The following is a 534,839-nucleotide window of genomic DNA, read 5'->3' on the forward strand; positions in this document are numbered from 1 at the left end:
GCCTTCCATGTCATATGGATCCTTGGTTGCTTTCTTCTTTGAATCATCTCTAAAGGTAACTTTCTTGGATTTCCTTTCTTCTAGAGCGTTTTTCTTTTCCAAAGCGAGGATATGTTTTTCAACAGCTATTGCTTCCTTCATATTTTCTACTAATGTTGGTTTAGCAGCCCTATCAACGAAGATGGCTATGTTTGAAGGCAGAGCAGAAATGTACCATTCATTTCGGACCTCCTCACTATGCTTGGATGTCGCAGGTATTTTATTCAATAGCTTATTGAAGCGTGAGTTGAACTCTTTAATGGGCTCTTTGGAATCGGCTTTAAGGTTGGAGAGATCATTAATCAAAGTTGTTGTAGACCTATCATCTCCAAACTTAGTTAGAAATTGCTCTTGGAAAGCATCCCAGCTATTGATAGACACTGGTGGTAACGAAAAGTACCACAATCCTGCTGCTCCTTGTAGAGTGTATGGAAATAGTTTAACTACAACATCTTCTTTCGTTACTCCATTCAAGTTGATTGATAACATGAAATGTTATATGTTCTTCCGCTAACATGCCATTGTCAGGATTAAATTTAGGTAGCCATTTTTCAGGATGTGTTGGCAATTGGGTCAAAGGTGCAGGCATTCTGACAGCTCTTGGGTTGGTCCATGGCCTTGGTTGAGGTTGATTATGTGCCATTGTTGAGCTAATAGTAGAAGAGGGTGACGAAGCAGTTGAAAGCAATTGGGTAGAGGATGTTGACGCTCCTGTACTTGTTTGGACTATGAGCTGAAGTTGGGAAACGGATGTATGACCTTGTAATGGTATGGATGGAATGGACGATGATGAGGAAAAAGTCTCACTGTTAGATTCTGATGGTGTCTTTCTAGCCCTTTTTCGACTTGGTAGAGGGAATTCAACTAGTGGGATACCAAGCTTTTCACTCTTTGACCTAGTAAGCGGCTGCGATGGGATATATTGTGAAGTAACACTACCTTGGGATAACTCAGACTCTTCTTGGGATATTGAAATCCCCTGGAGTTTATGAATCAAAGATTGTACTTCAAGGGGTTCAAGAGAAGAATTGTCTAGCGTTTTTAGGGTTTCAGCAGTGGGTGTTGTATTTTTCTTTTCAACTTCTCACTTAGGAATAGGAGATTTAGAATGCAAAGGAGAAGCTGGAGGAGATGGTGAGGGAGTTTTACTCTTAAAATGGCCTGTAGATTTAGATTTACTCGCCATTCATAGTTAGGCCCTCCTTCTAGTGCCAAAAATGTTGATGCCTCTAAAATCGTAGCACTAACATTGAGGGATAACCACCCGATCCGGACCTTAGTGCAGCTCCTTCTCCGTTTGGTATGGTGGCTCTGACTCGATATTATGGGACCAGTTTCCCAATAAAGTATGATTTGATGAATGGGTGTTTTAAATGTATAAAAAGATGATAGGTGGTTTAATCTATAAGCTCTAAAATATACAGATATATCTATATGACCCGGGTGATCTCATAATAATGCCATTTTTGATGATTCCTAGCAGACAGATGGTAATATAGATTATTCACTTATCTACAGAAAGGTGTATTTAAATGATGATTTCTTTGAATAAGAAATTAAACAAAGTAATGTGAAAACATGTCGCATGACATACTAATATTTATTGTTGACATATGTATATAATATAACAATTCTAGATCATTCAAAAGTGAAATAATACAGAGTTGCTTGAAACATGAGAATATATCAACAATAACAAATCAATGGAATGCTAATTACATAAAACAAGACACAAAGAACAATGATAGAAGTACCATATGTATTTGGGTCTCGTTATGCAAGTAACAATTTGGTTCAATCTTCTTATTCTGAAAACTCCACGAAGATACAAAAATGCAAGTCTTTATGAAGCTCTTTTACAAAAAGTCTGAAACCTTGATCCACGACTTATAAAAAATAAATTAAGAAGTGCAGAAGTGCAAACTTCTCAAGTCTAGTTTTATACAAATTGAGGACCCCTTCTAAAATAACATGAAAGGGTTTTTATAATAAAATTAAAAACAAATTGTCCACAAAAATTGCTAAGAATTGTTGGAACTGCCTTCAACAAAATATGGGATTTGAATTTCAAAAATAGAATTGTGATAGCCTTTGAAGAGATTCATCGCATCTATTTCTTCTCTTGTATCCTCAACCGACAAATTGAGAGCATGTTTTGGATTTCTGGAGGATGACTCATCCTGGAGTGTAACTGTCCTGTGTATGTGGCATCTGAAAGCTCGGGCATCATGCGATCAACGACATCAACAAGGCACTTGATAGTCATCTGTTGGCTGTGTAGCTTGACCAAAAAGGACCAAAACGTGTCCCAATTAAGGCTTTGTACTCCGTTGAGTTGTTCCTCCTTGGTGTCCAAATCTTGCTTCCATTGATTCTCTAAAACTTTCTCCTTTGGAAGATTTCCTGGGGAACAATCAGAAATTAAATTGACACCATATAAGTTATCATTCACCAGCTCAATAACATTATTCATTATAGCTCTGGCCCTGGAGGTAGCTCTTTCTGCTTTTATCAACTATGTTTCCCATTCTAAAAACAATCTCTCTTTATGAGACTCTTGAATTTTAGGTAATTTAGCAACTCTTCCTTCTTCTATGTTTTGCTAGGAGAGGTAATTTGTGACTTTATCAACCGCATCTTCAAATTCTAACCTGGTATTAACTGCTTGGTCAATCAGTGATGTCGTTGTGATGCATAATGGATCAATAAGAGATATTTTCTGGCAGAGTAGATTTAGCTGTTGAGATAAAGCCTTATTTGCTTCTACGGCTTCCTTCTTAAACTCCTCAACCTTGGGATAATTTTTGAACTGTTCTATAGAGAGTTATAACTGTGTGATTTGCTCTTCTTTAGTTTTAATCTCTTGCTGATGTGTCAATTTAAGTTGCTCGAGCTCTTGAGACAGCGGTTGTTGTCTTTGAATGGCCTGTTGGTCAATTTTCTATTTTTCCAAGTTTAATTGTTCTTCAAGCTGCTCATTCTTTTGTTTCTCTACTGTTAACTATTCCTTAAGCCGATTAATCTTATGTTGCTCTACCATTGACTATTCTTCAAGTTGATTAATCTTTTGATCCTTTTCTTTGATCAATTGGCTAACTTCAGTTGCCTTATCAATTATAGCAGCTGTTTATGCCCCTACAAATTGAGATAACTTAGTCAAATCCTTAGAAGGATTGACCTCTGAATCCTTCCATATAACATTCATAAATTCAGATTGAGGAGTTGTGGATGATGTCTGGTCTATTTTCCTCCTTTTCCTTTACCTCTTGACTAAAACCCTGTGTTTTGGGCTGTAAAACACATCCAAGGGTGCAATTTCCTCAATATTCAATGTAATCTCTCCTAAAGGATTTTCGGGGATTATTTCTATCTCTTTTTGAGCTGTGTCTTTGCTGGGTGTCCCTTCAATCACAATATCAGGAATAATGGGCCGTTGTGTTCTCGGAGACACTGATGTGATAATGTTTTGAGGATCATTCTGACTTTTGATCTGTTGATCAAATTGCTCCCATTCTTTAATCAATATGGGATCAATGTGAACATCAATGCTTAGTGGTCCACTGGCCCTATCACTTGTTTCACCTTCTCCAGAAATCTTTTCTATAACCTGCTCTCCGCTATGCTCTGCGTGCTGAATGATTGGTGTAGTATTTAATAAATCCAGAGGTACTATCAATAACCTTTGTGTCCTGTATTCCATGAATTTGTCCATTTTCCTAGCTCCCAATTTGAATTTTCCCAGATGACTTACTGTTGAGAATAACTCTGCTAAAGCAAATAAGTCATCAAACTCATCTTCCTCATGTATGAATCTTCTAACTTTCACTTGAGTGGTGAAATTGAAAGCAACCTTATTTGGATCATATTGTCTTTTAGGGATAACCATTAGACTCATATCCTTTGTTTTCTCTGCTTCTTTCTCGGCATGCTTAAAATCATTCAATGAGTAGGTTCCACAACGAAGAGGAAAGGGAGGCCACAACTATTTCTTGGAGTCTTTAAGGTTTCTAGACATCCCTTTTTTCCACTATCTGGTAGGCTACTTCCCTGGCTAATAGCTTATCGTGAATGTAAAGCGAAAGGACACGGGGATCTGTAATACTACCGAAAACCCTAATATAGGTGAACCTCTCTTCCCCGAACCAACTTCCGATTGAGGTTAAATCAATGCTAGCCTCGTTAGACAGTCAAGGAGCAAGTTTATTAAAGATAGCTTAATGGATGGGTAAAATGAAACCATGGAAAATCCTATATAAATGATTCTTGTATTCAGACTTCCATAAGTATTTATGGTAAATATGAATGGAGGTTGGATCATGAACAATCCATCTCCAACCTAGGATGGGAAAGTCGGAATTAAAACAAATTGTGTCCATTATGTAAGCACTCATATAGAATGGGGGCACAACTCGGGTAGTGACAAATCTGTTCTTTTTATAATCCAGTATTTGACTAGCCATTTTATCCGATAGGATAGTTGCCTAATCCATGACAAAGGAGTTTATTGCTGCTTCTATCAATGGAACCATTTTAATAGAAAATCTAGCAGAATCGAGGCTTCCAAAGAGTCTACAGAGTACATAACAATATGGAGATGCTAAGGAGTCCACAAAGTACATACCAGAAGATTCATGTTTGTTCTTGTTAGGAAAGTGTCTCCATTGCTTGATAGGGTCTGATTCTACCTGATTCTCCTTGGCGAAAGCTTGCAGGAATGATTTGTTGTAGTGTCGCTAGGGATTTGGCAAGTGATACATTCTCTTGACATCTTCAGGTTTGAATGATCCGAACATCCTTCCATCAGTTGTGAAGAAAGCTCTGTCTGTTATGTTAATGCTCTCGATTACCCATCTCACTAGATCATTATATGGTAAAAATTTTGCACGAGCTATTATTCGATGGAGGAAAGAGCTGGCAAAATCACTGAGCGTGTTTTCTGTTTCATCGGTTCCATCAGCTGTTGCTTCTTCTTCTATCTCCTTCGGATTTTCACTTTCAAGCAAAGAATATATGCCTTCCCATGAGATCTTACCAAGGCCTTGACAGGTAGTATCTGAGATTAACACCAATTTTCCTTGTCCTTCTTCCACTGTAAGGGGAGCCTTTGTCTTTCAAGATTTCTTAGACATCTTGACTAACTGCGTGATTCTGGATTTACACTGCAAAATGAGAAAGAGGAGCGTGATAGGCGAAAAACTTTGAGAGCAGGTAATACAACTAATTACAGACTAAAAGCAGTTATGCGCATTAGATGCAAAAGATCTCACATTGTACATAGTCACAAAGGATGAAATCCTTAAATGGTTGTAACCATAACTACCTCTTAATGCTTTACCATAACTTCATAACGTGAAACTTTAATGCTGAATTAATATATGTCGCATCGCAAGTTTTCCAACGGTCCTTTTAGAACAGGTGCAGTAACTCTGCGATTTTGCAATTAGCGATTGTATTATTTTAATATTTGTGGAACCATCGCATATCGCAAATCGGGAGTTACAAGCGTTATGTTCAAAAGAATTCTTTGTATTGCTGTGATTGCAATGAGTGATGAGCTGGCACGTAGAGTTGGCGGGTTCCTTTTCAAACTTGGCAAATCATGTTTTTCCTTTATAATTGATTTATCCCTATATCGTGTGTCTTCATAGTATATATTACTTGCTTTTATTGGGAGCGCGATATGCGATATGCGATCGCGATAGTTATATCGCATCGCAAAGTTTCAACGGAGTGGTTTCAGTGTTTTCCTATGGATCGGCGATATGCGATTGTGATAGACTTATTGCATCGCAAGTTTTCAACGAAATTCCATAAGTTATTCCTTGGGATTAACGATATGAAAAATGCGATAGTTATATCACATCGTATGTTTATAAATGGATCATTTCAATTAAAACTTTGCAAGAGGGATTTGCGATGACTTTGATCACATCACAACTTTTCAAATGCATGTTCATTGGTCTTAAACAATTGCGATTTGCAATGAGCGGTTCCAAACAGTCGTAAAGAAACTTTTTTATGAAAAGTATGGAAAATCTATTTTATTCAAAAAGTTTTATTGCTTTTTATATCCTAAAGGGGACCTATTTCTTATTTAGCATCTTTAGACTAAGATTAAAAATTTCAAATGGGCGGGGGGGGGGGGGGCGTTGTTGTATAGCACAACAAGACCTTGACTAGACCCCTACTAGCCATGACAGACATTTCATCAAACATATCAAGAATATGTTAACTACAAGTGTAAATAACATATCTAAGCGCAACCCCGGATGCGGGTGATCGCTAGCCACGTGACACACAAGGCTCATCCAAAGGGCATGTGTCCGCCCGGACGAGCCAAGCATGACAGAAGGACACGCATACACTCTACTACCCTTCAGCATTTAAGGAGGGAATTAAGACGGTTGACAGAGAAGTCCTGTCGACCATCAAGGCGATTCTTGAGAAGCGCATCATGGCGCTTCATAACAACCTTCTCCAGGCCATTCTTACGCCATTTCTCGCTGCAACTGGTTCGTTCTCGCCGGAGGTGACGTAGGTTCTGAAAGTTGATTGTGAATGTGAGTGTGATGCTGCGGAGGAGTGGGGCAATTGGCAAGCTCACAAGCAAGCCAATTGCGCCTCTGAGAATTTGGTAACGCCTCTCTGTATGCGCCTTTCGTTAGCTCCTGCTCTGGTTTCGTTAGCAGGTGAGGGCACTCGGAGCTTCAGCTCGTATCCGCGTCTATTGTTCAGTCCTGTTCTGGCTTTGTTAGAAAGTGTGGAGGCTCAGAGTCTCAGCCCTCAATCAAACATTAAGAAAGAGGGTCAAGGCTCTGCTGCCACTGCTCTCGGCAATTGGGAAACTCAAACTTGGTCTGGCAGCATTTCTAGGCCGATTCCGCTGTTTCACAGTGGAATTAAGCGCTCTGCTCATAAGACCAGCATGCAGCGTAATAGGGGAAGAGGCAGCGGCGGCAGGGGTGGGTATAGTGGCAGAGCCCCCTCGACTTCCTCCTCAATTGAGGAATCCTCTGAACGCAGAAGGCCGAGGGGAAGGCCCCCGGGCAGAGGCAGAATGGGGGAACAGCCTGTGCGCATGGATTGTGGGCACACGGAACACCCAATGGTGCGTTACCGCCTCCCCTGCACCTTAGCTAATTCCACTTTCTTTGTGACTGTCTCTGTTGAGCATTGTAGCAATCCCGGGGAAGATGAGGATGACATCCCTCGGGCCAACCCTCCGCGTGTTCCTGGGATTGTTCCCATGGTGGATATGGAATTCCCTGCTGTTGAGATGATGAGGCCCTTACATGACCCGGGAGCAAGCCTGAGAGAGCCTGTTGGTGACTCAGGCACTGGCCCAAGCGACCGTGGAGCGCGCAACCTTGGCAAAGCTATCCTTCAGCCTCCACGCTGCAAGGCAGAAGATGAGCCGCAGACCACTGACGAAGATTGACATGCCCAGCTCGCACTCCAGGTTCTACAGCAAGAATTTTTCTCAGTCAGCTTCCTATGCGGTTATATATGAGTCTGTCACTCTGTCTCTATGTAATGGTGTCGGTTTTATGTTATCTCTGTTCCATGTCGCTGTTCTGCAAGTGTATATGTCCATGTGTCAGCTGCATGAATGTGGCTCTAAGTCTTTATCCATGTGTCCATGTGTCAATGTGTCCTATGTGTCAAGTGTCTACTGTCTGTCCGCGGACAAATTTTACAGGGCCGCAGCCCTGTTGTAATTTTCACAATGTAACTCTGCTCTTGCTGTAATATAATAGTTTAGTATTACTTAGAAAAAAAAACATATCTAAGCGCAAGGGTCTCATACTTATATGAGATTTACCATGAAGCATTGATGCCTCAACACATTAACTTCCATTCCCTCCATTATACCATAGATACATTGTTCATTCATATATAAGGAGAAACATGATGAGAGCCATACATAGTTGTTGTCATAAAACTTATACATAACCAACATAATAGGGACAAAAATACCAATTAACTCATCACCATATAAACCTCGTATAATCCAGTATAATGATAATAGAAATGCAAGGAAATAACCTCTTATTGATGATGCAAAATCCAACCCGGGATGGGACTTCCATGTTCCACCCGACCGTAGAATGGCTGAGCTAAATCTCTCTTCATCTATTCATCCCTGTGCCATATTCCAAGCATGAATGTGGGATCTCATTGAACAACCAAGGGATTCCAAAGGTTAAACCACCTCCATCCTCACGAAATCGTGATCACACCAAATCTGGTGCTTCGATCACAACCGAACCAAACTTGGAATGCCATCCAGAATCCATCACTATCCTTGAGGAATTTTTCATCTCCTTGTCTCTCAAGCTTTACCACAATCCAATACCGGATCACTAGGCCCTAAACTAAGACCAGTCTCTCAGGATTTACCGCAATCCAAACCCGAATCACTAGGCCCGAAACCGAGACTCTTCCCTCGGGCTTTATCATGTATCCCACCAAAACCGGTCAAGTGATTCCTAGGCCTTTGGGAATGAAACTTGAGACCAACTCCACCACGGATTCTGAAATCCATCTAGCAAACCAAAGTTCAAAAACCAAAATAAACATCCCAACACCATGGCTTCCAGAAAAAGGCAAGGCCAGGTTGAAAACCACTATCATAACCCGAAAAAACCATGCCACCGATAACAAGAGAACCATACACCAACATGCAAAGCCATGCATGTCCAAACCAATTAAGAAATCACACATGCAATATGTTACCCGCAAGTATTTCTTGTAAAGCTGCTTGATCTTGCTTTTCCTCCCTTGATCCTTGCTTTCCTTTCTTTCCCTTTGTTTGATTTTCCTTCCTTGCTTGAAAGCTAGAGTGCTCCAAGGAAACTCTAAAAGACCAAGAGTGAGAAAGAGAGGGAATAATGAGAGAGCTCCAAAACTTGAATTGACAAAAGCTTACACTAACCAAGCCCGAGCCAAGAACCTGCCAACTGATCCTCATAATCCTTTTTATTAATGAGGCCTCTATTTTCTTCATTTTCCATTATTTTCCTCCTCGCAATGCGACTTATGACCTTTCACCTTATTTTTATCCTAATTTCCTTTATTTTCATAAATAAATGTGCCAAAAATGCCTTTTTTGCTTTTAATTCCTTTTGTCTTTCCCTTTTCCAATTTCCTTAGCCATAATAAACCGAATGAACACCCATGCCAGGATGTCCTACCCAACATTCATCTTGGAATACGTGTCCCTTACCCGTGGTCTTATTTTGCCTTTATTTACTTTATTATATGGAATTTTCACCAGGGCTGTTATAGTATCCTCCCCCTTGGGGAACACCGTCCTTGGTGTTAAACCACACCAAGACCTCAGCAAAACCGCTGAAAAACAAACATACTGCCCATGGAGCTTTATAACATAGCTCATTGCAATATTTACAATGACCATATGCTAAAACATGGCAAACATATTGTTTACTAGAGCTTTATAACACAACTCATTACGGTATTTACAATAACAACCACATTTGCTTCACCCAACAAATAATCATACTGTCTATGAACCTTTATAAATCCAACTCGATATAATATTTATAATAATGCACACATATATACATTTGCTCGACCAACAAATAAAAGTATATGATGCTTGCATCCGCAACAAGGGAATCTAGAGGTTCATACCTCCACTCTCAAAAGTAGTACTAGGATTCACCTCCTTCCCAGGAAGTCTAGAATCCACTACCACAGTCAAAGCTGCATCCAATGTCCAGTGCTACAATCCTGCGCCACTTGTGTTCTCAGTGAATAATTACCGACTCATTGTTCTAGGGTGCACTCCCAATGTGCATATGATTCCATCTGGAAATGCTAATGACCAAAACAAATATATTCACGACCTTCCCTTCTCTGCTACACAGTCCCTCGGGAAATCTGGTCACCCCCTTCCATGTAGTTACTCACCTTCCAAGTTCCCTGAAATCCCCTAACTCAGGTGATCCATCCCTTGACAAGGCTTTCTCACATCGGAAGATACAAAACCAAGGCATACCCCTGCCTCAAAACCATCACATTGGTCATAGCATGCTCATGGAAATCAATGGACACTATTAGGTACCAATGTCCCACAATGGCCCTACTCCTAAAGTGCTTTACTAGCATACCGCTGAATGTTCCAATTCCTTTCACTGTTGGTGCTAATTCTTGCAGTCGATTTCAACCACCCAACTGGGCATGTTCATGCATTCCTGTTCCAAGCACACAACTTCCATTAGCTTAAAAATAAATTGAAATAACTTCAAATCATACCTCATTGGTAGCTTGTCAATAAGTTACACTTGCAATCCTGTTTACTCCTGTCATAATAACTCAAACTAGCATCTTTGACCAAGTCAACAAGTACAAAAATATCACATCAAGTTAGCTCAAACACAACCATCATAGATAAAAATCATAAGTCACATGTAACCACCCTAAACTAAAATCACAGATCACATGTAATCATCATAGACCATAATCATAAATCACATGCATAATAACACTGAAATAAAATACTCATACTTATTCTTTCATCAATCCTTAGCTTCTACCTTTGTTCTTATTCTGTATGCACACCGGATCAGTTGCCACACCCGATAAACACCCAATGCCTTCTCCTCAACCATGTGCATATACACATAGTGTGTATCACAGACATACGACTACACATGTCATATAACACCATGCAATACATGCATCTACACCAGTACCATATGTACCACATGTACACAGTGCCACCTGTACACTGCAACCACCTACACAACGTGTGCACAACATCACATGTACATGGCACCACCTACAGAACGCCACATGTACACTACACCACCTATACAATGTATATAAGTACCACATGTACATAGTACCACATGCACGACACTACATGTACGCAACGCCACATGCAGAACATGTACACAACACTACTTTCACACAATGCCACTTGTACAACATGTGCACAACACTACATGCACACAACACCATATGTACATAGCGCCACATGTACAACATGCATGTAACACCACATGTACATAGCATCATCTGTACACACCACCGCATATGCAATATCCACATAAAAATACATGCACATAACATCACATATGCAACATGTGCACAACAATAGTACCACAAATCCAAAACCACATTGTCTTTACCAAGCAACCTTCCTTCCAGTGTCTTATCCATGCTTGTTCCAACATGTTGCAGACCACACTGCTTTCATTTTGTTGTTGTATACCTCTGTATGACCTGTCCATAACATAGACATAATATAATCACATAAAATCAACTCATAATCATATGATACTGACCTTATATATTTGTCATGGCTACTCTTCGCAATTGATTCCTGGTAAGACCAAGAACCTCTTCATGCCATTCGCCTGCGTAAGCAATCGTTCCTCCACAAGGATGATTCTTGATGACCTTGTCAGACAGTGACATATATACATACATATATAATCATTAGCATAAAACAATACTCATTTTGTCAGACAACGACATATATACATACGTGTATACATATATAAACATTAGCATAATCATAACATAATTACTAGATAACATAAGGTCTAGGTTAAGAGAACTTACTTTATTCATGCACAACATTGAGAACAATCATTCCCAACATAGCCAAGGCATATGCCACCTCATATCCATTTACTTTACCTTTTCTAGTTACCTTTCACATGTCTATACTGCCACCGTCTATTTACTATTATGGACCAACCAGTCCAACTGACTGTCATAGTCTTACCTTCTGCTACACTTATTCATGCACAAAGCTTCATCTGAGTCTTACATTACTTGCTGGGTACCACACAACTTTCCTCGAGCTCCATTAACTCTTCCTCTTTCCCATACCAATTCCCAAGACTCAAATCATAAAAGGCAAGGCAAGAAACAAAGAAGAAGAAAACCATGAAAAGTAATAACGGTACGACACCGTGACAAAGTGGCATAGCTATGCACCAGACACAAGCAAAATCGCAAATCAAGCGCCACAATCACAAAAGACCAAAAGCACCAGACTAACAATAGACACCATGATTCAATCCCCATGGTTCCCAAGGAGAGCTCAACCTGAGCCTTCTTCAAGATTTCATGGAAATTTCTTTGCCATGCAATCCCCTACATTGTACCACCATAAACACATAACTGTCAGTTCATAAATAAATATAACAATAAACCAAATGCCTTATCTTGTTGTGCCAAACACGTTGTCTTGTAGCTGAACACGTCCATGTCATCTCTCAAGGGACTAGCTAATTCCCTTGATACATCCACTTTTAACTAGAGACTAGCTAATATACATGTCAATTGCATGTCCATGAATATAGCACATATCCACATAATTTCAGACAAATCAAGGTTAAGAAGACATCTTGTGTGAAAAGTACTCATTCGTTTGGAACTAGGGTTTCCAAACATAGCCAAAAGGAATCCTTTCCCAATTCATTTCCTTTACCTTTTACCTTGCTGCAATCGAGGCTTACTATGTATTGTCACATCACCCAATTGTTTGTTATATAAACACATCAACTATTACCTTGTCATGCTAATATCAAGCATGTTTCCTACAACTGCTCACACATGTCAACCACATGTTCCAAATATCAAGACAAACATATCTATCAATTTGAAATCAACCTTTACAAACAATCATTACATAATCCATAGTCAACTCATAGTCATTAGACATAATGCTACAATTATCAACTACATTCAAGTACATATCAACTGTCTCAACACATATGTTAGTACACTCATCTTAAAACAAGACCATTTGAACACATACTCATATTATGCAATTCATCAAACGTTCAACCAACTTGCAAACATACCATGTTAAATAAATCAACTAGACGACATAATCAAATCGTCAAGCACCAAATATACAACATAAGCGAGCTCATACCTTACTGTATCTCAGGGGAGGCTATCTTGTATGCACAATCAATTCAGATTATTATGATATAACTTCACAACATATCAACTTAAACATAAATAAGATCATGCTATCCATAACAACTAGTAACTAACATGTTCACATCCTAACTCTTAAACAATTATCATTTATGCATAGCAATCACACATGTACGATCGGTCTAGATTAGTACAACATAATGCAACATAATAAGTCGACTCATACCTGAATGTCGTAACCCTAACCATCAGCATAGGCCAATCCAACTTAGTGTGATACATATAACATCAAGATAAAAATGTTATAACCCTAATCATCAAGCTAACTATCATTTAACAATAACATGTTAACCTATAAGATACTTCATCGATAGCATATAACATAATCATCAAGTTATCTAATATAACAAAACAATAGCAATGCATACAACTACAGGTTACTATCATTCTTGATTATTCGACACATGTGCATATAACTACACTAAACAACTAACACCCGTCATGAATGTAACCATAACATCAAAAGACATGTACATAAACCTAATGCATATAAAAATCCTTAACTTACTTACCTGCATGCTGAACATGCAAACGTGTATGACGATTTGCTCTTGCCTCGAGGTCCAATGCTGCAACTTCACTTTGAGGATCTGCATCTCCTGCTCTATCTCAGCCAACACATTAGCATCCTAACATACCAATAACATCATGATAACCTAAATTGCATACCATGACTTCACAAGGCATGTTTGACCTACATTTCATGCATAACTCTAACCAAAACCATGCATGCATAACAACTGCATATAGACATATAACACATGAGTACAAAACCATATGCACATCATTCTAGCTAGAGTCTAGTCATCAACGCATGACCATATCAACTACATAAACCATGACCTCACACATGAAAATAACAACCACATCACTTGCACTTGAAAACATGTGAACATTGACATGCATAACCAATGCATAATCAACCCTCACACATGAAGACATACTCCACGACAACACCTTCAACTTTCACATGGCAACATCACCACAACCATGATCCACATCATGCAAATGTAACAAATACATGTAATGAAAGTGTGAGAGACACACATGCAACTGACATGCATGCGTGACCAACACATAGCCCATGTAGTCTGAGCGGTGAACCATGCTCTCATACCACTCTGTAACACCCCCTCCTCCAGGTCTACCCAAGCAACTGGCTAGTCGGGGTAAACATGCGATGAGAGAGGCCACTATAAGGGATTCAACCTCCTTGGTGACCTTAAGGAAATTGAATCAATGAACCACATCAATCAACTGGACTGGACCTTGACTGGACCCCTACTAGCCATGACAAACATTTCGTCAAACATATCACGAATATGTAAGCTATAGGTGTAAATAATAGATCTGAGCATAGGTCTCATACTCATATGAGATTCACCATGAAACATTAATGACTCAACACATTAACTGCCATCCTATCCATTAGACCATAGATACGTTGTTCATTCACATACAAGGAGAAACATGATGAGAGCCATACATAGCTGCTTTCATAAAACATATACATAACCAACATAATAGGGACATAAATACTAATGAACTCACCACCATATAAACCTCATAGAATCCAGTATAATGCTCATATAAATACAAGGAGAAATAACCTCTTATTGATGATGCAAAATCCAACCCAGGATGGGACTTCCACGTTCCACCCAACTGTAGAATGGCTAAGCCAAATCTATTTTTAGCCATTCACCCCTGTGCCATATTCCAAGCATGAATGTGGGATCTCATAGAAAAACCAATCCAAGAACAACCAAGGGAATCTAGAGGTTAAACCACCTCGACCCTCACCAAACCGTGATCACACCAAACTCGGTGCTCCGATCACAACCGAACCAAACTTGGAATGCCATTCGGAATCCATCACTATCCTTAAGGAATTTTCCATCTCCTTGTCTCTCATGCTTTACTGCAATCCAATCCTGGATCACTAGGCCCTAAATCGAGACCAGTATCTCAGGGTTTACCACAATCCAAACTTGGATCACTAGGCCCTAAACTGAGACTCCTCCCTTAGGCTTTACCATGTATCCCGCCAAAACTAGTCAAAGGATTCCTAGGCCTTTGGGAATGAAACTTGAGACCACCTTCGCCTCGGATTCTGAAATCTATCCGACAAACCAAAGCTCAAAAACAAAAATAGACATCCCAACACCATGGTATCTGAAAAAAGATAAGGCAAGGCTGAAAACCACTGTCATAACCCGATAAAACCATGCCACCAACAACAAGAGAACCATACACCAACATGCAAAGTCATGCATGTCCAAACCAGTTAGGAAATCACACTTGCAATATGTTACTTGCAAGTATTCCTGCTAAAGCTGCTTGATCCTACTTTTCCTCCCTTGATCCTTGCTTTCCTTCCTTTCCCTTTGCTTGCTTTTCCTTCTTTGCTCGAAAGTTAGAGTGCTCCAAGGACACTCTAAGTGACCAAGAGTAAGAGAGAGAGAATAATGAGAGAGCTCCAAAACTTGAACTAACAAAAGGTTACACTGACCAAGCCTGAGCCAAGAACCTGCCAACTAATCCTCATAAGCCTTTTTATTAATGAGGCATCTATTTTCTTCATTTTCCTCCTCACATACAACTTGTGACTTTTCACCTTACTTTTCTCATAATTTCTTTTATTTTTATAAATAAATGTGCCCTAAATTCCTTTGCCAATTTCCTTAACCATAATAAACCAAATGAAAGCCCACACCAGGATGTCGTGCCCAACATTCAGCTTGGAATACGTGTCCCTTACCTGTGGTCTTATTTTGCCTTTATTTACTTTATTACATGGAATTTTCACTAGGGCTGTTACACCGTGTGGGCACGCTGTGTCACGACGACACCAGCAAAAGAGCCACAGGCCGAGTGCGGGTGGTTTGTGTCACTACGACACGACAATTCAGTAAACTGAACGAGAGTTCGGGTGGTAGTTCGGTGGGTTGATCGAGTGGGAAACAATGTGCAGGAGCTGCATGACAGTGTTGACATTCGGGCAGAGTCACGACAGTTCCATTGATGCACGAGTTTTGGACAACAATTGTGTAGGCCGTTCAGAGGCTGCACGAATTGGACAAATTTGTGAAGCTTTATAAAATTGTACATTACTGAATTATAATTGATTGAGTAGACTTATATTCGGGAGTTGCCCCTCCCTTATAATATGTGTGTACACTGTTGAATTATGTTTATTTCTGTTGCATATGAAGATTAACTGATGAAAGATAAATAAAATGATTTCCGTTGCATAATAAAACTTAGTGATAATTAATTAAATGTTGAGTAGACATAATCCGTAAACTCAAATAATGGTGAAACGAAAAAATTCAATAGTGTTGTACCCACCTATATGTGATTGAAAAACATCATAGGCATAAGGTCATGACACCTCCCACTCATCCTCCCCTAAAACCAAATAAATACATTACTAAACATTAAGAAACAAGTTTAATTTATATTTAAATTAAAGGGTGGTGACACCTCCCACTCATCTTCCCCTAAAACCAAATAAATACATTACTAAACATTAAGAAATAAGTTTAATTTATATTTAAATTAAAAATTCTCAAAAAAGAGTCCAAATCATAATTCCATGGGATTAATGACATTAGGATGATGTCATGAAATAGACTATATTTAGGCCGATAGGCCTTCCTTTGAAAGAGACTTTTGTCGTCCTTTTGTTCCTAACGTTGACACCTGGCGTCCTGGCATCCACATTTAGCGGACATACAATCGTCTGACATCTGTGCGCCGAGCTTCCGGGAGAGTTCGTGGAGTTTATGGCACAATGCTCGGAGTTTACGGGATGCATGCCTGTTGGTTTTGCGCTTAGCGCCATCACATGGCACACCACACGGGTTCTGTCATTAATTCAGGATGTCCGGTCACAGCTTTTCCCCTTGGTTCGCCCGCCCAGATCGACGGTAAGAGGCCTCTGCTGCGATCTGACGGTGGATTAGCTGCTGGGCACTTTACCCTACTCCGGTTAGCTTGGAGAAGACCTCTTTCGCCGAGCAGTCTCTCTAGGAAACCTGCTCTGCTGTTGATTCTCCCGTAAGCGGTCTCGTTTGGTTTGCCGCCAGAACTGAGCTGCACCAGACTATGTATTCTCAGCTCCTCGGTCTCGTTTGGTTTGCCGCCAGAACTGAGCTGCACCAAACTATGTATTCTCAGCGCCTCACTCTGGCAGCGGATAATCTAACTGCATGCCTAAAACCCTACGTCTCATTTCGCTTTTGCATTTTTGTTTGTTGTCATCGCGTTTTGAGGTGAGGGTTTTGCAGGTTCTGGTTTGTGCATGGAGGGACGAACCTCCTTCCTCTTCTCTTCGAGAGTATTAATCCCTTCTCCGTGCCTCGTTATTCAACATGTGAACATGTTCCGACCTCCTCCGTGCCCATGTCCTGGTTCCCTCTGCTACCAAAATTCTCAGGATATGCATTCAAGCTCGACTCCCCTTTACCATGAATCTGACGATTCCTCAGGAGTTGAGTATTCTGCATATGAAAATTTTTCTTAGAAAGGAACTCAACCATGGCATATGTTGCTGGAGAAAGGCGCTGAATGGCAGGTATTAGTTAGCTTTTTTTATTTGTTTTTCCCAATAACTCGTTTTTGTTTTGTTTCATTTCCATTCATGTTTGATTTTCTTGATTTACAAGTAGGGTGTGGTTTATAATGTGTTTCCTCTTCTTTCTTGCAGAGACCTAGGTTTCTTGTTCCCTTAGTCTCTGACTTACTGTTTCATAGAGATTCTTGTAGTAGGTTCTGTCCATGTTTACCCAGGAAGCGGAATAAACTCGAGGACGCTCGAAGGTAACATTCCAAGTTCCCTTAGGTTTTCAGTCTGTCGTTTCCTTCAAGAGATTCAGTCTCGCGGATCTAGGCCGTGAGGGTTGTGGTAACCGTGATTTCCTTTATCTCTGTGCATGTCTATTACTGGTCTCAGGTACCCTTCTTGGACGTTCACAAACGAACCACAGGTATGTTATGTTTCCTTAGTTATAGTAGCACCTCTTTTGAATTTTTTCATTCCTAAACTCACGGTATGGATCTCATTTTTCTTTTTCTTGGCGGCTATGGTTGTTCATTGCTTATAGGTACACAGAAGTTCCACTGATCTAGGATTACAGTTGGAAATCTTAAGCTTTCCCAACCTTTCTTAGTGCATCATATGCTCTAGTCTGTTTCCACGTCGGTTGGCTCTTTCTCCGGTGGTTTCTGTGTGTTTCCTGCTGTCAAATCATGGCTTGAAGCTACACTATGAATGTCTTTAGTGTTATTCGTGGCCTTACTGTATGATGATGGTTAGCCACAGAGTGGTAACCTAAGTTTGTTTACTCCAAAGACATTATATGTCTGAGCTAAATTCCTACAATTTAATGATTTCCAGGATTTTGAGTAATTATTATGTTGGTTCTTTTTGTATAGAACATACCCAGTATTGGGTTTAAGCTCGGCTATTTACTCGAAATATCGCTCTATTTAATGTATGCATGCTTATATTCTCAAATGAAGGTTATAGTAACTTATGTGGGTTTTGTGCCCTGAATCATTTACTACAATTTTTATGTGGTTTCTATGTATGATTGATTCTCGCACTGTCGAATACATGAATGTTATCAATCTTATGTGTTGATTCGACTTTAATATATCGTATACACCTGGAATTTCTCTTATTTCTGATCTTGTCATGCTTCTTCTTTTGATTATCATTGTCTAGCCGATTTACCTACTAGTCCTATAAGGTTTCTCAACACTTTGGTTATGATGCATACTCGAAGTTTATTTTGCCCTCTTTACTCTCTGGATTGAAAGGAAATTTCGAGTTTATCATTCCCTTGCATATTTTGTTCTGTTATATTGATTAATGTAAATTTATATATCTGTCTCATTATTTTCTCGGAGTATCCAGCCAATCATGCTTCGCACACTGCGGCTGGATAGTGCTAAATGTTCCTATAACAAAGATTTAAATTACTCTTGTGCCTGAGTCGTGATGATAATAGAATGGTGCCTCCTTTAATTAGAAACTTGAGGTCTTGTGTGAGCCTCTCTGTGAGATGTTTTTCTTTTCTATCTACACACGATTGCTTGACTAATTCTGCATAAAATTTACAGTTACAACTATGTGCTTACACTAGAGTTAGGATTTGAATCTTTGTATTATGTATGAGAGTTTATTTATTTCCTTATTTAAAAGTAACAAAGCTATATCTATATTAGTTTCATTATGATTGAAACTGGTTGTACTAATATAATTTCCTTATTTAATATAATTCTGCATAAAATTTACAGTTACAACTATGTGCTTACACTAGAGTTAGGATTTGAATCTTTGTATTATGTATGAGAGTTTATTTATTTCCTTATTTAAACGTAACAAAACTATATCTCTATTAGTTTCATTATGATTGAAACTGGTTGTACTAATATAATTTCCTGCGAATGCGTTTGTATTTGATTCAATTAATTGCTGTAGAGATAACTGTCTCGAGGGGTTAATTATGGTTCTTGGCTTAAGTAGCTTAATGCATGTGCTGCTCATTTTTAGTGTCCAACCAAATCTCTATAATATAAATGCACATGCGTAATATTTCTAAATCACTGAAGTACCAACTTCCTACTTTCAATACTGATTCAATAAAACATGTTACAGAAAAATAGGTAGAAAGTCAACATTACTCCATTCGAAATTGAAATAACCATTCTAACTCATAAAATCACACTATTGCTGAATCTTCCAGAAGTATATTATCCTACTAATTCCTATGTTATAAGAATTCAGCGTTACGAGATATTCTTGCTACTATCCCATTAGTAATAGATCGGAGTCTCCCGTATTTATGTACATATCATTTCTTGTCCTATTGTAGTCATAATAAGCCACAAGTCAATGGTCAACACTAACCTTAAATGTGTAGAACAATGGAAATCATAACCTAACCAGAACAAAGGCACTCAGAAGACACTTGAAAGTCAAGCACTGCTTTCCTCCCAACCATAGAAATTGCTCTCCTCCAATTCACCCTATTGCTCTCCTCCAATTCACCCTATGCAGAGATTCATTTTTAAGCCAAGAGATAAACAACCTCATTGATCTTGCAGAGATTCATTTTTAAGCCAAGAGATCAACAACCTCATTGATGCTCGCAGAAGGCATAAGCCTTCTTTCCATGTGGGATTTTTCCCTAAAGCGGTGTCTCGCTTTGTGGGGTTTTTCGCAAAAAGCTCATTTTTTTAATCTTTAATAACGGTCTATGCTATTTTCAATTTAACGTTTATCTTTAACTAAATTTTTAATGGAGCTTTATCTTCTATCCATTAAGTTTACTCAAAATTCTTTTCAAAATCCTTATCATGGAAAGCCATCTTATCCATAATCTCTTCTGCCGGTGCCCAACTTTCAAATATTTTCAATTTCATTATTTATTTAACAGCAAAATTTGATTTTTAATAGTCAACCAAAAGAACCGATCATAACTAATAAAAGTACTAATTGTTCCGAGAGGAAGAGAGGTGTTACAACACCCACCTTCAAATTCATTCCTCGCGGTGGATATTAACTTCTAAATATGAAAAAAACATAAAAGTTCATATTAATAGATTTAGCATTTAAAATTTAAAATAATCAAAAAATAATTTTAATTTGGAAAAATCGACAATAATTTTAATTTGGTGTAAATTAAGGTATGGGCTGACATCACTGCACAACAAAAAATGCACTAAATCCAAACCGGCCAGCAATCACCCATGCAAATTTCTGGTTTTGGCAGATTTTATTGTAGTTTCCTCAGGAAAATTTTTGGGTGTGCAGCAAAATTGGGTTTCCATGGATACGAAGTTCTTGATCTGTGAAAACAGGAGACGGTGTATAAGTTGAGTTGAGTTTCCATAAGAGGGCATTGGCTCATGGTTTTCTGGAAATGCAATGCTCATCACATCGTAACATTTATTGCATCCCTCCATTGGTTTTTACCAGCTTTTAATACCGCTACATCATACCCAATTATGCATTTGCGTTAAAGAAATCTCACTCTTTTTTCCATTAATATCTCTGGTATGACGATCGTACTAAACCTTCACCGAAGAGATATGTGATTCTATTAATGAACCACGATTCATTTTTCAATAGAACCAGTGCCATAGCAAGATTTTCCCATCCCTTCAAATTCTCTAAAATTAACACACTAAAATTAGATATGAACACTAAAATCATATTTGACCATTTAAATTTCATGGTAGAACATTTTATCAAAATTCTTCAAAAATTTTTAGTGGCAGATATCAAAATTCTTCAAAATTTTTTAGTTGCAGAATGTAATGAACTTGAGGATTATTTTACAGTGTAGTATATGAGAAGATGTGTAAGTTTGTCCATATTTTTAGGCCGATAGGCCTTCCTTTGAAAGAGACTTTCGTCGTCCTTTTGTTCCTAACGTTGACACCTGGCGTCCACATTCAGCGGGCATACAATCGTCTGACATCTGTGCGCCAAGCTTCCGGGAGAGTTCGTGGAGTTTATGGCACAATGCTCGGAGTTTACGGGATGCATGCCTGCTGGTTTTGCGCTTAGCGCCATCACATGGCACACCACACGGGTTCTGTCATTAATTCAGGACGTCCGGTCACAGCTTTTCCCCTTGGTTCGCCCGCCCAGATCGACGGTAAGAAGCCTCTGCTGCGATCTGATGGTGGATTAGCTGTTGGGCACTTTACCCTACTCCGGTTAGCTTGGAGAAGACCTCTTTCGCCGAGCAGTCTCTCCAGGAAACCTGCTCTGATGTTGATTCTCCCGTAAGCGGTCTCGTTTGGTTTGCCGCCAGAACTGAGCTGCACCAGACTATGTATTCTCAGCTCCTCGGTCTCGTTTGGTTTGTCGCCAGAACTGAGCTGCACCAAACTATGTATTCTCAGCTCCTCGCTCTGGCAGCGGATAATCCCACACCAGGTAACCTTAGAGTTTTTTTTTTGTTCTTGCTACCCCCAGAACGATGTTCCGTTTATTTGTCTAAGTTTTCCGCATGAATTATTGTTTAAACGTTTTCCAGATGGGCTAATCGTTTTCTCTGTGTGTATATGCCTTGTAGGTAGAAGGATTACTGTTCCAGGTTCCTGGGTACGCTTGGTGGTGAAGTGCTCTTTCTACAGCAGTCTCTCTGCACCAGACTATGCATTCTCAGCTCCTCGCTCTGGCAGCGGATAATCCCACACCAGGTAACCTTAGAGTTTTGTTTTTTTGTTCTTGCTACCCCCAGAACGATGTTCCATTTATTTGTCTATGTTTTCCGCATGAATTATTGTTTAAACGTTTTCCAGATGCGCTAATCGTTTTCTCTGTTTTGCCCCTTCACACTCCTACACTGTTTTCCTTTCAGCCGCAAACCCTAAATCCTGCATCTGCTTCTGCTAGAGTCTTTTGAAATTACTGTTATTTCTTTTAAATGAATCTATGAAACCATAGGTTGCTTAATTTTTTACTCGCGCCAAATGTCTCTGCGTCTGAGGATTAACTTATCTTCTAAATTTGAGTTAAATGCCCTCTTCTTCTTGCTTAGATTATTAACACTGTTTTCTTTTCAGCCACAAACCTTAAATTATTCTTCTGCTATAGTCTTTTGAAATTATTTTTTCTTTCTTTTAAATAAATCTATGGAAACATAGGTTGCTTAAATTTTTACTCGCGCCGGATGTCTCTGCGTCTGAAGATTAACCTATCTTCTAAATTTGAGTTAAATGCCCTCTTCCTTTTGCTTAGTTTTTTAAGCATGCCAGATATCTCTGCTTCTTAGAGGGTTAACCTGTTTCTTCTAAATTTAAATTTGAAGACCTCTCATTCAATCATGATAGCTTTAAGTTTTCTTTAAAATAAAAAATGATTTTAACCTAAATTTACAAATATCACCATATTCTGCCTGATCTGCCTGATCATTGCTGATATTGCCTCCAGTTTACACTTAAGTTCATACTAACTCCAATGGCTATTATAGCCGGTAATTAAACTACACAAATTAAGCGGTTCAATACAAATGCTATTATGGGAATTGAGGTTGATTTGAAACTGCTAGAATCTTTTGCAGATACTCAATTTCATGACAGTGGCTTGGATGAGCTTGAAGGTGCAACAGATCCAAAAAAGTCTTTGTTAGAGGCAAGGCAGTTGGTTAGTCTTTTATTAAACAACCATCCAGAGAATTTCATGAATCCTGTTATAAGGGAGAAGCATTATAGTTCTTTGGATTACAGAAAGGTGGTCATGATTTCTGAGAAATACAGAGATTCATCTGACAGACTCTTTGGAACCTTTGGTACGCGAACTTTGAAGCAAAATGCAAAGAAAAAATCACTTGAGACATTGATAAAGAGACTGAGAGAGTTGAGTTGATGTAATGACTGTTTCTCTTTTTCCAAGGTAATGGTTATCAGAGTCTAATGACTATCAGGAATACAAAGTGTTGGAGTTGATATTCCCTTGAGAGGTCCCGACATGAATCCTGGACCATTTATCTTCCTCCATGGTAATGGTTATCAGAGTCAATCTTGCCTCTGCAAGTCCCACACACTACCTCCCAACTATGAGGACGCATGTGGATCGTCAACCCAACAGTAAATGTTACAAATCACAATTGTTGACAGAATGTAATCCAATTCAAAACGTGATGCAAACCGTGGGAGTGTTGCACAAAACCAGAATTTTATACAGGGTATGATCTATATAACTAAATCCTGATCACAACATAAAAATTCTGAGCTCAGTTAAGATCAGTGAAGAATCTATCAAAATATTAACTCGAAACAAATTTTGTTTTTGTTTGTGAGGATTGCTCATGAACCAGTGAGGCTCCTGTATCATTTTGCATACCATAAAAACCCTGTTTACATTGATTCTGCTGTCAGAGGGAAACATGTCATGCGTGACAGATGTTTCTCGAGACTCGTACTGGTACTGCAGCTAGCAGGAAGGGTTGGTCCTCGAAGGCATGGAGTGCAGTGGATAATCCCTGTATATAAAATGACCCTATATATGATGACTTTTTGTTCTGGCACTAATTGCTGCTGCAGACCTGGAATGCCACCCTTTGGAATTGTGGAAAAATCTCGTTGTATGATTTAGGTTCTAGGGATTCTAGCAGTTTTCAGGTTTATGTTTGTTTAACTTAATTGTTCAGTATCTCTGTTAAATATATGCTGTATTTTATTTTAAACTCTGTTTGGCCATAATATGTGTTTTTTAAGTTTGATGGACTGTGTCAGTTCTGGTGCTACTGGAACTGCTATGGAAGTAATTTCTGTATTGAATGGTCTGTGCACATGGTCCCCAATCTTATAAGTCAATATGTTTCATCTCTTAATTGACAGAAATTACCTTTGGGTATGTTTTATTGACAGATTTGGTGAGTCAGTAAATGGTACTCCAAAGCCTACCTCTCCTGGTCTAGGAGAAACAAAAATATCGGAAGAAAAAAAGAGGAAAGCGAGGGCTGAGAGGTCTGTTCTTTGAAAATTCAGGAATTTATTTTCTGTCTTCAGATTCCTGAGATTATGATGCTATTTTCCTTATCTTCTGTTTTCCTTATCTTGTGTGTGTCTAATTTATTGTCAGCTTAATTTGCTTAATATTTTTATCCAAAATTATGATACACATTTTTTTTACTTCAGAATAATTGGAATCTGACAATGCCCAAATTATTAAACAGGTTTGGACTTACTTTGCGCTCATCTGCTGATGATGAAGCAAAGAAGAAAGCTCGTTTGGCTAGATTTGGAGTGGATGTGAAATCTGCTTCCTTGGAAGATGACAAGAAAAAGGCAAGGGCTGCAAGGTAAACTCCTATTTCAATGATTGTGTCTGAAAGTATTATTTGTTTGCTTTGTATGTTATGATGAAGATCACATCTGTTTCTTGCCTTTGTGCATTTCATATATTAAGCTTTAATTGAAACTTTATTTTATATGGAAGCATACCTGAGGGCATTTCTTGTTTAATATTGAAAAAATGATTATAAATTGTTTGTTTATCTCAGGTTTGCCTCGGCATTGGATGGAAGCACTTCAGAGGTAAACAAAAAACTAAAGCAGACCTGGCAGAGACTGTGGCATCAACATGAATGGTGAGTGTAAGTTCCTTGATCTCTTAAATCCTAATTTGGTTTGATTTTTGTTGCATGATACAAAGAAACACAACTCTATTTATGATTCAGGTTTGGGATTCTAAGTCAAAGATGATGTCCCTATTGCAGCACAGCACAATCAGGCAATGTTAGGTACTGGATATGAAAAAAAATAGGCTAGTGGGGCTACAAATTGCATTAAATTTTGGTTAAGGATTAATGCCATTTTGGTAAAATCATTAATTAGTTTTGCTTTTATGTTTTGTCTAGCTTTCTCGTTTCTGGTGTCTTTCTTCGCTACGTTTTGATTTGTTGTTAGCCTTCCCATTTACCCTTTTTATAGCCTTCTCCGTTAGCATTCTCGTTTAACTTCACTCTTTTCCGCCCCTCTTTAATTTAATATTTGCAGTGCTTACATTTACATGGAATCTTATTTGTGTTTGAATTTTTTTTTGTTATTGTTGTGGTCGCTTAGGCTTTAACCATCCATTTTACAGGTTTAAAATTTTTCTCATCTGCAAGGTCAAATTGTCTTTGGTTTTGCTTTGAATTGCTCATCTATCCACCCTCTGGACTTTCTTGAAATGCCCTAACCAGATTGGGAATGTCAATTGACAGGCAAAACTTATATGATATAGAGGATTTGAAACAGAGCATGTGAACTTCGAAATTTGATGTTTTGCTGGTCACTTAATTTCTGTGGTGCTTCACATTTTCTGATTGGTGCTTCTAAATTCTGCTAATTTTCACTGTTGAAATCTGCTGAAATTTTATCATCGGTTATTTCACTTTTCATCAGTTATACTCAATTTCTCCTCTTATTTTTCTTTTCCTCTATATCTGTTAGGTTCCCCTACTTTTCTTTGTCTCTCTTTGTGTCATTTTTGTTTTTTTCAATTGTTTCTCTTTTATTTGAAGACTATCCAGTGCCTTCATGTCTTTTTGGTCGTTTTAACCCCAAAGCATTTCGTTGTGGTTGCTGCATTTTCTTGGCTGATGGTAGGATTTTGGGATCAGTTTAATGTTTTACTAGGCTTGCTAATAGTATTTTAGGAATGAAGCTCATTTGACCCGCATAGACATGCAGTTTTGTGTTTTACTTAAAATGACAGGGATGCAAATTCCTTGGATCTAGTTGGACGGCTTATTTGGTCAAGGGGGCCAGGCAGTCTTCGTTTTGCTTGGCAAATGACAAAATGTAATTTCCTATTTTTGACCTAGGTGAATGATTCATTTGCTCAAGATGGCCATGTGCTGTATAGATTTATAATTGTAAATGGGCAACTTAATTGTATATGATATTTTGATAAAGCTTATGTTCATCTCGATCTGGGTTAGACTGTGATGCAGTATATTTTGCCTTTTTTTCTGAATCTTTAAAATGTGGACTAGCTACACATATTTCTTTCGAATACTTTGTACACTGTAAAAAAAAAAAAATGAAAGATCAATTCAGGCTTGTAAATCTCAAAAACAACCAAAATTTGAAAATTTATACACACATTTATTTTGAATAATATGTACATTGTAAAAAATTGAAAGATCAATTAAGGCCCGTAAATCTCAAAAAACAATCAAAATTTGAAAAGCTATACACATATTTTTTTTTGAATAATATGTACACTGTAAAAAAAATAAAAATTAAAGATCAATTACATACATATGATATGATAGTTATAACAAATTGAAAGATCAATTACATACATATGATCACTGCAACAAATTACCAATGCTCTCTCTCCCAGACCAAAAATGACGTGGAAATCTAAAATTATCCGTAACAATTCTTCAACTGTGTTAATATTCAATTTCCCATGGTAAGGCGGAAAATTAAACCAACAACTTAACACTTAGGAGTGTCTTAACAATACAAATCATGTCTACAAATGCATTCCACTTAAACAAATGAGTATTTATATTTTTATTAATTTTTCATCAAGATTTCTTAATTTTTAATGTTTATTTCTTTACATAAAGCCATTTTTCATTACATGAGATGAGAAACGTGAGATTTATTTCTTCATTATTGAAATACATTTCAGTTTCTTTGTCTTTACATATAAACCACTCTTCATTATTTTCACTTTGAACGAGCATACAAAGTGGATCCATTTAACAAATTTGTGTGGACAACTTTCTTTCTTCTTGGTAGAGTATTTGGATTTTGCTCTATGTATGTGCATAATTCTTTCCAAAGGCAATTTATTTGTGTAATTGGCTTGCTTCTCCCTCCCTAAGTATTCAATCTGGTTGGGTAGAGAAACATTGTCAAATGGTAGGGGATAGTCATGGTGGTTATTGCGTTGGTCACTAGAAAGCATCGTAGATGCTTGGCCATCTATAGCGTTTTCTTAATTTTGGGTAATTAACTTACTCTAAAATGAAATAAGACACTCAATGTGTTCAGTGTAATATAGATATAAACAAAACATCTAAAGAAAAGTAATTGCACAATAATCCAGTCCAAGAAAACGAGGTTTTCCACAAACCAATTAAACCTTTCACCCTTTTCGTCTTATTTGCTTATATCAAACATTTGTGCAGGGTTTCAACCAATTAACATTTCATTGAGTATATATCTACAAATCAGTGATTTTGGGATCAAATCGCACAAAGCAATTCTATACCTGCTCTTCAAATTCTTTCAAGCTTTTGAAAGCAAAATCAATGAATTATCAATATAATTTTACCATAATAAAAAAAAAAATTAAAAGTCGTTTAGCCAGCTCAAATTGCTCATCCGTTAGGCTTGAAACGACATCTCTTCTAGAGAAATTCAACAATTCTAATTTAATAATCCTATCGGCCTCTCTTTGTACCTTTTAGAACAATCGCTAGTTATGGAAATCTAAAAAACCAATAACAAGAGGGACCACCTATTTTCTCACAGATCCTTACATTTGTGATTACATGATTTGAGTAGGTCACATGCATTGAGCCATTTTTCTCAATAAATTGTAGGCCAGGGTGAGCGTATTTCGATAGGGTTAACAAAGGAGATAGGGTTTTGGCCTGGATTTCCAATCGCTTATCCCATGAGATGGATTCTGGCCGCGGATTTCCAGACGGTTAGGCCAGGAGAAAGGGTTTTAGCTGCGGATTTCCGAAGCTTTTCAGCATGCTAGAAAGAGTTTGGGCGTTGTTATGCCCTTGGGGGTTCAAGTCGCGGATTTCCAAGGCGTATGAGGTAAAATTTCCCAGATCCCTTATAAAAGTTGTTATTAAATTCGTTTAAAGCTTTTCCATCTAGGAAGTCTTGTGTCTTTTCTCGGTTTCTGTTGAGATGTTTGATGTATGTGGATTATTTTCTGTGCGAAATTAGTGTTTTGAAGCATGGATCATAACACGACTACGTTTCTCAGTAATTGGATCCCGAAGCTAGATTATGAGTCCATTTTTTATAGGACTGTTTTATATGTGCGAAGCTTGTTAAACACTCATTACAGGGTGGTTTATTTATTTTATCCTATAAATTTAAAGGTGTATATGTTCTTTGTATTTTAGTCAGCTTTTATTTTGTAATGGAGTCAAAAACCTATGGCTTTTGGTTTGTTTTGTATGAGGAATCTTAGAAGAGACCTATGTGCTCTGTATGAATATTGTTTGTGAGGACCTTCACCCATCTGTTTTTTTGCAGCGTTTCCTTAGTTTAGTGATTCGCATGGTCTTAATAAGAGGGATTTCCTGGGTTTTCTTACAAATTATTTTTATGAGCCTGATGATCTTCGGGTGGTTTGTTTCCTTGATTATTCCTAACAGTTTCACATTCTAGTTTTTATCCCTCCTGTAATCATTGTTGCTTTCACGGGAAACCATATTCTGCTATTTGCAGAAAGGTATATCGTTACAATCCAAAATAACTGTTCATCGTCCATGCTCATAATATTGTAATTGTCCTGCCAGACTACGAGTACAAGGAGACGGTCAGGGTACACAGTACGCCGCTCTTTGACAAAGGTGGACGGGCTTAGGTTAAGTGGACATGTGACATTAAATATTGACCATAATTTATAACTGATGTTAGTGTAAATGGTAATGAATTGGTTTCATTTTTATGCTCAGATCATTTTCGTTCTCGCCATTCCTGTGGGGCCTTCATTATTCAACAACACTTTTTCTCAAAATGTTAAACCCATTTCCTAGCTCTTACATTTTATTTTTTAATTATTATTATCTTTTATGTTCATTTGCCTTAACTACCATCTCCAAATTTATTTATCCTATTATTAGGCTACTAATCTACAAATATATTTTTTTCCCCATTAATATATTTCATATTATCTTGACCATACTTTATTATTATTATTTTTCTGATTTATTGTATTTTATTTTGACACCTTCTCGCTAATTTAAAAATTTATTTAATAGATCGTTTATTTTATGCCTAGTATTTTTTATTTTTATTTTTATTTAATAAGCTATTTCTTTAGGTGACTTGTGTTTTCAATGAAGGATTTTTATGGGCATGGTTGACTTCGCGCTGATGAACGTGTCAAGGTTGACGAACCATTGAAAAAGAAAGAAATTATTTTAATGTCCACGAGGCTAAAGATAGCCTTATGGAACAGATTGCTTCTTCATCTGCTTGATGTATTCGACCCTTTTTCTGTGAAGCTTCACAATAAATGCTCCCAGCTTCTTGACAAACCCCTCGCTAAATAGATTATCCCAAGAGCTAGCTACCAACATAGCTGCATAACTTTCCCTATTATCTTTGAAGGCCTCACACTCTAAAATGAAATGTTTTTCTGTTTCCGCTTTTCTGGAAGAACAAAAAATGCATACCCTTTCCTCCCACACTTCTTTGGCCTTTTCCAACACCCTATTTCACATCAGAGTTGATGAGAATTAGTCCTTAATTGAGCAATAAGAATTTTGGCTCTCCAAGAGATATTGGCCTCTATGTATGCTTTTGGTTGATGATTATGAGTGGGATTAAACACTTCAATATAGTAATTTTTCTTTCTTCCTAGATCCTTATCCCAAGTATGTTTGTGGAACTTTTCCATAACAAAAGCTTTTATCTCTTTGCTGTTTATGGGACACGCGTTCAAGCAAATACCCCATTTACTAAACCATTTTTTATTTTGCTGCATCCAAGTTTTTTTGCTCTTGCACAATCTCTCATTAAAGACAACCTTAGGCCATCTACCCTCTTCCATTTGCTCAATTTTTTTAAATACCTTATGACTCGCACCATAGCAATTGCTTCAATAGGAGCAGTCCCTATTTCACTTAACAAGATATCATAAGGAACTGCACTTTTAATCTTAAATTTGTTTGTAATCAAATGCTTTTGAATTTTCTCAATTTGTCTCCACTGCATGTCGGAGGCAGTGTTTTACGACTCCGACTCGGCCGAGGATCGACTCCGACTCCGACTCCGAAACGGTAATGACTCGGCCGGCTCGATTTCAATGACTCGGTCGTTGTAAAAAATACATTAAATATTTATTTTTTTATAAAAAAACATAATTTTAAAGATTTTAAACATAATTTTAAAGAAAACCATTCCTATCTATGTGATATCCTATCTATGTGATATCTGCAGCTATCATGCTATGACAGCATATCCATTGATGGGATTCACTCTACATTAATACTCTCCTAACACAGTTGGCATAGGAATTGCAAGCCTAAACTCCAATTTTGAATCTCAAAAACATGACTGTGACAATAACACTTTAATCCCTTGCTTACTTCTGAGTCTTAATTGTGTAAGGAGCTCAAGCCTCACATGCCTCTGTGGTGGAAGGTATCATAGAAAAATAATTGAGGCCGAGACAGTATTATGCTACAATACCAGTTAAATTAAGTGTGTAGGCCTGTCCAAGTTCCTTTGAGTTTGAAAGGCTTAATAAGTTAATACTATTGAAGACCTAAGTCTTTTAGTTTGGTTCGAGCTTCTTAAAAATTGAAGCCTCCTTCTCTGAGCATTATTTGAATTTTGAAGTATATTGATCACAATTTCATGTGCGAGCATCTCTGTGACATTGAAAGTCCAACCTTAGACATGAAAGTGGCTCAGCACATTGTCAACAGAAGATACCCACAGTCTGTTTAGGGCTGCATACTATTTGTTATTGTCTCACTCATCCAGATTCCAACCTAAAACACCTCCATTCCACTGCGGCTAACCCAGGCATATAAGAAACTGCCCTTCTCTGGTCCAGACTCCACACTGCACAGGGCTGATCTGGATCCAAGATAGGCTATTTGGCTCCTTTATCTATACAAGTGCAGAGTTGCAGCCTTTCCTGAAGCAGCTGATCTGAGGTATGGCGATGCATATGGGGAGAATTTCCATCCCAAAGACTACATATAAAATCGGCCTCATAGACTGTATTTGAATGTGGTCCCGTAATAGCAAATAGACCTATACACGTAGCCCAAAAATTCCCTTAGAACCAAAGGAGCAGCCATCAAAATGCTTCAGATATATAACACAGTGATTTAAGGGAAGGCTTCTGAATACCACTGTAAGATTCCCAAGTAGAATATCTTTGGTATGCTTCCTTTGGGAGATTTAAGCAAACAATTAGAAGACAATGTCCTGTAGGCTGTAGGTGATTTTTATGAATTCTGTTCTCAGGACAGTTTATAAAATGTTCCACATATATGAATAGATTTCTCAAACAGACTCATACATCTCATATCAAACCCAGAAAATTTAGTTATTGCTAGTAAATGACAAAAGTATGATCAGAAGAAGTCTTAAAATATGAGTACTCAGTGAATACAAAAGGAAAATTTCACTTGGAAGAACACTTCAGCAAGGAAACACAGCGAAACAGTGAGGTATAGGAGCAATGGAACCTGATTATACCCTGGAACAAAGCTAAAAATTCCTAGACCAAGACCCTGTAGCCGTCCCCTTGTGACTCGGCCGAGTCATATCAGACCCGGCCGGGTTGACCGAGTCACACATGACTCGGCCGAGTCATTGGATGACTCGGCCGAGTCATGTGTGACTCGGTCCACCGGGCCGGTTACTTGGCCGAGTCACTCCAGCAGGTAATGAACCGGTTCGAAATGGCCGAGTCGGATTCGAAACGGCCGGCTTGTAAAACACTGGTCGGAGGTACTGCTAGCCCACAGTTCACAACCATAGAGAATCACCGAAATCACTAGAAGCCTAAAAAGAGTTTGAGTGGTCTTCTAGTCCCATAACTCTACCTCTCTACACCTATTTTGGAAAGCATAAAATGCTTTCCAACCCCCCAAAGTTTTTTTCTTTCTACAACCATTCCAGCTTAGATTTTTGTTGAAGTCAATTCTGAGGTATTTGTAATCCGCAACTTCTTCCAGATTGTTGCCTTCAAAGTAAAACTTATGCTGGTTATGTTTTCTTTTGTTAGAGAAGACCACTACTTTCTTTTTGTTGATATTGACTTGCAACCCCACACTTCTACAAAAATGCTCAAGGGATAGTAAGTGCTCTTGCAAACCAAGAGCCGATTTAGCAATCAAAATAAGGTCATCTACATACAAAAGAAACCTTATAACAAACTTGCACAAATAGATACCATCACCCCCTTGCGAATTTAACCACTCCTCAAGTTTGTCGATATATAAACCAAAATGGGTAAGAGACAGTGGGCAACCTTGCTTGACCACGATATCGCTTCTAAAACTTTCAGAAATGCCTGTTGAAGTTCTAATTTTGTCTTTTACCTCTTCATACAGCGTATGCACACCTGCTCTCAAATGTTTAGGAACCCCAAGTTCCTCCATTCTGTGCCAAAGTTTATCCCTAGGAACCGAGTCAAACGCTTATCTGAAATCAACAAAGCAACAAAAGGCTTCTTCCTTTTTCTCCCAAACTTTTTCAATGATGTGCTTTAAAGTTGTGCAATGATCAAATGTAGAATGCTTAGGTCTAAAACCTGCTTGCCCTTTAGCACGCTTATCTCTTTCTTCTGCCCACTTGCTAATTTTGTTTTCTAGCATGCTTCCAAATAACTTTGCAAACAAAGGGTTTATCATGATGGTCCTATAATTGGAGGGATTATTGACGTCACCGCTCTTGAAAAGAGGTATCGACAGACTAGTTGTCCAATCTGTGGGGAGCCCTTGTTGTATGATGTTGTTGAAGATTTTTGTAATGTGAGGTGCACGAATCTTTGAGCCCCACTTTAGATATTTTGCTTGGAGTTGAACTAAGTCTTTTGCTTTTCCAACACCCAACTTCTTGTTACCCATCTCTACCTCTTGTACCGTGAAGAGTTCAGTATCAATGTTGACTAAGGGGGGAGGGTCAACCTTGGTAACTTGCTCATAGAGTCGTCTTGTATAGTCAAACCATTTGGAAGCCGTAATATTATTTCCAATTTGTATCTTTTTCGGTTGGAGCTCCTTCCAAAATAATTTGGGATTATTTTTCCCAAGGAAGATTAGTTCTTCCCTCCTTGAAACCATGAAATCAGCCTTTTTCTTGCTTAATAACTGCGTGTAAGTTTTGAGCTTTATGTTATCCTTGTTTGACTCTTTCCACATTTTCCTTGCCTTTTTGCATTCCTCGTCAAACCAAGCATTAACCGGAAAGAAAATTGTTTTAGACTTCTTAATTTTTGTTCTTTTGCACTTTGCAAGTGCACATTGAATTAAATGTGTTAATTGATGACTATGAAGGTTGTGAATTGTAATTTTCCTCTTCTCAAAGAGCCTCTCTAGTGTCATTTTGAAGGTATTACAATTTTTTGGGGTCAAAAGAATTTTGCCCTGTGGGAGATTTTGTTGGACATGCTGAATTTTTGACTCTAATTCTTTCTTTCCAATCCAAGAGAAACATAAATAAATTGGCTTGTGATCTGATTTCAAATCCCACAACTGATCTCCAACCAAAACTTCTTCCATTTTCTCACACAAACCATGTGAGCAAATTACATAATCTACCACACTTGCTCCATTGTAAGTATTGCAAGCGAAATTACCAGACTTTGCCCATCTAGTCAAGCCATTACAAATGACTAAATCAAAGGCCCTCATAGAGTAAGCTCTTGTTCACCAAAGAGATTGCAGCCCTTGTCCTATGAAATTCCTTTCCACTGATGATTACTTTCTTTTGTAAGCCAAATAGGGTCACAATCATCTTTACAACAAAGAATGCTAGCTTGCTCACTTGCAGTCCTAGCATTGAAATCACCCACTATAATGACTTACCTAACTGCGAATATGTTGCAATATCTGCTTTTAAAGCTGCAAATGGATCTTTTTGGTCAAGCCCTCTACCTTTTTAGATTTTTGAATCTTCTTTTTCTAATTGAATTAGACGACCTTCTTTCTCCCTTACTAAAACCAAGATACCCCCGTGCCCTTTGCCATTCCCTGTTGTCTTGTTCTACACTGCCATCTTCCAGTATCCTTTAAACAAAGGTGTCTTGCACCCTTCATGCTCATGTGTTTATATGAAGCAAATTATGTCTCTATTTTCCGCAATAGGCCCTAACACAGGTCCTCGTTTCCATGGGTAACCTCTGCAGTTCCAACAAACTAATCTTAAGAAAACATGGGTATGACTTGATTGCTATTTATTTTGTCATGCAAGACCCACATTTGAGTCTTTGTCCTTGTTTTCGCATATCGACCATGCTTTCTGATTTCCTGTTGAAGAGTTTGTTGCCTCTTTTTTATTACCATCTTGCTGCTCTGTTCTGGAAGGAGGTGCAAATTATGGTATGAGACTGTGCGGAGGAGTGTGGACCACACTAGACATAAAGTCAGAGGTACTTGAACAATTAAGCAGAGCACTCAAATGGACGAGTGAGATGACGCACGTCGGTCATTGGTGCATGAAGGTCCCACCATACACTCAATCTAGTAAAACAAGTCCTTAACATTTCAAAAGCAAGGCTTGCTATAAGCGTGCATGGTGATGCGGGGATAGGACCCGATGTGATACGCGTGGTCCTGCCCTTCTTCCCATTGGTGTGATGCTGCCCCACTTCATAGGTCAACTCGACGGTCAGACCCCAAAGTAAATGCAAGTGCGAAAGCAGAGGCAACGAAAATATTGTTGACGGATAACGACTGTCAAGTGATTGACATGTGTACAAACATATGAGATGCAACATAGGTGCAGGATCATTGAACCCATACACATGGATGGGTCGACAACTAATAAATGAATGCCAAGTGGCATTAGAAGATTGGCCAGGTGACAATGACATGTGACTGCCACATGGCCAAGGCAGTGATGTGGTGTCCTTTCATTCACTGCATCACAATGGTCACATCTTTTAATTCGTGAGTCGGATTGAAGCAAAACTTTATATCACTGCAATCGTCTCAATGAGATGAACGCAATGGTGATGTCACACTGAACCCATACACATGGATGGGTCGACAACCAATAAATGAATGCCAAGTGGCATTAGAAGGTTGGCCAGGTGGCAATGACATGCGACTGCCACATGGCCAAGGCAGTGATGTGGTGTCCTTTCATTCACCGCATCACAATGGTCACATTTTTTAATTCGTGAGTCGGATTGAAGCAAAACTTTATATCACTGCAATCGTCTCAATGAGATGAACAGAATGGTGATGTCACACGTAGACTTAAGTGAGTTGAAATGAACGAAATTTTTAGACCACATTTCTGTAACAACACCACGAATCTTGGGTCAGCATCGTAACCACCCTCTTTTAATTTGTGCTAGGGGAAAGGTTAGGAAGGGGGGGGGGCTGTTATAGGAGAGCCCAATCACCATAGTCAGTACTCATTTCCAACTTGTTGGCAAAGATGTGGGAGTAATTCTGAACCAATATTGGCCTAAAAACTAGATCTTAAATTTTATTCTCCTCCCTTGACATGATCTAAGCACGATCATATCAATGAAATCAATTTCAAGATGAGATCTAAAAACTACATCTTTCCTACCAACTGTTTTTGCAGCCCATGTACATTGTTGCATGGTAATAAATCAGGACTGACCCTGCAAGTTTATATCACTAGATTTCTGTGGTTTCCCCCCAATTTTGATACAGTAGCTTACCTTGCACATATTTGAGTTTCCAGCACAACGACTTACCCTTCTACACATTGACTTTAAGGTATAGGCATATGTGGTGATTTTTGCTTGTAATTGTTATTCCTGGGCTGAAAATTGATTGTGGAACAATGGATTTTTTTTCTTATGTGCTATTTATTTTTGCAAAATCTCTCATTGATGTTCTACGTTTGCAACAAAAACAGTGGAAAATTACAGAACCTTAAGCTTTAAATTATTCATGTTCTTGAATTTGATGTTGACTATGATTCTCATCTATATGTAAGTATGTATAGATCTATGGTCTTCTCGTGTGTGTGGATAGTGGGAATCATAAAGGCCATTTAATCATGAAGGGAACTATATGTCAGAGGTATCCTGGTATAGATGGAATTCAAATGGAACCTGATAATTTGTTGAATCAATATCAACCAATGTAGGTAATCTGCACTAGAGGTCAATAAGTGTTTTTTTTTCATTTTTGATCTTTGAGTTTGGAGATTGACATTTGACAGAGGATTGGATGCCTTCACCCCCTGTTGAATCTGTGGTACAAAATTCTAGATAAAGCTCTTGCATAATGCCTTAAGACCAGTGAATATATCGGCTTTTAATAACCTAGGAGTTTTTCTGGCGCAGATTGAAGTCTTGAACAACCTGATTTTTTGTTTGAGAAGCAAGGTATTAGCGCAAAAATTTAGCCTAAAATCTGGGTAGTTATAACTCTGCTTGTTTGATGAAATTAAGTGGGATTTTGTAGGTGCTCTGCAAGCGTCTAGCGGTTATGGAGATATCTGGGTAGGTATAGATCTGCTTGATTTTGAACAAGTGTATGATGAAATTAAGTGGGATTTTGTAGGTGCTCTGCTAAGGTCTAGTGGTTATGGAGATAGATCTAGATTATAGAAAAAATATTTATTTATTCTTTGGAATGTTTTTTTTTTTAATATGTAAATTCACGGGGAGTGAGTGAAAGCAAATTTGGCAATGTTATCAGGAGGCCCACTAATTTTGAATGAGACATCATTCTTTAGCTTTTATTCTTGTATGTTGGCTGGTATAAAACCTTAAGTTAAGATTGCCCACTTTGAAGTTCTTACTGGGTTCATAGTTGGAGAAAAAAGAAAGTTAATTTGAATCCTGCTCAACTTTCAAATTTGCATGCTGAAAGCCTTCAATATTTACTTTCAACTAGCTCCATGTTTCATAATCTTACATTCCATTTAAGATTGAAGTTAGTATTCTCTAGCAAGAGTGGCATTTTGGATCTTTTCAATGATTTTATCCTTTCCATTCATATTAATTTGAATCCTGCTCTACTTATGCTGAAGGCTTTTAGTATTTACTTTCAACTAGCTCCATGTTACATTCCATTTAAGGTTGAAGTTAGTATTCTCTAGCAAGAGTGGCATTTTGGATCTTTGAAATGATTTTATCCTTTCCATTCATATTAATTTGAATCCTGCTCAACTTCCAAATTTGCATGCAGAAGGGTTTTTATATTTACTTTCAACTAGATCCACGTTATATTCCATTAAGATTGAAGTTAGTATTCTCTAGCAAGAGTGGCATTTTGAATCTTTGTAATGATTTTATCCTTGTCGGCATCACACGATGTCTGATTTTTTGACAGTTATAAATATCTGGAATCCACTAAGTGGCACAGTTATCTGTATTTATTTCCTTTTAACTCATCTTTAGATCTACAGTCTTGGACCTTATAAATTGTTGATATTTCTTGCCTTCTAGAGTAGCATTTCGGATTATGCATTTTATCCTATAGAAATCCTATGGTAGACTGAAAGTCTGTCTCACATTTAGAATTCTGGTTATTTTCAACCCAAATTGTCGAAATACCATAATAAGTGGTTTTGTTGGCACCTAAAGACATGCATGGAGATTCGGAGAAGCTTCTTGTTGCGAAGAGTTATATTACATCTTTGTAATGACTAGACCTGTTTCAAAAGAACAAATATATTAAGTGTCTGGCTTTTGACTTAAGTTATCTTTAGACATATGGTTGTCTTGTTCTTCAACTTCTGTAGGTTCTTATTTGGTTTTCCCTCAACCGTAAAATTGTTGATTATATGTTAATCTTTGAATCAAAAGCTAATCAAATGTTTATCTTATCAAACTTTCTTATTTCTTGTCATTAAGCTGTAAAAACAAGGTGGCATCTGTTTCTTTCTAATAGAAACCTGAAGTATCAATGGTTTGCTATATCCATGAATGAGGCCTCTCTAACTATTGAGCACTTCTTGCAGGTGATCAGTGAAGAAGATTCTGCAAATAAATACACCTTCAATGCCTGCACCTCCTAGCTCTTTGGGTGACATTACGTAGTTTGAAACCTGTAATTGATAGCTATAGGTCTGAAGCATCCTCTTTATCCATATAAAGCTGCTGCTCTTAACAGGATGAACTATTCAGTCAAAAGGAAAAATCAATCCAATTGGTAATCTTAATGATCAAGTTAAACAAACAACACTGAAAATACAATAGGATACAGAGTCATTAAACAGCACTGTAAAAACTGTGTCATATGATATATCTGTTCCTTTCTAATAGAAATCTGGAATAGCCATATCTCATGCCTTTAATTATCTAGAAATCTCACACTTCCTTAGCAAAGAAGGATTTCTGAATGATAATGCCACCAACACTATACCTAATGGATATTCATATCTTTGTTTGCAAATGTTCCTAGTGTCTTTGGGTGCCATTACATGGTTTGATAGCTGTAATCATAAGTGATAGGGCTGAAACATCTTCTATGGCCATTTAAAATTACAGCACTTATCAGGGTGGGTGCCATTACATGGTTTGATAGCTGTAATCATAAGTGATAGGGCTGAAGCATCTTCTTTGGCCATTTAAAATTGCAGCACTTATCAGGGTGAACTGTCCTGCGAAAGGAAAATCAATCCAAGTGTTAATTTTAATGACCTAGCTACCTATGAGCCCTGTCTTTTGTGGAGACTGCCAGCCATATATGTAGATAGATTGATAGATGTTAGTGTGAGAAACTACACTGCATTTTATTGAGTGAAGGAACGAATGCAGAGGATGTGATTACATGGTAGGCAGTGACTGTGCATAGTATCTACAGCCTTTTTAGATATAAACTGATTTGCATATCAAAGTTGTTATACAGATGTACCTTTTTGGAATGAAATCCAGAACTTGTCATCACGGAAGGAATAAGATTAGCTGGACTTCATGGAGAGAGAGGTGTGCCCAAGACTATAGTTGTACTGTGTTTGCTAATGAAAATGGAATGAGAATATAGTATATCGGAGTAGGAGCATGACAGAAGGAAAAGATATAGCAGTAGAAGTGCCAGAAGGAAAAGATATAGGAGTCAAAGTGTGATCAATGTTCTCCAAACAGTGAACTTACACTGCTATATCTTCTCCTCCTTGCAATTTTACCAACGATCGCCAATTCATAGAGCAATTGCCTGGTCTTCTGACTAAACATGTATTGGTCACTTGGTTTTTGATATCCTCCAACCACTTTTTTTATTGTGATCAAGAATGACATTCTTACATTGCTTTCTCTGGCTCGAATTGAAATCAAAATCTACACAATTGAGCATGACATATAGTCAAGGGAAACTGCTCTCTGGGACTTTCCAGAGAGCAGGAGCATGGCATAAGGAAAATATATAGCAGTAAAAGTTCCAGAAGGAAAAGATATTGCAGTCAAATTGCACTCATTGTTCTCCCAACAGTGAGCAGTGAGCTTTTACTGCTATATATTTTCCTCCTTGCAATTTTACCAATGATCACCAATCCAAATAACACTTGCCCAATCTTCTGATTAAACATGCACTGGTCACTTGGTTTCTGATATCTTTTCCTTCTAGCAGTAGAAGCACCAGGAGGAAAAGATATAGCAGTCAAAGTGTGCTCATTGTTCTCCAAACAGTGAGTTTTTACTGCTATATCTTCTCTTCCTCGCAATTTTACCAATGATCACCAATCCATAGAGCACTTGCCCAGTCTTCTGACTAAACATGTATTGGTCACTTGGTTTTTGATATCCTCCAACCACTTCTTTTATTGTGATCAAGAATGACATTCTTACATTGCTTTCTCTGGCTCAAATTGAAATCAAAATCTACACAATTGAGCACGACAGATAGTCAAGGGAGCATGGCATAAGTAAAAGATATAGCAGTAAAAGTGCCAGAAGGAAAATATATATTAGGCAAAGTGTACTCATTGTTCTCCAAACAGTGAGCTTTTACTGTTATATATTTTCCTCCTTGCAATTTTACCAATGGTCACCAATCCAAAGAACACTTGCCCAATCTTCTGATTAAACATGCATTGGTCACTTGATTTTTGATATCCTCCAACCGCTCATTTTATTGTGATCAAGGATGGCATTCTTACATTGCTCTTTCTACTGCTCAAGTTGAAATGCAAAATCTACACAATCGACCCTGACAGAAAGTGAAAGAAACCACCTCTGGGTCATTCCAGTGTGACTGGAGTGGGGCAGGTTGGAGCTGTTGTCACTCCACTCCATTTCCTCCCTGTTCTAATTTGTTCATGGCGCATTTGAGTTCACCCAAAGATATGGAGTGGGGTGACAACATCTCCAACTTCCCCATGTAAGAAGGACAGAACATGGACAAAGACGGTATGGATTGGATAGTTTGCAGAGGAGCTGAGGACAGTGCTGCCATAATCAAAATCAGGACATCTTCAAATGGCTTCTGGTAAGCATTGATATCTCAAGCTTTTATATGCCATTAAATTCTAGCATTTAATTGTCTCAAACATTGAAATGAAGAAGAGAAAAGCATATAGAAAAATAAATAGAGAAAAACACATGCATTGTATGTTTTGATAAAAACAACGTGACATTCTTACATTGCTTTCTCTGGCTCAAATTGAAATCAAAATATACAAAATTGAGCGTGACAGCTAGTCAAGGGAGCATGGCATAAGTAAAAGATATAGCAGTATGAGCATGGCATAAGTAAAAGATATAGCAGTAAAAGTGCCAGAAGGAAAATATATATCAGGCAAAGTGTACTCATTGTTCTCCAAACAGTGAGCTTTTACTGCTATATATTTTTCTCCTTGCAATTTTACCAGTGATCACCAATCCAAAGAACACTTGCCCAATCTTCTAATTAAACATACATTGGTCACTTGATTTCTGATATCCTCCAACCGCTCATTTTATTTTGATCAAGGATGGCATTCTTACATTACCCTTTCTACTGTTCAAGTTGAAATGCAAAATCTACACAATCGACCCTGACAGAAAGTGAAGGAAACCACCTCTGGGTCATTCCAGTGTGACTGGAGTGGGGCAGGTTGGAGCTGTTATCACTCCACTCCATTTCTTCCCTGTTCTAATTTGTTGACGGGGCATTTGAGTTCACCCAAAGATATGGAGTGGGGTGATAGCATCTCCAACTTCCCCATGTAAGAAGGACAGTACATGGACACGCGGTATGGGTTGGATAGTTTGCAGAGGAGCTGAGGACAGTGCTGCCAGGATAGTTTGCAGAGGAGCTGAGGACAGTGCTGCCATAATCAAGATCAGGACATCTTCAAATGGCTTCTGGAAAGCATAGATATCTCAAGCTTTTATATGCCATTAAATTCTAGCATTTAATTATCTCAAACATTGAAATGAAGAAGAAAAAAGCATATAGAAAAATAACACGTGCACTGTATGTTTTGATAAAAGCAATGTGAAATTTTGTAAGTTACAAGGAAATGATATTCCTACTCGCATTTCCATGTTTCCATAAATGCATTGAAAAATATATCCATATGTTTTGTATGTCATAATAATATGTTTTCCATGTTCAATATGAACAAAGAAACCCATGGTCATGTTTCGTGAACAAAATATTCCAATGGTGGAATCGTGCTCGTCCAGAAAAGCAGGGTCATGTATTTTTTGTATGTTCCATAAAAACAAAGAAATGCATATTTATATTCTGTGAACAAAATTCTAATGAATGGACTGTGCTTTTATATAAAGCAAGAGAAGTATAGTATATCATATGTTGTATGTTACATTGTAATCTATTTTTGCACGTTATTTCAATGTAGAGAAGTTCTATTTTTCCCTTTGTTCTTCTCTAGTTCCTTCATACAAATTTAAATTACAACTTTTTGTCTTCATACCTTGCTCTTATTTTTGATGTTTAAATTCTTAAAACTACTTACTTATTTTGAGATTAGTTTATTTTCTCACATATATATATATATATATATTAAAAACTCCTTGTTTTGAGATTAATTTTGTTAAATTTGGACAACTAGGTCCAAACTCCATGTTCTGATGTTCAGATTAAGAGGCTAATATTTTTGTTGGATTCCTCTTTCTGAGAGGTGTAAAATCCATATAAAAATAGTCTTAATCCGATGAGCAGAACTTATATTGTGAATTTATTATTCTTAATAAATTATATGTGCAAGGTCAGCCAGTTTTGTAATGTAGGCTCACATGCCCAACAGATGTGTCACACCCTCATTGATGGATATATATACAGGAAAAGTTGGAGAGGATTTTATCACAACTCAACTCACATCTTCCTCTCTCATCTTAGAGAGTACGCTAGATTTTATCACAACTCAACTCACATCTTCCTCTCTCATCTTAGAGAGTACGCTACCTGGAGGACGAATTTCAGCCACACGTGGGAAGGACGAAGAGGACAGACCGTACGGATTTTCTGCTGCTAGGGTTTCGCAGAAAGTTTGACCAGCGTTGACTTTGGTCAACGCTTGGTCCAATCAAGCTAAAAATTGGTGGAAAGTTCGATTTTTGAAGGCCGTACTATCTGGCACAAAAATCGAGGTCAAAGGGTTGACCGTTTTGCTGCTGCGTTGACTTTTTGTAGAATTGACTTGGGTTGACTCATCTACTAGTTGGAGGGATCTTGTGACACATCTGGGCTGGCTGACCAAAGGAGACTTTGCTGGTTGAAGCATCTTGTTGACCGCCGAAACGAACACACATTTTTCTTGTTTCTGATTTGTCTTCTGTAAGATCTGCTTATATGTTCTATCTGCATTTTGCTTAACTACTTGTATGATTGCTGTGAGAAAAGTGAAATTGCTCTTAGCATAGAACATCTACAAAACTTTACAAATTTGTTATTATAAATGTGGATATTTATATTATTTAAAATATAATTTGTTATTATAAATGTGGATATTTATATTATTTAAAATAATTTTTTCATGAAACAATATAATGTGGAATATTTATTCTCTAAACTCTTTTCTTCTTTTTTTCATTGACCAATTTTTTTTCCAAGGAAAAATGCAATTTTTGTGCAGCATCAAATGGAAATTGTGTTTGGTATTTCCTCTTAGGCTCACAAAAAGGCCCATGTGAAAAATGAGTTGTAATAAAGTTTAGAGAACTTCTGTAAACAATCATCATTTTCCCATTGTTCTTCTCTAGTTCCTTCATACAAATTTAAATTGTAACTTCTTGTCTTCATACCTTGCTCTTATTTTTGACGTTTAATTATTAAAACTACTTTAGTTTATTTTGATAAATGCATATTTTTAAAAAACTACTTGATTTGAGATTAATTTGTTATTATAATTGTGGATATTTATATTATTTAAAATGGTTGTTTCATGAAACAATATAATGTGGAATATTTATTCTTTAAACTCTTCTCTTTTCATTGAACAGTTGGTTTTCCAAGGAAAAACACAATTTTTGTGCAGCATCAAATGGAAATTGTGTTTGGTATTTCCTCTTGGGCTCACAAAAGGCCCTTGTGAAAAATAAGTTGTAATAAACCTATGTAAATAGTCATATCGACACATGCCTTAGATGATCATAATTGGTTAGACATTACAATGCCTCAATATGCGTGGACAATAGAGGATAGCTATTGAGTTATAAGAGGCATGAGAAATTGCAGATAATCTTTCTCTGGGAATTCCTTATAACAATCAATACCTATCTCATATTCTGATCCCCTTTTTTGATATTTAGAGAATTCACTTTTTGATGAAATTCCTTGTAAATACTCTAACAAGAGAACGTGGCAAATTTCCCTCCCAACTCCAAACATGAAAAAGGACTGGTGCCATCTAAGTTCCTCATTGCTTTTCCAATTAATCTACTCCAGAACAACATTAATAAAGTTTATCTTTAGCCAATTGATGGTGCTAGGCCCAATTGCCTCCTTGAACTGCAAGCAATGATTATCGAAGAAAGATTGAGCCACATTTTCCACACTTTACCACGATCCCCTTGACACAGTCCATGAAAATAACACATTTTTTAATGTTAAAATTGGGAACTAGGGCCAAACTCCATGTGGGTCATGTTATTAATGGCCGCTGATATTTTGCTGGGATCTAGGATTGATCTAATGATCATCTGGTTCCAATAAGTATTCATGGAGATATAAACAAGGTCGGCCAACAACCAAATAAACCCCACATGTGCTCAACGTTTTAGTATAAATATAGGTGCCTTGAAAGTCATTTGGACACACTCACTTGGGATCTCTTCCTTTCTACTTGTCTTTGGGTTTTGGTGAGAGGGGAGATCCTAAGGGATAATGCCGCGCTAATGGAGAAATGTTCTACGCTATCTAGAGGGAGTGCCCTAGGCTCTACGCTGCCCTCATGAAGAAGCCCTAGATGCAGGAGGAAAGGGAGATCTAGCATGGTGAAGGAGGTCTAACACTCGACCTTAACACAGTCATATCATGCCCTAATCTATACAGTGTTCTGGAAGGGTTTGAGACAACCCTTAGATGCAGCAAAAGAGATACCCTAACAGTAATAAGGAGGCTCCCATTCGCTGCCCTAACTTGCCCTCATATGGTGTCTAAAGGACCCCTTATACGCTGCCCTAATCCGCTGTCATAAGGAGGCCTTAAGTATGCCCTAGGTGCAAATCTAAGGTAGGGTTACAACTGTTTAAATGTGCCCTAGCCGCAGATCTAAATGGAGACTTAGCCGCAGATGAAGGAGAGCTCTAGCAGCCGTTAAGGGAGAGGTTTGGCCGCAGTTAAAGGAGGCCTAAATCCGCAGCAAAGAGAGGCTAGATCCACAGCAAATGAGGAGACCTATACGTAGCTAGGAGAGGAGGCCTAATCTACAGTCAAGAGGAGCTCCTATACCTTATCAAAGGGAAGTCCTAATCTGCCGTCAAACATAGCCAAGATCTGCATAAGAAATTAAGTGTGTTGTAGGTGACAACATGGAAATGTGTGTTGTAATGATTAATACATGGACAACAAGGTACATCATGTCTAAATAGGACAACTGCAAGCATGGTGACAATGGGACAACAATGAAGCTTGGTGGAGTAGGCAAATTGGACAGCTGCAAGCATGATGACAATGGGATAGCAATGAAGCTTGGTGGAGCAAGCAAATAGGACAGCTGCAAGCATGATGACACATGGGACAGTTGCAAGCATGGTGAAGCATGGACATCAATAACATGGTGAAGCATGGATAGTAGCAAGCATAGTGCTGCAAGTACATTGGGATAGCAGTATAGTACTTGGTGCAGCAAGTACACAAAGCAGCAATGGTGCAGTAGTGGCACAAGGTACAATAGTGTCAAACACTCGGATAGCAGTGCAGCACGGTCTCTATCTCTCTGCTGAACTATTGAAGAACATATAAGAAGAATTGATCAAGGGTTTTCCCACATTGGGGTTTGTCCCTGGCTAGCGCCACATCTTGTGTCCGCTTGTCTTGGCTTGTCTTTTGCGATTTATGTTTATGTTTTATCTGCAATTTACTTTAATGCTGATGTGATTGCTAATTTGTAAAATATATTGAGCTAACTATGAAAATTGAATTAAATTGCTCTAAGCATAGAACATACCTAAATTTAACATTTTATCTATAGATACTACATTGACTATCCTTGGAGATTTGTGCTTTGCAATAGACTTATTCCCTTCATAGGAGAACCTTACTTGATGAGTTATCTGAAAAGGAGGAACAATAATGTCTTGAAATATCTTCAACTTTTGCGCAAGCCAAAGCAACCATGAGATAACTAGCAAGAGCACTATGTGACCTGATAGAGATTTGTGATTCCTCCAAGATATTTTTATGCTAGGCACAACACCACCAATAAAAGACAATCTTTCCAGATCTCTTTGGTAAATAGATAGTGAATTAGGGGATGATCCACAAAGTCTTTTGCAACATTACATAATGTGCATGTTCCCAACCCTTGCTTGGACCAATTCTGTGATGTGTTGTTCCATGTCAAAATTTTCGTATTTGAAGCTTAACCGAAAGAAGAGTTTGATATTGAGTTGTAACTTCATTTTATTCTCCATGTACTTTTCCACCACCACACCTTGTTCCTCGATCCTTGTTGATAAACATGGCTTTATGCTCATGCTTTCTAGTATATTCTCTTGGAACTGTACTCATAGAGCACAACAATCTTTTTGCCTTCTCCTCCCCCGAAGACTGATAGAGCTTGGTCGTAATCATTATGATGACACTCTGTCTTCTTTCCCTCAAGTCTCATAGAGCTTAGTTGTAATCATTGAGCACAAGTCTTCCTCTTCCTAGTCTCATAATGTTTAGTTGTAATCAATGTGTGTAATCCTCCTAATCATGCTCCCCTTGCCTTCCGAGATCAATATAGACGCTGACTTTCAACCATGTGCTATAAATTAGATTGATTTGGATTCCTAACACGTGCCAAAGAAAAAATCCCTTTTAAATGAAGCATTTCTATTAAGATATTTGAAGGTCTAACTTGTATTGTGTGGAAATTTTTGTGATATAATAGTTTAATGCAAATTAAAAATTTCACCTCTTTGACCATAGGTTTGCAATCTTCTTGGAAATCCATGCCAAGGAGTTTTGATTCCAGCCCTCGAGCAAAAATCTTATTGTGCATAAACCAGATCTAAAAAGCCTTGATCAATCTTCTTTTATTTCTTTGTTAAATCAATTATGTCAAATCAACAACACGTATATATTTGTAAATAATGAATCATGAAGAACATAGATGGCCTGAAAGAAAATATGCAATTTACACCAACATTGAACAACCAAAAACTTCATTAATTTGCCTAAGGTAAAGTTGTACACCATAGTCTTATAACAAGGTTGGTGCAATCCACTAGCTCTCCAAACCATAACTAGGAGAAATCAAGGAAAACATTAGCTTAACAAAGGTGTGAAACATGCATTAATCAATAAAGATGTTAATTTTAGGTATTTTCTATGCTTAGAGCAATTTATTTCAATTTTCATAGTTAGCTCAATATCTCTTCCAGATTAGCAATCACATCAGCATTAAAGTAAACTGCAGATAGAACATAAACATAAATCGCAGAAGACAAGCCAAGACAAGAGGACACAAGATGTGGCGCTAGCCAGGGACAAACCCCAATGTGGGGAAACCCTTGATCAATTCTTCTTATATGTTCTTCAATAGTTCAACAGAGAAAGAGAGAGAGATAGTAAATTTACAACAGAAGTCAACACTTCGACTTATCTAGATAAGAGAATAGATCATCTCTAAGAAGATGATACATGAGATTAGTTGAAGATATGATGCTTCAACTGATTCTCCAAGGTGACTCCTTCACCTATCATTGTGCTACATCTCGTCGTCACCCTGCACCATGCTGCACCCATCATCACAATGCTGGACCTTATGACCATGTTGTACACATCATATTGCTGCACCTTGCCGCATTGTTGTCCCAATGTTTAGCATTGTTGTACCTTGTGCCACTGCAGCACCATGCTATCACCCATGTGCTTGTTGCACCAAATACCATACTGCTGTCCCAATGTGGTTGCAACACTATGCTTGCTGCACCTTGTTGTTGTTGTTGTCCCATGTGCCATACTATTGCAACACCATGAACTTGCTGCACTAAATACTAGATGTCCCATGTATCTCTGTTGCACAATGTCACAATGTCATTGATCATTGTGCTGTCCCATCATTGCGCTGTCCAATGAGTTTGCAACACCATGTACCTTTGCTGCCATGTCACAATGTCATTGTTGTCCATGCATCTTTGTAGCACTATGTAGCCTTGTTGTCCATCCATCTTTGTAGTGCTTATGTAGCCTTGTTGTCCATGCATCTTTGCATCACTTATGTAGCCTCGCTGTCCATGCATCTTTGCAGCGCTATTTAGCCTTGTTGTCCATGCATCTTTACAACATTTACGTAGCCTTGCTGTCCATGCATCTTTGCAGCACTATCTAGCCTTGATGTCCATGCATCTTTGCAGCACTTATGTAGCCTTGTTGTCCATGCATTTTTGCAGCTCTAAACTGTACCTAGAAACAACGTTTAGGGATGCCTTTAGGACAACATTTAGGGCTGCCTTAGAACAACGTTTAGGGCTGCCTTTAGGACAACATTTAGGGCTGCCTTAGAACAACGTTGAGGGCTGCCTTAGAACAACGTTAGGGCTGCCTTAGAACAACGTTTAGGGCTGCCTTAGAACAACGTTTAGGGCTGCCTTTAGGACAACATTTAGGGCTGCCTTAGAACAACGTTGAGGGCTACCTTTAGGATAACGTTAGGGCTGCCTTAGAACAACGTTTAGGGCTGCTTTCTTTGCTATGGCTAGGGCAACCTCTTTTCCTCCAACGTCTAGGGCTTTCATACCTAGATTTCTCTTCCACTAAAACCCAAGACAAGTGGAGAGAAATCAAGATAGAAGTGTGTGTAGAAATGACTATGAAGTCATCTCATTTTATACTAAAACGTTGAACACGTGGGGTTTATTTGGTTGCTGGTCAATCTTGACGAATTATCTTATAACACAAATAAATTCATAACTCCATGAATACTTACCGGAATCGGATGATATTTAGATCAATCCTACACCTCTCGATGAGAGGAGTCTAAGAAAAATATCAGTTGCCATAAATAAGATGACCCACATGGAGTTTGGCCCTAGTTGCCAATTTTAACACTCCCTCTCAACTAGGGAGAACTCCATCCGCTAATCCATTTGTCCGACTGTACTATCTCTGCCATCAGTGCCCTACCTCTGCTCTGCTATGTTGAGCTCTGTTCTGTTCTGCTCTGCTAAACCATGAAGAAGAATTGATCGAGAATGTCTCATACCATTCTTTATTGACCCGAAGTCAATTCCATATGAAGAGGGTGTGTCATACCACTCTTACTGACTCGAAGTCAACTTCATTTATCCCAGATCAGTTTCATTGATCCCAGATCAATGGAGGTCATCCTAGCATATAGGGAGTACGTTAGATACAATGATGCGTCCATCGATAGTACTACTAATGGTCCTTAACCCCATTTCCCTACTCATTGATCAGATGAGAGGTACTTCTCATGAGTCCCAGATTGCATGGGTAGGATGCCTCGACAGGAGAACTAATCATCCTGTCCACAGGAGAATGAATCATCCTGCCCCATAGTCGCCATGGGAGAACTAATCATCCCGGCCCCCAAGAGAACTAATCATCCTATTCCACAGTCCCCATGGGAGAACTGATCATCCCGACCCACAGGAGAACTAATCATGTTGTTCCACAGTCGCCACGTGATATCACAGGGAAGGTTGAGCCATTCACCTTGTACACAACGCACCATTAGAGGAGGGTGAGCTGTCCTATGGTTCCGTGTTGCTCCAGTAAGTACCCCAAGCCCCTCGGAACTCCCAGAGCTCAATGCATGCAACATGAAGGACCCCTATAAGAAGGTCTCTCAACGACTCCAAGTCGTTCGGGAAAGTCACAGATTTGACCTTTCCCCGGGGCTTTGACAAAAAGTTTGCGACTTGTACATGAGTCTCAATGCGATGGAGCCTCCTCGCTCATCGACTTACCATATCCGAGATAAGGTAGTATCTGATGTCTATCTGCTGGAGCAATCATCGAATATGGGATTCCTCAACAATCGAATCCCCCCTTGGTTGTTACAAAGGATCACAGTGGTATTCATCATCTGTACAAAACAACTCACTGAAGAGCTTGCACAACTAGGGAGCTTCATACGAGATCATACTCGTAGTTATGTATTCGGTCTCGGTGGTGCTTATAGCAACCGACTTTTGCTTCCTGCTCATCCACAATATCGAAGCAAAATCCAAAGAGAACCAGCACTGAGAAGTGCTCTAGTGATCCTCCACATTGCTTGCCTAGTCAACATTCGAATAATCATTCTACTTCATATTCTCAGCAGTGTATCTCAATCTATGAGAGATTGTGCCCTGAAGATATCTCAAAAGATTCTTGGCACCAATCCAGTGAGGCTCAATCAAACATGAGCTCACTATGCTAGCTGCAAAACATATATCCATACAGAAGTTCACCAAGAACATCAATGCGAATGAGTTTATTAAACTCAGAGGCATTTCCCAAATCTAGTTCACCATCACTATCATATAACTTTTGAAAGTTAAGATCCATGAGGTAGTCACGGGCTTGCAGTTTACTATTCCACATCCGGAATCCAACTCCCTCTTACTTTTGCAAATGAGAGGGTCTGCACCTGCCAGAAATAGGTCGTCCTCAGAAGGTGCCGGTATAAGAGGTCTATCATCCACAACCTTTGAGCAATGGTTTGGATCAGTTTCACTCCTAGTGAATCTCAGCTTCATCAAATTGTTATCAATCCTCTCATACTATGACCGGGGTGTTTTGCTTCAAGCCATAGAGGGCTTTCTTCCACCTGTATACATGAGATTCCTGATCATGAATCTCAAACTCCTCGGGTTGTTCCAAACTTGTGGACCTGCTACATTAGGGGAATAGTCCCCTTGTAAGATTTTTCCTTGTTACATCTCGGACATGTACCTTTATGCTCTTCTTGAATTCAGGCATCCCTGTCACCATCTGACTCACATCGGGTAGGGCCCCATAATAAGTAGACCTCTAGTGCTATAGATGAGATGTGACCACTGACATGGTTTCCAATGGATCATCTTGCAACTTGATACAAATTTCCAACCCTGAACCCATGAGTAAAAGCATCTTAAAAAATTCTATTTTCAAACACGTACCTTTTCATCGATGAATGCCACCCTGAAACCTTTGACTTCCATTGTCGAAATGGACACCAGGTTCTTCTTGCGATCAGGTACATAAAGAGATTCTTTTAAATGAATCAAGTTAGCCTTATTTAATCTAGGGGTAACATTCCCTACACCCTTTCCGGGATAAGTGGCATAGGCGCAAAGTATAATCCCACGATTGTTTCCATCTCTACTAAATTAGAGAGATCACCCTTTTATCCGATGAAGTGCCTTGAAGCACTACAATCAATAAGCCAGATTCCCAAAGAATCTGAAGGAGAGAGCCAATACAAGATAACACTTCTTTATCTTATCAGAAACAACATTTGATTCTTCATACCTGGGGTTTCTTTCTTGAAGAGTCGCCTGTTTCCTTGATGCCCTGCATTACCTGTCATTCCTTTGATCATTGAAGATGTCCCTGGAATGATTGTTATCTTCATCAAAGTGATGTGTCCCTACCATTCGGACACTCGTTCGCATAATGGCCGGACTTATTACTACCAAGGCATCTGCCTTTCCTTCCACCCTTAGATCCAAGCTTCCCATTGAAGTGATCTTTAGGTGGGCCATTAGAAGCTTCCGCTGCGCATTCTGATAATATTATCTGCTTCGACTTCACCCTTGGCGAATTTGAAGAGGGATGAGGAATCCATTGATTCTTTTGTGGGGAAATCTTTGATCAATTCTTTTTATATATTCTTCAATAGTTTAGCAGAGAGAGACATAGATAATACATTTACAACAGAAGTCAACACTTTGACTTATCTAGGTAGAGAATAGATCATCTCTAAGAAGATGATACATGAGATCAGTTGAAGACATGCTGCTTTAATTGATTCTCCAAGGTGACTCCTTCACCTATCATTGTGCTGCATCTCGTCGTCACCCTGCACCATGCTGCACCCATCATCACAATGCTGGACTTTATGACCTTGTTGTACACATCATACTGCTGCATCTTATACGGCATTGTTGTCCCAGTGCTTAGCACTGTTATACCTTGTGCCACTGTAGCACCATGTTGTCACCCATGTGCTTGCTGCACCAAGTACCATACTGTTGCCCCAATGTGCTTGCAGCACTATGCTTGTTGTACCTTCTTGTTGTTGTTGCCCCATGTACCATACTATTGCAGCACCATGAACTTGCTGCACTAAATACTAGATGTCCCATGTATCTCTATTGCACAATGTCACAATATCATTGATCATTGTGCTGTCAGAACAAGATGTTGTCCCATCATTGTGTTGTCCAATGATTTTGCAGCACCATGTACCTTTGCTGCCATGCCACAATGTCATTGTTGTCCATGCATCTTTGTAGCACTATGTAGCCTTGTTGTCCAGGCATCTTTGTAGCACTTACGTAGCTTTGTTGTCCATGCATCTTTACGGCACTATCTAGTCTTGCTGTCCATGCATCTTTGCAGCACTATCTAGCCTTGCTGTCCATGCATCTTTGCAAAGCTATCTAGCCTTGCTGTCCATGCATCTTTGCAACACTTATGTATCCTTGCTGTCCATGCATCTTTGCAGCGCTTATGTAGCCTTGCTGTCCATGCATCTTTGCATCTCTAAACCGTACTTATGTATCCTTGCTGTCCATGCATCTTTGCAGCACTTATGTAGCCTTGCTGTCCGTGCATCTTTGCAACACTTATGTATCCTTGCTGTCCATGCATCTTTGCAGCACTTATGCAGCCTTGTTGTCCATGCATCTTTACGGCACTATCTAGTCTTGCTGTCCATGCATCTTTGCAGCGCTATCTAGCCTTGCTGTCCATGCATCTTTGCAACGCTATCTAGCCTTGCTGTCCATGCATCTTTGCAACACTTATGTATCCTTGCTGTCCATGCATCTTTGCAGCACTTATGTAGCCTTGCTGTCCGTGCATCTTTGCATCTCTAAACTGTACCTAGAAACAACGTTTTGGGCTGCCTTTAGGACAACATTTAGGGCTGCCTTTAGGACAGCATTTAGGGCTGACTTAGAACAACGTTTAGGCTGCCTTTAGGATAGCGTTAGGGCTGCCTTAGAACAACGTTTAGGGCTGCCTTCTTTGCTGCGGCTAGGGCAACCTCTTTTCCTCCAACGTCTAGGGCTTCCACTCCTAGATTTCTCTTCCAGTAAAACCCAAGACAAGTGAAGAGAAATCAAGATAGAAGTGTGTGTAGAAATGACTATCAAGTCATCTCTTTTTATACTAAAACGTTGAGCACATGTGGGGTTTATTTGGTTGCTGGTTGACCTTGACGAATTGTCTTATAACACAAATAAATTCATAACTCCATGAATACTTATCGGAATCGGATGATCTTTAGATCATTCCTATACTTCTCGATGAGAAACAACGTTTAGCGCTGCCTTTAGGACAACATTTAGGGCTGCCTTAGAACAATGTTTAGGGCTACCTTTAGGACAACATTTAGGGCTGACTTAGAACAACGTTTAGGTTGCCTTTAGGATGGCGTTAGGGCTGCCTTAGAACAACGTTTAGGGCTGCCTTCTTTGCTGTGGCTAGGGCAGCCTCTTTTCCTCCAACGTCTAGGGCTTCCACTCCTAGATTTCTCTTCCACTAAAACCCAAGACTCCATGAATACTTATCGGAATCGGATGATCTTTAGATCATTCCTACACTTCTCGATGAGAAACAACGTTTAGCGCTGCCTTTAGGACAGCATTTAGGGCTGCCTTAGAACAATGTTTAGGGCTACCTTTAGGACAACATTTAGGGCTGACTTAGAACAACGTTTAGGTTGCCTTTAGGATAGCGTTAGGGCTGCCTTAGAACAACGTTTAGGGCTGCCTTCTTTGCTATGGCTAGGGCAACCTCTTTTCCTCCAACGTCTAGAGCTTCCACTCCTAGATTTCTCTTCCACTAAAACCCAAGACAAGTGGAGAGAAATCAAGATAGAAGTGTGTGTAGAAATGACTATCAAGTCATCTCTTTTTATACTAAAACGTTGAGCACGTGGGGTTTATTTGGTTGTTGGTCGACCTTGACGAATTGTCTTATAACACAAATAAATTCATAACTCCATGAATACTTATCGGAATCGGATGATCTTTAGATCATTCCTACACTTCTCGATGAGAAGAGTCCAAGAAAAATATCAGCTGCCATAAATAAGATGACTTGCATGGAGTTTGGCCATAGTTAACAATTTTAAGAGATGTCTACCAAATCCATATGTTGCATTCTTCTTTTTAATCATACACTTAGGGTTTCATCTCAAAATCTTAATTTTATATGTCCATGGATGTTTTAATTTAAATTTGCTCCAAGAAGATCATGAAGCCCTAGTAACTCCATGAGAGAGACACCATGTTGAAATGAAACTTTAGAGAGAAGATCATGAAGCCCTCATGACTACATGAAGCACCCCTAGTGACTCCAAGAGAGAGACACACCATGCACAAGTGAAACTAAAGAGAGAAGATGACTAGTGCACTAAAATCACATTTTTACAAAAGAGTGAAATAAGAATGAACATAATGATATTAACAGAGACTATCTCCATTATCTTTATATATGGGAGGTAAGGGAATCTAACAATATGATGTGGACAAATGCCCTTTGAAGTGACCTATAATAAAAACACATGTAGGCTCATACAAGTTAAGCACTCCATTTTAAGGGTAAACATTCCAAGTTCCAAGGGGAGATGTTTTACACAACAAGGGCTCCAAGACAAGGTAGGAAGGTGTGTCCACTGCACAACCTAATATTGACTTCATGAATGGAAGAAACCAATGTGACATGACTAGCACATCCCAAAAGTTATTTTCACCCTAACTAAGATTTGGGTGCTCCTATATGCTCTCAAGCCTCTTTGAATTTGGAAGGTTCATCCAACCTTCCAACTAGTATGTACATGTGCTATTATCAACAAGTAACTTGTAAAATACACCCTCTCTCCCCTTAATCCCAATATAACAAAAAGTAGGGACAATAGAACAGTTACAGTAGAACAGAGAAAAGACTACAATACATGCAAAATCCAGAAGACAAAAATAAGACAACAAGGAGACACAGATTAGAATTCGAACTTCCGTTGCCCGCAAATCGCAAATCGAACCACTGGGGAGACCCTTGAAGAACATGTACCGAGGAATCATGGCCGCCCCGTACTTTGAAAGTAAGCTAGCTTCAGAGTTGCTTGTGGCAGACATGTTGGAAAGAGACCTCCAAAAAGGAAAACTTCAGCTCTGTGATCAACTAGCCCAATTATAAAGTGAGGTTACCTCGAAAGCATGTCAGCCCTGAGCCCACTAGATCACTAAGAGGGAGTCCCCGACGATCAGGTTTTGGTCTAAATCTAACCATTTGGAGCATTGGAGGGCTCCTCATAATGCAAGCAACTCAACCCGACTATTGTCTTCAACACCAACAAACCAATAGAATCTATAATGGATAGAGGGGTCTAGATTGAGAAACACTCCACTACCACAAACCCCACTCGAGGAAGCACCATCAAAGTAGCAGTTCGAGAATCTTCCCACCAAATCAACAAATGAAGTGGATCTAGAAGTGGCTTTTGGAGTCCAGGGACCAACTTCCATAAATAATGTCACAATCCAGAGGGATGCAATGATTGAGTTGGGAGGAATACCTTCAAAGATCTGTTTGTTTTGAGTTATCGAGGAATGCCTTCAAAGCTTTGGCTTGGAGAGACTAGGACCCAACTTAAGCATGGATGGAGGAGAGGTGAGAATGGACATTGATACCAAAGAGGAGAGGGACCTTAATCAAAATGGCAGCAACGAAGAGGCAACGCAGAAATAGATGGGAGCAATTCTCAAAGGTAGTTCGACATAGGGAACATTTACCAGGCCCCACAAACCCTTTTTATAACAAATGGCCCCAACTTAAGATGCGGTTGTATAAAACAAACCACGTGAAGCATTTGATTTTCAAAGGGACTTCCCAAACCTTGAAATTTGTGGTGCAGCGCATGAGGCGAGGAGGGTGGATGCTAGAAGAAATGTAATCATACACTTCCTTGGCTGCAATCCGCTCATTCAATATCCACCCACCCCAGACTAGCTAATATGGATGCTGAGAGAATGAGATGCCCGCTTGTGTTCGAAGACAATGGAAAGATTCACATTCTTTAGCCAAGTTGTTTGGTATATCGATCTCTCTAGCATGAGGCCAAACGAGGGGAGAAAAAGGAGCATGATTGTCCATTTTGAGGCTGACCAAATTTTGAATTCCCTGCAAGTTAAGTGTGTGAATCAAGGGTGTTGATAATACATGGCAGCCTAACATGCCCTTAATCGCATCCCTACCAACTAGAATTTATTGCCCATCACCCACCAACCACTGTAGGTTGTTGCAGAGCCACGAAACAATATGTCTAAAGACTACGCCAGAAATATGATGCGTTGGAATTTGAGGGCACCCGCTACCTTATCACATTCCTTCAAGCTCTGAAAGTGGATGTATTTAGTGAACATAATGGTTTGACATAGGCCCCTTTCCCTGAATTCCCTCCACAGATTCATATTCATTAGGGAAATATTGAATCCTCTGAGACCCAAGATGTTGTTGTGCAGAGAATATACAGGAGCAATCGAGTCGATAAGGAGGGAATTTTCATATTCAATAGAATACAACTCCTGACTGAGCATTCCACTGATTAAGAACCCAAGATTTATCTGTTGTTTTAACCTCCTTAGTTTGAGTATTATAAGACTTATGGGGTCTTCTAGAGTAATATAATCGGAGTGGACAAAGAATTGCGGACCAGATTCTTGAACTCAGGTTCATTGGCCTATATATGGTTGAATTTAAAGGGTAAATTGCCATGTTGCAATGCATCTAGCCACTCCGAGAAGATACCATCATGGTATGAGATTTCAGAGAATAGCGACCATGATTTAATATTGATCATCCTTTGACACAGGAGAGAATCCACAAAGAGCCTGTCTAATATTTTAGCAATGCCTTCTGCCCCTATTTTGTCATTTCTCCAGGTTGGGCATAAGGGGACGGGCGATGTCTTTGAGGGCTTTTCGGTTGAATAGATCAATAAGGAAAGGAGATAACAAATCCATTATGGACATGTGTCCCCAACACTCGCGGAAATCCAATGCAAAGTTTAGATCTGCTGCCATGATCATAGGATTGATGTCTAGAATGTTAGAAGAGTCCGTCAATTCCCAAAAAACTTTGTGGTTGTTGTATGGGGCATAAACATTCATAATACAGAATGTGTGACTCCATCCCCTACAATAACCAAACAATATAATGTCAACATGGAATCTAAATGCAAGAAAGGAGAAATGTGGGGTTCTAGATAGCAACAAGTCCCCAAGAATGTCCCTGTGAGCTAGTGGCACAACCATGTCTTGTTGGAGAGATCTTGAGAAGAATCTCCAGTGCTCGCTCCTTAGTCAACATCGTTCCCTGGAGTAGCATAATTGATGGCCCATTTGTGGATATACAGTGTTCGAGGGATCAAATTGTATTGGCAGATCCCAGGCCCCTAATGTTTAAGAGACATAACCCTCGTTAAGGAATTGGAGCGCTGGGATATGATTCTCTAAGATTTTGGGAAGGAGCTTCCTAAATGGATTCAAATGATCTGATTGCATGTCTTGTATCAAAAGTAGGATACAATGTCTCCTCTATAGCTTCAGAGAACCAAGAGTTCAGTTCAGTCTCTAAATACCCACATAGGGAGAGCTTCTTAAATTTTCTCTTTTTTCTTTGATCCAGATCGACTTTCTTCGATTCCCTAGTGCCGTTAGATCCCGAATGATGTGAATTTTTTTCCTCATTGACAAAGCTTCAATGTGAACGCGACTATGTGTGTGAGTGCGACAAATGCTTTCATAACGAACACAACAAGCACATACAAAAACGGTCGCAAGCATCACTTAGACACCAGCGTGCAAAAACTTGAATGAAATGAACAAGCAAGGCAGATGCGAGGACTCACATGAGTTCATGGAGTGAACCCGCGTGTGTGTAGTCATCAAGTGAAATTCTCAAGGGAGGCTTCGAAATTGGCGCAGGCCAAAATTTTGGAAGGTGGTTGTAGCTGCTACAACATAAATTTAACAATATTAATATTATAATATGTTAATATGAATACTATATTTACTAATAATAATAATATTAATCTTTTAATATTTTTTTTTTGTAGGCTAAGGTGGTGCTCATTCTATTACTTCGATCAAAAAGAACATTACATCAGTTCATAAAACAGTATATGCCCGCCCTCTAGGGGAAACCAGGTCATAATGCCATCTGTAATTCTTGATAGCAGCCCAAAAAAAATATGTCCATAGTCTAATGGAATTTGCTAAATAGACGATGCAATCCTGAAACTTACTAAAACTATTACAAAAGCTACTGCCTTGAATGATATGCATTCTCCTATCTTTGACAAAAACAGAGCTAAAACCACAAAAATTATTGCCAGTTCTAAACATATCTTGAGTTAATCATGGTCCTTTGCAGGTTGCTGCAGCGCCTCTTCCGCTTGCTCCGGCTGGTCCCGAGTTAGCATGTTCTGGATGGTGTTCAGATTCTCCTCCATCCTCATCATAGCTTCATCTTGTTTCAGCATGGCAACTCTCAGAAAACTCAGTTCCAGACGGATGTCTGGGCTTCCTTTAGCCAAATTCACCATCTCCTTCGCCACTTGCAGCAGCGCTTTGGCCAGGATTCCCTTCATCACCCAGTAGAGATGAAGGGACTGTTTATAAAGGGACATGCGACCTCTGGTTTGACCCGGGTCATGCAGCAGGAAAGTCCAGTCTTCAACTTCCTCATCAGACTGGTCTTGGGTGGCTTCTTCTTCAAGCTTCTGCATTACCTTACGAACCGCCTGGTTGGAAAAGCGAAGGAAAGCCTGTTCGGCTTTGCGCACACGGTCCGTCACAGTCTCTTTCATCTTCCTGCTCCTTCCCGGGCCCCGCCTGGACGTTTCCCCAACCTCCTTTCCCTGGCCTTTTCGACCACGGGCTCTCTTGCTGGCCCTGTCCTCACCTTTGTCATCACCCGTTCCGCGCTTCCTCAACCCATAACGCCTAAACGTCATATCCTCAGCGCCCGCAGGGTTCGCGTTCGCCTGCTCAGTTCCTTCCTCAACCAGGTGCTCATGCTGGCGTCCGCTTTCCGTAGTCACATCCGGGATGATGTCATCCTCCGATTCGTCCTGAACCTCCCAAACAGAGAAGGAAGGCTCCTCCTGCATGAGGTTCTTGCCCTTTCTATCGCTGGTTTCCTCCCCGACGCCCTGGTGCTCCATCGCCTGTCGCTGTCTCTGCCTAGTCTCCATAATTCCCAGGGGTTCGTCCCTCTTCAATCCCTGGTCTCCCGGACTGTTCGCTGCTGTTTTATGCTTCTCAATGTAGCCCGCCCCTCTTGCCCAAATAGTGACCTCTCGTAAATCCTTCACCATCAACCCGCTTCGATTATAAAGAGTATCATTTGCCGCGGGGACGCAAGAGATACCGGTTATCAAGTACCGCTGGTCACTCTCCGGTGAGCCACTACTCCCTGCCGTCTTGTCATTATTCATTCCTTCTGCTGTGAATCCTGATGAGCCGTCTCCACCTCCAGTCATAGAACTGGCAATAATAACCTCGCATTGGGTGAACTGATTCCCAACCGTTTCACCTGCCACCGCAGTACTGTCACCCCGAGCTAAGTCCTTCGTCCTGCTGTCTGGCATGATGATTTCGATAAAACCTGATTTCATCCTAATCTTACATCTGACTCTCCACGAATCCCTATTAGTCCGATCCGCTAGACCGCGCATTATCCTCCGTGGCTTGAGCATGATCCATCTTGATGAGGTCTGCCAGCTCCTTCCACTCCTGATTATTTTCAATGGCTCTCCACTGACTATCAATTGAACTACCACGTCCATTGCAGCCTCGATTCGCCAACCAGTCTGCAACCTGATTCCCTTTTCGCCGCACATGACTTATGATGCTGTAGTCTATGCGTTTAATCAAACTGGCTATTTCTTGGACGATGCCTGCAGTCCTCCAACTTTTGGTTACTTTCTCCCATCCTTGTCCATTGTTGAGTCTCCTCAACATGTCTACAGCCAACTGCGAATCCCCTGTAATTTCTAGGTTGGTATAGCCATTCCTAATGGCAATTCGTAAACCTTGATGCAGGGCCCAAAACTCAGCCTCATTATTGGTCATTTGTCCCCCCCATTCGGCATAGATCCACCTCACTTGATTGTTACTGTCTCTAAAGATCCCTCCAAATCCAGCGTCTCCCGGGTTGCCCTTCGAGGCCCCGTCAAAGTTGAGCTTCATAAATTGATCCCTCGGGTACGAGAATTTCTCTGGACTCTGAGTTCTCATATCATTGCTGGCCGAGCATTTGTAGTGAACCATTTCCAGTTTTAAATTAAGTTTGTTCAGAATACCTTGTTCTTCCGGAGTAGTCTTCCAGTCATCACTTTCCCATTTATCAACTAGGATGGTCTCCCTTGTATACTCTACCACCTGTGTCCAAACAACTTCTGAAGGTTTAGCCCCATTCTGGAATATCCTCCTATTCCGTTCTTTCCAAACCGTCCAGAGAATGAAAGTAGATATCAGGTTCCAAGCCCTCTGGACAACCCGGCAATGGAAAGTTTCCTTATTCCACTGAAAGATTGTATCCTTAAATTCTCTAATGTTGAACCCTGGTTTGTTGAACAATTGTTTAGTCGATATCCATAGTCGTTCAGTATATGGACATCGAATCAGCAGATGATCTCTATCCTCCTCGTCATTGTTGCATAGATGGCATTGTGAGGGGCCATTGAACCCCTTCTTGCGGATACGATCCCATGTCAAAATTTTATTCTTTGTGGCTAGCCAGACAAAAATAGACACCTTAGGCCACCAATTGGATTCCCATATAGACTTCCAATCCCAATTCCTGACTTCTCCATTTTGAGACCCCATTAGAAAATAGGCCTCTTTGGTAGAGAAAGTCCCCTTCATTGAACTCCCCCACCGAAGTATATCTTGCCCCTGGCGAACTCTGAGTTTCCTTGATCCCATTTCTTTTCGGTAAGCATCTTGGATATCAGAATTAAAACCCTGATCCCATTTTGTCGGCTCCTCCCAGACCCTCCAACCTTCCGGCGTATCATTTTCTTTCCAATAATCCTTTACTTTCGGTCTGTTCCCTGCAGTTTTGTCACGGACTTGGAGAAGGATTTGAATGTTGTTTAGCCTTTCTCGTTGTTGCCAGCTATCTTCCCAGAAGTTTGCCTCTGACCCTCCTCTGATTTCCCAGAAAGTGTGCTTGTCAATCAGATCTCTGTTTTGAGAGGCTAATTCCCAAATAGTGGAGCCTCGGGGAATTTCTTGTAGTCTTAAGATATCAACCGGAGAGTTGGGCATTCTGTATTTAGTCCTCCAAATAGTTTTCCAAAGATCGCTTCCTCCACTAAGCCATCTCCACCATAGCTTGGCTCCCAGGACCTTGTTTAGAATTTCTGGGTCTCTTAATCCTAACCCTCCTTGTTCTTTTCTTTCGATGAGTTGATTCCAAGAGACCAGAGCCCACTTTTTCTTTTTATCAGCTCCACTCCATATGAATTTTCGGATAATTTCTCTGATTTTTGCACAAACCCCAGCAGGGGCAGCGATAATCGAGAGAGGATAGATAGGGATAGCCTGAAGAACCGACTTGGCAAGAATAACTCTTCCAGCAATATTCAGAACTCTGAACGTCCAATTGGCAATTTTGTTGTTAAGCTTGTCCAACACTCCCTGCCAGTTTTTCAACTTTTTAGAAGTGAAGTCAAGAATATTACCCAAGTATTTAGTGGGTAATTCCCCCCTTTTGAATCCCAGAATTCTGATTAGGTGGGATCTGACCTGTTCTATTGTGTTGAAGATGAAAACGCAGGATTTCTCTTTGTTGATTTCTAATCCCGAGGCAGCTGAAAATAGATCAAGGATCCTCTTTAAATTTTGGACTTCTCTTACCGTTGGCTCCCCGAACAGCATAATGTCATCAACAAATTGTTGATGGGTCAGGGGCAAATTGTTTCCCCAAATTTGCAAACCTTTAATTCTATTTGCTGTTCTTTCTTGTTTGATGAATCTCCCTAGTCCTTCAGCAGCTAGGATAAATAAAAAAGGGGACAGCGGATCACCTTGACGAATCCCTCTGGAGGCATTGAAAGTTTTTGAGGGGCTTCCATTAACCAGGATAGAGAAATGAGGAGTGGATATCAGATTGTGGATCCAAGCAATCCATCTTTGGTGAAAACCAAATCTTTCCAGGACTGTAGCAAGGTATTTCCAGTTTAGTCTATCATAAGCTTTGGATAAATCTAATTTTACCATCATACCTTTTTGCTTTTTAGCTTTCAAGGAGTGGATCACCTCCTGAGTTACAACAAGACCATCAAGTATCTGCCTGCCCTCAACGAAACCCGTTTGTTCAGCCGAGATTAAGTTGTTTAAAAGAGGTTTTAATCGTTTGGCAATCAAGGATGTGATTATTTTGTAAATGACATTGCACAGAGCTATAGGTCTAAAGCCATTAGCCTCCTCCAGGTTGTCTCCCTTAGGAATAAGAGCATAAAAGGTAGAGTTAAGAGCTGGCCATACCTTTTGATTTATTCTTGATTCCTCAACAAGCTCCAGAATTTCTTGTCCCAAGAAGTGCCAACCAGCCTGGTAAAAGTCCACAGTGAAGCCGTCCGGTCCAGGGGCTGTCCCTTTCTTCATTGTCTTCACAACTTCGTCCAGCTCCTCTAGGGTCGCGGCCCTCATGAGCGCTTTATTTTGGTCCTCTGTGACCAATCTAGGGATAGCAGAGCAGATCTCTTGTATGGCTCTCGTCCTGTCACCAGGAGGTTCGGTTAAAATTTCTTTATGGTGATCTGTCAATACTTGTTCAATTTCATTCTGTTCAACCACTCTTTCCCCATTTCTGTCCTTGATTGATAGTATTCTGTTTCCCTGCCTGTGCTTGACCATGGCCTGATGAAAGAATTTAGTGTTTCGTTCTCCCTCCCTCAGCCATTTTATCCTAGATTTTTGGCGCCATAGGATCTCCTCTTGCTTCCTCCTCTCTTCCAATCTACCAAGGATTACCCCTTCCTTGAGAGCGCTTTCTTCCGTTCTTCCTTCTAGAATTATCTTCTGTTGGAGATCAGTCATTTCCCCTTCCAGCTTCTGTTTATCCTCCAAAATGTTGCCAAATTCCTCTTTGTTCCATTTCTTGATTTTGCCTTTCAACTCTCTCAATTTTAGCTGGAACGTTTGCATTTTGCATCTGCCCTGACTATTACTTTGTTTCCACCATTTCTCGATTCTCTTGATGAACTCTGGGTCCCTTAACCAGAAGGCTTCGAATCGGAAAGGCCTTTTTCCCTGAATCTTTTTGATGTCAATCTCTAATCGAATCGGCCAATGGTCAGAGCCCAGCGCTGGAATGATCTTGGCTTCCACAAAAACATCTTTATTCATTATGGCTTCAGACACTAAAAATCTATCTAACCTGGAGGCAATTTGCTTTTTGCCCCCCCTTCTATTGTTCCAAGTGTATATCCCGTTAATGGTTTGGATATCCACTAGCCGGAGCTCTTCTATCATCTCATTAAATCTGTCCATAAAGTGATCCCTCCTTCTAATCCCTCCTTTTTTCTCTTCCATGGATCTGATCAGATTGAAATCTCCACCAATAATCCAAGCAGCTTCAGGGTACAGATTGCGGATCGCTTTAACACCGTTAATGAACTGTTCCTTATTCCCAGGGGTCGGGGGGCCATAAACTCCTGAAATAACTACCTGATGATTGGTTCCCACAACCCTTCCCAGTCCAGAAAGGATTCCCCTCATACTCACCCAGTTATCTATAGAAATGTCATTTGGGTTCCACAGGATTGCGAGTCCTCCTGCAAAGCCCGTTGCATCTTGCCCCATCACCTGATATGGTAACCTACTTTTTTCTATGATGTCTTCAAGTTGGTGAATCAAAATCTTTGTTTCCTGTAAAATCAGAATACTAGGTTTTTCTTTTTGTAACTTATCCTTCATATACCTTTGCTTACCTCTACTATTCAAACCCCTAATATTCCAACTGACAACTATCATTTAAAACTTTTTATAGGAGGGGAAGAATACCTCCGACAGAGGTATCACCTTACCTGAGTTTATCAATATCTCTCCCACCGTCTGGATCGTTTCACTCATTGGTTTCCGGCCTCTCTTTCTGCTGTTTTTGCCCGAGATGCCTGTTCCTTTATCTTCACTCCCTTGCTCACTCTCTAACATTGCTGGAGCATCCGGGGGTTCTCCTTTTTTCGCTTTGTATTTCTGGAATACTTCCTTGTATAGCTGCCTTTGGTCTTCAGGTATGAATCTGCTGTCTAAATACTTCCACTCCTGGATCAGCCTTCTCATGATTTTCTCTTCTTCTGCTTCAGTTTCAGGCTGGTTTTCCACTTCCATCAGAGCCACTACATCTGCTTCTGTTGCCTCTTCCTCTGTTTTTCCTTTGTTGACTTTGCTGATAGTTGTTCCTTTCCCTTTCTCCTCTCCTGAGATTTCCATTGGGCTATTTTCTGGATCCTCATCGTCTTCCAGATTTACTTCATACTCTTCATCTTCGCTCTGCAATACTTGAAATTTGTTCTGAGTTTTTGTTTGACTGGGTTGCTTTTGGGATTGAGTCTTTGGTCCTTCTTTATTCGGTCTTCTTTTCCTGACTACCTGTTGAAATCCTCTCTCTGGATCCTCCGCTCTCCCGGTGGTTCTCGATTGATTCGCCTGACTTTTCCTGCTTTCTTCCTCTTTATTAAGGGGACATTGCCGATATAAATGGCCATACTCGTGACATATTCGGCATCGGAAAGGGATATGTTCGTAATCAATTGGCTGTTTCCAGACTTCGTCATGGTACTCAACCTCAACATTTTCCGGGAGGGGATTAGCCAAGTTTATGTAAACGCAGATTCTCGCATAGGCATTATATTTACCTCTTTTCGTGGCCTCTGCAATTTTGACAAAGCTGCCAATCGTGTTGCCTATTCCTTCCAAGATCCCCGGCTCCCAGAACTCATCAGGAAGCCCGAATAACCTAACCCAGACTGGTGCATCAAGCATTTTCTCCTTTTCAGGATTGTATCTCTCCTCCCAAAACTTCATGAATAACCCCGCATTGTTCAGGAAATAGGGACCCTCTTCGAAGATTCTATTCTTGTCTTCTAAATTCGAAAATATTGCTGTGAAGAAACCTTGAGCACCAAGTTTGAGATCTATCTGCCCCTTAGGTCTCCAGCGCTGAGCAATCCATCTGTAGAGTTCTCGCTCGGACGGCCAATACCCAACAAAACGACAGATTAGAGCATGATCCTTCATATAGCAGTTATATTCCTCCAATTTATTATGGGGAACAACATACCTAGGCTGCTTTTGGGCCCTCGGTAAGCATTTTCCTCTCATTCGTTTCTGCCATAAGTTGCCCATTACTGGGACTTGATTTTCCCGTTCCGTATGTTGCTCTCCTTCCGTACTTGTTTCTCCCATGACCACGTTTCTGAAGGAGGGGATCTCTCCCCCCCCCCTTGACTCTCCCATTCCGTTCAGGGCGATATCACAAGGTTCTCCCTCACTGGTTTTTTCCTTGTAACCTAACCCGACCCGTGCCAGCAAACTGAGAGACGCTGCCCTGGCAGGTCTGCGCGCTCAGCCTCCAGCCTAAACCAGACCGTAACCCTGTCACTCTTGTCTGCTAGCGCTCATCCCGCCTGCCTCCTCTCTCGTGATATTAATCTTTTAATCTTAATATTAGGGTTAATAATATTTTTTTGTATGGTATTAATAATAATTTGGCCCATGGTATTAGACCAATAGGCGTCACCTAAATAAAACCTATTTTTTGAATGTTAGTAAGTATAAAGAGGTTTATGAAGTAAATATGAAAAGATGTTTTATTTATTTACCATACTTCTCGTTTATTTATATTTTATTTTATTTTTTTCCAAAGAAAAAATCGAACTTTTTATAACAAAATAAAAAGTTACATAGTATATGCCGAAGCATTCAGTTTGCTCTATGATTTGAAAATCATAGATCTCTATAGGAAGTGACTGCCTTTCCTGTCCAAAACCATGCGTAAAGAGATATACCACTGTTTTGAAAATGTGGACCACCTCATATCGAGGAAAGTAGCCCCCGTCTCCAGCTCAACAAAATCAGATTATACCAGTTTTAACATAAGTTTGAGCGTCTCCATGGAAAGGTAAAAACAATGCATCTATTTCCTGGGCTCCTCATCGAGGAAAACAACCCAAACAGGAAGTAGATACATAAGTCATGCAACATCTGAAAACAGTTTATATGATAAACAACTACAAAAAAGATAGACATCATAACAGCTGAAAACAAAATCAAGCTTTGCAGAGCCTGAAGAGTCCAAAGAGTAAACAGACTAAGAGTAAGGAGGCTGATCCGACACACAGATCTCTCCATGGTCCTCCTCCACTATTCTCCAACAACCCATATCTTGTTGCAGACCCTCTTTAGAAACCTTGTCTGCTGTATCATTATGTTCCCTGTAGATGTGGCAGAGAGAAAAGGCATTAAAGGAAAGCTTGAACTGTTGAGTCTCTTCTAATAAAGGTAACAAGATATAGTTTTGACATCTGTTTTGCCCATTGAACCATTTAATAACATTCATAGAGTCCCCAAAGATCTGAATTGTGAAGATGTTCTTGTGAATAAGCCAGCATAAAAGCAATTTTAGAGCAGACAACTCTGCAAAATTATTTGTACCAGTGCCTAAACCCACAGAGGCTTTCAGGCTCTGGTTTTGATTTATATGAATAACCAGCCCTGCTCTTGTTCTGTTGTTCTGGGATGCCCCATCGAAATAAGCCCATGGAATACCATCCTTAATTTGTTCCTCTCTAACTTGTCTGGGTATCTTCTTAGCTTCAGGTTCCGGAATATTTGTGTAAGTAGAAGTACATTGAATTGCAATAGTCTCTTATATTTACTTTATTTATCATATCTCTTTTATTTACCATGGTATTTGGCCCATATGGTTGGTATATAATTAGATGTTGATTTCTAATCCTATTTAATGATATATTTTTATTTATTTATCATACCTCTTTATACCTATTTTACATTTATTTATTTACCATACATGTTTTATAAATATGGTATTTGACCCATGGTATTAATAATTATTTGTCCCATGGTATTAGGCCCATAGGCTTCACCTAAATAAAACATATTTTTCTAGTTATGGAATAAATATAAAAGGAGGTTTTATTTATTTACCATACCTCTAGTTTATTTATATTTTTATTTATTTACCATACCTCTAGTTTATTTATATTTTTATTTATTTACCATAGGTCTGGAGTAAATATAAAAAAGGTTTTATTTATTTACCATACATCTTTTTTGAGTGTTTGTAAACCTCTTTATATTTTAAATTTATATTGTGTTTATACATATTAATAATTAGATCGATTTTTAAATAGGACCTACATTAGATTACAAACATTAAATGTTAAACATTACGTTTACATTTACATTTACATGTTTACATGTTCACGTTTTTATGTGAGATCTACCCAATATTGGGTTGCTTACATTTACATTTACATTTTACGTTTACATGTTTAGGTTTTTATGTGAGATCTACCCCCATACTAGGCTGTAGAGCACCTTTTACAAACTCATTATATCTTCCATATGACATAGTTGTAGATTCTAGAAGTGTGGCTAGCATTAAGGTAGATAATGATGGTAAATGGGTTTATATTGTAGAGGTAGAGCACCTTTGGGTGTAATTACAACCAATTTAAAGATTTTACAAACTCATTATATCTTCCATATTACATAGTTGTAGATTCTAGAAGTGTGGCTAGCATTAAGGTAGATAATGATGGTAAATGGGTTTATATTGTAGAGGTGTTGGCTTCCATGATATTGAGTTATGGTAGGAATTTTGTGGAGTACCATACTAAAACCCCTATTAAGGATGTTGTGATTAGTGTCCCACCCTTTCTTAGGCCAAGCTATGAGAATTGATATCATTCAATTATCTAAGATTGTTGTCATTGATATATTATTGTTGATTAACAAGTATTTTGGTGAGCCATTCAATATGGGATTGATAAGGATTTCACAAATGCATCCTGACATGTTGTGTTTTATGACATGGGATCTAACAACACTTATGCCACTCTTGTTTATTTCTCTACATATACCACAAAGGAGTATGGGAAGAGTGTTTCCACTGCAATTTTGACCACTGGTGTTTTAGTTGTAATACAAGAAAATTCACACCAATTTATGAATATTATGGGTGCGTATCAATTTTAGTTGCATATAGATGGATCTTTGTATTGTCTAATTCTTCTACATTTACTATAAATTTTGTTGTTGTGAAGATTATTTCAAAATTTGTATTAAAATATTATAGCATGGCAAAAGGCTTCATGGAGTTATTTGTCTAACTAAATGATTTCAAGATGGCAGCCAATAATTTAGTAATGGTATTACTTTTAGGCATGTAAGTTACAATCACAACTAAATTTAGTTGTAGGTTCCCCACACTTTAACTTTGAAACTAAAATATATAATTTCATGTTATCATGTGATGCTTCCATATCTATACTAGATGGATCTTTGTATTGTCTAATTCTTCTATATTTACTGATAAGAAGAATTGATCAAGGGTTGTCCCCATCTTGGGGTTTTTCCCTGGCTTGAGCCATTTCATGTGTCCTCTTGTCTTGGCTTGTCTTCTGCATTTCATTTATGTTCTTTCTTCAGTTACTGTCAATGTGATAATGATTGATGTGATTGCTAATAAAAAGGAACGAACTGATAATAGGGCTATTATGGAAAATTGAAGTAATTGTCCTAAGCAAAGAACATGTTAACCTAAAATTAACATGGTATTAGAGCTCGGGTAAGGACAAACCCAACAAAGAAAGAAATCACTAAAAGAAGGTTGTTGACAAGTCTCCATACTTTCTTCCCCTGCAATATGAAAGTAAGGCTTCATGAAGCAAAAGAACTCTCAAATTAATTAGAAACAAAGTGAAGGATGAAATTTATGTACTTGTGGAAGAAATTGATGAAAAGTCAATTAAAACTTTTTTAAAGGTTACGCTTGTGTTCCTTTATTTTTATTTTGTGTGAGGAATCTTCACTGGGCATTAATCCTTGCTGGACAGTGTCTGCATATCTCTCTAAACTAAATGTTGGATTGTTCTTTAAGTTTCGGTATTGTTGGAGGGATCAAAGTTATGTCCCAGCGAAGGAGGAAGCTCGGTTCTTTGTTAAGGCACAACTCTACAACTTGGCAAGTTCCCTGTAGCCATAAAGTAATTTCCTGTGGCATTGTGTGCAATTTTGATCTAGGTGTTTCGGTCCTCCAAAGGACAGATCTAAGACCTACTCTTGGTTTCCTAAGTATGGATTTGTCAATAATTTGTTTTAGAACAAGAATGATGGTTTAGATCTCTATTCATCTTTCTAGGCAACCTTGTGCAAGTCCAAGTTATATCAAGGATTGCCTTAAGGCTCTTACAATCTAAGAATATGCAAGTTAGAAGGTCGAGTACAACAATGAAAGGGGCAAGCATGTGGCAAGACTTTTCTAAGAATATTTCAACCTTAATAGCCTCACTTGCATGGTGCTCTTTGTAAAAGAGAAATCCTATAACCACTATCAGCCTCATTCAAGGCTGCATGTTGATGTTTGATATTCTAGTTTTTCTATCATGCTTGTGGTGTCCACTTTTGCAACACCTTTTCTAAAGTGATTTATTTAATAAAGGAAACATTTTATCCCAAAAAAATTGACCCTAAACGCTTACGTAAACTACACTTCCTTCAATATGGAAAGGAAACACATATTTGCAAAGCATTTCTTAAAACATGATTCTCAATGCCAAGCCCTATTTTAAAAGGGAAAAGCCGTGAACACATCTTTTGAATACCTGTACCCTTTATATTTACAAACCAGTCAGTGCTGATATATTCGGATTCTAATTAACATAATACCATTGGAGAGCTATAAAAGATTCCAAATTACAACGCATATCTATACTTCATAGCATTTTTAATCAAAATCCGCCAATATATATTTAATGCATCGTCATTTAAAAAAATATAATCTCCTCACATTACAATATGAAGAAAGACATAAGCCATCCATTGTTCAATTCAGGAGTCAATTTAGTTAGTCTAGTCAATATAGCAATCTTTCTCGACTCAATTGTTCAATTTCATTGTAAACCCACCTTCCAACTGGCAAAATATTTAGATGAAACTCCTTCAACTCCTAAAAACAAAGCCACCTCCCAACTCGCAAAATATTTCGATAATGAAACTCGAACTCTGGAAACACGTTCAATTTTTTTTATAATATTCATTTCTAATTCAAAAGATTTTATAATTTCGTTTATAATACAATTTCAAAAATTATAGTATTCTTTTGTATTATTAGAACTCTATAACATGTTGATGATGATGACGAGTATAGTATGTTGACGACAACGTAGCATTTCTGGCAACATAGGAGATATTAGGGTCCACTTCCATTTGTAATCAAGTAGTGAAAACTCAACTTATTCATAATAAAATATTTTCCCTTCTACTTCAGTTTTATCTCACTCGTCATATGATATCCTTCTCTCTTAATTTTTATGCATAATGTAATATTCTTTTCTACGTCATTTTTACTCATAATATAATGTTCTTTTTTACTTTAGAATTGATGTTATAAGGTTAACATATATACAAATAACCAATACTAAGGTTGTGATGTTAATGCTGTAATACTAACATGTTTACATGTCTAAGTCCCGATGCATAATCTATCTTCAAAGTCCCACAAAGTTGAAGTAAAATCTGCCAGTTAATGTTCAAGATCGAAGCATGATCTAATTCAAAATTGTCAGGTTGTTCACATTGAAATGATACTCTGATATTGCACCATATTACCAAAGGATTTTAGTTTTTACTAGTAAGCCAAAGGTTGTGATGTTAATGCTGTAATACTAACATGTTTACATGTCTAAGTCCCGATGCATAATCTATCTTCAAAGTCCCACAAAGTTGAAGTAAAATCTGCCAGTTAATGTTCAAGATCGAAGCATGATCTAATTCAAAATTGTCAGGTTGTTCACATTGAAATGATACTCTGATATTGCACCATATTACCAAACGATTTTAGTTTTTACTAGTAAGCCAACAGTCTGATCACGTCAAAGATCTAGATGTTCCTACTAATATCTAATCTACTCAACCTTGTTTTTCATCTTCCATGATAATGTGCTCATATGGGTTTTATATTTATAAACCTGGGAAATTGGCTAGCGTAAGCATTTATGGTACCTTCTTTATGGCTTCCTGCTATATTGTAGCATGTATCTTCCATAACCACATGTCTGCCAAAGATCATAATAATAAACACTTCACAGCAACCATTGGAAATTGCAAAGTTTAAATTAGTGAAACCTTAACAGTAAATTATTTGGTGGCACAAAGCGCAAGTAATCCAGTTATATGTCTAATTAATCTAAAATAGCTGCCAAGAACACTGCAAAATCTGAACTGCTTACCATCATTAAGATATGAATTTAAACGCACCAAAATATTACATAATAGAAATCAGCATGGGCACACAGACATAAGTCCACCACGATTTGATGACTGCAAAAGAGAAATTGGATAGAAAAACAGGATAATATGTCAAAACATATGTTATAAATATCACACCTTGTAATATCGAGTTAGACATCAAGTTACTGGTAAATATAAATTCAGGCCATCCTAGAATTGTAATAAATGTTAAACACGCCACTGATCAATCAAATAAAGCACTTGAATAAACCACCACTTTTCAACACACTTTAGTTACCACCAATTCAAAACAAGTCCTTATAGTAACACTACACTGTATGCAATTAATAAGAACAAAGGGTGTCAGACCGTAAAGATGGACTTAGCAGACACTGCGCTTTGCAAGAATACCGCAGTATACTAATTGACATATGCAACTTATAACAAAGAATGAAGTTCGTTACTTCAGAAGAGGAGAGAAGACTTCACAGGGAGTTGACCCCTTTCCCTACCACTCCTTGCCACTTGCATCTTTCCAAGAGATTTACTATCTTCTTGGTTCCTCCTGGCATGAACAGCACAACTTCTCCCTGATTGATTGATGTACTCCCAACAATCAACTTTTCACATTTCTATTTCTCCAGCACAAAGAGGTTAAGCATGATTGCAGTCTACATGCACTTGAAAAGTATCCCTATTAAGTTTCTCAATTGTTATGGATCAATTTGATTGTACAAATTTTCACCATGAACGCAAATAGCCCCTCTCATACCTTGTGGCCATGGATGGGATTCACTATTTTCAGCAGCTTCCAACTGTGGAGTGATCTACCATCAAAATGCTCCTTGCAGACAGCAATGGTCAATCAAACATCTAGAAACTCTCAAAACAACCATAGGGAATACAAATCATGCTTTTAAAAGTAAGCTTGCTGACAGCCCTTTTTGGAATAGGAACTTTAGGGTATTCTCTAAATGTAAAATACATGCGTTTTAAGCTTGCTGACAGCCCTTTTTGGAATAGGAACTTTAGGGTATTCTCTAAATGTAAAATACATGCAAAACACAATATACATTTTAAATACCTTCCTGTTACACCTGAGAAGTTCCACCAAGATAACTGCTTCAGCACATTTCCATCATCTAAAATGTCTTTTGAAATTAAAGTATTGGTCACCTCCGTATCCTAAATATCCAAAATTTCAAGTTCTGATTATCTTATAACTTAACATTATTAATAATTAAAATCACTAGGCTTATCATTTTGTATGCTGATGCGCTATGGATCACGCATGAAATAAAAACAAAAGACGTAAACATTATGTGTTAGTTATGATGAAAAGTGTCTGGACTAGTACCTACGGGCAACCATGCAGAGGTTAGAAAACTAGATTTCTCTCTTCCAATATACAATAACTATCTACCATCCCAACAAAACATTCGACTGTAAAGAAAAACTTACCCATACAAGATTAATGTTGCCCATCTCTACTGCAAACTCCAAACCAGCTGTTTGAATTCTTTCTATTTGTACAAACTAAAACCGCAAAACCTCAAAATTTATAGTGAAGACTTAAGTTTGTGAAACAAGTGTATGATTTAAAGAAAGTAGTCAGAATCACTAGAACACGTTACACTCTGCTAGTGGTGTGAATAAGAGCCAAATGACATGCTACCATAGCTGCAAGCATGCAATGGAGCACCTAGAACAGGCATCTATGCAGCAAACGAAATTCCCATCTCACTGACTGATACAACTGCAACAATTCAAGCACTGCTGCAGGACAATGTAGCATGATAACTCTCTTAGCAGAACAACAAAACACTTGGCAAGTCCAATCCTGATTTAAATTACTTTTTCATCAACCTCAACATAAGCTTCACAAGCATTGAGCAGCATGAGGCAGCAGCAGCCTGCTAAAGCAAAGAAACCAGCAAATGAAGGCTCTCACCTTGTTTAACAAATGCTAACGTCTTTTCTAAGATAAAAAAGAGAATGGAATATTTTATTTCTTCCACAACCTTAAGGAGAAATAGAAATTAAAAAAATGGATTTCAATGACAATCAATAGATATATCATTCAAATAGTGTTGCAACTTCTAAGAACAAATCCAAGAACTGAATTTTTTTTTTTGCAATACCTGTGAAATACTAGCATTTCAGGGTCCATTTCTTTCCTTGCCATAATTTTTTCATGAATGGTAAAAACGGCAGGATTCACGCTTACATTTTCCTCGTTGAAAATCACGGCAAACAGTCACATAGTTGTCAACTACCTGCCATCATAATAATAATAATATAGGCAGGAATCAACTACTTGGTAGAAAGAACAAAGACGAGATGCAATAGGTCAAGTCATTGAAGCCATGACTCAGAACTTTACACAACAACAAAGATACCAAGTCGAAGCACACAAACCCAAATAACAACATATAAATTCCCACACTGAACATGAAGTTATATACAGAATCCAGATTCGACTGAAACAGATATAATTACAGCAATAAATACAACTCAACAGAATTGCCAAATGACAAAACTTTTAGACTCGAGTAAAGTGAAGCCTCACCTTTGTTTGGGGTTCAGGATGGGCATATTTACATGATGAATTGCGGGCACATTTGTTTTTTAGAAAATCTCTACAGACCTGCACCCTATCTTCATCTGTCCAAGAAGATTGTTATAAATCAGTGGAAAATCAATAAACATCAAAATCTAAGAAACAAAAGCACTTGTTTAAAACATCAAAATCTCACAAATGAGAGCAAACTTGTCCACTGTCCTGACAAATTTATGTTAATTCTGCCAATAGAAAAATTGTACGATACATTACCAACTCAGCATAACACCATACTTGAACCTCTCAATGAATTAACCATGTGGAACAATACATGGAGTCACAAATATATCACGCTAAATTTATTAACACAACCATTAAAGCCATGTGGTAGCAAATCCATGATAGCAATAGGCACCTGAATACTCCATTGTTGAAATTTCAAAAAATGGAAGAAAAAAATGATCACAAACATTGGAAATTTATCTGTAAAGACTTGCAAAAAATCTGACAAAGAACAGCATGCAGAGGTTCTGAAGAAAATGTTTATGATTTGCGATCCAGGAAATTTTGTATTTTTTAATTTTATAAAGTTGTATTTCTTGATCGGAGAAATATTCTGTAAAAGTCTTTTCAGGGAAGCAAAATGTCTTCCAAGTTCTTTGTACTGTGATTTTATTAGACTTGTGTACTGATCATGATGCACATAAAGACCTTGTCAATGCATTATACTATTCATAGGTTGAAAACAAGATAAGCAGAAAAAGAAGAAGAGAAACCACATAAGATAATTTGATTAATGCCCACCGGTGACCAAAAGAGTGATTCAATGGGGCTAGAAAATACAGCAAGTCACATACAAAATGTGAGTGCCAAGGCTACCCCTGAAAGTTGAAAGCTAAGTTGCCAAGCTTTACTGGTAAGGGTACAGGTACCGGAAGGGGTATGGCACTATTGAAACAGGGGATGTGGATATATCAGCAGCACACAAATAAAAATTTATATAGATAAAATAAATTATAAAAATTAAACTTACAAACAGAACTGAATTTTTTATTGATTCAGATTCAAATCGTTCAATTTTAGAATCATTAATCATTCTCAATTGACATCTTGACATTCTGACAACACATGGGCAGAGTGTCACATTAGGTAACAAGCTGCCACCATAGCCACAACTGTTGAGAATAACCACCAACCCAACTAATGGCAGATCGATTGGCTCGACGCAACAAAGACATGGAAGTGGTGGTCAACAGAAATTTTCACCACAGATCGACTGGAAAAGTTAGTAGAGGAAGGTTGTCGAAACAATACATGGGGGGGTGGCTAAAATCCAAAGGTGACAAGTTGAAGACAGACAAGTTGTTGGTTGCTAGTCGCAGAGGCACATCGGAGCACCGGACGACTGTCAAGAGTGTGTCTTGGGGACAAAGACCCACTGACCGGTTGAAGGCAAAGTTAGTGGAGGAACGACAACCGACTAGGCACTGACAGAAGGCAGAAGAGCAGGTGACAAGGTTGGAAATGGGTGAATCAAACCACAAAGGAGTGTGGTAGCTGTAAGTACTGGCTAAAGCTAAGGTGTTAGTTCTTGAATTTTCTAGCTATGGTCAGTCTTCATAATCATTATTTTTATTCTTGATGTATATTTCTATGAAAAGAATGTTCTTCATGCTCAAAAGGAAATTTTATTATTTAATAATTTATGTATTGTCAAAAGAAAAATTAGAAGGCATGTTCATTACCTTCTCAAAAGGAAAATTTTAATTTTATTTTTCTGGTTTATGGCTCCATAAGAAGACCAAGTTGGCCCTCCTCCCTGTCAAGTCGGCTCAACCCTAAAGAGGCACCTATTTGGGCCCCAAAGAAGACTTTAAATAGGTCATTTGACCTCCCTCCAAGAAGCAATTCACATCTGATCAGATCAAGAATGCTTCTGCTCCCTCAAAGCGAAGAAGTAAAGAAGATGAAGGCTGAAGATAGATGAATATCTTTCTGCTCCCACGTGTGACCAGACCTGGAACAAATTTTCTGTGATGCATTTCTGTGGAGAAGTCCGAATATTTCTATGGAAGAAAAAGACTTTGGCTAAGCCTTTGAACAAGCTTTCTAGCTGTTGTTTTGGAGGGTTGACTTGGCTTCTTGGTGGATTGTTGGTCTAGTCATCTTATTGGTCAGTTTATCTGTGACTTTGATGTCTCTCTTGTCGACTTGATTCTATAAGGAAAAGTTCCTGGGTTTTTCCCCATGTGGGTTTTCCCAGGGTAAACTCTTGTGTTCTTGTGCAGCTGTCTCTTTATGATCCTTATGGCATTTTTTGTTTTACTGTTGAGCTCCTTTGTGTAATTGCTTTATGATGGAAAAAATTACAAGAAAAAATTAAACTAATAAATATCATAAGAAGTAATTATCAGCTTACAAGATGCCCTAGATTTTCAACATTAGTGATGGCACAAGTGGGGTTTTTTGGGACCGAGGAAAAAAGTGCTTTGCCAAGATTGTGCACACAAATCCAAGAGATAGACAAATACTGTGATTGGCAGATGCCTACCCTCAGAAGGAGGGAAATTGTACCAATCAGAGTTAACAAACAAAAATTTTAATTGATTTTTTTATTTCAAGATGGCATCAACCACTCTGAGGTTTGAGGATAAGTTGGATGGCGCTTATGGCATCAATCCATGGAAGGAGAGGATAGTGTTGTTTCTCAAGGAGAACAACCTATGGGAGTTTGTAAACACTTAGGTTACAACTCTTTTAGACGCTACAACTCTGGTAGCCCATGATTTGAAAAGACTTATAGGCCAGACATATCATCATGGATGGGATGAAGGATCACATGATCCTTCAGATATCAGGGAAGAGTAGTGCCTATTGGCTCAAATTTAGCAAGACTTGTGAGAGTAGCTCACAAGACGAGAACTAGACAAAGCGACAACAATATGAGGTGTGGCCTACTATCACGACACCTACTACCTCCTGCTCTTTAGTGGATTCTCACCACAAGGGAGGTTTCCCAATGCAAGTCACCTAAAGGATAAGTCTAGTCCAAGGGATAAAGACGACAAATTAGGTGCAGCAAAGATGCTCTTCTCAAGAAAAAGGCTCAACTAGCACAATTAGGGCTATGAGCATTATCCAAAGGGCCTAATTAAGGCACAAAGTGACCTAGGGTTTGGGAATAAGCAAGGTTAACAAGCTTATCTAGAGTCACAAGGCCAATAAAAGGCTTATAATAGATATATACTCTCAATTTATGGCACCAGAAGCCTTAAATAAGCCCCAAGTTGAAGCCTAGGGCACACTAGGGTTTTTCTATGGGCACAATTTACTTGGGGAAAAGGACATCAGCTCTAAAATGGAGAAATTAGCCACGGGGAAAAGTTGATTTTGAGGCAAGAACCGCACAACCAAGTGTTGAATTCCTCCACAAGGCAATGTGGCCAACCCTAGTTGAAATTGATGCCCTAACCCTAGCTAGCGATTTTCCTTAAGAGGTCAAAATCTAGGTTAGGGGAAGCAAAATGAAATTTAATATGAGTTTTCAAGGTTATCAACAATGTGACCAAGGCTAGTGCCTTGACCTAGGGTGATGGAGTCTATGGGATAATTAACTTAGGAGAAAACAACTAAACCCTAGAAAGGAGTAACTGACTTATGAAACCCTAGGTTTCAAAACCTAGCTATCATTTTTGTGAGGGAGCAAAGAAAATGGTGAGAGCTAGTTGAAATATTGACCCATGGGATTTTCATACACATTCTATAAGTGGGTAATGCATGCAAATAATATTACTAACATTTCATAGAATAATTTTCAGCAATAACTTGCACATAGAAACCCTAGATAATTAATCATTCCATACAATAGCCAAAAATATAAAGATTTATCAAATACAAGGTACACTTACAAGATAGAATGCATGGACAGGGCCTTTATTGCCCCAAAATGACATTTCCAAAGCCAAAGAATAGTTCCATAAGCAAAGATCCTCAATAGGTCACATATCTACAAGATATAAGAAACAATTCATCTGGGAAAAATTCTCTAAGAGGGCCAAATTAGATCACAAGTGGTGATGAAAATGATTTGAGGCTAACCTCTATTTATATGAGATTTAGCTTTCCTAATTAAGCCTAATGAAGCCCCTAAAAACAAGTTTGATCATTAAATAAACTTGAGTTACAAGCCAACTTATTACCTAATGACAAAATAGATGTAAAAATTTCTGTTTTCCCACCCCGGTTTTCAGTTTCTCCTTATTTCTCCCATGTAGTTAAATGCCCATTCCCATAACCATACATTTAACAGACTGAAAAAAATAAATATTGCTGAAAACACAAATTCTGGAATTTTTTCAGAATGCTGGAAATTGCAGAATTAAAAATCAGCAATCAAAAACAACCATTAAAACACATTAAAACACTGATATTTTTGGTCAACTTGACCCTGGAAAAACCCCCTACAACTCTTGGGGAAAACCAGTTTGAGAGCTCTTCTTTATTTCTGAAAATTGCCTTTTTACAGTGAGAATTATTCAGCAAAAAATCAGCAAGCAAATTTACAACTTATCTCCTTTCCCGTGCCTCACAACAATCTAGAAATTACAGCAAACAGGACAGCAATAAATGCTGTACGGCCTCCGTTTTGTGTGCAGAAAAATCAGCAAACTGCTCCTCGATTTTTGTGCAAAAATCTGCATTTCACTATGTGCTGAATCAGCTGTACAAATCTGCTCAACTGTTGCCTTGGAATGTGTGCCAAGCTGCTGTCTCCTTCTCCTCCCTGCTCAGAAATCTCTCTTGCTCTCTTGCTCTCCTTCTCCCAATCTGCTCATGAAAGAATGAATGACCTTTTCCTCCTTTAATATAATTCCAAGTGACTTTTGGGTGATCTCTAAATCCAATGGCTGAAATAGATTTAGATCAATGGCTGAGATTAAATGCTCATTTAAATCTCACTTTCTATTTTTTAATTCACCCCACTTTAATAAAGACCCACTTACTCATTTATTTCCAAAGTCACTTTTCCTTTCTAATTTTTCATTTACTTTATAAAAGTTACTTTAAAATTAGACTTAGTAACTTTATCACTTAAAGTCACTTTTAAATTAGATTTAACTTTATAAAATTATAAAGTCACTTTAGGAGAAAAATTAAATTCTTTTGGACACTTTTCCCTAGGCCAAAGATCAAAGCCTAAGGGAACCACCTGTCCTCCGGTACCAAATTTCAACACTCCCTCTTACCGAGGAAGGTGTTCCTCACCACACCCATCTTGTCCCTGAAGTAGACATGCTTGCCCCGTGGTAAGGCTTTGGTAAGGATATCTGCAACCTGCTCATCAGTGGAAATATACTCCAGCTTCACAACTCCCTTCTGAACATGGTCTCTGATGAAATGATATCTGATCCCGATATGCTTTGACCTGTCATGAAATACTGGATTCTCCGTGAGTTTAATGCAACTCTGATTATCACAGTAAATCACTGAAGGTCTCAACGGCTGACCAAATAAGCCAAACAACATCTTGCGAAGCCAGATAGCCTCACAACTAGCTAGACTGGCTGCCATATACTCTGCTTCCGCTGAACTCAGTGCTACTGACTGCTGCTTCCGGCTGAACCATGACACTACTGCTGAACCCAACCCAAAACAACACCCTGAAGTGCTCTTCCTATCAGAAGCACAACCTGCCCAATCAGAATCAGTGTACCCTGCCAATCTCACTCCATCTCCCTGCCTGTAGTCCAGACCATAATCCACTGTCCCCTGCAAGTACCGCAAAATGTGTTTTGCAGCCACCCAGTGAACCTTCCTAGGCTCACACATAAACTGACTCATCGTGTTGACTGCAAAACAAATATCTGGTCTAGTGTTGACCAAATACATCAAAGAACCAATCAGCTGCCTGTACAATGTGGGATCCACCAACTCGGAATCTGAAGCATGAAGCTTCTTCCAGTTGGTGATCATCGGTGTCGACATGGGTCTACAATCCTCCATGTGGAATCTGCTAAGGATGTCCACAATATACTTCCCCTGCCCCAGGAAGAAATGCCCCTCCTCCTGCCACACCTCCAAACCCAAAAAGTAATGCATCAGGCCGATGTCCTTCATCTCAAACTCCGCCGCAGGATCTCTCTTGCAGTGCTCTATGAGTCTCTCTGCACCTGTAATGATCAAGTCATCCACATACAGCACCAGAATGAGAGGCTCCTCACCAATCACAATAAAGTAAAGGTTCGGATCTGCCTCACTCTTTGTGAAACCCATCCCTTGCAAGTATGCATCTATCCTGGAGTACCAAGCTCTGGGAGCTTGCTTCAGGCCATAAAGGGCCTTCTTCAATCTGCACACATGGGACTCCTTCCCATGCACCTCAAAGCCCTGTGGCTGCTCAATGTACACCTCCTCCTGTATGAAGCCATTGAGAAATGCGGTCTTCACATCCATCTGGTGGATCTTCCAACCCATCTCTGCTGCTATCGATATAATGGAGCGGATTGAAGTATATCGAGCCACGGGAGCGAAGGTCTCCTCATAATCAACTCCCTCTACCTGGGAGAACTCTCTAGCCACAAACCTCGCTTTGAATTTCTCAATGCTGCCATCTGCAGCATGCTTTACCTTGTAAAGCCATCTGGAAGTAACCACGGATTTGCCCTCAGGCCTCGGCACCACCTCCCAAACATCATTCTTCATGATAGAAGAATACTCCTCCTGCATGGCCTCTCTCCAGACCTGCTGGCTAGCTGCCTCCTCATAGCTAGAAGTCTCAGAGTCAAGGATGCTGGTAACCATCGCCATATAGCTACAAAACCTCTCAGGTGGTCTACTCTCTCTGACCGGCCTCTTCGGCTCAGCAACAGATGTGGCATCTCTCAAGGTGTCCTGAAGCCACTTGGGCTTCCTCTTCCCTGAGCGCACTTCTCTCACCGGAGAATGAAACTCCTCCTCCTCATCATCATCAGTAGCCTGAACTCCTGACTGTCTATCTGCTGTCCTCCTGCCTGCACCTGAACCTGTAGAAGCTGAAGTACCGTGTGAACTGTCCATCAGTGGACTCCCTAGTGAACTGCTCTGTGAACTGCTCTGCATGCTGCCCGGAGCACCACCCCTCTAGCTCGATGAGCCACTGCTCACTGACGGACCTGACATCCTCATAGATATACCTCCTGATCCTTCTGATCCCTGCCCACTGGATCCCTGCGACTGACTCAACCGCTGCTGAGGGTCTGGCTGATCCAGATACTCTAACTCCCGTGACCTCCTAAAGGCCCTGTCCTCCTCGAACTTCACATCTCGTCTGACAACAACTCTCCTCTGTGCAAGAATGTAAATCCGAAAGGCCTTTGAGGTCTCACTGTAGCCCACAAAGATACCCTTCTCTGCGGTGGGCTCTAGTTTGGTCCTCTTCTCCTTGGGTATATAGGAGTATGTTATGCATCCAAAGATATGAAGATGACCAATATCAGGCTTCTTCCCAGAGAAAGCCTCCTCCGGAGTCACCCCAAGGCACGATGCGGACTCCTGTTCTGCAAGTAAACAGCTGTGTTGCAGGCTTCTGCCCACAAGAACAATAGCAACCCCTGATCATGTAACATGGCTTTGGCAACACAGCTGTTTACTTTTGGGTGATCTCTAAATCCAATGGCTGAAATAGATTTAGATCAATGGCTGAGATTAAATGCTCATTTAAATCTCACTTTCTATTTTTTAATTCACCCCACTTTAATAAAGACCCACTTAGTCATTTATTTCCAAAGTCACTTTTCCTTTCTAATTTTTCATTTACTTTATAAAAGTTACTTTAAAATTAGACTTAGTAACTTTATCACTTAAAGTCACTTTTAAATTAGATTTAACTTTATAAAATTATAAAGTCACTTTAGGAGAAAAATTAAATTCTTTTGGACACTTTTCCCTAGGCCAAAGATCAAAGCCTAAGGGAACCACCTGTCCTCCGGTACCAAATTTCAACAATAGACATAATAGCCCACACATGTGAGCTGTAACCTCTCTAAATGCTGATGTCATCCCTAATTAATGCTCCAAATGCTCTACCAAAGTGTGATGTGGTGTCAAACTATGTAGACAACTTGTCTTTTGCGGGACAACTTGGTCTTGGAGGGGTACTATGACACATTTAACTTAAAAATAATTTCTTTGACTTGTTACAAGATGCCCAATGTTAAAAAATCAGAAACACAAAAAGATTCTCTTATATTGATAATTACTTGTGATATTCTTTTCGTCTTATTAACTTCTCTTTATGTTCTTCTTTTATCTTTGTTTCATCAAGCAATCATCAAATCAAAACATGACGATCAACGACACCAGATGTAGGCACTTAGCTAGGGTTAAACCCACTCTATAGGGGAAAACCCAGTCAAACTCTTCCACTAGCAAATTCAAATTGAGATAGACAAAGACCTTACAGCAAAAGACCTTCCTCCTCCACCAAGTCAGCGCTCAAACTATCCTTCCAAACTTCAAAGATCAACTGCAACAATACTACATCAAGGACAAAATTTTGGCCCTATTGCTTCAGAATTTTGACCCAGCTTCAAGTCTGCAACTTCAGCCCTCCTACAGCTTCATCTCCTTCGCACATGTGATACAAAGAGAGAGAAACTTTGACTTCTTCTGCTTGACAAAGACTTCCTTCTCCTTCACTAGGTTTTCCTCCTCCTTCCTTGAATTTCACACCCCTTTCATGCTTCCACCTACTGCATATCAAACTACTTGGTTGGTGCTTCAAATGAGGTCGAATAACTGCCAATATATAGTGAATCTGTGAGGTTGAGTTCCATTGATGAGGCCAACTTGGTGGAGGAGGCCTAAATGACTTATTTGACACAAAAAAAAAATTATTTCTTGATGCAAGAAGAGCAAGAAGGGTCTATTACATTTGACAAGGACAAGGACTCTAGACACAAACCCTAGAAGCCTGTAATGGAGGCTTTGACCTATTAACCAATGACCCAAGCATGAAAACCATGCCTTAATAAGTCAATTTCTTTTATAATAAAAATTATTTTTCTTTCTTTTGACAAATACATTACATCATGACTCAAATACAATTATGAAGACCGACACTAGTTACATTTTTCAACACTCCCTCTTAACTAAGGAGGTATTCATAATTACATATATACAGAGGTACATGGAAGATCTCAAAATGATATGCTCTACGAAGAGTCACAACACACACAACGCTACAGATTAGATACCTGACCAGGGTGCTCTAATCGGGTGGGACTAAGGTGTACTCAAGCTTGAGCCACTCTAGATACTATTAGGATTTTAAGCTCTAACACCAACCTAGGGATTTAGGTATGTATCCAAGGTCGGAGCTCCAAGACCAACACCACCATCCCTACTTCAAGATCTAGACATCAACATATAGGTTGGCCACATGTCCTCCCAAGCATCTTGTCGCCCCAAGATGATTTATCTCTCCAAATCAACTAAATCAGATATATCCACTAATCCAAGCATGCTTCAAACGTTCACCCTTTTTACGAAGAGATCCTACACAATCACAACCCCAATCAATAATAAAACTTCAAATATATATACAAGTAAACACAAACCTTCGAGGTCCTCAAACATTCGAGGCCCTATTGCTTCAGAATTTTGACCCAGCTTCAAGTCTGCAACTTCAGCCCTCCTGCAACTTCATCTCCTTCGCACATGTGATACAAAGAGAGAGAAATTTTGACTTCTTTTGCTTGACAAAGACTTCCTTATCCTTCACTAGGTTTTCCTCCTCCTTCTTTGAATTTCACACCCCTTTCATGCTTCCAGCTACTGCATATCAAACTACTTGGTTGGTGCTTCAAATGAGGTCGAATAACTGCCAATATATAGTGAATCTGTGAGGTTGAGTTCCCTTGATGAGGCCGACTTGGTGGAGGAGGCCTAAATGACTTATTTGACACAAAAAAAATTATTTCTTGATGCAAGAAGAGCAAGAAGAGTCTATTACATTTGACAAGGACAAGGACTCTTGACACAAACCCTAGAAGCCTGTAATGGAGGCTTTGACCTATTAACCAAAGACCCAAGCATGAAAACCATGCCTTAATAAGTCAATTTATTTTACAATAAAAATTATTTTTCTTTCTTTTGACAAATACATTACATCATGACTCAAATACAATTATGAAGACCAACACTAGTTACATTTTTCAACACTCCCTCTTAACTAAAGAGGTATTCATAATTACATATATACAGAGGTACATGGAAGATCTCAAAATGATATGCTCTATGAAGAGTCACAACACACACAACGCTACAGATTAGATACCTGACCAGGGTGCTCTAATCGAGTGGGACTAAGGTGTACTCAAGCTTGAGCCACTCTAGATACTATTAGGATTTTAAGCTCTAACACCAACCTAGGGATCTAGGTATGTATCCAAGGTCGGAGCTCCAAGACCAACACCACCATCCCTACTTCGAGATCTAGACATCAACATATAGGTTGACCACATGTCCTCCCAAGCATCTTGTCGCCCAAAGATGATTTATCTCTCCAAATCAACTAAATCAGATATATCCACCAATCCAAGCATGCTTCAAACGTTCAACCTTTTTACGAAGAGATCCTACACAATCACAACCCCAATCAATAATAAACCTTCAAATATATATACAAGTAAACACAAACCTTCGAGGTCCTCAATCATTCTGATGCTACTTATATCATCAAGTTATCCAAATACAACTTGTTGGAAGCTTTCTTCTTTCACTTTTTCAGTAGCACCAAATACAACCTCAATACTTCTCAAGTCTTTTGTTTGCAACTTCATGAATTATGAACATTTGTTTGAAGTACTTTCATTCATTCTTTCTTCAAGGTATTTACTATGATTGTCATAATATGCCCTCCCTCTCAACTAGAGAGAAATACACTTTCTTTCATCCAAGCTCCCTCTCAACTCAACAACTTCCTTCTTTTGGTGAGACTTCAATTTTCAAGGCTTTATTTCTTTCTCAAGGTCATCTTGATCATCATCATTCTTATAGCTTCCTTCATCATGCTCATCATTATTATCATCTTCAATTATGAACATCTTCAACATCTTGAAGATTATGTACCTGCAAAACTTTAATAGCAAGTACAACCAAATACAAATATACAGAAGCATGAAGTCAACTATATCAAAATCATGTCATTACAATGGAAGCATCAAAACATTCAAGCTTTAGATATCAAATACCTAAACCTAGTTAGGTTCATAATCAGTAGGGGTTACATCTTTTATATTCTAGACTTCAACAACTTGCTAGGGTTTTGTCACAAACCCTAGACTCCATCTTCGAGACATAAAGCCTTAGATATTAGCTACTCAATCAATATATCAATCCAATCATAGTACTATACATCTAAGATTTCAACAATATTCTTTTAGAATCCATGACAAATTCTACAAGGTTTTGTTATATACCCTAGATTTCATTAATAAAACTAAATCAAATTAGCAAATTCGCATATACATATCTAGGGTTTCATTATTATGTACTAGCATTTCATATCAATATCTACTAGGTAAATCCAATGTTGAGAAATCTAGAGGCAACTAGAATAGGTGATTTCTCTTGCTTTGATAATTGCTTGTGATGTATTTTTACTTAACTTGATTAATTTATTCTTTCACTTGATTATTATTAAGTTCTTATCATCAAACAACTACCAAACTGTGAAGATCAAATATACAACAGGACACAAAATGTAGGCTACAAGCTAGGGCCAAAACCTCTCCTCTTGAGAGGAAAACCCACAAGAATTCTTCTCTTCTTAGAGCATGTTCAAATGACGAATTCCAAGACCTAAGACCCTTCTCAAAGACCCCTCCAAGACCAAGTCAACCTTCTTTCTTGATGAACTTTCTTTCCAACAACTTCCTCAGCTACTTCGACTACTGTAGAAACCTTAGCTCTTGCACATGTGGGAAAAGATGGTGATTTCTTCCCTCTTCTTCCTTCACTTGAATTGGTTCTTCTTTCTTGGGAACTCGGCTTGCAAGGTAGACCTTTTGGTGCCTATCTTAGCTTCTTTCTGCAATTCGGTCTTGTTGTAGTAATGTTGCCCTAATCTTCACATGTGTGAGGAGATGATAACCCAAAAACCATGCTTAAAGACATCGTTCCTTTCCTTCTTCTAGTCCTCTTCTTCTTCGCTCTTTTAGATTGTTTTCCTCTTCCTTGATCGAACTTCTTGTGTGATCATTGGATTTCCTTTAAGTGAGGTCAATGTCCCTTATGTATAGGCTTCTCTTCAAGGTTGAATAGCCCTACATGAGGCTGACTTGTCATCTTATGAAGGCCGACTACTTGTTGCTTGTTTAACAAGGTCTTGGAGGGTCTTTAGGACATTTTTGACCATACACTAAAAAAAAAAAAAAAATACAAGATACAACATGCCCAAAGGGGTCTTACATGTATGACAATAACTCTTATGACTTCATAACTCTATGACAAACCTAGAAGCACTCAATGGGTGCTTGACCTATAAATAAATTTATCTTGAGCATGAAACCCATGCATCATGAATGACAATAATAAATTTCTTTTCTCTTTAATATCAAATATATGAAATCATTGTTACAATAGACATTATGAAGACCGAACCTAGTTACACATTCCAACTCTCTCTCTTAACTAGGGAGGTATTCATAATTCATACAAGGTACTTGGAAATTCTCATACTGAAGAATTCTCATAAGAAGAGTCAGATTGGTAAGCCATCTCATAAGTTATCTTCTTAGCTTATATCAGTGCATCTCATCATATCAACCAACATTGTTACATAGCAAGGCCTTGACTAACAACTCTATCTCTCCACAAGATCAAAGCCCAATGTTGGCGAGACAATCACTGATAGACATTATCATCATTGTCACTTAAGGCACATACCCCATTCGGATATTCACAAGGTATGTCCTTTTAGGAATATTCCTGTCTTCGAATAACAAATCCTCAAGGAATTTACTCTTTGACTACTCTTGCCTATTGGATGCCCTACCACATCCTCAAAGAGTATCAAAATTAGTCTCACATGCTTACCCAATCCTCCATTCTTTCTTCATAACATGAAGACAAGAATGATGTGTCTATCTCTCCCTTTCAACTAGGGGGGATATGCTCATTCCTAGAAAAAGAATATACTCAAGCTCCATCTTAACAAGGGACTTACCCAAGCTCCCTCTTAACCAGGGAGTTGCCCAAGCTCCCTCTTAACCAGGGACTTGTTTCCAACATCAACTATCTGCTTCTTTGGTGGAGATCATTGCACTATCAGCTGCTTGTACGACCCCTCATTTTGGCATGTCATGAACTTCAACTTCTTTATCATCGAGCCTTTATCTTCTAGATCTTCTTTGTAGGGAATCAACCATTTTCTTCATCACTTTCCTTCAATGAACCATAGAGTTGAACAAATAGTCATGTCATCCTTCTCTTCATCGGAAATTGATCTTATAGTTCACATCTAGCTTTCCTTCATACAACTACCTCTATCAAGTCATGTTTCTTTTAGGATCTTTCATCCATTTTCATGAATACTAGTTGTAGGTGACATCTACAACTCTCTTTCGGTAGCCTTGTTTTAACCCAACCAAATGTTTTCAAAATTCAAAATGAACATCAAATCAAAGTTACCTTTTTATGATGGTCTTTCGTCATGACATTGACTTCTTGCAACATCAATATCCTGCGCATATATAAATCCATCTCCAAGACATTCATTACCAACATTCTTCTTTTGTAGTATACATATCAGGGTCTTCATACCTTCTTCTTCCATAGAAATATCATAGCTAATTCAATTCTTCTAGTTATCGAATGTTGATCACTTATTGTTAATTTTAGGCAACAATGGTATGTTCTATGCTTTAGAGCAATTTTACTTCAATTTCTTTATTAGCCCAATATCAATATCTAGTTTAGCAATCACATCAACATGATAGTAAAATGCAGATAGAACATAAACATAAACAATAGAAGACAAGCCAAGATAAGAGGACACAAGATGTGGCACCAGCCAGGGACAAACCCCAATGTGGGGAAACCCTTGATCAATTCTTCTTATAGTCTTCAATAGTTTAGCACAGAGAGAGATAGTACAATTTACAAATCTGATCATTTATAACAGCAACAAAAGAGCCCTAACCAGAAAAGTCAACGTTGGTCAACAGGGCAGATTTGACCCTCAACAATTTGGTCAACTTTAGTCAACTTCGGCCTCCAAACAACAAGATGAATCAGCCCTCAAAACAATTTGAAATCAGCCCAATCAAAGTCTGGTCAAACAGTCCACCTGCGGTCAGCCCTAGCTGCAGTCAACGTTGTTCAAAGTCAATGGTTTGCCTCGATTTCTATGCCCATAAATGTGGCCTGCTGGGATATAATTTCTCCACCAAAAATCGCAATCAAAGAGGTCAACGCATGGTCAAACTGTAGCAGAATTTCGGTCAACGCAGTCAATGCCCAAAACAGAAATTTCACCTTCTTTCCTTCGCACGTGTGGAGAGAGAATGCTGCCCAAAAATGTGTACCCAATCAATGAGAAGAGAGAGAGATGTGTGAGGATAAGTGTGTCCAAATGAGGATAAGGCATCATGTATTTATAGCAAACGTTGAGGATGAATAGACGTTGTTGTTGGGCTTCTAAGCCTACATAAGTTTGTTGGCCAACCTTGACAATTTGTCCATAATCAAAATAAATTCATAACTTCATTTGTACATGTCGGAACTGGATGATCTTTATATCAATCCTACACCTCTCAGAGAGAGGAATCCATGAAAAATATCAGCTGTCATAAATAAGATGACACATGTGGAGTTTGGCCCTAGTTGCCAATTTTAACACTCACTCTCAACTAGGGAGAACTCCATCTGCTAATCCATCTGCCAATCTGTACTATCTTTGCCATCAATGCATTGCTCTGCTCTGCTTTGCTGAACTATGAAGAAGAAGAAGTGATTGAGAATGTATCACACCATTCTCTACTAACCCAAAGTCAGTCCCAAATAAAAGAGAGTGTCTCATACCACTCTTACTGACCCGAAGTCAGTTCCAATCAAAAGAGAGTGTCTCATACCACTCTTACTGACCTGAAGTTAGTTCCCATTGATCCCAGATCAATATCGGTCATCCTAGCATAGGGAGTACGGTAGTACACGATGCGTCCATCGGTAGTACTATGGTCCCTATCCTCATTTCCTTACTCATTGGCCAGATGAGAGGTACTTCCCATGAGTCCCAGACTGCATTAGTACGATGTCTCAGCAGGAGAAGGATGAACCACTCATCCTGCCTACATGTCGCCAAGGGGTATCACAAGGGAAGGCTGAACCACTCACCCTGTACATAGCAAACCACTAGGGGAAGGTTGAACCACTCACCCTATGGTTTCTCATTGCTCTAAGAAGTACCCCAAGCCCCCCAGAGCTCCTAGAGCTCAATGTCCATCTCATACAGGACCCTCATAAGAGGGTCTCTCCACGACTCCAAGTCGTTCTCGAAAGGCCAAGAACTTGACCTTCCCCAGGGGCTTCGTCAAAGAAAGCGGTCTTGACATCCATCTGATGTAGGTTCCATCCTTGTGAGGCAGCAAGGGCTATGATCGAGTGGATGGTGGTGTATTGAGAAACAAGTGCAAATATCTCATCGTAATCTACACTTTCATTTTGAGGGAAGCCTCGAGAAACAAAGCGAGCCTTGAACTTTTTTGCACTTCCATCAGCTCCATGCTTGATTTTGAAGAGCCACTTGGAGATGACAACCGATTTGTCCTGGGTCTAGCGACCACATCCCAGACATCATTCTTCATAATTGACTCGTATTCTTCATTCATAGCATCCTCCCATACTTGTTGCTTCACGACTTCTTCGAATGATGAAGGCTCATTTTGAATGATAGTGCTCATGACAGTCAAGTAAAGTATCCTTGATACCTGTTCGGCTTCTTGCTTTCATGGAAAGTCCCCCTTGGTGCAATATGTCTCTCAGCATCTTCGAGAGTCTCCCTAAGCCACGAGGGTCTCCTCTTAGAGGAGGAAGGCTCATGAGGAGGAGGAGGAGGATCTATAGGATCCATATGTTCATCAACATCAGGCTTCATTTCGTCCTCTTTTTCACCCTGATTTCCGGTGTCAGCTTCTTTGTCCTTTCTTAGGATAGGAAGGTTGTTGATCTTCCTGAGGGTCATATCTTCGTCAAAGGTGACATCATGACTTATCTCAACTTCCTTTTGACCAACCACATAAATTCTACATACCTTAAAATTTTCACTATAGCCCACAAAGATTCCTTTCTTCTCAGATGCACCCAATTTGCTTACTTCCTCTTTCGGCATGTGAAAATATACAAGACTTCCAAATATTATAAAATAAGAGACATCGGGTTTCTTACCAGTGAACATTTCTTCGGGAGTCTTGGAGTCCAATGCTTGAGGAGGGCATCGATTTTGAACATACACGGCGGTATTTACAGCTTCAGCCCATAGAAACTTCAGAAGGCCTTGATCATGAAGCATGGCATGAACAGTTTCTACAATAGAGCGATTCTTCCTTTCAGCCACACCATTCTGCTCGGGGGTGTATGGTGTTGTAGTCTCCCTCTTAACGCCAACTTCTCTACAATAATCTCGGAATTCATTGGATTCGTACTTGATCCCATTATCAGTCCTCAATATCTTGATTTTCTTCTCGAATTGGTTTTCAATCAAGACTTTGAAATGTCGGAACCAGGTGAACACTTCATCCTTCTTCTTCAAGAAGTAGATCCGGGTCTTGCGAGAATAATCATCCGTAAAAGTGAGATAATATAAATATCCTCCCAAAGAGTTTACGGGCATCATACCAGGTACGTCGGAGTGGACCAATTGCAATATATCTGTGGTCTTGCTATTACTTGAGGGGAATGGTCCCCTTGTAAGTTTTCCTTTGGCACATCTCGGACATACACCTTCATGCTCTACTTTGAACTCGGGCATACCTATCACCATCTGTCTCACATCGGGAAGGGCCTTATTATGAAGATGGGCAAACCTCTGGTGCCATAGTTCAGATTATAGAGATGTGTCGCAAAACATGGCTCGCAATAGACTTCCTCCAACTTGATACAAAGTGTCAACCCTGAACCCAAGAGTAAAAGCATCTTTAAAATTTCTTTTCCAAACACGTACCTTTCCATCGATGAATACCACCTTGGATACCTTGTCCTCCATCGTCAAGATAGATACCAGGTTCTTCTTGAGATCAGGTACATATAGTAGTTCTTGAATAATGTTACCTTGATTAAATTGAAGGGTAACATTCCCTACTCCCTTCACGGGATAGGTGGCATCGTCTCCAAGTATGATCTCCATGTTTGTCTCCTTTTCTATCAGATTAGAGAGGGCATCCTTGTATCTGGTGAAGTGCCTTGAGGCACCACTATCAATCAGCCAATTTCCCAAAGCGTCTGGAGGAGAGGCAGTGGAGAGGGCCGATATAAGATAGTACTCTTTTTGCTTATTGTTAACAACATTGGATTTTTCATACCTAGAGTTCCTTGATTTCTTGGAGGGTCGACCATTTCCTCGATGTCCCACATTCCTTTTTCCATTGCCATTGGACCTGCCATTCCTTTGATCGTTGTTGTTGAAGTTGCCCCTGGAATGATTGTAATCATCATCATGTGATATGTCCTTTCTATTTGGACACTCCCTAGCATAGTGGCCAAACTTATTGCAAACAAAACATCTTCCCTTCCATTTTTTAATCTCGGTCTTCCTTGACTTTGCTTCTTTGAACATGCATTGTTCTTCCTCTTGGCATGAGCGGAAAATGCAGTGAGGTCGCTTCTATTAGAAGGCATTTTTTGCTCCACCATTCTTGTTTCTTCTTGAATGCATCTCGAGTCTCAACATCAATTCTTCAAACCATGGAATTCGATCATTGTTGAGTATAGTGGTTCTAAATACATACTAGTCAAGTGGAAGTCCTCCAAGGGTGGTGAGAGTAAGTTCCCTGTCAGGAATGACTTCTCCAATCAAGAGTAGATCATTTTTTATCTCAGTGATCCTCAAGAAATAGGATTGAATGTCCTCGTCCTTTCCCTTCTCAATATCCTTCAACTTATTCTTGAGAAATAGAATTTGATTATCATTACTAACCTTGAACATGTCGACCAACCTGTCGTAGATCTCCTTGGAGGTCTTCAATTCGGAGATATAGGCCACCAGATGCTTGTCAATGGAATCCTTGATAATCTTCTTCACTTTGAATTCATCCTTATTGCACTTGGTTTTTGCAGCAACTGATGCATTTGAAGGAAGCTCAGGGATTTTACCCTGCACATAATCCATCACTTCTTTTTCTTCAAGGGTCAAATCAAGAGGCATCTTCCATCCATGATAGTCAGATTTATCATGGAGCTTGTCTTCAGTCGGGAAGTAGGATGAGGAACCCATTGAGCCTTTTGTCCTTGTCCAACTGCCTTTGGTGATTGCTCTTTCACTCTTGCTTGGGCTTTGTCTTCACCTCACCTCTGATACCATGTTAATTTTAGGCAACAATGGTCTGTTTTATGCTTTCGAGCAATTTTACTTCAATTTCTTTATTAGCCCAATATCAATATCAAGTTTAGCAATCACATCAACATGATAGTAAAATGCAGATAGAACATAAACATAAATAGTAGAAGACATGTCAAGACAAGAGGACACAAGATGTGGCACCAGCCAAGGACAAACCCCAATGTGGGGAACCCTTGATCAATTCTTCTTATAGTCTTCAATAGTTCAGCAAAGAGAGAGATAGTACAATTTACAAATCTGATCATTTATACAGCAAAAAAGAGCCCTAACCAGAAAAGTCAACGTTAGGGCAGATTTGACCCTCAACAATTTGGTCAACTTCAGTCAACTTCGGCCTCCAAACAACAATATAAATCAGCCCTCAAAACAATCTGAAATCAGCCCAGTCAAAGTCGAGTCAAACATCCCACCTGTGGTTAGCCCTAGCTGCAGTCAACGACTTGCCTTGATTAATGTGCCCAAAAATGCGGTCTGCCGGGACAGAATTTCTCCACCAAAAATCGCAGTCAAAGAGGTCAATGTTGCTGGTCAATGCATGGTCAAACTGTCCCAGAATTTTGGTCAACACCCAAAACAGAAATTTCACCTTTCCTTCGCACGTGTGGAGAGAAAATGTTGCCCAAAAATGTGTACCCAATCAATGAGGAGAGAGAGATGTGTGAGGATGAGTGTGTCAAAATGAGGATAAGGCATCATGTATTTATACCAAACGTTAAGGATGAATAGACGTTGTTGTTGGGCTTCTGAGCCTACATAAGTTTGTTGGCCAACCTTGACAATTTGTCCATAATCAAAATAAATAACTTCATTTGTACATGTCGGAATTGGATGATCTTTATATCAATCCTACAACTCTTGGAGAGAGGAATCCAAGAAAAATATCAGTTGTCATAAATAAGATGACCTATGTGCAGTTTGGCCCTAGTTGCCAAGTTTAACATTGATCTTATCTTACCTGACTATAGTTGCATATTTCACGAACTCTTCTTCCTTTCTTCACATATTGCTTCCCCGAGAAATTTTATACATAGTTCCCTCATCATAGGAACCATAGTTGCCAACCACCTCATATTCTTCATGAGGGCATATTATGTTGATTTCATTTTGTCAATGTGTAGAAGAGTTCAAGGCACATTGTCTATATGCCTTCATGCATCATCTTAATGGAAGAGTTTCTTCTTCTTCAATCATGCTAATGAGATAGAGCATTCAACCATTGTTTCTGCAACTATATGATGACATGACTTTATCTATCAAATATATACATACCTCTTCCTCCTTTTGGTCATCTAGACTTCCTTCTAGCAGCTTCCTTTCCTTGCTTGAAGATGAAAGTACTTCCACCAACTTGACATGCTGCATATCTTGGTCATCATACCTTGCTAGTGGATCCCACATAAGGTGGAATGTGGACTATCTGCGAGGCACTTGCTTCTTCTTGAACCTTCGACTAAAGATTCCAATGGAGGATCTTGATGTTCCTCATTCTGCAAATGCTCCTTCCTAATGATGATGATGTATGATGATTTATTTATCTTCTATCTTGCTAGATGACTTTCCTCAAACCAAATATACTATTACTTCAGTTGTTCTTGTATGCTTCCAATGGAGATTCCATTTCTACCATGATGACTGCTATAACCAAGTAGACTTTCTACTTCAGCTATCCTTCCATGCTTCTATGTGTTGGAAGATGTAACTAGGTTTGGTCTTCACTAAATGTATTCGAGTCATCTTGTAATGTACTTGTCAAAATAATAAAGAAAAGAATTATTATTATTATTATTGTGACTTATTAAAGCATGGGTTTCATGCTTGGGTCACCATGTTTTAGGTCAAAGTCCCCATTCAAGACTTCTAGGATTTATTTTGAGTTAATAGAGTCATTGTACTTTCAAAGAGACCCTTCTTGGGCTTTTGAATCATGTAAAAAGGTTAAGTATTGAGTCAAATGTAATTTATGTATCCTCCACATCAAGTCGGCCTAGAAGAGATCAAGTCGGCCTAAAGACATCAATTCGACCTCCCTTGAAGCCTATAAATAGAAGCAAGTCGAATTCATTTGGAACACACTCTCTCACAAGAAAGTTCGATATCTCTTGAAGCCAGAAGAAGTGAGAAGTAGAAGAAGAAGGGGGAGGAAGTGCAGGTTGGGTGGAGTCTAAGGAGGAGAAAAAAACAAAATTTTGGTGCCTCTCTCTTGTTGATTTGGGGTAGCATCGGATGTGTTCTAGCCACGAAAATTGGTGGAGAGGCTAAAACACATGAGATCTCCAATACCCATAAATGGTTTGGGCAGATTCTAAATAGTTTGGGAGATATTAAAATAATTAATATTTTTAATGGAGTCCCTAAGTCTAAACTTAGGGAAAATAAAAAAGTATAAGAGGAGACTTGAGGATCACTTGGAGAACACACCGAGTTGATCAAGATTTCGATTTTCTGGGGTAGGGTTCACTGAGGAAGTCGAAAGAGTAATCAAAGTCGCAGTTGAGGGTCAGTGAATACAGAAGCAGAGAGGCAGAGATAGTACCATGAGGATCAGCGTAGAAACCGTGAGAGAGGGACGCAGAGCCAACCAGAGGTTCACGTAGAGCCAGCCAACAGCTACGCAGTGCCTCAAAGAGCCAGCGTGGGTGACACAGAGGCTCTAAGGGCTGACACAGTGCCTCCAAACGCTGATGCAGGGCGACCTAGGGTGACGTTGGGCAAATGCTGGGCAAGGAAGGGCTAACGCAGTCCATAGAGGTTGAGTTGGCGTTTTCGTGGGTCAGATTGGAGCTGAGATTTGTCGAAGTCTTTATTCAGGATTTCAGCCGGAACATCTGTCTCCAACTGAGAGGTAATACTGCCGAGATTATTCTGTTCGGTGAGCTGATTTTGGCGCCCAGATTGTATACTGAAACTACTTAATAATTAAAACCCTCAAATCGCTACACCAGTTTTCCTGCATTGGGTTTTTCCGAGGACATTGGTCCAAAAACAACGGTGTCACTTGTGTGCTTGTTTTGTTTCCTTCACTTGATGATCTGTAATGTGTTGACCATGTACTTGTATTTATTTTCAGTGTTTACATGGTAAATAACTTGTTAATTAATCAAAACAAGTAGGCAGAAATAAATCAGAAAAGTACATGAAGGGTTTATGACTTAGAAATTCCAACATCTCTCTTTGTTTCGTGCCCTAGTTTAGGAGATCAAAGTCTTCTGAGTTTCTCTAATGTCGGAAGTCGCCTGATGCTGGAAGTTGCCTGATGTCGGAAGCTGCTACATAGCCAAAGTTGCTGGAAGAGAGGTCGAAGATCTGGGAGGCTGACTTGGTGTGGAAGGAAGGTTTGTTCTTTGTCTAGGGTGAAAAGTCTCAAAGAATACTATTGAAATGAAGAGAATTTTGATTGGGTTTTCCCCTCGAGGGGGGTTTTTCCTTGGCATAGTTCCTATATCTGGTGTCCATTGTTTTATGCAGTGTTGTGAAAATCGCAATAATATCGCGATAAAATGAAAAAATCGCGATTTTTTCCCTCTTCTGATAAAATCGCGATAATTAAACGAAAAAAATCGTCGGAATTTTTTTTTGCCGATTTTTATTGAAAAAATCGCGATAAAAACGAAAAAATCGCGATAAAAACGTAAAAAATCACTGGGGATCACGACAGCATAGTTTTATAACGTTTTTTTGGGTCTTTCCATGAGCTCATTGGGACAGTCACGCGCGGAGGGAGGAGCTCTTGGAGACCAAGCTGAAGAGGGTTTTTTGCCAAATATAAGTGCTTAGAGAAGAAAATCAAGAGGAGACCACCAATTTCTCCATAGAAACGGTATGTGGATTAATTTTTTTTGTGTTCATTGTTTAAAAACATTGTTTTTGTATGTTTTTCATTGTTTTTTGTTGGGAAACTTGGTATGGGCACCATTTTTCTTTTGTTTTCATTGTTTTTAAAGATTTTTTTGTATTTCTTCATTGTTTTGGGTTGGGTAACTTGGTATGACTATGGGAACCAATTTTTTTTTTTGTTTTCATTTTTTTTAAACATTGTTTATGTTTTTTTCATTGTTTTTGCCATTTGGTTGGGTAACTTGGGTTTGGAATGGTTGGGTAATTTTTGTTTGAAACTTTGAACTTTGGAATGGTTGTTTTAGGTTGGGTTACGGGTAACTTGGATTTTCATTGTACAATCATCAATGTAAAAATTAAAAATTAAAATACTAAATTGTAATTTGTAAATTTGTAACTTGTAATTTTGTAAATGCTAAATTGTAATCCTAATCCTTATTTTCCCATAGGTTCACAACTGCACCAAAACACCATTCAAGACTTCAAGTTTGCAACTTCAAAGTTCAAAAACAAACATGCCAAGGAAATTGGATCCTTTTTGGGAATATGGTGTACCTGATTCTCCGAATGATAGAGTAAACTTGAGTTGCAAGTTGTGTGGCCACCCTATGTCCAGGGGGGTGTACAGGTTGAAGTTTCACCTTGCAAAAATCCCTGAACATGATGTGGGGCCTTGTACAAATACAACTCTTGAACTTATCCAAAGAGCCATGAGAACATTGGAAACTTTAGAGCAGACTAGAGAGGCCAAAGAAGAACTCAAAAGGCAACTAAAAAGGTCAGTTGAAGGAAGTGGGCCAAGTGGCACTGGTTCCACTGCAACATCAACCAATCTGGTAACCGCATAATCATTTTTTGTTCCTCGAACCACACCTGCTTCACAGCCATCTATCAGTTCAATGCTAAAAAGAACTGAGAAAGAACAAGCTGACAAGTTGCTAGCAAAATTTCTCCTCTAGAGTGATATTCCTTTCAGCATTGTAAGGAATAATCCATTTTTCCAACATACTGTTGATGCTATTGCCAGTGTTGGCCCGAAGTACAAAATCCCTTCTTATCATGATTTCAGAGGCCGGATTCTTCAAAATGAAAAGCATGACTGCACCCAAAGATTGGAGGATTTTAGGGCATCATGGGCACAAACAAGATGCACTGTTATGTCAGATGGTTGGACTGACCAAAAGGGGAGAACCCTTATAAACTTCTTGGTTAGTTGTCCCAAGGGGACTATGTTTATCAAATCTGTTGATGCATCTGCACAAATCAAAGATGCAAGAACTTTATGTGATTTGCTGGATGTGTTTATTTTGGAGGGGGGTGAACAACATGTTGTCCAAGTCATAACGGACAATGCTGCAAATTATGTTGCTGCTGGTAGGATGCTTATGGACAGGCATCCTAATTTATTTTGGACACCTTGTGCTGCCCATTGTATTGATTTGATGTTAGAGGACAGGGAAAATTCCCTTTGTCAAAGATATTGATGACTCATCAAAAAGCATTACAAAATTTATATATAATCATACATGTGTGCTTAGCTTGATGAGAAGATTCACCAACAACAAAGAGTTGGTGTGCCCCGCCATTACATAGTTTGCCACCAGTTTCATATCTCTTCAATCCCTCTTGATTTCTATGTGGGATGTGAAGAGAATGTTTCTTTCAGAGGAGTGGCGTGCTTTGCCAATGAGCCGCAAACCAGAAGGAGAGGCCGTATGCAGACTAGTTTCATACCAGGAAGACTTCTGGGCGGGAGTGCAGGAGGTGTGCGCCGTTACTGAACCTTTGGTAAAGGTTCTTCGGTTGGTTGATGGTGAGAAGCCCGCAATGGGTTATTTGTATGAAGCCATGGACAGGGCCAAAGAAGCCATTCGAGCCTACTATGATGATAAGGGAGATGATGGGTTTCAGAAACAACTCCTATGGGGAGTGATTGATGAGCAATAGAACAACACACTCCATCGTCCCATTCACATTGCTGGGCTTTTCCTGAACCCTGCATTTTCTTATGCATGTGGGTGTGATTTTGATGCTGAGATCATGGATGGATTCTTATCCTGTGTCCAGAAGATGGTGCGATCTCCAGAACAACGTATAGAGATCTCTAAACAAATTGAGACATATAGGATGGCAGGTGGCACATTTGGCTTTGAGATGGCTATCAATGATAGGATGATTAAAATGCCAGGTATTTTTTAGTTTGTAACTTTGTTTCAAATTTCATTCTCTTCAAATTCCAGTTTTTTCTTATGTTTATTTAAAATTTTATTTGTAATTTTGTTGTAGATGCATGGTGGAAAATGTATGGTGGCAGGGTACCCCTTCTGCAAAAGCTTGCCATTCGCATCCTCAGCCAAACATGTAGCTCCTCAGGATGTGAGCGCAACTGGAGTGTATTTGAAAAAATACACAACAAGAAGCGCAACAGGTTAACACTTAAACATTTAAAATATTCCAAATTTCCAAATAAATTTTTGAATTCATTAAACAATATTTTTTTTATAACTATTAATTATTATTTCATGATCTTTGTACAAGTTGGAGTCCCAGCGACTTAATGACATGGTCTACGTCTACTACAATCTTCGATTGTGGGTAAGGCAACTTGAGAGGACACCTGATGTGGATGCCATCTCATTGGATGGGATTGACACCACTGCTGCATGGAGGGTTGAGGCCAAGAGGCCTCTCATGGAGTCTGCTGATGATTGGTTAGTGCAGGATGTAGTGGAGGGGAAGGTGGAGGAGGAGCAGGAGGAGGAGCAAGTGGAGGAGGAGGAGGAGGAGGAGGAACAGGAGGAGGAGGTGACACTGCCTGCCCGGGCTACCACTGCCACCAGTAGAGGACGTGGTCTACCTCCTATAGCTCCTACTTCTAGTTCTTCAGCTTCTAGAGCACATCAGACTCCACTGCCATCTCCACCAGCACAGGCACCAGCATCTACATCTAGAGGGAAAGGGAAAGTTGTGGCATTTTCTCGCAAGAAGGGCAGAGGAAATCAATAGGATTAGACTTTCATTTTATTGTATATGACATTATGACATGATGAGATACATTATCATATTTTTTGTTGATATTTTGAGGCTGCGTTGTGACTCAGGAGTCAGGACTTACTATTCAGAACATGATTCAATGTTATGTGCGATTTTAGCGCTAGAAATGATATTAAAAATCTTATATATTAGTTTTTTTATCATATTTATGTGTCAATGTATTTATTTTATGTTGTAGATGGTTTAGATATTTAAAAAATTGAAAAAAAAATGAATATTTTTGTACCAAACGATTATTTCCGATAATTTCCCGATAATTCCGATTTTTTCCGATTTTTCCCCGCGCCGATTTAATCTCGATAACGATTAATGCAACATTGGTTTTATGTGCTTTCGCTTTGGTAATTCCTTGATGAACTAAAGAAAGAAGATATAAAAAATACTTAATAAGGAGTCGAGAAAATCACAAGTAATTGAAACCCTAGATGGAATGAAAGTTGTTATAAAGTAGTCTAGGGTTTATGACAAAGTCCCTAGCAAGGAGTTGAAAAATATGTGTTTCATGTTTAAGTTCGGGTATCTGATATATGGTTGAAATGCTTCCATAATTTTGATATGGCTAACTTCATGCTTCTATAGTTTTGGTTGTACTTGCTATCTAAGTTGTGCAGGTACACAATCTTCAATATGGGGAAGATGTTCATTGATGTGATAAGCATGATGGGGATGATGATAACTTTGATGAAATGGTTGGAAGCCACGAAAGATTCTCCGATGACGAAAATAGAAGAGATCTCCCTTAGATTAAGAGGGAGTCTAGATACAAGAAACGTGTAGTAACATATTGGGAATTCCAGATCGCGCGCTTTGATGCCTGAGTCACCCTCTGTTTAGCTTCCCACAGCATCGGACTCCTGCCGCCACCATGGCCCCTTCGAAGTCTGCTCCTGGAGGGGTTCCTCCTCCTGATCATACTCATCTCTCGGCTCAGCACCCTCCAAATGAGGCTGCTTCAGCCTTCACCATTCTTATCTCTACAATGGGTTGTCCTCGAACTCACCCTATTGTCTCCAAATTTGTAAAAAAGCTAGAAGATATTCCTAAAATTGTTCTACCTCCCTCCTTGCCCCATCGAGCAACTCTCTCATTATCGGAAAGAGGTTTGGTGGGTCAGTTTACTGGCCTTTAGCCCTCTCCAAAAACTGTGCAAAAATGGGTTAAGAAGAACTGGTCTCACTCAACCCATGGGAAAATCTCCATTCGATTCTGTGGAAGAGGTTTTTTCACCTTCCATTTTGAAACCAAAGAGGACAGAGATCTGATATTCAAGAATGGGCCTTATTTCATGGATACAAGGGGTCTATATTTAAATAGGTGGACGCCAGACTTTGATCCTGAGCTGGATGTCCCAAGTGTTGTTCTAGTCTGGGTTCGCCTTCCTCACCTCCCTCTTCATTGTTGGGGAGATGAGTCAGTAAAAGCAATAGGAAATGTAGTGGGAAAATACATAGATAGAAGCGAGCCAAAGGAGAATATGCATGCATGCGCAAGGATCTGCGTTGAAGTTGACCTAGGAAAAGGACTCCCTGAAGCAGTAAAGATCAAGGTGGATAGCTGGACACATATTCAACAACTGGACTATGAGCAGATCCCATTCAAATGCAAGGTATGTCATGAGTATGGTCATTTCGCTAATAGATGTCCAAAAAAAAAAGAACCAGAAGTAGTAGAAGCTCAAGAAACAAAATGGGAACCAGTAAAAAAAAAAAATTGTGAATAAAACAACTGCCTCCTCGTCCTCCTCTCCTCTCGAGTGCTCCTCTATCCCATTCATCTAATCCCCAAACTCATTCATCTAATCCCCTCCTTGACTCCAATCCCTTTGGACCTCTTGATTTTCCTCCTAACCCCCCTCTTGCTTCTCATGTCCCCCTCGTTGTTGATCCTTCTTCATCCCCCCCCCCCTCCCCTCTCGGCCCCTCCTCCCTTCCTCCTATCCTTTCACTCTCCTCTACTCCCACCCTACTTCTGAGCCCCCCTCCTCTTACCTTTGATAGAATCCTTACAAGAAATCAGTCTAGAGAATCCCTCCTCTCTTCAGACCTCCACAAAAGACAAGGAAGAAAGTCCAATAAGGAAATAAGGGATGAAGCAGCGGCAAAGGAAATGGCAATGGGAACACAACAACCAATGGATTCATTCCTTGAAAGAAACTCGGGAACAAGGAGAACAATCAGCAACCTATCTAAGGGAAAGGTCCCTCTGCATCAAACCAAAGCAAGTAATGAATTTGGTCTCCTGGAATTGTAGAGGCCTGGGACACCCTACGAAATTCAATGTAGCAAAAGACCTCCTAACAATGGAAAAACCTAATATATTCATGATCCAAGAGACCAAAACCAATGAACAAGAAATGAAAAAAATGATCCAAAAACTAAGGAATTATGATGGCTCAGTTCTTCAGGCAACTGGGGCATCGAGAGGAATTTGTACAATGTGGAGGAAGGATAAATGGGAGCTGCAGAACCAACAAATAGATCTACATTGGATCAAAACCGAATTAAGAAACAAAATCTTTGATTTACAAATTTGCCTTTACAATGTATATGCCCCAACTCACTACAGAGATAAAGAAATATGTTGGACATCCCAACATCCCTCAAAGAGAACCTATTGCTGCTTCAAGACAAAACACTTATCATAGGAGGAGATTTAAACTTGGTTCTGAATGCTAATGAGAAATCAAGGGGTATTTTTCATGTTGATCCATCTCAAGACTCCCTCAAAAACATAATAGAGTGTCATAACCTAATGGACATTCCCCCAAAGAATGGGAAATACACTTGGAACAATAAGAGGATTGGGAAAGGCAATATAAAAGAGCGTCTGGACCGAATTTTAATACAAGATAGCATCATAGCAGAATTCAACTCTGTTTCTTCAAAAATTATTCCCTCAGCGGCCTCTGATCATAAACCAATGGCTATCAGTCTAGGAGCAATTGAAAACTTGGGCCCTCTCCCATTTCGATACAACCCGTTATGGAACAATAAAGAAGAAGTTAATCAAATTATAGCAGCAGCTTGGAATCAAAAGATCACAGGCTTGCCTAGCTATGTTTGGGAAACAAAATTAAAAAGTGTCAAGAATAGTCTAAAAAATTGGGCAAAAAATAATTACAAGGAACCATAGAAAAGAAAGGTTGAATTGCAAAGAGAAATGGAAAAATTTCAGGAAAATATTGAAGGCAAGGAAGACACAAAAGAGAACCAATTGAAAGAGAAAGAGCTACACTGGGAAATCTATAGGAACAACAGAAAAGAGGAAGAAGACTGGAGGCTCAAATCCAGAAACTTATGGATTCAAGCGGGGGACAAAAACACCGCCTTCTTCCATAACACAACAAAGATGAGAAGAATAACAAATCAGATTGACACAATAAAAGGTGAAGGAGACTCTGAGATCAAAGGACAAGAGGCACTAAAAAATGAAGCGTATAACCACTTCAAAAATTTATTAACAGCTGAGTCGGTAAACCCAAATTATGAGAGCTTCACAAAGCACATTCCTAAGAGGATAAATGAAGAAACAAACTCAAATCTCTTGAAAGAAGTTGAAGAAAATGAGGTCCAGGCAGTAGTGTGGGGCCTCCAGCCTGATAAAGCTCCAGGACTGGATGGTTTTTCTATAGCTTTCTTCTGCTCCTTTTGGCCCATTATTAAAAAAGATCTAATAAGAATGATCAGAAATGTCTTCCGAAAAAAGAAGTTGGGAGGATACACAAACTCGACCTTCCTAGCCCTCATCCCAAAAGAAGAAAGACCCTTAACATTCAACCGCTTTTGGCCTATCTCCCTATGCAATTCATCATATAAAATCATTTCCAAGATCCTTGCCAATCGCATCAAACCTCTACTACCTAACTTAATCTCAAAAAACCAAGGTGGTTTTGTTCCCAATAGGCAAATCGTGGACAACATCATGATCTTTCAAGAGGCACTGCACTCCAGTTTAGCAAGAAAAGAGCAGGGCTTCATTCTAAAACTTGACATGGAAAATGCCTTCGACAGAGTCAATTTGTCTTTCTTATCAGATGTCCTAAACAAATTTGGCTTCTCTACCGAGTTTATAGAAATTATAAATGCATGTATTGTCGGCCCTTGGATAGCCCCTCTCATCAATGGAAGGCCATGTGAATATTTTCAAAGCTCTCGGGGATTGAGACAAGGATGCCTGTTGTCTCCCTTCCTTTATATATTAATGGCTGATTCGTTGAGTAGAAACCTTGAGTATTGCAAAATAAATCACACTCTAACAGGTCTCTCAATAAGCTCTGGAACCAAGAGTATAAACCACTCCCTATTCACAGATGACACTCTTCTAATGGGAGGAGCATCTTGTATAGTGGCTTGAAGATTAAAAAAAGTGCTTGACAGTTTTATGGAAGTTTCAGGTTGTTTGCTCAATAACAGTAAGAGCAGAATATATGGATGGAATGAACCCTCCCGTACCCTTCAAAGAATATCGCAAATCCTTGATATTCCCCTCCAAGAACATTGGAACCATTTCCTCTATTTGGGCTTGCCAGTATCAAAAGAAAATCTGAAAGCAGAACTATGGACCAGCTATATAGAGAAAATGAAAAAAAAATACAAACTTGGGGAATGATTTGGCTTAATCTAGCAAGGAGAGTCATACTAATCAAATCAATCCTTGCAACTCTTCCCCTCTACCAATTTGCTACAATTCTAGCTCTAACAAGTGTGCACAAGCAACTCGAATTAATCATAAGAAGCTTCCTTTGGCAAGGAGGCAAAACAGAGACAAAAAAATTCAATCTCATAAAATGGGAACAAGTTACAACTCCCTATGAGAAAGGAGGACTCTCAATCAGGCTTCCGGGACTGATGAACTTGGCCTTTGGAGCAAAAATAGTATGGAGATTCATCACTGGGGACAACTGTTGGTGGAAGCAGGTGCTGGAATCCAAATATCTTAATGCCTCTTGATTCTCCTTTCTCTCAAGGAAAACTCCAATAAGACCCTGCTCCCAAATATGGAAACTCATAAAAAAGGCTCTACCCCTCATCAAGGATAACAAATCAAAATTGCCAGGTGATGGTCGAGATAAATATATGGAATGATAGTATAATGGAAACGCCCCCATTATTTAGTCACCAAGAAGTTCAAAGGATAAGGAGGTGGATGAATTCAAAAGGGCTCGAGATGAATGCACACTGGAGTCAATATCACAATGGAATCGAGATGACAGCCCATGGAAAGAATGGAAGACACCAGACTTCCCTCAAGATCTCAAACATCAATGGGACTCTCCAATCTCCCTCCTCAAAGGAGCAGCCCCAATCAAACAAGGAATCCAAGACTCTTTCCTTTGGAACCCATCTAGAGGGGACTACTCAATGAAATCTGGATATCTAAAACTGTAAGAACATCAAGAGAACCTTAACTGGTCTCCAAGGAAATCAGTATGGAAAACAGAAAGCCTCCCAAAAATAAAAATTTTACTTGGAGAATTATAAAGGGGAAAATTCTTACAGCTGGAAATCTCAAGAAAAAAGGTCTCATTCAGCCTTCTCGATGCCCTATGTGTCTCAATGCAAAAGAGAACATCCAGCACCTCTTTCTTGATTGTAATTTTGCAAGAGATTGTTGGAAACTTCTTGTGTGTCCATTGGACATAGTTGTGAATCTATCTCTTCCCATCATTGATTTCTACGCTGCTTGGAATGATAAGTACCCTTACTCTCTTAAAAATAAGAGTACCATCAAAAGATCCTGGATAAGCTTACCTCCTTCCCTTTCTGGCAAATTTGGCTTGTAAGGAACAATCAAATCTTCCATAACTTTAAGCCAGCAATTAGCAAGGTGCTCTCAAAAACATGGGGGCTAGCAATAGAATTCCTATCAGCCAAAGGAACAAGAACTATAGACTTCAACCAGCTACAATAGGAAGAAAGACCATGGATCAGCTATGCAGGCAGCAAAGCCAAAATTGCCAAATTCGCCTAAAAGAAAAGAGGCCAACAAAAACTGGAAAATTCACTTTAAGGAGGAAGAATTCATATTATGGTTGAATGCATTCAACAAACCATGTCCTTTCTTCAACGGAGCATCAAATTCAAACCCGGAAAAAGCAACTGCAGTAGGCATTATCTTTGAACAAAACAAGCAAAACACCATCTCTTTTGAGTGGGGACTAGGCGCGGTCTCAAACAATAAGGCAAAGGCATATGGGCTCCTTCTGGGAGCCAAAATCCTAAAAAGAAGAAATTTAATGAATCCAGTGATATTGGGAAATTCCTCCATCCTCATCCAATCAATGGTTAAGAAGACCAAATTGAAAAACGCAGCGTTGGGCCAAATCATAACCAGGATCATACAACAGTTAAAAGAATTCGGGCAAACCACCTTCCTGCATATCTTAAGGGAGAACAATAAAATAGCAGATAATCAAGCACATAAAGCGGTGGCACGATCCCCAGGAGAAGTGTGGATTGAAAATGAAATTTTCTTAATTTTCTTTCTTCCAATACCATAATCGTTGGAAAGATAAGAAACCTTACTCTCTTAAAAATAAGAGTACCATCAAAAGATCCTGAATAATCTTACCCTCCTTCCTCTGCTGGCAAATTTGGCTTGCAAGGAACAATCAAATCTTCCATAACTTTAAGCCAGCAATTAGCAAGGTGCTCTCAAAAACATGGGGGCTAGTAATAGAATTCTTATCTGCCAAAGGAACAAGAACTATAGACTTCAACAAGCTACAATAGGAAGAAAGAGCATGGATCATCTATGCAAACAACAAGCCAAAATTGCCAAATTCGCCTAAAAGAAAAGAGGCCAACAAAAACAGGAAAATTCGCTTGAAGGAGGAAGAATTCATATTATGGTTGAATGCACTCAACAGACCATGTCTTTTCTTCAACAGAGCATCAAAATCAAACCCGAGAAAAGCAGGTGCAGGAGGCATTATCTTTGAACAAGACAAACAAAACACCATCTCTTTTGAGTGGGGATTGGGCACAGTCTCAAACAATAAGGCAGAGGCATATGGGTTCCTTCTGGGAGCCAAAAGCCTAAAAAAATAAAAATAAATAAATAAATGAATCCAGTTATATTGGGCAATTCCTCCATCCTCATCCAATTAATGGTTAAGAAGACCAAATTGAAAAACACAACGCTGGGCCAAATCATAACCAGGATCAGACAACAGTTAAAAGAATTGGGACAAACCACCTTCCTGCATATCTTAAGGGAGAACAATAAAATAGCAGATAATCAAGCACATAAAGTGGTGGCACGATCCCAAGGAGAAGTGTGGATTGAAAATGAAATTTGCTTTCTTCCAGTTCCAATACCATAATCATTGGTCTCCCCACTCAATTCAAAATCAATCTTCTTGTACTAGGGATTGGTACACATTCAAATTTGCACCTTTCATTTCATGCAATCTGCATAATCTTTCCCAAATCCTCCTTGTAGCAACTCTTTGCCCCATAACAATCTATTTAATTGATCGCTTCTCTGTAAGAGACCCCCCTCCTGCTCATTTTTCCCGTGACCCACTTTTGACCTCCTCTCACCTTCTACTCCCTTCCCTCCCTCCTTTCTATTTATTTCCTCCTCCCCCTGCATTTTTCTCCACTCCCTCCTCTGCCTTACCTTCCCTCCCTTCGCATTGTGTCCTTGATTCGCGTTTGCAGAGCACTCTCCCTTCTTCTACCTTACGTGGTTGGGTTGCCTCCATCGTATTGGGCCCCCTTATGCCTCTCTGTATCATTGCCCTCCAACATAAATTGTGCCTCTCTCTGTCGTGCCAGAGATTAATACGATCGTGCTAAAGACTAAAACAATTGTGCCTATCCCAGTCAAGATTTTCTGAGTTACGCCTCTCTCTGTCAAGGCTTTCAGAGTTGCGCCTCTCTCTGTCCAAGTATCATTCTCACTCTAACCTCAGTTAGAAATCTGAAAAGGTTCTTTGTAGCATCTCAGGGCAAATGGATCCCCTCGAGCATGCATCCAAGAATGATACATGTGCCTTCTGTTGAGCTAATAAATTCATGATTGATTAGCTAAGGGAAACTGTTAAATAATCTGACAACAGTCAAAGTCCGAAAATGCATTCCTAATTGGCCGACTTGCCAATTAGAATGCAGAAATCGAGTCTCTTTATAATAGGTGTGCTCACCTGGAAAACTCAATAACATTTCTGAAAGGTATCCTCACCAACAGGACTGGGGAAAACTCAGTCACAGGGGATAGAAGCAGTAGAAACAAAGCAAGAGAAGAGCCCACTGTGAACCAGTAGTAGGAAGAACCTATGTTCAGTTTATCATGGATCTCTCTTGTAGTTTTTCATTTTGCATCAACTCTAGTACTTCAAGCACTATAACTAAGCAATATTTCGCATTATGAAATGTAAATGTAAGGTATTGCTACAGCAGTATGTTAGAATTTATAAGCAATCTGTAGTAGGGAAACTTGGAATTTATGAAATCAGGATAGCAGCGATTTGGGAGGTGCCTTCTTCTCGCCCTCTCTCTTGATGTGGTTGGCTCCAAAAATCTTGTAATGGGAGCTTGCTCCCTCCCCCTTTTTTGAAAAGTAATTCTAATACCCGATTTTGTTAAAAAAAAAGAAGAGGAAGTCTGGATGAAGAGATGCTCCCTAATTGAGAGGGAGGGCATAGCTTGGTTTTGATTGAAGAATGAATTTAAGAGGATATGTTGTTGCATGGGAAGTAGAAAAGTAAAGTGTATGATTGAGGAATCTTTTGTCAGAGATTTGGTTGATAGTCCTACTGTGAAAATTTGAGAAGCAACATCAAGTTGTCTGAAAAACCCCAAAGGTTTGTATGAAAGTATATTATTGATTGGGGTTGTGTTTGTACAGGTGAATCTCTTGGAGGTGTTGATAACATGTTGGTTACCAATCAGTTTGATTGGGAGAGATTGGTTATCCTTGATCTGTTGGATCTAGGAGTGTTGAGGCTTTGTGAGTGAATCATTCCCTGGGACGACATCTGGTTGGCACTTTGTGTTGATGTCTAGGTCCCGAAGTTGGAAAAGGTGGTGTTGATTATAGAGCTTTGTTTTTGGATACACACATGGATCTTTGGTATGATCGTTAGCAAGTAAGCCTGATGGTACCTAGAGAGGCTGAAAGTTTGGGTCCATCTTATTCCTACTCAAATTGATTTCCCTGGTCAGGAATCTAGTTCGTGGCATTGCAGTGCCTAAATTGTTGAGAGACCAATGGATCGATTGCCCTAGTCAGGAATCTAGTCCATGGCATTGCGGTGCCTAAAGTTCTTCGTGGTTCATATAGTTGAGATCTTCCTTGTACTTGTATATGATGAATGCCTCCCTAGTTAAGAGGGAGTGTTGGAAAATGTAACAAGGTTCAGTCTTCATTAAATGTATTTGAGTCATCTTGTAATGTACTTGTCAAAAGAATAAAGAAAATATTTTTTATTATTATTATTGTGACTTATTAAAGCATGGGTTTCATGATTGGGTCACCATGTTATAAGTCAAAGTCCCCATTGAGGACTTCTAGGCTTATTCTGAGTCAATAGAGTCATTGTAATTTTAAAGAGACTCTTCTTGGGCTTCTGAATCATGTAAAAGTTTAAGTATTGAGTCAAATGTAATTTAGGTATCCTCCACATCAAGTCGGCCAAGAAGAGATCAATTCGGCCTAAGGACATCAATGCGACCTCCCTTGAAGCCTATAAATAGAAGCAATTCGAATTCATTTGGAACACGCTCTCTCACAAGAAAGTTCGATATCTCTTGAAGCCGAAAGAAGTGCGAAGTAGAAGAAGGGGGAGGAAGTGCGAGTTGGGTGGAGTCTAAGGAGAAGAAAAACGAATTTTCGATGCGTGCCCTAGTTTGGGAGATCGAAGTCTTCCAAGTTTTGTTGGTGTTGGAAGCCCCCTGATGTCGGAAGCTGCCTGATGTCAGAAGTTGTTGTTGAAGAATCTAGGGCAAACTGGTGTAGTGTGATTCTTCGTTACTTGATAACAATTTGTGGAGTCTTTTTACTTTTCTTGTTAGCTTAATCTTCTTCTTATTATTATTAATGCATATGTGTGTACTTCATCAAACTGCTACCAAAACAAAAAAACAAGAACACAAGATGTTGGCTCTCTGTCAGTGCCAAAACCTCTCTTCTCTTGAGAGGAAAACCCTTTCGTGAATTTCTCTTATTGAAGCTTCTATTGATCAATGCCAAACCCTAGACCCCTAACAAGAATATCCTCCAAGCACAAGTCAAGTCTTCCCTCCTTTCTGCACCTTATACCCCGGCACTTCTTTCAGCACTTTGTTTCCTGGCACTTCGTCCTCCTTCTTCCGGCACTTCATTCTCCTACTCCTTGATGATAGGTTCACTTATGCTAGCTCTAGAAGAGATGTTTCTCTTTGATCCTAAGTGAAACCTGTCACATAGGATAATGCCTTTCTTCTCTTCACCAATCGAGCTTCTTCTTCATGTAATATGGCAGACTTGATGTGGCAGCACTGCAACCCTAAATTCTCACACATGTGGGAGGTTTCGTGGTGTTCTTTGTTCCTTTCTCCTTGTATGTGAGTCTTTTTTCGCTTTAATGAGATGCCTTATAGATGTAAGTTTCAAGCCCAAACAATGAGAAGTATGGTACTGTTATATTGCTATTGATATTTCCACAGAAAGCCCTTCTTTTCTCGCACGTGTGATTGCGGTTTGCCCTAGAAATAGTCCTTCAAAATTCATTGTTCTTCCTCCTTACTTCGCTGCCCTATTAGACTCTTTACTTCGGCTTCCTTCGTTCCTCTTTTTGCCTCCTTTCCTTTGCGGATTTCAAAGTTGAATGAATGCATTGTATTGGAGTAGACAACCTCTATAAATACAGGATTATCCCTCCATTTAGGCTGACTAGAAGGCCGACTTGTCAATTGTTTGTTGGCCAACTTGAGGTCTTACTTTTATGCTTCGAATTTCTTCTTTTTAGGATGTCGTTGCTTGGAGCATGCTTGTGACTTTGCTTGGAGGTATTCTCTTGACCATAATACCTATACATACAAGGTATAACATGCCCTTAAGGTCTTCAACCTATTCTTTTGACTATTTGACTCACCTATAGCACTTTAAAGTTTAAATAGTGAAAAACTTATTTCAATGAGCAAGAAACTCATTGACATATATTATAAAAATAATATTTCTTTTCTTGAATAAGTACAAATATCAAAAGTACATTTATGAGGACCGAACCTACTTACATTTCCTTCAACACTCCCTCTTAACTAGGGAAGTATTCATACATTATTACAAGGTGTTTGGCTATTATCAATCTTGAAGAATTCACATAAGAGAAAATGGATTTGCAATCCATCTGTTATAGCATAATATCCATCAGCATTGTCATAGTGCAAGGCCTTGACTAATGGCTCCATCTCTCCATGAGATCATGAGCTACAATGCTGGCGAGACCAATGATTTATAGTCACCTTCATCATTGTCTCTCAAGGTACATACCCACCCGGGTGTTCACTGAGTATAACCTTCTAGGGCTATTCTTATCTTGGGTCCCCAGCCCTCAAAGAATATCAGTCCTCTTGCCTACTCTTGTCTTGGATGCCCTACACATCCTCAAAGAGTATTGGATGCCAGATGATTACCTAATCCTCCCGTTCTTTCTTCCCAAGTGAAGACAAGAATCTTGTGTCTACATTTCCATTCATGGCCTTCATCTAGACTTACAGCTGTTAGTCCTGGTCTAGCGCATGACCCATGAAATGGAAAACACAATTGTCACTCCTTTGTAATCAGGGGTGATCCGAAACTCCCTCTTGATTAGGGATCTATCAAAACTCCCTCTTAACTAGGGACTCTTTCATTAATTAGAAACTTCTTCTTTGTGGGTCCTTCAGCTGCTTGATCTTCTTCCTTTCTTTGATGTCATGAAGTCTTTGTTCGAACTTCTTCTAGGTAGGGCACCATCCATTGATCACTTTCCTTCCTGGTTTGTCATGTCATTGTTTCCTTCGTGGAAAGTGGCTTTCTTGTCATTCATCAGGTTTTCTTGTCATCTTGGCTACTCCTTTGTCATCTTGTCCATGCTTCGGAATACTCTTCTCATGGATGTTTCGTTGTACTTTCTTGTTTACATGCCTAGACCTAGTAGCCCATCATGACTTCATCTTGATATTGTTTCATCATTGCTTTTTGTTGAATGGTTTCTTCATCACGACATCTTCATAGAGTAGAATCAGTGATTTGCATCTTTTATATCTCCAAGGCCTTCATAGGTATCAAGGGTCCTTCCTTTGTCAGAGTGGTCCTGCCTTCTTTTCAGGAGATACCTTCAAAGTATCTTGTTAGATAGTGATTCTCGGTGATCATGGTGTTCTTCCACATGCTTGATCTCTTTCTTCATTTGCTTCTTCTTAGATAGATAGGTCAACCATCTTATGCCTCTTGTGAGAGCATTTCTTCATTGCTTGCTTCGTGGACTAGTCAACATTTCTTCTTGCTTTGTAGTCAGCGATCTTATACTCCTTACATGAGCATATTCTTTTGTAGACCTTCATTGCATTGTAGTACCTGCCTTCGAACATGTTTTTGGTGAAAGAGATTCTTTCATGCTTGATCATGTTATAGAACTATACCCATGACTCAATAATATACAAATGATAACATGATTAAACTTTGATGCATATATACCTCATCTTAATTCTCTTTTGATCATCTTAGCTTCATTTGGTTTTCCTTGGTGTGGCCCTTCTTGCTTCATCTTAGCTTGTCTGCATATCATCCTTTTCTTGAATCCCATGAATGGGATTCCCAATGAGACATCTGCTTTGGTCCATGAACCTTCTTTTGAAGATTCCATCATAGGATCTTAAAGATCCTTGCCTTGCAAATGTTTCTTTTCTTTTGATGATGGAGGTCTTCTAAGATTCCTTTTTATGATCAATTTTCTTTAATTGTGGATGAGGTCCTATACTAGCTATGCTTCTTCTACATGAATATCTTGAACTATATCTGCCATGCTCCTATATTCTAGAAAATATTTCTACTCATGCTTTTTTTCTTATCATAAATGATATATCTTCATGACTATCTAGAACTCTATGTACATCATGCTTCTAGATTCTAGAGGATGGTTCTAGCCATGCTGTATTCCTACATGCTCCTATAATACTCAAAAACTTGAAAGAAGACTAGAAGTAAATAGTTTGACTTAGTCATAGTAGAGATCCGAAGGATCTTCCTTCTTTTGCTTCTTTTCTTCTTCTTTCACCTCTTGAATCATGTGAGCTTCTTCCCTCTTTCTTTTGTTGTTGTTGTCCTACTTAAGCTTAGGACAATTCCTTTTGTAGTGTCAATGTTCTTGACGTCCAAAACATTGGATTTTGGACATGTCTTCGTTGTTTGTTCTTCATGGACCAAACTTGCCAAATTTACCCTTTCTTTGGGCCATGGTAGCAAATGCTTGCTCCTTTGATCCCACATCTTCCTTTGCCTTAAGTCTAGTTTCCTCTGTTCTGCATGGGGACCACATTTCATTGAGAGTGGTTGCTTCCTTCTTGGCATATATGCTTGATGTGAAGTTTCCCCACTCCTCAGGTAGAGCATTGAGTACTACGGTTGTCATCTCTCTATCAAACATGACTTCCCCAAGCTCTTGAAGTTGATCTCTCATTGCACAGATTTTCATGAAGTAGGGAGCTATTCCTTCCTTTGTTATCTTCATCTTGTATAATTCATTCCTCAGAGATATCACCTCTAGTTGTGGATACCGAGAATAGCTCTACTAGCTTATCATAAATTTCTTTTGATGTCTCAAATTTGGAGACATAAGGAATGAGAGTCTTTGATTGATTCTATCAGAATCCTTTGAGCTCTTGTCTCATCTTATTGTACTTAGCTAAGGCTTGAGTTTGTTCCTTAGCAGGGATAGTGATATTCCCTTTGACATGTTCTAGGAATTCATTCTCCTTGAGAAGTACATCAGTCCTCTTCTTCCATGCAAGAAAGTTATTGGTACCTACCAATTTATTGCTTTCCTTGCAAAAAGACATTGATGTATATTCAGAAAGGGGCATGTACTTACTTGACAGATTTTTGAGATGTGATGGATTTTCTTCCTCCTTGAAGACTTGATGGCTTGCCTTCCCTAGATTTTGATGTTCTTCAAGTTGCCTTCTCCAAGTGGACTTGCTTGATGATGAGATTTGCTTGAAGACTTGTAGCTTGATGTAGGTCCTACTTCAATCTGCTCCTCTTTGTAGGTGCCTTTATGTAAGGTTCTTCTTCTAGCTTTATAGACCTCCTTGATGAATGATGTATTGTAGACCTTTCTTGTCCTTGAAGCGATAGAGACTTCTAGGCTTGATGCGTCAACTCTATAGATGCTTCTTCTTGATGAGTGTTCTTGAGTTGCCCTTTCCTTAATGTGTCACCTTAGCTCTGTTACCATGTTGAAGAATCTAGGGCAAAGTGTTGTAGTGTGATTCTTCATTACTTGAAAACAATTTGTGGAGTCTTTTTACTTTTCTTGTTAGCTTAATCTTCTTCTTATTATTATTAATGCATATGCGTGTACTTCATCAAACTGCTACCAAAACATAAAAACAAGAATACAAGATGTTGGCTCTCTGCCAGGGCCAAAACCTCTCCTCTTGAGTGGAAAACCCTTTCGTGAATTTCTCTTATTGAAGCTTCTATTGATCAATGCCAAACCCTAGACCCCTAACAAGAATATCCTCCAAGCACAAGTCAAGTCTTCCCTCCTTTCTACACCTTATACCCCAGCACTTCTTCCAACACTTTGATTCTCGGCACTTCGTCCTCCTTCTTCCGGCACTTCGTTCTCCTACTTCTTGATGATAGGTTCTCTTATGCTAGCTCTAGAAGAGATGTTTCTCTTTGATCCTAAGTGAACCCTCTCACATAGGATAATGCCTTTCTTCTCTTCACCAATCGAGCTTCTTCTTCATGTAATATGGCAGACTTGAGGTGGCAGCACTACAGCCCTAAATTCTCACACGTGTGGGATGTCTCGTGGTGTTCTTTATTCCTTTATCCTTCATATGTGAAAGTCTCTTCTTCGCTCTAATGAGAGGCCTTATAGACCTAAGTTTCAAGCCCAAACAATGAGAAGTATGGTATTGTTATATTGTTGTTCATATGTCCACAGAAAGCCCTCATTTTCTCGCATGTGTGACTGCAGTTTGCCCTAGAAATAGTCCTTCAAATTTCATTGTTCTTCCTCCTTACTTCGCTGCCCTAGTAGATGCTTTAGTTCGGCTTCCTTTGTTCCTCTTTTTGCCTCCTTTCCTTTGCGGATTTCAGAGCTGAATGAATGCGTTGTATTGGAGTGGACACCCTTTACTTCGGCTTCCTTCGTTTCTCTTTTTTCCTCCTTTCCTTTGCGGATTTCAGAGTTGAATGAATGTGTTGTATTGGAGTGGAAAACCTCTATAAATAAAGGATTGTCCCTCCATTTAGGCCGACTTGTCAATTGTTTGCTGGCCGATTTGAGGTTTTACTATTGAAAGGAAGGCAATTTTGACTAGGTTTTCCCCCTGAGGGTGGTTTTGCCCTAATATAGTGCCTATATCTGGTGTCCATTGTTTTATGTGCTTTCGCTTTGGTAATTGCTTGATGAACTAAAGAAAGAAGATATAAAGAAAACTTAATAAGAAGTCGAGAACATCACAAGCAATTATCAAGTATAAGAAACTCTTTCTGCCTTTTCGGTTTTTTAACACTATGATGATTTCATCTCTATCTTGCTATAATGCATCCTATCATACTTGTGATGCTTTCTATCATCTTCTACAACTAAAAAGAACTAAGTGAAGGAAATTATCTCAGTCATAGTAGAGATCTTTCACTTCCTCCTTTGATTTCTTCTTTTCTGATTCTTCCACTTCTTCGGTAACATGAGCTTCACTTCTTTCATTTCTCTACTTGTTGTCCTTCTTGACTTTAGGAAAATTCCTTTTAAAGTACCCATATTCATTATCCTCGTAGCATTGTATCTTTGACATATCGATCTTCTTCTCTTTCCAAGGATCAAACTTTCCAAACTTTCCTTTCCTCCTAGCCATGGTAGCATATGCTTGAACTTGCTCTTTTGATCCAACATCGCTCTTTGCCTTTAACCTAGTGTCTTCAATTTTGCATAATGACCAAAGTTCACTGAATGGAGTGGTTTCCTTCTTTACATAGATGCTTGATACAAAGTTGCCCCATTTATCAGGTAGTGCATTGAGCACAACAGTGGTCATCTCTTTATCAAACATTATTTCTCCTAGTTCTTGTAGTTGATCTCTTATTTGTGATACCCTCATAAGGTATGAGGCTACCCCTTCTTCCTTTGATACCTTCATCTTGTATAGTTCAGTTCTCAATGATATAACTTCTCCTACAGTGCTTGCAGAAAACAATTATACCAACTTATCATAGACTTCTTTTGATTTCTCCAACTTTGCTACACAAGGAATGAGAGAATGCTTGATTGATTCTATGAGGATTCTTTGAGCTCTTATTTCTCCTTTCATGTACTTCGATAGTACTTGATATTTCTCTTGTGATGGTTTGGAGATTGAACCCTTAACATATTCAATAACTTCATTCTCTATAAGGATCAAATCTATCCTCTTTTTCCATGTAAGGAAATTTGATGACCCAACCAGTTTGTTCCTCTCCTAGATAGCAGATTCAGACATAAATAGAAAATACTTACTTGTCAAGTGAAGATGCTCCTTTTAAAGATGATATCTTCAATTTGATGCCTTCTTAATGATGTTGATGATTGAAGATCCCTTCTTGATGATGATGATTTCTTGAAGATGTCTTCTTTCTTCAAAGATGACAGTGCTTCCTTCTCAAGAGAGGGAGATAGTCTTGATTCCTTTGATGATGATGGCAATGTTTCTTTTTGCTTCCTTGGATGATGATTGTAGAATGTGTGAGCTTCATAAGAATGCTTCAAGTGTAAATTCCTTCTTTGAATGAACTAGGGTTTTTGAGGTCTTCTTCTAGATGATATGATCCTTGAGATGAGATGGGTAGTCCTCTTTGATGCTCCTTAGTTCCTTCCTTCAAGGTGATGTGTGGATCATTCCTTCTTGATGAACACCTTGTGCTTGGCCCTTATGTATCCTTCTTCAATTCATGATCTTCTCTAAGCTGCCTTTCCTTGTTGTTGTCACCTTAGCTCTGATACCATGTTGAGAAATCTAGAGGTAGCTAGAATAGATGATTTCTCTTGCTTTGATAAATGCTTGTGATTTATTTTTACTTAACTTGATTAGCTTGTTCTTTCACTTGATTATTATTTAGTTCTTATCATCAAATAACTACCAAACTATGAAGATCAAATAGGCAAGAGGACACAAAATGTAGGCTGCAAGCCAAGGCCAAAACCTCTCCTCTTGAGAGGAAAACCCACAAGAATTCTTCTCTTCTCATAGTATGTTCAGATGATGAATTCCAAGACCTAAGACCCTTGTCAAAGACCCCTTCAAGACCAATTAAAACTTCTTTCTTGATGAGCTTTCCTTCCAACAACTTCGACCCTAGCAACTTCTCCAACAACTTTGACTATTGCAAAAATCCTAACTCTTGCATGTGTGGGAAAAGATGGTGAATTCTTCCCTCTTCTTCCTTTGCTTGAATTGGTTCTTCCTTCTTGGGAACTCGACTTGCAAGGTAGACATTATGATGCCCTATCTCAGCTTTTTTTTGAAATTCATTCTTGTTGTAGTAATGTTTCCCTAATCTTCGCACGTGATGATAGCCCAAAAACAATGCTTAAAGACTTTGTTCCTTTCCTTCTTCTAGTCGTCTTCTTTTTCACTATTGTGTGATGATTGGATTGCGTTCAAGTGAGGTCAATGTCTCTTATATATAGGCTTCTCTTCTAGGTCAAATAGCCCTACATGAGGCCAAATTGTTATCTTATGTAGGTCGACTTGTTGCCTCTTGTTTGACAAGGTCTTAGATGGTCTTTATAACATTTTTTACTATACAAAAATTTTCTTTACAAGATACAACAAGCCCAAAGGGGTCTTGACTCTTACATGTATGACAATGACTCTTATGACTTCATAACTCTATGGCAAACCTAGAAGCACTCAATGAGTACTTGACCTATAAATAAATTTATCTTGAACATGAAACCCATGCATCAAGAATGGAAATAATAAATTTAATTTCTCTTTAATATCAAATATATAAAATCATGATTACAATAGACATTATGAAGACCGAACCTAGTTACACATTTCAAGTCTCCCTCTTAACTAGGGAGGTATTCATAATTCATACAAGGTACTTGGACATTCTCATACTGAAGAATTCTCATATGAAGAGTCAGATTGGTAAGCCATCTCATAAGCTATCTTCTTAGCTTATATCAATGAATCTCATCATATCAACCAACATTGTCACATAGCAAGGCCTTGACTAACAACTCTATCTCTCTACAAGATCAGAGCACAATGTTGGCGAGACAATGATTGATAGACACTATCATCATTGTCTCTTAAGGCACATACCCCATCCGGATATTCACAAGGTATGTCTTTTTACGACTATTCTTGTCTTGGAATAACACATTCTCAAGGAATTTCCTCTATGACTACTCTTGCCTATTAGATGCCCTACCACATCCTCAAAGAGTATCGGAATCAGTCTCAAATGCTTACCCAATCCTCCATTCTTTCTTCATAACATAAAGACAAGAATGATGTGTCTATCTCTCCCTTTCAACTAGGGAGGATATGCTCATTCCTATAAAAGGAATATACCCAAGCTCCCTCTTAATGATGAACTTGCCAAGGATCCCTCTTAATTAGGGACTTGTTTCCAACATCAGCTATTTTCTTCTTTGGTGGATATCATCGTACTATCAGTTGCTCGTGCCATCATGCATCATCTTAATGGAAGAGTTTCTTCTTCTTCAATCATGCTCATGAGATAGAGCATTCAACCATTCTTTCTGCAACTATATGATGACATGACTTTATCTATCAAATATATACATAGCTCTTCCTCCTTTTGGTCATCTAGACTTCCTTCTAGCAGCTTCCTTCTCTTGCTTGAAGATGAAAGTACTTCAACCAACTTGACATGTTGCATATCTTGGTCATCATACCTTACGAGTAGATCCCACACAAGGTGGAATGTGGACTATCTGTAAGGAACTTGCTTCTTCTTGAACCTTCTAATGAAGATCCCAATGGAGGATCTTGATGATCCTCATTCTGCAAATGCTCCTTCCTATTGGTGATGATGTATGATGATTTCTTTATCTTCTATCTTGCCAGATGACTTTCCTCCAACCATATATATTGCTACTTCGGTTGTCCTTATATGCTTCCAATGGAGATTCCATTTCTATCTTGATGACTATTATAACTGTGTAAACATTCTCCTTCAGCGATCCCTCCATGCTTCTATGATGATGTCATCTCTATCTTGTTATAATGCATCTTGTTGAAATTTCTAAGTCTATCCGTTAGAAAAAAAAATTGTATTCTTCTGGTTTATTTCTCCTACTTGTTAATTACAAACAAGTTATTTAGACATATAAACATCGAAATAAACACAATACAGTCTCAACCATCTACAGATCAACAGCTGAAAGAAATAGAAAACACACAAGTGACACCATTATTTTGGGACGACTCGTCCCCAGAAAAACCCAATGCGGGAAAACCGGTGCAGCAATTCTGAGGGTTATATTATTATGCAGTATATCCTTGAGTACAACTGGGTACAAAACTGGCTCACCCGATTGAGAAAAATAACCGGCAGTAATACCTCTCTATTCGACAGCAAGTATTCAGAAAACCTGCCCCACGAAACCCTCTCCAACACCACTAAAGCACTGTGTCAGCCTCAAAACCCTCTGTGTCAGCCCACAGAGGCACTACGCAGCCTCTGGGACCCTCTGCGTCACTCTTGCTGCCTTCTGCATGGATGACGCAAGCCGTTTGGCCTTTGCGTTGTCTTTGTTGGGCTCTGTGTGACCTGCTCTGGCTTCTGCGTCTGCCTCTCTGCCTCTCTGCTGGACTCTCGGCACTATTTCTGCCTCTCTATCCAGTACTCACTGCCTCTCACTGCTGATCACAGATTTGACTTTACTTAGCAACCCCACTCTAGTAAATCGAATGACTAATCACTCTAGTGTGTTCTCCAACTAACCCTCAAGCCTCTTCTTATACTTTTCTTGTTGGTCCTTCAATGGCTAAGAATAGATTTGGCTTGATCCATGTCTTTTGGAACCTTCTAACCCAATTTTATATTAATACCCATTAATATTTTATTTTTCCCAAGTTTAGACTTAGGAACTCCATTAAAAATATTAATTATTTTAATATCTCCTGAACCGGGAAAAATCTGCCCAAACCATTTCTAGGTCTTGGAGATCTCATGTGTTTTAGCCTCTCCACCGATTTTCATCGCTAGAGCACATCCGATGCTACTCAAAATGAACACTCCCTCTTAGCGAGGACTGTGCTCTAGTAATACTCCACACTGAGCATTACTCTGATTATACAGCACTAGTACTTGTGTTGATGCTAGGCCTCCCTACCCAACATCCTCTGCATTGTTGCATCCTATACTGCTACCCATGGCCCTACCACTGCCACTGTTGCATTTGTACGGAAGCTCCCTCTGCATCCGTGTTGTTGCTAGTCCTTTCTCCCAACACTGCATCTGCACTGCAACCCCCTCTCATCATGTTGTATCGTGTTGCTGCTCACTGCTACTGCTACTGCACTGCAACTCAGCTACTGAGAAGTAAGTAATTGATGCACCCAACTACTGACATCCCTGTTAGGCTAGAAACACTCCCGATGTTGAAGCTCCCTCTGCCGCTATCACGTGCTCCCTCTACTGCTTCTGCGCTTCTGCAACAACTCCCTGCCTCTCACACCGTTGCAAACCTTTTTGTGCCATTCTGCACTGTTGCAACCTCCTTTGTGTCTCTTGCACTGCTGCAGCCTGCTAGCTCTGCGATGCACGGGGACTCCTGCACTGTAGCACTCTCTACCGCTTCATTCGCATCCATTTCTACCGACATCCGCCAGTCTTGCTACTCTCTCTTTGGGGCTCCCGTAGCAAGGTATAATCCAAGAGGTTGGGTACCTCAAGGATCCTGCCCCTCATCACCTGTAGTCTTCCTGACTACAGCTCGATGTCTCCCCACCTCTTCTCTAGAGGTACATGAGCACTCGTGGCACAATCGTCATCCTCCTCTACCTCCTTTTCCACCTTGGCCCTTCACTGATGCTGCCTTAGAGTCAAACGCCTCTCCCTTGTTCTTCTTCCTCGGACACTAGTTCGCATAAAGACCCAGTTCCCCATAGTTGAAGCACTTGACCTTGGAGAGGTCCTTTTTCTTCCTCTTCCCCTACTTTCCTGCAGATGCCAGAGTTGCATCCTCTTCCTCTTCCTTCTTGATCTGGACTCCTTTGCTTCTACTTCCCGTCTTGCTCAGCCATCTGATCTCTTCTTAGCGAACAGTCGCCCACAATTCTTCCCAATCTGGAAGATTCTTCCTGCCCAAAATACTTTGGACGAATGTCTCCCAATCCTCGGAGACTGCGTTTAGAGCGGTCCTCACCATCAACTCCTGATCCGGTGTGGCCCCTATGGAAGTCATTTGGTCCCGAATCTCCTTCAATCTCCCGAGGAATTGATCTATACGCTCCCCCTTCTACATCTGGTATGACCACAGTTGATTCTCAAGTAACATTTTCCTATACACGGAAGTATGTTGGTGCAACGTCTTCAAGGCGTCCCACATTTCCTTTATCGTCTCCTTCTCAGTGATATGTTGGACCACATGATCCTTGACCCCATCAAGGATGATACATTTCGCCTTGCCCATTGCCTCCTCGTACTTCTCATTATCAGCCAGGTCAACTGGGATCGCCACTGTTCTCAAGGCGAAGGCCTTGATGCGATGTCTATCTAGAATGGACAAGATGTTGACCTTCCAGACCACAAAGTTGGATGCCCCGTCCAGCCTGTCCTGATCCCTCAACCCATTCATGGCTATCTCCTTACTCTTCTTGTTGACTCCTTCGAGTCTCTCTACTTCCCTCCGGAAGTTCTCTCTTCGACTCCTGCTGAGTCTCTCTAATTCCCACCTGGAAGTTCTCTACTAGACTCCCCCTGAGTCACAATTTCCCTTTTGGAAATCCTCCTGCCAATCGTCAAGTCACACCTCTCTGATCTTATGTGCACCTGCAACACTAATCTGGATTCCTTGGCTAGAAATCCTCCTTCGTGGCGACTCCCTCTACCTTGGTTTTGCCCTGTTAGGTACTGTTCTACCCACAGTACCACACCAACTTCACTCCCGCAAACTGCCCACAGCTTCCTATGCCCCAGCAACTGAAGGACTGAGCCTCTAGGCTCTGCACAATCCCGACACTAGCAAAAATGCTCCCTCAGCCAACTGCGTCAACCCTCTTGATCTCTGCGTGAGCCTTTTTCTGCTCTTCTCAGCCTCTGCGCTGGCCTCTATCTGGCCCGAACTGATGACGCAGTGCCTCTGCGTCAAACCTTCATCTGTCGCTTTTTGCAAGGAACAATTTTTGTCACTCGGGGCAGTTGTTTCTGCTGCAAATGCTTTGCTCCAGCTAATGCCTTCAGCTCTCCTGTGATCTGCAACCACGCTCTGATACCATGTTGAAATTTCTAAGTCTATCCGTTAGAAATTTTATCTATATTCTTTTGGTTTATTTCTCCTACTTGTTAATTACAAACAAGTTATTTAAACATATAAACATCGAAATAAACACAATACAGTCTCAACCATCTACAGATCAACAGTTGAAAGAAATAGCAAACACACAAGTGACACCGTTATTTTTGGACAACTCGTCCTCGGAAAAACCCAATGCGGGAAAACCGGTGCAGCAATTCTGAGGGTTATATTATTATGCAGTATATCCTTGAGTACAACTAGGTGCCAAACTGGCTCACCCGACAGAGAAAAATAACCGACAGTAATACCTCTCTATTCGAAAGCAAGTATTAAGAAAACCTGCCCCACAAAACCCTCTCCAACACCACTGAAGCACTGCGTCAACCCTCCTGGCCTCTGCGTCAGCCCTCCTAGCCTCTGCGTCAGCCTCAGAACCCTCTACGTCAACCCTCTGAGGCACTGCACAGCCTCTGGGACCCTCTACGTCACTCCTGTTGCCTTCTGCGTGGATGACGCAAGCCCTCTAGCTTCTGCATTGTCTCTGTTGGGCTCTGCGTGGCCTACTCTAGCTTCTGCGTCTGCCTCTTTGCCTCTGTGATGGTCTCTCCGCACTATCTCTGCCTCTGTCCAGTACTCACTGCCCCTCGCTGTTGATCACTAATTCGACTTTACTTAGCAACCCCACTCTAGTAAATCAATTGACTGATCACTCTGGTGTGTTCTCCAACGGACCCTCAAGCCTCTTCTTATACTTTTTCTTGTTGGTCCTTCAACAGTCGAGATTGCATCTCTAATCAACAGCTAAGATTAGATTTCGCTTGATCCATGTCTTTTGGAACCTTCTAACCCAGTTTTATATTAATACCCATTAATATTTTATTTTTCCTAAGTTTAGACTTAGGAACTCCATTAAAAATATTAATTATTTTAATATCTCCTAAACCACGAAGAATCTGCCCAAACCATTTTTGGGTCTTGGAGATCTCATGTGCTTTAGCCTCTCCACCAATTTTCAGGCTAGAGCACATCCGATGCTACCCCAAATCAACACATCCTATCATACTTGTGATACTTTCTATCATCTTCTATAACTAAAAAGAACTAAGTGAATGAGGTTATCTCAGTCATAGTAGAGATCTTTCACTTCCTCCTCTGATTTCTTCTTTTCTGATTCTTCCACTTCTTCGGTAGCATGAGATTCATTTATTTCATTTCTCTACTTGTTGTCCTTCTTGAGTTTAGGAAAATTTCTTTTAAACTGACCATATTCATTACACTCGTAGCATTGTATCTTTGACATATCAATCTTCTTCTTTTTCCAAGGATCAAACTTTCCAAACTTCCCTTTCCTCCTAGCCATAGCAGCGTATGCTTGAACTTGCTCTTTGGATCCACATCGCTCTTTGCCTTTAACCTAGTTTATTCAATTTTGCATAATGACCAAAGTTCACTGAATGGAGTGGCTTCCTTCTTTCCATAGATGCTTGATACAAAGTTTCCCATTCATCAGTTAGTGCATTGAGCACAACGGTGGTCATCTCTTTATCATACATTATTTCTCCTAGTTCTTGTAGTTGATCTCTTATTTGTGATACCCTCATAAGGTATGAGGCTACTATTGAAGAATCTAGGGCAATTAGGTGTAGTGTGATTCTTCTTCACTTGATAACAATTTGTGAAGCACGTTTACAATTATCTTATCTTGATATTCTTCTTATTATTAGTGTGCGTGTTTCATCAAACTGCTACCAAAAACATAAAGACAAGAACACAAATGTTGGCTCTCTGCCAAGGCCAAAACCTCTCTCTCTTAGAGAGGAAAACCCTTTGGTAAGTTTCTCTTATTGAAGCTTCTTATTGATCAATGCCAAACCCTAGACCCTTGACTAGGATGTCCTCCAAGCACAAGTCAAGTATTTCCTCTATTCAGCACTTTGTTCTCGGCACATACACTTCCTCCTTCCAGCACTTTGTCCTCCTCCTTCGATATTTGTCTAGAGATAGTCCTTGCTAATGAGATATGCTTCTTCTTTACTTAGAGATGATCTTCACTTATGAAGACACCCTTCCCTTGATCCAACGAGGTTCTTCTTGAGATAGGTCTGCAAACTGATGTAACTGAACAGCAGCCCTAGTTTTTCCACGTGTGGTAGGAACCCTAGAGAATTAGGGCTCTTTTCCTTCACTAGAGAGAGAGACTCCTTCACTAGACTTGGGAGGCCTTGTAGACTTGATTTCTCACCCAAACAATGATAATTCATGAACTGTTTTCTAGCTGTTGTTATGCCACAGACTTGCCTTCCTTTTCTTCGCACATGTGACTGTTTCTAGCCCTAGAAACAGTCCTCTATACTTCAGTCTTCTTCCTCCTTTCTTTGCTTGTCTTGGAGACCCTTAGACTTGCCTTCTACCTTCACTTTCCTCAACTTCTACCTTCGTTGATTTCAGAGCTTGATTGATGGACGTTGAGAGGGAGAGGACAACCTCTATATATAGAGGATTGTCCCTCCTTTAGGCCGACTTGAGGCCAACTTGTTGTCCTTAGGCCGACTTGTCTATTTCTTCATTATTTTCTTTGTTTTGCTTCATTTGGAGGACGTTGCTACATGGAGAGGACTTGGACTTTGCTTGGAGGTATTCCTTTGACCTTTATACTATTTTATACATAGTGCAACATGCCCTCAAAGGGTCTATACATTGACTCTTTGACTTCCTAGAAGCACTTAAACATGTGTTTGACCTAATTCAATGAGCAAGAAACTCATTGACAAATATCATAAAAATAATTTCTCTTTTCTTGAATAAGTACAAATATCAAAGATACATTTATGAAGACTGAACCTAGTTACACTTTCTTCAACACTCCCTCTTAACTAGGGAGGTATTCATACCACATTACAAGGTGTTTGGATATGTTTCAATCTTGAAGAATTTACATAAGAGAAACCGGATTTGCAATCCATCTGTTATAGCATCATAATAACCAACATCGTTTTCACAGCAAGGCCTTGGCTGACAGCTCTATCTCTCAATAGATCAAAGCACAATGTTTGCGAGACCAATGGCTTATAGACACCTTAGTCATTGTCTCTCAAGGTACATACACACCCGGGTGTTCATTGAGTATGACCTTCTAGGACTATTCTTGTCTTGGGTTCCCATCCCTCAAAGAATATTGGTCCTCTTGCCTACTCTTGTCTTGGATGCCCTACACATCCTCAAAGAGTATCGGGTGCCAGATGATTACCCAATCCTCCCATTCTTTCTTCCCAAGTGAAGACAAGAATGTTGTGTCTATCACTTCTTCCCAATTGAGGAAGACATGCTCAAGTATCCTCTGACTAGGTACTTGTCCAAGTTCCTTGGTAATTGTGAACTTGTTATAACTCCCTCTTAGCTAGGGACTTGTCCATTCATTAGCAACTTCTTCTTCGTGGGTCCTTCAGCGGCTTGATCTTCTTCTTTCCTTTGATGTTATGAAGTTTTGGTTCGAACTTCTTTTGGGTAGGGCACCATCCATCGATCACTTTCCTTCCTGGTTTGTCATGTCATTGCTTCCTTTGTGGAAAGTGGTCTTCTTGTCATATATCAGGATCTCTTGTTATCTAGCTACTCCTTTGTCATCTTGTCCATTCTTCGGAATACTCTTCTCATGGATGCTTCGTTGAGCTTGCTTGTTCCCATGTTTTGATCTAGTATCCCTTCATGACTTCATCCTGATATTGCTTCAACATTGTTTTGCTTTCGCTGGATGGCTTCTCCATCACGACATCTTTGTAGTGTAGAATCAGTTATCTATACCTTTCATATCTCCAAGGCCTTCATAGGTGTCAAGGTTCCTTCCTTCCTTTGTCAGAGTTGTCCTGCCTTCTTTCGGGAGATATCTTCAATGGTTCTTTGTCAGATAGTGATTCTTTGTGATCATGGTGTTCTTCACATGCTTGATCTCTTTCTTCATTTGCTTCTTCTTGGATAGATTGGTCAACCACCTTATGCTCCTTGTGAGAGCACTTCTTCATAGCTTGCTTCCTAGACTAGTCAACAATCTTATACTCCTTATGTGAGCATATCCTTTTGTTGACCTTTATTGCATTGTAGTACATGCCTTCGAGCATGGTGAAAGAAATTCTTTCATACTTGTTCATGTCATAGAACTATTCCCATGACTTCAACAATACACATACGATAACATGACATAACTTTGATGCATACACACCTCATCTTGATTCTTCTTTGATCATCTTAGCTTTATTTGATTGTTCGTGGTGTGGCCCTTCTTGCTTCATCTTAGCTTGCCTTCATATCATCATTTTCTTGAATCTGATGAATGAGATTCCTAATGAGACATCTGCTTTTGTTTATGAATCTTCTTTTGAAGACTCCATCATAGGATCTTAAAGACCCTTGCCTTGCAAATGTTTCTTTTCTTTTGATGATGGAGGTCTTCTAAGATTCTTAATCATGATCAATTTTCTTTCATCATGGATGAGGTCCTATACTAGGTATGCTCCTTCTACATGAATATCTTGAGCTATATCTACCATGCTCCTATATTCTAGAAGATATTTCTAACCATGCATTTTGTTCTCATTATAAATGCTACTTCTACATGAGTATCTAGAACTCTATGTACTTCATGCTTCTAGATTCTAGAAGATGTTTCTAGCCATGCAATTTTTATTTTATTCCTACATGCTCCTATCCTACTCAAAACCTTGAAAGAAGACATAGTCATAGTAGAGATCTGGAGGATCTTCCTTCTTTTGCTTCTTTTCTTCTTCTTTCACCTCTTGAGTCATGTGAGTTTCTTCCCTCTTTATTTTGTTGTTGTTGTCCTTCTTAAGCTTAGGACAATTCCTTTTGTAGTGTCCATATTCTTGGCATCCATAGCATTGGATTTTGGACATATCTTTGTTGTTTGTTCTTCGTGGACCAAATTTGCCAAATTTTCCCTTTCTCTTGGCCATGGTAGCAAATGCTTGCTCCTTTGATCCCACATCTTCCTTTGCTTTAAGTTTGGTTTCCTCTGTCTTGCATAGAGACCACATTTCACTGAGTGTGGTTGCTTCCTTCTTGGCATATATGCTTGATGTGAAGTTGCCCCAATCCTCAAGTAGAGGATTGAGTACTACAGTTGTCATTTCTCTGCCAGACATGACTTCACCAAGGTCTTGGAGTTAATCCCTCATCTCAAAGATCTTCATGAAGTAGGGAGCTATTCCTTCCTTTGATATCTTCATCTTGTACAATTCATTTCTTAGAGCTATCACTTCTCCGACTGTGGATACTGAGAATAGCTCCACTAGTTTATCATAAATTTCTTTTGATGTCTCAAATTTGGAGACATAAGAAATGAGAGAGTCCTTGATAGATTCTATTAGAATCCTTTGAGCTCTTGTCTCGCCCTTATTGTACTTGGCTAAGGCTTGGGTTTGTTCCTTAGCAGGGATGGTGATATTCCCTTTGACATGTTCTAGAAGTTCATTCTCCTTGAGAAGTAAATCAGTCCTCTTCTTCCATGCAAGAAAGTTCACTGTACCTACCAATTTGTTGCTTTCCTTGCAAAAAGACATTGATGTATATTCAAAAGGGGGCATATACTTACTTGATAGATTTTGAAATGTAGTTGACTTCTTTTCTCCTTGAAGTCTTGATGGCTTGAATCTTGATGTTCCTCAAGATGTTTTCTCCAAGTGGGCTTGCTTGATGATGAGACTTGCTTGATGATTTGTGACTTGATGTAGGTCCCTCTTAGATCTGCTCTTCTTTGTAAGTGCCTTTATGTAAGGTTCCTCTTCTAGCTTTGTAGTCTCCCCTGATGAATGATAGACGATAGACCTTTTTGTCGTTGATGTGATAGAGACTTCTTGGCTTGATGCTTCAACTTTTGTAGATGTCCTTCCTTGATGAGTGTTCTTGAAATGCCCTTTCCTTGATGTGTCACCTTAGCTCTGATTTCATGTTGAAGAATCTAGGGCAATTAGGTGTAGTGTGATTCTTCTTCACTTGATAACAATTTGTGAAGCACTTTTACAATTATCTTATCTTGATCTTCTTCTTATTATTATTGTGTGTATTTCATCAAACTGCTACCAAAAACATAAAGACAAGAACACAGATGTTGGCTCTCTGCCAATTCCAAAACCTCTCTCTCTTAGAGAGGAAAACCCTTTGGTCTTATTGAAGTTACTTATTGATGTTGATTTGGGGTAGCATCGGATGTGCTCTAGCCATGAAAATTGGTGGAAAGGCTAAAGCACATGAGATCTCCAAGATCCAGAAATGGTTTGGGCAGATTCTAGCCAGTTTTGGAGATATTAAAATAATTAATATTTTTAATGGAGTTCGTAAGTCTAACCTTAGGAAAAATAAAATATTAATGGGTATTTATATAAAATTGGGCTAAAAGGTTCCAAAAGTCATGGATCAAGCCAAATCTAATCTTAGTTGTTGATTAGAGATTTAATCTCGATCGTTGGAGGACCAATAGGAAAAGTATAAGAAGAGGCTTGAGGGTCAATTGGAGAACACACTGAGGATGACTAGTCAGTTCGATTTTTGGAGCGAAGTTAGCTGAGAAATTCGAACTAGTGGTCTGGAGAGCAGCAAAAGGCAACAAGTACGGAACAGAGGGTCAGGAACAGCATCAGGGGAATAGCGCAAAGGTTGGAGAGGCAGACGCAGAGGCAGCACACTGTGCAATCACTTGAGGGCCTACGTGGTTGATGCAAAGAGGCCTAGTGTTGACGCAGAGAGGCAAGAGCTGACGCAAAGAGCCTGGGAGCTACGCAGAGGTCAGCTAAACTGATGTTGGTACTAGGATAAGTGCTAGAGAATTTTCTCTCTGTTGGGTAAGCCAGTTTGGCACCCAGTTGTACTGAAGAATTGCTGAATAATAAAATCGTCCCTTGCTGCATCGGTTTTCCCACATTGGGTTTTTCCGAGGACTGTTGTCCAAAATATCTGTGTTGATGTGTTGATTCTTGTGCATGTGTTTATTTACTGAAGGATTTTCATAAATAACTAATTGGAAAATAAGTAGGTAAAATAAATCAGTTGTTGCAGTGATAGAATTTTCACATAGTATCTGTTGTCGCACAGATTGTCCAGGCAGTGCTACAACGCTCAGACCGGGGGCTGTCACCTGATCCCTGATCCCTCCGTTTAAGCCATCTCCCGAGGCTAAGGGGGGTAGACCCTATGGGATAAAGTAAGACCAACTATGGACCAGTAGGGTTGGGAGACACAACAAGGCAATTTAGCACCTGATTGATTTTAGAAATTAATGTACCAGTGCCTTATGGAGTTAATGATTAAATGATTATTGCAAAAATATGAACCTTGTAAAACAATCATTTATCCTCAAATATCCCAAGCAATACAAGCTATTCAATAAACTCACAATGCTTTAAAAATGATCTAGCAATTAAATTTCTAAAGATTGAATGTTTTAAACAACCATACAATTTAAATGCTAACCAATTACCATTTTCATATAGTTAAATTTAAATAAATATTTAAGTGCATTTAACTATAGAGAAATGGAACATAGATACAAAAGACACCAAAATGAATTTTCAATTTTTAGTTAAGCTTTTCAAAAAAAAAAAAAATAATAATAATAGTTTTTACATATTTTTATATTTTTAAACAAAACTAAACTAAGCAAACAATTAAAAAAAAACAACAACAAAAAAATAAAATAAAATTTAAAATTATTAAAACTAAATCATAAAATCAAATAAATCTAAAAAAAATCAAAGCAAAATATGAAAAATCTAAAATTTAAAACTTTTTATGATTTTATAATTTTTTTTTTTATGATTTTAAAATTCTAAATAGTAGAACTAAATTCTAAGTTAAATAAAATCAAAAGTAAAAAATAAATACAAAAAATCTAATTCTAACACCTAATCGTATATATAACAAAAATGAAAATCGAATTAAAACAAACAAACAAAAAACTAACCTTCGATTTTATTTTTATTTTTTTTATTATTTTTAATTATGAAATCATAAAACAAAACTAAATGAAAAAAAAAAAGAAACTGAAATCTATTCTAACCTAAGTCTAACGTAAGTTGATATTTAATAATAAAAAAAGATATGCACCCTAACTATCAAACGCATACAATTAAAAGAAAATCGAAAAGTTTTGAATATGCATTTATGCTTGCAGGTTCGAAGAAGCTTGGATGGCAGCAGAAGGACCACGGAACAGAGGAAGGAGCTGATGGAAGGCAGCTCAAATGGAGACGAGGATGGGGCTCACGTGGAGGAGGCAAACGCTGTCTTCAGCAATTTGTGGCAGCGAGGAAGAGCAAGATGATGACTAAACTCAGCGAAAGACTGCGTGGAACGTGGCATGGACAACGTGAGGATGGCAGAAGGGTGCAGCGGACAACAATGGAATACGCAGGCAGAGAGACGTGAGGAATATGAAAGGATTTGATGGGGTATCGAGTGCAGGAATAGCTGCGTCAGGAGGGAGATGTTTCAATTTTTGTTTGCAGGCAATGGAGATCACGCAAGTTTGGACAGCGGTAAGGAGTTTTAATGGGTGAGGAGTGATGTCCGCGTGAGATGGACCGCTGAACACTTGCGTGGAGGGATAACGCAATACAAATCAAGCAGATTTCTTTTTTATGGTTGCTTGCAGATATGGCAGCTGCGTGTGAGGGGTAGGGTGAGATGAGCAGCGTGGAGAAAGCTGGACAGCAATGGCAGAGAATGATCAGGGAGCTCGCGGAAAGGTTTGCAGATCTGGACAGCATAAAAAATTTGAGATTTTCTGTCAAAAAATAAAAATCAACCTTGGGCAGCAGAGAAACTGAAACCGGTGGCCCAGAAACCCTTGAACAAATGACTTTCAGAAAATTTCAATAGAAATTTTGAATCGTGCTGCTTCAGATTTGTGAATTGAACCCTTAAAAAATTTGTCGGATTTTCAAACCCTTGAACAACATAAACGTGCACTTGCAAAAAAGTGATTCTGAAGCAAATATTCCTGCTAGAGTTGATCCTGATGCCAGATCTTACCCTCCAGGGCCTAGATCTAGCTTCAAACAAAAATTTCTTCTCTGACCTGCAACTTGCAAAAAACCGAACACCCAGAAGTAAAATGTGCAAGAAACAAAATTAAAAACACTAAAACCATCTAAATAATTACAGTGTTCACAGTTTAAAGGCTCTAAATAGCCAGATTTATCGGTAATCCACAGAAATATTTTCAAAATTTTAGATCTACTATGAGATACTTCAAAAAACCTCTCATGCATTCAAATGATAAGCCCGGGATCAAAATTGGCTGGTCTCTTCAGAAAATGCAATCCGGAAGTTGGCTGGTTCAGCCGAGAACTTCCCCGAACGCCCAGTAATCTAAAAAAATAGAATTTCCTGCACAGCTTAAATCAACCATTAACATAGAGGAAGAAAACAACAGTGAAATTTAGATCAAATGGAGATACCTGCCATTATATTCAAAAATTAAACTATCATTCAAACCCCAGAGATCAGACAAGATACCTGTGCCTAAATCAATCTTCATCAAGCTATTATCAATGGCTGAAAATAAAATTATGCAGAAAAATAAAACATCTTACAGCATTTCCAAAAGAGTAACACCAGCAAGATTTTCAACCCCAAAGTCTTTCTTTATTGCACAAAAAATGACTACAAGAGAGCTTTCTTCAGCACAAGACTCACACAAATCGAATGATCTCAAATGACCCCTGACACCCTATTTAAAGGAAAATTTCCCAACGGCTAGTTCGAGTGATCCATGTCAAAATGATCTCGACTGTCGATGAGGATCAAAATCTCTTTTAATCTCATCTGTCGAAATTTTAAATGTATTTTAATATTAAAGAATTAAAACCCTGCATTTATTTCCTCAAAACTTTGACTTATTATTATTTTATTATTTTATTTTATTTTTTTAATTTATTTTTTTATTTTTTTAGTTATTTTTTATTTTTTTAATTTTATTATTTTTTATTATTTATATTTTTTATTATTTTTACTGGACCCTCTAACTTAGTCTTTGGAAAAAACACCTAGGACCTAGGACTTATGAGGGGATAAAACATTTTCTAACCCTCAAGACACTTTACATCATGACTTGTACAATTTTACATCTCAAGGGGGAAAACCCATTTGACATAGACCCTCATAGACTACCCAGTTCTACGAAACAAACATAATCTAGCAGATCAAGAAATTTGTAATAACCTAACCAAATAGTTAGAATTATTTCCAAATTACTTTTACATAGACTCGAAGCACACTAGGATTCCCCTAAGATTCTAATGACAAAATCCATTCCGACTTTGGGGTTAGGCTGAAGGAAAACTCTGCCGATCATGAATCGATGAGACAAAAACCTTCCGGAACATAGATTATCACTAGAAAATTAGGTTTGCCTAGGCAATTTACATACATGACTCAAATCTGCTAAGATTATTTACAATTTACACATGCAGACTGGGTTTACAACATAACATGATCGGGCCAATGACGACAATCGAATGGCACGAACATATCGATCAAGCGCTGTCCCTTTTCGCGAAAAAGGGAGTGTACTACTATGGGTAGTTGACACGTAGTGGTCAACATCTGGCTCTACTTGGGAACACGTTACTACACTGTAGGAATGTGAGAATCCAGAATCTGCATCCACGCAACACACGACAAAACATAAGTAGCATCCAACCAAAAAATCATCATATAACATTAAGCACAAGAAAGATATAAGCTCTTCATTTATTAATTATCTAGTAACATGAAAAGTAAATCTAATCCTAAAACAAAAATGAAAATGTTGAAAAAACAAGGAGTAGGGTTAGAAATACAGAGGATGCCCCATGGCATCAAGATGTGTTCAATATAGTGTATACTGAGCATTTCCCTGCTTTCAGGCAAATCTGTCGGCTGCTTCTTGGATTTGTCATGTCCAATTCTGCATACGGTAGGACTTTTCCCTATCCGAAAATCAAGCTACTCGCAGCCGTCTGATGCATCAAATCTTTTTCTCATTTTCTTTCTCTTGCGCTTTTTCTTCGTGGCAGGCTATATCACTGATGATGTGGAACATTTTGCTTCAAAACTTTCAGATGAAGTATGTAAGATATGCGTGACATGTCTTTCTTCATTCTGCATTTGCCTTGTCAAGGATGATGGATCAATCTCACAGGTGCCATGAGTTATAACTTGATCTTCTATGACTGGTGGATTAACCATGTGAGCATCAACCTGATTATTGCTTTCCCTTTTATCCAGGTCACCTTCAATTATCCACTTTTCAATGGAACAAAGGACCTCATAATAAGATGGAGCTTGTTGCAACAGATAAGGAGGCTCCTGATCTATTGACGTTCCCTGGTTTCTTTCATCCTCTGACCATTGTTGAAATTTCTAAACTTGTATTTTAATGTCATCTATCTGGCTAGAGTGTTCAACCTTCATAGCATTGATTTCTCTGGCATGGTCTTCTTCCATATCTTTTATTACTTTATCGTTCTTTTCCTTTATGGTCATCAAGCAATGCTGCATAGAGTTTATCTCTTTCTTATGATTTGCTTGCATGGTAGCCAACTGATTATTATGATCGAATGTCATGATAGTCATTTCTTCATCCATAGTTAATAACTTGTTTTGCATAGAATTAATTTCCCTATCATGATTAGCTTTCATGGTCGTCATATTTTCCTCTAAGCCTGATAACTTGCTTTGCATAAAACTAATTTCTATGTCATGATTAGTTTTCATGGCCTCAATTTCCTTAGCATGCTGATTTTGCATGTCAGTTATGTGATCAGAGTGTTTAATTTTCATGATCTCCATCTCCTTATTACGTTTTTCTAGGTGGGTGCATAAATTTCTCACATCATTGGCGTAATTAGTTTGATTGATCTCCATATTTTTTACCAGCCGCATTAGTTCTTGTATAATTTGCTTCTGATCTTCCTTTTCATTGTCAACACTATTTTTACAATTTGTCCCTACTTTTCCACTATAATGGATTTGATCTGCAATGGTACAGGTGGATGACACATTCTGATATGCAGAATTGTCTTGAAATCTTTCATCGACAGCTAGACCTTTTATAAGATTACTTTCATTCTATTGCACAATTTTAGGAGCACAAGACAAGCTATCTGGATAACCATATCTATCCTTAAAAGCATTGAAAATGTCTTGTAAAGAAATGAAAGAGTCTTCAAGACAATTATTAAACCAATTCAAGGCATCACCCTCTAAAGAAAGGACAAATAGACGCATTTTGACATCTTCATGATCATACTGAGGAGATCTACAATATATGAACATTATATGATAAAAACTCCATAAATGCCTTCTAACAACGACTGAATCACCACCCGAGAACAAAGGTACTTTAGAAATGGCCACTTCCAGAAAATCATGGAGATCATCATTAAAATGACATGGTTTAAACGAATAATCCATGATGAATAACGAGGGACCAAATGGATGTAGAAAGAGATCTCTACTCAAGAAAATCAAGAGATGAAAGAAGTGAAGTCGCCAATTGAACAATGAATCTAATTCTAGGATCCAAAAAGCAACAAAGAATTTGTTATGAGGGAGGCTTCTTGTCTGGGAAAAATAAATGAAAAGAAATGGAGTCGCCACCCAAACAAGAAACGAACTGAAGAGTAGGTGCTGATATGACGAAAGATAAGGTGATGAAAAGATCAAATGACACCAAAGAATGTTGGTCGTTTGACAAGCTAATGAATGGCGGAAAAGATGAGATGATGCCAAAAAATGTTGACTTTGTTGGCTCAAATGAAAAGATTCCAGATTCCAGATGAGAGAGAAGAATGAAGATGAAATGTTGTTGAAACGCCAGGGCCAGAAAAACTCTATCCCCAGCAACGGTGCCAAAAAATGTTGTCGTTGCTAGGCCAAATGAAAAGATGAGAAATGAGAAGGATGAATGTCGTTGAAACGCTGAGAATAAAATGTCCCCGGCAACGGCGCCAAAAAATGTTGTCGCACAGATTGTCCAGGCAGTGCTACAACGCTTAGACCGGGAGCTGTCACCCTAATCCCCGATCCCTCCGTTTACGCCATCTCCCGAGGCTAAGGGGGGTAGAACCTATGGGATAAAGTAGGACCGACTGTGGACCAGTTGGGTTAAGAGACACAAGGCAATTTAGCACCTGATTGATTTTAGAAATTAATGTACCAGTGCCTTATGAAGTTAATAATTAAATGATTATTGCAAAAATATGAACCTTGTAAAACAATCATTTATCATCAAATATCCCAAGCAATACAAGCTATTCAATAAACTCACAATGCTTTAAAAATGATCCAGCAATTAAATTTCTAAAGATTGATTGCTTTAAACAACCATACAATTTAAATGCTAACCAATTACCATTTTCATATAGCTAACTTTAAATAAACATTTAAGTGCATTTAACTAAAGAGAAATGGAACATAGATACAAAAGACACCAAAAATGAATTTTCAATTTTTAGTTAAGCTATTCAAAAAATAATAATAATAATAATTTTTACATATTTTTATATTTTTAAACAAAACTAAACTAAGAAAAACAAAGAAAATATAAACAAACAAACAAAAGACCAAAGTAAATGAAATTTAAAATTATTAAAACTAAATCCTAAAATCAAATAAATCTAAAAAAAATCAAAGCAAAATATGAAAAATCGAAAATTTAAAACTTTTTATGATTTTATAGTTTTTTTTATGATTTTAAAATTCTAAATAGTAGAACTAAAATCTAAGTTAAATAAAATCAAAAGTAAAAATAAATACAAAAAATCTAATTCTAACACCTAATCGTATATATAACAAAAATGAAAATCGAATTAAACCAAAAAAAAAAGAACTAACTTTAGATTTTTTTTTTAATTTTTTAATTATGAATTCATAAAACAAAACTAAATGAAAAGAAAAAAGAAATTGAAATCTATTCTAACCTAAGTCTAACGTAAGCTGATATTTAATAAAAAAAAGATATGCACCTTAACTATCAAACGCATACAATTAAAAGGAAATCGAAAAGCTCTGAATATGCGTTTATGCTTGCAGGTTCGAAGAAGCTTGGACGACGGCAGAAGGACCATGGAACGGAGGAAGGAGCTGATGGAAGGCAGCTCAAATGGAGACGAGGATGGGGCTCACACAGAGGAGGCAAATGCTGTCTTCAGCAGTGTGTGGCAACGAGGAAGAGCAAGATGACGACTAAACTCAGCAAAAGACTGCGTGGAACATGGGATGGCCAGCGTGAGGATAGCAGAAGGGTGCAGCGGACAACAATGGAATACCCAGGCAGAGGGACGTGAGGGATATGGAAGGATTTGGTGGGGTATCGAGTGCAGGAATAGCTGCGTGAGGAGGGAGATGTTTCAATTTTTGTTTGCAGGCAATGGAGATCACGCAGGTTTGCACAGCGGCAAGGAGTTTTAATGGGCGAGGAGTGATGTCCGCGTGAGATGGACAGTTGAACGCTTGCGTGGAGGCATAATTCAATACAAATCAAGCGGATTTCCTTTTTATGGTTGCTTGCAGATATGGCAGCTGCGTGTGAGGGGTAGGGTGAGATGAGCAGCGTGGAGAAAGCTGGACAGCAATGGCAGAGAATGATCATGCAGCTCGCAGAAAGGTTTGTAGATCTGGACAGCAAAAGAAATTTGATATTTTCTGTCAGAAGATAGAAATCGACCTTGGGCAGCAAAGAAACTGAAACCGCCGGCCCAAAAACCCTTGAACAAATGACTTTCATAAAATTTCAATAGAAATTTTGAATCTTGTTGCTTTAGATTTGTGAATTGAACCCTTAAAAAATTTGCCAGATTTTCAAACCCTTGAACAACAGAAACGTGCACCTGCAAAAAAGTGGTTCTGAAGCAAATATTTCTGCTAGAGTTGATCCTGAGGCCAAATCTTACTCTCCAGGGCCTAGATCTGGCTTCAAACAAAAATTTCTTCTATGACCTACAACCTGCAAAAATTGAGCACCCAGAAGTAAAATGTGCAAGAAACAAAATTAAAAACACTAAAACCATCTAAATAATTACAGTATTCACAGTTTAAAGGCTCTAAATAGCCAGATTTGTCGGTAATCCATAGAAATATTTTCAGAATTTTAGATCTACTATGAGATACTTCAGAAAACCTCTCATGCATTCAAAAGATAAACTCAAATGATAAGCCTGGGATCAAAACTGGCTGGGCTTTTCAGAAAATGCAATCAGGGAGTTGGCTGGTTCAGCCGAGAACTTCCCCGAACGCCCGGTAATCTAAAAAGAAAAGAATTTCCTGCATAGCTTAAACCAACCATTAACATAAAGGGAAAAAACAACAGTGAAATTTAGATCAAATGGAGATACCTGCCATTATATTCAAAAATTAAACTATCATTCAAACCCCAGAGATCAGACAAGATACCTGTGCCTAAATCAATCTTCATCAAGCTATTATCAATGTCTGAAAATAAAATTATGCAGAAAAATAAAACGTCTTGCAGCATTTCCAGAAGAGTAACACCAGCAAGATTTCAACCCCAAAGTCTTTCTTTATTGCACAAAAAATGACTACAAGAGAGCATTCTTTAGCACAAAACTCACAGATCAAATGATCTCAAATGACCCCTGACACCCTATTTAAAGGAAAATTTCCCAACGGTTAGTTTGAGTGATCCATGTCAAAATGATCTCGACTGTCGATGAGGATCAAAATCTCTTTTAATCTCATCCGTCGAAATTTTAAATGCATTTTAATATTAAAAAATTACAACCCTGCATTTATTTCCTCAAAACTTTGACTTATTATTATTTTATTTTTTATTTTTTATTTTTTTAATTTATTTATTTTTAATTTATTTTTTAAATTTTATTTTATTTTATTTTTAATTTTTTTAGTTATTTTTTAATTTTATTATTTTTTATTATTTTTACTGGACCCTCGAACTTAGCCTTTGGAAAAAAACACCTAGGACCTAGGACTTATGAGGGGATAAAACATTTTCTAACCCTCAAGACACTTTACATCATGACTTGTACATTTTTACATCTCAAGGGGGAAAACCCATTTGACATAGACCCTCATAGGCTACCTAGCTCTGCGACACAAACATAATCTAGCAGATCAAGAAATTTGTAATAACCTAACCAAATAGTTAGAATTATTTCCAAATTACTTTTACATAGACTCGAAGCACACTAGGATTCCCCTAAGATTCTAATGACAAAATCCATTCCGGCTTTGGGATTAGGCTGAAGGAAAACTCTGTTGATCATGGATCAGTGAGACAAAAAACCTTCCAGAACGTAGATTGTCACCAGAAAATTAGGTTTGCCTAGGCAATTTACATACATGACTCAGATCTGCTAAGATTATTTACAATTTACACATGTAGACTGGGTTTATAACATAACATGATCGAGCTGATGACAACAGTCGAATGGCACGGACATATCGATCAAGCGTTGTCCCTTTTTGCTAAAAAGGGGGTGTACTGCTATGGGTAGTTGGCACGTAGTGGTCAACAGTATCAGAGCAAGTAATCATGGACAAGAAGGGCAAATCAATTATGGGTCAAGAGCATGATGCAGAGGCATCTAGGTTAGGAGACTCGCACAGATTTTCAGAAAATTGCACAAGAGAAAGTGATTTCGATCTCTCTATGTTGGCTTTCAGGCTGGAAGAAGAAGTGGCTTCTGTGATTAGCTCTACATCATCAAAGGTATGGTATATAGATAGTGGGGCCTCCGGGAATCCGAGAATGTTTCTCAGATTATCGGGAGGAGAAGATGAACTTTCAGATCACCATAGGGAATAAGGCAAAATGTACTCCAGTAGGGAGGGGTGACATAGTTTTTCAAACAGAAACGGGAGAGCGATTCCGTGATACCAATGTGCTGCATGTACCAAGATTGGGGATGAACTTACTTCCGTATTGCAACTTCAAGGCAAAGGCGATGACGTTTTCTTCATCAAGGAGAAAGTATATGTCAAACACCCGAGCTGGAAAAAGAAAGTGTAGATCGGGATCAAAAGTAACAGGTTGTACATACAACAACTAGAATCACCAATGGCACTAATAGGCAGTCATGGGGACAAGGATTTAAACGAACTATGGCACAGAAGAATGGGACATTTGCACCATGGGGCTCTAAGAATTCTTAGGAGCACTGTAACAGGAGTTTCGGATCTTAGTACGGAACGAGATGATGTATGCAGAGGATGTTCTCTATGAAAGTATGCCAAGGTAACATTTCCTAGAAGTAAAAACAGGGCCAAGAGTGTACTAGGATTGATACACTCAAATATCTGCGGACCCATGTCCACTAAAGCTCTTAGTGGTGTCGAGTACTTCCTTACCTTCATTGATGACCACTCAAGGAAAACTTGGATTTATTTTCTGAAAACCAAGGACAAGGTTTTATGTCGATTCAAAGAGTTCAAGGCTCTGGTGGAGAATCTGACTGGGAAGAAAATAAAAATTTTGCACTCAGATAATGGTGGAGAGAATGTCGATAAGAACTTCACTGATTTTTGCGCTAAGGAGAGCATCAGAAGAAAGTGGACAGCTCTGTACAATCCGGAGCAGAATGGAGTAGCAAAAAGAAGGAACAGGACTATTGTAGAAGCAACTAGGGCCATGATGTATGATCAGGATATGCCAAAATTCCTGTGGGCTAAAGCATGCAACACAGCAGTCTATATTCAGAATAGAACTCCTCATCGGGCATTGGGCAAGATTACTCCAGAGAAATTCTTCACAGGGAAGATGCTTGAAGTCAGTCATTTCAGAATATTTGGGAGCTTCGCATATTGCCGCATACCCGAGGAAAAGAGGAAGACGCTGGATCAAACTGCAGAGAAAGGATATCTAGTGGGATATAGCGAGAACGCTAAGGCATACAGAATCTATCTTCCAGGGAGCAGGAAGGTAGTAATTCGACAAGATGTGAAGTTCATAGAAGACAGGGCTTTTAGAAAATCTTGAGAAATGCCTTCCGAGGAGCAGTCAAAAGAGGAACCGTTAGTCAAACCTCTTCAACCTACGAAAGAAAAAAATTCTTCCTCGGGTCAGGAAGAATCACAGGATGAGGAGGAGCTAACAAAAGCACCTACTGGCATAGGGAACTTCGTCAGATTTTGCGAGATGCAGAGGAGTTCATCACTGTTCCAAGGAACAATAAGAGGGAGCGAAAACAACCAAATAGATATCAGGCATTAGTAGCTCAGGATGGGGAGCCTGCCAGTTTTCAAGAGGCAGCTCAACATCAGGTTTCGCTGGATGCGATGGTAGAGGAGTACAACTCCATAATGGTGAACGATGTCTGGGAGGTAGTGCCAAGGCCTCAAGACAGATCAGTGGTAGGTTCGAGATGGATCTACAAGATCAAATACGCTGCAGATGGCAGTGTTGAGAAATACAAAGTCAGGTTTGTGGCTAAGGGGTATGCTCAAAAGGAAGGAATTGACTATGAAGAGACCTTCGCCCTGGTAGCCAGGTATACATCTATTAGAATCGTGATATCTCTTGCAGCACAGATGGGTTCGAAGATTCATCAGATGGATGTCAAAACAGCATTTCTGAACGGTGTGATAGAAGAAGAGGTATACATTGAACAACCAAAGGGCTTTGAGACACATGAGAAGAAGCCTCATGTATGCAGATTGAAGAATGCCTTGTATGGACTGAAATAGGCACCTAGAGCGTGGTATGGGCGAATCGATGGCTACTTGCAGGAAATGGGATTTGTCAAGAGTGACGCAGATCCAAATCTCTACTATCTGGTTGTAGAGAATGAGCCTCTAATCTTAGTATTATATGTGGATGATCTCTTCTTGACAGGATCATCCAGGGTCATAGGGACTGCAAGAAGAATCTAGCCACGGAGTTCGACATGGAGGATTTGGGACGAATGCATTATTTCCTAGGGTTGGAAGTTTGGCAGCAAAAAGGGGATATCTTCCTTGGGCAAGGGAGATATGCCACAGAAATCCTGAAGAGATTCGGGATGGAGGACTGTTGACCCATGGCTACTCCAATGATAACCAACTGGGAGAAGATTGATGCATCAGAAGACAAAGATGTTGATCCCACCTTATACAGGAAGCTCATAGGGTCCCTAATGTATCTGGTCAATACCAGGCCAGACATTTGCTATGCTATCAACACCCTCAGTCAGTTTATGGTGGAGTCGAAGAGGGTGCACTGGGCAGCAGCCAAACATGTTCTCAGGTATTTACAAGGAACAGTTGATTATGGACTCTTGTACACAAGGGTAAGGATATAAGATTGAGTGGGTTTACTGATGCAGATTGGGTAGGAAGTTAAGTGGATCAGAAAAGTACCTTTGGGTACGGTTCCAACATTGGATCAGGAATGACCTCCTGGTGCAGTAGGAAACAAAAATCCGTGGCTCTGAGGTTAGCTGAGGCAGAATACATGGTCGAAAGCACAACTTGTGCGAGGCCATATGGCTTAGAAAACTGCTTGTGAACCTATTCAGAAGAAAGATGGAGGCGACCAGGATCATGTATGATAATCAGAATTGCATCAAGCTCTCTGAGAATCCAGTGTTTCATGATCGGTCAAAGCATATTGATATCCAGTGTCACTTTGTCACAGAATGTCTCCAACGAGGAGCTGTACAGTTGAGCTACACTCCTACAGGAGAACAAGTGGCACACATCCTTACCAAGGCCCTTGGAAGAACCAAGTTTAATTATTTCAGGGAGAAGATGGGGATGATAAAGAATCCATTTTAGTAGCAGAAATGGGTATGATTTTGCAGTGCAGTAGCAGTGAGCAGTAGCACGATGCAACATGATGAGAAGGAGTTTGCAGTGCAGACGCAGTGTTAGGAAGATGGACCAGCAGCAGCACAGATGCAGAGGGAGCTGCAGTACAGATGTAGCAGTGGCAGTGATAGAGCCATGGGCTGCATTGCAAGATGCAGCAGTGCAGAGGATGTTGGGCAGGGAGGCTTAGCATCAACGCAAGTACCGATGGCGTATGATGAGTAATGCTCAGTGTGGAGTATTACTAAAGCACAGTCCTCGCTAAGAGGGAGTGTTGATTTGGGGTGGCATCGGATGTGCTCTAGCCATGAAAATTGGTGGAAAGTCTAAAGCACATCAGATCTCCAAGACCCAGAAATGGTTTGGGCAGAGTCTAAACGGTTTGCGAGATATTAAAATAATTAATATTTTTAATGGAGTTCGTAAGTCTAAACTTAGGAAAAATAAAATATTAATGGGTATTAATATAAAATTGGGCTAGAAGGTTCCAAGAGTCATGGATCAAGCCAAATCTAATCTTAGCCATTGATTAGAGATTTAATCTCGGCCATTCGAGGACCAACAAGAAAAGTATAAGAAGAGGCTTGAGGCTCAGTTGGATAACACACTGAGGGAGATCAATCAGTTCGATTTCTGGAGCGGGGTTAGCTGAGAAATTCGAACTAGTGGTCTGGAGAGCAACAGGAGGCAGCAAGTACGGAACGGCGCAAAGGTTGGAGAGGCAGACGCAGTGGCAGCAAATTGTGCAGTCATTGGAGGGCCTGCGTGGGCGACGCAGAGAGGCCCAGTGCTGACGCAGAGGGTCAGGGAGCTACGCAGAGGTCAGCTAGACTGACGCTAGTACTGGGAGAAGTGCTGGAGAATTTTCTCTCTGTTGGGTAAGCCAGTTTAGCACCCAATTGTACTGAAGAATTGTTGAATAATAAAATCCTCCCTTGTTGCACCGGTTTTCCCACATTGGGTTTTTCCTAGGATTGTTGTCCAAAATATCTGTGTCGATGTGTTGATTCTTGTGCACGTGTTTATTTCTATATTATGGTGTGATAAGTGCAGCAGAATTTATTTTAATGTTTACTGAAGGATTTTCATAAATAACTTCTTGGGAAATAAGTAGGTAAAATAAATCAGTGGTTGCAGTGATAGAATTTTCAGAATTGATCAATGCCAAAGCCTAGACCCTTGACTAGGATGTTCTCTAAGCACAAGTCAAGTCTTTCCTCTATTCAACACTTTGTTCCCGGCACATAGACTTCCTCCTTCCGGCACTTTGCTTCCCAGCACTTCGTCCTCCTTCTTTGATCTTTGTCTAGAGATAGTCTTTGCTAATGAGATATGCTTCTTCTTTACTTAGAGATGATCTTCACTTACGAAGACACCCTTCCCTTGATCCAGCGAGGTTCTTCTTGAGATAGGTCTGCAGACTGATGTAACTAAACAGAAGCCCTAGTTTTGCCACGTGTGGTAGGAACCCTAGAGAACTAGGGCTCTTTTCCTTCGCTATAGAGAGAGACTCCTTCGTTAGACTTGGGAGGCCTTGTAGACTTGATTTCTCACCCAAACAATGATAATTCATGAATTGTTTTCTAATTGTTGCTATGCCACAGACTTGACTTCCTTTTTCTTCGCACATGTGACGGTTTCCTCCTTTCTTCGCTTGTCTTGGAGACCCTTAGACTTGCCTTCTACCTTCACTTTCCTCGACTTCTACCTTCGCTGATTTCAGAGCTTGATTGATGGACGTTGAGAGGGAGTGGACAACGCCTATATATAGAGGATTGTCCCTCCTTTAGGCCGACTTGCTGTCCTTAGGCCAACTTGTCTATTTCTTCATTATTTTCTTTGTTTTGCTTCTTTTGGAGGACTTTGCTACATGGAGAGGACTTAGACTTTGCTTGGAGGTATTCCTTTGACCTTTATACTATTTTAAAATTTATACATAGTGTAACATGCCCTCAAAGGGTCTTACATAAATACATTGACTCTTGGACTTCCTAGAAGCACTTAAACATGTGCTTGACCTAATTCAATAAGCAGAAAACTCATTGACAAATATCATAAAAATAATTTATCTTTTCTTGAATAAGTACAAATATCAAAGATACATTTATGAAGACCGAACCTAGTTAAACTTTCTTCAACAGCTACCCCTTCCTTTGATCCCTTCATCTTGTATAGTTTGGTTCATCTTATGACAATTGTAGCATTCAATCTTTGATAGATCAACTTTCTTCTTTGGTCCTCTGAACTTCTTGTATACTCCCTTCTTCTTGTGAAGAGCAGAGTAGGGATTTGAACTGTTGTTTTCTTCATCCTCATTTTTGTTAGCTACTAATGAGATGCAACTTTTTTCTTGACTGCATGTATTCCACATTTGTTCAAAAGTTGGTGTATCCTTCCAACTGCTAATTCTTGATGCAAAAAGCTCCAAGATTTTGGTAGACCTAGTAGTGCAACAACCACGAGTTCTTTCTCTAGTACAACTTCATCAGTATCTTGGAGTTTAGATTTTATTCTAGAGATCCTTACAAAATATGATGACACAATATCATCTTTTTCCATCTTTATTGTTCTTAGTTCATTCTTGAGACTAGCTATCTGAGCAATGTTCTTGAAGGTAAACAACTTGGAAAGGGCTTCATACATTTCTTGTGCAGAGTCTATATTGGATATGTATGGGATTAGATTGTCCTTTACTCCATCTACTATAAGATTCATGGCCAAGATGTCAGTTTCCCTGTACTTTTCCTTTCCTGCATCATCTATAGGTTTCTTAACTTTTCCTTGAGCAAAATCCAAAACTTTATGCTTAGCAAGAATAAGATCTATTCTCTTCTTCCATGCCCTGTAGTTGGAGGCTCCTTCTAGCTTGTTTTCTGTCTTCATTGAGGTTGCCATAGACTTTATAATGTCTCCTTTTCTTGATATAGATAGTAGGCCTTCCTCTTCTTATATTTTCCTTTCCTTAATGATCTTCCTTTGTTTTGTCTTTCAATAGATCTTCAACCTGCATTTTTCCTTCCTCTTTCACCTTACCTCTGATACCATGCTACAAAATCATAAATACAAAAAGATACTCTTATATTGATAATTACTTGTGATATTCCATTAGTCTTATTAGCTTCTCTTTACGTTATTCTTTTATCTTTGTTTCATCAAGCAATCATCAAATCAAAACATGAAGATCAATGACACTAGATGTAGGCACTCAGCCAGGGCTAAAACCCCTCTATAGGGGAAAACCCAGTCAAACTCTTCTACTAGAAAATTCAAATTGAGATAGACCAAGACCTTCGACCAAAAAACCTTCCTCTTCCACCAAGTCAGCCCTCAAACTGCCCTTCCAAACTTCAAAGATCAACTGCAACAATACTGCATCAAGGACAGAATTCCAGCTTATTGCTTCAGAATTTCGGCCCAACTTCAACCCTCTTATCGCTTCAGCTCCTTCACACGTGTGAGACAAAGAGAGAGAAAATTTGACTTCTTTTACTTGACAAAGACTTCCTTCTCCTTCACTAGGTTTTGCTCCTCCCTTGAATTTCACACCCTTTTCCTGCTTCCAGCTACTGCTTATCGAACTACTAGGTTGTGCTTCAAATGAGATCAAATAGCTAGCAATATATAGTGAATTTGTGAGGTCGAGTTCCCTTGATGAGCCCTGTTACGACTCAAACTAACAGGGGTGCTAAAGGGGACTCCTAAAGGGACAAATGCTAGGTCAAGGGCAACAATGGAGACTTAGCCCACTGTCACCTCAGCTAAGACTCCCTACTCTTTACGGACTTTCACTAATGGGAGGAGACCCGATATATGGAAATCACTTATGAAGGATGAATCAATAAATGGAAAATAAGTGACCCTGATGATCCTTTTCCTAGAAGGGGGTAAAGAATGGAGCTTACTTGCTCTTCAAGCAAGGTACAAATATTTATAGGATAAGGAGGGGAGGATTTGAGGGTTAGGTTAGAGGAATATTCCTTGTAAAGGAGTTTACCAATCCTACTATCCTTAGTGAACTTGACTTCCCGAATGGTTCTTGAAGAATTGACCTTTCAGAGATATGGGACCACATGGGACCAAGTGGACCCAGCCCAGGTTAAGGAGAGAGAATCTAGCAACCAATGATGTTCTTAACCCAGACAAGGAAGGGGAAAGGATCAAAGCAAGAAATTCCAATTAACAGTGTCAAACTGATCCTATGAGGTGCTAGCCTAGGGAATACCAGGGAAAATTTTGATCTCAAAGCTAGGGCTTGGGTTATCTCACAACTTCATCGTCAGAATGGCTTCAAATTTGGAGGAGGCCTTGAGGACACACCAACGCATTAGAGGCTAGGAGATCGAACTTGTTCTATGGCTATTTCGTCAGGAAAATGATGCCCTAGGTGACCCAACTTGGCTAGACCTCAAAAATAAAGGGAAGAGGTGGAGAAAATGTTCTTTCAGTGATCACCTATTGGTAGACCAGTGCCTAATCCCTTGGGGAGAATGGAGTCTAGGAGAATGATGAGAAAGGACTTTGTATTTCGGTCAAGGAGGACTTAAGGACTACTTTGCTTGGCCTTTAGGGCAAGAAATGACCTCAAAGATTTTATACTTCGCTTTGCAAAAAGAATTGGCTTATCAAGATAAATTCACTGGTAGAATTATCCCTAGGAGATTTCATTGACATAAATAGCCCATACATTGAGAGATGTTATATAGAAACAATAATTCCACATTTTCGCAATTATGCAATGTAGCAATTAGCCCTAGTATAGCGAAAATCCCATTCAATGCATATGACAAAAGGTAAAACAAGAATAGCATTAAATCTGTGTACTTACATATAATAGAACATATCTAGCCATCAACAATTTGACAATAAAGAAGCTCCAAGATAAAATACTCCAATCCAAACATCAAAATTCATGCATGCTCCAATTCATCCACCCAGATAAAGTGTGAAATTCTCTAAAGAGGAGAATGATCCAATCCAAAGTGATGATACAAAAGAATTCATGTCTCTCCTATTTATACACTCATTAGGAATTCGAATTACCTAATTTGAGCTGACATTAGCCCATCAACTAAAATAATGTGTAAATAATTATTTATTAGTGACAAGCCCACCAAACTAACTCACAAATAAAATAATAAGCCTCCCAAGAGATCGAATGATCAATAATGCATGTCATTGGGCTCTCTAAGAGGCCTGATGAAGTCCATAAGTGCCAAAATGATGAGTTGGACTTCCAAAAGTAATGGCCAACGAGCTAGCCCCTTGTCCTCCACATAATAAACTTGTGGGTGCTCCTAATGGCTAAAGGCACACAAATGACCTCATGGGTCTCCAAGTAAGTTAAAGATCCCTGTAGACCATCTGTAAGGGCTCATATAGGTAATGCCATATCATCCTACAAGTCCCGAGTCAGCTGCCAAGTTGCATGGTACATATGTGGAGCTGGCTGGGCAAGGTGAACCAGGTACATCTTCCTCATCCAATAGGTGAATCTCGAGCAATCTCTAAACATTTCTGGGGATCCATGGAGTGGTGTCTACTGCTTGGAGGCCCATGGCTCTCAACACAGCCCCTTGTCCTCCACATAATAAACTTGTGGTGCTCCCAATGGCTGAGGGCACACAAGTGACCTCATGGGTCTCCAAGTAAGTCGAAGATGCCTATAGACCATCTGTAAGGGATCAAATCGGTGATGCCACATCATCCTACAAGTCTCGGGTCATCTGCCAACTGCATGGTACATCTGTGGAGCTAGTTGGGCAAAGGTGAACCAGGTGCATCTTCCTCGTCTAATACGTGAATCTCGAGCAATCTCTAAACATCTTTGGGGATCCATGGAGTGTTGTCTACTACTTTGGAGGTCCATGGCTCTCAACACACACCTTACATGTGCCAATGTAGCCCTCTGGAGGGTTAGGACCCCATATAAGGAGACCAAACCCAAGATGGAGACCACCTATAATCCTGCATAAGATCCAATGTGTCCCCTAGCCTTCCAATACAACAAGTCATCACGGAAATTGAGTAAAAGAACTTACAAACCATGGACCACAGGTTTATGATCAATCAATTAACTGAGGAACACTTGTTTATGATCATTGAGGTTTGCTTGAAAAAATTCTCTTATTAATTGTGACATTATGAACAATTTAAGAAGTTGTCATAATACCTCTGCATTCTGATTGGAAGCTAACAGTGGTAAAAGTGTGATCTAAAATAATAAAGAAATACATCTGATTTGCAATATATATATGTGTGTTATGAATTAGCTCTGAAGCCATAGCAAAAGAGGTCACTCTTTCTTGTTCATTTCATTGCATTTGGTATTTCTTATAGGTGAAATCATACTGTCACCATGTTGCACTTGTTCTAGCATCAATGGTCAAAACTATTGATAAGTAGCTTTTTGTTCTTTTGTTTCACTGGAGAAGCACTATTGTAGCATTGTTAGTAGATGTCATTATATTATATAAGCTCACAGTGGTACCAAAGGCTTTAACATATTTACAAGCAAACTCTGTTTTCAAATTTTGTGCTAATTTGGTTCCTGACTGTTGACAATCTTCTTGTGGGCTTCATCCGTACATATTGCCCTTAGACAAGCTAATTGATAATCAATGGAAGTTCATTTTAAGCATCACCTTCTAAAGAGAATTATCCTTAAGTACTTGTCTTCTAAATCAAATTTCAATAGTACTTAAGTGTTTATATCTCTTGAATAATTGGCATTGAGGAATTTAAGTGTAACATTGGCATTATCTTGTTGACATTATCTAAAGAGCATTGATCCTATTGTTTAAGAATCATTGGCTAATTGTTTAAAGTGGGTAAGTGCTCTATTGTCATTTATGGTTCAAGGTTGTTATCTATTGTGAATCTTTGGCATATTGGTAATTTTTCCTCTAGGACCATTTATCTTGCTAGTATCTTGTCATTTACACTTAAGCAATTGTATCTTGTGGGTATCTATTGTATCTTGTTGGCACTTATGAATTTGACACATATTCTTGTTGATGAGATTGTCTTTTACTTGCCATTGTTAAGTACTTGTGGGCATAACTCAAATAACAACTAAGTACTTAAAGGAATCTTGAACAATCTTAACATCAAGATCTCTCACTCATAATCTTGCATCCCATCCTAAGTTAGCCCTGCATTTAATAAACTTACCTCCAAGCATAAGCTTGGTTGATAGAGAATAGTACAACCTTTCTCACCTAGATTGAGGAGCCTAGCACCTCTTTAGTGGTTAACACGATGACCTTGCAGTCGTCAGAGCCACAGTCTCTATAGCATCGAAGGCACCTGGTGGTTAGTACCAATGTTGCACAACTCGTACTCATATAAGACTCGTCACAGCATTGACTCGTCGACTCATATAAGACTCAAAAACAACCCTGATAAGACTCGTCAAAATACAAAAAAAACGTTAAAATATGGTAAATTTTAAGCACAAAAAAGAAACTAATGACAATTCCAACCCTTATAAGTTATAAAAACCACAATATATGCAATAATTCATAACATCATCTCATATCTATAAAAATACAACATAACATATTCGATTTTTGTAAGCAAAACATTTAGATACTGGATAAGAAAAGGACTCAAGATTCCATAATTAAAATAAAAAATGTTAGCAAGTTCAAAATTCAAATACATATGTCATAAATGATAAATGATTGTCTCATAACAATCTTGAGTTGCATCACGCATGGACGACCATGCCTACAGTAAGCCCTCATGGAGCTAGTGGTAACATCGGAAGGCTGAAGCAATTGAGGCAGGTGTATTTGGAGTCTCCATTCGAGATGGAAAACTAAAGAGATCCTCAGTCTCTTCATCAAGCCAACTCAAATCAGGGACCTCCACCTCCACAACCCAATCAGACTCTAAATCAATAGTATCCAATAAAATTGGATCTGTATCATTTGGCTGCACTTGTTTTGTGAGCATTCGAAAGTTGTCATAGATGAAAACCAACTTCTCCAACCTCTCTGTTGACACCTAATCATAGGGATTGGGTGAACAACTGTAATTAGTGTAAATAAATAATAGAGAAAATGGAGATTCAACGGGAGATGAACTGAACAGTCACTCCCTCTTGTATATAATAATGAACAACCTAAATGAATAATACGATTACATTCGAGGAGTTACCTCCAGGTCTGACATGGTATCAGAGCCAACACCATTTTTGGCTTCCCTCTCTGCTTTGTAACTCCCTTTTGCCTATTTTGCAGAACTGACCTCTTGCAACCACTCCACAGGTGTGCCTCTCTCAAGAATTTGATAACCGTTCTGCAAGTTTTCCCCTCTCTTGCAACTGTTGCCCCTCTCTGGCAACTGTTGCAGACGTTCGGTTGGTTATGTGAGGCAACTGCTCCACAAGCGCAGTTGAGGTATCACTCCCACACCTGCATGCATGCTGCCTACCGATATACCTCTCATGGTTTCATCACTCTCTTGGTTTCATAGTGTTAAACACGGGTGCGATGAATGAAATTCTCTTATGACTGTGTATCAGCGTTCTGGACCCTAATCGGGTATTTTTCTCTGTTCATACATTTTATTTATAAATCACAGTCAATTAGTGTTAAGCATTAATACTGAGTTTAAGCACTAAACCTTTCCTTAAGCGCCTTTATTAAAAGTATGAATTAAGCACGTGGGTGGTATTGATAAGTGGGAAGCGGTATCTCACGTGCCCTAAAAGTTGTAAACAGTATTCCTAAAACTCACACGATTAACCTTAGCGGGGACACGTAGCACGGGAAAACCACTTTTCTCGCACACTCTCGACCTGATATCGATCGTGCAAGATTTCACGCGAGATTGCGCAACAGCTGTTCGATTGGACGGGTCACATCGATGGTGGAGATCGTTCGGGTTAGTTGGTGAGCGGATGACACGATATCCATTGGATTTGGAGAAGTGAGATCAACGGCGCAGATTGAAGCGCTTGATAAAAGGAGAAGTCAATGAGGGACCGACAGTGATTGGTCAGATAAGCGAGACCCTCAGGGGGAAAATCCATGTACAAAACCGGATTTAAGCGCAACTGATTGGTTACAAAGTTAACCAATAGTCGAATTACAGACTACCACCTCATTTTTGTCAACCTCTTGCATCATTATTTTTTACCAACAGAAGAGCGATTTTTTTTTACACAATACATATTTTTAAAATGCACTCATTGATATCTGTTGTGGGAGTGGTTCTCAATGGGAAGGAGAACTATCCTAAGTGGTCTCAGAAAATCAAACACACTCTCATTTTTAATGAGTTGTGGAAAGGAGTGTGTGTTGGAAATGGAGACACCTCAGACAAGGAATTCGCCATTTGGGAAAATAAGAACAACAAGGCTTATGCATTGATTGCAGCATCAGTAAATGAAGAGGTGAGTCGCCATATTTCGCCATTTTCAAATGCTTTCGAAGCCTTACAAAAACTGAAGGAACTCTATGACTCACACTCTGCACTTGAAGTTGTTCAACTCATGATTAAATTGTTCACCCTTGAATTACAAAATAATGATCCTCTTGCTCTTGCATCAAAAGTAAAATCTATTATGCATGATATCAAAGTCACTAATGTTGAACTGGACATTCCTCTGATAGCTTTTCTCAAGCCACTTTATCCCACTTACTCAAATTATCTTGAGTCATTGGAAGCAAATGGAAACCTCAAAGATATTACCTTTGACTCCCTTGTGAAAAAATTTGTTGAAAGAGAGAAAGCTTTTGCGAAGAAGACAACTCCTCAGTCTTCTGAAGAGGTTGTATGCCTTGCACATAGAGAGAAGAATCTTGCTCAAGATTCTTTTAGAGGAAGTGGTGGTCGAAGAGGAAGAGGACGAAATTTCAGAGGCAGGGGGGGCAGATACTCTCAAGGAGAAAAGTCAGATTTACACTGCATACGCTGCAAAAGAGATGGATCACATGATGCATCCACATGCAAGTTGCCTTGGGACAGAATTGAGCATGAAAGAAACCAAACCAAAAGTAAAACTAATGACAAAGATAAAGGTATAGCACCTGAATCTGCTCACTATGTTGTGGCACACTGTAATATTGGAGTAAATGAAGACTTATTTAATACTTCACTTGCTTCTTGGAAAAATGATTGGTTGCTTGATTCAGGAGCAACTTGCCACATGACTTTTAGAGGAGATTTTTTTCAAGAATTTACTGACAATGTTGATGGAGCAGTATACTTTGCAGACAAATCAAAACTCAAGCCATTAGGGCTTGGTACAATCAGGCTTAAATTGCCTGGTATTCCAGACTTTCTTCTGCATCATGTTTTATATCTCCCACAGCTGAGGAGAAACTTGATGTCCTTGGTCCACATCTGCCAGCAAGGACACTCCATTCATATGTTTGATGGCAAGCTTGAGGTGAGAAAAGCATCAGACCACTCACTTGTCATGACAGGGATAGAACAAGAAAGGCTTCTCACACTGCAGGGTACCTCTGCTTGTGCACAAAATTTCTCATACAATTCTCATTATGAAGAAGGTACATTTCCATCAAGTTTATTATGGCATGCTAGATTTGGACACTTGAACTATGACAACCTCCGCTTGTTGAAGAAAAATGGTGTTACTGGTTTGCCTACAATTCCTATAAAACTTAAGCAATGTGATGCTTGCATTCTAGGAAAGCATAGCAAACAGTCTTTTCATGATTCACATTCCAGAGCACATAGAAAACTTGAACTCATTCATTCAGATTTATGTGGTCCAATGCCTGTTCCTTCTGCAAATGGAAATAAATATATGATGACATTTATTGATGACTACACCATAATGTGTTGGGTTTATTTATTGAAGAACAAATCTGATGCTTTTCAAACATTCAAGAACTTTCATACATGGATTGAAAATGATGCACAATCTCATATTGGCTCTATTCGCATTGATAATGGAAAAGAATACACTTCAAATGAATTTGAAAACCATCTTCGCCCACATGGGATCAAACAATTGTGCCTTATAATCCCCAACAGAACGGAGTAGTTGAAAGAATAAATAGAACAATCTTAAATATGGTGCGCTCCATGATGTTTTTCAAAAATGTAAAAATGATGTTTTGGGATGATGCAGTTCTATGTGTTGTATATGTAAAGAATAGATGTATATCTAATGCTATTAGAAACAAGACTCCTTATGAAATGGGGTATGGGCACATTCCTTTGGTAAAGCATTTCAGGGTCTTTGGTTCCACATGTTATGCCTTGATACCAAAGGTACATAGAAACAAACTTGGTGCAAGAAGTCGTAAGTGTATCTTCCTGGGGTATTCAAACACCTCCAAAGCATACCATCTCTATGATGAAGTCAATAAAAAGTTTGTTGTAGCTAGAGATGTAATCTTTCTTAAATCATCCAAAACTGACAATGTTGTTGAGCGACAACTTGATCGCTTGGATAGATTTGCAAATGCAAAATCATTTCAAGAATTTGATAATCAGATTCCACATCTCGAAGGGGGGATTCCTATACTAGATCAACCTATGGAATCTTCTTCTGAAGCACTCTCCCCCCCGCATGAAACTCCAACAACGTATGATACTTTGAGTGATGTGATTGATAGAATTGGGAGACTCAATCTTGATTCAGTCCCAACTCAATCAATGGAGCAGCCTAGACCATCTCAGAAAGGTCCCCCAAAGTAGTTGACAAAGACACTTGAAAGTGTTCATCCTTATGAGGTTGGAAAGACAGGAACTAGAAATTCAACCCGGCAAAATAGAAGTGATGTAGATGACCCTGATTCACCTGTTGATATGGATGTTTCTTATGATTGTGAATTGAATTTGTCTACAGATTTTGAACCAACTTCCTTCAAAGAAGCTGCTTCTCATGATGAATGGAAAGAAGCAAAAGGAGTATGATGCCTTGATAAAGAATGACACTTGGAAGCTGGTTGATCCTCCATTGGGAACCAAACCAATTGGCTGCAAGTGGGTCTACAAGAACAAGTATAAAGCTGATGGCTCACTTGACAAGCACAAAGCCAAGCTTGTGGCAAAAGGTTTTGCATAGAAGGAAGGGGTTGATTATGAGGAAACTTTTGCCCCCACAGCAAAATGGGCTACCATCCATACACTCTTTGCCCTAGCAGCTCAGAACGGTTGGAAAGTCCATCAAATGGATGTAAAAACTGCTTTCTTGAATGGAGATCTAAAAGAGAATGTTTTTATGTCCCAGCCTGAGGGATTTGCTGTAAAAGGACATGAACATAAAGTATGTAAACTTGTGAAATCCTTGTATGGCCTCAAACAAGCACCACGAGCCTGGTATGAAAAACTAACTAAGCATCTTCTGAAACTCAATTTCAAACATTATGATCTTGATAATGCAACTTTGTTTGTCAAGAAGGTTGGCAAAACAATTGTACATATTGTGGTATATGTAGATGATCTTTTGATGATAGGGAACAATGAGAGATACATTGCATCCATAAAGAACGAATTGAGGAAAGGTTTTGAAATGACTGATTTGGGCTATGTTCATTACTATCTTGATATTGAAGCAACTCAACATCCAAAGTCCATATTCCTTTCTCAAAAGAAGTACATTGGCGATTTGTTGAATAGGTTTGGCATGATTGAATGCAATCCTCTAACTACTCCAACGGAACAAACTTAAAGCTCACATCCATTGAAGGAAACAATTTGAGGATGCAACAAAGTATAGACAGCTTGTAGGGAGTCTCAACTATCTAACTACTACCAGACCAGACATTTCGTTTGCTGTTGGAATCCTCTCCAGGTTTATGCAAAAGCCTTGTGAGGGACATTGGTCTACTGCAAAAAGAGTTCTAAAGTACTTGAAGGGAAATCAATAGTTTGGAATCAAGCATACATAGGTGGGCGACTTCAGCGTGATTGGATACTCTGATTCAGACTTCAATGGAGACAAAGAAACTGGGGTATCTACTTCGGGTTATGCTATGAGTCTTGGATCAGAAGCTGTCTCCTGGAGATCACACAAACAATCAGTTCCAACAGATTCCACAACAGAGGCAGAATATGTGGCAGCAGCTGAAGCAACAAAAGAAATTGTGTGGCTCAGGAAAATTCTGGAAGATTTGCAGGTAAAACAAGTACAATCGACTCTACTCATGATTGACAATACCTCGGCAATAAAGTTGGCCAAGAACCCAAAGTTCCATGATCGAACGAAGCACATCAATACAAAATATCATCTCATTCAACAGCATTCTGAGGCCAAAACAATCCATTTTCGCCATTGTTCCACTAATGAGCAGAATGCAGACATCTTCACCAAAGTGCTTGGAAGAGAAAAGCTTGAAAGATTCAGAACGATGCTTGGACTCACCAACATCCCTTTAGATTAAGGGGGGGAATGTTGACACCTAATCATAGGGATTGGGTGAACAACTGTAATTAGTGTAAATAAATAATAGAGAAAATAGAGAGTCATCGGGAGATGAACTGAACAGTCACTCCTTCTTGTATATAATAATGAACAACCTAAATGAATAATACAATTACAATTGAGGAGTTACCTCCTGGTCTGACACTCTCATGCTCCAACCTGTTTCTCTTTTTGTTGTGGATGTGCTTAAACACTGACCAATTGTGCTCACAAGAAGAAGCACTGCAGGCTTGACTCAGAACTCTGATGGCTAATTCTTGTAATTGTGGTGCCTCAGTGCCACAATCTATCCATCAATGAGTTGTAAAAAGAATAACAACAAATATTATCAGTTTGCAATGCCAAACATATAAAAGAGAACTAGCAAAATTACAAGCTAAGTTCTAATAATTTTCACTTACAAGGCATTTTCTTGTCCTTGAGGCATTGGCTTGAGCTGAATCCAAACATGCCAGATGCTTCCTTGTACATATCTCATTGTATGTTGATTTTGTCCTAAATATCTTGATCCGGGAACATCTTCTCAAAGATATCATGACACCTCTCATCACCTCAGGATCTCTTTTTATGCTAGACCCCTCATTATCGAATAAGCTCGAATTGAGATATGCTCCTGCTGCATGCAATGGTGAATGTAGTTGCCTGTCCCACCTGGAATCAATAATTTGCCATAAGGGAGATATTTAGATTCATTTCCCTTATAGAAAGTCTTGATGGCCTCTTTGGCCCTGTCCATGCCCTCATAAATATATCCTATTGCGGGTTTCTCTCCATCCATCAATCTCAAGACTTTCACAAGTGGCTCAGTGAAGCTGACAATCTCAATGACTTTGTCCCACAAACTATCACCAAAGACAAATGTTTTCACAAACAATGCTTCTGGTTTTGTGTTATCTTTCCAAAATACCCATTATTAGCTACAAAACATTCTTCTCAAAGCTTGGTACTCATACAAAAGGCTTTGGAGGGAAAGAAAGTTTGTAGCAAACCATGTGAGAGTTGGGCGACTAAGCTCACCCTGTGTGAATTCCCTCATAAGGTTCAACACCCAACCATGATTATCAATATACTCGGTAATTTGCTTGCATTCTTGCACAACATCTTGCACCCACCCAACTTCCCAATGTCCTCTAGCATCAAGTCTATGCAATGGGCAGCGCATAGAGTCCAAAAAATGGTGGGATATTTGGCACAAAGCAACCTTCTAGCTGCCAAATAATTTGTTGCATTGTTCGTGATTACCTGGACAATATTTGTAACCCCAACTTGCTCCACCACATCAGCGAACAATGAAAAAATCAAATGTGCATCTTTTACATTTGCATATGCATCAATGGATTTTACAAACATGGTTCCTTTAGTGCAAGCTACAACAAAATTTGTTATTGTTCTACCCCTCTGATCTGTCTACCCATCAAACATAATTGTACAACCTATAAATTTCCATGAGCTTTTAATGCTTTCCAATTGTTCCTTGATATACTCAAGATCCTCATCTAGCTCTTTCCCCCTAAGTGCATTAGAAGATGGGGCTTTGTATCCAAGGCCAGCACTTGCAATGGCATCCACCATGGGCTGATAAAAATTAGACTTTGCATAGTTGAATGAAACACTGTTATGGTATCAAAATCTCCTCACTGCCATATATACCTCCTTCCTCTTCTTTTCATTAAAACTATCCAAGGTTGGTTGAGATCCTGGAGTTGTACGAGGACTGAAGAAAGAAGAGGTTATGCTCTTGTTTACCACAGCACTTGAAGACAAGTTACCAATACCTGGACTTTGAATATGTGTTTCACTCTGAGATGAAGATATACCCATCCCAGCGATCTCATCCTTCCTTCTTGCCCTCTTAGAACTTTCTTCTTTAATGGATTCCAAAGCAGCTACCATTTCAGTAGTGACTTCATCAAGGAAACTTTGACAACAACCCACACCATTCCCAAGAATTATGGCTAGGTGGTGTTGTCGCACAATGTGTCTAAGCACCGCGACAACGTTCAGAGTAAGGGTTGTCACTCTAATCCTTACTCACTACGTTTAGACTCTCTCCTAAACAAGTCAAGGGGGGTAGACACTAAGGTGAATAAATGAGAATAGCCTGTGGAACACAGGCTCTAGGAGACTAAAAGATGGACAACTTGACGAATGTAAATGAGTCCTAGTTAATTGAGATGAATAGATTAAACACTAATACAACCAAGACACAACCACAAGATAGAAATGATTATAGACCAGTGCCTTTATATTCAATTAACCATAAACTAAACAGAAACAAGTTATCCCAAGCAATTTATAAATATGGCGAAATTGACGATCATGATGATTATATGTAAACGCCCAAAACTGCAATATATTCTAGCAATTAAATCCCATGAAGAATTATGAAAATTAACTGCTAAGCAATGATTCTAGATTAAAAATGATTTTCTTCAATAACCCAGATCTAGAATTAATTATCTTTCTCCTATAGCCAATATAATTTTCAAAACATTAATCGCACTTGACAATAGAGAAATCATTACCACGAAAAAACACCAAGGTACTTTAGATTAACAATTTAAGTATTCCTTATGTAATTAATTTGATGTGGCAAATAAAAAAAATTACATTTTTAAATGTGACAAAAGTAAAACAAATCAAAAAGGGTTAATAAATTGAAATTTCAATGGACCATAGGCCACATTAAAATTTAATGTGAAAGCGCAAACCCTCTTTTGATTTAATTCTTTTAGGAATTTTAAAGTCGCATAAATGAAATTTTTTAATTTTTAGATTTTTTTATTTTTTAGAATTTTAAATGTTTTTCTTTTTTATGGAATCAAAATAATGAAAAATCAAAACACAAAGTCATAAAAAAAAAAAAAAAACACCCAGAACCCATATATACAAAAATAAATAAAACCCCAGAAAACCAAAAAAATTACAGATCTATGCATAAAAATGGTAGATCTATCAGATCTGAGGATTATAAGTCCAACTCCACTCCCAGATCTAATAATCTAAGGCTCTCAATAGCCAGATCTATTAATTTCCCACACACAAATTAAATTTTAAGATTTTAAGGTGTTAACTCGAAACCCTTCGTGCATCACCAACAAAAAAAAAAATCTTATGATAAGCCCGGGATTAATTTTATTAAGCTCCTCTGAAAACATCCCCTAATGCCTGAGTACCTAAAATCAAGATTTCCCTGCAAAACTCGATCCAGCCATTAAAAATAAAGCGAGAAAATAATAATAAAACTCAGAAAAATAGAGATACCTACTATTACGTTTAAAATTTAAATTATTATTCAAATCACTCTTTAGAAGCTATCATCAATGGCCTTAGGAAAAATTATGCATGAAAACAACACATCTTACAGTATTCCCATGAAGAGTAACACTAGCAAAACTTAACCCCAAAGTCTTTCTTTATTATCCAGAAAAAGATTACACGAGATTCTTTCTAAGCACACGACTCAAAAATCGGATAAATCAACTGACAAATGACTTCTTATTTAAAGATAAATCCTCCAACGGCTAGTTCGAGTGATCTTTGTCAAAGCAATCTCGACCATTGATGAAGATTAAAATTTCTTTTAATCTTATCTGTCAAAATATTTAATTCTTGAGGAAATTCGAATTTTTTAATCAAATGTATTATAATTAACTCAAAAATTAAATTTTTGAGTTAATTTCCCCAAAAATTTGACTTTGACTTAACCCCCAAAGATCAAAGGTTTAAAATTTAGCAAAATAATTAATTTACCTTAGTCTTGGGACCTTTTAAAATTTTATTTTTAAGGACTGACGAATTTTGCCTTTGGAGAATTTAAATTTACCTAGGACCTAGAATTAATTAAATTTCTAGCTTAGGATTTTAATTAATTTTTTGCCAGAAAATTTAATTAATTAACCTATGAGGAGATAAATTATTTTTCCAACCCTCAAGACACTTTACATCATGATTTTCATATTTTTTACATCATAAGGGGGAAAACCCATTTGTAATAGACCCTCACAGACTACCCATTTCTGCGACACAAATATAATCCAGCAGACCAAGCAATTTGTAATAAAATAACCTAATCAAATAGTTAGGATTATTCCCAAATCACTTTTACATAGACTCGATCTAAAACACTAGGACTCGCTTCAAATCCTAGCGACAAAATCCATTCCAGCTTTGGGGTAACGCTGGAAGAAAACTCTGTCGACCATCTAAGAATAAATCGGTGAGACAAAAAACCTCCCCAAATGGAGATCGTCACTAGAAAAATAGGTTTACCTAGGTCGTTACATACATGACACAGATCTGCTAAGATTATTTACATTATACACATGCAAAAAGGGTTTACATAACATCTTGGAAGTCAGGTTGATGGTGATAGTTGTACAGCACGAACACATTGATTAGGCGCTATCCCTTTTGCGAAAAAAAGGGGTGTACTGTTATGGGTTGTTGACACATAGTGGTCAACAGGTGGTATTTCACCATGTTTATGCCTGCATGCATTGTGGCATTGCAATAATTGCACTTGATATGGTGGTCATTACCGGCAACGATTCGTTGACCATCTGCCCATGCCGAATCACGAGACTTTCTAGAACCCTTTGGTGGCATGGTGACAGAATCTGGAATAAAAATAAATAAATTTTAAATTTTTTTTGGTTTTTTTAAATTTTTTTTGGTTTTGAAATTTTATTTTAGTTTGCAAATTTTTTTGGCCCTGTGGCTGAGTTTCTCAGCCACACAGCAGCCTTGCGTGGGTGAGAAACTCAGCCACAAGCCCAAACATTAAAAAAAAATTGCAAACATGATAATAAAAAAAAACCTAAATTGAATAAATGGAAAACATTTAAACAAGGTCCATGAAGCCTACTTGAAGTTAGGTCTGATCCCATGAAGCCTCATTTAGCCTCCTCCAAGAGCTTCTTCACTGTGCAATGGGGTCACTCAACAATCATACAAATTAGCCAAACACTCAAATGACAAGTGCATGACAAATGGAAGGGAGAGAGATGCTTATAAAGCATTTTCTTCCCTCTAATTTCCCTTTCCCTCCACCTCATTTCCAAAAAATAAAAATAAAAATAAAAAATCTGAACATTTTGTGCCTTTTGAAGCTCGACAGGTCTGATACGGGTCGTGAATACATGCGGGTCTTATACGGGTACAAGGGTTCTATGAGAAACCCGCCAAGTTTGGGTCTTCAACGCAGGTTCTATCCGACTGACCCGGCTCGGTATAGAACTCACGAAGACCCGCAGGTACTCGCAGGTCTAATACGGGTCATGCTTCACTGATTAGTACCTAAGGGGAGGTATTGTTAATTAAGCCTCTACTTGCTTCCCCTTGACCTCATTCTCACAACCTACTCTAGAAACTAGTTCCAAAATAGTTAAGAAGAAGGATACACCTAGAATAGACATTTAATTAAAAGTAACCAAGATTCTTGCATCACACCTAGGTCTTAGGATTTGCATAGCGTATTGAATAGTTAAGCATTTGAGCAGTGGTTGTTCATTCGATTATTTGGTTCTTAATTGACCTAAAAGCAAGTTGACTCCATAAGGCATTGGTCTCATTGATAATTAAATCTAATCCCTTGAACTTGCTAAAATCAACCAAGTGGCTAGGCCATTCAACTGTGTCTCCCAAACCAGTTGGTTGCCAACAGGTCTTGCATTTCTATCTTCCATAGGGACTACCCCCCGTAGCCTATTGTTGGGAGACAACTAAAACGGAGAGGTTAGGAATCAGAGTGATAGCCCCCGACCTGAGTAGTTGTTGCTTCGTCACTGTACAATCTGAGCAACAACATGGCCCAAAATAGACTTCAAATCTTCGATCTCTCTTCTTTGTGTTCTCCTCTTCTTTGCTAACCCTTTTTAATCTCTTACTTGTCCTTGTGATCTGTTGACCCTGCCGCCTACACCTACCTAAAGCTAGTGAGAAAAGCATTTAACCCCACAAGGTGTGGTTTGTGGCAAGGAACTAAGAGAAGGATTTGTCACCTATTCCCAACTCTCTCTATTTAAGCTATCTCCTAGGCTAGCTAGGGGCGGTGGTCCCTAAAGGAAAACTAAGTTAATGAGGTGAGGTTTCTGGGAGAATTGTTAAAGTGAAATAGATTACTTTTAAAGACTACAAGCAAATGTGATGTGAGCAATAACCATTAACAACCCTCAATACATAAGATAAGCATAAGCATATGAACAACTAGTGCCTTCAAAGTATTGCTCTAAAATGGAATTATATTTGCTTAAATTAAATGAAATGATTTCAAATGGAAAGCAAAAGTAATCCTGAAAGTGAAACAAGAAACTGTTAGCACAAAATATAATCAATACAAAATATAAGGATGTTTTTAAAATATATAATTGATAAATCAAAGCATGTAACGATATCTTGCCAAAATGAAAATAATTAGTAATCTACTTGCAAAAATATTAAAGAGGTGATCTTTGTCAATGTCTACCAAAAGTAACTTGTCTTCAAGCACTAAACAAGCATATTCAAATGTAGGCTAGTGCTTTCATGTAAACAATAGCTTGCCCAAAATGAAATTAAGACACAAATGATAGAGAATTTAAATGTTCGACCAAGCTAACAACATGAGATTTTATTTGCAACATAAAATAAGTAGTACTTGAAAATGAAATGCTCAAATAACAAGATACATCAATCATTCACGAGCATAATGACCATCAAAATAATAACATGAAAGGGAGTTGAACAAATGAACAATATTCCAAGTACAAGAGAATTGAATTGCTGCAAAATTAAAAGCATGACAATATTTGCATCAAAAAGGTGTTTCTTGAAATGAGAAATGATATTTGCATGTGAAACTTAAACTATCAAGATAGCAAAAATGGGAAATTGCGAGTAAAGTAAAATGTGATGTAAAAATGCTCTTGGTCTATTTTATTAGTTAAACTCTAAAAGCAAAATTGCAATTAAACTCAAATTCTCAGACCTCACCCTCGCCCAAAAATTTGGATCTCACAATGAGAAGTCAATAGAGATAGAGGGTCTCTAAAGTCTATACAACCAACTTAAGTTGGAGGTAAGTTTTAGTGATGCTTGGGGCATGTAAGATCTCTAAAGTAGCTTAGCAAAAGAAAGAAACCTCAGCTTAAAATATTTGCTTGACATGAAATAAATGTTGCTCTGTAAAGTAGAAATGCCCAAATATTTGATGCATCCAAACTTAAGATTGTAAAATGAGCTCAATGGTGAAGCATAGGTAAACTTTGAATAGTATTCAAGCTAAAATAGAGTCAAACTAAAAGTGTTTGCATAAAAATTTGAATTTGCTATGAAAGTAAATGATCTTAAGACTTATAGCAAATCGAAGCAAAATGAGTGTGATGCATGGTTGTGTTAATTAGCCAATTAGATGAGATGCATGTAAGTGAAAATAGATCAACAAATCAAACCACAAGTCCTCTCCCAAAGGTGGAGAGATAGGGAGGCCAACGGGTAAAACTCACGCTCCCAAAATCAGAAATTATATTAACTTTACAAGAGGCAAAAGACCATGAAGCCTCCTCTAAACCCAAGGAAAATCTTCATAATGAAGATTTAGGCCATAGACTTTTCCTTGCTGAAATATTTCAACAATTGAGTCCACAGAAAGGCTCAAGAAACTTTAGATTTTTACAAGAGGAGAAGAGAGGCTAAGCCTCTTCAATGCCCACGGCCAAGAGAGAGAGAAGGTTCCCCAAGTAGAACTCGGCCTTGCCAAAAAAGGCCCTCTAATGCCCACAGCCAAGATAGAGAGATGATCTTGAAATTAGAGCCCAAAGGTCCTGCAAGTAAACTTGTTAATAGTTTTGAAGATGAATCTCGCAAGTTGCTACAAGAAAACAAGTTAGAGAGGGCTACAAAACAAACCAAGTATTAGCTCAATAAATTGCAAAATATGTGTACAATATAATCTACAAAAGGCTAAGCCAAAAAATATGAGTAAACTCTCCCCTTTGACTAGCCATGATTTAGCTCTTTGAAATAGCAAGATATTAGCAAATGAAGCACAATGCTTGAAAAATAAATATTGAATTGATTGAATGCAAGAGATAAGAGCCTATAACTCAAAGGAACCCCTGCAAGACAAATCTGAATGATGGGACTTTGGAAATTAACACATGTGGGTTCTCCTTCAATATTTCAAGAGTGGGTTGGTTCCTCCAAGAACTTCCCCTCATGCTTGAAGCTTGATTAAATAAATATTTTCTACACAACTTCACCAAAACCAATTAGATCCACATGGAATTAATCAAATTCAATGGAGAGAAAATTCTAGAGATATATTTCACATCAACTAAAACATTTCACTACTTAGAACAATTAAACAATTCTTATGCTAATATGAGATAGCTACACATCAACATAACTTGAAAAGCATGATGGAAATAATGGCATAATGAAGCAAATAGAAATATAAGAACGAGAACATCGAGAAATTACCATACACAAGGAAAATATCACCTCACAAGTAACCCCAATGTCTTTTGTATTATATTGCAAATGAGTGTACAATCTAGCAGCATATCCTTAAGCCTAATAGCTCGTATTCCAGATTACAATATGAGAGCCCAAGGCTCTATTATATAGAGAGTTGGGAGCGAATCCCAATGTAGAGTGCACATCACAAATGAAATTGGAGCAAATCCCAATGAAGAAAAAGTCGAGTTTCAAGTGGAGATGAGAGAGACACCAAGGCAAATCGAATTCCATATGTGGCACCATGATATCCTCAAGGAAAATCAAATTCTCTATGTGGCACAATAGGAAATCCAAGTGTGAACCAAGACAAGTAGATAACTCCAGTCAAAATCCAAACTCAAAACATGTGATGCCACCTCAAATGATGATCCCAATGAAGCTCAGCGTAGATCCTCCAAGGGAATGTGTGGTCCCTCCAAGAGCAACTCGAATATCCCAAGTGGACTGATAAGTGTAGATGAAGTGGAGTTAAGGTGAGACAAGCTCCCATGAAATCCTCCACCAAATATCCATCAAATATTCCTTAGTGCATTAACTCCTTCAAAAAAAATTGATTTTCCACATAAGGAGTTGTTGCATTAACTCCAAGGAATTCGATTTTATGACAGAGTGGTGCATTTATGATGTAAGGTGCTCAGTCATCCTCCACATGTCCCTTGACTCAACTCTTTGACTTGGGATAATTTCCAGGTCACTTCCCTGTCATTCTGTCACATGGAATAATTTATTTCTCTCTATTTAATTCATTTCTAGTGTAATTTATTCCCACTTTTTCCACTAAACTTAGGAAAATTGGGTTTTGAAGGTCTAGAACACAATATTAACCCATAAAAGTGTCATAGTAGAAAGTTGAGGGTGAGAGGTGTAATTTTTACTACTCATACCCCATAAAACTTTTATAGACAACACTTATTACATTTCAATTACAATTTCTATTGCAATTTCTGCCCTGCGGAAAATCTAAAAAATTAAAAAATGACCACCTAGACCTATCCAAATTCCACGATTTTTTTTGTGTGATTTCATATGGTAATAAACATTGATCCTAGACACTAGGACTCACACAAGGCCTCAACATCAAGTCATACTCCGGCTTTGGGGTATATTTGGAGGAAAAAACTCAATTAATTATTAAGTCCTTGTAGGGAGATGATAATTAATTAAGTAAAAAAAAACCTCCTAAAGTCATACTCACTTGATGACAAGGTCCCAGGTTACTTAGGCCAATTACATGACTCAAAACTTCTCATACTAGCATCACTTTTACAATGTCCCCATAGGGTGTGGAATCTGGGTACAACAAAAAATCATGAAGAATAAGTAGAGTTTAAAAACTCTAGTAGTATGATGACGACCGATGGTACAAGCATCCTTTGGTACATCGTTGGGCATGGAGTCTTCAGATAAATCTTCAGGAGCCACTCCAGTGGTCAACATGATCGAACTTATTGATGATCTTCAAATGAGATCAAATACCATCTTATATATAGACTTCTTGTGAGGCTCGAATAGCCCTAATGAGGCTGACTTCATCTCTATAGGTCGACTTGTCTTCTTGTAGGTCGAATTGGTCTTGAAGGGAGACATTTGCCACTTTTGACTCTAAATAAATTCTTTGACTTGATACAAAATGCCCAATAGGGTCTATTACATATGACAATGACTCTTTCGACTTTTGACTCTATGACAAAACCCTAGAAACACATAATGGGTGCTTGACCTAAAAACAATTTGACCTAGAGCATGAAACCCATGCTATAAAAATAACAATAATAATTTTTCTCTCTCTTTTACATCAAATACAAAAATTAAGAGTACATAAGACATTATGAAGACCAAACCTAGTTACATATTTCAACAACCTATACGTCTTGCGCATTATGAAATATTGGTCCCTTTCTCCATGCGAACTTGGCTAGAAACCTGATATCCTCTCATAATTTGACCTGCACAACCTCTACCTCCCAAGTCTCAACCTCTCTCTCCAAGAACTCAACCTTCACAAACTTCTCTTTCAAAAAACCGTTGTTGCACACATTTCCTTTTCTTCAATTATTGACCTCTCACTACTTGAGAAGATTGCTTCCTCAATCACAATGTGTGTCTTCACCTCTCCATTAGGCTTATTTTATAATTTCATTCAGCTAAATCCCTAACCTTAATCTCCTAAGTGATCAATGGCGAGGATTAGATCATAAGCCTCACTTGAGATCATATCTAAATCACTTAAATAATTAAATTATTTATCCTTAGAAACTTGGCTTAATAGTCCACATTAATTAAAAAATTAATTAATGTACTTTTCAATTAATTAATGTGTTTTTCCTAAGTTAAAATTAGGAAATAAATCATAATAACACTTACTCATCTCAAGTAAGCACCTAAATAGGCAATCTGACAACTTCTACATGCTTGAAACCTAGCCTATGCAGAAGCACCTGTCCAAGCTATCAACATCAACAATATGGCAGCAAGTATAGCAAGTTGTGAGGCCAATTAGATTCACAAGTTGCTTCTAAGGTTGCTTGATCAAAACCTGGAAGTTGGATCCTACAGTGATCCACTATGATAATTAGAGTTGTATTAAATTTTCTAAGAATCCAATATTCCATGATAGGTCCAAGCACATAGAGATTGAGTACCACTTCATTCCAAGATATGATTCGAAAGGGAGTTGTGAAGCTCCAATGTATTCCCATAGATGATCCACTATGATAATTAGAGTTGTATTAAATTTTCTAAGAATCCAATATTCCATGATAGGTCCAAGCACATAGAGATTGAGTACCACTTCATTCCAAGATATGATTCGAAAGGGAGTTGTGAAGCTCCAATGTATTCCCATAGAATAGTGAGTTGCTAATATCCTGAACAAAACCATAGTAAGAGGGAAGTTTGAGGCCTTTAGAGAGAAACTTGGATTGGTGTAGAATTCCTTCTTTACTAAGTGGGAGTGTTATTGTTCGTAGCTTCAACGAAATCTTCCACACATGTTTTGTGTTAAATGTGTGAAAATCTATTTGAGGCCTTTCTTTTTTTTATAGCAAGCAGGAAAATCTATCATAACTCAGTTGTCAAACTAGCAGTGGGGACAGTGATCACTAGATGCTACCTACTAATGCAGTCTAACTCATCACTACTATTCAAGGAAGACCATGCCACCTGGAATTACCTGCTAGTGGATTATAAACAAGCAAGCTTTCACTCCTGCCAAATGCCTCTAGGTCTTGGGCCACTAACCTGTTTCCTTGCATCTGAGGGAGACGGGATCTAGGCCAAGTAGAAGCAGTTTTAGGGCATACTTTAAGCCCAATTTTTTTTCATTTATATTTTGAACTGTTGAGAAATCCAAAGACGTGGCAATTAAATGGTTTCTCTTATTATGACATTATCTTGTGATGGTTTATTATTATTATTTGTTCATTCAATTTATTTTTTAATTATCATCAAGACTATTACCAATCAATAAATAGAAGAAGACACAAAATGTAGGCACGCTACCAGGGCAAAACCCCACTCTAGGGGAAAACCCAGTGAAAATTCTTCCTTCAGTAGATTCAAGATGAGACGACCAAGACCCTTACAGCTTAGACTCGAGACTACCTCCATCCATCAAGTCAACTTCATCTCTATGCTTGCACCGAATCCTTATCACTGTGTTTGCACCAAGACTTCATCATTGTGTTGTCACTGAGCACTGAACTTCTTCCTTGCACAAGCACTGAACTTCTTTACTATGATAGCACTGAACTTCTTTGATGTGACATCAACGAGTTTTCCTCAATGTGACAATACCGAAACTCTTCACTATGACATATGCGAGTTATGTGGTCACTATAATGCGAGTTCATCTCTTCACTTATAATCCGCATACCTGTAATACCTTCTCTTACTTTTGGGTCCAAACCTCCTTACTGCAATAGCACTAAAACTTCCTTTCTGAGATGGCACCGAAATGTATTCACTATGATAGCCACAAAACTGTGATAGCACCGAAGTTGGTTTTCTGTGATAGCAGCAAAGTTTATCTAGCAACCAATCCGAGCTTCTTCACTATAATAACATCGAAATACTTATCTTTGAAATTCTTATCCGAACTTTCTGTGTTGAGAGTGTTAGTTTTTGGTAGCACCGGATGTGCTCTAGCCATGAAAATTGGTGGAGAGACTAAGGCACGTGAGTTCTAAAGAACCCAGAAACTGTTTGGTGAAATTCTACTCGAATTGTATTTTATTAAAATAATTAATATTTTTAATGGGGTTCCTAAGTCTAAACTTAGGAAAATTAAAGTATTAATGGGTATTAATCAAAATATGGGTGAGAATGCTCTAGAAAGCGGATCAAATAAAGTTTTAATCTTATTCGTTGATTAGAGACTTAATCTCAGCCGTTGAAGTCTTAACGAGAAAAGTATAAGAAGGAGGCTTGGGGTTCATTTAGAAACCCACACGGAGAGAATGAATTGATCTGGAGTTCGATTTCTAGGACTAGGAAGCTGAGAAATTTGAACTACATGATCATTCTGCAGTAGAGGGGTAGGGATAGTTCAGGAATACCAGACAGAGAGGCAGAGAGCCACTAGTGGAGGCAGCGCAACAGCTAGAAGCACTGACGTTGGGCCAATCTGGGCCCACGCAAGCCTGACACAGAGCCAGAAGGGCCAACGCAAAAGTGAGGTTGCCCTCATGCAGAAAGTCGGAAACTACCAGGGAACTGTCGATACAGCCGGGAAGGTTGACGCAGAAGGTAGAAGAGACAACGCAGAAGCTGACGCAGAGCCTGTAAGGCTAACGCAAGGCCTATGCAGGGCCAGCACGGAGATATTTGGGGTTAGCCAGTTCTACTGCCAAATCAATCGGAATCTGTTGGGTGAAGTGAGGTAAACTCACTCAGTTTTCCGCCATTATATTTTCTCTATCACTAGATTGTCGGCAGGGCATCCAGCATTGTATTCAGAATTATTGCTTAATAATAGAAAACAGTCAGAGTTGTTGCATCAATTTTCCCGCATTAGCTTTTTCCGAGGACTATTTTGTCCAAAAATAACGGTGTCCTATGATCTTGTTCCTTGCTCAGTTTCTTGTTTCATGTAATCAAATTAATTTGGTGTAGGCTGCAGAAGTACTTTACTTCAATATTATTCAGAAAATAACTTGATAATGTATATTAAAATCAAGTAGGTGAAGTAGGAATTTTCACATAGTATCGGAGCATTGATTTTGGAACAAGAAGAGCAAATCCAGCGCTGAGCAGAGAGGCCAAAAGCTACACTTGGCAACAATTCGAATCCCCTTGAAGGGATTGCGCAATCCTTGTTGGCAAGCAGAAATTCTGAGGAAATCTCTCTCTAAGAGAGTCGACAGAGAGGTACGATTTCCAGTTCGTGAGCTTGCAGAGGCAGAGGGAGTGATGCACCGCTTGAAGGGTGCAGTTTTTGTCGGGGCAAAAATCCATCGGAAAAGAGCGAAGACACATAGAAGGGGAATTTTCTCTTTAGAGGACTTTTCTCGCCAAAAGTTCGAATTTTTCGCTTGCCGGGCAGTAGATCAGTGTTGTGCAGTGACTAGAGGAGTCAATTCGATAGTTTGGGTGAGATGGCATCGCATGGGCTCAGAGATCAGGACAGGTTGGAAGAAGCTTCCAGCTATGTCATATGGAAGACCAGAATCTTAGTTGTTCTGAAGGAGTACGATCTCAAAGATTACGTAAAGAGTGTTGTGGTTGTTCCCGCAAACAATGATCAGAAGAAGAAGTACAAGGCCGAGCAGGGAAAGGCGAAGAGGTGCATACTCGATGGAGTTCGAGATCATGTGGTCTCACACTTGCAGGGCAAAGATACAACCCGAGAAATGTGGGAAGATTTTGTTGAAGAATCTAGGGCAGTTAGCATTAATAAGATTCTTCTAGGCATGATAACTATTTGAGAGGCATTTTTAATTTTCTTATTAGCACAATCTTCTCTTTGACGTTATTAGAGTGTGTGTTTCTTATTTCATCAAATAGCTACCAAAAACAAAGAAACAAGAACACAAGATGTTAGCATCTGCCAAGGCCAAAACCTCTCCCTCTTGGAGAGGAAAACCCGCACATAATTCTTCTTATAGAGTTGACGAATACCAAGACCATGACCCTTTAGCACTCCAAGACCAAGGCACCAATCCTCTCCTTACTATTGAGATCATCATCAACACTATTGCTTCACAACTGAGGCCATCACTTATGCACCACTTGTTGTACCATGATTATTCCTTCATTGAGATCTTCATCACGACCTTGATTCCATGCACTGAAATATTCAGTATGACTTTGTCTTCATTAGGATTATGATCGTATGCTAAGGTCTTGACTGCATTTAGTATGTTGAGAGTATATTACTTGAGAGATCCCAATTGTGTCGAGACAGTGACTGTATCCTCTCCATCTGATATATCGAGACAGTGATTAGCACTGTGGTCTTCATTATCTTATTTATACTGAAACAATGATTGTACTCTTGCACCGAGATTATCATCACAGTTAGGCTGAGCCTATAATCTGTTCACTGAAATTTTCCATGAGACTGTCCTCCTGTAATGCAGATTATATCCCTATACCCATCCAAAAGAATCTGAGTTACTTATCCGAAGTGTTTGTCCTCCTACGGTTGACCGAGATTCTTGAACCATCCGAAGTTTCAAAGGTGTCCGAATATATATTTTCCGTGGTGACCCCAGCAAGGTATATATAGTGGTCTATGTGTAGGTAAGCCGACTTGTATTCATGACTAGACATGTCACTTTAACTGAGCCGACATGACTGTTCTTCAATATACATTTTGAGGCTGACTTAATTGTTTTCTTCATTGTTTTGCAGGCAAACTTCTTCGTGCTTGTCTTGGAGGATTGTGCTTGTCTTGGAGGGTTGTTCTTGACTAGTATACATTTTACATATATGCTCAAGAAGAGATTTTTACACATGACTTTGACTCTTTGACTTTCCTAGATCTATGGAATGAGCAAGAAACTCATTCAAATAATTTACAAAATAATATTTCTATTTCTTGACAAGTACAAAGATCAAAATTACATTTACAAATGCCAAACCTAGTTACACTTTTCTTCAACAACTTTGTCTTCACTGTATGAAGGCTCTTCCGAATAGCGGAAGATGTACCTAGAACAAAAGTTGCAATGGATATTGACGCAGAAGGGAGAAGAGGTTAACTCCTATCTTCAACGTCTTCAGGACACCAGAGACCAGCTTGTTGTAGTGAGGTCTACTCCTCAGTCTACCGCGATGGTAAGGACGGCCGTAAATGGAGTCTCGGATAAGGATGAGAAACATGATCCTAAGGTTGCTCCAGCAAAAATTGAAGAAGATGAGTTTGCCATGAGTGCCCACACATCCCCAGGAGGGAAATGGGGCAATATTGAGTTGTAGTCGGGAGAACTGCATGTGGGCAGGGTCCTTAAGGAGTCCACCTCTTGTATCAATTCCTTGCTACGAGAACCCGAGATTCAGCAACAGCGAGATGGACATAGTGTCAGATGATGCAGTGGGTTGTTTGGAGAGACAGATGCAATAGCCTGAGACCAGAGACTGATCAACACATAGCAAGGTTCGCAGAAGTGCAGATGGCACAGTGCAGAAGTCAGCGGGAGCGCAGAAGATTCAAAGGGTCAAAGACTAGTAGCAGTCAGATTCCAACATTCACATGGTATTATGTTGAACACAGTTAGTTCAGAAACTTTGGAGGCTTTAAAGTTGCTAACCAGCAGCAATTGAAAAATGCAGTGTTGATAATATCGGTATCGGGAAAATATCGGCGAGGGTCCAGAAAATATCTTATCGGCAATATCGGCGAAAATATCGGCAAAATATCGGCAAGCATAAAAAATGCATAATATATTCATTTTTTTCAGATTTTTAAACATATAAAGCAATAACAACATGAAATAAACACATTGGCACATAAATATGAAGAAAACACTGATATATATGATGTCAAATAGAAATGATATATCAAAGGCGATACCAAATCGTGCTAATCCCTGATAATTGTCCATTCAAGGACTCAAATGTGGAGAACCAAGATAGTATGCATCAGAAACTCACCGCTGCAATGCTCATGTGTTTATTATTGTTGTTCCCGAGATAAGTTATTGTGCTAGTCTCTTTTCCTCCAACTGATTTGAACGGTGGGTCTCCAGCCATAGAAATAAGTTGTTCTTTTTATTACTCCTTACTAGGAACAAAATTTCAAAGTTTTTCTCTCACTTGTCATTCCCTTAAGCTCATTTACCCATGATAATTCATAGATACTTCTATTTTACATTTTGTTCTATCAAGGTGTATTAAAATGACAATCATTTTCCAACGACCATTACCTCAGTAATAAAACAGAAACTATAGTGTCAGTGTGTCTGATGCTTTATCTGTTTGATAATGCAAGTAAGATACTTTAGATGTACTCTTTTCTCTCCTGCTAATTGAGATTTACTGTGGTATTTAATACCGCCAATTCTTCATTTTCTCATCCGATCATTATGATATTACAGGACATATGCTGGTCAGCTTGTATCTAAGGGAAGAGTCACTGTATGGGGAGCTAAGGTTAGTGGTTAAACCGTATAACGCAGGCCTAAAAACACTTGTACATGGAGCCTAGTCTCTGCTGTAAGGAGTGCAGAGAAGCCGCAGTTGTACAAGGGTATGGAAAGGGATTCAAGCCCAGACGTATAGCCTAGAGAAAGGAGATCACTTTGAGAGGAAGCCACAGCAAGTGAGGGTTCTGTGGGTGACTGTGTTAGGGATGTTGCAAGTTAAAAATACTAGCCATAAATCAGAAATTGATATTGCTACTGTTTCTCAACAAATTTCTATCATATAATTATAACTGTAATTTTATGCATTCAGGTTAACAGCCTGATCAAAGAAGGCCAGATATGGAGACTTGTAACTTCTTCATTTCTTCATGCAGACATCGTGCATCTCTTGGTTTGTGTTGCTTGGTTACTATCAGTCCTTTTACCAAAGAAAACGTGTGGTTGATCCTTTTGATGATTTTGCAAAATCGGATCTAATGGTGTTGGTCCGTTGGAGTTACGTATGTTGGATTCATACCTGTTCTTGGCAGCCAAACCCTCCTTCGCATCGACCGCGTCCGTCTCCAGCTCTCACAAAAACAAAATGACGTGAAACCAAAAACCAAAAAATCAATTTATACAGGCGATTTCAACCTAACCGGCGATATTTTCAATCGTCTCGCGATATTTTCTAAAATATCGCCGAAATATCGGAAATCGCGCGAGAAATTTAAAACATGAAAATATCGCGATTTTTTGGGGGCGATATTTCGGCTCGCCGAAAATATCGCGATATTATCAACACTGGAAAAATGACGCAGTGCAGAGCTAGCAATGGCAATATTAGCAGCAAATGCAGAGGGAGTTGTAGTACAAATGCAACAATCGTAGTGGCAGTGTCATGGGCAGAAGTACAGTAGAAGCAGTAGCACAGTGTTGGTGGCAGCAACAGTGAGAAAAGGAGATGCTTAAGAGACAGAGCAGCATGTAGTTGGACATTGTTCCTAGAGCACATTCCTCACTAAGAGGGAGTGTTAGTTTTTGGTAGCATCAAATGTGCTCTAGCCATGAAAATTGGTGGAGAAGCTAAGGCACATGAGTTCTAAAGAACCCAGAAACTGTTTGGTGAAATTCCACCCGAATTGTATTTTATTAAAATAATTAATAATTTTAATGGGGTTCTTAAGTCTAAACCTAGGAAAATTAAAGTATTAATGGGTATTAAATTAATCAAAATATGGGTGAGAATGTTCTAAAAAGCGGATCAAGCCAAGTTTTAATCTTAGTCGTTGATTAGAGACTTAATCTCAGTCGTTTAAGTCTCAACGAGAAAAGTATAAGAAGGAGGCTTGGGGTTCATTTAGAAACACACACGAGAGAACGAATTGATCTGGTGTTCGATTTCGAGGGCTAGGAAGCTGAGAAATTCGAACTAGGTGTTCATTATGTAGTAGAGGGGCAGGGATAGTTTGGGAATACTAGACAGAGAGGTGGAGAGCCACTAGTGGAGGTAGTGCAATAGCTAGAAGGATTGACGTTGGGCCAATCTAGGCCCACACATGCCTGACGCAAAGCCAGAAGGGCCAGCGCAAAAGAGACGCTGCGCTCACACAGAAAGCTAAAAATTGTCGGGTTACTATCGGAACAGTCGGGAAGGTTGACGCAGGGCCTACGCAAAGCCAGCGCAGAGATAGTTGGGGTCAGCTAGTTCTGTTGCCGAATCAACCAGAATCTGTCAGGTGAAGTGAGGTAAACTCACTCAGTTTTCTACCATTATATTTTCTTTGTCACTGGATTGTCGGGAGGGCATCCGGCATTGTATTCAGAATTACTGCTTAATAATAGAAAACCCTCAGAGTTGTTGCACCGGTTTTCCCGCATTGGGTTTTTCCGGGGACTATTTATCCAAAAATAATGGTGTCCTATGTATCTTGTTCCTTGCTCAATTTCTTGTTTCATGTAATCAAATTAATTTGGTGTAGCTACAGAGGTAATTAACTTCACTATTATTCAGAAAATAACTTGATAATGTATATTAAAATCAAGTAGGTGAAGTAAATTCAGTTTTGCTGCAGTAGGGGTTCCTTGAGTGTAGAAATTTTCACTGAGAGTAATGACAAGACCTTATGCCTATATATATACTTGTTGTCCAATATAAATAAGCTGACATGAGTTTTTGAATAGTTGTGTCTTCATATAGGCCGACATGAGTTCACCTTATGGAAGCCGACTTGAAGAGGATTCTTTCAACAGCAAGGAGACTTTGATGGATGGAGGAGTCTTCACAAATTGACTTTGACAATAACCTAAAGCCTACAATGGAGGCTTGGCCTATACATTTGACCCAAGCATGAAATCCATGCTTTAACAAGTCAAATCAATTTAATAATAAAATTCTTTTTGCTTCCTTTTGACAAATATATTACATTTTGTCTTCAAGTACAATTTATGAAGACTGAACCTAGTTACATTCTTCAACATGAACTTCATTTTATTAAAGCGAAAGAGCCTTTTTAATTTTGAGTTGGAAAATGTACAATAAAGTGTATTTTATTAGACTAGTGATTTAGATTAATATCCACCATTGATCTCAAGTGAGATTGGGTTTTAATCTCCACTGTAATATGAAACTAGGGATTTGGAGACGAAGTCTTCAACTCAAAATTATAAAGGAATGGAAAGGTAGAGGGAAGAGACTCATAGAAAATTATAGTCACTTAGTTGCACAGAGAGACAATGAGTTTACTCAATGTGCAAGCCAAGGACATAAGGGGAATCAGAGCAGTAAGTGAAGAAATTGACCCAGCAGCCAGAATTCACAAAGGAAGCCATTTGTAGCTACAGGGTTGTATGAATTATCGGCGCAGAGAGCCAGGGTGAATTTAGCCGTACGATTCAGCTTCAAAAAGACCCAAACTCAACCCTACGATTTCTGGGTGAAGTAACTGTACAATCTCAGCAGAAATCTGTACAGATGGCTCCATGCAGAGGCAGGGCATAGCAGGGTTTCTCTCAGCCATACAGGACAGTATGGCCACACAACAAAGCCAGATTTTGGTGGCAGTAGTTTTCTCATTTCAGTGGGAGAGTTTTTCTCAATTGTGGAGCTCTTGTAAGTTTTGAAAAGTTAATGAGCAACTGATTTGAAGGACAATTAAAATTTGTTTGTGTACTTGGAAATTTATTGTTTCTGCTGATTTATTTTCCAGCCATTGTGTGACCAATTTTATGATCTGAATTTTTCTGTTTAAAATTAAAATTAGGAAGTTATTGTACTTGAAATCATTACAAGGTTTTACAGCTAGGGTTTCAGAGAAATTTTAAGTCTTATATACCATTTACTTCCGAAGACTGCAGACGTGGTGGTGGCACCAAGGTTGAAGACTGCAAAAGTGGCGTTGGCAGTTTTATCAAAGATGGCCCAACCATTGATGGAGCATGAAAAATTGGTGCTCCACTTTGCTGCAAGAAACACAAAGCAAATAAAAAACCCAAATAGGTGTGATCTTCATATGAAAATAAGCAAATTATTACTTATAAAACCTTGGCAAGCTATAGAAAACCATGCTGAAAAGAATCCACATTTGAGAATTCCAACAAGCACCATAGCCATAACAAATTTCTCACTTGAGCAATTCCCCATGAATGTGGATCACCAGCATAGTCTCCAGTCCTCATTCGTTTCAGAACCTACAAAAGCATAGAGCATATTTCATTAGCAGCATTAGGAAAGTAAACGGTGCTCCAAGACCTCCAACTATTGTGCATACTTCAATTATGGGTTGGAATTCCTTCTTTCTATTTTGGAGTTAGCTCAAGGAACAAAATAGATTCAGTTTTTAGCATTCAATGTCAAGCTGTTGTCCAGAATGCTTCCTTTCAGATCAATGTTCTGACGTCATAGAAAGTGTCCACTAAATTAGTTCTGCAGACTATAATGACTTTCTCTGATTGTTTTGAATTCTTTCCTTGAACCTTTTAATTTACCACATGGTACCCAAAAGCCTACTAATCCGTTGTTAAAAATGCACCAATTTGAGAACAAACCCTATAACCAAAGTTAATGCAATTCATTTAAGGCCTTCATATGTATAACAGAAAAGAAAACCTGCTGGTCATAAAAGCTTGATGGAAATGCATGAGAGGCATCCATGCCTCGATTATTATGCGCAGAGTGTAATGTAGCAGCAGGATCAACAGCTCCCTGAACAGTACAAGCAAGCATAAATAGAGCAATAACACCCTTCAAAGTTAGAATATATCCTAAAACATTTCTAACTAGAATACCATGACAAAGCAGACATCTCATTATACTTAATAATATAAAGGCAAGAAATTTGAATCAATAGAGAGAGGAGGAAGAGTACTTACATCTCTAATACGAGATCTTAAATGCTCTGGGGCATGAAAGTATCTACAGAAATTGCGCTCACACTTCCCACGTAAGTGATCACTACAGACCTTCAAAAATGCATAGATAATTCAATGGGAGTCCATGGTACCAAATAAATTAGTGACATAATTTGTTCTCATCCTCTAAATACTCCTAATGCTACCAACTAATCTCCAGTCAAAGGATCCCACAACATGGTATTAGCAGCTTGAGATGCCTTTCCATCACTTAGCAAATTTCTACAGGACCTTGGGAGCTTCCACCCCCAAATTGCCACAGAAGCCTATTAGGTATTTCCTTTAGTTAGTCCAGTTTCTACAGCATCTACATACTTAAATATGTTTTCAACAGGTAGGATGACATCAAAATAAAATTACATATTACAAAATCTCGGGTGTAGCTTTCAGTACACTTCAGAAATTCCAAATTGCATAAAATGCACAAAATATACTTCTAAGCAACATTGTGTGGAAATAATGGTAATTACTCGTGTTGTCTTGAAATATGTGCAAATTTAAGGTTAAAAAGCAGACAATAAGGGACTATCAAACAAAGGTCCTCACCAGTCCCTCTGTCCCTGCAGGATGTATGATTTTGGAGTTAAATGGGACTTCGAAAGGAAACCTAGGTCAAGCAAGATGTAGAGGAACAATTATTAATTACAATGGGAAACTCTTGCAGGGATTTTTAATTGGTCTACATATTTCCTCTAACAATGAGGCAGAAATCTCTGCTCTCAAATCTAAAGGCCTTTGGATAATCGATGGCTCTTTATAAGTAATCAACTTGGTTATTGTGCTATTAACAAGTGGAAACCTGGGATCTTTTTGACAAGGCCAGAGCTAAACAATCTCTTTCTAATTATTCACTGTGTATAAGAGACATTCAAATTCTTGTTAGATGAAAATGCCATTTAAGAGGTCAAGTTCATCAGTAAAAGGGTGCTTCTATAACCCTATCAAACTTTTAATGGTCAATTTAAGACATATCTTAAGCACGATTTAGGTATTATTGATGCATGGCTTTCATAAAATGTAAAAGACTCGAAACACTGTTTAAGTATACCCACTGACTTAATTTTGGTTTTATATTGGCATGGGCCCTATGCAGCTTGCCTAGTCAGTGAAAACAGGCAGCAGTAACTACTATAAGCCCCCACCAAGGTTTAAGTCATGCCAAATGACATGCTAGTGTTTGTGCTCACACTTGTGTATGTGTGCAACTGCAGACAACAGCAATTGGGGCCATGTGCACTTAATTTTTTTTCATATGGGCCATCAGCACTATGTGGCTTGCCTAGTCAGTGAAAACAGGTTGTGGTAGCTAATATAGCCCCCACCAAGGTTTAAGTCATGACAAGTGACATGCTAGTGTTTGTTCTCACACTTTTGACTTGATTTTCTTTTCATATGGGCCATGGACCCCATGTGGCTTGCCTAGTCAGTGACAACAGGTAGTGGTAGCTAATAAAAGCCCCCATGAAGGTTTAAGTCATGCCAACTGACATGCTAGTATTTGTACTAACACTTGTGTCCGTGTGCCAGTGCAGACAACAGCAATTGGGGCCATGTGCACTTAATTCTTCTTCATATGGGCTTTTGAAATAGAAGACTGGACACAGATCTAGAAATGTCAAGCCTTTATCATGAGAAGTTGTAACTGAAATGTTGGCCATAACAAGGGAAATAAATGGTACTTTAACAAGTAATGAACATTTCACATCTTCAGTTGTCACCCAAGGGCTCTACTTGGTGCAATCAATAAGGGAAGAATTAAAACAGGAAAACTAGCTTTGCAGCTAGATACAGTATATAACTCAAACATTCCTGGTAATGAAATAAAATGTGGGAATTCAAAACCCACAATTACATAGTCTCCTTCACCAGCAGTTGGAGAATGATGAGCATAGCGACATTCATCTGCTTCTCGTGTGCAACGACCATGTACAAAATCCCTGCAGATCTGAGAGACAACAAAAGCAACAGTCAACTTGATATTACATCAAAACAAAAAGTAGCAGCAATCAGTCCAACAAACGTTTTAGTCAGACTTGGAAAAGAAATTTTTATAGTTCCAAAACAAAACATTTTTGGCTGTATATGATTTGCCTACATATTGTGTTGATGGTAAGCTAAAAGAAATATTCAGCCCATGTAACTGCACATTAGATGCTGTCATGTCAAAAGCTAAAAACATCCATGCTTTTAACAAATTTGAAATCCCTTATCACATTCGAATCAATTAATTGTTCAATGATTAAACGCCATCAAAAATAGACTTCATTTTTTCCAATATATTCAGCTATAGGAATTACATTACCCTAATCCCACTTGATGCTTCCACAGCCTCAAGAACAAAATGAAGAATCGCCACATTCCTTGCTATGTACTAAATTCATTTGATTGGATGGAACATGCTACATTTAAGTGACAATGAGTTGATGCAATGGATCTAATTTAGAAGTAACATCAATGGAAGATTACTAAATAGCACAAGCCAATCTCAAGTGCAACTACAAATGGAATCTAGATGAACCAAACGACAGTTAAAGGGTCCATAGGATGATACAAAGAGAAATTGCAATCAAAGAAGAGGGGGAGAAATTGCAATCAAAGAAGAGGGGTGATTGGAGTAGAATGGCAGCAAGGTGGACATGTCATCTTGCAAGATCTGATAGCAACAAAACTTTTGTCATCAGACATTCAAGAGGGTGTAGAGGGCAAGTGGCACTAATATTCGAGACAATATATACAAAAACATATACTACAGGGAGACTAATACCAATACTTTCTATGTGTCAAACTCCTTTCTCACGATTTAGAAAAAGATACAAGTGACAATGAGTGGAAGCAGTGGTCTGATTTGGAATCGATGGTAATGTATGATTACTAAAAAGCACAAGTAGATATCAAGTGATAATACAAATGGAATCTAGATGCAACCAAATAAGAGACAAGGGGTGGATAGAAGTGATAAGATAAGATAATTTCATTAATGTCAATGAATGACCATAATTGTCTTTCAAGAAAAGAGATAGATGCCTTCGGTATAGATAAAAGAAAGTAGAGTGGGATTCTCCAAAGTCACTTAAAAGACAATGAACCTCCCTTTGATCTAATAGTACACAAAGCAATAGAAGATGAGGTGTTCCTTCGACTTGATGTTATGTAGGCTACAGGTGATAAACCTAACAAAGCATCTCCAATCTCAAAATGTGATGATTTGTCTCAAACTGGAATCAATGTGAACACCTGTGAACTATATCAAATTGTTGAAAATATGTAGCTGTGGTCGGTATTTGAAGTCAATAAGTCCGAAGAAAATTATTTTTTATATATGGTTCATGTAGGCTCCATGATGGACAGGTCGACCCCACCACATGAACGGGTGTGACCCTTGAGTTTATTCCACTTGGTCAACCACATATAAATTGAGAGACTCGTCCAACTCTTTTGGCATCCATCACACATTCAATTCAGACCTTTTCAAGAAGCATTCTGTTCACCTGTGCGAAGGAGAAGAAGGAGAAGTTCACCAGCGATTTTGACCAAGTATTTTCTCTGTTTGACCAGCGTTGACTCTGACTTTTCTACTAGTGTTTGACCAAATCTTTGACTGAGGAAGAAGGCCAAATATTCCTGAAATCTTTGATTATCTATTGACTGAATTCTGGAGCACGGAACTGGGCGTTGACCAAAATTTGACCGTAGGTCAAAATCTGCAGTTTGAACAAAATTCCTGAGCACCAGGACTGAATTTCGGCCCCCTTTAACCACAGTTTACCAGGAGTAGCAGAGCCGAAATTCGGTCTCTTTGACCAGATTTGACTTGTGAGCAGATTTTGACTTTCTCTTTCTTTTGACTTGGTTTGACTTGGATTTTGTCATGGTCAATGGGATGATATGTTGACTGGATTTCAGATGTACAAATTGATTTGAATTGGACAATTTCTCATAAGAAAGGGTTGCTGGGTTTTTCCCCTGGTTTGGGGTTTTCCCAGGTAAATTTTGTGTCTCTTGTGCATCTTTATTTTATTGTGATCTCTACTGCCCTACTGGATTTGTGGTTGAAATTTTCTGAAGTGTAAATACTTAATGATCTGAATGTGTTAAAGAAGTAATTGTATCATTGGAAGTAATTATGTAGCAAGAAATTTGTGTTTGTCTTAATTGCACTATAAAAATCTACATGGTATCAGAGCTTTGGTGAAGGAAAGGGCATTGAGATCACTCTTAAGAGACCTACTTCTGCAATCTTATTTGACTTATCTATGACCATGGGTTCCTATACTAAGACAAAGAACAAGTTGGAAGGTGCCTCTAACTTCAGGGCTTGGAAGAAAAGGATTGATCTTGCAGAAAATGATGTCTTGGATTATGTGAAGGGCAATGTGACTGAACCTCAAGACAATGATGGAAAGGCAAGATTCAAGAAGAATGAGATCACTTCCATGAGGATCATTGTTGAATCCATCAGAGATCACTTGATCCCATATATTTCAGATTTTGAAACTCCAAAATCTATGTATGATGCTCTAATAGGATTGTACTCCATCAATAACATTGTTCAGAAAAGTAGTTTGAAAAATCAACTCCAAGATGTTTGAGTAACAAAGGATGACACAATGGCCTCTCATTTCATAAGGATCTCTCAATTAAGTGACTAACTTAAAGCTCTTGATGAATCTATTTCTGATGTAGAGCTCATGACTACAGCACTCAATGGTTTGCCTCTTTCATGGGATGCATTTGCAGCTAGTATTAGTGCAAGAAAGTAAGTTCCAAGTTTTGATGAGTTATGGGCCTCTTGTACTCAAAATGAACTTAGACTAGTCCCAAGAAGCAGGATTCAAAAACCTCAAGATGGTTATCACGCATTTGCAGCTCAATCTCGCAATGGCAAAGGAAGGAGTAATTTTGGAAGATTTCAAAGGAATATAGGAAGAAGCCCTACTCCTGGAAAGAGACCTCCTCCCTCCCAAGGAAGGAAGGACATGTCAAGAGTTCAACGATTTTGTAGTCAAAAATATGGTCAATTTCAAGACAAGTGTCCTGAAAGGAACGATAACAGGAATAGAAGGGGCAAGCAACATGCCTCAGCGGCAGTTTTTGAAGGCCAAGCACCTACGAAGAAGCCAAATAATGATGTTGATAACATTTTCTTTTATTCTGCTCTCACAGGTTCTATTGCTAACAATGATGTTTGGCTAGTTGATACTGGATAGTGGTGCTTCCAGGCATATGACAGGAATTCGTGAAAGCCTCACTGAGTTAGTGGAAAAGAATACTACACAAAGGGTGGAGCTTGGTGACGAAGGGAAATACACAGTCAAAGGCATTGGTTCAATATCCTTTCAGCTGAAATCTGTTGAAAAGTGTAACTAGGTTCGGTCTTCATGATGACATGTGTAATTGTGATTTTATGTAATTGATGAAAAGAAAAATAAAATTATCATTGTAATGCTTGTCTCATGGGTTTCATGAGCAAGGAATTTTATTGTTAATGATGGCTCCAACTGTGAGACTTTAGGATTTGTCATCTAGTCATAAAAGTCAATTTGACTCTATGTCATGTATGAAGGACCATTCTTGGGCATGTCACATTTTGTATGAGTCATTAGATAAGTATAAATAGCCCTCCAAGACAAGCACAAGCATCTCCCTTCAAGTCGGCTTCAAAAAGAATAATAATATCTCTCCAAAGGACACGTCGGCTCATCTTCATGTCAAGTTGGCTTATTATCATGGCAAACAACTATAAATAGGCCACTCGGCCTCATTTCAGAGCAAGGATTTTCAGTCAGGTTCTGAAGTTAGCAAGTGGTGTGAAGATTAACGAAAGGGTCAAGAAAGACAGTCCTATAGCCAGCGAAGTGAAGCAAAGGGAGAGCGAGGTCTGTGGTATCAATTGGATCTGTTTTTGGGTCTGTTTTGGGACACACGTGCAAAGGAGGATGACTTTTGCTGCAGAAAGATCCGAGAGGAATTACAGTGCTCTTAGGTAGCCGAGTTGGAAGTAGGACAAGTCTAAGAGGAATCCGAGGCAAGCTAGAAGGAGTCCCTATGCAAAGGAGGCCTAATTCTAGGAGGCTGAAACTAGTGAAGGTCTGAAGCAAAAGGTAGCCGAAGTTGAAGGGAAGCCGAGAAGAAAGAAAAAGCAGAAGGTTGACTATCATTGACTAAGGATCTAATCAAGGAGGCTTTTATGTCTTGGTCTTGGAGTGGTAAATAGGTCAAGGGTCTTGGTTTTGGTATTCGTCAATTGGAATCTCTATAAGAAGAAGAATTTGTTCGGGTTTTCCTCTCAAGCGAAAAAGGTTTTGACCCTGGTTGATAGCCTATATTATGTGTCTCTTGTCTCTTTATGGGTTATGCATTGGTAGTTGTTTGATGAAAAAGAACACTAATAATCTAAGTAAAGGAAGATCCTAATCTAAGAAAGTGTTGACCACTAGATGTCAACAACCCATAGCAGTACTCCCCGTTTTTTCGCAAAAGGGGTAGCGCCTGACCACCTTTCCGCATATGTATAATGTAAATAATCTCAGCAGATCCATGTTGTGGATGTAATTGCATAGATAAATCTACTTTTCTGGTGACGATCTACATTATGGGAGGTTTTTTGTATCACCGATCCATTCTCAGATGATTGGCAGAGTTTTCCTTCAGTCTTACCCCAAAGCTAGAATGGATTTTGTCACTGGGATCTTAGGGGAGTCCTAGTGTTCTAGATCGAGTCTATGTAAAACTCATTTAGGAATAATCATAACTATTTGGTTAGGTTATTTTATTACAAATCGCTTGGTCTGCTGAATTATATTTGTGTTGCAAAAATGGGTAGTCTGTGAGAGTCTTTTACAAATGGGTTTTCCCCCTTGAGATGTAAAAAAAGTGAAAATCATTATGTAAAGTGTCTTGAGGGTTGAAAAAATAGTTTATCCCCTCATAGGTTAATTAATTAAATTTTCTGGCCAAAAATTAATTAAAATCCTAAGCCAAAAATTTAATTAATTCTAGGTCCTACGTAAATTTAAATTCTCCAAAAGAAAAATTCGTCGGTCCTTAAAAATTAAATTTTAAGAGGTCCGGGGACTAAGGTAAATTAATTATTTTGATAAATTTTAAGCTTTTGATCCCTGTGGTTAAGTCAAAGTCAAAATTTTGAGGGAATTAATTCAAAATTTTAATTTTTGAATTAATTAAAATGCATTTAATTGAAAAATTCGAATTTCCTCGAAAATTTAAAATTTCGACGGATGAGATTAAAAGAAATTTTGAACCTCATCAACAGTCGAGATTGTTTTGACGAGGATCACTCGAACTAGCCGATGCAGGATTTATCTTTAAATAGGAAGTCATTCGTTAGTCAATTCATCCGACCTTTGAGTCGTGTGCAAAGCGAAAAGCTCTCGTGTAAATGTTTATAAGGATAATAAAGAAAGACTTTGGGGTTAATGTTCGTCGGTGTTACTCTTCATGGAAATACTATAAGATATGTCGTTTTTCATATGTAAATTTTTTTAGCCATTGATAATAGCTTATGAAGAGTGATTTGAGTATAGGTATCTTGCTCAATCATTGGGGTTTAAGTGATAATTTAAATTTTGAATGTAATAGCAGGTATCTCTATTTATCTAAATTTTATTATCATGTTCTCGCTCTATTTTGATTGTTGGATTGAGTTTTGCAGGAAAATCTTGATTTTTTAGATCATCGGCCGTTCAGGGAAGTTTTCAATTAGACCAGCCAACTCCCGATCCGTGTTTTCAGAAGAGCCCAGCTTAATTAGGTCCCGGGCTTATCATAAGATTTTTAGTGGTGATGCATAAAGGGTTTTGAGCTAAGAACTTCCTTTAAAATTTTAAAATTTAATTTTTTATGTGGAAATTGATAGATCTAGCTGTTGAAAGCTTTAAATTATCAGATTTGGGAGCAGAGTTGGACTCACGCTCCCCAGATTTCATAGATCTGCCATTCCTGTGCATAGATCTGTAAATTATTTTTGGTTTTTCTGACTTGTTTTTTTTCTGGGTTTTAGTTTTATCATTGTATATATCGTTTGGGTGTTTCTTGCCGTCTTGTAGCTACAGAGTTGAGGAAGAAATCTGTGAAGAGTCCAGATCTAGGCCCTGGAGGGTAAGATCTGGATCTCTAGGGTTCATCAACATCATTTTTGCAGGGATTCTATCCAGATTTTTGCAGTCTATCCTTCTCACGCTTTCTGTTCGCAATCTGTATCCTTCAGTTGGCCCTCATCTACTGCTTTTTGCCATACCTTTCCTGCGGTTTGTTGCTCCCTCTCCTTAACCCGCATCATTCCCTTTTCGCAGCCTCCTTTTCATCGACCTGCATTGCAGACACACACAGCAAATACAACTTTCCTTTGTTTTCTTTTTTTTTATTTCATAGGTTTGTATATGCATTAGGTTTTAGACTTGATTTTTTTTAGAGTTTAGATTTAAACTCATTCGATTTTTTTTAACTTTATTTCATTTACAATGTATATACATTAGGTTAGTTAATTTTTCATTTTTTTTTATTATTGGTGTGTTAGTTAGGTGTTAGGGTTAGTTTAGATTTCATTATTCGATTTTTTTTTATTCTTTGTATTATATATATGTTAGTTTAGGATTAGCATAGAATTTTTTTTATTTTCACTTGAAGTTCGATTTTGATTTGATTTATTCATAATTCATTTCAAGTTGTTTTAATCTCATTTTTTTATTTTTATATTTTGTTTTGTTTTTATTTCACATCTTTTTGTTTTGTTTTTACTTATGATATTGAAAAATCTAAAAAAAAAAAAAAAAATCTAAAACATTTAAAAGATCTAAAAAAATTTAAATTTTGATGACGAAAGACTTAAACTAAAAAAGGATTTGCGCTTTCACATTTAATATTTTAATGTGGCCTATGACCCATTAAAATTTTAATTTTTAACTCTTTGATTCATTTTAATTCTGTCACATTAAAAGATTTTGATTTCTTCATTCAAGTTATTGCCTAAAGAATAATTAAAATTCTAATTTAAAGTTCCTTGGTGTTATTTGGTGATTAAATGCAATTTTCGTGATTTTTCTATGGTCAAGGTGCGATAAATGTTTTAAATTATATTGGCTATAGGAGAAAGTTAATAAATTCTAGATCTGGGTCATTAATGAAAATCATTTTAAATCTGGAATCTCTTGCATGATAGAGTTTTGGGCGTTTACATTGATCATTCATGATTGTCACTATTCGTCACATATTGGAAAATTGTTCTGGATAACTTGTTTTTACTTAATCTATGGTTAATTGAACATAAAGGCACTGGTCTATAATCATTTCTATCTTGTGGTCGTGTTTTGGTTACATTAACGCTTAATCTATTCATCTCAGTTAATCAAGACTCATTTACATTCGTCAAGTTGTCCATCTTTAAATCTCCTAAAGCCTGTGTTCCACGGGCTTTTCTCATTCATTCATCTTAGGGACTACCCCCCTTGACTTGGCTAGGACAAATTCTAAACGGAGTGAGTAAGGATTAGAATGACAGCCCTTACTCTGAATGTTGTCGTGGTGCTTAGATACTTTGTGAGACAACAGAAAGTAAAAAGCATTCACAAGCAGTTACTAATATAAGAGAAATAACTTGATCTCGATGCCCTAGATTTCTCAACATGGAATCAGAGCTAAGGTGACTAAGTCAAGGAAAGGCATCTTATCAAGAGACACTCAAGGATCAAATCTAAAGGAAGGCATCAAAGCAAAGATCATCTTGAAGTCAAGATCTACAAAGAAAGCATCAAAACCCTAGATTCCTACCATTGAAGACATCATCAAGAAGTCATCATTGATCTTCATCAACAAGACTTCACCATCAAAAGGGATCTCCCTCTTTGTGAGATGAAGGATCGTTATTGAATAAAACTATCTTCATCAAAAAGAAGTTTTCTATTCTCTATGTCATCATCAACATCAAGGAAGCAGCAAGGAGAAGGAGCATCCTATCAAGTAAGTATATTTATGTCCACATCTGAATCTGTCAAAATGTCTTTTTGCGAGGAAAGCCACAAATTGGTTGGGGCTTCAAACTATCTTACAGGGAAGAAAAGGACAAATCTGAATTTCATTGAAAATGAGGTTATGGAACATGTCAAAGGATCTATCACTAAACCAAAAAAGGAAGATGCTCAAGCTCTTGCCAAGTATATGAAAGGGGAAGTTAGGGCTCAAAGGATTCTCATAGAATCCATCAAGGATCCCCTCATCCCATATGTATCTAAACTCGAAACTTCAAAAGAAATCTATGACAAACTAGTAGAGTTGTATTCTGTAAGCACTGCTGGAGAAGTCATGTCATTAAGGCAAGAACTCTACACGCTGAAGATGTCAAGGGAAAACGGAATAGCCTCATACTTTATGAGGATATCTGAAATCTGGGATCAACTACACGATTTGGGAGAAATCATGTCTGATAGAGAAATGACTACAGTTGTACTAAATGCACTACTGGAGGAGTGGGGTAACTTTACTTCAAGTATTTATGGCAAGAAAGAAGCTACTCCATCCCAGGATCTATGGTCACTGTGCAAGATTAAAGAATCTAGACTAAAGGCCAAATCTGATGTGATGTGGGAGCAAGTGAGCAAAATCAACCTTATGCTACAATGACAAGGAGAAAGGGTGGAAAGTTTGGTTCTTGAAAAAATAAAAGGGACATGGCTAAGATTCAATGCTATGGGTGTCAAGAATATGGACACTACAAAAGAGATTGTCCTAAGACCAAGAAGGACAATAACAAAAGAGGAAGAGAAGAAGCCCATATCACCAAAGAAGTAGAGGACGCTGAAAAGAAGAAGTCCAACATAGAGTAAGTAAGAGATCTCTATTAATGAGATAGTCTTCCTCACATAATATCTTTTCAAGTTGCTAAGTTTGAAAGATATCACTGTTATGATTCACTAAGAAAATGATGGGATGCATCAAGGCATCATAAAAGCATTAAAAGCAAGAGCTTGTGACATCAACATAGAAAAGGCATGAAAGATGGTCGAAGTATGGCAGTCAACTATGGAAGGATATAGCTCTTAGAAACCTCATTTGTAACATAGGTGGCACTTATCGAATAGAAGGAAAAAGGTCATCTAGTACAAGGCTCATCACACGTCTGTCAAAAGGAAACATCTGCTAGATGGGGATACTCTAGATCATCAAGATTCTTTGATGGAATCTTCATTGAAAGATTTACCGATCAAGAGAGGAAGCAAGTGTTTCATCAAAAATTCCAAACTTGTGGAATTCATGGAATGACGGTATGATGACATAAAAGGTGAAACAGATCAAGGGATTGAAGGTCTTTCAATCAAGGAAGTCGTTGCAGGAAGTCTTGATGACCCAAAGGAAAATGAGGTATGTATGCTTACATTCGATATTGTAGAATCATCTCATATGGTTGCAGGTAAGAGCGATCAATTCTCTATCTTGAGAGCATAACCAAAAGGAAGGATCTCCTCCTCGAAGGAATGCAGGAATGCATGGGTTACACATTAACTAGACGAATTCAACATCATATGTCCTCATATGAAGTATGAGGTGGTTGACTACAATTGAGGAACTCTGATTGGAAGCTCCTGGGAATGAAATGTGTGAGGAAAGGAAGGAAGAGATCATGGGATATGCAACCATGGAAGAAGGCAATCAACATCCAAAGACCAAAAAGATTTGACTAGGATATCTCCATGAAAGATATGAAGACTCTGATGGAGTCTGAAAAATAAAGAGACCCTTGACAATATATATATTTTTGGGAGATGTGTCAATATGTATGCAGGATGTTGATGTAAACTAGAAGATGTCAAAATGAAAGACCATGACAAAGGTAATTTTGATTTTAATGTTCATTCCTTTAATTTTTTTGAACAAATATCTGGATGGGCTTATGTAGGGCTATTGAGGGAAGATTTATGGATATCTTCCACCACCGATGCCCATGTAGTAGGATGAAAGATCCTTATGGAGACACGGAATAAGAAGGCAGCATGGCATGAATGAAGGCCAAATATGGATTGATGGATCACTTTTCGATGATGACATGACTGACTCATGGATAAAAGTGATGGATGGTTTGTGCCCTATGAAGAAGTCCCAAAACATGAATACTCCTGAATAACGAAAAGAAGTTCATGACATCGTGAGGAGGAGTTATTCAAGCAGTTGATTGTCCCATCATCTCCACCTGAGGAGCTGTTGTAGGTCCCTAATTAAGAGGGAGCTTGGAAACAAGTTTTCTTACTTGGAAGAAACTTGGAAGCAAAAATTCTTAAGCCAAGAGGGAGCTTAGGTACATTACTTTCGTAGGACTGAATATATTCCTTTATTGGAATAGATATGTCCTCCCTAATTAAGAGGAGAGACAGACAAGTCATTCTTGTCTTCACTTGGGAAGACAGAATGGAGGATTGGGTAAACATCTAGCATCTGATGCTCTTTGAGGATGTGTTAGGGCATCCAAGATAAGAGTAGTCGTAGAGGACCGATAGAGCACTAGGAATCCATGATAAGCATAGTCCTAGTGGAACACACCTTGAGAACCCGTGTGGGGTATGTTCCGAGAGAGACAATGTTGAAGGTGTCTATACATCATTGGTCTCGCCAGCATTGTGCTCAGATCTCGTGGAGAGATAGAGTTGTTAGTCAAGGCCTTGCTATGTGACGATGTTGGTTGATATGATGCAAAACAAATGAGTTACCAATCTAACTCTTCTTATGAGAAATTCTTCAGATTGAGAATGACCAAGTACCATTATGAATAACTCACTAGTTAAGAGGGAGTGTTGAAAAGTGTAACTAGGTTCGATCTTCATAATGACATGTGTAATTGTGATTTTATGTAATTGATGAAAAGAAGAAAAATAAAATTATTATTGTACTGTTTGTCACATGGGTTTCATAAGCAAGGAATTTTATTTTTAGTGATGGCTCCCATTGTGAGCCTTTAGGATTTGGCATCTAGTCATACAAGTCAATTTGATTCTATGTCATGTATGAAGGACCCTTCTTGGGCATGTTACATTTCGTATGCCATTAGATAAGTATAAATAGCCCTCGAAGACAAGCACAAGCATCTCCTTTCAAGTCGGCATCAAAAGGAATAATAATATCTCTCCAAAGAACACATAGGCTCATCTTCATGTCAAGTCAGCCTATTATCATGGCAAACAACTATAAATAGGCCACTCGGCCTCATTTTAGAGCAAGGATTTTCGATTAGGGTTCTAAAGTTAGCAAGTGGTGTGAAGACCAACGAAAGGGTCAAGAAAGACAGTCTTATAGCCAACAAAGTGAAGCAAAGGAAGAGTGAGGTCTGTGGTATCTATTGGATCTGTTTTTGGATCTATTTTGGGACACACGCGCGAAGGAGGAGGACTTTTGTTGCAAAAAGAGCCGAGAGGAATTACAATCCTCTTAGATAGCCGAGTTGGAAGTAGGAAAAATGTAAGAGGAAGTTGAGGCAAGTTAGGAGTCCCTATGCAAAGAAGGCCTAATTCTAGGAGGCCGAAACTAGTGGAGATCTGAAGCAGAAGGTAGAGGAAGTTGAAAGGAAGCCGAGAAGAAGGAAGAAGCAAAAGTTTGACTATCGTTGACTAAGGATCTCATCAAGGAGGCTTTTGTGTCTTTGTCTTGGAGTGGCAAATAGGTCAAGGGTCTTGGTCAATTGGAATCTCTATAAGAAGAAGAATTTGTTCAGGTTTTCCTCTCAAGTGGGAGAGGTTTTGGCCCTGGTTGATAGCCTATATTCTTTGTCTCTTGTCTCTTTATGGTCTATGCATTGGTAGTTGTTTGATGAAAAAGAACACTGATAATATAAGTATAGGAAGATCCTAATCTAAAAAAGTAAAAAGCATTCGCAAGCAATTACTAATAGAAGAGAAATCACTTGATCTTGATGCCTTAGATTTCTCAACAAAATCAGGAGTTACCATTTTCTTAAATAATATATTATATGTACCTGGTTTTAAAAAGAATTTGGTCTCTACTTCATGCCTCGAAGATAAAGGGTATAGAGTTGCCTTTGTTGATGGTCAAGTGTTGGTATGGAAGAAAGGCTCATGCATAGATTATGCTAAAATAATTGGTGTGCGAGGAGGAGGCTTGTATAGACTGTTGGGTCGTTTAATTCAAGCATTGATACACAATCATACCGTTCTTTGTGAATTATGGCATCGAAGATATGCACACATTCATTACAAAGCCTATAATGAAAGAAATTGTTACAGGTCTACCATAAATCAAGATTGAACATGAAGGAGTTTGCAAAGGATGTGCACTTGGGAAGAATACCAAGGGACCATTTCCAAGCAATGATAGTAGGTCCAAAGGACTTTTAGATCTTGTACATTCTAATGTGTGTGGGCCCATGTCTGTGAAATCCTTGGGTGGCTTTCTTCACTATGTAACTTTAATTGATGATTTCTCCCAAAAGACATGGATTTATTTCTTAAAGACCAAGGATGAAGTCTTTGACAAGTTTCAGGAATTCAAGGCTCAAGTGGAAAATTTTACAGGAAGAATCAAAATTTTGAGGTCTGATAATGGTGGAGAATATACCTCCAAGGAACTTATTTCTTTTTCCAAGGATGCTGGAAATAAGAGGGAGTTAATAGACCCTACAACCCTCAACAAAATGGGATTGTGGAGATGAAGAACGAAACTATTATGGAAGCTACTAAAGCCATGATTCATGATCAAGACATGTCTATGTTTCTATGGGGAGAAGCCTCCAAGGTTGTTGTTTATGCCCAAAATATAAGTCCTTACCGAGTATTGGGGAATAAAACTCCTAAAGAAGTCTTCACAGGTGAGAAGCCACAAGTTAATCATTTGAGAATCTTTTGTTGTCCTATATACGTTCATGTGCCCAAGGAAAAGAGGACCAAGCCGGAACCTTCTAGGAAGAAGGGAACATTTCTTAGATACAATGAGAGTCTGTGAGACATCGAAGGCCTACAGAATTAATTTTCCAGAACATTGAACAATTAAGATTAACATGGATGTTACTTTTGATGAAGATGTTGCCTTCTGGAAGTTCAAAGGATCACACTTGAATACGAATGATGAGGAGCAAGAAGCTCCCAAGGATGTGGGTTCAAGACATGCGGAACAACGACTTGTGGATCATCCTCAAGATCAACAAGAAGAACCTGAAGGACCTAATGAACTTGTGGACCCACCAATGGTCATTGTAGCATAAACCAGGAAGAGGCCAGCATGGCTTGAAAGAAAAATGCAAGAAGCAGAGGCACATGCAGCTCCTCGTGGGACTTTCAGGAAATCCAAAGGTGTTAAGAAATACTCAAGTTACGATGCATTGATGAGAAAGATAACTGAGTTTGAGCCATCCAACTACAAAGAAACAGCAGGTCAACAAGTTTGGAAAGATGTTATGGTACCAATCTATTATGAAGAATGATGTATGGGGTGCCAAGACCTGAAGGGAAGTCAGTGGTGACTTCCAGATGGATATACAAAATAAAGCATGCAATTGATGGTAACATAAACAAGTACAAAGCAAGATTTGTGGCTAGAGGATTCTCCCAAAAACAGGGAGAAGATTATGAAGACACATTTGCTCCATGTTACCCACCACCTGTGAGTAGTATGCATAGGAGAAAATTTTCTCCTAGACGATCCTTAGTCGGCAGCCCCTTGCAACCACCAAATAGCTCGAGGTGCCATTATCTTCGCCACCTGAGCCAGCGATATGGTCCCTCATCCATCTGTTATGATCATATGTTTGAAGGTGGGCCTCCCAACCCCGAAGGTATGGCTTTCATTGGTGTAGATGAGTGATTTTGCTTACTTATCATGGACACTTTTAGGCATGGATTGGTGGGGGGATTCCGCAGAAAGAGTGTGTTAGGTCGGTGCTCTTGTATCCTCTGCCCGATTTCGTAGTTAGCCTTGTATCCTCTGCCTGTGGGATCTCCTTTACTACTAACTTTAGGGCTAGCACTACATGGGAAATCCCAATTTTAGTAGCGTGGTCCCATTTTCTGACACCATATACATCACTCCCCTCCGCTCATTTTAACCCCATTCGTCACTTTTCCCATCCAGGTCCACATGTGTCCATTGGGTCCGCATAGGGTAAGCCTCCCCCTCCTCTTGCCCACACTCGGTCGGGCCTGAAATGATGCCCCGGAGGTTGATGCAGCTAAAAAGAAAAGAAAAAGCATAATTTGACTACTCTCAACAAAAAATGTACTACAAAATACAAAAGATGGTCAGGACATACAAATTTAGCACGTGGGCAAAGCCAAAAATGAGCTCTACACCTTATTTATGGCCATCACCCTAGTTCCTATGGGCCCTAGATGAGCCCCCTCCACATTAAGGAACCCATGATTGTCCCAACCCCTGGTGGGCAATGAAATACCCAACCTTAAAAGGAGGTACCTACTGTATATCTTACACACCATGCTCTCATCCCCTGGAGCCCTAAGCAGTTATGAAAAAAATCAATCAAAGGCAAAAGGCAAAAGAAGAAGGGCAAAAAAACAAAGGCCGAGATAACTTATGTACCACGATTGCTCCCTCCTGCACTCGTATACCCAGGTCTAGGCTTCCCCTATTATAGCTACCCTTGTACCATGGCACGTGACTTGAAGATTTTCTCCTAATCCCCACTCCATTTCCTCATTGTATCACATGCCACCTACCACTTGATGGATGTACCATGGACATGTCACCCCCTTTAAAGGTTGAAACCACCTAATAGGGTCCTTCGTTACCCCCGATATTGAGCTTAGAAACGCATGTACATGCTAAAGCCCACCATGGAAGGGCATGCCACTATGAAGTGCCCACTTGATTCTATTATTTGTGAACTCTTTTACTTGATTATTCTAATGATTTTTTGTACTGGAGGGCAAGGGGACGCATTGGATCTTATGCAGGACTGCAGGTAGGTCTCCATTGGGGTTTCGTCTCCCTATACGAGATCCAAGCCCTCCAAAGGGCCACATTGGCACATGTAGGGTGAGCATAGAGAGCCATGGGCATCCACCATAACAGAGAGCACTTCATGGATCCCCGATACCATTCAGTTATTCCTCATGCTCCACCTTTTTGGATGAGGATGATCCACCTAGATCACCATGCCCAGTCGGCTTTACATTTGTACCACACTTGGCAAAGGTTCCAGAGTCCATATGAGGATGTGTCTCACTGCAGGAGACAAATGGAGGGCTTATGTCATCATCCTAGCCCTTACAGATGGTTAACAGGCATCATCAATCCACTTGGGGACACCACATGTCACATGCTTGGATACAAAAAGGGCCAACCCCTTTTCCACTATATTTGGAGCCTATTCTCACACATTGGCACACTTTAGACTCCATTAGGCCTTCTCAATGGCCCAACAACTCCTAATGTTTACTATTTTGCCCTCTTGAGAGGCTTATTTTTCTATTTTGAGCTATCTTGGTGGGCTTGTGACCAAGTAATGTTATTGTTGCACATTATTTTATTATTTGGGGCTCAATTAGGCCAATTAGGCTATTTGAACTCCCTTATGGATTGTATAAATTGATGAGAGGCTCATTCATTCCTCTCATCATCACTTGGATTGGATTAGTATCTCTTGATAGATTTTCGCACTTTTTGTTGGTGTGAACTTTTTGGAATTTCTAAATGCACTATGATGTTTGGATTTTCACTATTGTCTTTGGACCTTCTTTCTAATGCAAAGTTGATGAATGGATATACTTTCTCTCTCATGTAACTAAACCTTTAATGTTGTTCTTGTTATATTACTTGTCAAATGCATGTATATTGTTATCATTATTCTTGTATGGGTTAATGTAATGTGAAATTCTTCTGGGACCTTGAATAAGTGATTTAATGCATGCATTGCTCATTGAGGGATTGGGTGAATGTTCCTAGAGGCACCTATTAGGTTGAAAGACCTCAAAACTTCATCTCTTTGGCAAATTTGAAGTATAAATCTCTAATTACCTAGTTGTTGCCCTTGAATAGGTTAGCGAAGGTTGATTAGGGCTCCTTAGCTCATGAAACTCCTCAATCTAGGTGTATCTTGAGTCCATTAAGCCCCTTAAGCAAGGCACTAATCCTCGCATCCTCTTGGTGGTCAAATTTATCTTTCTTTTCTTCACTCTTCCCAATTCTAGGCCTAACCCTAGAGGGTCACCTAGGGCATCAATTGAATTCCTTTGTAGCCATCCAAACACCTCAATTTTTGGTCCACTACTGCATTGGGGTTTTCTCTAGAGGTCCTCCAAGTTTGAGGCAAATCCGATGGTGGAATCCCGAGATATAGCAAGCCCTAGCCATAAGACCAATTCTTGCCCTAGGTTGATTTGGGTTAGTGTCCTCACTTGGATCATTGCATTCAAATCTCAAAGGAAACTTGTCCTTTGATCCTATTCTCTCCCCTAATTAGGTCAAGCCCCTCCTTGGTTGATCAACTCCATACCCTTGACCTAGTTTGGGTCCACTTGGGTTCTTTGTGGTCCCACAACTCTACAACTCAAATTCCACAAGGATTACATAGAATCCATTTCTTCACAAGGATCCTTAAGCCTATGAAGCCCCTTGTCAAGGCATATCCTCGAACCCTAGTTCTAGGAATCCCCATAGCCCTTCTTAGAGAGCCAATCACCTTGCTTTCAAAGCAAGCAAGCCAATTACTTGATCCTCTTTTGTGAATAGGCTTTAGGAATCACTCCTCATCCCATCATTGACCTATTCATCCTTGTGATTCCTCTCATACCGGGACTCCTCCCATCAGTTAAAGTTTTTAAAGAGCAGGAAGCTTTCGCTTATGTGGTAGTGGACTATCACTCCATTGTTGCCCCTTGACCTAGTAGTTTCTTTATAGGATCCCCTCCTAAGTTCCCTACAAGTTTCAGTTGTAACACTCAAGTTGCCAGGCACACCTCCATTAGATCTATTATTGCAATGGCTTCTATTGCAGGTTGGAAATTACATCAAGTGGGTGTCAAAACTGCTTTCCTTAATGGATTGATTGAGGAAGTGTACATAGAACAACCTCAAGGATTTGAGGTTCATGAGAGGGTGTTAAAATTGGCAACTAGGGCCAAACTCCATGTGGGTCATCTTATTAATGGAAGTTGATATTTTTCTTGGGTCCCTCTCATCAAGAGGTGTTGGATTGATCTAAAGATCATCCGATTCCGATAAGTATTCATGAAGATATGAATTTATTTGTGTTATGGGACAATTCGTCAAGGTCGGCTAGCAACCAAATAAACCCCACTTGTGCTCAACGTTTTAGTATAAATAGAGGTGGCCTTCAAGTCATTTCAACACACTTGGGATCTCTTCCTTTCTACTTGTCTTTGGGTTTTAGTAGGAGGAGAGATCCCAAGGGATTACGTTGCCCTAATCTAGAGGGCAGAAGCCGGAACTGTCAGGAACTATCGGAACAGCAGGGAATGCTGACGTAGAGGGCAGGAGCCGGAATTGCCGAGACAGCTGGAACTGCCGGGAACAGCCGAAACTGCCGAAAACTGTCGGAACTGTCGGGAAAGCTGACGCAGAGGGCAAAAGTCAAAACTGTCGGGAACAGCCGGAACTGTCGGGAACTGCTGGAACAGTCGAGAAAGCTGACGCAAAGGGCAGAAGCTAGAACTTCCGGGAATAGCTGGAACTGTCGGGAACTACCAAAACAGCGGGGAAAGCTGACATAGAGGGCAAAAGTCGGAACTGTCGGGAATCGCCGGAACTGTCGGGAATTGCCGGAACTGTTGGGAAAGCTGACGCAGAGGGCAGAAGTCGAAACTACCAGGAATAGCCAGAACTACCGAGAAAGCTGACACAGAGGGCAGAAAAGGTTGACGCAGTCCCTAGAGGCTAACGCTGGGGTTTTTCGTGGCGCAGATTGGAGCTAAGGAGTTGCTGGAGTGTTTATCCGAGGTTTCAGCCAGAGCATCTGTCTCCAAAGGAAAGCAACATGCAAGGGACAGCTAACTAACATTGGGACAGTTGTATGGTACTTAGCAGCAAGTACACCAAGCATGCAAGGGACAACATCATGATACTTAGTGCAGCAAGCATGTATTGGTACAGCTAGCATGCAAAGGACAACAAGCATGCTAAGGACTACAAGCATGCTAGGGACAACCAGCAAGCAAGGGGCAACAAGCAAGCAAGGTGCAACCAGCACATAGGTCAGTATGGCAACATGGTGCAGCAATGGCACATAATGCAGTACAGTGATGGGTACAGTCATGATTAATGAAGCGTGATGAGATGCATCATAGTGATGATGGGTGAAGCATGGTGCAGCGCGGTGAGGTGCAGCATGATGACGAAATGCAGCACAACGATAGGTGAAGGAGTCACCTTGGAGTGTTGCTTCCACTGATCTCATGTATCATTTTCTTAGAGATGATCTATGCTCTTATCTAGATAAGTCAAAGTGTTGACTTTTGTTGTAGACGTACTATCTCCCTCTCTCTCTGTTGAACTATTGAAGAACATATAAGAAGAATTGATCAAGGGTTCCCCACATTGGGGTTTGTCCCTGGCTAGCGCCACATCTTGTGTCCTATTGTCTTGGCTTGTCTTCTGCGATTTATGCTTATGTTCTATCTGCAGTTTACTTTAATGCTGATGTGATTGCTAATCTGGAAAAGATATTGAGCTCACTGTGAAAATTGAAATAAATTTCTCTAAGCATAGAACATACCTAAAATTAACATGGTATCAAAGCTGAGGTGAAGAAAATGCCCAAGCAAAAGTGAAAGAGCAATCACAGAAGACAGTTGAGAAAGGAAAAAAGGATTGGATTCCTCATCCCTCTTCAAATTCACCGAGGGTGAAGTCGAAGCAGAGAATATTATCAGAATGGTGCAGCGGAAGTTTCCGATGGCCTACCTAAAGATCAATTCATTGGGAAGTCCGGATCTAAGGGTGGAAGGAAAGGCAGATGCCTTGGTTGCAATAAGTTCAGCCATTATGCGAAGGAGTGTCCGAATGGCAGAGACACATCTCTTGATGAAGATAACAATCATTCCAAGGACATCTTCAATGATCAAAGGAATGACAGGTAATGCAGGTCATCAAGGAAATGGCCGACTCTTCAAAGAAAGCAAGGAACCTGAGGTATGAATAATCAAATGTTGTTTTTGATAAGATAAAGAAGCGTTATCTTGTATTGGCCCTCTCCTTCAAATTCTTTGGGAATCTAGCTTATTGATTGTAGTGCTTTAAGGCACTTCATCGGATAGAAGGGTGCACTCTCTAATTTGGTAGAGATAGAAACAATCGTGGGACTATACTTGGAGCCGATGCCACCTATCCCAGAAAGGGTGTAGGGAATGTTTCCCCATAATTGAATGAGGGTAACTCGATTCATTTACAGAATCTCTTTTATGTACCTGATCGCAAGAAGAACTTGGTGTCCATTTTGGTAATGGAAGTCAAAGGTTACAGGATGGCACTCATCGATGGAAAGGTACGTGTTTGAAAATAGAATTTTCAAAGATGTTTTTGAGTTCAGGGTTGTATCAAGTTGCAGGAAGTCCACTGGGGACCATGTCCATTGACACATAGCACCGAAGGTCTGTGAGTCAGATGGTGACAGGGATGCCTGAATTCAAAAAGAGCATGAAAGTACATGTCTGAGATGTACCGAAGGAAAATATTACAAGGGGACCATTCCCCTCATGTAGCAGGTCCACAGGTTTGGAACAACCCAAGGGGTTTGAGATTCATGATCAGGAATCTCACGTATGCAGGTGGAAGAAAGCCCTCTATGGCTTGAAGCAAAACTCCCCGGGCGTAGTATGAGAGGATTGATAGCTATCAGATGAAGCTGAGATTCACTAAGAGTGAAGCCGATCCAAACCATTGTTTGAAGGTTGTGGATGATAGACCTCTCATACCAGCACCTTCTGAGGACGACCTATTTCAAACAGGTGCAGACCCTCTCACTTGCAGAAGTAAGAGGGAGTTGGATTCTGAATGTGGAATGGTAAACAACAAGCCCGTGACTACCTCGAGGATCTTAACTTTCAGAAGTTATATGGTGATGATGCCAGACCAGATTTGGGAAATGCCTCTGAGTTTCATAAACTCATTTGCATTGATGTTCTTGGTGAACTTCCGTCCGGACATATGTTTTGCAGTTAGCATGGTGAGCTCATATTTGGTTGAGCCTCACTGGATTGGTGCCAAGAATCTTTTGAGATATCTTCGGGGCACAATCTCTCATGGATTGAGATACACTGCCGGAAATATGAAGTTGCATGATTATTCCACTGTTGACTGGGCAGGCAATCTGGAGGATCACTAGAGCACTTCTCAGCGTTGGTTCTCTTTGGGTTCTACTTCGATATCATGGATGAGCAAGAAACAGAAGTCGGTTTCTATAAGCACTGCCGAGACCGAATAGATAGCTACGAGTATGATCTCATATGAAGTTGCCTAGTTGTCGAAGCTCTTTAGTGAGCTATTTGTACGCATGATGAATACCACTATGATTCTCTGTGACAACTAGAGGGGGGGTTTGATTATTGAGGAATCCCGTATTCGATGATTGCTCCAGCAGATAGACATCAAATACTGCCTTATCTGGGATATGGTAAGTCGATGAGCGAGGAGGCTCCATCGCATTGAGACTAATGTACAGGTCGCAGACATTTTGTCAAAGCCCCGGGAAAGGTCAAATCTGTGACTTTCCCGAACGACTTGGAGTCGTTGAGAGACCTTCTTATAAGGGTCTTGCATGTTGCATGCATTGAGCTCTAGGAGCTCTGGGGGGCTTGGGGTACTTACTGGAGCAACACGCGACCATAGGGCAACTCACTCTCCCCTAATGGTGCGTTGTGTACAGGGTGAATGGCTCAGCCTTCCCTGTGATATCACATGGCGACTGTAGAACAGGATGATTAGTTCTCCTATGGGCCGAGATGATTAGTTCTCCCGTGGCCACTGTGGAACAGGATGATTAGTTCTCCTGTGGGCCATGATGATTAGTTCTCCCGTGGCGACTATGGGGCAGGATGATTCATTCTCCTGTGGACAGGATGATTAGTTCTCCTGTCGAGGCATCCTACCCATGCAGTTTGGGACTCATACGAAGTACCTCTCATCTGATCAATGAGCAGGGAAATGGGGTAAGGGAACATAGTATTACTATCGATGGACGCATCATTGTATCTAATGTACTCCCTATGCTAGGATGACCTCCATTGATCTGGGATCAATGAAACTGATCTAGGATCAGGATGAGTGGTTTGAGACACTCTTGTGGTATTGATCTAGGATCAATAAAACTGACTTCGGGTCAATAAAAGTGATGTGACACACTCTCTTCAAATGAAACTAACTTCGGGTCAATAGAAAATGGTATGAGACATTCTTGATCAATTCTTCTTCTTCATGGTTCAGCAGAGCAGAGCAAAGCAAAGCAAAGCTCAGCAGAGCAGAGCAGAGCAAAGCAAAGCAAAGCTCAGCAGAGCAAAGCAGTGCAGGGCACTAATCGCAGAGATAGTACAGTCGGACATATGGATCAGCAGATGGAGTTCTCCCTAGTTGAGAGGGAGTGTTAAAATTGGAAACTAGGGCCAAACTCCATGTGGGTCATCTTATTAATGGACGCTGATATTTTTCTTGGATCCCTCTCATCGAGAGGTGTAGGATTGATCTAAAGATCATCTGATTCCGATAAGTATTCATGGAGATATGAATTTATTTGTGTTATGGGACAATTCGTCAAGGTCGGCCAGCGACCAAATAAACCCCACTTGTGCTCAACGTTTTAGTATAAATAGAGGTGGCCTTCAAGTCATTTCAACACACTTGGGATCTCTTCCTCTCTACTTGTCTTTGGGTTTTAGTAGGAGGAGAGATCCTAAGGGATAACATTGCCCTAATCTAGAGGGTAGAAGCCGAAACTGCCAGGAACTGCAAGAACTGCCAGGAAAGCTGACGCAGAGCGCAGAAGTTGGAACTGCCGGGAATAGCTGGAACTACCGGCAACAGCAGGAACTGCCGAGAACTATCGGAACATCCAGGAAAGTTGACGCAGAGGGCAGAAGTCGAAACTACTGGGAACCGCCGGAATCGCCGGAACAGATGACGTAGAGGGCAGAAGCCGGAACTTCCGGGAACAGCCAAAATTGTCGGGAATTGCCAGAACAACCAGGAACGCTGACGTAGAGGGCAGAAGCTGGAATTGCTGGGAACAGCCAGAACTGCCGGAACTACTGGGAAAGCTGACGCAGAGGGTAGAAATTGGAACTGTCGGGAATAGCCGGAACTGTCGAGAACGCTGACGCAGAGGGCAGAGAATGCTAACGCGGTCCCTAGAGGCTAACGCTAGGGTTTTTCGTGGGGCAGATTTGAGCTGAGGAGCTGTCGGAGTGTTTATCCGGGGTTTCAGCCAGAGCATCTGTCTCCGAAGGAGAGCAGCATGCAAGGGACAGCTAACTAACATTGGGACAGTTGTATGGTACTTAGCAGCAAGTACACCAAGCATGCAATGTTACAGCAAGCATGCAAGGGACAGCAAACTAATATTGGGACAACAACATGATACTTAGTGCAACAAGCATGTATTGGTACAGCTAGCATGCAAGGGACAGCTAGCATGCAAAGGACAACAAGCATGCTAGGGACAACAAGCATGCTAGGGACAACAAGCAAGCAAGGGACAACAAGCAAGCAAGGTGCAGCCAACACATAGGTCAATATGGCAACATGGTGCAACAATGGCACATAATGCAGTACAGTGATGGGTACAGTCATGATTAATGAAGCGTGATGAGATGCAGCATAGTGAGGATTGGTGCAGCATGGTGCAGCGCGGTGAGGTGCAGCATGATGACGAAATGCAGCACAACGATAGGTGAAGGAGTCACCTTGGAGAATCAGTTGAAGCAGCATGTCTTCAACTGATCTCATGTATCATTTTCTTAGAGATGATCTATGCTCTTATCTAGATAAGTCAAAGTGTTGATTTCTGTTGTAAACATACTATCTCTCTCTCTCTCTCTCTGCTGAACTATTGAAGAACATATAAGAAGAATTGATCAAGGGTTTCCCCACATTGGGGTTTGTCCCTGGCTAGCGCCACATCTTGTGTCCTATTGTCTTGGCTTGTCTTCTGCGATTTATGCTTATGTTCTATCTGCAGTTTACTTTAATGCTGATGTGATTGCTAATATGGAAAAGATATTGAGCTAACTGTGAAAATTGAAATAAATTTCTCTAAGCATAGAACATACCTAAATTAACAGAGGGAGACTCATGTTTGCAAATTGAAGACAGCTTTGTATGAACTTAAACAGGCACCTCAGGCACGACACTCTTGCATTGATAGATATTTGATGAGTCTTGGTTTTACCAAGAGTGATGTTGATCCAAATTTATACTTCAGAGTTGTTAAAGGTGAGCCTGTGATTTTTCTATTATATGTTGATGACTTGTTTCTGATAGGAGTAGAGAAACTTATAGTCCAATGTAAGAGGGAGCTGATTTCTGAATTTGAAATGAAGGATCTTGGTTTAATGCATTATTACTTAGGACTAGAAGTACGGCAAAATTTGGGTGAAATTTTCCTTGAGCAAGGAAAGTATATTATTAAGATCCTTCAGAGATTTGTGATGTTGGATTGCAAGTCCATATACTCCCATGGTGACTAATTTGAAGACGTTATGAGACTTTGATTCTGACTTTGTTTATCCCTTTATGTATCGCAAGCTTATTGGCTCATTAAACTATCTGGTTAACACCAAACTTGATATTTGTTGTGCAGTAAACACTCAAAGTCAGTTCTTGGTTGAGCCCAGGAATGTACATTGGATTGCAGCAAAACATAGATTGAGATATTTGTGTGAAATTTTCCTTAAATTTATCTCTAAACTGAATAGGTAAGCAGTTTATTTGCTACGGCAACAACGAATAAATCACATTGCAATTTTTCACAAATAAAAACATTGCAGAAACTGAGAAAATGATAGTACACACAATAGAAATTTGACATAGTTATTTTGGATAATTGTCCCCGGAAAAACCCAATGTGGGAAAACCAATGCAGCAGATGAGGATTTTGTTAGTATGCAACAGTGAAATAATATGAGTTCAATTTGGATGCCCAAAACTGGCAATCCTCTGCAAGATAATCTGGCCAAAATATTAGTGAGAAAAATTTTGTCTCACCCGACATTGATCCAAATCCAAAACTAGCACAAACACACACGAACTTCCCCTGCGTCAACCTCTATGCTGCCTCTGCGCAGGCCAAACTCGCACTACCTATAAGTTGTTTTGATGAAGACGTCCAGCCCAACTCAGCCACTAAGAATGACTCGCTAGGCCTTGTGGAATTTCTCCCGCCATGCAGCAACTGAATTAACCCTCACTCTAGCTAAATCAGAGTCCTCCCTCTTGTAGTTGGCTCTCCGGAACTGGAATCTCCTCCAAAATCATTGTCTCTGCGTCCCTTCTGGCTCGAACTCTTCTTCCCTTCTCTGCTTTTGTTGTTGGATAGCTCGATCTCTCCCAGGGAACTCAACCCTAAGTGTTTTTTGCTCCAACCCCATCGACCTCCTCTTCTAATCTCTCGTTGGTTCACCAACGGCCATGATTAAGTCCTCATCAACAACTAAGATCCTTTCTAAGTTGATCCATGTGAGTTTATAGAGAAATCTCACCTTTCTCAATTAATTCTTGTTAATTAATCACTTTCCTAAGTTAGACTTAGGAAAAATTTAATTATTGACTAATTAACTTAAATGAGCCATCTCTAGGTTTTCTCTGTTGAAATTTTTTTGGGTTCTAGAGTTCTTGTATTTCTTAGCCTCTCTGACCAAATTCGAGAATAGAGCACCTGCCTAATGCTACAAAACTAACACTCCCTCTTAGCGAGGAAGGTATTCAGATTCTACCATACTCTCTGTCTCATAACATCTCCTCCCATACACACTACTGATGTCTGACAATAGAAATCTCACCTTTCTCAATTAATTCCTGTTAATTAATAACTTTCCTAAGTTAGACTTAGGAAAAATTTAATTATTGACTAATTAACTTAAATGAGCCATCTCTAGGTTTTCTCTGTTGAAATTTTTTTGGGTTCTAGAGTTCTTGTATTTCTTAGCCTCTCTGACCAAATTCGAGAATAGAGCACCTGCCTAATGCTACAAAACTAACACTCCCTCTTAGCGAGGAAGGTATTCAGATTCTACCATACTCTCTGTCTCATAACATCTCCTCCCATACACACTACTGATGTCTGACAACTGTGACGAACTTCCACTGCCCACCAACTACTGCGCTACTCTGATTCAACTGCTACTCAAAGTTTAACCAATCCTACTTTTGTGCTACTGCTGACACTCGGAAAATTTTAACAACCACCCTAAATTTATATATATAATAAATGGGCAAATCCCCATGATACGTATGTAAAATGGGATGCGATTTTATCAATGATATAATATGTATATATAATTTTTTTGGCGAATCTCTCACCAGATTATATTATCTTGTAAAGTCATGGTGAACCTTTCACTGAATTATAAAATCTTATAAGATCTTGGCAAATCTTTCACTGAATAATAAAACATTGTGAAGTCTTGGTGAATGTTTTGTTAAAGTATGAAACCATATATGATAAGAGGAAAACATATTCATTAAGCTGTAATATACTAACATACATGTTTGGAAAGAAGAAACATAATTTTCTCTTCCAACAAACAATGTTGCAAGTTTCAGTGGCCGTGTTTGTCAAGGTTCTTACTGCACACTCTTTCATATCCTTCTATTAGTTTTGATAATATTCCACAACAAAGTTCTTGTAGGCGTTGATCTTGACCACCAGTGATTAATCTTTTCTCTACCACTTTTGTCAAGCAATCAAATTTCTTTCTTATTCTGTAGACTCCAACTGCGAGATCAAAAAGAACACATCAAGTTTGTTTACCCCAACACACCAACAAGTAGCAAGCCCCAACTGTATAATATAAGAAAGTAGTAGGTATCCCAAAGGCCTGGAGGGGATCTAATGGAAATAAGTGACCGAAGCCTTCCAATCAATATATAAATATATAAATGTAGATTTATTATTTTATTTTTTTTTCTAGTTAAGACTAACCTAAGTACCCACAGGGGATTTGAACCAGTGACCTATCGCAAGGAGTGCCTTAACAGCGTACCCATTCACCGTCAATCCAAACCCCCATGGGCAATGTAGATTTATTATTATTTTAATTGGAAATCTTCAATTAAATAATAAAATTTAATTACGTCTCTCCCAATCTAAATTGCTTATTAACATAATTCACTACCTTCATACGTCTTGCATTTTTTAACAGCGTTGTAACATGTGGATTAATTTCCTTTTTGGTGCACAATCTTTGTCTTTTAGGACAATATGGTGCAATGGCCCAACCCCTACAGATCATTACGACAAACTAAGAATAATAGAGAAGATGAAAGGTTGTACAAACCAGCGTATTTTTCAAACAACTAATCCAACATTAGTACCTTAACTTTTTCATGAAGATATCATATTGAGAACGTTTGACAAATGGTGGGAAATCTAGGCACCGACTATCTCTCTTTTGCGAGGGTGATGCGGAAAGAGTGATAAGATTTCACTGTTTTGAATTTTTTTTTGTTAAATCAAAAACACCAATATTAATGGAGATATTAGTATTTTTTACTAAATTTTGTGAAGTGATTAAATGTAGATTTAACCATTCACCTTAAGATGTTTTTTACAATATAATTTCCTAAGTCTATTTAATATCTTCATTATCATAAAAACCAACCTATATCCATCTCAACTCCACATCTACCACTCTTAGAGAGATGAAACCTATTTATCCCTCTCAGCACTTGGTAGACCCGGAATTAAGATGGATCTAAGCTGATAGAATTTCCCTTTAAATAGTCTATGCTCACATGAATACCATGGTATTACTATGGGTCAATACCATGGGTTATCATAAACCTGGAGCTTAAAAACTACTATTAATAATTTATAAAAATTAATAAAATTAATAATTGATTTTTTTTATTTTTTTTTTAAGCCCACAAGGCTTTGGATTGACGGTGAATGGGTGCAGTGTTAAAGCACTCATTGCTATAGGTCACTGGTTCAAATCCCCCTGTGGGTACTTACCTACCAAAAAAAAATTGATTTTTATTTTCTATTTTTATTTTAACCAAGTTAAAATATTCAAGTGACATTAAATTACAAGATCCATTTTTACTCTTGATCTACCAAGCCCGAGAGGGATCAAATATTTTTTCACTCTATGCTAGTTTGCATATCACGATATTTAATCCCTCTCAGGGCTTAGTTGATCCAGAGTAAAGATGAATCTATGTTGGTTTAATTCCCCCCTTTAAATAGGCTAAATTCCACGTGAATACCATGGGTCAATACCATATGCCATCTTTATTTTTATTAATACTAATATTAGGGTTAATAATGTTTTTTTGCATGGTATTAGTAATAATTTGGCCCGTGGTATTTGACCCATAGACTTCACCTAAATATAACGTTTTTTTTTAGTGTTCGTAAATATAAAGTGACTTATTGAGTAAATATAACAAAATGTTTTATTTATTTACCATACCTCTCGTTTATTTATATTTTTATTAATTTACCATACCTCTTTTATAAATATGGTATTTGGCCAATAGAATTCACTTGAATAAAACCTCTTTTTTGAGGCTTTTTAAATAGAAAGAGGGTTATGGACTAAATATAAAAAGAGGTTTTATTTATTTACCATACCTCTAGTTTATTTATATTTTTATTTATTTACCATACCTTTGGAGTAAGTATAAAAAGAGGTTTTGTCTTTACCATACCTCCACTTTATTTATATTTTTATTTATTTACACCCTTGCGTGTTCGTAAATATAAGGTGACTTATGAAGTAAATATAAAAAATGTTTTATTTATTTACCATAACTCTCGTTTATTTATATTTTTATTAATTTACCATACCTATTTTATAAATATGGTATTTGGCCCATAGGATTCACTTAAATAAAACCTTTTTTTAGCCTTCTTAAATAGAAAGATGGTTATAGACTAAATATAAAAAGATGTTTTATTTATTTACCATACCTCTAGTTTATTTATATTTTTATTTATTTACCATACCTCTAGTTTATTTATATTTTTATTTATTTACCATACCTTTGGAGTAAGTATAAAAAAAGGTTTTATTTATTTACCATACCTCCACTTTATTTATATTTTTATTTATTGGGACCAAATACAACCTCCCAAACCAGAAAATGGGTGATTGCAAACAAATTTAACATTGCAAAGCAGAAAATCGGGCGATTGTAATGGAATATAACCTCCCAAACCAAGCGAATCGAGTCAAATGAGTCTTTTCATAGTTTATCCGCCCCTTTTTTTGGGCTAAAATGAAAAAAATAATTATTTTTTAAATAAAAGTTGGGCTAAATATATAAAATGGGTGTTTTATAAAAATTTTGCCCCTCTAAAATGAAAAACCCTTTAAATTTCGCCCTTGGGCTAAAATTCACCCCTAAAATTTACCATGCTGACACTGCACTATACACCTTGTACTACTGCCAACTCTACACTGTGTTGCAACTAATCTCATGTTGTTGTTCTTGCAACTGAGATCCAAACTCTGAATCAATTGTGTCCATGTGTTGCAACTATCCCCTAAATCACTAACTACTACTAGTCTATGTACTGTCTACTGAGTATCTGTTTGTGCTGCACTATGCCCCTCAGCATCTGACTGCAACTAACACTGCAATTGTCCCTCAAGATCTAACTATGCCATGTTGACATTGATCCAACTGTAGCTAAATATTGTCGGCCCCTGTAGTAAGGGTATTGATCCATGAGGAAGCATTTGTCCGATGCTCGCCTCTATTGACCCTGCGCAAAATCCTACAATTTTGGTGACTAAAGGTCAATGTCACCCACTTCTCTCTTGGAGGTATTGTTGACCACTCTGTGTCAACCACCCTATAGCAAGATACATTTTGTTTAAAGCACTCCATCATTCTCGAGCAATCAAACAGCCAAATATCATCATTATCTTTCAGTTGTTTGTCAAGTCATGTAAACCCAAATTATGTCGCCCCGTGGGCCTTTATTGTAAAATGACTCTAATATGACTATGAAGCGATGTAAAAACACCTAAGTAAGCTTAGGAATTTTCATCAATGAGTTTCATCCTTGGGAGTTTATTTAACCTCAACTAATTATTTGTGTTTTTAAACAGTCAAATAATTAGCAGAGTTCTTTTTGCCAGATATACCCCCAAAGCTAGGGTGGACCTCAATGTTGAAATCTCAGGTGAGTCCTAGTGTATCGAGTCTATGTATAATTATCATACTAGATCATGTCTTGAGTCTCGCAGAATTTGGTTAAGTCTAAGTGTCTATTTTTAATTATTAAAATTTCCAATTAGTCAGAAATTTAATAATTATTTGGATGTAAATTGTAAAATCAAATGTTTGTAAAAGTTGAAGGGGGTAGAGTACTCATAATTAGAACCTCTACACCTCAACTTTGTGTTTAGACACCTTTTGAGGGTTGAAATTATGTCTATCCCCTCAAATTATTTTTATTTTTGGTTTTCTAGCAAAAACCGGCAAAAAATTACCTAGAAAATAATCAAAAATTAAATTTGAAAGAAAAAAAAAATTCTCTCCAAGTGGAAAAATAATTTTTTGAAGAAGGTGAACTTCCCCGGAAAGATTATATTTGAAAGACTCATTCCCAAGGAGAAAAATCCCTCAAAAATTCGTGGGACCAAAAGAAATTAAATTTCGAAGGTCCTCCATCAAAGAAAAAATCATTTTTTTTAGAAAAATTGAACTTATGGACCAAGGTGGTGAAGTCAAAAGGTGTTTTTTGAGGAAAAAAATTCAAAATAATATTTTTTGGACCAGAAAAAAGTGGCTTTATCATGGAAATCGAATTTTTCCTTCAGATCAAGGGACAAGATTTAATTTTGGCATGGATCAAGGAGCAACTAGCCATTATTCTCCAAGATCAAATCAAAATTGTACATTTCTTTGGACCTAGTCGTTTACCGCTTGGAGGGGGATCTATATCTCTCTATTTTCTATAAATCGAGCATGAGACTCCTCATTGTAATCATCTTTGGATGGTGTATTGGCTCTAGAAGCTCTGTAACCTTTTTTCTCAAGTAATAAAGCATAAAAGTCTTTGGGGGCGATATTATGGTGTATCTCTTTAGCTTCTTGTGCTAAATATAATTTGATTGTGATATTCCTACTTAGTATTTTACTAAGTGTATCAATTTTGCTCAATTTTGGTTTATTGCATGGTTACACTTAGGAGAAGTGGGCCTAGGGGACCCACATTCGATTTTTGGCATAGGAGGCACCCCAACATTAGAGTTTGATGAAATATTGTGGCCTTCGTGGAGCGTGGGAACCACCACAAGGGAATTTCGGCCCACATGGAGAGTACACTCTCATTGGAGCGGAATTGGTGAGAGAAATTCGATGTGGGCCCACATGGGCAATCTTGGAGGAAACTTGACAAAAGGAAAGAGGGCCTCTCATTTTGCTCATCGCTTATCATATTTAGAGTTTGTCTTTTGACATAGCACGCTTGAGCAATGAGCCAAGTCTGCATGTGTTGTTCAGCACACCGGGTGTTTCCGAGCAGAGATCCCAGCGCTTGGTTCGATTGACTTCGAGTGCCAGCGGAAGGAGGGAGTTACTTAGTACCAAATCATACCAACAGCAGTGAGGTCGTACCACATTAGAGAGCATGCTACAACAGTGCAGGGACTACACAGTCTTGGGTATAGACACTCCGGGAGGTTGAGGAGTGAGTGGAATTTGTGGAGGAGACTTGGAGGGAAGGCTTGGGGAGCCTTCTAACAAGGATCGCAAGCATTTTTGAGGCATTTAGCAGCAAATTCTTCAGGTGGGTCAATTTGCCTAGCAGCAGAGCCACTAAGGCCAAAGAGGGTCGAATTTCCGGGGTCAAGCTTTAGCCAAACCCTTCGTGGGTTATTATGGGTTTATTGAATAGAGATCGGGATTAATTTCCCAGAATTTTCTGAGCAGTGGAAAGCACCCTAGTAGCAGATCCTTTTAGGCAGCAGCACATTTCTAGGCATCTACAACGCAGCACTTGGGCAGCTTAGCAGCAATTTGGAGGAGAGTGTTTCACTAATCATTTTGGGTCGTTGCTAGCTTACCAAGAGCAAGCCTAGGTGCACTCATTCCAGCACCTTATTGTACGCCTCTTTCCATTAATAAAATGAGTACACAGTGCATTTTTGGGTGCAAATTCGTGGTATGATTACTTGTTATTGTTTCATGGTGTTTTTGTCTATTTTGCTTTGCATATTTACTGTTAATTTTCCCTTAAGGATATTATAGTGGTATCAGAGCACATAGACCTGGCACAGCCTGTGGGAGCAGCGCAGTTTATGACACCGGAGGATAAGCAGAACGTGACATACTGGAGACAAAGGTACAGAAGCAAAGAATGACAGTTAGAGATCACCCCTAATCCTGTGACTACAGAACTTGAGGTAGAAGAAACCAACATGGGGGACAATGAAGTGGAAAAAAGCAATGAGGAAAAGGAGTTTTCCCAACTCCTACTAAAGGCAGTGCATGACTTATCTCAGAACATTGACGGAATGGGCCAGTGAAATGGCAATGGCAACAAGGGCAAGGGAGTCTAAGGGGATTTCCACTATGGAGAAGGATCTGGCACCTTGTAGCACCACGCATCTCTCCATGCCAACATGTCATTGATTTCGAACACACCCCATAGAACCACCATTCCTACATTCTTACAATCTGGAGTTGGTGGACAACCGGAGCAGGAGAAGGTACCTTATGGGGATTATTTTCTGGAGTATCAGTCCTATGGACCTAATTTTGGTAGGGCCATTACTTTCAAGGATTTTTGTCAATTGAAGGGCAATAATAGGCCTAAGGGACAGAGTGCAGGAGGTTACATGCAGGGAATAGACTTGCAACGCATTTTGGGGATCCTATTTCTCCCAACCTTCGATGGGTCCTCCAAGAGCTCGGCCAAGGCATGGGTCAAAAGTTGGATGTCTATTTCCAGCTGAATCAAATGATGGAAGGAGAGGCAATCAATATTGCCACGTTGCATTTGGAGGGGGATGCCCACAACTGGTGGTTCCATGGATTGACCACGTTGGGACATGCAAGAGTAACTGCTTATGATAATTTCACCAGGAGGGTGTTGGAGCAGTTTGAGAGAAAAGATCCAGAGGAGTATTTTGGGGAGCAGACCGGGAGTGCAGAAGCCTACATCTCGATGTTTTTGCGATTGTCTGTGATGGTGCTTGATTTGTCAGAGTCTAGGAGGATCTACATGTTTGTGGATGGGCTAGAAGAGCCTTTGCACGAGTTAGTGAGGTCCAACAGGCCCACTACATTACAGGATGCGGTAGGGAGAGCCCGAGATTTATAGGATGCCCTACTTAGGGCTCGAGCACCACTACCCCCTAGACAGGGTTTCCAACAGAGGGGGAAAGACACCAAGGCTCCACCATTGAGGGCCAATCAGGGGCGTGGGCAGCTAGATGAGGAGACCCGGAGAGACCTCAGGAGGAGGAAATTGTGCTTCACTTGTCAAGAGTCGTGGGCACCAGGCCACAGGTGTGCAGCAGGCAAGGCCCACTACATCGAGGTCTTCTCTGACAGCGATGCAGAGGATGAGACCTATTTTGAGATGGGTGGAGAGGACAGCGCAGCACCTCAGGAGGGAGGACCACCACCACCACCAGGGGGAGTTTCCTTTGCACCTTCTGGAGGGGTCCTTGCATCACTGCGTGGGGTACCCAAATTTTTTACTTTGAGGATTAAAGGCATTGTTCAGGGGCAGCATGTATCAATTCTGGTGGACAGTGGGGCTACCCACAATTTCATTGATGCTCAGTTGGTTCAAAGGAGGGGCATCACAACTGAGGAGTTTGAGGGATTCTCAGTTCTTGTGCCCGGGGACAGAACCATGCAGTGCACTCGCTATGTGCTAGCTTTGACAATGACCATGGGGAACTACTCCATGACAAATCATTTTTTTGTAGTAGATGTACCGGACACCAACGTGGTGTTGGGAGTCCAGTGGCTCTATGCGCTTGGCAGAGTCACAAAAGGCTAGAGGAAGTTGGAGATGAAGTTTGTAAGACCAGATGGAAAGACTGTGTTGCTTCGGGGGATGCACTCATACCCACCACACACTCTTTTGACCCACAGGATGGAGGCTGACTTGAGGCATGGAGACATTTAGTAGGCTGTAGAGTTCAGGATATCAGAGGCTGGGGGCAAGCCCAATCCACCACATCCAACGATACAGGTTATTCTTGACAAGTATCCAGTGGTGTTTGGGGACATAGCACCGAGTCAACCACCTGACCGGGGGTTTGAGCACACTATCAAGTTGGAGCCGGGAGTGCAGGCCGTCATCACCACTCCTTATCGACATCACAAGGCATATCGAGATGAGATACAGAGGGCCATCCATGGGCTATTGGCACTTGGGCATATCAGGCCCAGCTCTAGCCCTTTTGCCTCATCAGTGGTGTTGGTAAAGAAGAAGGATGGGTCCTTATGAATGTAAAATGATTACTGAGCCCTCAACAAGAAAACATTGAAGAATTGCTAACCCATTCCGCATATAGATGAGATGATGGATGAGTTGAGGGGAGCTAAGTTCTTCTTGAAGATTGATCTGTTGTCAAGGTACTACCAGATCTGGGTGAGGGACCTAGATGTCCCGAAGACAGCATTTCGGTGCCATTATGGGCACTTCAAGTTCCTAGTTATGCCCTTTGCACTAACCAACACACCAGCTACATTCCAGTCATGCATGAACCACATGTTTTGTGGGCAGTGGAGGAAGTCCGTACTGGTGTTCTTTGATGACATACTGATTTATAGTCGGACTGGAGAGGAGCATTTGCAGCGCCTTGAGATAGTAGTGCGCATTTTGGAGGAGCAGCAGTTCTATGCCAAACTGTCCAAGTGCGAATTTAGGCTGACTAAGATGCTCTACCTAGGGCACATCATTGGGGTGGATGGTGTTAGAGTACATGAGGAGAAGATCAAGGATATCCAGGATTGGCTAGAGCCCTGGAATGTGACCAAGTTGAGGGGTTTCATAGGTATTTTCACTTATTACAGGAAGTTCGTGAAAGACTTTCCCAGTTAGCATCACCCCCCACAGACTAGACAAAGAAAGGGGCCTTCGAGTGGACCACTATAGTGCGGGAGGCATTTGACCGCCTCAAGGAGTTCATCAATAATTGTCCGGTGTTGGCACTTCCTGACTTCAATCAATCTTTCGTGTTGGAGTGTGATGTGTCAGGAGTGGGTGTGCGGGTCGTGTTGATGTAGGGAGGGTACCCCATATCTTTTGAGAGTCAAAAGTTAGTGCCCCATGAGCTACTGTACTCCATCTATGACAAGGAGATGTTGGCCATCATGCATGCGTTGGCCAAGTTCAGGCAGTATTTGGTGGAGAACAGGTTTAAAGTCAAGACTGATCACAACAACCTCGGGTTTTTCTCGGAGCAGAAACACTTGCAGGGGAGGAAGCAGAAGTGGGTGAGCAAGCTCCAAGCATATGACTTTGACATTGAGTATGTTAAAGGGAAGCACAACGTAGTGGCTAATGCGTTGTCCAGGAAGCCAGCCACTCTTTCCTTGATGAGCATCACCCCGGATTAGAGGGCTCAGTTATTAGTGGAGTACTCCAAGGACAAGTTTGCGTGTGAGATCCTTGACGGGTTGGTGACAAATGACCAGTATCGGGTGATGAACGAGGTGATCTACTAACAAGACCGGTTCTACTTGGTACCCAACTCGCCACTGAGTAAGAAGATTCTACAAGCTGCTCATGATTCACCATTAGCAGGGCACCAAGGGTTCACGAAGACATACCGGGCCATTAGAGAGCGCTTTGCATGGAAGGGCCTCAAGGATGATGTTCTGAGGCATATCCAAGAGTGTGACACATGCCAGCGGAACAAGGGAGAGCAAACACACCCCGCGGGCCTATTGCAGCCGCTTCCCATTCCGGAGGGGAAATGGGAGAGCATATCGATGGATTTCATTACTGGGTTGCCCACAGTACAGGGAAAAGATTGCATCTACGTAGTGGTGGACTGCTTGACGAAGTATGCTCACTTCTTCGCCATTCCAACTCGGTACTCGGCCTCACAAGTGGCCGAATTGTTCTTCAAGGAGGTGTTTCGACTACATGGTCTCCCAAAGACCATTGTCAGTGACCAGGACAACCAGTTCATGGGTGGATTTTGGCAGGAGCTATCTGGTTGGTGGGTACTGATCTCACCCCGAGTACCGGTTACCACCCTCAGACATACAGGCAGACGAAAATAGTTAACAAGTGGCTGGAGGGCTACTTCTATAACTATGTGACAGGGCAGCAAAGAGCATGGATACGGTGGCTACACTTGGGTGAACACTGCTACAACACTATGCACCACATGTCCATAGGTATGTCACCATTTCGAGCTCTATATGGTTATGATGCATTATCTTTCGTTGACATTATGTGTGGAGACAGCAAGGCCCCAAGGGCCAAGGACTGGATACAGGAGAGCCAAGATATATTTAGGGCTCTGAAAGACAAATGCAAATGACCCATAACTAGTTGAAGCTTTATGCAGACCATTGTTTTAAAAAACGGCAGAGTCAACTCCGACTCGACCGAGTCAGACCGAGCCAATGCCTAGTCGGGTCGGCTCGATTACCGAAATGGAACGGTTGGTCGGGTTCAAGCCAGTGATTGACTCAGTCGACTCGGTAACAACTCGGACGACTCGGTAATGACTCAGCCGGCTCGGTAACAACTCGGTCGGCTCGAGTCTTTGACAAAAATCCTGAAGCACATTTGACAAAAGTTGTTCCGCCTTCTACATATCAATGGTTGGGTTGTCATTTATTGCATATTTATAGCCCTAAAGTAATCTATCACTGTGAAAAAGTTTTGAAAATTACAAGACCGAAGTATGGTTATCCTAGTGACATGAATTAGAAAACTGAAACAATGCATTGAGCCATACAATGTTTTTAAAAAGGCAAACGTTCTGGCAATGGACTAATAAATACATATTTACCTCTGATTGTTTTGGAGCTTGACCAGAATTAAATCAAGGGTTTTGAGACTTCATTAGGGGCAGCAAATTGGTATTATTGTTGTTGTAGTCTAGTGATTGTCCTTAGGCTGAGGTAGAAAAGAATCCTGGCATTGGTGGCTAAGTATGAACTTTGTATTGGATAGTGCACTGGGTGCCATTTTGAAATAATGGATATATTCATGAGCCTACTTTGATCATACGTTGTCTTCTCTCTATATTCTAAAGCTTTGCGTTTGGAAACATGAATGAAAATCTTTAAAATTATGTTTTTTATAAAAAAAAAGGTATTTAATGTCTTTTTTACAACGACCGAGTCATTGAAATCAAATTGGCCAAGTCGATAACGAGTCGGAGTCGGAGCTAACCCTCGGCCATTTCTGAACTGAAGTCCAGTTTTAAAATATTGATGCAGACAGGGGCAAAGTTAAGAGGCAGTTCGAAGTAGGACTTGGTGTTTTTGAGGTTCCAACCATACCAGCAGTCTACACTAAAACAGAAGGGGGGCGGGAAGCTCAAACCCCACTTCTATGGGCCTTATCGTGTCACTCGAAGGGTGGGGGAGGTAGTATATTAGCTGGAGCTACCCCTAGGGAGCCAAGTGCACAACATTTTTCATGTCTCTTGCCTAAAAAAGGTACTGGGACAGCAGGTTACAGCAGGTTATTGTTACTCCTTATGAACGATGAGGGGCACTTGGCACTAGAACAGGAGGCCATTTTGGATACCACAGAGACACATCTATGTAACAGGGTCATCAGGGAGTTTTTGATCTGATGGAGGAATCTGCCGGATGAGGATGCCACCTGGGAGAGGAAGCAGATACTACAACATCCTTCATTGCAGTTTCTTGAGGACAAGCAACGTTTTAGCGGGGAGGACTGTGATATTCCTACTTAGTATTTTACTAAGTAAATATCAATTTTGCTCAATTTTGGTTTATTACATGGTTACACTTAGGAGAAGTGGGCTTAGGGGACCCACATTCGATTTTTGGCATAGGAGGCCAACATTAGAGTTCGATGAAAGATTGCGGCCTTGGTGGAGCGTGGGGGCCACCACAAGGGAATTTTGGCCCACATGGAGAGTACATGCTCTCATTAGAGCAGAATTGGTGAGAGGAATTCGATGTGGGCCCACATGGGCAATCTTGGAGGCAACTTGACAAAAGGAAGGAGGGACTCTCATTTTGTTGATCATCTATCATTTTCAAAATTTGTCTTTTGACATAGCACGCTTGAGCAGTGAGCCAAGTTTGCATGTGTTGTTCAGCACATCGGGTGTTTCCGAGCGAAGATCCCAGCCCTTGCTTCGGTGGACTTCGAGTGCCAACCCAAGGAGGGAGTTTCACTTAGTCTCGAATCATACCAGCAGCAGTGAGGCCGTACCAAAACAGAGAGCACGCTACAGCAATGCAGGGACTGCGCAGTTTTGGGTAGTGACACTACAGGAGGTTGAGGAGTGAGTGGAGTTTGTGGAGGAAACTTGAAGGGAAGGCCTAGGGAGCCTTCTGACAGCAATTGCAGGCATTTTTGGGACATTTGGCAGCAGATCCTTTAGGTGTTTCGATTTGCCTAGCAGTAGAGCCACTCAAGCCAAAGAGGGTCGAATTTCCGGGGTGAAGCTTTGGCCAAACCATTCGTGGGTTATTATGGGTTTATTGAGTAGAGGTCGAGATTAATTTCCCGGAATTTTCTAAGTAGTGGAGAGGGCCCTAGCAGCACATTTTTGGGCATCTAGAGCGCAACACTTAGGCAGCTTAGCAACAGTTTGGAGGAGGGTGTTTCACTTATCATTTTGGGGCTTCCCTAGCTTGCTTAGAACAAGCCCAGGTGCACTCGTTCCAACACCTTATTGTACACCTCTTGTTGAAAAGTGTAACTAGGTACGGTCTTCACAATGACATGTAATTGTGACTTTTGTAAATGATGTAATGAAGAAAATAAAATTATTATTGTAAGCCTTGCTTGATGGGTTTCATGAGCAAGTGATTTTATTTTAGATGGCTCCCATTGAGAGCCATAGGATTTGTCATTAAGGTCAAAGAATTAATGTCATGTATGAAGAGCTCTCCTTGAGCATGTGTAAAATGTATATGAGTCAATTAAATGTCTAGAAAGCCCTCCAAAGACAAGCACAACTCTCTTCTCTTGATGTCGGCCTATAAAATGAAGGAATAACTCATGTCGGCTCACCCAAAGTGACACACCCATTCGGATGCTAAAGTCGGCTTAAATATATGGTCGAATCACTATATATAGGAGTCTAGGCTCCTTGCATTTCCACAGTCCAAAACTTCGCATCTCTGAAATTTCGGTGAACTGAGACAGCAGAGGAATTCAGATCATCTATGTTTCAGTAGAGGCTACAGTTGGAAGGTTACAAGACTACAGTTCTATGGAGAAGGGAATTCGAATCCCTCTTAAATGTAGATCACAGTGACAACAAAGATTGGTCTCTGTATAGACCACAGTTCGATACTCTTGAAACAATCACAAGTTCGGATTCTTCTATGGAGTATGGTCAACAGATTTCGAATATCCTCTCTGAGTTTTCGGTGATGATGAACAGTGAAACATCTTTGTGATTCGGATGTGAGAACAGAACTCGGTCTAAGAGACAGAGGAAGAGTTTGGGTGTCTAAGGGAATTTAGATCCCTCTACAGTTCATATTTCAGTGGCAGTGAAGAAGATGAGACAGTTCGTAGTGCATCACAGTCATACATTTCGGTACTATGAAGGTCATGACAGCGAGAAGAAGATCTTGAAGACAATGATGAGAAGATCTTGATAAGACAGCGATGTGAAGACAATGTCTTGATGCAAAGAAGGTCGAAGCGAAGGAAGAATCACAAAGAAGAAAAGACAGTCAAGAGAAGCAGTGTCTTGGTCTTGGAGTGGCTAATAGGTCAAGGGTCTTGGTCTTGGTATTCGTCAATTGGAATCTCTAGAAGAATAATTTGTGTGGGTTTTCCTCTCAAAGAGTGAGAGGTTTTGGCTCTGGCTCATAGCCTACATGTTGTGTCTCTTGTCTATTTATGTTCATGCATTGGTTACTATTTGATGAAGAAGAACACTAATAATCTAATAAGAAGAAGATCCTAATCTAAAGAAGTAAAAAGCATTCACAAGCAATCACTAATAAAAGAGAAATCACCTAATGTTGATGCCCTAGATTTCTCAACACCTCTTTCCATTAATAAAATGAGTACACAGTGCGGTTTTGGGTGCAAATTCGTGGTCTGATTGCTTTCTATTGTTTCATGTTGTTTCTGTCTATTTTGCTTTGCATATTTACTATTAGTTTTCCCTTAGAGATATTACATTGATGGTGCTTTATATTCCTACTTTGTTCTTTAATTTGTTAAATTCTCTCGCCATTTGGATTTATAGTTGCTTGTTTGCACCTATATCTGCGATAAAAACATTGTTGAATTGCTAGATCTAGTGGATTCTTGTTTGGATCACTAGAGCTTCTTTTCACTGTGTGACTCACCCTATTGGATCTAACAAAATCACAAAATCTTCAAGTTTTGTATAGAAAATCTTATTGATCAGGCGTCGAACATTTGAAATGAGTTCTTGTATGAATCTTCATCTCCTTGGGCTAAGCTTTTGAAGTAGTTCTTGTTTGAACCTTCATCCCCTTGGCACACAACAACTAAGAACCTATGGTGAGATTCCCAAAGGCTCATCAAAAGATCGCATTGAAGGGAGTTTCTTCGCCTTTACTCCACCAAGATCACCTATTTTAAAAAAATTAAATCTTTAACTTATTCTAAAGCACTTTCATTGACCTATCTGCTAATTTTAAAGCTATACTATCTAATCTATGGGCGGAGATGTCCTCATACCCATAGATTAGACTTGTAGATTATTTGTAAATACCTTCTTTATTCTAAAATTTGTAAATAATTTGTACATATCTTCAAACCCTTTTATTCATATTGAAGATCTTGTATATATATTGTTAGATCTAAGACTTTTGTGATCCATAATGTAGAAGAAAGTCTTTCAAATTAATCACATTGTTAGGATTTGGTCGACGTTTCGAACCAACTAATGTGGTTCATCCTCAGGACAAGGTGAGAAATCCATCAATCAGAAGGAATAAATAATAAGGATGCAACACGGCCCAGAGTTAGTCGTTAAAAACTAGTTGTTGGTGAATTAGTTAAGAAAATAATTATTTAGGAATTAGTGGTAAGGAGTTATTTTATTAAAATATTCTATATTTAGTTAAAATTGTTGTCAAGGTGCCCACGGGGCTTTGGATTGACGGTGAATGGGTGCGCTGTTAAGGCACTCCTTGCGATAGGTCACTGGTTCAATTCCCCGTGGGTACTTAGTTTAGTCTTAACGTAGAAAAAAAAAAAAAAAAAAAAAATTGTTGTCAAGGAATAATTAAATATAAAATATTGCATTTCAACATTATTGATTTATGTAAAGCAATTATTTATTAATAATTTATATCATCTTATTTGTTAGGGGTTGGCTTATTAGAAAACTAGGTGTTATGAATTTAAAATATTTAATCCCAATATAATTCAATAATTATTAATTTATTAATAATATCAAGTTTATATTATTTGATAGAGGGACGATTAAGTTCCTCAAAAAGGTAGCTATGATAAATTAAATCAAATAGAGTCAAAAGTTAACTAAAGTCATAAAAAATAATAATAATAATAATAATAATAATTAATTTTGATAATAATAAAATAAAAATAGGGGATCAAGGCATAAACCAAAAAGAAAATAAAGAGGAGAAAGGAGAAGAAAGGGATGATGAGTTATGATGAGAGAGTTGGAATCCAGCTCTTACTCAATTTCCAACCATCATCCCTATTAAGATTTTTGGCATGCCTTTCGATCTCAATCGCCTCCCTAAGCTTCCTGTGGTGGAAGTGATCTACCTTAGTGATGACTTTGGATTCTTCAATGCAGACATGGTGCTTCGATTTTTCTGCATGCTCGGCTAAGGCTGATGAGCGGGAGCGATTGTGTCTAATGTCTGCAGCATGCTCATTGATTCTCTGTTTAATAGATCTACCTGTTTCTCCAATGTAGGGGATACCACAGGAGCAGGGAACAAGGTAGACCCCTTTCGAGTCCTTAGGGTCAATAGGGTCTTTAACAGATCTAAGAGAATTTTTTGCAGATTTGAAGTTAAGACAAGGGTTTGGATTGGAAATATTGCTAAATTTTATATGCAGAAGAAATTTTGGGCATCAAACACAAAATCAAAAATTTCTTGGAGGAGAAACCCTTGCTCTTCGTGATTAAACCCTTCAACCTCTATCTAATATGTTCATACACTAGCCGCAGTTATGAGAAGTTTTCGACATGGATTTGGCAAGGATTTATTTCTTATGTGCTTTGAAATTATTCCTAAAATGTTTATGCAGGACGCAACCCCTTTTGAGGCTCACCCTTGTTCCTAAAGCAAAGATTTCTAGACATTGTATTTTGTATTCCTTTTCTACAGATCAATCTGGAATAGGATTGGGGTTCTAATTTTTTCTTATAGATCTCTCATGGAGCAGCAAGCATTTTTGGAAACCATCTTCCTTCCCAATTGAAATTTCTATAAGGATCATTTCAATTTTTGGATGGTCGTCTTTGCTTTCTGAAGCAAAATCAAATTTGTAGAAGGCCGTGTTCAATATTGTGGAAGTTGTTTGCATATTTTCCTTGGTCGTGAACACAAGAAGAGCCTCCTTGCTTTTCCTCATATCCCCCCGAACGTTTTCCTGGTGAAATCTAAATTTTTTGGAAACCATAATCATTCAACTTGCATCAGGAGCTTGGATAATTTCATAACCAAATTTTTTTGGAAGCCACATAATTTTGGAAGCTTCTTCCTTTTAGGTTGCGAATATTAGAGGACAATTTTTCCTCTCCTTGCGTAAATTATTTTCATCTGAAATCCTTAGGGATTGAACAAGACTTTTTTTTTTAGAAATATTCTAGAAGAGATTAAGATTGGGACCTTAATATTTAGATTTCTCCTAAGTCGTATATGGATCACTATTTCCATCTTGGGAAATATGATCAAAATCTCCTCCTCCGAAAGATTTCAAAAAATCATAAGTCACACTAGATAAAATCAACATAATACGTTCTCATATGAATCATGAGGAAGCTGACTACAATCAAGGAACTATGATAGAAAGCTCCTGGGAATGAAGTGTGTGAGAAAAGATAGGAAGAGATCGTGATAATATGCAACGAAGGTAAAAGGCATTCAAAAGTTCGAAGTCCAAGAAGATGTGACTAGAATATCTCTAGAAAGATGTGAAGACTCTGATGGAAGTCCGAAAAAGATAGAGAGCCTTAACACTAAATATCTGTGGGAGATGTGTCAATCTGCATGCAAGATGTTGATACTTACAAGAAGATGTCATGGTGAAAGATCATCACAAAGGTAATTTTGATTTGAAGTGTTCAGTGATTATTTTTTAACTAACATCATGTTGGGCTTATGTAGGACTTTCAAAGGGAAGATCTGTGAAAGATTTCCAAGCAGACCATATAGAAGGATGTTGTAATGTCCTTCTGAAAATTATGGCATGAAAGCAGAATGACATGAAACAAAGCCAAAAGGAAAATTTGATGGATCATTTTCTGATGAGTTTAACTCGTGAATAAAAGTAATGGATGATCTATGCCCTATGTAGAAGTTCCCAAAGATGAAGACTCTTGACGAAAAAAGAAATTCATGACATCAAAGGAAGGATCTCTTCAAGCCGCTGGTTGTTTTAGGATCTCCACATGAGGAGCTGCAATAGGTCCCTGGTTAAGAGGGAGCCTGAAAAGAAGTTTCTTACTTGGAAAAAATTTGGAAAATTCCTACGTAGGGAGCTTAGGTACATTCCTTTGTGATAGGAATGAGTACATTCCTTTAATGGAATATGTCCTCATGTTTTGAAAAGGAGAGACAGACATGTCGTTCCGTTCTTCACCTGGGAAGACAGAATGGAGGATTGTGTAATCATTTGGCATCCGATGCTCTTTGAGGATGATATAGGGCATCCAACTGTAAGAGTAGTCGTGGAGGACCGATATTCTTTGTGGGACTGGGGAGTCCAAGAAAAGAATAATCCTTATGGAGCATATCTTGAGTAAACCCAGGTGGGATATGTTCCTAGAGAGACGATGATTATGTCTATAAATCATTGGTCTTGCCAGCATTGTGCTCTGATCTTATGGAGAGACAGATTTGTTAGTCAAGGCCTTGCTATATAACAATGTTGGTTGATATGATGTCATACAAATGAGTTACAAATCCGAATTCTTATGAGAGATTCTTCAAATTGAAAAAGTTCAAGTACCATTATGAATACCTCCCTAGTTAAGAGGGAGTGTTGAAAAGTGTAACTAGGTTCAGTCTTCATAATGAAATGTAATTATGTAATGAGATGTAAATAAGAAAAAAAAAAATATATTATATTGACTTGTTTCGTGGGTTTCATGTGCAAGGGATTTTGTTTTTGAGTCAAGACTCCCATTGAGAGTCTTTAGGATTTATTTATCATCTAGTCATAAAATGTAAAAGTCATTGTCATGCAAATGAAGTCATGTTACACTTTGTAAAAGGTCAATATTATCTATGTGAAGTGTCCTCCAAGAATTTGTCACCTAACCCCTTCAAGTCGGCCTACAAACGATGAAGGAACTCTCTAGATGATGTCGGCCTAACTCCAGCTATCAAGTCGGCCTCAAGACCCAATGAAGAGGTGTATAAATAGCCTAACTCGGCCTCCATTTGAAGCAAGAAGTTCGATTTGAATTCGGTCTAGAAAGAAGTGCGAAGAAAGGGTGAAAAGGAGTGTGAAGAAGGAGCAACAAAGGGAAGTGCGAAGTTTCTTTTGGGAGACTATCTTCTGGGTATAGCGAAGTTTCTTCTGGGCAGTGCGAAGTTAGGGCAGCAAAGTTTCTTCTGGGCAACAAGAGAAGGATTCTTCTGAGAAATCGAAGTAAAGACCTAGAGACCGAGATTCTCTAGGGAAAGTCGAGAAGGAGCAGTAAGAAGGATAGAGACCGAGTTTCTCTAGAAGGAGCCGAAGAGAGCAGTTCTAGATCAAGAAGAAAGGCAAAGGAAGGAAGAGGCAGAGCATCAAGGTTAGTGACAAGATTCTTGAGAGGATACTAGAGTCAAGGGTTTGTGTCATGGTCTTGGTACTTATCAATTGAGATCTAAAAGAAGAATTTTAATCGAGTTTTCCTCTCAAGAGGTGAGAGGTTTTGGCCTTGGTTGAAGAAGCCTACATACTATGTCACTTGTCTTTTATGCATTGTGATAATTGTTTTGATGAAAGAACACATTAATAAGCTAACAAATAAAAGATTATAAGATAAAGAAGTAAAAGTGCATCACAAGCAATTATCAAACAGAGAAATTGTTAACATTGAATGCCCTAGATTTCTCAACACCTAGCCCTTGAGAGCGCCACATTAGCACTTGTAGGGTGAGCGTTGAGAACCATGGGCCTCCGCCATAGCAGAGGTTACTTCATGGATCCCCAACAGCGCTCGTTGATTGCTCGTGTTCCACCTTTTGGATGAAGATGATGCATTTGGTTCACCATGCCCAACTGGCTACCCACTTGCACCATACACTTGGCAAATGTTCCGGGGTCCAAAGGATGTCTTCCGCTGCAGAGGGAGGGCTTATATCATCATCCTAGCCCTTACAAATGGTCTACAAGCATTTTCGATCCACTTGGAGACCCATGAGGATGTCCTCGTGCCCCCACACCCACTTCGGAGCACCACCGGTTCTTTCTTGGAAAACAAGGGGCCAACCCCTTGTCCATTATATTTGGAATCTATTTCTACATCATGGCACCCCTTGGACTTCACTAGGCCTCCTCAAAGACCCAACGACTCACTTTATTAATCATTCGACCCTCTTGAGAGGCTTATTCTTGTATTATTGAGTTAATTGGTGGGCTTGTCACCAAAATTATTGTTACTATGCACATTATTTTGTTCTAGTAGCATTTTTAGGCCAAATTAGGTCATTTGAATCCCTTAGAGGATTGTATAAATAGATGAGAGGCATTCTCTCTCAATCATCATCGCTTGGATTGGGTTATTTTCTCTTGTGAGATTTTTGCTATCCCTTTTGGAGGACAAGTTTGGATGTTATGGATGAATTTTGATGTTTGGATATCTCTCTCTTGTCCTGGAGCTTCATTATTGGCATAATTTGATGATTGGATATACTCTTTTATACATGTAAGCGCTATTTTCATGCTTATTCTTGTTATTTATATTGTCACACGAATGTTGTTGGGACTTTCGCTACACAAGTCTGAAATTTTGTGTTGTTCAATACGAATTAGTGGGAATTGTGATCTTTTGTAGCATTGCATCATGTCATGGGCCATATATGAATGGGTGAATGTTCCTGGGTGAAGATCAGTGAAAGCCTAGATACTGAGATTCTCTAGAGGACATCGAGAAGAAGCAGTATAAAGGATAGAGACCGAGTTTCTCTAGAAGGAGCCGAGGAGAGCAGTTCCAGATCAAGAAGGAAGTCGAAGGGAAGAGGCAGAGCATCAAGGATAGTGACAAGGTTCTTGGGAGGATACTAGAGTCAAGGGTCTGTGTCATGGTCTTGGTACTCATCAATTGAAGATCTAGAAGAATAATTTTTTATCGAGTTTTCCTCTTAAGAGGTGAGAGGTTTTGGCCCTGGCTAACAAACCTACATACTGTGTCACTTGTCTCTTATTGTGCATATTGATAGTTGTCTTGATGAAAAGAACACAATAATAACATAACGAAGAAAAGATCATAAGATAAGAAGTAAAAGTATATCACAAGCAATTATCAAGCAGAGAAATCTTTTAACTATCCATGCCCTAGATTTCTCAACACAAAGAGGAGCCATAACACTCCACATTTCAATAAATGAGCAAATAGTTGACATTCTTACCAAGGCTTTGCCAAAAGGGAAGTTCTTGGTCTTCAGAGAGCATCTTGGACTAGTGGATGTGACCCTCCCGGGTAAGGGTCAAGTTGACCGAGAACACTGAGCTATGCTCTCCCCCCTGTTTGAGCTCCCAAGGAGGGAATCGAGCTGGAGAGCCCCTGGGTTGAAAGATATCTGGACAATAGGTGTGTGTGATCCCTACCCTTTGTGGTAAGTTGGGTATCTCCCTTATTTTCACTATAGGGTGTATGTGATCCTTGTCTTTTATGGCAAGTTGGGTATCTCCCTATCTTGTACGGGGACTCGTCCCCCCAAAAAATACTCACATACCCTGCGTCCTTGCGTTTCGGGGAATTTTGGACCCCTAGGAAATGTCCCCAAACTATTGGGGACTCCATTGAGGACTTGCTAGCCGTCCCCAAGACGTTCCAGACAAATTTCAGGGATGTTTCAAATAGATTTTAGGGATGTTTTTGGCAGATTTCAATGGTTTTATCGACAGGTTTTAAGAAGGTTTTAGGGATAATCCAAGCACAGAGCTTCAGTTTGCAGGAATGTTTTCGGAAGGTTTTATGGATAATCCAAGCACAAAGCTTCAGTTTTGACAATCATGGACATTGATGATTGAACAATATGATCATTTTTCCCATTCATTCTTTTTGGAATGCATTGAATCTAATTATTTGTACAAGTTGCAGTCAAAACATGGGTTTTCTATGATGGGTTTCATTTTGGATTTCTGGTGATTTAGATATTGGATTTTCAATGGTAAATTTACAAAAAGCATCCTCCATGTCAAGAAAACAGAAAATACAACATCTTTGTGAGGATGATCCTTTTGTTTATTTTTCTTGTTCTTTCTTAGGATCATCTCAGCTTTTAGATATTGTATGTGGGTCTCGAGGACTCATTCAAGTTTAGTGCTTCAATCATCCCAACCCCCAAGCATTGTGAAAACAATCAGATGGTTGTAAATTGGATTGAGCACTAAATGTTTAAATAAATTCCTATTCAATCCCCTTGTTGATCTGAAATATGAATTTAACATCTAGGGAACCAAATTATTTTATAATGGTTTTCAATGCAGCTACAAAATTTTGCAAAACCTATTGAAAAGTGAATGCCTTTTGTGTCTAACATAGTCATCATTAACAAGAAATATGAGAAAAAAATTAATATAAAGACAGTTCTCCTTGATAGATTATTCATGGAATTTATTACAAATTTAAAGTAGTTCACTTAAGTTTTCTAAAGCTAAAGCTCATGTCTAGTGGCCAATAATGGAATGTCACTCATCCCCTTTTCAAATTGTTTGAAATTTTAATTGGCGAGTGTGAGGATTGCGCATAATACTAGCTTGAAACAACAACAAATGTTAATATTGAATTTTGCATATATATATATATATATATATATATATATATATATATATATATATATATTGTCATCCCCAACCCCCCATCCCCTGAAAATTTGGGGGTGCGCTCTAGCTGTTCCAGGGAGAAATGATTGGAGAAACTTTAATACAGAATATACTTCAGTATGCATCCTACCCTCAAGTTGGGCTTGTAGGGATTACCACTCATCTGGCCAATGGGTGAGGATTCTTGGGTGTGTGTGATCCTTACCTTTTATGGTAAGTGGTATCTCTCCCAAGTGATAGGAGTGATAGGATGCAAGTGTTCTATCACTTGACTCTTGAGGGTCAAGGTGGGAAGATCAGCGGACAATAGGATGGTTGTGATCCTTACCTCTCAGGGTAAGTGGTATATCGCCTATTGTGATTGGTCATTGGGATGGTTGTGATCCTTACCTCTTATGGTAAGTTGTATCCCGCCCATTGTCAATGGACATAGGGTGGTAGATGGATCTCCCCTATGATGACTCTTCTTATTTAGATCGAGAGTGCTCAGCAGATGAGCAAAGATGAGAAGAGATGAGATATGATATGGCATAGCGATCATGATTACAGGTCATTCGAGATGAGACTTATGATGCAACAGGAAATTCCTCCCTCACTGAGAGGGAATCTTGAAATTTGGAAGCTCGGGGAGAAATTCCCTACTTTGGGAACCCCTCCTCACCCTTTGGAGACCCTGTTACCGCTCAATTTAGAGAGGGTCCTAGGAGGGGTTCCAAAGGGACTACTACTAGATCAAGTGGCAACAATAGGACAAGGACCCACTCTCACCTCAGTCAATGTCCCTTGCTCTTTACAGACTTTCACCAATGGGACGAGCACTGAAATAGGGAAACCACTAGAATGATAAGGTCAATAACGATGCACAATGTGATTTCCAAAGCCCATTCAAAGGAGAGGCCCATATAACAGGTTGCTTGTTTTAGAAGCAAAAAAAGTGCTCTCCAAGCAAGGCTTAAGGGAAGGATGACCTCAAGTTTAGGAATATTCAAAATAATGAATGGTTAAGATCAAAATTCAAAAATACCTCACTTGTGATTGATGTGTTTATACTAGGGTTCTAAGTGAGGCAATAATGGCTCATTCATTGGAAAGATTCAATTAAAATGTGAGCTTTGGGAGAAGCTAGGGTGACTTTCCAAGAAAATCCCCTTGAAAGAAATACTATAAGAGACTAAGGGTTGAGAGATATACCGTGGTAAAAGCTCATCCAATGATCACATATAATTAAGAGAAAAGGTTTTGAATGATGAACTACAAAGTGCAAACCTTCAAGAAATCCCCAAGTCAAAGCAACTTTAAGGGTTCCCTCTTGGTGTGATAGCTAGGAAATCAATTTATTTGAAATTTCTCCGTTGGAATTTGTTCAAAACTGGAGGATGCCTAGAGGAGACATAAATGACAAAACTTGTCTCAACGAAATCCTAAAATTCCTCCTCCCTAAAATTTTGCACCAGGCATTAGAAAATCTCTTTATCCTTAGGGGACGAAGAAAAGAGGTGAAAGAATGATATTTCGTTTAGTTAATGTGATCACCAAGGATCTAAAACAAGTTCCTAGTCTATTGGGAGAATGGAGTCAAGAATGAGATTGACTTTGGGTTTTGTTCTATCAAGGAGCCTAACTGCAGTTTCGCATGTCGTAATGAAGAAACTACACAGCTACAACAAGCATTTATAATTTGACTTGTCAAATCATGGAGTTTTAGGGTTAGGTTTTCAAAGACATCCCCTAGGAACATTCCCTTTTTCTTGCCCAATGAATAACACATGCAATAGATCAAGACTACCAAAGTGATTCACGATTTCCGCATAATTTAGAGCACAAGCAGCACCATGATTCAATATTCCATATATTAAACATATAATGAAAATTTCGCATAAAAGAGAAAATTACATGCCAGAAAAAGTATATCCATCCTTCACATTTGCAAGAGAGAAGCTCCAAAATAGAATAGCATTAACCCAAACATCAAAATGCATTAAAGAATCTCCAATTCGTCTGTCAATACCTATAGCAAAATTCCAGAAGAAACAATGATCCAAATCCAAGTGATGATGAGTTACAAATGAGGCCTCACTTGTATTTAAATGAGCCTCTAATAGTTCAATGGGTCTAATTAGCCTAAGAATTAAAGTGTGAGCTTTAGGACAAGCTAAAGTGACTTTCCACGAAAAACCCCATGAGAGAAATACTATAATAGACCAAGGGTTGAGAGATATACCGTGGTAAAGGCTCATCCAATGATCACCTAAAATTAAGAGAAAAGGTTTTGAATGGTGAACTACAAAGTCCAAACATTTAAGAAATCCCCAAGTTAAAGCAGCTTCAAGGGTTCCCTCTTGGTGTGATAGCTAGGGCATCAATTTATTTGAAATTCCACCATCAAAATTTGTTCAAAACTAGAAGATGCCTAAAGGAGACATAAATGAACAAACTTGTCCGGAGAGAATCCTAAAATTCCTCCTCCCTAAAATTTCGCACCAAACCCTAGAAAATATCCTTATCTTTAGGGGACGAAGAAAATAGGAAGAAAAGAGGTGAAAGAATGATATTTCGTTAAGTTAATGTGATCACCAAGGATCTAGGACCAGTGCCTGGTTATTGGGAAGATTGGAGTCAAAATGATTAAGATTTAGGAACTTCGCTCTTCAAGGAGGCCTAAAGAAGCAGCGACGCTCTTCGTGGATGCAGCGTCATAGCAACTTTAGACTTTTACACTTCAATATGTAATAATTGATGCAACTTCAAGGTAAAAGGTGCACAACCTACCCCTAGGAAAATTCGTTCTTCTTGCCAAGATGAATAACATATGCAACGAACCAAGATTACAAGTGTTTCATAAATTCGCATTAATTTTTAGGGCACAAGCAAAATCAAAGCATAGCGTTCCATATATTAGACATAAATTATCAAGAAATTCGCATGAAAAGAGAACTTACATGACAAGAGAGTATATCCATCCATCACATTTGCAAAATAGAAGCTCCAAGAGAGATAGCGAAAATATTCCACACATCAAAATGCATTTAATCATCCAAATCATTCCACAAATTGTAGGTCTGAAATCTTTAGAAAGATATATCCCAAATCCAAGTGATGATGAATGAGAGAGAACACCACTCTTATATTTATACAATCCTCTAAGGGGTCCCAATAGCCTAATTTAACCTTATGATGCCCCTATAGTAAAATAATGTGCAAAATAACAATACGTTTGGGGACAAGCCCACCAAATAGCTCCATATAACAATAATTAGCCTCTCAAAAGGGCCGAAATGAAGGAGAGATAGCTAGAAGGCTCGTTGGAAGGACAAATGAAGTACCTCATGTGCCAAAACGAGTAAGAGGGCTCCAATAATAGTGATGAAGGGGGTGGCCCCTTGATCTCCAAGCAAATGACCTGTGGTGCTCTCAAGTGGCTATGGGGGCACAACAAACATCTTCATGGGTCTCCAACTGAATCGATCAAGCATGTGCTCCATCTGTAAGGGCTGGAATAATTATGCAAGCCCTCCCTTGTCTCCTTATGAGAGACAAAACCCCATTTGGGCCCTGGATCAACTGCCAAGTGTTTGGTGCAAGTGTGTAGTCGGTTGGGCTAGGTGGTCCAAGTGCATCATCATCATTGAACAAGTGGTACACGAGCAAGAAATAAGTAACATTGAGGGATCCCATGGTGTGGTTATCTGCTCTCTATTATAGTGGACGCCCATGGCTCTCAATGCTCACACTATAAATGCCATTAATACCCTCTAAAGGGCTTGGATCCCGTATAGCAAGACCAAACCCCAAGATGAAGACTCATATGCAATCCTGTATAAGATCAAATGTGCCTCCTTGCCTTCCAGTACAACAATTCATTAGTGCAATTGAGAAAATGAGCTTACAAATCATGGAACCAAGTGGGCACTTCATAGTGGCATGCCCTTCCATAATGGGCTTTAGAATATACAAGTGTCCCTAGGTTCAAGAGGGAGGTTAATCAAGGACCCTATTAGGTGGTTTCAACCTCTAAGGGAATGGCAGGTCCATGGTACGTCTGTTAAATGACAGGTGTCAGATAAAATAATGATTGAATGGAGTGGGGCAACAAGGATAGCTCCAAGCCACATGCCATGGTACAAGGGTAGTTGTAGCAAGAGAAGCCCACACGTGGGTGTACAGATGTAGGAGGGAGCAATTGTGGTACATGAGTTACCCTGGCCTTTGTTTTTCCACCCTTCTTCATATGCATTTTGCCTTTTAATTTTTCTTTTATCACTGCTCGGGGCTCCAGGGAATGAGAGCGTGATGTGAACAATATATCAGTGAATACCCCCTTAAGATTGAGCAGTTCATCACCCACCAAGGGTTGGTTGGGACAATCATGGGTTCCTTAATGAAGATGGGAGCTCACATAGGGGCCCCAAGAACCTGGGTGATGGAAATGATAAGGGGTAGAGCTCAAGTTTGGCTTTTTCCCATGTGCTAAATTTTTATTTCCTAGCCATCTTTTTCATTTGATGGTACATTTCCTATTGTAGGTGGCCAAATTATGTTTTTAACTTGCATTTTAACTGCATCAACCTTCGAGGCAACATTCCAGACCCGACCCAAAGTGTGGACAAGGGGACGAGGAGGCTAACTCCTTGTGGACCTGTTACCACTCAAACTAGGAGGGGACCTAAAGGGGATTCCTAAAGATAATCTGACAGTCTAGATGATGTACTGATTCTTGGTTTGGTAGCGTCAGTGATTTAAGATTCTATCCTAGATAACAGGATCGTGGAAAAACAACATGGTATCAAAGCGTGTCTGAGCTACTTTGAGGGACAGTGAATTAGGGTGTGCACAACGAAGTACAGCTTAAGAGGTTGTTGGTCACATTGTAGGTGAAGGGCTCACTACAATGTCGAAGTTGCAGGTTGGTCTCTAGTATGAGGGCAGGTTGAAAGGGTTGTCCAACTATAGTCCATGGAAGGAAAAGATCAAGTTGGTCTTGCAAGTCAACAAGATCTGGGAATTCGTCGAGAAATCCATCAAGAAGTTGACTGACCCTAAGGAGCTAGAAGTGTACGAGGAATTGCATACGAAGGTGACATTGATCATCCTAGATGGTGTGAAGGACTTCCTAATACCTCTTTTTTCCAGGAAGAACACTGCACATGAGATGTGCATGGCTCTTCAGAATTTGTTCTAGAACAAGAACGAGAACCGGGCACTGGTATTTGAGGATAAGTTGAAGTCCGCTAAGATGATCCAGGATGGAGTGACTTCGTATCTGACGAGGTTGTCTCAAGTCAAAGATGAGCTTGTTTTCGTCAGTGTGACTATTTCAGATTCTGATATGGTGAGGATCGATTTGAAAGAGTTCACTGAGGAGTGGAAGCCCTTCATCAAGGGGATCATTGCCAGACTGGAATAGGTTGTTGGACGACTTCATTCAAGAGGAGTTGTGAGATGAGGATCTTCATCTGAAGAAGAAGGCTTTAGATGATGACATGGCACTTGTAGCACGAATGAAGGGCAAGAAGAAGGACTTGAGTAAGATCAAGTGTTTCAACTGTGGCGAGACGGGTCATTTTTCGACGAGATGTCCAAAGAAGAAGCAAGGAGATGATGAGAAGAAGAAAGGGAAGAAATTCGTTGGTGTTGCCACTTCTGCCGAGATAGATGATCTCACCAAGAGGTTGGACAAGGAGGACTTTGCCTTGACCTCTCATTTCTCGCAGGGTACCATCGACGAGGCTACATGGTACGCGAACAGTGGAGCATCGAAGAATATGACAGGATCACAAGAGGTATTTGAGACTCTAGTTGAGTGGGACTTGAAGTTGGATATGGTGTTGAGTGACAAGAGTCAGAAAGAGATTAGAGGATCAGGAGTTGTGCCATTCAGAATGGAGTCAGCACAGCTGATGCGAGTCCAACATGCACTATTTGTACCAAGACTCAGATACACCATTATATTTATCTCAACGATCGAGCAGAAGGGATTTGACGTCTTGTTCCAGAGTGGGAAGGCAAGACTCAAACCCAAAGGCTCTAGCTCCACAAGTGTGGTGATTGGAGTTAAAGAGCATGGTCTGTACAGGCTGACAGGCAAGCCTATGGATCATTAAAGGAGGTCGGCTTGATGTACTAGAGTGCCACAAGTTATGTTGTTGACACCACATGAGTTGGAGTGACGTTGGAGGTCATTCCTCACATCCCATGTGCAAAAAAACATAAGATTATTTGATCTGAGGCAGCCACAGGAAGTAGAGTATAAGGCGTGGAGCAAAAGAGAATTGTTTTGGGTTATTTTTGTCTCTAATGAAGGTCTGAGACATTGCAAGAGAAGGCCGCATCCTTAAGGAGGATTTATGGGATGGTTTAGAGGTGATTTTGTGACTATTTTGTGTGGCAGACCTTCCCTACAATAGGCCGCACTTGTGGAGGGTACCTTCGACTAGGCCGTAGACCTTATTCTTCATTTTTGAAGGCCGAGAACCTACAGCAAGGAGCCGCAGCTCTGAGGTGCTTGAACAGAGAAGGATATGGGGCAATTTTAAGGCCTAAAAGGAGGCTAGACAGCAACAAGTTGGAGCAAATTGCCTAGGAAGAAGAGCCACAATTGTTGGGAGACCTTGGGAGTTGATTGGAAGGGCTTAACAAGGGCTACTAGAAGCCTTAACCAGGCAGCCAAGGTGACAACAGTGTGACACCGGTTCAAAGGTATGTGTTTGATGTGTTTTGTTGCCAGGTGGATGGTGTCCTGGTTAGAGCAGTTTGTATTAGGTATTTGTGGACTGTTGGAGGGTAGCATGAGAGTGCCCAAGTGTAACCCTAGAGCAGTGTACAAGAAGGACTTTGGACAGTTGCGAGTTGGGGGAAGTTTTGGTTGCCTAAGTAGCTCCTTGATGGACTAAGGAGGCTACTAGAGAAGGCAAATTGGAGCTCAAGGTTTGGCCAGCTGGAGGAGTAGATTTGACAGCTCGTGTTCATCATTGGAGAAGCGACATCTAATGGTGATAAGTAGCAGCCCTCCTTCCCTATGTTAGTCTTCATTGGAGTGGCATAGAAAGACTATAGTGGGAAGACAAGTCCCAAAAGATTGGAGGAGCAGCAGATGGCAGAAGTCCTTATGTGTTGACGATAGATGGACTTATGATCAGCTAGAGGGCAAATTGTGGAGACCGAGGTCAGTGGCCTAAAGGAATTAGTGCATTGATAGAGGTAGGTGCCGCAGATTGGGAGCGAAGGACCCACAAGAGTACAAGATATGACAAAGAAACTCTGATCGTCAACTACATCAGCTAAATCGTCAGATTATCTTGTATATTGTATTCTTGTACTTGTGGATATTTCAGGGCCATTATCCCCGGTATTATTCAATTGTATTAATATAACGAAGATTGGACTATTGTACAAAATTGTGTAAAAGGTTGTGTATACTTTGTGCACTAGTAGATTTATTGTTCTATATTGTCCTATTGTGCAAAGTAACTTCGTTCTGATTCTTGGTTTGGTAGCGTCAGTAATTTAAGATTCTATCCTAGACACCAAGATCATGGAAAACCAACACAGTGAGGGGCATAGTCATTGAGTCCGGAGGAAGCTTTCCAGTTCCAGAGTCAACAACAAAAGGGTTGTATTTCCTAGAGGTTGTGCAAAGCCTACAAAGATAGCTTCATAGGGAGATCGATTTCGCTGAAAGGAAGGGTGATTCAGTTGCAGTTGGCCCGGAAAGTCTTCAAGAGGCCAAGCGAATCACTTCCAAAGGCAGAGTCGCCAGAACGTCATCATTCTAGCAATTCTGGGGGCATAGCGAGTAGACTTTGCACAAGCACTACGCAGAGGCTCATGCAAAGGTTGTACAAGCAGCTAGTTTTGCCAGTTGTCGGAGCGAGTTCAAGCGTGGTGTTGAGGTATTAGCCTCACAAATATTTTGGCCATATTATTTTGTTGATTGGATAGCCAATTGGCCATCCAAAGATTATACTCAAAATTTCACCGTTGAATAATAATAAAACCCTCGGTTGTTGCATCAGTTTTCCTGCATTGGGTTTTTCTGAGGACAATTGTCCAAAAATAACTGTCATTTTTATTGTGTGCGCTAGCATGTTTCTCAGTTTCCAACATTTTATTTTCCGCAATGTTTTTATTGTGAAGAAATTGCAGTGTGATTAATTGTTATTTTGTCATAACAAAATAAACTACATAATTTAATCAGTTAGAAGAATTAATTCTAGTTGCTGCTTTTTTAAGCGAATTTTCACAATGTCGACTCCTAAAGATTTTAGATCCTAGACCATGCATTATATATGATTAAAAGTCATGCTTCTCTATGTTAGTTTTGTAGCATCAAACAAGTGTTCTAGTCTCGACATTGATAAAAGAGGCTAAGAAACACCAGATCTCCAAAACCCGCAAAAAGTTTCGGGAGAAAACACCTAGAAATGGCTCAATTAAGTTAACTGATCAATAATTAAATATTTCCTAAGTCTAACTTAGGAAAAGTGATTAATTAAATGCAATTAATTGACAAAGGTGAGAATTCTCTAGAAACTGACACAGAACGAGTTTGAGATGATCTTAGTTGTTGATGGGGATCTAATCATGGTCATCAGTTCACCAATGAGAGATTATAAGAGCAACTCGATGGGTGGATGGAGAACACATCTATGAGGTTGAGTTCTTTAGCAACTTGAACTATCCAGTTGCGGAGGTCGAGCAGGGAAGAAAAATTGAGCCATAAGGGAAGAAAAAACAAAGAAGGAGCAGAGAGAGTGATTCCAGAGGAGTTTTCAGTTCTGAAGAGGCAGCAGCAAAGAGATTGAGTTATTCCACTAGAGGCTACGCAGGGATTGCGCAGGTAGCTTCAATGAGGCAGTTCGATTTGGCTGAGAAAGGGGTCGATTCAATTGTTAAAGGCTGGGAAAAATTTCTAGAGGACTGAAGGATCACTTCCAATAGTAGCAATAAGCAGAACGACTTGATTAGAGGCAGATTCAGGCAGTGTGTGAGGGTCTACACAAGCACTGTGCAGAGGCCTGGGCAAGGGTTCTTGAGGGCCAGTTTTCTGAGGCAGGTTGTGCCTGGATTGCCTGTCAAGAAAGAGAAAATCCTCTCTAATAATTTTGGCTAGATTATTTGTTGAGGATAGCTAGTTTGGCATCCAGATTTTTGTACTCGGAAATTTCACTGGTGCATAATAATAAAACCCTCATCTACTGCACCAATTTTCCAACATTGGGTTTTCCAGGGAAAATTGTCCAAAAATAACGATGTCAATTTTAATGGTTTGTAGATTTTTGTGGTGTGGTTTTTGAGAAACTAAATTCGGATATTCCACAGTCTTCATCTTTAATTCGTCGACGTTTCGAGTCTAGACCAAGACTCATCATTAGGACTGATTTACAAAGAAGTGAATCGTGAGCAATAAATATGGTATAGGTGAGTTGTCAAGTTGGTAAGCCGACCATCTGAATGATTAGAATTTTTAAATTCATTTTTATTATTTTTATATTGTTAATGATATTCTTATAATTAATTTTAATAATTTATCAAATTGTATTTATTATTGAATGTATTACTTTCTTTATATTCTTAATCTTATTAAAAAGGTTCTTTTTAATTTTATTATATTTTAATTAAATATAATTATTTTTGTTTATAAATTGCTTTTCTTAATTTTGAATTATTGCTTAATTTAAGTTAATGTTATTAGTTTGTTTCTTCAACTAAGATTATTTACCTTAGTGAATTGTTTCTTTTAATACTTGGTTTAAGTTTGTGCACTTGGTTTATTTTTAGGTTTTCTTTAAAATTATTATGTTAATTAGGTTTTATTATTAATGTAATAAGTTTTTTATTTTTAATTTTAAAATTAAATAAACATAAAAATAGAATATAAATATGAAATAATTTTATTTTGTTTTATTTAATTAATTTTAAAAGCTTGATTTGTAGGAGATTGATGTATTATTAAAACTTAGATTCTAAACTCCTATGTGTTTATGTTAATGGATTATTGTTAATGTATCTCAATTTTATTGTGTGTGTTATCATTTTCTCAGTGTCTAGTTTATTTCCACAGCGTTTTTATTTGTGAAAATTTGCAGTGTGATTTATTCATTGTTTGTTGTAGCAAATAAACAACATAATTTAATCAGTTAGAAGAATAAATTTCCATTTCCTGCAATTTAAGGAAATTTCACATGGTATCAAAGGAGTTGTGAAGACAGATCAGAAGCTTATAAGCAAGGAAAAATTTTGCAGCTTCAGAGGGAGCCTCTGAGCAAAACTTTTGGGTCTGCGCAGAGGTCAAGTCAGGCAGTGCGAATTGCTAGGCAGGGGTTCGAATTCAAGTTGCAAGGGCAAGAAAAGATCGAACAAGCTCATTAGCAATTCTAGCAGGCAGTGATGTCGCCAGGAAGTAATTTTGATGAGCGGATCATAGAGTTCATTGAGTAGATATGGGCGCAATGATTTTGCAACAATTTTTGTAGTAGCATATCAGCGTCCGGTGGAAGAGAAAAATACACAAAATTATACTCAGGATGTCTTCAGTGAATTTTCCAGAATTCTCCAGTATGGACATGGACAGATTTGATATTCAGGGAGCTACAGAATTGCCTTCCAAATTGGAGGACGAATTTGCTTGCTTAACTAGCTCAGCTTCACAGGGAGTCTGGTATATAAATAGTGTAGCGTTAGCTCACATGACAAGAGTTAGTGAATATTTCTCCAGCTACAATGAGGAGGAGATGGACTTCCAAATAACAATGGGAAATAGGACTAAATGCACTCCAGTTGGCAGAGGTATCATTCATATTCAGAGGAAATCGAGAGCAAGCACTAGTGTTACAGATGTATTGCATGTGTCAGGATTGGGTATGAACCTGATTTCAGTATCCCATTTACACGATAAGGGATATGATGTCCATTTTGTACAGAAGAAGGTGTTCATCAAACACCAAAATTGGAAGAAGGTGAAACAAATTGGGGTACGAAGCAAAAGATTGTACAAGTTGTAGTTCAACTCTCCAATGGCACTAGTAAGTAATGGTCGTGACACTGGGAGAGACCTAAATGAGTAATGGCATAGGAAGATGAGACATTTACATCATGGAGCACTTAGAATGCTCAAGGAGATAGTAACAAGAGTTCCAGAGTTAGGCACGGAACATGATGATGTGTGCAAAGTGTGTGTGCTTTGGAAATACGCTAAGGCAACATTCCCAACAAGTAACAACAAATCAAATGGTGTGTTACAACTTATACACTCAAGACATTTGTGGTCCTATGTCCACTAGATCTCTTGAAGGGTACCAGTACTTCGTCACTTTCGTTGATGATCATTCCAGAAAAACCTGGATCTATTTTTTGAAGACCAAGGATGAGGTCTTCGATCGCTTCAAGGAGTTTAAGGCTCTAGTGGAGAACGCGACAGGGAAAAAGATGAAGGTGCTTCACTCAGATATTGGAGGTGAATACACAAATAGTGACTTCACAAGTTTCTGTGTGAAGGAAGGCATCCGGAAGGGGTGGACAACTCCATACGATCCACAGTAGAATGGGGTAGCGGAGCGAAAGAATAGGTCTATAGTTGGGGTTGCAAGGGCAATGCTATATGACCAGGACTTGCCCAAGTTCTTATGGGCAGAGGCATGTAACACGACAGTGTATACTCAGAACAAGGTTCCTCACAGGGCATTTGGGGAAGATAACGCTAGAAGAAGTCTTCTCGGGGAAGAAGCCAGGAGTCAGTCGCTTTAGGATCTTTGGCAACATAGCTCATTGCTATGCACCATATTAGAGGCATAACAAGTTGGATCAGACAACAGAGAGAGGTTATTTCATTGGGTATAGCAAAACCTCTAAGGCATACAGGATCTATGTTCCTAGCGGCAGGAAGATTATCGTGAGACGGAACGTAAAGTTTATGGAGGACAGAGCCTTCAAGAAATATCACAACATGTCAGCAGGTGATTAGAGTGAGCTAGCAGAAGCTCCATTGGCCCAGCAGTAGGAGCAGCCACAAGGGCAACTGCTAAGATCGCCGCAAAATCAGTCACAGGGATACTGTACAACTACCAGAACTAGCACATCCTCAGGCGCAGGAGATCTACTAAGTCCGCAATAGACGGAGCAACAGAGGCGGGATGAGGAGTTGGTTGATCATCCCACCACTAGTGGTCGAACCAGTAGAGAAGTTCGTCAAACATGAAGAGATGCAGAGGAGTTCATTAGAGCTCCAATGATGAACAAGAGAGAACGCAGACAGTCAGACAGGTACCAAGCATTGGTGGCACAGGTTCAAGAACCTTCCAGCTATCAGGAGGTCGCACGGCATCAGGAGTGGGTGGATGCCATGGTAGAGGAGTATAGCTCTATCATGACAAATGATGTTTGGAGGTAGTGTCGAGGCCTGTGGATAGGTCAGTTATAGGCTTTCGATGGATGTATAAGATCAAGTACATTGCCGATGGCAGCGTGGAGAAGTACAAGGCTAGGTTCGTGCCAAAGGGGTATGCACAAAAAGAAGGGATAGACTATGAGGAGACCTTCACCCCAGTTTCCAAGTATACTTCTATCTGCTCCGTGATATCCCAAGCAACATAAATGGTATGGTAGATTCACCAAATGGATGTCAAGATAGCCTTCTTGAACGAGGTGATAGGGGAGGAGGTATATATAGAACAGCCAGTAGGATTCGAGACATGAGAGAGAAAAACATGTTTGCAAACTGAACAAACTCTGTATGGGTTCAAGCAGGTTCCCAGGGTATGGTATGGTCGGAATGAAAGCTACCTACAGTAGATGGGATTTGTCAAGAGTGATGCAGATCCCAACATTTACTATTTGATCATAGAGGATGAGCCACTCATCCTAGTGTTGTATGTGTTTGACCTCTTCTTAACAAGGTCATCAGGGCTCACAGACGACTGCAAGAGGAACCTGGCAACAAAGTTTGTCATGGACTTGGCGCTAATGCATTACTTCCTAGGCTTGGAAGTGTGGCAGAAAAGCAAGGAGTCTTCCTTGGTCAAGGGAGATATGCTATAGAGATTCTAAAGAGATTCAGGATGCAGGATTGTAAACCCATGTCTATGCCTATGATTACCAACTAGCGGAAGATCAATGCATCAGAGGACGAAGACATTGACACCAATCTGAAAATATTTCTTCTTCAAATGATGACAGCGAGGATGGCAATCCTCCCCCACCTTCTCAGGATCCTCCTTCAGCTCCTCAGCTTCCAAAATGGGTCTATGCTACTCGGGATGCACCAGGTGCTCTTGTAGGTGATCCTATACGTACACGTTCTCAGTTCGATAGAGCCTCTTCTTTACTGGCTCAAGCTTCAGCAAATTATGATCCTGACACCTTTGCAAAAGCTTCAGGGCATCCAAATTGGGACGCAGCTATGAATGAAGAATATCGTTCATTATTGGCAAATGATACATGGGATCTTGTTCCTCTTCCAAAGGGACGAAAACTTGTTAGATGTAAATGGGTTTACAGAACCAAGTAGGGACCAAATGGAAAAGTTGATAAACATAAAGCTCATCTTGTTGCTAAGGGTTTTTCACAAGTTGAAGGCATTGACTATACTGAAACCTTTTCCCCTGTTGCCAAAATGAACTCTATCTTCCTTGATCTTTCCCTTGTTGCCTCTTTCAAATGGGAAGTCCATCAGATGGATATTAAATCTGTCTTCTTGCATGGGGACTTGCATGAAGAAATCTATATGGAACAACCTCTTGGCTTTATACAAACAGACTCCAGCCTTGTATGTCGACTTAAGAAATCCCTTTATGGTCTCAAGCAAGCCCCTCGGGCTTGGTATGCCAAAATGGATAGCTTTCTTTTAGATACTGCCTTTTCTAGGTGTCATTCTGACAATACTATCTACACCAAGAAAGTGGGTAAGTCTCTTATCATTCTTGTTCTTTATGTTGATGATCTTATCCTTACTGGTAGTGATCCCAACCTTATAAACCATGTGAAGTCCAGCCTTAAAAAGCAGTGTGAAACAACAGAATTAGGACACTTGCATTATTTTCTTGGTCTTCGAGTCTTGCAATCCAAGGAAGGTATTTCCCTTTCCCAGTCCAAGCATGCCTGTGATCTTCTACGCCACTTTCACATGGAATACTGCAAGCCAACCCCTTCTCCCTTTCAGTCTGGAGCCAAACTTCCAGTCACTTGTACTTCCCTTGAAGTTGGTGCTACCTTATACCGTCAGCGTGTAGGAAAACTTTTGTATCTGACCCATACTCGTCCTGACCTTTCCTTTATTGTTGGCCTTATTGCTCGGTTTATGCAAAACCCACATGAAAGTCATTGGAAAGCAGCTAAAAGAATACTTCGTTATGTTCGAGGTACAGTTCAGTTTGGGATTCATTACAATGCAGAAGCATCTCCTCTATTGGTTGGTTTCACTGATTCTGATTGGGTTGGTGACCCTAATGATCAGAAGTCTATTGCAAGTTATGTCTTCACTCTTGGTTTTGGACCTATTACATGGGCTTGCAAGAAACAAAGTGCCATTTCTCTTTCTTCAGCAGAAGCAGAGTATCGTGGCATCGTAGAAGCTAGTAAGGAAGCCCTGTGGCTTCGTCAGATCCTGTTAGAGTTTGGCTTTCAGCAGCAGCATCTAACTACACTTTGGTGTGATAATCAAAGTGTCATTCAACTATGCAAAGATCCAATCCAACATTAGCGCAGCAAACACATTGAACTACACATGCACTTCATCAGAAAGCTCATTCATGACCATGTTCTTGAAGTGCAATATTGTTCAACCGATGATCAAGTTGTAGACATCTTTACAAAGGCTCTCACAGAGGCGAAGTTTACTAAACTTTGATTTATGGTTGGAGTTCAGGAAGTTGTCACTAAGGGGGTATAGGCTCTAATGCCTCCTTCCTTCTCCTATTGTGTCATATTTGTACATCCTTCCATCCTATCCCAAGTTGTTCTTAAGGGGGGATGTTAGGATATTCCAACACATACGAAATAGTTAAGTATTAACTTGGTCTAGTGTAGAGTTATACTAAGGGGGGATAGGCTCTAATGCCTCCTTCCTTCTCCTATTGTGTCATATTTGTACATCCTTCAATCCTATTCCAAGTTGTTCTTAAGGGGGGATGTTAGGATATTCCGACACATAGGAAATAGTTAAGTATCTAGTGTAGAGTTAGGTAAAGTGTGTTTCTTTACTATGTACTTTTGTAACTTACAATTCGACGGTCACGATTTGTTCTAGACATGAAGTGATCTGATAGTTCATTCTCTCCTTGGTATTACCGACACTTGATTCGTGGCTTAACACCCGATTGGTTCATGATCTCTATTTAAAGAGCATGGAGGGTCATTTGTAAGGTGACCGTTCATGAGAGAAGCTTCTGTAAATTTTCTTTCTTTTGCATTAATAAATTGCCTAAAGTGGCTGCGTTGGCTCAGGCCGTGGACTATTTCCCTCTTTGAGGGTTTTAACCAAGTCAAGAATACTGGTGTATTGATCTGTGATCTATTTGTGAGCAATGTCCTTTGGTGTTCTATCTGAGGAACTTACCCTGTAAACTCCTACAGGTATTAATTAAACCGAGGGTGAAACTTCTAGAAGAAGACAAGGATCAAGTCCAAATGATCTGAGCCATTGATTAGAATCTAATCTAGGTCGTTGATTGATCAACTAGAGGATTATAGGAAGAGGCTTGATGGGCATTCGAAAAACACATCAAGTGAGAGATCAGAGATCGATTTTCTCAAGAGAGCAGCACAATAGTTGCCAGAGAAGGTGATCAAGGAGATTTCTTGTAGTGAAGGGCACGGATAATTTTCCAGAGGAAGTTTTCTTGATTTGGAGAGTGCAAGGCAAATAGGGCATAGAGTAGTCCAGAGAGGCAACGCTAGGCCACACAGAGGCAGCATAGAGCTACGTTGTGGCAGCGCAGAGCTTCAAAGGGAATCTGTATTTCTGCTGGGGAACAGTCGGGATCTAGTGTCAGACCCGAGGTGTGAGACCACTTTTGTACTGTGCTCTGCCCTTGCCACAGTGAGGACACCGAATTGGGGTTTGATAACTGTCAAGAAAGAAGCCTTAGATCTGCCTCCAATGTTGACCTTATACTGGTTGAATATAGCCCTTGAATTGCCACAGAAGAGAGGCTGAAATGAGCCCTAGACCAGGTCCCAATTGACCCACAAAACCCTCCAAATAAGTGTGAAAAACTCCTTAGATTTGCCTCAGTAAACCCTAGAAAATGGCCTCAAAATGTAGAGGTCTGAGCCTTAGAATAAGGTCAGTATAGCCACCGAATACTGCCTCAGACAAGTTCGCATTTAGCCTCAAAAAAGGCTGAGAACAAGCCTCAGATTTGCCCTTTAGTCCTTCCACAAAAAGAGGCCTTAACCAGCTTGAGTTGGGCCTCAAAAAGGTATGAAAAATGCAGGTCTGAACCTCAAAGAAGATGTGAAGATATGCTACAGAAGTCTGTCACCTTCAAATGACCTTAGAAATCTACTTCTAACCGTGCCTCTCAAACACTGAAATTTGTCGTTAAACACTGTCTCTAAGGAGTCTACAATGTACCTCAAATTGCATAGACAAAATTTGCATCAGAACCAAGCCTTAGATATGTAGAGATTAGACATCGAATCCCAAAGATAGGCCTTGGATTGACCTTAGAACCATAGCGAATGGAACGAACAAAGTTCGTTCTTCAAGTTAAATACTCCAGAAGACTTGGAATATGTAGATCTCCATTGAGATACAAGAATATATATTAAAATGTATGAATGAGAATGATGTTACAATTGAGAGTGAGGGCCTGCTTATATACCCTAGGCAGGTACCTCTTCATGGAAGGTCATGTCCCATTTAAACATGCCTCTTCAGTACTAATTACTAATAAACTAATTATTATTACAATTATTATCATTATTTATATTTATGTTTTTTTATATATATTTTATTCATAACATTGCCTTCCTCCTCAAAAAGCTTTGTCCTCGAATCTTACTTGATGAAAAGGCTTCATCTCTTTTTCTGTTTCGAATGTCTTTTCATCTCAGAACTGTCATCTTCGTTGAAACAAGACAATATGATCCTCTAAGTGATAAACAAAATTGTCGCACCGAGAATGGATCTGACCATCATAAATTAATCTTTTGTGGAATCTTGTGGTTACTGGATACTTCGTGTGAATTGTTATCATAAGACTGAATTGTACTGACATTAATAACTTTCGGAACATAAGTTTGTTGTTTATGTTCAGAGTGATACGGATTCGTAGATTAATTGAGATATTGGTTCTTGTGATTCGGATGTAGATAAGGAGTTCTTTTGGTTTTTCTTTCCCCTATCTTGTGTGTGGCGATATTCTGATTTATTTAAGTGACAATGTTGTTGAGTTGGTTACAGAACCTTCTCTTGGGATGTTTATTATCTGCACTGCAACATCTAAGTGTGTCTTTTCTTCAACAGGTTTGCCGCCTTCTTGAGTTATGATATTCACTGGATCAGTGTTTATTCCTTTCTCTTCAACTTGGGCTTCTACATTCGATGCTTCCTTCTCGATAAGTTCTTGTACCTTGTCTTCCAATTACTTGTCCTTTTTAAGCTTCTTATTTTGCGTCAATAGCTTTTCACTATGGTCTTTAAGCCGAGAAAATTCTTCATTTTTTCTGTAGTGATCTTGTCAACTTCTCTTTGCATATTTTGTAGTACTTTTTTACCTTCTTGAAAAATTACTTTTGAAATATCTAGTGTATCGTCTGGTATTACCGAATTCGGCTTCACTATAACATCTTGTAGCGTTACTTTTTCTTTTGTAAGAAAATGTCAAAAACTTCTTCGTGTTTAGGATGAAGGAATCTAGGGTTACCATATAGGTTGAACCTCAAATAATGTCACCTTGATCGCTCCATAGGTTTTGAACTAAGAATTGTGATATGAATGTATAATCTCCAATGTTAATCGTAAATTGGTTATTTCATATTTTTTGTTGTTATAAGTTATAACAATCTAATTTTTCGATTATATTTGACTATGGAATCACTAATTGATTTGCGATTTTAGGTTTTATGTAATTTTTATCTTCCGCTGGCGAGATAGCGATAGTAACATCTTTTCCCGCAATAGACCCTTTAATTCTAAGTAGCATTGTGGCATAGTTATATGAAGTTTCTAAAAATCTTCCTTCCGTTATTTCCAAATTAGACTCCATTTTTTTTTCTTCAATGGTTGTTCTATTATTGTAATATTTGTCTTTAATATTTTATTATATAGGTATTATTTGTATAATAAACGTTTCTCCCTTTTATACTTTGGTACTTCTTAAAATCTTTTTTTTATAACCTTAATAATCGTTCCCTTTTACCTTTTTAATCTTTTGTATGATATTCAACGCACCTCTTAACCATTGATTAATCATATATAAAATTTTAATATAACCTTTGATTAATTTGCTAAGATGTACGGACGCGTCTGTACGAAGCACGAAGCAGTGTACGTCCAATTAAATGTTGGAATTCTTAATGATTATCTACAAGAATTTCATGCTTCTATGATGGACTATAGTTAATTTTAGGAGCGGCAGGAATTAGAACATTATTTGACTGCTGCTGGAGTGGTAGACGGTGAAAGGGAGCAATGTATGGCATGGAAAAATTGGACTGGACGACAGCGAATGCATTCGGCTACGTGCAACCTGGTAGTAATAACAGCAGCGCAGAAGTGTGCTAAGAGCCAGTAAAGGCGGCGATGAATGTGAGCCAGTGAGGGACGCCACTGTTACAGATGGGTGCAGCAGCAATGGAAATCTTTGAGGACCGGTGATGGTTGTTGTGAGTCGGCAACAGGTTTCTGTGGGATGGCAGCAACCATTGGTTGTTGTAAGGCGTCGGGGAGGTGGCTCGAGTGATAGCGGCATGCTGGCTATCGTTCGATGGTAGCAGTTGTAGTGTTCTGCAGTGGATGGCTTAAAGGCAACGGTTTGGTGAACTTGCGTTTGGCACGGTGGTGTCATGAAATTTGTGACTAGCGGCAATGTGATGTCGTTGGCTATAGCGGACGAAGTTGGTAACATCGGAAAATTGAAGATGGTGACGACTGTGAGGAAGGCGGCAGAGATGAAGGTAGCGACTAGTGCAAATTCGTAGCTGCAACGGAAGTCGAAGGGCAGTCTGGTGGGTGACTACTTTTGTGGGTGCAGTGGACTGCGAGCAGGATGGTGGCTACTCCAGCTTGGTTTGCTCAGTCCGCGGTGGGTCAGTCCATCAGATGTTTTCGACACTATAGGGTTGTGTATGGCGATACCAGTGGTGGCAGGATTTTTGTTGATTTGTCGAGATTGTCATCGTATTTTGGTCGGTCAGATGCTGTCAAGACTACCATAGGTCGATTTGGGTTGAATTGTGGAGCGGCAGCAGCTGTCGTTGTTTCTTTTTATTTTATTTTTTTAATTATATTCCCTTGTTATATCTTTTTTATGACTTCTTTTTTTTGGTAATAATATTTGTTTTTTAAATTTGTTTGTAATTTTAAAAAAATATATTCTTTTTTTTCATTTTTTATATTTGACTCTTTTTTTTCCAATATATATTCACTCTTTTTTTTATAATAATCCTTTTAAATGGCCAAAGGCCTAAATGGCAATATGGAGAAACTCCAAATTCTTATAGTGAAACGCTTCAACGACAACGATGTTAACGAATTTGATGGTCAAAGACCTAAATCGGAGAACGAGGCTCTTGTGTGGCAATTGAGGAGCCATAGGATTGAACAGCTCTTACACCAATTGTGCGAACAAAGTTCGTACTTCAAGTTAAATACTCCAGAAGACTTGGAATAGGTATATCTCCATTCAAGATACACGAATATATATTAAAAGGTATGAATGAGAATGATGTTACAAATGACAGTGAGGGCCTGCTTATATACCCTATGCAGGTACCTCAACATGGAAGGTCGTGTCCCATTTAAACATGCCTATTTAGTACTAATTACTAATGAACTAATTATTATTACAATTATCATCATTATTTATATTTATATTATTTATATATATATATATTTTATTCATAACAGCGAACAACCTTAGACTCAACAAATAGCCTTAGAACCCAGAAAATAGCTTTAGAACCCAGCGAAATCACCAATGAAAGATGTAGCAACAAAATCCATAATACTTTGAAGAAAATGGGCACAACTGTTGGTCTTCATGACTACTTCTGGCATCAGTATTTCAGAGAAGATATGCTAAATGATAGGTGTGTAAGAATGATGTCTCATGGAGGAAACCAAGTCCTCAATTTATGGAGGAGAGAGGGGGCATAAGGGGTGGCCAACATGCCCTAATTCATGGAGTCGGCCTGACCCAAAAACAATAATTTAAAAATCCAAATTTTCATTCTGACTGAACTGACCAATTTGAATTAATTTCTTAACAAAAAAGTCCTTGATAAACCTCTTCAACAAACTGAATAAGGCTAGGATAGTCCATATTTGGAGGGAAGATAAGCCCAACATAATTTTAAACAAATTTTCTTGAGTTTACATACCATCATTTAACCAATACACAAGTTGCCATTAAAATTTCTTCTAGGGACCATGATCACACATTTAGGGCTCCAATTTTGACAAGGCATATCTCCTCAACCATGAGTTATATGGCATGCCACCTACCATTAGAATCGGCATGACAAGGAAAATCAAATGTTGAAGGTCTTGCATGCAAAAACATTGATCTTCCTTGTCTTTTCCTTCATCAAAAACAGGGCTTCTTCTAGCTGTTGTTTGGGTTGACATCAATGTCAACCAAATTCCAACAAGAGGTTGGCCACATCGTTGGAGAGATCAACCATCCTCGAACCACCAAGGAGCTCAAGATTTCATCGCATTGAAGAACTACCCAAAGGGTTTGGCAAAAGAATGATCTAAATGTTGAATTTTCAGGGTTTCCTAGACTGATAATTACTTCCAATGATTTATTCAAGCCAACAAGGGGAAATATGTTGTTTTCATTGCCATGATTCATCTCATGAGATATGCATACTTTTGGTTTGATATGTTTTTGTATCATTTTGTTAGATATTATGACTTAGGTCAAATATCATATTTCAGTGTTGATATTTGATATACCATTTGACATCTTATACATCTTATATATTGATTTTATTTCATATTTATGTAGTAATGTCTTTGTTTGATGTTAATGTTGCTTTATGTCAGGCCAGGAGGTAACTCCTCAAAATCGAATCTGTTTATTCATTTGGGTTGTTCATAGTTATATACATGAGGGAGTGACTCTTGAGTTTCATCTCCCGATGACTCTTCATTTTCCCTTATTTATTATTTACACTATTTACAATTGTTCACACAATCCCTATGATTAGGTTGCAACATTCCCCCCCTTAATATGAAGGGATGTTGGTGAGTCCAAGCATCGTTCTGAATCTTTCAAGCTTTTCTCTTCCAAGCGCCTTGGTGAAGATGTCTGCAATTTGCTCATTAGTGGAACAATGGCGAAGATGGATTGTTTTGGCCTCAACATGATGTCGAATCAGATGATATTTTGTATTGATGTGCTTCGTTCGATTATGGAACTTTGGGTTCTTGGCCAACTTTATTGCAGAGGTGTTGTCAATCGTGAGTGGAGTCGAATGTACTTGTTTTACCTATAAATCTTCCAGAATTTTCCTGAGCCACACAATTTCTTTTGTTCCCTCAGCGGCTGCCACGTATTCTGCCTTTGATGTAGAATCTGTTGGAATTGATTGTTTGCGTGATCTCCACGAGACAGCTCCTGATCCAAGACTCATAGCATGACCAAAAGTAGATACCCCAGTTTCTTTGTCTCCATCGAAGTCTGAATTAGAGTATCCAATCAAGCTGAAGTCGCCCACCTGTGTATACTTGAGTCCAAAGTCTTGAGTTCCCTTCAAGTACTTTAGAATTCTTTTTGCAGCAAACCAATGTTCCTCACAAGGCTTTTGCATAAACCTAGAGAGGATTCCAACAGCAAACGAAATGTCTGGTCTGGTAGTAGTCAGGTAGTTGAGACTTCCTAAAAGCTGTCTATACTTTGTTGCATCCTCAAATTCTTTTCCTTCAATGGATGTGAGCTTTAAGTTTTGTTCCATTGGAGTAGTTAGAGGATTGCATTCAGTCATGCCAAACCTATTCAACAAATCTCCAATGTACTTCTTTTGAAAAAGGAATATAGACTTCGGACGTTGAGTTACTTCAATACCGAGATAGTAATGATCACAGCCCAAATTAGTCATTTCAAAACCTTTCCTCAATTACTTCTTTATGGATGCAATTTAGCTCTCATTGTTCCCTGTCATCAAAATATCATCTACATATACCACAAGATATACAACCATTTTGCCAACTTTCTTGACAAACAAAGTTGCATCATCAAGATCATAATGTTTGAAATTGAGTTTCAGAAGATTCTCAGTTAATTTTTCATACCAGGCTCGCAGTGCTTGCTTGAGGCCATACAAGGATTTCACAAGTTTGCATACTTTATGTTCATGTCCTTTCACAGCAAATCCTTCAGGTTGGGACATAAAAACATTCTCTTTTAGATCTCCATTCAAGAAAGCAGTTTTTACATCCATTTGATGGACTTTCCAACCATTCTGAGCTGTCAGAGCAAAGAGTGTCCGGATGGTAGCCCATTTTGCTGTGGGGGCAAAAGTCTCCTCATAATCGACCCCTTCCTTCTGTGCAAAACCTTTTGCCACAAGCCTGGCTTTGTGCTTGTCAAGTGAGCCATCAGCTTTATACTTATTCTTGTAGACCCACTTGCAGCCAATTGGTTTGGTTCCCAATGGAGGATCAACCAGCTTCCAAGTGCCATTCTTTATCAAGGCATCATACTCCTTTTCCATCGCTTTTTTCCATTCATCATGAGAAGCGACTTCTTTGAAGGAAGTTGGTTCAAAATCTGTAGACAAATTCAATTCACAATCATAAGAAACATCCATATCAACAAGTGAATCAAAGTCATCTACACGACCTCAATTTTGTCGGGTTGAATTTCTAGTTCCTATCTTTCCAACCTCATCAGGATGAACACTTTCAAGTGTCTTTGTCAGCCACTTTGTGGGACCTTTCTGAGATGGTCCAGGCTGCTCAGTTGATTGAGTTGGGACTAAATAAAGATTGAGTCTCCCAATTTTGTCAATCACATCACTCAAAGTATCATCAGTGGTTGGAGTTTCATGCGAGGGAGAGAGTGCTTCAGAAGAAGATTCCACAAGTTGATCCAGTATAGGAACACCCCTTCAATATGTGGAATCTGGTTATCAGATTCTTGAAATGATTTTGCAGTTGCGAATCTATCCAAGCGATCAAGTTGCCGCTCAACAACATTGTCATCTTTGGATGATTCAAGAAAGATTACATCTCTAGATACAACAAACATTTTATTAACTTCATCATAGAGACGGTATGCTTTGGAGGTGTTTGAATACCCCAAGAAGATACACTTACGACTCCTTGCACCAAGTTTGTTTCTATGTACCTTTGGTATCAAGGCATAACAGGTGGAACCAAAGACCCTGAGATGCTTTACCGAAGGAATGTGCCCATACCACATTTCATAAGGAGTCTTGTTTCTAATAGCATTAGATGGAAATCTATTCTTTACATATACAGCACATAGAACTGCATCAGCCCAAAACATCAATTTTACATTTTTGAAAAACATCATGGAGCGCACCATATTTAAGATTGTCCTATTCATTCTTTCAGCTACTCTGTTCTATTGGGGATTATAAGGCACAGTGGTTTGATGTTTGATCCCATGTTGGCGAATATAGTTTTCAAATTCATTTGAAGTGTATTCTTTTCCATTATCAGTGTGAATAGAGCCAATATGAGATTATGCATCATTTTCAATCCATGTATGAAAGTTCTTGAATGTTTGAAAAGCATCAAATTTGTTCTTCAATAAATAAACCCAACACATTATGGTGTAGTCATCAATAAATGTCATCATATATTTATTTCCATTTGCAGAAGGAACGAGCATTGGACCACATAAATCTGAATGAATGAGTTCAAGTTTTCTATGTGCTCTGGAATGTGAATCATGAAAAGATTGTTTGCTATGCTTTCCTAGAATGCAAGCATCACATTGCTTAAGTTTCCTAGGAATTGTAGGCAAACCAGTAACACCATTTTTCTTCAACAAGCAGAGGCTGTCATAGTTCAAGTGTCCAAATCTAGCATGCCATAATAAACTTGATGGAAATGTACCTTCATCATAATGAGAATTGTATGAGAAATTTTGTGCACGAGCAGAGGTACCTTGCAGCTTGAGAAGCCTTTCTTCTTCTATCCCCGTCATGACAAGTGAGTGATTTGATGCTTTTCTCACCTCAACCTTGCCATCAAACATATGAATGGAGTGACCTTGCTGGCAGATGTGGACCAAGGACAGCAAGTTTCTCCTCAGCTGTGGGATATATAAAACATCATGCAGAAGAAAGTCTGGAAGACCAGGTAATTTGAGCTTGATTGTGCCAAGCCCTGATGGCTTGAGTTTTGATTTGTCTGCAAAGTAAACTGCTCCATCAACATTGTCAGTAAATTCTTCAAAAAAATCTCTTCTAAAAGTCATGTGGCAAGTTGCTCCTGAATCAAGCAACCAATCATTTTTCCAAGAAGCAAGTGAAGCATTAAATAAGTCTTCATTTACTCCAATATTACAATGTGCCACAACATAGTGAGCGGATTCAGGTGCTTTACCTTTCTCTTTGTCATTAGTTTTACCTTTAAGTTGATTTCTTTCCTGCTCAATTCTGTCCCAAGGCAACTTGCATGTGGATGCATCATGTGATCCATCTCTATTGCAACGTATGCAATGCAAATCTGACTTTTCTTGTTGAGAGTGTCTAGCCCCCTTGCCTCTGAAATTTCCTCTTCCTCTTCCTCTTCCTCTTCAACCACCTCTTCCTTTGAAAGAATCCTGAGCAATATTCTTCTCTCTATATGCAAGACACATAGCCTCTTCAGAAGACTGAGGAGTTGTCTTCTTCCTAAAAGCTTTCTCTCTCTCAGCAAATTTATTCACAAGGGAATCAAAGGTAATTTCTTTGAGGTTTCCATTTGCTTGCAATGACTCAAGATAATTTGAGTAAGTGGGATAAAGTGCCTTGACAAAAGCTATCAGAGGAATGTCCATTTCAACATTAGTGACTCTGATATCATGCATAATAGATTTTACTTTTGATGCAAGAGCAAAAGGATCATCATTTTGTAATTCAAGGCTGAACAATTTAATCATGAGTTGAACAACTTCAAGTGCAGAGTGTGAGTCATAGAATTCCTTCAGTTTTTGTAAGGTTTCGAAAGCATTTGAAAATGGCGAAATATGGCGACTCGCCTCTTCATTTATTGATGCTGCAATCAAGGCATAAGCCTTGCTGTTCTTATTTTCCCAAATGGCGAATTCCTTGTCTGAGGTAGGCTATTCTGGTTCTTTGTCTCCTTCTCCAACACACACTCCTTTCCATAGCTTGTTAAAAATGAGAGTGTGTTTGATTTTCCGAGACCACTCGGGATAATTCTCATTTCCATTGAGAACCACTCCCACAATAGATATTAATGAATGCATTGTAAAATCTGTGTACTGTGGAAAAAAAAATACTTCTGCTACAAAATTTTACTCCTAAAACAATCTGATTCTGATATATGAAGACAGAGGTATTATGTGGGGAAGGTGGTATTTGGGGAAGGTGGTATTGGAGGAAGGGTGTATATGGGGTAGGGGGTATATGGGGTGTACCATGCCAGACAACATTATTATGATGGAGAGGCACACGCGCTATGGGAGGAGGTCGGTATCATGAATAGAGCGAATTATGACAGCGACATATTATGATATCAAAAGGGAAACGCAGTTGAAACAATACCAACAGTTTGAAGCAGAGACAACGTTATACTATAATTCAAAGACAATGAAATTATGAAACAATATAATGTATATCGGCGTTCTATGAGACTTGTTGTTAATTTTTGGTATGTTCTATGCTAGAGCAATTTATTTAAATTTTCATAGTTAGCAATCACATCAGCATTAAGATAAACTGCAGATAGAACATAACTATAAATCGCAGAAGACAAGCCAAGGCAAGAGGACACAAGATATGGCGCGAGCCAGGGACAAACCCCACAATGTGTGGGGAAACCCTTTGATCAAATCTTCTTTTAACTTCAAAGTTCAGCAGAGAAAGAGAGAGAGAGAGAGTACAATTACAACAGAAGTCAACACTTTGAATTGTCTATATCTAATCATAGATCATCTTCTATAATAATGAGATCAGTTGAAGACATTCTGCTTCAACTGATTCTCCAAGGTGACTCCACCTATCATCGTTAGCTGCACATAATCGAGTGACACCATGCTGTACTGTCACAGTGTTGAGCCTTGATGACTGAGCTGCTCTCATCTACTCTCATCATCATGCTGCTCATTATTTATCATGCCCACTGTGCTGCAGCTTCTATCATTATGCAGCCCTATTCATCATCATTCATCACTGCTTTGATGAGAGGATTATACACCATGACTGTTCCTAGAGGTTGAAATGATCTTTGTACCTTGAGATCATAACTACACCTTACTGTACTGTAAGATTATGATCCTGTCTCTTACCTTCGATGAGTCTGACACTCTTTGCAGAGTGATCACTATCACTGCATATAGGAACATCATCTAATACTTCAAGTTACCGCTGTACAAGATGTATGTCACCGAGATCTTCTTTATCCAACCAAAACCAAAATCTGTTGTGATCATAGCACATCGAGACTGCTACAAGTAGGCCGAGGGTCATGTAGACTACCAACGTGAAGATAGATGTGCCCAGATCACATACATTCTTCTCTGCTACACAGGTATGCTGAATCTGCGGCTATGCTTGAGTGCAATTATGACTGCATATAAATATCTCTGTATTCTGTGTATAAATGTCTTTATGAACAAAGTATAAAGGCAACCATGACTGCGTATGATTACAGTGTTTAGGGCCACATAGCTGTAGTTTAGGGTTGCGTAATGGTGACACCTTCACACTGCGTTTGGTAGCTACAGGTCTCCTTTTAACTGTGGCCAGATCTCCTTGACATTATAATGACTGCAGCTTCTTCCATGCTTGACTGTTGTTATGTCTGCGGCTCTTTTATGACAACGGAGCAGATTCTCATGTTGACTGCGGCTAAGACACATCTGAACTGTGGCTAGGGCACAACAGAACTGCGGCTAGATCATCATCTCCACAACGTACAGCAGTTAGGGTATCATCCAAGGCCAACGTATTCTTCTTAGTGTCTCTCCTTCACCAATAACCCAAGACGTGGAGAGGAGGAGATCACTTGAAGAATATGTTGTTATAATGACTCCAAATCCTCTCTTATTTATACTAAAAGCGTAAGGTTGAATAGACACGTCGGTTGGGCTTCTAGAGCCTACATAAGTGCAGGTCGGCTTGATAATAATTACATAAACAAAATAAATTCATATCTCCATAAATACTTATCGGAATCGGATGATCTTTGGATCAATCCTACACCTCTCGACGAGAGGGATCCAATAAAAATATCAGCTGCCAGAAATAAGCTAACCCACATGGAGTTTGGCCCTAGTTGCCAATTTAACACTCCCTCTCAACTAGGGAGAACTCCATCCGCTGATCCATATGTACGACTGTACTATCTCTGCCATCAGTGCCCTACACTGGTCTACCCATCTTTGCTAAGCTCTGCTGGCTCTGCTCTACTCTGCTTAGCTCTGCTGGCTTTGCTCTGCTTTGCTCTACTGGCTCTGCTCTGCTCAGCTCAACTCTGCTAGCTTTGCTCTGCTGGCTCTGCTCTGCTCTGCTCATCTCCGCTGAACTATGAAGAAGAAGAATTGATCGAGAATGAGTCATATCATTCTCCACTGACCTGAAGTCAGTCTCAGAGTGCATACCACTAGTCCCAGACCAGTCTCAACTGACCCGAAGTCAGCTTCATAGTAAGTACCACTCCTACCACTGGTCCCAGACCAGTATCGCAGTCTTAGAGAGTGTACCACTGGTCCCAGACCAGTCTCAACCGACCCGAAGTCAGTGTCATAGTATGTACCACTCTCACTGGTCCCAGACCAGTACTGCACTGACACGAAGTCAGTCTCGGAGTATGTACCACTGGTCCCAGACCAGTCTCAGCCGACCCGAAGTCAGCGTCATAGCATGTACAACTCCTACCACTGGTCCCAGACCAGTATCATTGATCCCAGATCAATGGAGGACATCCTAGCATAGGGAGTACGGTAGATACAACGATGCGTCCATCGGTATTACTATGGTCCCTATCTTCATTTCCCTGCTCATTGATCAGATGAGAGGTACTTCCCATGAGTCCCAGACTGCATGGGTAGGAAGCCTCGACAGGAGAACTTAATCAATCCTGTCCTCACAGGAGAACACATCAATCCTGCTACAATCGCCATGGAGAACACATCAATCCAGGCCTCACAGGAGAACACATCAATCCTGCTACAATCGCCATGGAGAACACATCAATCCAGGCCTCACAGGAGAACACATCAATCCTGCTACAATCGCCATGGAGAACACATCAATCCAGGCCTCACAGGAGAACACATCAATCCTGCTACAATCGCCATGGAGAACACATCAATCCAGGCCTCACAGGAGAACACATCAATCCTGCTACACAAGAGAGCGAATCATCTTGTCCCACAAGAGAGTGAATCATCTTGTTTCAGTGCGCACCACCAGGGGAGGGTGAGTCACCCTGTGGTCGTATGTTGCTCCAATAGAACTGCAAGCCCCCCAAAGCTCCTAGAGCTCAATGTATGCAGCATGTAGGACCCTTTTACAAAGGTCTCTCGACGACTCCAAGTCGTTCGGGAAAATCACAAATTTGATCTTTCCTTAGGGCTCTGTCCTGTACAACATCTCAGTGTGATGGAGCCTCCTTGATCATCGACTTACCATATCCCAGATAAGGCAATAATCGATGTCTATCTGCTGGAGCAATTGTCAAATACGGGATTCCTCAATAATCAAATCCCATCTTTGGTTGTCACAGAGATTCACAGTGGTATTCATCATGTGTACAAACAGCTCACTGAAGAGCTTCAGCAACCAGACTGCCTCACAGAAGGCCATACTATCAGCGATGTATTCTGCCTTGGTGGTGCTCAGAGTCACCGACTTCTGCTTCCTGCTCATCCAGGATATCGAGGCAGATTCCAAAGAGAAACAGCACTGAGAAGTGCTCTAGTGATCCTCCACACTGCCTACCCACTCATCATTCGAATAATCATGTGGTTTCATATTTTCGACAGTGTATCTCAATTCATGAGAGATTGTGCCCTGAAGATATCTTAGAAGATTCTTGGCACTAATCTAGTGAGGCTCAACCAAATATGAGCTCACCATGCTAACTGCAACACAGATGTCCGGACGAAGGTTCTCCAAGAACATCAATGCGAATGAGTTTATGAAACTCAGAGGCATTTCCCAAATCTGGTCCGACATCATTACCATATAACTTCTGAAAGTTAGGATCCTCGAGGCAGTCACAAGCTTGCAGCTTATCTTCTCGCATTCAGAATCCAACTCCCTCTGTCTCCTATAAATGAGAGGGTCTGCACCTGTCAGACATAGGTGCCGGTACGAGAGGTTCATCATCCACAACCTTCGAGTAATGGTTTGGATCGATTTCACTCCTAGTGAATCTCAGCTACATTGGACAGCTATCAATCCTCTCATACTATGCCCGAGGTGTTTTTCTTCAAGCCATAGAGGGCTTTCTTCCACCTGTATACATGAGATTCCTTGATCATGATTCTCAAACTCCTCGGGTTGTTCCAAACCTGTGAACCTGCTGCATGAGGGGAATGGTACCCTTATAATATTTTCCTTTGGCACATTTCAGACATGTACCTTCATGCTTCCTTTTGAATTCAGGCATCCTAGACACCATTTGACTCACAGACCTCTAGAGCTGAGTCAATGGACATGGTCCCCAGTGGACTTCCTGCAACTTGATACAACCCTGAACTCAAAAACATCTTTAAAAGATCTATTTTCAAACACGTACCTTTCCATCGATAAGTGCCACCCTACAACCTTTGACTTCCATTTCCGAGATGGACATCAGGTTCGATCAGGTACATAAAAGAGATTTTGGGGTTCCTTGCTTTCGTGGAAGAGTCGACCATTTCCTTGATGACCTGCATTATCAGTCATTCTTTTGATCATTGAAGATGTCCCAGGAATGATTATTATCTTCATCAAGAGATGTGTCTCTGCCATTCAGACACTCCTTCGCATAACGGCCAAACTTATTTCAACAAGGCATCCGCCTTTTCTTCCACCCTTAGATCCGAACTTCCCAATGAAGTGATCTTAAGATGGACCATCAGAATCTTCCACTGCACCATTTTGATAACATTCTCTGCTTTGAATTCACCCTCGGTGAATTATGAAGAACCCATTGATCCTTCTGTCTTGTCCCAACTGTCTTTGGTGATTGCTATTTCACTCTTGCTTGGGCATTGTCTTCACCTCAGCTCTGATACCATGTTAATTTTTGGTATGTTCTATGCTAGAGCAATTTATTTAAATTTTCATAGTTAGCAATCACATCAGCATTAAGATAAACTGCAGATAGAACATAACTATAAATCGCAGAAGACAAGCCAAGGCAAGAGGACACAAGATATGGCGCGAGCCAGGGACAAACCCCACAATGTGTGGGGAAACCCTTTGATCAAATCTTCTTTTAACTTCAAAATTCAGCAGAGAAAGAGAGAGAGAGAGAGTACAATTACAACAGAAGTCAACACTTTGAATTGTCTATATCTAATCATAGATCATCTTCTATAATAATGAGATCAGTTGAAGACATTCTGCTTCAACTGATTCTCCAAGGTGACTCCTTCACCTATCATCGTTAGCTGCACATAATCGAGTGACACCATGCTGTACTGTCACAGTGTTGAGCCTTGATGACTGAGCTGCTCTCATCTACTCTCATCATCATGCTGCTCATTATTTATCATGCCCACTGTGCTGCAGCTTCTATCATTATGCAGCCCTATTCATCATCATTCATCACTGCTTTGATGAGAGGATTATACACCATGACTGTTCCTAGAGGTTGAAATGATCTTTGTACCTTGAGATCATAATTGCACCTTACTGTACTGTAAGATTATGATCCTGTCTCTTACCTTCGATGAGTCTGACACTCTTTGCAGAGTGATCACTATCACTGCATATAGGAACATCATCTAATACTTCAAGTTACCGCTGTACAAGATGTATGTCACCGAGATCTTCTTTATCCAACCAAAACCAAAATCTGTTGTGATCATAGCACATCGAGACTGCTACAAGTAGGCCGAGGGTCATGTAGACTACCAACGTGAAGATAGATGTGCCCAGATCACATACATTCTTCTCTGCTACACAGGTATGCTGAATCTGCGGCTATGCTTGAGTGCAATTATGACTGCATATAAATATCTCTGTATTCTGTGTATAAATGTCTTTATGAACAAAGTATAAAGGCAACCATGACTGCGTATGATTACAGTGTTTAGGGCCACATAGCTGTAGTTTAGGGTTGCGTAATGGTGACACCTTCACACTGCGTTTGGTAGCTACAGGTCTCCTTTTAACTGTGGCTAGATCTCCTTGACATTATAATGACTGCAGCTTCTTCCATGCTTGACTGTTGTTATGTCTGCGGCTCTTTTATGACAACGGAGCAGATTCTCATGTTGACTGCGGCTAAGACACATCTGAACTGTGGCTAGGGCACAACAGAACTGCGGCTAGATCATCATCTCCACAACGTACATCAGTTAGGGTATCATCCAAGGCCAACGTATTCTTCTTAGTGTCTCTCCTTCACCAATAACCCAAGACGTGGAGAGGAGGAGATCACTTGAAGAATATGTTGTTATAATGACTCCAAATCCTCTCTTATTTATACTAAAAGCGTAAGGTTGAATAGACACGTCGGTTGGGCTTCTAGAGCCTACATAAGTGCAAGTCGGCTTGATAATAATTACATAAACAAAATAAATTCATATCTCCATAAATACTTATCGGAATCGGATGATCTTTGGATCAATCCTACACCTCTCGACGAGAGGGATCCAATAAAAATATCAGCTGCCAGAAATAAGCTAACCCACATGGAGTTTGGCCCTAGTTGCCAATTTAACACTTGTATATGAAGATAGACAACGAAAGCTGAAATCTGGACAGCGTTATACTATCTCTACCAACTGCGTTAACTAGTGGTAATGAAGAAGGACAGTGTTCAACGTAATATAACCTGGACAACGTTAATGTATATAACTGGACAACGCTAATGTATATAACCTGGGGCGGATTCACATATGCCAAGGGCCGAGGTATGGACTGTGTATGGTAGCCCGGTGGGCAAGGTATGGTATGCGGGTGAAGGGAGGCGATGGGAGTTGACTATGAATGGAGGAGGGCCATGGAGGAGGGTCGTGGAATATAACTTGCGCGTCGAGCAGCATTCAAAACCGGGAGGTATCGACGAGCAGTCGTATGGGAGGAGCGACAGGTGTATGGGCTGTCATACCACAAGCAGCATTCAAAACTGGGAGGTATCGACGAGCAGTCGTATGGGAGCAGCGACAGGAGTATGGGCTGTCATACCACGAGCAGCGTTCAAAACTAGGAGGTATCGACGAGCAGTCCTATGGGAGCAGCGACAGGGGTATGGGTTGTCATACCATGGGCGTATGGGAGCAGTGTATGGGCCGAGGAGCAATGTATCCACCGATTCCTGCAATTTACTTGTGAATATACCAGGAGCAGGTTGCTGCCTACCATACACTCGTGACTCCTTTCTCATGCATATCACACTGTCACCTTTCTCATGCCATTCCACAGTCGGCCCTCCATGACTCCATTTGCTTGTAATGACTCTGCCAACAGCATTCAACGCCAGTAGTGATTTGTCAGTCTACAAAAAAATGCAGAATGGAGGCAGAATAGGCAAAATAGGCAAAATGGGAGTTACAAAGTAGAGAGGGAAGCCAAAAATGGCACTGGCTCTGATACCATGTCAGGCCAGGAAGTAACTCTTCAAATGAGAATCCGTTTATTCATTTGGGTTGTTCATAGTTATATACATGAGGGAGTGACTCTTGAGTTTCATCTCCCGATGACTCTTCATTTTCCCTTATTTATTATTTACACTATTCACAATTGTTCACCCAATCCCTATGATTAGGTGTCAACACTTTACAAGTTAAAAAAAATTATTATTTTTGTCTTTTTTTAAGTTCCTGATATTTTCTTATATTTTCCCCAATATTGCCAATAGCTTAAATTTCAGAGCCCCAGCGATAAATTGCAGAAACGATAAATGTAACATTGAAGACAAAGCTCTCAGCAAGAATGTTTTTCATTAGCATTTCATGTTATGTAGAACAGCATTAACGTTAGGTGTCCTTTATAGAGTCCACACAAGCAGAAACTTTTTGGAATCCTCTGTGAAGGATATGTTCGAATTCTCTGTACCTGACACATACTGCTTATTAGTAATGCTGGTATTTAATAAGATAGAGAACTCTTTTTGTATTATTATGCTGTACAGCACGGATGCAGCTTTTTTCTAATACAAATAGCATCTGTTTAAGAAAAAAAAATGAATCACAAACTTTGAACTTCATCAACAGTCAACTTCAGCTTTCAGAAAATCAAGCACACAAAAGTTACCTCCATTAAAGGCTTGGTCATATTCTTCACGGATGATGGAGATCTCAAAACTGCCAGTGGGTGCGGTGGTCCTCGAGGCCCAAGGAGAATATTTGATGGCCTGGTCTGAAAAACAGAAAAAGGGCCTATTGTTCCCCATTTCCATCACTGAAGTGGTACCTTTTATGTACATCATTGAAGATCCAGTGGGCACTAATTTTGCAACTTGTTCAATTCAAATATGAAGTAAAATAAAGGAAAACAGGCTTTACCACATCAACTTCATGAGCCACAGGAAAAGGTGATGGTCGAATGCCAGCTGCTTCCTGCATGGACCTGAACTGAAATATGTAAACAATCTGTTTACTGAAATTCTTCTAGAGAAATCTAACAATGGGCATCTATCTAAAAGGCAACGTTCTTGTGATTCCAGACGGTATTCTTTTTAGAGAAACCTCAAAAAGGCCATCTATCTAAGGCAACGTTCTTATAGTTCCATACAAAATTGTTTCTGGAGAAACTATACAAAGGCCATCTGTCTATAAATCATCATTCGCATGATTCCACAAACAAGTCATACTTTTCCTTGTCTATCACATTCTTTATTTTCATTTGTTATCTGCCAATCATGCCCATCACATATAACCTGGATAAAACTTTAGAATGCATACGATATATAAAATGTGTATATATCACATAAATACAAATATATGATAACTTACACACGCATTGCTGCGGAAGGATGATAGTAGCGGCATGTGGAGCCTCGTGAACAACGATCACGGAGAGAATCAAAGCACACAGTCACTTTATTCCTGAAAGGATGACAATTGAGTTATATAAACCAGCTCTTTGGTTGCATCATAATTCAGCCATTATAAGAAAGGGAAAATATTCCGCTCAAACTCTTAGAAAATATTCCGCTCAAACTCTTAGACAATGCAAGGCAGCCACAATGGACACTGTAAATAAAGGTTCAAAGTGACAGTAATTAAATCCAGTGACATCTGGAAAACATAAGTCAATAGAGCAATAGAGCAATTCAAACATGTACACATATTGTCAATTGAATATCCATCACTGTGCAAACGTTTTCAAACTATTCCTAACAAGATCTGACCAGCTGTCACATACTAACATAGAAGTATCAGACTCTTACACCTTTATCATGAATAATCAATATTGAGAAAAAATCCAAATAATAAATCATAAAATAAAAATGTAACAAAATAAACGTATGCATGAAATGTCTTACTCATTAATGTCCACAAGAATGCTAATATTTAATGGGACTGTAACCAAAGACAAGGCCACGCTGCAAGCATCTCCAGTATAAAATGAAAGAAAAGTAAATGAACATTTGGTTTAAGTACATTCTATAATCAGCATACAAAAGAATCCCAGCAAGGGAGACCAGTCATCACAGCTGGATTAAGCCATGATTATTCACTCCATAACACGATGTATGTTGTTGTCTCTGTGTAGTTGTTCAGCAAACTGATCAATTATGGTGGCCCTGATACTAAAGTTGTTTCCCATACATTTCCCGTATGATAAAAGAACGATGTGATGACACTAATCTGTGATTAGTCCCTTTGTTGCGAAAGTTCTTCGTATACTGAGCCAACACCCAGATAAAGAGGGTTATACATCTCTAGTTCTCAAAATACATCAAAGGTCATTAAAGAAAAAAGAAAAAAACAAAACAAAACCCAAGTCTCTAAACAAGCAATAATGTCTGCAATGATGCCCACGGGGCATACAATAGACAGTGATGGAGTGTACTGTTAAGGCACTCCGTGATGTGAAGGTCACCAGTTCGAAACTCCACAGGCAAAAAATCCAGCCCTGTTAAGCGCTGGTGTGGCCCAGGCATCTGATCCCCAGGGGATTTTGACAGCTTAGATGACCCTGGATTGCCGTTTCTCACGCCAAAGGTCAAGCATGCAGTCATCTCCAGACTCACACAACTTAGCAAACAAAAATAAATAATGTCTGCAGTGATCTGATAATAAACAAAGCATCTAAAGACAAAGCTATACTCTATCCATGTTTCCATTTGGCAAAGCCAACAAGTCTGCTAGCCTTTTCTAGGAATATGATGGCCTGCTTTTTCCCAGAGCTCATAAACTGGCCTAAGCGAAACTTTTAGTCCACAGGTCAGACTGATATATCTCAGAATGGTCACGAATCCATTATTCGCATTTCATCCAATGATAGGTGTTTAAACCATGAAAAAATGCCTCTCAAATGGGCCATAACAGAATGTAGTATACAGTGGATTCTTCATGTCTAGATCCATGGTGTGAAGCACGGTTGCGAGGGAGCACCGCCCCCCCCCCCCCTCAAATCCGCTCCCGAAGCACAGTCCCTTTGGGAGCGCATAGGGAGCGACCCCAGGAGCGTGCTCCTTGAAAAATAATTCGCTCCCTAGCTTTTTTCGCAAAAGGAGACATTCCAAATGCAATTTTTTTTCAAACAAACAAGAGTTTTTGAGTGGGAAAGCCTAATGATCAAGCCTATGGCCCTACTATTGATATGCAATTCATGGTAATGTTAAATTCTTAAAGTAAAAGGAACATTCTCATTTAATATATTATATAAAAATATATAATATTATTAATATTAATAAATTAAGAAAATAAATCGAAATAAATAATAATAATAATAATCCTCCAAGAAAAAGAGAAAAAGCAAAAAAATGAGTGGGGAGACAGGATTTAAGAGGAAGGCCAGAAGAAAGGGCAAGAATCCAGTTCTTGTTGATCCTCCTAGCATCATGTTCAATTTGCCAAAGTGTTTTTGTTAATTTTAGGATAACAATGGTATGTTCTATGCTTAGATCAACTTTACTTCAAATTTCTTTATTAACCCAATATCATATCCAATATAGCAATCACATCAACATGATAGTAAAATGCAGATAGAACATAAACAATAATAGTAGAAGACAAGCCAACACAAGAGGACACAAGATATGGCACCAGCTAGAGTCAAACCCCAATGTGGGAAAACCCTTGATCAATTCCTCTTATAATTCTTCAGAAGTTTAAGAAGAGAGAGAGAGTACAATTTACAATATTCACTTGCCCAAACTGATCAGTCAAAGTAACACAAACAAAAAGCCCTAACCAGAAAGTCAACGTTGGTCAACAGGGCTGAAATTGACCTCCAAAACAGCTCAGTCAACCTTGGTTAACTCGGCCTCCAACAGTAAGATAATGCAGCCCAAAACAGTCCGAAAATAACTAGTCAAATCTGGTCAACAAAAGTCAACGCAGCAGCCTGAATTAGGGCAGTCAACACTGGTCAATGCAGGGGTCAAACTGCCTCAGTTCTTGTGCCCAAAACAGCAGCTTGCCCAAACAGAAGTCTCCCTCACAAAACCGGAGTCAAACAGGGTCAACACTAGTCAAAGTCAGCCTCCTGAAATTTCGCCCTCTTGAAATTTCGCCACCAGAAATTTCAGTCAAATCTGGTCAACGCAACAGCTAGAAAACACAGTCTTCCTTTCGCAAGTGTGGAGAGAGAGAGGCCCAGAAATCCGTACCCAATCAAGATGAAAGAAAGAAAAATGAATGAAATGAGATGCCAAAATGATGAGGAAGCACCTTGTATTTATATGCAATGTTGAAGGCTGGAAGAGACCAATTTGATGGTTGGCTGACCTTGACAATTTGTCCATAATCAAAATAAATTCATAACTTCATTTGTACATGTTAGAATGGGATGATCTTTAGATCAATCCTACACCTCTTGGAAAGAGGAATCCACGAAAAATATCAGCTGCCTCATAAGAGTTGTCCAAAGTGATGTTTGGCCCTAGTTGCCAAATTTAACAGTTTTTCAATTTCAATGGATTTTGTGAACTTCCTGTGATGATAATGATTTATCTTAGGTAGGATCTTTTTACATAAATTTTTTACATTACCATGAAATGACTCAAAATGTTTGAGAGTAGTTCCGACCTCATTGGATTTTATATGAAGAAAGTAGATTTTAGATCTCACTCAAAATCCAGCATACTTATCAGTTTTTCAGGGTTTCGGGATTAGGGAATTTGTAATGTTTTCATTGGATTTTGTCATGTACTAGGGTACGGAACTCGTATTTAATCAAGAGCACCAATCCCTTTATGTACCTTGATGTTAGTGACATTGGTTGTCGAACTCCTCTATCATGACCCTACTAAAAATGTACCCATCACTCAAACAAAATCTTGATTTGACATGCTACATTTTTTCTATCTTATGTTAATGCTTAGAGGGTGATAGTAATGACAAAGATCCTAAGATGTAATGTCCCAAATGGAAAATTTTGCTAATTTGGTAGAAATCTAACTTAACCAAAAATTCTCCATAAAATAACCATTCAACTATCAAAAGGTTGCCATGTAAACTATAACAGATAGAATGCATGCAATTCCATAACTCGATAAGCAAAAAATAATCTCATTTTTATTATAATATAAACTGGAGTTTACATACTGATACCATAAAATAGCTGAGATGGGAAACTGGCCTCAAGAATTTGCTCCAATGTTGTGTTGGCCCTCCAAACTGAATTGAAATGTCACTATTGAGCTCTCTTGTGAATTCTGGATGAATTCACCAAGGGGAGATGGGTACTCGCCCAATTCCACTGAATCACCCGAGGACTTTCGTCCTGGGGCTACTGTTAAAGTAGAGAACCGAGTTCTCAACCTCTCATACAAGAAGAAATATCAAATACAAGATGTCCTCCAATGGCCTCCTCCTCTTTTATAGATCTGATAGACCTCTCTAGACCCTCCTATTTTATTATTATTTTAATCATGGAGCACTTTTCCCTCTTTTATTTTAATTAAAATATTCTTTTTAATGTGGGAAAAGGGTAAATTTGCCACCATGTCTCCTCGGGTTACTGAAAATCACATCTAGCCATCCCATCATGTAGATCTTCTCGTTCCAGTTCCAACGAGCTATTACACTAAGGTGTTATGTCAAGTATTCCTCCTGGAATGCCACCTTAAGCATAATTAATTGAGTCAGGCCCAATAATAACTCTGCTTTTTGAAAGTTGTCAGAATGCGTCGGAATGAAAGGCAAACTATGCAGATGAGGGAATATACCAAGCAAATTCCATCGAACCTCATAGAAACTCCACAAAACCCCTTCAAAAGCCCCTGGGCCCACTGATGACACCAACTTGCACTTGTGACCTGTCTGCCCCCAACTCTGAAAGTCCATCCTAACCATGTCATAAGGAACACCAGAAAAAGGAACATTACATAAGATAGGCAATGATTTTGATTATATGTAGGAATTTGTTGTAGCATGATTTTTTTGGATGTTAGAGGCCATCTAGAGTCGGTTTGTTGATGTATTTTCGGTAGATGGATTGCACCAGATGTTATTTTGGTTATGTGCACTCTTACATGCTATATAAATCAAAACTTGTAACTTATGGACCTATGGCTGATAAAGATTGTAACTACTAGATGATTGATGTTATATGGTTTAATCCATGTTTTTATGCTTTTTATAACTAATTCATCATTTTACATGCTTTTGTTGACATATATATTATATAAAATTCGCTCTCGACTCGGGAGCTTTTGAAAATGTCATTCCCTGCTTCCGCTTTCGCTCCTGCTCCCCAGCAACCTTGGTGTGAAGAAAGGGAACACAACCTGACTGGCTAGTCTCTTTGAGGATTGAAATTTAATATATTATGTAAGAGCATATGTTCTGTGACTTGTTCCAAGTTCCAACTGTGTGTATACTATGTAGAGAAATCTACAAAGCAATAATAGCAAAAAATATCGCTGAAGCAAAAGTTGGTCTTCAAATCCCACTAGGATCACATAATGTGGAACATTTTTCTTGGAACATGTTATTGGAAAACATAGAGACGACGACTCTCTCATAATGTCAATAGTTAGAATGCCACAAACCTGGACACCATATTTCATGGCCATGCAATATGACAATAATATGAAAAATTGGAAGTCAATGTTCTCAGAACCGGACCGGACTGGACTAAATTGATCGGTCTCACTGTTTTCGAGAGAAACACAATCCGAACCAGTGTCACAGACTGGAAAATGACAGTTTGGTACCGAACTAGCTAGTTCTCGTATGGAATCTATTGACCACACTTTGTCAACAATCCAAGGAAGCAGAGTACAAAGAAGTGGAGGAAAAATTTTCAAAGATCATAGTCGTCAGCCAGCATGATTACATCATTGTAAACCCAATTTCTACAAGTTTTATTTTAAATGATGCTAGTATGACCATTTAATTATGTAACAACACCTAGGTAAGCCTCTGATTTCGGCAAAGGATTTCATCCTAGGAAATTTTTTAACCTCCTCGAATTATGTGTGTTTGTAAACACGCCTAATCAACAGAGCTTTTCTTCCAGCTTAAACCCCAAAGCTAGGGTGGAATTGGTTGACAAGATCATAGGTGAGTCCTAGTTTTATATCGAGTCTATTGTAAAAGTGTGTTTGTGAATAATTTTAGTGCATGGTCCCTCGCCGCCAGACACCATCGGTAAGTTGTTTTATTACAAGCACACTTGGTTTCATACTAAATCATATAGTGTCGTAGAATTGGGTAAATTATTGAGGGTCTATGTGTAAAGGTGTTTTCCCCTTTCAAGGGTTAATATTGTAATTCTTCGATGTAAAAAATATTTTAGTGCATGGTCCCTTACAGTAAGACACCATGGCTAAAATATTTGAGGGTGGAAAATTTGCTAATCCCCTTTAGAGTCAATTAATTAATTTTTCTAGCTAAACTAAATTAAAATCCTAAGCCATAAAATTGATTAATTTTGAGTCAAAAATAATTATAGAGAAGTCAAGTCCCACTAGCACAACCAGTTGAGGATGGGCCTCGTCAACAAGGCGACCCAAGATCAAACCTCACATGAGGTTATGCCATGTGCTAGGAGGAGACATGCTAAAAAATCCAGTCAGCTAAGGAGACATGCTAAAAAATATAGTCAGCTAAGGGTTGGTGTGGCCCAGGCCCGGTGCAAACCCCGGGTGACTTTGACGGCTTAGATGCCCCTGGGTCGCAGCTCCTCAAGCCACATGTCAAGCCTGGAGGATCACAGATAACTTGACAAACAAAAAAACAAAAAGATTATAGAGAAATTAATTTCTCTCCAAATGGAAATAATCAAAAAATTCGTGGGTCAAAAAGAAGTCAATTTTTGGAGGTCCACCAAAGGAAAAATGGATATTTTAAGAAAATTTGAGCCCTTGGAAATTGGTGGTTAAGTCAAAGTCTAATTTTTTAGAAAATTAATCTAAAATATTAATTTTTTGATTAATTAAAAGTGGTTTTTGAGAAAATTTAGAATTTTTCCTCAAAAAAAAAAAAAAAATCAACGATGTAGATTAAAAGATGATGAAGTTATTTTCGACAGTCAAAATTATTTTGACAAGGATCAAGCCAACTGGTCGTTATTTTCAACTTGGAGGGGTTTCTCTATATAAAGAAGCTATTGAGCTTCTATATTCAAGAGATGATTTATGGATGAGAAAAAATTTATAATGCTAGTATTGAGCTACTGCTCTGCTAGGAACATTTTTTTATCATAATAGAAATACTTTGGGGTTCAGTTCATGGTGTTCTTCATTCTGTTGATCTGTGGTATGTGTTAGCTATGCGTTATCCTATATTGCGTTGAATAATTTTTCAAATTGTTATTTCATTTGTCGGTGATAAGAACATTCTATTGATACAAGTTATCTTCGGTGATCTGATTCACCATATGATCTAACAACTTTATCTTGAGAACATTATAGAGATTTACAGGTACGCTAACCCTTGGGCAACAAGTTCACAGACTATGGGGAAGAGTCGACTTTGTTTGGGCTCTAAGATTTCATTGTGGTAAATTAATTTGCGGAAGGGTTTTAGCCAATCTACCTTTCGAAATTATTCATCCATTGTCATTTATTAAAAAAAATGAAATTATTATTTGACCTTGGGCTAAAAAGAATTAATATGTTAATGAGAGCTTGTAAATTTATATTGTAAATATTTTGTAAATTTCTTATTCAAGCTTCTCTGATCCATAATGAATTAAGCAAAGTCTTCCGGTAGAAATCACATAAGAGAAATTTTTGGCCGACACGTTTCGAACCAACAAGTGTGGTTTGTTGTTTTGGAATTCTTTTATTCATTTGTGCAAGTGATAGCTCTCAAGGGTTTGGAATTCTTTTATTCATTTGTGCAAGTGATAGCTCAAGGGTTTGAAGCAGCAATTTTTTCCAGGATACTCATCCAAGCAAGGAAGGTTGATCTAGGCCCTTGAGGATAAGATCTAGCCTCCCCAACTTCCCAAAAAACTCAATGTCTAGCTGAAGAAGGGAAGTCGTCCAGCATTTTGAAGTGATCATTGGAATTTTTGTGCAATTGCAGGGGTTTCAAAATTTTTTAGGCCTTCTAGGCCTAGTCATCTGCCTTTTTTCCCTAGTCGTGACCCCTAGAGGGATTTTAGGCCCTTGGCCCTCCTCCTTTCCTTGGCCGCAAGCCCTTTAGGGTTGTCTGTGACCTTTTCAGGCCATTTCCTTTAGGTCGCAGCCCTTTAAAGGGCTTCCCCTTGGGCCGCTAGCCTTTTAGGCTTAGCGGCAGCCCTTTTTAGGGCCCTTAGCCCCCTCTTTGCCCTTGTCCCAGCCTTTAGATGGTTGCTCCCTCTAGTCGTAGGCCTTTTAGGCCTTACCATGGCCCTAGGAGGGCCTCTAACCCTCTCGGTCCCCCTCCATTGGATCTTTTTCCTTAACCGCAGGCCTTTCTCCCTCCATTATTCCCCTTCCTAGCCTCTAGCCTCATCCTTAGCCCTCTTCCAACCTAGCCTATCCTTCTAACCCTCATTTAGCCATTTTTCAGTCATTGATTGAGTTTGCCTTAGCGTTTCATCTCTAACAATTTGTTTTGCAGCGATTTTAGAGCTAACATTGTGGTTGCAGGTGCTCAAGTACATTGGAAGAGTAACTAGCTACCTACAAGGCCATTAGGCCTCTTGGTTTGCTCTCTAATCCCTCTTTGTCATCACTGTATTCATTTATAATTCTGAAATATTTTACGACAGCGGTGTATTCAGCACCTAAACACATCTAAGATAAGCCTAAATTCACTAATAAATCACCTAAGGCATTAAGAATTAATTTTGAAGTCAAATTGGATGCATATAAGTGATTTTTTGTGAACTGTGGGTTAATTTCCAGATCTGATATGTTTGCTACAACCATATAAAAATACCTACAATCACCGTTGACGCTCATCTCAAAAAGTTCACATCCTTCCTACTGAGACATGCTCACGCAACTGCCTACAATCATGAAGATGTTAAGATGAAGCTCTTTGTCCTTTCATTAGAAGATGATGCATTGCAATGGTTCTTAGATAAGCCTGATAACTCTTTCGATTCTTTGCAAGCTATCATCAATGCTTTTAAGGGTAAATATGGGGACAAGAAAGAAGGAAGATATTTGTTCAAAGCCATCAACAGTATTAAGAAGAATGAAAATGAAACAGTTGAAGAATTCAATCAAAGGTTCAATGGCATTGTCAAAGAGATGACTCAGGACTATAAGCCTCCTAACAAATCCTTATTAGAGCAATACCTTGAAGCATTTGTTGTTGATACATCTTATGAAATAAGACGTGCTAAACCAACCGACTTAGCTTCTGCTCAAGCTATAGCCGAAGAGTTAGAAAAAGATAAGAAAGCGTCTGGTAAATCAGAAATTCCTGGTTTTGAAAGAGGTTTGGTCAAATCTAAAGGGAAAGAGATAAAGGAGGTAGAGCATGACCTAATTAAGGAATTAACACGGATGATTAAAGAAATGAGAATTGAGCATGCTAGAGAAATGAGAGCCATGCAGTCTAGGTTGATCCAAATGGAACGAAATCAAGCTCAGAATATTCATCCTTGTGTTGAAAAATGTGTAACTAGGTTCGGTCTTTATAAGTATGAAATATATTCTTGTAAATATAAAATGAAAAAGAAATTATTATTATCATTGGAGCATGGGTTTCATGCTCAAGTTCTTTGGTTTTATAGGTCAAGCACCCATTGAGTGCTTCTAGGGTTTTTCCTAGGTATAAGATTCATTGTCATATATTGAAGACCCTATGGGCACATTGTAAAGTGTAAAGAAAAAATTATTTTGTCTTTAAAGTATCAAAATACCTCCAAGATCAAGTCGGCCTAATGAGCTATCAAGTCAGCGTAATGAAGAGTCGCGTCCAACCTTGAAGAAGCCTATATATATAAGAGGAACTCGTCCTCCATTTGGATCACTCCTCACTCATCTTTTATGCGAAGAAGCAGAAGAAGAAGAAGTCAAGAAGGAAGTGCAAAGAAGAGGAAGTCGAAGAAGTTGAAGTTTCAAGGCCTTATCTATTCTTCTAGGAAGGTCGAAGTTAGGGTTTTTTGCACTGGGATCTCTGGTGGTTCAATGTTGAAGCAGAAGAGAAGGGAAGGCAAGCGAAGGTCTCTTAGGGCATCTTACTAGCCTCAGGACTCAAGTCAAGGCAAGCGAAGTCCAGAGGAAGGCTATTAGAAGGAGATCGAAGTCTCCTAGAGAAGCAGCAGCAGTTGCTGGGGAGCAGAATTTCGCATCTACTAGGAGGTCAAAGAGATTGCAGCAAGATGTCGTGGTAGACTTGATCTTGGAGGGTATTTGTCTGAGTCTAGCTCGTGGTATTCGTCAATTGAAAGATTAGAAAGATAAAGAAGAGATTTGCGAGTTTTCCCCTCAAGAGGAGGGGTTTTGGCCCTAGCTTGCAGCCGATATATTGTGTCACTGTTCTTATTGTTTTGGTAGTTGTTTGATGTAATGCACATTGGAATAATAAAAGAACAATGCTAATAAGTAAAAGGTAACACAAGCAGTTATCAAGTTAAGAGAATTAACATATTCATTGCCCTATTGAATTCTCAACATGGTATCAGAGCTTTGAGGGCATCATGAAGATCTCCTCTACAATGAAGAAGTTCATCTAAAAGATTGCAAGCCATCTCAAGAAAGGTATCAAGAAAGCATGGAGTCTCTTATTCTCTTCAAAGAAGGCATCAATCAATGAAAGGGATGAAGGTCTCTTTTCGGCTCTCTCTGGTACATTCCAAGACAAAGACATCTAGGTAATTGATAGTGGTGCATCAAGGCACATGATTGGTCACTCCAACCAATTGAAAACCTTGTCAAAAAGAAAATCCACTTACTTTGTGGAACTTCGAGACAACAAAAGCTATTCAGTGAAGGGCATTGGATCAACTTCCATAAAACTCAAAGATGGAAGCAACATCCACCTCAACAACATTTTATTTGTTCCAGGTTTGCACAAAAATTTACTTTCTATTTCAAGTTTAGAAGATAAAGGAGATAGAGTAGCCTTCATTGATGGAAAGGTAGTTGTTTGGGGAAAGGACTCAAGCATAGATCAAGCTAAAGTTATTGGTATCCGAGAAGGAAGGCTTTACAGATTAATATCTCCTGTAAACCAAGCCCTAGTTCACACTGAGATTAGTCCATGTGAACTTTGGCATCGAAGGTTTGGTCATCTACATTTCAAAATTCTTCCAACTTTAAATTCCATAGTAGATGGAATCTTGAATCTAAAGGAAGATCATGAAGGTGTCTGCAAGGGATGTGCATTGGGTAAGAATACCAAGAGACCATTTGGAAGCAGTGCTTCACGATCGAAAGAAATCTTGGATCTTATTCACTCTGATGTATGTGGCCCTATGACTCCAAAATCACTTGGAGGCCATCTATACTATGTCACATTCATAGATGATCATTCAAGAAAGGCATGGTTTACTTAATGAAATCCAAGGATGAAGTATTTACAAAATTTCAAGAATTCAACGTTGAAGTGCAGAACCTTACAAAAAGAAGAAACAAGATACTAAGATCTAATAATGGAGGAGAATATACATCTAAAGAGATTATAGCTTTTTGCAAGGAGTCTGGGATTAAGAGGGAGTTGATAGTCCTATACAATCCTGAACAAAATGGAGTCACATAAAGAAAGAACAGATCCATTGACGAAAGTGTAAAAGCAATGTTACACGATCAAGATCTACCCAAGTTTATGTGGGGAGGGGCAACCAAGATAGCGGTCTACATTCAAAATCGATGTCCTCACAGATCTCTAGATAACAAGACTTCGAAAGAAGTGTTCACTGGGAAGAAGCCATCTATAGATCATCTCCAAATCTTTGGGTGTCTTGTGTATATTCATATAGCAAAGGACAAAAGAAAGAAGTTGGATCCTTCCGGTATGAAGGGGACTTTTGTTGGGTATAGTAACTCATCAAAGGCCTATAGAATCTATATGAGAGATGGACATCACATTGAAGTTAGTCATGATGTCATATTTGATGAGAGTATAGCATTCAAGAAGTCAAAAGAACTTTCTATAGATTTTGATGACGAAGAACTTCCGATGTTTGAGGAAGAAGTTGACAAGGAAGGAGAAGGATCACACCATGAAGAAGAAGGGTCAAGTGAACCTGTTCAACCCGCGGTCATTCCCGAAAAAAAGGAAAAGACCTAATTGGTTGAAATCCACACTACTTGATGCAGAACGTCATGGGGCAGCATAAGGATCATTTAGAGAAAGTAAGAGACCCAAGAAATATTCTGGGTATGCTGCATACATGACAAAATTAATAGAAGTAGAACCATCCACCTTTGAAGAGGTTGTAGAACATCGAGAATGGAAGGATGCCATGAATGAAGAGTATCAATCTATAATGAAGAATGGAGTTTGGGAGATCGTACCTAGGCCCGAAGACAAATCTGTGGTTACTTCCAAGTGGATCTATAAGATCAAGCATGCAGTTGATGGAAGTATAGATAAGTATAAAGCAAGATTTGTGGCTAGAGGGTTCTCTCAACTTGAAGGCATCGACTATGAAGAAACATTTGCTCCAACAGCAAGATATACAACGATTCGATCATTAGTCCCTCTGGTAGCATCGATGGGATGGAACATCCACCAAATGGATGTCAAGACTGTGTTTCTGAATGGCACTATAGATGAAGAAGTCTATATAGAACAACCCTTGGGATTTGAAGTCAAAGATAGGAAGGCATATGTTTGCAGATTGAAGAAAGCATTATATGGCCTCAAGCAAGCACCAAGGGCATGGTATGTTAGAATGGATGCATACCTACAGAGAATAGACTTCACAAAAAGTTCGGTTGACTCGAACCTTTATATTAAGGTTGTAAACAATTACCCTGTAATTATTCTGCTGTATGTAGATGATCTTCTCTCGATAGGTGTAGAAGGTCGAATTGAAGAATGTAAGAAGCAACTAGCAACAAAATTTGACATGAAGGATCTTACACTGATGCATTACTATTTGGGACTAGAAGTCTGGCAAGGACCGAATGAAATCTATTTGGGTCAAGGAAAGTATGTGATTGAGATTCTAATGAAGTTCGACATGATGGACTGTAAACTTATGATCACAAACTTGAAGAGACTGAGGAGTTCTGAATCAAGCCTTATGAATCCTTCCAGGTATAGACAACTTGTTGGCTCATTGATGTACTTAGTGAATACTTGACCAAACATATGTTTTGCAGTAAATATACTCAGTCAATTCCAAATGGAGCCGAAGCATGATCATTGGATAGCAGCAAAGCATATTCTGAGATATTTGCGAGGAACCATCAACTACTGTCTAAACCATCATTCCAATTGATTGGGTATACAGATTCCGACTGGGGAGGCAGTGAACAGGATGGAAGAAGCACTATGGGAGGATGTTTCAGTTTAGTATCCTTCATGGTCTCATGGATGAGCAAAAAGCAAGACATTGTTGCTTTGAGTAGTGTTGAGGTTGAATATGTTGTAGCATGTGAAGTAAGAAGGGAAGCAATATGGTTAAGGACGCTGCTATCTGACTTGTTTGAAGGACCGATGAACCCTACAATGATACTTTGTGATAACACCAGTTGTATTCGTTTGTCTGAGGATCCAATGTTTCATGGAAAGACAAAGCATATCAACAACAAGTATCACTATATTCGAGAGCTAGTACAAAATGGTGTGTTTCAGCTACGGTATATCTCCACTGATGAGCAAGTAGCTGACATATTGACAAAATCACTTCCGAACAAGAAGCTTGTATACTTAAGAGACAAGCTTGGTTTGGTGGATTTGTCCTCCCTAATTGAGAGGGAGAGATAGACACTACATTCTGGTTTTCACTTGGGAAGAAAGAATGGAAGATTGGGTAACCATCTGGCATTCGATACTCTTTGAGAATGTGGTAGGGCATTCAAGACAAGAGCAGTCGTGGACCGATATTCTTTGAGGATTAACTACCCAAGATAAGAATAGTCCAATAGGAGGTCATACTCAGTGAACACCAAGGTGGGGTATGTACCTTGGGAGACAATGATGATGGTGTCTATATATATCATTTGTCTTGCCAGCATTGTTGTAAGAATTTACAGGGTAAGTTCCTCAGACAGAACACCAAAGGACACCGCTCACAAACAAATCATAAATCAATAAAACAGTATTCTTGACGTGGTTTAAACCCTCAAAGAGGGAAACAGTCCACGACCTGAGCCAACGCGGCCACTTCAGGCAATTTATTAATAAAAGAATGAACATTTACATAAGCTTCTCTCATGAACGGTTACCTTACAAATGACCCTCCATGCTCTTTAAATAAAGATCATGGAAACAGTCGGGTTTTAGGCCACGGATCAAGTGTCGATAATACCAAGGAGAGAATGAACCCGTCGGATCACTTCATGTCTAGAACAGATCGTGACTGTCGGATTGTAAGTTACAAAAGTACATAGTAAAGAAACACACTTTACCTAACTCTACACTAGACCAAGTTATACTTAACTATTTCCTATGTGTTGGAATATCCTACCATCCCCACTTAAGAACAACTTGGGATAGGATTGAAGGATGTACAAATATGACACAATAGGAGAAGGAAGGAGGCATTAGAGCCTATCCCCCCTTAGTGACAACTTCCTGAACTCCAACCATAAATCGAAGTTTAGTAAACTTCGCCTCTGTGAGAGTCTTTGTAAAGATGTCTGCAACTTGATCATCTATTGAACAATATTGCACTTCAAGAACATGGTCATGAATGAGCTTTTTGATGAAGTGCATGTGCAGTTCAATGTGTTTATTGCGCTGATGTTGGACTGGATCTTTGCATAGTTGAATGGCACTTTGATTATCACACCAAAGTGTAGTCGAATGCTGCTGTTGAAAGCCAAACTCTGACAGGATCTGACGAATCCACAGGGCTTTCTTACTAGCTTCTACAGCACCACGATACTCTGCTTCTGCTGAAGAAAGAGAAATGGCACTTTGTTTCTTGCAAGCCCATGTAATAGGTCCTGAACCAAGAGTGAACACATAACCTGCAGTAGACTTCCGATCATTAGGGTCACCGGCGCAATCGAAATCAGTGAAACCAACCAATAGAGGAGATGCTTATGCATTGTAATGAATCCCAAACTGAATTGTACCTCGAACATAACGAAGTATTCTTTTAGCTGCTTTCCAATGACTTTCATGTGGGTTTTGCATAAACCGAGCAATAAGGCCAACAACAAAGGAAAGGTCAGGATGAGTATGGGTCAGATACAAAAGTTTTCCTACAAGTTGATGGTATAAGGTAGCATCAACTTCAGGGGAAGTACAAGTGGCTGAAAGTTTGGCTCCACACTGAAAGGGAGAAGGGGTTGGCTTACATTCTTCCATGTGAAAATGGCATAGAAGATTACAGGCATACTTGGACTGGGAAATGGAAATACCCTCATTAGATTGCAAGACTTGAACGCCGAGAAAATAATGCAAGTGTCCTAAGTCTGTCATTTCAAACTTCTTTTTAAGGCTGGACTTCACATGGTTTATAAGGTTGTGATCACTACCAGTAAGGATAAGATCATCAACATAAAGAACAAGAATGATAAGAGACTTGCCCACTTTCTTGGTGTAGACAGTATTGTCCGAATGACACCTAGAAAACCCAGTTTCTAAAAGAAATCTATCCATTTTGGCATACCAAGCCCAAGGGACTTGCTTGAGACCATAAAGGGATTTCTTAAGCCGACATATAAGGCTGGAGTCTGTTTGTATAAAGCCAGTAGATTGTTCCATATAGATTTCTTCATGCAAGTCCCCATGCAAGAAGGCAGATTTAACATCCATCTGATGGACTTCCCATTTGAAAGAGGCAACAAGGGAAAGAACAAGGCGGATAGAGTTCATTTTGGCAACAGGGGAGAAGGTTTCAGTATAGTCAATGCCTTCAACTTGTGAAAATCCCTTAGCAACAAGACGAGCTTTATGTTTATCAACTTTTCCATCTAGTCCATACTTGGTTCTGTAAACCCATTTGCATCTAACAAGTTTTCGTCCCTTTGGAAGAGGAACAAGATCCCATGTATCATTTGCCAATAATGAACGATATTCTTCATTCATAGTTGTGTCCCAATCTGGATGGCCTGAAGCTTCTGCAAAGGTGTCAGGATCATAATTCGCTGAAGCTTGAGCCAGTAAAGAAGAGGCTCTATCGAACTGAGAACGTGTACGTCGTTGATCTATAGGATCACCGGCAAGAGCACTTGTTGCATCCCGAGTAGCACGGACCCATTTTGGAAGCTGAGGAGTTGAAGGAGGATCCTGAGAAAGTGGGGGAGGATTGTCATCCTCGATGTCATCATCTGAAGAAGAAATATTTTTAGAAGTATAAGGGATAGAGAGAAGTGGCACATCTGTCGAACTAGGCTCGTAGGCCGATATATTTTCAGCAAACTTTACATCTCTTCTAATGATAACATTTTTGGACTTAAGTGGAATAAGTCTATATCCTTTGACATCTTCAAAATATCCAACAAAAATGCATTTTTCACTCTTAGGTTCTAAAGCTTTACGTTTCTCATCTGGAATATGGGCCCATGCTTCACTTCCAAAAACACGAAAGTGACTTACATCTGGTTTAATTGAGCTCCATGCTTCTTCAGGAGTGATATTCTTTAAAAACTTAGTAGGAGTGCAATTTACTATGTAATTTGCACAGTTAATTGCTTCTACCCAAAAATTAAGACTAAGTCCTTTAGATTGAAGCATACAATTAGCCATTTCCTTTAAGGTGTGATTCTTCCTTTCAGCTACACCATTTTGTTGTGGAGTATATGGAACAGTATGTTGCATTTGAATTCCATTCTCAGTGCAAAAGTTGATGAATTTGTTGTTAACATATTCTCCGCCATTATCAGATCTTAGCTTAAGAACTTGATGTCCAAATTGTTTTTCAACAAAGGCCTTAAAGGCAAAGAACATGTTAAATACATCCCTCTTGAGTTTTAATTAGTATACCCAAGTGCGTCTTGGAGAAATCGTCAATGAAAGTTAAGAAATACTTGTAGCCAGAGAATGAAACAACTGGAAGTGGACCACATAAACAATATGCACAAGTTGTAAAGGGGCTCAGGGGTGCCAAGAGGCACGTTTTTCAAAACTATCCCGATGATGTTTTCCGAGTACACATCCAGAACAAACACCATCTTTGCAAGATACCATTGGAAGACCTGTCACCATATTTTGTTTACATAGATTCTGAAGGGAGCGATAATTTAAGTGACCAAATCACTCATGCCAAAGTTTGCTCACTTCATCATTATGGGCAACAAATACCGAGGAAGGATTTGATAACCCAAAGTTGTTAAACTTATACAAACTTGTAGAATCATCAGCAATGACAATAGCTAAAATCTGTCTAGGATCTCTTAGGTCCTTAATTACAACATCGGGAGGTGAAAATTCAACGATTTTACCTTCACCTGAATGAGTTATCTGATATAAATATAGAAGGTTGCAAGATAAGGTTGGAACACATAATACACCATTAAATTGACCATTGTCTACATGAACAGTTCCAGTCCCTACAACACTAAAAAATCTATCATCACCAACATTTAAAGAAGAAAACATGGCTTTGTTTTTTGCCATGTGATAAGATGCTCCAGAATCAATGAGCCACTCATGAGAATGAGAAGAAGCAGATACATTTAGTGCATAACCAAACCGAGATGCTTGACAACCACATGCAGAAAGTGTTATTCCTGAAGATGAAGTTGAAATTGAAGAGTGCTCCAAATGGATATTATGCTTCTTCATTGTTGCTTCCAAGGCCTCCATCTTCTTAAAGCATTTGGATTCTAAGTGGCCATCTCGATTACAAAAGTGGCAATGTCTATCAGTCTTCTTCCCTTTGTTTTTATTTGCCTTATCATTTTGTTGAAATGATTTTTCATTTTGAGACTGAAATTGCTTAGGACCCTTGTTTGGTTTAGGACCATTCTTTTTAGGATACTGTTTCTTAAGATTCTTTGAATTTGGTTGTTGTTGGGCAACTAAGGCTTTCTTAGAAGAGTTTCCAAGATTAAGAAGACTAGGATATAAGATCTTTTCTTGTTCTCTTATTAAAGAATCACAAAAGACATCAAAATAAGGGGACTTGTAGTATTGTCCTTGAGAAATAAAGGCTTTTCTAGTAGAATGAAAGGTGGAAACAAACACAGAGTAGGTTGGTCCCAACTTAGTAAGAATGGAATAAATAAGGCTATCATCTTCTTTCTTAACCTTAACACCTTCCAAGAGAAGTCTAAGGGTCTTGAACTTGGACAAAAAATCTTCAATCGAAGAAAAATTATTGGGGTCCAATGTAAGCAACTCATTTTCGAGTTGATGGGCTCTAATTTCATTTTTAATTCCAAAAACTTTAGTGAGTTGTTTCATTGTTTCATTAGGAGTATCAAGTTCTACGATATGAAATCTAAGGTCTGGAGAAATAGACATCCCTATCAACCCACGTGCTTTATCTTGCCTATTTTCCCATTTGGCTGCCTTATCTTCATCTTGAGGTTTGGTTTCTTGGCCTGAGGCTATTCTGTAAAGACCTTTACTTCTATATAAATCCACAATGTAGGACCACCATTGGAAGTAGTTGGTGTTGTCAAGAATAAATTGGAATGGACTTTCCATTTTAACAAAAACTAAAGCTGTAGATGTTGAAACTAAGTGTCCCAATGGAAAGATCTCGAAAAATTAGGCTGATTCAAAAAAAAGAGCTCTGAAACTGGCTTCCGGATGAAGAAGTTATGGCTTTTTGACGAAAAGTTGTTGAAGATGCCGAAGAAGTGCGTGGATGTGCGGAAATGAATGATAATGTTATATTTTAAAAAAAATCTCCCCCCTTTCCAAACTTAATCTAATTAGCTCACTTTAAAAAATAAATAAATAAATTATGTGACTCACTTTTATAAATAAGTGAAAGTCACTTTTACAATGGTACTTTATGAGCTACCCACTAAATTGTAACTTATATAAAAAATAAAAAGACTTTAGAATTATAAGTGACTCACTTTTTATAATGGGTGAAAACACTTTTACATAAAGTAATTTTAAAACATAAGTTACATGTGCTTTTTGAAAAAGTAACTCAACAAAAAGAAAGACTTGAACTCAAGACCTCTATTCTCATAAAGTAACTTTGGACCAAGTGAGCTAGTTTAAAAGGTTAGTAATTTTTGAAAAAGAGGAAGGGTTTTTTTTTAGTCACTGAAGTTTTGGGGTGCATGCTTACTTGAGAAAGCTATTTTTTGCCTACAAAACAAAAACCACAAAACCCAATGCGGACGTACAAAAAAAACAAACCTTACGCCTTGAAGTTAGCTTTAGCCGGAAACTAAATATTTTCCTCAATGTTTCTGATTTTCCGAGATCACACTAAGGGGCAGCGGAAAAGAGCATAAGCATGAGAAAAATCCTTCCTTTCTGTTTCTAATTTTCCCAGATCGCACAAAGTCGCGGGGCAAAGACCATACGCAGAAATGAAAGGTATAGATCAGGTAATAAAAAATCGAGAGCTAAATAAACCGAAATAAACGGAGAGATGAATAGCTAGAACTGCAAATAAAGATTGTATACCTCCAGATCTTTAAAATGACGTAGCTAGGGCTACCGGAAACCTTTTCGCGTGAAACGAAAGGGGTTCCTCACTGAAACAGATGCTCCTAACACAACAGAACAGTCCTCTCGGCCCGAAAGCAGTCGGAAACAATAGATTTAGGAAATGACAGTCGGATGCAGTTGTACCGGCTTCAGATTTGTATCATCAACAGATGCAGCCCTCAAATAGCTCTGATACCATGTAGGAATTTACAGGATAAGTTCCTCAGACAAAACACCAAAGGACACCACTCACAAACAGATCACAGATCAATACACCAGTATTCTTGACGTGGTTAAAACCCTCAAAGAGGGAAACAGTCTACGACCTGAGCCAACGCGGCCACTTCAAGCAATTTATTAATAAAAGAATGAAAATTTACATAAGCTTCTCTCATGAACGGTTACCCTACAAATGACCCTCTATGCTCTTTAAATAGAGATCATGGACCAATCGGGTGTTAAGCCACGAATCAAGTGTCAGTAATACCGAGGAGAGAATGAACCGTTGGATCACTTCATGTCTAGAACATATCATGACCGTCGGATTGTAAGTTACAAAAGTACATAGTAAAGAAACACACTTTACCTAACTCTATACTAGACCAAGTTATACTTAACTATTTCCTATGTGCTGGAATATCCTAACAATTTTGCTTTGATCTTGTGGAGAGATAGAGTTGTTAGTCAAGGCCTTGCTATGTGACAATGTTGGTTAATGTGATGTTAGACAGATGTGTTACGAATCTGACTCTTCTTATGAGATCGCTTCAAATTGAGAATGACCATGTACCTTTTATGAATACCTCCTTAGTTAAGAGGGAGTGTTGAAAAATGTGTAACTAGGTTCGGTCTTCATAAGTATGAAATATATTCTTGTAAATATAAAATGAACAAGAAATTATTATTATTATTATTAGAGCATAGGTTTCATGCTCAAGTTCTTTGATTTTATACGTCAAGCACCCATTGAGTGCTACTAGGGTTTTTCCTAGGTATAAGAGTCATTGCCATATATTGAAGACCCTATGGGCACATTGTAAAGTGTAAAGAAAAAATTATTTTATCTTTAAAGTGTCAAAATACCAAGTCGGCTTGTTGAGCTGTCAAGTCGGCCTAAATGAAGAGCCACGTTCAACCTTAAATAAGCCTATATATAAGAGGAACTCGTCCTCCATTTGGATCACTCACTCACTCATCTCTTATGCAAAGAAGCATAAGAAGAAGAAGTCAAGAAGGAAGTGCGAAGAAGAGGAAGTCGAAGAAGTCGAAGTTTCTAGTCCTTATCTATTCTTCTGGGAAGGTCGAAGTTAAGGTTTTCTGCATTGGGATCTCTAGTGGTTCAATGTTGAAGCAGAAGAGAAGGGAAGGCAAGCGAAGGTCTCTTGGGGCAATAGACTAGCATTAGGACTCAAGTCAAGGCAAGCAAAGTCCAGAGGAAGGCTATTAGAGGGAGATCGAAGTCTCTTAGAGAAGCAGCAACAGTTGCTGGGGCGCAGAATTTCAGATCTACTGAGAGGTCGAAAAGATTGCAACAGGAGGTCGTGGTAGACTTGATCTTGGAGGGTATTTGTTTGAGTCTATCTCATAGTATTCGTCAATTGAAAGATCTAAAAGATAAAGAAGAGATTTACCTGTTTTCCCCTCAATGGGAGGGGTTTTGGCCCTGGCTTGCAGCCTATAAATTGTGTCATTGTTCTTACTGTTTTGGTAGTTGTTTGATGTATTGCACATTGGAATAATAAAAGAACAAAGCTAATAAGTAAAAGGTAACACAAGCAGTTATCAAGTTAAGAGAATTAACATATTCATTTCCCTATTGAACTATCAACACCTTGTTACTGCTTAAACTAGCAGGGGTCCTAGGTGGGGATCCTTTAGATCAACTACTAGGTCAAGGGGCAACAATGGAGCGATAGCTCAATGTCACCCTAGCTAAAGCTCCCTGCTCTTTACGCATTGTCACCGATGGGAGGAGACCTGGTATAAGAGGAATCACAATGATGAATGGATCAATGATCGGATAAGGAGTGATTCCTAAAGCCTATTCACAAGAGAGACTCAATTAAATAGCTTACTTGCTTGAGAAGCAAGGTGATGGGCTCTCTAAGAAGGGCTATGAGGATACCTTGGCCTAGGGTTGGAGGATATGCCTTGACAAGGGGCTTCCTAGACTTAAGGATCCTTATGGAGAAATGGATTATATGTAGTCCTTGTGGAATTTGAGTTATGAAGTTGTCAGACCACAAAGAATCCAGGTGGACCCAAACTAGGTCAAGGGTATGGAGTTGATCAACCAAAGAGGGGCTTGACCTAATTAGGGAAGAGAATAGGATCAAAGAACTAATTTTCTTTTGAAATTTGAATGCAATGATCCAAGTGAGGACACTAACCCAAAATCAACCTAGGGAGAGAAATGATCCTCAAGCTTGCCATATCTCGAGATCCCACTATCGAATTGTGCTCAAATTTGGATGACCCCTTGAGAAGACCCCAGCGGAATTGTGGACCAATTTTCAAGATGTTTAGATAGCTACATAAGATTTCGTGTGATACCCTAGGAGACCTTCTGGTGTTAGGCCTACAATTGGGAAAGTGGAGAAATGAGAGGGAAATTTGACCACCAAAGGGATACGAGGATCAATGCCTTATTGCTTGGGCATAATGGAGTCAAGATACACATATATCGAGAATTTTCATGTGCTAAGGAGCCCTAATTGATCTTTGTTAGCCTCTCCAAGGGCAGTAACTAAGTTAATAGGGATTTAAACTTCAAATTTGCCAAAGAGATGAAGTTTTGAGGTTTTTCAACCTGAGAGGTGCCTCTAGGAACATTCACCCACTCTCTTCAAGTACAATGCATGCATTAAATCACTTATTCAAGGTTCCCAAAAGAATTTCACATTTACTTTAACCCATACAAGAATAATGATAATTATAACATGCAGTAAACCAGTAAAATAACAAGAATAGCATCAAAATTCGACTTGCACGAGAGAGAGTATATCCATTTATCAACTTTGCATTAGAAAAAAGCTTCAAAGGCAATAGCAAAAATCCAAACATCATAGTGCATCAAGAAAGCTCCAAAAGTTTACCCAACAAAAAGTGGGAAAATCTCACTAGAGATACTAATCCAATCCAAGTGATGAAAGAAATGAATCACCTCTCATCTATTTATACAATCTCTAAAGAGTTTGATTTTCCTAATTGGCCTAAATTAAGCCCCAAATAATAAAATAATGTGCAATAATATCATCCCTTGGTGACAAGCCCACCATGATAGCTCAATAACATAAAAATAAGCCTCTCAAGAGGGCAGAATGATCAATAAAATGAGTAGTTGGGTCATTGAGGAGGCCAAATGAAGTCTAAGAGGTGCCATGATGTAGAAATGGACTTCAAACATAGTGGACAAGGGGTTGGCCCCTTGTTTTCCAAGCAAGTCGTTGTGGTGCTCCCAGGTGGGTGTGGGGGTACAATGACAACCTCATGGGTCTCCAAGTGGATCGATAATGCCTATAAACCATTTGTAAGGGCTAGGATGATGGCACAAGCCCTCCCTTTGTCTCCTGCAATGAGACATATCCTCATCTAGACCCTGGTACATCTGCCAAGTGTATGGTGCAATTGTGGAGCCGACTGGGCATGGTGAACCAGAGGCATCATCCTCATCCAAAAGGTGGAACGCATGCAATCAATGAGTCGTGTTGGGGATCCATGAAGTAAACTCCGCTCTAGTGGAGGCCCATGGTTCTCAACACTCACCCTACAAGTGCCAATGTGGCCCTATGGAGGGCTAGGACCCCGTATAGGGAGACCAAGCCCAAAATGGAGACCCACCTACAATCCTGCATAAGATCCAATGCGTCCCCTTGACCTCCAATACAACAAATCATTAGGATAATCAAGTAAAAGAGCTTACAAATCATGGAATCAATGGGGCACTAAATGGTGGCATGCCCTTCCATAGTGGGCTTTGGCATGTACAAGTGTCTCCAAGCTTAATAAGAGGGTTAACCAAGGACCTTGTTAGGTGGTTTCAACCTTTAAAGGGGGAAACATGTCCATGGTAGCCCACCAAACAGCAGGTGGCATGTGAAACAACGATGAGATGGAGGCGGGATCAAGGGAAAAGGTCCAAGTCACATGTTAGGGTGAAGGGGTAGCTATGATAATGGAAACCCACACTTGGGTGTATGAGTGTATGCGAGAAAAATAATGGTACATAAGTTACCTCAACCTTTGTCTTTCTACCCTTCTTCTTTTTCCTTTTGCCTTTTATTGATTTTTCTTTCTAACTGGTCAGGGCTCTAGGGAATGAGAGCATGATGTGAGGTATATAGCAGTAGGTACCCCCTTTGAAGGTGGGGCATTTCATTGCCCACCAAGGATTGGGACAATCATGGGTTCTTTAATGTGGAGGGGGCTCATCTAGGGCCCATAGGAACCAGAGTGATGGCCAGAGATAAGGGGTAGAGCTTACGTTTGGATTTTGCCCACGTGCTAAATTTGTATGTCTCAGCCATCTTTTGCTTTTTATGGTATGTTTCTTGTTGTGAGTGGCCAAATTATGCTTTTTCTTTTCTTTTAGCTGCATCAACATCCGGGGCATCATTCCAGGCCCGACCCAAAGTGTGGACAGGTGGAGGGGGAGGCTAACCCTTTGTGGACCCAGTGGACACATGTAGACCCAGATGGGAGATATAATGAATGGGATTATAATAAGTGGAGGGAAGTGATATATGGTGTCGGGAAGCGGGACCACTCAACCAAAATCGTTATTTCTCATGTAGTGTTAGTCCTAAAGCCAATGGCCAATAAAGGAGATCCCACAGGACTAGAATACAAGGCTAACCATCAAATTGGGCAGAGGAGACAAAAGCACACACCTAGCCCACTCTTTTCGCTGAATCCCCCCACCAATCCATGCCTGAGAGTGTCCATGAAAAGTAAACAGAGTTACTCAACTATGCAATGAAAAGTCATACCTTTGGGGTCAGGAGGCCCACCTTCAAACATACGATCATAACAAATGGATGAGGGACCACATGGCTGGCTTAGGTGGAGGAGAAAGTGGCACATCGAGCTATATGGTGGCTACAAGGGGTTTTTGGCTGCCGGTTGGGGACCATCTAGGAGAAAACAAAAAAAAAAAAAAAAAAAACTCCCTTGCATATTACCCACAAATGGTGGGTAACATCTATCTCCAACTGGGACATGAGCCCTCGGAAAGGTGCACAAAGCTACTAGAATGGGAGGTCATGAGAACACCAGCAATCTCTTGGTACCGCAAACCTTTTACCTACACATATCAAAGACCAAGCACACGGGGCAGCGTGTTTTTGTGGTGTCTTATGATTACCCATGTTTAGTATTAGGCCTTAAAATCAACAAGGAAATAAAATTTCTTTTAAGTGCAAATTTAATGCTACTAATCTATGATGATAATATCGTATGATGTTAGTTCTAATGAGAAAATCAACATGTAATGCATCCTACCCTAACATGCATAATATACAAATGCTAAGTGTAGTCATAGATCCAATGCAACCAAGACATCATCAGATCAATATAAAAACATTTTTCTCAATGATTACTTATGCAATAAAACCAAGAGCAAGAATAGAATGGAGAGTTACCAGGGCCGAAGGTGGAAAAATAGAATGCCCACGGATGGAGGATCACAGGAGAACAGGGAACAAAAGGATGTAATCTACTCCACGAGATCCTCTCTTCTAAACAAAAGATAGAGATGTCAACAATCAAGCTCATGAACTTTTGATGGATGGCAACCTCAAGCATATCACCTCCATCGTGGTCCTTATCATTTATGTCATGCTTTATGGTCACCATAGCATCATTATCAGGAGGGAAAGGGGCCCGATGAGATAGAGAGACACAACAAGCAGGTGGCCCATGATGATCACACTTAGAAGATATGCAACGTTCCTCATTATTAGTGATAATGTAAGAAAAGTTGAGGAAAGGGTGCACATGGGACTCTACTACAACTCTCGGATTGTGAGGAAAAACAAGGGTGCTATGGATATCTTTGTCATCGATGTCATAGATAAGGTCCTTGTCGAAACAAACCTCCCATTTCACTTCTTGAAAAAGTAAGTAATCGTTGATATCAATGTTTGAAGGGGCTATGTGATCACCTTCTCCAAGGTCCTCAAAGGGTAGATCATCAGAGATAGTATCATTGGAAAAAGGTAAGGTTAACCTTAACTTTACTCTTGACAGATTCACCCTCCCTATCACATGTGCTTTCGGAATTATCATCATCCCTATTTTTGTCATGTGGACCCAGGGTGGACCCTCTTTCCTACCCATCATCTAGATTCCCAAGGTGATGATGATGCTCAATGAAGGCTTCCTCTTGAATATTCAATGTGGGGCACACTTGAAAATGTCTAAGAAAGCCTTCAAAGAACTCCTGAATGGATGAGATGCTCCTAGGTTCATGATTATGCAACCATGAGTTATGACCATGGAGAGACCTCATGAACAATAGCACAAGTGCATCCTGGTGGACCACATTCTTCTTTGAAGTGTGCGAAATAAATCTTTCTATATGATCAATTGTGGAGAGAGGATCACCATCAAACACGGGCACCCCACATACCATCCTTCCTGTGACATGATTAGGGTGCCCATGGATGCTAGTGATGTCCAAAGCGGGAAAACCATCAAAGAAAGACATCCTATTGGGATATACATGTAAATTATGTAGCAGTCACCAAAGTGAATATAAAAAAATTCCTAGACAAACGCTAGCTCCACCCTCCAAGCATCAACCTTGAAATTCAATGAAGAACTAAGGATTCGTTCTTCGAATGGAATCGCCAAAATGATATATCAATAATGTCGTATAAGGAACAAAACACACGAATCATTTCCCCAGCAACAGTGCAAAAAATGTTACCACTTAAACTAGCAGGGGTCCTAGGAGGGGATCCTATAGAGCAACTACTACGTCAAGGGGCAACAACGGAGCGATAACCCAATGTCACCTCAGCTAAGGCTCCCTGCTCTTTACAGACTTTCACCAATGGGAGGAGACTCGGTATAAGAGGAATCACAATGATGAATGGATCAATGATCGGATAAGTTGTGATTCCTAAAGCCTATTCACAACAGAGACTCAATTAAATAGTTTACTTTCTTGAGAAGCAAGCTGATGGGCTCTCTAAGAAGGGCTATGAGGATACCTTGAACTAGGGTTGGAGGATATCCCTTGACAAGGGGCTTTCTTAAGGATCCTTATGGAGAAATGGATTTTATGTAGTCCTTGTGGAATTTGAGTTATAAAGTTGTGGGGCCACAGAGAACGCAAATGGACCCAAACTAGGTCAAGGGTATGGAGTTGATCAACCAAAGAGGGGTTTGACCTAATTAGGGAAGAGAATAGGATCAAAGAACTAATTTTCTTTTGAAATTTGAATGCATTGATCCAAGTGAGGACACTAACCCAAAATCAACCTAGGGAGAGAAATGATCCTTGATCTAGGGCTTGCTATATCTCGGGATCCCACCGTTGGATTGTGCTCAAATTTGGAGGACCCCTTGAGAAGACCGCAGCGCAGTTGTGGACTAATTTTCAGGGTGTTTGAATGGCTGCAAAAGATTTTGTATGATGCCCTAGGAGACCTTCTGGGGTTAGGCCTAGAATTTGGAAGAGTGAAGAAAAGAAAGGGCAATATGACCACCAAAGGGATACGAGGATCAGTGCCTTATTTCTTGGGATTAATGGAGTCAAGATACACATATCGAGAATTTTCGTGTGCTAAGGAGCCCTAATTGATCTTTGGTAGCCTCTCCAAGGGCAGTAACTAGGTCAATAGGGATTTATACTTCAAATTTGCCAAAGAGATGAAGTTTTGAGGTCTTTCAACCTAAGAGGTGCCTCTAGCAACATTCACCCACTCTCTTCAAGTACAACGCATGCATTAAATCACTTATTCAAGGTTTCCAGAAGAATTTCACATTTGATTTAACCCATACAAGAATAATGATAATCATAACATGCAGTGAACCAGTAAAATTACAAGAATAGCATCAAAATTCAACTTACATGAGAGAGAGAGAGTATATCCATTTATCAACTTCGCATTAGAAAGAAGCTCCAAAGACAACAGCAAAAATCCAAACATCATAGTGCAGCAAGAAAGCTCCAAAACTTTACCCAGCAAAAAGTGCAAAAATCTCACTAGAGATACTAATCTAATCCAAGTGATGATGAGAGAAATGAATCACCTATCATCCATTTATACAATCTCTAAAGAGTTTGATTTTCCTAATTGGCCTAATTAAACCCCAAATAATAAAATAATGTGCAATAATAACATCCCTTGGTGACAAGCCCACCATGATAACTCAATAACATAAAAATAAGCCTCTCAAGAGGGCCTAATGATCAATAAAATGAGTAGTTGGGCCATTGAGGAGGCCAAATGAAGTCCAAGGGGTGCCATGATGTAGAAATGGACTTCAAACATAGTGGACAAGGGGTTGGCCCCTTATTTTCCAAGCAAGTCATTGTGGTGCTCCCAGGTGGGTGTGGGGGCACAAGGACAACCTCATGTGTCTCCAAATGGATGGATAATGCATGTAAACCATCTGTAAGGGCTAGGATGATGACACAAGCCCTCCCTTTGTCTCCTGCAGTGAGACATATCCTCATCTGAACCCTGGTAGATCTGCCAAGTGTATGGTGCAAGTGTGGAGTTGGTTGGGCATGGTGAACCAGGTGCATCATCCTCATCCAAAAGGTGGAACGCATGCAATCAATGAGTGGTGTTGGGAATCCATGAAGTAAACTCTGCTATGGTGGAGGCCCATGACTCTCAATGCTCACCCTACAAGTGTCAATGTGGCCCTCTGGAGGGCTAGGAACACGAATAGGGAGACCAAGCCCTAAATGGAGACCAACCTGCAATTCTGCATAAGATCCAATGCGTCCCCTTGCCCTCAATACAACAAATCATTAGGATAATCAAGTAAAAGAGCTTACAAATCATGGAATCAATGGGGCACTTCATGGTGGCATGCCCTTTCATCGTGGACTTTAGCATGTACAAGTGTCTTCGAGCTTAATAAGAGGGTTAACCAAGGACCCTATTAGGTGGTTTCAACTTTTAAAAGGGGAAACATGTCCATGGTAGTCCATCAAACAGTAGGTGGCATCTGAAACAATGATGAGATGGAGAGGGGATCAAGGGAAAAGCCACAAGCCACATGTTAGGGTGAAGGGGGGTAACTATGATAAGGGAAGCCCACACTTGGGTGTATGAGTGTAGGAGGGAGCAATCATGGTACATAAGTTACCTTGGCCTTTGTCTTCCTACCCTTCTTCTTATGCCTTTTGCTTTTTATTGATTTTTCTTTATAACTGCTCAGGGCTCTAGGGAATGGGAGCATGATGTGTGGTATATCGCAGTAGGTGCCCCCTTTGAAGGTGGGGCATTTCATTTCCCACCAGGGGTTGGGACAATCATGGGTTCCCTAATGTGGAGGGGGCTCATCTAGGGCCCATAGGAACCAGGGTGATGGCCATAGATAAGGGATAGAGCTTATGTTTGGCTTTTCCCCACGTGCTAAATTTGTATGTCCTGGCGATCGTTTGGATTTTATGGTATGTTTCCTGTTGTGAGTGGCCGAATTATGCTTTTTCCTTCTTTTAGCTGCATCAACCTCCACGACATCGTTCCAGGCCTGACCCATTTGATAGAAATGATGCTACTATTGATTTGGGATAGCATCAAATGTGCTCTAGCCATGAAAAATGGTGGAGAGGAAAATTGGTGGAGAGGCTAAAGCACATGAGATCTCCAAAACCCAGAAATCGTTTTGGAAATATCCATCCGGATGAAGAGTTATTAAAATAATTAATATTTTTAATGAGTTCCTAAGTCTATACTTAGGGAAATAAAAATATTAATGGGTATTAATAAAGATAAGGATGAGAAGCTTCCAAAAGATAAGAATCAAGTCTATTTTAATCTTAGTCGTTGATTAGGGACTTAATCTCGGCCATTGATTCATCAACGGGAAAAGTATAAAAGGGGACTTGAGGTTCAGTTGGAGATATACTGAGGGAGACCAGTTAGTTCGATTTCTGGAGCAGGGTTAGCTGAGAAATTCGAACTAGAGGTCTAGAGCGCAGCAAGAGGTAGCGGGTACAGAACAGAGAGTCAGGAACAGCACCAGAAGATCAGTGCAAAGGTTAGAGAGGCAGACGCAGAGGCAGCAGGACTGCGCAGTCACTAGAGGGCCTGCATGGGTGATGCAGAGAGGCCCAGTGCTGACACAGAGAGGCAGGAGCTGACGCAAAGGGTCTGGGAGCTGCGCAGAGGCCAGCAAGCCTGACGCTGAGTTTGGGAGAAGTGCTGGAGAATTTATCTTTGTTGGGTAAGCCAGTTTGGCACCCAGTTGTACTAAAGAATAGCTGATTAATAAAATCCTCCTCTGCTACACCTATTTTCTCGCATTAGATTTTTCTAGGGACAATTGTCCAAAATATCTGTGTTGATGTGTTTGATTCTTGTGCATGTATTTGTTTCTGTATTATGTTGTGATATCTGCAGCAGAATTTATTTTAATGTTTACTGAAGGGTTTTCATAAATAACTTATTGGGAAATAAGTAGGTAAAATAAATCAGTTGTTGCAGTGATAGAATTTTCACAGATACCAAGAAGAGTGATGAAAAGAAGATAGACCCTGGTTAATTTATTGAGGTAGATATTAGTTTCCCAAAGATCCAAAAATTGTCAAAATTGGTAAAGGGACTTCTGAAGAAGAAAAGGAGAATTTGATTTACTTACTCATTGAATACCGTGCTGTCTTGGCCTTTTCTTATGATGAACTCAAGGGCTATACGAAAGATGTTATTGAGCATACTATTTCCTTGAAAGATGATAATGCTAAACCATTAAAGCAAAAGCTTAGGCAAATCAATCCCAAATTGGCCCCTCTTGTTCAAAAAGAGCCGCAAAAAATGCTTGTTGCTGGTTTCAACAAACAGACTCGACATTCATCCTAGTGTTCAAACTTGGTGATTGTTAGAAAGAAGAATGGCACTATTAGGCTATGTCTTGATTTCAGAAATCTTAACCTGGCCTGCAAAAAGGATAAGTATCCTTTACCTAACATGGAAAATATGCTTCAAAGAATAATTGGTTCTGGTATGATGTCATTATTGGATGGTTTCTCTGGCTATAATCAAGTCTGGGTTAAGGAGAAAGACCGACATAAGACAACTTTCACCACGCCTTGGGGTACATTTGAATATCTCAGAATGCCTTTTGGGTTAACAAATGGATGAGCTACTTTTCATAGAGCTATGCACTATTTGATTGGTAAAATTATTGAAATATACCAAGATGATCTCACCGTCTTCTCAAAGGATGGTAGGGGGCTCATATAAGTCATCTTAGATAGGATTTTGATAGATGTCGAGAATTTGGCATATCATTAAATCCCGCCAAATCTATATTTGTGGTAACTGAATGGAAATTACTGGGTCACATTATCTCCAAAGATGGTATCAAAATTGACCCTGAAAGAATCGACGATATTCAACATATCCCCTTGCCGCACAATGTTAAGTCCCTTCAGTCCTTCCTAGGGAAGATCAATTTCCTTAGGAGATTCATTCCAAACTATGCAGAAATTGTTAAGCCCATACAATGTTTATTGAAAAAAGACGCTAAATTTGTTTGGAAAGTTGAAGGTAAAAAGGGATTTCAGGATATTAAAGATGCTATAGCTAAAGAGCCTGTCCTTGTTAGCCTAGACTATTCAAAGGATTTTATGGTTTTTTCTTTTGCATCTGAAGATATTATAGCAGGCGTCTTGTTGCAAAAAAACAAGTAAGGTTATAAACAACCAATTGCCTTCATCAACAAATCCCTGCAAAATTCAGAATTAAATTATAGCATTATGGAGAAACAAGGTTATGCATGGGTCAAATCCCTTAAGCTTTTCAGAACATATGTGGGTTATTCTAAAGTCATCGCCTTTGTTCCACATTCCGCTATTAAAGATATTTTAACTCAAACTGATTGCTTATGGACTCATGCTAGATAGTTGATCAAGATCTAGGAATATGATCTTGAGATTAGACCAACAAAGCTTGTTAAAGGTGAGGGATTAGCTCAAATGTTGACAGAAAGTAATGAAAAAGCATTGGAGTTAGTTTGCCAGAATGATGTGGTGAAAGCCTCTGTTTCCCCCGAGCTTGAGAATTTGGAAGGGATCGAATGGTATAAAGATATTGTTTATTATTTGACAAATTTCACGTGCCCCAAACACCTGGCATCTCTTAAAAGGGGAGCTCTTAAGCTAAAGGCATCCAAGTATTGTATTTTAAATGATGGCCTTGGATGGAGGAATCTGAATGGGATTATACTCAGATGTGTAGATGAAAATGAAGCTAAGAGACTTATCACTGAGTTCCACGCAGGATTTCCGATTTTCTTGAGGTCATTTTGCAGCAAAAACCACTGCCCACAAGATGTTGCGCATTGGATATTATTGGGCCTACCATTTTCACAGTGTGCATGAATTTGTCTAAAGTTGCCAGGAATGTCAGCTTTTCACTAGAAAGCAAAAATTAGCAGCTCAACCTCTTCAGCTAGTTATAGCAGAGGCCCCTTTTCAGCAATGGGGATTGGACTTCATTGGTAAAATTGATCAGAATTCTAGTAATGGTTATTCTTGGATATTGGCTACAATAGATTACTTCACGAATTGGGTGGAGGTCATTCCAACAAAGAATGCCATTGAGAAGGTGGTCATGGATTTTATTGAAAATCATCTTATCACTCGGTTCAGTGTTCCCGTTAAAATTACAACGAACAACACCAAGGATTTTAGTTCTTCCGAGTTCTCTTCTTTCTGCTTCAAATATGGTATTATTCTATCTCATTCTTCGAATTATTATCCCAGGGTAATGGACTTGCAGAATAAAGTAACAAAAACTTGATAACCATCATCAAAAAGATTGTGAGGATAACAAGTGGCTTTGGGATGGTAAGATCAAATATGCTTTATGGGCAAACAGAATCACAAAAAAGAGGGCTACTGGGAAAAGTCCTTTTGAGCTTCTCTATGGTCTGGGGGTGACTTTACCTATTCATCTCAAGCTTCCAACTTATCAACTTCTTCAACATTTTACAGAAGACAGATGCAGTACGGAAAAGAATTGATCAGATTATGGAGCTTGATGAGGCTCGCAGGAATACTTTTGATAACCTTTGTCAAGGTCAGGACAAAGTAAACGAAAATTGTGACAAAACATCTCAGAACAAGTCTTTACAGGTTGGCGATATGGTATTATTAAGGGGTCGTAGAAATGAGAAGCTCAGCAATCATGGAAAGTTTGACAGTTTATGGCTTGGTCCTTACATTATCAGAGGAATTGTTGCAATAAATTCTTTCCATCTAAATACTTTCGAGGGCAATCCCTTGGAACTGCCAGCGAACGGGCAAATGCTCAAGTTGTACTATAGGGATGACATTTGATGCCATAGGGCATCCTTTGTATTGCAATTCTACCCCTACATTAATAGATAGGATTTTGTTTATGCCATTAGTTAGTTCTTTTCACGCATTTACATTTCATGTCTTTATGTTTTGACATGTTAGAATAGGTTTTTTCTATTCCAGCAGATGTTTTATGTATACATGACAATTTTGATTTTGAGTGGATATCTATTTGATGGACTTTTGTTTTATTGGATACAAGATTGTGGATTCTCACATTCCTTCAATAAAGTAACATGTCCCCAAGTAGGGCCAGTTGTTGACCACACTTTGTCAACAATCAAAGGAAGAGGAGTACAAAGAAGTGGAGGAAAATTTTTCAAAGATCAAAGTCATCAGCCAGCATAATTACATCATTGCAAACCCAACTTCTGCAAGTTTTATTGTAAATGATGCTAGTATGACCATTTAAGCTTGGTTGATAGATAGATAGGATCACCTTCCTTATCTAGCTTACGAAGTCTAGACCCTCTTTAGTGGTTAACCCGGTGACCTTGTAGTCGTCAAAGCCACAGTCTCTACAACATCTAAGGCATCGGGTGGTTAGATTTCCAAGGGAGGTATCGTTAATATAGCCATTGTTATCTTTCCCTGGCCTTCTCTCCACAACCTACTCTAGAGACGAATTTCAAAATAACTAAGGGAAGGGATTCACCTAGTTAGGCATCTAATCTAAAATAATCCAAGATCTTGCATTTCACTTAGTTTCTTAGGTGTTGTATTTCATATAGGATAGTGAAGCATCCTAAGGCAACAACTGTTCATTCGGTTACTTGGTTGATAATTCACATAAAGCAAGTATTTGACTCCATTTAAGGCATTGGTCTTTCAAGATAATCTAATCATTAAACTTGCTCAATTAACCAAGTTGCTAGGCCATTCAGTTGTGTCTCTCGGACTTGTCGGTTGTCGACGAGTCTTGCATCTTCACATTTCATAGAGGCTACCCCCATAGTCTGTTGTCGAGAGATAGCTAGAATGGAGAGCGCAAGATCAGGGTGACAGCCCCCGTCCTAAGTGTTGTTGCATCTATCCTATACAATTTGGGCGACCACAGAACCGATTGGTTCAGTACCAAACCGGCCAATTTTGTACAATGCTACCAAGGACCCTTTCAACGCAATTTTTTTTTTAAAAAGCAATAATTTATGAGTGGGGAACCCTAGGGCCTAGAGTTTGACCATATTTTCCCTACTAATGCTATGAAATTAATGGCAATGTTAAATTCTCGAATTAAAAGGTATCCTTTTACTCAATCTTTTAACATTACCATTAATTGACTCGGGATGTTTGAGAGTAGTTCCGACCTCATTGGATTTCATATGGAGAAAGTAGAATATTAGATACCACTCAAAATCCAACAAACTGAACAGTTTTTCAGGATTTCAAGATTGGGGGTATTGCAACAATTCCCTTGGATTTTGTCATGTAAAAGGGTATAGAACTAGCATTTAATCAAGAGCACCAAGCCCTCTATGTACCTTGATGTTAGTGGCATTGATTGTTGAGCTCCTCCTTCATGACCCTACTAAAAATGTACCCATCACTCAAACAAAATCTTGATTTAACATGCTAAGGTTTTTCTACCTTATTCTAATGCTTAGAGGGTGATAGAACGTGATATTAATATAAAAAATCCCAATATAGGAAATGATTGTGATGATATGTAGGTATTTGTCATAGCATGATCTTTTTTGGATGCCAGAGGCCATCTAGGACCTGTTTGTTGATGTATTTTTGGTTCAAAGATGGATTGCAATAAGTGTTATTTTTCTTATGTGCACCCTTACATGCTTTATAAATGACAAATTTTGCTTATTTGTGTATAAATGGTTTGGATTCATATCAATGCGCATGAATATATATGTTTTTCCTTAAAATTTCAATATTTTATTTTTTGGTTGACTGGTTTTTTGGTATGGATTTTTTACCGGTTCTCAGTTCGGGGGGTCTTCCAGTTCGGTCAATGGTTCAGTTATGATAACATTGTTTTAAGCTTGATTATGTGATCTCAAACTTTCACTAGAGAAATTATCTCGGTAGTAGAATGAGAGCAACGTAACCCTTAATCCCAACCATGAAATTGGAATCATGGAAAAAGAAGACCTAATTGAGACAATGTTTAGGCACTGCTACAAGGATACCACCTTAACAGTTTCACCCTTGTAAGAGTACCAACTTGTGATTCTTTATCATACGTGGTGAACGTTGGGACTCTTGTTTTCCCCATGTCAACTAACACAGCATTTATATGAAAGAATGTACTCAAGTGTGTTGAGCTATTGTCAAAGTCCTATCACTATGCATGTCATTGGTATAATAATATCATCTGACATCAATAAATATCATAATGGCAATAGCTAAACCAAATGGCATACAACCACCATCTTGGCTTGCTAATTTTAAGATAAGTGTTTCTATCTTATAAATGTTTGAGGCAGATAGTGTTGATGAGAGAAATATCCTTACTTTACACCAATAGTGTTGTGAAGTTAATCTTTACATCCAGTGGAAATATTGACCTACCCAATAACGTTTCCTTGTAGTCATAATGGCAACACCTAAAACAAAGGGCATACAAACACCATTTTGGCTTGCTAATTTTAAGATAAGTGTTTCTAGCTTATAGATGTTTGAGGCAAATAGTGTTGATGAGAGAAATATCCCTACTTTACACCAATAGTATTGTGAATTTAATCTTTACATCCAATGGAAATACTGACCTACCCAATAACGTTTCCTTGAGGCTTGTAGTCATAATGGCAATATAGCTAAAACAAAGGGCATACAACCACCATCTTGGCTTGCTAATTTTAAGATAAGTGTTTCTAGCTTATAAATATTTAAGGAAAATAGTGTTGATGAGAACAAATATCCCTACTTTACACCAATAGTGTTGTGAAGTTAATCTTTACATCCAGTGGAAATACTGACCTACCCAATAACATTTCCTTGTAGTCATGGTCATAGTGATAATCTCCTTTGGAATGCATAAATCATTCAGCCTCTGAAACTAAGTTGCTAAAACGGTCTAGGTTCCCCTAAGAAATTCCATTCCATGTTTTGGACCCTGAAATGGATAGGTATTGACCTTGAAACAGCACTGAAACATTTTAGTGTCATTTCCAAGATTTTGGAGAATTGTTCTCAGAACAGATGCAGGAAATCAGCATTTTGTCTTTCATCAGAAAATTTCCAGTCAAATTGAAAAACATTTCACTTTGCCAGCACTGGGCCCAAAAACTGGTTTTTAAGGTGGTTAAAGTGAAAAAGTAAAACCCTAAAAAGTTACCAAGATTCGGATTCAGATGCAGATGCACATCCGTCAGATTTTTGAAAAGTCAAGATCCAGATACAGGGGTAAACAGCGACGATATATCTATATATATATATATATATATATATATAATCCAGAGCGGGAAAAAGGCTACAATATTTATGGCTACTAGCCTAACCTCTGTTAATACAATTTAAAGACCTTGACATGCAACTGCTTTTTTATGTGTAGACCAAACCCAGCCACCTAAAATAAACCATTGGTGGTACGTGAGGAGGGCAGAATTCATTCCTAACAGACACCCTCTAAGTCTTGGGGCATTAACATGTTTCATTGCTTTTGAGGAAGACAAGCTCATAGCCAATAAAAATTTCTATAGTATGAAAAAATAAAACTTAAATAGAAGTTTTAAAAATATATAATTTTGAATACATAACTTGTAAGTTATGTTGTATTTATATATACATTTTAAATATACAATACTTATATAAAATAAATTAATATATTAAATTTTTAATATATGTGTGTACACGCGTATTTATAAATTTTTGTTTATGCTTTACTATATAAATTATAATGTAAATATAAAACTTAAAAGTACAAGTTTATAAGATCATATACATATATATATATCAATGCTACATTTATCGTTATCGGCAATTTATTGTCGGGGGTCTAAAATTTAAATTATCGGCAATATCGGGGAAAATATCAGAAATTATCGGCAAACTTTAAAAAATACAAAAATAATCATTTTTCTCAATGTTTTAACTTCTAAAAGAACATCAGCATTAAACAAACACATTGCTACATAAATATGAAGATAAAATCGATATATAAGATGTCAAGTGACACATCAGACTTCGATATTGAAATATGATATTTGTCCTGAGTCATAAGATCTAATAGAATGATACAAAATCATATCGAAACAAAAACAAATGCATCTCATGAGCAATGAAAAGTAAAACAACAAATTTCCCCTTGTTTGCTTGATGGAAAATGGTCACAACATCCTCAATTGGACCAAAGGATTGGTCAACCAAAAAATACATAAAATATTCAAATTTTGAAAATAACATATAATTCATGTGCATATATATGAATCCAAATTATTATACACAAATATGAAAAAAATCTCATGTATATACTATATAGCAAGGGTGCATATAACCAAAATATCATCGAGTGCAAGCCATCTTTGAATACAAAAATATGAATAGAGAGACTCTAAATGGCCTCTGAAATCCAAGGAAATCATCCTACAACAAATAGCTACATAACATCAAAACCATTGCCTATATTGGGATCCTCCTCATCAAGATCACCCTCTGATCATCACAATCTTCTCCCTCTTTTTGGGAGAATCCACAGGCTACGAACCTTGCCTTGTATTTTTTGATGCTTCCATCAGCCCCATGCTTGATTTTGTAGAGCCATTTCGAAGTCAACACAGATTTCCCTTTTAGCCTCGGCACAACATCCCATACGTCGTTCTTCATAATTGACTCATATTCTTCGGCCATAGCATCCTTCCAAACTTGTTCTTTCATGGCTTCTTCAAAGGTATGAGGCTCGGCTTGAATCATATTGCTCATAGCTACAACATATACGTGGTACCTACATGTCTTCTTGCTTTCTCTAAATGTTTCACGGTTAGCAAAATGTTTCTTGGCATCTTGAAGCGTGTCACAAAGCCATAGTGGCCTCTTCCTGGCAGGGGGATCACATGGAGGAGGATCCAAGGGGTCCATAGGCTCCATGGGATCATCAACAATATCTCTCTCAAATTCAAGCACAGATGGACCTTCTAGAATATCCATATCATCACTCTTCTTCTCAGGAGGAGGAGGCGGAGGAAGGTCCCTTAGTTTTCCAAGGGCAGCATCTTCATCGAACGTTACATCCCTACTAATTTCAACCTTCCTTTGACCAAGAATATATATTCTAAATGCTTTAGAATTTTCACTAGATCCAACATACGTACTTTTTCTACCAATGGCTTCCAGCTTGTTTCTTTTGTCCTTCGGCAGATGGAAATATAAGGGGTAGCCAAAAATTCGGAGATGATCAATATCAGGCTTGACACTTGTGAATACTTCCTCGGGGGTCTTGTTGTCCAAAGCTTGATGAGGGACCCTGTTTTGAACATATACCATTGTGTTTGTTGCTTCATCCTAAAGGAACTTACTCAGCTTTTGATCATGGAGCAGAGCTCGGACAGCTTCGACAATAGACTGGTTCTTTCTCTCTGCTACTCCATTTTGATCGGGATTGTAGGGCACAATAGTCTCCTCGATTCCTTCCTTCTTACAAAAGTCTATAAATTCATTTGAGATGTATTCCCCATCGTTATCAGACCTGAAGATATTTATTTTCTTCCTTGTATGATTTTCAACCAAAGCCTTGAACTCCTTGAACATTTCAAAGGCCTCATCTTTGTGCTTCAAATAATATATCCATGTCTTCCTTGAGAAATCGTCGATGAAGGTGATGTAATAGAGATGGCCACCAAGTGAATGCACGGGCATTGGACCACATATATCAGAATGAATGAGATGAAGGATATCTTTAGTCTTGTTCTCACTAGAGGGGAATGGTCCCTTTTTCTTCTTTCCACTAGCACACCTTGGACATATACCACCATGATGTGCTTAAACATCAAGGAGCCCGGAGACCAACTTCTTCAATTTAGGAAGAGCATCATAATGTAGATGGGACAGCCTTTAGTGCCACAGCTCGCTTTGATGATTTTTATCATGGACCATAGCTAGAAGAGGTCTACCAGTGACTCTATAGAGTACTTCAAACCTAGATCCCAATGTGAAGGCATTTCGCATATAGGATCCAACAGGCCAACTAAGTACTTTTCCTTTGATGAATGCAACCCTCATTCCTTTATCCTCCAAAGCAGCTATCAATACCAAATTCTTCTTCAATCCCAGCACATACATCACATCATGAAGCAAAACAAATTCCCCAAAGTCCAAATGAAATTTGACAAAACCAAAGCCCTTAACAAGATGAGTGGAGTTGTCTCCAAGAATAATCTTCAAATTGGACTCCCTCTCTACCAAATTAGAGAGAACCTCCTTATATCCAAAGAAGTGATGAGAGGCCCCACTATCAACCAACCAACTATCCCAAGTATCCGAAGGAGATGAACTAGATAATGCAGAAATAAGAATATATTCAGATTGATTAGTAGCATTACTTTCATACCTGGAATTTCTTGACCTCTTTGGTGGACGATAGTTATCTTCACGATCATCAGGAGAGTCTCTTCTTCTTGTATTATTCCTTCTTCCATCTCTCCTTTCATATGACCCGTTGTTGTTGAAGCCATGCTTATTGTTGTAGGACCTTGAAGAGTTTCTTCTTGGAGCATCTCTCTTTTCAAGACAATCTCAAGCATAGTGACCCTTTCCATGACAATTGTAGCATTCAACATCTCTATCTCACATTCTTGAATCCTTGGAATCTCGATTGGTTTGAGGAGGTCTTCTTGATTTAGATGGCTTTCCCTTTCCTTTCTTCACATTCTTCTTCTTCCCTTGAGCAACGAAGGTAGTGGGCTCTCCTTCATTTGGCCTTTGAATTCTCCCTCTAGATATCATTAATCTTTCCTCTTGATTGCATAGAGCAAGTAGCTCATCAAAAGAAGGGATCCTTTCCCTATTGTTGATAGAAGTAATGAACATGTCCCATGATGAAGGAAGGCCACTAAGGCCAGTCATCACCAATTCCCTGTTAGGTATAATTTCATGAGCAGGCTGAAGTTGGTCCCTGATCTTAGTGATTCTTATGAAGAATGATTGCATAGTTTCTCCCTTGTGCAACTTAGACTCCTTGAGATTATTTTTCAATTCCATTATGTGGCTCAAATTGTTTACCTTATACATGCCAACTATTGAAAAATGTAACTAGTGTCGGTCTTCATAATTGTGTTTGAGTCATGATGTAATGTATTTGTAAAAAGAAAGAAAAGGAAATTTTATTATACACGAAATTGACTTATTAAAGCATGGGTTTCATGCTCGGGTCAAGCTTTTTAGGTCAACACCTCCATTGTAGGCTTCTAGGGTTTATGTCAAGAGTCCTAGTTCGTGTCAACATGTAAAACACCCTTCTTGGGCTTCATCTATCAAGAAAGAAATTTATTTTAATGTAAAATAGGTCTTTTAGGTATCCTCCACCAAGCCGGCCTCATCAAGGGAATTCGACCTCATAGATTCACTATATAAAGGCAGCAACTCAACCACATTTGGAGCACATCCACAACAAGTTCGATCTGGAATTGTTGAAGGCAAAAAAGGGTGTGAAATTCAAGGAAGAGGAAGGAAACCATGGCGAAGGAGAAGGAAGTATTTGTCAAGCATAAGAAGTCAAATTTTCTCTCTCTTTGTCTCACACGTGCAAAGTTGTTGGGTCACTGGAAGGGCTAAAATTGCAGTACTGTAGCTGGGCTGAAATTCTGGAGTAGTTGGGCCAAAATTCTGGAATAGTTGGGCTGAAATTCTAGATTATTGTTCGGTTGTAGTTGGACTAGAAGAGACTACTGAAATTTGTTTATTCGTATTGGAATGCTGACTTGGTGGAGGAGAAGGTCTTTTGGTCAGGTCTAAGGTCTTGGTCTATCTCAATTTGATTAGTGGAAGAGTTTGACTAGCTTTTCCCTTAGAGAGGGGTTTTAGCCCCTGCTGAGTGCCTACATATGGTGTCATTAATCTTCATGTTTTTGATTTGATGATTGCTTGATGAAAGAAAATAAAAGAAGAACATAAAGAAGATAATAAGAATACAAGAATAACACAAGTAATTATCAACATAAGAAAAACTTTCTGCCTTTATAATTTTTTAACACCAACAATCTTATCATACATTTCTTTGCAAGTCTTCAAGGATGAAATATAAACAAGTAGATGATCTCTTAAAGAATCAATAATAATCTTCTTAGCTTTAATCTCACCTTTCTTATACTTGGATTTGAAAGCTTGAGGAGCATTTTCTGGTGGTGGTGAATTTTTTCCCTCCACGTACTCCAAGACATCATATTCATCTAACGTGACATTGATCCTCGTCTTCCATGCTGCAAAGCCATATGAGTCAACTAGCTTTTCATTGTCCTTGAAATAAGAAGTGGACATTTTTACCAAAAGATTTTCCCATTTCAATCAGTTGCTTAAAAGATGGATGCTCTTGCTCTATGTCTCCTGGGCTTGTCTTCACCTCAGCTCTGATACCATGTTAATTTTTCATCAATTGTTTTATGCTTGCAACTGTTACTTCAACAATATCCAATAGCATCCAATTTAACAATTTCACTTCTTCAATTAACCAATGACAGTAGACAAACAGTAGATAGAACAATTATACAAATGCATAATGAAAGACAGCCAAGAGACAAGAGACACAATATTTGGTCAATGACCAAGGAAAAACCCCACAAGGGTGAAACCATTTGCAATTTTTCTTCTATTAGATTGTCTTCAAATGTTCAGCAGAGAGAGTACATCATCCAAGAGTCAAAGTCAAGCTTTGATTAGCCAATATCCAATATCTAGTCAAATCAATATGCCAAGCTATTATCCACAAGAGAGACAAGAGAGAGAGTCAACAAAAGTCAACTCTTGAGCAACTGCAAATCTGTCCAAGTCAACAGCAGCAAAGTCAGCCCTAACCAGTCCACAAAGTCAACAGTCAACTCTCCAAAAGAGCTCAGTCAAGGCAGCAATAAATGCGGCCTAGAATGTTGGTCAAAGTCTGCACTTGTTTTTGCTGTCAAACCTGCAGTCAGTCCTGAAGTCAATGCCAGTCAAACTGCCCAAATTTCCTGATCTGTGTGCCCTCCAATGCGACCTATAGAAACAAAGATATTCCACCCAAAAATGCAGTGAAAACATGCCAAACACACCCAAGTCAACGTTGGTCAACGCACTACAACGGTCTGAAATTCAGCCAATCTGAAATAGACACTTGTCCCTTCACACGTGTGAGAGATTCCCTACAATTTTGAGTTGTACGAACAAATCAAATGAGGAGAGAGAATAGATGTGTTAAGCTAAAGAGGTGCCAAATGAAGTTGAGGTCACTTGTATTTATATGCAACTTGAGGGGTGCCATCTTGTCCATGAGAGGTGCCATTTGACCCAAGGCCGACCTTGACAATTTTGTACTTGTGGGCTTGACCTCAAAAGTCCACTTTCCCCTATCCAAATTAAGTGCTTCAAAAGTCAATTTTGGTCCTTTCGAAAAGAGGAATTTAATGCAATGGTTGGAATTTGTCACTGAGCTACCAAATTAACACAAGGAACCCAGCTCAACTCGAAATCCACTGCTAATGAGGAAGGTCCTATGGGACACTCTCACCTCATGTCATCTCATCGAGCAATAGGCAACATACAACTTACCAAGCAAGGATCACAACCATCCCATTATGGAATCAATGGGCAAGATACCACTTGCTATATAAGAGGTAAGGATCACATCCATCCTATTGTCTGTCGATCTTCCCAACAATGACCCTTAAGAGTCATGTGGTAGAACACCTGCATCATAATTCGAGCTTGGGTGACATACCCAACTTACCAAAGGTAAGGATCACACACCCCCAAGTCTCCTCAACCTATTGGCCAAACGGGAAGGGACAATCCCAACAAACATAACTTGTGGGTATACTTTGCATAGACCAAGATAGGGGGAGATACCCGACTTGTCAAAATGGATAAGGATCACACACACCCTCTGGGTGACAATAGGGGATATACCTGACCTATTGTAAGAGTAGGGATCACACACCCTATTGCCAGAGTTCCCTCAACCCTAGGAGCCCTCAACGCTCCATTCCCTCCTTGGGGAGCTCAACCAAGGTGGAAGAGTTATGCTCAGTATTCTCAATCAGCCCAAACCCTTTCCCAAGAGGGTCACATTCATCAATCCATGTTGCTCTCTCAGAAGATCAGAAACATATCAAAGTGCTCATATCCGATACCGGACTAAACAGCTCACTGCCTCATACAATACCAAGAGCAGCAATTCTCAGTTTCTTTGTTCATGTGGGACACCAAATCAAAGATTATGTTAGAACAAATACGTGTGTCATAAAAAGATACCTTATTCATCTTTTCTCCTTCTCACGAAGGTAGCAGGCACAAACCTAAGCTTGTCTCATACAGCGCACAAACCTAAGCATTGTCTCAATACATGAAGATATCTCAGTCCCAGCAATATATGGGATTTTCTGCCAATCGGATCCCACTCTACAATGTATCACAGTTGCGTTCAAAATTTCCTTATCACAATCATGTTCAGAATTTCCTCAAACAACTCTTTAAAGAGCTTTCTCAACCAAACTGTCCCACATCTAGCCATGCTAGCAACAATGTACTTAGGCTCGGTCGTGCTTAAAGCAACGGACTTCTATCTCATCCAATATATCATGGCAAATCCCAAGATAAAACAACACCCAAATGTATTGTTCCTGTCAATAATGCTTTCCATCCCAGTCAACATTAGTGTATCCATGCAATCATACAACTCTGGAAGTATATCTCAAACCAAGATTGATCGTCCCATGCGAATATCTCAAAAATGTGCTTGGCGGCAACCCGATGTGTATGAAGCGGCTCAATCATGAATTGAATCAAGTTGTTCTCTGCAAAACATATATGTAGATGGGTGTTACAAGGAACATCAATGTCTCAATCACCTGTCGATTGCCAAGTCAAGTTCAGCAATATCTTTGCCTAACTTCTTGAAATTCAATTTCATCGTGGTGTCCAAGGATTTGCATTTCCACTTTCCAAAATCCCTCCAATAGCTTCATGATATATTTTTTCTTTTCCAAACTTCAGAAAGTAATTCATCATGCCAAGATTCTTCAACTCAAACTTTAGAGGCCAACTCCCTGTTACTTTGATCATCAAAGGCTCATGACCTATCAAGAATAGATCGTCAGCATACAAAACCAAAATCAAAGGCATACCTTGGACCACTTTGAAAAAGAAGTTTAGATCGGTGCATCTTCCAGGCTTTACCAAGTAACTGTCAATGCAAACATACCAAGCTTGGGAAACTTGCTCAAATGCTTTTTGCAAACATAGTACTGACCAAACCAATATACTCAGCCTCAAACAAATCAATATTATGCAATCAAATTAACCAAGTTGCTTATTAAGCCTTAAATGTCAAATATAAGCCATAAAAGTTCCTACTAATATCATTATCAAACTCTTCAAACCAGGTGCCAGGTAGAGCTCACACCAAAATACTAGGTTACAACCTTATCTATTGTCATGTCAACAGCTATCATTTACCAAGCAATATCAAACTATCATTTACCAAGCAATATCAAACCATCCTCATGAATCATTTCTATCCCTAGATGTAAATGCATACACCATCAAACTCTTCAGACCAGGTGCTAGGTAGAGCTCACACCAAAATACCAGGTTACAACCTTATCTATTGTCATGTCAACAACTATCATTTACCAAGCAATATCAAACCATCCTCATGAATCATTTCTATCCCTAGATGTAAATGCATACACCAAGGATAAGTCATATAAGTTCCATCCATTCATTGTGAGATTACTGCTGAATCACAATTGTTTACACTTCAACCAATGCGCCAATGCCAATCAATATTGAATACCAATATTAAACAATGAGAGTCATTATGCCTATACTTTCATGCCTCATTAAGGCAAATCACCATTGTCAAGTACCAAATCTGATCAAAACCCTAACTTGTTATCACTGTGAATTCAATCAATCCATAAGCTAAAATATATCTATGAATTGTCAAGCCAATAAGCCAAATCTTGTCAAACCCTTGCAATTGTTATCAAATATTGTCATATACTAGCTCCAATGATCAAATCAAGACAAATAACATATTGATATGCATATTCCAGTCCCCTGCAAACACAAGATTAGTCAAGACATTCACATTCTCTATAATAAGTCAAACATTATGTAGATCTCATTGTTCCTAAAACTTCCATGCTCATAGAACTTTCTATCATTTGTTCCATGTTTGTAGGTTTGTCATACTCCTAGTGCGCTCTTGATTTTGTGCATAAGGTTTTGGTTTTTGTATCCTATAGGCTCAGTCGCACCCATAGGCCTTCTGTGCGGTCAGGAGGCCTATAACCGCACCCTTAAGCCTTTCTCCCAGTGGCTGCGACTTGGACGAGGAGAAACCTTCTTTGCTCAGTTCAGAACTTGCCAAAACATTTTCCACAACATCAGATGTCTATTTATGACCGTAATTCTTCCTTCAACAATCAAGTGTCTTCTTTTCAAATAATAATAGGTGTTAAAATCTCGTGAAGAGTTTCTCCCTTGAATGGGAAGCCACTTCAGTCATCATATCTAATAATGCACTGCGTAAATCCCCCATACTTAAATTCAAAAAGAGTCAAGGGATCTCTACTTGAATGGTTCATGAGGCACAATACTTGCTAAGGTTTTGCAAATGGGGTAGCAAGCTAAGTGGGCTTGATTGTGGAAAAACTCCACAGTTAAGCGCGCTTGAGCCAGAGGAATTCTGGGATGGGTGACCTCCTGGGAAGTCCTGGTTACCGGGTGCAAGCCCCGGAAGTGATGATTGATGCTATGTGATTCGTTCTCCACATTTCACTAGTTTCAATCCCACTTCTTCACCCCTGTGAGCATCACCCGATGCAATGAGTGCTAAGTGAACTATTCAAAAATCATGAGAAATTAGTCAGTTACGACTACCTCTCATGGAAATGGTCATACGTTAATGACTTACTTAACGCAGTTGAATCCCAAAAATGATATCTAATTATTCAAAACATCAACCTATCTATCATAATATTGTCATGCATCAGCGACACTGTCAGGTCACGGACTCAAACTATATCAGGGTCTAAAACATATATTCATCATAGTCATAACAAATCACCATCAACTGCTTCATTGTCACATATGAACATGCCATCAAAAATTAGTGCCATATAATTAGGGCAACTGACAAGTGTATCTTCAGCCATTATTAAGTCAAGTCATCCATTTTTGTCACATTGTCAAATTTACTAAGCTTATCAAAACCTAACCAAGGTCAACAAGAAGATCTTGAGCATCAATCTTATTGTTACACTTTTATCATCAAGGTTACAATGCTTATCACAAGCATTAACAATAATATCAAAATCAATGCATCTAGGAAATTCATCATGTCTAAAATGTAAGATACTTGCCAAATATCAAGTGCACCAATATATCACATGTACTTTACTTTCATATGCATGCATAAGACATTTTTTAAGGTGATATTCCTATCATACCTTAAGGCTTAGATTTCCTTCCAATCATGTAGCTAAATCATAACACTGAAACAATGTACTATACATACCTTGTAACATTCAGATACCTTTGCAACCTATTTGTCATTGGCAGTTGTAGCACTTGTATATTGTAATTTCCAGATGCCACTTTGAAACCTTTTCATCGAGTGCTTTTCTACCTGCACTAGCTTTCTTTTCCTGCAACTTAGATGATACTCAAGAAAGATCTACTTATCACATCTCATCTAGAAGTATTCACATACTCAAACATGCAGGAAGCAATAAGCAATAATCTAAACAAGAATAGTATCACAAAGAATTAACATAAATCTAAAAGGTACTTATCTTTAACAAGAGGTGATCAACTCCCTCTTGAACCAGCCTTCAAGAGTCATTACTGTCCATTATCCATAATGTTGTCTTCAATATATCCAATCGTCTTCATCAACAACTAGGCCTAATTGAGAATAGCCCAACTAGGGGTTATACTGAGCATGTGATCGTGGCTAGAACAACTCCTTATTGATCATGCTAGGGGTTCAACACTGCAAAACTCAAACCTTTATCATATTCCAGGGTTTCTTCCAAACCCTAACCTCATGATATCCATCAAACCCTAATAACCAAATTGCCTAGGGTTTCCTTCAAACCCTAGTATTCTTTTAAGTCTCCTCCATCTTCTCTTGCTTTCATCAATGTTGTCTTAACAGGGGTGATCTCAATTGTTTTTCTTCAACCCAGCTTTGATACCATGTTAATTTTTCTTAAGATTGGTTGGGGACCAGGGCAAAACCCCACAAGGGGGAAAACCCTTGCAAATTCTTCTTCTGATTAGATTGTCATTGAATGTTTCAACAAAGAGAGAGTACAATAATCCAATTCTTTATCCACAAGGCTATTTGCAAAAATTATCCAAACAATATCTCATAGATGAACCCAACAAAAATGGTGATGAATATCATGATTCAGCAGCCTGCAGTCACCTGTCATCAACTATGGTCAACTGTAAAAATAAAATCCTAGTTTCCAACCGCACAGAGAAAGTGTACATGCATGTGGTTGAGCATGATGCAATGGACTATGTGCGAGGAAAAGTGGTGGAACCTCCTTCAAATGCATTAGTTGCTGCTAAGACAAAGTATAAGAAAGTTGAGGTCAAAGCTAAGAAAATTATCATTGAATCCATTTAAAAACATTTGGTTACCTAGATTTCTGATTTAGGAACATTTAAGGAGATGTATGATAAACTGGTCGAGATGTTCAAAGTGAACAATGCAAACCAAATCCTCTGTCTCAAAAACAAGTTGAAGGACATCAAGATGGATAAAGTGAAGTCTGTCCAATCTTACTTCATGAGAATAACTCAAATCAAGAATGACCTACTATCTATTGGAGAAGTTATTGCTAATAGGGAGCTCACTCTCATTGCACTTGGAGGTCTTTCAAGACCTTGGGATGTATTTGTCACCACTATTCTCAACAATGACAGGATACCTAGTTTTGATGAATTATTGGCTAGATGCACTCAAGAGGAGACAAGGATGATGGAGAGAGATAAGCCCTCCAATGGAAATGAACCTACTGCCTTCTCCGCTCATGCAAAGAGGAAGAATAATGTTGGTCCAAGGAGACAGGGTCAAGGATTCAAGAAGGGATTCAAAGAAGGAAGAAAAGGAAGGTGCTACAATTGCAACAAGTTCAGCCACTATGCCAGAGAGTGTCCTCACAAGAAGAATTCTCCAAGGGATGACAACAATAACAACCACAACAATTTCAAAGGCAATGACAATCAAAGGAACAACAAGTTCAACAACAAAGGAAAGAGGAATGCTCCTGCTGCTCGAAATGGAAATGGTCGACCTCCCAAGAGGACAAGAAATGCCAAGTATGATGAAAGTAATGTTGTAGAAAAACAAGATGAGTTTTATCTTATTTCCACTCTATCTACTGCCTCTCCTCCGAATATGTTGGATCATTGATTGATTGATAGGGGCCTCAAGGCACTTCACTAGGTACAAGGAGGCCTCTCAAATTTGGTTGAAAGGGATAGGTACTATCACTCTTCACTTGAATCAAGGTCAAACAATTCATCTTCAAGAAGTATTGTATGTACCCGATTTGAAGAAGAACCTGGTGTCTATTTTTGCGATGGAATATAAAGGCTTCAAGGTAGCATTCGTTGATGGAAAGGAAGATGGTCATAAGTATGCCCAAGTTCAATATGAACCATGAAGGAGTTTGTCAGGGTTGTGCAATTAGAAAACATACAAAGGGACCATTCCCTTCTAGTGAAAGCAAGACTACCGATGTTCTTCAATTGGTCCATTCTGACCTGTCTGGTATGTTGCCCATAACATCATTAGGAGGATACTCATATTAAGCAATCTTTGTGGATGACTACTCTTGCAAAACATGGATCTATTTCTTGAAAAGGAAAGATGAAGTGTTCAAATGGTTTTGTTCTTTCAAAGCATTGGTGGAAAATCAAACAAGGAAGAAGATCAAGATATTGAGGACCGACAATGGAACCAAATATGAATCAAATGAATTCAATGACTTTTGCAAAGAGGCTGGCATTAAGAGGGAGACAATTGTTCCATACACTCCTGAGCAGAATGGCGTTGTTGAAAGGAAGAATCGAACAATCATGGAAGCCACCTGTGCCATGCTCCATGATCAAGGCTTACCAAAGTTCTTATGGAGAGAAGCTGCCAACACTATCGTATATGTTCAAAATAGGAGCCTGCATCAAGCCTTGGATTTCAAGACACCTTAGGAAGTCTTCACTAGTAAGAAACCTGATGTTTCTCATTTTAGAATATTTGGGTGTCCCGTGTATTTTCGTGCCTAAAGAGAAAAGGAATAAGTTGGAAGCTTCTAGGAAGAAATGAATATTTTTCGGCTAAAAGAAAAATTCAAAGGCATATAGAATCTATGTGCCTAGTCAAAGAGATGTGCAAGTAAATCCTTATGTCACCTTTGATGAAGACACTGCCCTTGGGAAAGCCAGAGATCTCCCTATCCCAAGGAAGGACGATGATGATGCTGCCAAGAAAAAGGATGAACCTCCGACATATGAGCCTATAGCCAGTGTTGAAGGCACGATAGATCCTATCGATCCACCTCCTAGTGATACCTCTACCTCAAGGAAACATCCACTATGGCTCAAAGGTACTCTCGAAGATGTTGAAAGACATATTGGTCTAAGAGGGACATTTCAAGAAAGTAGGAAGTCGAGCAAGTATCAAGGTTATTTGGCTGCTATCAGTACTATTGTTCAAGTTGAACCATGCACATTCAGGGAAACTGTAAAACACCAAGTTTGGAAAGATGTGATGAATGAGGAGTATGAGTCAATCATGAAGAATGATGTCTAGGATGTGGTGCCTAGACCCAAGGACAAGTATGTGGTCACTTCTAAACGGCTTTACAAAATTAAACATGGAGCTAATGGAAGTGTTGAAAAATATAAGGCCAGGTTCGTTGCTCAAGGCTTCTGTCAAAAGGAAAGAGTGGGTTATGACGAGATATTTGCACCGGTTGCCCAATATACCACTATCTAATCTATTATTGCTCTCGCTGCCAATCAAGGATGAAGCCTACATCAAATGGACAACAAGATTGTTTTCTTGCATGGCTCACTTAAGGAGGAAGTCTACTTGGAACAACCTCAGGGGTTCGAAGTACAAGATAGAAGAACACATGTATGTAGGTTGAAGAAAGCCCTCTATGGGTTGAAGCAAGCCCCTAGGGCTTGGTATGAAAGGATTGACAATTATCTTATGAAGTTGGGATTTACGAGGAGCTATGTTGATCCAAACCTATACTTCAAGGTTGAAAAGGACATGCCTCTCATTTTGGTCCTTTATGTTGATGATCTCTTTTTGACTAGTGTGGAGCCTCTCATTTATCAATGCAAGAGGGACTTGACTTCTGAGTTGAAGATGAAGGACTTGGAACTGATGCACTACTTCCTAGACCTGGAGGTCTAGTAAAAGCCAAGCAAGATTTTCCTTTAGGAAAATACATTATAAAGCTGCTAGAGAGATGTGGGATGGTGGATTGCAAGTTTGTGTCTATTTCGATGGAACTCAACTTCAAGAAGCTATGTGGTAGTGTTGGTGGGCCTGAATTGGCAAACCCTTCTGAGTATCGACAACTTGTGGGGGCCCTCATGTTCTTGGTAAACTCTTGTCCGACCATATGCTTCATTGTGAATACTTTTGAGTCAATTTATGGTTGAGCATCATCACATACATTGGATTGTTGCTAAGAATCTCTTGAGATATCTCCATGGCACAATCAACTATGGACTGAGATACACTGCCGGGAATTTGAGGCTTCATGGATATTTTGATGTTGACTGGGCAGGAATGTGGTGGATCAAAAGAGCACGTCTGGATGTTTCTTCTCATTGGGGTCTACTTTGATTTCTTGGATGAGCAGGAAGCAAAAATCGATTGCTCTATGCACCGCCAAGGCCGAATACATTGCATTTAGTATGGCCTCTTGTGAAGCTTTATGGTTGAGGAAGCTCTTCTTGAGCTATTTGAGCACGTGTTGGATACCACCGTGATCGATTGCAATAACCACAGTGGGATTTGCCTTTCAGAGAATCCCGTGTTCCACGACCACTCCAAGCACATTGAAATCAGGCACCACTTTATCCGGGATATGGTACAACGGGGAGAAATAAGGCTCCAACACATCAGGACTATCGAGCAGATTCTTGACATTCTCATGAATCCCTTGGGAAAGGTCAAATTCTTAGCCTTCCGAGAGAGACATTGAGTCGTGGAAGGACCCTCTCACGAGGGTCCCGCTTGAGTTGGACATTGAGCTCTAGGAGTTCCTAGGAGCTTGGGGTACTTCTTAGAGCTATGAGCGATAATAGGGTGAGTGGTTCAACTTCCCCTTGTAATAGAAAAATCCTAGGAATGAAACCCTAGGTGTATGTGCTTTCGCGTGATTGAAACCCTAAATTGGTCAAAACTGTTGAATATCCAAACCTTGAAGTTTTGATGCTTGTATCTAGGGTTTACGACAAAAACCCTAGTAGAAATTGATATAAGGTTCTAGGACATAATTAATGAAACCCTAGATATAAAATGCTTCCATTATAATTACTAATGTCTAAAGTTTAGCTTTGATGGTGGAATCTAGGGTTTCTAACAAAACCCTAGCATAGATTGTTGTGAAGTGTAGGACATGAAAATGGTAACCCTTGATGATTGTAAACCTAACTAGGTTTAGGTTTTGATATCTAAAGTCTAATTTATTATGCTCCCATTATGTCAACATGCTAACCCTATATTGATAAAGTTGACTTCATGCTCTATATTTGTGCTTTGGTTGAACTTGTTGAAGATTTGCAGGTACATAGTCTTCAAGATGTTAAAGATACTTACCTACCTCATACTTGTTGATGACTTGATGATGATATTGAGCATGATGGAATGAGAGAGTTGTAAGAATCTTGGTAACATTGAAGTATACATTGTTGATGACCTTGTTGCCAAGTAATTATAGAAGGAAAAGATGTTCCGAAAGGTTGGAGTTCTCCAATGATATAATGATGTGAAAGAAAGAGCCTGTGAAGAAGCCTAAACAAAGGAGATGTAAATCTCCCCAGTTTAAAGGGAGGATATGTTGTGACAGACTATGAAGAAAGAATGAAGATCGGAGACAGGTTAAACCACTACAGATGGTTATTAGTGATTAATAAAGTTGTGTTCATGATTTATGAAGTTGTGAATAAGAATTGAATATTTTGAAAAGTGTTGAGGTTGCATTTCGTGCTGCTAGAGAAGTTCAAGAACAAAACTTTTGTGAAAATATGTTTGGATATTGTGATGACCTAAGCAGCATCAGAATAAGTTGAAGACCCTGAAGATTGTGCTAGCATACAAGATCACATACATTGGAGGAATATTGGTTGGGGTCATGAAGCTACAGTACGTGTCAACAAATGAACAAGTAGTTGATGCATTGACGAAATCTCTTCCCCACAACTAGTTTTAGGAGCATGCTCGGATTGGTGGATATGTTGATCTCTTCCAGAAAGGTTAGCAAATGTTTCTTTTGACAATTTCTTTTATTTGATTTGATTAAGAGGGAGAGATGAAGTACCATAAAACTACCTGTATGATAACGGTACTTAAGAGGACATCGTGGCCTGGTTAGTATTGAGATCTCAGTTGATGTCTAGATCCCAGAGGGAGGGTATCAATTAGAGCTTTGGCTTAGTGTCGATACCTAGATCCCTGTAAGGGTTGGTGTCAGGGCATGGAGGCCTAGATGGTATCCTATTGGATGGATACCAGGGCTATAGCCTGATGGCACCTATAGCGGCAAATGCCTAGATGACACCTTAGTCCCTATTGGGAGGATACCTTAGCAGTGAGGGTATCCCAAGCATTGCATATGTTGTTGTATTCTTCTTTGTATTCCTCTTGGAACATTTCAAATTAAGGTCAACCTTGTACCGTTTGAACAATTATGAATACCTCCCTAGTTAAGAGTGGGTGTTGAAAAACATAACTAGTATCAGTCTCCATAATTGTACTTGTCAAAAGAACGAAAAATTATTGTAAAAGAAAAATTATTTAAGCATGGTTTTCATGCTTTGTTTATTTTATTTCTAGGTTAAAAGCACCCATTGTGCGCTCTAGGATTTATGTCTTGAGTCAAAGTCAAAGTCATGATGTAATAGACCATTATTGGGCTTCATAAGTCAAGAAAGAATTACTATTTTGTTATGTAAACCCCTTGTCCATCAAGTCGGCCTCAAGCACCTCGTGTCCTTCAAGTCAGCCTGCTCTTCATCAAGTCGGCCCCATTAAGGAAGCTACATCAACTATATATATATATATATAAATAGTGCAACTCAACTATCCAAGTATGGCATTCAATCTGCAACTTATTAGAAGATCTCGATCTGAAGTTTCTAATGAGAAAGGAGAAGTATAAGGAGCCTATTCCATTTGGAAAATCAAGAAGATAAATAGCGAAGAAAGGAGAGACTCTTATGAAGCAAAAGAAAGCAAGTTTTTACTTGTTCTTATGTCACACACGCAAAGATAGGGCTATTGCAAGATGAAACTACTACAAGTTCAAAAAAATTTGAAATAAAGGAAGGACGAGACCTCAATCATGAAGACTTTGTCTTTGGTTTTTGTTGATGTTGAGAAAAGTTTGAAGAGGCTGACTCAATGGATTAGAGGAGGTCATTGTCTTGGTCTAAAGGCCTTAGTTGTCTCATTTGATTTGATTCTAAAGAAGAGAAGAAGAATTTCTAGGTTTTCCCCTAGAAGAGGGGTTTTGCCCTAGCTGATTCAAAAGAAGAGAAGAAGAATTTATGGGTCTTCCCCTAGAAGAGGGGTTTTGCCCTAACTGAGTACCTACATCTTGTGTTCATCTTGTATGGTTGTGATCTTCTTTTTTGGCATTTATCTTGATGATGAAAAGGACACCATAATAATGAAGAAGAATTAATAACCCTACTTCAGACTGCCCTAAATAACACACCAACACCAACAATTAGCTCAATTGGCTGAATCATCCACCCAAGGCATGTCATTGATGAAAAGGCCATAGGTCACAAGTTCAAATTTGGTCGAGTCACTTGAGGTTACGACAACTATTGTGGTTGATAGTTGAGCTACACTCCATCGAAATATTTTGGGGAAGAGGACAAGGTATAAGAAAGAAAAATTATGTGTTCGTGTCATTTCCTTTCTATATCATATGCAATTTTTCTAAAAAAAAATCCATACTTGTCACTAAAACCATTGAATAATTAATTAAAGAAATATAAAACTGTTGTTAAAACAATTATATTTATGACATAAAATATCTCAACATTCAAAAGGGAGGCACAAAGAATATGTTTTGCTTTCCATCTTCCAAATCCTCAACTCACTGGAGCACATGCTATTCTTAGAATAACACATATTGGAGAGAAAATTTGGCTACATGCTTGGAGCAACCTCCAACTCACATAAAATATGATGTCTCCCTCTCTAATCTCTTGAACATATGAAGATATTCAAGGAATGTTGGTTGAACAATGGATGTTGGTCATTCCTATGGTTTCTGCTAAATCTAAATTACCTGAAGTTTAAAAATTGCAAGAAATAGCAATCGACACCAACCAATAAAGGTTCCCATCATTAAAGGGGCATGCGGCTTCATGGTAGAGCAGCCCACCGGCCGAGGGCAGGTCCAAGGTTCAATTTCTAGCCTGGGGTAGTTTCTGACGCTTTATGTGCCTCAATAGGTATACAGTGAAATCTAAGACGGTCAGAATTAGTTAATTCTAACCTAACCAAAAATTTTCAACAAACTGGTACTAAATGAGTACAATTGTTGAGTGAAAGCTTATATCAAGTTATCTACCTATTCCAAATGGATTTCCCACGCCAGCGGCATCGGAGCTTTCTTAGTTGATCCAGATGTTTGAAATGGCTTCCCACGCCAGCGGGCCTCAGCGCTTATCTCAATTGATCTACACGTTTGAGATAGCTTCCCACGCCAGCGAGGCCTTGGAGTTTATCTCAATTCATCTACCTGTTGGAAATGGCTACCCAAATTAACAGGGCCATACCTGTTGGAAATGGCTTCCCAAATTAACAGGGCCATAGTTCACCAGTTAAGTTGACGAAGTATTGAAACAACCATCAGGGTTCCTTCTAAGTTCTGGTCATGGTCTGCCGCACACAAATGGCATGTCAAGAAAGCTACGAGGCCGGCTGCAAGTCCAGCCAAATTTGGCAGAACAGATACCACAGGAGCTGGAACCTAATCCAAAGGAAGACCATATTATATGGTGCAGTCCCCGACTTTGGGCCACGTTTCTCAAAGAAACTTGAAAAAAGCTTCCCACAGACAATTTATCTAATGTTTAATTACTAATGAATTTAAACTCTGTTTACAAGCAAATAAAGTTTGAAAAAATATTAAATGTGGAGAGAGTAAAATATGTAGTTACTCTTCAATTGCGACGGAGGATGCGGGATGGGCGTATTTGCAGTCTGAAGGCAAGCGTTTGCAGCGGCCTTTGGAATAATCCTTGCAAATTTCTACCGTCAGCTGGTTTCTTTTACCGGGTCTTCGTTCGGCGGCATTCTCTGAAGGAATGGCTTTAACAGTGGGCGAGTCTCGATCAAGCGACTTGGAAGTAGTGGGAGTCGGAGTTGGAGATCTGCTTTCACTCTTGCTTCTGCTTCTCTGACGTTTGTCCCCGGCCATAATCGATCAACTGCAACACACTGGGAGGGGTTGAAGTCTTTCTGGCAGCCTCATATAAATAGTGGGACAACCCAGAAAACGGAAATATATTTTGAAAGCAACACCAAATCTTTTCAAAGACCAAAGTGGCACCTTTTAACATCATTTCCATCGCTTCAAAAACAATAATGAGTTCGTGTGGGACAAAGTACATTTCGTATCAACAGTAATTTATATTTTTATATGTTGGAATAAATAATAATAATTTGTATTTTTATCATATGAAGTTAAATGGAATTTGGTTAAGAAAAGCTTGCACGGTATATGATTGTTTTTTATATCATTTTTCTTTTGATAAAAACACAACTTTGTATATGATTATTTTTTATATATTTTTTCTTTTGATAAAAAGACAACTTTAAAGTTATTTCATTCGCTAGGCATGTTGTCTATTTAGATTCGTAAAATGTATTTCTTTTATAAAAGTTTTTAAGATTCTTTTTTAATTTAAATCAAAATGTAATTTTATTTATATTTTAATTGTGTAATCTAATTAATAAATGAAATATTTTTTTAAGTATTTTTTCTTGGTCAATTTTATTGAAAATTTTATAGATATTTTTAAAATGGTAAATTTAAGTTATTTAATCTATAAAATTAGAGTGCCTTGGGAGATTTTTTAGAAAACTTTAATTAAATTATGAAATGAAAATAAGAAAATTGCTTAATATGCAAGAACGCAAGGCACACGATCTTATTCCTACTTATCTTAACATGTTATAAGGAAGGGCTAAGTATAGTCATATAACCAATGTAGCCAACATAATATCATATTAAAATCAAACACTCCCCTTACACCTAATCATGAGATAAAACAAGTAAATTTATTAATGTCCAATTGATGACCATAAAATTAGGTCAATGGGACCGAAGAAGAGTACAATTAGTATGACTACAATGTGGGAGTGCAAATGCATCTCCTAAAAAAATGCTAAAAGTAACATATAGAGAGAAAGAAACTAGTGGTAGTGTTGCCACGACACGTATAGAAGAGACTGTGATATAATACAAAATACTTAATAGTCTACAACACGATACAAATAATAATGGCCTCCTAAAGGAATGAGTAACTGAGATGGTAAGGTTTGGCAATGGAGCTACAAATGTTTGGGGCTCATGAGTCTAATGATTGATGGTGATGGAGGTGAACTGGGTACCGATATGTTGACATGTCATCGAAGTCCCCTAGGGACAGCGGTCCCTCCGATCGTATGATCCTAGGGGGATGTATGAGCGAGGGATACTCCTAGAATTTGAGGTTGAAAAGAAGAAACTCTTAATAGGTCTCTGACTGCTCCTATGGGACTAGGAGGTAATAAGATGTGTAAGGGGTGCCCTACTCTGGCTCTGTTTTGGAGTTGGTCCCTCTGGTGCTTTGAGAACCAATGAATTGATATATGGTTCAACATCGTCGAACTAGTCTCAATGGTATCTGTCGATCTCCCCCAAGGGGAAGGCTAAGAAGAGATTTGATATCTCACCCTTCAACTGTGTGGAGTATTTTGAACCTTTACTTGTCATTTGTGGCCTTGGTTTGATGAATCCACGTGAAAGTTTGAGGTGATTGTCCTGGTCATCCCAGGGCAAGGTATGGTGTGTAGGTGTTGAGATCCATGGAAAATAATCTCCTTGATTAAGAGTACTAATAATTATTGATCTTGGTACCTAAAGAAGGTAGAGATGGAGCATCCAGAATTCCAATATAAACAGTGATAACATCCTCTGATCTCATAGTATAGGGGGCACCTAAAAATGAGGTAGGATTGTCTCTGACTCCTACAGGTGACATAGTTGGAAGATCCTATCTTGTCATGCTATATGGTGATCTGTTTCTATTCAGAGTCTATGAGAACCAACACAAAATCATCCCAACTAGATCCTAAGCGAATGCATCCAATGCTAGCGTGTGTAAGGTGGGTGGACTATGATGCCATCCTACAACACTAAAAAGTGCTATAGATAGAAGGACATCTTTGAGCCCAAGCTCATTGGAGCTTGGAATCCAAGTGACCTGAATGTACGATCTATATAGATACCTCTTTAATGGCTTAGTTCAACACCTTCTAAGTTGGCAAGAGATGGTTGGACACATCAAGGGAGAAACTGAATGGGGGAAGGCCCTCTAGGGAGATAGTCGATGACTAATTAAGTCGAGAAACCTCGGAGTACCAACCTCGAGCCCATCCCGATGAGGGAATATTTGAGGCAAGAGCCTCTAATGAGAAAAGAGCAAGATAGGGATACCTCTTTCTCCCACTGTCTGAGTATTTGAAAGACCAGACCCTATGAAGGAAATAAACCAAACAAAAAATAATCTCAAGGCAAAATGGGTGGACACCGAACTCTGTCTAAATAATGGGGTGTGGAATTGTGTGCTTACAGTGAATGATGCGTTTGAGAAGCTGAGTCTGGACTCTCTCCAAGCTACTTGCCTAATCTATCTACAACAAGCTTGGTCCCTAGACTTCGAAGCCATGAAGAACTACGGGTCTAATAAGTGTTTCCATGAGGTGAAATTTAGACAATATGTCTTGAAACTTACTCAGAAAACATTGTCTCTCAATGAGGGCTAGGGAACCATATCCTTTACTGAGCCAAGGTTAGAGTGCCTATTTCATACCAAAATGAGGTGTTGTGAATTGTACCCCCAAGTAGGTGTAAGTGATGGTGATCTCAATCTCAATGCCTTGATAGTAGAAATGTAAGTCTGTATGAGATTTCTTCGACGTGTTGAAGAACAAAACCTTAGTTTTACCTAGGTTGACATCAACCATCGAAGATCACAAAATTTGGACAGTGCATTGATTTGTCTTTGTAATCCCTTAGGAGAAGATGCCAACAACATGAAGTCATTGGTAAAAGGGGGAGCAAAATCATCACTTGGTGTAGAAGACAACCATCTTCCTCCTAGGTATGCTCATGTAAGAAAGACTCTAGCTCATCAATATAAATCCTAAAAAGGGTCAGTGAGAGGGAGCAACCCTGTTTGATTCCAATGGTACTTTGGATGAAATTGGAAAGGTCATTTGCCATCTTATGTCATGCTAAGACTGACTGATACAATCTCATAATGATTGCCAAGAGGGTCTCGAATATGCCAATGTCATGAAGCCTTTGGAACAAGGCCTCCCTTGAAGCCGTCAAATGCTTCCTAGAAGTCTACAAAGCAACTGTAGACCTTCAAATAGCAATGGTGAGCCTTCTAAATAATGGCTCGAAAAGTGAAGATGTGATCAATCGTCTGGTAGTTTGGCCAAAAACCTGATTTTCCTCGAGCCCTAAGATAATTACTCTCAAATTCCTTAGAGAGCTACTAGTGTAAGACTATGGTATAAAACTTGGAGAGTGTATGACCCACCATGATAATCCAATGGTTGTTTAGATTAGAACTACTCCCTGATTTGTGGATTGGGTGAATAATGGTCTTGTCTAGGAGGAGGGGAAGCCTGAACACACCGCATGGTTAAATAAATCTGTAATATAGGATTCAAGAGATAGAATTCTATGTTTAAGGAATTCGGTTTGAAGCCCTTCCTCATTAGTTGCTCTATTAGTTCTCATAGCTCAGACTGCTCTCCTAATGCCCCTTTCAAAAAAGAGGTGGCATAAGGATGGGGAGAGGGGATGCAGATAATAGGTTGTCCAAAAATGTCATAGAGGGAGGTTGTGTGGGAGAACAAGGATTGGGGATCGAGGTTAGGCAGAATGACATAGTGTTTAGGAAAAAGAGCACGCCGAAAGGCTTTTAGGGGTAGCGAAGGGATTCATGAAGTTCCCTTCTTCGAGAAAGAAAGGTTTTCTTTATATGGCACAGGAGTTGATGATAATTTTTGTAGAGGAAGGGGTAAGAAGATGGGTCATGGTTGGTGGTGAGACAAAGTTGTTTATGAAGGGATTTGCATTCATTTTAAAACCAACGGTTCATTAGACAGGATCCAAGGGGTGTTTATGGCCATGTTGACGAGTATAGTGGGTTAGGAGTCCATGGCTACCTCCATGAGGGCATTGAGAGGCATCTCATAGTTGGTTGTGATTATGTTCAATGAATTGAAGTGGGAAATGGAGGGGCGGATCAATTCCTTGAGGTGGGTTTTATAGGAGTTTACATAATCTCTATTAAAAAGAAAGGTAGTATGGGGGATTGGCAAGATGGATTGGAGGGTGGGGGGAGAGGAGGAGGAGGTAGAGAGGGAAAGGGAGAAGGTGAGGAGGGCATGGTCTTCCAAGGGGAGACGAGAGACTGAGAGGTGTTGGATATGTGGGAGAAGGTTTTGGTTGGGTAAGACATAGTCAACAACATTCCCACCCCACTATGGGGGAAACAAGTAAAGTCACTATAACCTAGAAAGCAAGGTAACCGGTTCAGGATCAAGAGATCATGAGATTTTCTTAGGAACAAGAGATGTCCATTGTAACCAGTGAGGGATCCATTACTCTCCTGTGAACTCCTATGAAGACCCACAGATTCTGGTTCCAACTCCTGGAGGTATAGTGCATCCTATGCTCTGTCGTGTAGGGAACCTGGAGGTCTCTGGTACAAGCATTCAAATCACCTAAAAGAATGACATCACCTATATTAGAGAAATGAGAGATATATGTGTAAAGATCTCATAAAGGATCACCCTTGGACTTTGTGTGAAGTGCAAAGTGTGTTGAGGCTGGCAAAAAGTAGAAAACTACAATGTAGTTATCTGGAATAAAGGCGTTGTGTTGATGGAGCCAAACCCACATAAATATGGCATGCTCATTGGATGATAGTAAGTGACCCTTATTTGGAGAGTCTTGTAAAGGCAAGCAACCCTGCTAGATCCTTTAATGTTGTCAAATCTTATCTCCTTATGATAAGACCATATCCATTGATACCCATGGATCTTGGGTGATGTCTACATTGGGCTTGCATGTGTCTCTTAGAAAAAGGAATTCACGTGATGTGATTGCATCGTGAAGCGCACCCGATGAGGACGAAAATGCACTATTAGCAACTAATGGATATGGTGGACCAACTTCCCTTACTCTGTTCCCCAACTAAATGAAACTGTAATTTCTTCCAAGGGAGAGAGTATCATGGAGGAATTGAATCACAAATGATGGCTTCGAGATCCTAGAATACTACCCACTTCCCTTCCTTTTGTGTAGCCATGACTTGATCCTGAGACAACTTCAGTTTTTCCTGCTGAGATTTGGTGAGGTTAACATCAAGGAATTTTTTTGTGCTGGTAGGAGCGATGTTAATATTATTTTGGCTCAGAGAGCTCTGAGTCAATCCTCTAGCAACCAAAAGCAAAGGAAGAGTGTTGATTTGGGGTCCATCCATGGCCGATCAAGAATGATGTCCTTTAAATCCAAAGTGTCATGAAGGAAAGAGGTACCCATACTAAATGAACATAGAAAAGCTTATAACATAAATGTGTGTGCTATGAATTCCTAGTTGACTTTTTGTTCTTTTTATGTTTTCTGTATGTAGGTGACATGTGGTCATCATTATTTTTTCGCTTTTGTGTTTTTTTTACGTGCGTGCCATGGCTTATTTTTACACTTTTTATACGTATATTCCACTTTGGCATGGTTGTGTTTTGCGCTTTATGTTTTTATACGTACATGACATGTTGTTGTGGTTGTTTCTTCATTCTTTTTATACATACGTGCCATGCTGCCGTGGCTATTTTTGCGCTTTTGGTGTTTTTGTACGTACGTGCCATGCTGTCGTCACTACTTTTTTGTGCTCTTTGTACGTACGTGCCATGCGGTTGTGGCTACCTTTTTGTGCTCTTTATGGTTTTTACATACGTGCCATGTTGTCATGGCCGCTTTTTTGTGATTTTTTGTACGTGCGTGCCATGCTGTCATGGCTATTTTTTTGGGTTTGTGGGCGTGCGTGCCATGGAGTCATGGATGCTTATTAGGGCATTTGGGCATTTGTGCAGTGTGGCTAGCCATGCTTATTTCTCACATACAACCTCTAGGGATTCATTTGGGCTTTTCATTACTTAGCATTGAGCATTCTTATAAGAATATCAACGAGACTAGTTGTAGATTAACTCGTGTGGTTGTGGCTTCATTTGGGCAGGAGCGTTCCTTTGTGACTATTCAAAATTGAATGACTTGGCTTTAAAATTCACAGTTAAAATTTCGATAAGACTTTTCTTCTTCACGGATTGTTGTCTGTGTTAACTTTGTTTCAAGGAATGACGACTTAATTCACTTTGAATGGATAAGCATATGACTACTATTTGATCGGAGTGAAGATGAGTTTTGTTACCTGAGGAGGCACTGAGTGGGAAAATTGTGCAAAAGAGGGAACCCACAATAAACTCTACCAGACTGCCTGTTAATTGAGCTTTTGTAGCTATGGATTCATTTGGGTCGGAGAGTTCTATTGTGGTGTCTGAAACTTCATGAATTGGCCTTAAAAAATGTGGTTAAGGATCGATTACAACCTCACAGGCAACAAGACTTTCAATGTATGGAGGAATCACTGCTTAATTCTCACTGCATGGAGGAACAAATGACTAGTATTTGATGGGTTTTGCAAGTTGTTAAAGAATTGAGTGAAAAGATTGTGCAAAAGGGGGTCCCACCTTAATCTTGTAGTTCTATTTAGTAAGGAGGACCAATGAAGTTGAACAATTGTGACCTAGTAGAGGTGTCTAGTGTTGAAGAGGGGTTCAGAGGTGTCTTGTTTTGTCCAAGACTTGTAAAAAAGGGGGTAGGATTCATAGAAGAGTACAAGAACCTTGTGAGCAATGAGGAGTAACAAAACAATTGAGGGAGATAGTAGACAACCTTCAACTAAGGCTTGGGGCCAAGCCCTTGAGAATAGAGACCATTTTAGTATGCATAAGTAAGTTGATGCTCATGATAATGATGAGTAGTGGGTGGGTGTGATCATTAAGGTCCTTGATAATCGCTACCACATAATCTACTTATTGCAGACATAAGAAGAGATGATATCTAATCATCCCAAATTGCGGCCCCATCTTGAATTTGTAGATAACAAATAGGTTGAAGATTCCAAGGTATGCACATTATTTGTTTTATTTCACTTCCCTGGAATTGGTATTTTTTTAATGAGTGATAGGATTTTTTTCATTCGTCTAGATCCTCAGATTGATAATGTTATTTTAAGTTTGTCGTTTTCACATTGTTTTGTGATTATGATGCAATGTTTTTTCTTTAATTTTATATTTCTAAAGTAAAACGAGAATATATATTGTCTGGCCATAAAAGGTTAAAAAACAGGAAGTATTAGAACTACCCATTACAGTCCTTTTGGGTCTTAATGAAACTTCCAAAGGTTACACAACACCCTTCTCAAACTAGCCTCAAAATATTTCCAGGAGACTTACATGAAGCGTTGATTCAATAGGAAGGACCCACTCATCCAAGACTAGAAACAACACAACTATCCTGTTGGGTCGTGTTATATTCTTTCCACGACTAGCCCATGTAGTTAACTGGGGGGTTAGAGGGGGGGCCGAGCCCCCCCTTCGTTGCGACGGTTGTGTATCAAGGGGGTCACAGGGGGTTTAAGGGGTGCAGGTAACCCCCCTCTATGGTGTCTGGGGCAGTGCCCCGGAAAATTTTGTTTTTTGTACCATATATTAGGTTGGGCGGACCTACCTATGGTTTTATGCATGTTTTTCGCACATGGTTTTGGACGTGATGGTTTTCAGTCCATGGTTTTGGACGCGATGGTTTTCGGTCCATGGTATTGGATGCTTTGGCATGTATAAATATGTATTGTAACATTGAAAGGAACATAATGAAAAATCAAGCTGGTAGTCCCAGTTTTGGGATAGGGGAAAATCTCTGTGTATATGTGTTTTATGTGTTATGCTCTCGCATTGTTTATTTTCTGTGTTTTTAGAATTCGTATGCAAGTAATTTCTGTACGGGGTTAAAACCTACATATCCAACAGAAATTAAAAGAGAGACTTCAAAGTCTCTGATAATAGCAAAGTCGAGACTCTCCTTGAACTCTTGTTTTGCAAACATACTTTGACAACTTGTCTACTTGGATGTTTGATTCTTTGTAAATATCCATGAAAGAAATAACTTCAAACAAACTTCTTACCTCCAAGACTCTATTCATTATTAGGTTTAAAGCCAAATTTTTTATTTTGCATCTTCCAATTGCCCAATATATAAGCTGCTTTGAATCCCCCATAACTTGAATCTTTACTAATCCTTTGTCTATAACTACTTTTAATAGAATTCAAAGAGAAAAGAGCTCAGCTCTGTTATTGGGTCCATAACCAACACTATATTTAAAAGAGAAATTCCAGCATTGATTTAAATGAAGGAGAACTCCAACACTACATTTAACTAGGGATTTGTTACCGCTCAAACTAGTAGGGGTCCTAAGAAGGGATCCTATAGAGCAACCACTAGGTCAAGGGGCAACAATGTAGTGATAGCTTACTGTCACCTCAGCTAAGGCTCCTTGCTCTTTACGGACTTTCACCGATGGAAGGAGACTTGGTATAGGGGAATCATTAAGAAGGATGGATCTACAAGTGGATAGAGAGCGATTCATAAGGCCTATTCACAAGAGAGGCTCAATTAGATAACATTGCTTGCCTCAAAAGAAAGGTGGTAGGATCTCTAGGAAGGGTTAAGAGGATTCTTGAGTCTAGGTTTGGAGGATATACCTTAACAAGGGGCTTCCTAGACCTAAGGTTTCGTATGGATAAAAGGATTTTGTGTAATCCTTGTGGGATTGGAGTTGCAAAATTGCGGGCCCACACAAAGCCAAGTGGACCTGGAACTAGGTCAAGGATATGGAGTTGATCAACCAATGATGGGATTGACCTAATTAGGGTAGGTAATAGGATCAAAGGATTAATTTTTGTTTGAGATTTGAATGCAATGATCCTAATGAGGACACTAACCCAAGTCAATCTAGGGCAATAATTGGTCTTGTGGCTAGGGCTTGCTATATCTCGCGATTCCACCACCGGATTTGCTTGAAATTTGGATGACCTCTAGAGAAGAGCCTAGCACAGTAGTGGACAAAAGATAGAGGGATTTGAATGGCTACAATAATTTTTTTGGATGCCCTAGGTGATCCTCTAAGGTTAGGCCTAGAATTTGGAAAAGTGAAGAAAGAGAAGTAAATCTGACCACCAAAGGGATATGAGGATTAATTCCTTATTGCTTTGGCCTAATGGAGTCAAGATACACATAGATTAAGAATTTTTGTGAGCTAAGGAGCCCTAATTGATCTTTACTGGCCTCTCCAAGGGAAACAACTGGGTCAATAGGGATTTATATTTCAAATCTGCGAAGGAGACAAAGTTTCAAGTTCATTTTGGAGAAGGAGAAGAAGAATGCAAGTTCAACATTGAGGAGCCTAATCATTTCCAAGTTCTCCAAGACAACAAACTCCTTTCTCTCACCTTTCTTTCCTCAAAGGTCTCACAAGTTTTGTGAGGATTTTTAACTTGTAAATTTTATTTCCTTCAAGAATACAAGTCTCTCCCAAAATATAACTTATTTGTAACTTTTCCATATAATAGTTTCTCTTGAGCATTCAATTGTAATTTGGGAAATAGTAGTTTTCCTTCAAGGAAGTATTGTGAACTTTTCCCAACACAAAAATGAGTCCCTCGTGCTATAAGAGGGCACACTCAAACTAATAATAAAAATCTTATTTTCTTTGGGAGCTTGGGGATTTTCCCCTTGGTATCCCACTCCTATCTTTTGAGAGAAGGGTCTCTCTTGCATGCTTGATTTGGTCATTTCTTTCATTTCCCTTTTGAATGTTGGAAATAGTTTGCTAATCTTTCTTATTTCCATTTCATGCAAGCCTATTTCATGTTAATGCTCTCATATTGTTGATCTCATTTCCATTCCATGCAAGTATTTATTTTCATGCTAGTTCATTTCATTCACATGCAAATGTTCTAATTTCAATTTACATGCTTCATTGCTAATTATTTCTCATTTGATTCATTAGCTTACTAATCCATTGCATGTTTTCTCATTTCCATTGCAATTTAGTTTAGTCTCTCATTTACTTTTGTTGAGCATTGTTTTACTTTTATGCAACTTTGAAATAGTGTAAAACATAACTCTAGCATAAGTTGGTTATATTAGACGATAGGTACCCTCCACCCCTATTGATTCCTCACTCTGAGATCAGGGCCTAGACGAGGGTGAGGTCTAGGGACCAGAGTTTATTGAAATTTGCTCTATATTAGGATTAATTAAAATAAACGAAGAAAGACTCCATTACATTTATTTCCCAACACTTTGTATTTGATTTATCTTCTTATTGCCACTGTACTTTTCAAAGCATTGCTATCTTGTTGCATTTTTTATTTCAATTTCAAGTGCATTTTATGTTCAAGGCATTTTAAATTTTCAAGTACTTTCCTTTTGAGCATCTATCAAGTACACTCTTGGCACTTGTCTCCTTATTCATATCTTTTTATTTGTAAAGTATCTTATTCATTTTATCATCATCATTTTAATTGTTGTCCATGAATGAGGATGATGATTAATGATTAATGCTCATGGTTATCATCTATATTCTTTGAAGTTCATGATATGATCTATCTAGCCAATGGTGGATTGTTCCTTGTAAATTAATTTAACTCCTATAACTTGTTTAGCTTAGACTGACCAAGCCTTAGTTTCCTTTTAGGGTATACCCCCCTTGGCTTCAACTAGGAGCTAACTTAGACAGAGGAGTTGGGAATTGGGTGACAACCCCAATGCACAACGTGCCCCCAAGGCCAAACCAAGTGGAGTTAGGGATTTTATCCATGCTAAACTTAGGTGTGGATTTAGGTGACAATAGGGATCATCAAGAACCTTGAAAAAGTCAAAATTTTTTAACCAAAGCCAAGATGAAAAGAGAATGATAGAGTTCAAAAAAAATATTTGCTCAAATTTCAAGGCTTGTTGCATTTTTTCTTTCAACTTGAAATATGTGCAACAAATTATGAAATGAAAACATTCTTGTCCCACAGTCATTTCGACACCAAACATATGACTTCGAATTGTGTCCTCAGGGATAGGTCGAGAATGGCATGAAGGCAAAGATGGCTGAGGGACCTCATGTTGAGATACTTGTTGTTGAATTTTGTAACTATGGCGCGTCTTCATAATTATATTCTAGCCCTTGATGTATTTTATATTTATCAATGTAAAGCATGTTCTTCATGATAAAATCAAAATAAAATTTGATTTTTGAGTCATGTCCTTATCGAATTTTAAAAGAGAAAAATTTGTTTTTGAAATTGATTTTTTGGCTCCAAAACTAGACAAGTTGGCCTTTCTCCAATTCAAGTCCACCCAAGCAGTGGAGACACCCATTCAACTTAGTAGATCACTCATTCAACCCATTTGACCTCCTCCTCCAAGGCAGCAACTCGATCTCTCTCAAGAAAGAATTTTTCTGGGCATCCAAGCAAAGGACGAGAAGAACAAGGAGGATGAATGTTGGTTGGAAAAATGACCTAAGGTAAGTTGATAACCTCAACAGATCAATGGAAGATAATCAACAAGCAACATACGTTCATGCAAGAAAACTATACAAACTACCAAACTTGGGTTTGAGAGGAGTACCCGTAGGTCCTATGTTTGATGTCTATCTCGTAGGGTCCAAACCCACTGCTTCCTCCCAAGCGAGAAGACATACAACACAGTTCAAAGAAGCATATACATAACAAGTAGTTTAAAGTGCGTGCATAATAAACATGTTAGATCATCAAGCATAAACAAATAAATCATGAAATATTACACATGAATCATAGAAACATGAGATCATAACATATTAGAGACAAGATAGAGCTTCTTTATTGATATCAACAAAGAGTAGTGGATAGTTACAACCTGATCCGACCACGACACAAACGAAACCTTTCTATGGATCTGTCCATCCCAAGCCTCAAAGATCACCTTTCAAGCATGTGAAGAAATATTCCATATAATGAAAGATAAGCAGCTATGCAAGGAAACCATGGTTTCCTATGATCGGGAATGCAAGAGGCATAGGGAAAATCAGACTTGATCTAGGGACAAAAAGAATATAATGTTGATATCCTATCTCCTTCCATCATTAGGCCTTCCCACGAGGTGTATAAATACCACGAGGAATCAGCTCATTCAATTAGGCCACGAGCTCCTGTAGGTGGGCTTTTGGTGAAACCCGTAAAGCCCACTCGAAAAATAGGATATTATTTTATTTTTTCATATTTTAAATCATATATGCGGGTTATGTATTATGATACCCACGTGTGTACACACTTTTTAAAGGGCAAAGTCGCGCATGGAATTCAAAATATTATTTTTTAATAAATTATCAAGTCTGTATGGGAAAGGGTTGCCCAAGGCCATACCAGAGCATCAAAACTACATGAGTATTGAATGATGCTATAACAGATGCCCCCTAATATATGAGGTCATAAGGGGTACATGATGGCCGAAATGTATTAAGTACAAAAAGAGATCATTTGAGGACCTGAGAGGAGATCACCAAATTCCAGCCCACTGAATACCTATGGAAGGAGTTAGAAAGAAGACTCATGTATGAGGCGGGCATACCCATGCTTAGAGATAGTAAAGCATGTCCACTGATCAAGTATAGAGAGGATCCAACATGTACACATAAGTTTACAAAGATGAACTAAGAATACATAGTGGATCACCTGATCATATCCCCGAAGGAACACATCGGAGCTATGTCTCAATACCACATATAGAAGAAAATTGATCAATGATGCTCAAAGAATGTGTAAACACTAATGCTACATAACTGATCCTCATAATAGTACCAATTCATATAGGTAGAATAGTGGTACTGCATAAAATTGATTGTCAACATACATGATGTTGTTATGATGTACTGCAACATATAAGAGTGCCAGGTAACACTGGTACAAAACTAAAAGAGCTGACAAGTGAACCAAGATGCTGACACAACCCGAGGTCTTCACAGACCACAGATGGTACATTTCTACACTATAGGAATAAATGAGCTGAAGTCGACCATGTGAGAAATAGTTTGATTACTGGTCCATTGATGTATACTGTTAACAAACGCAAGACAACTCACCGATAATGATGATGAGAGTTAAGGTACCATTGTACAACCTAACAAGTGCGAATAAATGTGTTGAAGTCTAACACTTAAGAGAATATATCAATCAGGAGACATTGATGTATTCTCACTGTCGATAGCGAAGGAATTTGCAACTGATGATTGCAAACCTTAAGGTACTGAAAAAAGGACTCTAGATCTTGTTCCTAGAGCAATGAGTTGGAGTCGATGGGAAAATAGCTCTTGGAAGGAAGGAATTAAGGCATCCCACATCAACCAGCGTGAGTGTAACCCATAGGCCAATAATTAGCAAGAACTCGAATGAAAAGAGATGAAGTAACCATTCCAAAGTATGATTTTGGCATACATAAGGTGTGGCTAGTGCACGGTAGAAACCCTCTGAACCAACCAATAATGAGAGCCAATATAGAGGCGAGGAATCCACCAATAGGGTCAAATGGAAACCAAGGTACTACACGAATCCCAATGTGTGATAATGTAATCTGATGCCGGACACAAGGGAAACCACTCAGTCAAATACCCATGATACTGATCAATTTTGAGCACAAGGTCACCCATCAATGATGTAAATAGGGCCAGGGTGCAACTCTTCACTTACTCTCATTGAAATTTTTTGGAGTCGGTAAGAGAAGACCCACCAACAAGAAGTCAATGGAGACCTTTTTAACCAGCACGAGCGAAGGACCAAATAACTAATGTGATACTGAAGATAACTTGACAGATTGTGTATGACCGACTAAAAATGAGTCAAGAGACATTGCAAAATGGTTGACACAGGTTGAATTCCCTTAGAAAAAAAACACTACTCAAATGTGACTCTATGGTAGCATAAAATAACTTTGTATAAGTTTGCAAGGCAGGAGGCACTAACAAACTCTCCATATGATTGGAAGAGATAACCAACCAAAGGAGGATTGACTCAAGAACAAGGTTATGGCTCTCTTAAAGTCAAACTAAGTCCCATCCTAATGGAGGAAAGACTCTTTTTGAGTGCTTTGTTCAAGGGCGACACAACTGACACTTGTTGCATCAAATATGGAAGTAAATGTCTCGTTCCAGCTCTTTTTTGGAATATATAACTTTTCTCTTTTTCATATTTAAAGCCTGAAATGCTTATAGTACAATGGAAAGAATGAGTGTTAAGGGAAGATGCACTAGTTCCTGGGACTAAAACATTCATATGCTCAATGCAAGGTGGTGAATACTAGTTGTCAAAACTCAAAGGAATGTTCTTTCCATGAATAAAAGGTGTCAAGTCGAATAGGCTAATGAATGCATGGTTTGAACTTGCATAAAGGTTATGGTCAAAATTGACTTATACACGAGTCCAAGTGAAGTCGAATTAAAGCCAAAAGGGTACAAGTGGTCAATATGCAATGCAATAGTACAACTTAACACATGGGAGCCTCTAGGGTATAAAGCCATAAGGATAGCGAAGAAGAAGAGGACTGAGGCTTCATCACAAAGTCATGGCAAGACTAAATAGGACTCCCGAACCTAAACAATTCTTATAACATGGGCAACATATGCTAGCAAGGATCTAACTAGGAAGCCCATGGAAGGAGTGGCTCTACCACTATGTTATGATTTTATAAGACGACGAGTGAAATTGGTTTGAAAACTGCAACATAATGGGGTTGACCCTATGGAAAAATATCGCAGTATGAGGTTAAGATGCATAATGCAACGAAAAAAGTGATATGTCCTAACCTATATGCCAGTGACGAAAACAATACCTACCATGATAGGTCTACGATCGTGGAGTCGAAGTGGTGAAAAAATGTCACAAAGTCTTCATTTACCCTGGAAAATAACCTCCCCTAACACTTTAAGCCAAAAAGTTAAAAAGTTCATGAAATAATAAAGTTAAAAATTATGAACTTTATAAAAGTGTGTTTTAAAATTTTAATATAAAAAGACATTTTGACTCACCAAAATTTCATTTGAACTTGCAAGTGTTGAGAGCTTGGGAGAAAACTTGGGCAACTTCATTTCACCGATTTACACAACCAATTCGTCACCCAAAGCTTCCAGGTTTATTCTAAATTTATAATCTCATTCATTGATTGCATTTTCAATGAATTCATTCGATTTTTAACCATAGGATTTTTGTTTTTAAACACTGCCTCTGCCTACACATAGGTCAGCTCTTTGGAAACCACATATAAAATGCCCTACACGTGGGTTTCCAAAGGAAAATCCGCGTGTATACACGAGTGTCTCTTAATAAAGTCGCATACGCACAGAGAAGAATGAAAAAACTGATTTCTAATGGATGAATTTCTTCAAATTTGCAAGATGGAAATCGTTTGGAAAGAGAGGGAGCACCATGATGTTGACAATGAGGTTTTAAATGATCCTATGCCATTGGATGCATTGAGAGGATGTGGATTGCTTAAGTTTTTTATGATGTCAAATACAAAAACCCATAATCGATTGTTAGAGATGCTTATTCATTACTGGGATCCAGAGCAAGAGCTCTTTATGATTGATCAGATGCTCTTACAGAATGAGGTAGGAGATATTTACTTCATCACAGGACTTTCTCGAAAAGGGGAAGCAGTTGATCTGAAAGAGAGGGCCCGAGGAGGCTTAAATGTTTCAGATTACACAGATCTCTACTGTGCACCAAATACAGACAAAGTCGGATCATGGATTTTGAAAAAAAAATAATGTAAGGAGCCTACCAATAAAAAATATCCTCTTTACCATTGTCAGGGTAGCAGGCTCAACATCACTACATCAGGCCTCTCAACCTATCATGTTCTTTACAATAGAGTGCCTTTGTCTGAAAGTATTTGATTGGTGCACAAGGCTCTTGGCCCGCATGAAGAAGAAATTGTCTTCAGTGAGACGAGGGAAAATGCTATGGAAACATACTTTATTCATTTTTTTTTTGAGAGAGTCCCAACACTTCAACCCAGAGTGTCTACATCCATTAGCACTCCCAGGGATCCGAAGATGGCTAGATTGGCAGACTTGATCAAGCTACTTGGTGGAGGTGAAGTCAGTCAAGCAACATTTGACAATGAGTTCTTCCTCTAGTGGGAGCAACAAGTCGTAGGTATAGTTGACTACCCTATTGTAGGCATAGATTATAGAGAGGACCCAGGTTTGACACTTCTCGAGGGCGCTGCATGGGGCGATATTGGTAAAATTCGTAAATTTTTATGTTATTTGATATTTTTTTTAGATTTTAAATATGATCTTAAGAAGTTAAAATTCTTTTATTGTGGAAGAAAAATCTTACAAGATTATTTAATCATGATGTAGATGTTGGACTAGTGAGATCTAAGGGGCTACCTAGGCATAGGTGTCGCGACAGAGACGCAGAGAGAGTGACAACAAAGACTAAGAGAGTCCTTCATGCAGTTCAAAGGAACTTGGAGAGTTTGACTCGCCAGGTTCCCATGGCAACCGTGGAGGATCTCCCTGAGACCATTTAGAGATGAGTGGTAGGAGTACCAAGGGAGAAGGTGAAACTCTTCCGAAGGGTGGCGAATGTCATCTTCTTTTTCCATGACACTCATCCAAGGTAGGGCCCACAGACTTAGATTAGATGATTGATATTTTTATGGACATGATTGGGCTTAACCCTTAATTTTGTAGGACATTTATTCATATTTTTACGCCGTAATGTGTTTCCCTTTGAAATGAACTCTCCTCTGATCCTTGCTGTCGTTGTTATACACCATCAGATTAAGTGTTAGATGATTAAAATGTTACCATCCATTGATCTCATAACCGACTCCTCCTTACCCTCCGTTGAGATCTCATAACTGAATCCTTACCCGACTCCTTACCCTCCGTTGATCTCATAACTGAATCCTTACCCTCGCTTGATCTCATAACCCACTGATATATCCACTGATTTGATTTATTCCTTACCAAAAGCTCGAAAATAATAAAAAATTTTCCTTTCCGTTCATTTTTTTTTTTGGTATTCTACAGAAAATCTTGTTTACGAATATTCATCTATGATCTATATTTTGCATTGTTTGATTTAAACTGTGTCGTCCCTTGCTTTTTTTTTCAAGATTCCGCTAAACCATGATTTCTGGATTGATGTCATATTTATTGCTCCAGTAAATTTTGTAAATAGAATTGAATAAATTTTTTTCCTTTCTGTTCAATTTTTTTATTTTTGGTATTCTACAGAAAATCCTGTTTACGAATATTCATCTTTGATCTGCATTCTTTAATTTAAGTCCCTTGTTTTTTTTCATAGGTGGACGCTGGAAGTTTATATTCACAAAGTTCTTGCTTCAAGATGCATTCTTTAATTTAAGTCCCTTGTTTTTTTTCATAGGTGGAAGCTGGAAGTTTATATTCACAAAGTTCTTGCTTCAAGATTCCACTGAACCATGATTTCTGGATTGATGTCATATTTATTGCTCCAGTAAATTTTGTAAATAGAATTGAATAAAAGTTTTTCCTTTTTGTTCAAATTTTTTATTTTTGGTATTCTACAGAAAATCTTGTTTGCTTCAAGATTCCACTAAACCATTATTTCTGGAATGATGTCATATTTATTGCTCCAGTAAATTTTGTAAATAGAATTGAATAAAATTTTTTCCTTTCTGTTCAAATTTTTTATTTTTGGTATTCTACAGAAAATCTTGTTTACGAATATTCATCTCTGATCTACATTCTGCATTCTTTAATTTAAATTGTGTCGTCCCTTGTTTTTTTTCATAGGTGGAAGCTGGAAGTTTATATTCACAAAGTTCTTGCTTCAAGTTTGTATTCACAAAGTTCTTGCTTCAAGATTCCGTTGAACCATGATTTCTGGATTGATGTCATATTTATTTCTCCAGTAAATTTTGTAAATAGAATTGAATTTCATGTCTCAACAAAAATGAGAAGCGCACAAAAAGTCTTATTTGTGAGAATGAAATGGATATTTCACATTTCTTTCCAAATTATGCCTAATAAAGTCTCATTGCAGACTTAATTTTCATCAATTTTATATAAATAGTTTTAGAAATTCTATTTTAAAGGATATTTGACTAAGAGTTTTTGGAATTTTGCAGCTGCTTGGTTTTTAGAGAAACTTACTGGTGAGGGTTTTAACATTTGTCTTCTCCGGAACCAGGTAAACCACCTGACATTCCGCAGCATCGTTTTTCAAGTGTATTACAATTTTTATTACAGTGAGATTCCACATCCCCAGACCCACCAAATTTGTATATTGCCTTTGTTTAGCGATTGATGTTACATCCAGAACCACCGAATCACAGAGTTTCACCTCAAAATGATGAAGAATAAGTCTGGTGAATAATCCAATTTGATGACGCAATCACTCGTCTTGAAGGCCTTTGATCCTCGACAAGGTTGTTGTATACATGATGTCAGATAGACAAATTGTATCTAAAAAACAATACTTTGCACTTAGTATAGGGCAGATCTTAAGAATTTTGATTAATATAGTTCTTAAAAAATTGTATCAAACTGTTATATGCATTGATAAAAGATTGAATTAGTAAGTTACAAGTGATTGCACTTTGTCACCATAATATATCTTGGATTCATTAACCAACGAAGGATTAAAATCTCAAACTTGTAATTTGTGTTTTTCTTGAGTTTTGACTTTAAAAAATTAAATAGAGCCACATTCGGCTTGAGTGAGGAATAATCTCACCGATGTGTGGGCAAGCACTTTAACGGTTTAAGTATTAACACTACCCACCTAAAAGGCCCAGAAGGGAAAAATAATCTTATTAGTTGAATGGCTTGAATGGTCCCCCGTAAAACCTCGTATCTGGAAAGAGGATGGTAAGGATGGAATCTTGAAATTACTTATACATGGCATGGTATTTTATATTAGTGATATGTGTTTATTAAGTTTTTTTTGGTGTCATTTTATATTAGTGATCCGTGTTTATCAAATTTTTTTGGGTGTTTTTTTGAAATTTTATATTATTGTTTTTGTTTATTTTCATTATGATTGAAAATTCAAAATATTCCATGAAGTTATGATACACCACAGTGGATATATCTACTAAGAACAAAAAATTGTCAAACAAAGAAATATAGATTTATTGGTGCTTATGCAAAAAGACACCTCTCCCTCATAAGAAGAATGTCTTGACATCCTCAATCTTGGCATGCATTAAACTGCATGGGGGCAGTCATGCCACGTTGATAATTAATGCATTCATTGTTATGGGGTGGCAAGAATCACCCCCTAGCCTATTTGTCTTGCTAAGCATCCTCATCGGGGAAATTTTTTTATTATTATTTATTAGGGTTTCCTTTTTTCTTTTAATTGATTGGTCTATTGATTTATTTATAATTTTTAGGATCATGTCTATGTGTAAGTTATAGTTTTTAAAATGTTATGATTTATTATTTAAGAAAGGAGTCTTAATGATAGTATTTTTGTTTGATTCTATTATTTTTCTCAATATTTTGTTTTAAAAGGTGTTAATTATTATTATTATTATTTATTTATTTATTTATTATTATTATTTTTAAAAATTGTTATCCATAGAAAATTATGTAGCTACTATTGCTCCAATCACTTTCAAAGTTGGAAGTCAAATTTAAGGCTAGTTTCAATACTTTAGTTGTAGTAGTAGTGATTGTAAAATTTAGATATTTAAAAATAGTCGTAGTTTTTAGCTTTAAAAAATTGTAATAATATTAGTGACACTTTTTTATTTGTCAATTAACTTTAAAGTTTTTGTTAACAACATTATAACATTATTAATGTCATTAATAATTAAATTAAATGTATTACATCAATTAAATTTAATTAACTTACATAATTAAACTTTAATAAATAAAATCATAGAAACAAATCTAAGTAAAAATTAAAAAATCTATTTAAATTCTAATTAAATAAATAATCATACACTTTAGTTCTAAACAAATAACAAATAAAACTATCTCATATATATATATATATATATATATATATAAATTTTAATGATTAATTTTTTTATTTTTTTTTATATTTAATAATTATTATTATTATTTATATTTTTTTAATCAATACGCACTAATTTTATTATAAAAATCAAAGTTATGCATACATGTAAAAGTGTTGGTGATCAAGTTCGGAGTTTGTCAAGTAAAAATGATTTATTTTTCTATTTGTGTCAAAGTGATTGTAAAAATTGATTAGAATTAAATATCAAGGTTGTTGGTATAATCTATTGGAATTAAATGTTATGGTGCTTGTAAGGATAGGACTTACAATATTTGTAAGATGGTTCATTTAATTGTGAATTTGATAATTTTCCTCCATTTTCTTACTTCCTTATAAATGAATATGTAAACAATAGTGTTGTTAAAAACATCAACTAGCTTTATTGATATATCTATTTCATAGATTTTATTTATTAAACTTTAATTATGTAAGTTAATTAAATTTAATTGGTGTAATAAATTTAATTTAATTGTTAATGGTATTAATAATTTCATAATGTTGTTGACAAAAACTTTAAAATTAACTCACAAATCAAAAAGTGTTAGTAATATTAATACAATTTTTTAACAATCACTACTATTACAACTAAAGTATTGAAACTAGCCTTAAAATTGACTCCCAACTTTGAAAGTGATTAGCGAATAGTAAATCCATAATATTCTATGGATAACACCTTTTAAATAAAAAATTAAATAACACATTTTAAACCAAAATATTAAAAACAAAAATAGAATCAAACAAAAATACTATCACTAATACTCCTTTCTTAAATTAAAAATCATAACATTTTAAAAACTATAACTTACACATAGACATGATCATAAAAATTATAAATAAATCAATAAACCAATAAATTAAAAGAAATAAAGAAAACCCAAATAAATAATATTAATAAAAAAATCCCTCATGGGGATGCTTAGCAAGACAAATAGGCTAGGGGGTGATTTTTGCCACCCCATAACAATGAATGCATTAATTATCGGCATGACTACCCCCATGCAGTTTAATGCATGCCAACATTGAGGATGTCAAGACATTCCTCTTATGAGGCAGAGGTGTCTTGTCTTCTTGCAGAAGCACTAATCAATCTATTATTCATGGGGATGCTTAGCAAGACAAATAGGCTACGGGGGTGATTTTTGTCACCCCATAACAATGAATGCATTAATTATCGGCATGACTACCCCCATGCAGTTTAATGCATGCCAAGATTGAGGATGTCAAGACATTCCTCTTATGAGGCAGAGGTGTCTTGTCTTCTTACAGAAGCACTAATCAATCTATATTTCTTTGTTTGACAATTGTTTGTTCTTAGTAGATATACCCACCGTGGTGTGGGCATTTCAGAGCATTAGAACCTACAAATAAAAAAATTGCAAAGCAGATTCGTGAGATTGACTCCCTTGTCTTAGCTTAGATGGATCCCCATGTAGCATGGTGCAAGCTCATAACTTTTCCAAAGAATGTGGATGGAACAATGTGCAGTAAAAATTGAAAAACATTTTCTTAGAAGATAAGAAAATGCACATGTACAGTTATAAGAAAATGTTTTGTACAGTTATGTTTTTATTTTTATATTTTTACATGCATTCAGATTAACTTCATGATAATTATGAAATTTATATATGACACCAATCATTCTCCTCCATTGTACCTTGACATACAATAATGCAGAAATCAAAACATTCAGAATCAAATTATGTGTAGGTAGAATGTAACACATTCAAAATCAAATTATGTGTAGGTAGAATGTAAAAGACTGCAATCTTTTGGAAGTGAGATAGTTCAATATTGAAAAATGGTGAGAAATGACTATGAGAGGAGAAAGAGATATGCACCAAACCTGTGTGGAAGTAAATAATATCAACGTCAAATGTACACTTTGCAAACTTTTTTCACTTTTTGGGAATATAGTTTGCTTTTTGAGTCATAAAAATACTTTCGCATTTATTTATAGGCCCCTTCGTGGTCAAATACATATCAAATACATAGCCAAGTCTCCCAGAGTATCATGCTGAATAAATATAAAGGAACTCTAATGGATGCTACCATAAGAGTTCACCATGGTACCTCTAAATAGTGAATTAAATTTGCTATGTCAGATAAAATACTTATTTAATCAATTCTCAATAAAATATCCATTTCTCTCCTATCAAACAATGTAAAGTTGTTATGTGAGTGACTCGCTTTATTGATATATCTATTTCATAGATTTTCTTTAAACTAGTTCATCCAGTGCTATTGAATATAAACCTCTTGTCACAAACTAGTAAAAATGCCCAAAATAAGTTAACAAAGGAAAATCTAATCACTTTAAGAGCAAGTGGTAAAAGAATGTAAGCTTTTGTTCAATTGAGATGGTTCAATATTGAAAAAGAGCATCTTTTTCATCAACTATTTACTATTGGAACTTCAAAGAGCATCTTTGAATATTGAGAGGCAAGTTATGTTGGAAAAGTTATAGAATTTGTAAATTTGACATAATGTAAGTGATTTATATTTATCTTCTAGCTTTGAATGACATTTTCTTTACTAACTTTTATATTCAATGATCTTCTATATGTCACAATTCTTCTACACTTGATGCCTTACGGCGTTTCCTTTGCAACATTTGGTGCAATTGCTAGTGTAATATGTTGGACATATTATTCCTATCTATATACAGACGGTTTCACGATGGTTTGATCATATATACAGATGATTTTATGATATTTTTTATTTTAACATGATGAATGATTAATGTGCCAATCTAATGCTTGATTAGCTATAGAATCAACAAGTGAATTTTCTGATCGTGGAATATGAATAAAAGTAATAAAATTAAATGATATTTGTAATAATCTCACTCTCAGAAATTGGTGATGTAATAAAGGATCTCTCACACGATATATGTTATTTAATTGAGACACCACCAATTGTGAATCCAAATAAACCACTAACGATTCAATACCAAAAGATATTGCTTCAGATAGTAAATTAATGACAACATTGTATTCAGCCATATTGTTGGAAGCAGGACTAATACATATGCCTCTTGAGACTAACAACTAACTAGATGGATAATATATTACCCATGTGGCGGAAACTAAGTTCTGAGTATGTCTATTAGCACCATCGGTGAATCCTAGATACACTAGATCACCCATCAAAACCTACCAAAGCAGATAAAACTTACCAATATCACCATGAGACCCATAGATAGAAACAAACAACTATGTACAATATTTACAAAACAAAGCAAATGTTAGGCAACAACCTAGGCATAATACTTCTTAATATAGAGCTTATTTCTGGGCCCCGACAACACATTTCCATCAAAGTCAACCAACTGATATACACCTTTCTTCAAGGGCTTTTTGATGATAAAAGGGTCATACCATATGGGTTTGAACTTGCCTGCCCCCAAGGTGTCCTTATCTTAGTCATAGACTAGGAAAAGGTCACCTTCAGAGAAAACCCTAGGATGCACAGTCTTGTCATATTGGGCCTTTACTCTCTTTTTATGAGCTTCATTCATTGTGGCTACATCCCAACGCTGCTCATTGAGATGTTCCAAATGAATAAGGTGTTCTTCAAAATGGTGGTGCCTGGAAGAAGTTGAACCGCTAATTTAAGAGATGGGATCTCACATTCCATTAGGAATGTTGATTCCAAACCATAAACTAGTTGAAAATGAGTAAAACCGATGGCGGTATTGACAGACATTTGGTATGCCCAAAGCGCGGGATATAACATTATGTGCGAGTTGGATTTAGCTTTATTGATTGTCCTTTGCAGGATAGTTTTGAGGGGTTTGTTTACGACTTCAACCTATCCATTAGCTTGAGGGTAGTATGGAGACGAATGCTCCTGCCGAAATCCCAATTTTAAAGCCAACTCATACATTATCTTATTATGAAAATGATTGCCATGATCAGTGACAATCTCCCTTGGAATACCGAAACATGAAATGATTTGGTTGAATAGGAAAAGAGATGTTGTCTCACCATCATTATTGAAAGTATACATAGCTTCGACCCACTTCGTAAAGTAGTCTACTGCTATGATAATGTACTTATGACCCTTAGTCGAAGTCAGGTTACAAATCATAAAATCAATACCCCACTTTGTGAAAGGACCGATAGTGATGACAGGGAAAAGTGGAGCTGGGTGAGCGCACATTTTCCGAGTGTATACCTGACAAGGATGACACTTCTTAACTGCTTCAATGTAATCTTTGAAAATTGAGGGCCAAAAATAGCTTGCACGTAAGATTTTTTGGGTTGTAGCAATCCCAAATAAATGAGCCCCACAAGCTCCATTGTAGCAATCATTTAGAACAAACTCAACTTCTTTTAGGGTTAAACAATGCCTAAGGATTCAGTCAATCCCGCGATGATACGATAATAATATAATTTTTAGCAAGGAGACACAATTTTCTACGTTCATCCTTTGAAAAATTCTGAGGGAACTTCAAAGTATGGAGATATACTATGATGTCTCCATACCAAGGATCTTATGAAGATATTAGGAAGAGATGTTCATCAAGAAATGACTCTTCATAAACAACATCCTCTTCACAAGGCAACTCCGAAATCAATTCCGTGAATACTAAAGATTTCTCAACTTGGCTAACATAAATTAGAGATTGAACTCCTATAAGATGACAATCCATTTATTATACTTCCCCCAATCACTTGCCTACCGAGGACAAACTAAAATGGGTTGATGTCAACCAACAAACAAGTTTTTCTAAGCAGAATATAATGATGAAGTTGTTGGACAACATGAATTGCTGCCAAATCCAATTTCTCTATATGAGAATACCTAAGTTCAAGACCGACTAAGCCTCAACTCAGATAATAAATCACATGCTCTCTAAGAGCATCATCTTCCTAAACTAGAACCATACCAATGGTTGATTCTGCCGCAGTGAGATACAAGAGGAAATCCCTGCTATAATCAGGTGGACTCAAAAGAGGAGTAGAGGTCAATGCCTTTTCAAAGCATCGAAGGAGTGTTGAGCGAAATCGTCCCAAACAAATGGAACTCCTTTCTTCAGTAATCACATAAATCCTTTCATAATCTCAACATAATTTACGATAAATCTCCTTAAGAAATTGGCTTTTCCTTAGAGACTATGAAGTTGACGAACAGTCGACAGGGGAGGCAACTGAATTATTTCCTCAACCTTGAAGGTATCAACATGAATCCCTTCATTGGACAATACGAATCCCAATAACCGACCAGATGTCACAACAAAAATGCATTTATTAGGGTTCAACTAGATCTTATAGTGATAACATCTTTCAAAAGCCAAACGAAGGTGTTTTGGATGATCCATTCTCTTACGAGAATTCATAGCTAGGTCATCCAAATATGCCTCTATTATGTGCTTGATGTCATGGAAAGCATAAGAAATGGACCGCTAAAAAGTAGCTCCAAAATTTTTGAGGCCAAAAGGCATCTTCTTGTACACAAACATACCCTAGGGACAAATAAATGTTTTCTTGTGTTGATATTTAGGATAGATAGTTATTTGATTATATCCTGAGAAATATTCCATGAAGGAAAACACCTCATTTCCAGCATACTCATCAATGATCTGATCGATAAATGGAGTGGGTGAATTATCTCTAAGACAAGCCTTATTCAAATACCTAAAGTCGATGCATACCTGGATCGCTACTTGCTTTTTATCAATGGGGATTGGGTTGAGATCCATTCAGTTAGAGGAACCAGGTATATGAAACTCGCCTTAAGCAATTTTTCAACCTCAGCTTTAGTAGCTGCAACTTTCCTAGGATTTACTGGTCGAAGCTTTTTCCATACAGGCTTAGCATTTTCGTATGTCTTGATCTCATGCCGAACTATCAATGGATCAATTCCATACGTTTATGTTGGACACAGATTTTCATTGATGTCAATATGGCAATATTCGAGGAGAAAAGGAGCCAAGAGGAGTAGAACAGAGGATGTAGACAGCCATCGCAGCAACAGAGGAACAAGCAGAGCTATAAGGAAGCAGACAGAGCCATCAAGGGACCAATGGGTGCATTTATATTATCGAGAGCTATCGGGCCACAAAAGAATTATATGCATGAAGATACAGGAGGAGGAGCATATATCATACATATGTGTTCTTACACTATCGAAGGCACAAAACCTTATATATATATATATATATATATATATATACACTAACGGGCCGTAAAACCCATGTATGCATGCTTTAACACTATCGGCAGACAAAAAGCCCATATACATAGGCTTAACACTATCGGAGGTGGAAGACTTGGCTCTAGGGCAAATACACTATCAGAGGCAGATTGCGAACTTGAAACTCTATACATGGGAGTGTTAAGTTGTATCGGGTCCGACACATCGCATCGACATGAGGGGTATACGTTAACGTTGAGCCCTAACCCTGTGCGACTTTCAATCGCCGATAACGAGTATCGCATCGGAACTTTAGAAGTGGGAGCTACAATATGTTAAGCGGTCCATTGCGATTGCCGATAGCGATATGCATCGGACCTCCGCCAGGGGCAACTCCCGACAGTGATGCATATCCACGCGGACCCACCGCACATTACAAATATGATTTAATCTATGGTCGCATCCATCACATATCACAAGCCGTAAAGCCTTACCACATTGGAAGCACCAATTGCGATAGGCTGTGGAGCCGACAGGCATATTTACTATGGTTTAATACCATATTGCATCGAGTCCATCGGAGCAGTGGAGGATCAGCCGTCGGCCATTGGCGGAGTCATGGGTCCGATATATAAAGGACCCCTGGGAGTCACGAATCGCCGATTGCGATTTAAGCGCGGACCCGATACAGGAATAGGTGTGATTGTAATATTTCTTGAAGTCCGCCTTTTAGTCTATTTGATTGTTTTTTCTCATATTCTTTGTGTAATGGAATGTCTAGTTTGCGCGGGGTGTTTTAAGCTGAAAGGCTTACGATGGTTGTTCCAACGATTCAGAAGGCTGAATGTCAGTGAAAAGGGGTGAATCATGGCAATTATGATTGCGATCGGGACAAAACATCTCCGTTTAATTGAAAGAACTCTGTGTATGCCACAATCATTGCCAAAAGGAGCACTGTTACAGTAAACAGGGAGGATGTGTTCTCCGTGGATTGTTTGGACTAGTCTAATGAGTCTACGTATCCCCAGAAATTCAGTGAACTTGCATAGCGCAGAGGAAGCCACAGCGACCGAGGAGAAAGCCTAAGAGGCGGTGTAAGTGGAAATGAATGGACAGAGGCATGGGAATGTATAAAACAGTAAAAATAGAGAACTGTTTGTGCTGGGTTGTGGTGAAGAACCAGAGTGTGAGGTAGTAGAAGCAACAGAGGCAGAAGAAGCAACAGAGGCTGTAGAGGTAGCAGAAGCAGCAGAGGCAAGAGAGTAGGAGTGAGAGAGCCTCAGTTGAATAGAGTGCAGCATAATACCAGTTTATACCAAGGTTGGGTTGGAGCCTTAGAACTGAACAAGATTGAAGTCATTGGGGGTAGGTGATCCTAAGTGCAGAACCACTGCAAAACATAATTGGTTCTTTGGAGGTTGGAGCCTCACTGAAGTCCAAGTTGGAGCTTGGCAACTATTCACAATTAGATATATACTTATATTGTATTTATTTCATTGCACTATCTTGAGTTTTAATAAAAGCATTAATTCCAGCTGTTGATATTTATGTTTTGTGTATATATATACATATCTATATATGCTTTTGGCAATCACTAGAACAATTAAAAAAGAAGAAGTGAGAAATATTGATTCACCCCCCCCCCTCTCAGTATTTCCAACAATTGATATCGGAGCCAGCTTCTTCATACTAGCCTAACAGCTTGAAGAAGGATCTGCAGCCATGATGAGAAATCAGGAAGCATCAGGAAGACCTCCTTTGTTCGATGGCACTAACTTTGGTTTCTAGAAGAAAAGAATGACCTACTACTTAATGTCCCTTGGACCTGAAGTCTGGTTTTTTGTTCAAAATGAATACCAAACGACTTCCACTCTTCCAACAGACCCAGATGAGAGGAAAGCCTACATCACAAATGCAAAGGCCTTGAACTCCATCACTAGTGGAATCACTGATTCTGAGTTTACAAAAGCCATGCACTATACCTCTGCCAAAGAAATGTAGGAGAAGCTAGTTGGCTTGTATGATGGAGGCTCAGAAGTCAAAAAGGCAAAGCTTCAAACTCACAAAAGACAATTTGAAAGTTTGAGGATGGAAGATGAAGAAGATATTGCAGCATACCTCCTCCGAGTAGCTGAAGTGGTAAATTCCCTGAAAGGATTGGACGAAAAAATTGAAGAAAGTACCATTGTTCAAAAGGTATTAAGGTCTCTTCCAGACAGATTTGACTCCAAAATAAGCGCTATAGAAGAAGCAAAGGATCTAGATACCCTCAAAATGGATGAACTCCATGGAATTCTCACTGCCTATGAAATGAGGAAAGGTGGCCCAAGCTCCAAAGATGCAACATTCAAGGCCTCAAAGTCAAAGAAGGGGAAAGAAAGGAATGACTATAGTGATGAGTCAGATGTGGAATCCGAATTGGCTCAATTTGTACAAAAGCTGAAGAGAGGATCTAAGCTTAAAGGCAAGTATCCTCTTATTTGTTTTAAATGTGGTAAAATAGGTCATTATGCAGCAAGATGTCCTCATAAACATCATAGTGATGATGAAGGAAATTCTAAAAGAATGGCACACAAAAAGAAAGGGTTCAATAAGAAAAACTTCTTCTCCAAGTAAGATGAGTCTAATGAGGATGAGTTTATGGTCATCAAAAAGAAATCAGATGAGGAAAGTGATCATGATGAAAGCCAAGAAACATTATTCATGGCACTCGCAGATGATGATGACTTAGGGTTGGAAGGAAATGTAGATGAGCTGTTAATAAGCGCCATTGAAGAAAATGAGAAACTACGGAACAAAATCATTTCTCTCAATGTGGAAAACGAGGAAATAAGAAGGAGAGAAGATCTCTTGAAAGCAAAGCTTAAAGAAAAAAAAGAGACTTGTGAAGAACGTGAGGCTGAAATAGTGTCTCCGAGAAAGGAGTTGGAGCAAATTAAAAAGGGCTGTAAAAGCTCTCAAATACTTGAGACTATTATGAAAAATCAAAAACCTCAACATGACAAGTCTAGAATAGGTTTCAAAGGAGAATCCTCAAGCACTAAGAATAGTGCGAAAAGCTATGCCGATGCACTTTCTTGGAATCCAAAACAAGAAAAAGTATGTTATCAAAAGTGCATCCCAGATCCCAAGAATGAAAAGAGGATTACTCCAAAGAAGAATGTGGAGTCGAATCATGGATACTACAACAAATACAAACCTGTACTCCACCAAAGGCCCATCTCAAATCCAAAGAATGAGGCAGGAGTAATTCCTAGGAACAAAATCAATTCAAACCATGGCTACTTCAACAGGTACAAAACCATCTTTCTTGGACACTGTTTTCACTGTAAAAACTTCGGTCATCAAGCCAGACATTACATGGCCCGCAGAAGTGAAACGCCTAAGCTAAAGGACTGAATAATCAATTCACATGCCCCCAAAAGGCAGGGACAAATCAAAACCTTCAATTCATTTGATCCCTTGACCAAATTCGATTTGATTTGCTCATTCTGCTACAATAATGGACACTATGAACAAAATTGCCCACTCAAAGGAAGAAAGATGAGTAGTAAGAATTCCAACATGGATAAATGCGGCCTAGCTCTATATGCTCAAAATAATGGAAATCATTGGTTTGTGGATAGCGGGTGTTCCAGACACATGACAGGAGACAAAAGGAAGTTTGTCTCATTGAGCAAAAAGGAAGGAAATGTGTCCTTTGGAAGTGGATCTGCCAGAATTGTGGGAAAAGGAACTGTTACTCTAATCAATGGAAAAGGAAAAGCTCAAGATGCTATGCTAGTAGATGGGCTCAAACACAATCTCCTGAGTGTCAGCCAAATCTGTGATCAAGGACATAAGGTTGTCTTCAGCACCAAACACTGTGAAATAAGGAACTCTTCCTCAGGAGAAATTGTGGCGAAAGGGGTTAGGACACTAGACAACATTTACATTCTGAACAAGATTCAGGAAAATAAATGCTACCTGAGTCAGACAGATGAAAGTTGGCTGTGGCACAAGCAACTTGGACATACAAGCTTCGAAAATCTGGTCAATATCAACAAGATTAGAGCTGTATAAGACATCCCAAGGCTATTCAAACCAAATCAAGGAGTATGTGGTCCATGTCAACATGGAAAGCAAACCAGAACCAGCCACAAGACAAAGGAGCTTTCTACATCAAAGCCCTTGGTGATCATCCATGCTGATCTATGTGGACCAACTAGAAATTAGGCACTCCAAGGAGAAAGGTACTTTGTGTTATTTGTTGATGAATATCCTAGAATGATGTGGATATATTTTATAAAGTATAAATCTGAAACTTTTGAATGTTTTAAGAATCTAAAAGCCCTTGTAGAAAATGAAAAAGATTCAAAAATTAAGTGCCTCAGAACAGATAGAGGGGGAGAATTCACATCAAACGAGTTTAGTAAGTTTTGTAATATTCATGGAATTAAAAGGGAATTCTCTACTGCTAGAAAACCTAAGAAAAATGGGGTAGTTGAAAGAAGAAACCGAACAGTACAAGAAATGGCAAGAACAATGTTACTAGCAGTAGACTTGCAGTCGAAATTCTGGAGAGAAGCAGTAGGGACGGCTATCTATACATTAAATCAAACTCAATTGAGACCAAACTGTGAAAAAACACCTTATGAGTTATGGAAAGGAAGACCAACTTCAGTAAAGTACTTCAAGATCTTTCGAAGCAAGTGCTTCATAAAAATCAATGATGGCTCACTAGGAAAGTTTGATTCTCGAGTTGATGAAGGGATATTTCTTGGATACTCTACAAGGAGCAAGGCTTACAAGTGCTACAATTTTTGACTGAAGAAAATAGTGGAAAGCATTGATGTAAAGGTTGATGAAGGACTTCCAAAAAAAGAAATTGAAGACTATGAAGATGATTTTTTCATTGAAGAAGAAGGACCTAAAGAAGAAGAACCTGAAGAAGAAGAAATAGATGAGAAAAAAGAAGAGGAGAAAGAACCACCTCATACCCCTTCAAAGATGAAGTTTTTCCAAAGAGATCATCCAGAAGAGCAGATTATTGGCGACAGAGATGAAGGTGTGCAGACCCGAAGAAGGATAACAATTACACCCAAGAGAAAAGTCATTGCCCTTCTATCTATGATAGAACTAGAAACATTTGCAGAAGCAAGTAAGGATCCTCATTGGGTAAAAGCCATGGAAGAAGAAATGTCCCAAATTGAGAAGAACAAGACATGGGAGTTGGTACCTCGTCCAAAGGACAAAAACATAATAGGAACCAAATGGGTGTTTAAAAATAAAATGAATGAGGAAGGACAGGTTATCAGAAACAAGGCAAGGCTTGTCTGCAAAGGCTATTCACAAATTGAAGGAATTGATTTTGAAGAGACATTTGCACCAGTAGCCCGTATGGAAGCTATCAAGATGTTCTTGGCATTTGCTTGCTCAAAAGGATTCAAAATCTTTCAAATGGACGTGAAATCAGCATTTCTAAATGGAGAACTCAAGGAAGAAGTCTACATGGAGCAGCCAGAAGGTTTTGATCTAACAGAAGGAAAGAACTTAGTCTGTAAGTTGAAAAAGGCTTTATATGGGTTGAAACAAGCTCCTAGAGCTTGGTATGCAAGATTGGATCACTATCTACAACAACAAGGCTTCAAAAAGGGAGTGGCTAGAAGTAATCTATACATAAAGACAGATGAAGGTAAGTTATTAGTTACTCTTGTTTATGTCGATGATCTGATCTTTGCTAGCAATAATGATGAAATGAGCCATGAATTTTCTCAAAACATGTCAAAAGAGTTTGAGATGTCAATGATAGGAGAGTTGTCTCACTTCCTTGGACTTCAAGTATCTCAAACCAGAGCAGGATTGTATATATCTCAAACCAAATATCTAAAAGACATGCTCAAAATATATGGAATGGAGGACTGTGCACCCATGAGCACACCTATGACCACAAACTGCAAACTTAGCAAAGATGATGACTCCCCTCTAGTAGCTGAAAATCATTACAGGTCAATGATTAAAGCCCTTCTATACTTAACAGCTACAAGACCATACATAATGCAGGTTGTAGGAATGGTGGGAAGATTTCAATATGCTCCCAAACAATCCCACTCATTAGTTGTAAAAAGAATTCTCAGATACCTGAAAGGACTTCTGATTTCGGTCTTTGGTACCCAAAGAGCTCAACACTGTCTGTCACTGCATACACCGATGCTGATTAGGTTGGAAGTATAGATTGTCGAAAAAGTACTAGTGGAAATGCGTTCTTCCTAGGAGACTGTTTAGTATCCTGGCTCAACAAAAAACAGTGATCCATATCATTATCCACAACCGAAGCTAAGTATATTGCTGCAATAGACTGTTGTACTCAGACACTATGGATGAAGGAAGCTCTAAAAGATGTCGACATATGTACAAATCAACCAATTACCGTCTATTGTGACAACACGAGTGCTATCAGTCTCAGCAAAAATCCAATGATGCACTCAAGAACCAAACACATACCAATCAAGTATCATTTCCTCTGTGACCAAGTAGCTGAACAAAACATCGTCCTGGAATATATCAGTACTAAGGAGCTGATAGCTGATATTTTCACAAAACCTCTTTCTCGAGAAGCATTTTAACATCTGCGTCAAAAGATGGGGGTTATTTCTTTATCATCAATCAAGTTCATTCATAAAGATGTAGCAGGACAGGGGGAGTCCATATGCATTCATTTGCCATTGATGTCAAAGGGGGAGAGCAGAAGAATATTGCCATCAATAACAAAGGGGGAGATTGTTGGACACAGATTGTCATTGATGTCAATATGGAAATATTCGAGGAGAAAAAGGAGCCAAAAGGAGCAGAACAGAGGATGCAGACAGCCATCGCAGCAACAAAGGAATAAGCAGAGCTATAAGGAAGCAGACAGAGCCATCAGAGGAGGAATGGGTGCATTTATATTATTGGGAGCTATCGGGCCATAAAAGAATTATATGCATGAAGATATAGGCGGAGGAGCATATATCATACATATGTGTTTTTACACACACATTTATACTATCGGGCCGTAAAACCCATGTATGCATGCTTTAACACTATCGGTAGACAGAAAGCCCATATACATAGGCTTAACACTATCGGAGGCAGAAGACTTGGCTCTAGGGAAAATACACCATCGGAGGTGGATTGCGGACTTGAAACTCTGTACATGGGAGTGTTGAGTTGTATCAGGTTCGGCACATCACATCGCTATGAGGGGTCTACGTTAACGTCGAGCGTTGACCTTATGTGACTTTCGATCGCTGATAGCGAGTATCCGATCGACACTTCGGAAGTGTGAGCTACAATATGTCAAGCTGTCCATTGCGATCGCCGATAGTGATATCGCATCGAACCTCCGCCAGGGGCAACTCCCGATTGCGATGCATATCCACGCGGACCCGCCGCACATTACAAATATGACTTAATCTATGATCGCATCCATCGCATATTGCAAGCCGTAAAGCCTTGCCACATTGGAAGCACCGACTACGATAGGCTGTGGACCCGACGGGCATATTAACTATGGTTTAATACCATATCGCATCCAGTCCATCGGAGCAGTGGAGGATCAGCCATCGGCCATCGGCGGAGTCATGGGTCCGATATATAAAGGACCCCCGGGAGTCACGAATCGCCAATTGCGATTTAAGCGCGGACCCGATACATGAATAGGCACGATTGTAATATTTCTTGAAGTCCACCTTTTAGTCTGTTTGACTGTTTTTTCTCATATTCTTTGTGTAATGGAATGTCTGGCTTGCGCAAGGTGTTTTAAGCCGAACTGGTTTATGACGGCTATTCCGACGATTCAGAGGGCTGAACGTCAGTGAAAGGGGTGAATCATGGCAATTATGATTGCGATCGGGACAAAACATCTCCGCTTAATTGAAAGAACTCTGTGTATGCTGCAATCATTGCCAAAAGGAGCACTGTTACGGTAAACTAGGAGGATGTGTTCTTCGTGGATTGTTTGGACCAGTCTAATGAATCTACGTATCCCCAGAAAGTCAGTGAACTTGCACAGTGCAGACGAAGTCGCAACGACCAAGGAGGAAGCCTAAGAGGCGGTGTAAGTGGAAACGAATGGACAGAGGCATGGGAATGTATAAAACAGTAAAAACAGAGAACCGTTCATGCTGTGGTTGTGGTGAAGAACCAGAGTGTGAGGTAGCAACAGGGAAAATTTTAAGAACCCCCCCCTAAATTTATAAATATAATAAATGGGCGAATCTCCATGGTATATAGGAAAAATGGAAGGCGATTTTATCAATAATATAATATGTATATATAATTTTTTGGCGAATCTCTCACCAGGCATGGCTAATATTTTACTCAATTATAAAATCTTGTAAGATCTTGGCGAGTCTTTCACTAAATAATAAAACTTTGTAAAGTCCTAGTGAATCTTAGCATAGGCTACATGCTGGTTTAATTCCCCCATTTAAATAGACTACATTCCAGGTGAATACCATGGGTCAATACCATGTGCCATTTTGGTGAATACCATGGTTCAATACCATGTGCCATTTTTATTTTTATTAATTCTAATATTAGGGTTAATAATGGTTTTTTGCATGGTATTAATAACAATCTGGTCCATGGTATTTGTCCCATAGTATTTTGGCCATAGGTTTCACCTAAATACAACCCATTTTTTGAGTGTTCGTAAATATAAGGTGACTTATGGAGTAAATATAAAAAAATGTTTTATTTGTTTACCATATCTCTCGTTTATTTATATTTTTATTAATTTACCATACCTCTTTTACAAATATGGTATTTGGCCCATAGGATTCACTTAAATAAAACCTCTTTCTTGAGCCTTCATAAATAGAAGGAGGGTTATGGACTAAATATAAAAAGAGGTTTTATTTATTTACGATACATATTTTTATTTATTTACCATACCTTTTGAGTAAGTATAAAAAGGCATTTTATTTATTTACCATACCTCCACTTTACTTATATTTTTATTTGTTTACACCCTTACATGTATATAAGGTGACTTATGGAGTAAATATAAAAAATGTTTTATTTATTTACCATACCTCTCATTTATTTATATTTTTATTAATTTACCATACCTCTTTTATAAATATGGTATTTGGCCCATAGGATTCACTTAAATAAAACCTATTCTTGAAAATGGGCGAATGGATTCACTTAAATAAAAACTATTCTTGAAAATGGGCGAATGGAAGCTTGTAAGTCCTAATTTCAAGGGCTAAATTTACCTTTTTTACCCTCTCCCTTAAAATAAGGTGGGCTATTTGAGGTGATTTGTAAAAATGTACTATGATACAAAATATTCGCCCAATAAAAATTTAAAACCCCTTAATTTCGCCAAAGGGCGAACATTCGCCCCTAAAATTATCCTTGGGTAGCAGAAGCAGCAGAGCAGAAGAGGCAGCAGAAGCAGTGGAGGCTATAGAGGCAGCAGAAGCAGTAGAGGCAGGAGAGTAGGAGTGAGAGAACCTCGGTTGAATAGAGTGTAGCAACATACCAGTTTATACCATGGTTGGGTTGGAGCCCAAGAGGTTGGAGCCTCAGAACTGAACAGGACTAAAGTCATTGGGGGTAGGTGCTCCTAAGTGCAGAACCACTGCAAAACAGAGTTGGTGCTCTAGAGGTTGGAGCCTCACTGAAGTCCAAGTTGGAGCTTGACAACTATTCACAATCAGATATATACTTATATTGTATTTATTTCATTGCACTGTCTTGAGTTTTAATAAAAGCATTAATTCCAGCTGTTCATTTCTGTGTTCTGTGTATACATATACATATCTATATATGCTTTTGGCAATCACTAGAACAACTAAAAAAAAAATTAAGAAATATTGATTCACTCCCCCCTCTTAGTATTTCCAACAATTTATTCATAAGACCAAGCAAACACATCTCAAAACTCCTTAAAGAGGTTAGTATAAATCTTGATTTCTCCAAGGGAGCATTCAACTCCGATGAATACATTCTTGATGATATTGGGATTCCTGGAAATGTTCACTGGAATGGTTTCCAAAATATTAGACATATTACCTTCGACAAAAATCTATGATGGAGCCAAAGGATTTAGAATTTTATGAACACTTCTAGTTGAAGAAGGATCAGAAAAATTTGATTCAACTTCATGCAAATTAGGGAGAAAATATGACCGATGATGCAAATCATCCCATAGTCTTTCTGCACCAGTCATTGCTTCTAAAATTGCCTCTTCATATGGTAAGACAATGTCAAGGCAATCCATAGCTGAAGTAGAGTCAACAGTCCAAACTAGAGCCACATCACCATCCAAATCCTCTGATGGGGGAGGAATGGGGTCAGAATCTGCAGAATTCACAATATATTGGTATGTAATTTCTGTTGCAGATATAGGATATGCCATTCCACCTACTTTCCCCTCTTCTAATGTGGCAGTAGGGGGGTGTAAGGGCCAAGGATCAGAAAAATAATGAGTTCTGAATGAACCTTTTCGAGGAGCGATCCTGGAGGATGAAATGGCATTAATATGAGCGATAGGAGGAGGAAGATCAAAAGTACCCATCAACGAGGAATACATTCCAACTCCCAAATTCTTGATAGGTTGCTTGGTATTCTTCACCAAGGGGATGGTAGAGTCAGAGGATGCATTGGGATCATTAGGAGAATAAGCCATTTGATCAATTGTAACAATTATCCCTTCATGAGGGAAGCATAGGATGCAAAACAATGATGAAACAATGGCATCCATTGTGTAAACCCAATTTCAACCCAATAAAAGATTATAATCAAGGTTGGCATCAACTATATCTACCTCAACATTGACAACCTTGCCCCCAACACAGACGGGAAAGGTTGTAAGAATTCCATGAGGCATATGAGAATGGCCATAGAATGCAGTAAGGAGAGTAGGGGAAGGAATAACTTCTAGGGACCCAATAGCCTTCCAACATGACATCGACATGATGCATGTGGAATCCCCTTCATCAACTACAGTTCGAAAGATAGTCTTCTTTCAATATGTAGATTTAATCTGGAAAGCCATGTGATGAGGGAGTCTCTTCTTAACACTTGACATATCAAATGTAATAATGAGAGAGTTCTTCGGATCTACTGCTCCAATCGCAGTGAGAAATGGAATCCTTTTTGCAGAACACAATTGGAGTACCTCTAACACTGACATCGCACAAGGGCTCTGAGCCAGATCTTCAACAATATAATAGTTTTGAGCAGCCCTAGTGTTGGGATTGACAATCGAACGTTTTGTAGAGCCTTTCGGCATCTGAGGTATAGACTCAACTGTGGGCCTCTCGATATGGAGTGGCTCTAGGATATCGGAAGCAACCTTAGCCTTAGAAGGTTCCAGCTCACCATAATCATGTGATATTGTAGCAACATCAACATGAGACCTTACCATATATACATTCGATGTGGATTCCCCATCCTAGTTGCCCCCTGTGGGGGTTCTAGTACTAGTATTAGCACCAGAAATCATTTTTTGCCCTTGGGGAAAAGGGTTAGTTAGCACAGCCTGGGAACTTGAAGAACCCTCCTGAGCTAACAAGTGCTGAGCATCCTAAACCATAGGGAAAAGATGGGTAAGATGATATCCATTGCATAACTTGCATGGGAATTTCACTTTCTTTTTCGATTCCTTTTTTCCCTCTCTAGTATCATTACTGGGCTTGTTTGCATTTCCTTTCCCAGCCTTATCTTTCTTCTTACCACGTCCCTTCTTCTTCCCATCAGATTATTGGTTTCCTTTGGGATATGAAGATTGCACAACATTAATTGTTAAAGGTTGGGAAGGAACATACACTTACGATGTAGCTTGTGATGGAGAAGCAGACTGTAAAGAAAACTGTTGCAATTGATTCAACAGGTTAGCCATATTACTATGGATTGACCCTACAATTATGTCGGCATGGGGTCCTGACTTAGGTTTGGCTAGATCGATCTTCGATCGAGGAGCATTAGGCAAAATCTTGGAAAGGACTCCGTACCAATAATAAATGAGTTCTAACTGTTGGGTTCTAAAGATGGCCTATTCTTCAGTGAACATTTTGGAGAGTGACACATCCTTAGAAATCTTCACCCACAAATATTTCAAAAACCATTCTAGAAGAAACTCATCAGGGATATATGCCTTGATTAGCCTCTTCCTTCTGCGCCACTCTTGGATGTGGCTAGAAATGTCAGTTGCCTTGTCTTGTTCAAAATTGGTTAGAACCTCAGTTCTAGCATCATATTGGACATACAACTGAAAATGATTTGGAAACATAGTAGCCAATTCGCCAAACGTAGAAAAAGTACCCCCTCTAAGCTCAATATACCACTTTACAGTGTTTCTAGTTAGGGTGTGTTGAAATAATCTCAACCTGATCGAATCATCGATCAAAGAGTTAGATGAGCACCACAAATGGAAGATGGTTATATGATCAACGCGATTCTCTCCAAACTTCTCTTCAAATTTCAAAATATCAAATGGAAGTTTAGTGGGGATCAAAGGCCAAGCTAGATTGTATTGGATCGGATTGTTTGTCAATTTCGAAATATTTGGCATGTTCAAAGTTGCCAAGAATGGTAAGCATGGGGGAACATGAGAATTCCACCCACGAAGAGAAGAATTTCTGATATTAGGAAAGAGTATCTTGGGTTTGGAGAGGCACCAGTTTGCCTCGAGTTACTCGTAGAAGGAATCAAACCTTAAGGAAATCCTTGTGCCCAGTAGTATTTGGAGGGTATCCACACCCTACCGCAAGATAACCGTACATAGGGTAGTTTCCTCCAAATGGAACATTGAAAGAAGGGGAAAGCCCCTTATAAGGATTCCATGAACTAGCTAGCAGAGGAAAGACCTGTGAGTTCTTGACAGAAGGGAAGGACATACTCCCCTATTGACCAAATAGATGGGATAATTTCCCAGCCCCTAAACCATTAATGGAAGGATTCGCCCATCATTGACTTCCTTGCAAATTATTAGCATTTTGAGCCTCTCTGGAGAAAGGTACCGATCCTAAGTTCAAACATGGATTGGAAGGAGGAATATGACCACTTCCAAAAGCGAAACCTTGAAAAGATGTTGAACCACTTGGCATAGAAGTCATGGATTTGGAAAAATCATATGGGAAGGTTGAAGGAATCCCAATAGATGGCATCCCGAAAGGATAACCACCAGTGAAAGGGGTAGAAGGTTGGTGTTGGGTTATGTTATATTCTTTCCATGATTACCCCATGTGTGGTTGGGGGGGGGGGGGCGTCTTCCCCCCCTGTCGGGGCGTATGTAGAGGGGCAGAATCACCCCTGCATGCTGCCCCGATTTTTTTGGACCCTATATTAGGTGGGCGGACCTACCTATGGTTTTGTGCATGGATTTCACACATGGTTTTGGGCATGATGGTTTTCTGTCCATGGTATTTTGTAGATCCGGTCAAGGGAACTATGATTTTGTTCTAACCCAGGGTTAATGCATTGAGGCTTATGGATTCTTCATCATGTATATATATGTATTGTAACATTGAAAGGAACATAACGAAAAATCAATGTGGTAGTCCCAGTTTTGGGATCCAGGGGAAAATCTCTATGTATATCTTTTTTATGTTTTATGCTCTCGCCATTGTTTGTTTTCTGTTTTTTTTAAGAATTCGTATGCAGGTAATTTCTGTATAGGGTTAAAACCTACAGTTGGGTGCCCCCACTTGGACCTGGAATGGAGGTAGAGCCAACAACTACTATGCTAGGCATAACAGTAGAGATAGGAAAATTACGCCCTCCTGCAACTGAAGGAGGGGTTTGTACACCAGAAGTATTAATAGCCATGCTAATGCCACTAACATTGGCCATCGAAAAGAAAAGAAAAAGGAGAGTGAACGGGGCTTGCTGGCTTGTGAGTCAGGGTACCCATGTATTCTATAACATAAGGAAGATGAGAAGGAAGAGGTTATGAAGGATTCATGGGGGACTCAGGGATGTCTTCAATATCAACCTTGTCTTTCGATTAGAATAGAACCCTAGCAAGGACCAAAGTGTTTCCATCCAAATTATAAACTAAACTATGTTTACCTTGTGAAATGAGAACCCTTGGAGAAGGATTAATCTATGATGCATCAGGTGCTACTGGTTGAAAATCACCAGCAAAATTGCTCCTACGTCTTCTAGATGAAGGCTCGACACTCGCAACTGAAAGCCCACGAAGCCTCCTAGACTGACAAACTGATTGATCGACCACTTGTAAATATTAAGAGAAATTTTTGAAGACTCAAAAAATAAAAACTTAAACAATCTAGGAGCAAAGGGAACTCACTAAAAAGTCCCTAAATATACAACCAAGAAAACAACTTATAGGTATTTCTGCTCCGGGTGATTAGGACCGAACACCAAAATACAAGTAAGCGAAGATAAGGACCTTCTGAAGATAGTTAGGGATAATTACGGCCCAAGCCTACCAACGAAGGTATCCGAAACAATTACGCTGACCTCCAGACAATGGCTTTTGCCGGTGTAAGTACCCGAGCTTGAAAAGGCACCCTCTAGAAGTACTATGAAAGTGATGCAATGTTTATCTCAAATACCACGGGCATTCGCCCTGCAGTCACCTGTGCGGTCCCTAGGATAGGCAACTAAGGTAACCAACTTGTAAGTAGAGGTTGGGCAGAACAGTTATGGGCGCGGGATCCAACAAGTAGGAGAGGCGGTATATCTCTTTCCCTGTCTTCACTCGTCCTCATGCTTAACTCCTGTGTTATAGGAGATTTCCTAGACAACCTAATGATACTAGATTTGCACTCTTTAATCAACTTTTGTGTTTCGGTTTAGAGTGGCCTTGGAGAGTTTACTCTCCACACACCTATTCCAAGGCCCTAAATTCCCTAGACTAATTGATGTATCTATGACAAAACTAAAAACTAGTTCATTTTAAATTAAGGGCTTGATTTTATTGGTTGTTATTTAGGTCATAGGTAGTGGAAGTACAACTTGTGATGTTCTTATGCAAAAAGAAACCAATAGAAAACTAGGCTACATGCAAATGCAACTTCTTTTTCTTCAATGAAAAGTAGCCTCTACAAGGTTCTATGAGAAATCTATAAAAGCAAAACTCTTTTCTTTTTCCTTTAAACACACTGACACATACAACATCTATCGAAAGAGACTAAAATGCCTAAAATCTAAACTACCTTAATGCATACTAAAATGCATAAATGCAAGATTCTATGGAATGCTCTAAACAAACAAATGTGTTCTTTCAAAGGTCAAAAGCCAAAATTTGATGGACAAGGAGAAATAAATATCCAAGAAAAGATCTGCCAAACGAAGAAAATTTCAACCTCAAGCAAATATTTGCACACGTTGAAAATCCAAAAAGACCAAAAAACCAAAAACCAAAGAAAATAAAGACAAAAAACAAATGTTCTTCCATTTCTCTTTTTGATAACTTATGACAAAAGTTTCAAGAAGACAAAGTTATCAATCACTTCAAGATCAAAATCAAGCGAAAATACTCCAAACTTCACAAGCCGTATACAATCACCGAGATGATCAGACTAAAGTGAATAAGATCCCAAAACACTTGAACAACTTAACCTGAGAGATACATAAAAGATTTAGAAAAACAAAAAGATTTCAGAGAACCAAAATTCTTCACTGAACCAAGATTGTAATGACCCTTCTAAAATAATAAAAAAGAAATCAAATGGGTCAAATTCAAAAATACAAATCGAAGTAATGAAAATATTGGATTATAAGCAAGTTGAGAACCAACTCACTATCCCAAAAGCATAGAACAATCAGACACTTCACAAAGAAGGTTTGAAACCCAAACTTCAAATGCAAAAACTTTGAAAAAATGCAAACCCTAGGTTGAAAAAATATTTTTGCAAAATGAGATAAAGAAACTGACACCAGCAAGAAACAAGACCATTCTAGACTGTAGATGACTTCAAGAAAGCAAAAAAAACCAGGCTACACCCTTGACTGAAGGCAAAACTTGAAAAATTCAAAATTTTCCAAATATACGCGACTGTGTAATAACAAGCACGCGTATACACGTGACTATTTCCGAAGAAACAAGCGTATAAGTTGGTTTATGTACGCTTCTGTGTACAACAAAAGAGCGTATATATAGAAAAACATGGAAAAATAAAAAATACAAAGCTGGTCCACAATATTAGACTGATTTCCCAGACTGTAGATGAGTCAACAATACTAAAAAATAAGAAACAAGAAAGAAAATCCCAGATCAAGGGAAAAACAACCCTTCTAGGAAATACGTGATTGTTTTCCCTAGTATGTTCGTCAGTTCTGTTGGTGGGAAAAACTTCCCTAAGGTAAGGGTTGACATCCTCAACATATCGAAGGTAGATAGTCAACAAGAAGCATACGTTCAAGTAATAAAATTATACAAACTACCAAAGTTAGGTTTGGGAGGAGTACCTGTAGGTCCTACGTTTGATGTCGATCCCGTAGCGTCCAGGCCCTCTGCTTCCTGCCAAGTGAGCAGACCTGCAACACAGTTCAGAGAAGCATATACATAACAAGTAGTTAAAAGTGCGTTCATAATAAACATGTTAGATCATTAGGCATAAACATATAAATCATGACATATTACACATGAATCATAAAAGCATGAGATCATAACATATCGAAAATAAGTGAGAGTTTCTTTATTGATATCAGCAAAAATTAGTGGATAAATACAACTGATACGACCATGACACCAATGAAACCTTCCTTTGGATTCGTCCAGGCCAAGCATCAAAGATCACCTCTCAATCATGTGCAAAAGGATGCCATATAATGAAGGATGAGCATCTATTCAAGAAAACCAAGGTTTCCTATGACTAGGAGTGCATGAGGCACAGGGAAACTCAGACTTGATCTTGGGACAAAAAGACTATAATGTCGATATCATATCTCCTTCCATCATTAGGCCTTCTCATGAGGTGTATAAATACCACCAAAAATCAGTTGATTCAGTTAGACCACAGACTCTTGTAGGTGGACTTTCAGTGAAACCCATAAAACCCGCCCGAAAAATAGGATTTTTTTTTTTTTTTGTTTTTTTTTTTTTTTTTTCATATTTTAAATCATATACGCGAGTTCTGTATTATGATACCCGTGTGTGTATGCGCTTTTTAAAGGGTAGAGTCATGTATGGAATTCAAAATATTGTTTTTTTAATAAATGATCAAGTTTGTATGGGAAAAGGCTGCCCAAGGCCATACCAGAGCATCAAAACTACATGAGTGTTGAATGATTTTATAATAATTAAAAAGAAGGATGAATTCATCTCTTTATTTCTCTATCTAGCTCGCACGTGTGGAATATCTTTCTCCCTCCAGCTCACATAAGTTTCTGGACAAGTTGTAGTTGTAGGGCCAAATTTTATGGACAATTGCGGGACCGAAATTCTAGGTTTTTGGGCAGTTACTGGGAGGCCAAATTTCAACCTAGGGCAGAACAAGAAAGCTGAATTTTTGGTAAAAGTGGAGGCTTGACTTGGAGGTTGTTTACTAGGTTTGACCATATGGCCAAAGGTTCACTAGACAAAAGCCAAAAGTTGGGAATTTGAGAATTGGTGGCTACCTAGTTTACATTCATGTTCCCAAAGATAAGAGGAATAAGCTAGAACCTTTTGGAAAGAAAGGAATATTTGTTGGTTATAGTGAATCATCAAAGGCTTATAGAATCTACATTCTAGGGCAATGACAGGTTGAAGTCAGTCGGGACGTTGCTTTGATGAGAAGGTTGCATATTAGATGTCTAAAGAAGTTTCCAAGGAATCTAATGATGAAGAAGAACATGAAGGTTCTAAGGAAGAAGGTTCAAGTCCTACAAAACATCTTGTAGAGCCAAAAGGGACTTATGATTCTGTAGAACCAGTCATTCCCAAGATCAGGATAAGACCAACATGGCTTAAATCTACCTTGCAAGAAGCAAAAGGACATGCGGCTCCACATGGCACATCAAGAGAAAGTAAGAGACCTAAAAGGTTCTCTAGTTATGCAACTCTTATGAATAATATCATTGATACAAAACCTTCCACTTATGAAGAAGCAACTATCCAACAAGTGTGGAAGGATTCTATGATCAAAGAATACCAATCCATCATGAAGAATGATGTATGGGAGATTGTGTCGAGACTTGAAGGGAAGTCAGTGGTGACTTCCAAATGGATATAGAAGATCAAACATGCAAAATATGGTAGTATTAACAAATACAAGGCGCGATTTGTGGCTAGAGGGTTTTCCCAGAAAGAGGGAGAGATTATGATGAGACCTTTGCTCTGTTGAGATATCTACGGGGACAATATGACACAAGATATAAGCGATCAACGATGGCCAAAACCTCTCCAACTGAGAGGAAAACCTACCAGAATTATTCTCTTGTTATAGAACTTCAATTGACGAATTCCAAGACCGATGACCTTTGATGAATTTTGAGAATTCAATAGGGTGATGTATATGTTAATTCTCTTAACTCGATAATTTCTTGTGTTAGGTTTTTACTTATTACCTTTGATCTTTGTTAGTTCAATATGCAATACATCAAATGATCCGAATGGAAAATGGCATCAACCCATGGTACTCATCCACCCATATTATTCATCGACCCATGGAATTTACCCATGGTATTGTAAATGGCATCCGCCCGTGGTATTGTAAAATCCACCCATGGTACTCATCTACCCATATTATTCATCGACCCATGGAATTTACCCATGGTATTGTAAATGGCATCCGCCTGTGGTATTGTAAAATCCACCCATGGTATTCATTCACCGATGGAATTGACCCGTGGTATTGTAACTGAAAAATACTATAAGTAACAAGTCACATTTTGTAAAAGGACAGATTGTCCGCCACACTGTAGCCTTTACAATTATTATCAGTTTTAATAAAAAGTTTCTTTGTGGTTTTTGTTTATTGGGCATTCTTGTATTTTTCTTCTAGCAATTCAAGTTTTTAGATCTTGGGGGCCTTTCCCCGAAGATCCATTTCAATTTTTTAGATCTTGGGGGTCTCTCCTCCCAAGATCCATTTCAATCTTTTAGATCTTGGGGGCTTCCCCCCAAGATTCGGATCAGTGGTATCGGAGCAGGTTATGATTCCATGGGAATGAGGCTTTGATGCATATTTCAGTTTCAAATTTTGCAGCAATATTCAACAAACTTCAGGAAGGTGCTACAACCTCCACAGAGCACTTTCTTGGGTCAAGCAGGAAGAATTTTTCTTTTTTCATTTTTTTGCAGGAATTTTTTTGGGCGGGGGCTTTGCAGATCAGATCTGAAACATTTGGTACAAAATTTACAAAAACAAATACCAGATCTGGATTCCTCTCCAAAAATCACCCAATTTAAAAAAAAAAAGGGTCGAATCGGAGTTTGGATGTGGGAGATATCGCTGATTTAAAATCAACTATTTTATCAGAATTTTTGTGACGGCGGAACTGTTGCAGCGCGAATCTGAGATCTCAGAGTGACCAGATAGGGATTTCCAACTCATGGGAAGATGCAAAATGATCCTTCTGCTTCTAAAAACAGGTTATAATAAATATTCTGAGTTATATTGGCCGAGTTATGTCCATTTTAACTTTGGAGCAGCATTCAGAGTGGGTTTCCATTGGAGACGTGCCCTCCCACCCCACTTTAGTAGGCACCTGCTTCACATTCATCAGTTTCAACATAGCAGCATTCGGCTTGGGTTATTTGGAGACGTGCCCTCCCACCCCAGGCTATGTAGGCACCTGCTACTTCATCAGCAACCAACATCATGGTTATGGGTCAACCGCATAAAATCTTTATCATCAAAGTCCATTTGCTAGGCTGCACACTGTCAGAATCACAGTTGGTCACAAGCATTACAGGGTATCTCTATCCTCGGATCTTCGTTTATCAGGGTTTTGGGTTAACCACATAAAACCCTTATCTTCAGTGGCTCTTCATATTCAACAAAGGCTTTGCAGGAGGGAACTTTACGCAATGGGGACCATTGCTTCTTAAGGAGGGAGGAATGATCCGAATGGAAAATGGCATCAACCCATGGTACTCATCCACCCATATTATTCATCGACCCATGGAATTTACCCATGGTATTGTAAATGGCATCCGCCCGTGGTATTGTAAAATCCACCCATGGTACTCATCTACCCATATTATTCATCGACCCATGGAATTTACCCATGGTATTGTAAATGGCATCCGCCTGTGGTATTGTAAAATCCACCCATGGTATTCATTCACCCATGGAATTGACCCGTGGTATTGTAACTGAAAAATACTATAAGTAACAAGTCACATTTTGTAAAAGGAAAGATTGTCCGCCACAATGTAGCCTTTACAATTATTATCAGTTTTAATAAAAAGTTTCTTTGTGGTTTTTGTTTATTGGGCATTCTTGTATTTTTCTTCTGGCAATTCAAGTTTTTAGATCTTGGGGGCCTTTCCCCGAAGATCCATTTCAATTTTTTAGATCTTGGGGGTCTCTCCTCCCAAGATCCATTTCAATCTTTTAGATCTTGGGGGCTTCCCCCCAAGATCCGGATCATCAAACAACTACAAAAACAGTAAGAACAATGACACAATATGTAGGCTCCAAGCCAGGGCGAAAACTCCTCCTCTTGAGGGTAAAACCCGTAAAATATCTTCTTAGCTTTTAGATCTTTCAATTGACGAATACCATGACCTAAACTCATACAAGTACCCTCTAAGATCAAGTCTTCTTCGACCTCTTGCTGCAATATCTTCGACCTCCCCAGTAAATCTGAAATTTTGCCCGAGCAACTGCTACAACTGTTACTTCTTCACGAGGAGACTTTGATCTCCCTATTACTTCTCTTCTCTTGAAATCACTTGCTTTGTTTGAGTCTTAGGGCTAGTATGAAACCCTAAGAGACCTTCACTTTCCTTCTTGCTCTTCCTACTTCCAAAATAGAACTTCTAGACATGCCCAGTGCAGAAACCCTAACTTCGCATTCCCAGAAGAAAGTAGAGAGACCCAAATAATTCGACTTCTTCTTCGTACTTAGTTCTTCATTCTTATGCTAATTCCTTCTTCATATGAGAGATGAGTGAGTGAATGATCCAAATTGAGGATGAGTTCCTCTTATATATAGGATTCCTTCAAGGGTGGACATGTCTCTTAACTTCGGCTGATTTGACAGCTCATGTAGGCGGACTTGAACTTGGAGGTATTTTGACATTTTCAAGACAAAATAAATTTTCATTTACAATTATAATGTGCCCATAGTGTCTTCCATATATGAAAATGACTCTTGTACCTAGGACAAATCCTAAAAGCACTCAATGGGTGCTTGACCTATAAAATAAAAGAGCTTGAGCATGAAACCCATGCTCCAATAATAATAATAATAATAATTTATTTTTAATTTTATATATACAAGAATACATTTCATACTAATGAAGAACAAACCTAGTTACATATTCTTCAACACTCCCTACTAGGGAGGTATTCATCGGAGGTACACGGTCATTCTCAATAGGAAGAGATCTCATAAGAAGATTCAGATTGGTAACCCATCTGTCTAGCATCATAATGACCAGCATTGTCATATAGTAAGGCCTTGAATAACAAATCTATCTCTCCACAAGATGAGAGCACAATGTTGGCGAGACCAATGATGTGTAGACACCATTATCATTGTCTCTCCATGGTACATACCCCACCTAAGTGTTCCTAGAGTATGACCTCTCATTGGACTATTCTCATCTTGGGTAGCTAATCCTTAAAGAATATTGGTCCATGACTACTCTTGTCTTGATTTCCCTACCACATTCTCAAAGAGTATCGAATGCCAGATGGTTACCCAACCCTCCATTCTTTCTTCTCAAGTGAAGTAAAAAATGCTTGTGTTTATTCCTCTCTCTCAATTTGAGAGGACAAATCCACCAAACCCAACTTGTCCCTTAAGTATACAAGATTCTTTTTTGGAAGTGATTTTGTCAATAGTCAGCTTCTTGCTCTTCAGTGGAGATATATTGTAGTTGCACCACACCATTTTGCACTAGCTCTCGTATATAGTGATATTAGTTGTTGATATGCTTTGTCTTCCCATGAAACACTGGGTCCTGAGACAAATGAATAAAACTTGTGTTATCAAAACGTATCACTATAGGGTTCATCAGTCCTTCAAATAAGCCAGACAACAACTTTCTTAACCAAACTACTTCCAGGCTAACTTCACATTCTGCAACATATTCTGCTTTAGAACTACACAAAGCGACGATGTTTTGTTTTCAGCTCATCCATGAGACCATATATGATCCCAAACTAAAACATCCTCTTGTAGTGCTTCTTCCATCTTGTTCACTGCCCCCCAATCAGAATCTGTATAGCCAATCAATTGAACATTATTCCTTCTATCATATTTCAGGCAGTAGTTGATGGTTCCCTATAGATATCTTAGGATATGTTTTGTTGCTATCCAGTGATCATGCTTCGTCTCCACTTGGAATTGACTAAGTATATTTACTGCAAAACATGTGTTCGGATGAGTATTCACCAAGAACATTAATGAGCCAATCAATTATCTATATCTAGAATGATCCACAGGGCTTAATTCAAAACTCCTTAGTCTTTTCAAGTTTGTGATCATTGGGGTGGCCATCTCTTTACATTCCATCATGTTGAAATTCTTCAGAATCTCGATTGATCACGTACTTTCCTTGACCTAAATAGAGTTCATTCATTTCTTGCCAGACTTCTAGTCCCAGATAGTAATGCATCAGCCCCAGATCCTTCATGTCAAATTTTGTTGCCAATTGCTTCTTACATTCTTCAATTCGACCTTCTACACCTGTTAAGAGAAGATCATCTACGTATAGAAGAATGATTACAAGTTCATTGTTTACAAGCTTAATATATAGGTTTAGGTCAGCAAAACTTTTAGTGAAGCCTAGTCTTTGTAGATATGCATCCATTCTAGTGTACCATGCCCTTGGTGCTTAATTGAGGCCATATAATTCTTTCTTTAATATGCAAACATATGCCTTCCTATCTTTGATTTCTAATCCCAAGGGTTGTTCTTTCTATACTTCTTCATCTATTTTTCCATTTAGAAATGCAGCCTTGACATCCATTTGGTGGATGTTCCATCCCATCGATGATGCTAGAGAGACTAATGATCAAATTGTTGTGTATCTTATTGTTGGAGAAAATTTTTCTTCAAAGTCGATGCCTTAAAGTTGAGCGAACCCTCTTGCCACAAATCTTGCTTTATACTTGTCTATATTTCCATCGGTTGCATGCTTGATCTTATAGATCCACTTAGAAGTAACTACAGATTTGTCTTCAGGCCTCGGTACGATCTCCCATACTCCATTCTTCATTATAGATTGATATTCTTCATTCATGGCATATTTCCATTCTTGATGTTCTATAGCCTCTTCGAAAGTGGATGGTTCTGCTTCTATTAATTTTGTCATGTATGCAACATACCCAGAGTATCTCTTGGGTCTTTTACTTTCTCTAAATGATCCTTGAGTTGCTCCATGACCTTTTGCATCAAGTAGTGTAGAATTCAACCAATTAGGTATTTTCCTTGTTTCTTGAGTGACGACAGGTTGAATGGGTTCACTGGGTCCTTCTTCATCATGGTGAGATCCTTCTTCCTCAAACATAGGAAGTTCTTCGTCATCAAAATCTATAGAAAGTTCTTTTGATTTCTTGAATGCTAAGCTTTCATAAAAAATGACATCACGACTAACTTCAATGTGATGTCCATATTTCATATAGATTCTATAAGATTTCAATGAGTTACTATACCCAACAAATATACCTTTCACATTGGAGGGATCCAACTTCTTTATTTTGTCTTTTGGAATATGAATGTACACATGATAGCCAAAGATTCAGAGATGATCGACAAATGGATTTTTCCCAGTGAACACTTCTTCTAGAGTTTTGTTGTCTAGATATCTGTGAGGACATCGATTTTGTATGTAGAGTGGTGTCTTAATTTCCTCACCCCATAAAAACTTCGGTAGATCTTGATCATGTATCATTGCTTTTACACTTTCTTCAATGTATCTATTCTTTCTTTCTACAATTCCATTTTGTTTGGGATTGTATAGAACTATTAGCTCCCTCTTAATCTTAGATGCCTTACAGAATTCTATGATCTCCTTAGATGTATATTCTCCTCCATGATCAAATCTTAGTATCTTGATCCTTCTTTCTGTAAGGTTCTCCACTTTGGATTTGAATTCTGGAAATTTAGTGAATACTTCATGCTTGGTTTTAATATAATAAAACCTAGGTCTTAGTTGAGTGATCATCTATGAATGTCACATAATAAATATGTCCTCCAAGTGATTTTGGAGTCATAGGGCCACATGCATAAGAGTGAATGAGATCTAAGATTTCTTTCGACCGTGAAGCGCTGCTTCCAAATGGTTTCTTGGTATTTTTGCCTAATGCACATCCTTTGCAGATACCTTCATGATCCTCCTTTAGATTTGGTATTACATCTACTATAGAATTTAGGGTTGGAAGAATTTTGAAATGTAGATGACCAAACCTTCTATGCCAAAGTTCACATGGACTAATATCAGTGTGAACTAGGGCATGCTTTATTGGAGGTATTAATCTGTAGAGCCTTCCTTCTCGGATACCAAACACTTTAGATTTTTCTATGCTTGAGTCTTTTTCCAAAACAACTTCTTTTACATCAATGAAGGCTATTCTATCTCCTTTATCTTCTAAGCTTGAAATAGAAAGTAGATTTTGTGCAAACCTGGAACAAACATAATGTTGTTGAGGTGGATGTTGTTTCCATCTTCTAGCTTTATTGATGATGATCCAATGCCTTTCACACGATAGCTCTTGTTGTCTCTAAGTTCCACAGAGCAAGCAAATTTTCCTTTTGATAGGGTCTTCAATTGGTGAGAGTGACCAATCATGTGCCTTGATACACCACTATCAATTACCCAAATGTCTTCACCTTGAAATGTTCCAGAGATAGCAGAGAATAGTCCTTCATCTTTTTCTATGATTGATTCCTTCTTTGAAGAGAATATGAGACTCCATACATCTTTGATTCTTTTCTTGAGATGCCTTGCAATCCTTTTGATGACCTTCTTCATTTCAGCAAAGATCTTCATAATTCCCTTAGATAACCAAAGCTATGATACTTGAGAATTCAGTAGGGCAATGTATATGTTAATTCTCTTAACTTGATAATTTCTTGTGTTAGATTTTTACTTATTATCTTTGATATTTGTTAGTTCAATATGCAACACATAAAAAAACTACCAAAACAATAAGAACAATGACACAGTATGTAGGCTCTAAGCCAGTGCCAAAACCCCTTCTCTTGAGGGGAAAACCCATAAAATATATTCTTATCTTTTAGATATTTCAATTGGAGAATACCATGACCTAGACTCAGACAAGTACCCTCCAAGATCAAGACTTCCTCAACCTCCTGCTGCAATATCTTCAACCTCCCTAGTAAATATGAAATTCTACCCCAACAACTGCTGCAATTGTTGCTTCGTCACTAGGAGACTTCGATCTCCCTCTTACTACTCTTCTCTTGACCTCACTTTCCTTTATTTGAGTCTTAGGGCTAGTAGGAAACCCTAAGAAACCTTATCTTTCCTTATTTCTCTTCTTTCTTCCAAAATCGAACTTCTAGACTTGCCTAGTGCATAAACCCTAACTTCGCATTCCCAAGAAGAATGTAGAGAGACCCAAACACTTCTACTTCTTCTTCGTACTTCTTTCTTATTCCTTCTATTGCTTCCTTCTTCGTATGAGAGATGAGTGAGTGAATGATCCAAATGGAGGACGAGTTCCTCTTATATATAAGCTTCCTTCAAGGGTGGACATGTCTCTTTACTTAGGCTGAATTTACAGCTCATGTATGCCAACTTGATCTTGGAGGTATTTTGACATTTTCAAGACAAAATAAATTTTCTTTTACAATTATAATGTTCCCATAGGGTCTTCCATATATGACAATGACTCTTATACCTAGGACAAACTAGAAGCACTCAATGGGTGCTTGACCTATAAAATAAAAGAACTTGAGCATGAAACCCATGCTCCAATAATAATAATAATATTTTTTTTTTCATTTTATATATATAGGAATGCATTTCATATTAATGAAGAACGAACCTAGTTACAAATTCTTCAACAATGAAGACTGATCCAGGTGGCTCTAGAGAGACACATTAGACAAAGATGGCTCAAAAATCAAAGTGTTTGGATTGCGCTCAAAGCAAGACCAGATCGAAGACCTCGTCATCCTGATCGTGGAGGTGCGAACGGTTCGTCGAACCAAGCTCATATGCGAAAGATAAGCTCTTCAAAGTTTGACATGACAGGGGAAAAGTGGGGCCCACAATGCGCCACATGGCATCCCATCAGCCATTGACACTTGAAATTCTCTCATTTGTCTCCTAAATTGCCATAAGAGACAAAATCATAGAGAATGGTTATTAAATAACCATATAACAAATGTTGTTTAATATATAGTTATAAATAACTATATAAAACCAATCAAACATGGTTTAGGGATTGGTGGCAACAAACCTTGCCGAACCCTTTAAAACCACCTCATCGCAGCAATAAATGCATTTATATATATGTATATATATATATATGGGATCGGGATTGGTGGCAATAACCCCCGCCGAACCCTTCTCCACATGTCCAGCATATATGTTCGACCATATGTATATATATATGTTATAACCATATTACTCTATATTAAGGGGTGGGCGCGGGCCATCTGTGGTGGACCCGACCCACACCCCGAAGCCATATATCATATCCCCCCAAACCATATCAATCATGCTGATGTCTATGCTGCAACACCCGTTAAAGCATAGATTTTAATACATCACGAAAGTAAAAGGTCTTGGAAGGGTCCTTCTTCACACCCGGACTTGGATCAAGTGGTATTAGAGCGGTCTTTACATGTATGTGAATTGCAGTGTGAACAATGGAACATGCAATGAAAGAGGATGAAAGAGCAATGTACGAGACCATGCTTAACATTTCCAAGAAAGTGGAAATCATGTATAAAACTCTACAGAAAGAGACAGAGGAAAAGGAGCAATTACAGCTTCAATTGAAAGCCACAGAAGAGGCCATGGAAGAACTGAAGCAAAACAAACAAAATCTTCAAACAGAGAATGATGAATTGAAGATGCGCTTACATGAGGATCAAGAGGAAAAAAAAAGTTTGCTACGACAGCTGCAAAGAAAGGACAAGGCCTTGGAAAAGCTGCAGCATGACTTATGTGAGGTAAAAAGTAGTTCTCCATCTTCATGTATGTTTCCTGATGATGATTTCGCTGTGTTTGAAAATCATACCATGGGAATTGGCTCCAAACTGTTGAAGAGAATGGGGTATGAAGGAAAAGGCTTGGGCGTTCATGGCCAAGGCATTGTTAATCCCATCAAAGTAGAGGAATTACCCCGTCAGGCAGGACTTGGGTATGTCAGGAAAGAAGTTGGGGAATGCGATCCACCAACAACAAATGATGAGTAGCCCTCATCAGTTCTTTCCAAATTGAAAGAGAAGGTAAAAGATGTTGATTTCCTTTCGATTTCATCTTCTGATAATATGATGTCTATTGGAGACTTGGAGATCCCAATTATAGGGACAAATATGAGGCTCCTTACAAAGACAAGGCACGAGGGGAAAGAGCTTGGTGCTAAGAACCAAGGCATAACTCAACCTTTGGAGGTTGTGCATGAGCATCGATTTACAGGATCGAGATACACTAAAGGAGAGTGCTCAAAGGTGTCAGATTTGTCCAAGACATCGTCAAGGAAAGAGAATGATGGGAAAACATCCCCATCATCCCATGGCAGTTTCCATTGCAGGGAGAGAGCAGAGGTAAGCTCTCATCGCCATGTTGACATAAAAAACACAAAGGAAGGTATAACCACTTTCGATCTTCGAATGTTCATTTTGATCATGTTGTTAATAATGAACGGTGACTAAGGTGTCGAAAAACATGTACTTTTTGTGGTTTACCTAACCATACCTTTTCCAAGTGTTGGAAAAGAATGGCAACACTCATGAGGCATGAAAGACCCTCTCAACAGCATGACAAGAAATAGGTTAAGCAGGTATGGAGGAAGAAAACCTATTGCAATCATTGCGATAGAAATGGCCATCAAAGAGCCACTTGCTGGAAGCTCCATCTAGAGCAGTGCCTTAAAGACAAAGCGTCGGTGCGTGAACCAGGAAGAGAAGTTGTTCGACAAGCAAAACCACCTCAAGGAGGTGACCCATTCACATTGATCAGTGAAAAATGGTTTTTTTGACTTCTTGTCATTTCATGGTCATTCTTTTGTAAATCATTTGTTGCATTTTAAAGTATAAAAGTGATGATGTGTTTTCCATCACTTGGTCAACAACAATGATTTCTGGTCATTTTTTGAGTCGTAGTTTGAGTTGCATGTTAAAACTCTGAAAGTGATGTTATGTTTCCATCACTTGCCAAAACAATAATGTGTTGTAGTGATGATGTGTTTTCCATCACTTTTTGAAGCAACCATGATGAGTTGGCCTTGTTGTCATAGCTGGGGTATTACGTCCATCTTGTTGTAAACTTGACCACCGAGTATGTGTTATAAACTCGTGGCAAGTATGAGACGTTTGGGTCTTTAGTTTTCATGTTATTTAAAGCGTGTGATTTGCAAACAATGTACTACAGGTTGCAGAAGTAGCAGGTGTCGGCTCGTCACTTAAGGCTCTGAAGAACAAAGGTGAAGGAGATGGAAGCGAGACCTTTTCAAGATGCTTGTGGTGCGGACAAGGTACAAATAGAGATGTAGATTATTTTTCATGCTTTTGGAGGACCAAAAGCTCCTTAGTGGGAAGGATTGATCTAGGTGGCTCCAAAGAGACACACAGGACAAAGATGGCTCAAAAATCAAAGTGTTTGGATTGCACTCGAACCAGGACCAGATCGAATATCTCGTCGTCCTGATTGTGGAGGTGCAAACAGTTTGTCGAACTGAGCTCGTATGTGAAAGATAAGCTCTTCAAAGTTTGACATGATAGGGGAAAAGTGGGGCCTAGGGTGCACCACATGGCATCCCAGTAAGCAGGTGGAACCCACATGGCATCCCATCAGCCATTGACACTTGGCATTCTCTCATTTGTCTCCTAAACTAGCGTAAGAGACAAAATCATAGAGAATGGTTATTAAATAGCCATATAACAAATGTTGTTTAATATATGGTTATAAATAACTATATAAAACCAATCAAACATGGTTTCGGGATTGGCGGCAACAAACCCTGCCGAACCCTTTAAAACCACCTCATCGCAACTATAAACACATTTATATATATGGGATCGAGATCGGCGAAAATAACCCCCGCCGAACCCTTCTCCACATGTCCAACATATATGTTTGACCATATGTATATATATATATATATATGTTATAACCATATTACTCTGTATTAAGGGGCGGGTGTGGGCCATCGGCGGTGGACCTGGCCCGCACCCCGAAGCCATATATCATATCACCCCGACCCATATTAATTGCGCTGATGTCTATGCCGCAACACTCGTTAAAGCACCAATTTGAATACATCACGAAAGTAAAAGGTCTTGGAAGGGTCCTTCTTCAGACCCGGACCTGGATCAAAGACCCTTTAAGACCATGTCATTCTTCCTTCTTGATGAACTTTCCTTTCACAACTTCCAATAACAAACTTCGACCTTCCAGCAACTTCGACCCCAAAAAAAATTTCTGCAACTTCGACCTAGCATCTTCATAGCTTTGACCTTGATGCAGCTTCAACAACTTCAACCCAACAACTTCGATCTAGAGGCAACTTCACATATTCGACCTTGCAGTTTTGATTCAACTTCAAAATTTCTTCTAGCCCATAAACTGTAGAAACCCTAACGAAAGAGAGAGAGAGAGAGGCCCAAAAACTTCGATCTTGATCTTCTTCTTCTTTTTCATCCTTTTTCCAGCTTCTATCTTGAGGAGATTGAACTTGCTTGAGTGAGTGTACGAATGAGGTCAAATTCCTTCTTATTTATAGGCTTGTGAGGGGCACAAATTTCTATCTTGAGGCTAACTTGTCCCTTCATGCAGGACAACTTTATCTTTGTCCCATGATGAAGTCTTAGAGGGTCTTTGACTCTATTTTGACTCAATAAATTTTTATTTACAATATGTAACATGCCCAAATGGGTCTTCAATACATGACAATGACTCAATTGACTTTATGACAAACCTAAAAGCACCCAATGGGTTCTTGACCTAAAAATAAATTTCCCTTGAGCATGAAACCCATGCTCAAGAACACAAATAATAAATTTATATTTCTCTTTTTATTAAATACATAAAATCACGATTACATATGCCATTATGAAGACTAAACGTAGTTACATATTTCAACATTCCCTCTTAACTAGGGAGGTATTCATAATCCATACAAGGTACTTGGACATTCTCAATCTAAAGAATTCTCATAAGAAGAGTCAGGTTGGTAACCCATCTGTATAGCATCATATCATCTAGCATTGTCACATAGTAAGGCCTTGACTAAAAAATCTATCTCTCCACAAGACCAGAGCACAATGTTGGCAAGACCAATGATTTATCGACACCCTCATCATTGTCTCTCTCAGAACATACCCCACCCGAGTATTCTCAGAGTATGTTCCACCAGGACTATTCTTATCTTGGATTCCCATTCCTCAAAGAATATCGGTCCTATACGACTACTCTTATCTTGGATTCCCATTCCTCAAAGAATATCGGTCCTATATGACTACTCTTATCTTGGATTCCCTACCAAATCCTCAAAGAGTATAAGATACCAGATGCTTACCCAATCCTACATTCTTTCTTCCCAAGTGAAGACAATAATGATGTGTCTATATCTCCCTCTAAATTAGGGAGGATATACCCATTCCAATGAAGGAATGTACCCAAAATCCCTCTTGACCAGGGACTTGACCAAGCTCCCTCTTGACCAGGGACTTGATTTCAGTAGCTCTTTAGGTGGATATCATGGGACAACCGCATGGAGAGCTCCTCCTTTTGATGCCATGAACTTCTTTTTCTTTATTCAGGAGTCTTCATCTTTTTGGGACTTTTTCATAGGGAATCAACCATCCATCACTTTCATTCATGAATCATGTCAGTCATGTAATCCTTTATTTCATTGGAAAGTGATCCATTAGTCCATATTTGGACTTTCCTTCATGCCTTGCTACCTTCTTCGAATCATGTTTCCTTCAAGATCTTTCATCATACCACATGAGTGTCGGTTGTAGATGACATCTACAACTCTTCCTTTGGTAGCCCTGCATTAGCCCATCTAGATATGATTCAAAATTAGAAAATGAACATTAAATCAAAAATACATTTGTGTTGGCCTTGCATCATGACATCTCCTTGTTTGCATCAGCATCCTGCACATATATTGACACATTTCCAAAAAGATATACAACTTCAAGGGTCTCTTTCTTTTTTAGACTTTATCACGATCTTCATATCTTTTCCATGGAGATATCATAGTCAAAATTTCTAGTCCTTGGATGTTGATTCCCTTCTCCATAGTTGCATTTTTCATGATCTCTTCCTTTATTTATTCACACATTTCCTCCCAGGAACTTCCAATCATAGTTCCTTTGAACTTTGTCAACCACCTCATATTTCATGAGGATATATTATGTTGATTTCATCTAGTCAATGTGTGAACAATGCCTTCATGCATCCTTTCACAGGAGGAGATCCTTTCTTTTGATCATTCTCTTAAGGTAGAGCACTCATTCATGATATCTTCAACCATGTGACATGACTATTTTATCAAATACCAGCATACATACCTCATCTCTTTCTTTTGGTCATCTAGACTTTCTTCAGCAACTTCCTTGATTGAAAGAGCTTCAATCCCTTGAGCTACTTCACTTCTTTTGAAATCATACCATCATTCCATGAATCCATACAAGTTGGAATTCCCGGTGAGACACTTGCCTCTTCCAGTAGGTGAACCTTCCAATGAAGATTTCAACGGAGGATCTTGATCATCCTCATCCTATAAATTCTCCTTTTGAATGATGTATCATGAGCTCTATACTAGATGACTTTATTTTTCCCATAAGTACTACTTATGCTTCTAATGAAGTTACCAAGAGCTACATCCTTCTATAGGTGACAATCATAGACTTCTATTTCAACTATATTTCATGCTTCTTTATAATGATGTCACGAGCTCTTACTTTCAATCGTATGCATCTATGATGCCATCTCCTAACACGATGCATCCTATAATGCTTCTAATGATTCCTACCATGATATTTATACTTTATGAAATAAAACTTGAAAAGAAGTAGTTGAAGAAGACTATCTCAATCATAGAAGATAGCTTTTACTTCCTCCTTCTTGGATTTCTTATTTTCAGCTTCTTCCACTTCTTCAGTGATATGGGCTTCTTCCCTTCCTCTTTTATTGTTGTCCTTATTGAGCTTTGGACAATCTCTCTTGTAGCGCCCATATTCATGACAACCATATCATTGAGCCATCGACTTGTTCTTCTTCTTTTTCTAAGGACCAAGCTTCCTAAACTTCCCTTTTATTCTAGCCATGTCAGGAAATGATTAACCTTGCTTACTTGATCCTGCATCGATTTTTTCCTTCATCTTGGTTTCTTCCATTTTGTACAATGACCATAGTTCATTGAATGGAGTAGCTTTTTTCTTCCCATAAATTCTTGATGTGAAGTTGCCCCATTCCTCTGGTGGTGCATTGAGCATTACGCTAGTAATTTCCTTGTTAGACATTATCTCTCCCAACTCTTTGAGGTTGTCTCTTATTTCTGACACCTTCATAAAGTATGAGGTTATTCCTTCTTCTTTTCATATCTTCATCTTGTGGAGCTTGAGCTTCTTCTTTCGATAGTTCGACAATTAAACCCTTAACATGACCAACAACTTCATTTTCTATGAGGATCAAATCTATCCTCTTCATCCATGTAAGAAAGTTTGACAACCCAACTAATTTGTTTCTCTTATTGCAATATGAAGTCATTTTGACATATTCAAATATATATATCAAAATACTTACTTGTCAAGTGAAGATACTCCTAGATGATGAAATCTTCAACTTGATGCCTTCTTGATGTTGATGATGATGTAGATAATAGAAGAGTTCTTCTTGGTGAATATGTATTTTTTCTAAAGTGATCCTTGGATCAAAGGGAGATCACATTGATTCCTTGATGATGATTACAACTCTTTTTCCAACTTTTCTTCCTTCAAGACAACACTAGTTAAACTTGTTTCACAACCTCTAATTTCAGCCCTTTGCTGCAATAACCCTAGTTCACATGTGTGGCTAGAAGATTGACAAATTTTCCTCCTTTATACTTCACTTGAATTTACTTCTTTTTCTTGTTATTTTGGCTTGCAAAGGAGACCTTTCTTGGCACAGAACTTGATCCTTGATGGTGGCTGCAATTCAATACTTATTGTTGCAGAATGGTGTCTTAATAATTCACATGTGTGGAGAATATAGCCCAGGAAAATAGACCCAAAAGTGCTTCTCTCTTCCTTCCTTGTGATAATGATTGTAGAATTTGTGATATTCCTAAGAAAACTTCAAGTGTGGAACCCTTCTTTGTATGAACTAGGGTTTTGAGGTCTTATTTGATGCTCTTAATTATTCCCTTTCAATATGATGAGAGGGTTAGTCCTTCTTGATGATTGATGATCTTGATGTTTCCAAGATGATCTCTTTATAATCTGGCACTCCACAATCCTTCTTCGTGTTTCGCTTCCTTGATGTAGTCACCTTAGCTCTGAAACCATGTTGAGAAATATAGGGGACAACAAGAGAAGGTGATTTCTCTTACTTTGTTAACTTTTTGTGATGTATTTTTACTTTACTTGATTAACTTCTTCTTTCGTTTATTATTATTAGTGTTCTCTACCATCAAACAACTACCAAATCATAAAGAACAATGAGAGAATATGACACAAGATATAGGTGATCAGCCAGGGCCAAAACCTCTCCAAATGAGAGGAAAACCCACTAGAATTATTCTCTTCTTATAGAAATTCAATTGACAAATTCCAAGACCTATGACCCTTGACCAAGACTCTCCAAGACCAAGTCATTCTTCCTTCTTGATGATATTTCCTTACATAGCTTCCAGTAACAAACTTCGACCTTCCAACAACTTCTCCAACAATTTCGACCCCAACAACAATTTCTGCAACTTCGACCTAACAACTTTTAGCAACTTTGACCTAGCAACTTCACAACTTCGACCTTGATGCAACTTCAACCTAACAACTTCGATCTGGAGGCATCTTCACAACTTCGACCTTGCAACTTCACAACTTTGACCTTACAGCTTCTCAACTTCGACCTTGCAGCTTCAAAATTTCATCTAGCCCATAAATTGTAGAAACCCTAACGAAATGAAGAGAGAGAGAGGCCCAAAAAATTTGATCTCGATATTCTTCTTATTTTTTTGTCCCTTTCCATCTTCTATCTTGAGGATATTGAACTTGCTTGAGTGAGTTCGCAAATGAGGTCGAATTCCTTCTTATTTATAGGCTTGTGAGGGGTACGAATTGCTATCTTAAGGTCGACTGGTCCCTTCATGTAGGCCGATTTGATCTTTGTACCATGATGAGGTCTTGGAGGGTCTTTTGACTCTATTTTGACTCAATAATTTTTTCTTTACAATACGTAACATGCCTAAATTGGTCTTCAATACATGACAATGACTCAATTGATTTTATGACAAACCTAGAAACACTCAATGGGTGCTTGAACTAAAAATAAATTTTCCTTGAGCATGAAACCCATGCTTCAAGAACACAAATAAAAAAATTATTTTTCTCTTTTCATTAAATACATAAAATCACGATTACATATGTTATTATGAAGACCAAACCTAGTTACATATTTCAACATGCTCTAGTTGCGAGGGACACTTCTATTAGATCTATTATTTCTCTTGTTGCTTCTTTAGGTTGGAGTTTACATTAGTTGGATGTAAAGACTTCTTTTCTAAATGGTGTAATAAAATAAGTGTACATAGAACAACCTCAAGGTTTTCAGGTAAATGGGAAGGAATCTCATGTTTGAAGATTAAGGAAAACCTTGTATGGACTCAAGAAAGATCCAAGAGCTTGGTATGCTCGAATTGATAACTACTTGACGAGACTTGGATTTTCTAAGAGTGATGTTGATCCAAACCTCTATTTCAAGGTTGTGAATAATGCACTTGTGATTTTATTGCTATATGTTGATGACTTATTTCTTACAGGTGTTGAGCCTCTCATTATTCAGTGTAGGAGGGAGTTGGCCTCTAAGTTTGACATGAAGGATCTTGGCTTGATGCATTATTATTTGGGACTGGAAGTATGGTAGAAGCTTGGCGAAATCTTCCTTGGTCAAAGAAAGTATGTTATCAAGATCCTTCAAAAATTTGGCATGATGGACTATAAATCCATGGCAACTCCCATGGTGACCAATTTGAAGAAGTCGAGAGAATCTGAGTTTGATTTGAGATATCCATCCATGTATTGACAATTGATTGGCTCATTGATATATTTAGCTAATACTAGGCCAAACATTTGCTTTGAGGTAAACATGTTGAGCCAATTCCAGGGGAAACCGAGACATGAACATTGGATTGCAGGAAAACACATATTGAGATATCTACGTGTACTATATATTATGGTTTGAGATATGTCTCAAATAGTGATGTACAACTGCAGGGATATGCAAATTTTTATTGGGAAGGAGTGCAAATGACAGGAAGAGTACATCAGGAGTATGCTTTAGTTTGTGCTCCATTATGATTTCTTAGATGAGTAGGAAGCATAAATCTGTCGCACTCAACATTGCAAAAACAGATTATATTGTAGCCAATGAAGGTTATATTGAAGCAATGTGGCTTTAGAAGTTGTTTGCGCAATTGTTTGATTAGGAGTTGGAACTGACCATGATATATTGTGACAATCAAAGTTGTGTGACGCTTTCAGAGAACCCCATGTTCCATGATAGCTCAAAGCACATTGAAATCAAGTACCACTACATCCATAACATGGAGCAGAAGGGAGAAGTGAAGCTCGAGTACCTATCCCCTGATGAACAAACAACTGATATTTTGACAAATTCTCTATCTAGAGAAAAGTTCGTATACTTCAGGGACAAATTGTTGTTTTTCCATGAACTTGGTGTCTGGGATAGAATATTAAATCACTGACGCTACCAAACTAAGAATCACAACGAAACTACTTTGCACAACAGAATATAAACAACAATAAATCTACTAGTGCACAAAATATAGACAATTTTTTACAATTTTCAACGCAAATTCGTTATATTAATCAAGATGAATAATACAACAGTTTAGGGTGGCTCTCGTACGAGGGATAATGGCCCTCAAATATCCACTAGTACAAGAATACAAAACTAGGGCTTGGTGTCAATCCATTGACAACCAATCTACCCTCAACAAGATACTTTGACCATTTAGCTGTCGCATGCTCTCTCAGCTCCTCTCAGTCATACCCTGTACCTAGTCAGTCCTTTAGCACCCGATCTGTAGCTCTTACCTCTATCAATGCTCCAAGTCCATCTGGTCACTGAACCTCGACTATCAGATCTACTCACTAGTTGTGACTTAGTTCATCAATGGCACAACACATCGAGACTCTTGTCAAGTTGTTCACAACTCCATTTGTGAACAACTCACAACTGCCCACTACTGCTCCTCAGCTACTCAGGGACTTCAGCCCACTATAGTCTTTCTTCCCTACTCCAATGAAGACTAATATAGGCCACAAAGGGTTGCCACTTATCACTACAAGATGTCCATCTCCCACAATGAATGCGGGCTAGGAGGACTTCCCATCATCTGTTGTAGATGTCCTTCTCCACACACAAGTCTAGGGTTGTAAAACTGCTCTTGGTGGATCAGACTCGTGAGCTCAACAACTATCACTCTAACAACTACTTTTGTCCATCAAATTGCTACACACTGGGCTCCAACTTGGACACTATCACGTTGTCCTCCAATAGTCCATAAATTCTGAATCCACTATCCACACTTGGTCCGCTCTCACACTTCCCTCCAACAAACCACGAGTGACTAATCATTGTTGTAGCATCTGCTCCTACTTAGGGCATCCAACACCTATGGAAACCCTTCCAGATGGCTGCTAACAGACTTCACAAGTTGTCCTATCCTAGGACACTACATCTTGATTTTGGTTTGCACGACTATCTATATCTAATGCTATGTTTATGAGTTGAATTATTATTTTCTTTCAAGTTTGTCATATATGTTATTGCATGCGATTGAACAATTATCACTATTGATGTGTTTTAATCGAAATATTTTAAGTATATAGATGAACAACAATATCTTATATGTGCAGTGAATTATATCAACTAATTTAATTAACTATTTAATTAAATTAGTTATCATTACTCGTTTTATATTCATGAATAATTTGATGATCTACATTGTCATATTATAAGTGAAATCTTCAAGTCACATATATAGAAGATATATTGTCTCGGGATCGATATTGTAAGGCCTTTAATTATATTCATTTATGTTTTATCTACATCCATCAACCTTCACACCTATATATCTTTTATCCATTTTCATATATATTTTTAAGGGAAACTGGTCCCATCAACCCAGTCAGAGCCACCATCTCAAATGGAAAAGGAGTTGCTCTAAGTTCCCGATCGAGTGGTTTTCCCCGATGTTGAGGCCGAGATTTTCAAGCCTTCAACATGTCCTTACCAGATTGTTGAGAAGATGGGAATTGGTACATATAGATTGCAAGACCTCGAAGGTGAATTTGATTCTCTTCTTGCCAATGGCCAAATCCTAAATCAATTCTTCATTTGAATGCTTTATCATAAGCAATTTCCTGTAAAACAATTTTGTTGTTTTTGTTTGTTACATTTGTTTTGCTTTTGACAATTTAGTTTTTAGAATTGATGGTTATTTTTTTATTCTTGCTTTGCATGATTTGTTTACTTTAGCATAATGTACATGTTTGAATTTATTTATTTTCCATTAAAAACATTTTGGAGGTGTTGAATTGTCAACCTTTGGAAAAACATGACATTTAGTTCTTATCTATGTACCTTATTGGTTCTAATATCAAAAGTATAGCGAATCAACAATGAGTCTAATAAAAAATCGAAAAGTATTTATAGTTTCATTTATTTGTAACTTTGAAACAATATAATGCTTTGTCAATGGAGGTAACGATTGTTGTCAAGTATGATTGCTTCAAACAAGTTATACATTCTAATGTCAAGACATAAAGGATGAGGGGAAATTGATGACAATATTTTTTTCTTCTAAAAAATGGGTTTGTTTTAAAGCCTAAGTGCTTGATTCATGCCTTCATTAATTGGTATCATCTTCATAATTTAGTGGTTGTTTCACTTAAATTCCTCCTTGGTTAAAATAAAAAAGAAATTATGTTCTCAAGGAGTAGGAGTTTATCAAAGTGAAACACATTGTTAATAAGGAAATGTGGATATCTTCATTGGGGCTATGGAGACTCCTTGGTAGTAGAGCAACGTCTTTGATATTAGGGTGACTCTAGTGAAACTATGGATGCTCACTAGCAATGAAGCAACACCAAAAGGATGATAAAGTTATATAGAGATTGCATAATAATACTCTAATACTGGAAAATTGATCTAAATTGGTTTCTTTCTCTAAATTGAGTATCATCAATCAAAAGAGACATTATTTGTGCTTGGTAAGAAGCTAGGTCCCCATAGTAGGGAAAATGATTTTTCTCAAATGCATATAAAAGGATTTATAGGTAATTTTTTTATTCTTAAATATGTTCTAAATTTGTCTTTGCTTGAAATTATTCTATTTTGATCAAAGGTATAGGTAGTAATGCTAGATACGTCAAATGAATTTCCATTTGTTGAGTATAGGACACACCCCTAACATTTTGAAATTTTGGGTACCAATTTTTCTTTGATTTTGCAAGTATTTTGTGCATTTTGATTTGATACTTTCATGTAGATCAGGTTTAGCAAGCAATTTATAAGCCTTTAAGAAAGGCAAAAAAATAAAATAAAAATAAAAATATCTTTAGCTTGTTTTGAGCTAATTGATTTGTTATCAGCATCAAAGTCTAGTTTAATATTTGATAAAAATCCAAGTCATGTACCAATACAAAAGTACTTGTGCTTATGTAAATGAGAAAATTCACATGGAAACATAGAAGATATTATTTGTAACCATATAAAAGTTTTTTGGGGCACTAGTATGCATCCAAAACACAAAAGTGAGATTGCTTTGCTAACAAGCAACCATCAATGAACACTTTGCATTTTCCTCCAATGCAACCGTTAAAAAGTGAAATGAAGCCAAAGGTTATCTCCTGCATCAATAGAGCATTTCATTGTGCTTTATACTTTCTCTTGTACCAATAAAGACCCAATCAATGATCTCATGTTAAATGTTTTCCAAGCTTCCATACCATCACTTGTTCAAACTCATTTTTCCATTGCCACCTAGAAAAAATTTGCAAATAGGAAAGTGTTGAGTGACCACCAAATAGACAAATCTATTAGCCATTACTTTGTAGATTCAGTGATTGAAACATCTAACTGACATTTAATCTTTGAAATTTGGAAAATCAAATCAATTTTAAGGTAAATTCACTCATCATGGCACTAACATTTGGTGCGTTGGTTTTAAAATTCAAACATCTTGATTGATCGAGCCACTATGTGCATGAATTTGAGTAATGTTAGTGAGGATTGTGAGCCACTGATTTTTCTAGCTATGAGAGCTTGGTCTATCAATTGATATTTTTATTTCTTGTTTAAATGGTTCCTTTTGGAGAATCCATTGTGTTGTTATGCCCTTGTGTGTGGATGATTATTGTAAGAGGCTAAGTTGATTGTGTGTTTTTTCCATTTGCTCAGTACAAGTATATATATATATATATATATATATATATATATATATATATATATATATATATATATTTGAAATTTGATTATTTTAAATTTAAAGTCTATGTTTCATGTGGTAAATTTGGATTATATATATATATATATATTTGAAATTTGATTATTTTAAATTTAAAGTCTATGTTTCATGTGGTAAATTTGGATTGGACGAGTGATTCAAAATTTCATTCAAATAACACAATTCTCTAGTTTTGAATTCCCCTCAAATTCATTTTCAATCGATAAAATTACAGGTTGAACTCATTTCTTTTTGAAATTGTGCATCAAGATGTTGAATATAATTTTTTAATAAATGAAATGGTTGTTCATAGACACAATTGTCTTCTTCACTACATTTTATACTAGTATATTGGTCCAAGAAACACGATGTCAATAAAAACTAGGCCTCTTGCTAAATCTCCTAGAGGGAATGCTAAAGAAACAAGGGAGCCTTCTCAAAAGATACCCATAAAGGTTGAAACTTCAAATGAGGAATATGTTCCCCATAATTTAGATATATGTTTTTGATTAGAAACAACCATGACTGATATTCAAGGATATGGAAGCCAACATTGGAGCACAAATCCCTTTATCAACATATAATGAGTTATACCAAAAGTTCCATTCAGAATATTACCTAGAGGCAATTCCTGACAATGACCCTACCATAAGGTAAGCTAATTTTAGGGTGTTCATCAACATAAGAAAATAAAAAAAATCTCACTTGCACTCTGTTGTAGGCAAGATCCATTGTTATGCCTTATTCTAAGGCTATTGTGAGGATCATTGATAACACAAATATGAAGAAGAGTATGGTTGTGGGTGAGAAAGGTCAATGTGTAGGCTCCTTTCTAGCTAAGCATGTCGAGAAGCATTAAAGATTCCAATGCATGAAGTTCATTTGGTGAATCTTGTTGTGAATGATTTCTATAATAGGCATGACGTGGAGGAAATTTGACAAGTTGTTGGGATGATGATAAAATATTCTTCCACAAGGCAAATGGTAATCGTTAAGAATTTACATGAGCGAGTAAAGAAAAGCAAAGTGGTAGAAAATACCTTAAGTGATCCTTACTCATTGTATTGATCTTAAGATATGAATTTATAGTACATGAATTGGACCACTCTAGATCTAGATCTCACTGGTAACTCATTAGTGGATCATGACAACAACTCATCAAGCATAAGGTTTACAACTCATGTTTATGTTGTCTCAGACTTTTTGATTTTCTAGGGACTCATAGTCTAATATTCCCCCCCTCAATCACGAGTCTAAATAATTATACTAATAACTTTTGACATCTTCAGTCTGAAACTGTTGAACTAAGCTTCAATGAAGATATGCTTGAAAATCTGCCAATATATGGATGTTGGGAAGTAAACTATGTCTAAACATTCCTAATGAATAACCAAAATTATTGTTGTCGAGGAGATTGGTTGCTATGCTATAATTCCCAAATGTTGATTGAAGCTTGATCATCATCAATGATTATGATATTCCCCCTTGTCATGTGCAAGCTGAGAATTTTTTCACTATTTCATGTTGGAAACGATCCAAGCTGAGGCTTTGGATTTTTTTGGTGGTGGTTTTTTTATTTGGTTGCTAACAATCTTCCATGGAAACTAGTGGGTTATTGTTTACCAGTAACTAATCTTATTTGAATATTGTGGTGGTTTTTTATGACTACTAACAAATTTGCTCTGAATAATCCAGTGGTTTTGGATGACCACTAACCAACTCGATTTGAATAATGTGGTAGTTTCTAGTTTACCACTAATTTTTTTCACTTCATCAATTTACTCCCTCCTTTTTAAGGTGTATGAGAGTTTCTTTTATCATTGTGCTTACCACCTTCAGATGTGAAGAGTACCGTATTTGAATTCAAAAAATATATAGTATTAGATCTTAGTTATGCCCAAAATCATTTGGAGTACTTGCTTCATAGCTTTTTGCTTTTGCCTTTTCTTCCTTTTATGTGTGTTTACCTCTGCGCTAACTAGGTGATAATATCGATGTAGCTTCTTTACTTATAGATTCTATCTCCAAGAAATTATCCATCCATAATTAAATTATTGTTTCAACCTGCTTCATCTTTTGAAATTTTCCTAATAAGTTATTTGTCTTCCCACAATGAAGGCAAAGATGGAGATCAAAACACTGACTCTTCATGTGACTAACTCTTTAACAATGTTTGCATTTGTTTTCAAGGTTCTCGACATCTTCAAGACATATTGTGCTCACAAACTACATATATTTGGAGTAATTTGGAATGTGCAAGTTGTTTCCTTTATCATATACCAAGCCATGTTAATTTCTATTGAATGATATCTCTTCTCAAGGTTGGAAAAAAATCATGGCAAGACCATTTGGTTGTCCCTTTTCTTCTACACATTTTCTACTATTATCATCATTCTATGCTTGTGACTCATCTTCATTCATCGTTTCCTTCATTATTTCATTGTATGATTCTACCAGGAATTCTTTATCACAATGAACATCAACCACTTGCAATATTTTATCTATTTCACATGTTACATAAAACTTTGGATAAGATCCTTTGTATCATTTTTTGCATCAATTTTCTCTAATAAAACCTATTTGTCACAAATTGCATCAATCTTAGTTGTAGATGTTCTTTCATTAAGTTGATCTTTTTCTTCTCTTAATTTTATCTAAAGCTCACCAATCAATTTATCTTTCATATCTACCTTACTTTGAAGATTATTTGTCAACTGCAATGTATCAACCATGTGATTAATGATGTTTTGTTTCTGTTGTAAGTCCCACTCAATTTCTTTAATTTGATTTTGAAATTCATGGTTGTACGCTTTCAAATCCTTTATTCCCTTGGATGCATTTCATAGACACTTTCCTCCTTTATCCATTTTTCACTTCACACACTCACTTGTGTATTTGTCATGCTCTGATACCATGTTAAGAATTGACATGAGTGAGACAAGATAAGCAAAATGGCTGAAAATACTTTAAGCCATTCTTACTCATTGTATTGATCTCAAGATCAAAATTTATAGTACATGAATTGGATCATTCTAGATCTAGATCTCACTTAAAACTCATCAGTGGATCATGACACCACCTTATCAAGGATAAGGTTTACAACCCATGTTTTTGGTTATAAACTTTGTGATTGTCTAGGGACTCATAGTCTAACATTAGTTATCCTATTACCAATCTTAGAGAACCCTACATGGATTTTGTGGATTTGATAGACCTATTGTATGGAGAACGAGACTTTGTGAATTACAAAGATGCTTGGATACAATTAGCTTACCTAGTGGCTACTAAAACATGGGTTATTAAATTCAGAGGCTACTATATCTGATCAACTTAATCATGCTATTCAAATGGCACAAAAAGCAAAAGCCAAGCCCAATATTGTTCACATTTTCTACATGGCATCTTCCTTATTGTATCTAGTATGTGTCTTTAATGTATTTTCAATCCTTATCTTCAATTGGCATGTTATGAAACCAACTCACAAAAAGATAGAAAAGATAGATCAACGCCTTAGAATTCAACCTCTTCGAGGGGGCAACCTCCTTTACATTACACAAATGAACAATTCTTCGATGATACAAATGACAAGACCTCCTTTCTATATATAGGAGTCTAAGGGGTCATAATATAATTAGAGCCGACATAACAACAATAATGTAAGGGCACAATAATAATAATAGTAGGCTTCTATGAGGCACAATAATAACAATATGGGGACTACATGGGCACAAAAATATAATAAGGGGGTTACACTAATAACAATAAGGGGTTACACTAGTAGTATAGGGACCTAACATGCCCCTCTCCTTCAAAAATTGTTGTCCTCAACGCTTGAGTAGTTATGAATGTTTCTGTATAAAATTCTTGTCCTCCCATGTGGAATCTTCAGCGGGTAAGTTCTTCCACTTGATGAGATACTCTGAAATTGATCGATTTCGTAGCTGTTAGGTTCTTGTTTTTATGACTGCTCCAGGTTCCAATATGATTTTTCCTTCCTCGTCAAGTTCTGGCAATATTGTTTGAACTGGGATCTTCTCATTATGTAAGGTTGACATTTATTAAGTGCATATTGTCTTGCCAACATTTCCTTCTCATAAATAGCTTTGTGTAAATACTTTCCTTTGATTGGACGACTTTCGAAAGCAATGGGTCTTTCTTCTTGTGTTAAAACATCACCAATTCCATTTCCTGATGCATCATATTCCACAATAAAGGTTTTTGTGAAGTCTGGCGTAGCTAAGACCGGTGCTTGGCACATTGCCTCTTTAAGATGTTCAAAGGCCTTCGTTGCTTCTGGAGTCCATGAAAATGCATCTTTCTTCAATAATGTTGTTTTCGAAATGTCTTCAGTCTTCATTCTTATTTGATGATATCCTGAACGAAGATCCAACTTGGTGAAGTAAATTAATCCATGCAATTCATCCAACACTTCATCAATGCCAAGAATGGGAATTTTATCTTTAATATGGAGTTTGTTGAGCTCTATATAATCCTTACACATGCGCCATGACCCATCCTTCTTGTGCATCAATACTACTGGAGTAGAGAAAAAACTTTGACTAGGTTGAATTATACTAGCCTTTAGCATTTCTGCAACCATACGTTCAATTTCACTCTTTTGGGCATAGGGATATCTGTAAGGCCTGATGTTTGGAGGAACACTTCCTGGAATCAAATGAATAGAATGATCATGATCATGAATAGGTGGGAGGCCTTTGGGAGTCTCCAATACCTTGGAATGATTGTCTAAGAATTTTTGGAGATCTGGAGAAATAGATGATTTCGATGTGGGAACCATTAGCAAATATAATTGTGAAATTACACCTCGTTGTTATTTCTTTAGAAGCTTTGTCATTCCGTTATAGCTGATTATCTTTCCTGGTTTCCCTGTGATACCCCTTAATTCAACTTCCTTTCCTTCTGAAGAAAATTTCATGAAAAGTTCTTGAAAATTAAAAGCTATTGTACCCAAGGATTGTAGCCATTGGACTCCTCGTACAACATCAACACCACCCATTGGAATGGAAAGCATTGGGCTATTCAATACATATTCTCCCATGGATAGCTTGATATTATGGCACTTTCCAGAGCAATTTATGGTTCCTCCACTTACAACTGTCACTTGACACTCTGGTGTTGGATATAGGAAGCAATTCAATTCCTTGGCTATCTTACAATGAATAAAATTATGGGTACTACCCGAATCAATCAACACTATTACCTTTTTCTTCTTGATATGTCCTTCTATATTTATAGTTTGAGGAGTGGTAATTCCGACCAATGCATTACAAGATATGGTCAGATTCATTTCTTCTTTCTCTGGGGTTGGTTCCTGGTGAGTATCATTTTCTTTTGATGTTTCTTGATAATTTTCTTCCTGATATTTCACTGCTTGAACCTTCTTCTTCTTGATATGTCCTTCTATCTTGAGAGTTTGAGGAGTGGTAATTCCTGCCATTGCAATACAAGATATGGTCGGATTCATTTGTTCTTTCTCTAGGGTTGGTTCCCGATGTATATCCTCTTCTTTTGATGTTTCTTGATCCTTTTCGTCATTAGGAGGCCTTTCTTGTAGCAGCTTTGTCCCACCTTCCTTCAAACCTTCCATGTATTTCTTCAAATCTTCCATGCCTTTCTTCCAATATGCCTTCATACCATCGATATTAACGTCCATGGCATAGATAAAACTATTTATCTTTTGCTTCTCTAGATATCATTTACCCTTATATTCAATTTTTGAAAGTCCTCAATGTGCTCTGCCATTGAACACTTTTGTTTGAGATTTATCAATTGGCTAAATAAGGTGTTTCTCTTTGTATCCTCATAATGTGTTATCATTTCCTCCGTGAAAATTGATCACGTGACAAGTGGTTTACGAGAACAAAGCCCTTTATACCATAAAAATTGATTCGGTTCTAAATAATTAGATGCAATGTGTACCTTTTGTAACAGTGTACACCATGTAGATCAAAATAATTCTCCATTTGTAGTATCCAATTTACCAGATCCTTGCCATCAAACTTCCTCATTTCGCTTTTTCTTGATTTTCGGATCTCGATGTTGAAACGACTGTAACTCTGTAATTTCAGATCTTTAAGTTTTAAGATTTTAGCCTGTAATAGCCCTATGAGTCCTCGTTCTAACTCCGCAAGTTTGATTGCAATTGGATTCCCGAAGAAAGATTTATTCCCAATCTCCCGCGATGACCTAATTATAGACTAGTTCAGTAGAGTGAACTTGTATGACTTGATGCGTGTCACTGTTTCAACTTTAGGTTCTAAAAATTATGCCCAAACAAAATACAGTCTGTCGTCTTTCTGTAACTTCTGATGAAATTTCAATCTGATGCTCAGAGAGAAAGTTATGATGATTTTCCCAAGGTCACCTGTTTAGGATGTAATTCAGGGGTCTGCAAAAACCCTAACTTCCTCAGATCATGTATCCAAAACTATAGCGAGACAAGATCTGATATTCGTACTCGAGGTTTAGACAGGTTTCTTCTCAAATGGTTTTTTTTTTAGGTTCTTAAACTTCATAGCGAAAAAGTTATAGTGAACATTCCACGATGACCCGTTTTAAATGAAATTCTGGATCTTGCACAAACCCTAACTTCCTCGTATCATATCTCCGAAACTATAGTGAGACAAGATCTAAAATTCAGACCCGAGGTTCAGTGAGATTTCATCGAAAATGAATTTTTTTTTAGCTTCTGAAATGTTGCATAAATTAGTTATAGCGAAACTGCCACGATGACCTATTTGGAGCAATGAAACCCTAGAATCCAAAGCTCTGATACCAAATGTTATGAAACCAGCTCACAAAAAGATAGAAAAGATAGATCAACACCTTAGAATTCAGCCTCTTCGAGGGAACCAACTCACAAAAAGATAGAAAAGATAGATCAACACCTTAGAATTCAGCCTCTTCGAGGGAACCAGCTCACAAAAAGATAGAAAAGATAGATCAACACCTTAGAATTCAGCCTCTTTGAGGGGGCAACCTCCTTTACATTACACAAATGAACAATTCTTCGATGATACAAACGACAAGACCTCCTTTCTATATATAGGAGTCTAAGGGGTCATAATATAATCAGAGCTAACATAACAATAATAATGTAAGGGCACAATAATAACAATAGTGGGCTTCTATGGGGCACAATAATAACAATATGGGGACTACATGGGCACAACAATATAATAAGGGGGTTACACTAATAACAATAAGGGGTTACACTAGTAGTATAGGGACCTATTATTATCATTATTCTATGCTTGTGACTCATTTTCATTCAATGTTTCCTTCATCATTTCATTGTATGATTCTACCAGGAATTCTTTATCACAATTAGCATCAACCATTTGCAATATTTTATCTATTTCACATGCTACATAAAACTTTTGGATAAGATCCTCTGTATCATTTTTTGCATCAATTTTCTCTAATAATGCCTATTTGTCACAAATTGCATCAATCTTAGTTGTAAATGTTCTTTCATCAAGTTGATCTTTTTTTTTTTCTATTAATTTTATCTAAAGCTCACCAATCAATTGATCTTTCATATCTACATTACTTTGAAGATTATTTGTCAACTGCAATGTATCAACCATGTGATTAATGATGTTTTGTTTCTGTTGTAAGTCCCACTCAATTTCTTTATTTTGATTTTGAAATTCATGGTTATACGACTGCAAATCCTTTATTCCCTTGGATGGATTTCGTAGATTCTTTCCTCCTTTATCCATTTTTCACTTGACACACTCACTTGTTTATTTGTCATGCTCTGATACCATGTTAAGAATTGACATGAGTGAGACAAGATAAGCAAAATGGCGGAAAATACTTTAAGCCATTCTTATTGTATTGATCTCAAGATTAGAATTTATAGTACATGATTTGGATCATTCTAGATCTAGATCTCACTTAAAACTCATCAGTGGATCATGACACCACCTTATCAAGGATAAGGTTTACAACCCATGTTTTTGGTCATAAACTTTGTGATTGTCTAGGGACTCATAGTCTAACATTAATTATCCTATTACCAATCTTAGAGAACCCTACATGGATTTCGTGGATTTGATAGGCCTATTGTATGGAGAACGAGACTTTGTGAATTACGAAGATGCTTGGATACAATTAACTTACCTAGTGGCTACTAAAACATGGGTTATTAAATTGGGAGGCTACTATATCTGATCAACTTAATCACGTTATTCAAATGGCACAAAAAGAAAAAACCAAGCCCAATATTGTTCACATTTTCTACATGGCATCTTTCTTATTGTATCTAGTATGTGTCTTTAATCTATTTTCAATCCTTATCTTCAAATGGCATATCTGAAAAGCTTCTGCACATATACATTTTTAGTTCTAGTGTAAACAAGTATAAAAGTCCATATTCAACCATTTGTGAATATTTCCTAGCTCCTTTAGACCATATCATTTTCTATAGAGAGTGTCCAATGCTAAAAAACAATGAAAGAAGGTAATAATTTATATTGGTAATTGGTAATTTGAAGAAGAACTTACTTATTTTATGATCTCTGGTGCAACTATAACATCTCAATTGTATCCATAAGTATGTATTAGACATAAGTGTTCTAGGTTAAATAACATATCAAATAGTACTTTAGGGCTTCAACGCTTGATCGTTGAAAAATATCAATAAAAATGTTTTTGTTCTTACAAGTTTAGTCTTGAACCCAAAGCATGAAGGACAAGAAGCAAGCAATCTCCTTCAATATAGGTACTCGCTTAAAACATATTGGATACATGATCCTAAATTACTACTAATAAAATGTTGCAATATGAAATCTTTAGCTTGGGCATATAATGATGAGAATTGGGAGGATGAATTCCTTTTGAAAATGCTAAGGATTGAAGTGAAATGAAATTAAACTAACAACATACTCATATACCAATATTTGGCACTTTATCTATTAATGAATATATGGCTGATGATACAGGAGCATTTCTCAACAAGACCTAGGAGGTCTTACCACATTTACTAAAGGGAGTGGGTTCCCTTAATTTAATTTAATTTAATGTAATTAAGTTAGAAATTTGATTTTTCAAATGTAATAGGGATTGATTAGAGAAATGAGGGATTATTTCCTCATCAACATGTAATACACTATTTGAGGTGATTTGTTAAGGGAGTTAGAAGTTTAGGCTTATACTAGATATTTTCTATGCATGGATAATTAGATCCACCTTTAGTGGATCTCATCAAATCATTATATTTTATATATTCAAGTCTATAATGACTAGAATATATATAGGAGAATTATGAAGAGATATGGGGGAGAGCTCATAGAGGTTAAGGGACCAAGAGAGCTCCAAGAGGAAGAGAGGAAAGGACCAATTATTGTGTAATGAGGACAAGTCTGTAAAGTTAGTATGAATATAGTTTGTGGAATTACCCTTCACGTGTATAGTTGATATCTGGGTTTTGAGTTAATACTATATAATGGGTTGTTGAATCCTCTGTGTTTATAATCTCTGTGTATGTGTGTAAGTTTTGTGTCGAATGTAACCAAGTCGACCTTCTAAGCCAAAAGGGTACAAGTAGTCAATATGCAGTGAAATAGTACAACTTAATACATGGGAGCCTCTAGGGTATAAAGCCAGAAGGACAATGAAGAAGAAGAGGAATGAGGCTTCATCACAAAGTCATGGCGGGACTAAAGAGGACTAAAGAGGACTCCTGAGCCTAAACAATTCTTACAGCACGGGTAACATATGCTATCGAGGATCTAAATAGGAAGCCCATGGAAGGAGTGGTTCTACAACTATTATAAGACAACAGGTGAAATTGGTTTGAAAACCGAAACATAATGGGATTGACCCTATGGAAAAATATCACAGTATGAGGTTAAGATGCATAATGCAGTGAAAAAAGTGATATGTCCTAACCTATATGCCAATGAAGAAAGGTAGTCTATAATCGTGGAGTCAAAGTGATGAAAAAAGTCACAAAGCCTTCATTTACCCTGGAAAAGAACCTCCCCTAACACTTTAAGCCAAAAAGTAAAAAAGTTCATGAAATAATAAAGTTAAAAATTATGAACTTTATAAAAGTGGGTTTTAAAATTTTAATATAAAAAGACATTTTGACTCAACAAAATTTCATTTGAACTTGAAGTGTTGAGAGCTTGGGAACAAACTTGGGCAACTCCATTTCACCGATTTACTCAACCAATTCATCAACCAAAGCTTCCAGGTTTATTCTAAATTTTACAATCTCATTCAATGATTCCATTTCCAATGAATTCATTCGATTTTTAATCGTAGGATTTTTTTTTTTCAAACTGCCTCTGCCTATACATAGGTTGGCTCTTTGGAAACTGCGTATAAAACGCCCTACATGTGGGTTTCCAAAGGAAAATCCACGTGTATACACGATTGTCTCTTAAGAAAGTCGTGTATGCGCAGAGAAGAATGAAAAATCCGATTTCTAATGGATGAATTTCTTCAAATTTGCAGGATGGAAATCGTTTGGAAAGAGAGGGAGCGCTGTGACGTTGATAATGAGGTTTTAAATGATCCTATGGCATTGGATGCATTGAGAGGATGTGGATTGCTCAAGTTTTATATGATGTCAAATACGAAAACCCAAAATCGATCGTTAGAGATTCTTATTCATTACTAGGATCTAGCGCAAGAGCTCTTTATGATTGAACAGATGCCCTTACATATTGAGGTGGAAGATATTTAATTCATGATAGGACTTTCCCGAAAAGGGGAAGCTGTTGGTATGAAAGAGAGGGCTTAGGGAGGCCTGAATGTTTTAGATTACACATATCTCTAATGTGCACCAAATACAGACAAAGTCGGATCATGGATTCTAAAAAAAGTGTAAGGAGCCTACCAATAAAAAATATCCTCTTTACCATTGTCAGGGTAGCAGGCTGAACATCACTACATCATGCCTCTCGACCTGTCATGTTCTTGGCAGTAGAGTACCTTCGTCCGAAAATATTTGATTGGTTCACATGGCTCTTGGCCCGCATGAAGAAGCAATTGTCTTCAATGAGACAAGGCAAAATGAAGTATTTTGGCTATGGTAGCATAATTTGTTCATTTTGGTTTGAGAGAGTCCCAACACTTCAACCTAGAGTGTCTACAGCCATTAGCACTCCCAGGGATCCGAGGATGGCTAGATTGGCATACTTGATCAAACTACTTGGCGGAGGTGAAGTCACTCGAACAACATTTGACGATGAGTTCTTCCTCTAGTGGGAGCAACAAGTCATAGGTATAGATGACTACCCTATTGCAGGGATAGATTATTGAGAGGACCCAAATCTTGCACTTCCCGAGGGCGCTGCATGGGGTGATATTGGTAAAATTTGTAAATTTTTATGTTATTTGATTTTTTTTTGGATTTTAAATATGATCTTAAGAAGTTAAAATTCTTTTTTTGTGGAAAAAAAGTCTTACAATATTATCTGATCATGATGCAGATGTTGGACCAGTGAGACCTGAGGGACTACCTAGGCATATGCATTGAGACAGAGACACAAAGAGAGGGACAAGAAAGATTGAGAGAGTCCTTCATGCAGTTCAATAGAACTTGGAGAGTTTGACTCGCCAGGTTCCCATGGCAGTCGTGGAGGATCTCCCTGAGACCATTCAGAGACGAGTGGTAGGAGTACCAAGGGAGTGGGTGCGACTCTTCCGACAGGTGGCGAATGTCATCTTCTATTTAGTTGACGCTCATCGAGGCTAGGGACCATAGACTTAGATTAGATGATTGATCTTTTTATGGACATGATCGGGCTTAAGCCTTAATTTTGTAAAACATTTATTCATATTTTGTAATATTTTGGACATATTATTCCTATCTATATATAGACGGTTTCATGATTGTTTGATCATAGATATAGATGAATTTATGATATTTTTTATTTTAACATGATTAATGATTATTGTGCCAATCTAATGCTTGATTAGCTATAGAATCAACAAGTGAATTTTCTAATCGTGGAATATGAATAAAAGTAATAAAATTAAATGGTATTTGTAATAATATCACTCTCAGAAGTTGGCGATGTAATAAAGGATCTCTTACACGATATATGTTATTTAATTGAGACACCACCAGTTGTGAATCCAAATAAACCACTAACGATTCAATACCAAAAGATATTGCTTCAGATAGTAAATTAATGACAACATTGTATTTAGCCATATTTTTGGAAGCATAACTAATACATATGCCTCTTGAGACTAACAACTAATTAGATGGATAATATATTACCCAAGTGGCAAACGCTAAGTTCCGAGTATCTCTACTAGTACCATCAACTAACCCTAGATACACTAGATCACCCATTGAAACCTACCAAAGCAGATCAAAATTACCAATATCACCACGAGACCCATAGACATAAACAAACAAATATGTACAATATTTACAAAACAAAGAAAATGCTAGGAAACAACCTAGGCATAATACTTCTTAAGATAGAGCCCATTTCTGGGCTCTGACAACACGTTTCCATCAAAGTCAACCAACTCATATGCACATTTCTTCAAGACCTTTTTGATGATAAAAGGGTTGTACCATATGGGTTTGAACTTTGTTATGCCCAAGACATCCTTATCTTAGTCATAGACTAGGAAAAGTCACATTTAGAGAAAACCCTAGGATGCACAGTCTTGTCGTATTGGGCCTTTACTCTCTTTTTATGAGCTTCATTCATTGTGGCTGCATCCCAACGCTGCTCATTGAGATGTTCCAAATGAATAAGGCGTTCTTCAATAATGGTGGTGTTTAGAAGAAGCTGAACTGCTAATTTAAGATATGGGATCTCATATTCCACTGGGTAGATTGATTCCAAACCATAAACTAGTTGAAAATGAGAAAAACCCATGGCGGTCTTGACAGACATTTGGCATGCCCAAAGCGCAGGATATAACATTATGTGCAAGTTGGATTTATCTTTATTGATTGTCCTTTGCAGGATAGTTTTAAGGGATTTGTTTACGGCTTCAACCTATCCATTAGCTTGAGGGTAGTATGGATATGAATGCTCTTGCCGAAATCCCAATTTTAAAGCCAACTCAGACATTATCTTATTATGAAAATGACTGCCATGATCAGTGTTAGTCTCCCTTGGCATACTGAAACATGAAATGATTTGGTTGAATAGGAAAATAGATGTTGTCTCATCATTGTTATTGAAGGTAGGCATAGCTTCGACCCACTTCATAAAGTAGTCTACTTCTACGATAATGTACTTATGACCCTTAGTCGAAGCCAGATTACAAGTCGTAAAACCAATACACCACTTTGTGAAAGGAACGATAATGATGATAGGGAAAAGTGGAGTTGGGTGAGCGCACATTTTCCGTGTATACCTGACAAGGATGGCACTTCTTAACTGCTTCAATGCAATATTTGAAAATCGAGGGCCAAAAATAGCCTGCACACAAGATTTTATGGGCTGTAGTAAGCCCAGATAGATGACCTCCACAAGCTCCACTATAGCAATGATTTAGAACAAAATCAACTTCTTCTAGGGTTAAACAATTCCTAAGGATTGAGTCAATATTGCAAAGATACAATAATAATATAATTTTTAGCAAGGTGACGCAATTTTCTACGTTCATCCTTAGAAAAAGTCTGAGGGAACTTCAAAGTCTAGAGATATACTATGATGTCTCCATACCAAGGATCTTGTGAAGAGATTAGGAAGAGATGTTCATCAGGAAATGACTCTTCATAAACAACATCCTCTTCACAAGGCAACTCCGAAATCAATTTCGTGAATACTAAATTTTTTTTAGACTTGGTTGACATAAATTAGAGATTGAACTCCCGTAAGATGACAATCCATTTATTATAATTTCCCTCAATCACTCGCCTACTGAGGACAAATTGAAGTGGGTTGATGTCAGCCAACAAAAAAGTTTGCATAATATAATGATGAAGCTGATGGATATTGTAAGTTGCTGCCAAATCCAATTTCTCTATATGAGAACACCTAAGTTCAAGACTGACTGAGCCTCGACTCAGATAATAAATCACATGCTCTCTAAGAGCATCGTCTTCCTGAACCAGAACCATACCAATGGTTGATTTTGCAGTAGTGAGATACAAGAGGAAATCCCTGCTATAATCGGGTGGACTCAAAAGAGGAGTAGATGTCAATGCCTTTTTCAAAGCATCGAAGGAGCATTGAGCCAAATCGTCCCACAAAAATGGAACTCCTTTCTTCAGTAATCACATAAATATTTTCATAATCTCAGCATAATTTACGATATATCTCCTTAAGAAATTGGCTTTTCCTTAGAGACTTTGAAGTTGACAAACAATCGACAAGGGAGCCAACTGAAGTATTGCCTCAACCTTGAAGGTCTCAACAAGAATCCCTTCATTAGACAGAATGAATCCCAATAACCGACCAAATGTCACAACAAAAACACGTTTATTAGGGTTCAACTAGATCTTATAGTGACAACTTTCAAAAACCAAACAAAGGTGTTTTGGATGATCTATTCTCTTACAAGAACAAGCAGCTAGTTCATCCAAATATGCGTCTATTATGTGCTTGACATCATGGAGAGCATAAGAAATGGCCCACTGAAAAGTAGCTCCAACATTTTTGAGGCCAAAAGGCATATTCTTGTACGTAAACATACCCTGGGGACAAATAAATGTTGTCTTGTGTTGATCTTCAGGACATATAGTTATTTGATTATATCCCGAGAAATCTTCCATGAAGGAAAACACCTTATTTCCAACATACTCATCAATGATCTAATCGATAAATGGAGTGGGGAAATTATCTTTAGGACAAGCCTTATTCAAATCCCTAAAGTCGATGCATACCTGGATTGCTCCTTGCTTTTTATCAATAGGGATTGTGTTTAAGACCCATTCAGTTAGAGGAACGCGGTATATGAAACTCGCCTTAAGCAGTTTTTCAACCTCAGCTTTAGTAGCTGCAACATTCCTAGGATTTACTGGTTGAAGATTTTTCCATACAAGGTTAGTGTTTTTGTATGTTTTGATCTCATGCTGAACTATCAATGGATCGATTCCAGACATTTATTCATAAGACCAAGCAAACACATCTCGAAACTCCTTAAAGAGGTCATTATAAATCTTGATTTCTTTAGGGGAACATTCAACTCCGATGAAGACATTCTTGATGATATTGGGATTCCTAGAAATGTTCACCGGAATGGTTTCCGAAATATTAGACATATTACCTTTGAAAAAAATCTATGATGGAGCCAAAGGATTTAGATTTTACGAACACTTCCAATTGAAGAAGGATAAAAAAAATTTGATTCAACTTCATGCAAATCAGGGAGGAAATATGACCAATTATGCTAATCATCCCACGTTATTTCTGCACCATTCATTGCTTCTAAAATCGCCTCTTCAAATGTTAAGACAATGTAGAGGCAATCCATAGTGGAAGTAGAGTCAACAATCCAAACTAGAGCCACATCACCATCGAAATCCTCTTATGGGGGAGGAATGGGGTCAGAATCTACAGAATTCACAATAGATTAGTATGCAATTTTTGCTGCAGATATAGGATATGCCATTCCACCTATTTTCCCCTCTTCTAATGTGGCAGTAGGGGGGTGTAAGGGCCAAGGATCAAAAAAATAATGAGTTCTAAATGAACCTTTTAGAGGAGAGATCCTGGAAGATGAAATGGCATTAATATGAGTGATAGGAGGAGGAAGACCAAAAGTACCCATCAACGAGGAATATATTCTAACTCCCAAATTCTCGACAGTTTGCTTGGTATTCTTCACCAAGGGGATGGTGGAGTCAGAGGATGCATTGGGATCATTAGGAGAATAATCCATTTGATCAATTGTAACAATTATCCCTTCATGAGGGAAGCATAGGATGTGAAAGAATGATGAAACAATAGCATCCATTGTGTAAACCCTATTTTAACCCAATAAAAGATTATAATCAAGGTTGGCATTAACTATCTCTACCTCGACATTGAGAACCTTGCCCCTAACACAGACGGGAAAGGCTGGAATAATTCCATGAGGCATATGAGAATGACCATCGAATGTAGTAAGGAGAGTAGGGGAAGGAACAACTTCCGGGGATCCGATAGCCTTCCAACATGATATTGACATGATGCACGTGGAAGCCTCTTCATCAACTATAGTTCGAAAGATATTCTACTTTCAATATGTAGATTTAATCTAGAAAGCCATGTGATGAGGGAGTCTCTTCTTAACACTTATATCAAATGTAATCACGAGAGAGTTCTTCGTATCTACTGCTCCTATCATAGTCAGCAATGCACTCCATTATCCATGACACGACTGGAGTACCTCTAACACTGAAATCTTACAAGGTCTCTGAGCCATATCTTCAACAATATAATTGTTTTAAGCAGCCCTAGCGTTGGGATTGACAGTCGAACGTTTTGTAGAGCCTTTCGACATCTGAGGTATAGAATAAATTGCGGGCCTAACGATATGGAGTGGCTATGGGACATTGGAAGTAGCCTTAGCCTTAGAAGGTTCCGACTCACCATAATCATGTGATCTTGAAGCAACATCAACATGAGACCTTACCATGTATACATTTGATGTGGATTCCCCATCCTAGTTGCACCTTGTGGGGGTTCCAATACTAGCATTAGCGCCAACAAGCATTTGTTGCCCTTGGGGAAAAGGGTTAGTCAGCACATCCTGGGAACTTGAAGAACCCTGTTGAGCTAACAAGCATTGAGCATCTGGCATCTTAGGGAAAGTATGGGTAAGATGATATCCATCGCATAACTTGCATGGGAATTTCACTTTCTTTTTTGATTCCTTTTTGCCCTCTCCAGTATCATTTCTGGGCTTGTTCGCATTTCCCTTCCCAACCTTATCTTTCTTCTTACCCCGTCCATTCTTCTTTCCATCAGATTATTGGTTTCCTTTGGGATATGAAGATTAGACAACATTAATTGCTAAAGGTTGGGAAGGAATAGACATTGACGACGTAGCCTGTGCCAAAGAAGCAGATTATAAAGACAATTGTTGCAATTGATTTAACAAGTTAGCCGTATTACTATGGATTGACCCTACAATTCCGTCGGCATGGGAGCCCGACATAGATTTTTCTAGATTGATCTTCGATTGAGGAGCATCAAGCAAAATCTTGTAAAGGACTCCATACCGAGAATAAATGACTTCTACCTGTTGGGTTCTAAAGATGGCTTATTCTTTAGTGAACACTTCGAAGAGTGACACATCCTTAGATATATCTGGCTACAAAGATTTCAAAACCATTCCAGAAGAAACTCATCAAGGATATATGCCTTGATTAGCCTCTTCCTTTTGCGCCACTCTTGGATGTGGCCAGAAATGTGAGTTGCCTTGTCTTGTTCAGAATTGGTTAGGACCTCAGTTCTAGCATCATATTGGACATGCAACTGAAAATGATTTAGAAACATAGTAGTCAATTTGCAAAACGTAGAAAAAGTACCCCCTATAAGCTCAATATACCACTTTGCAGCGTTTCCAGTTAGGGTGCGTTGAAATAATCTCAACCTAATTGAATCATCGATCAAAGAGTTGGATGAGCACTACAAATGGAACATGGTTATATGATCAGCCAGATCCTCTATAAACGTCCTTTCAAATTTCAGAATATTAGATGGAAGTTTAGTGGGGACTTGAGGCAAAGGTAGATTGTATCAGATTGGATCATTTATCAATTTCGAAAGATTTGGCAAGTTCAAAGCTGCCAAGAATGGTAAGCATAGAGGATAATGAGAATTCCACCCACCAAGAGAAGAATTTATGGCATTAGAAAAGAGTTTCCTAGGTTTGGAGAGCCATCAATTTGCCTCTAGTTACTCGTAGAAGGAATTGAACCTGAAGGAAATCCTTGTACCCAGAAGTATTCGGAGGGTATCCACCCCCTACCGTAGGATAACCATACATAGGATAGTTTCCTCCTAGTGGAAAATTGAAAGAAGGGGAAAGCCCCTAATAAGGATTCCATGCACTAGCTAGCAGAGGAAATACCTGTGAGGTCTCGACAGAAGGGAAGAGCATACTCCCATGTTGACCAAATAGATGGGATAACCTCCCAGCCCCTAAACCATTAATGGACGAATTTTCTCATCATCGTCTTCCTTGGAAATGATTAGCATTCTGAGCCTGCCCAGAGAAAGGTATCAATCCTAAGTTCAAACATGGATTGGAAGGAGGAATATGACCAATTCCAAAAGTGAAACCTTGAAAATATGTTGAACCACTTGGCATAGAAGTCATGGATTTGGAAACATCAAATGGGAAGGTTGAAGGAATCCCACTAGATGGCATCCCAAAAGGATAAGCACCAGTGAAAGGGGCAAGAAGGTTGGCGTTGGGTTGTGTTATATTCTTTCCACAATTACCCGACGCGTGGGGGTCAGCTTACCCCCGTTGAGGGGTATGCAGGGGGGGCGGAAGCCCCCCTGAACACTGCCCAAGAATTTTTTTTGGACCCTATATTATGTGGGCGAACCTACCTGTGGTTTCGTGCATGGATTTCACACATGGTTTTGGGCATGATGGTTTTCTGTCCATGGTATTTTGTAGATCTGGTAAAGGGAACTATGATTATGTTCTAATCCAGGGTTAATGGATTGACTTTCATGGATGCTTCAACATGTATATAAATGTATTGTAACATTGAAAGGAAGATAATGAAAAATCAATTTGGTAGTCCCAGTTTTGGGATCCAGGGGAAAATCTCTGCGTACATATGTTTTATGTTTTATGCTCTCGCCATTGTTTGTTTTCTGTTTTTTAGAATTCGTATGTAGGTAATTTCTATACAGGGTTAAAACCTACAGTTGGGTGCCCCCACTTGGACCCAGAATGGAGGTAGAGCCAACAACTACTATACTAGGCGTAATAGTAGAGATAGGAAAATTACCCCCTTCTGCAACTGAAGGAGGGGTTTGTACACCAGAAGTATTAGTAGCCATACTGATGCGACTAACATTGGCTATCAAAAAGAAAAGAAAAAGGAGAGTGAATAGGGCTTGCTGCCCTATGAGCCAGGGTACCCATGTATTCTACAACGTAAGGAAGATGGGAAGGAATAGGTTCTGAAGTATTCATGGGGGACTCAGGGATGTCTTCAATATCAACCTCATCTTCCGATTAGAAGATAACCCTAACAAGGACTAGAGGGTTTCCATCCAAATTATAAACTAAAATAGGTTTACCTTGTGAAATATGAGCCCTTGGAGAAGGATTAATCTCCGATGCGTTAGGTGCTACTAGTTGAAAATCACCAACAAAATTTCTCCTATGTCTTCTAGATGAAGGCTCGACACTCGCAGCTGAAAGCCCACGAATCCTCTTAGACCGACGAACTGGTCGATCAACCACTTGTAAATATTAAGAGAACTTTTTGAAGACTCAAAAAATAAAAACTTATAACAATCTAGGAGCAAAGAGCACTTACTAAAAAGTCCCTAAAGGTACAACCAAGCAAGCAACTTCTAGGTATTTCAGCTCCGGGTGATTAGGACTGAACATCAAAATACAAGAAAGCGGAGATAAGGACCTTCGAAAGATAGTTTGGGATAATTACGGCCCAAGCCTACCAACAAAGGTATCAGAAACAATTATGCTGACCTCCAGACAATAGCCTTTGTCAGTGCAAGTACCCGAGCTTCACAAGGTACCCTCCAGAAGTACTATGAAAGTTATGCAACGTTTTTTTCAGGTACCACAAGCATTCCCCCAGCAGTCACCTGTGCGGTCCCTAGGATAGGAAACTAAGGTAACCAACTTGTAAGTAGAGGTCCGGAAAAATAGTCATGGGCGTAGGATCCAACAAGTAGGAGAGGGGGTATATCTCTTTCCCTGTCTTCACTCATTCTTGTGATAAGCTCCTGTGTTAGAGGAGATTTCCGGGACAACCTAACGATACTGGATTTGCACTCTTTAATCAACTTCTGTGTTTTGGTTTAGAGTGGCCTTGGAGAGTTTACTTTCCACACACCTATTTGAAGGCCCTAAATTCCTTAGACTAATTGACGTATCTATGACAAAACTAAAAATCTAGTTTATTTTAAATTACGTGGTTGATTTTATTGGTTGTTATTTAGGTCACGGGTAGTGGAAGTGCAACTTGTGATGTTCTAATGCAAAAAGAAACCAATAGAAAACTAGGCTACAAGCAAATGCAACTTCTTTTTCTTCAATGAAAAGTGATCTCTAAATGGTTCTATGAGAAATCTATAAAATCAAAACTATTTTCTTTTCCGTTTAAACACACTCACACATTCAACATCTATCGAAAGAGACTAAAATGCCTAAAATGCAAACTACCTTAATGCATGCTAAAATGCATAAATGCAAGATTCTATGGAGTGCTCTAAACAAACAAATGTGTTATTTCAAAGACCAAAAGCCAAAATTTGATGGACAGGTAGAATCAAATATCCAAGAAAAGATCTCCCAAACAAAGCAAATTTCAACCTCAAGCAAAGATTTACACACGTTGAAAAGCCAAAAAGACCAAAAACCAAAAACCAAAGAAAATAAAGACAAAAAACAAATGTTTTTCTCTTTTTCTTTTTAAGAACTTATGACAAAAGTTTCAAGAAGACAAAGTAATCGATCACTTCAAGATCAAAATCAAGTGAAAAGACTCCAAAATTCACAAGCCATAAACAATCACCAAGATGATCGGACTAAAGTGAATAAGAAAATCCCAGATCAAGGGAAAAAAACCCTTCTAGGAAATACATGACTGTTTTCCCTAGTATGTTCGTTAGTTTTGTTGGCAGGAAAAATTTCCCTAAGGTAAGGGTTGACAACCTCAACAGATCGAATGTAGATAATCAACAAGAAGCATACATTCAAGCAAGAAAACTATACAAACTATCAAATTTAGGTTTTGGAGGAGTACCCGTAGGTCCTACATTTGATATCGATCCCGTAGGATCCAGGCTCTTTGCTTCCTCCCAAGCGAGTAGACCTGCAACACAATTCAGAGAAGCATATACATAACAAGTAGTTCAAGGTGCATTCATAATAAACATTTTAGATCATCAAGCATAAACATATAAATCATGACATATTACACATGAATCATAAAAACATGAGATCATAACATATCGAAAATAAGACAGAGCTTCTTTATTGATATCAGCAAAAAGTAGTGGATAAATACAACCTGATATGACCATGACACCAATAAAACCTTCCTCTGGAGTCGTCCAGTCCATTCCATATAATGAAGGATGAGCATCTATGAAAGGAAACCAGGGTTTCCTATGACTGGGAGTGCATGAGGCACAAGGAAAATCAAACTTGATCTGAGGACAAAAAGACTATAACGTCTATATCCTATCTCCTTCCACCATTAGGACTTCTCATGAGGTGTATAAATAACACCAAAAATCAATTGATTCAGTTAGGCCACAGACTCTTGTAGGTGGGCTTTCGGTGAAACTTGTAAAACCTGCCCGAAAAATAGGATATTATTTTATTTTTTCATATTTTAAATCATATAAGCGGGTTCTGTATCATGATACCCACATGTGTATGTGCTTTTTAAAGGTCAGAGTCATGTATGGAATTCAAAATATTGTTTTTTAATAAATGATCAAGTTTGTATGGGAAAGGGCTACCCAAGGCCATATCAGAGCATCAAAACTACATGAGTGCTGAATGATGTTATAATGATGAAAAAGAAGGATGAATTCATCTCTTTATTTCTTTATCTAGCTCACACGGGTGGAAGATTTCTCTCCCTCCAGCTCACGTAAGTTTCTAGGCAAGATGAAGTTGTAGGGCCAAATTTTATGGGCAGTTGCGTGACTGAAATTTTAGGTTTCTGGGAAGATACTGGGAGGCCGAATTTCAACCTAGGGCAGAATAAGAAGGCTCGATTATTGGGAAAATTTGAGGCTTGACTTGGAGGTTGTTTACCAGGTTTGACTATATGGACAAAGGTTCACTAGACAAAATCAAATGGTTGGGCATTTGAGAATCAGTGGTTGCCCAGTTTACATTCATGTTCCCAAAGATAAGAGGAAGAAGCTAGAACCTTCTGGAAAGAAATGAATATTTGTTGGTTATAGTGAATCATCAAAGGCTTATAGAATCTACATTCCAGGGCAACGACAGGTTGAAGTTAGTCAAGACGTTACCTTTGATGAGAAGGTTACATATTGGAAGTCTAAAGAAGTTTCCATGGAATCCAATGATGAAGAAGAACATGAAGCTTCTAAGGAAGAAGGTTCAAGTCCTACAAAACATATTGTAGAGCCAAAAGGGACTTATGATTCTGTAGAACCAGTTGCTTCCAAGATCAGGATAAGACTAACATGGCTTAAATCTGCCTTGCAAGAAGTAGAAGGACATGCGTCTCCACATGGCACATCAAGAGAAAGTAAGAGACCTAAAAGGTTATTTAGTTATGGAACTCTTAAAACTAATACCATTGATACAAAACCTTCTACTTATGAGGAAGCAACTAGCCAACAAATGTGGAAGGATGCTATGATCAAAGAATACCAATCCATCATGAAGAATGATGTATGGGAGATTGTGTCGAGACTTGAAGGGAAGTCATTGGTGACTTTCAAATGGATATATAATATCAAACATGCAACATATGGTAGAATTAACAAATAAAAGGCGCGATTTGTGGCGAGAGGGTTTTCCCATAAAGAGGGAGAGGATTATGATGAGACCTTTGCTCTGTTGAGAAATCTAGGGGTCAATAAGTGTAGGTGATTTCTCTTACTTTAATAACTACTTGTGATGTATTTTTACTTTACTTGATTAACTTCTTCTTTCCTTTATTATTATTAGTGTTCTCTATCATCAAACAACTACCAAATCATAAATAACAATGAGACAATAGGACACAATATATAGGCGATCAACCAGGGCCAAAACCTCTCCATCTAAGAGGAAAACTCACCATAATTCTTCTATTCTTATAGAACTTCAATTGACGAATTCCAAAAGCCATGACCCTTGACGAATTTTGAAAATTCAGTACGAAAATGTATATGTTAATTCTCTTCACTTGATAATTGCTTGTGTTAGATTATTACTTATTAGCTTTGATCTTTGTTAGTTCAATATGCAATACATCAAAAAACTAATAAAACAGTAAGAACAATGACATGATATGTAGGCTCCAAGCCAGGGCCAAAACCCCTCCTCTTGAGGGGAAAAGCCATAAAATCTCTTCTTATCTTTTAGATCTTTCAATTGACGAATACCGTGACCTAGACTCAGACAAGTACCCTCTAAGATCAAGTCTTTCTCGACCTCCTATTGCAATATCTTTGACCTCCCCAGTGAATATGAAATTTTGTCCCAACAATTGCTACAACTGTTGCTGCTTCACGAGGAGACTTCAATCTCCCTCTTACTTCTCTACTCTTGAAATCAATTGCCTTGATTTGAATCTTAGGGATAATATGAAACCCTAAGAGACCTTCACTTTCCTTATTGCTCTTCTTGCTTCCAAAATAGAAATTCTAGACGTGCCCTGTGCAAAAACCTTAACTTCACGTTCCCAAAAGAAAGTAGAGAGATCCAAACAATTTGACTTCTTCTTTGTACTTCTTTCTTCGTCCTTATTCTAATTCCTTCTTCATATGAGAGATGAGTGAGTGAATGATCCAAATGGAGGATGAGTTCCTCTTATATACAATCTTCCTTCAAGGGTGGACATGTCTCTTCACTTAGGCCGACTTGATAGCTCATGTAGGTCGACCTGATCTTGGAGGTATTTTGACATTTTCAAGGCAAAATAATTTTTCTTTTACAATTATAATGTGCCCATAGGGTCTTCCATATATGAAAATGACTCTTATACCTAGGAAAAACCCTAAAAGCACTCAATGGGTGCTTGACCTATAAAATAAAAAAACTTGACCATGAAACCCATGCTCCAATAATAATAATAATAATAATAATAATAATAATTTATTTTTCATTTTATATTTACAAGAATACATTTCATACTAATGAAGGCCGAACCTAGTTAGACATTCTTCAATACTCCCTCTTAACTAGGGAGGTATTCATAGGAGGTACATGGTCATTCTCAATCTGAAGAGATCTCATAAGAAGATTCAGATTGGTAACCCATCTGTCTATCATCATAATGACCAGCATTGTCATATAGAAAGGCCTTGACTAACAAATCTATCTCTCATTATTGAATTTAGGCTTCTGTGATCCATATCAAATTTTTGAAGAGTTCTTTGGCGAAAATCACATAAAGATGCTTTTGTCGACGCGTTTCGAACCAACCAGTGTGGTTCATCGTTAGGACAAGTTGAATGAGCAGATCTGGTTTTGCACATTAAATAGATAGGGTAGAATATCCAATGACCCAATTTTCTAGACAAGGTAACGGCTAAAATGACAACAGCTAGATTTGACCGGGAAACGGCTAGTTTGACTTTGATAAAGGGTAAAAACTTTATTTATTTAAATAAGTTAATTTGGTTATTGATCTTCTTATTAAATAAATGTAAGTGGACCATTTTATAAATATATATTAGAATAAGTAAAATTAATATATTATCATAAAATAAATTAATTTCAAAAGGTTATTATAAATATTTAAAAATAGAGTGATCTATAAAAATCTCTCCACAAGGTGAGAGCACAACGTTGGCGAGCCCAATGATGTGTAGACACCATTATCATCGTCTCTCCAAGGTACATACCCCACCTAAGTGTTTCCAGAGTATGACCTCTCGTTGGACTATTATTATCTTGGGTAGCTAATCCATAAATAATATCGGTCCATGACTACTCTTGTCTTGAATTCCCTACCACATTCTCAAAGAGTATCGAATGCCAAATGGTTACCCAACCCTCCATTCTTTCTACCCAAGTGAAGACAAAAATTCTTGTGTTTATCCCTCCCTCTCAATCTTAGAGGAAAAATCCACCAAACCCAACTTGTCCCTTTAGTATACAAGATTCTTGTTTGGAAATGATTTGTCAATATGTTAGCTACTTGCTCATCAGTGGAGATATATTGTAGCTGCACCACACCATTTTGCACTAGCTCTCGTATATAGTGATACTTGTTGTTGATATGCTTTGTCTTCTCATGAAACACTGGGTCCTCAGACAAACAAATAAAACTTGTGTTATAACAAGTCAAATAAGTCAGAAAACAACTTTGTTAACCAAACTGCTTCTCGGCTAACTTCACATTCTGCAACATATTCTACTTTAGCACTACTCAAAGCGACGATGTTTTGTTTTATTCTCATCCATGAGACTATATATGATCCCAGACTAAAACATCCTCCTGTAGTGCTTCTTCCATCTTTTTCATTGCCCCCAGTCAGAATATGTATAACCAGTCAATTGAACATTATTCATTTTATCATATTTCAAGCAGTAGTTGATGGTTCCCCCTCAGATATCTTAGGATATGTTTTGTTGCTATCTAGTGATCATGCTTCTGCTCCACTTGGAATTGACTAAGTATATTTACTGCAAAATATATGTCCATATGAGTATTAACAAGTACATTAATGAGCCAATCAATTGTCTGTATCTAGAAGGATCCACATGGCTTAATTTAGAACTCCTTATTATTTTCAAGTTTGTGATCATTGGAGTGGTCATCTCTTTACATTCCATCATGTTGAACTTCTTCAGAATCTCGATCGATCATGTACTTTCCTTGACCTAAATAGACTTTATTCGATTCCTGCAAGATTTCTAGTCCCAGATAGTAATGCATCAACCCCAGATCCTTCATGTCAAATTCTATTGCCAATTGCTTCTTACATTCTTCAATTCGACCGTCTACACCTGTTAAGAGAAGATCATCTACATACAGAAGAATGACTACAAGTTCATTGTTTACAACCTTAATATAAAGGTTTAGTTCAACAGAACTTTTAGTGAAGCCTAGTCTTTGTAGATATGCATCCATTCTAGCGTACCATGCCCTTGGTGCTTGCTTGAGGCCATATAATTCTTTCTTTACTATGCAAAAATATGCCTTCCTATCTTTGATTTCGAATCCCGAGGGTTGTTCTATATATACTTCTTCATCTATTGTTCCATTTAGAAATGCAGTCTTGATATCCATTTGGTGGATGTTCCATCCCATCGATGATGCTAGAGAGACTAATGATTGAATTGTTGTGTATCTTGTTGTTGGAGAAAAATTTTCTTCAAATTCGATGCCTTCAAGTTGAGAGAACCATCTTTCCACAAATCTTGCTTTATACTTGTCTATACTGCCATCGGCTGCATGCTTGATCTTATAAATCCACTTATAAGTAACTACAGATTTGTTTTAAGGCCTCAGTACGATATCCCATACTCCATTCTCCATTATATATTGATATTCTTCATTCATGGCATATTTACATTCTTGATGTTCTATAGCCTCTTCAAAAGTGGATGGTTATGATTCTATTAATTTTGTCATGTATGCAACATACCTAGAGTATCTCTTAGGTCTTTTAATTTCTCTAAATGATCCCTGAGTTGCTCCATGACTTTTGCATCAAGTAGTGTAGACTTCAACCAATTAGGTATTTTCATTATTTCTTGAGTGACCATAGGTTGAATGGGTTCACTAGGTCCTTCTTCATCATGGTGAGACCCTTCTTCCTTGTCAACTTCTTCCTCAAACATAGGAAGTTATTCATCATTAGAATCTATAGAAAGTTCTTTTGATTTCTTGAATGCTATGCTTTCATCAAATATGACATCATGACTAACTTCAATGTGATGTCCATATTTCATATATATTCTATAGGATTTCAATGAGTTACTATACCCAACAAATATACCTTTCACATCGGAAGGATCCAACTTCTTTCTTTTGTCTTTTGGGATATGAATGTACACATGACATCCAAAGATTCATAGGTTATTGACAAATGGGTTTTTCCCAATGAACACTTCTTCTGGAGTTTTTTTGTCTAGATATCTATAAGGAGATCGATTTTGTATGTAGAGTGGTGTCTTAATTGCCTCACCCCATAGAAAATTTTGTAGATCTTGATCATGTATCATTGCTTTTACACTTTCTTCAATGTACCTGTTCTTTCTTTCTACAACTCCATTTTGTTTGGGATTGTATGGAACTATCAACTCACTCTTAATCTCAGATTCCTTACAAAATTCTATGATCTCCTTAGATGTATATTCTCCTCCATTATCAGATCTTAGTATCTTGATCCTTATTTTTGTAAGGTTCTCCACTTCGGCTTTGAATTTTTGAAATTTAGTGAATACTTCATCCTTGGTTTTAATATAATAAAAACCAGGTCTTTCTTGAGTGATCATCTATGGATGTGACATAATAAAGATGTCCTCCAAGTGATTTTGGAGTCATAGGGCCACATACATAAGAGTGAATGAGATTCAATATTTCTTTCGACTGTGAAGCACTGCTTCCAAATGGGTTCTTGGTATTTTTGCCTAATGCACATCATTTGTAGAAACCTTCATGATCCTTCTTTAGATTTGGTATTCCATCTACTATAGAATTTAGGGTTGGAATAATTTTGTAATGTAGATGACGAAACCTTCTATACCAAAGTTCACATGGACTAATCTCAGTGTGAACTAAGGCATGATTTACAAGAGATATTAATCTGTAGAGCCTTCCTTCTCAAATACTAAACACTTTAGCTTTTTCTATGCTTGAGTCTTTTGCCTAAACAACTACTTTTACATCAATGAAGGCTATTCTATCTACTTTATCTTCTAAGCTTGAAATAGAAAGTAGATTTTGTGAAAACCTGGAACAAGCAGAATGTTGTTGAGGTGGATGTTGCATCCATCTTCTAGCTTTATGGATGATGATCCAATGCCTTTCACAAGATAACTCTTGTTGTCTCCAAGTTCCATAGAGTAAGCGAATTTTCCTTTTGATAAGGTCTTTAATTGGTGAGAGTGACCAGTCATGTGCCTTGATGCACCACTATCAATTACCCAAATGTCTTCATCTTGAAATGTTCTAGAGAGAGCAGAGAAGAGTCCTTCATATTTTTCTATGATTGATTCCTTCTTTGAAGAGAATATGAGACTCCATACCTCTTTGATGCTTTTCTTGAGATGGCTTGCAATCCTTTTGATGACCTTCTTCATTGTAGAGGAGATCTTCATAATGCCCTTAGATAACCAAAGCTCTAATACCATGTTGAGAATTCAGTAGGGAAATGTATATGTTAATTCTCTTAACTTGATAATTGCTTATGTTAGCTTTTTACTTATTAGATTTGATATATTTTTTTTATTTCAATATGAAATACATAAAAAAACTACCAAAACAATAAGAATGATGACACAATATGTAGGCTCCAAGCCAGTGCCAAAATCCCTTGTCTTTAGGGGAAAACCCATAAAATATCTTCTTATATTTTAGATATTTCAATTGGATAATACCATGACCTAGAATTAGAAAAGTACCCTCCAATATCAAGTCTTCCTCAACCTCCTATTGCAATATCTTCGACCTCCCCAGTAAATCTGAAATTCTGCCCAAACAACTGCTGCAATTGTTGCTTTGTCACCAGGAGACTTCGATATCCCTCTCACTTCTCTTCTCTTGACCTCACTTTCCTTGATTTGAGTCTTAGGGCTAGTAGAAAACCATAAGTAACCTTCACTTGCCTTATTTCTCTTATTGCTTCCAAAATCTAACTTCTAGACTTGCCTAGTGCAGGATCCCTAACTTCGCATTCCCAGAAGAAAGTAGAGAGACCCAAACACTCCAACTTCTTCTTCTTACTTCCTTATTCTTCCTTCTACTGCTTCCTTCTTCGTATGAGAGATGAGTGAGTGAATGATCCAAATGGAGGACGTGTTACTCTTATATAGAAGATTCCTTCACGGGTGGACATGTCTCTTCACTTAGGCTGACTTGACAACTCATGTAGGCCGACTTGATCTTGGAGGTATTTTGACATTTTCAAGACAAAATTAAATTTTCTTTTACAATTATAATGTGCCTATAGGGTCTTCCATATATGACAATGACTCTTATACCTAGGACAAACCCAAGAAGCACTCAATGGGTGCTTGACCTATAAAATAAAATAACTTGAGCATGAAACCCATGCTCTAATAATAATAATAATAATAATAATAATAATAATAATTTATTTTTCATTTTATATATACAAGAATGCATTTCATACAAATGAAGACTGAACCTAGTTACAAATTCTTCAACAATGAAGACCCTCTAAGACCAGGTCATTCTTCATTCTTGATGAACTTTCCTTCCACAACTTCTAGTAACAAACTTTAACCTTCCAGCAACTTCAACCCCAACAACAATTTCTGCAGCTTCGACCTAGTAGCTTTTAGCAACTTTGACCTAACATCTTCATAGCTTTGACCTTGATGCATCTTGAACAACTTCAATCGAACAAATTCGATCTATTGGTAGCTTCACATCTTTGACCTTGCAGCTTTGATGCAACCTCAAAATTTCATTTAGCCCAGAAACTATAGAAAACCTAACAAAAGAGAGAGAGAGAGAGAGGCCCAAAAACTTCGATCTTGATCTTCTTCTTCTTTTTCATACTTTTCTAGTTTCTATCTTGAGGATATTGAACTTGCTTGAGTGAGTGTACAAATGAGGTCAAATTCCTTCTTAGTTATAGGCTTGTGAGGGGTACAAATTTCTATCTTGAGGCCGACTTGTCCCTTCACGTAGGACAACTTGATCTTTGTCCCATGACGAGATCTTGGAGGGTCTTTTGACTCAATAATTTTTTCTTTACAATATGTAACATGCCCAAATGGGTCTTCAATACATGAAAATGACTCAATTGACTTTATGACAAACCTAGAAGCACTCAATGGGTGCTTGACCTAAAAATACATTTCCCTTGAGCATGAAACCCATGCTCAAGAACACAAATAATAAATTTATATTTCTATTTTCATTAAATACCTAAAATCATGATTACATATGCCATTACGAAGACTGAACCTAGTTACATATTTCAACACTCCCTCTTAACTAGGGAGGTATTCATAATCCATACAAGGTACTTGGACATTCTCAATCTAAAGAATTCTCATAAGAAGAGTCGTATTGGTAAACCATCTATATAGCATCATATCATCCAGAATTGTCACATCGTAAGGCCTTGACTAACAACTTTATCTCTCCATAATATCATAGCACAATGTTGGCGAGACCAATGATTTATAGACACCCTCATCATTGTCTCTCTCAGAACATACCCCACCAAAGTATTCTCATAGTATGCTCCACCAGGACTATTCTTATCTTGGATTCCCATTCCTCAAAGAATACCTGTCCTCTACGACTACTCTTATCTTGGATTCCCTACCACATCCTCAAAGAGTATAGGATGCCAGATGCTTACCCAATCCTCCATTATTTCTTCCCAAGTGAGGACAATAATGATGTGTCTATCTCTCCCTCTAAATTAGGGAGTATATACCCATTCCAATGAAGGAATGTACCCAAAATACCTCTTGACCAGGGACTTGACCAAGCTACCTATTGACCATGGGACTTTCTTTCAATAGCTATTTAGGTGGAGATCATGGGGCAAGCATTTTCTTGAAGAGATCCTCCTTTCGATGTCATGAGCTTATTTTTCTTTATTCAGGAGTCTTCATCTTTTTGGGAGTCGTTCATGCATAATGTCAACCATGTCATTCTTTCTTTCATTGGAAAGTGATCCATTAGTCCATATTTGGACTTTCCCTCATGCCTTTCTACCTTCTTCGCATCATGTTTCCTTCAGGATCTTTCATCCTACCACATGAGTGTTAGTTGTAGATGACATCTACAACTCTTCCTTTGGTAGCCCTGCATTAACACATCTAGATATTATTCAAAATTATAAAATGAACATTAAATCAAAAATACATTTGTGTTGGCCTTTCATCATGACATCTCCTTGTTTGCATCAACATCCTGCATATATATTAACACATTTCCAAAAATATATACAACTTCAAGGGTCTCTTTCTTTTTTAGACTTTATCAGGATCTTCATATCTTTTCCATGGAGATATCATAGTCAAATTTTCCAGTCCTTGGATGTTGATTTCCTTCTCCATAGTTACATTTTTCATGATCTCTTCCTTTATTTATTCACGCATTTCCTCCCAGGAACTTCCAATCATAGTTCCTTTGAACTTTTTCAACCACCTCATATTTCATGACGACATATTATGTTGATTTCATCTAATCAATGTGTGAACAATGCCTTCATGCATCCTTTCATAGGAGGAGATCCTTTCTTTTGATCATGCTCTTGAGGTAGAGTACTCATTCATGATATCTGCAACCATATGACATGACTATTTATCAAGTACAAGCATACATACCTCATCTCTTTCTTTTGGTCATCTAGACTTCCTTCAACAACTTCCTTCATTGAAATAACTTCAATCGCTTGACCTACTTCACTTCTTTTGAAATCATACCATCATCCCATGGATCCCATACAAGTTGAAATTCCTGGCGAGACACTTACTTCTTCCACTAGGTGAACCTTCCAATGAATATTTCAATGGAGATCTTGATCATCCTCATCCTGCAAATGCTCCTTTTGAATGATGTATGATGAACTCTATACTAGATGACGTTATTTTTCCCATAAGTACTACTTATGCTTCTAATGAAGTTACCAAGAGCTACATCCTTCTATAGGTGACAACCATAGACTTCTATTTCATCTATCTTTCATGCTTCTTTATGATGATGTGACGAGCTCTTGCTTTTAATCATATGCTTCTATGATGCATCCTATAATGCTTCTAATGATTCCTACCATGATAGTTATACTTTACAAAAGAAAACTTGAAAAGAAGTAGTTGAAGAAGACTATCTCAATCATAGTAGATATCTTTTACTTCCTCCTTCTTTGATTTCTTCTTTTCAACTTCTTCCACTACTTCAGTGATATGGGCTTCTTCCCTTCCTCTTTTGTTGTTGTCCTTCTTATGCTTTGGACAATCTCTCTTGTAGTTCCCATATTCATGACAACCATATCATTGAGCCATCGACATGTTCTTCTTCTTTTTCTGAGGACCAAGGTTCCTAAACTTCCCTTTTATTCTAGTCATGTTAGAAAATGATTGACCTTGCTCACTTGATCTTGCATCGTTTTTTGCCTTCATCCCGGTTTCTTCCATTTTTCACAATGACCATAATTCATTGAATGGAGTAGCTTCTTTCTTCCCATAAATGCTTGATGTGAAGTTGCCCCATTCCTCTGGTGGTGCATTGAGCATTATGGTAGTAATTTACTTGTCATACATTATCTCTCCCAACTCTTGGAGCTGGTCTCTTATTTCTGACACCTTCATAAAGTATGAGGCTATTCCTTCTTCTTTTGATATCTTCATCTTGTAGAGCTCGATCTTATTCTTTCGGCAGTTCGACAATTAAACCCTTAACATGACCAACGACTTCATTTTTCTATGAGGATCAAATCTATCCTCTTCTTCCATGCAAGAAAGTTTGACAACCCAACCAATTTGTTACTCTTATTGCAATATGAAGTCATTTTGACATATTCAAATATAGATATAAAAATACTTACTTGTCAAGTGAAGATACTCCTAGATGATGAAATCTTCAACTTGATGCCTTCTTGATTTTGATGATGATGTAGATAATAGAAGATGTCTTCTTGGTGAAGATGTATTTCTTCAAAAGTGATCCTTGGATCAAAGGGAGATCACATTGATTCCTTGATGATGATTACAACACGTTTTCCTGCTTTTCTTCCTTCAAGACAATGCTAGTTAAACTTGTTTCACAACCTCAAATTTCGCCCCTTTTCCACAATAACTCTAGTTCACATATGTGGCTAGAATATGGACAAATTTTCCTCCTTTATACTTCGCTTGAATTGTCTTATTTTTCTTGTTATTTTGGCTTGCAAAAGAGACCTTTCTTGGCACAGAACTTGATCCTTGATGGTGGCTACAATTCAATACTTGTTGTTGCAGAAGGATGTCTTAATACTTCGCACGTGTGGAGAATATAGCCCAGAAAAATAGACCCAAAAGTGCTTCTCTCTTCCTTCCTCGTGATAATGATTGTAGAATGTGTGAGATTCCCAAGAACACTTCAAGTGTGTAACCCTTCTTTGGATGAGCTAGGGTTTTGAGGTCTTCTTTGATGCTCTTAATTATTTGCATTCAATATGATGAGAGGGTTAGTTCTTATTGATGATTGATGCTCTTGATGTTTCCAATATGATCTCTTTATAATCTGGCACTCTACAATCATTCTTCGTGTTTCGCTTCCTTGATGTAGTCACCTTAGCTCTAAAACCATGTTGAGAAATATAGGGGAAACCAGTGTAGGTGATTTCTCTTACTTTGTTAACTTCTTGTGATAGAGTATTTTTACTTTACTTGATTAACATTTTCTTTCATTTATTATTATTAGTGTTCTATATCATCAAACAACTACCAAATCATAAAGAACAATGAGACAATAGGACACAAGATATAGGCGATCAACCCAGGCCAAAACCTCTCCAACTGAGAGGAAAACCCACCAGAATTATTCTCTTCTTATAGAATTTCAATTGACGAATTCCAATACCTATGACCCTTTACCAAGACTCTCCAAGACCAAGTCATTCTTCCTTCTTGCTGATATTTCCTTACACAACTTCTAGTAACAAACTTTGACCTTCCAACAACTTTGACCCCAACAACAATTTCTGCAACTTCAATCTTGATGCAGCTTCAAAAACTTCGATCTCGAGGCATCTTCACAACTTCGACCTTGCAACTTCACATATTTGACCTTACAACTTCTCAGCTTCGATGCAGCTTCAGAATTTCATCTAGCCCATAAATTGTAGAAACCCTAACGAAAAAGAGAGAGAGAGAGGCCCGAAAAATTCGATCTTGATCTTCTTCTTATTTTTTGTCCTTTTCCATATTCCATGTTGAGGAGATTGAACTTGCTTGAGTGAGTGTGAAAATGAGGTCAAATTCCTTCTTATTTATAGGCTTATGAGGGGTACGAATTGCTATCTTAAGGCCGACTTGTCCCTTCATGTAGGCCGACTTGATCTTTGTACCATGACGAGGTCTTGGAGGGTCTTTTGACTCAATTTTGACTCAATAATTTTTTCTTTACAATATGTAACATGCCTAAATTGGTCTTCAATACATGACAATGAATCAATTGACTTTATGACAAACCTAGAAGCACTCAATGGGTGCTTGAACTAAAAATAAATTTCCCTTTAGCATGAAACCCATGCCTCAAGAATACAAATAAAAAATTTATTTTTCTCTTTTTATTAAATACATAAAATCACGATTACATATGCCATTATGAAGACCGAACCTAGTTACATATTTCAACAAGCTCTAGTTGCTAGGGACACTTCTATTAGATCTATTATTTCTCTTGTTGCTTCTTTAGGTTGGAGTTTACATTAGTTGGATGTAAAGCCTTCTTTTCTAAATGGTGTAATAAAATAAGTGTACATAGAAAAACCTCAAGGTTTTGAGGTGTATGGGAAGGAATCTCATGTTTGCAGATTAAAGAAAACCTTGTATGGACTCAAGCAAGCTCTAAGAGCTTGGTATGCTCAAATTGATAACTACTTGACGAGACTTGGATTCTTTAAGAGTGATGTTGATCCAAACCTCTATTTCATTGTGAATAATGCACCTGTGATTTTATTGCTATATGTTGATGACTTATCTCTGACAGGTGTTGAGCCTCTCATTAGTTAGTGTAACATGGAGTTGGCTTCTAAGTTTGACATGAAGGATCTTGGATTGATGCATTATTATTTGGGACTGGAATTATGGTATAAGTCTGGAGAAATCTTCATTGGTCAAAGAAAGTACATTATCAAGATCCTTCAAAACATTGGCATGATGGACTATAAATCCATGGCAACTGCCATGGTGACCAATTTGAAGAAGTTGAGAGAATCTGAGCCTGATTTGATGGATCCATCCATGTATCGACAATTGATTGGCTCGTTGATATATTTGGCTAATACCAGGCCAGGCATTTGCTTTGCGATAAACAGGTTGAGCTAATTCCAGGGGAAACTGAGACATGAACATTGGATTGCAGGAAAACACATATTGAAATATTTACGTGTACTTTAAATAATGGTTTGAGATATGTCCCAAACAATGATGTACAACTACAGAGATATGCAAATTTTTATTGGGAAGGAGTGCAAATGACAGGGAGAGTATGTCAGGAGTATGCTTTAGTTTGGGCTCTGTTATGATTTCTTGGATGAGTAGGAAGCCTAAATCTATCGCACTCAACATTGCAAAAACAGAGTATATTGTAGCCAATGAAGGTTATATTGAAGCAATGTGGCTTCATAAGTTGTTTACGCGATTGTTTGATTAGGAGTTGGAATTGACCATGAAATATTGTGAAAATCAAAGTTGTGTGAAGCTTTCAGAGAACCTCGTGTTCCATGATAGCTCAAAGCAAATTGACATCAAGTACCAGTACATCCGTAACATGGTGCAGAAGGGAGCAATGATGCTCAAGTACATATCCACTGATGAACAAACAATTGATATTTTGAAAAATTCTCTATCTAGAGTGAAGTTCATATACTTTAGGGATTTTTTTTTTTTTTCCACAACCTTGTTGTCGGGGATAGAGTATTAAATCACTGACACTACCAAACCAAGAATCACAACAAAACTACTTTGCACAATAGAATATAAACAACAATAAATCTACTAATGCACAAAATATAGACAATTTTTTACAATTTTCAACCCAAATTTGTTATATTAATCAAATTGAATAATACAACAGTCTAGGGCTCTTGTACCAGGGATAATGGCCCTCAAATATCCACTAGTACAAGAATACAAAACTAGGGCTTGGTGTCAATCCATCAACAACCAATCTACCCTCAACAAGATACTCTGACCATCTAGCTGTCACATGCTCTTTCAGCTTCGCTCGGTCATACCCTGTACCTACCCAGTCCTTCAACTCTCGATCTGCAGCTCCTACCTCTGTCAATGCTCCAAGTCCATCTAGTCACTGAACCTCGACTATCCGATCTACTGACTAGTTGTGACATATTACAGCATGGGCACAACACATTGAGACTCTTGTCAAGTTGTTCACAACTTCGTTTGTGAACTCACAACTTCCCACTGCCGCTCCTCAGCTACTCAGGGACTTCAGCTCACTATAGTTGTTCTACCTTGCTCCAATGAAGACTAACATGGGGCATGAATGGCTGCCACTTATCACTACAAGATGTCCATCTCCCACAATGAACACTGGCTAGGAGGACTGCCCATCATCTGTTGTATATGTCCTTCTCCACACACAAGTCTAGGGTTGTAAAACTACTCTAGGTTGATCAGACTCGTGAGCTCAACAACTGTTACTCTAGCAGCTACGTTTGTCCATCAAAGTGCTGCACACTGGGCTCCAACTTGGACACTATCACGTTGTCCTCCAATAGTACATAAATACCAAATCCACTATCCACACTTGGCCCACTCTCACACTGCCCTCCAACAGACCACGAGTGACCAATCGTTATTGTAGCATCTGCTCCTAGTTAGGGCATCCAACACCTATGGATACCCTTCCACATGGCTGCTAACAGACTTCACAAGTTGTCCTATCTTAGGACGTTACATCCTCTAACATCCAATCATCAACCAATATGACATCTGCAACTCCCTGTTGCTTCCACCTTGCCTTTGGGTTCTGTGCTTCCTGCAATTCTGGTTAGGGCATACAACCAACCCTTAACCCCTACTCCAAAATTTGTGGTTCCTTCATTAGGGGAATTTTGAGGTCTGAAATGGGCCTCCTAAGAAAAATGTACAACCAAAATAAACTTTATAAGAACCAATAGGATTCAAGATGATGATGTCAACCATGGGGGATGATTCACCATTTTTGGAGTAAAAGAAGTAAAAAGATTAAAAAATAATATAATAATAAAACTACTCTTTCAACTCATATTTTAAACTTTTCTCCTTAAGTTTTTACTCAAATTTAGAGCAGGAGTACTCATTGGATGCAAAATTTAGTTCCTCATCCACGGAGTACCCATGTTGCATACTTTCGATGGTCCCTGCTACACGAAAAATGAGAAATACATGAAAAAATGTGATTGAAATCACATTTTTCATGTATTTCTCATTTTTTTGTGTAGAAGGGTCCATCAAAAGTATACAACATGGGTACTCCTTGGATGAGGAATCAAATTATGCATCCAACGAGTGTTTCTGCTCGAAATTTGAGTAAATGCAAAGGGAGATAAGTTGAAAATACGAGTTGAAAAATAGTTTTTTTCTTTTTTTCCCTCTAAAATTTGATGATGTTATCTAATCTTATTTTATTATTTCCACTATTATTTTATAATTTCCTTTAGAGGCCCATTTTGGACGTCAAAATTCCCCTAATTCTCCAACTGGGCTGCTTCTTTGTTGTCCCCTTCTAGGTTCCAAAGGCACTGTACTAGGGCTAGAGAATCCTCCTCACATCACCCAACAACACTCTTGTCCGAACAACAATACAAGTTTTCCCTCAACACATGGAGAAAGGGTTTGTCTAGGATGCTACCTCCTTTAGTTGACTATGGATCAGTGAGAAGACCCTTTCTAGGGCTCACGTCCTTCTAATTAGGTTACTCAACCAGTTGTTGTAGCAGCTTATCCCTACGGCTCAAGGCAACACACTATCCATACATAAAATAAGCCCAAAACATCATACAAGCATACATCTTGAGTACTGCTTAGACTGTTTTGACAATGTTGTAGTTTTTTGCTCCTGGTTAGGGAATATAACACACTATTACAACCCTCCCAAACTCACCAAGACAATCTTCTACAACTTCGGCCTCCCTCCAAGATATTTTGTCCACAATCCTCTGCAATTATGGGCTACAAACTACCCCCAACATGAGTCCACATCTACCTATGCAAGAGGATTAAGTATGTGGTTTGTTCTACTCCTTAGAACAATACTTTCGTCCCCTGTCCAGCTACATTAGGCTTGCGACCTTGCTTGAGAATGACTCCTATGATTGTGGCCAACTTGGGAGAGAGTCTCCACACAAAATTGATCTCAAAACTAGTCCAACTCCCTCTCACATGTCTCAACCTTCTTGCAAGGTTAATTCAGCACCCAAAAAGTCATAGAAAATCTCCAACACTAGGCTTCTCCTAACCCGCGACCCAAACAAAGGTGCAAATGTAGTCAAATTTCTCTCTTGGGTTACTCTAGGATCATAAGAAATGACTCCAAATTCACCTTGTATTTATACTAAACACAAGGGATCCAACTTCGTCCAAGAGGGCTTGACAACTTGTCATTAGGTCTTTTAACACGAGGCCCACTTGAATTCTTCTCATCCAAGTCCACACTCTAACTTCAAAAATTAATAACTCTTCAACGACAACTCGGAATTGGACAATTCTCAATGCATTGGATTCGTCTCGTCATCTACTATCATCCTCATCCATCACATGTCATAATATCATCATGGTTTTGGCCCAAAAATCGAAGGATACAAAACCCCAAGCTTGGGTTTCAAGCCCACAAGTCCACTTGTGGAACTCCTTCCTCCAAACCCTCGATCCTCAATGCTCGGAGTACCTCCCAAGCTACAAAAATCAACACAAACTTGGGCTTGTGGAGATTTCCCCTCTCTTAAAGAGGGAGTTCTAATGTGATAACATCGTGGATAATGATTCTCCCTGTGTCAAAGCAATTGACTAGTTGGGGAGAATGGTCCTAGAAGCCTAGGATCACTTAGTTAAGTGTGTGGCTTTCATCGTCATACTCATTCTCTCCAGATAGGATAAGGAGCTCATTTAGCATCAGGCCCAATTTCTCATGAAGATGGTGGCCTTTGGAGTTTCACCAAAAGGTACCAAACCTAAGAATGGTGAACCAAGACTAGTCTAGGTTAGGAGTACTGACCAAGATTATGGGTTAGTGGTACCAACCAGAGTTATGATGACTAGTTGATGTTAAATATTATACCATGTGTTAGGAGTATTCACAGGATTATGATTCAGTGGTACCGACTGGTTGTGGCAACTAGTTGATGTTGATGATTTACCTTATGCCAGAGTTGCTAACTAGGTTGATGATGATTTGTTATAACCTTTTCTTAGAGAAATTTGTCAACTTGAGAACATCTAAGAAAGTCATTATGAATACCTCCCTAGTTAAGAGGGAGTGTTGAATTTTGTAACTATGGTTAGTCCTCATAATGTATATTTTATCCCTTGATGTATTTTATATTGATCAATGTAAAGCATGCTCTCATGCTAGGATCAAAAGAAAAAAAAAATTTGATTCATGTCCTTACGGAATTTTAAAGAGAAAAATTTGAATTTTTCGAAATTGAATTTTTGGCTCCAAAAGAAGACAAGTTGGCCTTCCTCCAATTCAATTTGGCCCAAGCAATGGAGATGCCCATTCAACCCAACAAATCATTATATAAAGGCATTCGACCTCCTCCTCCAAGGCAACAATTTGATCTCTCTCAAGCAAGAATCTTCTGGGCATCTAAGGGAAGAATAAAAAGGACAAGGAGGACAAAAAAGAAGGATGAATTCATCTCATTTTCTCTTTATCTAGCTAGCACATGTGGAATATATATGTCTCTCTCTAGCTTGCATAAGTCTCTAGACAAGTTGCAATTGCAAGGCCGAATTATCTAGGTAGTTGTAGGACCGAAAATATTAGTTTTTAGGAGGTCTAATGTGAGCCTAGGGAAAAAAAACAAGGCCAAATTTCTAAGGTGGATTGGAAGCTTGACTTGGAGGTTATTGACTAGGTTTGACCATAGATTTTTTGAAGGTCAAGTTTGACCTAGTTGTTGACTAGAATTCTAAGTGCGTCTCTTGTTGAAAAGAAAAATCTCCCTATTTAAAAGGTTGTTGGAGTTTCCCCCCAAGGGGGTTTCCTAGGGTAAAACTTGTGTTCTCCTTGTGCATTGTGATCTCTACTATCCTATTGTTTTTATATGGTTGAATTTATAGAGTGTAATTGCTTAATGATATATTGGAAAAATTAAAAGAAGATCAACATCATTAGAAGCAATTATCAATTTTTAGAAATATTGTGCTTGTATTTATTGCACTTGAAAAGTCAACACTTGCTGCATTTCACAAATATAAGATTCAAGAGGGTACACAAAAGTTAACTCATTATACTGACAGTCACATGAATTTGAATAAAAAAGAGGTAAAGATGGCTCAAACAAATTTGTAACCATATCCTCCATATAATGGCCAAGATCCTGATCACTACCTAATACACATTGTTGGAAGAAGTCAAAAGAATCCTTCTACCATGCCTTTATGAAATATAGTTTCTCCAAAGGTAATGATTCCATGCCCTCATTTATAGAATGATTATCAATATCATAGATTGGATCTCCATCAAAATGATAATAACCCATATCCCATTTGTCTCTCTCCACATGTAGAAAATTTTGGATGTTACTCTTATTTCCAAAAGACTTAATAGGATCTTCCTTTTTTAGGCTTTCAAAACATTTATCGCTAAACTCATAAACATTGAAAGGAACATAAATTACTTCATTCTCATCTTCATGGGAAAGAGAATCCTCTTTGATGTTGGTCAAAGTTGTCATTGATGTCAATATAGCATTGTTGGAGATGGAAAATATCCTTGTGATACATGAATAACCCTTGTGATGGACGAATAACCCTTTTGTGATGTTGCCCTAAACCTCATGCAAACCCTAGGAGAAAAACCTAGAGGCGTAGCCTTAAATGCTTGATACATGATGCCCTATATTTTTTGAATGATGCTCATGATTCCCTAAGGAAGTCGTAATCCTAATAGGTTCATTCCATTAATGTCAAGTCTTAAATGAATAAAGAAGGATCCTTTACCTTGAATACCAAAAACATAAAGATAAAAATCCTAAAGGTTTCCATGATAGTTCACAAATATAATTTTCTTGATGGTAAAATGAGCTTATTTAAATATGAAATTGGCACTAGCTTATAGAGGACATTTTCCTCTTTCCAACGAGCCCTTACTTGTCTTCTAAATCCTCTTAGACTGAGAGAAAATTATTTTTTGAAATATAATATTTTCTGTCTGACATGAAACTACTTGTGTAAGTCGACTCCTTAAAAGGACGCAAATCTTCATTATATCTCAAAACAGGTATAAATAGAAGGTTGAAACTCGTCCTTCTAATCATCAATCTCGGTGAATATCATCACAGGAAGATAAAAGGGTGAGAAGTGTTCACATCTCGTGAACCAAGGAGGCTGAGGTTTATTGTATGGGCATACTTTTGTGATTGGGAAGCAGACCTTGGAGTTACCATTGCAAGCATAAGGAAAAACCTGTTGGGATTTTTCTTTGCTACCTTACCTCAGACCTAACCACAGATATCTCAGACTTAGCGCTTGCACATTAGATCCCCACCTGTGGAGGAACTAAGACATGATAAGTACATTCACTTGTGCAGACCTATATATCTCGGATAGGGGATAGTCATTTGGCTCGGATTGATAGCTCAAATTCTGTGGGAGACTTTCTCTTATACACTCGGACATACACCTGAGTTGGCTCAAACCTATTGTTGAAGAACACACCTTGAATTGGCTTAGACTAGTGTTAAAGAAAACCAGACTTGTGTGGAGAGGCTCGGATGAGTGTTAAAGGAGCTTAGACTCCTGACCGTGGATCTCGGGTTAGCTCGGATTTGAGTGACTGTTTCAAGCTTTGTTGAAGGCTCAGAATTGGAAAAGGAATGTGGTAGTATTGTGGGTTCAGAATAGTGTTGTGGAGAGGCTTGAAGGTGCTCGGATCTATGGTGGTACTGGTGACTTCATACCTATAATAATTAACACCTATAAAAGCTCAAATTAATAGTGATAGTCACCATACCTGTGATTAGAGCCTTAGTACCTTAGACCTGAGGTAGTATCATGTAGGAGCTTGGAACTAAAGTGACCTAGAAGGATTGACCCATATATTACAGCTCGAAATAGTCATATGTAAGGGCTTGAGGTTGGATTATATCTCTACCCGTGGAAGAATTGTAACACAAGCCTATGGAGATTACCCAACATAACTGTATTGCATACCTATAAAACTGTGAAGAAGTATAGTGACATTTTTTGTAAAGTTAATCAAGAAAAAATTAAAATACATGAAGAGGATTGTTATACAATGATTGCAGTGGCATGTTGATCTGAAGTATCCCTTGTAGACAGGCCTGAAAGCAACCTTTTAGTATTGGAACGTTGTCTCTCTAGAACAATTATTGAAGACACCCTTGGAAAATTCTTGGGGAAGCCTATTGAAGACACCTTGAGGGATTCTTGAAAATATTTGGAAGACTTGTAGAAGTTGATCCTAAAGGCACCCTTTGAAATAGTGATGCATTGATGAAGGCCCTCATAATGTGACCTTGGATAAATTGTTTGGGTAACATGAAGAGTTGTGGTGATAGCTTCTGAGAAGACAAAGTTTTCATTGATGATCTAAGTGCTTTGGAGATCTATTGATGGCATTGTTGAAGGTGAAGATATTGTCAGGGTTGGTTGCAGAAGATATTGGGAGCCTTGAAGAATCGTTGAATCCATATTGAAGAATTGAAGTTGTGCATTAGAGCCCTAGAGGATAGGAGTCCTCAAGAAGACAAGGTTGGAGCCTATACAAGTGAGAGGGTTGGAGCCCTAGAGGATATGAGTCCTCAAGAAGATTAGGTTGGATTCTGTGTGAGTGAAAGGGTTGGATCCCTAGAGGTTGGTGCCTCATAGAGACAAGGTTAGAGCCTTGGGAAGATAGGGTTGGAGCCCTAGAGGTTGGAGCCTCGTGAAGTCCAAGTCGGTGCTTGGCAAAGTACAGGTTGGAGCCTGGTGGATTGAAGATTGGTGTCTTCATCTAGGGTTGGAGCCCTAAACATTATTGTACCTGATTTATTGTAAAGAAGAGGATTGAAGTCCTCATTATTTCTGATTAATAAAATAATTTATTCTATATTTTCCTTTTTTGTTATGGTTATAAGTGATCTAAAAACTGGTAAAATAACAATTGTAAAAGAAATACTGATTCACCCCCCTCTCAGTATTTCAAACAATTCTTATCAAAGCTAGTGCCCTCACTCAAATCCTAACAACTTGAAGGTAGATACTTAGAACACAAATGGAAAAGCCAAGGAAGAAGGCTTGCAAACCCATCAAAGATGTCACCTCCTCAGTGGATAATCAAATTGGGAAAGCTCCATTTTTTAATGGAAACTTTGAGATATGGAAGGCAATAATGATGAATTTTTTAATGGCTGAAGGTTTTGAAATCTGGAAATCAGTGATTACTGAAAACATGATGGAAGAAGAGTCCAAGGGATATAATGCAAGAGCGATAAAAACAATCTTGAGTGGGCTACCAGATCCTATAAAGACCAAAGTGGAAAAATGTTCATCAACAAAATATATGTGGGACAAACTTAAAGATCTTCACTCAAAAGGAGCATTGACTATGACCTCTAGTCAAGAAGATGATGGAAAGCAAGAAGGAAATCTAGAACCCATTAAGAAAGTTGAAAACAAGAGTGAAGACATCAAGGCCAAGGAGGACCTAGAAGATGAAGAAAGTAAATAAGATCTCAAGGCAAAACTTGTAGCTGCCCTAGAAGAGATAAGCAGTTTGAAAAAGGAAAATGAGGAGGTCAAGAAGAATGCACATGATGGTGACCATGACCTTGAAGTGACAAGGAAGGAAGTTCACATTTTTAAGATTCAAGTACAATAAATAGATGATGAGATCACCAAGCTAAAGGAGGAATTGTATCAAAATAATAAAAGGCACCATGAAAAAGTCATATCCATGACAAATCAATTAGACAAAGCAAAGAAAAGGAAAGAAACTTTGTCAAGCCATCTTGAACAAAGACATGAAGAGTTGAACAAAATTGAAAGAAAAATATGGTCAATAAAAGGAAGATGTTTTGTCCCTTAAATCTTAGTTGGAAGAAGCAAAGAAACAAGCACAAGGAGATGAAAGGGAAATGGAAAGTTTTGGCCCTCCTGGAAGTACAAATTGATGAAGTAGAAAATGAAAGAAATGACATGACATCCCAACTAGAATAAAAGGTTGAAGAGATCACCAAATTAAAACTAGAAATAACCCCACTTAAGGCCAAATCATGTGAAGCAATAATAATGAAGAAAGAAATGGAGAACCACAAAATTTGAGCTATAAATTCGAGCCAAATGATTATCCCCTGTCCAAGATATATAGGTCTACATAAGTGACTTCAATCAAAATGAACCCTTGCAGGTCCCAACCTTGATGAGAAATGAAATTTATCATCTTAAGTGGTAATATAAATTGCTAAATCATAAAGAGCAAGCTCTAGCCCTTGAGCTATGCACCATAATACAAACAATTATCAAGAAAAAATAGAAGGCACACAAGAGAGGTGGAAAAAGTAAGCCGAGTAGGGTAACTCATGCCTCCACAATTTCTCTCTCCTTTACATTCATACACTCAGAATGTGGACTCCCCATCACCTAGTCCCTTTGACCGCGGCAATGGCACTTGGAGATGAAGCCTTTTCTCTTCCATTTCCATACATTCAAACTAAATACCTATTGATTTATGGGTTGACGATGGAAATGTTACTTCCCCTTGAGAGCTATAAATGTGAAAATTTCAAGTCTAAAGTCCTATTTTAGCAACGAGTATTATTTCTTTTAACTGTTGATTAAATTAGTATTTTATTGCTATGACAACAACCAAATAAACACACTGCAATATTCACAAAAATATCGTGGAAAATAATAACATTGGGAACCGACAAATGCTAGCACACACAATAATTTACCTAGTTATTTTTGGACAAATGTCCCCAGAAAGTCCCAACTTGGGAAAATCGGTGTAGTGGTTGAGGGTTTTATTATTATGTAGTAGTGAATTTATTTGAGTACAATCTGGATGTCGGAACTAGCAATCATGCGGAGAAAAATACTGGCAAAAATATCTTGAGGGAAATTACCCTCACTTCGAGCAATCCTAGCTCTCAATTTCCACTGAAAAGCAAGTCGTCCAACTGGGCATGTGTAGGCTCTGCGTCAACCTAAGGCTGCATGCCACATGTGATGCTCGAATCCTATGCTAATCAAGTCATGTTTCCTACTGTTAACTGGAAAAACGCTTCTCCGGCACTTTGGAACCTCTTCCCGACCTCTAGAACTGAAAACGTCTTCCTTCCTTAGCAAATCGAGTTGTCCACTGAAGCTTATGTGTTGGAACTATGCAACCTCCTCGACAAATCTCGACCTCTCTGCAAATGCATTTGTCGGATATGGAAATATTCCTCCAAATTCACTCTCTCTGCTTCCTTCTCTAGCTTTCCTGCAACTGCTACTGCTCTTTGGAAATCGAACTGCCAAGGAAATTGAACTCCTCAAGTGTCTTCTCCATCTACCCATAGACTTCTTCTTATAATTCTCTGTTGGCACACCGACGACCAAGATTAGAATTTAATCAAGGGCCCATATTAATTCCTTGTTGATCTGTGTGATTTTCAGATAATTCTCACCTTATCTCAATTAATATTGATTAATTAACCATATTCCCTAAGTTTATACTTAGGAGTTTTTAAAAATCGGTTAATAATCTAATTGAGCCATCTCTATGTAGAATTTCCGAAAACGATTTCTGGGTTTTGGAGATCTCATGTGTTTTAGCCTCTCCGTAATGTTTCAATACTAGAACACCTTTGATGCTACAAAAATTAACAATAAATGCCTAATAGGGTTGACCATTAGCCACCTTTATTAAGGTAGGGAACACCTTTACGAGACTTGGTCTAGTTAGATATCGGAAGGTGATCCTTGTTTGAGGTATTAATATGCCATTAACATCCAAGTTTGATCTTCTTAGATGCTCTAATGATCTTGGTCTCTAATGAATGGTTGCTTTCACTTGAGTTCACGTTGATTTTGTCAGGTGGCCGACAACAGTCCAAGCCTGGGAGGGCACCACTCCACAAGCACCCAAGCCTTTTCAGATATATAAATGGCTTAGCAGATGTAGCAATGAGAGTTGGGCCTCCTGATGACTTATGTAGATGTTACATGTCCCAGAGCATCCTTAGGACCCAGGATGTTGGTATACTTTGACCTAGCATAAAGGTTTTTTGATGATTGCACCACTGGATCCAGTATGCCCCTAGGCTGGACTTGACACAACTTTATGGGTATGACTTGATTTAAAACCTAGATGAGGATGCTCTCCCATGGGACTAGGAAGGGCGTGCTGCACCTGAAGGAACCGTAACCCTGAAGAGTGGAGGTTTTGTTTTGAGCCCCATAAAGATGACATGATGGCACCACAGTTGGATTTTGGACCCAAGAGGAGGACTTGAGATGGACTTGAGGGATACTCATCAAATTGTGGATGATATTGGCACTATGACACTTTTTCAAACCTAATCACACCATGACATGGCATTTGGAGCCGTAAAAGGGCATGACGTTGGCATTTTTGAGGCTACGGTTCACATGTGGGGATTTATGGCTTGTTTTATCATTAAGTTAATGGATTGACTTGTAACCCAAGGTTATTTCATGTAAAACTTGTTTTAGGGGTTTCATTAGTTAGTACTTATTGATATAGACCTTTTATAAATATAGGTCACCTCATTTTTATTTCTCATCATCACTTGTGGAGAACTCGACCTCTTTAGAGGATTTCGACTTAGCTGAAATAGTCTTGTGTACTTGTGAAGATGTGAACTATTGTGGATATTTTTCTTTTGGAGTCATTCTCTTGCTATGGAGACATGATTTTGGGATAATAAAGTATTAGTTCATGCATTTCTTGTAAGTTTTCTACATTTTTATTATCCTTTTATGGCTATTGCATGGAATGGTTATTGTTAGGGTTTCTATGTGCTAATTTTATTGAATATTATTCTGTGAAATCTTAGCAAAGTATTGTATGCATTACCCTAAAGAATGTGTAACAATCCCTTAAATTAATCTTCATGTTAACGTATCTTCAATGATTTTATCCCCTCATAAAGTGATAGCTATGGTTTTGAAAGCTAGGGTTTTTCTTTCCATTACACCATACCAGGGTTTGACTTTTCCATTAGTAGGTCTCCCTTAGACTCCATCACCCAAGGATCAAGCATTTTCCATCCACATAGGTGATCACACCTTAGAAAAACCTCTTAAAACATACTTTCTTTCTCTTTCTCACATTTTTGGCCCTTTAAGGCAAGCCACGAGTTTCCCTTGAACAAAGCACAAAGCCATATGCCTCTTATATCATAGGACTATACATTGTACCTTCTCAAGTCTATTCTGCCAAGTCACTAAAATGTGTCATCCATTTTGCAATGTCTTGGTTACCCTTTTAGCCATATCGAGAGTCTATTGATGCCTCTTGTATCAAAAACTTCTACATCGTTCATTCTCGATTCTATGTTGTCAAGTCACAAACAATTGTCGTGCTTATGCTCAGGGAACTCAGTGTTGTGTCATCCATTCTGTGGTGTCTCTTGACTCATTGTGTCAGCCATTCTCGATTGTCAAGTCATTTTCAGTGTCAGCATTTATCTTGGTCATGCGCCTGTGTTAGCATGGAAGGTCCCCATTGACTTCCTGTTGACGGGTCTGCTCTTTTCGACTTCAACAAATTGCTCTAAGAGTAGACCTAGGGTAGCACCCTGGTGCTGTTTCCATCATTGATGAGTGACGTTGTTCTGAACATTGAGTTTCATTATTGGTCTTTGCCTAGGTGGTTTCTCTTATGTTATACGTCATCTCACATTATCACACATTGGGATTTGTGCAGTACCTTGGTTTCCATTTGATCCTATTGGTGGATTCCTCGCCTCTATTAGCAACTCTCATTATTGGTTGTTAATCAGAGGGTCTCTTCTATATGCTATTACATCTAGTACATGTGAGTCATACTCATTGGTGGCCCGTTCATTATTTTACAATACCTTGGTTTCCATTTGATATTATTGGTGGATTCCTCGCCTCTATCAGCAACTCTCATTATTGGTTGTTAATCATAGGGTCTCTACTATGTGCTATTACATCTAGTACATGCGAGTCATACTCGTTGGTGGTTTGCTCATTATTTTTTCCTAGTTCTTCCAAATTATTGGCTTTCTGGTTACATTTGTGTTGGGTGATGGTGGATGCAATAATTCCCTCCTTCCATCGAATTTTTTGCCATCAACTCCAACTCATTACACTAGGAATAAGATCTAGAGTTTTTTTTTTGTACCTTGGGGTTTGAAGTGATCATTGATAGATTCCCTCACTATTGACAGTGGGAATACATAAATATCCCTTGCTTTATAAATTATTTCAAGTTTTCAACTACGAAACCTATATTGACACTTGCTAGATTGTACTAGGTACCTTGATGCCCATTATCATTCTCAACGGGTAGTCTTGCATTTGTTAATGATATATATCATGTTTAGGAATTTAGGGCATTAGCATTAGGTGATTTCACTTCTATTAGTAACTTCTTGTGAGCATATTTTACTTCATTAGATTATGATATTCTCTTTTCTTAAGTTATTATTGTTCTTCTTCATCGAATGGCTACCAACGCATAACTATAAATAGACAAGAGACACATAATGTAGGTTATAAGACATGGCCAAAACCTCTCACTCTTTGAGAGGAAAACCCACACAAATTATTCTTATAGAGATTCCAATTGACGAATACCAAGACTAAGACCCTTGACCTATTAGCCACTCCAAGACCCAGACACAAGTCCTCAACCTTCTTATCATTACCAAGATATTCATCACTGCCTTAACACCGAGATCTGCATCACTGCCTTGACACCGAGATATTCACCACTGTTTTAACACTAATATCTTTACCATTGCCTTGACACCGATAACTTCATAAAAAATATGATACCTTTAGTATCATCAACAAACTATAGTTACAACGATCTGTCATGTTGTCAATGAGATCTTACTACACTTTGATGTGACACTGAGACAAAGGTATACTTCACTGCAAGGTAGGTCGAGTCCTTTAATAAGGCAATCTTCTGCATTCCTTCTGAACTATTGATCAAGGAGATCCAAACTTGATACTTTGCTCATCCATCAAAATACAAAAGGATCTGTATTCCTGTTTATTGTGATTACACCCAACCTATTCACTATACCCTATCCGAATCTGATCTGAATTATTTTATGCCCTCTCCATCGAAAATCTCGGAGATATGTGAAATTTGTTATAAAGATCTGAACTGCTCTCTGTGATACCCATCCAAAACTTTAGAGACATCCAAAAATCTGAACTGTGTGCTTATGTGAACATCTTGCCCTTGTATATATAGTGGTTTGTCCGAATATATAAGCCGACATGAGTTTGTGAACCGGTGTGTCTCCATTATGTGAGCCGACATGAGTTCCTTTATGCATCTTGAGGCCGACATAGGAAAAGGACTATGTGCTTGTCGTTGGAGGGATATTTGGACACATTATAGACTCAAATAATTTGTTATATCCCCAAGAAGGGTTTTTCGTACATGACATAGACTCTTTTACTTTTAATGACCAATCCTAAGGCTCTCAATTGGAGCCATCTAAAATTAAATCATTTTCTCATGAAACCCATGAAGGAAGGCTTACAAAAATAATTTTATTTTCTTCATTACATCATTTACAAAAGTCACAACTATATGTCATTATGAAGATTGAACCTGGTTACACTTTTCAACACTCCCTCTTAGCTAGGGAGGTATTTATAATGGTACTTGGTCATTCTCAATATGAAGAACTTCTCATAAGAAGAATCAGATTGGTAACCCATTTGTTTAGAACCATATCAAAAAACATTGTTACATAGCAAGCCCTTGACTAACAACTCTATCTCTATACAAGATCTGAGCTCAATTTTGGCGAGACCAATGATTTATAGACACTCTCACCATTGTCTCTCTTGGAACATATCCTACCCGGATACTCAGGATATGTCCCATAAGGAATATTCTTATCTTTAACTCCCCAGCCCTCAAATAATATCAGTCCTCCATGACTACTCTTCTATTGGATGCCCTATGTCATCCTCAAAGAGTATTGTATGCCAAATGATTACCCGATCCTCTCATTCTGTCTTCCCAGGTGAAGACCATAATGATGTGTCTATCTCTCCCTCTCAATTAGGGAGGACAAATCTATTCCATTAAATGAATTTACTCAGTCCTACACAAGGAATGTACCTAATCTCCCTCTTGGCTTAGGAATTAGGAATTTTCTTCCAAGCAAGAAACTTTCCAGCCTCCCTATCAAAATATGGGCCTTCAACAGCTCCTCATGTGGAGATGATATGACAACCAACTTCTTGAATAACTCCTTTCTTCGTTGTCATGAATTTCTTCTCTGTTGCAGAGTCTTCATCTTTTGGGGACTTCTTCATAGGGCACAGACCATCCATCACGTTCATAAATCATGTCATCATTTCTTTCATCGGAAAGTGATTCATTAATCTTCATTTGGTATTGCTTCATGTTCTGCTACCATCATCAGGCTTTCTTTTCCGAAAGGTTTTTGCATCCTTCTACAAGGTTCTTCATGGAAAACATTAATATTTCTTCCCTTCGGTAGCCATACATAAGCTTAACCAGATACTTCATCAAAAATAGGAAATGAACACTTAAATCAAAATTACTTTTGTGATGGTCTTTCATCATGACATCTTCCAGTTTTCATCAACATCCTACATACTTGTTGAGATATCTCCCAAATATATCCATTGTCAAGGGTATCCATCTTTTCCAGACTTCCAACAAAGTCTTCATATATTTCCGCGAGATTTCCTAGTCAAACCTTCTTGGTATTTTGGATGTTGATTTCCTTTATCATGGTTTCATATCTCACGATCTCTTCCTTCCTTTCTTCATACATTCCATTCCCAGGAGCTTCCAATAAAATTTCCTTAATTGTAGTCAACCACCTCATACTCCATATGAGGACATATTAAGTTGATTTCATCTAGTGTGACTTATGCATTCCCGCATCCTTTCATAGGAGGATATTAGTTTCCCTTGACCATGCTTCTCAAGATAGAAGCAGTGATCCATGCTACTTGAAACCATACGACATGAAATTATAATTTTAAATAAAAGCATACATACCTCATTTACCTTTAAGTCATCTAGGATTCTTTCAGTAGCTTCCTTGATTGAAAACATCTTCAACCCCTTGATATGCTTCATCTCTTATGTCATCATACCATCATCCCATGAACTCCACAAGTTGGAGTCCTTGATGAAACACTTAATTCCTCTCTAGATTGGTGAACCCTCTGATGAGGATTCCATCAGAGAATCTAGAGGATCTTGTATATCCCTATCTGACAGATGTTTCCTTTTTGACTTGATGTATGATGGGCCTTGGCTTGGATGACTTTTTCCTTTTCTCAAGTTTGCAATGAGGTTCCCAAGAGCTATATCCTTCATATTTGATTGTCATGAATTTTGTTCCATCTGTCCTTCATGATTCCCTATGGTGATGTCACGAGCTATTGATTTTTAATGCTTCCATGATGGCATAATTCATTTTGTTATTTATATAGCTATATCCTATGACATAAGATTTAGAAGCTACGATCAGAGCTTTTGTGAGGGAGACTATCTCAGCATAGTAGAAATTTCTTACTATCTCTTTTCCTGGACTTCTTCTCTTCGGCTTCCTCCACTTCTTCTATGATATGGGCTTCTTCTCTTCCTCTTTTGATATTGTCCCTTTAAGACAATCACTCATGTAATGTCCATAATTTTTACATCCATAGCATTGAATCTCGGCTATGCTCTTCTTTCTTTTTTGAGGAACATATTTTCGAAACTTCCCTTTCCTTCCTCAAAATGTTTGAGTCCTTTAACCTTCAACACTTTTGCCCTCAACTTTTCTTCTTTTATCTTGCATAGAAACCACAAGTTGTTGAATGAGGTAACTTTCTTATCCCCATGGACATTTGTTACCTTGTTCATCAGCTAGTGAATTTAGAACAATGATTATTATCTTCTTATCATCTCTCCCAGATATCGTAGTTGAGAAGTTATGAATATATCCCTTCATTATATGATACCTTAAATTTTGTGTAGATCTAAGTCATGTGACCTTGTTTATCGCATCTTCAGAGAATATCCTTATGAGCTTATCATATATATCTCTTTTGTGTCTCCAATATTCTATATGAGGGGTCATTTCATAAGAATCCCTTTCCATGAATTTAGAGGAGACCTTTTTCATTGATGTGTTCAATGACTTCACTTTCTTCAAGGACTATGTCTATCCTCCTTTTCCATGCAAGGAATTTCGCTGACCCAACCAACTTATAGATCTACTTGCAAACGCAAAGTCATTTTACCAAATTAAAAAATGAAAGATAATTACTTGACATATGAAGATGAAATCTTCATCTTGATCACTTTGATGATGGTTGAAGAAGATGTATTAGTGCTCCCTTTTGGTTGATATTCCTCCAAATGAAAAATCCTTTCTTCAATAAAGAAGACAACGCCTTTTGTTCTAGATACTTTTGATGATGGTGATTGATGAGGATTTCTTCACTGCTTCCTTTGATGATATAGCTTTGAAGATGATGATAATGTCTTCTTGCTTTCAAGATACTTCAACTACTTTGGTAGTGAATAAGCGCAGATCAGAATTTCTTCTGGGGTTTTGACTTTCTCCAAGATGATGTGATCTTCATATTTAAACTCCTTCGAGCTATTTTTCTTTGTAGATAACTTGATTATGGATAACTTAATTATGACTAGAGGATCCAGAAGCTTTTGTTTTTGTAGATTGCTTCCTCGATCTAGGGTTTTATTCTTCAATGTAGATCTTGATCTTTTGCTTTGATAACCCGTGACTTTCTTAGATGCCTTTCTTGAAACTTGATCCTTGAGTGTCTCTTTGATTAGATTCCCTTCCTTTGACTTTAGCACCTTAGCTTTGATACCATGTTGAGAAATTTAGGGAATTAGCATTAGGTGATTTCTCTTCCATTAGTAACTGCTTGTGAGCATCTTTTGCTTCATTAGATTAGGATCTTCTCTTTGATTAAGTTATTTGTGTTCGTCTTCATCAAACAACTACCAATGCATAAATATAAAGGGAGAAGAGACAAAGAATGTCGGCTATAATCCAGGGCCAAAACCTCTCACTCTTTGAAAGGAAAACCCACACAAATTCTTCTTATAGAGATTTCAATTGATGAATACCAAGACCAAGACCCTTGACCTATTAGCCACTGCAAGACCCAGACACAAGTCCTCAACCTTCTTATCATTACCGAGATCTTCATCATTGCCTTGACACCGAGATATTCATCATTGTTTTGACATTGAGATCTTTACCATTGCCTTGACACTGAGATCTTCATCACAAAGATGATACCTTTATTATCATCAACAAATTGCAGTTACAATGAGTTGTCATGTTGTCAATGAGACCTTACTGTATTTTGATGTGACACCAAGACAGAGGTATACTTCACTGCAAGGTAGGCTAAGTCCTTTTAATAAGATAGTCTTATGCATACCTTCCGAACTATTGACCAAGGAGATCTGAACTTCATATTGTGCTCATCCATCAAAATACAGAGTGATCTGTATTACCGTTTACTGTGATTACACCCAACCTATTCACTGTACCTTATCTGAATCTGATCTGAACTTTTTCTTCCCTCTCCACTGAAAATCTCAGAGATATGTGAAGTCTGTTCTAGAGGTCCGAACTTCTCTCTATGATACCCATCTGAAACTTCAGAGAGATTCGAAAATCTGAACTATGTGCTTATGCGAAGAGCCTACCCTTTTATATATAGTGGTTTGTCCGAATATATAAGCCGACATGAGTTTTTGAACCGGTGTGTCTCCATTATGTGAGCCAACATGAGTTCTTTTATCCGTCTTGAGGTTGAGATAAGAAGAGGATTATGTGCTTGTTGTTAGAGGGCTATTTGGACACATTATCCCCAAAAAGGGTTCTTCATACATGACGTTGACTCTTTGACTTTTAATAACCAATCCTAAGGCTCACAATGGGGGCCATATAAAATAAAATCACTTGCTCATGAAACCCATGAAGCAAGGCTTACAAAAATAATTTTATTTCTTCATTACATCATTTAGAAAAGTCACAATTATATCTCATTATGAAGACCGAACCTAGTTACACTTTTCAACACTCCCTCTTAACTAGGGAGGTATTCGTAATGGTTTTTGGTCATTCTCATCTGAATAACTTCTCATAAGAAGAATCAAATTGGTAACCCATTTGTTTAGCATCATATCAACGAACATTGTTAGATAACAAGGCCTTGACTAACATCTCTATCTATCCACAAGATCGGAGGTCAATGTTGGCGAGACCAATGCTTTATAGACACTCTCATCATTGTCTCTCTCGGAACATACCTTACCTAGGTACTCAGGATATGTCCCATGAGGACTATTCTTATCTTGCACTCCCCATACCTAAAAGAATATCAATCCTCCATGACTACTCTTATATTGGATGCCCTATCTCATCCTCAAAGAGTATCAAATGCCAAATGGTTACCCAATCCTCTCATTTTGTCTTCCCATGTGAAGACCAGAATGATGTGTCTATCTCTCCCTCTCAATTAGGGAGGGAATATCTATTCCATTAAATGAATTTACTTATTCCTACACAAGGAATGTACCTAGGCTCTCTCTCAAATTAGGGACCTTCAATAGCTCCTCAGGTGTAGATGATGGGAAAACTAGCTACTTGAAGAACTCCTTTCTTCGATGTCATGAATTTCTTCTTTGTTGTGGAGTCTTCATCTTTTAGGGACTTCTTCATAGGGCACAGACTGTCCATCACTTTCATCAATCATGTCATCATTTATTTCATCAGAAAGTGATTCATCTGTCTTCATCTGGTATTGCTTCATGTTCTGCTACCATCATCAAGCTTTCTTTTCCTGAAGCTTCTTGCATCCTTCTACAAGGTTCTTCATGGAAGACATTCATAGTTCTTCCCTTCAGTAGCCTTGCATAAGCTTATCTGGATACTTGTTCAAAAATAGGAAATGAACACTTAAATCAAAATTACTTTTGTGATGGTCTTTCATCATGACACCTTCCGGTTTGCATCAACATCCTGCATACATGTTGACATATCTCCCAAAAATATCCATTTTCAAGGGTCTCCATCTTTTCCAGACTTCCAACAGAGTCTGCATATCTTTCCGGGAGATTTCCTAGCCAAATATTCTTGGTCTTTTGGATGTTGATTGCCTTAATCATGGTTGCATATATCATGATCTCTTCCTTCCTTTCTTCACACATTCCCTTCCCAGGAGCTTCCAATCAGAGTTCCTTAATTGTAGTTAACCACCTCATACTCCATATGAGGACATATTAAGTTAATTTCATCTAGTGTGACTTATGCCTTCCTGAATCCTTTCAGAGGAGGATACCATTTTCCCTTGATCATACTTCTCAAGATAGAAGTAGTGATCCATGTTACCTGCGACCATACAACATGACATTATAATATTAAATACAATCATACATACCTAATTTACCTTTAGGTCATCTAGGCTTCTTTCAACATCTTCCTTGATTGGAAATATCTTCAACCCCTTGATCTGCTTCATCTCTTATGTCATCATACCATCCCATGAACTCCACAAGTTGGAGTCCCTGATGAAACACTTGCTTCCTGTCTAGATCGATGAACCCTCCGATGAGGATTCCATCAGAGAATCTAAAGGATATTGTATATCCCTGTCCAACAGATGTTTCCTTTTTGACTTGATGTATGATGAGCTTTGTCCTAGATGACTTCTTCCTTTTCTTAAGTTTGCAATGAGGTTCCCAAGAGCTATATCCTTCATATTTGATTGTCATGAATTTTGTTCCATTTGTCCTTCATGATTGTTAGGTTCATATACTACTAGAATAACCCCTTATTGTTATTAACGCAACCCCCTTATTGTATTATTGTGCCCATATAGTCCCCATGTTTTTATTATTATGCCCCATAGAAGCCCATTATTGTTATTGTTGTGCCCCTACAATATTATTGTTATGTAGGCTTTGATTGTATTGGGACCCCTTAGACTCTTATATATAGAAAGGAGGTCCTTTCATTTGTATCATCCAAGAATTGTTCATTTGTGTAATGTAAAGGAGGTTTCCCCTTCGAAGAGGCTGATTTTTAATTCGTTGATCTATCTTTTCTATCTTTTTGTGAGCTGGTTTCATAACAGTTGGTATGAGAGCTTTGGATTCTAGGGTTTCACTGCTCCAAACAGGCCATCGTGGAATTTTCACTACAAATTTTTCTCTACGAAGTTTCAGAAGCTAAACAAAAAACCTATTTGCACCAAAATTGTTCTGAACCATGAGACCAAATTTTAGATCTTGTCTCGCTATATTTTCAGAGATATGATATGAGTAAGTTATGGTTTTTGCAAGCTCCATAATTCCATCTCAAACAAGTCATCATGGAATTTTCATTATAATTCTTTTTCTACGAAGGTTCAGACTCTGAAATTAAAACCCATTTGAGTCGAAACCATGGTGAAGCTCGAACTTGAATTTCAGATCTTGTTTCGCTATATTTTTGGAGATACGGTCCAAGACATTTAGGGTTTATGCAAGCTCCTGAATTACATCCCAAACAGGTGACCTTAAGGAAAATCGTCATGACGTTCTCTCTAAGAATCATATTTAAATTTCGTAAGAATTTACAAAAATAGGACAAACTGTACTTTTCTGTGTATTGTTTTCATGCCCGAAGGTCAAAACAGTGACACATGGCACTTCGTGCAATTTTGCTCCACTGAAAAAGTATATAATCAGGTCATCTTGGGAGATTGGGCATAGATCTTTCTTGGAGAATCCAATTTCGATCAGACTGGTGCCATTGGAAAGAGGACGCAGAGGGCTACTATAAGTTTCAATTTCAGACCTTGGAGATCCGAAATTTCAGAGATACAACATATTCAATATTGAGCTGCTAAAAGCAAGAAAAAGAATGACTTGAATCAAGAAAATAGAAACACCTAGTAAGAAAAATTGGATGGATGATTTGAAGAATGCGATCGAAGCTAAGATAAATAGTTTTATATGTGCCATGGAAGCTAATATTAATGGTAGGGAAGAATATTTGAAGAAAGACATGGAAGGTTTGAAGGAAGGTGGGACAAAGTTGCTACAAGAAAGGCCTCCTAATGACGAAAATGTAGTAGAGGAAACTCATGATGAGAAAAAAATAAATGTTAATCATGATTTCATAGAATCTAAAATTAGATTGAAGACCCACCATATTCCAAAGATCGATATGAGGAAGTTTGATGGCAAGGATCCCATAACATGGATACTACAGATGGAGAAATATTTTGATCTACATGATGTGCAACTGTTACAAAAGGTATGTATTGCATCTTTATATTTAGAACCAAATCAATTTTTATGGTATAAAGGGCTTTGTTCTCGTAAACCACTTGTCACCTGGTCAATTTTCACGGAGGAAATGATAGCACATTATGAGGATACAAAGAGCAACACCTTCTTTAGCCAATTGATAAATATCAAACAAAAGGGTTCAATGGCAGAGCACATTGAGGATTTCCAAAAATTAAATATAAGGGTAAATGATATTCCAAAGAAGAAGAGGATTGATGTCTTCATAGGGACATTAAAGGGCAAAATTCAACATGAGGTTCGCCTCTGGGAACTTGATTCATTGGAGAAGGCATTCAAGTTGGCAAGAAAAATTGAAAGCAAAATTATGGCAACAAGAAATCCTACCACTCACAATTATAAAGATGGAAGTGTTGTTGCTCCTAGACTTCCACAACCTACAAGGTTGACACCATAACAATTGGAAGAAAAAGGAGAAAATGAGCTTTGTTACAGTTTTAATGGAAGATACACTAAAGGTCATAAGTGTGCTGAGAATAAATTATTTTACATTGATTGTGAAGAGGAGGAAGAAAAGGATCAAGAAACGTCAAAAGAAGAGGATATACACCAAGAACCAACCCCAGAGAAAGAAGAAATGAATCCGACCATATCTTGTAATGCATTGGTAGGAATTACCACTCCTCAAACTCTCAATATAGAAGGACATATCAAGAATAAAAGGATAACCTCACTTTCGCGCAGAATCGAATGAAACAATAGGCAGATCAACATCGCAACGAAAGAAGTTTTGTCATAGGCGACTTGGTATTTTTGCGACTACAGTCATACAAACAAATGTCCCTCAAGCAAGACATTAAGGATAATAAATTATCACCAAAGTACTATGGTCCTTATAAAGTGATGTAAAATATTGGTACTATGGCATACAAATTGGAGCTTCCTGCATCTTCCCGAGTGCCCCCAGTTTTCCATGTTTCATGCTTAAAAAAGGCTATAGGTGACAAGGTCCCAATTTAAACAATATTGTTAGAACTTTACGAGGAGGGAAAAATCATATTTGAACCTGAAGCAGTCACAGAAACAAGAACCTGACAGCTACAAAATTGATCAATTTCAGAGTATCTCATCGAGTGCAAGAACTTACCTGCTGAAGATTCCACATGGGAGGACGAGAATTTTATACAGAAGCATCTAGAACTACTGAAGCGTTGAGGACAACACTTTTTGATGGAGAGAGGTATGTTAGGTCCCTATACTAGTAGTATAACCCCTTATTGTTATTAGTGAAACCCCCTTATTATATTATTGTGCCCATATAGTCCCCATGTTGTTATTATTATGCCCCATAGAAGCTCACTGTTGTTATTGTTGTGCCCCTACAATATTATTGTTATGTAGGCTCTGATTGTATTGGGACCCCTTAGACTCCTATATATATAAAGGAGGTCTTTTCACTTGTATCATCCAAGAATTGTTCATTTGTGTAATCTAAAGGAGGTTACCCCCTCGAAGAGGCTGATTTTTAAGTTGTTGATCTATCTTTTCTATATTTTTGTGAGCTGGTTTCATAACAATGATTCCCTATCGTGATGTCACGAGCTCTTGATTTTTAATGCTTCCATGATGCCAAAATACATCTTATTATTTATTATATCCATATCCTATAACATAAGATTTAGAAGTTATGTCAAGACCTTTTGTGAGGGAGATTATATCAACATAGTAGAGATTTATTACTTCCTCTTTTCTTGGAATTCTCCTCTTTGGCTTCCTCCACTTCTTCAGTGATATGGGCTTCTTCTCTTCCTCTTTTGATATTGTCCCCTTAATACAATCACTCATGTAATGTCCATAATTTTTACATCCATAGCATTGAATCTCAGCTATGCTCTTCTTTCTTTTATGAGGAACAAATTTTCCAAACTTCCCTTTCCTTCCTCCAAATTTTTGAGTCCTTTAACCTTCAACACTTTTGCCCTCAACTTGTCTTCTTTTATCTTGCATAGAAACCACAAGTTGTCGAATGAGGTAACTTTCTTATATCCATGGACATTTGTTACCTTGTTCATCGGCTAGTGAATTTAGAACTATGATTATTATCTTCTTATCATCTCTCCTAGATATCGCAGTTGAGACCTTATGAAGATATCCATTCATTATTTGATACCTTAAATTTTGTGTATAGCTAAGTCATGTGACCTTGTTTATTGCATCTTTAGAGAATATCCTTATGAGCGTATCATATATATCTCTTTTATGTCTCCAATATTCTATATGAGGGGTCATTTCATAAGAATCCCTTTCCATGAATTCAGAGGAGACCTTTTTCATTGATGTGTTCAATGACTGCACTTTCTTCAAGGACTATGTCTATCCTCCTTTTTCATGCAAGGAATTTCGATGACCCAAATAGATTATAGATCTCCTTGCAAACACGAAGTTATTTTACCAAATTAAAGAATGAAAGATACTTACTTGACAAGTGAAGGTGAAATTTTCGTCTTGATCACATTGATGATGGTTGAAGAAGATGTATAAGTGCTCCCTTTTGGATGATATTCTTCCAAATGAAAAAGCCTTTATTCCATAAAGAAGACAACACCTTTTGATCTATCTCCTTTTGATGATGGTGATTGATGAGGATTTCTTTGCTGCTTCCTTGGATGATATAGCTTTGAAGATAATGATACTGTATTATTGATTTCAAGATACTTCACCTACTTTGGTAGTGAATGAGTGCAACTTAGAATTACTTCTGTTAGTGTCAGTCTTCCCAGCCTTCCTCCAGTGATCAAATATGCTCTTACAAAGTGGTCTCAGAGTTTCCAAGTCAAATTTTGTCATTTCAAAGAGTTTTCAAGCAAAATTTGGTCACTAGGCATTAGGTCTAGGGTTTGCTTTCACTCCTTCTAAAGTTGTCAAAATGTCGGTCCATGTCATTATTCAGCTGAGTCTATCATCATTCATAGGGTTGTCATTATCATCTCAGTGTCTAATGAGTGTTTTTACACCTTGTTCATGCTTCAGTTGTGCCTAGGCAAGGTCATTTCCCTCTCCTAGGGTTTTGAAAGCCAATTTCTCTTGGACGGTCAAATCATTGGCAAAACTTGTTTCCTGATGTTCATACACCTTCCCCTATCCTTAAAGTACCTTATCAAACACTTTCCATCCTTTAGATCCGCCAAATTCCTCATTTTTGCACAAACCCTAGTTTCTAGCTACAACCTGGCAATTTTCTAGGTTGGGCCTGTGTTTTGCCCTTTTGGACCCCTTCCCCTCACTCAATCTCTGAGATTCCACTTTCCCCTGCTTCCTAACATCCCTCCCTACTTCCAAAAATTTCCCCAAGAATTTAGAAGCCCCCTATCCCCTTCATTTCGCTCCATTTCGACAAAATTCCTTGTTTCACACATCGAGACAAGTCGCACTCAAATGATGTTCCAGAGCAATAAAAGATGAATTTTGGAAAACTGAGAGATTTTTTTTTCCACAACATGCCAAAGAAGAAAAACCTCCTTTACTTTTTGCACAGGTGTCATGGTTTTAGAGAAATGTCAAAATTACAATCGCTGGATCCAAGGCGGTTGGCCAAGGCACAAAAAAGGAGAAAGAGACCCGATCCCCTCCATATCTTGGCTGAGGCCTCACTGAAGGATCAAGGCACTAATTAGCCAAGCCACAGCTCAAATCCCAAATTTTTTTGAGAATTTTGGGTAATTTTGGCATTTTTTGGTAATTTACAGGTTTTGGCTCCTCAACGGGTCTCACCCCCGGTGAGACCCTTTGTCATGGCAACTCCTTTTCACAAAAACTCAGCATTTCCCGATTTTTCATGCAAAGTTACATATGCCTATGGATGGACTTGAGTTTTTATGGAGTTTTGGGCCTCCAGAAGGTCAAAATACATGAAAAATTTGACTTTCTGCCACTTTTTTGAACAGCAGAAAGTCGTCTTGGGAGAATTGATTTTTGACAGGGAAAATGAACTCCAAATTGAAAAATTCTAGCTGGGTTGGAAAGTAGACTCAAAGACCTTTCCAACGAGCTATACTGCACCTGATTCTGACACCGGGAAGTGCCTCAAACAGAGCTCCAAAGGGGAGCGACCCGCTGAGCAGGGGGGCGCGACCCGTTGAGCAGAGTTTGCAAGATTTCACTGTATAGCTCGAAAAAGCACAGTTTGACTTGGTTTGACTTTTTGGGGTTGAAGATGATTATCTTTGATGTAATTTTTGTAACTCTAAGACACTTTTACTCTTGTTTAACACTTCTAGAAGATTCATTCATGTCAAGGGTAAATATTTAATGAATGGATTGGTTTCCTAGCTTATAGAGGCAAGTTGTTTTGACTGCCTAGATTTTAGTGCTCAGTTTAGAATTAGTTGAAACAGCTCCTAGAAGGATGAGCTCGACCCCTAGAGGCAAGGGAAGAGGTTGGCTTGCCTATATTATGTATTTTCTTAATCATTTTCAGGGGTTGGAAGGTTGGACTCTTGAGGGAGAAGCTATCATTGTATTATTCACTTATATCTCTGCAATTTTTGGCTAAGGAAGACCAGGGTTTTGCAGTCATCTTTGGGATTCTTGTGGACTCATGTGTTGATGATGTGTATCTTAATGCACTTGTAAGTGTGTTTATGTGCTTCATTTCCTTTCTTTACTTCTGCATATTAAACAAATGAAGTGTTAAAGTATGAATTCATGCTAGCCATGCTCTGCTTTTAAATTTGTTTAATTTCGATGTTTTCTGCTGTCTAAAGAGAATTCAAAGTCATTGTTTGCTCTCTTTAGCTCCTCCTCTTTCTTTCCTAATCATCCACTTCAACTAAAGGCATCAATACAGGCTCCTACCTCGCCCCAAAGACCCCCCTGCAGAAACTGTGTCAAATCCCCGCACCCTAAATTGCAGCTCCTCAATTTGCCACCAAAAACCCCAAAATCAATCTTTTTAATCAGTTTAATAGCCTAATATCAGTGTTACCGTGTTGGTCATCTCATCCCATTGAAGATCTACCGAGATTGACCGGAGAGAGCCTTCTCCTGCCCCGTAGGGCTAGCTACGAGGCTGAATGGTTTGATGTAGCCTTGAGGTTTACCTTTCTCAGCCTGAGGTGAAATTTCAAGCGCTAACATGCTGGCGACCATACTGGGGAGAACAAACCAATCGTTTGCTCATTGACGTGTTATTTCATAAGTCTTAGACGGAGCCTGAAGTTACGCCAGGTAGCCTTCGAAAACGCTTTTGCTTTGCATAAGCGCAAGTAGATAAACGCTGCTTCAGTCCATCTCCGTGAGCTTGTGAATACAACACTTCATTTGCATTTTACCCCAGTACATGTATCAAGTTTAGATCTGATTTTTGATGGTGAACAACGATCAGACACTTGCAAGGCTGAAATCATTCACTGGCGACTCCTTCACTGAAAACTTCAGAGATCAATGCTTCATGGTGACTTCACTGCAGGAAGATCAGTGGCTTTGAGCTTTTCAAGATGGATCGGATCGCAAGAAGATACGCTCCCTTGAGCCGAGATCACATTCCAGGTTTTCCGAATAAAATTCCGAAGGTAGATTGGTCAAGGAATCTGCCTATATTTGACGATGATGGTAGGAAGGACGCTGCTCTACATCTAGTTAGATTTCATATGCATATTCGCAAGCTGAAGGTGGATTTTCCTGAAGATTGCTTGATGAAGATATTCTTGGCCACTCTAGAAGGTAAAGCCCAATCATGGTATGAAAGTTTGCCACCTGCTTGTATTTACTGTTTAAAGGATTTTCATGCTATGTTCATTGAAAGATATAAGGACTCTTATCCATCATTGAATTTAGTTCAAGACTGTTGCAAGCATGCCTATAGTTTTATTGAAAGCCTTGAGAAGTTTTATGAAGATGATAATTTCATGGATGAAGAGATCATGGAAGCCCTGTATGAAAAGCCGTTTCAGCAGCACATAGAAATCTTAGAGGATACTTGTCAAGATCAGCAGGTTGAAGATGTCCATATGGCTGTAATTGATGAAAGGGAAGAGCTTGTTTCAGATCTTCCCACAGAAGAAGACAGTGTGCAGGGTAGCCAAGATTCAATTTTAGAATGTAATGCATTCAACTCAGCTATTTCAGATCAAAATTCAGATCATGGTGACCAAGAATACCTTGTGTTGAATCCTATAAAGAAGAACTCAACTGTTGAGATTAGCTGGCATGAAGAAAACGAAGTTACAAATCTAAGTGCTCCCACCTCACCAGAACTAGATCTTCATGAGGAGGTCATTCAGTCAGCTCATGAACAACAAGGTGAGATCTTTGCTCAAGCAAGTGAAAAAGTTTTTCTGCATGAATTTGTGGTAGACGATATAAATGATCATCTTATGCTTCAAGGACCATCTGAAGTTTCTTCTCTTATGATTGATGAATGTAATGAGAATCTGGCTATCATATCATATGAGGATGACTTACCATGTATTCAAACTACAAAAGATCAGATCATTCAGGATTCCATTTCAGATTCTTCCTAATATGTCTCATGTTTTGAAATGTTATTTCAAGAGGAGATTTGCTCATCTACTTGTTCAGAATTTTTTGAGGACCAAGAACATACTCTTTCCGAAGCACATGATGAAGGCATATCAGAATTTGAAGCAAAGGATACCTTGTTCTTTCAGCAAGAGGTGGCAATGTCAAGTCTTCATGTTTTCCAGGATCCGATGGCAGATTTGTTGCAGCCAGCAGTGATAGTGTTTATTGCAGTATTCATTTATGAAGGAGAATATGGTCAACTATGTTTTTGGATGCCCAGTGATAGGTTTGTATTGTTGACCAGAAGATCTAATCAGGAGAATCAATCAAGAAGGCATCTGCTTGATTGGTTGCATTGGCATTTTGATATAGTTTGATGTATATAGTCTTGTAAGAAACACCGGTGGTTGTCATCATGGTTTCACATCTTGATGGACTGCTGCCCTTCTCTTGTTTTAGTTAAATCAGTCATGAGTCATTTGTGTTTGGTCTATTGAGTGAGTTTTTTCAAGTTATTTCAGTTTGCCATCGAGTTGGTTTGAGTCAAGCTTCATTTAAGTTTCAGTCAAGTTTTCATTCAATAAATGTGTCAAAGTTTTGTGTCAAAGGTGTAAATAATGACTCCATCGCCCAATGGTTGCAAGCACTGGTCTGCTCTCCCAGAGGTCTAAGGTTCTTGACACCTCCAAGGAGCTACCATCCCCATTGGAGCCAATGTTAATGTCAGTCTTCCCAGCCTTCCTCCAGTGATCAAATATGCTCTTACAAAGTGGTCTCAGAGTTTCCAAGTCAAATTTTGTCATTTCAAAGAGTTTTCAAGCAAAATTTGGTCACTAGGCATTAGGTCTAGGGTTTGCTTTCACTCCTTCTAAAGTTGTCAAAATGACAGTCCATGTCATTATTCAGCTGAGTCTATCATCATTCATAGGGTTTTCATTATCATCTCAGTGTCTAATGAGTGTTTTTACACCTTGTTCATGCTTCAGTTGTGCCTAGGCAAGGTCATTTCCCTCTCCTAGGGTTTTGAAAGCCAATTTCTCTTGGACGGTCAAATCATCGGCAAAACTTGTTTCCTGATGTTCATACACCTTCCCCTATCCTTAAAGTACCTTATCAAACACTTTCCATCCTTTAGATCCGCCAAATTCCTCATTTTTGCACAAACCCTAGTTTCTAGCTACAACCTGGCAATTTTCTAGGTTGGGCCTGTGTTTTGCCCTTTTGGACCCCTTCCCCTCACTCAATCTCTGAGATTCCACTTTTCCCTGCTTCCTAACATCCCTCCCTACTTCCAAAAATTTCCCCAAGAATTTAGAAGCCCCCTATCCCCTTCATTTCGCTCCATTTCGACAAAATTCCTTGTTTCACACATCGAGACAAGTCCCACTCAAATGATGTTCCAGAGCAATAAAAGATGAATTTTGGAAAAATGAGAGAGGTTTTTGTCCACAACATGCCAAAGAAGAAAAACCTCCTTCACTTTTTGCACAGGTGTCATGGTTTTAGAGAAATGTCAAAATTACAATTGCCGGATCCAAGGCGGTTGGCCAAGGCACAAAAAAGGAGAAAGAGACCCGATCCCCTCCATATCTTGGCTGAGGCCTCACTGAAGGATCAAGGCACTAATTAGCCCATCCACAGCTCAAATCCCAAATTTTTTTGAGAATTTTGGGTAATTTTGGCATTTTTTGGTAATTTACAGGTTTTGGCTCCTCAACGGGTCTCACCCCCGGTGAGACCCTTTGTCATGGCAACTCCTTTTCACAAAAACTCAGCATTTCCCGATTTTTCATGCAAATTTACATATGCCTATGGATGGACTTGAGTTTTTATGGAGTTTTGGGCCTCCAGAAGGTCAAAATACATGAAAAATTTGACTTTCTGCCACTTTTTTGAACTGCAGAAAGCTGTCTTGGGAGAATTGATTTTTGACAGGGCAAATGAACTCCAAATTGAAAAATTCTAGTTGGGTTGGAAAGTAGACTCAAATAACTTTCCAACGAGCTATCCTGCACTTGATTCTGACACCGGGAAGTGCCTCAAACAGAGCTCCAAAGGGGCGCGACCCGTTGAGCAGGGGGCGCGACCCGTTGAGCAGACTTTGCCAGATTTCACTGTACAGCTCGAAAAAGCACAGTTTGACTTGGTTTGACTTTTTGGGGTTGAAGATGATTATCTTTGATGTAATTTTTGTAACTCTAAGACACTTTTACTCTTGTTTAACACTTCTAGAAGATTCATTCATGTCAAGGGTAAATATTTAATGAATGGATTGGTTTCCTAGCTTATAGAGGCAAGTTGTTTTGACTGCCTAGATTTTAGTGCTCAGTTTAGAATTATTTGAAACAGCTCCTAGAAGGATGAGCTCGACCCCTAGAGGCAAGGGAAGAGGTTGGCTTTCCTATATTATGTATTTTCTTAATCATTTTCAGGGGTTGGAAGGTTGGACTCTTGAGGGAGAAGCTATCATTGTATTATTCACTTATATCTCTGCAATTTTTGGCTAAGGAAGACTAGGGTTTTGCAGTCATCTTTGGGATTCTTGTGGACTCATGTGTTGATGATGTGTATCTTAATGCACTTGTAAGTGTGTTTATGTGCTTCATTTCCTTTCTTTACTTCTGCATATTAAACAAATGAAGTGTTAAAGTATGAATTCATGCTAGCCATGCTCTGCTTTTAAATTTGTTTAATTTCGATGTTTTCTGCTGTCTAAAGAGAATTCAAAGTCATTGTTTTCTCTCTTTAGCTCCTCCTCTTTCTTTCCTAATCATCCACTTCAACTAAAGGCATCAATACAGGCTCCTACCTCGCCCCAAAGACCCCCCTGCAGAAACTGTGTCAAATCCCCGCACCCTAAATTGCAGCTCCTCAATTTGCCACCAAAAACCCCAAAAACCCCAAAATCAATCTTTTTAATCAGTTTAATAGCCTAATATCAGTGTTACCGTGTTGGTCATCTCATCCCATTGAAGATCTACCGAGATTGACCGGAGAGAGCCTTCTCCTGCCCCGTAGGGCTAGCTACGAGGCTTAATGGTTTGATGTAGCCTTGAGGTTTACCTTTCTCAGCCTGAGGTGAAATTTCAAGCGCTAACAACTTCTAAGGTTTCAAATTTATCCAAGATGATGTGATATTCATTATTAAAGTCCTTCAAGCTACCTTGCTTTGTAGATAACTTGATGATGACTAGAGAATCCAAAAGCTTTTGTTGTTGTAGACTGCTTCCTTGATCTAGGGTTTTATTCTTCAATGTAGATATTGATATTTTGCTTTGATAACCTTTGACTTGCTTATATGCCTTTCTTGGAACTCAATCCTTGAGTGTCTCTTTGATTAGATGCCCTTCCTTTGACTTTAGCACCTTAGCTCTGATACCATGTTGAGAAATTTAGGGCATTAGCATTAGGTGATTTCTCTTCTATTAGTAACTACTTGTGAGCATCTTTTAATTCATTATATTAGGATCTTCTCTTTGCTTAAGTTATTAGTTTTCTTCTTCATCAAACAACTACCAATGCATAAATATAAATAGACAACAGACACAGAATGTAGGCTATAAGCCAAGGCCAAAATATCTCACTCTTTGAGAGGAAAACCTGCACATATTCTTCTTATAGAGATTCCAATTGACGAATACCAAACCAAGACCCTTGACCTATTAGCCACTCCAAGACCCAGATAAAAGTCCTCAGTATTCTTATCATTACGGAGATCTTCATCACTGCAAGATATGCATCACTGTCTTGACACAGAGATCTTCATCATTTTTTTGACACCGAGATCTTTACCATTGCCTTGACACCGAGATCTTCATCACAAAGATGATTCCTTTAGTATCATCACAAATTGTAGTTACAACGAGATGTCATGTTGTCAATGAGACCTTACTGCACTTTGATGTGACACCGAGAGATAGGTATACTTCACTACAAGGCAGGTCAAGTCCTTTTAATGAGACAATCTTCTGCATTCCTTATGAACTATTGATCAATGAGATACAGACTTGATACTGTGCTCATCCATCAAAATACAGAAGGATCTATATTCTCAGTTACTGTGATTACACCCAACCTATTCATTTTACCCTATCTGAATCTAATCCAAACTCTTTTCTGCCCTCTCCACCGAAAATTTCAAAGATATGTGAAGTCTATTCTAGAGATCCAAACTGCTCTCTATGATACCCATCTGAAACTTCAGAGAGATCCAAAAATCTGAACTGTATTCTTATGTGAAGAGCCTGCCCTTGTAAATATAGTGGTTTGTTCAAATATATAAGCCAACATGAGTTTGTGAACCGATGTGTCTCCATAATGTGAGCCGCCATGAGTTCCTCTATACATCTTGAGGCGACATAGGAAGAGGACTATGTGCCTGTCGTTGGAGGGCTATTTGGACACATTATAGACTCATACTTTGTTATATCCCCAAGAAGGGTTTTTAATACATGACATAGACACTTTTCAACACTCCCTCTTAACTAGGGAGGTATTCATAATGGTACTAGGTCATTCTCAATCTAAAGAATTTATCACAAGAAAATCAGGTTGGTAACCCATTTTTTTAGCATCGTATCAACGACATTGTTACATAGCAAGGCCATGACTAACAACTTTGTCTCTCCATAGGATATGAACTCAATTTTGTTGAGACCAATGATTTATAGGCACTCTCATCACTGTCTCTCTCGGAACATACCCTACCCGGGTACCCAGGGTATGTCCCATGAGGACTATTCTTATCTTGGAATACCTAGCCCTCAAAGAATATCAATCCTCCATGAATACTCTTCTATTGGATGCCCTATCTCATCCTCAAAGAGTATCAGATGCTAAATGATTACCCAATACTCTCATTCTCTCTTCCTAGGTGAAGACTAGAATGATGTATCTATCTCTCCCTCTCAATTAGGGAGGACATATCTATTCCATTAAAGGAATTTACTCATTCCTACACAATGAATGTACCTAAGCTCCCTCTTGGCTTAGGAATTTCCAAGTTTCTTCCAAGTAAGAAACTTTCTGGCCTCCCTCTCAAAATAGGGACCTTCGACAACTCCTCAAGTGGAGATGATGGGACAACCAGCTTCTTGTAGAACTCCTTTCTTCGATGTCATCAATTTCTTATTTGTTGTGGATTCTTCATCTTTTGGGGACTTCTTCATAGGGCACATACCATCCATCACTTTCATTATTCATGTCATCAATTCCTTCATCGGAAAGTGATTCATTTGTCTTCATCTGGTATTGCTTCATGTTTTGCGACCATCATCAAGCTTTCTTTTCAGGAAGGTTCTTGCATCCTTCTACAAGGTTCTTCATGGAATACATTCATAGTTCTTCCATCCAATATCCCTACATAAGCATATCCAGATACTTCTTCAAAAATAGGAAATGAACACTTAGATCAAAATTACTTTTTTGATGGTATTTCATCATGACATCTTCCAGTTTGCATCAACATCCTGCATACATGTTGACATATCTCCCAAAGATATCCATTATTAAGGGTCTCCGCCTTTTCCAGACTTCCAACAGAGTCTTCATATCTTTCAGGGCGATTTCCTAGTCAAATCTTCTTGTTCTTTTAGATGTTTATTGCCTTTATCATGGATGCATATCTCACGATATTTTCCTTCCTTTATTCACACATTCCATTCCCAAGAGCTTCCAATCAGAGTTCCTTAATTGTAGTCAACCACCTCATACTCCATGTGAGGACATATTAAGTTGATTTCATCAAGTGTGACTTATGCCTTCCTGCATCCTTTCAGAGGAGGAGATCCTTTTCCCTTGATCATGCTTCTCAAGATAGAAGTAGTGATCCATGTTACCTGCAACCATACAACATGAAATTATAATATTAAATACAAGCATACATACCTCATTTACCTTTAGGTCATCTAGGCTTCTTTCAACAACTTCCTTGATTGAAAAGATCTTCAACCCCTTGATCTGCTTCATCTCTTATGTCATCATACCATCATCCCATGAACTCCACAAGTTGGAGTCCCTGATGAAACACTTGCTTCCTCTCTAGATCGGTGAACCCTCCGATGAGGATTCCATCAGAGAATATTAAGGATCTTGTATATCCCTATCCGACAGATGTTTCCTTTTTGACTTGATGTATGATGAGCCTTGTCCTGGATGACTTCTTCCTTTTCTTAAGTTTGCAATGAGGTTCCCAAGAGCTATATCCTTCATATTTGATTGTCATGAATTTTGTTCCATTTGTCCTTCATGATTCCCTATGGTGATGTAACTAGATCTTGATTTGTAATGCTTCTCTGATGCCACAATGCATTTTATTATTTATTATAGCCATATCCTATAACATAAGATTTATAAGCTATGTCAAGACCCTTTGTGAGGGAGAATATCTCAACATAGTAGAGATTTCTCACTTCCTCTTTTCTTGGACTTCTTCTCTTCAGCTTCATCCATTTCTTCAGTGATATGGGCTTCTTCTCTTCCTCTTTTGATATTTTCCCTTTAATACAATCTTTCCTCTAATGTCCATAATTTTTACATCCATATCATTGAATCTCAGCTATGCTCTTCTTTCTTTTCTGAGGAGCAAATTTTCCGAACTTCCCTTTCCTTCCTACGAATGTTTGAGTCCTTTAACCTTCAACACTTTTTCCCTTAGCTTGTCTTCTTCTATCTTGCATAGAAACCACAAGTTGTCAAATGAGGTAACTTTCTTATCCCCATGGACATTTGTTACCTTGTTCACCAGTTAGTGCATTTAGAACAATGATGATTATCTTCTTATCATCTCTCCCAAATCTCATAGTTGAGATCTTATGAAGATATCCCTTCATTCTTTTATACCTTCAATTTTGTGTGGATCTAAGTCATGTTACCTTCTTTGTCACATCTTTAGAGAATATTCTTACAAGCTTATCATATATATATATATATCTTTGATGTCTCCAATATTGCTATATGAGGGGTCCTTTCATAAGAATCCCTTTCCATGAATTCAGATGAGACCTTTTTCATTGATGTGTTTAACGACTTCACTTTTTTCGAGGACTATGTCCATCCTCTTTTTTCATGCAAGGAATTTTGATGCCCCAACCAACTTATAGATCTCCTTGCAAACACAAAGTCATTTTACCAGATTAAATAATGAAAGATACTTATTTGACAAGTGAGATAAAATCTTCATCTTGATCACTTTGATGATGGTTGAAGAAGATGTATTAGTGCTCCCTTTTGGATGATCTTCTTCCAAATGAAAAATCCTTTCTTCAATAAATAAGACAACGCCTTTTGATCTAGATCCTTTTGATGATGGTGATTGATGAGGATTTCTTCGCTACTTCCTTGGATGATATAGCTTTGAAGATGATGATAATGTCTTATTGCTTTCAAGATAGTTCAAATATTTTGGTAGTGAATGAGTGAAGATAAGAATTGCTTCTAGGGTTTCAACTTTCTCCAAGATGATGTGATATTCATCTTTAAAGTCCTTCAAGCTACTTTTCTTTGTAGATAACTTGATGATGACTAGAGGATCCAAAAGATGTTGTTGTAGACTACTTCTTCTATCTAGGGTTTTATTCTTCAATGTAGATCTTTATCTTTTGCTTTGATAACCTTCGACTTGCTTAGATGCCTTTCTTGAAACTCAATCCTTGAGTGTCTCTTTGATTAGATGCCCTTCCTTTGACTTTAGCACCTTAGCTTTGATACCATGTTGAGAAATTTAGGACATTAGCATTAGTTGATTTCTCTTCTATTAGTAACTACTTGTGAGAATCTTTTACTTCATTAGATTAGGATCTTCTCTTTGCTTAATTTATTAGTGTTCTTCTTCATCAAACAACTACCAATGCATAAATATAAGTAGACAAGAGACACATAATGTAGGCTATAAGCCAGGCCAAAACCTCTCACTCTTTGAAAGGAAACCCTGCACAAATCCTTCTTATAGGGATTCCAATTGAAAAATACCAAGACCAAGACCCTTGACCTATTAGCCACTCCAAGACCCAGACACAAGTCCCTCGACCTTCTTATCATTACTGAGATCTTCATCACTGCCTTAACTTCTAGATCTTCATCATTGTTTTAACACTGAGATATTTACCATTGCCTTGACACCGAGATCTTCATCACAAAGATGATACCTTTAGTATCGTCAAAAAACTGTAGTTACAATGAGTTGTCATGTTATCAATGAGACCTTACTGCACTTTGATGTGACACCAAGAAAGAGGTATACTTCACTACAAGGTAGGTGAATCCTTTTAATGAGATAATCTTTTGAATTCCTTCCAAACTATTGATCAAGAAGATCCAAACTTGATACTGTGCTCATCCATCAAAATACAGAGGGATCTGTATTCCTGTTTACTATGATTACACCCAATCTATCCGAATCTGAGCTGAACTCTTTTTTTCCCTCTCCATCGAGAATATCATAGATACACGAAGTTTGTTCTAGAGATTTCAACTGTTCTCTGTGATACACATCTGAAACTTTAGAGAGATCCAAAAATCTGAATTGTGTGCTTATGCAAAGAGCCTGCCCTTGTATATATAGTGGTTTGTCTGAATATATAAGCCAACATGAATGTGTGAACTAGTGTGTCTCTATTATGTGAGCCAACATGAGTTCCTTTATGCATTTTGAGGTCGACATAGGAAGAGGACTATGTTCTTGTCGTTGTAGGGCTATTTGTACACATTATAGACTCAAATACTTTGTTATATCCCCAAGAAGGGTTCTTCATACATGAAATAGACTCTGACTTTTAATGACCAATCCTAAGGCTCTCAATGGGAGCCATCTAAAATAAAATCACTTGCTCATGAAACCCATGAAGCAAGGCTTACAAAAATAATTTTATTTTCTTCATTGCATCATTTACAATAGTCACAATTATATGTCAATATGAAGACCGAACCTAGTTACACTTTTCAACACATCAATGGTTGGTAATCAAATGGTTTCTCACATGGTTGACTTCATCGCATTTATTCCCATTGTGTTAAAGTGTACTTCGACGGTCAATTTTTAAGACATCAAGTTGTGTCAGCATCCTTGTTTACTTTATATTCTCCTTAGTTCCTTATAAGGACACCTTCCTTAATATGTTTCTTCCCAGTTTAATGGGATCTTATATGTTGGAATTTTTATTGTTGGATAATCCTCCAAAATGGGTGAACCTATAGGAGAAAATTTTTCTTCCATTCTTCGCATCAATGCATCTAGCCGCACTACCATGCAGCCCCTGACAGCCACCATTAGTTAATGATGTGCCATTTTATCAGTCATATATTTTCTCACTCATTTGGTAAGAGCACATAGATGAAGGTGGACTTCCAATCAAAAGGTAATTTATTCATTTTGCAATCGAGTGCTCATGCCCGTTTGTATTTGGGATTTTGAAATGGATTATGGGGTGACCTGGAATAAATAGGGGTTTTGACCGTGATCTTGTTCCTCACCTTAAATGGGGGGTTAATATTTGATCCTAGTCCAATGGGACCTTCCCTAATGACCCAATGGATCTAGGAGGGACACTACTTGGGAAGCCTCAATTAAGATAGTGTGTTCCATCTATCCTTGTTCAATATTTACCACTTTCTATCTTACATTACAAGCCCATAAACCACATCCACTCTTCGGGTTAAAAAAACCATTGGCTCTCTGGGATTTGACACCCATACATCCACATACTTGGTTTGTTGAGAAATCTAGGGCATAGTAATTAAGTGATTTCTCTTCTATTAATAACTGCTTGTGAGTGATTTTCACTTCTTTAGATTAGGATCTTCTTTTACTTAAGCTATTAGTGTTCTTCTTCATCATACAACTACCAATGCATAAACCATAAAAAGACAAGAGACACAAAATATAGGCTATCATCCAGGGCCAAAACCTCTCACTCTTTGAGAGGAAAAATCGAACAAATTCTTCTGATAGAGATTCCAATTGACGAATACCAAGACCAAGACCTTTGACCTATCTGCCACTCCAAGACCAAGACACAAACCTTCCTTGATGAGATCCTTATTGAAACAACCTTGTAGAACTTTCCTCCTTCTATAGTCAACACAAGTCAAACTGTCTGTACTTTTGGAATTTTCGGTCTCTTCCTCAGATCTGCAATTCTCATCCTATCAGTTCCCCTGCAATTTACACGTGTGGGTTGTTTGGAGATAACTCTCTTCTTCGCTTGACTAGGAGACTTAATCTTGTGATTTCGACTAGCATGTATGTTGGTACGAAGACCTTCTTCTTGAATTCTTTATTGACTGTGTAAACCCTATTGCAGAGCCCTTAATATCAATCACATGTGTGAGTACAAATAACCAAAAACAATGCCAAACTAGTTCATATTTCCTTCCTTCTTCCCACGCTGGATGAGAGGCTACTAATTCTCTTTCTCGCACTTTTTGTTGTACTTCAAACCCAAGACCAAAAATCCATGTGTAGAATGGAATCCAAGCTGCCAATAAATATTTGTTTCCCAACATAATGAGTTGACATGAGTGCAGGTGAGCCGACATGTCCATTAAGTAGGTTATATACTCCATTTTGTAGCTGACTTCAAGGAGAGGTTTTGTGCTTGGTCCTGGAGGGCTTACTTACTTATTAAATGACTCATACAATATGTAACATGCCCAAAAAAAGGTCCTTCATACATGATATTGACTCAATTTGACTTTATGACCAATCCTAAGGACTCACAAAGGGAGTCATACTAAAAATAAAGTTTCTTGATAATGAAACCCATGAGACAAGCATTACAATAATATTTTTTTTCTTTTTTCATCAATTACACAAAATCACAATTATACATGTCATTATGAAGACCGAACCTAGCTACTTTTCAACACTCCCTCTTAACTAGGGATGTATTCATAATGGTACTTGGTCATTCTCCATCTAAAGAATTTCTCATAAGAAGAGTCAGATTGGTAACCCATCTGTATAGCATCATATCAACCAGCATTGTCACGTAGCAAGACCTTGACTAACAACTCTATCTCTCCACAAGATCAGAGCACAATGATGGCGAGACTAATGATGTATAAACTCCCTTATCATTGTCTCTCTCGAAACATACCCCACCTAGGTTCTCAGGGTTTGTTCCACCAGGACTATTCTTATCTTAGATTCTCAGTCCTTAAAGAATATCAATCCTCAACAACTACTCTTATCTTGGATGCCCTAATTCATCCTCAAAAAGCATTAGACGCCAAATGTTTACCTAGTCATCCATTTTGTCTTCCCAAGTGAAGAAAAGAATGATGTGTCTATCTCTCCCTCTTAATTAAGGAGGACATATCTATTCCAATAAAGGAATGTGCTCATTCCTATGGAAGGAATGTACCTAAGCTCTCTCTTGGCTTAGGAATTTCCAAGTTTCTTCCAAGTAAGAAACTTGTTTCCAGGCTCCCTCTTAATTAGGGACCTGCAATAGCTCCTTAGGTGGAGATGATGGAACAACTAGCTGCTTGAAGAACTCGTCCTCACGATGTCATGAATTTCTTTTCATTATTTAGAAGTCTTCATGTTTGGGACTTCTACATAGGGCACCGACCATCCATCACTTTCATCCATTAGTCAGTCATGTCAGTGTCGAAAAGTGATCCATCAGTCCATATTTGGCCTTCCTTTATGACATGTTTCTTTCTTCATGCCATATTTACTTAAGGATCTTTCATCATACTACATATGCATCAGTGGTGGAAAGTATCCATAGATCTTCCCTTGGCAACCCTGCATAAACCCATCCAGATATTCAAAAATAAAGGAATGAACATTAAAATCAACATTACCTTTGTGATGGTCTTTCATCATGACATCTTCTAGTTTGCATCAACATCCTACATACATATCGACACATCTATCAAGATATATATATATATATATATATATATATATATATATATATATATATATATATATTGTCAAGGGTCTCTTTATTTTTTAGACTCCATCAGAGTCTTCATGTCTTCCATGGAGATATCCTAGTCAAGTTTTCTTGGTCTTTCAGATGTTGATTTCCTTTACCATGGTTGAATATTCCATGATCTATTCCTTCCTTTTTTCACACAATGCATTCCTAGGAGTTTCCAATCAGAGTTCCTCAATTCTAGTCAACCACCTCATACTTCATATGAGGACATATTATGTTGATTTAATCTAGTGAATGTGTGATCCATGCGTTCCCACATCCCTTAGGGAGGAGATCCTTTCTTTTTATTATGATCTTGAGATAGAGCATTGGTTCATGATACCTGCAACCATATGACATGAATTTCATAAGCATACATACCTAATTTTTCTTTTGGGTCATCCAGACATCCTGCAATAGCTTCCTTGATTGAAACAGCTTCAATCCCTTTATCTGATTCACCTTAATGTCATCATATCATCATCTCATCATCTCATTAATTCCACAAGTTTGGAGTTCTTGATGAAACACTTCCTTCACCTCATGATCGATGAACCTTTCAATGAAGATTCCATCAAAGAATCTTCAGGATCTAAAGTATCCCCATCAACAGATGTTTGCTTTTGATAGATGTATGATGAACCTTGTACTAGATGACCTTGCAACTTATGTTTCCAATGATATTCCCAAGAGCTATATCCTTAACTTCCATAGATTCTAATAATCTATCACGCTTCTCTATGATGATGTCTTGAGCTCTTTCTTTCAATGCTTTTATGATGCCTTGATGCATCCCACTTAGTGAATCACGATAGCCATATCTTATATTAGAAGAATCGAATTTGAAAAGAACTTAGGTGAGGAATATTATCTCAGTGATAGCATAGATCTCTTACTTCCTCTATCTTGGATTTCTTCTTTTTAGCTTCCTCCACTTCTTTGGTGGTATGATCTTCTTCTCTTCTTCTTTTCTTATTGTCATTCTTGATCTTAGGAAAATCTCTTTTATAGTGTCCATATTCCTGACACCCATAGAATTGAATCTCAGACATGTCCCTTTTCTTTTTCCAAGAACTAGACTTTCCAAATTTTCCTTTTCTTCTTGTCATTGTAGCATAAGCTTGACTTTTCTCACCTGCTCCCACATTAGATTTGGCCTTTAGTCTAGATTCTTCAATCTTGCATAGTGACCATAGATATTGGAATGGAGTAGCTTCTTTCTTTCCATAAATACTTGAAGTAAAGTTACCCCACTCCTCTGGTAGTACATTTAATACCACTGTAGTCATTTCACTATCAAACATGACTTCTTACAGATCTTGTAGTTGATCCTGGATCTTAGTTATTCTCATAAAGTATGAGGCTATTCCATATTCCATAGACGTCTTCAACTTGTAGAGTTTTTTCCTTAATGAGATGACTTCTCTAGCAGTGCTTATGGAATACAACTCTACCATTTTGTCATAGTTTTCTTTTGAAGTTTCGAGTTTCGATACATATGGGATGAGGGGATCCTTGATGGATTCTATGAGAATCCTTTGAGCCCTAACTTCCCCTTTCATATACTTGGCAAGAGCTTGAGCATATTCCTCTCTTGGTTTTGTGATAGATCCTTTGACATGTTCCATCACCTCATTTTCAATGAGATTTAGATCTTCCCTTTTCTTCCATGCAAGATAGTTTGAAGACCCAAACTTCGTTGCTTTCCCGAAAAAGAAAGATTTTGAAAGATATCCTTACTTGATAGAATTATCCTTATTCTTGTTTCTTCCTTGATGTTGATGATGATATAGAGGATATAAAACTTCCTTTTGATGAAGATAGTTTTCTTCAATAATGATCCTTGATCCCATGGAGAGGGAGATCCCTTGTATCTTTTGATGGTAATGATGTCTTCAATGGTAGGGATCTTTGTTGAGAGAGATCGCCTTATAGCCTTGATGACAACTCCTTTAGCTTCCTTTGGATGAATAGACTTCAAAACACTTCAACTTAATTTGTAGATCCTTTCAACTTAAGTAGACGAAGGGTTTTGTCCCTCTTTTCTTGATGATGATCCTAATACTTCTTTGTAGACTTCTTGAATTCAAGATGACCTTCACTTTGATGCCTTCCTTGATATTTGATCCTTGATTGTCCCTTGATAATATTCCTGTCCTTGACTTGGTCACCTTAGCTCTGATACCATGTTGAGAAATATAGGCATATTAATTAAGTGATTTCTCTTCTATTAGTAACTGCTTGTGAGTGCCTTTTACTTCTTTGAATTAGGATCTTGTTTTACTTGATCTATTAGTTTTCTTCTTCATCATACAACTACCAATGCATAAACCATAAAGAAACAAGAGACACAAAATATATGCTATCATCTAGGGCCAAAATCTCTCACTCTTTGAGAGGAAAACTCGAACAAATTCTTCTTATAGAGATTCCTATTGACGAATACCAAGACCAAGCCCCTTGACCTATTTGCCACTCCAAGACCAAGCCACAAACCTTCCTTGATGAGATACTTATTGAAACAACCTTGTAGCACTTTCCTCCTTCTATATTCAACACAAGTCAAACTGTCTGTACTTCTGGAATTTTTGGTCTCTTCCACAGATCTGTAATTCTCGTCCTATCAGTACCCCTGCAATTTACACGTGTGAGCTGTTTGGAGATAACTCTCTTCTTCACTTGACTATGAGACTTAATATTGTGACTTAGGCTAGCATGTATGCTGGTATGAAGAACTTCTTCTTGACTTCTTTGTTGACTGTGTAAACCCTATTGCAAATCCCTTAATATCAGTCACACGTGTGAGTAAAATAACCAAAACAATGCTAAACTAGTTCGTATTTCCTTTCTTCTTCCCACGCTGGATGAGAGGCTACTAATTCTCTTTCTCGCACTTTCTGTTGTACTTTAGACCCAAGACCAAAAATCTGTGTCTAGAATGGAATCTGCACTACCAATAAATAGGTGTTTCCCAACATAATGAGCCGACATCAGTGCAGGTGAGCCGACATGTCACTCCATTTTGTAGTTGACTTCAAGGAGAGGTTTCGTCTTGGAGGACTTAAATACTTATTAAATGACTCATACAAGATGAAACATCCCCAAAAAAAGGTCCTTCATACATGACATTGAATCAATTTGACTTTATGACCAATCCTATGGACTCTCAAAGGGAGCCATACTAAAAATAAAATTTCTTGCTCATGAAACCCATGAGACAAGCATTACAATAATAATTTTATTTTTTCTTCTTTTCATCAATTACATAAAATCAAAATTACACATGTCATTATGAATACCGAATGTAGTTACTTTTCAACATGGGTAGGGCCCAAAACTTTGCCCTGGGAGGTTGATGCAGCTTAAAGAAAAGAAAAAAAGCATATTATGGCCATAAAATAAAATAAAATAAAAGGATATCAAAATGAAAAATATTGTCGAGACATACACATTAGCACGTGGGAAAAACCCTAGCATGAGCTCTATCTCACTCTTTATGGCCATCACCTGGTTCTTGAGCACATGTTGCTCCATTACATCATAAAAAGGAACCCTTGCATGTCCCAACCTCGATGAGCAATAAGTTGCCTCATCATTAAGGGGTAATACCACTGTTATACATCATTCAAAGTAAGATCTAACCCTCTAAGATATGAGCACTAATACAAAGAAAAATATCGAGCAAAAGTAAAAGACTCACAAGAGGGTGGGAAAACAATGGCCAAGTTTGTAACTCATGTATCCATGATTGCTCCCTCCTCACATCTATATACTCAGGATGTGGATCCCCATCACGTTGGTCCCTTTGACCATGGCACTTGGACATGAAGTCTTCTCCCCTTCGTACCATCATTATTTCACTAACACCTATCGATTTAAGGGTGGATTAAGTAAATGCTACTTCCCCCTGGGGGCTAGAAACACTTAATAGGGTTGTCATTTAGCTACTCCTACCTAGGAGAAAAAACCATTGCGAGTTCAAAGCCCTAATTTTTGAAGGGAAGTCGTATTTGAAGTATTGAACATCCCTTTAGATTCAAGCTTGTTTCACTTAGATGCAAAAATGATTATTGTCCCTGATGATTGGTTGCTTTCACTAGACTTATGTTGTGATTGTTAGGTGGTTCAGCAGTCCATAACCCACACACCTTACCCACAACTACCCAAGCCTTAGAAAAGTATATTGGGACCCATAGGTGAAGCATTGAGAGCCTTGGGTCTCTGAGAAGTAGAAACACATTATACATACCCTTGGGCACCTCCTACACCCAGGATGTTCTACCACTTTGCACTACATTTGACGATTCTTTAGGATGACACACATGGACCAACATGCCCCCAGACCGACCTTAGTACCTTTTGAAGGGTCGCAGTTAATTCAATGACCAAATGAGCATGGTATCGCCTTTAGAGACTTAGGAGGGCTAGTAGCACTTGGAAAGCCCTCAACATTGGAGAAAATATGGACATTATGAGAAATTGGAGACCCAGGAGACCACTTTTTGGTACCCCAATTGGATTTTGGGGACCACTGAGGGATATTGATGGATATTTGAGGGTTAACCCTCAAACGATGAGTTTAGAGGCTTCTACACCACACTTGGCACCCAAATGCCTCAATGCTTGCCACTTGGAGCTCATTTCATGGATGACATCAGCCTTAGGATACCTCACAACTCACACATGTGAGATTTCATTTGATTTTATGTCTAAGCTAGTTGGGTTGGCTTGTAACCCAAGGTTCTTTTGTGATTTTACTCATATTTTGGGGAATTTTAGGCTAATTAGAGACTTGTCCTTCTCATGTAAATAGAGGATAGGACCTTTCATTTATTGGCACCATCATTTGGACATTTCGACCTCTCTTTAGAGAATTTTGGCCTCTTGTATCTTGGTAAGATGTGATTTATGGAATGCACTTTGCATGTTGGAGCTCTTTTCTTGACTTGGAGAAGCTACCTTGGATCAATGATGGATTACTCATGCATTTCATCTTGTCATATTGTAAGTAATATTTGTTGTTGAATATTTTTTCATTTAATGTCTAATGTATGCAATGTAATGGTTATCTATGGTTTTTCTATTGTGCCCTAATTTGTTGAAAATCAATTGCATAGGATCTAGATACCCTCATTGTGTGCATTACTCATACATGGAATGTGAATGGTAGTCCCTTTGGGAACTCATGTTGTAGCTCTCCCAAGTGCCTTTGATCCCTCACAAAGGTAATACTTAGGGTTTTGGTTGCTAGGGCATCAAAATATCCTTATTTCTTTATAAGATTTGGCTAATCTCAAGCATCCATAGACTCCATCAACCCAAGGACTAGGCATTAGTCAAGTCTTGTCGGTGATCAAGTCAATTTATCCATAAATTTTTATTCTTTCTCTCTCTTACCTAATTTGACCCTCTTAAAGCTAAGCGACCATCTAGGGGTTGGTGCGAATTAACTAGGAAGGGATATTTTTGGTCTTGGAAATTCTAAACATGGAGGGTTGTAGTGGTTGCCTCAAAATCATTCCCTTTGATGGGTATTAATTCCATTTTCATCCATAATTTCCCTTTCCCTAGTTGTTTTCCCTAGGATAAAACCCTACTTTGGGTTTACCTTCAACTTGAGGACTCCTTGAGGGTTTCATGTGTCATAACCTTGTTGAAATACATTGTGGGAAACCCTTTCTTGATGCTTTAGCCTTTGAACATCCTAACTCAGAACATATTAATCAAACCCTAGGTATTGTGTTGCCCTGATTTGGCTTCTCTAAGGTAAGAAAATTGCCTCTTCTTTATAGTTGGAGTTTAGTATCTAAATTGTGTCTTTCCCTTAGAAGCATTTAAGTCACCTCATACATTTAAAACCTAGAATACATATTAGGTGACCTTATACCGGGACACCTCCCATTAGTGAAAGTCCATAAGAGAGGGGGGTAGTAGCTATGGTGACAACAGGCTACTATATCATTGTTGTCACTTGGTCTAGTGATAGCCTTGTAGGGTACCCATCTCCAAGGCCTACTTGATTTTTTTACAACATTTTGGATTCATTATCGGAGAGGAAGTGAGTCTATCTCATCATACTTTGAAGCCTTAGTTTCATTCCTTTGAAGAGGGAGAGTCTCAAACAACAAGATAGATCCCTTTCTGGCGGCCCCTGAATCAATTCATACTGAATCCCCTAGTAGCTTTTCTGATGAAACCATAGCTACATGAACAAGAAATGTTGCTAAGAAGGTTATTGAGGTTGGCACTTCCCCCATCAATCTAACTACACATGTGGTTAGCCATCTTTTTCCCAATAATCCTCCCCATACCACAACCATGAATAAGCCTTGGAATCTTGCTCCTTTCAAGCCATTGGATATTAGTAGCCACCTTGATGTCGCTCATCCCTTGCCTGATAAGTATCTAGAGTGGTTGCATAGATTCAATGGCACTGATGTCACCACTTCCAAAAGACATGATCACAATTTCTATTGGGTAGTGTGTCGTAGGCATATTGATCATGGAGATGTTGTCATGATGTTGTTTTCCCTCTCACTTGATGGAGATGCTAGATATTGGTACTTTAGCTTGCCCCAAGGAAGTGTCATTGATTGGGATACATTCCATGACGCATTCAAAAAGATGTGGGAAACAGAGCTATATGGAGGTATGTGCTGTGATAAATTCCTAGCTATAACAAAAACAAATGAAGAATTCGTAAAGGAATTCACTCAAAGGTTTGATAAAAGCTACTAAGAAGGCTACTAAGGTTGGCACTTCCCCCATCAATCTAACTACACATATGGTTAGGGAAATTTTCCCCAATAATCCTCCCCACACCAAAACCATAAATAAGCCTTGGAATCTTGATGCTTTCAAGCCATTGGATTTTAGTAGCACCCCTAATTCCCCTCATCCCTTCCTTGATAAGTATCTAGAGTGGTTGCCTAGATTCAATGGTAGTGATGTCACCACTACTAAGAGACATGTTCACAATTTCTATTGGGTAGTTGGTCCTAGGAATATTGATCATGGAGATGTTGTCAAGATGTTGTTTTCCCTCTCACTTGATGGATATGCTAGAGATTGGTACTTTACCTCGCCCCAAGGAAGTGTCATTGATTGGGGTACATTCCATGACACATTAAAAAAGAGGTGGGCAACAGAGCTAGATGGAGGTATGTGCCTTGATAAATTCTTGGCTATAACAAAAAAAAGAATTTGTAAAGGAATTCACTCAAAGGTTTGATAACCTCCTTAGCGAATTTCCCAATAGGTTTAAGCCCTATGATGACCTTGATAAATTTCTAGCTATAACAAAAAAAAATAAAGAATTTGTAAAGCAATTCACTCAAAGGTTTGATAACCTCCTTAGGGAAGTTCCCAATAGGTTTAAGCCCTCTGATAAAATTGTCCTTGATAGGTACATCAAGGGTTATCATGGACACTTAACTTATCCCCTCAAAGATAAGAATCCCCAAAACTTAGTTGATGCAAAGAAGATAGTTGTTGAAGTTGAGAAAATCTAAATTTTTATCACATTGATATGTTCAACTATCCTAGGGTTAAGGTTGAGTCCAAGCCTAAGCCTAATACTCAAACTGACCTTGTCATGCAATCTTTTGCCCAAAAGTTTGACAAATTCACCACTGAGGTTATTCAAGGTAAAAAGGCTCTCATGAATAGAATGGAAATGATTGAAAGGGAGCATGGGTCTAGGTCTAGTTTTCCTTGTAAGAACCAATTCAACAAGGACAAATCCTTCCCTAGGAAGGCCACCAATGAAGATTGTACTATGCAACAAAATGTTCCAAACACTCTTGCCCCAACCAACATGGTTTGACAAGGAGGGTCAACTTGGTTTCACTCTGATAAGGATCCTCAAGAGGATAGTCCTTATGAGCAAGAGGAGGAAGACCCCGAGCACTTGAATATTGTAAATGAGAGTCATACTTTTAACATTTTTCTTGGAGATACATACTTCCAACCAAAGCCTAGCCAAGTCCAAAATAATGATCCAAATGGATTTGTGCTAGCCATTTAAAATAGTGGAAGATACAAAGGTCTTCAATAATTTAGAAAGAGCAATAACCAAGCCCAAGCAAGTTATAGTAATGGAAACCCATCTTAAGGAAAGGAAAATCCCTGAGGACAACCTCAAAATAAACCAAAGTCAAAACCCAAGAATGATGAGATTGAGTTAGATGTTGACATGGGTAATGCTTTGGCTAAAGTTAATGTGCAGGTACCCCTTAAAGAGATGGCTAAAATTCCTCCTCATAGGAGGCAAATCAAGAAAGATTTAGGTTTTGATGATGAGCCTGATGATCCTCTTGTTATATTACAAAATATGTACTTTGACAAGAAAAATGGGGGTCATGAGCCATTCTTATTGTCCCTAGTGATCAATGATCTCATACTTCACAATTGCATGCTTGATTTAGGGGCTTCCACCAATGTCATGCCATTGAAAGTTATGCACCAATTAGAGATGGATATCACTAGGCCATATAAGAATGTGTGTGGTTTTGATTCTAGATCCATCCCTATCTATGGTCTTATTAAAGATCTTAAAATGTCTCTGGCAACAACAAAGATATCTTTGTCTCCTTAATATTTGATTTAACTAATCTAATAGTTACTTTTATGGTTTTATTCTTCGTTGTTTGGTTGTTTTTGACCTATTTTGGTTGCAAGTCTGAAGTTCAAGGGCAACAAGGAGAAAAGAGGTAAAGGGATCTACTACAACCACCAAATTCACAATTGGCTCCTTAACTAGTAGATTAGAATTTTCTTTCTTTGCATGCACTTATGGGCTAGTGTCTTGATTTCCTTATTTCCACTCTACCAAGGTTTTCAACCTTGACCTTCGGAGATCATTTCAAAGTGGAAAAATTGGAGGAATTGGTTGACAAGACCATTTTTACTTACAAGCCCTAGTTTTGCAAATTGCAGTTTAAAACCTTTTGGAGGAAGTTTGAGAAATTTAATGAATTTTTTTGGGGTCCACATGCTTGCACAAAACCCCTTGGCATTGTTTTACACTCATATACCTTTCAAATAGCACAAGAATGACCACAAAATGAGTTTGTATGCAAAAGTTATGCCACTCGAAAGTTTACCTTCCTATTTCATCCACTATGATTAAAAAAGATGCGACGTCAACCCCATTATTCATGGAAAAGGGGTTAACAACATCACAATGATGAAGAAGACATAGAGAATCGATTTGTAACTCATATTGTGGGTTTAATGAGTCAAATTTAACCCTTGGGTGACTATTTGATTTTATTCTAATGCATTTTGTTCCATAGACTTGTGAAAATTCTAGTGCAACTATTGGTTATTATTTGTCTATCTTTGCAGATTATTTGTATTCTGGAAATTAATTCACGACAAATACTAAACAAAACACAACTGCAATTTCACCAAAATTTAATCACAGGAACTTAGAAAATAACACACAAAAATTGAACATCGACATTTTTGGACAAAATAGTCCTTCGAAAAACATCGAAGGGAAAACCAGTTCTGCAAATGAGGGTTTATATTATTTCTTCAGCAAATCGAGGATTACATAAACTGCTTGCCTTTCACTGGCAAATCTCCAACAATTTTTCTCTTCATTATATTTGACCAAATCGAACTGGGAAATGAAGAATATCCCTCTGCAAATCAACTCAGCCCCTCCTAGGCTATTCACACCTCCTCCAGTAAGTTGCACTAGCATACTATAAATTATGAATTGGTCTCCTAGAAACTTGCACTACCTCTGGGAAATTAATCTTGTGAGTAATACTACCTCCAACAACTTGACTAACCAACTCATATTTCCTCTAGGAAATTAATCTCGTGAGTAATACTGCCTCCAACAACTTGACAAACCAACTCGTACTACCTTCAGGAAATTGTTCCGACAACTGAAAACAAAAATGAGCCTCTGGTAACTCACACTAGATTAACTGGCTATTCACACCACCTAAATCGACCTTCCTCCCGTAGAATAGTGCGGCTTCCTTCTCTCTCTATGAAAACTGGAATCACTGTGAATAATTTCTCCATAAATTCTCTCGTAACTAGTGTCGGTGTTCATAATTGTATTTGAGTCATGATGTAATATATTTTTCAAAAGAAAGGAAAAAAAATATTTTATAAAAATAAATTGACTTATTAAAGCATGGGTTTCATGCTTGGGTCAATGGTCATTAGGTCAAAGCACCCATTGAGTGCTCTAGGATTTTTATATTGAGTCAAAGTCTAAGTCAATGTATTCTAGACCCTTCTTGGGCTATTTAAAGTCAAGAAAGAAAATTATTTTGTGTCTTGTCTATCCTCCACCAAGTCAGCTTCCTCACTTAACAAGTCGGCCTCAATCTCATCATGTCAGCCTCAAAAGTACAGACTCCAACCACTATATATAGCAAATATACTCGACTTGTTTTGGAGTGATTCAATTCATGAAGATCATCTGCAATTCAGACATCAAGAAAGGAATGCGAATGCATAAGTGAAAGTCTTTTGGCATCTATAAAAGGAAACTAATATAGCGAAGGAGGAAAGGATTATTGGAAGTCTAAATTTCTGTCTCAAATGCAATTACAGGGCCGAAGGTACAAACCGTTTTATGAAGTGCAAGTGTAGGTCAAAATTCTTAAAGGATTAGGCTCACGTTGATTTACAGGAAAGAAGTTAATACATGGAAGTTGACTCGGTGGATGGAAGGAATTTATGTTCTGGTCAAAAGGGTCTTCGTTGTCTCAATCCGATTTGAATCTATAATGGAAGAGTTTGATAGGGTTTTCCCCTCCTTGGGGGTTTTTCCCTAGCTAAGTGCCTACATCTTGTGTTCTTTTGTTGTCTTTGAAGTTTTGGAAGTTTTCTTGATGATGAAAACATAATGAAGAAGAAGAACCAATAACTAATCACAAGGAATTGTCAAGTAAAGGATAAATCTGATGAATAAGAAACCCGAATGCTTCCCTAATGGATTTGTCAACATGGTTTCAGAGCTAAGGTCAAAAAGTCAAGGCAGCAAGAAGATCATTTATGAGTTAAGGAAAAAGAGTTTCAAAGCCTACCTTTGACAACATGAATCATCTAAAGGAGGAATCATATCAATATGGCACATTTTTGGGCAAATCTCATAGGCTAGAATTCTCAGTGTTTGAGTTCGCAGACCTAGGTAATATAGGCAAAGAGGTTAGTAGAGCTGAGAGACATCCTTTTAAGAAGCTAAAAGTCTAATCTACAAATCCAGATCAAACTGAGTTCATTATGAAAGAGATCGAACCTCTGTGTACAAATTAAAGTCTGAAAATAAAGGGTCTGAAGTCCTAATACTGAAGTCTGAAATCATTATTAAAGGAATCTCTACCCGAAATTTATGAGTATATTATTTTTATCTCCAAGATATTTGTTGAAGCTTGAAAAGCGATCTGAGACTTCTAATCAATCACAAGTATATTGTTGAAGGGCTTATAATAGCCACAATCATATTGGAAGAAGGACGAAGACTCCTTTCTAGCCTTGAGCATTGCAGATTGAATTAGTTACAAAGTTTTGTCATAGAGGAAGAATCACAATTTTGGGCATAGGTGTGTGTGCACAATCATATTCAAGGAGGACCAAAATCTATAGACCTGTGCATCTTAAGGATCTAGTCTGAATTGTTTGGAGACTCTCTAGATCTGCCTTGAAAGACACGTTAGTCCTGTACATTCATCTTGCAAAAGTAAAGAAGTTGAGGTCTTGCAAATTGAAATAAGAAATTCTAAGCATATAATATCCGAAGTTTGCACAGTGGAGTTAGAATCTGATTTTGAAGCCTCCTCAATGTTTGACAATCTCCTCACCTACAAAATTGAAGCAAAAGGCATCCAACATTTGAAGGACCAACTCGAAGAAATCAAGTAAGTATTGTTTATTTTGTTTTCTAACACTATGACTACAGTTTGCTAGAAGAGCAATAAGCTCAATGGAGCATCAAATATTCAAGCATAGAAGGTTGAGGTATGTAACATTGAGGTATCATTTGTTAAAAGGTTTAGCATAAAATGCTTTAGGATTTGGTTACTTTTATGTTCTTAGGATTGGCTTGAAGATTGTTAATATTTAGGATTATAAACCCTAGATAGAACATATATACTCTTGTTTCTAACTCATGATATCTAGGGCTTGTAAGTAGGACAATGTCCCTAGAGCTAATTAAAGTTTGTACTCAAAATCCCTTGTAATCCATTCAAGGTAATCGAAACCCTAGTTAGACATTATGTTATTGTACTTGTATATTTTGTTTGTGCTTGTCAATAAATAATGCAGGGATATATTGAAGAAAGCAAAGTTGGTACAAATTGACTCATATAGACCATGAAGATGCTAAGAGGGAGTCATTCAATAAGGAAACCCTACAAGGTTTGTAAAATGAGTAATTCCAAATATGTCTAATACCATAAGAACTTCTTCATTAAAGGACACAATCATTTTGAAATTTATTACTTTCTTATGTCTAGGTTTTTGAATCGTAAGGATTCTTGTTAGGGTGATTAATCATTAGATTTAAACTACCCTTATCATACTATCTCTTGTTTGATCATTTTTGTAAAACCCTAACCTTTAGGGTTCACTGTAAAACTCTATCCTTTTTTATGCTAAGGGTATGTTGATGTTAATGAAACCCTAGTCTACTTAGGGGTTGTTGATAAAGTTTATAACCTATAATGATATCTTATTCTCTTGATGTTTAAAGTTTTGGTAATGTTATGGAAAAACCCTAACCTTTTTAGGTTTATTGTTGATGTCTAGGCTATATGATAAAACCATAGATTTTTAAGGTTTGGTGAATTAGGGTTTATGAACAAAACCCTTGTAATAGCTAAAGTAAGGTCCTAGGAATGAAACCCTAGGTGTATATTCTTTTGTATGATCGAAACCCTAGCTTGATTAAAATTGTTGTATATCTAACTTCTATGTCTTGATGTTTGTATCTTGGGTTTACCTAGTAGGCATTGATATGAGGTGCCAGTGCATGATAATGAAACCCTAGATATGTATATGCGAGTATGTTAATGATTTATTTTTTGAAATCTAGGGTATATAACAAAACCATAGTAGAATCTATCATGAAATTCTAAAAGCATATTATTAAAACCCTAGATGTATAGTAACATGATTGGATTGATATCTTGACTAAGTTGTTGATAGCTGAGGCTTTATGTCTCGAATATGGAGTCTAGGGTTTGTAACAAAACCCTAGCAAGTTGTTGAAATCTAGTATATAAAATATGTACCCTTGTTAACTGTGAGCCTAATCTAGGAATTTGAGATCTAAAGCTGATTATTTTGATGCTTCCATTGTAATTATATGATTTTGATATAGTTGACCTCATGCTTATGCTTATTTATATTTAGTTGTACTTGCTATTAAAGATTTGCAGATATATAATCTTCAAGATGTTGAAGATGTTCATAATTGAATATGACTTGATAATAATGTTGAGCATGATGAAGCTATAAGAATGATGATAAATAAGATAACCTAAGAAATGAAGACTTGAAAGGATGAAGTTTCTATGATGTTATGAAGTTGTTGGTCTCCCTAAGTTGAGAGGGAGCTTGATGATAGAAAGTGTATATCTCTCCAGTTGAGAGGGAGGGCATATTATGACAGTCATAGTAAATACATTGAAGAAAGAATGAAACTAAAGATTGAATGAAAGTACTACAGATAGATTTGCAAACAAAAGACTTGAGAAGTACTAAGGTTGTGTTTGGTGCTCTTGAAGAAGTGAAAGAAGAAAGCTTCCAAAAACTTGCATTTGGATAACTTGATAATGATATAAGTAGCATAAGAATGATTGAGGATCCCAAAGGTTTGTGTTTACTTTTATATATATTTAAAGGTTTATTACTAATTGGGGTTGTGATTGTGCAGGACCTCTTCGTAAAAAGATTGAATGTTTGAAGCATGCTTTGATTGGTGGATATATCCGGTTTAGGGAGAGATGAAGCATATTAGGGTGACAAGATGCTTGGGAGGACATTTGGTCGGCCTATGATGATGTCTAGATCCCGAAGTAGGGAGGGTGGCATTGGTCTTGGAGCTCTAACCTTGGATACACACCTAGATCCTTGGGTTGGTGTTAGAGCTAAAGCTTGATGGTACCTATAGAGGCTAAAGCTTGGAAAACACCTTAGTCCCACCTGATTAGAATACCCTAGCTAGGTATCTAATATGTAGCATTGTATGTGTTGTAACTCTTCATAGAGCATATCATTTTGAGATTTTCCATGTACCTCTATATATATGTAATTATGAATACCTCCCTAGTTAAGAGGGGGTGTTGAAGAATGTAACTAGTGTCAATCTTCATAATTCTATTTGAGTCATGATGTAATATATTTGTCAAAAGAAAGGAAAATAATTTTTATTATAAAAATAAATTGACTTATTAAAGCATGGGTTTCATGATTGGGTCAATGGTCATTAGGTCAAATCACACATTGAGTACTCTAGGATTTTTATATTGAGTCAAAGTCAAAGTCAATGTGTTCTAGACTCTTCTTTGGGCTATTTAAAGTTAAGAAAGATTTTTTTTTTGTGTGTGTTGTCTGTCCTCCACCAAGTTGGCTTCCTCACTTAACAAGTCAGCGTCAATCTCATCATGTCGACCTCAAAAGTACAGACTCCAACGACTATATATAGCAAATATACTCTACCTGTTTTGAAGTGATTCGATTCAAGAAGATTATCTGCAATTCAGACACCAAGAAAGGAATGTTAAAGGGATAAATGAAAGTCTTTTTGCATCTATAAAAGGAAACTAATATAGCAAAAGAGAAAAGGATTCTTGCAAGTTGAAATTTTTGTCTCAAATGCAATTACCAGGTCAAAGGTACATACCTACTTTTGAAGTGCAAGTGGAGGTTGAAATTCTTGAAGGATTAGGCTCACGTTGACTTAAAGGAAAGAAGCTAATACATGGAAGCTGACTTGGTGGATGGAAGGAATTTATGTTTTGGTCAAAAGGGTCTTGGTTGTCTCAATCTGATTTGAATCTATAGTGGAAGAGTTTGACTCGTTTTTCCTCTCCTTAGGGTTTTTCCCTGGCTGAGTGCCTACATCTTGTGTTCTCTTGTTGTCTTTGAAGTTTTGGCAATTATCTTGATGATAAAAACATAATGAAGAAGAAGAAATAATAACTAATCACAAGGAATTGTCAAGTAAAGGAGAAATCTAATGAATAAGAAACCCTGATGTTTCCCTAATGGATTTCTCAACATAAATTTCTCTTGCTGAAAACCTCGTTGTCGGTGTCTCCCACGTTATCATTGAAAATTTTGCTTGTTTGGATGATCTCCAAAGGCCCCATCGATCTCCTCTTATAATCTCTCATTGACGAATCAAATACCATGATCTAACTCCAATCGATGACTAAGACCAATTTGACTTCCTCAAATCACCTTTCTAGAAGTCACTAGAGTAAAAACGATTTATCTCAATTAATCCCAATTAATTAATCCATTTCCCCAAGTTAGACTTAGGAAAATAATTAAAAATTGGTCATTTAAATCTAATTAAGACATTTCACTTAGAAAATTTTTCCGAGTATTGGAGATAATCAATCCACCAATTTTCCTAGCCTCATAGACACCATTTGAGACTAGAACACCTGCCAGAGCTACAAAAACTAACACATAGTAGAGCAGAGTAACTAAGAGTGGATAAAGAAAGGGAATAATAGAGAGGGTTTGTGGTCTTTAGCTATCCACATGTCATAGGTCTCACTCCTTTGTATTTGCATCATTTCCATTTTGAGAAAGAGAGAGTAGAGCAGCCTCACCTTTTAGCTAGATTTTCTCTCGAAAATATTTCCCATGTCATATCTTGTATTATTATGGTTTTGTGAGGAATTGTTCTATTTGTTCTCCATTTTCCACATTTTTGTATTTAGTGTGAATAAGCAATAAACAATAACTTAATAATCCCATAAATCTAAGGAAAAATTAACCCTCACAGTGTAGATTTTGGAGTTTAGTAATTTTTTATCAGTGTCCAATGGAATATCCACAACATTTTATGGGTCAATTTCAGTTGTGTATGGTGTGCTTCTTCGAATAAAATTTATTTTTTATGTTGGGGCTTGTTTCTTAATTCATTGGTGTTATTTTCTACCATTGGGTTTGCTCTTATAGTTGGGTATGTTTGCCTCTCTAATCCATTTCTCTTTGTCCTCTATGCAAATGGTTGCATGCGCATAGGTATGAGATTCTTGGTTGTTAGGTGTCACATTCACGATTTTCCTCGTGCCCTAGAAACAAAATTATTGAGTCAGGTCTCCTATTTATGGTTTGCTTCTACCTTGTGTCTATATTTCAAAGATCTTTCATCTAATTTTGTAGTGGAGATTTTGGTTTATGGACTCATGTAACATTTATATTTGTGTATGATGCTTCTCTATTTAGGGAAACACATTCTTATTTGTAATTGTTTCATCAACTTGCAAGCAACTCCTGTGCACTATACAGCGTGGTTGGGGCCTCTCACATCTATTATGTGACCCACGTGGATAATACTAACAAATCAAAATAGAAAAATGTTGAGGTCCAATATATAATGTAAAAATAAATAAAAAAAACTAGTGAACCATTTGAAGTTAGGTGCAATCTACAACATGGTTGGGACGTGTCACTTCGATCACGTGGGTCACACTAACAAGCTAATGCAACATCTAGTGCAAATAAGTGAACCATTTCTTAATCACCATCGTCTAGTAAACTAGAATAGATCCACTTTAATCCTTAAGCTTTTAAGCAGCAAGAGTTTTATACCTATTTTCTTTTTAATCCCTCTCAGTGCTTAAAACAAAAGGGTTTTTTATGCCTATTGTAATTCTGCTAGATTATGCCAGGATGATATTTGAACTGCTTAATAGAAATAGTCTACTGGTTTTGTATCATTCAATTCCTTGGGGATTTATTGACTCTGTGGGCTATTGTGTATGACTGACAGAGTACTTACTCTACAGGATTGAATCCAACCAGATGGCAAAGTATCCCAAAGAGAGAGTTTTTCCAGATTTGACTAATCTGGTATCAAGTTGGAAATATCAATGACACTATTATTGGGATTTTCTTTTTCTAATGCCTAAGAGGGATAATCGCAAAGGTTATGTGACATTCTTAAGAAACTTTTCAAGGTAACATGAAAATTGCCATTGAGTTTTTTCGGATTTGACTTTAAACCTCGAAAGCCACAAGTAATTAGTCGTTATATTTACCGATGTTGGCCCAGTACTATGGTCAAATGCTTTTGTCAAAAGTTGTGCAGTCAAATCATTCTTGCTAATGTAGTTGTGAGGGACTCTCCCTATCTAATGTACTTAGATCAATGTTCACCATTATATTGTATGCTTCCGTTCCTATGGGTGGGACAACCATCCCCTTAGCAAAGGAAACTAAAGTGTTATGATGTAAGTTCAAGGTGTCCCAAACAAAGTTTCAAAGATGCAAAAACACAATCCCATGGACATGATATTTTCAATTATATGGCATAAAGAGTAAGCTAGGTCAGTACCCATGTCCTGATGTATACATCTATTGTGAATCCAAATCCATTTTTGTTAATGGCATTTCCAATGCCTATTAGCAGGATGCATGTCCATGGAAAATTCCATTTCTTCTTCTATTAAAGATCTCTTGTATTTTCCCTTGAGGCATTGCCCAAAAGATAATTTGTTCAACCCTGGAACTATGTTCCCTTATCAAAGTTACAAAACTCTCTAGCAAACTCTCGATCGGTAAGAAGTGCCAAACTATGGAGGTAAGTGGTCTATTGAGGAGTATTTTGGGCAGAGGGCCGCTTGAAATTTTCCAGTAGTTCCAAATTTACATATTGCATTATTCTTGAATACATTACAGTCCATTTCTGATTACTTTTCTACTTCACTTTGATTCCAGTTATGATATGGGTGTCCCTAGAAACATACGAACCAACCTGAGTACCAAAATCAATCATTTGGCAGTTGGACATACCTAACCAGTGACTATTGTTCATCCTTTTCCTCTTTTCTATTAACAAAATTTGGAGAATCCTCCAATGAATATTAAACTTCAGATTAAGCTTCACATGGAAGGAATATTCATCAGCTGCTTTATCTATGGTGTCTTTGTTTCCTCAAAATAAACGACTGGAAGCATGGGAAAATACAACATGAAGTAGTTGTTTTTGTTTTCAGTATCTATATGTACCATGTTAAATTGTACAACTTGTGTTAAACATTTAGCACTGACTCTTGTGTTTTTCCAACTTGAACTTAATTATTTTGTTGTTTCAAAGGATTAAGTGCACCTAATTCCCTACCAAATGGTTCATTACCTTCATAGGTCCTTAATCTAAATATATCATAGCCATCGATGGTTCAAGTATATACCTGCCTTTCAGATTCATTAAATAGTTTTCACAAAGTAATGATTCTGGACTTGAACATTCGTTGGGTGAGGTTACAGCCAAAGCCCTCCATTTCTTTATGAATGAAAATAGTTTCACCTCTTAACCTCCGACTTCATTGTGCCCTTTAGATTAAGAAGATATTTCATGCTCCAATTCAAATCTGTGAAAGTGCTTTTCTGGGATTTATAAGTCATTTTCATGTCTTGATTGTTTTAAATTATGCCCTTGCTCTTGCATATGTAGAATCTGACCCTTTTATGCAACTATTTATGAACAATTGATTGATTCTTTACTAGAGATGCAAAAATCATAATATGAATCTAACAAAGTTGCTATAGTACTAACAAAAGTTAAAGATGAACAAACATCAATTGTGAAGAAACCTTAAAATTCTTTTTGACAGGATGGTGTGAATATTTTGTAAGAGCATATTTAGGCATTATCTGATAAAGATAAGATAAAATAATTTTATTAATGTCCAGCAAATGACCACAAAAGTAGGAATTACTGTTAGAAATTGCAGGTTAAGGATGAACTGATTAGTCTAGAAAATCATATGACTTTATATCAAGGCAATTGCTAACAGATCGAAACTTTGGGTTTTGGAACTGCTACTCCACTGTTGAAATTTTATTTGTCTGTAGGCCATTTTGGGATGAATTTATATCAAAGCAATTGCTAACAGATGGAAACTTCTTTGGGTTTTGGAACTGCTACTCCATTATTGAAATTTTATTTGTCTGTAGGCCATTTTGGGATGACTTTATATCAAGGCAATTGCTAACAGATGGAAACTTCTTTGGGTTTTGGAACTGCTACTCCACTATTGAAATTTTATTTTTCTGTTGGCAAATTTGGGAGAGGTTCAACTGGAGTTGGATAGAAATTGCATGGTAGGCATTCTTTCTGAAAAGGCTCAGACATTGCCCGTGATTGGATCCGCACTCAGGGAGGCCTAGATAATATACTTATGGTTTAGCTAGAAGACCTTTACATAAGGAATCTAGCTTGTTATGGACATTGCGGATCTGTGGTCAAATTGATTATTTTGTGCACTTTTATGTTGCAATTCATGAGATTGACTTTTTGATGCTTACTCTGTAACATTGATACGGTTACATATGCTTTTGTAATCTACAAAAATTTGGTTGTGCTCCTACATGATTCTGTTGATGCACATAGTTTTTGTGTAATATATTGTTTATTAATTTTAACAAATTTCTCGGGATTCTGCTTCAAAAAATTATGCCATCAATTCGACAATCAAATTTCACAAATTATACCATGAAATTAATGACAAAACTAGGAAACATAAAATGCAACTCAAAATAGACAAGATATACATTGTGAATCTCAGATTTATTTTATTATTATGAAATTATATATTACATGTTAATACAAATAACTGGGAATGGCTGAGGTGATGGCCCCCTAAGAGATCTGCAACAATACTGCATCATACCTCCAAATAAATCTAAACTGATAAATGCACATGTAAATTCTGAATGAATTCACCAAGGGATGAGATAGGTTTTCATCCAATCTCACCAAAATACCCAAGGGTTTTCATCTTGGGGTTTACAAAAGCTGAGAACTAGGTTCTCCAAACCTCACCAACCAAAAATAATCCAAATATAAGATGTCCCAAATGATTTGCTTCCCCTCCTTTTAAAGACTTGATGGATGGATCTCCAACCTTCTAAAAGCATTTTATTTTATTATTTTATTTCCCTTCTAGAGGTTTTTTCCTTTTTACTTTTTTTAAGTGCCTCTAATATAATTTTATAAGGCACTCTCCCCTTTTTAGCCTTTTTCTCAATTAAACACTTTCCCCTTTTATTTTAATAAAGTGACTAATTAAAGTCACTTTTAATCCGGGAAAATGATTATCCCACCTCCATATTTTCTTTGGCTACTGAAAATCACTTTTCACCATCCCATCCTGTAGATTTCTTCATTATGGTTCCAACAAGCTATTACACTAAGGTGTTTCTCTGATTAATTTGATCAAATAACACCTTTAGCGTTTATAATTAGAATAAGCTTGATAATAACTGTTTTACGAAATTCATCAAAATGCAACGAAACCAAGAATGAACTGTGAAAAGTTTCCCTGATGATGAAATACACAAAGTGAACTCCATTGGGCCACCATAAAACTCCTCCAAAACTCTCTAGGCCCTCTAATAACATAATCTCGCTCCTATAAACTCGCGGCCACCAATCCTAGAAATCCATTCTAACTGCATCATAAGGGAAACTAAAAATGAGGATATTACAAATACTCTCACCCCAAGATTGTTTTCCCTCAAACAATCTACATTTGTTAGCTGCAAAGGCATTTGTACACTGATGCCAGGATCCCACACACCATTGTGCCACACCATATCTTTGTGCCACCTGATCATGAGTGTATCTCTCAATACCCAGATCCCAAACAAATCTTTGACTCAACCTACCACCAATAGATCCACCTAGATCCTAGTGCCACCATGGCCAATCATCATCGCCCATGTCTAAGAGCTCCTACTGTGCTATGTCCCTGGCTAGGAATATCGTCCAAGAAACACTCCATTAATAGAATACCAGCTCATAATATCCCGCCAATCCATCTCGTGGGAAGGATCGAATTATGCATGAATACCGACGCATGGAACAAGTCCACTACACTAATGTTGCTTCATGCTTAGTTCATGTTTCTCCGCTTGGTCAACCAATAAAATCCATCTAGAAGGCTTTGCCCCTTTCTCTCTTATGTATATAAGTGGGTTGATAGTGTCCTATCGATGTACTCCTGAATAGGGTTGCTTTGAAAATCCCAAGTATACTCCTCTTGTTGCCTTGTTAATATATTTAGTTGTCCCTCAACGCTAGACAACTTGGTCGTTGACTTGGCACACACCACTCTAAGCCCCTCAATTTTATTGTTCTAATCCAAGGTGGTGCTTCGGACTATCTAGGTCCTCTGCTTAAATGCCATAAGATCAATCCTAAAATGCCCAATCTTCTCCTAATGGCTCTCACCTGAAATTTCTGTAGCCCCATTGGATGCCTCTCTGTCTATTTGCACCCTCATTAAGGTTGGCCCCAAATGCAGATGCTCAACTACCTCAACCATGACTCCAACTTGAGCCTTCAACTAGATTTCCAAAAATGGCTCACCATGCACACTATGCATATCATCCTTCTCATGCCCTTGCACTTCGTGAAAATTTAAAAAAAAAATCTATTACAACAACTGGAATTAATTCTTCTAGTTGTAAAATTAATTATGTAGTTTATTTCTATGACAACAACGAATTAATCACACTGCAATCTTCACAAATTAAATACTATGGAAAATAAAAGCATTGGAAACTGAGAAATACTAGCATACACACAAAAATTATGACACCGTTATTTTTGGACAAATGTCCCTAGAAATACCCAATGTGGGAAAACCGATGCAACAATGAGGGTTTTTATTATTATGTAGCAACAAAATTTCTGAGTATAGTAAAATGTCGCTAAACTGGCGATTCTACCTAAGAGAAATATTGGCAAAAATATACTGAGGGATTTTACCCTCTCTGAACAATCCTGGCACCTGACTACCTCTGAAAGCAAGTCATCCACCCTACTTTGTGTAGGCTTTGCGTCACCCTAGGGCAGACCCTCTCACGCTCAGCCTAAAACGCCTACAAATCAAGTTGCCCTGCCTACTGCTAACTGGGAAAATGCTTCTCCGACCCTCTAGAAAATCTTCCTAGCATATGGAACTGAAAATGTCCTTCCCTTTAGCCAAATCAATCTGCTTTGTTGAAGTAAATGTGCAGTCCCTGTGCTACTTCTTAGAGAAAATTTGCTTCATCTTTCTGACTCTCCGGAACTAGAAAACTTCTTCTGGATGAATGTTATGTTTCCCCTCTGCCACATGATACTCAATCACTTGCTCAATATTGTTGCTGAATCACCTGCACTGCAAAAATCGAATTGGCTAGACTACTGAGTATCTGCATTGGTATATTCTCCATCTACCCATCAACTTCTTATAATCTCCAGTTGGGACTCCAACGACCAGAATTAAAATTTAATTGATGGTTGAGATCATCTCCAAGTCGATTCGTGCAAGTTTCTAGAGAATTCTCACCTTTCTCAATTAATTACTATTAATTAACCATTTTTCCTAAGTTAGACCTAGGAAATTTTTAATTATGGTCAATTAATTTAATTAAGCCATCTCTAGGTGGAATTTCCAAAAACCATTTCTGGGTTTTGGAGAACTCTTGTGTTTTAACCTCTCCACAAAGGCTCGAGACTAGAACACGATATGATGCTACAAAAACTAACACTCCCTCTTAGCGAGGAAGGTGTTCTCTTCAACTAATGTTTCACAACTGTCACAACACCCTATCTCTGCAACATCCTCCAACCACGTTGTTGATATCTGACAACTGTAGTTGCCTACCAATGTCCATAAAACACTATGCTAACTCTAATTCATCTGCCACTGACTGCAGTTGAACCATGTTGTTGCATCTGTGTTGTTTTCGACACTGCATTGTACAACTTATATTGTTGCCAACTTTGCATCTGCATTGTAACTCAACTCCCTCTCAATTGTTGTTGCTACTACTGCAAATGAGAAGCATCCAAAATACTAAACCAATTGTCTTTGTGCTGCAATTGTCTCCTGAGTCTATGACTGCAACTAGCCTCTGCACTGTCCACTAAGAAATTTGTGTTGTTGCTTATTCTGCCACTAAGCCTCCTGCTCTACCATCAACACTAGTTTGTGATCCTCAACATCTAATTGCAACTAGTCTACAACTCACTCTGGAATCTAACTGCATCAACTGACAATGATCCTCTTACTACTGAATTTGTGGGCCCCTGTAGCAAAGGTAATGATCCATGACGAAACACCATTCGATGCAGACACCATCTGACGATTGCCTCATTAGATCCTACCCCAATCTTTGCGCAACTATGGGACTAAAGCTCCATATCACCCCACCTCACTCCTAGAGGTATAGCTGCAAACATGACAATTCTTCCTCCAACCTCGAGGACAACCTGTCTATATTTGTAAATGTTTCTACATGATCCTGCTTCTCCTGCTTGTCCTTCTTCCTCTGAGGACATTGGGTACTTTAGTGGCCAAAGTCGCCACACTTGAAGCATTTGACCTTAGATAGATCATTTTTATTCTTCTTCTCTCCCCGCGAGCCTTGTCCCTGACTGGGATATTTTTCCTTCCCTATCAACGCAAAGGATACATTATCTTCCTCCTCAACACCCTTCGATCCCTCGTTGCTACTGTTGTTGATGGAGCTCTTTACAATAGCTCGCTTCATCTCTACCTGTGAGAGATCAACCCACATCTGGCCCCACCCAGGGAACCTATCTCATCCTAGAATGCCTTGGATCAAATTCTCCCAATTCTCGGTGACGTTGTTGAGTGCTAACCGCACCATCTCAGTAGGTGAAGGCATCTCTCCTACAACTACAAGCTCATCCTTGATATCTTGAAGCCTTGTGATAAAAGGATCAATGCCTTCACCTTTCTACACCCTAGTGTTCCTCGTCTTCTCTTTCAATCCCCTCAAGAAAGAAGCTGGAAAAGGGACAAAAATCAAGGATAAGAAGAAGAAGAGAAAGATTGAAGTTTTGGACCTCTCTCTCTCTCTTGTGTTAGGGTTTCTAAAGTTGTTGGTCAAGTCGAAATTGCAGAAGTTGTTGGACGAGTCAAAATTGCATAAGTCGTTGGGCAAATCAAAATTGCAGAAATTGTTGGGAAAGTCAAAATTGCAAAAGTTGCTAGAAAAGTTGTTGGGGTTGATGTTGCTAGAGAAGTTGCGAGGGTCGAAGTCGTTGTTGGAAGGTAAAAGGTTTTTGTTGTAAGCTATGTAAGGAAAACTCATCATGAAGGAAGGTTGACCTTGTCTTGGAGAGGTCTTTGTCAAGGGTTTTAGGTCTTGGAATTCATCATTTGAAGATTCTATAAGAAGAGAAGAATTCTTGTGGGTTTTCCTCTCAAGAGGAGAGATTTTGGCCCTGGCTAGCATCCTACATTTTGTGTCCTCCTGTCTCATTGTTCTTTCATTATTTGGTAGTTGTTTTATGATAAGAACATAATATTAATCAAGTGAAAGAAGAAGTTAATCAAGTTAAGTAAAATACATCACAAGCAATTATGAAAGTAAGAGAAATCACCTAATCTAGTTGCCCCTTGATTTTTCAACATGGTATCAGAGCTAAGGTGACAAGTCAAGAAGAGGCAACTTGAATATCATATCATTGAAAAAGGATGCATAAGGATTGAGCACAAGGAAATCATTAAATAGGACTAAGAAGCACCAAGGAGGAGTACTCATCTCAAAATCTCACATCATCACAAGAACAAGAAGACCTCAAGGACCCTACCTCCACTCAAAGAAAGAAGGACTACACATTTGAAGCATCTTGAAGTCTCCATATTCTACATTTTTACATCCCAGGGAAGAAAGAAGAAGCATTTCCATCATCATCAAAGGAATAAAGGTGGTCTCTCTCTTTAAGGAAGGATCACATCTCAAGCATATTTGAAGAAAGACATCTCTAGAAGAAGAAGTATTGCCATCTTCAAGGAAGAAAACATTACCAATAATCATCAAAATCAAGAAGGCATCCAGTTGAATATATCACCATCAAAGAAGCATATTCACTTGACAAATATCTTTATATCTATGTCTGAATATACTATCAAAATGACTTCATTCTGCAAGGAAAGCAATAAATAGGTTGGGTCATCAAATTTCCTTGCATGGAAGAAGACGATAGATTTGATCCTCATAAAAAATGAAGTTATTGAATATGTTAAGGGTTCAATCTCCAAACCATCACAAGAGCAATCTCAAGCACTATCAAAGTACATGAAAGGAGAAATAAGGGCTCAAAGAATCCTCATAGAATCAATCAAGGATTCCCTCATCCCTTATGTAGAAAAGTTGGAGAAATCGAAAGATATCTATGAAGAGTTGGTATAACTGTTTTTCGTAAACACTACAGGAGAAGCTATATCATTGAGAACCGAATTATACAAAATGAAGGTATCTAAGGATGAAGGGATAGCCTCATACCTTATGAGGGTGTCACAAATAAGAGATCAACTTCAAGAATTAGGAGAAATAATGTCCGATAAAGAAATGACCACTGTGGTGCTCAATGCACTACCTGATGAATGGGGAAACTTTGTATCAAGTATCTATGGGAAGAAGGAAGCCACTCCATTCAGTGAACTTTGGTAATTATGTAAGATTTAAGAAACTAGGTTGAAGGCAAAGAGCGATGTTGGATCAAATGAACAAGTTCAAGCATATGCAACCATGGCCAGACGAAAAGGAAAGTTTGGAAAATTTGATCGTCAGAAAAAGAAGAATATCAATATGTCCAAAATACATTGCTATGGGTGTAATGAATATGGGCACTTTAAAAGGAAATGTCACAAAGTCAAGAAAGACAACAAGAAGAGAAGAAAGAAGCAATATAGAGATAGAAGCATGGAAGGATAGTTGAAGTAGAAAGTCTACATGGTTATAGCAGTCATCATGATAGAAATGGCATCCCCATTGAAAGCATATAAGGTCAATCAAATAGAAGTATACATGGTTGGAGGAAATTCATCTAGCAAGATAAAAGATAAATAAAGGTCATCAGACATCATCATTATTGGAAAGGAGCATTTGCAAAATGAGGATTGTTGAGATCCTCAGCTAGAATATTTATAAGAAGGTTCACCTCTACTTGGAAAGAAGTGTCTCGCTGATTGTCGACATTCCACCTTGTGTGGGATCCATTGTTTAAGAAGGAAAATGGTATGATGACAAAGGAGTGCAGCATGTCAAAGTTGGTTGAAGTACTTTCATCTTCAAGCAAGAAAATGAAGTTGCCAAAGGAAGTCTCATTAGGGATTTTTGAGGTCTAAAATGGGCCTCCTAAGGAAATTATAAAATAATAGTGGAAATAATAAAATAAGGTTAGATTACATCATCAACTTTTAGAGGGAAAATAGACAATTATATTTTCAACTCGTATTTTCAACTTATCTTTGTATGGTTACTCAAATTTTGAGTGGAAACACTCGTTGGATGCAAAACTTGATTCCTCATCCAAGGAGTACCCATGTTGCATACTTTCGATGGAGCCCGCTATACGACATACATGAAAAAACGTGATTGCAATCACATTTTTCATGTATTTCGTATTTTTCGTATAGCGGGGTCCATCGAAAGTATGCAACATGGGTACTCCTTGGATGAGGAATTAAATTTTACATCCAACGAGTACTCCCGCTCGAAATTTGAATAAAAACTTAGGGAGATAAGTTGAAAAAGAAGTTTTATTATTTTATTATTTTATTATTTTTGTACTTTTTTACTCCAAAAATAGTGAATCATCCCCCATGGTTGACATCATCATCTTGAATCCTATTGGTTCTTATAATGTTTATTTTGGTTGTACATTTTTCTTAGGAGGCCCATTTTAGGCTTCAAAAATCCCCTAATGAAATGACCACATGAAGGAAGAGGTATGTATATATTTGGTAATAGATAGATAAAGTCATGTCATCATATGGTTGCAGTTAGAATGGTTGAATGCTCTATCTCATGAACATGATTGAAGAAGAAGAATCTCTTCCATCAGGAAGATGCATGAAGGCATGTAGACAATATGCCTTGAACTCTCCTACATATTGGCAAGATGAACTCAACATAATATGACCTCATATGGAATATGAGGTGGTTGACAATTATGGTTCCTATGATGAAGGAACTATGTATAGAAATTCCCGGGGAAGCAATATGTGAAGAAAAGGAGAAGAGTTCGTGAAAGATGCAACTATAGTCATGTAAGATAAGCTATGTAATCAATGTTAGTTTTTGTAGCATCGAAGGTGTTCTAGTCTCGAAACTTTGTAGAGAGACTAAAACATGGGAGTTCTCCATAACCTAGAAATCATTTTTGGAAATTTCACCTAAAAGTGTCTCAATTAGATTATTAGCCTATTTTTAAATATTTCCTAAGTCTAAACTTAAAGAAAGTGGCTAATTAATCAGTAATAATTGAGATAAGGTGTAAATCATCTTAAAAATCACATGGGTCGACTTTGATATGGTTTTAGCCCTTGATTAAGTTTCAATCTTGGTCATTGGAGTCCCAACAGAAGATTATAAGAAGAAGGCGATGGGTAGATGGAGAACACATACACACAAAGATTGATTTCCTTGGAGAGTTCGATTTTTCCAAAGAGAAGTTGTTGTTGGAAGAGTTCGAACTTCAAAAGGAAAGCAAAGACAGAGAGGGGTAGGGACAGTGAGTCCAGAGGAAATTTTTCCAGATCCGGAGAGTCAGCAACAAGAGGGTCGTATTTCCCAGTGGAGCTACACAGAGACAATGCAGAAGGCTTCAGAGGGAGATTGGTTTTGCTGAAGGAGAGAAAAATTTAGTACCTTTTGGTCCGGAAATTCTCTAGGAGGCCAAGCGAATTTCTCCTAGTGGTAGAGTCAGTCAGGACAACATTTTTCTTGTAGTTTCGGGCTTAGCGAGTTGGGGTTTGCGCAAGCACTACGCAAAGGCTATATGACTGGCTAGATTTGTTAGTTGTTGGAGCACGATCAAGCATGGCGTTGAGCTATTTGCCTCACAAATATTTCGGCTAGATTATTTTTCTGTTTGGATTGCTAGTTGGGCATCCATAGATTGTACTCAAAATTTCACTACTAAATAATAAAAACCCTCAGCTACTCCACTGGTTTTCCCAATTTGGGTTTTCCAGGGACATTTGTCCAAAAAAAAATTTGTGTCAATTTTTATGTGTGTGTGCTAGCATATTTCTCAATTTCTAGTGCTATTATTTTCCACAATTTTATTTGTGAAGGTTGCAGTGTGATTTATTCGATACTTTTCGTAGCAAATAAATTGTTAAATTAATTAAGAATTAGAGGAATTAATTCTAGTTGTTACGATAAGATTTCAGACTTCAAATTTTCACATGGTATCGAGCAAGTTTAACATATAGGAAGCTCAGAGGCGAAAGAAGATAATTTTGTTGTTTAGGGGAAGAAATAGGCCAAATTTTTTTGGGGCTACGCTGTGCCTAGCCTGGTAATACAAATTGATGTGTAAGGGTTTGATTTTCAGTTGTTGGGTGGCAGAAAATCTGAATTATTTGGAATAATGATTCCAGCCAGCAGAGGGAGAAACTACAGCTCAAATTTTTGTTGAGCAGATTCTTTGTTTGGGCATAAAGGTTTTTGCAGCAATTTGCAGTAGCAGAATCAGCACCGGGTGGAAGAGAAATAACACACATAGATTGAAAATTTCTCTCATGGGATTTCGAGTTTTAGAGATCTAATTTTTTAGTTGCAAATTGGCAGTAGCTGTGAGCAAATATTCTCACTCTAGAGGAAGTGCGAATAGCAGATCCAACACCTAAGCAGAAGGAAAGAGGGATATTTTCGACCAGACTTAGAGATGGCCACAGTTGGGCTTAGAGATTAGGATAGGTTTAAGGGAGCCTCCAATTATGTCATCTGGATCTAGGATGTCCTTCCTTCTAGATGAATATGATCTGAAAACATATGTGGACAATATGGTAGCAGTACCCCAGGGTGTAGATCATCTCAATGAGTACAGGAAGGAAATGGTGAAGGTGAAGAGATTGATCTTGGATGGAGTTCGGGACCATATAGTTTCACATGTGGAAAACAAAGGAACGACCAAGGAAATGTGGGATGCTCTCATCCAGCTATATCAGAACACTTACAAGCAGTGGAAGATGTTCTTGCGGAAGAAGCTGAGAATCAAGATGCAAAAGGGCGAAATCATAGATGCCTTCCTCACCAAGATTCAGGAAGTCTGAGATCATCTTGAAGTCGTTGGGGAAGCACCCCAACCCACAGAGCTTGTACGGTTGGCACTGAATAGAGAGGAAAGGCAGGTGTTTTCCAAAGTATCTTGGGCAGAGACACATTGCGTAAATGAGACTTGATGTGGTACGACCTACAGCAGGAGGAGTTGAGGCAACCTCTAGTAAAGAGTACCATCAGCGACAGCAGCAACAAGGGACTGAAAGGTGAAGAGTAGAATGTGGCCTTAGCATCAAAAGGTCTCAGTCAAGGACATGGGGAAAAGAAGAAGAAGAAGGACCCGTCAAATGTCAAGTGCTTCAAATGTGGTAAGTTCATCCACTACAGTACATAGTGTCCTCTCAGGAAGAAGGACAAGCAGGAGAAGCAAGACCAGGCGACAACGTCTGTTCAGATAGATAAGTTGTCCTCTAGGTTGGAGGAAGATTTTCAATGTTGACAAGGATGGTTAGGGTCCATTGAAGTGTACTCCTCATGGATTATTACCTTGCTATGGGGGCCCACAGTATTCATTATCAGGATGGATCAGTGTCAGTGATGCAGCCAGTTACCCGAGTGACAGTTGCAGACTAGTAGCAGTTAGGTGCTGAGAAGCGCAGTGCAGTGTTGGCAGCAGAGCAGGAGGCTCAGTAACAAAGTCAACAACAACGCAAATTCTTCAATGGACAGTGCATGTGCTAGTAACAGTCAAGACTCAAGAGACAAATGCAACAGACACAATTGCTTCAGTATTTAGGATGCTTCTCAATTGAAGTTGTTGCAATTGTAGCAGCAATAGATGAGAGGGAGTTGCAATGCAGATGCAGAGTTGGAAATAGTATAGCAATGTCAACAACAACATGAATATAGGATCTAAGTTCCACAGTGGTTGGTGGGTAGTGGCAGGCAGTAACACTGGCTAGCCATCAATAGTGTACAGAGGGTAATACGGAGATAGGGTGTTGTAGCAGCAATACAACACTAAAACACATTCCTCGCTAAGAGGGAGTGTTATTTTTTGTAGCATCAAAGGTTTTTTGGTCTTGAAACTTTGTGGAGAGGCTAAAACACAATATTTCTCCATAAGCCAGAAATCGTTTCTGCAAATTCCACCTAGAATTGTCTCAATTAGATTATCAGCCCATTTTTTAATATTTCCTAAGTCTAAACTTAGGGAAAGTGGTTAATTAATAAGTATTAATTGAGATAAGGTGTGAATTGTCTAAAAACTCACACGGATCAACTTCGATATGATCTTAGCCCTTAATTAAGTTTTAATCTTGGTTGTTGGAGTCTCAATAGAAGATTATAATAAGAAGTCGATGGGTAGATGGAGAACATATACACATAGAGATCGATTTCCTTGGAGAGTTCGATTTTTCCATAGAGAATTTGTTGTTGGAAGAGTTTGAGCTTCATAAGGGAAGCAGAGATATAGAGGGGCAAGGATAGTGAGTCTAGAGGAAATTTTTTCCAAATCCGAAGAGTCAGCAACAAGAGGGTCATATTTCCCAGTGGAGTTGTGTAGAGGCAGCGCAGAAGGTTTCAGAGGGAGATCAATTTTGCTGAAGGAGAGAAATTCAATAGTTGTTGGTCCGGAAATTCTCTAGGAGGCCAAGCAAATTTCTCCCAGAGACAGAGTCAATGAGGACGTCATTTTTATTACAGTTTCCAGCTTAGCAAGTTGGGGTCTACGCAAGCACTGCGCAGAGGTTGTATTACTGGCCATATTTGTTAGTTGTTGGAGCAAGATCAATCATGGTGTTGGGGTATTTGCCTCACAAATATTTTGGCAAGATTATTTTGTTGTTTGGATTTTTAGTTGGGCATCCATAGATTGTACTCAGAATTTCATTGTTGCAAAATAATAAAAACCCTCAGTTGTTGCATTGATTTTCCCAAGTTGGCTTTTTCCGAGGACATTTGTCCAAAAACAATTGTGTCAATTTTTATGTGTGTGCAAGCATATTTCTCAATTTCTAGCGCTATGATTTTCCGCAGTTTTATTTGTGAAGGTTGCAGTGTGATTTATTCGATATTTTCCGTAGCAAATAAATTGTTAAATTAATTAAAAATTAGAGGAATTAATTCTAGTTGCTGCAATAGGATTTTAGACTTGAAATTTTCACAATCAACATCTGATAACTAGAAAAATTATCTATGACATCTCCATGGAAGAAGAAGTGTTAAAATTGGAAAATAGGGTAAAAATTCATGTGGGTCATCATATTCATGACTGATAATATTTTTATTAGATTCCTCTCGTCGCGAGCTGTAGGATTGATATAAAGATCATCCGATTCTGATAAGTATTCATGGAGATATGAATTTATTTTGATTGTGGAATTATTATCAAGCCGACCTACAACTCATGTAGGCTTAGAAGCCCAACAGTCGCATCTATTCAAACACCAACATTGTGTATAAATACAGGAGGACTTTTCCTCATTTGGACTCACTCATCTCATCACATCTCTCTCTCTACTACGTAGAAAAGAGTCTCTTCTCTACTACGCAGAAAAGGGTCTCTCCCTCACACATGTGAACCTGGAAGCTGCTGAACTGCGTTGTAGGTTCATCTGAACCTCCTCTGAAAGCCACAACTTTTGGTGGTGGAATCAAGCCGATCCGACGGTCTATTTGTGAGATATCGTCTGCCCTAGTATGATGATGAAGCCGCTAATGCTGATGCTGCTGATCTAGGGTTTGCTACTGCTGATATGAATCAGATTATTGTATTATTTCTCTATGTTTAATTATTGAAGATAAAAGAAGATTTGATCAAAGGGTTCCCCACACATTGGGGGGTTTGTCCCTGGCTAGCCACCACATCTTGTGTCTCTTGTCTTGGCTTGTTTTTTGTCAATCGTTTAATGTTCTATCTGCACTTTACTTTATGTACATGTGATTGTTAATCTGTGGAATATAATAAGGAAAAGAAGTAAATTGTTATAAGCATAGAACATACCATAACTTAACATGGTATCAAAGCTGAGGTGAAGACAAAGCACGAGCAAGAGCAATCATCGAAGAGAATATTGGCAAGGCTATCCTAAAAAGAACGATGGGGTCCTCAACACTCTTTCCTACCGAAGACAAGCTCCGTGAGAAAGCTGACTACCACGGATGGAAGATGTCTATCAATCTGACCCTTGAGGATCAAGGAATGTTGGATCATGTGAGAGGCAATATTGTTGAGCCTCCATCAAATGCACCTCCTGCTTCCATGAAGAAATGGAAGAACGAAGAAATTAAAGCGAAGAAGATCATCCGAGACTCTATTGACAAGCGCTTGGTGGCCTACATCTCTAAACTAGACACCTCCAAGGAAATCTATGATAGACTAGTGAGTTTATTTAAAGTTAATGATGCAAATCAAGTTTTGTTTCTTAGAAATAAGCTGAAGGAAATTCATAAGGGTAAAGATGAGAGTATGCAAGCATACTTCTTAAGAATCACCGAGATCAAGAACGATCTCCTATCTATTGGGGAGACTATTACTGACAGAGAAATGGCACTCACGACTCTTGGAGGATTACCATCCGAATGGTACGTGTTCAGGACTACTCTTCTGAACAATAATGTAATTCCTGGTTTCGAGGAATTAATGGTTAGATGCATTCAAGAAGAAACAAGGGTAGAAGAGCAAGAAATTCCCATGCCTAAAGGTCCTCTTGTTGCCTTTTCTTCTCATGCTAAGAAAAGAAATAATTCCGGGAATAAATCAAAAGGAAAGGCTGGACCTAAGGGTGGAAGAAAAGGACGATGTTACATCTGCGATAAAGCTAGTCACTATGCAAGGCAGTGCCCTGATAGAAAGGACTCACATTGGGACGATGATCAAAATCCCTCTGATGGCAATCAAAGGAATGACAAATTCAATAGCAAAGGTAAGAGGAGAGTTGGGAATCAAGGAAGAGGACAACCATTCAAGAAGGCTAGAAATTCCAAGACGTATTAAATGCACCTGACCTCAAAAAGAACCTGGTGTCCATCTCAGCAATGGAAGACAAAGGCTACAAGGTAACCTTCACCGATGGCAGGGTACGTATATGGAAAATAATGTTAAAGATGCCTTTACTCTTGGGTTTCGTGTTGATTCATTATATCAGGTCGATGGATGTCCGCTAGGTGTCATGTCTTATGACACATCTCTTCAGTCCAAACTTTGGCATCGGAGGTTTGCCCCCCTTCATTATAAAGCTCTACTCGGTGTAAGACAAATGGTGACAGGGATGCCCGAATTCCGAGTAGAGAAAGAAGGTGTATGTCCAGGATGTGCCGAAGGAAAGCTCAAAAGGGGACCATTCCCCTCAAGCCTAAGCAAGACCTCCGATATATTACAGTTGGTTCACTCAGGCATACCTGAGGTTGGCATTAAGAGGGAGACTACTACACCACATACTCCAGAGCAGAATGGTGTGGCACCGTACAATTGTGGAAGTTGTCTCTATGGGTAGATGATGTAACAATGCCTGATGTGGAAGAACCAATGGATCCTATTTATCCACCTGAGCCTTCCTCTTCCAAGAAGAGGCCTTCATGGCTTAGGGGTCTACTTGATGATACTGAAGGACATGCTGCACCCCGAGGAACCTTTCGTGAAAGTAAGAAACCTAATAGGTATTAGGGATACCTGACCATCATGAGCATGATCATACAAAATGAGCCTTCATCATTCTTAGATGTCGTCAAGCATCAAGTATGGAAGGATGCTATGACCGAAGAATATGAGTCTATCATGAAAAATGATGTCTGGGAAGTAGTTCCCAGACCCTGGGACAAGACAGTTGTTACTTCCAAATGGCTTTACAAGATAAAGCATGCAGCAGATGGAAGTATGGAAAAGTATAAGGCTTGTTTTGTTGCTCGTGGTTTCTACCAGAAGGAAGGTATAGACTATGACGAGATATTTGCACCTGTTGCCAGATATACGACCATCCGCTCGATCATAGCCCTTGCCGCTTCAAAAGGATGGAACCTACATCAGATGGATGTCAAGACCGCGTTCTTGCACGACTCGATTAAAGAAGAGGTCTATGTGGAGAAACCCAAAGGATTTGAGATTTATGATTGAAAATCTCATGTATGCAAGTTGAAGAAGGCTCTCAATCGGCTGAAGCAAGCACCCCAAGCATGGTATGAGAGGATCGATAGCTACTTGATGAAGCTGGGATTCACTAGGAGTGAAGTTGATCCTAACCTTTACTTTAAGGTTGAAGATGACAAGCCTCTCATACTAGTGTTGTATGTGGATGACCTCTTTCTAACAGGTGCATACCCTCTCATTCACAAATGTAAGAGGGAGTTGGCTTCTGAATTTGAAATGAAGAATCAAGGACTTGAAGTGTGGAAGAAGCCAAGGGAAATTTTCTTATCTCAAGGAAAATATGTGGTGAAGATTCTGAAAAAAATTGGTATGGTCGATTGCAAGCTTGTGACTACCTCGAGGATCTTAACTTTCAGAAGTTATATGGTAGTGATGTCGGACCAGATTTGGGAAATGCCTCTGAGTTTCAAAAACTCATTTGCATTAATGTTCTTGGTGAACCTCCATCCGAACATATGTTTTGCAGTTAGCATTATGAGCTCATATTTGGTTGAGCCTCACTAGATTGGTGCCAAGAATCTTCTGAGATGTCTTCAAGACACAATCTCTCATGTATTGAGATACACTGCCGGAAATATGAAACTGCATGATGTTGATTAGGCAAGTCGTGTGGAGGATCACTGGAGCACTTTTTAGTGTTGTTTCTCTTTGGATTCTGCTTCGATATAATGGATGAACAGGAAGCAGAAGTCGGTTGCCATAAGCACCACCGAGACTGGATACATATTTACGAGTATGATCTCATGTGAAGCTGCATGGTTGGGGCTCTTCAGTGAGCTGTTTGAACACATACCACTGTGATTCTCTGTAACAACCAGAGGTGGGATTCGATTATTGAGGAATCCCATATTCATTGATTGCCCCAACAGATAGACATCATCTGGGATATGGTAAGTCGATGAGCAAGGAGGCTCCATTGCATTAAGATGATGTACAGGTCGATACACCTTGTCAAAGCCCCAAGGAAAGATCTAATCTGTGATTTTCCCAAACGACTTGGAGTCGTTAAGAAACCCTTGTACAAGGGTCCTGCATGTTGCATACATTGAGCTCTGGGAGCTTTGAGGGCTTGCGGTTCTTACTGGAGCAACATACGACCACAAGGTGACTCACCCTCCCCTGGTGGTGCGCACTGGAACATGATGATTTGCTCTCTTGTGGGACAAGATGATTCGCTCTCTTGTGGAATAGGATGATTCTCTCTCCTGTGTAGCAAGATGATTAGTTCTCCTGTGAGGCCTGGATTGATGTATTCTCCATGGTGATTGTAGCAGGATTGATGTGTTCTCCTGTGAGGCCTGGATTGATGTGTTCTCCATGGCGATTGTAGCAGGATTGATGTGTTCTCCTGTGAGGCCTAGATTGATGTGTTCTCCATGGCAGACTAGATTGATGTGTTCTCCATGGCAGCTTGGATTGATGTGTTCTCCATGGTGATTGTAGCAGGATTGAAGTGTTCTCTTGTGAGGACAGGATTGATTAATTCGAGGCATCCCACCCATGCAGTCTGTGACTCATGGGACGTACCTCTCATCTGATCAATGAGCAGGGAAATGAAGTTAGGGACCATAGTAGTACCGATGGATGCATCGTTGTATCTATCGTATTGATCTGGGATCAATGATACTGCTCTGGGACTAGTGGTAGGAGTTGTACCATACTATGACACTGACTTCGGGTCAGTTGAGACTAGTCTGGGACCAATGGTACATACTCTGAGACTGACTTCGTGTCAGTGCAGTACTGGTCTGGGACCAGTGAGAGTGGTACATACTATGACGCTGACTTCGGGTCAGTTGAGACTGGTCTAGGACCAGTGGTACACTCTCTGAGACTGTGATATTGGTCTGGGACCAGTGGTAGGAGTGGTACTTACTATGAAGCTGACTTCGGTTCAGTTGAGACTGGTCTGGGACCAGTGGTACGCACTCTGAGACTGACTTTGAATCAGTGGAGGATGATACTGGTCTGGGACCAATGGAGTTGTACTCACTATGATGTTGACTTCAGGTTCGTTGACACTGGTCGGGGACCAGTGGTACATACTCTGAGACTGACTTTGAGTTAGTATGATCCATCCTCGATCATTTCTTCTTCTTCATAATTCGGACAAAAGCAGAGCAGAACAGAACAATGCAAGAGCAGAGCAGAACAGAGCAGAACAATATAGGTCAGTATAGGGCAAAACAAGACAAAGCAGAACAGGCAGAATAGAGAAGAGCAGGGCAAGGGATAGGCTGTACAGGGCAGTGCATTTGATGGATGAATAGTAACAACCGATAAATAGATTGCAGATGAAGTTCTCCCTAGTTGAGAGGGAGTGTTAAAATTGGAAACTAGGTCAAAAATTCATGTGGGTCATCTTATTCATGGTTGATAATATGTTTATTAGATTCCTCTCATCGAGAGGTGTAGGATTGATATAAAGATCATCCGATTCCGATAAGTATTCATGGAGATATGAATTTATTTTGATTATGGAATTATTATCAAGCCGACCTACAACTCATGTAGGCTCAGAAGCCCAACAATCGCATCTATTCAAACACCAACATTATGTATAAATACAGGAGGACTTTTCCTCATTTGGACTCACTCATCTCATCACATCTCTCTCTCTCTACTGCGCAAAAAAGAGTCTCTTCTCTACTGCGCAAAAAAGAGTCTCTTCTCTACTGCGCAGAAAAAGGTCTCTCCCTCACACATGTGAAGCTGGAAGCTGTTGAAACTGAAGCTGCAACTACAGAAGTAAAGATTGACCTGTGTGGACTAGAATATCTCCTCATCTAAACTGCTTTGTAGGTTCATCTAAACCTCCTCTGAAAGCCGCAAATTTTGGTGGTGGAATCAAGCCGATCCGACAGTCGGTTTGTGAGATATCGTCTACCCTAGTTTGATGATGAAGCTGCTAATGCTGATGTTGTTGATCTAGGGTTTGCTACTGCTGATATGAATCAGATTTATTGTACTATTTCTCTCTGCTGAATTATTGAAGATAAAATAAGATTTGATCAAAGGGTTTCCCCACACATTGTGGGGTTTGTCCTTGGCTAGCCGCCACATCTTGTATCTCTTGTCTTGGCTTGTTTTCTGTCGATCATTTAATGTTCCATCTGCACTTTACTTTATGTACATGTGATTGTTAATTTGTGGAATATAATAAGGAAAAGAAGTAAACTGTTATAAGCATAGAACATACCATAACTTAACAAGAAGGTATGAAGACCCTGATATGGATATTGCAAAAAAAAGAATCTTGGTAATAAATGTCTTGGAGATGGGTTCATACATGTGCAGGATGTTGATGTTGCAAGAAGTTGATGTCATGACGAAAGGTCGTCATAAAAAGGTAACTTTGATTTGATGTTCATTTTAATTTTTGAACAAAATCTGATTGGGTTGAAACAGGGCTACCGAAAGAGAGTTGTAGATGTCACCTACAACTAGTACTCATGAGATTGGATGGAAGATCCTAAAAGAAACATGACTTGGAAGAGGTAGTTGTATGAAGAAAAAGCAAGATATGGACTAGAAGATCACTTTCCAATAAAGATAAGGATGACATGACTATTGGTTCAACACTATGTTTTGTTGAAGGGAAAGTGATAAAGAAGATGGTCAATGGCCTACAATAAAGTAATCATGAAGAAGGCTCCATTATGAAGAAGATGAAGTTTATGACATGATGCAGAAATAGGAGCCCTACAAGCAGTTGATAGTACCATGATCTACACCAAAGAGCAAAGAGTTGTTGTTGGAAACAAGTCCCTAGTTCAGAGGGAGCTTAGGCAAGTCTCTTGTTAAAAGAGAACTTGGGTATATTCCTTGTATAGGAATGACTAGATCATCCTTGATTAAGAGGGAGTGACGGATATAGTTCTCTACTTCATGGTTCATGCACTAGACAAGGACTAACAATCGTAAGTCTTAGTGAATGCCATGATAGAAAGACAAACACATCATTCTTGTCTTCGTGTTATGACGAAATAATGGAGGATTGGGTAAGCATATGGTTTCTGTTACTCTTTGAGGATGTGGTAGAGCATCCAATAGGTAAGAGTAGTCAAAGAGGAAATTCCTTGATGATGTGTTATCCAAGACAAGAAATGTCCTAAAATGACATAACTTGTGAACATTCAGGTGGGGTGTGTGCCTTAAGAGACAATGATGATGGTGTTTATCAGTCATTGTCTTGCCAACGTTGTGCTTTGATATTGTGGAGAGATAGATTTGTTAGTCAAGGCCTTGCTATGTGACAATGTTGGTTGGTATGATGAGATGCACTTGCATAAGCTGAGAAAATAGCTTCTGAGATGGCTTACCAATCTGACTCTTGTTATGAGAATTCTTCAGTATGAGAATGTGCATGTACTATGTGTGGATTATGAATACCTCCCTAGTTAAGAGGGATTGTTGAAATGTGTAACTAGGTTCAGCCTTCATAATGTTTATAACTTTATTCTAATCATGATTTTATTTATTTGATGGAAAGAGGAAAAGAAATTTATTATTTTCATTCTTGATGCATGGGTTTCATGCTCAAGGTAAATTTATTCTTAGGTCAAGCACCCATTGAGTGCTTCTAGGTTTGTCATAGAATTATGAAGTCAAAAGAGTCATTGTCATACATGTAAGACTCCTTTGGGCATCTTGTATTATGTAAAAAAAAAATTGAGTAATAAAAGGCCCTCCAAGACCTTGTCAACAAGCTATAACAAGTTGGCCTACATGAAAGATCAAGTCAGCCTCATGGAGGCAATTCGTACCCCTGGAAAGCCTATATATAAGAAGGAACTTGACCTCATTTGAGCACAAGACAAGCAAGTTCAATCTCCTCAAGAAAGAAGCTAGAAAAAGGATGAAAATCAAGGATAAGAAGAAGAAGAGCAAGATCAAAGTTTTGGACCTCTCTCTCTCTCTCTCTTGTGTTAGGGTTTCTAAAGTTATTGGGCAAGTCAAAATTGCAAAAGTTGTTGGGCAAGTCGAAATTGCAGAAGTTGTTGGGCAAGTCGAAATTGCATAAATTGTTGGGAAAGTTGAAATTGCAAAAGTTACTAGAAAAGTGGTTGGGGTCAAAGTTGTTGGAGAAGTTGTTGGGTTCGAAGTTGTTGTTGGAAGGTAAAAGGTTGTTGTTGTAATCCATGTAAGGAAAACTCATCAAGAAAGAAGGTTGAATTGGTCTTGGAGAGGTTTTTGTCAAAAGTATTAGGTCTTGGAATTCATCATTTGAAGATTCTATAAGAAGAGAAGAATTCTTGTGGGTTTTTCTCTCAAGAGGAGAGGTTTTGGCCCTAGATAGCAGCCTACATTTTGTGTCCTCTTGTCTCATTTTTATTTGATTGTTTGGTAGTTATTTGATGATAAGAAAATAATAATAATCAAGTGGAAAAAGAAGCTAATCAAGTTAAGTAAAAATACATCACAAGCAGCTAACAAAGTAAGAGAAATCACCTAATCTAGTTGCCCCTTGATTTCTCAACAATCCTGGCCTTCCAAATGATATAGTTGGAAGCTCCCTCCAACCTGTCTTGATTTGTAAGCGCAACTATGGCCATCTTTGTAAAAACTCAAAACTAGGAAATAGACTAGAATCTCCTCCTGTTTTTTTTTCTCGACTACTTGTTCTAAAACTTGCACTTCTTTCTAGAATGCGCAGAACTACTCTGTCTGCCTCACTCTGTCTGTATTTTATTTCTGGAACTATTTTCTCAGCTTTTTCGAATGTCCTTCTCCAGAACACTGGCACACAAATTATAACCCCAACAACTTGACGTGGTTGCTTCTAGAAAACTCACTCTGCCTTCTGTAACTGAAAATTATGGATCTCCTCCAGAAAACTAGAATTGGAAACCCTCTAGGAAAATATGGAAATTCCTCCCTCTATGTGTGCACTTTATCTTCCACTCGACACTGATTCTTCTCTAACAAACTGCTGCAAAACCCTTTGTACCTAGAAAAGAAATCTCCTTCACGAAAATGCTAAGTTGTTGAGCTCCCTGTGCCTGCTGGAATCACTATTTCGGACAAATTGAACTTTCCTACAACTGCAACTGGAAAATTGAACCCTTGCCCAACAATTCGCACTGCCTGGCTAGGCACTGCGCAGCCCCTGAAAATTTCAACCTACTGCTCCCTCTGTGTTGAAGAATCTAGGTCAATTAGAATTAATGAGATTCTTCTAACATGATAACTACTTGTGAGGTATTTTAATTTTTCTTCTTAGCACAATCTTCACTTCTTCTTATTAGAGTGTGTCTTCTTATATTCATCAAATAGTTAACAAAAACAAAGAGACAAGAACACAAGATGTTGGCTCTGCCATTGCCAAAACCTCTCCCTCTTGGAGAGCAAAACCCGCACAAAATTCTTCTTATAGAGATTCCAATTGATGAATACCAATACCATGACCCTTGACCTATGAAGCCACTCCAAGCCCAAGACACCAATCCACTTCTTTGTCATTGTTGAGATCATCATCATTGTTGCACCACTGAGTCCATCACTACTGCACTATGGAGATCTTCATTACTGTTGCATCATGACTGCACCTTCACCGAGATCTTCATCACTATCTTGACTTTGTCTTCATTAGGATCATGACTGATATCATGACTGCAACTATGCCAAGGTCATGACTGTGTTCATGAGACAAAGTTTATTATTGTGAGATCATTGTAATCCTTTTCCTCATGATTATGCCGAGACTGTGATTGTATCTAGAGAGTAGGTCGAGACAAAGAGTGTCTCTCCATGACTCTCCTCTTCATAAGTATGTCAAGACTGTATGCTGAGAGTATATACCCCTGTCATACCTATCCAAAAACCATAGACTCTTTCTCCAACCGAATCACTGTAATATTGTCTTCATCTGAGATTCCTGTACCACCTTATCCATCCGAAAATATTGTACTTGTCTGAGATTCCTGCACTCACTGTGCCATCCGAAGTTGCAGAGGTATGTCTGAAAATCTGTCTCTGTGGTGACTCTAGCCGCATATTTATAGTGGTTAGTCTCCCATATTTAGCCGACGTGTCAATGTGAACCGATGTGTCTCTTTATTGAGCCGACATGACTATTAATATATATTTTGAGGCCGACATAGCTGCTCTCTTCATCGTTTTGCTGGTTGATGTCTTCAGGTGGATTGTGCTTGTCTTGGAGGGTTGTTCTAGACCTTTATATAGACTTGTATACATTACACATAGGCTCAAGAAGAGCATGACATTGACTCTTTAAAATAAATCCTAAGGCTCTCAATGGGAGCCACTAAAACCTCTTGCTCATGAAACCCATGCAGCAAGGCATAATAATTAAATTCATTTTCTTGTTTACAAAAATCACAATTACAATGTCATGAAGACCAAACCTAGTTACACTTTCTTCAACACTCTGACCAATGAAATTTTCTCTCTTTTGCCTCTGAGCTTCCTGTTCGTCAAATATGCTCTAAAACCATTTGAAATTTTCTAAAAATTTATATTGCAACAACTAGAAATAGTTCTTCTAACTATAAAATTAATTATGTAGTTTATTATTATGGAAACAACAAATTAATCACATTGCAATCTTCATAAATAAAATACTGCGGAAAATAAAAGTGTTGGAAACTGAGAAATGCTAGCACACACAAAAATTGTGACATCGTTATTTTTGGACAAATGTCCCCAGAAAAACCCAACGTGGGAAAACTGGTGCGACAGTGAAGGTTTTTATTATTATGCAGCAACAGAATTTATGAGTACAATAAAATGTCACCAAACTGGCGATTCTACCCAAGAAAAATACTAACAAAAATATATTGATGGATTTTACCCTCTGAACAATCCCGACACCTGACTACCTCTAAAAAGCAAATTGCCCACCCAGATTTGTGCAGGCCCTATTTCACCCTAGCGCAGACCCTCTCACGCTTATCGCAAAACTCCTGCAAAACAAGTGGTCTTGCCTACTACTGACTAGGAAAATGCTTCTCTATCCCTTTGGAAAATCTTCCCGGCCTCTGGAACTGAAAATTTTCCTTCCCTCCAACCAAATCGAACTGCTCTGCTGAAGTAACTGTGCAGTCCTTCCGCTGCTTCTTAGAGAAAATTTCGACCTCCTCTTTTTGAATCTTCAGAAATGGAAAACTTCCTTCGGATCACTGCTATGTTGCCCCTCTGCCACCTGTTACTCGATCACTGGCTCAATCTTGTTGTTGAATCACCTGTGTTGCAAAAATAGAACTACCCAAACCACTGAGTATCTGCACTAGTGTATTTTCCATCTAACCTCGTCTTATAGTCTCCATTTGGGACTCCAATGGCCACGATTAAAACTTAATTAATGGTCGAGATCATCTCCAAGGTGATATGTGGGAGTTTCTAGAGAATTATCACTTTTCTCAATTAATTACTATTAATTAACCATTTTTCCTAATTTAGACTTAAGATATTTTTAATTATGGTCAATTAATTAATTGAGCCATCTCTAGGTGGAATTTCGAGAAATGATTTATGGGTTTTGGAGAACTCTTGTGTTTTAACCTCTCCATAAAGTCTCGATACTAGAACATCGTCCAATGCTACAAAAACTAACACACTTCCGAGTGTTATTAATGTTGGATCATCACTAGTGGCTCATCCCTCAAGTCTCCTTGAATGGCTTCTCTTTGTCCTTCTTCACACATAGGATCATTCTTCTGCTCATCAATTTCAGTCATCATGCATGGATGCACAAGTGAGTTGTTATCAACATCTTCACATGATTGTTCATGTTCTTTAAAGGTATCCTTGTGAGAATCAATAGACTCGTGTTATGGTAGAAGAAACCTCATCAAAATGATCAAAATGAACCTCCTATTCCACCTTTTTCATTTCAACCATTCCACTCAAGCATGAGTGTTTAGGCTCCCAAGATCACTTGCAAATAAAGCAAATACCTTTCCTCCTTAACTCATTTTTGCTATCTATTGGAACCTTTGCATCCTTAACTTTACAAACTCACGTCCTCATCATCTCCAAGCATGAGTGGTTAGGCTCCCATGATCACTTGCAAATAAAGCAAATACCTTTCCTCCTTAACTCATTTTTGCTATCTATTGGAACTTTTGCATCCTCAACTTTACAAACTCGTACCCTCATCATCTCCTCCTTGGTCAATTTCCTTCTAAACAATTTCATGTTCTACTTCATAAGCAATAGGTGACACAACCTACTCCTTCCTCCAAATGGCCAACAATCTGGAATGCAGCATCCTACAAATGGTATCATGGTTACCCATAATTCCAACCATGGTTTCCAAGACCTTGAGCCTCTTCCCATGGGTAGGACCCAAGGTGTCGTGTAACCCCTAAAATCTTTCTTCTATTAGTTGAAAATACTTCCCCATAATATCATCATTGTAAGGAGGCAAGGGTGAAGTTATTTGAATGATCTCACTAAAACAAGAGGCAACAATAAGTGTGACCACCTCACAAGAGTGCTCCATGAGTCTTTGTTGTATCAAGTCAAGCATGGCTGGTTTTAGAGCCCAATTTAGAATCCTCAATTCTAATTGACTCACCTTGGACAATTGTGAATCCAAGTCTTCCAGATTAAGGAGAGATTTCTAAGTCACCTTCGTATTCTGCAAATCAGACCCAAGTGCAAAGATCCAATTCCCTATCTCCTTTTCTTTCTGAAGATCCCTCAACAACTCCCGTTGTAGGATAACATGGATTCCCTTTGAGAAAGGTGTGTTGTTATGTTTTGTTCTTTGGTCCAAGGAAGCATTGCAGCCCAAAGAACCATGTGCAAGTGTTGTCTTGAATTGTTGTAGATTCCATGTGCAAGTGTTGTCTTGAATTGTTGTAGATTCCATCTTCTTTCAAAGTTATTAGACTTTGACTCTCAACGTCGATCAACTCAACAAGATTCTGACCCATAAACACCTCACACTCAACTCAACACGCCCTAACAGTCAACTTACCAGCAATATACAATAATACTTTGACTCAATACAAAACTCAGCAATAAACTTTTTCTTACATGGCCAACTAACTCAAAACATAAACCTCCATTATCAAGACGTACTCATCCCTTACAAATTACACTCGACAGTTACATAGAGGTTTAAATGCCTCATGCAAAGTCACTAAATCCTTTCACGCTGCTCAACATACTAAAATATGGCTATAGATATATCATTACATTGGCTCACATTCAGTCATACAAAGACACCACTGCTACAGTCACACAACAGATCATGCTTAGCTATGAGCCCCTGACCTTACAAATTTACAAGGCAATATCCTCACAACAATGCTATAACAAAGACAACTATTTTAATGCATTGTTGTAACTTCTCAATGTAATTCTGTTTAAATGTCAATTTCTTCAAACAATTTGAAAACAATACTTGTTTTCAATTTAATTTGTGGATAGAATTATAAGTACTGATAAGAATTTGTTTCAAGGACAAAATTAGAAGCTTCGTTGATAGAAGAATATATAAATATCATGAACCTGGGATTGATTCTCTATTGAAGATTCTCTGCTACAACTCAACAACAATATAATGTATTTGGTACCAATGGAAGAAATGGAGATAATTTGCAATAAGACCGTGACCTCTTTAGCTGCTGACTTCAACCCCCTTCAAAAGATTAACTCGGCCTATGGGTAATCTCAGAGATTATACAATCAGATCAAGAACTTGGTTACAACTCAGCAATAATGCAACCTCAACTAGTGAATCGGCCTCTACACAGGAATAGGAACTTTGCCTCTAAACTGGAACTCAACCTTTGCACAAAAACTTGGCTGAAGCAATTTGGCTCAGCCCTTCCAATTTGCTTCTGAACTCCATGCATTAAGGCACACATAGTTCATCTTACAGCCCACCAAAATGCACCAGTAGTCACTAAGCTCTCCCACTCAACCACACGCACTGCCCCTGACATTCACAATCAATCTCTCACCAAATCCATGATTATTTTGATCCCTTACTCTATCTCTATTAAGCCATGGCTCAGATCGCTCTCAAGTTAAGCACATTGTATTTGGCTACCATCGCACTCTCCTACACAGGTCCTCTTTCAGAAGCGCACTATGTATATGTTTGGCTCCATACGCACCATAATTATTCAGTCCTATCCAACACACTTCATCATGCACAACACATAATCGAGCCAACCTTTACAACGATTCAATGATCAAACTATTCGCATTGACTATGCATTCGGACATTTGATCGATCCTTTACTTGATGTCTACTTGTGCAGGTTATCACACATTATACAAATGCATACCAACGCTCCAAGGACCCAATCAATCGACCAAATCAAGTTTATTCATTTTGATCCATTGCAGGTATGTGCATACTCTCTCAAGTGCGCACTCAGACCAAACTTCAAGTTGATACAAACAGGGTCAATTAAATTAATATGCCTAGTGCCCTCACGATGGACCATCAGTCAAAATATTTCTTTTGGACCTAATCGAATATAGATCAACAACTGCAGGCAGAGCAATCAAACGTTCAACGACCATTGGATCAGACAATCACTTTGGATTTTAATGCATTTATATGTTGTTAGAGACCAACTTAGAATAATCGTTGCTTTGGAACGAATCAAAGCATGATGCATCAGCGCATTCAAATATTTTCCTGTAGCAACTCATGGCTCTGTCATTCATCTTTTGCATAGGTTAAAAGGTGTACTTGCATTCTACTAACCACTACAGATCACAAGTCAATGGCCAAATTAGATTCAATCTCAGCATCCAACGTGGAACTAGATTACATGCTCATTGTTGATATGGCAACATTCGATCGTCCTCAATGTATCTACCCACAACAACCGGATCTCTTGCTAAAACATTCAATGCTCAAATCCACAGCTTGCCAAAATAAAAAAGCCTTCATGTGCCCTACGATCCAATCCTGGGACTCGGCCTCAAGTGCACAATCAAATCGGCTTCAAAAAAAGTACTTGGCCACTCAAATAACAATTTAACATCCAATGATAGATAATTCAGGCTCCAAAAGACAAAACTCGGTCTTCCAAAATACCAGTGTTGGCCTCTATACTAGATGATGTTTGGCCCTCAAGAATAATTACGCTCGGCTTGTGTTAATGAGTTTCCCTCAATTCCTAGGAAGAGAAGGTTCCCGGCCACCCAAAAAAACTTCTCTCAGCCTTCAAACTACAATGCCCACAACTAATGCCTCGACCCCTTAATGAAATTAATCCTCGGCTTTAATACCACTGTAATATCTTGTTTATTAATTTTAACCAATTTCTCAGGATTTTGCTTCAGAAAATTATGTCATCAATTCACAATCAAATTTCACAAATTATACCATGAAATTAATGGCAAGACTAGGAAACGTGAACTATAACTCAAAATAGAGAAAAGATACATGCAATGAATCTCAGTCTTATTTTATTAATATTAAATTAGATATTGTATGCTAATACAAATAATTAGAAATGGTTGAGGTCATGGTTTCCCAAGAGATTTGCAACAATACTACATCAAATCTCCAAAATAAAATTGAATTGATAAATGCATTTGTGAATTCTCAATGAATTCACCAAGGGATAAGATGGGGTTTTGCCGAGTCTCGTCAAAATACCAAAGGATTTTCTTCATGGGGCTTACTGAAGCTGAGAACTAGGTTTTCCAAACCTCAATAGCATAAAATAATCCAAACCCAAGATGTCCCAAATGATTTGCTTCCCCTCCTTTTAAAGACCTGATGGATGGATCTCCAACCTTCTAGAAGCATTTTATTTTATTTCCCTTCTAGAGGCTTCTCCTTTTTACTTTATTTAAGTGGCTTCTTTTATTTTATTTGTTATCCACTTACCTTTTTTGGCCTTTTTCTCAATTAAACATTTTTCCTCTTTATTTTAATAAAGTGACTATTAAAGTCACTTTTAATCTCGAAAAATGATTAGCTTGCTTCCTATAGATTTTTTCATTCCAATTCTAACAAGCTATTACACTAACGCATTTCTCTGATTAACTGACCCAAAAAACACCTTTAGGTTTTATAATTAGAACAGGCATTTGACAAGATTCATTAATGCATTTCTCTGATTAATCTGACCCAAAAAACACCTTTAGGTTTTATAATTAGAACAGGCATTTGACAAGATTCATTAGAATGCAATGGAACTAAGAACGAACTGTACAGAGCTGCCCCAATGATGAAATACAGCAAGCCAACTCCATCAGACCCCAGGGAATGTGCACAGGGATCAATGGTGAGGACTAAAATTTGACAGGAATCATTGCTTGCATTTATTCATTATGTTCATATTATTTTTTTATTTTTATTTTTCAAAGGGAAAAAAACTAACTGGTATATTATTATTTGAACCAAACCTAACAGGTAACATATGCTTTAAAAAAGCATCATCCATTGTATAGGCATCAACCAGATATTTAAAACTTAAATATTGTTTGTAGAGTAGAGTTTCAAAATAGTGAGAATGTTCCTGGAAGAATGCTACAAAATTTAAAACATTGAGAATATCTAGATAAAAAGTATGTTGGAGAATAGTATAAACCAAAAAACGCCACTACGGAATGGCAATCCTGCCATCTTCTGAGATGTTGCCTGCAGTAAAAAAAGAGAAATACATGAAGCCATCTGGATCCTGAATGCCCACCTTGGAGAGAGAATCTGCAACACAGTTGGACTCCCTGTAGATGTGGGCGATCGTGAAGCTCTGAAACTGACGCAGCAGGTGCCTGATCCGCTCTCGCCACCCCCGAAGGTTGGGTGGATCAAACACCGATGTGCCCAGGAAGCCATCAATGATGGTCTTAGAATCCCCATATATGTTTATGTTCAGGATATTCTTTGATAGTGCGAACCAAAGTAGTCCCCAAAAGGCAATTATCTCAGCTCTAGTATTTGAGCCCCTCCCACCCGTCTAGTGCAGCGTGTGATATGAGAGTGCATCAATACGGAGCCAAGCCCCACATCCACACAGACCCTGCTGGGAAGCACAATCAAAATATCCATCTGATAAAGCGATGTGTGGCGAAGTGAATCTTCTAGACATGTCCTTGGATGTCCACACACTACGAAGGCATATAGTCCAGCCATAAGAGGACCTTTGAAACAATGGAGTGAGTGTTGATTGACACCCCTTGCAAAATATAGTGGTTGCGGGTTTTCCAAATCTCCCAGAAAGTGAACAGTGGGATGTAGGCCTAAAGACCCACCCTAGATGCTCCCCATCTCAAACAATGTTCAATAGATAGAAATGTGGTGGAGGGTAACCTGCAAAAAGACAATATAATAGACCAAATATGTAAAGTAGTTTTACAATGAATGAGAAGATGGATTACCAATTCTACCCCCTCATGGCACATAATGCAGCAGCGGAAATAGTAAAGATCATAAAAAGACAACCATGCACAATGGAGACAATATTTTTACTCTAGGAAACCCAACAACTTTTCTTTAGAAGAAATCATACTTAAGCAAGGTTTAGAAATCAGCGATTTGTCTAGAAATATGTGCCAATATCCAAGTCGAAATTCCTGTCGAACTTGGTCAAAATCAATAGCTAGTCAACTTTGCTCAAAATAGCAAAAAACTCAAATCTAGTCAAACTTTTGGCCTAGTCAATTTCAGCCCTACGATCAACCTACAACCTTCCCATGATCAAACTTGGTCAAGCAATGAACCTGCAACCTTCCTATGATCAAACTTGGTCAAGCAACTTGATCAAATAGCAAGTCAAAACTCGGTCAAACATAGGTCAAATCAGCTTGGTCAATGTAAGTCAAACTCGACCTCTATCTCCACATGTTCAACTTCCAAGAGAGAACAGAAAATGATGGAGAGAGAGAATAAACTTGCTCTTGCTTGTTGGAGAAAAATGAGATGTCACGTCATCTATTTATACTTGTCGAATGGGGTAAAATAACCCAAGGGACACCCTTTCATGAGTTGGTCTGACTTGACTTTTTGGGGCTGACATGTCACTCCAAAATAAATTTTATTTAATTCTTCTAGATGTTGGAAAATCAAATTACGGCAGCATATTTAACTTTAACATTTTCTTTACATGACATTTACTTGTGATATCAAGTTCTTCTTGTGATTATTATGTTTATGTTCTCACCATCAAATAAATGCTAGAACAATAAAAGATCACATGAACACAAGATATAGGCTCTAATCCAAGGCAAAAACCGTCTAGGGGGGAACCCAAAAGAACTTTCTCTTCTTATAGAATAAATTCAAAGGAGATTTCCAATACTAAACCCTAGACCAAGGCTCCCACCAAAAGCAAGTCAACCAACTTGCCTTCTGATACAAGGTCTTCAAAATAGCGAAACAGAAACTCCTCGTAGTCTGGTCTTTCTTCCTGCAACACGGACATGAAGAAACTCTAGCAAAATCTAGGGACCTCGCATGAGAGAACAATAGATGATGTAGATCAGATCCTCTTGAAACTTTCTAACCTCTTCGCATCCCTTTAAAACTGCAGACAACATTCAAGAGAAGTGTGTGTATGTACCCCCAAGGAGGTCAAAATACATCCTTTATATAACCTTTTCAAGAGGTTCTTTAAGCCCTCTTAGGCCGACTTAAGCAAGGTTGTTTGACTTGTCTCTTGGAACCCTGTAGACACTTCTAATTCAAAAAATAATATTTGTTTCTTTGATACAAGTGCCCAATAGGGTATTTAACATTGTAACAATGACCTTTGACTCATAACAAACCCTATAATAATACAATGGATGCTTTGACCTGTTGACCATTGACCCAAGCATGAAACCCATGCTTTATAAATAAATAAAAATAAAAATTTTCTTTCTTCTTTTGATCAATACTTAGAGATTACATCATTACATAAGTCAAATGATAATTACGAAGATTGAAACTAGTTACATTCTTCAACACTCCCTCTTAACTAAGGAGGTATTCATAATTGTTCAACTCGTACAAGGATAGTACTCCCTTTGAAAAGTTTCTCATAAGAAGAGTTGGATTGATAAACCATCTTGTAAGCATCAACATTATGGTCCACTAGCATTGTCTCTGAGACCTAACTAAACAAGCTCTACTTCATTCAAGAGCATTTTGTTTGGAGGCTTTACGTGTGATACCCCACTACCTCTCACATACCCCATCTAGATGTCCACAAGGTATGTCCTTTTAGGACTATCCTTATCTTGGATTCTTGGCCTTGAATCCTTAAAGAAAATTGGTCCTCTTCGACCACTCTTATCATGGACACCTGTCATATCCTCAAGAGTGTCGGCTTGCGAGACTACTTCCTATCTTGGATTACCAATCCTCAAGGACTACTAACCTTAAATTCTTATCCAATCCTCCGGGCACCATTCTTTCCTTATGGTCTTCACTAATACTTAGAGTTGTTAGTCCTGGCCTAGTGCATGACACACAAGGATAAGAACTATCCACCATCACTCCCTCTCAAACAGGGAGGATATCGTGCTCCTATTCAAGGAGACTCCTTTTTACTCCCTCTCAAATCTAGAGGAGATTCCAAACTTCAACAAGTTCTCTTACTTGTTTATTCATTCAGCTATAAGTTCCTCAAATCTTGCATGGCTCCCTCTTTCCTCTACATCTCATTATACCAATCATACTTCCTTTCTTGGTATCAGGCCACAAAGCCATCTTTTCATGATAGGTTCCAGGTCATTCATTTATCACATCACTTTCATCTTGTCTTCATTCATGAAGGCATTTTGTCAAGCCTTCCTAGGCTTCACATTGATCATAGTTTCCTAGAAAGTGATCTTCCTTCTCATAGTATGAACTTTGACCTTCAGGTCATCTTTTCCAACTGCTACCTTCCAATCCCAAGATGAGCACATCTTGATATACAATGTTGCCATGTATTAGAGATTGAGTTCCTCTTCATATTCTTCAAGTATTGAATCCACACAGATGAACTTGGCTCAATTTTCATCATGAATACCTGCAACATTCCTCCAGGTAGCAAAACAACATGTTAACCAGATAACCAATAATAGATATTAACAACAGATTTACCTCATCATGACGACCTTCTCAACAAGGCATCAACATCTTCATAGACCATCTCCACACAAGTTTACCTTTATGCATCAGAGTGCCTAAGGATCCAACTTGATTACCAAGTTACCATTTTCTTCTGGAGATCATGTTATATGTTGAACATATATATTATAACCAAAAAGTCTTCAACATTCCATTCATTCTAGAGTAATTCAATTACATAGGCATCATAATTATTAACTTTTCTTACAGGATTTATATGAGTCCTACCCAAAATTTATATCAAATATACATTCCTATGCTTTCATACAATCATGTAGATATTAGACCTTAAATGAATTAGCATCTCATATTAAAGATAAATGGATCTCTTTCCTTATGATATTTCAACATGACCACCTGCAATTCATCATCCTTCAAGAGAATTGTCATGAAGCTTCTTCCCAGAACCTCCAAAGTGATGGTTCTTATAGGACCTTGAGGATCCACCTTAGCAGGATTATTGTCTCTAGCATAATGTTAGATAATGAAAGGATGAACCTTATGCAAGATGATCTCAAACTTTTAAAAGACTAAATGATTCTCATAAAGCAATTTAATTAAGTAGACTTTAAAACATGCTACATACCTTCATCGATGTGATACTAAATCAAGAAATATAATGATGAATTCTTACTCCTTTGATGAACTTGATAGCATCAATACTTCCAGGGTCCTTACAATTACCTCCTTCCATCATACTCACCGAAGTACAAGTGTTGCTTTGCTTCCTCCATTTTGTACCTACGTTATTCATCGACAAGTACAACCAAGCTAGATATACAATAACAAGAGAATGAAGACAATTTTGTCAACCCAGGGATTTCATGGAATCTTAGAGGATGAATTCTTAGGGTTTTCAAATACAAACCCTAACCAACACTAGGGATATGATATCATACCTTAGAATTCATTCAATTCCATCCTCTCTAGGTTCTTCCATACACTCTAGACTACATACAAACCCTAGAAATCAAGAGTTAAGGTTTTTATGAGAGAACAATCAGATAAGGGTTAGGTTTTCCTCATGACTAGGGTTTCTAAATGCAAAGTAGGGTTTATAAATCCTTGTTACCAACAACCCTAGAATCAAACATGTCACAAAAACCTAATACATTTCATGTTATACCATTTATGTATATAAACAATTATACATACCTTATAGTCAAGGACTACATACCTTATTCCTACATGATCATTGGAAGTATGCTACAAAGTCTTCTTCTATATGCCACAATCTTCCTACTATTTTCAAGAGCGAAAACTCCAAAGGTGGAAAATTCAAAGACTGCCTTCAAGGGTACTGCTACTTCCATTGATGTAATGATCGAGATGCTCATCATAAGGTGACTAAATGTTTCATATTGCTATAGTCCTAAGTTTGGTTCCAATACTTCTTCTAGCTCCAACAATATCACAAAGGTTTGGTACCTATTTCAGATTATGGAGCTCCTGAAGATTATTTGTCTCTAGCCTTGAAACTTCGGTCTTTTAAATTTTAATAGATATGGTACCAAATGACCTTCTCTAGCCTTGGTCCTTTTAGCACACTCACTGATATTGCTTGAGACAAAGCTTTAAAATGACTTTCCATTCAGTGGACTCGTATAGTCTTCAAGTTGATTGCTTCCTATAAGACCCATTTGGAGTAGGTACTTCTGGAATAGGTATATTTTGGCTTCAGCCCTCAAACTAGGGCTCCACACTATTCACTATATATGCATTTAGAAACTAACTTAAACGTATTCCATGAAGATCGTCCTAAAGGTGTTTCTCACGATTTCCTATAGGACTATTTCTAGGCTTCCAACATTTAAATTGTTCTTCCTTCACAATGTAATCACAGGACTAGGCCTCTTGGATCTCTAGGCCCTTCATCCTTTTAGGTCTTGTTTTTCAAGATCCTTATTCTTGCTTCTCGGATTCTCGACCTAAGATAGGCCTCTTACCTTGCTCCTTACAAGACATAGACTTGTAGCCATGCCTCTGAACATACTTTTGATATTTGAGTTCAGTACCTTAGATTCGGCCTAGTCTACAGGCCTACTTTATTTCCAGAACTTCGCTTCTACCATTTTATTTTCCACAAGGACCTAATCCACACTTAAATATACTCTTGGAAGCCTTGATACGAGTTTCATTGTCCTTTTCAGATATTTTCAGCCTATACATAGAACCTTCTGCCTCCTAAAGTAGTGTACAAAACTTTGACATCTATAACAGAGTTCTGGTCTATCAAAAAATATGGTCTTTTCAGGCTTGGTTCTTCCTTCAATTACCTCAACTTTCAAGTAGATTGCAAGTCTTTGAAACACGGTGATCTCTTTAGCTATCAATGTCTTGACCTTAGCTTTGATTCCATGGTGGAAAATCAAATTAGGGAAGCTTATTTAACTTTAACATTCTCCTTGCATGACATTTACGTGTGATATTAAGTTATTTTCATTAATATGTTTATGTTCTCGTCATCAAATAAATGCAAGAACAATAAAGATCACATGAACACAAGATATAGGCTCCAAGTCAGGAAAAACCCCTCCAAGGGGGAAAACCGAAAAGAACTTTCTCTTCTTATAGAATACATTAAAAGGAGACTTCCAAGACCAAACCCTCAACCAAGGCTCCCACCAAAAGCAAAGTCAACGTGCCTGCCTTCCCATACAGGGTCTTCAAAATTGCGAAACAGAAATTCTCCATGGTATGATCTTTCTTCCTGAAACTCGGACTTGAAGAAACTCTAGCAAAATCTAGGGACCTTTTAATCGGAAAAAAGTGACCTCGTCAACATCAAGGGAGACCACCTGATCAGGGCTCCAAATTTAACCCTTTTATGTTGAAGATGGTGGTTCCGACTGGTTATGGGCCTAGTTAGCCTAACTAGTAAGACTAGCCAAAAGGTTATCCTAATATGCTAACCTATCCTAATATTAAGGTTATAATAAATGTTAATTTGTTAGTATTTATCCTTTATGTTATGTTCGTTATGTTAAGTTAGTGTCAATCCTATGATACTATGATAATTATATGTTAATTCATATCTATCTAGCTATGTTTCTAGTTCTATGTTAGTGTTAGTGTGAAAATTCTTAGCAATTGTACCAAAAATGTCCCACTTAAGTCATTGGTGACTAGTGACCCTAACAACAGAGTATGGTTGTGTCTATGCTTAATATCTGCAACAAAATGTTATAAAAGACCTGCAGAAAAATATATTATGCAAATAGAAACATATAACAGCAAAAAGATAAGTACAACAACCAAATGGAGAATGTAAATGATCAATTTTATTAATAAAGAACAATAGACCTGATGAGGAGACATTATAGAATTGGGTCTATCTATCCCCTCCGTGGGATGGGTCCTTCTTGACCTTACACTTCAACAATATTATGCTCTCTCTCAATGGTATATGCAATGGGCAAAAAAGAAACTAGGGGTGTTTGAAATCAAGTGGGAGCTCAAATTTCATGAGACGATAATGGTGATGATGAGTAATGATTTAACAAATATCTCATGAGGAAATTAGGGGATAAAGGGAATAATAAATAAATAATGATTTTTTTAATTATTCTAAGGTGATTAAGTCAAAAGTGATTAGAAATAATCATTAAATAATTATTTGTAGAGAATAATAAATAAATAATGATTTATTTAATTATTCTCATGGGATTTTTTTATTTTATTTTAATGAGAAATAATTTAGGAAAATGGTTCACTAAATTATTCCCTATGGTGAAAGTGGGTTTTACCATGGAAAAATTCATTTTACATGTTGTATTTTGATCAACCTAGTAAGAAATGGCTAGGTGAACATTTTTAGGTGATAACAGATTGCCCCCTAATGTAAGAGTGTCAGGAGCAAATTGTATGACCGAAATACATTATAGTTTTCACTTTCACGAGACACCAAAGGGGAGTCAGAGAGAGAGAGAGAGCATTGAAGCAATTGAAGGAAGGACTGATATTGGAGGGGGCGAGACCTACTTGTCTGATAGAAGTCTCCTTTTATTGGTAAGTACATAATCTCAAATGAGGCGAGGGAGGCATACCCATACCCGCCAAGATAACTGAGTAAAAATAATAATGGCATGCCCAGCAATGTGGGTCTGAGCAATAAAGTACATGATACATGATATGTTGGCATCAATGGGTCAAAAAATGATACAATGATATAATGAGTCCCATATACATAATGTGCCTGGAAAACAGAGGTTGGAACTAATACAATGAAGTTTTTTTATTTGAATACATGAGACATAATGCCCCTAAAGTCGTTATGGTGAGGGGAGATCACAACCAAAGAAGCCATGTTGAACAGGAAAGTGCTTTGAAGATCTGAATGGACCATCTGACAGAGAAGTGCTTGTTGTGGGCTCTGTGATCGGTGAAAATAGAGTCATTCAAATCTACGGAACTGCATCTGGGGTTGGATCATGATATACTAACATTCGGGCATGTGGGGGGCTACCTAAAGGGCCACCCCCTCATGAGGTTTGGAACATCTCACACACACCCAGGAAATGCCAGTACCATATGTTGGATCACTGGACCATCAAGTGTATGATTCTCGATCGTCAATAATGAACTGGAGTAAAGCACGCGAGAAACAATCAAGTCAAAGGGAAATGAGGATTCCCTTTGCTTGATTTGAGGTATCGAAAAATGATGAAGGTTGTAACCAAGGTGCATTGCCCTCTAGACCACTCTCCTAGAAACATTATGTTGAAGTGGACAGAAGAGGGCCTGCCAGAGTTGAGGTAATGGGGATTCCTCAAGAAAGGCACGAGGATCATAACATTGTGACTTATATAGACTGACATTGGGGATGATGATGGAGGAATGGGAGGACTGGTGGACTTATGACTTCCCTTGTCAGAGCATAATATGCAAGGTTGACCTAGCAGTGACTAATACGATTTTGAAGGGGATGGTTGATTACTCAGATGAGGGTTTTTCAAAGACAGGCAGAATAGTTGGAGGCCAAATGTGAGCGAAATGGGATGAATGTGAATCAAAGAGGGATAAGGTGTTGTAACAGGACTCAATGGGACTTTGAAAATATTCCATGCATGTAGGGGTGACTCATCTCTGATGCTCTGAACAAGGGGGCCTCTATGATGCTACCACATGGGGAAGGCCCTAAGGGGATCATCAAAACATGGGTAAGAAGTGGTTACTCATGATGAAACTCGACACATTATTCGATTAGTGCAAAGGAAAAGTGGTACCAGAGTACAGGCAACTCATATGAAGAAATTCAACTTTAATAGGTGGCAAAGTGAGACCTCATGGAAAAATTGGCTTCCTAGTGAAGCTTCAAATTACCAAAAATGAAGAGAGACCCATTATAGAGCTTAGTGAGAGCTTTCCAACAGTGTTGATGGTTCGTCAAATCGAGCTACGATTTGCTCATAATGGCCAACAAAAAAAGAACTAGGGTTTTCCTATAAAAGGGCTTCTTGCTCCCAATTCCAATTCATTTGTGCATTAAGTTGTTGGAGAATTTAGAGAGGAGGAGGAGGGCCTAGATCTTGGTGACTTGTAACGGAAAAACCGACTGTCAGATTTTTGATCTGCGACTTTCTGGTTAGTAATCGTGCTTGTCTAAAATGGCATTAATGCTTCGTGTAAGGATGGTTCCTGGTGAAGAATTAGGGAAATAAGAATACAGGAATGAACTGCTAGAGGAGGTCTAAAATCATCCACACACACCAAGTCAAACATGGGGACCTAGTGGTAAGTGTGGCATCACATAGAGTAGAATGCTTCAATGTATTGTATGAATCATCAACGATATGAGATGTGTATATGGCTCATCAAAGAGGTCGGTAGAACAAACCATCCAAGGAATGAAAGAATAATCGACCATAATAGGAATGAAAGGATAATAGGTCAAGACTGATGTTAATTAAGTGAGAGGGTGGCCAAGGGGAGCCATCGTGCCCCCAAGCATGAGATGTTGCCCCCTATCATATGATGATGGGGGGAAATGATCGGGTATTCAAAGGCGGGAATGATGCCCCCAGCTAGATGAGTTTGTGGAGTGCATTTATGTTCCAGGTGTTCAAATAAGGGCTTCGAGCATCTGAGCCTACTTGCACAAGATCCTCCAGAGGATGATGAGTAAATATAGGGGCATATGTGCCCCCCAGTTTTGTATTTATGGTTAGAGAATGTTATGGACATATCAGATGTATTTAAAATAGTGGACTCTAAACACTTATTATGGATGTTTTGATACATAATGTGATTATGCATGATTTGACGGTGTCGTCACCATTTGTTGTTTATGGTTGTCTTCTTATGGGAAGAATAGATAGATACAGTTGGAGAAAGGCAATGGTGGATTGTCAATCTCATTTTGTGCTATATGTGTAAGTCAAAGGGACTGAATTTCTGGGTTCGCATACATGGTGTCACCATACCAAAGGGTGGTTTTTAATATGATGAATTGATGCTCACTTAGACAATACAGTGATTGAACAACAAAAATATCAAAGGGACTAGGTTGTCGATGTAAGATGGAGGGATGATTAAGTGGATCATCCCCATTGTGATTTGGAGTGATATGGGAATCTAGAGGTTCTTTTGCATGGGGAAGAATGATGGGACTAGAATCAACACTACCAAATGCAATAAAAGGGTTGGGGATAATTGCATCTCCTAGACTTTTGAAAATGGATGCCCCTTACCCAAATATAGGTTGACAATGTAATAGCCACAAGGTGGATGTGGTTTTAATTCTTGGGTTCGAAGCAAGGGGTGGTTGAACCGATCATCATCATGGGAGACATGGTTCACATGCGCATCGTTTGAAAGAGGGGATGGATGATTAGTGAATGTGACATCCACTGATGTTGAAACCAAAGTGTATTCTGAAGAAGGTTTGAAAGAAGAAAAATAGGAAACTCTTGAAGAGTTTGAATAGATCGATCCCATGGACAATGACAGGTAGAGAATAGGCATTGAATTTTTCGTCATCTTGACATCAAGAGGGGGAATCACAATGGTGGGTTGAGAAACCTCTTGTCCTGGCAAAGAATTGGGGTCAGAACTCGCAGGTAGAGAAGAAAGAGAATCACTATGAGTGGCAGCTAACTTGCAAAGCACATAAAGTGTATCACGAAAATCTTCAAGACGAAGACAATGATGTAAGTAATGTCTATACGTATCGCACAAAGGACAAGGGTGGTTCGTACACAATGATTTGTTCTTCTTGGTGGAATCAATTAAGATAACATGGACCTTAGGAATGTTAGGATCAGGTAGAGTATATGAAACCACATTCTTAACATGGGGGAGTTTAGCACAATTATTAGTGGCATTCCCAGGAACAACACACAAGGTGCGTGGAGGAGAAGGCTTTGGTGGTTTTGGAGGAGTGTTAGCCGCTTAGGTTGCCTTGTTTTTGCCCCCTTTTTTCTAGGCTTTTCCCCCCTCACCAGATGCTTTTGCAACAAGGTTAGACTCCTGCTCAGGTTTTTGTGGAACTGAAGCAAAGGATTGGGAGGTAGAATGGATTGAACTAGAGGCAAAGCCATGTAATATTTGAGTTGGTCGATGTACCAAACTAGGATCCCCGAAGTCATGTTAGGAAGGCTCAACATGGCCATTACAGGAGTATAAAATATTCCTAGTGGCAAAAATAAGGAAGGTATATGATCAAAGGAGTAATAATCGGGAGAAGCTCCTCCTATCGGAGGATGGTTTGGAGGAATGCCTCCTAAAGGGAAATGGCCTGGAGGAATTGTTCTTGAAGGACGAGTTGAGTCTCAAGCAGTAGATTGTTGAGGAGTTGGCTACTAAGAAGACATACTAGACTGCTTGTTGGCGGCCCGTGACGCTTGAAGCATGCAAAAGTTTGGAGAGTCGAGCTCAAAAGGAGCAAGTGGTGGACCATAATAAGCCCCAAGCAGTGTGGAATATTTATAGACTTTATGGGAAACATCAGCCAAGGTAGGGGTAGTTTTATTGCTTGTCATCGATGAACTAGTGGTTTGAGGAGAGGTCTGAGACTGAGGGTCATAGTAAGTCAATTGATCGATAGTGATGATCTTTCCATTATGATGGAATCACACCTTGCAAAAGATAGAGGATGAAACAGCGAACATCGCGTATGTGTACACTATGACCCAGAAATTTTATTTTTTTCTAAAGTGGCATCGATAACTATGATATCAATCAGGATCGTCTTCCCAACAATGGTGATGGGGTGATTCCTATATAAACCGAGGGGTTGCGACGGGTGATAATCCCAAGCACATAGAGTGATAGTGGATGGTGACAGGTCAAGGGAACCAAGTTGCTTCCAGACACTAATGGCCATTACAAAAGTGGAGGAGTCCTCGTCGATTATACACCATTGAACAATGGCGTTTTTAATTGAGACTGGTATCTAAAAAGCAACAGATGCATGAAGAGGAGGATGTTCCGCTTTATCAACATCAAAGACAATCAAATGATTGTTAGAGGGATCCACAGCGCCTAGAGAAGATAGTAAAGCTTTATGTTGGGATGGGCACATCTGGAGGATTTACAGCATTGACATAGTGGCAAGAGACTATGCCAAGTCATCTACTATACTATATGTATGGGCAGCTTTAGAAGAAGCAGCATTTCGATGTAATGGTCCTTTAGTGATCTTAGGGTGAACCTCTACCTTAGGCAGAGGGATCTGTAAGGTACCATTTGGTGATGACAGGGGCTCTGATCTAGGTGGATATTGGTGGGCACCCGCCAATTCCACTTGGACCCCCCCACCATTGTTTCTTTCAATTTTTCAGTTTCCTTAATTATATCACAATTTACTATTTTTAGCAGTTTTTCATGTCCTAAACTTTCAGAGTCGTTTTGAGGCCCTAAACGACGTTTTTTTGGCAATCTATCGCCAGCGATTTTTCTTCTAAAATCATCTTTTTCGTCGTAGTCCTCAAAGAGATCTTTCCAATAGGTTATAATGCGTTTCAAACAGAGATAATATGACCAAGTCGCAACCCCAGGAAGTTGGTTGTCCAACTCACCCCAACTAGGCCCATAAACTCTTGGTGTTACATCTCCTCGGGTTAGGGTTTTGGTTGTTTAGGGTTTGCTCTTATTTTTCAATAATAAAAAGGCCCTTGAGCCTCATTGTAACGCAGTTCAGAGGCATGTAGCTGCCACATCTCTTCTCAGAGATAAGCTACCATCGCCCGAGCTAGTCTTATTTCCATTTTGTTTGTAAGCATATTTCAGTGTTTGATATTAATGAAATGAAGAGTTATTTCTACTACATCTTTGTATTTATGGTTAGATCTATAATTTGTTGTGTACTTGTTTAAATCTGGATCAGTAGTATTAAAGCAGTCTGCTCTTTCTCTGTTTTTATTTGCATGTCCCCAACGAGGTCAGGATATAAGGAGTTAGGGCTTGAACTGGTCGAACCTTTGCAAGACCAGCCTCGCAAATCCCGATGGCCTCCCATGGTGGATGAAAAGAAAGACGGGGGGGCAGGAGATCCTATCAAAATCTTGCTCAAGGAAGCCCTCGAGCGATAAAGGAGTGCAATGATGGACAACTTTGCCCAGATCCTTCAGTGGCTACCCAGGGACGACGCATCTACTTTCGGCAGCTACTCTGGAAGCGCCACACCCTTTAAGGTACAAGTTAACTTTGACATTCCCATATTTGAGGGTTAGATAGATGCAGACACTATATATAAATGGTTAAATCTGCTAGAAGGATATTTTTTTCGTTCATGATTTTTCCAGCCGGGAAAAGATCACCTTTGCACTTCTCAAAGCAGCCCCCCACGTCAAGGACTAGTGGGAAACCTACTGTGAGCAGAAGGATGAAAGTACGAACTCACTATTTTCAGCCACACCCACTTGGAACTCGTTCCGGGATGCCATCAAGGAGCAGTACTACCCTGTCAGGAGCTATGAGGATAAATACATAAAGTGGACAACGCTATGACAGGGAAGGGACCAAGATGTGCCAGAGTTTACCAATGTTTTTCATACCCTTCACACAAAGTTGGGTATCAAGGATTCTAAGAATCATTTGGTTCTCAAGTACCTCGACTGCCTGCACAGGTACATCCAAGACGAGATGGAATTCCTGGACATCTCCTCGCTCAGCACAGCATACCGATATGCGGTCAAGATCGAGCAAAAGTTTAAACAGAAGAAGCGAGACTTTGGATCTGTGAATCCGAAGCAAGGGAAAGGTGCCCCCAAACCACAGAACAAAGGATAAAGCCTAGGCGGGGCCGCCTAGGACAACCTGCCAAAGCCACAAGCAGAGAACAACGTCACAAAGCCGAAGAAGGACATGGGAAAGTGGTGTGAGTTCCATAAGAGCTCCACTTACAACACAAGTGAGTGTTAGGCCAAGCAGTCACTGGTGGCTGAGCTAAAGGCTTTGGAATCAGATGCATGTTACAACTCTGAGTCAGAACCCGATGCAGAGCCCAACTCCATCGTTTCCACCACGAATATCCAGAAGGAGGAACCCAAAGATCCAGAGGAGGAGGAGCCCCTCTTCCACTCCCAGATGTGGGTAAAGGGTTCCCCGCTACAGTGCATTGTCGACAGCGGAAGCCAAAAGAACCTCATTTCAGCAAAGGTCGTGAAGCGGTTGGGCTTACTGACCACATCACATCCACAATCGTGCACCATCAGGTGGCTTCACCATGGATGGGATCTTCACGTGAGCCAGTAGTGCCGCCTTCCATAGAACATCAAGCCCTTCAAGGATGAGGTATTATGTGATGTTGCTCCCCTTGATGTTTGTGATGTATTATTAGGCAAACCATACTTATGGAAGCGACATGTTGTGTATGAGTCAAGGCCTCGTGATGTTATTATTACTTTGGGAAATAAGTGGTACAGGATATTGAAGGTAGCATCGCCTACCGCCATCTCTTTGGTTACTGCAAAACAATGCAGTAAGCTCATTTCCAAAACCGGGAAATTAGTTTTCCCAATAATATGCCCTCGGGGAAAGAAGAAGACGACAACCACGACCTCTAGACAGGGCCCCTCTGCACGGCAACAATAGATGGACAAGATTGTGGAAGAGTACGAGGACATCTTCACCTCCCCCACAGGGGTGCCTCTGCACTGTCAGGTCAAGCACTCCATCGATCTGACCCCAAGTACGTCGCTGCCCAATGGACCAATCTATTAGTGCTCTATTCTGGAGAACAACGAAATCAAGAGGCAGATTCAGGAGCTGCTACAGAAAGGTCACATCCGTCCAAGTTCATCGCCCTATGGACGCCTGATCGTGTTGGTACAGAAGAAGGATGGGACTTGGAGACTCTGTATTGACTACCGGGCACTAAACAAGATCACTGTCCGGAATAGGTACCCGATCCCACGGATTGATGACCTTCTGGACCAACTAAAGGGGGCAAAATATTTCAGCAAGATCGACTTGAAGTCCAGCTATCACCAGGTACCAATTGAACCCTCTGATGTGTGGAAGACTACCTTCAAAGCTAAGGAGGGCCTTTTCGAATGGTTGGTTATGCCTTTTGGGTTGACGAATGCTCCTGCAACCTTCATGAGGTTGATGGATGACATCTTGCAGCCATTCACCAACTCATTTGTAGTGGTATACTTGGATGACATCCTGATCTTCAGCCAGAGTTGGGAAGAGCACCTCTACCACATCCGACAGGTTCTCCAAACACTGTGGCAACACAAGTTGTGTTTCAATTTGGAGAAATGCACTTTTGGCATGACCAGGCTCAGTATCTAGGATACATTATTGATGAACAAGGGGTGCATGTAGATCCATCCAAGATCCAAGTCATTCGGTATTGGCCAGCCCAACCACTCTGACAGAGCTCCGTAGCTTTCTAGGTCTTGCCAATTTCTACCATAGGTTCATGTTGGGTTTCTCTCATATCACTTGGGCCTTGAGTCAAGTCACCAAGGGAGGAGCGAAAGCAAAATTCTTTTGGACTGATTCTCAATAGAAGGCATTCGCAGAGTTGAAACATCGCCTTTGCTCTGCACCAGTGTTCACTTTACCAGACTTGCAACAGCCATTTGAGATTGAGACAGATGCCTCTGACTATGCTATTGGGGCAGTCCTTACTCAACAGGGGCATCCAGCAGCATATCATAGTGAGACACTTTTAGACACAATCCGAAAGCATCCCAATTATGACATAGATGTATTCCATTGTGCAGGCTTGCCGACAATGGAAGCACCACATTTTAGGGAAGGAAACGATCATCCACACAGACCACCAACCCCTGCAGTTCATATAGACGCAAGGGAAGTTGTAGAATGATCGCCATCAAAAGTGGTCCACATACCTGCAACAGTTCCATTTGAATATCAAGTATAAGAAGGGTAGCACCAATAATGTTGCACACTGCCTCAGCCGACCACCGATCATGGCGTTAACCATTGTGCTCAACTCTTGTGGGCATGAGACTTTTGATTGGCCACTTCTCTACAAAAGCGACCCAGAGTTCGGCCACACATACTAGATGCTCTTGGAGGGTCAGCAAGTTCCAGATTTTCACCTCCAGGATGCCCTGCTATGCCACCTGGGACACCTTTGTGTTCCTTCAAGCAAGCGAGCCAAGATGATTTGGGAAGCGCACTACAGTCGGGCCGCTAGGCATTTCGAGGTCGAGAAAACAGTGGTAGTACTGCAGAAGTATTTCTACTGGTCGAATCTTCGACAGGATGTCGGGAAGTACATCAAATCCTGCACTGCCTGCACCATTTCCAAACAAGCCATCAAGAAGCAAGGCCTCTATACTCCACTGCCTACCCCTAGTTGACCTTGGGAATCCATCTCCATGGATTACATGTCGAGCCTTCCTTCTACTAAGCATGGCAACGACTATGTTTTTGTGGTCGTCGACAGATTCTCGAAGATGGCCATTATGGCGGCCTGCAAGAAGAATATCACAGCAGAAGCCATTGCTAAACTCTTCTTTGAACAAGTGTGGGTACACTTTGGGATCCCACAGTCTATCATCTCAGATCGAGACAGCAGGTTCCTCAGTACATTTTAATCTAGTCTCTAGTCGATGCTGGACACCAAGCTCACTAAGTCCACAGCTTTCCATCCCCAAATTGATGGCCAGACAGAGGTCGTCAACAAGATGATCGTACACATTCTACGCATGTACAACTCAAAGCATCCACGCACATGGGATGAGAGCCTTCCCTATTTCTAACACAGCTATAACCGGTCTCTCCACAGCTCGACTGGCCACAACCCTTTTCAGGTGGGCTTGGGATTGTAGCCACTATGTCCCATTGATATGGCCATACCATTTGCAACTACTCAAGCATATTCGGCTCATGTCCAGTCGAAAGCTGATAAGGCAAAAAACTTCATTGAGCACATCCAACATATCCGCCAACAGGTCCATGACATTCTGGAGAAATCAAATGCCAAGTACAAGCAGCGACATGATCAACATCGGGTGCCACACAAGTTTCGGGTGGGTGACAAAGTCTGGTTGCAATTGCAGAAGGAACGCTTTACTAGAGCCTATTGTAAACTCAAACCACTCCTATATGATCCTTACACCATTACCAAGGTTATGGGCGACAATGCATTTGAGCTCCGCATTCCCCCATTCCTTGGCTTGCACCCATTGTTCAATGTGGACCGCCTTCGACCATACTTCCCACCATTGCTCGACACATCAGACATTGCAGAACAACTCACACCTACAGAGTTAAATCCAGATTGCATGGAGCAAGCCACAACTTATCGGATCATGGGCACGTAGATCAAGAACACTCGCCAGCAAAAGATCCAACTGTATCGAGTTGTCAAAGCAGGGCAAGTGGCTTACCAGGGACCAAGTTCAGCAAAAGTTTCCTCATCTGATGGAGGAACTCAACGCAATGGGGACCACTGCTTCCTAAGGGGGGAGGAATGATCCAGGTGGATATTGGTGGCCACCCGCCAATTGCACTTGGACCCCCACCATTGTTTCTTTCATTTTTTCAGTTTCCTTAATTGTAGCATAGTTTACTATTTTTAGCAGTTTTTTGAGTCCCAAACTTTCGAAACCGTTTTGAGGCCCTAAACGACATTTTTTGGAAAGCTACCACTAGCGATTTTACTGCTAAAATCGTCTTTTTCGTCGTAGTCCTCGGAGAGATCTTTCCAACGGGTTATCATGCGTGTCAAATGGAGATAATATGACCAAGTCACGACCCCGAGAAGTTGGTTGTTTAACTCACCCCAACGGGACCCATAAACTCTTGGTGTTACATCTCCTCGGGTTAGGGTTTTGGTTGTTTAGGGTTTTCTCTTATTGTTCAATAATAAAAAGGCCCTTGAGCCTCATTATAACATAATTCAGAGGAATGTAGCCGCCACATCACTTCTCAGAGATAAGCTACCATCGCTCGAGCTAGTCTTATTTCCATTCTGTTTGTAAGCATATTTCAGTATTTGATATTAATGAAATGAAGTATTATTTCTACTGCATCTTGGTATTTATGGTTATATCTGTAATTTGTTGTGTCCTTGTTTAAATCCGGATCAGGCTCAATGGAACTTTTAGGTTGAAAATCAGTCACTGCCTTATCAAGAGGATTGTCATATTGGCGCGACCAAATCTGGAGGTTGATATCTTCGAAATTCACCGATTTTGACTATGGGATTGTGAAGGACTTTAAGCTCCCTAGAATGTCAACTTTTTGTCTCAATGTAAGAGATCAATGGGTGTTTTTGGAATTCTATCCCATTGATCCTAAACCTAACTACCAAAATTGTTTGGCCCTAGTGCCCAAGTGGGCTTAAACTATGTTAGTTAAGTTATTATTAATGTGGAGTGTCTCAAGTCTTGGCTTGGCAACTGAAGGCAAGCTCACATTCATTTTAGGTGTGCATGTGTGAAAAATGTGTCAAGTGGATGAGTAAATTGAGAATTTTTTATGATGTAATTTTTGCTTAAAATAAAGTGCATAAACTGTAAATAATACTGAAAATAAACAACAAACTCAAGCACACAATTCCCCACCCAAGAAGGCAATCAAGCAGCAAGAAAAGTGATGGAAAACAAACAACTCAAAGACACAAAAATGGCCAAAAGATCTATTGTCTAAAGAACTAAGATATAAAGACAAAAATATGCTAAAATTGATGCAGGAAACTAGCAAAAACTAGAAAGTAAAGTGTTGGAAAATTGCAAAAAACAAGTTGCAAATGGAAGGATGTTCAAGGGAAGCCTAAAGAGGGAAAACAACACAAGTTTCTAAGGGAAGAAAAGTGTTGTAAAACTTGTCTAAAAAGACTACTAAAAGTTAGAAAACGAACTTTAAAACAATGGCTGAAAATGTTGCACACTAGACTTCTCAACTCAACATTTCTCTCTTAAATGATAGAGGTGTACTCTAAACCTTAGGAGGATTTTTCCTTCTTCAAAATGAGAAAAATACTACGTGGATCCAGGCCTAGATGTGACTAAGAAAAGAACAAAATCCCTTCTCGAGACACAGGCAACACTCTCGGCCAAAAAAAAAAACTAAAAAAAATCTGGATAAAAAAATGCAAGGTGCATGTTCTCACCTAAAAAGTGTGCCCGGATGTAGATAAAGGCTTGAAAAGTGTGTTGGGGAGCACAAGGTTTGGGCCAAAAATTGTGTTATGTTCCTGACTCTTCTGCTCAGTAGATCTGCTCTAGATTGTATTGTCCACTGTGCAGATGGTACCTATGTCCTGCAAAAAGATGTGAAAACCCAACAAACACTGAAATATTCCGTAAAATCAAATAAATCTAAAAATAGAAATTAAATTTGAGAGAGAAGAAATCTGGAAAAAACATTGAAAATTGTTGAGACAATAGTCACCAAGGTTCTGAATTGCTACATTAGTGGAGTCGTCATTTATTAGTATGAAATTTATTAGCAAGTGTACCAAAAATGTCTCACTTAAGTCACTAGTGACTAGTGACCCTAACAACAGAATATGGTTGTGTCTATGCTTCAGATCTGCAACAAAATGTTAGAAAATACCTGCAAAAAAAATATATTATGCAAACAGAAACGTATAATAGAAAAAAGATAAGTGCAACAACCTAATGGATAATGTAAATGATAAATTTTATTAATAAAGAACAATACACCTAATGAGGAGAGATTATAGACTTGGATCTATAGATACCCCTCTATGGGATGAGTCCTTCTTGACCTTATGCTCCGGCAATGTTATGCTCTCTTATGCAATGGGCAAAAAGAAACTAGGGGTGCTTGAACTCAAGTAGAAGCTCAACTCTCATGAGATGATAATGGGGACAATAAGAATGATCATGGTGAAGAATGGAAAGAAACTCTTTATTTACAACACAATATTGAGATAAATTGAGAATTTAAAAATAATAAAATATTATTGACTAAATCAAAATCTAGCTATTGTAAATATTTTATTATACTTTTTTAGAGAGAAAATAAATTTGAAATAGTCAATTATATTTTTTTAGAAAATTGTTAAACTAATTAATAAATAAAAATGATTTATTAATTACTTTATGAAAATTAAGTCAAATATGAATTTGAAATTACTATTAAATAATGATTTAACAATTATGAAAAATATGGAATAATAAATCAATAATAATTTATTTAATTATTCTAAAGTCAATAATAATTTATTTAATTATTCTAAAGTCAATAATTATTTGTAAAGAATTATAAATAAATATTTAATTATTCTCATGGTGTTTTTGGATTTTAATGAGAAATAGTTTAGGAAAATGGTTCACTAAATTATTTCCTAGGTTGAAAATGGGTTTTACCATGGAAAAACTCATCTGATATCAACCTAGTAAAAAATGGCTAGGTAAACATTTTTAGGTGATAACAATTAGATATTAATTTATATTAATATAAAATCAAATTTATACCTATGTAACTATGTTCAATAATGCTATATTAAGTAATCCCGGATGCGGATGTCTCACACGCGTAGCATCTCAGAGGCTCGTCACATGGGCATGTGTCAGCCCGAACGAGCCACGCAGTACCAGGCAGATGGTTTCATAAGGGTGTCGGTGGTTGATCCTCCGCGAAAATTAATTCCAGTCCTTTCAGTCTTTATGGTTCTCCTGCGAATTGGTGAGATGGCGCTACAAATGCCAGGAACCTCTGTCACATTCCCGCATTCTTTCATAGTGTATGGGCACTCGGCGGCAGCACTGGAACATCCTATGGCTCTGTGGGGGATTGCGCAGGGACATTCCTGCTCTTTGGTAAACTTTGCAATGCAGCGCGAGCGTCTGAGAATGAGCAGCCGTCGAGGAAGCTCAAGGGGTCGAGCTTCTGCTCAGAGGTCGGTAATTTCTCCCTCTTCCTCAGTTGAGGTAACTTCGGACCATCACCGCTCCCAGGGTCGTGTAGCAGGCCATGGCAGGGCACCTGGGTATGGAGAAATCATGGAATGCGGTCACGTAGCGCATCCCACTGTCAGGTATAGAATACCCTGCACTCTGGCAAATTCTACATTCATCGTATCGGTTTCTGTTGAGCACTGTGGTAATTCTAGAGGTCAAGGGGAAGCACCGCAGGGAAACCCTCCTCTGGCTCAAGGGATTGTTCCCACAATTGATATGCAGGTGCCTACTATCGATCTGCAACGCCCTATCAAGGAAAGCTCTTCCCCAGACTCTCAGGCTGCCCTTGCAGGCCCCAGCGAACCGGCTCAGAGGATCCAGCTCTCCAATTCGGATGACCCCAAGCACTTCAGGGGCAAGGTGGAGGACGAGCCGCATACCACCAACGATGAATAATTCAACCATCAGTTCGCTCTCAGTGGCCGGGAAGGGAAAGCTTTTCTCTGTTTTCGCTCATCGTCATCTGTATGTGTTCGGTTTCAGTCCAGATCTCAAAATCTATGTGTTGGTTATCCATATGTTCTATGTGTCGGCCATAAGCAATGTCATGTGTCGTAATGTTAGTCTGTCATCGCATCCAATTTTTGTACCTGTTCAATTTCGGATATGTTTAAACTTGGGCAAACTGTCAATCTCTCGACAGGAGTTACAAGGCTAAGGCCCTGTTGTAATACTGATGTAATTTTTGACTTTTTGTAATATAATAGAATAGCCTGATTCAGAAAAAAATGCTATATTAAGTAATATTATACTAATACTAATAGTATGTTAAATAGTAATAGATACTAATTAATACATAAGTAAATCATTATTTATAGGTCTAACATAATACTAAATATTATTTATATACCTACACTAATTTAACTAATATAATGAATTTAGTAATATAACTAAGACTATGTCTTATTTTTATAGTCACACTAACATAACCTATGATTAAATGCTAAATCAAACATATACAACTTAATATATTCCTAAATATTATTAAAATAACACTAATTAACTCTGTTATATAAAACTATGTATTGATTCATTTAATATTAAATCTAATTTATTACTAAACTTTACTATTATAATATTATATTATTTTATTACTAAATAGGTATTTGTTAATTTTACTACGTACAACAATTATCTACCTATTTTAATTGCATTACCTAAATAGATATAATAATACAATTAATCTAATTATAATACTAATTAAAATTAGTAATTAAATGTTAAAAAAATTACAAAATGTCTTAAATGTGAGATTACATATAATACAAATTTATATACATAAATTCTGCATTTCCTTGTGATTGATGTTTAGTAATTTGAATAAGGATTAAGAACAAATCAAGAAGGTTGATTGATATGAAAGCTCTATTAGACCACCAAGAACCAATATGTTTGCCTCTATGGAAGAGGACTTTATGGAAAGTGAAGATGTAAATGCAAGCGAATCTATCTCAATTGGGACAGAATATGAATTTCAGTCTTAATTAAGGTGAGATGCAAAAAGGGATATGAAAGAGGACTTTATGGAAAGTGGAGATGTAAATGCAAGTGAATGTATCTTAATTGGGATGGAATATGAATTCTAGTCTTAATTAAGAGCGAGATGCAAAATGGGAAAAGGAACAAAGTTGCCTGAAATTTAGAATAAGATAAATGCAATAGGTCAAAGAAATAGTTCCAAGACCAATTCCTTGTTCTAGCAGATACACAAACCAATATCCGATAAATAGTTAACAGATATCTACTTATAAACATTTCTAAATTCAAGAGAAACGAATTCGCATTAAGAACAAAATGATCATGTCACTGTACAAATGTAATTCTAATAGCATGACAAACATTTCTAAATTCAGCAGAAACATATTGGCATTAAGAACAAAATGATCATGTCACAATACAGATGTAGTTCTAATAGAATGACATACATTTGTAAATTTAGGAGAAACAAATTCGCATTAAGAACAAAATAATCATGTCACAGTATAGATGTAGTTCTAATAGCATGACACGTGTAATGAAAGACACTTATTAAATTGTTTGATAGCTAGCAGCTAATAAAAAGTTTATTCCTATGCAGGATTCAGTTTCAAATCCATTACTAGTTAACCATTCAGTTTCAAATTCACTACTAATTAACCTTGCGAGATAACTTGACAAGATTCTAAATAAGCATAAATTGTGAACATTCAACAATAGTGCTGGAAATAAACCATTATACCAATAAACAAGAATGAAACTTGAAACTGAAAATTTTATTAGCAATCAACGGAGCAAACAATAGTACTTCACTGTTGATTACATAAATAAATAATGTCCCATATATAAAAAATTGAACCGAGTACCTGGAATAGCAGAGCATTACAATAGTGCAATTCTTTTGCTGCATTTAGACTCAATCTCTTGTGAGCAGAAAAAGGCTAAACTCTCATTACAATAGTGCAACCAAAGTCAAGATTTCCTCTACAAACAGGTTGTGCTGCAAAAAGTCTTTCTATTCCCTCGTCCACTGTGGATTTGAATCTCGTTTGCCCGTTTACAAAAACTGGTTTTATAAATTAAAAATCGATTTTTTCTCCCCTCTTGCAATGATTTATGTTTTTTTTGGTCTGCACCTGATTGGACCATCGGATTGAAACTTCAACAGTTCTGTAATTCAACACTTATCTGACTATACAGGTGAGACCTACCTTGTTGGTCAAGATTTCATATGCTTGGGCTAGATTGGTCAGCCTTCCCTGATGCCAGCGTATCTTGGGAGCTGCGTCAATGATGAATCCTATGTTTGAAATGATTTAAATAGTGTCGAGATTCCCGGACCATGTTATTCAAATCACCATTAATTTAGTTGTTCTACTTTGCTCCATGCATAGTCCAATTATATTGAGAATCAAAATGATTTTATTGAGCATCGAATCCGGAGAAGTTTGTGCACCCTCCGAGACCTTCATCTCGGTGGTCGAAAATCTCATCATTTCCGCGCCATGATTTGTACGTGCACATATTCGGTGGAATCATCTCTTGACAGATCAAAATTGATCTGGAACCATTCAAGGACGAATTTGGCCATTCAGGTGCGAAGTTTGAGGTGGATTCATATGAGGAATTTCTATTGGCGCCCATTGTTATGCGTTGTCTTTCCAGAATTTGTGCCAGCTCTCAATAATCTAGCAATATACGAGGATTATCCCATGGCATCGACGTTCTTCAAATTGTGCATGCGCCATGAAAAATTGCAAGTAAAAACAATCAAAGTTATTTTTGAAAGTGTGGTTTCGCCGAATACTTGGTGGCAACCCAAGCAAATTGACCTAAAGGATCTATCTGCCCCTGCCAAACAAGCAGGGTTTAGATTTGACCCCTTAACCCAACTAACAAAGTAAACAAGCAGAGACTAACCTCTATAGATTTGACCCGATAACCCAACAAACAAAGTAATTAACAATTATAACTCTACCAACTGAACTAATAGCTGGACTTAATCAGAATTACAGAAATAATTTCATGTCCAGGAATTTCACAATTCATTCAATCTGTAATAGTGAGTTGATCCTAGTAATTCTGTAATGAGGGATTGACAATGCAATTTTAGAGGAGTCGTCTAACTAGGCGGAGGAATTCCCTAAACGGCCAAAAGTGGCTGGAATCAGGCAAAAAGATTTCAAAAATTCTTGTAGAGGCAATCTTTGAATCGTGTTTTTGATGGTAGAAATGGATTCAGCACCATGAAAAGGTCTAGAACACCTAAAATTTTGAATTTTAACAACTATAACTTGGATTTACAAAAGTCTTTGCTAGATTTTCTCTGAATATAGCCCGAATTTCCATAACTTTCTGGGCAACTCCTCCACCTCGTTAGACTACTTACTACACCACCTAAGTCACATTTAATAGATTTTCTCTGAATATAACCAGAATTTCCATAACTTTCTGGGCAACTCCTCTACCTCGTTAGACCACTGGCTACACCACCTAAGTCACATTTGCCGACGGGGTATATTTAATAAATATAAAATGCATGCATTAAGTGCTTGACAGGTAGATATTGTTTGATCGCATCCTAGTTGACCATGAAACCCACCACACTAATTGGTGATCGATGTGGTCAACGTGGCAAACACTGTTCAAGTGTGAAATACGCGTTATAGATTTGAGAGAACGTGGCACTGTAAGACCCAAACTTGGTCACAAGGAATAGCCAACTCACATGAAGGTATGTGAGTTAGAATGTTTCCGATGGTTCACCGTGATTGTTCCACGTAAGCCTGGATGAGGAATGTCCGGGGATCATTAAAAGAAGGACCAGGCTTGAAAAGAACCGGGCTCCGGGCTCCGGGCACCCGTGGAGTTAACGAGAAACATAAAGGGACACAGTGAGGAGGTCAATCGGTTTGTTACGTTGAATGGGTACACATGTAATTTTTTGTTTTATAATATACATTTAATATTTATAATGAAAATGTTGTGTAATGTATAATTTCATAAATATTATGTTTTATTAATATATTAGTATGCATAATTGTTTTTGTTGTGTAATATATATATATTATAAAATTCATTATATATCAATATATATTATTTTAATTATATATAAAAAGTTAAAATGTAATTGATTTACAATTTTATATATGTGTGTGTTTTTATCAAAACAGGTGTCGGCAGAAGTATATGAGATAAATAACCAATGCGACTTTACGTGCAATGTGAAAGTGATGTGGTAATTGAAGGTGCCACATCACTTTCTTGTAACCATCAAAAAGTGTTGTCGTGAAAGCAAAAGGCAGCGAAGAGGTGTCAACAATCCAACAAGCAAAGTGACAATCATAATGGTCATAACGAAGCATAAGCAAGAAGCCCAAAAGCCAAGCAATAGTAACCAAAGAAGTCATTAGTCATTAACATGATCGATCCTTGAAAAAGTCTCAAAAGTGAAGCAATAAAGCCTAGAGAAATCGTAAGTCATCCAAACACCCATAAAGAAGGGAGTTTTCCAAAAAGTGGGGTAAAAAGATAGCAAACAACCTAATGCAAGGAAGGAGTAACATCAACCAAAATTAATAAAGGGTCCCCACATATTTTTGTGTGGAAAAATTATGGGGGGGTTGTGGCCACAACAGGACCTCACATGAGAGAACAGAAGACGATGTAGATCAGATCCTCCTGAGACATTCTAACCTCTTCGCATCCCTTTAAGACCATAGACCACATTCAAGTGAAGTGCATGTATGTATCCCCAAGGAGGCAAAAGCACCTCCTTTATATAGCCTTTTCAAGAGGCTCTTTAAGCCCTCTTAGGCTGACTTAAGCAAGGTTGGTTGACTTGTCTCTTGGAGCCTCCTAGACACTTCTAATTCACAAAATAATCTGTCTCTTTGATACAAGTGCCCAATAGGGTTTTTAACAATGTAACAATGACCTTTGACTCATAACAAACCCTATAAGCATACAATGGATGGTTCAACCTAATGACCATTGACCCAAGCATGAAACTCATGTTTTATAAATAATTTAATTTTGCAATTTTCTTTCTTCTTTTGATCCATACATAGAGATTACATCATTACATGAGTCAAATGAGAATTATCAAGACTGAAACTAGTTACATTATTCAACACTAGATCGACTTGAAAACAATTTTTCTGTACAAGGATACCTCCCGATGCTACAAAAAAATCAACATAAACTCCTCCATTCCCTCCATCCATTCAAATCTTTTCTTGCCTTGAAATTTCCAATGGCATCATTCATAGAATCCCATTGTTTATGGTATTATAATATTTTCCCGTAGTGCTTTTCATATCAAAGAGACTGAATTCCCCTTGAGCAGTGGATTGGTGGAGTCTATTTCTCCATATGGTGTAATTAACGTTTGAAATTACATGAAGTTCAACCTTTTTCCAAGTGCTTGTTTCAAATTAAAAGATGTTTGTAACATAAATAGACTAGCACTTGTTATTACACAAAATAACGAAACAAAATATCACTTATATGTTGCATTTTGGAAGTTCATGGACAAGTGTCCTTAAAATTTTGTCATCATTCCTATGATTTTTCACATTTTCTTCTATATAGGCAAATAACTCTTCATAATGTTGACAAAATATTGTGGTCTACTAAAAAGAAAATTAGCTCTAATTATCCTGATAAGGTATAATCTTCAATAGCTCTAATTATCCTGATAAGGTATAATCTTCAATTTTATATTGTAGAACAGTTGTAAGTTGTGCCTCTTATCGTAAATAGAATTAGTCTATTCAATAAATATTTCATTCATGGGGCAGAATTGCTAGTTAATAGCGCTTGCGGTTTCTAGGGTTGATTAACAACCTCCATAGCATAGATGACACACAACATGCCTTCCAACTTCTATAAGCATGTTTCAAGGCATTAGTCCTTTAAATGTCTAATTTTCAAGCTCAAGCCCTCTCACAACAATAGAGAATACAATTTTTATATAGTTCATATTTCCTATTTATCAAGGCTTTGTGATGAGTTCTACTATCCAATGAGAATGTTAATGTATTTAGCAGCTCGTCCAAATACCCATGAGACATGTTAAATGCATGGAAGAGTAGTATTTTTGGCTTTGGAAGATGTTGTGTGGATGCTTGCTAACAATTCTTTCCTCCTCAAGGGTACTTCAATTGGGCTTTTACAAAAATATTGCAATTCAAACAAAAATTGACAATGCAAAGCTGAAAAGCTTGCTAAAAGTTGTCCTGCAATTTGACATTTTGGTATATCTCCATTTTAGAATGCTTGCAATCTTGATCAACGTTAAGATTGGATGGAATTTTGATTTGCAAATGGAAGGTCAATCTAAAACATACACTGTGAAGGCAACTATATTAATAGTTGAGACATTTATAAACTTCACTATTTCTGTAACTTAAAGAAAGCTTGGTTTATATTATATGAGAAGTGCTCAGGGTCATTGAATAGAAAATGGTGTCTTTCATGCACGTAATTCATCTTATAGGAAACTTAGTGGAAGGGGTGGGTTTTATCTTCAAACATTTAACATCTCCATTATATTCTCCTCTTCAACTCCAAACCAAAGTCATTCATTTGTTGAGTTCGTGGGAAATAAATCAAAGTCAAAAATG

At 38.5% G+C, this 534,839-nt stretch overlaps 2 protein-coding genes and 3 long non-coding RNA genes across 11 annotated transcripts; 3 read left to right on the plus strand and 2 right to left on the minus strand.

The window, feature by feature from the left end:
• The first annotated feature begins 16,944 nt into the window (after positions 1 to 16,944).
• On the plus strand, positions 16,945 to 18,589 carry LOC149217103 (uncharacterized). The gene is made up of 4 exons (XR_016250630.1): positions 16,945 to 17,605; positions 17,738 to 17,850; positions 17,984 to 18,017; positions 18,135 to 18,589. It is a non-coding gene; the product is annotated as an uncharacterized LOC149217103 (long non-coding RNA).
• A 3,528-nt stretch (positions 18,590 to 22,117) lies between these two features.
• Positions 22,118 to 25,309, plus strand: LOC149217104 (uncharacterized). Of its 2 annotated transcripts, XR_016250631.1 has the most exons (4): positions 22,118 to 22,251; positions 24,424 to 24,522; positions 24,732 to 24,857; positions 25,059 to 25,305. XR_016250631.1 is itself a non-coding variant. In XM_089391311.1 (3 exons), exons 1-3 carry the CDS (start codon positions 24,371 to 24,373, stop codon positions 25,147 to 25,149), a joined length of 369 nt encoding a protein of 122 aa, XP_089247437.1. In that variant the 5' UTR covers positions 24,339 to 24,370; the 3' UTR covers positions 25,150 to 25,309. The 2 variants fall into 2 exon arrangements, 1 of the variants encoding a protein (XP_089247437.1); XM_089391311.1 differs by lacking the exon at positions 22,118 to 22,251 and having other exon boundaries at positions 24,339 to 24,522; positions 25,059 to 25,309.
• Positions 25,310 to 28,046: 2,737 nt separating this feature from the next.
• LOC149217105 (uncharacterized) lies at positions 28,047 to 41,895 on the plus strand. Of its 2 annotated transcripts, XR_016251236.1 has the most exons (3): positions 28,066 to 28,332; positions 38,398 to 40,862; positions 41,382 to 41,895. It is a non-coding gene; the product is annotated as an uncharacterized LOC149217105 (long non-coding RNA). The 2 variants fall into 2 exon arrangements; XR_016251235.1 differs by having other exon boundaries at positions 28,047 to 28,332; positions 38,398 to 41,895.
• Positions 41,896 to 71,557: 29,662 nt separating this feature from the next.
• On the minus strand, positions 71,558 to 73,339 carry LOC149217106 (uncharacterized). The gene is made up of 3 exons (XR_016251237.1): positions 73,205 to 73,339; positions 72,828 to 72,928; positions 71,558 to 72,587 (listed from the first exon to the last, which is right to left on the minus strand). It is a non-coding gene; the product is annotated as an uncharacterized LOC149217106 (long non-coding RNA).
• Positions 73,340 to 73,364: 25 nt separating this feature from the next.
• On the minus strand, positions 73,365 to 316,964 carry LOC149217107 (uncharacterized). Of its 5 annotated transcripts, none has more exons than XM_089392948.1 (12): positions 316,602 to 316,964; positions 261,173 to 261,265; positions 260,723 to 260,786; positions 260,472 to 260,576; positions 179,013 to 179,111; positions 177,128 to 177,217; positions 176,865 to 176,960; positions 176,384 to 176,446; positions 176,092 to 176,218; positions 74,313 to 74,407; positions 73,885 to 74,019; positions 73,365 to 73,516 (listed from the first exon to the last, which is right to left on the minus strand). In XM_089392948.1, exons 1-11 carry the CDS (start codon positions 316,859 to 316,861, stop codon positions 73,936 to 73,938), a joined length of 1,176 nt encoding a protein of 391 aa, XP_089249074.1. In that variant the 5' UTR covers positions 316,862 to 316,964; the 3' UTR covers positions 73,365 to 73,516; positions 73,885 to 73,935. The 5 variants fall into 5 exon arrangements, with proteins under 5 accessions (XP_089249074.1, XP_089249075.1, XP_089249072.1 ...); XM_089392949.1 differs by having other exon boundaries at positions 73,365 to 73,519; XM_089392946.1 differs by having other exon boundaries at positions 73,365 to 73,656.
• Between the last annotated feature and the right edge of the window lie 217,875 nt (positions 316,965 to 534,839).

This window comes from Pinus tabuliformis, chromosome 1_1, assembly GCF_031772625.1.
Source record: "Pinus tabuliformis cultivar Carrire ecotype Pingquan chromosome 1_1, CPIR1, whole genome shotgun sequence".
Lineage (NCBI taxonomy): Eukaryota > Viridiplantae > Streptophyta > Pinopsida > Pinales > Pinaceae > Pinus > Pinus tabuliformis.

Excerpts from the sequence above, each read along its gene's own strand:
- LOC149217107 (XM_089392948.1), bottom strand. The coding sequence starts at position 316,861 with ATGGCCGGGGACAAACGTCAGAGAAGCAGAAGCAAGAGTGAAAGCAGA. Across the intron at positions 176,961-177,127 it reads TAAGATCTCGTATTAGAGAT|GGAGCTGTTGATCCTGCTGC; the intron begins GTAAGTACTCTT and ends TGTACTGTTCAG. Across the intron at positions 176,219-176,383 it reads ATTCATGGGGAATTGCTCAA|CAAAGTGGAGCACCAATTTT; the intron begins GTGAGAAATTTG and ends TGTTTCTTGCAG.
- LOC149217104 (XM_089391311.1), top strand. The coding sequence starts at position 24,371 with ATGTTTCATCTCTTAATTGACAGAAATTACCTTTGGGTATGTTTTATT. Across the intron at positions 24,523-24,731 it reads AGGAAAGCGAGGGCTGAGAG|GTTTGGACTTACTTTGCGCT; the intron begins GTCTGTTCTTTG and ends ATTATTAAACAG. Across the intron at positions 24,858-25,058 it reads AAAAAGGCAAGGGCTGCAAG|GTTTGCCTCGGCATTGGATG; the intron begins GTAAACTCCTAT and ends TGTTTATCTCAG.